This window comes from Motacilla alba, chromosome 2, assembly GCF_015832195.1.
Source record: "Motacilla alba alba isolate MOTALB_02 chromosome 2, Motacilla_alba_V1.0_pri, whole genome shotgun sequence".
NCBI classification, from domain to species: Eukaryota; Metazoa; Chordata; class Aves; order Passeriformes; family Motacillidae; genus Motacilla; species Motacilla alba.
Genome location: NC_052017.1, coordinates 78,030,054 through 78,481,111, shown reverse-complemented (window position 1 = coordinate 78,481,111; position 451,058 = coordinate 78,030,054). Strand labels below are relative to the sequence as shown.

The 451,058-nt window shown below is 39.7% G+C and overlaps 4 protein-coding genes and 1 long non-coding RNA gene across 16 annotated transcripts; 3 read left to right on the top strand and 2 right to left on the bottom strand.

Annotated features, from left to right (window-relative positions):
- Positions 1 to 25,688: 25,688 nt before the first annotated feature.
- TRIO (trio Rho guanine nucleotide exchange factor) lies at positions 25,689 to 268,591 on the top strand. Of its 5 annotated transcripts, none has more exons than XM_038125615.1 (57): positions 25,689 to 26,289; positions 93,904 to 93,978; positions 100,495 to 100,609; positions 103,907 to 104,099; positions 104,741 to 105,253; positions 108,309 to 108,431; positions 116,417 to 116,608; positions 119,851 to 119,982; positions 123,987 to 124,217; positions 131,421 to 131,543; positions 137,612 to 137,803; positions 147,232 to 147,401; positions 148,312 to 148,486; positions 155,399 to 155,594; positions 156,193 to 156,359; positions 163,295 to 163,414; positions 164,788 to 164,979; positions 165,444 to 165,593; positions 167,082 to 167,196; positions 171,557 to 171,672; positions 174,959 to 175,081; positions 177,885 to 178,079; positions 178,191 to 178,306; positions 178,849 to 178,915; positions 179,694 to 179,803; positions 180,848 to 180,917; positions 181,372 to 181,461; positions 183,319 to 183,411; positions 185,464 to 185,575; positions 187,544 to 187,734; positions 190,688 to 190,789; positions 192,936 to 193,078; positions 193,677 to 193,776; positions 201,580 to 201,823; positions 234,681 to 234,973; positions 236,588 to 236,758; positions 241,718 to 241,813; positions 243,928 to 244,076; positions 244,765 to 244,831; positions 246,213 to 246,316; positions 246,910 to 246,979; positions 248,469 to 248,558; positions 249,201 to 249,293; positions 249,883 to 249,933; positions 250,154 to 250,231; positions 251,167 to 251,358; positions 252,272 to 252,449; positions 253,282 to 254,051; positions 258,217 to 258,464; positions 259,266 to 259,404; positions 259,781 to 259,808; positions 260,635 to 260,797; positions 262,336 to 262,457; positions 264,030 to 264,108; positions 264,731 to 264,931; positions 265,371 to 265,509; positions 267,041 to 268,591. In XM_038125615.1, exons 1-57 carry the CDS (start codon positions 26,175 to 26,177, stop codon positions 267,581 to 267,583), a joined length of 9,225 nt encoding a protein of 3,074 aa, XP_037981543.1. In that variant the 5' UTR covers positions 25,689 to 26,174; the 3' UTR covers positions 267,584 to 268,591. The 5 variants fall into 5 exon arrangements, with proteins under 5 accessions (XP_037981543.1, XP_037981569.1, XP_037981579.1 ...); XM_038125626.1 differs by lacking the exon at positions 25,689 to 26,289 and adding an exon at positions 62,117 to 78,470; XM_038125634.1 differs by lacking the exon at positions 25,689 to 26,289 and adding an exon at positions 78,490 to 90,937.
- A 17,796-nt stretch (positions 268,592 to 286,387) lies between these two features.
- Positions 286,388 to 311,319, top strand: OTULINL (OTU deubiquitinase with linear linkage specificity like). 7 transcript variants are annotated; one of them, XM_038129153.1, is made up of 10 exons: positions 290,149 to 290,212; positions 298,084 to 298,132; positions 300,618 to 300,652; positions 301,918 to 302,077; positions 302,184 to 302,215; positions 302,320 to 302,411; positions 304,523 to 304,672; positions 305,465 to 305,593; positions 307,759 to 308,031; positions 309,140 to 311,319. In XM_038129153.1, the coding sequence occupies exons 4-10, from the start codon at positions 301,971 to 301,973 to the stop codon at positions 309,317 to 309,319; spliced, it is 963 nt and encodes a 320-aa protein (XP_037985081.1). In that variant the 5' UTR covers positions 290,149 to 290,212; positions 298,084 to 298,132; positions 300,618 to 300,652; positions 301,918 to 301,970; the 3' UTR covers positions 309,320 to 311,319. The 7 variants fall into 7 exon arrangements, with proteins under 7 accessions (XP_037985079.1, XP_037985080.1, XP_037985086.1 ...); XM_038129152.1 differs by lacking the exons at positions 298,084 to 298,132; positions 300,618 to 300,652 and adding an exon at positions 286,460 to 286,594 and having other exon boundaries at positions 289,731 to 290,212; XM_038129158.1 differs by lacking the exons at positions 290,149 to 290,212; positions 300,618 to 300,652 and adding an exon at positions 286,514 to 286,594.
- A 12,168-nt stretch (positions 311,320 to 323,487) lies between these two features.
- OTULIN (OTU deubiquitinase with linear linkage specificity) lies at positions 323,488 to 336,875 on the top strand. Of its 2 annotated transcripts, XM_038129290.1 has the most exons (8): positions 323,488 to 323,736; positions 325,218 to 325,547; positions 327,997 to 328,070; positions 328,886 to 328,980; positions 330,126 to 330,269; positions 332,543 to 332,668; positions 333,708 to 333,977; positions 335,242 to 336,875. In XM_038129290.1, exons 1-8 carry the CDS (start codon positions 323,606 to 323,608, stop codon positions 335,434 to 335,436), a joined length of 1,365 nt encoding a protein of 454 aa, XP_037985218.1. In that variant the 5' UTR covers positions 323,488 to 323,605; the 3' UTR covers positions 335,437 to 336,875. The 2 variants fall into 2 exon arrangements, with proteins under 2 accessions (XP_037985218.1, XP_037985219.1); XM_038129291.1 differs by lacking the exon at positions 333,708 to 333,977.
- Positions 336,876 to 347,332: 10,457 nt separating this feature from the next.
- Positions 347,333 to 450,589, bottom strand: ANKH (ANKH inorganic pyrophosphate transport regulator). Its single transcript, XM_038130093.1, has 12 exons — positions 450,051 to 450,589; positions 394,877 to 395,093; positions 386,405 to 386,523; positions 385,221 to 385,304; positions 382,650 to 382,820; positions 381,927 to 382,061; positions 378,887 to 378,979; positions 375,241 to 375,336; positions 357,047 to 357,176; positions 356,284 to 356,407; positions 355,601 to 355,700; positions 347,333 to 353,317 (listed from the first exon to the last, which is right to left on the bottom strand). Exons 1-12 carry the CDS (start codon positions 450,144 to 450,146, stop codon positions 353,201 to 353,203), a joined length of 1,482 nt encoding a protein of 493 aa, XP_037986021.1. The 5' UTR covers positions 450,147 to 450,589; the 3' UTR covers positions 347,333 to 353,200.
- LOC119698326 lies at positions 389,582 to 394,870 on the bottom strand. Its single transcript, XR_005256121.1, has 2 exons — positions 393,968 to 394,870; positions 389,582 to 392,610 (listed from the first exon to the last, which is right to left on the bottom strand). It is a non-coding gene; the product is annotated as an uncharacterized LOC119698326 (long non-coding RNA).
- Positions 450,590 to 451,058: the final 469 nt, after the last annotated feature.

Genomic DNA, 451,058 nt, shown 5'->3' with positions numbered 1-451,058 from the left:
ACACAGAACAGGTGATCATGCATGCATTTCAAGTTCATACTTTAAAACAGTGTTGTGATACAGTGAGAAAAAATGCCTGAGCAGTCATAGGAGCATTTATGACGAAGCAGAAGCACCTGAGAGGAGTGATACAGGAAAGAAATGACTGGCAGCTTACATGTTGAACCAGACCATTTACAGCCTGTTTACACTAACTAGCAGGATGATAAAAAGTCACATCTTTTTTCCCTTTTGCTTTTCCTTACAGTATTCACATGTCATCATACCAGTTCTGGAAGCTGCTGAAATCCCTCAATAACTCCTCATTTTATAACAGGATTGTATGTTAGATGCATATAGCATACTTAGCTCAGTGAATTAACTGAAAGGCAACAAAAACACAAAAGAAAAGAGCAAAGTAGTATTTTGTAAGTGTTTCTAGATGAGCCCTCCCCAAAATATGTCCTTTTAGCTCTATTCAAAATGAGTAGAGAAGGGAGAGGAGAGGTGAAGAGCTCAAACTGCTGCAGATAGTCAGAGGCTGTCTGACCTCCCTGAGGTCCAGTTGGATATCCCAAGCAACTCCACATTCCTGAAGAAAAGAAACTTTGTGATCTTCAGAGCTGGGTGGCATCCTCATCTGCCATGCTGCAGAGACAGCTACTCAAACAATACTTTTAAAATAATAACAACAAACAGTAAGAATGCCACACATAAAAATACATATAAAAAATAATACATACATATATATATATAATATCAGCTTCAAAACATTTTCTCCAAAGTTGAAACAGTCCTTGCTGTATCAAAAAAACCTGCATGTTTTAGCCTTTTTTCTTTAATTTGACTCTCTAAAGATGATAAAATGAGGAAGGCACCTCAGTTTTCATTTTTCCTTGATATGCTGCTTTTACATAGCAACAACCTCCCTTCTTGACTGTAATAATCTCACCCTGCCCTTTCTAACTCTGTCTGCTAGTACCAGCTATTACCTTTTTTAATAGTACTGCACATTACTAGTAGTCATAAACTGCAGGTTTTACACTTAATCATGACTTCTTTACTTCTTTTATTCATTTCTGTCAATGTCATAATTTAGATCATCCTTTTTACCAGCACAAGGGTTGTCTCAATGTCTAAAGGAACAGATATTTTCCCAGACTTATTTCTTATCCAATTATCAAGCTAGGATAAAAATGAGAAAACTGTAATTTTCTCTGCCACCTTTTCTCTTTTCTGCTGACTTTGAGGAACTTTCATGCCTGTTGCACTGCTTAGCAATTCCTCTTAATAATTTATTTTGTGAAAATTCAAAGTGTGTCAACAATTTGTAGGGAAGGTGACAAAGCTAATTCTGGAGGAATGCATTCAATCTACTTGGCCAGACTCTGCCAGCAAGAAATGCCTTTTTAACACCTGTGTTAATGATAATTTATACATGTGTGTTCTGCCCTCATATATCAGCAGAAGCTCACCTTACCATGGATGTAATTAACTTAGCCTTGCCCGTGGCAAAGAACCCAGCAGGTGTGTCAATCTCTGCATGACTGAACTGGCTAATTCTTGTCTTTTCATGATGCTGCTGGACTTGGGAGTGCACACTCAGAAAATATTGTATTTTCAGGTTATGCTTCTGGGCTTTCTTGAAGATAATGACTTCTGAATTGACACCAAGGGAGTGCAGATGACAGCATTTAAAGCCTAGGAGCACTTATGTTCTGAATGGATAAGTTATGAGTTAAATTTCTTGTCTCATGCAAGCTTTCAGGAACATATTGAATTAGAAGTTTGTACTCATTTTACATTTAGAACCATTTTGCATAAACACAAAATTACCTTGCTATTTTAGACATAAGGCAGTAAATAAAGTACTGAACTTCATGATACACAGATATTCATGGTATTAGATTGTCTTCTGCAAGTGGTGCCCACAGTCTATGTCTATACTGTTCTCCTTGCTCACTCTTAAGGACCACACCAGTGTAGGCATGGCAATGTGAAATATAGAGACTATCATTCATTCATTCATTTAGGCCTTCTTTCATCCATCCATCCATCCATCCATCCATCCATCCATCCATCCATCCATCCATCCATCCAGTGCAGTGTGTGGCTCCAGACAGCTGGCACAGCCCAGGGAACTCAAGAGGAAAGAGAAGTCAGTGGTTACAGAGTGGGAACTGGCACCATTACCAAGGAAGACAAAACTCCCAAAACAAATACTATCACTACACAGGCTGAAACAAAATATCACATTCAGCCCAGGAGCAAATACATCTGATTGTGGTCAATGTCAGTACTCAGCTGATATGGGAAAACTGTAAAAAACTGTTTTACTTTAAAAAAAAAAAAAAAAAAAAAAAAAAGTTTTAATAATTAAAGGCTTAATTTATTCAGGGCTCAAAATGCGGACATTTCTCTTAAAGGGAAGATGAGACATTTTCAGAAGGACATAACTGAGTTCTCTGACTCTGTCTTTTGAAGGGCTGCAGAGAAATACAGTTTTTTAATAGGAACAACTCTGTCCTGAGATGCTAACGCATCAGTGAGGACACACAGGTACAAAGACACTTCTTATCCCATCTTTTCTGTACCTTAGGCAAGGCAAAAGTAGTTATTTAATTTGCATATTTAGGAAAATGTCATGTCCTTCTACAACTACAAATATTTAATTTCTATACAAGAAGATCTTGATTTTAACATCCAGAGAAAAATTCCTATGGGACAGTAATTCCACAGACTGTGGAATATTGTTAGCAGGGATAAGCACAACTTAGAAATCTTGCTTATTTCTTTAAGCTGTTAAATTAGATGGACAAATACCACATAACATGTGCCATGTAATATAATCTGAAGAAAAAAAAAAATTGAGAAAGTGCTATACATTTGATACACATTTTTATTCAGAAAGGTTTCCTTGGCCAAAGGATAATATGAAAATAAAATAAAAATTTAAGTACAGCAGTGCTTATTTATTTAAACAGGCATGTCAGTTTGCAACTATACTTCAGGTCATAATTAATTATTTTAATATATTTATCATTCGCAGAATCACGTATCAAATACTATGATCACATACTTTTATATGCTATACAGCAAGTATCACTCTTATTCTCTGCTTGCAAAAATGAAACAATACATAATTAAAACTGAGATAGACAATAGATAGATAGATAGATAGATAGATAGATAGATAGATAGATATGTAAATACATACATAATATTTGAGGTCTATTAAACAACAGGTGTTTTCTAAAAGAGGCACACATAACTTCCTTTGTAAAGATGTGGTTGTTTTGTAGATAATGTATTTGGGAAAAAGAAAGAGGAAGCTATGTAATTCTGATGGTTCATGCATGGACTTATGCCAATAAATATAGAGCTGGACCAATTTGGAATCTCTTTTTTCTGGGTTAAGAAGGACCCAGTTGATCACCCAACCAGTAAAGGGCTTCACTAGTTCCTAACTCCTGGGGAGTAAAGGAATGCTCCAGAGGCCCTACATGGTTAGGGGGGCAGGATGAGGACATTTTGGCATCAGCTCAGCTGAGGATGAACATTTTTGCCCCAGACCTGTAGCAAACGGATGACTACACAGCAAATCGAATGCTTAGGATAAAGATAGAGTTGAGAAGTTTCATATGGCAGCTGTAGCAGCCTGGGCCTTGCAAAACCCCTAGATTCTCTAGATCATGAGAGTTGAGAGTACAAGTGGTAACCCAAAGGTGTGAACTGGACTCCAGAGATTACCTGGGTTTTGGCTATGTGTTGAATTTGTGATCAAATCTGCAACCTGCCAAATCAATACCATACTAAGTGTTACTGTCATCCTTTGGCTATAGGTAGAGTTGATGTTGTTGAATGCAGTATCTACTGAAGTTTCATGCTGAATGCTTGCTCTTCCCTGTTTTCTTAATTGTCTGTGTTCATTTCCTTTGGATTGCTAGCCCTTTCATGGCATGAATCAGCAAAGCACTCAAACACCAGCCCTGACTGAATTCACAGAGATTTAACATTTGTTTAATGTCAGCCCCATGAGAACAGTTCACTCCAACAGCAAACTCTGAGCAGAAGCCCACTGATGATGTCAAAGAGTACTCAATGCCCCTGTGGTGTGAAACGCAGATTTTTACATTTCCACTTTCTGCCACACTAGACCCACAAAGAACTTCATTTGACAGTGGTTTTATAACAAAGAACCGTGCCAGTCTTTTACTAGAACCAGAACTTGTAATGGTCTGGCCTCAGAACTAAATGTGTCTTTTCAAATGTATTTAATTCAAAAAGTTTGTTCATGAATTAAAAAAAGTCTGTCTCTTTGGTACTGCGTTCCAATAGAGATTGTAAGCAAATAGACAAATTAAAGTGAATTGGAGCTTTCAGTCCCTTCTCCTGTGTAGCTATCCCTGATGAATTTAACTGAATCCATGAATAAACCTCTTCTTTTAAATGAATGTTGGAAAAGGGAAAAAATTTAAAATAGTACCAGTGACCAACTGCCATTCTCCTCTGTCCAGAAGCAGCCCCTAATGAACCCTGAAGGTATAAATGGACCTCTATGTGTTTCAAAAAGGACTCTTTAAAACAATAAGGAATTCACACAATTCTATGAGTTCTACCCATGAATACAAAGAAAGATATATGGGATGCATTTTCATTTATTCTGTTGCTCTTTTACATTTTCCAACATTTAATAGTGCTTGGGGAACTGTGTACATCCATTATATGTGGTGGTATACAGACCCCTTTACCTACTCAGATTGTTGTAAAGGGAATCTAGAGTAATAATGAATAAGAAAAAAATTGACCATATGCCAGAGGCACACTGTGTTTCAGGGTTGTAGGTGTTGTGGCAGATCTTCAGTTATGACACCCAGATAATTGCTGATGACAAAGTGTATATTCTGAAGCTGCTGCACTCCCACAAAGGGACCTTTGTTTGGCTCAGTGGATGTATGCAAGACCTCCTGCTGCTCTGCTGCCAGCACACTGCCATCACTGAGCCCACATTTCCAGCAAACACTAACCCACCCTCCCACAGAGCAAGAAGTCAGAAGACCTCACACTGAGAGTGCACAGAGAGCAGCTGTACACAAAACTCTGAAGAGAAAGTTTTGCTGGAGCCTCACAGTCCATTATTTGAAAAAGACAGCATGAATCAGCCTATGTGCTCCCGAAGTGATGCTCCAGAAGCAATTCTGCAGCAGTAAATGCCACCTCCCCATAAGCACTGGTGCATTGCCTGACTGCACTCAGGAGACTGAGCCTGTTTCTTCAAACTCTCACTTCCATATGGAAGTCTTATCCAGAGCAGTACCAGAAATAACCAACAAAAGCATGAGGCTAAAGGATTTTTAGCATCTTGCTAAAAATTTAGGGGTTTTAGCATCTTGCTAAAAAATCACTATCCTGGATGTCTCTCAAGTGCATATTTGCAACTGGTTTGATTTTTAGAAGGTGTGAGTGTGTGTCAGTTTTCATCCAGGGGACTGACTGCAGGGCGTTCTGCTTTTTGCAAAACAAGAGACACACAGACATATATATGTGTGTGTGTATATATATATATATATATATCTACACAGACATACATACATAGGAGTCTAATTTTATGCTTCCAGGTGCAAATATTTTGGCTCATGTGTTTTGTATCCACGTATCCCATGACACACATCTACATAACACATGTAGGCTAAATAAACATATGGTGCTGCTAATAGCCCAAAGGTGTTATTTCCCCTATAATAGACATTATTTGCCACTCCATATAGAATGCGTGCCCTAAACCCAATGCTTGCTTTGTGTCTGCGCTGCAGTAAATCTATCTCACAAGGCTGAGCATGGGCACCACGCCATCCTGACAGATGGGTCTGATGGCCAGGAGACCGTGTATGTGCGTCCAGTGTGGGTGAGACTGAGGAGAGCCTTTTCCAGGGAGATTTAAACAGCTTTCTGCTGTTTCAGCTACCTACTGCAAGGAGAAGGATGGAGGATCACATTACATGAGGTCTATACAAGTGCACAGATTGGAGAGGGAGCATCACGTGTGTAAAGAAAATCCATACAAATAGCTACAAATCAAAGACGTCCACAGAGAAAAAGTGAGGTGGTGCTATGGAACTCCACACCCCTCTAGCTCCCCTTGGGAAAACCAAGCACAACTCGTCATGGCAAGTTAATTTGTCTGAACATGCCGGCAAGAGTGCCAAAACCTGTTGCACAGGCTTTCTTCCTGTCCCAGAGGCACATAATATTTGGTAAAGCAAAGGCCTAACTTACAAGTAACAAGAAGATACTGCTCTTCCATATGGTATAAAAATCTGCTCAATAAAGGAACAAGTCCTTTTGGTACAAAGAATGTGAATTTAGTCTGTATCTTAAAAAAAACCCAAAACAACATTAAATGCCCTGTGAATGATTTGGCAACTGCATGAGTAGAAGTTAAAATACTGCTTTCAAAAATTATCCCCTTATAGAATTTGCATCCTCAGGTCAGGTCTGTGTGTTTGTACAGACCTGAAGAGAAACACCGCTCAAGCTGTATTTATTCAGTGCTCTGAAAACTTGAAGCAAAATCAGTGTCATTTTCTTCACAGTCATGCATTTTATTTATACCCATACCCGGAAAAATCTACATAAAAATCAAGTCTGCCATCTAAAAACAATTAAGTGGTACTTCAACTGTTGTCTTGAACTACTTTTCAATTAAAATGTGGGCAATGATCAAAGATTTCACACAGTATATGGAGTGACAAGTGAAATAAGCTTATGGAAAAAACATACTTCAGTATAACACATACATTTTAAAAAACATTTTATCTGTTTAGCAAACCAAGTGGACAGTGCATAGCAAAAATCGCAAACAGAAAAAATTGCAAACAGAAAGAAAAAAAAAGAAAAGCATGGCCATATGAAGATGAGTAAGATATGTGAGGAAAGTTATAGAAGTCCTTCTTATACACAAGCTTATGCTTGTGCCAGGTAGAGGAAGGGAACTGGGAAGCACCAGAAAAATAGGTGTAAGGTGTTGTTGTCAGTTTTAAAAATATCCACTGGGCTTTCTTTTAAATTAAAACATCAGATTCCTGTCCTTACAAACATTAAAAGCAATTTTGTTATCGTGTTTCCTAGGATGGGTGTTTTCCTCTACCCCCAATGATTACCCAAAAAGATGATACTTTCGAGGAAAATCCTCCCACAATGAGTGAAACAGCAATGAAACTCTTCTGGCCCCCTCCTCCTCCCACTACAAAGGCTCATGCTTTTAGGACTGATGTGCTAAATCTTAATTACTTAGTAATAGTAATAATTTTAAAAATAACAAAAGAAGATTAAATTCTAAGCCAACTGCAGCCACCGTGTTGAAAATGGCAATTTATTACACTGGCAGCATGGGAAACCAAGGAGTAGTAAGTCAGCTTCCTTCCTGCTCCAGACTTTTCAGTAGTTTTTATTGTGTTTTGTTTATTGAATTAACCCTTGAGAACAGTGAAAAGAGGGGTGTTTTTGGAATGTGCTCAGTATTAAAGAACTCAGCCACAATGCAAACTTATCGCAACAACAAATTTGGGCTTGTGCTTAGCCTGAAGGTGTAAGAAAAGGGCAAAGGTGATGTAGAGAAACTTCATGCCTCCCTGTTTGGTGTATTGATGTAGCCACGAACACAAGCTACCCTATGCCTCAAGGGCTGTTCTGGCATCTGTGGACAGCTGAGATGTTTACACATATTTTGCATTGTTGCTTCCTGCATTGTGAGGTATGGAGCTACCATGGGAGTACTCCAGACCCACTTATTCCTTGTAGAGCAAATTCTGTCAAAAGAGAGTTGCTCCTTGTGAATGTATTCTGCAGCTTCATCAGGGCACTGCAGTCACGTGTGTGTGTGTGTGTGTGTGTGTGTGTGTGTGTGTGTGTGTACATATCATCTATTTCTAAGTACAGTTTTAAAATCTAAATGTACTTCATAACTTTTTGATACCTGAAAAACATAGTCAATTTATTTCTCAGAGTTTCTGAAGACATCTAAGTTCAGGAACATACTGTATTATTATCCAGATGATATCAATACATTAATATCCTGCCTTCTGCCATCTCAGATATTTTTCATTTGGTCTTTGGAGCAGTTTTATTATAAACTCAATTCGTCAAATAAAAAAGTGATCCTCTCCATGCACCCTTCCAAATTCTTAGTGTTCTTTTAAAAGAAGGAAAAGCACAATCTAAAAAGTGTTGCATTTAAAAGTATTTTAAGTGTACTGCCTTATGGTAATTAGAGAACCTGCTAATATAGACATTGCAGATATGTAAAAATTATTTGAAATGTTAATGTTTAGCTACATATTATCACTCAAATTATAAATCAATGGTTACTTTGGGAGAAGGAAATGAGAATGTATTTTCAATCAAAATCAACCACACAGGCTAAATGGTTGTATCATTTAGAGATTCATGGAAATTGCTTTTCTCTTTAGTTGAACACGTTCTAGAGATTACAAAGCACACATGTTAAGAACAAGCCAGTGGTGTAATTCTTTGATGTTTAATTTAGACCTTCATATGTAATTCCTAGAATACATTGCATTATTCAATAAATTTTACTTTAAGGTACTGCTTTTTACAATGGAATTTTAAAAAGAAAAAAAAACCTTCAGATTTTTTTTTAATTTTAGTGTGAGTCCAGTACATTCTTTCTGTCAAGAAGAACCTCATTTCTAAAGTGCATTCTTGGACTTTCACAGGCCTCAAGATATTCTGATTTAAAGGACAGGCAAATTGGCAAACTGTGAAATAAAATGTTACAAAAATTACCTGGTGGAATGAAAATAATTTGCAAGCTGCAGAGGGGTCTACAAGATTGTCTTTGGCAGTCTTTCTTGCCCCTCCTAACAAAGCAACGTTGCAGCTCCTTGATGCTGTTCTCCAGAATCTTTGTTTTAATTCTTGTTTTTATCTGTAGGCAAATAAGCCCTTTCTTATGGAAAGTGTTTTTATAGGCTGCATATTGAAAACATAATGCTTTCATTGCTATTTGAATTGCAGTGGAAACCTCCAAAATGCATCCAGAATTAGAGCTCGGTCATGGGTGCATCAGCACCTTCCCTCTCTCCTGTCCCAGGGATGTGCATGGGGGAACTCTACAAATCAGATTAGAACAGCTCTGAAGATTGTTTTTTAGTTTTGAGCAACAAAGTAGACTTCATCTCCTGAACTGCTTCTAGTGGATAAAAAAGTTAATAATTTTTTAAAGGAAATCTTTCCTATGTTTGCAAATCTGGATTTTTTTAAATCTTTCTCACTGTGCTACCTGAAAACAAAATTGAACAATATACTAAAAGACAAGAGAAAAAAAGTGTCAGACATTGAGAACTGGGTGATGTCATATTGTAGTATAACTGTATAAATTAGGGAAAATAAGAATAGTAACTGTGTGCATTTCATGTATAACTGAGTTTCAAAAAACAATTTAGTTTCTGGACAAAAACTGGCTCTTCTTTTACATTCAAAACACATTTTTATTCTTCTTCTTTGCCCAGCAGTAACAGAATTTTTTTTTTTGAGATATTCTGTTATATAAAAGAAAGAGAGGAAGAAAAAGTTAGAATACAAGTGAGCATTATAACTTAGAGGAGAATTTATGAAAACAGATGTATTTATTTTCATGTTTTGTTTTGTAAATATCCCATATGTTCATATTAATAAAAGGCAAACTCATCAATTGAACTTGTTCATAATTTTTATTCTTCTACTCATTTAATCATCTTCAGTTGCCATTTCCTGAAAAGACATTGCACATCAATTAAGAATGGTAGTAATTTCTGATGGAGTGATTTGTAACAGGAGCAAAATTTAAAACACCATACTAAAACTATCAAAATTCATAAGGTACCAGATGTTCATCAGTAGGCTCCCTGTGTAGTAAAGCAGAACCTCACTATAAAATCAGAAAGCATGTAAATAATCCTGAAATAGTGAAAAATTTAATAAAGATATCTCATCAGCAGACTGATAAGAGTGGGAGTAATGTTATGCAAATTAAGCTCACAGTTCTTCTACATCAAAGGAACTATCAAAGCCAAATCAGAGAGGAAGGAACCACTACCATCTGCAATTCAGATCACCACTTCTGGTCCCATCATTAAACTTAAGAAACATTGGGAGCATCATACTATTAATTCTTAATGTTATTACCTATTCTGGCTCTCATGCTAGAAGCTACTGACAGCTTCTTAAGTCTAGGGTCTATTTTTTAAAATGGCAAGACTATCCCTTTCTGGGACTGCAAAGGAGAACGGTTGCTGGCAGGTCACTTTGCTTTCTCCTTTTCCCTTTCCAGGTAAGAACAGATAATTCTTACAGTCTCTTTTAAGTTCATGTCCAAGCACAGCAGCATCTATGCAGCCACGTCCTCTGCCATGAATTCCAGCTGCCCAGAAGTGCTGTCACATAGCAGAGCCTTCCTGAAAACCATAAACATGTAGAAAACAAGAGCTTAGTCCACATCATGGAGGTAAAGTGTCCTATGCCTCGTAAAACACCTGAAGATCAGCTGCAGAAAGATGCGAACCTAGCTAGGGAATTAATACTTGATCAAGTCCACATAATTAAGATGCTTTTAGGGTTTGAGGTAGCTTCTAAGTTTTGTCCCCCCACATTTTATTTCCATATGGGCAGTGCTGTGCTTCCCAGGAACTGTGAAAAGAAGACAGGTTTCAGTTCTGGAAAGATCCCTCATGCTAGCTGTCTAGGTAGCCGTGTTGAGAAAGCAGTTCTTTGCTACAAGAGGAATAAGGATCTGCTTGTCAGAGTGTTTCCATTTCAAAATGAGACTCTCTCAGCTTTTCCCTGTTGCCATTAATTGCTTAGTGATATTGCACCCACTCGAGACTAATGTAAGGAATCCCTTATTCTGAATTCTTATGTTAATAGTGGCTCTCCTGTGGCCATTAAAGAAAGTATTGATTTATATGTTCTGCAGCAAGGTCTCAATGGTGTCAATAAAAAGGTAACTAAAAGTGCAAGATCCATCTCTGGTATCTTCAGCTATCTAGTAGAAATTGCCTCTGCCTGAAATTTTTATGTGCCCATTTGATCTATACCTTATCAGATGTCATCTACCTCTATTATGATTCAGATATCATTAATTAAAAGCTAAGCAAGGAGCATATTCTGACAGCTGCTAACTCAGCAATGTTCAAATATTGATAGTAATCAGTGAACAAGGCTAACTCTTTATATGGTGCTCTTGTGAACTACAAAAGAGGCAGCAAAGGAAGATCCTTTCATATATATTGGTACTTAGATTATTTTTGGACCTCTTTAGACATCCTTTTGCAAACTGCCCTCAAATATGGCAGCTTACTAGAGAAAGACAAAAGTATCCATGAAGCCACTATGATGGCTCCTAACCCATTGTCCCCTCAGTGTCAAGAGCAGACAACCCACAGACACTTCTTCAGCCTCTTCTCTGTAGATGACAAGAGTCATTGAAGAATAGTGGCTTTCAGGTTCTTTAGGATCACAAATCATCAAAAGGTAGTCTGGGGAAAAAAAAAACAAGTTGAATAATAAAAAATCTGAATATACTATGCCTGGATTCCCAGGCAATCAGATGAAAAAATGAGATAAAAAGTAGAGTATTAAAGTGACATATAAATTTTAAACTAATTTAATTTTGTTGTAAATGAAGGCAGTAAAATATCTTCATAACCTTGTCTGTGGATTAAAAAAAACAAAACAAGACAAAACAAAACATGATCCCTCACTTTACAAAGGTCCAAGAGCCATGGGCTACAGGACATGGATGCACAACCCACACAATGGATTTCTGGCTGTGAAGTTTATATGTAGCTTAGAAGGTTCCTTCCTAGGATCTAGGCAGAGGGCCTGATAATACATGAACAGTTGATGGAAAACAGCTCCCCCCCAATTACTCAACAGTTAAGAAAGAAAAATAAACAGCACAGCTCTCTGTGAAACTGATCTAGAAGAGCATTAAAATTAGAAATTACTTTGACAGCACCCAAATGTACACTATCTGAATTTGCCTATAGCCAAAGCTTGATGTTTCAAAGCCTCATTTTGATCTTCTGTACGGGTATGAATGATTCTCATAAGCTATCTCAATACTTAAATACTTTGTTGTTGTTGTTGTTGTTGGAGACAAATACACTCACAAATGTCTACTGAAATATTTATTTATTTAACATTAATGAAAATACATTCAGTCATATAGTGGTTCTAAGGTATGACTAGCTTTCTAGAGCTAGCTGATCCAAAAAATTCTATAACAGAGAAAGGTTCTGTCTCTGTTGAAGTATTTGACTGTTTCTATAGGAATAGTTATATCACTGTATATTTTATAGTGATATTGTTAAATCAATATACAGCCATTAAAATGTCATTAATCTTTCCATAGCCATGATTGTTCTAGATTAAAAGAAGTCCTTTTACTATAGCTAAAACTCCTTACAAAGCAATGTAGTATAAAGCAAAGAAAATTTTCTATGGAAGGAATCATGCTGATATAAAAAATACTGTATAAATGGACATGTTAGCACATGCAGTATTGTTTTCCATGCAAAAAAAAATTTCTCAGATAAATTCCTTTAAAAGTGAGAAGAAGCACATCACAGAGTAAAGGGCAATTAGAAAAGATAAAAGGAGGAAGAGAAGAGAAAGAGCAAGAGCAGTTATTGTTCTACTTCTGTTGCACTCATGTTTGATTTGAAGGAGGAAAGGCTACTAAGACCACTGCTATGTTCTCAACTTCTTTGCAATTTGGAATGAAAGTGAAGTGAATTGTAAATATTCATAAGCTACTCAGACTAATGCATGTGCAGGGAGGTCTAAACATTTTAATGATGCATTTCATTCTGTAAGATTACAGAGGCCTGGAAGGTACCTTCAGAGGTCATCCAATTTAGGACACACTCCTAAGGAACTAAATCTGTATTACTGCTTATGCATACTTATTCAATCTTTTTTGAAACTTTTTATGTTTATATAAGTACAGATTTGTGTTCATACTTCGAATTAAATTAGTTATTTTTATTGTTTTATTTATGTATATGGTTTCTTACTTTATTGATATTACCATATCAGAACTAAAAAAAAATTCATCAAAAACTGAACATATGAAAATTTAAAACTTAGTTCTTCACCAAGCTGCATGTAATAAATCCCCATTTTTGTGCAACTGATATTATAAATTGGCAATAAGTGTACTTCTGTTACATGAACTTTTTAGATTGACCACAAATCACAGTTTAATACTGTACATATAGGAATGCATGTAAAAATTTAGGACCATTTAATATACAGAGAATGAAAACTGCAACTATGGTCAAATTTTATTTTGGTAAATGGCATGGGGACAGTAAGAACGACTCATACCTCTACAATTTTCTCTGAGGCAAAAGGGGAAAAAATAGCCTATTTAATTAGAAGCAGTATGTTCAAATCAATCACAAGAAAGAACTTATGGCCTACATAATATTTTGTAGCCATGATTTTCTAAATGTGTAGGAGAAAGTCAAGGTCTAATGAGAAGAAAGTCTTTTTAAGCCAACTACTGTTGCTAGCAAAAAACAACTTCATCTGCTTTGAGGAATGTGTGTGTCTGAAACCTTGCCTGGCTTTTCCAGTTGTACCAGCTCATCTGATCAAAGATACCACCTTTTCCTACTTAGTTTTTCAATTAACTTTTATCACATGCAGACACAATAGTCCTAATGTATAGATATGTTAAAGGATAGCAATATTTGTGGTTTAGGGTACATGGTAGCAGTATGAGGCCAGATTGAAACTTCCAATAAAGGTAAAACTATTATTTTGTTCTGTGCAGCATTTGACCTCTCCTGCGCTCCGAAACAGGATGGGACAACACTTCAGATCAGCATTTTCTTTTTAAGGCACATGTCTTGTGTTTGACATACAGAAAACAAACCTTCAATTGTAAATACACTGCTCACAATTTGACATGAAGGTCATCAGTCATGGACAAAGCACAGACAATTTTGTCACTTATAACTGCTCATTCTATAGAAAACATGGATATCAGTTAATTGCATATTCATCCCAGCACTGCAAACTACCCTTTCTCCCTACTTGTTTTCCCATCCACTTCATAAATTGTCTCAATAAGTGTGTTATGAAAAGCCTTCCAACAGCTTTCTGAGGCAGTCCTGCATCTTTGCTGATGGTGCCTAGTTTTAGCTGCCACCAAAGTCATCCACTGGCAACACCTTCGTGAGCAGTTTTGTTTTGTCTATTCATAGTGCTCTGGCTGGCCTTGTTCACAAAGCCTCAGTATTAATAAAAGCAAAATTTCCTTCTTTGGGATGTTTGTAATATTCATTTTTATCACAAGATACTTTATTATGTGGTCTAATATAATGTAAAAAGCTTATGATAAGTAAAAATATTTGTCTCCAATGCACTGAAATATTAATATTCTTAGATACATGAAAATATTAATATTTAGGATATAACTATTTTCTGAACATCATTTAGAAACAAAAAAACCTGCTGATGAATCAATGCAAAAAAAATAACAATTCTAAATGTGTTACAATGAACAGATATGCCTCATGGATGGATGATGAAGGAGTCAATTCATTTAATCATATATGCAAAGAGAGAAAACTAGATTTCAGTCCTGCCAAAGCAATCGCAGTTGGAGAGAACTGATGGCTCAAAGCTAGTACCAAAAAACTGATATAAAAGGAACAAAGGCTTGATTGCTCTTACTTTACAAAAAAAACTAAGGAATGAGCTTTTTAAAAACCCCCTGTATACAAATCTTCATTAACAGAGATAGGAAATTATTGTGAATGCTTCATTGCTAGTCTTGATATCATAATTAGGGGAAGCCCATATAAAAGCTCAGCAGATATCTTGAAGTATCACTATAAGTATTTCCATCTTTAAATGTAACATATAACTTCAAAAACAGAATAGCTCTCTAAAAGCAGTAACTTTTATGAAATACAGCACAAGATATCACAGTGAAAAATGCATGGTGAAGCACAGAAATTGACAGATGAGAGAAATTATAATCCATGTAGTAGATGTTAGTAGAGAGTGAAACGATTTGAGATACATTTTTTTCACCTCAAAAGGATAAAGCCACATGCTTACTTCCTTGCATGCTATGAAATACGACAAAAATTAAGCCATTGACTTAAAAATAAAGAATTAATGAGTAATGTATCTAAAGTACATTGCACTGTGATTTTATCATAAAAGTTCATCTGAGTTCTAGTTAGTCCCCAAGTTATACTTGCTCATCAAAGTACTATCACAGAAGATCTTCCTGTAAAGGTCTTGCAATCCTAGATTCTTACAGCCTAACATTATCTTCATTCATAAGAAAGAATTTATTTTTATGGTATGATAGATTTGTCGGACCTGTGCACTATCTTTTGATATTCACCCTAATAGAAAGGGCAGTTTACTCAGAAATTATTAGTTCTCTGTGAACTAAAACCTTAATAAAATTAATTCCACCTATAAGATGGCTGACTGGATTGGCTTCTCTCTTGTAACATAATAATAGTTTTTATACCACATTGCTGTTAGGCCTAATATTTAATTATTACAAAAGCTAGATGTTAGTCCTGGCAAACAGCGGTAGAAATAGACAATAATTCAAAGTAATCAAATTCCAACAACAGACACGAATGGAATACAAGAAAAGTGACTAAAAGCAGTGCGTATTTCAGCAAGTTCAAAAAGAGTGTTTTTTCCTAACAAAATGTAAGGGCAGGTTGGGATATCAGTGGTATTCATTCATGGCTTAGTACAGCCACCAGAGTTTATGAAGAATGTTTCAAATGAGCAGAGAGAGCTGGAAGCAACATGTAGCTGAAATAGACCTAGGCAACAGAAAGATGCTTTTGTAATGAAGTGTTTGTTTATAATGCAATCTCCATATTGTGATGAAGATATTAAAATTCCATATTTGGCTAGAGAACAAAATTTGGACCTAATCTTCACTGTATGCTGCAAAGACAGGGCATCACACGAGTGGTGGTACCTGCTGTAGTTCCCATGGAAGTCCCTTCTGTAAAACCCTTGCAGCCATTACAAACCAAAACCTTCTTAAAAGTGGTGAAAATTTCCAAATCTATTGGACAATAGTTTAAGCACAGGAGAACACCTGAGACAATAGAATTGGTGGGTGTCATGCAAGAAATACTTCTGTTAGGTGAAAGCAGTAAATAGGAAAGAAAACTAGGCATACCATTAGAAAAGCAAAATTTCAAGTCAGCATTTCCTGAGACCTAATATGAAATCTTCCACTAAGAAGTATTGATAATTTAAATTTAAGCACTTAAATAAAAACTTTAAACATTTGTTTGGCAAATTATCTAAATTGGGTTTCCATGGCATCCCACATGCTTCTTATCTGACTGCGCTATTGCTAGAGATTCACTGTCAAAGTCATTGCCCACCTCTGATTCACATGAATGAGACCATTGGTGAAACTTCAAGTCTGTACACTAATACCAATGACAGCTGGAATGACGGGGTGTAGTTTTTTTACTTGGAAAAGTATTATTTTTGGGTTATTAATTGGAACAAAAGGGGCAGAATCATTTTAGTAAAATGCAAAAATAGCTTGTGTCCTACAGTTACGCTAAGATCCAGAAGTTTGTAGGCATTTCCTGGGAGTCCTGCCAACTGAATACAGCTCCTATCCCGCATTATCTGCTTCTCCTCTGTGAGGATTGAGAGATAGGGATACAACATAAGCCATGCCGAGCATGTGATCTGTAAATTTGCTTCATGTACAACTGAACAGCCCTTTATTCCAGAATGAAAGCGTGCACAGATGATGTGTTCAGTCTTGTGTACAAGTATTGGCAAAGGGGCTACAAATCAGAAAGGTTTGGAAGCTGAAGTCCTTCTACATTTCTGTCTTTAGAAACAGCAGCTGAGACCCTGGAGGGAATGTGGAACACCAAGTGACTCTGTGAGTCCTGAATGGTTTCCCAATGGCTGAACATCTGAGGAAGCAGCTGGCTCCAGCTGGGGTTGACATGCCAATAACAGTATGTGCAGGATACCTTTCAGGGTCAATATCAAAAACTTAACCACTGTTATGCCCAAAGCTTCCACTCCAAGTAGTCTATTCAATTAAATATAGAAAATGGACTGCCTGTGAAATCAGCTGCTAAATAGAAAAGAGGAAAAAGCAAGCACACAGAGTGAAATGCAGGCAACAGTTGCTTTTTGCTTAATTAGCTTACCAGTATGATGGGAATAAGTTGGATGAAGGGAAATAAAAGAGGACTTGTCTTGCAATTGAAAAATTGGAGAGTATAGAAAAAAATAAAACCAGTTTATTTACTGCCCCATATCCATAGAGCAATGCTGCAGCTGCTGCTCTTTTGCCGCTGAAAGCCAAGTGGCTTCCCAGGCGTGGCAAGGAATTTAACTTCCTGATTATGAGCAAAGGAAACACTAGGAAACTTTGTTCCACATTGTTCAGTTCTTTCCCATCGCAGCAACTCCTGGAAGAAAGCAAGGCAGGCAATTCATGATTGTGCACCATCACAAAATTCATTCTAAGACTGAGAAATGTGAGGAATAACACCCGCTACTACTGTCTAGCTAATAGCATAATCAACTAGGATGACAATGTTGGACAATTGGTACTAAGGAGTGATAAATGCTCACCTAGAATCTGACCTCCCTAGAAAGCAGAACCTCTGACTCACTGATCAGAATAAATCACATATTATGTCTAGAGACCACAGGCAGTAGTGAGATATCTGCAGGAAGGATATGATAAAAAAGACCAAACTGGAGACAATGCCTTGATAAAACCAAGGTATAGGAGAAATCATTATAAATGTGTATACCATGTTTGTGGCTTTGATAACCGAGATCACCTCTTGCAGCAGGAGGTGGTGATGGGGGAACCATGCCATGGGTTTCAAGAAGTCACCTTGGGAATTTGGAAAGCCTTTTTCTGAGCAAATTTCTCCTCTCCGAGTGAAAAAAAATCCAGGGGAACCATTTGGGAACTCATGCAGTTTAGATCCACTGCAGCAGAACAGCCTTTGCTAGTACCCTGGCTTAAAATTCAGTATCTTCTGGAAGTGTCTCTTTAGTGAGCTCTCACATGAACCTGGAAAACTCAAGGTTCAACTGTAAATAACACTTGGTTAAAAAAGTTTTCAAAGCAAGAAGTCAGCAAGGATTGAACATATTCTTGGGGAATCATCAGCCTATGAAGACTTAAGTCATATAAAAACAACAAACTTAGGAATTGCATGGATTGCTATAAAGCTAGCTCCCTAGCACTGGATGCAAAAGTATTGTAAGTATTTTCTTAATTGTCATTTTTAAATGACTCAAACTAAAATTCAGTTCTATGTATTGAAAAGAAACTACGCATTTCTGGTTTGTTTGTTGCATAATTATTACTCAAATTTCTTCAGTCCCTGTTACAAGATATTGATTGACAGAAGTGATACAGACATAGGCATCCAAGATGCTTTCCAAACTGGGCAACTCTAAACCAGCATACGGATGAAGTTATATGCATAAAAGTACACAAGCAGTGGAACTGATTTAAATGCCCTCTTCTAGGAGATAAGTCTTCAAACAGGGTGCTATTAGTTTTAAGCTTCACTTTTGATTGACTTTTCACTTTGTTTAGGCTCATAAAATAAAATATTCTAATTTACATATGGCTCTTTGTGTTGCCTAATGTCAATTCTTGAACACTATTTTGACAAATAATTGTAGGCAAGCCAGTACAATTAACAGATGATTACTGTTAAGGCAGAAGGGTAATTGTCAACTGGACTTAACACTGATTTGATACTGAGGGAAGAGTTTTCTCATAAATCAAAGGCTTGGTAAAAATAAGCAACATAATGTAAGGCTGTCTGCTGATCTGTTGGCAATCACTGGTGTAATAGCTTAGCTTAATTGATACTTTTCTGAGTTTCCGTCGTGATGATACAAGACAGTGGTCTTTGTGTAAAGATACATATGGTACATTTTTTTCTGTACATATTTTCTTTCTTGCGCACATGCTATTGCTTTTTTGGCATGAAGGGCAGAGACTACTCTGGCACAAGCTGTCTGTATATCATGATCAAATGAGGTACCACTAATGCCTTCGATGCATAAAATGTCCTCAAGCTTGAATACTCTCCAGTAGTAATCACACACACATATTGTTGATAGCATAATTGTTGAAATATAAGCATGATAGGGGCCCACCTCGCTGTTGGCAAGGGGAATAACCTTTTATTCAATTGCATCCCCTGAACAGGAGCAAGAAACGGGCAGGTCCCCAGAGGGTGCTACGACTGATATAGAAGCTTTCTTTTGGGGCTTAATGTGGTTTGTACGCAGAGGGCTTTGGCAGTATGGTACATTCAGAACAATGGGAATGATGTGACATGGCACAAGCCACTGAGTAGGTTGTACCATTCAGGTGCCTAGCTTAAAGAGCTAAAACTAGGAAAGCAAGAATCTGGAAGGCTAGGAAGGGAATATATACAACATTAAGCTCTTTACATTTTCTGTGACAAAAACTTTGTCACAGCTTTTGCTTTGAAACTAGTCATGCTAAGTCTTCATTTTTTCAGTTGATCTAGATTGTTGGAGCCCAACTTAACTTAAACTGACAAATACTACAAACTGGATTGACATGTGAGATGGTAGAAGGTGAAATTCAGCAATAAAAAGAAAATGCTGAATTTTTCTCTTGAGTTTTTTCCTAAAATGCTTGAAATGACTGAAAACAAGAGGAATGAATCACCCATAGAGGCTTTAGCATGCATTGTGCTACTGCTAGGATTTCTGGATTTGTTCCTTCTAGGCTGAGATCTTGTAATGCATGTGCGCCTTGCTTTCAGTCAGGCACACTAAGTTCAATTCTTACAGAAAGCCTCTGAAGCACTGCACTCATTTCTGCCTGGAAAATTTGGGACAAAAAGGAAAGCACTCTTTGAAAGTCCAGTACGATTGACAATGTTAATGATAGCGATAGAAAATCTGAAATTAGGGTGCGCATGTGTGTGTGCATTTACATGTTTGCATACTTCCTGGTAGAGAGAACAAGCATTTCTGAAAACCTGGGTAGACGAGGCAATGGGATGACCTTTCTGAGATTCATTTGAGTGGTTCAGCCACCATCAATTGCACAATAATGTGGAATTATGTGTGCCTAAGCATAAACATTAAAACCAACACTTCCTTAGGGTGAAGGTAGTGAACAGATGGTGTATAGACCACCAATAGTCTATAGAACATCAGGCATCTGGTATAATTTCTTCATGTAAGTGTCCTTGACATTGACAAGTCAGTACATGCCACATAGCAGAACTGGGAGCTGGATTTTTATAGAGATAGCACATCATTGAAATGGTGAGAATTTTAAAAAACAGTTTGGCTATAAATAAAACCAGGATGGTTAGTATTTTTGGTAAGCGATATGCAAAAACACACATCTTGGTCTGTAGGCTATTAAAAACCTGCTCAATTCTTTGCTTAAGATTTGACAGTCATGACCACATAAGTAGTAAAACTTTATTCATAGTTACCATCAAATACTGTCCCTTTACATTTTATTGACTTTGATGTACTAAACTTCTCCTTACAGGTGCTCAGAGTGTTTGTGAAATGTTGTCCTGGGGAGGACTGGCAGTACTGCTTTAAGATTATAAGGAAATGTAAGAATCACAGAATCATAGAATGGTTTGGGTTGAAAGGGACCTTAAAGTTCCAATGCCCTCCCATGGGCAGGGACACATTCCATTGGACCATGCTGCTCAGAGCTCCACCAAGCTGATCCTAAACACTTTCTAGGGATGGGGTACCAATAACTTCCCTGGCAGCCTGTTCCAGTGTCTCACCATCCTTACAGTGAAGAATTCCTTCCTCATATCTAATCTAAATCTATTCTTGTTGACATTTGAAACTATTCTCCTTCGTCCTGTCACTCTGTGCTCCTGTAAAAAGTCTCTCTCCATCTTTCTTGTGGGCTTCTTTCAGGTATTGGAAGGCCCCATTTAGGTTATGTGAAGCCTTTTCTTTTCCAGGCTGAACAAACACAAGTCACTCAGCCTTATCTCATAGGAGAGGTGCTCCATCCCTCTAATAATCTTTGTGTTCATCCTCTGGACTCACTCCAACAGGCCATGCCCTTCCTATGCTGAGACCCCAGATCAGGATGCAGCACTGCAGGTGGGGTCTCAGCAGAGCAGACCAGCAGGGCAGAATCCCCTCCCTCACCCTGCTGCCCACGCTGCTTTGGATGCAGCCCAGGACACAGCTGGATTTCTGGGCTGTGAGTGCACATGGCTGGGTCATGTCCAGCCATTCCAGCACCCCCAAGTCCTTCTGGGCAGGGATGCTCTGGATCTGTTCGTCCCCCAGCCTGTGTTGATACTGACCAGCAGCACCTTGTACTTGGTCTTGCTAAAACTCATGAGATTACCATGGGCTCACTTCTCAAACTTGTATGTGTCAGGTTGTACCAGTGAAAGTATGGAGAAAATACTTTATAATACTTTACATAGGCGAAAGGTACATCGTCTGCAAAAAAAAAAAAAAGTTTTGCAGAAAAATAGAAAAGATTATGAATAAACACAGTTCCAAAAGCTGCCAGAACTCATACAATTAAATGAGAACTTCATTTTATAGGATAAGGAAGTAGTACACATAAGCTTAATACTGTTCAAGACAACTTTTTAAAAAGACTTGGATGCTTCTGTGGAAAAGAGGGCAATAATAATGATAACGGTTGGAAAATGCCTCAATACCTGTCTACAGATAGAGGAGATACATCATGTGCTCTGAGAACAATTTGAAATTGACAAATGTTGCTATAATGCAAACACCATTTAGATCAGAAACCAGATAGCAACTCCAAGGTGGTGCACATTTATAACTCTTGATTGCTTCCCTTAACTGCTGCAAACTTGAAAGAAGCCTTATCATCTTAAAAGCACAGTAGCACCTGATATGGCCTTCTCTATTACTTACTGTGTTTATAACTTGTTTTATAGATTCCAGTCCCCCAAAACCCTGCTGCAGAAAAATCAGGGTTTGCAAGAAACAGTTTTAGAGGCTGGCTGGGCTGAAGTCCATGTGCATTTTCCTTAAAAGTGTTTTCCATGTGAAAGCCTTGTCCCCACACTATGTTCTGTGGTTTTGTTTACTAAATGAATAGTGAAGCTTGTAAAACAGCTACAAGAAGAGAACTCCATTGTAAAAACCTAGTTGTTGGCTGGGTTTTGTAGTTGTGCATTTTTGATTGTTTTTTCATAATTGAAGTCTCTTTTTCCATGACTCTTTTTCTAAGCAAGAAGACAACTCCGATTGACAGCCCCAGGTCAATACCATCTCCTGTCTCCTAGTTTGTCCAAACTAGTGAGTTTCTAGTTTACTTCTCAAAACCTTGTAAACATTAGTGATTTTTAAATCAAGCTTGTCCTGCTTTCATTAACGTCTTACAGAAATGGGGGAATTTTCATTCTTTGTTTTCTTGATCAAGTGGGCAGCAAATACTACAGGAAAAGAACTCAAGAAATATCAAGTCTGCAAATTCCTTTAGGGATGAAACATTAAGTGGCATGTGACACTTCTCAGCCTGGATTCACAAGGCTAGGCTCTGGGCAAGCTTCTTCCCTCACAAGACACCTCTTTGACAGGAAATAAGTTTTTGTGTTTGGCATTCTGATTTTGGAGTGAGCATTCAACCACAGTTGAGACGCAACACAAGTAAAAATAAAGGGCATTCAAATGAAACAACGCTTCTCTTTGGGCATTTATTTTATTGGGGTATAAATATTTTTTAGCAACATGCTGACATAAAATTAAATGCTTTATATACATATATAAAATAGAGAAATTAAGCACAGAACTTGAACATCATTAATATTTAAAACTCTTAGTATACAATCTAAAGATCTAACCTGAATCTGTGCCTTAACACTATTGATATTTCACAGGTCACATTTACTGCTGAAGTATGTTTTACACCATGAATATTTTTTCCATTTCTGCATTTGCCATTGCAGTTGGTGCCAAAACACTTGCAGGCTGACAAAAACACGTAAGCAATGCAGGAGTTGAGGAGAATATGGCTATTCCCTAATGACAGGCTTTGAAATTCACACAAATTTCCAATGTGGGACATTCTCCATACAGACAATTCATACCTGGTTTGTTTTTGTTTGAAGCCTAAAATGACCAGGAAGAACCACATCCAGAAACTTAATTTCCCAATGTCAAAATATTCAATCTGGTATTTGATACTTAAGGTGCATAACTGTGAATTAAGTCTTTGTTTTATTAGAATGTTAAGTAACTTTGTCATTATGTCATTTTCCTATATTTGCCTCTTTCTTTTAACTTACTCTTCAATAAATATTGCATCCTGAACATTAGCGTGAACCCTATGTATTACTATAATCTTATGAATCGTGCAAAGGATATGAGCATTTTTGACTCTTGAAGGATTTTCTGTAAGGGCTACCTCCATTGCTGATTACAACTTCCTCTCAATTACTTTCACAGTGATTAAAGGCTCCTGTACTGGGGGACATGGCTCAGGGCATCCATGTCCCAAGCAAAAAGCAAATCCAGCATCTCTTGCAATTCAGCAGATGGAGGGGACAAAGGAAGGGTGACATTTCAGTCATACATCCTTCAAAAGTGTTCAAATTAACCTTGCCTTTTTAGTGCCCACGTAGAATTTGTACAGTGTGCTGGAAGAGCAACTAACTGGAAACGGAAAGTCAGAGTGTTCAACAACTGATGAAAAGCCTTCTAAAGCTTTTTCCAGAGTTGACAGCATATTGCTGTCTTTTTTCAAACTTGGAAAACAAGTAATCACAAGCACTTCTTGCTCTCTAGTCACTGAAAGCTGGAATGATGGATTCTTATTATTTTCTTTACTCATTATATTAACACTTTCCATGCACTTAACCAATTTTCTCATATTCTTACGCAGGTTTTTTTGGTTTTTTTCTGGGCAGATATACAATATCCTATTCCTACCCCTAGGTCAACTCACTGCTTACTAGGGAACAGGAGCATTTGTTCCACTCATGCTTTTTGCGAAGTGGACGGTGCCAGTTAGAAAGAAATTAATGTTGCAACCACTTCTGCCAGTGGGATGCTAATTTGGAACTCTTTCCTGTGCCTTCTGTTTGAAAGAAAAACATTAAAAAAAAATCTTTTCAGTCAAACAAACCTCTTCTAAGAGAAATTAGGGCCAGGCATAGTTGCACAAAAGCTTTTTCATCAAGCTATACAACTTCAGAAAAATACAAACCTTGAAAATCTTGCAGATGACTTCCTCATCATCTGACTGATAAACTAACAGAACATGTCAGAATTCCCATAGGACCCGAGGGAAGGACATGAAGCTGTGCAAGGGAGGTTTAGGCTGGGCATTAGGAAAAGGTTCTTCTCTCTTCACTGGAATAGGCTCCCCAGGGAAGTGTTCATAACCCACAGCTCGCTGGAGTTGAAGAAGTGCTTGGACAAGGTTCTCAGGCACATGTGGGATTCTTGGGGTGGTCCTGTGCAGGATCCTAGGATGATCCTTGCGACTCACTTCCAACTCAGGATATTCTCTGATTCTATGAACCACATTTCTCTTGAACTTACCTTCCTTTTAACACTTACCAAAGGTTCAGGAGTTTAATTCCTGAAGCTGTACTTCTGTATTTCAAGTGTGCTAACGATTTACCATTCACCACAAGCATTTGAGAGGTGTTAGTCAAATTCATCAATCTGTGCAACTGCTATGCTTCCTGTTTTGACACCCACTCCTCAACCTCACCTGTACACAAACTTCTACTGCCTTAGCATGAAGAGCAGGACGGTGGTGGGGCTCATCATAACCTCCCTATCGTGAGCTGTTTGCTTATTTGATATTAATTGAACCGGTGCACAGCATGAAATCTTCTGAAGTGTCCCCGTGATAACACAAGAAAAAATATCCACAATACAGACAACAATGTAACGGAAACCTTTCAAAGGCACCTTTTAAAAGAAATCTACGCATCCCTTTTCCCCTGTGCCTTCCAGAGGCAAGCCAGGCTCCTTCCGACCTCGGGCAGGGGTCTCTTCCCGAGCACGGCCCCTCGGAGGCCGGCGGCCCCTGGCGCCCGGGGAGCGGCAGGCAGGAGCTCAGGGCACGCGCTGCTTCCCACGCTCCCGCCGCTCGCCCCGCTCCCGGGACGGACGGACTGGATTTGCTTAGGGGTTTTTTTTTGTTTGTTTTTTTTTCCGGACCTCCACTCCGATCTCCGCACACGGGCGAGCTGGCAGTAGGGCAAAGGCCAGCCGGAAGCACCTAAAAAAACCTCCAACCAAACAAAAAGAAACCCCAAATCCTAACAACAAACGCACAGCTCCCAGCGGGCGGACGCGCGGCCGGGAAGCCCCGGCCCAGGCACGGGGCGCGGGCTCGGCGGGAGCGCTGACGCGCTGCGCCGCCCAGCCCCGCCCCGTCCCGACCGGTGCCGGACGCAGCCGGAGACTCCCGAGCTCCCCCCACTCCCGGCTCCACCGCCCTTGTTCCTCGGGCGGGGACTCGCTTCCTTTCCCGACTCCCCCTTCTAACCCTCCTCCCAGTCAAGATGGAGGGCGGTGGTTGCTGCGGCCACTGGCACCGCGGTGGCTAGGGCAGCCGCTGCTCCTCCGGATCGCTCCTCGCTCCTTCTCAAAAAAAAAAAAAAAAAAAAAAAAAAAAAAAAAAAAGAGAGAGAGGGAAAAGGGAAAAAAAAAAGGTTGGAAACGTTCCTTTTTTTCTCCGCCCACTGGCTGCTCACTGCGCGGACCGCTGGCCCTTCCCATGCCGTCGTCGTCGTCGTCGCCCTCCTCCTCCTTCTCCTCCTCCTCCCGCGATTGTCTGCGCTCCGGCTGCCGCCCGCCCGCCCGCCCGGACTCCCTGCATGCACACGCCGCCTCCTAGGTGGCTGCGGGGGGTGGGCGCTCCCGGAGCTGCCATTCCGCACATACCTTCATGTCCCTGCGCTCGCTGCGGCCGCCCGCCGCCGCCCCGCATCGCTCGCCCGCTCCGGCTGCCGCCCTGACGGCCGCTCCCGCCCGGAGGTGAAGCCGGGATCCGCGGAGGGGGCGGCGGGGTCGGCGGCGGGTCTCGCCCGGTGGAGTCACCGCCGCCGGCACAAGCAGCACCAGCAGCAGCAGCCATGAGCAGCGCCGCTACCGCCACCTCCGCCGCCACCACGGCCGGCAGCGGCGCGGGGGAAGGGGCCGAGGAGGCGGCCAAGGACTCGGCGGACATCGCGGCGTTCTTCCGATCCGGTGAGTGCGCTCCTGTCCTGGGGGAACAGGAAGAAGGGCCGGCGGCGATACCGCGGCTGGAGGTAGAGGCGAAAGGTGGCCCTGGGGAAGCGACATCTTCCCCCTGGAGCCGGGAAAGGAGAGGGCAGCCGGCTTTGTCAGGTGGCCTCGGGGAAGGCTCGTCCGCCTCTCGCCGCCGGGGCCGCCTCGCCACTGCCCGTGGGTTCCTCGGGGAGGCGGCGGGGAAGAGAACCGAGCCGCCCCGTCCTGTGCCGGGGACAGCGGGGCTTAGGCACAGCAACTCGCGGGAGGGACGCGGCAGAACCGAGGCGTGAAAACGGGGGCGGCGGCGGCGCGGCCCGGGCGGGAGGGTGCGGGGCTGCTGCCGCCCCGGGGCGGTGTCGCCGGTGACAGGTGCGATTCTGCCTCCCGTGCCGGCCTGGTAGCAGGCGCTTCACCGGGGCCGGGCGGCACCACCCAGCGCCAGGTGGACCCGAGTCCCCCGAAAATGTCCCGCCGGGACTTGCGGGGCGGGAGGCGGGTGGAGGAGCTGCTCCGGTCCGGGAAGCCCAGGGTGTCGGAGGGGTGGGAAGGGTGAGCGGGGCCGCAGGGCTGCGGGGAGCCGGTTGCGCCGGCCGGGCCCCCCGGGAGGCCGGCGAGCAGGCAAGGATGACACCGCTATAAAAGGCAGCGCTCCTCCGGTGCTGTGCTGCTGGGTGGCGGCACAGGGCAGGGATGGAAAAAGCGGCATGGAAAGTGGATGTTCTAAGGAGAACCGAAAGAGGCAGGCAAAAAGCGAAGCCCACGTTAAGGGGGTGTCGCTGCCTCGGCTGAGGCGGGGAAGCAGCGGCTCTCGGGCGCTGCCGGGCTGGAAAGCCGGGCTCAGCGCGGAGTATCGGGAGGGGAAGGGGGGGAGCCTGTTGACAGGCTGCCGGCATGAAAAAAAATGGAGGCTGCCTTCTCCCTCGGTGTTTACTCTCGGCACGCAACCGGGGCGGGGAGGACGGCTACGCCCGCCGCCGAGACACTGCGCCCGCCGCCGAGACACTGTCCTCCCCGGGGGATAGCGGCGGGGAAGGCAGCACTGCCCGGGCCGCGGGGACGGAGCCCTGCCGGCAGCCTGGGCGGCGGCGGGGACGGAGGCTCCCCCCAGTGCCGGCTGCCCTCCCCCGAGCGGCGGCGGCGGCTCCTCCCCTCCGTCCGCTCCGCCGGCGGCTCCGCGCCCCCCAGGGCACCCCCCGGCCATCGCTCCGGGCGGAGCGGCCGGGCCGGGCCGGGCTGGGCACTTGCTCCTTTTGGATGCCTAAAAAGGAGCGGCGAGCGAGGGAAATGCAGACTCACCGCAGGAAAGATGAGGGGGCTGGCCGATTTCGTGTGTGAAAAATAATGATGGCAGTAGTAATAATAGTAGTAAAAGCTGTGTTCACTGGGTTTTTAAGGAAAGTCCGCGAGGGAAGTGGGAAACGGCGTAGTCAGTGCTGCTTGCGGTCGGTGGTGCTGCTCAGTGTGTTTGGTTTCGTGAGGGTGAAGGAGGAGGTGAGATTTGTAGCAGGCATCCTTGAAGCAGGGCTGGGAGCTGCGTTTGCGTGGATAGAGGGTCCGAACAGGGGGCTGTGTGCCCTCTGGAGGGCTTGATGCTCCCGAAGCAACCTGCTTCACATGACAGCAATTGAGTGTGAAACTCCTTGTCAGGATGCTGGCCTTGGTGGGTTTTATCGTGGAAAAAGGACTGAGCTGTATCGTTCCCAGGAGAAAATCCCGATTAAAGCAAATGACAAATTGGAACAGTAGGCTTACACACAGTAGTCTGTTTAGTGTAGTTACAAATGGGTGCTTGTGTAGTAATCTTGCAGTTTTGGAAGACCCTGCCAGCTGTATTAATAATCAACTTCCACATTTGTGTGTGGGTTGAGGGATGCTACAGCTGGTAAGCTCATAAGTGGTGCAGTGATGGCTTCTGATGATGATAACTTCTGATAACAGGGAGGTTGTACGGAGCTCAGTCTTGCAGCATCTGAAAATCTTAAAGCAGTAGAAGGACATGCTAATCTAAAAACTCTTAGAGCATATTTAACGATTGGCATTCTTATTTCCATATTTACATGTGAAGGTTATCTGGTTCAGCCTGGGCTCTAACATACACTGGAAAATGTTCTGGCATCTCCTGTGGGTGTTTGGCATTGAGAAGAGCTCTTTGAATTCTGCCTCTGTGCATGATCCACTCTTCTATAAGGAGAGGGTCTATTAAGAGATCTCCGGTGCTTCCCTTTGTTTGAACAACAGGCACCTTTTTTTTTTTTTTTTTTTTCAGTGGAACACAAAGGCGCAGAGATCAATGAACAAGGAAAAAAGTTTGTTTGGTGCACTTAGGAGCAGACAAAATATTTTTCTCTTTACAAAATTTACAATGACAAATGCTTCCTTTTTCCTGTCATTTGTAGAGAATATTAGCATAGCTCTCTAGCTGTTACTTAAAAGAGAAAATGAGTAAAAATGTTGCAGTGTTTTCCAGGAGGAAAAAAAATAACCCCAACAATAAAAAGCCTGCCTAAACAATCAGTTCTAATCTTGGGTTGGTTAAATTGGTCAGTTGAGCTGCCAAGTGGGGTTATTGGCTTTCCTCCTGTCCTTTTGAGAAACTAAGCTTGAAGTAGAATTAAAGTAGCCTGAAGAATGGAGTTTCATTATTTGGAAGATTTTGTTAGGATATTGAACAGCAGCTAGGTTCACATCACTTGAAATGTGCACATTTCCAGTTTTCACTTTGGTTATGTAAATATAAACTCTTGAGTTGTTTGGGAAATAAAGTTGCAGTTGAAATGAGAGGGAAGCAGCTGAACTGGAAGTGAGGTGGTGGTAGTCGGAACACATAAAGACTGTGTGTCTTGAATGTAAATGAGGAATCCCTTTATTGGAATTGGAAGAAATTGAAGCAGCTTACTTTCTGTTACATATTTGATATCTAAATCGCATTATTTGAAGTTGGAAAGAGTACCTTGTTAGGGCTGTCACCTCTGTGGCAGGATTAATAGTAAAAGAAGCAGAGCTGAGGGCCAGGCATAGTGATTATATTTTGAAGGAGAAAACACAGTGGTTGTAGGAAGTGCCTTTCTGTCCTCTAAGTTGGAGATTAGAAATGACTGTGTAAACTGACAGAAGGATGTGTCTTGCACTATAAATGTATAGGCAATTATCCCTTTTTAAATTAAAGAAGTCTACTGTTGTGACTTGAAAGGACTAGTAAAATATCTTGGAGTTATGAAAAAAGACTGTTACCGTACAAAACCCCAGTAGCACAGAGTCTAAGTGGCTGTGTAGAGTGGTGTTAGTACATGTGTTAATTACACAAAATCTATTTTTTATGAAGAGTTATTAAGACAAAACTTTTCAAAATGTGTTCTAAGTTTCAACCTAAAATTCTGTGTATCTGAAAGGTCTGAAAACAGCTGACATGAGCAAAGTTGTATCTGAGGGAGTGCCATCAAGTCATGGCTTACAAGACAGTAACCATACAGAGGTTTTGTTTGGTTGTTCTTGGTTTAATCTTCATCTTTGCGGCTATAAGTCCTCAATACTTTGGTAAGGGGACTCAACTGACATCTTCAGGATGCAAGAATCAGGGCTGTCTTTTAAGTTTAAATCATGTTATTATAAGAGTGTTTTTCAAACCAAAGTATTTTTGCTGGTTGAAGTTTGAGAATTTAGTTTTTAGGCATAAAGAACAAAACACTTTTCATCCAAATAGAAGACATGTTGATCAAAATTTTAGTAATTAAAGTTACCTTTCTGGTATGATGGAGATATCTGTGCATACAAAAGGTTGCAGAGAAAAAGCACTTCAGTCAACCCTTGGCTAGACAGTGTAGGGAGTGCCTTTATAAATTACTCTGAAAAGTCTTCATGGAAAAAAAAACCAACTGACTGATAACTCTTCACAGTTATGAGATGAAAGTGGATGTAGTTATTTCCTGTAAGATACATTTTTTATGAGTGGCCTCTACAAACTGCATTCATACATGGACAAACAATACAGTTTTCAAAGCCATTGAGAGGATTAGTGTTGTCACCACCTGTTTATGTGAACACTTGCCACATGCCTGGAAGGAACGCAATTTACATAGAGCAATGGGAAGGGACTGGTTGGAGGAACAGAAGTGTTGAAAAAACAAGGGGCCCCAAAAGTCTTGTCATTAAGGTGAATAACTGTCCAGGTTTTGCCAGGTCAAATCTAAACATAACTGTTAATTGTAGTTCATCCCTTGATACAGGAAAACAAAAAAGTGGAGGATTTTCTATGTAAAACCTAAATCTTCACAGGTGGCAGCAGTCCTTTCTCAGGAGACAGAGTAAGTTTGAGATGAGTGTGGGTCTGGAGGAAGTGGTTGTTCCAAGTAGAGAGTCCAATGTGCCACCTCTCTGAAGGTGAAGCTAGAGAACAGGCTGGTAGCCAGAATAGCTTTAAATAGCACCTGGTTCTAATGTTGTACACTTAGTTTATGCTGCTTGTGCACGTGTTTCTTAATGTAAGCCTAATGATGAGAGAATTTAAAACTTTGGTTTGAGATATGTGTGTTTAGGTACCAAAATGAACATGTGAGTATTTTAGGAAAACAGAATGCTGAGATTTGTTGTGGTTGTGGACATCTGAAGACTTCTGCAAGTGCTAGTAACTTGAGACTTCGATCAGTCTGTCTGGGTTCGACTAAGTCTGCCTATAGCAACCTATATTGATAGTTGCTTGAATAGTTGAGACCTTAGAAGAAGTATTAATAAGTGTCATGAAAATATGATTGATTTTCATATTTTTCTTTTAAATAATGATCTTGTTGTTTGCTTAGTTTTCATGGAAATCACTTAATACTGTAAAGATTAAAGCCAGCATTTAGGAATGTGTTATTTCAAGTTTACAAGGAGGACTTATATTTTATTTCTTCCTGATTATATTGCTTTATATACTCTTACCATGCTTGCTTTATGTTAGTGTCCTATGTGATAATGGCTGGGATAGTTGACTGCATGTAGTAGACAGCATTAAAAATGCTGTCATAGCAGGGAAAGGAGGGAGGGTTGGGAAAGATTACATGGTAAAAAAAAGGCAAGCATATTAAAAAGCAGCAGGTTTTTTCAAGAATACTACTAATAAAAACACACTATCATTTAGATCATGGGCAAACTAACTTTCTAGGTAGGCATCAAATGTGAAAAACAAGCCAAATTTCCATCTGAAAACCATGAAGCAGAACACACCATCTATAAAGTTAGGATAGGTGAATCTTCTTAGGAAGGCACTATCTCCTGGTGATGTGTAGTAGCTAACTGACAGAGAAGGTAGTCAGAGTTGTTGTTGCTTACTTGGCATTCCAGTTGGAGCAGCTACGGAGTTGTTAAGAGTGTCTAACAGAAATAATCTAATAGTGAAGCCAAAAGTGGGGTTTTGCCAGGCAGCGCTGGTGGTAGCTCACATGACAGCTCCCTGCTGTCCTCTGCAAGTACTGGTTCTTGGCACTGTGGCTGTCAGGAGCTGAGGTGTGTTTTAAGAATTGGTGGGCATGCAGAGGATGTAAAGTATGAAGCAAGTTGTCCATTCTTTCATGTGGCTTAGCATGATGACAGCATTTGTGTTAAATAAATAAACACAACAAAAATTCCCAGTCTTGTGTAAGCTTTTCAAGAATCTGTTACTTTGTGCTTTGAGTTGCATTAGTAAATTAGAAGGTTACAGCAGTATTGCTGTCATTAGTGCTGGTTGGCCTGAGCTGAAGAAGTGGGCTCATTTGTGGAATTTTGATCCAATTCCAGAAGTATGCATTTTAATAAGATGGTTGAAGCAGAGTGGTGTGTGTGTGTAAATGATATTTTGAAAAATACCATAGAAAAATGCCACAACTTGATAGTTTCTGATGAGCATATGCAGAGCAAAAATAACTGCAGAAACAATGAAGTTACAATGGAGAAGTTAGGCTGGGGAATAGCATTGTTGAATTGACATTCCCTGGAACAATGAAGATGAGGATAGAGAGCTTCAGTGTGAAACACAGCAGCTGTTGTGCAGTTTGGCTTAGTGTGAAACAGCCAGGCTTCTCTGCGGATAGACAAGGATAGATCAAGTTAGAGGTTAGGTTGTGTTTGAAACAGTTGGAGGCAGAAGTCATGAATATTTCTAAGAGAGGACAGAGGACAATTACTGGTAACATCTTTGATAGCTGGCAGTTGATAAACTACATGCACATTTGGAGTGGAAGGTGAATGGGAGTTAGAAAAAAGCCAGGTCCATTCTTAGAAGGAGTACATTTGAGCTGGCATGAAGTGCTGATGTGCCCAGAAAGGAGATGACAGAAGTAGGAAGAGACTTGGTGGAGTTGAGGCTTTCATCAGTTGTGGAGCACAGTCACTGTGTAGAAGACTGGTAGTAATGTTTCTTTAAAAGTGATATGTATCCAGTTAAATATGTCCCACAGAAACAGGTGTGAATTTCAACCGAAATGTCACATGACTTCCAAAAGCTTTTGCATGTAAAATCACTATCTAGGTAAATAAAATCTAAAGGAAGCCTGGAAAGACTTTGCTTATCCAAATATACAGAGAAAATATTAATGTTTCTCTACTCCTTTCAATTGAAAATAAAAACTAAAATAACTCTAGTGTCAAAAAATGCTTAGGTGCAGACTGCTAGGTCAGTTTAATAGGGTGAAACTGCATAGTGATTTTTGGTTTGCATCTTGAAGAAGGAGGTAAAATCACTGAAATAGCTGTTCATGGTCAGCAAAAGTGTTAAAATAGTAAAGGCACGTTGAAATTTTGGAAATGCAGTCGTGGTTGAAGGAAAGTGGTGATAATTTTAAAGAGGAGAGGGAAAACAATTTTTTCTGCATGATATTGGTAACAACCAAATATAATCTTAAAAACAAAAAGAGGTAAAAAAAACCCATGAAAGTCACAGCAGGCTATTTTAATTTAATGACTAAGATGGTTACATCTATTCGTTGTTTTCATGAAGAAATTTGCTTGATTTGGAGAAGGATCTTTGTTTAACTTAACATTTTTCTTGGTGCGGTAAAATCAAAAAGTAGACTACTGGTGAAGTAATACTGATGATCTGCAAAGCTGAGTCATATTCCTTCAGGAAGGATACTGCTGTTTTGAGAAAACAGATCACTTACCCAGTAGTGAGGAGGAGGAATTGAAATGACAGGGAACAACTCAAGTGCTTTTAGCAGTAGACACTACAGTACATTAAAGCATCTGATTTTCAGCCTCTAGAGTAGGCTGTTGTATGGATACACAAAGAGGAGGGTCATAAATGGGTTGTGTCCACAAAGTTTCACAAAGCAGTGTGAGTGACAAGACTGTGCTTCAAAGATACAAAGCCCGTTCCAGTGGTTTCTCTGCCAAATAGCTGCTCTAAGTCATCTGAAATAGCCTAATTGTGCATTTGTTTAAAAAATAGGGTTGTTTTTCAAGGCTGTTGAGTGGAGTCTTCTGAAATCATTTAGTCAAATTTGTTCAATCTCCTGTGCTACTGCCTTGCATAAGTGCCAGTAGCACTGTTTAATATACACAACTGCAAATATGTAACAGGTTTTCCTACTGAGCAGTGCCGAACTATGTCTTTTGCTGGTACTTCTGAATATGGTGTTTTGTAATCTGGACCTTACTGAAGAAATAGGCATTAGTGTTTTATAATTGTGGTGGAAAGAGAAGGCAATCTTTACAGGGAGGTAAGGGGGTTTTTTTGATGGTTTGTTTTGGGGTTTTTTTGTTTTTTTGTTTTTTTGTTGTTTTTTTTTTTTTTGTCTCTCAGGGCCCAACATGTTGAGGAAGCAAGATGGCAAGCATAGGGAGAAAAGTGTGGGCTTCCAGCATTCAAAATATGTCAGGGGTTTGCTTTATGTTTTATAGTGTAGGTGTAGTGTAGTGTGCTTGGATAATTCCCACAAATCTGTGCAAGAGTCAGGACGATGTTATTGGCATGTATAATAGTGTGACATGAGTCTGAGATTCAGGGAGGTTTGTTTTACTAATGTGCATGAGGATACATGTGTGCATGTATATACTGTCAACTAAATAGTCCATGCAGCTTCAAAAACTTGAGTTTGGATGACAAGTCTCTTTGTTAAAAAGTTGGAGAAAGTATTCTGGGCAGCAGGCGCTGAACAGGTCTATTGTGAGTAATCCCAATGCGTTCTAGTCATCTGTGAAACTACCCAGAGCTTAATTACTCATGTTTTCTTGTAGTCTTAGTGCGTGTATGAGGAGTAATAGTTATTCCTGAGGTGTCTGCAGACTGTGTAAACAGCCAGTAGTGATTTTTGTGGTTAGATTTGTACATGACTGCTTAGCAATTAGAGTCTGAGGATCCAGGGTAACAGTGAAGTGAGATTTCCGAAGTGCTAAAAATGAACAGGAAAATATACTACAGAAAGATAGGGCTCACAGGGACCTATCAGGTAAATACCTACTTATTTTTATCTAGTCTGTACCTCACTTATTACACTTATAAAAGAGTAATTCAAAATCCAAAACTTTTAGGCTTTATACAGAATTTCTGCATTTCTTCGGGTAATTTTGTGGAAACCTTCAGCCTTTTGACATAGTTTATCAAGGCATTTGGTCAAAGGCTATTCACTAAGGTTTGTGATGGTGCCATAGCTGGTTAATAATTTCGAGGCCACCAAACAATGAAAAATGTTATTGGTGAAATTTAATGAAAGCAGAAATGTTGGAAGTCTTGGGGACTGCTTGTTTTCGGAGCCCAAACAGATATTAAATGTTGAGAAGAAATCTTAGTGTGTCCGAGGTAATAAAGGAAGGATACATCAGGAACATCCCAAGAAGTGAATTAGACTAAATGGAGTGTTTACATACCAATATTTCTTGGCTAACCTCCTATGCTACATGGTGGACTTCACCTTATCTTTTGTGTAGTCTTGGCTGTACAGTGTTTGTTGGATATAATTTTCTACTGGCCTTAAGGTAGTAAGTTCTTCAATTTCCAAGTGTTTATCATACCACTGACTTCTGGGCATGTTGGGTTAAGCAGCATTGAGTACAAAGGTGATACCATTTTCTGAGATCATAAAAATACTCTACCCTCTTCTAAAAACTTTAGGCCAAGGTCAAAGTGTCTTTGCCCTTTGTAATTCTCCTTGAATTCCAGATATATGCAGCTGAAAGCACAGAAAAAATGTAGAAAGCTGTCAGCAAATCAAGGTGAATCGAAATATAAATTGCCTGGATTGTCCTGTTCTGCGCAGAAGTTGATAGCACATAGTACATTGAATATCAGACTTAAGAAGATGCCAAACCCCATCTTTAGAGGCCTCTGTCTGTCTTTTACTGTAGAGTAATAAAAATAGGTTATGATTTCTCTGCTAAAGAAACTGAATAGCCATTGTTGTTGTTCATTTTTTTAAATAATGTGTTACTCTCAAAGCTTTTTAGTCTATCTTTATTTATTTGCTTTATTAATATTAGTCAGTGACTTCATTTTGGTTGATACCAAATACGTGCATAGGGTTGGTCCTAAATGAATGGAAATGGAACAGCTACAGCAGTAGCTTATGGTCTTTACACATCTTAGTCACATTTCCTGTACTTTAAGTACTTGTTTTCTGCACTTAAAGATAGTTGTTAGGCTTGAATTTGCCATAGTTTGCAAAGTTCAAAGAAGAAATCAGTGCTGTGCATTGAGTAACTCACAGGGATCATGTGAGCCGGGCTTCTGTAAGGACAACAGAGGCAAGCCAAACTAAAATTTATTAGAACAGTTGTACCTTTTCGGATGGAAAGATGATAATGACTTATCTAATGGCTTGTTGGTTGGCTGTCATGGTTTAGGAATGGTGTTCCCTCACTCCACTTACTCATTCCTGCTCCATATCCTCTGTAGTGGGATGGAGAGGAGAATTGGAGGCACAAATGGTAAAGACTATGGGTCAAGATAAGAGCAATTTACTGGGAACAGTAATGAGATAAGAAAATAGTCAGTAATTATACGAATGACAGCGTGTACAAGAAAAGAAACATTCTTGCTCACCCCTTATGGAACATTGTTCTTGTGGACATTCTCTGACCGCTCTGTCTGCCACACTGCTGTGACATGGGAGTGAGCCCTTCCCTTTGTTCCCAGAAAATTACATGAGATGGTACTGCAGGTCCTAATCATGTCCCCTTCAGGCCAGAACCAGGACACTGCCTTATTAATGCTTTACATTGAATGAAAAAATAAATAAAAACTAAGATACCAGTTTCTCCATAGGTAGTGCAAGGCTGTCTTTGGAAGAAAAACAAGGACTCGTACTTGACTGAATTTCTTGCCTTGGCAGCTGAGCAGAAAGTTAAAAAACTGAACTTCATTTCCATCCCCATTTTGGGAAAATTCTGCTGTTTGTCTGTTAAATTACCAAGGCAGAAGAGTCAAGTCAAGCCTGCTTATAGAAGGTGATAAAATACGGTTTATCTCATGATCCTTGTAGAGTTTAGCCATGACATACTTTAACCCATCAGTGCAGAAGGAGCAATATCTTTTCTAGTGCAGCATGGGGATTGGAGTCAAATTTGCCCATGCTTAACTCAGAACAAGGGTGTAATTCCGCCAACAATAACCACTCGGCGTGTGTGTGTGTGTTAGCTTTTTTTTTTAAGCTTGGAATCAGTGCATCCTACCCTAGCCAAAGGGAAACATTTTAGAAGCTCTGACGCATTTACACAGATGAAGGAAGGAAATGTCCAAAAGAGTCAAAAGCTAAAAATAGATCAGTTTACTGAGTTGAACTCTGGGTGGGAATTGACGAACTAAATATAAATCTAAATTTGAACCTTTGTGACTTACATAACTGAGTGGTGTAACCCCTTTCAGATATTACTGCTTTTTCTTGCATTCAACTTTATAGTAGACAGCTTCAGAGGAAAACTTGTGTCAAGCTTTGTGAGTTTGCTTTGCAGTGCTTTAAATAGACAGCACCGAGTCTGATTCTCTCTTGATGATTATTGTTACTGCATAGTTTAACTCCCTAGAAAAGTGGATTGTGGGTTCTGTTGGGGTTTTTTTGTTTGTTTTGAAGAACTTCTCAGTGGAAATGGTATCTCCTGACTACTGAACAGAAGTTTTAAACCAGTAGCAATTAGAACCAGTGTCTGTTAGGGGGTGTAATTTTTTTCCCAACTTCCTCAAGAAGCAGTAAAGTTGCCTGGCATATCTGTACATAGGAAGGAATGATAACCTGAAAATTTAAGAATGGATGTTTGGCTGTCTAAAAGGGTTTGCTCTCTGCCTTGACACAAATCAAAGTTAGAAGCTATCAGCTTTCCCTTGAGGTAAAGAAAAGTAAGCTTGTTAGAGTGTGTAAAATTTGTGTAATGGGAAAAAATATAGGAAAAACTGTTAATATGTGAGTGTTGTAGATTACTGTTGTTAGATGACTGTGGTTGTGCCATGAAAATGGAGATAAGCAAATTTTCCTTCTTCCTTAAGTAACAGTATACATTTTTTGTATAACTGATAACAACCAACACAATACTGCTAACTAAAAACTGGCCTTTTCCAGCGTGTTGAAGCTGGGACAGTGCAGTTGAATCCCTGTAGTTTAGTCTTTGCCAACTGCTAGTGAGGAGCGGTTCTTTCGTAATGTTACGCCTAATTCTAAAGCTTTGCATTGATTGGAGAGGTGAAATACATGTATTAATTCATTGTCAGAAAAACAAATGTTACCATTTACAAGTGTAGTAAATGTAATGGAATATTAGGGGTAAAAATGGTAGCATTGATTAGATTAAGTTCAAGCAGTAACTCTCCACCCATCACTTCCACAAGAACTGAGGGTTAGTTTTTTTTACTCAATACTTTTCCTTTTTTTACTATATCATTTGCTGTAGAATATTTGCTTGGCAGATGTACAAATAGTTGTGCTCTTATTTGCTTTATGTTTTTGTTTGGTTTTCCAGTGGAGCCTGGGAATGTTTGTTTTTGCAAGGTTGTTTTGAAAAAATTTGGAGTCTTTGATTACTAAAAATAGTAATCAAAAATAGCAATAGTGAAATCTAAAAATAGTAATTTGTTCCAAGCAGCAGTTTATCTGTTAAAGCAATGAGCAGTTTGTAGCAAAAGGACCTACTACCTACTGTCATGGTTATATACCAACATGGCAATTTAAACTTTGTATTTATGGAAGATCTTGCTATATAGCAAAGTGTGAGATACTCTGTTTAAAAGCTCCTATTTTTCTAGAATATGCTTTTGGAATGGATTTGTCCATGTTGCTGGCTCCGCTGTGTTAACCCACTGTTAGAAAGTTGAAGCTGCAAAACCTTTTTGCAAGAGCACTTGGTTAACTTGAGTAGCTGTGCAACCTGTGGTGTTTCTGCTTGTAGGCAAGTTCATGAGCAGGATGTGACTTGCAGTTCATGTCCACTGAGGCAACATGAGTGCCTTCAAAGAGCAAGAAGGTGCTGCTCTCCATAATGCTGTTATATGTCCTCAAGGCAGTGAGAAGTGGCAGAGCCCTGTGCTTGAGTGTGGTAAGCAAGGATGGATATACCTTGATACTTAGGTGGAACAATTAAAGTGCAGTCTGTAAATTATCTGGGCTGCCAGAGCTCAATTCTCTCTGTGCATATGCTGAAGCTTTGTTACATGTTGATACAGCTGCAAATGAGAGCAGGGATTTTTGTGGTCTTGAGCAGCCAAAATAGTATCTTAAGCTTTAATTTATTTATTTGTGAAGTGTTTCTACTACTTGGGGTAGGACTCTCACTCCAACTTGTCTCCTTTGCTAGTACATTGGGCTCTGGCTCCTGTTCTGACTTGAGAGGTGGGATACAAAATCTTCAGGTTTGAGGTCTGCTAGTTTAATGAGACTTGTTTAGCTACAGGAAAGATGAATGTTAGAGTAGGGATAGGCATCTTTTTCCAGACTGGCTTTTCACTGTCTTAATTGTTGTCTCTGCTTCTGTGATCCCTTCTTTTGTTCCTTTTCTTCAATAAATAAGACAGAGGTCCAGCAGACAATAAGCTCAATCACAAGGCATCAGTGTTCATCTCTACAGGAGGTCCATTATGTGCACATGGATAAGTAGGGAGTCCTGTGGAAAAGCATTGCAGAGTTTGAGAAATACAGCATGTGTGCTGTGCTGACAAAATACGGGTTGCACAGGCAGCCTTAATGCTGCGTTACCTAGTTTTTTAATCCTCTTTGTGGCAATTTCAATCACACCTGGTCCTATCTCATTGTTGAGATGAGTCATTGTTTAAGTTTATGTAAAGCTTTCATTAAATGCCTTAGTGGATGATAGTAGATGGCATTGGTTTTATCTGGGGGCAGTGGTTACTATGTTACATCAGAGGTATTTTGGGAGTAGAAATGTATTAATTCACTGTGTAATATTAAAGAAGGCAGATGTATAAGCTGCTTTGTTAGATAGATATATTGAGGACAAATTAGCTATTTTACTAGTTCTTTTTTTAACTTTTCTTTTTTTTTAATAGACCCAAATACACTCTAGTGTTCAATTTCTTAGGGATTGATTTTTGTCACTTGAGCATCATGTTAATTCTGCCTTGATAATAAAAGTTAAATGAAGCAAGGTGTAAAAATTATCAAATACCAAAGAGGAAAAAGAAACCAAATGATATATTTTCCTGTCACAAGTAATAGATAATTGAGATTGAAAAAAAAAAATACTCTCAGGTGAGGAAAGCTTACCACACCACAGTAGGTTATGATTTACATGCAGAACACCCATGGAAGAATATATGACACTGAAGGACTTAATTGGAAGTTCATAGTGATAAGTGACCTGAATTATTGCACTCTTTATTTTGCCAGTTATGTGGACTGAAATTGCTGCTTTAATAAGAAGCTTTCTGAACTGAACTATTGTGTAACCTTCAAGAAAGGACCCAAAAGGCGATAAAGGGATGCCTCTTCCCATGGTATGAGAGAGTTGTAGTGTTGTTGTGTACAAGCTGCATTCCTCCTGCTTTGTGGAATAGAGATTCACTGAATATGTGAAATAACTGTTTCCGTGTCAGGCTAAATATCATAATGGAATGAAATATATTCTTTATTGAAAGGTGACTGTAGAGAGCTAATTATCAGAAACAAAATAACCCTGTATCTCCCTAGTGGAGTTGAAAGTCAAAGGTGGCAAACATTTGAAAATGATGAAGGTATATTTGAAATGTCAATATTTATTGGTTTCCAAGTCCTGTGTTAGGGGTTGGTTAGCTTTTGAACAGCACACAGTGTAAGGGCAGTATTACCAGCCACATTAAAACCAAGAATGAGTTAAGTATATATAAGTGGTGCATTTCTCATCCAGGCATCTATTTCTTTTGCAGAAAATTTGAGAATAAAGCCAGGATTCAAGTCAATATCTGTTTATATTGCACTGTTGATATCAGGGGAAAGGGAGGGAGAAGTGAGTAAGACAGTTGCTTGTTCTGGAGACCAGTCAAGCAGTCTCTAACCAGTGAGGTGGGACATCTGTGTGAATTGTGAGCTTGTAACAGTTGAAATACAGTTCTGGAGAATAAGCTCTGCTGTCCTTGTCTTGGTTCTGCCCAAATATATTCAAGTTTGGCACTGGTACAAGATGTAATCTTTGAGAAAGCAGCAGTAGCTGGCTAGGGGCAGGCAGGAGTATATCTGAGACAATGAAGTATGAAAAAGAAAATCAAGGAAGAAAGTAACTGACAGAATTAAGGGTGAGGGTCTCTTTGCTTACAGAAATACTGGAAATCACCACACTTCCTACCTACTGCAAAAGATGCTGTTTCTATTGTGGTTAAGGTATTAAACTGAAACAGAACTAACAGTTAATTAATGTACACAGGCACATTAATAGATGCAAGAGAGCCTGAATTTTCACAGGCCATTTGGCAGAAAATGTACTGTTTCCCTGAAGCAACCACCAGTTTCAAGGCCAGAAGAAAGCTTTTCATATTTTAAAGCACAGCACAAGAGGGACAATCCTAGGCAGAAGAATGGAAGGGAGATAATGGATATATGATGCAGAAGACTTGGGTTTGGAAGTGCAGAGAGGTCATGAAGAGAACTGACCCTTGAAAGGAATGTAAAGGTAGGTTGTGTTTTTATGTACCATGTTGCTCTGTTGTTTGATTTACAGGGATAATGTGCTCAAATCAGAAAGACAAGCTGTTAATAGTCCCTGCCCTAGATAGGTCTGGTTTTTTATTCCCTGAAGAGAAGAGCAAGAAAGCGGAAAGGAACTTGGATAGAATTTCTTAATTTTGTAATGCAAAGTACAACCTTGATGACACAACTCAAGAAAAAGTCACTGTTAACTATTTTGACCTTAAAATTACCTTTTTTCTTACACTCTTCCTCAAATTACTGCCACTCTCAGTTAAAATGTATAAGTTGTGTTTCTGTGCAAAGAGCAGCTTAGTTGTGCAAAGTGGTCACTGACAGTCTTAGCTCCACAAGGACCCTGGCAAATAAACACGTTTGTAGTTAGTCCCCTTGCTGTAGCCTCTGATCTGCCAGGTCTGCTGCAGAAGATATGTGTACAAGGCCGTACTGATCTCAGGAGATTTGTTGAACTTTATCTCTAGGTAATCGTCTTGTTGTGTTCGGATGAGATTACTAATCACACCTTTTAATTAAATAAATGTCACAGCTATAGGAAAATAAAGCTATTTGGAAATGGTGGTTATTTTGCTGACAGTTTTCTCTGCTTCAGGAGGCTCAATCAAACTTTTTGCACTGGCAAATGTATGCTGTTGAATGAAAATGAATTGTGACTAATTTCAATCTGACTTCTTCCCAGATACTTTTTCTTCTTTGTGGTCAAACGTTGGTGAAGTAGTTAGATGTGAAGCATAAATTTTGTATTAAACCTTTAAAGAGACAGACAAATCACATAAATTTTGATTGTTCCTACTAAAGTATGTTGAAGGAAAAGCTGACATTATTAATGTAAAGATACATTTCCAAAAAGGGCAGTTCATATAGCTGAAAAACTGAAGCAGAGTTAAGAAAGAGCTAACTTGAGTTTACTCCCTGGGCTAACAGTAATTTCAAAGTTAACATATTCTGAAATGTTGCTTTGACAGCAATATTGGATTTAATTCTGCAGTATGCAATTAGAATTATCATTCCCTGTGATATTTAAAATGCTGCCTTGAGTTTAGCATAGAAAGTGAGTATGGTTGAGTGTTTTTTCAAATGACATCTACTTCAGTAGCTGCTATGTGTGCAGTTTATCTAGTGTTAACAGCATTCAGGTGTCTAAAATTAGGAATATATATTGCCGTAAGAAGTAAGCAAACCACAACCTATATGCTTCACTTATTGCCTTTAATTTAAGCATGGTGTTACTACTGGGTACCTTGCTTTTGTGGTTGGCTTGGTTAGAGTTCTGAGTCCACTGGAAATATTTTGGCCCACATTCTAGAGTTAAAATAAAAATTGGTACTGTGGCATTTCAAGCTGGTGGAGGAAATTGTCAATTATCCAAATGTATGAAACTGGTAACTGGCCGATAGCTTGAAAATGGTTCTGAATTAACGGGATAAGTTTATAAAGATAGCTGTGTGGTAATGAGGTAATTTTGTATTTTCCTTTAAAATTTGCCTTGCTAAAGGGAGGCTTTATGATGGCATCTGATAAAGGTAGGAGTGGTTAAAAAATTGTTAGTGGAATGAAAGGACAAGTAGAAAGAGGCTTGTGTTTATGTAGTTGAAAAAATTAGACTTAAAAATGATGTGATAGAACAGCCGTACTGATTGGGCTGAAGGAACAGAAGGAGCTGAAGAACGAGGTTAGTAATTTGTTGCAGATAGGCAAAGTTCTAAACAGGATCAAAGAACTCCTTAAGAGCAGGCTCTTAGGCTTAGACAGAAAATGTGGAAATAAATACTCTTTGCACCCTTGCTGTTCCCAGTACTTCTCCCTGTCAACATATTCTGATCTGACTTCTAAGTTGTAGCTGTTTCTAAGGCTAGAAATGGTTCGTTAAGTTGTACAGAGGCTTGCTGTCTGATAACATTACACTTTTTCTGTCTCTGGATATCTGTAGTTATTTTCCTATTCCCTGACTTTGTAGAGCTGGTGTGAAAGTTTTTCCTGAAGTAGCAGCTGTATGATGGAGTTTACTGTGTTCAGAACAGACAACCTGCGGTCTGACTGGCTCCTGTGTGTTGAAGAGAGTTAAATGTAGGCTACACAACTTGAATTCCTCAGAAAGAGGTCGTACTTATGTTCTTTAAAACATTTTTAGTTACTACGTATCTGCCTTACCCTCTAGCTTTCAGAGACATACCTGAATATAGACTCAATTAAATTCCTGTCCTTTAATGAAGTCCTTTGCTTAATGCGTAGCTGATATGCTCGGAACATCAGGGCATCGGTCAGGATCCAAAATTAATTGCCTCTTGGGGATGGATAGTGCCATGTGGGCACCTGAAAGAACAGTGTCTCTTTCAAAGGCCTTCTGAAATGGTCAGCTTGGAAAATGAGGCACATCCTTATTATGTTAATGAATATATTTGGGTCTTGAATCCTGCTTAACATTTTCACTTTGTAACAACAAAAGCAAATGAATATTTTGTCTATGGAAGATGGCACAAGTTGAAAAAGGGAAGCCAAAACTTCCTTACTTCCTACCTTCTAGTAGTCACCCTCTCCTCCACCAGCCCCCAAATGTAGGAGGAAAAAGCCCAAACCTGCCATAAAGGGAAGAGGGCATCTTGTTCCCAAACCAGTCACTAATGCGTCAGTCTGCAGTAAAACAGCATTGTTTTAATGTGGCTAAGGCCCTGTTCTTTCCTTTGTATCGAATTCCTTCCTGTTTAGGAACATTGTCTTTAAAGTACACATATATCAGCTTGAATGGTAGGAACTTTGTGCTTATTGCTACAGTATCTTTATTAATTAGTTGCTGCAGCTGTTTCAAGTAGGGAAAAAAAAAGGAGTTATCAGGCTTTGGCTATGGGATAGCAAGTGTGTTTGTTAGCAGAGCTGCTAAAACATGCTAGCTGCATGTGGAGGTGAAAGAAGGCAGAAGCGGGGAGGAGCTGAAACTCAACTGGGCTTTGTATGCTCAGCAGGAGAGGAAGATCCAGCAATTGGGCAAAACCATGCTAGATGACATGGATCCAAAGATACAGCTGTCAGTTATCCCAAAGGCTCAAAGAAGTAACTGATGAGTGTTCAGTAACTTGGTGCATCTTTCATAGTCCCTCACATACTATCACATACTATCAACCAATAGAGAAGATTAAGCTTCATTTGCTCAATTAAAGGAAACAAGTAATTTTCAGTAATGCTTGAGCTAATATCCATATATTTCTGTGACTTGAACTTCAAAAACAAAAGTGGAGGTAGCTATTTTATACATTCTTTCTGACTAATTCCTGTGACTTGTATTGGACTGGTTGTGGGCAAGCAGAGAAGGAAGAATGCTGTGTTTTTTTCAATAATTGTGTAATTAAATTCATTGATGGTAGGCCAAGAATACTGATCACAAGGGTTGGTGCTGAATCAGAAGGAATACTTTAAATGGCGCTCTGTTGAACAGAGACATAATTGCCCTCTCTTTCCCCTTCTTGGCTTATTGGATGGCTGAATTGCTCATTTCATACATGACTTTGAGTGTGACTGGAGCTGTGAATCAGTGTTTGTTGGAGTTTTGCATCTGGCTTATGGTCTGACTTCCCTTTTATGAGCTGGAGAGGCTGCCTCTGTTATTACTGTGTAGTGAAAATCCTCTTAAACTCTCCTTCTCGTGAGTGGGTGAAAATGTTTGCCAAACACATGAATCAATAATTGCTTATTTGCCTCAGTGCTCCTTTTCAAAAGCTTCACTGTCCTTTTCTGTGTTTGCACAGATAATCGATGTCTGTCCCCACATGATAATTAACAGGGATAGATAACTTCGGGGCCCTTCCTTTACAAAGTCATCCTACAACTGTGCCTCTCTGAAACCTCTTACTCCATTTTTGACCTTTTGTCAAGGCTTTTATTGAAATGGCAATAGCTTATATGCAGTGAGAATGACTTGATGATTATTTTAGTTAAAGGTGTTTGCTAGTTTACCATGCTGCTGAAATGCCTGGAGCTCTGTGTGGGACAGAAAGAATAAGTAAACTGTCTGAAGGCTATTAAAAACGAGATATACACTTGTCTCATTATGAGGAAGAACACTGCATGTAGTTTGACCTGGTAAGTTTTCATAAACTAGAGACTGGCTTTTTAATGGCCTTGTCTAACATGTCCATTTTGTTCTGCAGTTGCTGACTGAAATTGAAAATTAAAATGAGGGAAAAATAACCTTCATGATTACAGTTTTCCCTTGGGAACTATTTCAATTGTGGCTTTCTCATGAGAGAGATTGTGGCTTCCTTTCTATTTCTGTGGCATGAAAATTCAGATTTGTGTAGCCTGTTTCTAAAGTTGAGAATATTCTAGATGCCAGTTTCAGAAGATACAAACAACTTCCAGGTGCCTGCAATTTGAGGAAGTCTCTAGCTGATTCAGATTGCCATCTTGATGTGACCTTTGTCAAAAATAACCACAGTTAAGTAGTACATGCACAAACTGTCTATGCAGTAGAGTAAGCAAAAGACAAACTAATCTGTTTTAATGGATGAAATTTGTTTGCTGTTTTAGATTTGCATTCTGTAGTGGGAAGGCAAGCTTTTAAAACTGTTTTACTTTGTTTGCTATTCAGGTCAGTGGCTTCTTAGTCCACTGGAGGACTGCAAGATAGACTTGAGCTGTTCGCACTGTTCCAAATCAGTTGGGCTCCCTGTCACTGGGTGACTTGTTTTGTTCCAGTGCTTGGCTTTATCATTCAGTGAAAACCTACTCTTGGTGCCTTAGTTTATGCCACTGAAAATCGGATTTTTGGTACCACAATTAACATTAGCTGGATGACAGCACAAAGCTTTAAACTGTATTGCTCCATAGCTTGACATAGTTGCAATACCTGTACCTGCCTAAACCTTAAAGTCAGTTCAGATTGTTTGTATTTCAGTGATGTGATTTAATGGTAACAAAATTTCTTCAATGGACATGAAGTAGTAGGAAAAGAGGACTCTATCCCTCATTCTGTGGGCCTGAAACTATGCAGAATCTGTTTGGTTATCTAGAGCCGCTTAATGGCTGTTGCCATTAGCAGTTTAGTTCAGATCAAAGTGTTCTTTTGGAGTGCATCTCTTGATTGTCCTATTTCACAGTTCTTTGTTTGATATGAAGCATCTCAGGCACACAAATAGAATTCCTTTCAGATGAAATTGAAAGGAATTACATACACCAGTTACAAATAAATATTAAGTCCACAGGACCAGACAACAGCCAGTCAAAAGTAAAACTTCCTGTAAAGCTTTATTCAAAATACATAGTTTGGCCATTGAAGTTTCTGCAGCAGGATTTTGCTGTATTGACCCTCTTCTGTTGCACTGTGCACCAAATTCAAGTGTAGACTTAACCAAAGAGGGTCAGCAGCTAGGTCCTGAAACTCAGCAGATACTCTAATGAAGTAACAAAGACCCTACAGTGACAGAGAGTTATTTTACTGTGTGAAATAAATGATCACTCTAAAAAAATGGATTGTGTTTCAGAAATCTTTCTCAGCATCCAAATAGTCCTGGGACTGCAAGGACTTGGAGAGCTGAAGGAATGGAGGAGATGGCTGCTTTAGTTACAGGTGTGAGGTGAGGGGCTGGTGTTGTATGTGGCACAGCAGCTGTTGCATTTGTGATTTCTCCTGTGGCAAGGCACTTAGATTGCCTGCCAGCACCACCCTAATGCAGGTCACAATTTTGCCTTGGACCTATGTGTCAACTTTTGAAGAATTCTGTGTGTCTAAAAAGCACAAGTTCATCACTAATGCTCTAGAGAGGGACACATATTTGAGGTTCCTCTCCACCAGATGTGACTGGATGGGGGAGCGTTTTCTTCTTCTGCCCATTCATTCCTAGAAAGAACATGGTTGAGGTGTGAATGGGATGATAACCATACATGTCCCGCTTCTGTGTTGGAAACAAGTTCTTTTGATGTAGAGCTGCCTAAAGTCAAGAAACAAGTAAAATGCTGTAGGAAGAGGACAGTCAGAAAGCAGGCATGTGAACTGACTCTATGATGCAGATAGGCTGGAGAAATCCTTCTCGTACAAAAGCTGCTCCAAAGTTATTTATTCAGAAAGGAATTCAGAAGTGAAATAATCAATAATTGAGTACTGGTCATATGTCTTAAAAAATTGAAAATGTTGTTGTAGAATTCAGCAGTAGTTGAAGTATTTTGCAACAGGTTGGAGAAGTATAACTTCCAGTGGATAATGTTATCCTTTCACTGTCCCTCTTCTGATGAGCATAAATTGTTAACTCCCAATTCTTAGATAAATTTTTGAGTGCTACTAATTGCCCTACTGTAAAACCCATCAGTGGTCTTAGAGCTCAAGTAGCCTTCTTGGGATAGCTAGAGTTTACTTATTTGACCATCTCCCAAAAGCTTCATCTCTGTGGTAAGAGTTATCTGGAAGGATGTTTTCTGAGGTTCCAGCTGCTTGATTGCAGCATCATTGCAGCTGGGTCCAAATGTTACTGGTTTATGGGTTTGAAAGGTTTTGGTTTGCTGGAGGTGTTAGCACTTGCTTTTGTCTTCTCTGTGGGTAGCGTCTGGAGCAGAAACATTTCAAGACAACTCCAGGAGAGAATGTTGGAAAGTGAATGTAATATGAAATTGTAGGCAACATTGATCAATTTTGATTAAAAATGCTGCTGTGGACCTCTTTTACTTAATGAAGATGTGCTGAAGGGCTTAGTGAAGGTCACTGCTAGTAGTAAGGATTTGTTGAGATCCTGTCTCTTTAAGGGATGCTGCCAACTTAAAGAAAACCTTCCAAGCCCTCCATTCTTTTGTTCTTTTGGCTGCTGAGAGTGTTTGCATTGCCCAGGAGCAGGGATGGGAGGCTAAGGCGAAAATTTGGATTTCCAAAGACCTGCTGCAAGTGAGTTCATTTGCTTTTGCAGACTTATCTGGTGAGATGGTGAGCTCTGGCAGATGAGCAAGACCATTTATTTTAAATCTGTCTGTAAGTTGATATTATTGCACGAAAATAGAAAAACTCTTTTTTTAAAAAAAGTTTATCTAGTATCTAAGGCTTGAATTGATGACTATAAACAAGTCTTCCAGTCCCTCCAAATTGCAGGTGTAGGTTTCATGTTTAGTTCTGGTGTAAGAAGACATAACACTGAATTTGAAAAGTTGCCAAAGTCTTTGGTACTGTCGGTAAGGTTGCCTGTCCACTCAGAATTAAATATCTGCTTGGCAATACATTTGCATCTTTCAAATTTGTGTGTAATGCATCTCTTGCTGCCTTTTGTTCAGTGCCTTAATGGTGACATCCTTTTGCTAGAGGATGGTATAAACCTTGGTCCTCTAGTGACTCTTTAGTTGCTTGTACGTTGATGCATCAACAACCAGCAGCCATCTGTTTCCTACTGGGTTTTAAGCCTAGCCTGCCAGCTCTAAGGAGATGTGGTTATACAGCTTCATTTTTGAGAAGGAGGATAAAGTAATGATGAGGCTTAGTGGGTATTTGAGAAATACTTGTATTAGTAAATTAGTTTGAATTTTATATAAGTACCACTATCTTTATTATGTTTAAGATGACAGTATTATCAATGATTTTGTGGAATAAAAAATAAGTGGCATACGTTTGACATCCCAGAACCAGAGATGTTAAGGAACATGTACAGAGGAAGGGAGCAAATCTTGTTTTAGGAGGGGTTTCAGTTTTACTTTGCTTTCCTTAGCTGCATTTATAGGTTGACCTGCTGCTTTCATAAAGCTGTTTGTACAATTCAACCTGGACTTTGTGTATGTTTTCTGACAGCAGTTTAAGGTGACAGAGAAATCCAGGCACATCTTTGCCTCTTCCCTTCCCAGGGAGAGGAAAAGGTTGTGACTGATAGTCAGGCTGTGACCTCCTGAGGGAGGGGGCTTGTATGGGCAAACATGCCTGGATCTCCTTCAGAAGAGAACATTCTCAACCACTCTGTTACTGCATGTCTTTGTTTAGAGAAAGTTAAATAGTATTTCTGAGGTGTGCTTCCAAATGAAAGAAATCTGTGGCCTAAAAAGGGTACCTCAGCCTGCAATATATTCTGGCTTCCTTTGTATGGCTCCTGGTGCCCTGAACTTTGGTGCATTTTTCTCTCCTCTAATGGATACTCGTAAGGAGTTGTAGTCATTTGCGTGACTCTGATAATAGACCACTTGTAAAATCAAAGTTGTCAGGCGTGATTGAAAACACTCCCTGCAGAGGCAGAATTGCTATATTTGGAGTTGTTGTGGGGTAATTTTCCTCTCTCCTAGTACAGCCTCTTTCCCACACTACCAGTCCATTTTGCAGTCAGTACTATGGGGGCAGTGTCCCTTGGTGACAGAGCTACTGAATTTTGCAGACATGTATGTCAATGTCAAGCAGGAGATCTCAGAAGAGGTTTTGCTGGAATATACAGAGCTCCTATGGGAATGTTGACTTAGGCTCAATTCTGCCTCTCCCAGGTATAATTCCAGGTAGAGATTTTCAAGAATTCAGTGTTGTCCCTTTCAAAAGTACCCCTTATCCCCAGTTACGTATTTGACTATCAAGTTCACATGTGTAAAAGGGCACACATTACTTTCATTGCTTTCATCTTAGTTATGAGCACTCTAATGAGAGGGGCAGTTGTTCCTCTAACTCGAATACTGTAGTACTGTTTCCCAGGTAATAGTAAAATTACTAAAGCAATCTTTTGGTCAGCTTCCCTTTTAGATGATTAACTGTGGATGTGAGTTATCACAGAATACTAGTTATTTCATAGTATGGTGTTTTGACTGGTGTTTTGACAGGTGCTGCTAACTATGAAGCTTGTTATTAGCAGCTGAAATTCCTGTCTTGAAACTTCTTTGAAATGTCTTCAGGTACAGGAACATGAAGAGCTATTGTCCCTCCAGGCCAAACCAAATGTTTATCTGCCCCAGAATCCTACCTCTGCCAGTGACCAAACCAAATCCCCAGTAAACACCCCACAAGGATGGCATAAACATCAGTGAAGCTTCTCCACTCTCTTGCCACAGCATGTAACTGGGTCTTCCATAGCTAAGTGATATTTCTGTAATTTCAGTGACCTGTGGAGTTCTACTTTTCTACCAACTTGTTCAGCATCTCCTTTGCCTTGTATATGCTTTTATATCTGGAAAATCCAGTGGTACACAATTATATCACTTTAACCATCTCCTTGTGTAGTTTTGAGGCTGCTACCTGTTGTGATCTGCAGCTACCTTCCAGTTTTCTTTGTGAGAAATGAAAACTCATGTGTTGCATGAAAACTCAAGAGTTTGCAAACAAAAAATTAGCCTTGACCAAGCCACTCATGATTTTATAAACCTTTGTCATGTTCGTACAATTATCTTTGCTGAGGAGTCTTACTCTGGTTAGCCACTTGTCATGCAGATGGATTAAAATCATCCCTCTAATTATCTTGTTGGCCCTTGTTTGGGATCACTGCAACTGGTCATGTCCTTCCTGTGCTGGGGTCTCAGAGCATGCAGCAATCCAGATGGGTTCTCAGCAGAGCAGGGGGGCAGAGTCCCCTTCCTCCCTCCCCTGCTGGCCACGCTGCTCTGGCTGCAGCCCAGGACAGGTTTGGCTCTCTGGGCTGTGAGTGCCCATGGCTGGGTCATGTCCAGCCATTCCAGCACCCCCAAATCCTTCTGGGCAGGGCTGCTCTGGATCTGTAGATCCTCCAGCCTGGCTTGATACCAGGGTTTACCCTGACCTAGGTGCACCACCTTTCACTTGGTCTTGTTAAACCTCATGAGATTCCCATGGGACCACTTCTTGAGCTTGTCCAGGTCCCTCTGGATGCCATCCCATTCTTGCAGCAAGTCAACCACACCACTCAGCTTGATGTCATCTGCAAATTTGCTGAGGGTGCACTTGCTCTCTTTGATGAATTTTATTTATTCCTGTTACTCTTTGTTGAGCTCTCTTAGGTTTTTCTACCTTCTATTTGAGAAGATGGAATTTGATTCTGTTGAAAAAGTAAGCATATTGCAACTTTAATCAGTTGTGAAATGTTTTGAGTGTCATTCTCTCTTACTGTGCAATTAATTCTGAGCATTTAATCTGTTTCTTTAAGGTCCTTTTCTCCCTATATAGGTGCTTTTGGTTTTGTCTTTATTGAGCATATCCTTGAAGATATGGTTACCAGAATACTTAGTTGGCTTGTAAATCATGCTGATGCCACTACCACATCAGAGCCAATGTAGTTTAGGAATTAGATGCAGAGTTAAACAACATCTCCTTGTAAGGAAAGTTTAATATTGATAGGAATGTTGTCATGAAAGTAGTGAAAGTGTTCATGACTTTGAATTGCCTGATAGTGGGCAATGAGCCTCAGGTCTAGGACCATCTTGAAATTAGGTTTTAAATCTTTAAATGTAAGATGGTTTATTTCTAGTCTCTACAAATCCTCTCTCTCATTAACTTCCATTCTAAATTATTGACCTTGAGAAACTTTTGGGAGTTGTGTATGTGATTTTATTTGCAGAGCGGTAGTGTGGGTCCTCATCCCTTTTGCATAATAACTCTAACAGATTGATTGTCTTGTTTAGCATGCCTTTTATGGGGTGCAAGATATTGCATCTGTTGGTGGAGTCGATTAACAAGATGATGATGGTGTTAGTGATTGTAGAAATGTAAGGTGTTTTTTCATTCTAAAATAAGCTTATTCATTCATTGTAACGATTGAAAGAAAATACAAAATCTTACATACAAAGACAGCTGTTGTTGCTTAATTTGGTGTTGACCAATGCTGTCATAATTTTCTCTTTGTATTTGAGTGAGCCCCTGTGCCTGGTGACACGTGCATGTGACAGTGTGATTAATATTGACATTCAAATAGGTCTTGCAAGTGAACGTTGTATTTAAGCTCTGATACCAGTACACAGTGTTGAAATTGTTGTGGATGGCCTGAGCTTCCAGAAAGATGTACTGTGAAATCTGTGTATACTCATGGTATCGCAGGTCATTTGATTGCTGAGACTGAATGGAGCTTTTGTGAGTACTGGTTGGCATTTATGCATGTAAATATATGGACATATTTGAGGAATTATTATGCATGGAAGGAAGTGGTAGTTTGGTCCAGTCCATTTCAACTTGGAATATTTTTCCATTCTATTTAATTTTTCTCCCATTGAGATAACTCCTTGCGAGGAGTTTGAATACCAAACCTTTTTGGTGAAGCACGTGAAACCAGTATCCGCGAATGGTTAGGAATATGCTTCATGCATGTGGGATGGTGCAGAGGAGAGCAGCACACAGAGGCTTGGAGCTGTGCTGGCTGTTCTTCGGTAGCTAGAGCCAGTTCTAAGAGAGCTTACAATTTGTTTTGTTGGAAGAACCAAGAGCTGATGTTGCACACAAATTCCTCTTGTAGATAATGCTTTATACTGCAGAGATGTGAAAATAGAGTTCTTTCCAAGGGATAATAAAATGAGACAATCCTATAATCATATTAGAGCTTATGCTATGTGTATTATTCATCTTAGCCAAATAAATCTGTCACTGCAACAGTTGAATTAACTAGTTATTATTTGAGGAACTTGGTATTTACAACACATAAATTATAAATATAGATTATCACTATTTCATGGTTTTATAATTCTTGTAGTAGTTTATGATAGTGTAATTGTACTGATATCAGTAAATATATTTTAACATAAATTGTCCTCTTAATGCCCTTAACATACAGGTTATAAGAGAGAAGCAAAGGCACTTACAATCTTCTAGACTTCTCCAATTACTATAGCCTCTAGGCAGTGTAACCTATATTCGGTTTAGTCCTTCGAAGTTATTTGTGCAGCCTAATGATGACTTAAAATACCAACAAATTGAGTTTTAATAATCTTTATACTATTGTTCTTACATAGAAGAGAAGCCAAGAAATTTCTTAAAAGTTATAATCCAAATCCAGATTTTTTTTATGCATACCACCTGCATTTGGTGATAAAATGACAGTGCTTAATTAGCTGCAGATACCTAAAATTCAAAGCTAAGTTTTCGGTCTCTTTAGTCAAATATGTCACTAGCTTTAGAAAATGCTGCATCTTTAACTGTACAATGCAAAGCCACTAAGTACCTCGTAAACTAGTAGTAGTCTGGATTTAAATTGGGAGGGGGAATGGTCTGTTTCACAGTAAACAAAGTGTACAGGTTATATGGAATTCCAGGATTGTAATATGGTAAAATAATTGGGAATGCGTGCGTGAAACTACTACATTGTTTCATACTTTTGTCCTGAATGTAGGATAATGGGACTGATGTTTTATGAGGAAGATGCAAATAATTAGCTGTTTCTATTTTTAAATACTTGTTCACAAAGAATTTTAAAAAAATTCCATTATTATCCTTACTCATACGGTGGTCCTCATAAAATAAGCTTAATACCAAAGTTACTTTCTGTTTGCAGAAGAGTATTTTTGGATTGAGTGTGAATGCACATAACTACAGAAATGGAAATGCCATCTCTTTGTTTCTGTGCATGTTAGGAAAGCTACAGTTCTGTAAATGAGAGTTGTCAAGACATAGTTTAGATTAGCACCTACCAGGCTTGTGGCTTAATTTGCCTGAGGCTGCTTTTCTTAGGAATTATTTGGTGCTGATACCAGTTGGATTTCCATGTTCCTCCTCGTAATAAATCCTAGAAAAACTTCTGTATACCTGTGCTGAAATGTGAATCTACCTAAAGAGAAGATTTTAACTTTCATTGAAAAGCACTTGAATCCTGAATTAAAAATAGACAGGTGTCATTAACTAGCACAGTTACAAAGGAGTCTGTTGTATTTATTCATTGGTTGTGGGTGTTTTTCTTAAATATTTACTTCAAGCTTGTAATTATATCTGTAGCTGAGTTGGATTTAGCAAGGGTAAACAGTGTTATTTTATTTCAAATCCCCTTTGCTGAAGTTGTTATAAAAAGGGGTTTAGCTAATTAGATATGCCAAATAACTCAAAATAGTGCAGGAAATGTCCAGTTAGAATCAATGGTACCAAGTATTCTTTTAAAGTGCCTTCAAAGTGAGTTGTTCCCAGAGCTGCAGAGTGAAGGTGCTTTTTTAAGCAGTACAGCAATTGTTCATATAAGTCACGGTTTGTTTGGAGGAGCCACAGACCACCCTCAGTCCCCAGTTTCCAATATTGAGGGAAGGTGGTGGTGGTGGTGTGTATGTGTGATTTTATTTTTTAAATTATTCAGAAACAAGCATGTAGCTTCTCAGAGAAGGTTGAGTTAAAACTTGGTATATGTGGAGTTCAACATAAACAGTTATTTTGGATGTTATTTCAGTATCAAAACTACTAATTAAATCTTTATTCTCACAGCACATTGACATCCTCTCAGTCAGGCTTTAGCTGTTATTTGAACTTCTTAGTTGCCCCTAACTGCACTTCATGAAAATTTAAGCAGCTTTGTTTAAATTAAATATTAAATTTTAAATACCAAATGAAGTTAGTCATTAGTTGACATGCTTGAGTCTTCTCCAGAGGCAATAGGCAGTGTTGTAATAATGTATTTGCTATTTCTAGTTGGTGAAAAGTAGTCAAGTAACTAAAAGGCTGTTATTGATCAAGTGCAATGTATATAGACCAATTTGAATGCTATTTAATTAGAATAATGTCTATACTGTTTATAAAGCATGGTTAAGACACTGGGTCTTAAACGTGGGTCTGCCATGTGTCATAGCAGACCCTTCTCTGTGGCTTGGAGGAAAGACCATCACTTTTGAATTGCTCAGGCAGGGGAGAATGGGAGCACAGCAGAAGTCTCAGAACAAGTCCAGAGGTTGGTTGGTTTAGTGAAGTGGACTAAATTCTCAGTTTTTAAATGTTGTCAGACTTAAAATTGGAATCTGAAGGAACAAATGCATATTGAAAATGTAGATCCCCAGGGAGGAGAGGAGCAAAACCCAGTAGCATGAAGATGCAGAACTGTGGAGTTGGATGTCCTGCTTAGTTATGTAACAGGATTTTTAGCTTGACTATTCCATGGGCATACCAAAAGCTTGTAAAAGTTATGATTAGATAAGAATGTATCCTTATTTTTACTAACAAGTAAAGGCCTGAGCATTCTCTGAATCAAGAAGTAGTGTTATTTTTATGATCTGTTACTAGGTGTTCCATGTTACAGGGTGAGACCCCTGAATTTGCTCTATGGATTTGAATTTTGCTTTAATAATATAAAATAAAGCCAGGCACTAATATTATTTAATCATTTTTTATATTAGTTTACCTCTTCTGATACAAGTTCATGGTAGTATTGTCACATTAAAAAACCCAAAATCAACAAACAAAACCAAAGCTGTGTTGTGTATCTTGGAGTTATTAACTTAGCTTTTTTCATGTTCCCAGATGTGAAAAAATTAGGACATCCTAAGTATTTGTCCTTGATCTTACTGCCTGGGATGTTAGCAGTGGATGTAACAGTTGATTGCATTAATAGCACAGTGGCTTAGTGCAGTCTGTCTGGTAATAGCACTGCTGTAGCCAACACACAAATAACACTGCTGAGTGGATAAAATCTCATTTAATGGAAGTGACTTAATCCCCCAGGTTTGCCCTAGGGTTTGGATTTGTAGCAAAAATGTTGGTTTCTTAGAGCTGTTGTAGTTGGAACAAGAACTGCTCTTACTGAAAACTGCAACCTGAAAAAAAAAAAAAGTGTTTTGTAATGAAGTTTTGAAAGCATTTGGTAACTTCAGTGTTTAAAATGTTACTAATAGTTTCTGTTACTTTTAAGATAATTTTATCTTTATGTACAACAATAAAATTATTGTCCTAAACATGAAGATCCAAAACAGAAATTACTTAAAAGCACATGAGAGAAATTGCATCCCAGTCCAAAAAATAAATTTACTTTCTAATTATTTCCTCTTGTTGGCTTAGCTAAAATATGTGTTCTACTAAGAAGCATGTGTATATACTTAACATAAATGAAAGCAAACTGTCCATAACTAAGAACTTTAGTAAATTGAGTATAAATAAGTATGAGTTTCAATTGCTTTTCCAAATACTCAATTTTAAGACAGACTGCATGAAGAAATGAAAATGACTTAAACATCAACCTAGATGTTTTGGATTGCTGTGTCAATTAATCTTCAGTGATTCCATATGTAATGGGAAAAACATTAAACCTCAGCAACTGCTATTTAACCACTGTGTCATTTGACTGACGAGTAGTTAGCAGGTAAAAATTAGTGTTCACTGTTGTTAGAGAGTTTGTTGTTCTTTTGAGGCAAAACCCTGGATACACTTAGAAGATACTTTTCTCTTTAAACAGTTGAAACGTTTGAAACAAATTGAGGGTTATTTACTGGTCCAGAAATACCTGTTTGTGATGTTCATGGTAAATGACTTGGTTAAATTAAAATTGAAAATTCTATTTAGGAATCAAAATACTTACTGAAAAGAAGTAATTCTTTTAAAGCACAGAATGAGGGTTTCTTTACATCACTGAAAATTCTGCAGATTTTTAATGTCTTACCTGTATTTTTCATTGACAGACTTAAATGTTCACAATACTGACATTCTGCTGGGTAAAGTTTTAAAACTTGTTTGCAAGTGCTTGAATCTAACAGCTCGGAAAAAAATAAGTGTGCAGAATTTTTGTAAGATCTAATCCATACTTTTAGAGGAGATGAGTACCATGTAAGATTCTGCCATGTAAGATTCTGAAGTGACTTTTGTTCTTATTTTGGGATGTTGTGTTTTTTTGTTTGGTGTTGGTTTTTGTTTGTTTTGTTGTTGTTGTTGTTTTTGTTTTTTTTTTAATACAGATTCACAAATTTGTGAATTGAGATCAGTGCAGCCACAATATTAACATATAACTGAAAGGGAGAGTGATGATTACTATTTAAGGAAGAATTATGTTTAATGTCTAGTATGTTAAATGTCAGTTTGAACAGCTCCAGATGACATGGGGAAGAAGAGCCAAACTTATGTGTGAGAGCTTTTGGTCAATCTTTGAGCAAAGAATAAGAAACATACTAGAAGAATTTTTGTTAGGAATAAATACATGAGATTTTATAGGTAAAATAAGGGCGTTTTGATGACTACTTAAGAAAAAAAAACCCCAACTTTTCTCAAACCGAACCATTTGGACTTCATGGTACTGGAGTGAGGAATGTCTGTCATTGACTTGTCAAACATTGGCAGGTTTTTGGGTGGCTGTTGGAAGGATAAGGAAATAAGTACAAATTTGTAGCAGTCCTTGGTGGTTCATAGCCAGAGAAAAATAATGATGTACTTTAAAAAGAAGTGTTACTGCAGTTTGTTAATAATACCTTTGAATGGCTCAGTCCTGGCCTGTGATCACAGTATTAGCTATGAAATAAAAGTACTGGGAATCTCAGAGTTACTAGGCTGCTCAAGTTGAGCTGAGTCAGTCACCTGCTATTTTATGGGCTATAGAAAGTAGGTGATGAGGTGCTTCGAAGAGAGTAGTTACTAGTGCTTATAGAGATATTTTGGTAGCTCTTTTTTCTGTGTGGTAACTCTGTGGTCAGATAAAATGACACGTTGAAGCCCTAGGCAATGATACACTGTTTCCAGGCATGCAAGCTCTTTTCCATCCAATATCACATAGGGAAAGTACCCATCTATGTCCAGGCATTCCTTGCCAAGGTGCTGTTCTTTGCCTTGTGCTAGTAAAGTAAGAGCATGGGATCCATGCTTGGTAGTGGTTTGTTTTTTGGTTTTTTTTTTTGGGTTTTGGGTGGGGTTTTTTTGTTGGGTTTTTTTTTTTTTTTTTTCTGTTTTAAAGTCCAGTAATTTCTATGGTACATAAAAGCTGCTCAATTGTTCAGAAAGTTATAGGTCAGTTGTTGTTGAGCTAGCAAGGACATGGGTGAGGGAAAAATGTGTAGAGGGTTAAATTCTGCAAGAGAAATTCGGACATGAAATTGAATGCATTCCTTGCTGCTCATGGGTATAAGGTATACTGCCTTATATTGCCTGGATTTTCAATTTGTAGCTTAAATGTGCAGTTTTGTGGCAGTGTGAATATGAAAATATTGATGAGGTTGACTCAGTTCAAATCACCTGTCTTACTTCCTTAGGATTTAAAATCTAATGTTGAGATTGTAGTAGTACACAGAGGACAAATTGCGGAGGTAATATACGCAGGTGACCTGCCGGTTGCTCAGACACTTGAGGAAGAGCTTCATGTTAATGTTACTGTTATTAGATACTGTCCATGTGCAGGCGTGACCAATGCTGTGGAGAAGAGAGGTGTTTTGACCGGAGCAGTGGAGAGACAGGTGCTCTCAGGAGTTTAAGAAGAAATGGAATCTTGCAGGCTTTTAAGTGTTTCTTAGAATTTGATTAAAATTTTAACTGACTTAAACTAATAATGAGTTCTTGTTGTTTAATAAGCTCTTCCTAGCTCTTCCTTGTCTCTTTGTTTAAATATAAGATAAAGGAGGGAAATTTAAGCACAAATAATTGTTGGTTTGGCACATGGAGTAATGAAAGTGTAGATCTGATAAGAGGATGTTAGAACAATTTTTTTTAAACAATTTGTTCAATTAAAAAGCAAAGGCCATAATTTAGCTTGGTGGGTGCAACTTAAATTAAGCCCCATGCTTTCTTCCTCACCTTATATAGAAATTCATAATGCTTGGTACAAAACACATGAGGTTGCTTCATGTAGAGGGAGTGAGTTTTGCTAAGGATGTTTTTTGGAATGATTTTGAATACTAATAACACACAGTGTTTAGTCTCTCGACTCCAGCATTAACTCATTCAAGCTGAACTTGGTAGTGGCTTTTGAATTGTTACCAAGTACCCACTGGAGCCACAGAAGCAATGGAGACACAGGGCTTGTGAGGTGAGGATACAAATGATCTAACTTGTCATTGGAGATACAAATATAATTTGATTGTCAGTATGTAGGTGTTAAGGTAAGCATTGGAAAGGAAGTAGCTAGTTTTTTAGAACCAGGAAAAAAGGTTAAGAGATTGTTGTTTAGGAGCTATATTTTTATTTGTAGCCAAATAGCTAGCATTTTGGTTTAAAAAATTATGAGTCCTGCATCCCTTGTCTGAGACAGTCTTCTGCCCACCTCTGAATTCTGTTGCTTTTCATTGTGTCAGCAGAAGATTGAAGATGATTGCTGGGAGCTGCTAGAGCTCTCTCTAGTAGTAAACTTGCTCATAGCTCAAATCTGCTTTTGAAATAATACAACTTGCTGGTATTGGGGGTAATCTGCACTCAAGAGCAGTCAGTAGTATTATCAAGGCACTTACGAATGCTTTCCAAGGGGATTTGGTGTGACTGGGAGGGTTCTTATCTTGTGGAGGGTTGTTAAGCATATGCAAATTGCAGTATGGCCCAAGCTACTGGGACTAGTGATGGTACACTCAGGTTCTGTCTGATGAAAGCACACTGGAGCTGAAGATGCTGAATGCTGTAGTCGTAGGTAGTGGCTTCATAGGAAGGGAAGAGAAATGTGTGGATTGTGTTGTGAAATACACGGTCTGCTCATTACTTTATTACATTACATAGTCAAATGCTTGTAGAATCAAATGGTATTAGGTAGTCAGTATATGCTAACCTTGATTTTTTTTTTTTTTCCCCCCCACCTACATCTTCCCATTGTAGTAGTCTGGTCATGAAACAAAAGTATATGGCAGAGTAACCTTCTAGAAGGGCTTGGCAGGGGATGAAGTAACCCCTATAAAATTAAGATTTGGGTGGGAGTAGTATGGTGCTTATGCAACACAGCAGCTATTTTACTTTTAGCAGAATTTTATTTGTTCTTGTTTATAAAATTTCTCAGCAACCACAGACTTGGAGCTACTGTGGCACTTTGAAACTCAAGGAGATCTCAACAGAGGTGAGGCTGAACCTCTGCTAATTAGCATGGTTTGTTTCCATGCATGTGGTGTCTTCACACAGGGTACTTGGTCTTGAGACCACAGGGTTCACAGCAAAGCTGAGTTCTGAATGGAATCTGCTGTGGTCTGTAAGCTGTCATCAGATAGGCATTTCATAACTTTAAAAGGCTGATATTTCTGGATCTAAGCTGACCCTAGAAATAACTGAGCACCATCTCTGTGATAATGTGTTTATTTCATCCATTCTTCACCAGAACTTGATCTTGCTGGTTCAGAGCTGGTTCTCTTACCTGCGACACAGTTGACCTGCAATCCCCAGTAATTCACACACAGTGATGTAAATTACTGCTATTTAGAAACTGATGGCTGGCACAAAAAGTGTTTAGTGCAAGAATGAGTAAGACACTTGTCTTCCTTTGTCTTTAAGATTGTTTGCTGTTATCAAAACCTGTGAAGGTCTTCTAGAAGGATATTGAAGAGAACTCTGACCAATTGACAAGCTGGGAAACATTTGTAGGTAGAAATTGCATGTAGTTCAGACAACAAAAACCAGAAAACGCTCAGTGACTTAGTCTGTGGAAGGAAATTTAAATTTTAGTCTTATATCTTGAATTTGCTGTGATTTATAATGTGAAGATACAGTGCAAATAAGAAGTGACTTGGAAAAAATACTAAATTTAAGTGGCTGAGAGGAGTTGAGGCATATGGCTTATTGTGGAAGCGTTGTCTCATCAAACTTTAGTTTTATGTTTGGTGACAGTACATAGGGATACATCAGGTCTGAGTTACTGGCAAACAGCATTTTAGAACTGAGTAAAACGTTTTCTACAATCCAAAGAGAAGACAATATTCAGCAGCAACAGGTTTACTGAATTTTGTTACAATGGAAACGTAAGTTTGGTGTTGAGGGCAGGAGGGAAGCTGTGCATTTCTTAGCTACAATAGAGTCCTCCATCTGAGATCCTTATGGCAGCAGTAGGCACAGTACAGACACAGCTGTTGGTGTTCTGGCTGTAGATAGCATCTCCTGCCTCCTAATTCATGGTATCCTTAAACCTGGAAACCCAACTGAGCACAGCTAAAGGGGAGTATTTGGAGTAAAAAATGCAGCTGGGCTAAAGGGGAGTATTTGGAGTAAAAAATGCAGCTGGGCTCTTATCTAGTTTAGAAATTACTGCAGTACTAGCATGTGGGGAGTAGTTTTCAGTGGCTCAGTGACAATTAGAGCAGAAAAAGTGCAAGCAAATGGGTAAAAAGGTTAATTTTTTAGCATCTATTCTTTTAAAAGGGTGGCAGATCCTTGGAAGAGGAAAAAGGGTTTCATTTTTTAGTTTTAAAGGTGTGTAGGAAGCAGGTGCATTGTCTTCATGTTGTAGATGGTTTGGCTAATTGGATGTGCTTTAGATTGACTAGCAGCCTTCCTTGTTCAAGTGGAGCTAAGGATTTGGCAGTGTGATTGAGAGAATTTTTTATATTTTGGGGCTTTGAGAAGCCTTCCCCTCTTAAATGACTTGATTACAGAAAACTGTAAGAAGTAGTTAGCCATGTATCAGTTCTTCCTTGCTAGGATAAGGTGACTTTATATCACCCTTTTAGCTGTTTGGAGCATACAACAGAGTGATTTGCTTGGTTTGCTTGCTGAGTACCCTTAGAACAGACTCCTCAAAGCACGCTACCTGAAAGAAGCTGCCTGAGTTTGTCATTTCAATGCATTACTGTTCGTATTGCTGTTCTTGTAGGGGAACTTGAAGGGTTTCAGCTGAAGGTGTTTGTAGGAGCGCTTCCTCCTTATTCCCTGCTGTTTGGATGTGTTTTAAAATTTCTGTTCCTGGTGTTATCATTGAATCTGGATAGTGATTTTTTACTATGACAAATTAGGTGGTTTTGGGTTTGGATTGTTGTGTTTTTTTTTTTTTTTTCTTATTTTTTCTTTTTTTTTTCTTGGTTTTTTTTTTTTTTTTGTGTTGTACAGGTCAGGACACTGAAATTCTTACAAAGAAAGCTTTTGTTTAAATAGATACACTTGCAAGGACAAAATGAGTTATTGAATTGTAGTATAGGGCTGTCTCATTCCTTGTAGAATGATGAAACTGCAGCAGAAATAAGCACAAGTTAAGTTTTATATTTCTCATAAATGAAACCCCAAAGAGACAACCATTGTCACTTGAATTTCTGGCTTTACATTATGTTCCTAGAATACACAACTGAAATGGAAATTTGTGAATTAAATTAAGACCAGAACTATAATTTATTGTAATGGAAGGAAAATCTGAATATGTTACACAAAGAGTATTTTTAGAATTGGTTGATTGTAAAAAGCTGATAGCTTTTTCTACATTAAGATTATTTTAGTCTGAAGAAGAAAGTGGTGCTTTATTAGTAGAACAAGCCTGGTATGAAGCTCATATTGTTGCATAAAAGTATTTTTTACTGTTGCACCAAGATATGTCCTTTCCTTCAGTGGGGAGGTCTTCTCACAGACTTATTATAAGGTGTGTAAGGAATTTTAGTTTTGATGTAAATAAGAAGATATTCTGAAATGTTTCTACTCAGCCCTTCTGAAATAAGAAATTGTACATGTGAAGCAGAAGAATACAAGTCTGAGGTTAAGTATTATCTTGCACAGTAACTTGTAAATACAAACAGGAGAAATATGGTAGTGCCTGTCGAATACTGAAAATACTAGTTTATGAGCCTAAGGCTAGCTTAAAATATGTGGCAGAAACAAACCACAATCAGAAATACCCCAAACGATCACCACTTTACAACCTATCTCCCTCTGGCATCATACAAGATATTGCTGAGCAACAAGAGTTCTGTCAAGGCCTGGCTCAACACTTGCCATCTGCTCTCACCCCAACACCTTCAGTTTCTGTGTACCCCCTTCATGCTTGACCTCTTCTGCCTCTCCTCAGGTATTTCACCTGCCCTGCCACTGCTTCCATTGCACTTGCCGGGATGGACCTGCAGCCCTTGCCCTGGCTGCTGCTGATTGTCTTCCTGGTGCTGCACAGGTCACAGAGGGGAACCATCATCTGGTGCTGCATTCTTCTCCCTTCACTTACTCCTGGCTTTCTTTCCATCTTGAGGGGGACAGCTTCTGCTGTGCCTCTGCTCTCAGTGTGACAAAGCATTCAGCACTGGGTGGCCACATTGTGGCACAGGGTAAAAGGACTGTAAGGATCTGCTAATGGCAAGCTGGTGTGAAGGCTCTGAGGTGCTCCAGGGGGACTGCACAGGGTATGGCCTTGTGATATGCAGCCTTGGTGTAATTCTGGAAAAAAAAAATAGGGAAAGCATGTGGCCCTTGATTTTATGCCTTTTCTGCTCTTTCCATAGGTCTTGAAAGATTCTTCATTCCACTTTGTTGTATTAAGTTTCTTACAATGCATTGAAAACTTATTGTCAAATCTTTCCGGTACTTCCCGGTATTAATGGTGGTGTTCTAAAGTTGTATGCTGCTTGGCTCTTGGGTGGGCTGCATCTAGATAGTGTTTCTGTAATCAGTTTCCCTAGCTTCTGGTCATCTACTCTGATCTTTCATAGCACTTTTTTCAGTCTTGCAAGAATAAAAAGAATCTTCTCAATTTTTCATTGCTACTTGAGGAACCAATGGCTGAAATGAAAATTATAAAGGTTTCTGCTGATTAGTAATTATTATATATTTGTACCAGCAGTACATAGTTCCAAAAATTAAGTTATAACTATCACAAGTTGAATACTTGCAGTCATTTGCCAGGGTGAGCTGTAAGTGAATTTTAAGCATTGTTTTTATATTATTGTTAAGCATCCTAGCTGAAGTCACCTGCAGGGAAAAGCATTCCAAAAGCCTTCTTTTGTGACTCTGGCAGGAAAGCTGTTGGAAGGATTTGCTTAGCATAGGAGACAAGAGTGTAGCCCCAACTAAACCAGCTCTCCTAATTTAGGGTGGCAAGAAGTCTTAAAGCTGATTTGGCACTCAGCAGAAAGAGCCTGCTGAGAAAGAGGATAAAAAGGATCTTCACCTTAGGCTGTAATTCAGTTTGCAATTCAGAAACAGTGCCAGATTCAGCTTCCTGGCCACTCATGCTTGTTCCTCTGCATGCTGGATTTGAACAAAACTGAGTCAGTATAAGACCTTCCCCCCACACCCCCATCTTTTCAGCAGATTACTCTTTGGCTGGATCAGTTCCCTGCTGCTTTTCATCATGCAGCTGCACAAATGCTTCTGTTGGCACAACAGTGGGAGCAGTGTAGGGGCAGCAATGAGCCACTGGGAACATGGGCCCTTTGGATCAGCTTAGGGATCCATCAGCCACAGTCTGCATCTTCACTCTGTTTAAGCGGAGGAAAAGTCTCATGGTGAGGCTTATGTGGAAGCTTGGCTTCCTGGTCTAGAGGGCTATGTGAGCAGCCAAGCATTTTACCTTGCACAGGCTTCTAAGATATCCGTGTATTTCAGTTGAATCTCATTTTGGGTGGAGATGGCTGGACATCTGAAAATGCCATACTGTGTTGATGACTGTACTGTGACTTGATAATAGTTGAGATGCCCTCTGGAAGCATTGCTGCAGCCCTTGAACAAAACTATCTGTGGCATGCAGAAGGTATTTCTGATTCAGTCTTGACTGACTGCTGCAAAATGCCCACAGATGCTCTTAGTTCCTCTGTAGATAGAAGAGCTGAAGCTAGAACATTTGCTTCGTTTGGGTGCTTTCGTTCTGCTTATGTAGTGAAAACAGAATTGTTTAATTGTGTGGAAAGCTTAGCTTGTCTGAGCATTGAGGGGAGTAGAGACTGTGGGACTGGAGCACCGTTGAGTGGAACAAATTTCTTATTGCTGTAAAAGTCTTTGTAAGCCATGCTTGTTAGGGTGAGATCCTTCAGAATAAGTTCAGCTAAACACACAATCCATTACTCTATCAAATGATGCATTTAGATAAGATTCCTTGATAATTGATGTCTCCAGTGGCTTTAACAGTGACAACTGGCTTTAATTTCTTTCTGCACCATTGGCGTCCAAGTGTTGTTCCCATTTTGTTCCTTCAGCAGTGATAGGGCTTTTATTAGTGGTTTTTACACTTTCTCTGTTAGCATATTCTTTCTATTTTCAGTAACTAATGAGTGGAGGTACTTAAAGGGATGAAGCAACATGGAAACACGTGGGTTTGTTTGTCAGTGGGCTGAATATGGTGAAAGTAACACGAGAGGACAAGACTGAGACATGGAAAGTAACACTGGGGCATCTGACAGTTCACTATCATCAGGTCGAGGGGAAGTAATATGTAACATGCAATTGGCAGGGATATGGCTGGTCAGGTACCCAGTGAAGAGGCATCTTGCAAAAAATGGTTTCCAAAAAGTCACTTATGATGTTCAAAATGGCATGTTTAATTGCTCATTGATGACTGGATTGTTGCACCTCTTTAGCTGGTGCTTAGGAGCTCCTTGAGAACCAGTAGTTGTGACACTTCTACTTGTTTTGCTCTCAAAGGTCATTAACTTTCTGGAAATAGATTTTATAAGGAATGTTCCATGTAAATTTTAAGTGGACTCTTGAACGGTATCCCTACCGTGATGCAAGATGTATTTTAAGAGGCTGACTCACTTTTGAAATTCTGCCAACATTCTGCAAAGAAGAAGAAGATCTGAGTAATATTATGAGTTAGAAAATATGTCTGCAGGGACAGGTAATAGCAGAGAAATTTTTTCCCTATACAATGTATCTCCAGTAAGTTGGGTGTTGTCTGAGGCTGAGGCTCTGTTTCTTTAACTTAAAGAAGAAAACCAAGGCTTTTTTTTCTAGGAAATTTTTCTTTTCCGAAGAGATTTCAGGGTTTTTTGAAATTAGGTTGTTATTCAAAAAAGTATGGAAAAGTAAGAAAAACATTTCTCTTTTACTTGAGAAAGCCCACTTGTAAATGCAGTCTAAGCAGACTAAAGAGTTTCAGATGAAAACTAATATGGAAGCTACTCAAGCCAGTGAAACAAAAAAGTGATTTCAGTTAAGCTTAATTGTGAAATTTAGCTCAAATTTTGTATTTCTGCCCGGCTGAAGTGGAAGTGGAAAACAGTTTTGTTTTTCATGTTTTGTACTAAAGGAGAAGCATAACTAATACTACCACTGCCAGCTGCTACCAGCATAGCTACCACTGTGTGCAGTTTTGGATGTGCATCTTGTCCAAGTGCTGGCCTTCTTCATTTTCCTGTGCTCTGGGCTGGTGCAGTTTGTAGCTTCCATGTTGCTAAATGCTATGGGAGAGAAATAGACAAAGTTTTGGCTCTGTGTCCTATCCAGAGTATGGTTCATGGACAGTTCTTTTGGCTGTGAAGCCTTATTTTCAATTCAGAATTAGAAAAGGAGAAGACTTTGGTGCTGTACTTCGTGACCCAGAACTGTACCCTAGTTCTTATTAATAAAAAGGAGAGCTGGGACAGTCTTATTCCCTCTGATAAGATATTTTCATGTCTTCCTCATTTCATTTTATGTTGAAACCAGTTTAAACATCACTTTAAATGACTAAGCTTTCTTAGGCTGTATATCAAAGAAAAATTGTTAATAGCTTTTTTTAGTAATCACACTGGTTAGACAGAAGATGATTCCTGCCGATAATTAAATATTTATTATTCAAGACAATGGAAATTTGGATGTGGGGAGAGGTGAGGAGGGGGGCTAAGGAGTATTTCTTGTTTTCCCTACCCATTTGTTATACCTCCAGTTCATGGCCTCTTTAAGTTCCTCAAAATGAGAATAGTCTTCATGGAATTGTTGACATTTTGGCTTTGAACTTCTTGAATTCTTATGCAGTGGTAGGGAAAACTGAAAAAATCGTAGTCTGGATGTCAAGATTTGCTCCATGTACACAAATTGTGTGGGTAGGGAAGGAAGAAGAAAAGTTGAACCAATATGTGGCTTGTGGTGTTTAGCTTCTGCACCAAGGTATGCTGGGTTGGCAATTTCAGGTGTTGTTTATCAGGTGGCATATGTGTATCAGCTGCCTAAATAAAATTTTCCAGGATTCTGGTTGTGTTTGGAAACTTATGTCAACATTAGATTTGATCCTGTTACTATGAAAGGAACTCTGATTCTGTTAACAGTAACTCAACTTTCTTCAACACATAAAATGATCTAGGATTGCTGTGAGAACTTGGTGAAAGCCACAGGAACCAATGTTGTGAGTGTTTTAAATTGTCTGGCAGTAGTAGGAATTTGTCTCTTCAGAGACAGATAGTAGAAATGTGTCTCTCTAGGCAGTTGTAGAAGCCTTAGAAGGTAAGTATCTAGTGTGTATTAATACAAATCAACATCAACAGCCAGGTAGCTGTGGAGCCAAGCAAGGATTGTTGAGAAAGAACACGGTGTGGTTGGAGAAGAGGGCCACATGGAGGTGGGGCAGCACTTTTCCAGGACAAACGTCCTTGTTCTAGCTTCAGGAGAGAAGCACAGCACACAGTGCAGTACAGGCACAGGAATAAGGCTGAGAAGGGGGCATGGACTGTAAGGAGGGATCAAGACTACCCAAGACCATCCCCAAAGCCCTTCAACCCATTTCCAGAAAGATCTAAAAGAATGTACTGTGATGATAACTAATTTGTGTAGAAAGCAAGAAATTTATCTCCAGGGTGGGGAGAAAAAAAAATGTTTCTGTGGCCCTTCTGACTTTTGCCTTTGTTTCAACCACTAATATATATGAATCTTAGATGCTCCCATCCACTTAAGGGTGCAATGTCACAGTGGGTTGACAATTAATAAGGAAGGCTTCTGAGGAAACCAGATCTTAATTGTTTGGGTGCTTCCTTGATGACTTCAGTGCCTGTGTATAGTTTGGTAGGGCAGGCCTTGTTTTACTTCTTTCAGCCTAGCTTTAGCAGATTGAATCTCTGTATGTCTACATAGCTTAGTTAGAGGCAAACTCTCATTTGACTGTATCACGAGAGGAACAATAAAAAGAAGTTCTTATGATCCTTTAAGTCTAAACAAAAATGTTTTAAAGTGAAACAGGATGAACTAAACAGCAGCCGCTGCTATTATACAGTTGCTGTATAAGCTAAAGCCATAGAAGATGCTAACAGTTCAGAATGTATTCAAGTGTGAAAGACATATCAAACCTTAACAGAAGGAAAGGACTGAAGTCTCTGATTGGGCTTCACTGTGTCCAGTGCGTTTGTGTTTGCAAGATTAACCTTAAGCTTGCTGCTCCTGCTGGCTGATGGGTGCATATGTGACAAAGCTGCTGTTGAGATGTTGGAACTCTGGAATAGTCAGTAGTAACATTGTCAAGTAGGTAACTGGCCAGTTCTGGAAAAATTAAGTCCTTTCCTATGCTTTTTGGCTTGTATTATAGACAAACTTTTGAATAAAGAGAAGGTAAATATCCAAATCCCAACTCTTTCCCTGGCAGAAATCTGGGTGGTTTATATTTATTTCTTTTTAATTTTACTGTTTTTTACTGGATTTCTCTGGCCTATGTCACTACTATGTTTCTGGGCTCTAAGGTCTCTCACACAAACAGTAAACGTATGCACCCTCTTCCTCTATGTTCTATATGTGCTGTTAATGGTAAACAAAATTCTTAGTGGGGTTAAAATAGAATAATTTGGAATGAAGTTTGTAAAGCAATGCTGTTTATCAATTGAGTGTATGAATGTATAAGAAGGAATGACAGATACAGACAAGAGGGGCAAAATCCTAAGTTTATAAGTATGCTTTCCACCTGTTCATAATCCATAACTTCAGTCTTAATGGATTTGTGTTTCAAACAGGTTTTAGTGTGTCCTGTAACCAGGCGCCTTTTCATTTTTGCAAACATCAGTGAATTTTGCGTGAAATCCATTGTCTTAAAAGGAATTGTTGGCTATTTAATTCAGCTGGGATTTTATGTAGGTTATCTAATGATTATCTTGATGGCTTATAGCAGTCTGGAAAGGTGTATTTTGGCTAGAGATGAATAAAAATGCAGATTCACTATTGCCTTTGTTTTACAAATCTTCCAGACTTTATAAATTAATATTCCTGGAGGTGTAGTATAGTATTTTTTTTTCTTTTGTTCAGTGGTATTTCAGAAGTTTTTCAGTTGCAATACAATGGTTGGTAAGCCAAGGAAGAAAAATTGCTAATAATTAAAATAGAAACTGTTGGGGGTGGATTATATTTGGGTGCAGCTCAAAGGTGTTTGATTTCTCTTTGTGTCCTGTTTCTCATGTGAACCATTTGAAATGGAGTTTGTTTTTGTATCTTTGTGTAAGAATTTGTCACGTTGAAATAGCTTTGTGGATTGCTTTTGATCAGGTTTGAGCCTCTCAGTTGACTGGTGAAAGCTGGGATATGGAGTTGATATCTCTCTTTCAGGAGTTAAAATATTTTTTTCAAACCTCTGTTTACCTTAAGCAGTTTTGGATGCCACAAAGTGTGGGTATGGGCTAAACCCCCCCCAATTTATTAATTGATAAGTGGGCGTTAAGAACCAAATCAACCAGTGCAATCAGTGACAATTCTTTTGGAGATCTGTGAAGTCCTTTTTTAAGTGGATAACCTTTTCTATTGATGCAGTGGCATGAGCTGGGTGCTCCAACATATCAGAAAAAAATGCAAGCATCTTTCAGCTCTTGTCAGTCTGATTGCATTGCTGTTAGCCTGTCTAAAAAGATTTGTTCTCCTTAGGATTGCTTACAGTACATGCATAATTTAATAAAATGGTGCAACTGGCACAGCTGAGAGCTGAGCTGCACATAGAGGCTGAACTGACCTCTTGGCTCTTGATGTACCTGATACCACCAGAACTGCATTTACATTACAGGCTGTACTTTGTGCTTAATTGGTGAGTGTGGAATGAGTCTACATAGTTGTTAAGTCAACCCCATTCTGGATGACTTTATAAGTTCCTTAAAGTAGATAGTTCAGAGAAGAGTGTGTGCTTGGAAATTAGGGATCCCTTTGTAAAGGTTAGGAAATTATTCCAAGAGTACACAAAATTTCAGTATTTTACTGCCATAAAAACACAGCAAAAAATACTATAGATTCTTGTTCTCTGCTTAAATCTCACATCCTCTCCCCCCACAAGCCAAACAAATAAACAAAAACCCTAAACAAAATCAGGTCTTTACTTGGTGAATATTACATCTTGAACATGAGCTAATATTTGATAAGGTGGAGGAATACCAAAGGCATTTTATCTTCAAAGTTTTTTTAATTTAACCTGAGATTTGGTTCAGTGTAGTGGAACATTTCTAGATATGCTTGCAGAGAATTTTACATGTTTGAGACATTTTCTTTGAAAAACTGGAAAAGAATTATGTAGAACTTTCAAAGTCTACACAGAATTGTGAAGCATTATTGATACATACTGATCAGGCACGCAGGGCTGAATGTTAGATTGAATGTTTTGGTTGGCATTTCACACTCCAAAATTAGTCTCTCAAAGTTCATTTTAAGTGTTCTGTGTGGTACGTTTTTCAAGGCTTTAAAGAACTTGGTTAATGTAATTTTTACCTCTAGTCATGAATTCATTTTCTCTGAGTAGGAGTTTCACACAGAAATTTATGTTTAACGTCATCTCTGTTACAAAGCATACCTTTTGCCAATAGGGGTTTTTTTTGGGTGCAGGGTGGAGAAGAGGAGAAGTCATAAATTGTTATTATACTACACCTCTGTTCCTGCCAAAGGTAGCCAACTTTAAGACATTCCTGTTAGTTTATCTCCATATCTGTTTAAAACAAACAAACAAATCTTTGCTAATTTCCCTGAAACACATCCAGAGACAATCTGTCATTGCAGTTTGATCTGAAACTTATGATAAAAATAGTTCAAACATTAAACAAAGGAAGCTTTAAAGCAGAGAGATTATTGAGAGATTCAACTGCAATATTACAAAAAGTGCTGCCATTATCACTTGGCATTTTTTAGTTCTACAGCATTACTTTAAAGCATGTTCTGGTGGCTGATGTTAATTTTCAATGTTAAATATATGTCACCTCAATGGGGTAGAAATGAAATGGCTATTTCAACCCAATTAAAATATTTGTGATGGCTAAATAATGTGTGTATTTACAGAATCATATAATATCTAAATGCAGTTAACCAAAGCTTAAGCTTCAGGGTGCTAGAAACATTTAATGTGAGGAACAAAGTCAGCATTTATTGCAGTCTTAGAGTTGACAAACCAGTTTTAGAAAATGAGTTATTATCAACATATTATTAAGTCAGGTCTGATATTGCTGTTTGAAAAGATATTAGCTGGACAGAAATCATATTTCCAGTTATATAACTTCTGCAGAAAGAGATGCATTTTAATGGCAGATGAAATTGATTTTTTTAAAAAATAAATCAAATAAATGTTAGTGACTGACTTGGTGGACTGACCTTCCTAATGTGAATCATTGTCATTTTAATGGAAAGGAAATGAAATGAGGTTAGTTGCAAGTGATGAAGAGAAAAGCTAGATAGTGGAAACTTTTCTGCTGAAATAGAAGGTTTCACGTATACAGAAGTTGGAGGTGCTTAACAAGAAAGTTAATCATTAAATGAAGATACTGTTTTTTACAGGCAGGATTGTTGTGCAGAGCTGACCCAGTAGTTAGCTGTCAGTTCTCAAGGAATGCAACTAAACTGCTTAGTCCCCCATCATATGAGCATTATAGGTGAGGATAGTGTAATCTGTTGGCTTGTCATTACACTTCCATAGACTTGAAATGGATCAGTTTGTCAAATCAGGTAAACAGAATGCAGATACTGGTGACTACCTCTGTTTAACTGGCAGTTTACAGTGTAAAAACACCTCCAACAGAGCCACTGGAATAAGGGAGGTGAGATCCTTTCCTTTGCTTTGGGTCAGCGTCTACATTGTAGGGATTGCCCTGTGATGGAAAAAGCTTCCTTTAAAAAAACTATACTGAGAAGTTTTATGCTAAAATGATCTCGAGAGGATGAAAAAAGTTGAGTAGTGAAAGGAAACGTTTCGTTACATTAAAACGTAATGCAAAACGTTACATTTTTGTAATGTTCAGAACTGTAGTAGTATCACTTAAATGACTTCCAAAAATTGATCTAAGTAATTGTTAAAGGGTGGTGTTTTGAAGGGTTTTACCACCTAAAGTCTGCTACCATGTGTTCTCTCTGATAATCAAGCCTGGCAGATATAAATTAGTTTGGGTATTTGCTCACCTGCAATACAGAAGGATTTTCCCAACACTGAATTGCATTATTTGGAAGACTGAAGTTCCTCTTCTGTCTTGGAGAGAAGTCAAACCACTTGAATCAAGTGCAGCTAAACCTATCACAATCATAAGAGCTAAAAATGCTGTAACATGCAGAAACATTTGTGAAATTATGGTTTTTGTGATACCTGCACTGTTTAATACCATGTGATTAATTAGGAATGGCAGTATCACAACTGATCCCTCTTGGGCTACTATTGCTGTTTTACATATAGGAGTAGTAGAAGTCACTGTGGTCAGAACCAAAACAAATGCTGAGTTCAGCATCTGACTTTAGTTGTCTTTATTTAAAGAAGAAAGTAGTTTCACCTATTTGGCAAAATCCCTTTTAGAAGCTGTTTTACTTTGCTTCCAGTCAGGGAAGATAGATGTGTTCCTGGAAAGATGATTTATTGTGGGCTGTAGTTTGCAAGCATAGCACTTTTCATCTAACCATCCATTATGCTTATTGTATTTCTCAGCCTCCCAAGTAGAATGCCTTATTTGTCTGAAAATTCACTACAATTCCCCTAACAGGCTATGACTGTATCTGTTGGATTTTTGGCTTGTTATACTTAAATATGTAAAAAGGGCACAAACAACATTTCATACACGCATCTCCAGGATTGGCCAGTTTTCTTGGATAGAGTGTTTAAAATTACAGAGAGCTGTCGTTCTCTCTGTTAACCTTTGGCAGAAGATTACTAAAGGGAAGTGGATGCAAGTGGCTGAACTGTTGGGTTTCCATTGACAGGAGTAAGTAATCCTAGAGCAGTTTATAATGTTTTATTACAACCTTACAGTTTTGAACTAGATGACTGGTTAGCTCAAAATTTAATTGTTGAAAGCATTGCTATGATTTAATGGGTCAATAAAAGAATTTTTAGATCTTCTTTGTATGTTTACAATGCTAGTGTTTCCTCTGTCACTTTTTTCAGAGATTGATTTATTGGCCTGTAATACTGTTGGCATTTAACTATGCCAGTCTGTGGCCAGTATTGCCAATCTATCTACGTCTGTTTAACAACTTGCTGCAATCACCTGGATTTTTAACAGGAAGGTTAATAGTGTGATAAATACATGGGGTTTTCTGGGATGATTCACCATTTCCTCTAATTGTTCCCTGTTTTAAGCGCAAGCTTGTTTCTGGGTGAGCAAATAAGAATATAACAATGAGAAATACATTTAGGAAATGTATTTCTAGGTGCTCAGTGGTAAGTGCAGAAAGCTGGTCTGTAGACTTGGACTGTTGGAATAGGTTGTGGAAACTGAGCAGCAACAAATAATGTCTCCATGCACAATGAAATGGTCATGTCGTACTTTCCTTTCCATGTTCAAAGATAAAGTAGACTTTAGGAGCAATCAGCTCAAGGGGAATGCTCTTGAGGCAGTGAATTAGGGGATGTCCAAGAAAGTTGAAGACTTTATCTGCAGAAAAAATGCCAGGTAGCCATGCAAAGGAAAGCAAATGTCCAGCTAGACTTGAAATAAGAAGTGGACATTGAGGGCCACAAGTAGTCCTGCTGCAACATTAACAAAAGGAGAATAAAGAAGGAAAAAACACTGCTGCTGAGTGGAATGGGTGGTTTAGTTTCCACTGATGCAGAGGTTGAGTTCCTCAAAGCCTTCTTTTCCACCTCCAAGATCTTCCAGGTGTTTGTACCTACAAAGAGAATTCGGGGAGGAGAGGATCAACCAATAACCAGGAGTGGATTGTTACAGTGTGGGGACTGGTTGGTTGATAGCAGCTCTCTATAGAAATTGCTGGCTGTCCTGTTGGACACTAGGCTGAAGATGAGCCAGCGGTGTGCTCTAGCAGTGATGAAGGGTAACAGTGTCCTGGACTGTGTCCACAGGAAGTTAGCTAGTAGATTGCCACTATCAGTTTTCACAAGGTATTCACTATCTGGAATATTGTGTTGAATCCAGCTGGTGAGCCACCAATATTGTTAGATTGGACATGTTACCCTGTGAGGAGAGGCTGAAGTTCAATCTGGAGACCAGGCAGCTTCAGGGATCCCTAATCATAACTTTCAAACCAAGAAAGAGGGAACTGAGAAATCAGGTTCTTTATATATGTGGTGGGAGAAACGAGAAACCTTCATGAGCTGAAACATGGCAGGTTGTCACTCCAAGGGTAATTGAGCTCTGGAAGAAGTCACCCAGAGAGGCTGTGGAATATGGCCCTGGGAGATTTCCAAGACTCAGCTGCATTAAACCCTGAGAAACCTAGTCTGACCTCAAAACTGATCCTGCTTTGAGCAGGAGACTGAGCTGTGAGCCTCTGAAAGTTCCTTCCAGTCTGAGCCATTCTGTGTTTAGAGCCAGGATCCACATTGCACAGAGCCAGTAGGAGCTGCTTTGGCTTTCAGGGTCCTAAAATGTTCTGGGTACCCTTGTTACCTGAGAATTTTTGGACTATTTGTTTAAAGTCACAAGCTTCCCTTCACTTAAAGGGTGAATTTGAAGGAATTTGGATATTCACTGACATTTAATGTTTTTAAGCAAAAATGTACTGAGAATTAAATTCAAATAAAATTTAATATAAAAAAATATTTCCAGAATGAGAATTGTTTCTATGACTAGTTAAAAGTGTACCTGTTACCCCCAAATCCAGTTCTCACTTGCTCATGTAAACTAAAAAGAATGATTTAGAAATTTTATTTGGAAAAATGGAGTAAATTCTAACTTGATGATTTAATACTTCAATGATGCTTCAAGAAAAAACAAAAAACTAGCATGGGGATGAGACTCTGTGAAGGGATACAGAAAATGAGGACTGTGGTCAGTTTGTAGCTTCACCACGTGTGCCGTTGCTTTCACTAGGTATGCAGGCTGTTGCAACAGGATGTGGGTTCCTGCCTTGGAGACTCCTCTGTGTGTGCTGAGGAGTGAGTGAGTGACTGCTGGTGGTCTCTCAGGGTTCCAGGCAGACACAGCTGGGCTCTTTCCTCCCAGTCCCCATGGTGCGAGCACCCAGGCTGTGCCAGGCAGTTGCTGGGTAGAAGTGAATAGTTGCAGGCCTGGCCCAAATGTGCCTGCCATTGCAAATGAAAGAGTTTGCTATGTGATCCGTGTTTAGCTTGGAGTTAGGTACTGTGTATTAGACTCTCTTTCCAATTCTTTGGGGGAAAATAGTTTCTTTGATAGGTTTGCCCGCATGATGTTGGCAAGGCCAGCTGTAGTACTACACAGATACTTACTGGCCTCTCACAGTGAGCTGCATTCATGTTTAGCATTAAACCCTGGCACCCTGTTCTAAGTTGAATTGCTTGCATAGTTGGCATAGTCTTACTGAAGTAATTGCTGATGTATGGAGCAGTGTTTGGTGGTAAAACACTCTTTCAAGTGCCTGAGTCATGTTAGAGGCATGTTGTCTGGAAACTGCTGAAAGAGATTCCTTGTTGGTTTCCTTTGTACTCTCATTTCCTGAAGAAGAATGAGGGGTTTATTAATTTTCTTTTCGTGTAGACTGACATGGAATTGTGGTGGCCCTCAGCTAGGACAGGCTGTGTCCTAGGTTAGTTGGGAAAGGTATTAGTGCTGTGGATTGACACGCTGACTGTGACACAGATCAAATGCTTTCCCCTTTGTGTAGCTGACTGCCAGTGACACACTTTCTGATATGTGCATCAGGAAGCATTCTGCTACATGATGAGCTCAGGAAAACAGTAGAAAGAGATTCTGTCTTGATTTGCTTAAAAAAGGCTTTTCTTAGTTAGATCAATTTTCTTTTTTATGAGCTAATATGCTGTTAACTGTTTTAACAAAATCATGCTGCTTTGTTTGGAAGTCCTGGAAACCGAAGGCAGAGTTTGCAAAGTATTGGCAAATGTATGCAGGAATTATCTGGCTTGTTCTTAATTTTGCTGTATAAGTTGTTAAACAAGTCTGTGGAAGACCAGTGCTGACAGGAGGCTGGAGTATTTGGCTGCCAAAATACTTCTGTACAGTACAGCAGTAGCATTCCACAGAACAGTGTGAAAGAAAGGACTCTTAATTTGAGGTCATCATCTTAAATGTCTTTGAGTTCTTTATGCACTGAAGTGGCTGTGCCTAATTCAAAGCAAATCAGCATATTACTTTTTCCCGTGGTGCAAACTGGATAACTGAAGTAATGCAGAGGCCAAATCAGAATTCTGCTTTTCCTGAAGCATTAGGACAGCGGCCTGTGGCCTTTGAATAGGGCTTAAAGTGTAGCCTGATAAGATGTGGCACTTCACAAGAGCTGTCCTGGAGTAGAGAAGTGGAGTAGAGACATTGAGTCAGTTTGCCTGAAATGCTTCAGTTATGGTCTGGATTTCTTGTGCTAGCACATGTGTCGCTCTTGGGAAATGACTGAAATTTTTACCTTGTTTTTCATGTTTTGTCCTTGTCAACCCACCCAAATGAGCCAGTTTCTTTTGTTCTGAGTGCAGTGATTCCCCCATTCTCCTAGATGGCATTAAGAAGTTTAAATCCATAGGTTGTATTATTCAGGTATGTTGAATTTTGATTAGAGATGTTGAAAGAATAAAACATTATCTTTAAGGTGAAGTCAGGCTGAATATTTTGTTCTTCACTGTACTTTATTTTACGTTTTATCATCTGGTGCTGTAGACGCGAGTTGTTACTCACCCTACTAATGCTTAGTTTGTTCTTAATTAAATTGTTGATGGAGAGTGTTATCTAAATCTTAGGCATGCCTTATGTTGAAATGATGAATTTATCAGCTAGTTAATAATTGTGCAGGTTATTGGTTTATAACTTAGAGTAGTAACTGGACCAAATACTGGGGTGTCGCTAGGAGTTTTTTAGTTTTGCTTTGGAAAGGATTTTTTTGTGTTTTAGAGATCAGGATAAACTTAAAATATTTAACTTCAGTTTTCATTTTCTAAGGCAGTGTGTATGTTGACCTTAGATCATGGCAGTATCTTTTTCAGGAGGATAAGCATTTCAGAAACTGGGGTAAGAATGTTCAGGGATAATTGAAGGAGTCTGTTTCAAGTAAATATAAGCAGAGATGAAATGATTAGGGAAATAATTTTATATTTAGTTATATACTTATGCAGGATCTCCTTGCTAGCAAGTTCTCGTGTACTCTGAGGTATTTTGAGTAACAAATCTAGATCATATAATGCATAAAAACAAATCATAAGATTAAATTTACAGTTGATCCAAATACAAAAAGAACTGCAGATCCTTGAAGCTGACAGCTCTAAAGGTGGCAGTAGTAAGTGAAAATTGTTAGTGGACATCCGGCTAGTGTACAGATTCTAGAACTGAAATAGTAGGCTTGTGTAAGATGAGGGGGTTGACTGTTGAGTTTGAGTTACATGGCATGTTTTGCTGTTAGTGGTGGGTGGCTTAAGTCCAGACACTCAGGTGGTGAACTCTGGTATTCAGCTTTATTGGAGTGTCATTCCTAAAGAAAAGCATTAGAAAGTTCAGTTTATTAAAGTGAAATTATAGATAAGGAGTAAGGAAATGTATAATAATAGTAATAATATTTTTCTTGCCACAGATAAATACACAAAAGGTTAACAGCTGTTATTTACAATAGTGGTCCTTTCTCTTACTGAGTTTTGCAGTTACAGGATTTCTAGCACATGTCTCCAGGCTTGTGTGTAGCCAGGAAGGAGACTGTGTTTTCAAACTGTCCTCTGATCTGGGAACAGTTGCATCTGGGTATTACATAGGATTAAATAGCAATCATTGTCAAAGCCTATTTGGTAGCAAATCCAGGCAGAGCAACTGTTAAGCAAACTGACAGTCAAGCAAAGGGTACAGGCAGAAGATACTCATTGACAAAGATGACTTGGATTGGGAACATGCACTGTACCTTTTTTCATCTGACTGCTCAACAAGATGAAAAACTGTTTTGACTTGGAAATAGAAGACAGAAACCTAGCATTTATGGAAACTGCATTAAATTTACTGGGGTCTTGAACTCAAATCTGAGTGTTTTGAAACAGGGATTCAATTTTCCTGATAAGGCATAAGGGTTTAAATTGCTGCTGTTCCCAAGCACTGTTTAGCTTATCCGTTCTGTTGGCCGTGGACGTATGGAGTCTCTGGGGGTATGAACAATGTGCTCTTATAAATGGGATGCAAAACAAAAAACTGGTGTACTGATACTTCTGAATGGTAAGTCACTTGAGTATTTCTTAAACTTTGTGTTGTACTAGCATATTATTGTATAATACTCAAAATGAAATTGAATGTGTAGCTATAACGTGGTAAAATCATCACTAGTTCTTAGTTAATGACCTTGTAAGATGGAGAAACAGAAAACATAGCTATGGTGGGTGAATCTTGACAGTGCTTGACAATGTGTCAAAGCAATTCTGTATTCTTTTACTCTCCAAATAGATGTGGGTAACACTTCATGTTTTAGTATGATGTAAGTGATAATGGCAGCTATGGTATTAGGTGTCAATCAAAATAGTGTGCTTGTAATATTAGTCATCCACTGAAGGGAGCATAAATGCAGATACTGAACTCATTATGAAGAAGGAATGCCTGTGGTGTGTTCAGGGCGAATACCACTTCCAAGTAAAGGAAGAAGACTCTAGAGATAAAGGATGTACACAGATAAGCAAATGGCTGCCTGTGTCAAAATAGCATTGCTCACCTGACAACTATTTGTTTAAAGTTGATCTTTGAGCCAGTTATTTTCTTGCTCTAAAGCTGCTATTCTAGAGAGTGAAGAATTCAGAGGATGGCATTGTAGCTGACTGGCGTTATGCAGTAATTCTGGCCTTTGTAATTCAATCTGTGGCTTTCCGACAAGTGCTCCTGTCTGCTATAGGTTAATATTATTGTAATGCAGGGTTTCTGTGATGCTTCACTTAAAAAGAAATAAGCATATCTTCTTGGAAACAAAGAGAGGCGCTGAAGATCTTTCCCATCTGAATACTCTAGCTGGCATACGACATACAGTTAACTTTACAGGTAGCCTACTGGGCATGCCACAGTATGTTAAAGTCCAAACTCAGTTGAGCTGCTAATGTGTAGAATAGAAATATATGGGTGCAGTTGCTTTATGTAAGTAATTTCCTGTGTGTTTAATGGGCTGGAATTTCAGAACTGGATTAGCTCAATGGTCAGTTACTAGAACCAGCTCTTCACTAATACACTGCTGTCCTACTGTACTTTATCAGTGTGCAGAGATACCAGGCATGTGTGAATTAATAGACCATATTTTCTCTTGTTTTTTTGATTGTCAGTTTAAGCATAAGGGACTTTTTTTTTAAGTCCATATTATATGTATCTTTTGCTGTGTAATCTATTACAGGCATATGTGTTGATTATAGGCAGTCACTTTGTTGATATCCCTGTGCCTTCCTGCTGGAGGTATGCATATCCATGTGGATGGAGTGACCTAATGTTGACCAGTAAATGTCAGTCTGTCCCTTAAGAAAGACAAAGATGAGTAATTCAGCCTACATTTTTTAAACAATATAATATGTAAAGTGAGTTACAGCTATTTGACTTAACATGGTAATAGCAGACTATTGACATGGTACTGATTAATCAAACTAAGAATCCCCAACCTGCTTTTGGTAATTACTGTAAAACTCTGGCTTAAGCTGGCCCTGCCACCCAAAGGGAATGTTTGCTGTATTATGCTTGTGACAGTGCAGTTGCATGGAATTTGACAGAGCCCATTCCTTGGCTTTTGGTGTGTGCCAGTACATGTGTGCACACATTTGCCCCCACAACCATTTCATAAGCTATCTATAACTGTTTGCACAGATGTTTGTACCAGAACAATTAAAATATTTTCGTTTCATAGTGGACTTCTGAGTTAACTTTTAATGGTTAAGTCTTAATCCTAATAATGAATTACCTCCTTTTTAGAAAGCTACAAGTAACTTTCCTCTAAATCTTTGTCCACTAGCTGCCAGTATTTGCTTCCTGCCTGCCCTATCTGTATCATATTGCATTAATGTGTTTGATAGAAGTTACAGTGTCTGGTATACAGTGTCTGCCTTCAATTCAGTTGTAATCTATTGGCCGGTGCTGATAAACTACCAGGCAGCAACACTGGGCTGAACTGGTGAAGCTGAAGCAGACTAGAAAGTTTTACTTCCTATCTAGAGGCTCTGTAGTAATTCTTTCTTGCTATAACTCTAATCTGAGAGTGATTCAGTTATTTGGATATAGCAAAGCAAATATTCAGTGGAGATAAAGGGCTATTGTTCAGAATCATAAGCCATTTCAAACAGCTCAAGAGCAAAAAAAACCCAGGAAACCACAACAAACCTGACTGTCACATTTAATTGGAAGTCTTTATGAGAAATCAAATTTTTAAATACCAATGCCTTTTAATGTGGAATAGCATGCTCTAAATTGGAAAGGTAAAAAAAAGTCTGATAAGGTCAGGGAGCTTATATCCATAGAAAGTCATTGAGCCAAAAGCCTTACGGATGACACTTCAAAAAAATCTGGATGTAAGAACAGACATTTGAAAAGTGATTTTAATGGCAGTCAATAACCCAAAGAGGTCAAAAGCAGGTCTTCTGTAGGGATGGGATTATCTCACATCTGCCAGTAACCCTCACATTTGGTAGGCAACTGAAGCTTCTGATATTGGCCCTGTTTCAGAGCTCTTTTGGGCTCATTCAAGGTAGTTTCTCATAAATCCAAATAAACTTCAGCTTTGTTGATTTTTGAATCTTAAGTGAACTTCCTGTACAAAACAAAGCTCTTGAGAAGGCAAGCAGAGATACTGGATTGTGGTGCTGTATTTACATTCTTAATGTTATCATGCATGTCATTATTTCAAGCATGAGTGACAGAGTAAGTCCTGTAAGTTCTAAGTTTTGCTTTTTGCAAGTCTCAAGTACTTCTTAGTTGCTTTCCACAGATGTTGAGATGACAAGGACCACTTTAGGTCTGCTTTGAAACCAGGGCATTTTTGTTGCTGCCGATAGTACTGATACGTTCTGACTAACATATCCTGCTAGCTTGCTTGTTGCTCCTTGTTTCAAGGAGTTTGTGATTGAAGCTCAGTTACTGAATTCAGAACTCGGTTGACACTGGAAATGTACTGATTCGAGCTAATTGGGATAAATTTGTATACAGCTGAGTTGTGTGTGGTAATGGACTAAGTCTTGTTTCTGGCTCTTGTCAGAATGGAAATACACTGAATCAGAGCATCTGCTGGTGGAAAGGGTCTCTCCAGACATCTCATGCTGCTGTACATATACTCCAGGTTCTGTTCAGTAACTTCTGGACTAGTCCTCCTGATACATGTAAACGCATAGTAGATAAAATGCTCCATCTGCTTTTATTTCCCTTATAGTCAGGTACTGCCAATGAACTGACCTGTTGTCAGCATGAGCAAGGTTGAGGGGGGTGATAGATAGTGAGGATGAAGCATATCAGGAGAACTGCATGTAGAAAGGACTTGGCAATTAAGTTTTTAAATATCAGATGTATTATGTGATGCTGGTCGTATACACTTGTGCTGAGTTAGGGAAGCATAAAAAGGAGGCTGTTAGATGTATCAGCTGTGAAAACCTCTGGGGGAGTCTGTCATGGAGAAGTTGCAGTCCAGGTCTTGCAGTCTAACTGTGCTCTGGTACATAATGTTGGACTCAGTACACTTCCCCCTGTGTTGAGTCCCGAATATATTCATTGTCTGTCTATAAAATGGCTTGTGCTGAAAAATGATGTGATACTAAGCTATTCAAGCTTACAATAGCTGCCAGGCAAAAAAAAGACTCAGTAAACCTCTGACATGAGTTACTATCACAGGATTTTTCTTTTAAATAATAGTAGATATGAGAGTTGGCAATTTGAATTGCATGTCAGGGTATTGGAGCTCAAAAGCAAGTAAGAATGACTTGTGTGCAACAAAAGTGGCTCTGTACCAAAAGCACTTTAGTAAAGAATGCTTCTTATTTAATAATGTGCAAAAAAAAAATTTGCCAAACTAAACAATATAGCAACTGTTGCTGTACTGATGCCATAAACTTGTATTTTAATGGGATGAGAAGGGTTGAGTGTGTAAATAATAAAGATGAAAACAGCTTTAGAGAAATCTAATTCCCCTTTTGTTACTGTTCTACTCTACAGAAGTTAATATTTCTAATTAAGCTTGCTAGGTCACTTAGAAGTACACCCATGGACTGCTAATTGGTTTTAGAGTTTAAAATCTTCAGAGACAACTTTGTGAATCTATAATAATGTCAGGAACTGGAGACATGAAGGCAGAGGCATTGTTAAAATCGTACCTAGTGCTTTTAAAATACATTGTAGACTTCTGAAGTAATGGATTCATACACATGCCAAATTACTTTGCTGCTTTTTAATGCAATTAAAGTGTTAGCTCCTATTGTCTCAAAGAACTTTTCCAGGAAATCATATGCATTTTGAATTTTTTGTAGAGTGAGTCAGTGTAGTAGAAGACCAACAAACCCATTTTAATTGAGCTTAAACTAGGCCAGTTTTGTGAACTTAATTAAAATACTGTAACTTCCAGTGGTTGAATCATTGTCATTATCCTGATTTGCAGATGGTATCACATGGTATCTATAGGATACTGTATAATGCCTGGTAAGTCTCAGCATGTTCTTTGAGGGCATGGATCAGAGGAGCTTGAACATGCCCCTGTGAGGAATGCCCTCTATTGAAATAAAATAATATGGAAAACATTTGCTAGTGTTGATATTTAGCGGGTAGTGTTGTGGAGGGTGAATGGCTGGATAGTTTGGGCATATAGCATCTTTGTATTATCCATGCTTTAGAAGACTGAAGGGTAAAGCTGATGGGTGAATACTTGTTGTCTCTGCTAGCAGAAAAGAAACTGTATTTGTTACGTCAATGGGAGCAACCAGATCAGCGTCCATAGTCATGTTGTTAAAAATTTGCGCATGCAGTAGTGAATTCTCACAACTATTAGGCTGCATTTGTTGTGCTGGTAAGTAGCAGGAAGTAGTAAATTGCAGTCAAGTTTAAATAGCTTTTTACTGGTTTGGTCTATAAATTGAGCAGTATTTCATACACAATCTTTTTTTAAGTTGAAGGAGAATTTGATTAGTGCACTTGGGAGTACAATGCAGTGCCCCTACTTTCAAATAACTGTTGTTCCCAAAGAAATATTAATGTAATTGATGGTAAGAAACATTACTGTAATAGATTCCAATTGTTTGATGATGCATGTGAATATTAAAGCTGTAGAAACAGTTATCTGAATGTCTTTGGAGCATTATATGTGCAGATTTCTGTCGTAAATAGCACTGGGAGCTGCTTGCTTTGTCTTGTCTGTCTTGGTAATGCATATGCTACATATCCTTAATAAAAATGAGATTGAAGCTTATTTACTCATGACTTGAAGATAGGTGAGCTGCTGAGAAATGCTGGATTTGGGTGCTGAGTTTGGGACTGTGCTTCTGACCAGAGCCGTGAAAGTGCACATGCTGCATTTATAGTAACGTGTAGCTGTTTGCAGAAATGGAAGAAAGTGATGGCAAGATGTTAAATCTTTTCTCATTGCAGGAACGTAGGCGCCGAGTAAGTTGGAGTTCACGAAGAAAACCCAGCCTTGATTTAGGTTAAATTTGTGTACTTCAGTAGCTGTGTTAAATGTAGCTCTAATGAGATTCAGGCTGGTTGCCTTTGTCATCTCAAGGAGATAATCTGCTAGAACAAATTTGATAAATGAAGAATGAAATCTCCCTTTCTTAGTCGTGACAATCTGCAAAATCCTTTCTGTTTATTCTTGTCTGAAATCCGTTCATAAAGCTAAACGTGCTAAGGGTCTTTTTCTTTCTAATGAAATTTCCCAAAGGGATCAGAAGGGGAGGATTTTCAGCAGTGCGGGGAGAGGAAGGTTGACGTGACTCCAAATCGCTTCTTTTTCTGCCTCCGTGCGGTTTGGGGGATGGATGCGGAGATGCAGCTCTGGTAGCGCTCCCCCGAGCTGCGCGGTGGCTCAGCCCTGCACAAAGGCGGTGATGTAATGCGTGCTGTACTGCGCTGCGCGCTGCCGGCTGCGGTGCGGCGGGCAGGGGAGCCGCGCTGCCGCCCGCCCCCGCCGCTGCCCCGCGTCCCTCCCGCGCCTCCCGGGGCGGCCATCGCTCCTTCGCCTTCTCTGCCTTCTATTGTCTTAAACGCCTTTTTGCCTTTTTTTTTTTTTTTTTTAAGTAATTAACGCGGCATGTGTGGTGAGAGCACACACCTGCTCAGAGTAATTCAGGCTAGAATTTCTAACGTAATCCTTGAGCAAACGAGACGTGTGTTGGACATCCCTTTTGGCGTTCCGTGCTAATCTTGCTCTCCCTTAAAGGCAGGGCGGGAGGGAGACAGGTTGCTGTTAGCAACCGCTCACGTACTGAAAGTGAAATACCCAAGCTTTAATTCCCCTGTGGACTCCTCATTGCTACTCTCTTTCTTTACAAATTGGTTCCTTCTAACGAGTAGCGTGTGTTAATCAGTGTTTTAAGTAAAATCGGCTCACTAAAGAGATAGAATAGGGCTCTGATGTAAAAGTTGATTTGCCCCCTTCTAAATGCTTCTAACGGCCACACATCTGAAGTTCAAGGGTGGTATAAAACAAGCTGGGGACAATGCTTTTTCTCTGTCGTTCGGCTGAATAGGAACTTGACTGTTTTTGCAATGCAGGATGAAGAAAAGCATCTCCCCCTTCTTACTCACATAGATTTCATGTATGTGCATTGTAATGTGTTAGAGAAGCTGGGATTCATCCTACATTTCCTGTGTCTCAAGGCATTTGGAGCTCAAGCTACTTACAGCTGCAAACTAATAAAATGGGAATTTGAAGGAGTGAAAGCTCTGCACAAATCAGGTTATTTGGCATACATCTTGTTGCAAATGGCTAGTTTTTCTGCAGAAGGAATATGAAATATCCTGCAAATAAAGGGAGGGAGGAAGAATATTCAACGAAAAAGGTCATTTAAGCACTAATGTCTCAAAATATTAATTTAACTGGGTATAATTTTTTCATATGTATTTCCATAAGCTGATGAAAATGTTGTAAAAGTGTGTGCATATTTAAAAAGAAAAAAGGGTGGAGAACAGGAAAAATACCATAACCAATAAATGCCTATTCTTGGGAACTATGAATGATAGCCCAAAAAGTAGTACTTTATGGTATAAAAAGGTATTTTTACTGAAGAATATGCAATCTGTTTTTGGGTATTTTGATTGATTTCAGGGCTGATGTAAATAGTTCTTCCTATTGTTGCTCAGGATGAAACAATGCAGGATTATTTTCAAGCTGTTTTAAGTTGCTTATTTTTACTGCCCTTGCTGTAGTCTTCATCAATTTCACTGTGGAAAGAGATTTCTCCAGATGGTGGTTTGGAACAAGAGCCAAAGGACATGATCTAAAACGTTATGTTCCAGCTGTTGCTGCACAGAATTTAGAAGCTACTGCCTTCCACTTGATCTGTGTTTTGAACAGCAAAATAAGTAAGATTGCTTACAGATCTTATTGTTTGAACAACTGTGTGTTTGACCACTTTTTTTATAGGAGGCTGGGTAACCTCCTGATAGCCCTGAGAGTGTAGATCCCTAAGCCATGAGTGTCTGTAGCAACAGTGAACAGGGTGTTTGACTGCAGTGAGAGCTATGTGCTCCTGATGGACACCCTGACAAAAAGGTTTGCTACCTCAGCAGGGCAGTGAATTGAAGTATCAAAGCACTTAGAGATGGATGAGCAGTTCCCACCAAAACAGACGAACTTCCAACAATGTCAGCAGGGCAGCAAGAACAAATTGAACATGGCTAAGGGACAGAAAAATTTAGGAACACAGCTCTTCTCATTTAAAAGGAGAAAACTGGTCAGATTTTGATTGTCTCATCTTAAGTTGCAGTTGGAAAATGAACGCTTGTACTTCTGTCTTGCACATTTCTTAGGATCAAAGGGTAATTCAGGTTGGAAAGGACCTCGCTCCATGGATAACTCTGAGCTTCTTGTTACATGATTAAAAGGAAATCACAGATTTTTAGCAATGATTTAGCATTTGGAACTTTCCTTAACTTAGATTCTTAAGACAGCTCTTCAACAGGTTTTGCAGCATACACCTGAGGTGGCTAATTTCCTGGTAATTGCTCCTAACTGAGGAATAGCTGAGTATGCCAGCTTCCAAGAAAAGCCAGGTTATTCAGTCTGTGAAGTTGATCTTGTCTGAGTATTTGCTGTCAACTACACTAGCAGTCTTCTCTTGGCCCACATCTCTCCACATGACATTGTGCTTCTCCCATAATTTGTGGAGATGGGAGGTGTGTCCTGCTGTCAGGACAAAGCAGAGAGCAGTTGAAAATGCTAAGAGAGAATGTCTTAAGACTTAGCAAATATGCAAAAACCTGAAAGTGACTTAGAGCTAGCAACCTTCTAATGAATCTCATTTTCTTATTTCAAGGCAATTTCTCAGCTGTCTGCTTCTGTGAGGTCCTGGTTGCCACTGCATACTGGCTCGGTACAGATCTGGTGCAGTTTTCCACAGCATGTACAGAGAGTGCATAGAATGCAAAACAAAATGGGAATAGGAGGGACATTTCTGTGAGCTGTTGTGATTAAAGTGGGAGTTTGAAGGTATAATGTTTTTTGATGAGTGGGTCTTGAGCCTGATCAGAGCTGGAGGGAGTCAAACGTGTACTCCTGTAGTTGCTTTGAATTCAGTACTAGGATTTTAACATTAAATGATTACATTGAATGCTTTGTGTAAGCTCATGACTAAGGCTGCTGGCACAACTCTGAAATCATGCTGCTTTGATGGTATGCCCCTAAATTGTATCCTTGTTGAAGTCCCCCAGTGATTTTAGAATCTGGACTGTGAAAAATGAATGAATAAATGATGAATGACAAGGTTACTAATGTTGCCCAATGATCTGTATGCCATGAAAAAAACCTGCTGATAGTTCCTTGTTAGTTCTAGGAAGAAAGATCAGCAGTCTTAAAGATGCCATTACAGGTGTACCTAAAAGTTAGTGTTCCTGAGATGATTTTGAGACTGGTCATCTGCAAGCTCATGGAGCTTGAGAAAAGATAGGAGAATTGCAGTATTTGCTGTAATTTTCCTGAATTCTCTTGCTTTGTTGCAATGTGAAAGATGGTGTGAGATTTCTGAGCAGCACTGAATGTAGGCAATGTCTATAATGGGAAGCGGTAACAGTGCAGTTGGTGAATTGACAGCTCTGATTGCTCCATGAATCTTTTACTTGCATCCAGAAGTTAAACCTACCATAAAACTGAAATTGGCGCTTCAAATACTTGAGTTAAAAGCAAGGAAAGCTATCAGTAATCGCATAGTTACCTTTAGTTACCTTTTGCTTGCCTTTGCCACCCCTTTGGGCTATATTCTCACTGATGGGATTTTGCTATTTGCTACTTATGAAAGTTCAGTTTTCTTTATCACCTTTGTCTTAGTAGTCTGATTTCATTTATAAATCCAAAGACTTAGGGAGTTCAGCAATCATTTTTTCTGAATGTGGTTAAAAAAAAAAGAATCTAATGGTTCTGCTGACTTAATTATACTGGTTTCTCTGTGGTACCTTCAGTAAAAGAATATAAAAGTTTTCACAATGGCTGCTTGTGAATCTCATATCTTGTTTAAAATTGTTTCTCACTGATTAATACCTTATTTAGAAATCTACTCACTGATTGATTTTTAAAGCCTCTCCATATTAAAATGGAGAATAGGAACCTGCTTTGTGGTTTCTTTCTGGACACTTGAAAAATGTGGGACATAGTGTGTAAGTTATTTGCAGCTGAGGTTTATCATACACAGTTAACTGATAAACAAAGTAAACAAAGTTGAATAAACCTGTAGGATTCTGGGATTTAAGACCATCTTTAAAAACTTCTGGGATGTCATCATCTTTTGGTATGGGGAATGAATAAGAGCAAATAATGAAACCCTAATCAGTCTGTAATGCACTAATATAATTACATTTGAGCTTCGCTATGCCTCTTTTTTTTTTTTCCTCCTCTTCTTGCTTGATTAACTAAGAAGCAATTTGTCTTGAAATGTAGTTAGGATAGTTGTACAAATGAAAGGAGAATAGCTCAGATTTCAGTGTCATGTCATTGTTGTAAGTCATGCTGTGAAATAGAAAAAATGCTGAAGACATCAGCATCTTGAATTCTTTTTGCTTAAATGTTGATTAGCTGCAGTTTAGAGATTTTCTGTTCCAAGATAAGGCTTAACACAAAGGTGCTGACCAGTGGATGCAAGGAGTTGTGGAGAATGATTTGCAGTTATGACTGCCTTGCCTGGATGAAGGACATTGGTGCTTTGGTTGGGAAACTGTCCTTCCCACCTGTGGAAGTTGTTCTATCTCTCAACTTTTAGCAGATATTTCTTTCCACTTAAGACTAACCTAGATCAGTCCAGTTGTTCCCTAGTAATAGGTAATTAGCAGTTCTGAGTGCAATTTCTATGTGGGTTTTCATTTTTCCTTCTTTAGAAGAAAAAGATCTTAGCATAGCATGTGCATTTTTGAGCAAGAGTCTATTGGATTAGGACCATTGAAGTGAATAGAGTACCCTGTTGGAAAATAACTCACTGAAAGGTGTTTATTCGATACAGCATGGGATTTCTGTCAAAGAAGAGGTGGGGGTTGAAGTCTGGTGCTAGAGTTAGCAGCCTGGCAGATGAGGCACTTGCTTTCTGCTGATGACACAACAGGGAGTCATTCTGAAGTCCAAAGAGAGCCTAAAGCATCAAAGTAATCTGGTTTTTTTTTGGTTTTGACTGTTCAAAGGTATTGTTTTTATTTGCTAGGTGAAAAGCAGTTATGTTATTAGGAGTGTGAGTTTTTAGGATGAGAGCATTCCCTTTTGGCATTTGTGTTTTTCTTCAGCCACGTTTCAGAAAAGTTTCAAGTCAGTTGTGTGTGACAGCAATGGATGAGTGCTTGGTCAACATTTTGGCTAAGAGATGCTGCTCTTAGCCTCCATTTCTGAGTCTTTTTGTTGTCCTAATTTCTGTTCCCATATTTTATGCTTGTTGCTATAACTGAAAGGTGCACATCGCTGAAGCTACCTCTGAAGTAAACACTTCAATGTTCTTGGGGGAGCAGTGCTTCTTGGGGCAGCTGTTTTCAACATTGGTTTGTATCACAGTTCTGTAATCAAGTTGATACCTCAACAGATGCGTGTAAGGTAATTTTATCTGCTCCCCTGAATTGTGTGGCTGACCAGTTACTGGTCTTTGCAGTGCAAGATGATTAGCACAGTTACCTCGTTCCCTTCAGCCTGGGCATTAGGCTAATCCTGCATTTGTCTGGGTGTGTGAATTGCCACACTGAGTACCTATTTCCTGTTACCCCTCTAAAGGTGACTTTCTTGTTGTATTTCAATGCCTCTGGGAAGTTTCAGCAAGCTGGGTATCTGGGGAGCAGCTGAGTTCCCGGAATGCTGTGATTTCTAGGTAAAAGGGGGCCATGCCACACAGGGTTACTCTGTGTCCTCCGGGGTGGATGGATGGGCAGCTCTGCAGCCAGGTTGTCACCATGGGATTTGGGAGCGCTTGCAGTCCAAATGAGGAGGGGCTGTCCTGGCTGTTCAAATAAGGGACCCTCTGAAACCTCGTAGGATGATATCACTGTCCCAAAATGTTGCCTTTTCATGGGTCTTTTAACTTGGATTAAATTATATATTGCAGCAAAATATCTTAGCTTCATACAGCATGAGAAAAAGGGTTAATGTAGACAAGTCTGCTGAATCTGGCTAATTGGTGGCACCTTCAGGCTCTGAAGTTGTGAGGGCAAAGAGAAAATGGTGTGTTTGTAGGGTAGGCTTCTTAATTTTCCAGTGTATAAAATGTTTAGGTGACTGTTTATTGATTCCATGTTGTAAAGATCTTTAGTTGTGTGATACAGCGTTTAAATAGCTGTTTTTTGATAAGGCTCTGTTTAGTAGGAAACTGTATATGATAACTCAAGGGATTGTGTAATTGTGTAATTCTTCATGAGTACTGGGGGGAACCTCCTATACTGAAATGGACTACATAATCGTGTGTTACTGAATATACAGAAGTTAATTATTAATGAGCATAATTTGCGCTTCTTTCCTCTTTGCTGGTAGTTTGGCAAAAGCACGTGCAGGGCATATGTTACAACAGAAGGGCATCTACTACCTATTAAAAATGCAAAACTGTAAAATGAGTATTCCTTTAATAGGTATTGAAAATATGAAGAACGATTTTCCAGTTTAAGCCTGAAACGGTCTTTAAAAGATGTAGGATTTAATATTGAAAGCAACACTTCTAAAATCGGAGTGCCTTTTTTTTTTTAGGCAGAAGAGCATAAATACGTGCCATAGGTGCATATTGTGCTTCCAAAGGAGAAGCGTGTGCCGTGGGAGCGATACCCTGTGGAATCCCGTGCCTGCCGTGGGGCTCGGGGATCGCCGTGGCGGGCTGGGGATCTCCGCGGCCCCGGTGTCCGCCCGTGGCTGCGCGGGGCGGGAGCTGCGGGCACTGCGGCGGCACCGCGGCGGCGGGAGCTGCAGCCGGCCGGCCCGGCAGGGATGACATCACCCCCAGGAACATGTGATGCAGCCGGCTGGCGCGGAGGATGCTGAGCTGTGGAGGGAGAGATTGGTGCAGATATTTATGGCATTTCATTTGAGTGTGGTAAATGCCTTTTAATTTTTTTTTTTAAATTAAATCCTCAAATCCTCACATCCACGAATGTTTTGTGGAGAAGAGGCTTTGAAAAGAGGAGGGAGGACCCACCCCAAGCCCTTAAGACCTGCTTATATTGCTGGTTTTTGTTTTATTTTTGCTTCGTTGGAGATAAAAACGATACTTTCCTGCCGTATTCACCCTCTTTGCTCCCCAGCATTCTTTCATCTGTTGTAATCCCCACAGTCTTTTCAGTTAAGCTTTAACACTGCAGAACTGGAATAAAAATAGACTGTTTAGAGCAGCAGGAATATGATAATCCGAGGCAGTCAGCCTTAAGGATATGCAGATGCAGAACATGAGCCAAGCACTAACGTATTTGCTAGGGTGTTTACCTTGAGCGGCCCCTTAATAGTCAGAGAAATGTTAGCTAAATGTTTCTCGCTTCTTACATGCCACAGGCAAAGTAAAACGTGCAGCTACTGCGCATCATCAGCCGAGGTGAAGTAGTTTAAGGGCTTAGAAATCTGAGCAAGCAATTGCGGTAACATCAGTGTCTTGGGTAATTTTGAGCTAAGAGAGACAGCAAAGTACGGCACTAGTTTCTGCATGCTTTTTAGGTGAGGAGAAAGTGTTTTCTACCTCCGAATTTACTGTAAAGAAAAAGAATTGCCATGGTTGATATGAAAGCTGAGCATGCTAAATTGGCATTAAGCTTATGGTGGGTAGCTCAAAGCACATAAAAAAAAAATTAACTCTGGAAGTGTGCCTGTATGCCTTAGCAGTCAACTGGAGTCCAAATATTTCAAGGTGGAAAAGGTATTTGCTGTCATTTTAGGTGATTTATTTAAGCCCAGGCTTTTTCTTAAAGCTATTTAGAGTTTTAGTCCATAACAAACAGAAATGTAGTAGGAACAAAACTGTAGGCAGTTTCAGTAAAAGGCTGATAACCATAGCCAGTTCTCTGGAGGAGTAATAATGCATGAGGTTCCTTTTGCTGTGTCTTAGAATCTTGAGAGCCTAGGTGCAAACATGAAAGTAAACCCTGCACTGCTTTGCCAGTCTGGAGTTGCTGTGTAATTGCAAAATACTGTCCATCATGTAGAAACCCTCCATGCTACGTGGTTACCCAAGGAACCAGTTTTCCTGGTCTAGCCTTTCTGAGAATGTGTACTGAATTTTGGGATTGTTTTTGGTCTGTGGTGTCCGTAGAAAAAAACAAAGAACTAGCCAGGGAACTTCCATCTAGCTGGAAATTGATTTGTTTTGTTTTCTTTTATTTGCATTCTGTGAGTGCGGGGACAATGCCCTGGTTGAAGACTTCAGTTATGGTGAACTTGAGGGACCCGTTGCTGACAGACATTTGTCTGCACACCTGTTTTAAAAATCCCCAGTCATGGATAGGCCATAGTCTTCCATAGGCAATCCCGTGTGCTGTTCACAGTTCTTTCCTTTACAAAATTTCTTACTGTCTAGTAAACCTCTTGCTGTAATTCTAAGCTTTTGAATTCTGTAGTCTTTTGTCACCAGTAGGCTTTGTTCTGAGGACTGCCACCATATCTTCCTGCAGTTCTTCACGCAAAACAGTTGCACAGATGATGACATGCAAACACCTGACCATCTTTGTCCCTTGGGTGTTGTGCTTGGTGCACCCTGGGTCTGTTTTGAAGGGCAGTGCCCGCAGCTAGATACTGTAATGGCACAGAAGTCTCAGTATTGCTCTCTGGAGTAGAAAACCTCTGATATAATTTACATACATGATGCCCTGAAGTATAGGTCTTATATTACTTGATGACACTTGTTTGATACCTTCAAGTTTTAGTTTAGAAATGCACAGCTTTTTCATTTAAGCTCAAAACCTGAGACCAAAGGATATGAAGCATTTGGATATTTTGAGGAGGAAGAGTCTTAACAGCACTTTTGTGCTTCAGTAGTTATAGGGAAGCAATGAGCTTCCCACTTACCCCAGCAGAGGTACTTTCTTTGGATATGGGGTTATTTTAAACAACACATGAATCCAAACAGACCAGGAAGGGTTGTACACATAAGTTAGTTGAAGATGTGTCACCCAGTTGTTCTTGTAAGAACAAAATCGGCCTAAATATGACCAATTCTGTATTGTACAGGTGAAATATAATGTAAAAAAATGCTTCCTAAATCTTCCTTGTCAAAGAAGGAAGAATTTCAGAATTTGGCCACAGAATTAGAGTAGTAGAAATAGGAAGCAGAGAGGGAGGGACAAGCTGGTGATGTGCTGCTTTGGAACATTGACTGTAATCACTCACCTTGGGCACTGTATCGTACTCCATGTATGTACAGAGTTAGTATGATAAAATGTCCTCTCAGTTGTGAAATGCTGCTCCTGTCAGGCAGCAGAAAAAAATTCTGCTTACAGAAGTGATTTAAGAAATATTGCCTGTAAATAGTGTTGGGGATTTTTGATGGGTCTTTTTGTGTTTTTTGGGTGGGTTGGGGTTTTTTATGGGGTTTTTTGTTTGGGTGTTTTTGTTTGTTTGTCTTTGTTGTTGTGGGATTTTGGGTGGGGTTTTTGGTTTGGGATTTGGTTTTTTTTGATGGTAATTGTTCTAAGCATGCCTACTTCTTATAGCTTGAGACTCTTCATCCTTGCTGAAAAAAAAAAAAAGTGGGATTTGGAATGCATAAAAGCCACAGGATCCATGTGAAAGTTTTATTAACTGATGAAAAAAGCTAATTCTGGAAGCTTGTTTTCTACTGAGGCTTGCTACCAGGCCATGCTGTTTGTGTTAAGCTGGTCAAAGTGGTGACTTGTCCATTAATATATCTTTAAAGTTTAGTTTATTTTTTGACAGACTTTTATTGTAAGGTTATCTTAATTCCTGTAATCATAACATTCAGAATGTATTCAAAAGGTAAATGTTTTTCAATGAATTCATTAAATGTAGAAGTTGGGCTTGTCTGAATTTTTCACTAATCATCTTCTCTTCTTTTTTCAGGGTTTCGCAAAAATGATGAAATGAAGGCTATGGAAGTATTGCCAATTTTAAAGGAAAAAGTTGCATACCTTTCAGGTACAGTTATTTTCTGCTGTAGAATGCCCAGCTGTGTTGTTAGTAGCATGTAAAATGGTATTTTAAATACTTTCAATATAATTACAAAATTCATGAAATTCTATGGCAGCACTGATTCCTGTTGGATATCCTAAGCATAACATAAGCATTTTGAAAGGCATTAATAAAGGAGGTATTTGTTTTCTTCAGAGTGGAACATTGCTAGTTTTTGTCTTGGTCATGTTAAGTCCTGCATTCCCCCAGCCCCACATCATTATTTACAGCTACTCAGAACCTGCTGTACCAATGTCATATTCCTTTTCTTACTTCTGGTTCTTCTGATGGGGAATTTTACAGACATTTACAGTCCTTGTTATTGACCCATCTGCAGCATATTCTGCAGAAGTATGTCTGTTGCAGAAGTGAACTTCAATTGCCTGTCTTTTGAAGCACGTTTAGTATTTTCTTGGTGAACTGACTTAGCATGTAATTTTAGGTAATTCCAGCATGCACATTGAATTGGTTGGTTACTGAACAAGGAATAGCAGGAGGATTTAAAAGTGGGATTTATATGAGTTGGTGTCATAACATAGTCTATTACTTTATAAGTAACTTTACTTGAATGAGGGGCTGTGGTGCTTATTTTTGCAAACTGCATGTTGGTGTGACTTTCTTTTGGGATTAAACACCATCATTCTCTCGGCCATAATCTTAGTGTCAAATGATTTAGAGGACAGTCTCATATTTGTAAGTGTTTTTTTGGATAATTTTTCAAGAATGCCAAAAGTAAAGCTCTTGTCTTAAATATTAAAACACATAAAATTATTCCTGCAGTCGTACTTTTTAAGAGATTTGCTGTGCATGGATGCTGACGCTTGCAAGTACAGCATATAGTACATAGTACTTTATCCTGTCCACTCTCCTGAGTAAAGTAGAGGTAATAAGTAAAAAGATGTGTGGGTGAAGGTTTTTGTTTGTTTGTTTGTTTGGTTTTTTTTTTTTTGCGTTTCTTTCTTAAAAGTTCCTGGCAACTGTAATGAGCACAACCAGTTTTCCTGGTAGCATAGTAACTTGGAATTGTAGTGCTGGTGAAGACTTTCTTAGAACTCCTATTTTTAGTAGGAAAGAAGAGGAGAAAAGGGGGTTAAGCACAATATTTCAATCCCTCATTAGTTTTTGGACCTTGTCTTATGTCATTGAACGAAAATTAAGTCAGTTTTCACTCCAAAACCTCTGAATTTTTAAGTTGTCTGGTACTTAGTTTAGACCCCTTGAAAGGGACCTGAAAAATGATGGGTTTTTCTAATGTTAATTTGTAAGCAGATGGCATTCTGAAAGGCATTAATTCAGTGAAAGTGAAATGGGCCAAATGAAACATGAAGATAAATTTAAGGGAGTTGATAAATTGTGAACCAGAATAGAGGAGGTGTTGGCAGAAATAAATGATTGCCAACTTGCCTCTGTGAAGGTAGCAACTCCTAATGGAAGAATGGAGCAAACAGCTATGGGCAACAAGACTGGCTAGAACTGATCTGCCAGAATCCATAGTTTCACATTTCCATTGCAAGTGAAACTCAAACGGAATGAGATATATTAGTAGCGCAAATGAATTAGGAAACCCTTAAGTACAACAACCTGCAACAATACTCTTCAGTGTTCTCCCCCTTCCCCCAAAAAGGTACCACCACCACTAGGACCTAACCACTGTGCAACTAGAGCTGTCAAGCTTTCTACCTGGGAACACAAAGATATTTTTTCATTTGGTTTACTGAACAGATTTTCACCTCACTGAGAAGTAAACTGCTTGAGTATTGGATGTCTTACTGCATGAAATAGTTACATCTCTAGGCTTTTCTATGAAGTCCAAATAGAATCTTGGATGCATTTTTTTGTGTTAAGTTTAAACTGAAGCATGTCAAAGTACAAATACTCTCATATCTCTACACATACGCAAGCAAGGAGAGCATTTTCTTGCAAGGTGCAGTTATCTTGGTTTCCTATAAAGACATAGCCCTTGGTAACTTGTCTTGCTATAAAAGCCAACTGTTTAGCTTTCTTTACCGGAGTATTTGTAACTAGGTTAAAAGGCATTTCTCTAAAAAGGTGAACTACTCAGTCTGTTGGATTTTAGTTCCATTTGGAGGCCATTTAGAATACTGCTGTTAGTGATGTGCACTGAACAGAAATGATGCATGTTAGGTGACTCACGTGAGTTATCGGATAGAAGTTTGTGTGACACACTTTGGCATAAACAGAATACCTCAATAGTGGGGTGTGGTGGTGTATCAAAGGAAATGGATTAAAATGGAAGTGTTATTGATGAAAGCAGTAGTAGTGTAGTATGTTTTTGTTCAACATTAATAGGAGGTTGAGTTGGATAGAGACTATTGCAAGACAGGAAATTCCCAGTGATGCCTCATGCATTGTTGCTTTTAACTTTCCTGTTTGTGTATGACACAGGAGCATCAGGAACAAAGGAAATGAGAGTTAGTTATTGTAAAAGGCCTAAGAAAGCTGTCATTAGAGCTGATGAAAAAAATCCCAAGTCTTAGGGACTTTTAAAAATATTATTGTTTGCAATTTTGCCACCTGTTTTATGACTGGATAGTCAAGTTCTTTTCATCTAAAATCAAGGTTGTATTAATTTATTACTCATCTAGGCCTGGTGTTTGTATAACAAAGTTTGTCTCTGATGTACAAAAGTTTCAGGATATGATTTATCAGAAATTTACCCACCATTTTTAAAAATGGGCTTCTTCTGTGACATACGTGGAGCTGGAGCCAACACAACTGGCGTCCAGAATGACATAAAAGTGCCATATTAAGAAACTGCATGATACAAGAGTTGCAGCATGGGAAAGGCCTGGAGGACTGGTCTGAGGTGACTGCATGTAACAAAGCATTTGCTTAAAAAGCTTAGAGAGTATTAAAGACAATTCAGCTTATGCTTTCGCCTGCTAGCTGCTGCTTGTTAAAGAATATCCACCCTAAGCAATTGTGTTACTTTTTCTGGGGGGCTGGAGTTAGTAGCACTTACCAGTTGAAACTGGTAGATCCAAAGGTAGTGGCCTATGGTGCAATAAGGAAAGCATTAAGGGCTGTAGCAGACTGTTAACTACTCTTGGTAGCCTTGGAGCCCAGTGATGGCTCTGGAACTCAGCAGGGGCCTTGGCTGTTGGACTCTGTCTTGTCATTTGTCATTCTTTTTTCTTACAACTGCTGTCTTGTTTTTTTTCCTTCATTTGCTATGTAAAAATCCTCAAAGCTCTCTGCTTGGCCAGTGAGTCAGGATGGTCAAGACTTGCCTTTCTCCATTAGAATGAAACAATTCAATTTTTCATATTATGTCTCACTTAAGAGGGTCATGGAAGATAAAGATATGAATTTCCTTTTAAATTCTGCTTTCTGGCATTGTAGTTGATGGAGATTCAAAGATGCTTTTGCCTCCTTTGAGTTTCATTTAGTGTCTGACAGGGAGCATGTCCAGTGTAGACAATCTCTAGAGACTTTGACAGCCAGGTTCAGTGTCTTTGCCAAACACACACTAACTGTGTTGGAGAGGATAGTGATAAATTTTTGAGTGACTTGTATAATTTATTATTTTTATATTTTTAAATCTTCTCTTTGCCTTCCTTTCTAAGTGATTTTTGAAAAACTTTGTTTAGCGGCATGGAATTACAATGAGAAGCTGATTTGAAATGAGAAATTCTGGGCTGAAGATAGTGTTTTTCGGCGTTTCCATGGGACAGGAAAAAACAGTCCACACATCTGTAGTTGAAAATGTCCATGTGAAATTCAGCTTGCAAGAATCTGTCTATTATAGAAGTGTTGATAAAGACATCCTACTGGGCTTGAATTTGGTCTTTAGCAATAGTAACATTTTGTTGTCACTAGTAAGGGGTTGGATATAAAATTATGTTTTACTATTCAACTACAGCAAGTCTGTGTAATTTTATGGCTGAGATGAATGCATTTAAGTGGAACCACTTACGTCAGATTTTTTGCCTTATATATTAGGTGGATTCAGAATTTCCTGTGTTGCTAACAAAATTAAAAACTATAAGGTGACAATTGGGAATCTGCAAATCAGAACAGGATAAAAATACAAAATAAATGCTTAAATAGTTTCCATCCGCACCATCTACATATTGAGTGTGAAATATTATACACGTAAATGCTCCTAGTAATTAATTTAATCCTTGAATTACTAGATAGTTTAGGTTGGAAAAGATGTTTAAGAGGTCTTAAAGGTCTTTGATTCTGGCCCTTTACCTGGAACTGCCAAGTCTACCACTGACCATGTCCCCAGGTGCTGCATCTGCCCGCCTTTTAAATACCACCAGGGATCGTTACTCAACCCCTTCCCCAGGCAACCAGTTGTCTAATGCTTGACAACTCTTTTGGTGAAGAAATTTTTCCTGATATTTAAACATTCCCTGGTGCAACTTGAGGTCATTTCCTCTCATCTTGTCACTTGTTACCTTGTAGAAGAGACCAACACTCACTGCACTGCTGCTTCCTTTCAGGGAATTGTAGAGAGCAGTAAGGCGTCCCCTGAGCCTCCTTTTCTCTATGCTAAACAATCCCAGCTCCCTCAGAGGTTCCTCACAAGCCTTGTTCTCCAAACCCTTCACCAGCTCTGCTTCCCTTCCCTGGACACACTCCAGCACTTCAGTGTCCTCCTTGTGGTAACTGGGCCAAGAACTGGACACAGGATTCGAGGTGTACCCTCACCAGTGCCAAATACAGGGGGACAATCACTGCCCTGGTTCTGCTGGCCACACTATTCCTGACACATGCCAGGGTGCCATTGGCCTTCTTGGCCACCTGGACACACTTCTGGATCCTGTTCAGGTGTTGTCAATCAGCACCTCCAGATCCTTTTCCACTAGGCAGATTTCCAGCCTCTCTTCCCCCAGCCTGTATCACTGTCTTGGTTGTTGTGACCCAAGTGCAAGTTCCAGCATTTGGCCTTGTTCAGCCTCATACTAGTGACCTCAGCTCATCAATCCACTCCTGCCCAACCTGGCATCACGTGCAAACTTCCCCTTTATTCTTATCCATATACAGTCTTGTTGCCGTCATTAAACTCCAGACAATCATAACACTCCTAATGTTCAGGGCTACCTTGCCAACTCTCCTTCCTTGTCTATCCCTTCTGAAGGGTTTACAGCTATCCATTGTAGCATCCCAGTTGTGCAAATCATCCCACCATGTTTCCATGATGACAGCTATGTCTCAGTTTTCCTGCTGCCTAATGGCTTCCAGCTCCTCCTGTTTGTTGCCCAAGCCATGTTCATTGCTGTAGATGCGCTTCAATTGGGCTATTAATTCTGTCACCTTTTTTGGGGCAGAAGCCCTAATTCCTACATGACCATTCTCCAGTGCTTCCATGCTTTCTGACACATCAGTATCACAGAAACATTTGGCTGCTGCATGGATCTCTTTTCCTACCTCCTGTGAGATGGCAGACTTAAAGACCTTGCTAGTTCACCATTCCTCAGATATTGGTGTTCTGCCTCCACGCTGATTTCTAGTGAGTGTGGCTTTATCAAGTCTAGCCTACAGCTCTTTCAGTGAGTCCTGATAATTCCTTTGCAAAGATCCTTTTCCTCCTTTTAGGCAGGTGTACCTTGTCTGTCACCAGCAGGCTCAATGTCATATAAACCGACCCATGATCAGAAAACCCAAAAATCTCCCAGTGACGCCAGGCTCGGAGCCAGGTATTGATCTGATGGCTCTGCCCATTATCATTCCCTGCAACAGGAAGCACAGAGAAAGCACTACCTGTGCTCCTGCTCCTCCAACCAAGGCTTTCAGGGAGAGACTTCAATGACATCTCTTTTGATTGCCCTTGGGCTTCTTATTGCAATTTCTTGCTTTTTCCCTGAAGTATGGAGTTAATAATAATGGGTCTTCCCAAGGGCCATACCAGTGTTAGGAAGCTTTCTCATCATATATTTAACCTTGGGCCCAGGGAGGCAGCAGGCTTCCCGAAGAAGTTGGCACACTGGGCCTTTGTTTCCTTCAGAAGGGAGTCTCCTATGACAATGATCCATCTGTCTTCAACCTACTCACCTCCTCCCTGAGCTCTGTCACTAAGCGGAGGAGCTCCTCTACCTGGCACACCTCCCACAGCTGTGATCTCTGCTGCCATATCATCTAAATACTTGCCTCCAAAGTAGCATAATTCTGTATTTAAATTAAATCTGTACAATTGCTGAGTCAAAAATTAAATACATAACAGAGTGCCATTGCTGGAGATGTCACACTACCAGTCAAACTTGAAGGTGACTGTAATGTCTAATGTAATGCTCTGGTTATTTTTTGTTTCAGTGTATTTGGCATTTGCTTTCTCACTGTAGGAATTGTGGCAATATGCTGATCAATACTCCCAAAATTCAATCCTAAGGTCTCAAAGTGGCAATGTTGGCATTTAAGTTGAAATCACTTTTTAAAAAGTAGATACTGAAAACTCGTTCTGCAAAAAATAATTTTGTTATGCTGTGGGGTCTTCTAACATTTTTAATTTTTCAGGTGGCAGAGATAAGCGTGGAGGTCCCATTCTAACATTTCCAGCTCGTAGTAATCACGACAGAATACGGCAAGAAGATCTTAGAAGACTAATTTCGTATCTAGCGTGTATTCCTAGGTAAGCGATTCTCTGTTAACCTCTGAGGCTGTATAACAAAATAAATGGATCATGTTGCAGTACTCCCACAAGCTAGCAGGCTGAGTGAGTTAATAACATGAGCAAATCAATACCAAGTTTTGTCATTTGCTATTTTCAAATGGGTTTCTGGAAGAGAAATAATTACTCTGCCTTGTAAAAGGAAGGCAGCTGGCAGAAGGGCTGGTGTGCTTTAGCTAAAAGTAGTTTGTGTCTCGGAAATGGCACTGCCACGCCACATTGGTATCGCTGTGTTGAAGACTGCAAATACAACTCAAAGGCTTTCAGTACATCAATAATTACAAGCATGCTGGTCATCCTTCACCATATGCCTTGTGTGGAATGCAGTCAGCACAGGACTCCTAACTGTTATTTGTGTTAGATAAGTCATAGTGTCCTGATATAGCATGGAAATATTGAGGAGAAAGGTATGGGAAATTGCTTGTAAAGGTCTCAGGTAAACCTGTGGAGTCGTCTGTGAAAGTACTGATATCAGCATTGCATTATCAGCAATTCAACCTAGAATTGAACTGTTTAAATAAATTGGCAGAAGTCAATTCCCAAATCCAGTGCTATTGTGTGTACGCATATATACACTCCCATATATATATATATATATATATATGAGATACTTCAAGCAAAAGTTACATATTTTGTATGTATCTAAAAAGCGTTCCTTCATACAGAACTTCGCTTTCTTTAGTAATCAAGTTGGGAACAAAAATGATCCTAAGACTCTGGCTTTAGATCCATCTTGGAACCTTCCAGCATTTGTTTCAGGCTGGAGCAGTGCTGACTGTGCTTGACTCTGTTTGTCTACGACCACAGGCAACAGTTGTCATTACAGTTGAAAAAAATTCCTTGGACAACATCCCTGAGTGCAATATCTTCCATGTTTGTGTAATGTGCTAATTTACTGAGAATCTTTGCACTTGATATAATCAAATATCAGTTTCTGACTGAGAAAGGTGGTTTCATAAAAGTAACTTCAAGGCATCTGTCTGAGAGAATACATGGCCTCCTTTTTGTGAAGTTAACTGGGAGACTCAGGGGACTTAGAGAAAAGAGAACAGGAAGAAGGCTTGAAATTTTTACTCTCATATTTGAATGGTGAGATGTATTCTAGCCATCTAGAGCTTCAAGTTGCTAGATAAGTTTATAGACAAATATGCATCAAAATGTGTCCAAGAATTTTTTATAGATAATCAGGGCAGGAAACAGTCTTCCTCTGGCAAAAGGTGTATGTTAGTTAGCTTAGATCAATAAATCTAAAATTAAAAGAAAGTTAGTGCATGTTTTATAATCTTTAGGCAAGGCAAACTTTTGAGAATAGAGGGAGCTTTATCAAAAGTAAGACTTGTTTTCATGCAAGTCTTGTTTAAGGGACTCATTATGCAACTCTAGCTAAGTAGAAGTCCCAATTGGTACAAATATCCCTGATCTTTTGGGTTGTCTGTTATTTGTCGCAGTACTGTTACTTGATGTAGCTGACGAATCACAGGTATCAGTTGTTTGGCAAGAGATCTAAATCTTAAATTGACTCAACCTCACAATTTTACTGATTTTACAATTCATCTGATTTAAAAATACAACTGAACTTATGTCATCGCCACAGAGTGGGCCAGATATTTTAGTGTAGTTCAGGCCTACCAACACATGACCTTGGCTCCCTAGAACAAATCTTGTGATCCTTGACCAAAAGACATTCAGCTCCATGATGGAGCACACAGCCGCACTTTGGACACCCCAGAAGATACATGCCATGTGAATTAGTGGCAAGCACTCCTGTGCAATCCTCAGTTTGGTAGGATAGGGATGGGCTGAGCTGCACTCTTGCTGCTATTTGGCCTTTCAGTGATGGGTCTATCTTTAAGATAGTAGTTGTTTTTTTCCTTGAATTCTGGGATGATTTTAGAAAACATTTTCACCATGGTCAGAAAAATGTACGTTGTAGTCTACATGTATGCCAAGCTAGTTACTTGTAATGTATTTTGCTTCTGCCATTGCTGTTTTTGGCATTCCTATGGGCAGGTGGGAGAGCCAGCATTTATCATGATAAATTCATTTTTTGAAATGTTGCGGGATGTTTATTCTTTCTTCTTTTCCCTAGCTTTAAACTTTTCAAAGTTAAAAAAAACCTTCCCCTTCTGAGGAACCCATGTTATCACTTCTTCCAGATCTCCTATAGCAGTCATAATCCATCTTTCTGCAATGTGACCCATAAGACTGAGTAAAATGTGCTAGTGAAGCTTCCCTGCCTCTTGGACATTCCAAAAACCCCACCACATGAACTCTTGAATGGCATTAGAATTAGTCACATCCCTGAAAGTGACTCATACTCAAACAATGGACATTTGATACTTTTTGATAGTATATTGGCAATGATGCATTGATTTTGAAATGTTTTCCTTCCTGTGGTCATACTACATGGTCATGTAGCAAATTCTGCTGGAAGAAAATCAGAGTTTCTGGTGGTGGGGGTAATTGTCACTTTTGATCAGTGGCAAGAACTAAATATACGGAAGATATTGATGAAAAGAAATTAAATTTTCCATTCTCAGAGGGAGTGCTGGAGAATTTGAGTGCAAGGTCTGTCAACTTTTGGACAGCAAAATTGAGCTCAAATTTTGTAGAAACAGATTGATGTGGTTTTCTTCACAACCATAAAATACTGTGTTGTCCTTTAACTATTCACAAATCAATCCTGTTGCAAAAGAAATTGTCAATAAATGGGTGTCTTTCCTCTGCAGACTCTAACTCTCAGATAAAATGGTTCTAAATCTGAGACAGTTTGAAAAAGTTGCGAAGTGGTAGGTAAGAACAGTTTGCCATCTTCTGTCTTTTTAGAGGATCCCCATAATCATTAGAAGGACATGAATATTATCATCAGTCAAATAAGTGTGTGTCTATTCTGAAGAGTAAATTTTAAATGTATTAGATATTGCTGCTTTAGGAAATGATAGGTTTACCGTGTATGTAAGGTGAGGGAGAAACAAGTCTGGACGATGAATCATCATGAATATAAACAGTGAAAATGAAAGTGAAGATAATGGCAGAATATCAAATCAGCAACAGATATACAGCTGTCCCCCACAAGGAGTTTGGCATGGGGATGAAAGAAGCATCTTGAGAGGTTTGTGAGATCTGCTGTATATGGTCAGCTAGTAGTCAGCAGTGAGACCCTGAGGAGACCATGTTCATTAGACAGTGTGGTGCAGTTGAGTGTTGTGATGGAAATTGAAACACTTGCTTGATTACCTTTCCTTCTGTTTTCTGCAGTGAAGAAGTATGTAAACGAGGATTCACCGTCATTGTAGATATGCGTGGGTCAAAATGGGACTCCATAAAGCCTCTGCTGAAGATTTTACAGGAATCCTTTCCATGTTGTATTCATGTTGCACTGATAATCAAGCCAGACAATTTCTGGCAGAAACAGAGGACTAACTTTGGCAGCTCTAAGTTTGAGTTTGAGGTAATTTCCCCTATGGTATAGAAATTTATATTTATTTTGTGATTTAAAATATTCTCACTAATGATCAGCACCTTGAAAACTCTCAGATAAACTATATTCTGGCTGGAAGGGGAGGCACTTTAGACAAATGGTGCTAGAAGAAATGTGATTTTCTTCATGTATTTAAGCTAGGTAATTGTGTATATTGTTGTTTATATTCTTTTTGTAAGCTCAAGAAAGATTGAATTAGGTTTTCCCCCTAATGATAAAAACTTAGGTTTTGTCTCTTTGTTATCTTAGTTTGCATTATGGTATTATTGCTATCTCCAGAATCCAGAGGAAATCAGCTTAATGAACCTTGCTGTTATCCTCCTGCAGCTTTGCAATATGCTAAGTCAAAACTTAAAACAGTAATCAAAAGAGTGGTTGCTGTTTTGTTCTTAAATGTAGTGAGATAAGAAAAAAATGTGGGAAAATACCTGCAAGACCTCCTGTCTTCTGCTGATTAGAACTGATACTTGAAATGTGTGAGAAAAGTTGTCTTGTGGACTTCATGAGCAAAATTATCAACTCTTACAAAAAGAAAAGTGAAAATTTGAAAGGAAATTTGAAATTCATTTCAGCAACAGCATTGTTTTCTTTCCATTTTTATTTTTTTTTAGACAAATATGGTGTCTCTGGAAGGCCTTACCAAAGTAGTTGATCCTTCTCAGCTAACCCCAGAATTTGATGGCTGTTTGGAGTACAACCATGAGGAGTGGATAGAAATCAGAGTTGCCTTTGAGGACTACATTAGCAATGCAACCCATATGCTGTCCAGACTGGAGGAACTTCAAGATATATTGTCAAAAAAGGAAATGCCTCAGGACCTGGAAGGTGCTCGCAATATGATAGAGGAGCATTCACAATTAAAAAAGAAAGTCATTAAGGCCCCTATCGAGGACCTTGATGTGGAAGGACAAAAGCTGCTCCAGCGGATACAGAGCAGTGATAGCTTTCCCAAAAAGAACTCTGGGTCAGGGAATGCAGACTTACAGAACCTTTTACCCAAAGTGTCCACCATGCTGGACAGGCTGCACTCAACACGGCAGCATCTGCATCAGATGTGGCATGTGCGGAAATTGAAATTGGACCAATGCTTTCAGCTCAGGCTGTTTGAGCAGGATGCTGAAAAGGTAAGGATTGAGCGAGGAGACTATAAATGGCCGATACTTGACAGACTTGGTAACTGAAAATAGTATTTTTTGTCTTTGAAATGAATCACTGGCCTTTTAATGAGAAATAAGGGGCCTCTTGATTGAGAGGCACTCAGAGTCTTCTGGAGTAAGGGGCGTGGGATAGTACTTCTAAGCTGTAAGGAACACAGGAAGCTCTTACCAAAGAAAATTGTAACTGCTAATGACTTCAGAGTACTTATTTTGTTAAACATTTTTTCCATACAGATGCTTTTGTATGCATTACTTTATAAATACAGATGATTACAGACTACATTGGTCTTCTTTTGAGTGATCTTTGGGAAGTGAGTGACAGGCAGTCAACAAAGCCTGAAGAGGCTGACATGGGGAACTGCTTCATTGATGCAGGGTTTGAAGTCCCAGGCTAAAAAATGATGTATCTCTTCTGACAGTGCATATGTCATTAATAGGGAACTGAGTGATTTCAGAATGTTTCAGGCTAACCAGTCCCTTCAGATGAGAAAGCCCTTGATTGTCATAGAATTTGAAGAGGAAGTATGGCAGGCAGATCACTTTTAGATGAGCTCAAATTAGGTCTATTTTCATGTAGAATGGTTTTGCAATCACTTATTATTGACTTGTTACCATGGAACAAATAGCTTTAAGGAAGGGTGGGAATTTTTTCTCTGGGACTAGTAGTAACTAGATTATGCAGTCAAGTGGTAAGTATGTTTTTTGTCAGAGCTTAAAGTACTCAGATTTCTTGAAGTATTTTACATAAGATTGCCTGAACTGCATGAGACCAACGGTCCATGTTGAACCAGTGTTCTGCTCTCCAGCAGCTGTCACTAGCAGATGCATGGGGAAGAGTAAAAGCAGAACAAACATATAAAAACTTAACTTCTTGCTTCTTTATTTGTATTCTTCACCCATACTTTCCCTTACCCTCGTCCTTTCAACTTTCTTTACACTACTGTAATGTTTTCTGCTGTGTTTAAAAAATAAATTATTCTTTAAAAGTACCATTTAAAGCAAATGTTTACTGGATGGTATAGCTGAAAATAGTAGGAGTATATAGTACATGTCTCTACATGTAGAGAGTTGGAAAAAAGATGAAACTATTATCTATTTCTAAAATTATTTGGTAAATAATGGGAACTGTTGTTCTAGTGTTGCTCTTTCAGACCCAAATGCATTTTATCAACCTTGCAGCCACTTCATTACAGCATTAATTGTTCTGCATTATAGCATATCTTTCAGTATCATATGAGCACCATCAAAATCCATTTTGGTAATTTTCTCCTATTTTATCAAATTGATTGCATAACTCGGGCTTTAACAAACTTCTTGTGAAATACTTGAGCCTGTAGAATTGGCCTCTCTCCTGCCATATGGTTGCATAAGCTCCTATCAGTGTTTTCTATGTTTCTGATTCCAGGAATAAGTCTATATTAAATTAACACATCTTTCTTTCAAAAGGGAAATATTAGGCACCTCAAAATGATGTTGACAGCAGCTATTATACCTGGGACAGTTTTTCTCTCATTAGCCAGTAAAAAGATCAAAAAGAAGGTTTGTGTAGTATCGCAACTCACTTTTGGATTAAGACCCTTGCTTAATCTACTTGCAGCCTGTATTTTTACTGCTTGTGTCAGATTAGATTTCACAGCTCATGATGTTTTTATCAGTGTATGTCTGTATTTTACTAAAATGTGGGAAAGGATGGGATCTTTGTTGGAAAGAAAAAGGCTATTGCATGGGAAGAAATAAACGTGTTCCTTTTGGAGGACTTGCTCAATTCAGTGCAAGAATTTTGGACTGGTTCAGAAGAAGAGAAGGCAAAAAAGGGACAAGGTGAGAGGGAATCTGATTGAAATTGCCCCTTTTAAGCATCTGAAGGCAGCAAATTCAAGTGACCTAGAGGAGGATGGTCACAAGCAGTACCAGTGTCTGTTTTGAATAATGTTCTAACACATTTTCATGAGTTTTAGGTAAGAAGCTTCAAATTTTAGGAGTATGTGATCAACTGTCTCAGTTATCTAAACTTCAAAAGTTTGGTTTACAGTCCTTACCATATTGTGGTCTGCTTATAATTTAGTTTGTCATGGACTTGGGACAAATACTGGACTTGATAATGTTGTTCTGTTAGCCAGCATATTTGGAAAGATCTTTAAAAGGATACTTCCTGCTTACTGCTACTGTTTTTTCCTGGACAATCTATTTCAGCTTATCCAGAGAGCAGGTGGTGTGTCTCTTTTGCTGAGATACAGCAAAGATTTCAAGACCATTGTGAACAGGTGGGGTGTTGAACAGCTCTTTGCTGTGTTGCTTGGTCTTTGAAAATTTTGTCTTCCAGTGCCACTGTTAACATACCCATGTGCCTTCATTGATGACCATTGTCACATAAGGTCTCTCCTAAAAGTTTTTTTAATATTAAAATACTCCTTTTTTTCTTTTTAAAAACAAGCATATTTAAAGATTATTCTTAAATTTCTCTGGAGGAAGGTAACTCTGTGCTCACATATACTTTTAATAATTCTTCTAGAAACAGAATACTTGTTTTCAAATCTGCTGTAAACTTAAGAACTAAAAATATTAAACTAGCTGGGAAGTACTTGATCAGCATGAAAGAATTTATATTTAATTTCCATGAGTTGCCATTTTCATTCTAAACTGCTAAGCTGCTGATGTCAATAAGTGCTGACACTAGAGAATGTATAAGCTTGGCAACTCAGGGCTGTGCTCCAAGTCTGTTTGTTTACTATGGCTTCTTTGTAATAATGAAGGTTGTGATTATGGCATTACAGTAGCTTGTTGAGATAAACACCTGTAGTAAAGATAACAGTAATAGCCTCAGCTGTTTCATCCAAAAAGACAGGTTTCAGCAATGATTGAGTTAAAATATACAATAACTTACAATGGACAGAGCATCAGTGTTAATTTTCATGGCCTTAGACTCTGTATTCTGTGCTCATAGGTATCTTACATTACTTGTCCATTATTTCTGCCGTAACAAATTATTGAACTTTCTTCTTTCCTTAATATTTTCGTGTAGATGTTTGACTGGATCACACACAACAAAGGTCTGTTTCTGAACAGCTACACAGAGATTGGAACCAGTCACCCCCACGCGATGGAACTTCAGACACAGCACAATCACTTTGCCATGAACTGCATGGTAAGAACAGGCCTCCCTGCGCAGACGTGCTGGCTATTTGTTCTGTGTTAAGGTAGAATTTGTAAGTGCATAAACGCAGATCATTCCTTCTTTACAAGTAGTGGAAATTTGGTTTTGAGCTGTGAGGTTATAAAACACAATGGAGGAAAATAAAGGGTGGTCAGGTACAGAGGAGCTGTGATAAAGCACCAAAATTATTTTGACAAATGGCAGTGTTCAACATGACCTCAGCACCTCTCAAATATAAGTGTCCAAGCATCTAGAACCTGGGATGTGTCTTTGAGTACTACCTTGGGTCTTGTAGAAAATTTCAGAGAATCATGTGTAATACAGATTTCAGCCGTCCATTCTGAAAGAAATAGCTCTCAGGATCTTCTGAGGCGATTTCAACTCAGACAAAAAGTTCTGAGAAGTAACTTAGCCTGGTGTAGTAATTCTCCATGGTTTCAAGAAGATATTTCTCATTTTCGGCGCAGCAGAAGGGAGATAAGACAATTTTTTTTGTCAAAGATGATCAGTAGGCTTTAAAGAAAATTGGATTTTAACTGGCAGTGAGTGAAAGCTATTTACTTTCAGTTTCATGAATTGCTGTTTGAACAGGGGAACAAAATTCTGCAGTACATTTTAGATCCTTAACACACTGTAGGTGTTTAAATAACCTTGGGAGTCTGGGCCTAAGTCCAGTTCCTGTTTGCTAGATCAATGAAGGAAGAACACTACCAGTCTTGTTACAAATTAACATTCTTGGCAGTCCAAGGATGGGAATTGAATTAAAGTATGGTTGAAATAATGAACTCTTGCAAGAGGATTTTTCTGTAGAACAGGAAAGTGGCAAAATGAATTTACCTAGGTTATGTGTGCTTGCAGAAGTAATGGAAGGACTAGTAAGGCAGCTCTTGTGTATGGTGTAGCTGGAGGTAAGACAGTAGGAGACACAATTAGAGCAGGCACATTTTCTTCTTTTGCAACTCAGGTCTGTTTCCAGAATGTTAAAAGAATTAAAATCAATATGAACTTTCTGAAAAGAGTAAAGCAAATGCTAGTGAACTTTGCAAATAAGTTATGTAACATCATATATGGTTTTGACCATTAGGTCTGGTTCACAGCATGGGGAATTGCTGCCTTATGGAGCACTTTGTTGTTGTTCTTCACTGCTCTGCATATGAAGTAGAGCAGAAGGAAACAAAGGATGCCAGTAGGTGTCATTGACATGAGATAACTTTTGGAACTTAGTAATTTTGAGTGGCCTTCCACACAATTCTTGGGGTTGCATTCTAAAGGTTAAATTCTTCTGTAAGCCTGTCCTCATATTAGTCACTATTGTAGTCTTTTCTTCAAAATGGGTGACTTTTTATTCTTTTTCCTTCTTTTAGACTGTTCAGATGCTATCAACACTAGGAAGCACTTGAGCAATGCAGCATAATCCTTCCTGCTCTGTGTTAGCTATTAGTCTTTTCCTGTTAATCTCTCCTTTGCCTTTAGTTGTCAAATGCATTAATTACAGGGGATTTTTTCTCAGCCTGCAAAATGTTTTCTTAAAACTTACAAGGAGCAGCTTAAATTTGGGGTAAATTAAGCTGTCCAAACATTTGAAAGGATAACATCAAGCTGCATTTTTTTCTGTAGCATAGCCCCCCCAGCAGGGGTTCTCTGCCATGGAATAGGAAAATGTAAATTCAGTATGATTGGTCCCTGGTTTTGATTTAAGCAGCATTCAGATTATCTGGGTTTTATTTGGTTAAATGGCAAAAGCCTTTCATATAGATTAAGGGCAAAGATTAAACTGAATGTGACATAAAAAATGACGTGAACTGATTGAATTTTGGCAGGCCTTATTTTTCATTAGCTTTCAACTGGAAAAATGTGGGGCAGTCTTAACTCCTGCAACCACATTCAGCTTCTCCCTGACCACTCTCCACATACACTCTGTGCTTAACAAGCTGCTGTTTGTTCACTCTTCATGTCAGTGTAACTCCTCAGTAATCAAAGTGGATTTAAGGTGTCTTGTGTGAGTACTCTAACACCAGAAGTAAAATTTAACTTTTAACCTGTCTGCAACCATGTGAAGTGATTCATTTGGACAGAATAGAGGGACGGAGAAAGACAACTGTGTATAAGCTTTATTTATTGCAGGAGATTTTGAAGGCTTTTCATTGTGTTCCTAATTGGACCTTAATAGGTCTTGCTTTCTAGTCAATTTTCTGAGGCTCACTTGAGGTAGGGAAGAACTGTTCGAAGGATAAATGCTCCCCAAGCAGCTAAATCTTAACTGCTTGCACTTGCTCATAGCTTAACTCTGATAATTGATGTTGCAGCTGCTTTTCCCAACACATTGTTGCTGTTGCAGGGCACATGCTTCCCTCCACAGCAGGTGCTACCCTCTGTCAATAGCTGGGTCTCTCATGCCCCCTTCCTCCCCAAGCAGCAGTTTGTTTCCAAGAGGTGGAAGGCAACTTCTGCAGCTGCTTATGCCAAACTTGGCTGAGAAAAAGTGAGGACCTTTGGGTGAGATGCCAAAATTTTGATCTGGTCTTCCAGAATGAAGCAAGCCACCTGGATGTAAACCATTGTGAAAGCTACTTATTTCCTGTAATGAACAAGAGTTAGTTACATCAAGGACAAAGAGGATTTAAAAAAAAAATTCTTGTTACGGCTTTGTGCCATTTTTAGAATGTTGGTTTTCAGTAAGAACACAAAATAGTGGGAAATGCAAACCAAATGCTATAAAACAAAAAGGTAAAGAATACATCCTGGGAGGAGATTTAACTTGACTTTCACCAGTTTCATTAGCAAATGGTATATCTAGGAATCTTATGTATTCATGTGGTTGCACTCTTCAAGGTAACAGGAATAAGTTAATGCAAGTCTTAAGTTAATACACAGACTGGTTCTCACTGCAGTAAGTCTGTCCCAGAGAAAATCTGGATAGGTGTAGTGCTGTGCATTCAAGGGGGACATATATATAGTTACCATGGATTAACACATAGGTTGATAGTTCCTGTGTAGGAAGGATAGGTATGTGACTTCCTGTTACTGAATTTGAAAAGCTGTACACTGATAAAAGTCAAGACTGTCTCTTTATAGTGCAAGTAGATCCCATGTTCCATAACTGTAGGGAAAAACAGGATTTCAGTGATTCTGCTCTCTGAAAATGAGGTGGATTTTCAGTACAATTTTAAAGGCCTGCTTTCAGCAACAGTAAATTGCTGTTGTCAAATCCTGAGATTTATTTGAGTTAAGCAATACTCAGTTTCAGCTTGACGTTCCTTCTTGGGTGACTAAACCAATGCTTCACTTCTCAAAACAAGTTTTTAGTACCTTTTAAGGGAGAAACTTTCAAATAAGACATCATAGGAGTTACAAGTACAAAAATTATGTATTGTGTTTTTAAACAGCAAGAATAAAGTACCCATGATTATATGATTAGTCTGTCTTGCATGGAAGAGTGGGAAAGACTGCTTATGTGTCTGTCCAGTCGTTTTCCTGCCATTTTCTATACATCTTCTAAGACACAAGGAAGACAAGAAGTCATGTGAAATATGGGTAAGGAGGAGGATGTTGCCTGCTTGAACATTTTCTGCTCTTTTTGCTAGTTCAGATGGCCTTGCTTTCATTGCAGTTTAACTGTGCCTCTCCTTGCACTGAGGAGGGTTAAAATGCTTGAAGAATGATGCAGGCTAAATGAAACTTTGTTTGGAGAAAGCTGACACATGCTACTATTAAAGGATGTGCTATGACTGCTTCTTGTCTCTGTGTTGGTAGGACCATGAGTAGAAGTTACATTTATTAACTATAATCCAAAAACTCCTATCTCAATTGCAGGCGTATTGCTAAGTTGATTAATGTTCTCAGAACAGGCTGTTTGCATACACGAAACCATTTTATCAAGGTAGTAATCAAATCCTGAATGCTATCCAAAAAGAGAGTATCAGAGATGAACACTGGTGAGAGCTTTGGGATGTTAAAATAAAAGTATGAGCACAATGATTGAATATCCCTATTCAGGTTTGTGGAATTAAAAAGATGTCTTGCTCAAATCCAGCCACAGGGACTGGTACAAATGGAAGCATGAAGAAAGTCAGGTGAGGTAAAATCACCTTAGCTTAGAGGTAGTGTAATTTTTTCCTCCTCCTTTGTACTGCTGACATATTTCACCCCGAGATTCTTTTTACTTTAAATATGTGTTTTTGTAACTATACAGATTTGTCTCTTGAGATAGACTAGAGCACCACGTGAATTCTAGACTGCCCTTGGTTCTCAGGATTTGGGCAAATGAGAGCAAGATCACAGGTGTACATCCCTAAGAGAATCTTTATGGTGCCTGAACAGTTAATGCTTGGACACAATGTCTGGATACCACCAGGCTGAGAATAGACTGAAAAGGTAAAATGAGTTCAGGCTATTTTCAGTTTCTAAGGAGCACTCCAAAGTCAGCAAGACTAAATAGAACAGGCTAACTGTGCAATCCTTAAGAGGGACGAAGCAAGTAAACAGATTTTAAAAAGCAGTCAGTTACTGAGGTGTTAATACAGCAACAAGTACTTTCATGTTAATGAATCGCAAACTAAGGGAACAGACAGTGGTGTTACTGAAAAGAAGCAAATCTTATTTCACTCTTGGTACTTACTAGGGTGGCTGAACTTCAGATTTGTAACTAGAGAACTAGGTCCAGTTTAGAGCCCCATACTTAGTGCTGTAATGGGAAATATATACATGTAAGTGATGTGGCTGTAGGGAGAGTTTGAAGGCATGGGCATTTACTATGATTAAGTAAAGGTAAGTGAAAAGTAAAGAAGGAAGGAAAGTAATGCTGGTGTTGGACTATATAGTCTTGCAGTGAGATTCCTCAGTTCCACTGTGAAAAAAATGTAGAAAAGAAATCAGATATTTGAAGAAAGTTGGAGTGAAATTTTATTGCATGTGTTCCAGTGCTGATAGCAGTGTTTAAATGGCTACCTGTGAGTATTTAGAGGATCCTTGTAGTTGAAGAAGACATTAAACACTTTCCTTAATTGCACCTTGGATGTTGCCAAGTTCATATTTTTTCAAGGGAATAGATCAGGTTTTACCTTTAGTTGCCCCACATCCCTCATTGCTGAAGTTTGTATTCCCAAACTGACAGTTTTACTCTTGCTTCAAAAGTGAGACTAGAAGAAATGTTAGAGAATGTATAAATCATTAAAGCAGGTGTTAATTCCTACATTAATACTACACCATGTTTCGGTAGTCATTTGTGTGTGAGGTGGCAGATGATTTGAAAATGCCATTGCTAAATTGATTCTATCACAGTAAAATAATTCAAGTTTACTACAGTCTATATAGAGCTGCCACTTATGATGCTTATGGACCATGTCAGTGAGTTTGATGGCATTTAAAACTGAGTGCATAATAGTCTCTGTGTCAGAAAACTGCTGTTGGAAATCTTGGAGCTAAACAAACATTTTCTAAATGGGTCTGGGAAAATCAGGAAATAAATGGAACCTTCAGGTCACCTGCCAGCTTTATTTTGTGTGAGTATGATGTAAGTTCAGTTAGCTGATAGGCTGTCACCTGTATTTTTCCTGTGTATTTGCCTTTCAGGCATGCACCAAAGAATGACACAGCGCAGCTAGGCTACTAATCTGTATTGCTTTGCTGAGTAATACCTTTTTTTATTTGTATACTCTCTTAAGAGGAGAAATCTGCAATGAGAAGCTTTTCAGATATCGTAAGGTGTCCTTTCGGGTTCTGGGTAAAGAGCATTTTAGAGAAAACAATCATGCTGAGTACATTTGTATCCTTACTAAACACTCTGTAATGCAGTGACTTAAATTGTTACCTTTTAAGTCTTGCTACAGTAGTTATATGTGTAACACAATTAAAGAAATGCAATGTCGCATTACCTTTTCACCTTTGAGACAGTTCATACACATGTAGAAGCTGCAGGTGGTGTACATGAAGTCACTAAATAAGACTATATCAATTATTGCGTCCTAGCTGTTGCTTCCTTAGCTAAACCCAGGTTGTAAATGCATGCAATGAATAAGATACCAGTCTCTGGTAAATGAGTGACAGCTCACTTGTAACAGTGTTTCTCATCTCACAAGCAGTGTGCAAAATATGCAGTTCTCTTATAATAATGGCACTGGAATTACCTGTCCTTGTAGGAAATTGAACAAAATTTTTCGACCTTCAAGGGTCAATTAAAGACAGTCTGATTGTAGTGAGTTGCTATTAGAGATTCTTTTCCCTCTTAACTGAATCTATTTCATTTGGGTCATTGCATCCTAAAATACTGACACTTAAAACTTTGGTAGATATGTCACATAGTGAGGTAAAAGGTTTAGATTATTGTAAGTTGTTTTTGGGTGTTTTTGTTTGTTTGTTTGTTTTTTGAGGAAAGGAATGTGGTGTACATAGCTTGGGAAATGTTCAACTGTCAGCATTTTAATTCATATTCATACTGCTATAGGCTGTATTCGTCCAGACGTGTGAAGCCTGATTGCCATGGGAAAATGAATACATGTTTAACACAGCTCAGTTTCAATTTGTTTTTCTTCATGTTTATAGTGCCATGTCCTTCATTTTTAACTGCTATTTCAGAATTTCCAAAATTGCTTTATTATGTTACAGAAAGAGTTCAAATGGCAGTCTACTATAGCCTTTATTCTTTTCTCTTTTGGCACTTGTTTCTTCTCACAACTGTAAAGACCATCTAAGGGCTTTCTGTATTCATTAAGCAGTCTTGCATTTATGCTACATGCACTTTTAATAGGCCTAAATGCTCTCCAGTGTTTTAAAATTTATTGGAAATATCAGATTTGTACTCTGCCAGTTGTTTGGCTATGATTAAAAAGCAGAGCATAGATGTGTGGGATAACTTAAAAAAGAGGTAGTATTGTGCAGAAAGGAAAGACAGCCAATATGACACTGCTGTGCTCAGTTTATTGAGCAAACCAGCCTGAGCTGTAGGCTGTGTCAGGTATGCCCCTGCTTGCATACATGCATGCAGTTTGCAATCAACAGGGACCTGTCCTAACTGCCACTCCGATGAGTCTGGACAGTGAAGCCTGGAGGATCTGTAACACTTGCTCCAGCCAGTCAGTGTCAAGCTCTGGGCAATGGCTGGATGCCAGCAGGTCATGGTTCCACCTGATTTGCTCAATGTCTGGTGGTTGGACTAGGTAATCTCCAACCTCAACAATCCTGTGGTTGTAGGAACTTCGTTCTAGATGTATCGGAGTCTGCCTAATTTGAAGAAAGCGTCAACTCCATATTACACGCATGTAGCTCTGAAAGAGTTACTCAGAAAGTTTTTGGTGGCAAATTCATTCTTGTTTTACTTAACGGGAATCAGAAACTCTGGATTGAAAATTAGATTGACTAAGTGCCATCAGTGACTATTGCCAGTATACTAGAGAATACTTCTGATCTTGGACTTTGTCTAATTTTGAGTGCTAGCTCTGAGGCAGTATAGCGGCAAGAAAATAAAATGTAAAACTGTTGAACTTCTTGTAGCTCAGAGTTCTTTATTTTGTTTCTTTAAAAATTACTTTCCAGGTTGATTTAAAGGTTCACAGATGTTGCACACTTGCATATTGTGGATAGATCAAGAGCTTAGTAATGATAATTCAATTTTCCTATATTGTGTGTGTCTGAATATCTTGTTGGCTTGAATGTCTGTAAAAATTTTTATTGAGGTTGTTGTAAAATATGGTTATTTCTTCCTCTTTATTGTAATAATGTGTCTTCATGTAATATAAATTGGCTTGAGCTGATTGTTAACATGAGTTTTAGACTCATTGTTTCAAGTCATCATTCTCACTTGTCAGTGATAGATGGATTGCTACATTATACACCTAGATTCCAAAGTTTGGCATGCATAAGCTTGCTGAATAAAACCAGACTACTGATCAGTAGTGTAATGAAGTAGAATTCTTGAGGAATATACTTCTGTATTTAATTGGTCTGCTGACTTGCACTAATTTCCCCCTCCTTTTCCACAGAATGTGTATGTAAACATAAGCCGCATCATGTCAGTAGCAAGCCGCCTGATCGAGTCTGGTCATTACGCTTCACAGCAAATCAAACAGATTGCCAGTCAGTTGGAACAGGAATGGAAGGCATTTGCTGCAGCCTTGGAAGAACGTAGCACGTTACTGGACATGTCCTCCATCTTCCATCAAAAAGCTGAACAGGTTAGTGAATGGGGAGGGCATCAACAAAAGTTTATGTGCTGGAATGGGGAGTTGTGCGCTTTGCTTTTGTTTTGGACAAAAGTGCAAAAAATGATTGAAAAGGTTGACAAGAAAGGCAGAATATTTATTTCCGCCAATTTCAATACTCAAACAAAACGTTGTGTTCCTCAGTTTAGCCATTGGCCTTAAATTTTCCATGGCTTTGCCTGCATCAGTGCAAGATAAAACAACCAAATTAGCTATATGAATCAAAATTAAGTGGACTGAAATGCTTAAGTATATAAGACTGTTAAGTATCTATATAATGCCTTTCCTACATCTAGAAGTGGTCACTTCTTCTATTGTCCTCACTACTCAACTCCCATCAGTCCTTGAGTGTCAAGATTTAACTCATGATAATTGCTTCTAGAAAGCATAAGTTGAACTGGCCTGAAAGTTGAGAAGTTAATTAACTGCCTTCTGAATCTGAAATTGTGGTGGGAGATGTTTACTTAGTATTCCGTAGGAGATTTCTCCTATGCTAAAAAAACATTTTAGCTTGAGGCCTATACCAATTATTTTAATTAAGTCATTAACCATGTGTAACTGCCAGAGAAGAGCTATATGTAGGGGAAATAGGAATAAATATCCCCAAGTTAATAATCTTAATGGCAAAAGCTTGTTTTGCCCTCAAGGGAGTTCAGTTCTGAAGGAGTTGCTGTGTATGCGCAGTTGAGTCATGTGCTGATCTTGTAGACTGTCTGCTCTGTGCATCCCTGGTGTGTTCGGAGAGCAGAGGTTCTTGGATGGGTATGGCTGATGTGCTGTGTGTAGATACTTTTCTTTCATTTTGCCTTGCTAAATTATATCCAAGGAAAGGCCTCATGTCTGATATAACTTTAATTTGGAAAGAATGCAGGAGGCATTTGGGGGAGAAACAGAGAGAGGTGGTACAGTTGATTTGAAGATATTTTTTCCTGATTTCTACTACATGGATATTTACCTTGATAAATACCTAGACATTAGAAATGGGAGAGTATTAAGATGCAAATACACATTGCTTTTCATTATGTTAGAGGTGACATTGGCTTGATGTCCTTAGACAGACTAATATAATAAAATGATGCCACTGTAACAAGTCCTTTCAGCAGGTTTTGCAGGAATGCTACATAAAAATTAGATTAAAGAATTGTCTTCTGATAGAAAAGTCACCAGTCAGCTTGCAGGTTTTGATAGACACAGTTCAGTACCTTGTCAATGTTGATGCTTTTCTAATTCATTGGGTCATTTGGGTTTGCATTTTAAGCACTTTGAGCCATACGTGTAGGAGAGAGATGAATGAAACGTGAACAGGTAGGTATACCTTCATTCAGATGTGGTCATTTTTCATAACAAAAACAATAAATTATGTTCATCAGAAGTCAAGGGACTAAACTTTTTGTGCGGTTGTGTGCTGGGCAACTATAGCAAGGGTCAGTGTTACTTTCTTCACTACTAAATATAAGTGTAAATAGGAAGAAAGATAAAGATGAGAGAAAATAGTGCAGCATCTGCTGGATTAATTTACTTTTAATTGCTCCTTCCATTTTCATTTTATGATTAGCTGCTATGGATTGCCCTAGTTGATTTGTAAGATACCTGCCTGTGATATATTAGCTGTTTCATTAACAGTGGAGAGCAAGTTCAAGGAAAGAGGGTTTGGAGAGTGAGGAATGACCCCTTTAGAGACTGGTGACGCTTGACCTACATAAAAAGATTAAAATGTAAGCAGCCCAAGAAAAAACACACCCTTCTTGAATGCATGTGTTCTCTTGCAAGTGACAGGTAAGTGTCGCTGCCTACTGTCAGGCACAGTGAAGACTGTACCAGCTATCAGTGCCTGCTCACTGGTGCACATGGAGCTTCTGTTAACGTTCAGTGCTTAACCTTAGAGATTTTTTAAACTGGCCCTTAATGAGAATTAAAGAAGTATTTTAGAGCTACGTACTCCACCACCCTTCTGCCCAGCTATCAAACAATAGAAGAGTACCAGAAGTGATCTATGAATGTTTTTCCTCAAAAGACTACTTGTGCTCCAATAATTAAGATATGTGTGATGAAATAAAACGATTGGTCTCATAACTTTTGAGTCTTGAACTTGGCATGAATAGAGAAAATTTGCTTTACAGACCTCACATATGCTGTACTAGGTTTAACAACTATGAAAACTCCTAGAAAAACAGATGGTTTTTTCCTCTTTCCCTTCCTAGCATATCAGGGGTATAAAATTCATGCCCCCTAGCTGTGAAAAAGTAAGTTGGCAGAACTTCTGCTGTGTATATAGCTGTGATGGCAGTTTCTTGTCTGTCAAGACAGCTTAACTTCAGAGATAACTTAAATTGTCTGCAAAAGAGATTTCTGTTGCAGTATCCTCAATTTCCCCTGAAAGGCTTGACTCGAGCAGCTATGCTGATATAGCTGTGTGCTCAAAGTTCAGTGCTAGTCCTAAGAGACCGCCACTTAAGTTTGTAAATCCCTTACATGCTTGCTGCTGTAGTAGCTTGCCAAATGGATTTAGTGCTTCTCTGCGCGTAGAAGTTAGTTCTTTGGGGAACTGAGGTGTGAATTCACTGTGCCCTGACACTGCTTTGCTTCCTTGGTAACCTCTTTCCAGCAAAAGACAGCTATGGAGTGTTTCAGTGAGTGGTTCACCAGTAATTCTTTGTGTGCATGTGCAAAGTAACATGGTTTTCTCTGAAGATTAAAAAGAGGTGAGGTGATAAACCTCAAGATACCATGAGTGTCTGCACAGGGAGCTGATGGGTAAAAACCAAGGGTCTGGACTTTAAAGCTGTAGCATGTTTTACTTCCTTGTGTAAACAAGACCTTAGTTGGCTTTCGTATTTCTGAAATGGTAGGTGCAGGATGAAGGAAACTTCTTAGCTGCAAAGTCAAGAAAAGGAGCAAGAGTAAACTTGAAGCATCAATATTGCCAACAGTTAAATTGGTTCTGAAGACTGCCAACATACAGCTAAGCCTGCCTGTCTCCTAACAGCTCAATGAGTTTCAGATACCTAAAAGCACTAGTATAGTCAGACTTGAATATTTCTTTCTATCCTGATATAAATTTCTGGTTCTTTCAGAGAGAAGTACTGTAAAGATTTTTTGCTTAAAAGAAGTCTTTCAGTGTCTGTCATGCAGATGAATGTCCTTCTGTATATTACAGTCATGTGTGTACTTAATGGTAGAAACTGAAATCAAAGCCGAATACTTCTTTGTTGCAGTACATGAGCAATGTGGACTCATGGTGTAAAGCCTGTGGTGAGGTGGAGCTTCCCTCAGAGCTGCAAGATTTAGAAGATGCTATCCATCATCATCAAGGGATATATGAGCACATTACTTTGGCTTACTCTGAGGTCAGTGTTTTGTTTGTTTCCTTAGATAAAATTGTGTCATGTCAAATTTGGATCATGATTCAGTAGCACTTGTTGCATTAGGAGTTAGTTGGAAACTCAAGTGCTGAACTTCTTCTTAAATTTTATATACTGGATTTTGCTATTATTGTTCAAAAGTGAAGTGTTAAAGTCCTCCCTGTAACCTTAAGAAAGAAATTAAAAGGATAGATTTAACCATGTGTGGTACCCTTGGAGCGCTGAAGTACTAAATATGTTTTAATTTGCCTTTGCATGTTACTGCCTTTTAATAGCAATGGGATACCATTGTTTAGGCCTTTACTTGAAAGGAAGTTAGCTGGGCATTCTTTGGGAAGGTATTCTGTTGGCATGGATTTCTCGAAGTGTAATTTGAAAATCCATCTCTGAAATTGCCTCACAAAAAAACTATCAGAGGATGTTACTTGAGAAGACAGAAGGTAATGCACTTAGTCTCGTCAACCTCAAAGACACTTAAATGAGCTAGGATGCCTGTGTAGTTAGCATTTGTAAGATTAGCATATCCTATGCTGCTACTCTAATCTTGGGCTCAGATTCACTGGAATCATAATATTTGTCACTGTTTCTAGTAGTTGTATTTACAACTTCAGATAAAAATGCTTATTCTGAAGATGGTCTATAAAATGATGACTCAACTATCCTTTTGTTTTCTTTCAAATTTTGAGTTTTCTGTTGTGTGTTACTTAGTGGAAATCAAGTCAGTACTCACTATTATTAGCTAACAGGTATTTTCTGCATTTCCTATTTTACTTACCTTTCCTTCTTCTGTCACGGCTGTTCTCATTGTTGGGTAAAATTGTTTTTGCTGTTCAATTGGGCTGATGTTGTTCTGGATTAAATACAGTAGTTTTGTACTGAAATTCCATGTTTGGTTAAATCGTGGTAAAAATGATCAGTGGACACAGGATAGCTTAGGCCACAGCTTGCACCTGTCTTTAAGAGGAGGTCATGTGGGTTTGAATGAATGGTTGTGATTTCTGCATTACATTAAAGTTAAAACTACTTTCTGATGAACCAGCTTTGTTATAGGAAGTTGAATCCTAAGTCAGGTCACATTTCATTTAGCAGTAAGGGAGGTTAAGATTAGTGCTGAAAGTCCGTCCTATTGTTAGTGTATCAAAACTGGGTTTTTTGAATACCTGCCACCTTAGGGCCTGCATAAACTTTGTGTCCTTGAGTTAGATGGCCAGGGTTCATGAATTCTTGTTCTTCTGTGTAAAATACACATTGATATCCCTATTCTTGCTCTATGCAATTCTGCTGATCTAATGGCATACTATCACACCTGATAATACTTGCACTTCTACTTACATGTAACTCTTTAACTCATTCTTGAAAGCGTGTTTCCTAGTAATGTTTCTTGTCTTCATTATAAACTTTCATCATTGGGAGGGACAGAGACGTAGCATGATTGTAACAGATTTATGTGGAGAGGCAGTCTGGGATGCATGCTTCATGAGAGTGCAGCAAGGAGGAGGAAGGCTAGATTTCTCTAGAATAATGATTATAAAGGGCTGAGGTTGAATTTTTTCTAGTTGGTTCTGTTTGGTTTGAGTTGGTTTTGTGTGGGTTCTTTGTTTTTTTTGTCAGGGATACGACTGGATGAGCCTGCTGTTAAGTGTAAATAAGTACTGTGGATTAGCATGTTAAATAATGTTTGCTTGCTGGTGATGCATAAAGAAAATAAATTAGACTGGTAGATTATAGGATTGCTTTGGGACATACCTTGAAAATTTATTTAGGATTTCAAAGCTGTAGCTTTTGACTTTGGGATAGCTAGGTAGTTTAACAAAATCTTCACTGGTACTGCTCAAAGGAAGAAAAGAGCACTAAGTGCCTTTCTTCTGATTTCTGGTCATTACTTTTCCCCATCTGGTTAAAAAAAGACAGTTTTGTCTTTAGCAACCAGAATTGGTGCAGAAGTAGTAACTTTATGTGTATGTACAACTCGTGTTCCTCCTCTGTGCAGAAGGTTTTATTTTGCATTTTTCAAATGTGCATTCCTTTTTGAAGATTGATGGAGGCGTCTTTCTGTGTCAGGATATTACAGCACTATTGCTTATCATTATTAGATGTATGACTTCATTTCTATTACAGTATGGAGCTCCTTTCATTTTGTGATGAATGAACAGTGGGGGAAGAGAGAGAGCAACACTATGGGAATCACAACACTGTCATTCATTTTAGATTACAATGTCTTGACAACATGACTTGGTTGCAAAGTAGAAGACAGTAATTTTAAGAAAGTAAATGCTTTTAAGACTAGACAGTCTGATTTTACTGAGGGTAATTGCTGTATATTACTAGTAAAGCAACTTACTAGCTTACAAGATGAGACAACTGGTATGCCTGAAAATCCGACAAATGTGCCTTAAAGGAAGTTATATATATAAATAAAGTTATACATCTCACTGAAATCTTAAGGCAGTCATGCACTAGGAAGGAAGAAAATTTTAGTGTATTAACTCCAAAAGAAAATCTGTGCAGTAATTTGTTTATAAAGCTCATAAACTAATTGGATCAAGGGGCTGTCACAATTACTTTTTTTCACCTAGATTTTATGGACTCTGAATGGATAATTGAAGTCCATTATCTTGAAATACTTGAAGGACTTACTAGATAATTCTTCAGGATTCAGAAAAGAAAAAAAATATCGTTGTAACTATGCTATTGACTTTGCATTTTTTCTGCTGACCTGACTTTACTGTAACTAATTTCAGAAGTGAGCATCATTCTCTGTATTGATACTCATTGCTAAAATGAAAGAGCTTGAACTGAAACTGAGAAATAGACTCCCTTGCAACCTAATTATCAGAAAATAATTTTCATTTGGATCTGTTTGACTACTGAATAACAAATTTAAAATGTGCATAGACTTAGGGAAAATTGTTGAAAAGAGCCACTGGGGGAAGGCCTTGGCAATTTTGCTGTTTCTGACATGGTGTGGATTTGATGGATTCAGGCTATTGTTTATACTTGTGTCTTGCGGTTTCAGGTGGTTTTTGTTCCTGCCTGCTAGATGAGCTGTTAGAAACGTTCTTTGCAGGTAGCTGAATGATACTGAATTGTGACAGCTCTCTGAGCTTCATGCTAAAAGTGACAGAGTAAATGCCAATGAAAAGTGCTTTTAACACTAAATGTTGATAGTGACCAGATAAGAGAGGATTATTGCTTTTTAATTAGCATGCAAGGTAAATCTGAATATTTCTGCTGTGATATAAATCAGAGAAGGCAAGAGTTAGAAATGACAAGTGTTTCCTGTCAGTATCAGTAGTTAAACACATTTTGGGAAACAGTATCTTTCTGTGCTACATGGAAAGGGTTTAAGTCATTTAATCAGAATTAAGTTTGCCATAACAGCAGTTTTCCCTTGGCTTACCAGTACAGTAATAATTTAGAAGTTGTAAATCGTGTCAAATTGAATCATGTACTAAGATTTATATCTGTTGGTTTAAATGTATTTGTCAAATATTAACCTACAGAAAGTAACCTTCCTGTTCACCTTTACAGCAAATGAAGAGAGAGATTGTTTTGGAAGGATAATTCTGGACAAATGCTTAATTTTAGGTGTTTTGTTGACTAGGGAAAGAGATGAAGAATATTTATTCAAAGTTAGATTTGAATAGTTTTTTTACAAAAGCTCACGACAACAACAAAAAACTCAAACCGAGCAAAAAATCCCAACACTTGAAGGAAGGTCATTCTTAAAGTAATGAAGAAATAGAAAGACAGGCTGTTATTTAGAAGAGTACTACTTATTAAAATTATTTTAAAGACCAAGAGAATATTTTTTTTTCTTTCCTATGACACCTGCATATAGGTAATCGTTCCTGCAATAAAATGAGTCTTCATCATTGCTCCCTGAATTCTTGAAGACATTTAGAACTGGGAGGAGGGGTGGGGTACAAAGTAGTAGCCCAATAAGCTTTTGGCAAGACATGTAAATATTCGTCCTTTCTGGTGGTCAGGTGAGCCAAGATGGGAAGTCACTCCTCGATAAACTTCAAAGACCTTTGACTCCTGGGAGTTCTGATTCCCTCACCGCATCTGCCAACTACTCAAAAGCAGTTCATCATGTCCTGGATGTCATCCATGAAGTATTGCATCACCAGCGCCAACTGGAAAATATCTGGCAGCATCGAAAGGTCCGCTTGCACCAGCGGCTTCAGCTCTGCGTTTTTCAGCAGGATGTTCAACAGGTAAGTTTTGTTTCACTTTGTCTAAATGCCTTTGTATTCTGTTAGCCTGATTGCACTGACAGGTGAGTTTTGACTGTTAATTCCCATATTTTTTTGTACAACAAGTGGATAGTTGCATGGGATTGAATGATACCAAGTTCTGTGTATTATCAGAACTTGACTATTGGCTATTATAGATAACAATTATAGTTGAAAGTTAGTTCTACTTCATATTTTTCTGATTTTAAATTAATTTATTTACCTTAAGTCATATATGATGAAAAAGATTTTTAATATAGACAGTTGTTCTGAGTTTGTGCTGGAAGCTGACATTCACATTCTGCGTAAAATTCTGGACATTTTGAAGTGTCAAAAAAGCTTCTTGTTGTAACATAAAAAAAATTAATAGTATTATTCTGTAAAATTTTTGGTTTTAAATCCTCAGTGATACTTAATTGACTTGAGTGTTTCTTTAAAACCTGACAGTAGTTATTATAAAAATTACAAAAACTATAATTAAAAAAAATTTAATAATTATAATTATAAAAATTACAGATGAGATTACTTTCTGATAATAACACTGTTCTTGAATCAATTGTTATTAGCTGCTATTTTTTTATTATTATGACATTATCTGTAAAAGTTAGTAGTTACATACAGACATTAGTATCTCTGACACACCTTTGTGTTTTGAAAGTAAAACAACATAAAATTCCTTGGTTGATGGATTTTTAACAAGCATAAAATGTTGGCTTTGGATTTCAATTAACAGAGACATGAGTAATTTATCCTTTAAGAGCTCCTCTTCATAAAAAAATAAAGATGGCCAGTATTTGATGATCATGGTCTTTTATTCCAGTGTAATAGTGTCCACAAATCACAACTTCGGAATGAGGTTTTTAGATAGATAGCTGTAGTTCTGGTTAAACTAATCTTTTTTCATCAGAATTAGTTGCACTTTAGGCTAAATTTCTTGTACTTTTTTGTTTCAAGAAGATATTGGATGTGAGCAGTTGGGAGTGAAATAACTGATTTTCATTATTTACAGTAGTTGAAAAAGGTAATTTAGGCAGATGGTGGGGAGACTGAGCAGTCTTGATAACTGAACTTTCTTTGACATCTGATGACTATCTCTTCATGTAATTAAAGAAAATAACTTAAATACTTAGGCCGTAAATTATGTAAAACCCTCAAAACTTTATTACTTTTTTTTTTTAGTCTAAAAAGCAGCATCCATTGAAAGACAGGCTGTTATCCAGATTGTCAATGCTGAGATGTGACAAAGGATGTAGAAGGGCATGAAAAGTATTAGCTGACAAAAAAAAGTAAAAGAAAGCAGAGGGAATGTTATGAATGTCCAGCAAGGACACAGAGAACAGAACATTCCATTCATTGTGCCATTGTCTAAATCCTTGAGGCTCTCCATGAAGATTACAACATAAGTAGTGGCTAGTAAGGAGGGTCCAGTGCTGGTACTTGCATGAGTAGTCAGTGGAGGCCCAACTCAGAATATGCTGTGATTTTGTGATGAGGCACACCCACAAATGAATCACATCTTAAATTGAAAAGACTTTGTAAAGAATCTTCAGAAACTGAAATTAACGCAGTACTTTGATTCTCATGGAAAAATGTAGGTCCTCTCAGCAGTCTGGTGCCAACAAGTACAGATAGGATGGTGGAACTTCCTCCTCTAGTTTGAATTCTGTTCAAAAAGGAATTACTTAGGCAATCTAGGCCAAAGGGTCTCCTGAGGTAATTTGCCAGGTGCATAATTCAAGTTTCAGGCCTGTAGGCCAGGCTTTAGGCAACTTATTTCCTGGGGGAAGGTGTTCATTAAATGCTGCAGAGAGTCTTACTGTACTGCTCTTACTCTTTGCCTTTAATATCTTGGGAGTCCTAAAATGCTGGTAGGAAATTTTCATTTTCTGCTCCATCCTAAATCATGGCTCTCAGTGTGGAGGAGTTAGCTCTCAGTCTGCTTTGTTCTTTGAAGCTGACAAATAACCCATCATTAGACTCAAGTCATTGTGCAGTCACCACCAGGTTCTTCAGCAAGATGCTGGATTTTCCTTCTGTATATTAGATTCATCAGCCTTTGGTACTGCTGCATTTAAGAAGTAGTCACAGATTTGAAAAAAAACAAAGTGGACAGCTTTACATATTTTTATAACTTCCAGTACCAGGAATGTGCTATCCAAATCCTGGATGGGGATTGTGAGTACACCAGAAGTTTTCAGTAGGTACCAGTTGACTCGAGAACGTTGATCTGCATGGACTTATTCAGCACATGCCTTACCTACTGGTTGGAGAAATTTCTTTCATCCTGTTTATGCCTGTGGTTTCTTTGTATGCTTTGCAAGACAGACATTGAATTAAGGTAGCAAGGGATCCTCTTTACACTTTGAAGCTGCAGCCTTGTGTGCTAATGCCCATCTTTATCAGCTGCATGAAATTTCAAGCTAGATCTATACAGCGGTGCAGACCTTACTTGCTGTCTTCCCAAGCCCTTCCCTTAGTATGCAGTAATTACCACTGTCAGAGATCGACTTGACCTTTGGTTTATCTCTGAAATGACTGTTAATTACTGAAATGTTGCATGTGGAAGTGTAGCTCCTTATGTTGCTTTAACTTAACTTTATAGATACTGGTTATTTTTGGCACTGCAATGTGAATCACAGTGTGAATTTTGGTCACTGTTCCCTTTCATAATACAAATTTTTATACTGGGATTTCAGTACAGGTCAATCTGTAGGACAGTGACCATTCAACATCCATACCAGACAAATTAATCTAATAGCCACAGCAGATGTCTTGGAGCTCCCTCAGCTTTGAAAATTTATCTGGGGGGAAAAAAAGTACCTCGAATAAAAAGATTCTTTTTTCTTGCATAAAAGAAAATCAAAACAGTTTTATCAGATCATCCTAATTTATCTGAGCAATATTAGTTTTTCATTTGAATACTCATTAACACCACTCAGTGCATGACATTACTCTGGTTTGAGGTGATATTTTAATTTATATCCGAGACAGTTCTGGAATGGTTTATGTAAAGCTCCGAAGCAACTTTCTTTCTGAAATACTTGAGTTTTTTGTATCCTCATTCTCTCTTTGTTCAAATGTTAAAAAATTCAATTCAGATTGATTGAGAAGCTAACATGAAAACATCTTTTAATTATTGTCAGTAAAGTTAAATGTGGTGGGTTTTTTTTTTTTTAATTTCAGAATAAGCTAAGTGTGGCTCTCTTCCACTGTTTATAGTTAGTTTGCACATAGGTGGCAAGCAACCAAGAGCGTTGTAAGTGAATCTATAACTGTCCTTTAGCATGAGTCTGTGATTTCCTCCTCCCTCTGCTGGATTAATGAAATAACTCAGTTCATGGAAGTGTTAAGTGAGTGACAGAGCTGAGTTGGAGGAGGGAATTGGCCGTGCTGAGCTGGTACTTCACTTTGTGTTACTTCCACCTTAGAAAGCTCATTGGGTTTTTCTTCTGTCTTGCATGTTCTTGTATACTGGGAAGCTGTTTCTAGTGGAGCTTTCCTTATCAACAGAAACATTGTAGAGGTATCTTGAGTACAGCAAGAATCTGCTGATCTTTTGAAGCAAGTAGTAAGGACAGTAGTACATGAAATAATGAATATAGTAGAAAAGAAGTGAATTACAGAAAATCTGAAATTTGAAATGTTAAAATATATGACAGTCTTAAACTGAATGGAATTCTGAGTTTGACTTTAGGTAGCAGAAACATGCTGGGAGATCTAGTTCACAGTTAGTTTGTATATTAACATCTAAAAAAGTGGGGTTTTATTTTAGTTTAAAAAAAAAAGTCTGGCCACTGGCACTCCGTTGTCTATGTAGCCCTTCTACATGCTAGTAAAAGTATGATTTTATGTTTAGGAGTTAATAAGCTTACAAGTAAATAATAATCAGCCTTTCACCTAAGGAACTGAGCTGACTGATTCTGATAAGAAGCAACAAAGCAGACTTGGAACAGCAACATGTTCTGCTCTTCTAGGCCATGGAAGGTCAAAATTGTGCATAAAGACTATGCTTCTGGTAGACTGATACTGCTGACACTTGTATGATCAGAGTTTTGGTGCCTGAAAAACTCTCTTGATAGCTTGCAAGCCAGAAATTAGTAAAACATGCTGGTAGGACGTGTTTTGAGGGTTTTTTTGGGGGTGTGGGACAGGGATTAGTTATTTTTGTTGTTATTGTTTGGGAGGGGGGGGTTGATTTGGTTTGGCTTGGGGTTTTTTTTCCCCCAAAGATACATTTCTTTGATCATAGTGAGTGTTTTCTCTGTCCATTTTGGATAAATGTGCTGCTTCCTGCTTGATCTGCCTGCCTCAAGACAGGTTACAGTCACTAGTTTCAGCCTTGACTAATGAAGGGCGGGCCATGAATGCTTGCTACTTGCTAGCATCAACATGATTTCACTGTGTGATTCCCATGTGGCTTTTGAAGGCGGTTCCAGTGTAAAATGGGACTTTTTTTGAGAGAGTATTTCCACATTTTAACTGTCCGAAGATCAGAAATGCAGATATTTCCATCTTCCCCTTTTGAATGCTATGTCAGCAGCAAGTAAGTGGAGATCAGAAAAGTGAAGATATTCAAAGTAGGTAAAGGGGTGGGGGGTGAGGAATGGATAATAATGTGGGAAAGACTGGTGCAAATGAGTACAATGAATCTGCAAAAGATCAGGTTTACTTCAACAAGCATCATATACCACGTATGTTACAGCCATGAGCAATGATATTTTTAAAATGAAGCTGTCTTTCCATAGTAGTTTCTTCTGTCGTATATTCTTTTGGGAGTTAGAAAAGTAAGCATTTTTCTAGATCCTGGGCATAAGGATGGTTTTGCTGAGACTGCAGTAGATCTTAATTGCATCATTAAAGCAACTTGCTGGAGTGGAGGATGATACTATTCACCCTTTCACTGAAAAGTGTTGAGCCTCTTAGACTCCTATGTATTACTTAAATACCAGACTGAATTCCATTTGCTTTCAGTATTGGTAGAAGAGTCCTTAATGTTTCAGTGTGATGATTTCTGTAACTCTTACTTCTTCCAGGAAGAGGAAGAAAATGTGTAAGTTGCTAAAAGGCTAATATCAGTGCCAACTAATGGTATTGTCCTTTGATTGAAGTGGTATGCAAAGTACTTACTGATGGGAAGAGCCTAACTTGACTCTGCCTCAACATGCTGTAAAATTCCCAAGAGTGCTTCCTCAGTTTTGTTAAGAATCAATGTATGAAGACTGAACACTAATGAGACGTGTATTCATACTGATTTCACTTAGAGGCAGTAATGTTTCTCTAGTTGAGTGGTTTATGTCATGATCTGTGTACTGGATTTCTATGACAATTTCTTCCCTTGAGAAGTTATTCAGCATTATTTGGAGCAAAAATCATTCTCCCTGGGCTGCTTTCTGCATTTCATCCCATGCTTTCTGGGACTGATTTTGCTGTTGATTTCATTTGTTAGCTTGTAACCGTTAGTAGTCTCCAGAGTCCAGTCTAATTATTTCATCCAAACATATCTCTTTTCAGCTCTTTTTTTTTATAACGGGAAAAGTAGTCTCCTGAAACTAGTCACAAGTGTTGGTAATAATAACTGAGGCTATGTTTAGCTCCTCACTCTCCTTTCTCTGATCGATAATTTACCTTGAAAGAAGAAAATGAAAACTTGCGTTGACCTAAAACAAAATAATATTCTTTTGGCAATACTTACTGGGAAAACAAATATTGCAGAAGTTAGTATGGAGATTTAATGAAGTGTTGGTGATTTGAAGTGGCTGTATTTTGTGGTATTAGGGAATTGTTTGTTGTTTTGAAGATGTCCAGTAGGAGAGAGCTTGCAAAGAGAAAAATATTTGCATGGTCAAGATAAATGAGAAAACCATGTTTTCATTCTTTTGCTAAAGAAAGCGTGGATGTTTTTCATGGGAATGGTGTGTGGGATGACATGTGTATTGAATGTGATCGGGAGTGGTGTTGCAGGAATGGCTCTCAAATCTGTGTGGAAGAAGAAAAAAGTCTTTTAGTTGTACTCAGTTATACTTTCAGTGAAAGAAAACTGAGGAGAAAACATCACCCCACTTTAGAAATCAGTATAAAGGACAATAGTAGATAAGATAAGGCGCAGTACAGGCTTTTGGAAGTTATTTTCAAAACCAACTACAATATTCAAGTTTTAAAGAAAAAAGAATGCTGAAGGTGAATGCCAGGTAAGGTATTCTGCACCACTACATAAGTACTGAGTAGATATGGTTAGCTGACTTAGGAAAATTTCTTTATGTGCTGTTGTTTTTAATTCTGAATGTCATTCTTGAACCTTTTGAGTATCTTCCCAAAAATTGAGTACCATATGCATACTGAACTAATGGATTAAGTTATGGCTAGGAAGTATTAGTTTGAAGAGAGGTTAGATGTTTTGTTCATTCACTCATCAGAAATTTGGTAGGTGTGCAGGAATCTTTTGTGTTAACTGACAGGAACTAATTACATGTACAGTTTTTTTACTATTTATAAAGCTGTCAGCCCAGTCATTGTGGTAGAGACATTAAGGTCCTTAAAATGTCTTTTGTTCACCACTTTTTCATCTATAAAATTTATAATAAACAATTACGTCTGATGTTTTGAGATGATAGATGCTTCTTAAGAACTGGAGCATATTCCTTCATATGCTCTGAATAGAGACATTTATCTCATAATGATTTCAGCTAATTTTTCTTGTGTTAATTGAAGTTAGTTACTACTGTATCTTCTTGACTTAATGATATGTAAAAGGTGAAGTAAGTTCTCATCTAAAGTAGAACTTCACTGTGTTCACCAGCAATGCGCAAGCTTCATTAGTGTTACCTTGCAGAAAAATGTCAGCTGAAGGTGTAAACAGATTAGAGAGACCCTCACAACGGGTCTTGCCACTTGGATTAGATTACTGTGAAATTGATGAATGTGGAGAAATGGGGTTGTCCTTGGTAGGCATCAAAATATAATCTTGAATCATACTATTTTTCTAGTTGGAGTTAATTACTGCCTTAAGAAAAGTTAAATGAGATGTAATTAATGTCCTTCAATGGCAACATTGTGTTTTAATCTAGCAGTTCAGTTCTTTTTAAGCAGAGCCTTTACAGCTTCTCAATTGCTGGAATAATTGTCCTTTTGTTGTAACATTCAATACAGCCACTCAGGGTTTCTGTGTGTCTCTCTTCTATACCACAGGTGTTGGATTGGATTGAAAACCATGGAGAAGCTTTTCTTAGCAAACACACTGGAGTGGGAAAATCCCTGCATCGGGCCAGAGCTTTGCAGAAACGCCATGAAGACTTTGAAGAGGTTGCGCAGGTAAAAGAAATCATGTGAAGGACTGTACACTTGTCATGGAAGTAATTGAGAAATTCCTGCTTTTGCACTTAAGGGCTATACAGAGGGAGCTCCACTACAAAATATTCCATTCCAGGAAGGGACTGTTTTGTTTCTGTTGCAAGTTTTTATTGCATTTCTCCTTTATGCTCCAGCTTTGAGATGGAAAAGACAAATTTCCACAGTCCAAGAGAGTATGAGCCTTTAAGTAAAATAAAACTGCTCTGGTATAATCACTATTATTATTATTATTATTATTATTATTATTATTATTATTATTATTATTATTATTATTATTATTATTTCAAAAGCATTCTTTCAAATATTCATGTACAGAAGAATGAAAGCTCTCCTTTTGAAAGTAGCTTAGTTCCATGGGATTCTAGGATTTTAACTGTCATGCAGCCTGTAAGAGAGGATGGAGATGAATTAAAAGTCCTGCTTTTTGATTTTAAGCCGGGGAGCTCCCAGATTCTCACCGCAGTCTCATGGAGAGGAAGGGGTACTCATAAGAAACCAGGTGAGCCAGCAAACTGGCCAACCTGACGTGAGTTTTTTTTCTTTAAATACAATTGAGTTTGTATATGTCCTCCTCTTCTGAATAACCCCTAGTTTAGCCTTAAGTGATGATACAACTTCAGAACACATTTTTCTGTGAAAAAAAATCAAAACAAATAGCAATACAAAGGAATGCAGGGAAGTTAACAAGGAGCTGGTGTAGCTGTTAGCCTCTAAAAGGGGATGTGAGGTGAAGAAAAACCCTGTGATGGAAGCTGAAGGTTAGAATCCTCCCCATTAGTAACATGCACTGTCTGTCCAGTCTTAATGATTGGTAAGAGAAAACATCTGCAAGATTAATGAAGAAAAATCTCCAAAGGTGAGGTTGATATAGGGGTGCTTCAGTCAAACAGAAGACAGCATTATTAGATAATTGTGATATTGTATAAGGGAGCTTGGCAGTGACACCTGCTATGGGGGATGCATCAGAAGTGTTGTTTACAGTTTGCCTGTCTATTGGAATATTAAACTTGTGATAAGATTTTATTATAAATACAGTCTTAGAGTAATCCAGTGGCTGAGAACTTGAAATAGCATCAGAAAACTTCCTCAATATTGATTTTCTGTAAAATTTTTAAAAATAATAGGTTTTGTTACTTTTGTATATACACATGCTGGATTTTCTATATGTATGTCTATTACTTGATTTTTAGTAAAAAGTAATATTTTCCATGTGGAAATACTTATTTTTCTGGGTCAGACAAGCAGGAGTCTATTTCTGTAAGATACTTAACAAAGCCTGAATGATCTCATAGTTAATACTGTATTATTTGGGCAAAGAAGAAGAAAATGTTAGAGTAGCCAAAAGGGGATGAAGTGCATAGAAAAGTTGCTTGGATGTTAAAAAAGCATCTTGTTAATTTGCATTAGACTTTAAAGCAGAAAAATTTAAAGCAAATGTTTGCTAAAAACTTTCTAAAACTGAATGTTACTGGAGTTTGAAATTATCTCTCCAGGGAATGGGTGTAAGTTCTATTTTTGGAGATACTGAAAACTTAGATTGGTCAAAGAACTTAAATATACTACAGGGGACTATCTTCCACTGACAGAAGGATGGACAAAATGATCTAATAAGTATTTTTTTCATCTCTAACTCTTGAATGTGTAGTGAGTTACTGCCAAGAGAGGCACACCCTCTGAGTTGTTCCTCTTACTTGCTATAAAAATGAATATAGGCAGCCCAAAAGGCATTCCTGTTGTTGCTGTTACAAGGAAGATTATGTTCAAGTATAAAACAGTGCTCTCCTTTGGAAAGCATCAGTAACTTTTGGCTGACTTATTGTCTGCCTACATTTCTGGTTGGTCCAGGTCTTTGTTGTGTTTTTGATTTTGGGCTTTTTTGTTGTTGTTGTTGTTGCTCTTTCTGTTGTGATTTTGGGTTTGTTTGTTTTTAATAGGACTCTGGGCATTATTAGGGGGTTTAAGTCAGTTCCAGCCAGAAGTTGAAAGTAATCTTAAATGAGGTGTCACTGGCATGGCCATGTTATGGCAAATCCAGGGAGCCAACAGTTATGTTCACATGTTTCTGGTCAAAGGTTAACTCCTGATTTTGAGGGGAGTGAAAATTATTTTTTCTTTTTTCTTCCTTTCTGCTTCTTCCCACATTCTTTTTTTAATGTGAATGAGGTGCCATTTCCTCAACAGCATTCAACGAGATGTTAAAATAAGCTGTGTATCAAATAGAATAGGTGTTCCAGTCAATGGGCTATAGTCTCACAAATTAGTCCCTTCTAAATTCATGTGAAATGAAGGTTTGTTTCTGTTTATTTAACACTTTTTATTACCACTACAAAGGCTAGATAGTCAAAACTCAGCTAAAAATCCTCCCTAAATTCTGATCACAAATTAATTCTACACATTACATACTTTGACTTGTGCCCAGTATTGTAAAATTGTGTTTCTCTTTTCATGTGAAGCCTGTCCAGTTCAATCTCTACTTAGCAATCTTTTTCTTTTTTTTTTGGCCCTCTCTCCATGTTCATCTTTGTGTCCATGAGACTGTTTGGTTGAAGTGCCAAGTGTCCAAATTTTGACATAATTGATTCACTTATTGGCATGAATTTTCAGCTTACAAGCACTGCATACAGGTCAATATTGTAGTTGTACTTCTTTGTGCATTTTTGCCCGAAATTCTAAATCAGCTTTTCATGTTTCAAATGTGATCTGTGTCCGCTTTTTGACAATAGTCAGTGCTCAAAAAACATAAAAGGTGTATGGCAACAATTAATTAGTGGGATTTTTCTCCACAGGTAAGTCTTCTTGGTGCAAGAGATGCACGAGAAAGATTATTGCAGACCTTGTCTGAATACACCTTTCATTTCCCTACCAACACCTGTTCCCACCTCCTTGAAAATTAGAAAAATGGGTTATGAATTTGGACTGGTTCTGTACTTTACCCATGAAATGGTTGCAATACGTCAAATTAAAGGTCCATATCTTACACTAGCTTGTGGTTTTCACCAGATGCATAAAGAAAAGGGACTGTATGCTTAAAAAGTTACCTTTACCCTCCCAGTTATCTGAGCCTGTTTGATGTTGGAACTGAAGGATGCATCTGAACCAGTCAGTGATGGACTTTTCTTTCTTTAATTAGGCTACTTTTTGAACCCCTTTATGATCTTGGAATGTATGCCAGACCCTGTGGCAATGAGTTATGCAATTTAATTGCTCCTTAGATGAAAAGTACTTTGCTTTTTCATTTTAAGTGTATTGTCTGATGCTTAAATGTGATAGTGTCCACTGTACTTAATGAGTCATCTATCTTATTTTCTGTACCTTTAATGATTTGTATAGCTCTGCTGGTCTCCAGCCATCCATGTGTTGCTCTTCCCTTTCCAGACCACAGTAAACTCCAGATTGTTTGAAGTGCAGTCCATATCTCCACTTACTTCTGTTTCTGTATTTATTGTCAGTATTAGCATTTCTGCACTAGTGGCTTTGGGTTTTCTGTGATGTGTCACTTCATATGCTTTCAAAAAATATGGTGTTCGTTCTTTGTGAAGAATATTGAGAAAACATTATTTAACAAAATGATGGGAAAAATGATGGAATTTGTAGTTGGGGAAGGTGGTGAATTCTATTATGGAGAATTTTTAATAATTTTGAAGAAGAATGCCTATTAAAGACTTGCACCTTGGGGCACAGAAGGATGGACTACAGGTCATCCTGAAGTTCTTACAGAGCTCCTTCTTTTCCCCTGGGATCTGGGAAGAGTGTGCTGGTGAAGATATCCTGAGGAAGTTTGTCACCCTGAAGGCTCCTTTCCTTTCCTTCAGCTTAGGAAATTGGCATAAGCACAATTAAGAAAGAACTCTTGCTCTTTTTTGCCTAATTTTCAAACTAGAGGCTGCCCCTCGGGACAAGCACTTTCAAGATCTTCACATTGCTGCTTTTTTTCCCTTTGAGCATTGTTTAGAAGTGAGCAGAGAGCTGGGAGAGGCAGTAGGTAGTACTGAACACCTAGTTGATGTGATTTCTATCCAAAGGACAGTTTATATTATACTCCAGCTCTACTTGGAAACGAAATTCGAGCAAGAAGGCATGTGCCTGCTGCTAGATTTGAGAATTGCCACCCCTTTTGAAGCAGCATCCAGGCTGTGATCTTTTCTAAATACAGGCAGCTCACCCTCCCCTTTACAGAAGGAGAAGTCAGATGTGCCTGGGCCTGTGTAATGTGGAAGATACTCCTGGAATTCGTAAACAATGCTTCACATGTGAGATAAAGTTTTCATTAAAATGGGAAACTTCTGTTTCGGCCATCTGCAGCTGGGTGTGGTGCTCTGGACTGATGAAGTAGTTGTTGTTTGAGGAGTGCCTTGAGGCTCTCTGGCCTTGCCCCCTGAACACATGTGAGCTGCAGCCATGGAAGGCAGAACACCCAAGCACAGCTCAGAGCGTGTTCAGGGCCAGCGTGGCCTGAGACAGTGGTCTGCTCCCCTGCTCCCCACTGCATAGGATAAGCTTATGTTTGTCTCTGCAGGCTTTCCCAGGGAAACCAGGAAGGAGTTCTCTATCTCTCCGTGCAACTAAAAAGCTGAAAGTTAAGGAAGAGCTGAGAGTTACATAGTCAAAGTCAAGGAACAGCATGGGTTTAATTCCTTGCATAAATAGATCATAATAAATTAAGGAGGGAGCTCCCCCCAAACATGTGAAAGCTTCACTGAGTCATGTAATCTGTCCTGGGCTTGTCTGGTAATTCACCTTGACACCCTGGGGGAGAGCTCTTATTTCCTGCCCTTTAGTTCAGTTTTAGGGCTGGACTTGGATTTAATTTTTGTGGATATTATAATGTTAATTAGAGATGTGATACTATATTTATGGCAAAGAAAAGCACATTTGCATAGGCTTAATTTATCTTAGCAAGGATTGTTTTTACCTCATGTAATTGAGGTTGCGAAAACATGGAAGGGCAGAAAGGAGAAGGAAAAGGTGTAGTTTATATTGTCAAGAATGCTTTCTTCTTTTTTTAGTCTGTAGTGCAAACCTTTCAGAAAACGTAATGATGTGAGATGAGCGAGGCTTCTTTAGTCCAGACTTGGCTTCAGTTTTTTTCTTCAGTGGTTAACATCCTTTTAACCTTCCTTGATGAGAATTTTGAGAACCATTCTAAAACATGAAAACCCAAGGTTAGGCTCAAAAAGAGCACCCAAAGTATCACAAAAGTTTGGACTCAGTCCTGTTCTGAATTAACAAGAAAGATACTGAGGCAGGCTGCAAATGCAGAGCTTTAAAAGTGGTTAAACACCTGTCTCTTCTCTGCACCATGGGACTCCTAGCACATCAGAGACCAGACTTCTTCCATTGTTTTCTGCTTAGTCTCAAGTCTCTTACAGGCCTTCTGATATGCATTTGTTAATCCTAGGATGTGTTGGGACACTGTTCCACTAGGACACTCGAGCATAGCTCACTTCTAAATCTTCCTATGCGGCTGCTTTTTCACAAATGATGATACAATTGATGCATGAATTTTGGATGCCTGACTTCTTTAAGGATGGAGCGAAATGTTCTCTTTTTGTGCTTGGTAACTTTCCACCTTTTTGCTGAATGTGTGGACTTGATGTTAAGTGTCTCTACCAGCAGTTAGAATTTCTTCATCTCTAGTAGTACACATTTGAAAAATCTTCTGTCCCTGGCTGTAGTGATTTTTCCAGTATTGAAGTAGGCCAGTTGGCATGTAGTGGTTTAGGCATTTAGGCTGATCTTTATTCTAGATGTGTATATAAAATACTAATTCCAAGTTTTGTGTCAAGGAGACATTTGAATAGACATAAATAGGGAGCTAAGGAATTTATTCACAGTTAAGTGGAAAATTATATAGAAATGTAACAAAATCTTTAGTAAGATTATATTGCGCTGCCTTTAAGAAAAGAAGAAAGACAACTGCATTCCAAGGGCCTTTGTGTAATTTTGTTTTTATTACTGGAGTGGCTTTAAAATGTACTGGCTGACTTTTCTTTCATTTAATCCTGTGAAACTAACTTATTTCTCTCCAGAACACATATACGAATGCAGATAAGCTCCTAGAAGCAGCAGAGCAGCTTGCTCAGACTGGGGAGTGTGACCCAGACGAAATCTATCAAGCTGCCCATCAGCTCGAAGACCGGATACAGGATTTTGTCAGGCGTGTGGAGCAGCGCAAGATCCTGCTGGACATGTCTGTGTCCTTTCACACTCACGTTAAAGAGGTAAAACTTCCACCAATTGTGATGATAACTTCAAGTCCTAAACCCAGTATTATCCAGTGTTGTTTTCATTGTTAGAACCTTGCCATATGATGAGCTTTGGTTTGTAATTCACTGTGGATTGTGGGCTGGGGTAGTGTGTGGTTCTGCTTAAGGATTTTAAAAATTTGATTTTATTTTGATTTTTTACTTTCAGAAGCAGCTTTTACCTCCTTGGTTGCACAAGTACACATGCTTGTTCAGTCACAGGGGAGGGAGAAGGGTCCTGTCAGGGAACTGGTACAGCTAAAAGTCAGCATTGTGAGAGATGCTGTGCTCTTTTGGTTTTTTTATCCAACCAGCTCTCCCATTGTCTGACTTACCAGACCCATGGTTGGACAGACATGGTTCAGGAGACCAAAATGTATGGCAGAAGTACAAGGCTCCTTAAGGCAATCTTGTTGCCCAGAGAGACTTTGTTTATTTCTCTGTTTTGCACATAGCATTTTTATCTGGTATATTGACAGTTCTTTGCAACCTAAAGATCTTATCTTATAATGACAATGGTTTGCCTCATGTTTGCAATTTTTAGTCTTCTTCCAAGGTCTCCAGGAAAAAGAAGATTCTGCTACAGTAATTTTCAGTAAGATTAGCTTTTTTGCTCCAATTCAAAACTCGGATCATGAATTTATAAGCTCATGGGAGGAGGTGGAATAGGCTACAGCAAGAGTAAGGACTTCAGCAAGGTGTTTTGGTTTTTGACAATCATACATTACTTGGTTTCTGTTTTGAGCTCACGTTAAATCTCCTCACTGTTCAAACTCAGTGAAAACATGAAAAACTTCTGGATCACAGCGTGTCCCAGTGTGCCTTCCTTTCTTATACTGTACATTGCAAAATGGTCTGTTTAGTGGCAAAGTATAGTATTCAAAGTAGCTTCTTCAGCAAAGCCTCCTAGAGGATAAGAGTGGGTGTTTTTTGTAAGTGAAACATCTGCTTTGCACTTGAAACAAAAACACAAGGCAGTTGGTCTTTGAAGGAGGTCAGGACTGAATTACTTTTTAGCTTTAGACATGAGTACATAGCTCCCCCATCAGTTTTCTGCTAGATGGTTCCTTGCCAATGCTCTCACAGGACACTGCTTGTTCTAACAAAATATAAATGCTGTTTCATAAACTGTTTTTAGGGGGCAGCTTTTTTGTTTCACTTTCTCAAGCAAATAGTGCTGGTCCTTATCTGTTACGAAGCACAGGAGCAGTCAGCTGCTGAAATGTGCTCATTTTTTTTTCATATATATTTCTTCATTACCTGTTTCTCTTAGCATTAAAAACAACAGCTGGAATGGTATTTAAATAAAATACAGTTGGTTGTAGTGGTGAAAGACCAAGAGTGTAAAAGGATTTGCTTTCAAAATTGAAAAAAATCCTGAAAGGCAGACTGATATGTGAGTCACTGTTGAATAATTCTGGGAGGCTGATCCAGATGTGCTGGCACATTGCCACTGCTCCCCTAGATAATAATGTTTTATTGAAAAGAAAAAAATAGATATTCTATACTTTGATTTATTTCTTTGGGAAAATGCCTATTATTTTGAGTCTGTAAGCACACACAGCTGTTACTATGGAAGCCTCTTCGCAGTCCAGACTTCGGGGGAAAAAATACTATAGTGGCTGATGTTGATTTTTTTTTTTGGTTTTGTGATCTGAATGACCTTTATACCTAGCAATGCCAAGAAAAAATTTAATACTACCTATTTGTGAAGGATGTATTTTTATGTTTTTGCACTCTACTTAAAAATACAGATGAGGGAGTGAAGCGGGTGGTTCATATTTAGTAGACTAATCCTTGGTTCAGGTGCAAAGAAACAGCAAGCTCAATGCTCTCCTGTGCTTTCTGTATTCTGATCTATTTTCAAAAGCATGTTGTTTGTTATCAAACATGCGTATGGAGTGCTGAGAAGGCATCACAAAGCAGATGGAAGATAAAAATGCCCTAACCTGAAAGCTATCCATGCTTATTGGCAGGAGAATTGTGTTCCTCCTGCAGGATGTGGGAAGTTGCTGAATAAATTAGTGCATACCTGTAAGCAACATAACCTTTCTGCTGTATTGTGAAGAAATTATTGTGCACTCATAGCTAGTGAAGAGAGGAGTTCTAGCAGTAGGTTAATAGGTTAGTTGTTGAACCAGAAGGAGGTGCCTTAGTTGTTAAATAAAAAAAATACCTTAAAAAGAGCACCAAAAAGCCCAACTCACCAACCAGTCAACCCCCAAAACACAAAAAAAAAACCTAAACAAAGCAAAACACCACCAATGCATTTTGCCCTTGAAGTATTCAGGGCAAATTCTGTCTCTAATTTTTTTTTTGTGCTTTCCCAGTAAAAAAGAAAATAGACATGAAGATTTAGATTCTTGTTTGGAGGGAGCTGCAGAGCTTAGAAAAGCTGTTTGAGTTGTTGGCTGTTTGAGATTTTGAAATCTGGCTCCAGATCCTTCCAATCCCTTGATTTCTTTGAAGTAGGCTGTTTCAGTATGTTTTATTCTTTTCCTCCAGAAATACTTCATGTTGAATGAATGCTTCTTATTTGGATGAGAGTATTCCATTACCACTACTCCCCTGTAGATTTACATAACCTTTATACCTGATGCAGAATTTGCCTGCAATTTTTCTCCGCTTCTCTAGGAAGCAGCAGCCCTTCAGTGACTGCCCAGTACTCTCACTCTGTTCATGCTGAGTAAATCAGCACAGTTTCTGCTTTCAAAGTGTGCTTGCCACGAAAAGCTCTTCCTGAAACTAACAGACTTTTGCTGTCCCTATGCACAGAGCAGCTGTGTGCTATGTGTGCAACAGCCTGTTATGTTGCACATGGAAAATACTGTCTGTCTTTAGCCTTTCCAGAGGTTTTGTAGTGAGGTAGTTACAAGCTGGTAGAGCTTCCTGTGGCTTACAAATATCAAAAACCCAATATATAAGTTCTCAGACTCCTCACAGACTAACTTCAACAGACAACATTTTTCACTGGGGAGAAAAAGGAGCTATTCAGAAATAACAGGAATACAGTGTTATGTAACGGTATCGCTCGTTTTGGTGATTAAGAAAATGTGGTGATTTAAGAAAATCAGTTGCTTGCTATTGGTAAATTGTGATCCTATTTGTAAATTGTGATCATAGTTTTAAAGCTGTAAGGTTGTGAATATTGATTTTTGGCTCCTGTGCATACAGTGAGAAATTTCAATCTATAAGCCAGACTTTTCAGTGAAGTGATGGACTGAAGTTAAGCTGTGCACTGACAAGCTTTAAAAGTGTTTGGGATTATAAATATCCCTGTCAGGATCTTTGCATTGGAAGTACTATGTCTTGGCAAATTCCTGGCAACTGAATATCTGAAACAGACCACTGCAAGACAGTGGAACCCTTATGGCTTTTATGCTTTTGGACATTTTATAAGATGGCAAGGGACAAGGTGAGAAAAAAATGGCAGAGGTAAAAGATTACACTAGAAGATAGCAATAACAAATAAGCAGTTATCATAAAAGGTTGTGTGCAGAACACAGGAGCAGGAGTCTCAATAGTCTCTGCTGTGAAGTGTGTCACAGACTAGAGATGAACAGCATTTTGGTGTGAGTTCAAATTCTTTCATACACAGACATACACATGTGCACACACACTCCAAAATGGCTCCCTCAGCATCTGTGAGTGGGAAGAGTGAAATCCTGTCCAAGCCAGGTGTTTGTTGTAGTGCCAAAGTAGAGCAACAGATATTTTCCTAACTGGAGTCAAGTGTGGGAATGCAGATCAGGCTGACTGTATGTGGACGAGAATGATCTCTTAAAAGCCTGTTGGTTTTTTGCATATAACCTTTTGTGTGTATTCTGACAAGTTAATTATAAAATAGCTCAGAGCAGTTTTTATATAAACACAGTATGCTTAATTGTGTTACTAGAAGACATGAGTCTACTTTTTTCATTTTACTCAAACTAAACTTTGCTCCAGAATAGACTGAGGTTGAAACAAGGAGAAGGGAAGTGGAATTGGCTAGGTTTTCAGATACAAAGCCATCACTTCCAAAGTAATGAAACAGTGGTCTATGCAAGCATTGGAAGGAAGGTGGCATCATTTTGAGGGTGCCAGTGCAAAGGAGGGCAGAGGAGGCCTGGCTCTGGCTACAGTGCTGCGCATTCATTCACATCTACCTGTGAGGCATGTGCCTTTGATTCTAAAAAGCTTGTTGATAATAGTCTCGCTTTGTCTCACAACTCACTGCTGGAAATAGACTTTGCTCTGCATTGCCCAATATGGGAGGGTGTCCATAGCACAGCCTTGGATTAATTTTGTCTCGAGGTAGACCCTGAGATGACAGCCCTGCTCCTTCGGTTGCATGCCCCTCCTGGGTATTTATCTTTCTGTGCTGGTGGTCTAAAGGTTAACTTTGTATATCACAAAAAAAGGCTGCTTTCTCATCTGCATGCTGTTTCCAGCAGCAGAGCATCTCTTGGATGCCCCCATCTAAGTGAAAAGGCTTTATCTATTTGGCTCATGCATCTCTAATACTTTTTTATTGTGTCATAGCACAGCAGTGATCAATGTAACAGGTCTGGTAAAAGATATGAAGTGCCTTCTGGTCAGTATTTTTATACGCTGCCCATCTTGTGAGAGTTGTGGAGGACACTTAAATCAGAAATGAGAAACACTCTCAGGGGCTGCACACTCAAATGTGTAGTGGCTTACTGCTGGTAGGACTGGAATTCAGTTTGCCAGCACAGCTTTTCTTCTCTCTTGAGTTTTTTAATACTGGTAGCTTCTTTGCTTGGAAAAAGGATGAAATGTAAGTCCCAGTATTACTGAAATAGCACAGAGTGCTTGACAAAAGTGAAGCAGAAGTAGGCCTTTATGCTCTGTTAATCTATGTATAGACATTTTTCTCTTGTTCAGTTAAGAAATAGGGCAAATGTTAACGGGGTAGTAGTAGTTGATGTAATTTTATGAACATGTGGGAAACTTGATTTTGCTGCAAGGATGAATTTATTCTGAATCAGAAATTAATTCCTTTATAACCATAGGATAGATAGGGGTATTTGAAGCTTTTAAAGATAATTATATCTAATGAAAAAAAATGCAGGCATTTAACATCTTAAATGCTACTGAAAGGCCCTGGAAGACAAACCCCGTGGTGCTTAACATCTTAAGGTTTTTGTTTTCAAAAAGACGCATTTTTTGTGCACTGCATATCCTCAAAGCCAAAGCTTACAGGCAGACATACCTGCACTAGCCCCTTCCTATGCCTAGACATACTTGCTAAGGAACACCACTGCAACATTTGGCCCTATACAAATAATAGGTCCTTCAACAACTGTGCCTGTGGTAATGCACATACTGCAACACTGTGCTGGGGGAAGGGGGCAGAAAGAGGAATTTGCAGTTTTTACATGCAGAAAACGCGTGCCTTTCTTTGCCTGAGCCTGCTGAAAAGGCAGACTGCATATCCAAAAGCCAGAATTATAAAAAGGAAAAAATAACTTGTGAAAGAGTGTGATGGATATTTTACCCTAATAAATAACTCTGTGCTCTTGGGTGAAGTATTTACTCAAAAACAATTGTTCTCTGTTTATATTCAGCAAAATACAGTAGGGTCTTATTTAACTGCAATCTTTCAGGAGATTGCAGAGATGGGACTTAAATGGATAGAGGCCCATGATGGAAACACTGAAACTTCCAGGATGTTGCAGACAATTGAAATAATACCATCTCAGTGACTAATGGCATGCTCCCAAGAACTTAGGAAAGAGGTACTACAGGATGCAGGCTCATTCAAGCAGATGTTTCTTAGTCTGTGCTATATTTAGATCAAGAAAAAAATCTGCCGAGTGAAACATTTGCCTGTCAGGGATTCAGAATTTTATTTCCCTCTGTAATTTTAATTCTGATAAGATGCAAAGAGCAGATGAAAAGAGAAGAACCTCTTTCTGTGACTGGGTTGAGTTTTGTATGCAGTTTTTCTCACCGTGTGTTAGAGCTGTCTTGCCGCTGGATAAAGTTCTTACTGAGATCAGAGGATTTGATGGTTTGTTTAAGGATCTTCATGCTACTTCTTTTACAAAGAATAGAAAAAACATGACTGGAAGTTGCACAAAAGTTCACACCGAGAGAAAGTTAACAGTTTTTTAATGATGAGTTTGTGGTTTTTTCCCCACTGGATTTTTGTTGCCAAGCTCTCTTTTATGGAATAATGTGTTACTTCAGAAAGTCATTGCACTGTAAAATCTGTAATTCTGCACTGCTGAACATGTATGGGTAAGCTGTAGTCTCTGTTCACCCCCTGCTGTAAACTGCTTGCTTTCTTTTTGCTTTGCTGTGCAACCTTGTACAGTCTTCAGCCTTAATTTTGTATCTGAAAACAAGGTAATTTATGTAATTTCCAGTATATCCAGGGTTCATTCTGGTTTGAAAGCTGCAGAGAAGCCAGCTGGCTACTGCCACCCATTAAGAATTAAGCTTCTCTCAGTACACTGCGTGAATTTCTATCCAGCTTTAGTAACCTGACAGTTTTATTCATTTGTGGTGGTTTTGTCATAACTTTTGTTTATAAACATGTAGATTATTTTGAGGGGAAGATTTTTGTCAGAATCTTACTTGGTGAATAAATGTAAAATGTTTATTTGGCAATGAATTAGAGTAACTTCTGTTATGGAAGTGTCACAGAGCTGTTTAGTCACTTCAATGGCTTAACTTGTTCCACTTTCAACAGCGTATGAATCACAGCTAGGCAAGTAATGCATACTAATTACTCTCCTTCTCTTTCTGCAATTTTCATAAAATATTTTTGCTTCCCAAGCAGTGCACAATTCAGCTCATGGGCTAAGCAAACACAACGTATTTTTGAGCCCTTTGGTACCTTGGGGGCCAGCTACCATGTTTATAGTGATGCCATGCTGATCAGGCACTAAGCCAGTCAGCGTCACACTTGGTTGTGCTGGTGCCCGTGTCCTTCTGCTCGGGTCAGGTGGTGTTGCCTTGAACTGGCTGTGCAGAGGGAAAGGTCTGCATATCCTCTGTTGCCTTGGTCTCCAGCATCCAGGGTGAGCTCTGAGGGAATTATTCACATGCACAGTACCTCACCAGTCCAGCACTTGGAGGTTTTGTTGCTTCTGCCAGATATCCATCCAGTTATAGAAGTGGCTGAAGTGTATGTGAAGAATAAGAAATGAAGAGGTGAGGTGTGCTCTTTGCAGAGATCTGACACAGCTCAGCTGCAGAAGGCATGTTGTTAAAAATTGAAGTGGCTCTCAGACCTGTCTCGAGCTGCAGTACAGATACTTCTAAGGGACCCAGGGGGCAAACTTGATATAGTCTGAGAAACTCAAAATTATTTAATCCCAGTTTCTCTGTAGTAAATATCTGTGTAAATTTGGTCTTTTGTAGGCAGCACAGTAAGCATGGAGTGTATGAAAGCATGTAGAGCCCCAGCACCAAGCACATTGCAGAAAACAACCAAGTGTTGCTCTCAAATGTCTGTATCTGCACAGTTGCAAGCTGTACTGTACAGCTCATTTGGAAGGTCTCTGACTTGATGCCCTATTTTTATGGCTCAGGCATAAACTTCACAGGATAAGAGAGGAATAAATGCATGTCCTCTGGGCACTGAGTAAAATTTTCAGGTTGTATTTTCTGGTTTCTTACTCTTAAGTTTCATTCATATCCCAGTTTAAGTTGCATTCCAAAGTACGCATTTGGAAAAAAAAAATTGGATGCTGCACTGGGTTATGCTGGAATGAATGTTGACGAGTGCTTCTGACCCACTTGTAAAGTTCTATTGATTTGTGGTCCTTTTAATAAGAAAGACTGCTGTGCTGTGGTATTTACCACTGTGGAGTTGCATTCAGGTTTGTGACAAGCATTATCTTGGAAGCATATGAGTAGTCAGAATAACAGTGTGTATGAACAGGCAGTGCTGGTTTGGGGAGGAGTAGATTAGTAGAAAAGAGTCTGGTTAAATCTCATTAGTTCATCCCAGTTGTGAAAACTTAGCCTATAGCTTGGTTTACTCAAAACTTACAGGAAACATGTAAAGCTATGAGATACCAAACTGGCATTTGATTTTAAAACAAAATTTCTAAGGAACTAATTAATCAAAACCTGGAATCGTTCACTGAGTTTCCTATTTTAATGAAGTATTTAGGAAACCTTTATGATCAAAACACACATATACAAACAACAGCATGAAGTGGCTATTTCTGTAGAAAAATGTTTAGCAAAGAAATAAAGAAATCATTCAAGTTTCTCTTTTTTGAATTTAATCCAGTTTTGATTGCTTAATTATGTATTTTAATTAGGTTCAAAAAGTTTCTAAAATTTTCAGAGGCAGAGATTTAAATGTCATAAAAACACCTTAATACTTTTGATTAGATCAGAGTTACTCTTTTGGGATAAAAAACAAACTCTTGTTCTTGGAATAGCAGCATTTGGGATGGGTTGGTAAAATAGACAGGAGGGACTGGGTTTGAATGCTTCCTGTAAGAGCAGCTGTTCCAGTGTGATGTTGGTGCTGCTCATGGGAGTGTTGCAGGACACAGCCGTGCTCCTGCTGCTTTTTTTCAGTTCCACAATAGATGGCTAATGGTTTGCTGATGAGTGACTTTCACAAAGAGCTTAGGATGCAAGAGTTTCCATCGTGAAGTTGTGGAAAAGAACACTGTAGGGTTCTTCACGTGACCAGCAGTGATACCTGTCCAGCATATACCTAGGGATTTTTGTGTTAGCCATGGTGCATTTGGAACAGGGATATGTGCACATGGGAAGCAGGGAGGAAGAATTTCGAATTAACTTGTAGAATTGCTTATGATGATTTTTGTTGTAATAGTGTGAAACTGAAATCAGGAGGGCAAATACCATCATGATAAAACAATAACTTCTCACATCTGTTTTGTCTCTGTATTTTGTTTTCTGAAATGCCCTTTCTTTTTCCTTTTTTTTGAAGGCCACTGCAAAGTGTTATGTTGTCTGTGTGCAGTGTCAGCCTGGCAGTGCAAATTTGATGGTGGCTACAATACATCTCCCTTCCTTCCTTCCTTCCTTCCTTCCTCCCTTCTCTCAGAGAGTGTTACCATAGCATTTCTCTCCCAGGGACTCTCGCGCAGAGCTGCAGATGGGATTCTCACTATGAACTCTGTGCTGCTCAGTCGGATACGCTCAGTTCTGTAGAATCAAAATGGGGAAGAAAGGGTGACTTAGCAACACGGATAAAGCTTTCCTGGTATTTCCAAGAAGCGAAAACCTTTTTTGAAACAAAGGCTTGTCTTCATTAATATGAGGATGGGATTTTTCTATGAAGAAAAACAAATCCTCTTTCTTCCTGCCACCTCAGTCTGTTTTCTCTTGTCCACAGAGATGGATTCGGAATAGTTGACTGCCTGATCCTCGGGTTTACGTTTCTTGCTTTTTCCTCTTTCCTTTAGCTGTGGACGTGGCTTGAAGAGCTACAGAAAGAACTGCTTGATGATGTCTATGCTGAGTCTGTGGAGGCTGTCCAAGACCTGATTAAACGTTTTGGTCAACAACAACAGACCACTCTGCAGGTTACAGTCAATGTCATAAAAGAAGGTGAAGATCTCATACAGCAACTAAGGTAAAATAGATTTCTATTTAAATCTCCCCTGGTGTTTGTCTGATGTTCTGTGGGGTTCTTTCTATTTTGAGGGTAGAGATGATGAGTACAAGATATGACCTATAAATAAAACTTGTAAATATTAGGACTTCAGGGATCTCTCATGCTGTACTGATGGTCTCTAAACCTCTGTTTACAGGAAGCTCAGCTTATAAACACTGCTGCCACAAGAAGGAGATTTTGTTGACATAAGCTACCTTTTTGATAGAAGCAGTTATGTGTTTTTGTAGTCTGACATGCAGGGCTCCACTGCATTTTGAGAAGCAGCCTTTTTATAAAGAGACACTTGAATTTGTTTTGCATACTGACAAGTAACTTCATTGTAGTAAAAGCCAAGTTTATGGTTCATTTCATTCCAAAATGATCTGAATAAATAAATTTGGTTCCCAGCTGCTCTGGTACGTGTCTCCTTTCCTACAGGAGATTAACAGATCTGAATTTGCGGGTTTTATACTCAGGTAAAAGATTAAGTAATTTTTTTTAATGAACTAATTTTGATTTTCTTTCCTTGCCAAGAAGATTCAGGAAAGTAAATAGTTATCATATGCTACTTCCTTTTCACAGTGGCAGCATTTGTCTCTGGTTTTAAATTTTATCCTTCCTGTAAATAAAATGTCTTTAGATGTCAAATTGGGCAAAAAATGAAGGTAAATAATTTCCTAATTTTTTTTTTGAGTACTAGAACATAGTTTGACTTTTTATTTACAAAGACGTACAGACTTAACTTTCCTGCAATATGGTTTGCAACAACTTCATCTGAAGCAGGCTTATATCTTGCGGTCATATATATAGAGTCCAAATTGTATGGTTTTGGTTTTTTTTTCAATAATGCTCTTTTTTCTTCCCCCTCCCCTCTCTCTGCTTTGAATAGGGATTCTGCTATTTCTAGTAACAAGACCCCCCATAACAGCTCGATCAACCACATAGAGACAGTCCTGCAGCAGCTGGATGAGGCCCAGTCTCAGATGGAGGAGCTTTTCCAAGAACGCAAGATCAAACTTGAGCTGTTTCTGCAGCTCCGCATATTTGAAAGAGATGCAATAGATGTGAGTGTTTGCTCTCAGACTTGCACTGCATGCATTTCTCCTCTTGTGTAGCAATGCTTATGCTGAGATTGTGTACTTGCATTGGTATGTGGCTCAAATGGCTGATAGACTTAATTCTTTCTTGAACTAAGGGTTTTGTCCTGGGTGTGAAAGTGTCAGAAGAGCTCAGTGCTCAGCAGAGCTCAGCTTTTTTATTTGCTCTTGATGCATCTTTAAGCAAATGTTAGGTAAAATAATAATGCATGAGTTACTTCGTCTGCTAAGTTTAGCTTGAATATCAGACTACCTTGATATCAGTAGTATGACTGCACTTAATATGAATAGGATTTGCAAGATGGTTTCGCACAAACCCTCTAAACTGATGCTTTGTAGTAAGAACCCTCTTCTCTTCCTTTACCAAATCAGCAGTTTTCAGTTGGCAGCTGCAAGTGGTATTTGAAATTCTATCTTAATCACTGATAATGTTCTATGGGCTGTCATTTTTTAAAAATAAAATTCTTTTCCACCTCCAAAAATAATTCAATAGCAGTTGTAGTGCTTCACCCCTGCAAAACTTCAAGAAGTTTTGAGCCTGTCCAAACTTTAAAGGGGAGTTACAGCTTATCAGTTGAAAAGTTTCTGTTTGTGAGCAGGAACATGTACACAAACAGACATGAAACTCCACAGGGAGCTTAGGTTAGCAGAGTTGCACTTAAAAACTTCAGCTAAGTTCATATGACTTCATAAAATTACTAGTGCTGTACACAGTGACTGAAACAAGTTGGTGCCCTATAAGGTTCAGGGTTATTAATTGATAAATGATCTTGTTTGAGTGTATAATGACTTAACTCAAAATTCTGAAAACCAGGAGTTAAATGATAGTTTTGCCCCTTTGCTTGTGTGTAGTAAAAGCTGCAACTGTTGGTTATGAATGTAAAGGTAAAAGAGGCAGTCAGCAGAAAGCTTCTCAGGTTTTTAGTGATAGCGTCCTGGGTTTTTAGTGTTTTGGTTTGGGTGTTTCTTCCCCTTCTGAAAATCAAGATTTGATGTCATGGCTGAAGTCTGGTTTAGCTAAGCACACTGCTAGGGGCAGTGCAGAAATAGGCAGACACAGTTCCTTGATCCTTACCCATAGAGGAAGTGAGAGTGTGTGCTCCACAGTAATAACAACTCTGCTGTAAAGGAAGACTAAGAAGGGGTTTTTTTTTTCAATTTTTCAATTCACACTGGTCTGCTGAGAGTTTTCTACTTTGAGTATGTGAAAGTAGCTTTTCTTCTTTGATCATGTGAGAGTAGCTATCTCACATATGCTTACAATCTTTGCAGGAGTGATCAGCAGTGCTTGATGTCTGTGAGATGTTCTCAGAACACTTTTTTTGAAGGAATGGCAGCTGTGTGGGGCAGTGCATACCAAGAAAATTAATTGAAGAATTAGAATAAAGGTTTGAGTGAAGTTCACTATTAAGTTGATTGCTCTCTGTTCTACAGCAGCAAAAGGCTGGTTGCAGGAGCCCTGCTTTGCAGATGTGTTCTAGTCCTTCAGTTCAGGACAGCATCTATATAGGTAGGAGTACTTCTGGTACTGCTACTTGGTGATGCCTATAGGATTTTGCATCTGAAAGCCGCAAACCCTAACTTCATAGAATCATAGAATTGAATATACTGAGTTGGAAGGGACCACAAAGGTCATTAAGTCCAACTCCTGCACACGACTCTGCACAGGACATCCCAAGAGTCAAACCACGTGCCTGGAAGTGTTGCCCAAATGCTTCTTGAGCTGTGTCAGGCTTGGTGCTGTGACCACTTCCCTGGAGAGCCTGTTCCAGTGCCCAACCACCCTCTGGGAGAAGAACCTTTTCCTGGTATCCTACGTAAACCTCCTCCAGCTCTGCTTCATGTTGTTTCCTTAAGTCTGGTCACTGGTCACAAGAGTGAAGGTGTTGGTACCTGTCCTTCCATTTCCCCTTATGAGGATGTTGAAGTCTGCAATGAGATGTCCTTTCAGTCTCCTCTTCTCTAGGCTGAGCAGACCAAGTGACCTCAGCTGCTCCTCATACGGCTTCCCCTCCAAACCCTTCACCATCTCCGTAGCCCTCCTTAGGATTCTCTCTAATAGATTAGTGTCTTTTTTATATTGTGGTGCCCAAAACTGCACACACTTGACAGGTCTTGCTTTTTCTAAACCTGACACTTGGTGTGCTTCACATTTTGCCACATACAACATAAAGCAAAGCACCAATTAGCTTGTTGAAACAGTTGGTATGGTTTGTCTGTATGGCTTGGAAATAGAAATCATGCCTATTTTTGATTGATGGAGAGTCCTTCAAGGAAGAAAATGGCCCTGGCTGCAGAGTGACTTCAGCAAAATGTTGATTGTTTTGCTGTCTCTGTACGATGTCTTCTCTGCTTCCTCAGCAAAACACACTTCTCTTTTCCTTCTCCCTGAAGGCAGACATCTGTTCAGAAACTTCCAGGAAGAAAATGTGGGGACTAGTTCCAGGTCAGTTGTTTGAAAGTAGAAGCTCAGCTGAAGTAACTTGATAATGAGGAGGAGCCAGATGCCAGCTAGGATTTGCGGGACCTTGTTTTGACCTTTTCCTTCCTCCAGGATTTTGTGTGACTGGTCCAGTCAATTAAGACTTGGCTGTAGGGGCAGTTAATTCAGGGGAGCATCCTGTGAGGACAGCTTTTCTCAAAGGCAAGTAGTGTTTCTAGCTTCTCTTACTGCTTGCAAAATTACACAGGCTGAAATGGGATAAATGGCTCCCCTAGCACTGCAGGGTTATAAGCATGCAGCTGTTCTTCTGGGGACAGTGGTGGGATTTGCAGGCAGGGTTAATTCCCTTCTTCTCCTTACTCTTCCCTTATAATTTGCTGATAAAATACTTTGTTTCTTTGCTGATAAAATACTTAATTTCTTTTGTCCGACAACTTTTCAGATACTCCTGCTCTTCTGAAGTGGGTATAACTGCAGTACTGCCTCTATTTTGCCCCTTGCAATTGGCATACAAACTTTACCTTCTCTATCTTCAGCATGATTTTTAGTGCCATTGTTGTTGAGCTATTTGAAGGACTTCTTTGTAAACGCCTGTATTAACTAAAGGCAAGAATGAACAAAATAATGTAGGTGAAGATTCCCTTGCTAGTGTGATTAGAAGCAGGAGGAAGGTGTGTGTGAACCCAGTGGGATGGTAACACTGGTGGCAAAGTACACAGTCCAAAATGTGTTTGTCTCATCTGTGTCTGAGAATTTTTGCCTGTCTGTAACTTACATGCCAGGGCTCTACACAGAGCATACCACACACTTTTCAGCTCACAATTTTATCTCAACTCTATTTTTGGACTGCACTTACAAGATGCCCGTTAAATCACACTGCTGAAAAGACGAGGATGTAAAACGCTGGAGTATCACAGAGACCTAACTCCTCTCTCTTTCCCATTTCCCCCCCCACCCCTTTTTTTTTTTATTTCTAAGCACACAGTATTCGCCAGGTCTTGATGAGCACTCGGTACCATGAATGGTAGACACTTCTGAGAAGAGACCTGTGTTTCTTTATTTCTTTACCACTCAGTGTGAAAGCATCCCTTCCATATTATACCCTGCTTTGTTTCCTGTCAGTGTTTCCTTTACATTTAATAGAATCTGGTGATGTCAGGCAGCTCAGAATCTGCACCAGGAACTTCTTGAACACTCGCTATGGTAAATTGTTAGCCTGTGTTTATGCTGGGTTGTCCATTTCCTGAGAGCAGTATGAATTTGTGATTTAGTTACTTTAGAATTCTATTAGTCATTTGTTCTATTTGTTTAATGCTGATTGTCTTGACAAAACTTTACAAGCAAAATGGGAGCCTGCTTGCTTTGAAAGTGTTATCTGTAAAGCAAAACTTTAGAGGAAGCACTGAAGAGTGTGGGCAGAGAGGGCTTAGTGAATGCTATTTCTATATTAACTCTGCCTTCAGATTTGCACAGGGGGTGCAATGGCTGAGGTAGACCACCTTGCAACACCTAATTACTGCTGATAAAATACGAGGATTACTGCCCTTGTTAGAAAACTTCTCTGTGATGGTCATTGACTACTTAGCTTTTGAATCAGTGTGGAAACATGCTGGCATTATTTATTTAAATCGTGGGCATCCTGATCTTTTGAAGGGGAAAGGAAATATACTGGTCTTGTTCAGAGTGTTTCAAACTGCTTTAAACAGTAATGTGTGCCATGATCCTAAGCATGGGGTTGGTTGTATGAAATAGCATGGGAAAAGCTATAATTCTTACTAGCTGTTTGTGGCTGTTCTTTGGTAGCACTATCAGTGAAATCTCTTGGCTGAGGCACCACACAGTTTTGACCCCTTGAAACTAGTTGTTTTTCCTATCAAGTAAAGAGACGCTCAGGAGCTAGTGACTACAATCTATTTCATGATTTTAACAACACTGACACAGCCACAGTAGTGCCGTATTGTGAGCTTGCTGTGTCTTTTAGTTTATTCCCACTTAAATTCCCTGTAAAAGAGATAAGATTTATTATCTGTTCTGAAGGGAGATGGACTGGCTTTCCTTTTAAAACAGTGTTATAAATGTGCCATGTTGAATCTTAATCCTTTGTATGATGGTGTTTAGAATGATGGTGTTTCAATAGTGGAGTTTTGCAACCTTTTTTAATGCTTAGATTTCTGTTTGATGAAGTCCAACTACAGATATTTTTTCAGGGTAATTTTTGAATGTTGTTAACTGACCTGGATGAAAGTAAGATGGTAAATCTGTTTTCTTAAAACTTCCCTAGTGCAGTAGATGAAGAAACAAACATTAGGTGACCTCCACTGCTTTTAATAATAAATGAACACAGGGTTTCAGAGAGAAGTTGGGAGGAGCAGAGCTGAGATGCACAAGAGCAGAAAAGAGAGGTAGCTGAAAGTAAGCAATTTCTCTGGCTGGACTGTCAGGAAAACCTGAAGTTTCTTTAAAATTTCAGACCACTTAAAAGAAAGTGAAGAGCAGAGGAAGGTGATAAGACGTGTTGGGCATGGACCAAGTAAAAAGGAAATGAAGGGAACTAGTTAAGGATTTTGTGTGATGGGAAGCTTGTTTTTGTGTGTTTAGAGGGAAAACCACTCACAATGCTTAAATAGAGACTGTGTGATGTTTAGAGCACATGTAAGATGAAAGGGGCTTCAAGCAATGTCTAAAAGCCTTGTCTTGTCTATCTTCCTGAATACTTTGGTCGTCAGCTTTTCTGTTTTCAGTGTTACCCCTGGCACTTGAGTTTCTGCATGTTTTCAGTTCAGCAGAGATAGCTCAACAGGTTTAGGGATTGCAAATAGCTACCTTAATTGTTTGGTATCTCCCATCATGATGTGATGTAAGACTCAAATACTTAGTGATTCAAGTGGAATTTTTTTGCAGAACACCTTTAAAACAGGAAGTAACTCACTGGTGCCACAATTTTACTATTAATTGCTTGACGTGTCCATTTTTTTATGGCATCATGTGAGCGGAATGGAAAAAAGCCTTAATGAGAGATTGTGGCAAACTACAGAAACTTTATACAAATGATTTAACTTTTCTAATCTCCCCAGTTCTGCTTTTTTTTCCAGAAGGCCTGTTTTTCTGGAATTTCTCTTGTCATTTAACTGTCTCACTAACTTTGGAGCTATTACAGCGACTTGAAAAGGGGTAGTCGCATCTTTCTTTTGCTGACAATAAATGACTTTGGTTAAATATTTATGCACTTAGATACTTGATTGCTAATGCCCATTGAGTCAGGTCCTCTTCTTGTTGTGTCTTGCTGCATAAATAGGTACTTTCTTCTCATTTAGCACCATTCACATGAGTTTGCCATACTCCTGAAATCGTAGAACGCTGGAACTAAGCCATACTTGTTTCTTGATACCTGTAATTTTGCTTTCCCGATGAACTGCAGTAGTTGGTGCTAAAACTGCTGAAAATTCTGAAAAGAAATTGATTATTGGCTTGAGGGATAAGTGTGTTAGACTTTTCTGAAGTAACTGATGCATCAAATCTGTACGAACTCAGCCCACTTTGATAATGAGGATTGTAAGCACTACATGTTAGCCTTAAAACCAGTTTTGTACCCTAATTAAAAGAAATATTTTATGTTTCAGATAGGCTTTGCAGTATGATTTGGAAAATACACTTATGTGGACAGACAAGGAGAACTTACTGTTGTGATACATGTGTTAAAAAACCCCAAAACTTTTTTAGCTACCCTTCTTAGGACATCCTACCACGAAGAATAAAATCCAGAATTAAAATGTGAAAACTGAAGTGTAGCTGAAGAATATCAGCATGCAAATTTAGTTCTGACATTGCAGTAATGTTGTAATAAAGTATGCATTTTGGTTTTGCTGGATTCACTGAGTACCCTGCCTTTTGTGGTAAGTGCTTTTTAGTTGTCTGGCAGAACTCAGAATGCAAAGGTGCATGTGGCCTGATGCTTCCTGCCCACAGAAGAGTAGAACTGGCTTTCTTGTAAAAGGGCTCAAGATTGGCATAATTGTAAGATCAGCTGGCTGTTGATGTGTGAATTATTACCTGATGTACTCTGAAGAATTAAAGAGTTGTTCCAGATCCACATTTTCCTTTAAAAGGGCAGATAAAAACATATTAACTTCATCTGTTTCACAAGCAAAGTTTTGATGGAGTACCTTCAATAAGGCAGGGGCATGTACCCATAGTGTTGCATGCACTGGTAGAAGAGCTGTAGCAGTTCTCAAAGAGGTTCTTTTGGATTGTTTGCCAAAATCTAAAATCTATGCTAAGATAGCCTGTGTCTAAACCATGCCTAATTTGATCAGTGATGTCAATCAACAATCAGCAACTTGAGTTCCCTACGTCAATCATCAGTGCAACATTGGAAATAAACTGTTTTCTGTTGTGTAGTGGGTAATTGAACATTGTTTCCTTCCTTTTTCCCCCAGATTATTTCAGACCTTGAGTCTTGGAATGATGAGCTCTCTCAGCAGATGAATGACTTTGACACTGAAGATCTTACAATAGCAGAACAGAGGCTTCAGCATCATGCAGACAAAGCCCTGACCATGAATAACTTGACCTTTGATGTCATCCACCAAGGGCAGGATTTGCTTCAGTATGTCAATGAAGTGCAGGCATCTGGTAAGATGGCTCCTTTGTGCTATTCCAGGCAGTGGCTTTCTAAGAATTATCCAGTTGTCTCTCCATGAGATGTGTGAAAAATAACGGGGATGCTGGTTAACTGTAAACTGGGGACATGTGGATTCCTTTATACTCAAATCATTCAATGGTGTTCATAAGAACATACTGGCACATAAATCTCATCAGTGTTGATAGCACTTCAAGGTGTTTAGTTTTTAGAGAAAGGGATTTCACTCAGGATGTCTGTAAAATTAGAGTAAATAAGAGAACATTAGTTTTATAGGTAGCCAGATCAATGCAGTCAAGCAAAGATTGTCAGCTTTCAAGTAATGTCTTCCTTTTTTGTTCCTTATGCCCCTGCCCCTTCATTTGATATTTTTCACTGTATATGATTGCATAGGGTAAATATCAGACTTTAAAAACACCCCCATGTTGCACTTCTTAAAAGTGCAAACCCCTATACTCATGTAAGCAAATCCTCCAAGAATTAGGTTGAGCTTTGAGAAGGAGCTAGGAAATTAAGTGTAGAACAGCGGAAGCGGGCAGATTTGTCTCGGAAGCGTTGCGAGTCATTCCTATCCGGCCATCCCGACTGCAGGTGTGGAGCTGCTTTGCGACCGAGACGTGGACATGGCCACTCGCGTGCAGGACCTGCTGGAGTTCCTGCACGAGAAGCAGCAGGAGCTGGACGTGGCGGCCGAGCAGCACCGCAAGCACCTGGAGCAGTGCGTGCAGCTGCGCCACCTGCAGGCAGAGGTCAAGCAGGTACGGCCCCGCCGCCCCCGCAGCCGCGCCCTCCCGGAGGGCTCAGCTCCCGAAAACACGCGCGGGAAACCGCCTCCTGCTGCATAAAGTCTTTCCTTGGGAGCAGGGGAGGACTCTGGTCACCTGAGAAACTTCATCCTCTATTAACATTAAGCGCGTTTTTTTAACTTGTATCGCCGGTCGATCTTGCTGCATGGATCTAGAGCAGAAGTCCTGTGGGAGCAGCTGAGAGAGCTGGGGATGTTTAGCCGGGAATAAAGGAATCTCAGGGGGGACCTTGTCACTGTCTGCAACTACCTTATAGGAGGGTGTATCAAAGTAGGAACTGGATTCTTTACCCAAGTAATAAGTGATAGGACAAAGAAGGAAAGTCCTCAAGTTGTGCCAGAGGAGGTTTAGATTAGGTATTAGGAAAAAATTCCGCACTGAAGGGGTTTTTAAGCACTGGAACAGGATTGACGGAGGCCTGAAACTGACGGAGGATTGACCATCCCTGAAAATATTTAAAAGACATGTAGATGAGACACGTGCTTTAGTGGTGGACTTGGCAGTGCTAGGTTAATAGACTTGATGGTTGTAGAGGTTTTTTCCAACCCAAGTTATTCTGATATTCTGTAGATATAAGTCAAGTATTTGAAGTATAGAGTGATTTGAACTCATGGTAAACCCATGCTTTTACCATCTGTATGGTGATGAACAGCAATGTTCAGTCAAAGGCCCTGCACACTGACCTAATACTTCTGCATCTATTGTTTGAAACATATACAAATAGTCATAAAATAATATAGAAGAAAAACCGTTTTGCTTCTCCTGGCAATTAAGAAGCAAGTTTTGAGGTCTTTATCTGATACACACGTAAACCTTTGATAATTTGAGATGTGGGTGAAGCCACTGAAGTAGGTGAAAGTTTCAAAAAGAAACAAGACAATGGAAAAGGTAAGAGTTTTTTGTCTTGCTCACACTTGGCAGCATCACAGAAGTTTGCTGTAGTCTGTTGTATTACTGTGGCCTGTAATGAAACTGAATGACAACTCCCAAATTGTAAAGTAATGTGAAAGGGGTCCAGCTAGGACTAGAAGAAGTGAATAGAAGGTTCCCAAAGTATTTTCAGGCAGAGGTTGGTTGCTCTACAGTAGCAGATGCAAAGTTTCTGTGTGGTCTTGAATTATAGGAATGCAAAAAACTCAGAGTTGTCTGCTGTCAGTGCAATATAGACATCAATCAAATACTTGATGTTCTATTTTGATGGCTTTGCATACTCTACTAAACTGTGGTGTATCTGCCTTAGCACTTACTGATCTTGGAAAGTGCAGATTGCAAATTCCCCCTTCCATGTGAGTGATGGTTGAGATAAAGTTGTTGCAGATCAGGCTAGTTTCTGTATTCAGTTGGGTCTTATCTTGAAGATGAAGGAAAAGAGTGCACATCTGCAAAGGAAGGAAAAACTGAAAGAAATAATGCCAGCTGAGGTACTCTCATCCCTTTATGGTATGTCAGTGGGTTTGGGTGGTATGAGTTAGTAAAAAAAAAAATTTGCTAATTTCCATGATACTGAAATAGTATTCAGCAAAAGACCAGAATATAGAAGTTTGGTAATATTTCAAAGAGACACGAAATAGTTATTTATATTGCATACTCCCACAATAAAGTGAGTGCTTTGGTCCTCTAGCTTTGTTTGTATGGAAGTTAAATATTACAAAAAATACACGTGTTTAAACCTGTGTTTCAAACAAATGTTCTGTATTTTGGCAGAAACAGGCAGATGAGGAACATCACAGATTTTAGAGGAATACCCCTCTAAAAAGAAATTTCTAACTTTTTTGAACCACTGCTAGCCCTGACTGAAACTGAAGCTAAAATTTAGATTCTTAAGAAAGTACTGGAAAAGTTTATCTTATAATAAAGATATAGGTAGTACATTAACATAGCCAGCTGTCTTTTCTTGGCGGACTGGGATTTGGAAGAAAAAAGCATATTCTATTTTGTATTTCTAGAACACACCTCTATCAAGTGGGATTTTATGTTGAATTAAATGCCATAATATGTGTGAACTTTCAGATAATCATACACGTACATGTAGTTGACAGAAGGTTTGTGTATTACTTTTCCAGATTTTACTTTACAGATTCACCTGTAATACTTGCCCAGCCTGAGGCCTGAAAATTGAATGGAACTCAATCTGGATGTTAATACATTGTCTCATAGGATTTCTTTTGAGCCCTTTGGAATGCTTTGAGGATAATAACTCCTTAGTTTTGAGATTACAGCTGCCTTTTCATAAAACCACATCTGATTTATTTTTATTTCTATTAAACATGATTAAGGAAGCATGATCTTCTCCTGTCTCTTCTGCACTAGGAAAAACTTTATAAGTCAGCAGGTCACAGTAGGTGCTTTACCTGAGAGTAAAATGAAGTGGTAAACCTCCTCTTCAGTCTGTTTTATTTGTGTTTTGTTGCCTGAAGCAGTAAACACATGGTTTTCCCATTCCATTAATGTGATTTTCTGTTAGATTTATTGTTGATGAACTGGGTGTAAGCATGTTTATTATGTAGATGGGATACTGTCTCCATAGCAAGAATTCTAACAGTATTTCCATTTAAATTCCTTCTGCCAAAGCAACATTACTGCTCTTGTATTTTCATACATACACATGCACATGCACGCACACACACACACATTTATATAAAATACATAAAAATATGTAGCTTGTAGTCATGTGAAGAGTTTAGACTGGAACACTGCAGGAATTTAGACAAATACTTGCAAAGATTCTCTTCCATACTAGGTAGTGAAACCTTGTGCTTAATGAATTTTTATCAAATAAGCACAGAGAGTAGACAAAAACATTCAGTATTGCTTCTTCCTTAACTATTGTGCCAGTTCTGCTTTTTGGCATTGAAGTTTTGTATATCAGGCCTCAGGACTAGGAGGAAGCAGAAGAGCCAAAAGATGAACAGAGGTTTAAAGAAAACCTGCAAAGAATTTGCTTGTCAGCTTGATGTGTAATAGGTGCAGAAAGGGCAAAAGCAGATAGCAAATTACAGTGTAGAAAAACCGTGAAAGACAGGGGAAAGAGAATGCTGACTGAAATAAAAGAGACAGCTGTATGTAGGGAAAGCAACATGGAAAGGAAAATGTGACCACTTTTTTGCAGGGCGGGGACATATGAGTAGGTGGAGGCAGAGTAATATTTATGAGAATGTCTGCCTCATGTAGAACTCCAGCTGCCTGTTTGCCGGACAAACCTTCTTTATTAATCACCTAACATACAGCTGTTGGATTACTTACTGCTACTGTCACTCCCACGTACTCACTGTGTAGAGTGAATGCTTTACTGTGCTTAAGGTCTAAATCTCTACCAAGCTTCAAACCCAGTCCTGTTGGTTTCAGTATGCTCATTGAGCCTTTTCAGTGCAATGTTTTCTGCTGTTCTGATCAAGGTGTGTGTTCTTGGAAATACAGCTATGTATTTATCTATGTACAGTGGTGTACTGATACTTCAACCCTCAAGAGTACCTTAAGCTGCTTTGTGTTTTCACTGGCAAATCTTTTAGCTGATGCTTGAGCTCCAACTATCCCAAAATACTGCTCAGGAAGGGTATCCTGGCACTCCATGTAGTGCCATATGGATATGAAAACATAGCTAAGACAGCAGACTGAAGCAGGTTGTCTTGTGATCATGTTTAGTTACAGTCAAAAATCTGTCCAAGAAGCTAGTCCTAAATCAAGCATTTATCTACAGATCTGCCTGACCTTTTCAAGTGCCCCAAGTGACCCAAATTCTGTCTCTTTTCCATGCCTTTGCTGATGCTTTTCTGGCCTGTTAAAGGATGTGGGGGGAAAGATGGGGGTTGTGATCCACTCAGACAGGGAGGTGGTGGGAACATGAACATGCCAACAAACCCTGAAGGCAGTACCCCTGGAAGGAGAACAGGCTCTCTATTTCCTGATGCTTATATTTTCCCTTGAGTCAGAGCAGAAGGAAGGGAGAGTACTGCTGGCAAATTTCCTCCTGTGAGTTTCACCAGCTTGTGTACTTGCACCCTGACCTGTACCAAGCAGGAGGAAAAGTCTTTGTGTTTGAAATGGCATGTTCTGTTCTAGCTGTTGCTGCTGTAAATAATGGGATGCCAAGTCAAGAAGTACTTTCAATTGGTGCTGCTTAAGCGTTCTCCTTCATTAAAATTCTCTGAAGAAGGCTACATGTATAAGAAACCTAAAAAAGGTGTGTTTTGTTACACCATACCTAGAAGAATTTCTTTTTAAGGTAGAGAAGGAACCTAGAATAACTTTCTTAAGACAAAATAAAAAAGGAATTTGAAAAAAAAATCATCTGCCTCTGTGTTCTTGCAGACAATTTATTTGTCCATGTATGGTTTCTATCTGCAGTCTGTTGGACCCATCTGCTTCCCTCAGAAGCTGCTGTTTTTCCTGCTCATGAAGCTTACCCAGGCTTTCTCCCTGAGTGTTAAAAATCCCCAGGTGCCTTAGCAACTTAGGAACTCCCAGTTTCTTTCGCAGTCCCTTTTGTGTGCCCCCAGACTGTGATCTGCAGGTGTCACCTTTGCAGTAGGTGAGGTTGTTCCAAAGCTGGAGCCATCTTCCCCTTGCTTGCAAGGCTGCACGTGACCCAGTGCTTTCTCCCCAGAAGACCACGATATGCACCCAGTTACACATCAGGCATGCCCTCCGTTCTACGTTGTAGACTTACTCTTTTCTACAGACTTCCAGAATTTATATAGGAGAATTCAAATACATGCTATCAGGGTGGAAAAAAACTTGTTAGCTATTGATTGTGCAGACAGAAATGGCAAAACCTGCATTAATAATACAACAATGTCACAATCTGGATAAGTGTAAGTCAGAGGGTGAGGTTGTGGTGCAGATTTGAGGGAATGGATGTTGTGTCAGGATGGCTAGACCTCAGTTGCTTCAAGCTGTCAGACATGTTAAAGTGTACTTTGGATGTAGACCCACATGTGCCTTTCAGGTTGCAAGGAACTGTGTTTTAAAACTGTGGTTTAATCCCATTTGCTTGGGTTCTGCCCATGTTTCCAGTCTGCAAGTGCAGTCATATCATCCTGATTACTTAGTGCATTAATGCTATAATTGGTAGTGTCATGTGTGGCTCACTAGATGAGAATATTTAGTGTTAAGAACTAACTGATTTGGTAGTTAATATATATTTTTAGCAGCGGTTAAAGGTCTAAATCAATTAGTAGGAAAAAGTTAGAAAAACTGGGGAAGTTCAAATCAACTGGGCCTAAAGAAATTCACTCTGGAATACTTAGAAAACTGCAATTGTTTCCAAATGTCAGGAGACTGGATGAGATTCTGGAGGCCTGAAACTCAACATCTACTTCTTAAAAGTGGAAATGGACTAGCTGAGGGAGGATTATAGGTCAGCTAGTTTAACACAGTTCCCAGGAAAAATACTGAAACAAGTAAATCATTAAACTTGAACAGTGACAAAAGGAGTAAAGGCTAACACAAGGTCAATTAATCATAGCTTTCCATTGATAAACCCCCCTTTTTTTTTATCTGACAAGGCAACAGCTCTTCTGGGAGGGGTGGAAAAGCAGTATCAAAGCTTTTAAAATATTGCAGCTCAGTCTGTCTGGCCCTGACTTACTATGAGAATGTCTTATGAAACTAAATTACCAAGAATGATAACTTGCTGAAAAAACATACTCATTAACAAAAGTTATTAAGAGAGTCAGTGGATTGGAAAACAGATTTTAAAATGAAAAAATAAATTGTATTTGTCTGTATTTTGATACTACTGGTTCACGTTCTCAATCAGAAAATCTACATGTTAGCAATTATCTATTAAATTTGAAGTTAAAAGCGGGAGCAGCTGGAAAAGGGGTTTGAGTTCATCAGAAGATGCTGGATTAGAGTTCAGAATTATCTTGATGGGTGAATGGGAGAATTGTGCTTTAAGAAGGATATGAGTTTGAATGGTGAAAAATACAGAGCATGATGTGCTCGAAAGAATAATCAGCTGAATAAATACAGGGTAATTACTGGCTGGGCAGCAGTTCCATAGAAGAGTTGTACAGATGACAGTGAATAACCTGAATTATGTCTCATTTTGCTCACTATTTGAAAAATTATGACCAAGTCATGGTTATCAACTGGAGAGTGCTCATAAAAGAACAGTGTTCTAGAAGAATAAGGTGACTGACTTCACATGGGAGAGATTGAGGAGATCAAGATCAACAAGATAAGAGGAGTCTAAAGGAGGGAATCAGATAATGCTCCTGATGGAGAGAGGAGAGGGAAAAACAAGGCTGATGCAAAGAGAAAATGTCTTTTTCTTCTTCTTCTTTTTTTTTTTTTTTTTTTTTTGGAGGGGTCTAAAAAGTTGCATGTTTCTGCTGTTGATAAGAAATGTATAAGGTGGCCTCCTGAGGCATCTGCCCAGCCATGGATTCTTCCAGTTTCACCAGACACATCAAAGAAGGCACATTCTGAAAAATTAAAATCTTCAAGCAGTTAGAAGGACACTCAATGATCACATTTTCCTCAACATTACTGTTCAAAATTAGGTGCATGCTTTTTACTAAGCTATATATCCTCAATTTGCAGTACTAACCCTGCCTTTCAGGCAACTATTACTTGTAACTTGTTCCAGCTTTTCAGGTGACAGAAACAGTATTCAGAAGCACAACCTTTTTCAGAGTATGAACTGAAGCCACAAGCCTGTAGTAGTTGACTGCAAGCTGTGACTTGTCAGCTCAGTGAAATTGTACTGAATGTCACTTGCTGTGCTTACTCAATACAAAATTCACTGTAGTATGTAATTAACAAATTATTTAGTTATCAATTCCAGGGCTGATGTGACCTTAAATGTTTTTGCCCCTACAGTGGTGCTTTTTTGCTGGTTGGCATTAGAATTGTGTATTTCATGGTCTTCTCTTTTGTTACAGGTTTTGGGCTGGATTCGAAATGGAGAGTCAATGTTAAATGCTGGGCTCATCACTGCTAGCTCTTTGCAGGAGGCAGAACAGTTACAGAGGGAGCATGAGCAGTTTCAACATGCAATAGAGGTAAAAGCACCATTTTAGTGACCATGGCCTTGTATTTACAGTTTGTGCTACAGTATTTTCAGTTTAGGAAAAGTTGTTGAACTCGTGGCAAAGAGACAAAAACACTTACTGAGAGGGTGGTTTTTGTTCTTGTTTATTTTGAAGCTGCAGTTCCAGCTGAACATATTCTCAGTGCCTTTTTGCATCTTCAAAAGGTGGTAGCTGCTCACAGCAATTTTTCTGAAAACTGTGTTTTCATTTATTATTTCTTTCCTACAACATAACCTGTAATTCTCAGTGTAAAAAATTGGGACTAAATGGACCAGAAAGTGTATATTTTGTGTATTCTGAGGTCATCCTTTAATGTTTCTATTTTTGTTTGAGAATAAGTTTCAGAGAAACTTCTATGTGGTGGTGTGTCAATCCCCCTGCCATGGCTTCAAGCTAAACTTATCTGATTGGTCATATTACTTCAAAAAAATAGGCAGGGTTCTTAAGATTGATTGAAGTGCAGTATTATTTATTTACATGCATTACTGAAGTACTCAATCATAATTATTAGCAACATTATGATTGTTTGGGTAAACTATTTTCTGAAGTACTCTGCCTTGCAGTAACTCTTTAATGTTATTTTCCTGTTTGGTAGATTTTAATGCTTCCCCTCTCTTGATTTTTTTTTTAAATTAAAGTTTGCACTGTATGCCCCCTCATTTTGAGGAGCTTTGGTAACTCTGAAGTATAAAAATTATGAGACCTCTAGGTGTTTGTCAGTTAAAGAATAAATTATGAGGAAGCTTAAAAATCTCTGTTTCCTAGGCCATTCTTTACTCAGATATAATAATACTTAGTAGTATTTAACCCCTTAATGCTTTTGTATTACTTGGTTTTTAGGCAAGTATTTCTCTGCACAGAGAAATACAGTTTAAAAAATTTGCTTACAGTCAATAGACAGTTGTCTTTTTTATTGGTCTGCACACCTGCACCTTTCTTTGCTCACTACTGTTGTGCAAAACACTGAAGTTAAAGCTGTAAAGATTGCCAGAATAAGATAGGTTTTTGTCATCTTCTTTTTTTCTCACTGTGAAGGGAAAGAAAATCAAACTGAAGTTCATAATTACGACAACATGTAATGCAGCATGGACATCACATGTAGCTTAATGCCAGACAGTTACTGTTTGTTAAGAACTGCTATTTAGTGTTGATTTGATGATAAATCTCTACAGAATTTATTTCCTTTGTATTTGCATAGAGAAGTCACACAGTATCAGACAGTCATTTTTAGTTGATGGGTGTTTGTGCGCATATAGAAGTGTCATTGACACAGTGGAAATGCGAGCCTCTGAGGTCTCCAAGTAAGTGCTCCACTGAACTCCTGACTTTTCACCTCTTGTCAGAAAACACATCAAAGTGCCCTGCAGGTTCAGCAGAAGGCAGAGGCAATGCTGCAGGCTAATCACTACGATATGGACATGATCCGGGAGTGTGCAGAGAAGGTCGCTTCCCACTGGCAACAGCTGATGCTGAAGATGGAGGATCGTCTCAAGCTTGTGAATGCCTCTGTTGCCTTCTATAAAACTTCTGAACAGGTACAGAAATGCAGAAGGTCTGCCTTGGTTAATTCCTTAGTGTGGCATAATACAGCATTACTTGAAAAAAATGATTGATGAGTTTTGGTTATGTTGACTCATTTGATGGCTAGCTCTGGTTTTTGTGTGGGAGTCTGAGAAAAATCAGCTTAATCTGCTTGTCCGCAGGAAAGTTTGGGGGGAGGTTGGCAAGGTTGCCTACTCTGCAGTCATAACTTAAGCCCATCCAGAATTATGCAGTCAGAGAGGCAGAGAAAGATGAACAATTTTAGGGACAGCCTCTGAGCACTTCCACATAAGCAGGCCAGTGCTTGCAAACCTACAGCCAGAGTATGTTGCCTTAAGTCCCAGTCAAAACTTGTCAAAACATAGTGGGTATATATAAGGGGTAGATGGGTTTTCTTTTTTTAAGGCCTGAATTTTGATTTTTTGCCTTACTGAATTTGACTTCTTTTTCTTGAAAGGTGTGCAGTGTGTTAGAAAGTCTGGAGCAAGAATATAAGCGAGAAGAAGATTGGTGTGGGGGAGCAGACAAACTGGGCCCCAACTCTGAAACAGATCACGTTACTCCCATGATAAGCAAACACCTGGAGCAGAAGGAAGCGTTTCTAAAGGTAAGGTTGGGGATTTTTTGCGGTCTCCTGTGTCTTGGGAAGCATGCAGGCAAACAGCTCTTACAGTGCTGACCTGGCTGTGGAAAGCAACAGTGCTCATTCCAAACTACAGGTATGTCCCCAACTGCAAAGATGTGGGAAGTGGTGTGTTAACTGCTTCTGACAGTGATTAAGAGAATACTGCCAAGTGCATAAAATTGTAGCCAGTTTTATAAATACATTTCCTGTTGAACTTGAGTAGATGTCAGATCTCCCAGTGTGACTGAAGAGGAATTGGAAGTCACTGCTTTGAGCAACTGTCACTCTAAAGAATGCTTAAAGGCTGCTGCTTTGGAAGAGAAGTGAAAGTCACACAGTGCCATTGCCGCCTGTGCATCAGAGCAGCTCTCAGATGTACTGGGATGACAGAGGAATACGGAAGGAGGAAATGGCTAGACAGGCATCTGGGAGTAGTTGGGTTTTGTGTAATAGTCTTCAGATAAATGAAAGATTTTTGTTCCAACTAATGTCCTAGTGAAGAGGATTATTGATCATACTGAATTAAATGTGCAGCATGTGCTTGCAGAGCAGTGTAACTAACTGTTATCAAAGGCATTTTCCAGCATCACTGACTAAGAGAATAAAACTCCTTGTTAGAAACCTTCTTGTTCTCATTATGCAGATTACAACACTCAAAAACATATTAACAGAACTCAAAGTATACAGCCTAATAGATCCTTCTGCAGCTGGCATGAATTACTAATCTTTGTTTTAAAATGGTATGAGAAATTACTTAGTTACTGTATCAAACCATTCTACCTTCGTCTAACCTTTTAAAGTAGCATTCCATAATTTGCATGTTAAAAATGAGGCAGACAGCCCATATGCAGTATTTGATATTTGTTAAGATGAAGATGACAGCTGAGCAAGCTGAGTGCTTGCAATATAGTGGCAAGGACTGAAAGCTCTCAAGGCCTTGCCTTAGTATTTTAAGAGCAGGTATTACTATTCTAGCACTTTTGGTTTCACTTTAGCAAAACATTCTCTTTTTGCTTAAAGTACTAATGGATGTTTCAGAATATGCAGGTGGGTACATAAGCATGTGGACTGTTTACACAGTAAGCAGCTTCAGGTGGCACATGGCAGATACACTAAACAAACTTCTCTGTGAGCTCTGAGTAATGCTGAAAGCCCTACAGCAGATAATTGCTTTTCAGGTTCTTCAGAAAAGAGGAATAGCATTTTATTAGTTTTTTAAATTTATTTTATTTGTGTCTGTTTATCTGCTTTGTTTTTTCTCTGCCAGGTAAGGTGTAACTGCTATTTGGCAGAATATCTATTTTAATAGTTGGGTTGGCTTGGCTTACTGATAGAAAAGATTTAACATGTAATGCTTTCCAAAACTGAAGAGGGTGACAAATGTACAAAAAGAGAGTTAGGAAGATCTTTAATTTCTTCTGCATGTTGATTCGTGCATCTTCAAATAAGGTTGTACCTCTGACTCTCTAGGCCTGTACACTGGCTCGGAGGAATGCTGATGTCTTCCTGAAATACCTGCACAGGAACAGTGTCAACATGCCAGGGATGGTGACACACATCAAAGCACCTGAACAGCAAGTGAAAAGTAAGGGGCTTCTTGTTCTCTTTCTTCTCACAAGAATGTGATCATCATGTGCTGTGTTGTGTGTGGGGATAGGGTAGTGAAGCTTGCCCAGGTGGAAAGAGTTCTGTCAGGCTTAACAGGAAACAAATTGCTTGCACACTTTGAAGGTGCTGACAGTCTTCAAAGTCTACTATACTCAAATGGAGTTCCTTGGAATTCTTGTATCTGCTACTTACACCTAATCTTCTTTCTATTTGAGACCCAAAAGTGTTGCTATTATTGAGACAATGAGGTATAAACTTCCACATGATAATGTTTGGTCTGAAGCCAAATGGGGGCTGATCAGTGTAAGCTCATTCAATGTGTTGGTGTCAAGCATTCTGCAAGTTCCCTGGGAGTGCCAGAGTGATATGAGGTTATTGCTTGTATGATGCCCTTGAGCTCTTCAGATAGTTTGAATCAGTGTTGAGGAACTTCATGAAGTATGGGGTAACTTACATCATGTTTAAACTGGATGTGTAGCTACTACAGGTAGTAGCTGAAGTAAAGCTGGAAAGAGCTACTACATGAGGCTTGGCTTTTGCTAACATTAATAATACGTAGTACAGCTTTAAGGAGTAATAAACACTCTAGGGAATGGGGAGAGAGAGACCTGTAGGGCTTTGAGAGACAAAAAGTGCAAAAATAAATAGGGTATGCATAACTGCTGGGTGTGGTAGCAGATCAGAGATCAGAGAGATTCAGAAGTAAATATTGCATTTTAATAATTTGATTGCCAGTCATATTCTGCTCTATGCATTTTGAAGCTGTGACTGACCACTCTGGCCACACTACAGTGTCAAAACCAGAGAAGTCTAATTTCTAATTAAATGCTGTTTGCACCCACCCAAAGAGGGGTTATGCATATGATGTAGCAGAGTCAAGAGGAACATGCAGTAAGTCCAGAGAAGAAGTGACAGCAAGGAAAATTCTGAATAGGAGAAAGTGTTACAGCAAGATGGATTAGAGCAGGTGGCCCAGAGAGTTAGTAGGATCCGTACCCCTAAGAATTTTTAAAACTTAGTTGAACAAGCCCCTGGAAAACTTTGAAGTTAGTGGTGCTTTGAAGAGGAGATTGAAACAGATGGCCTGCAGAGGTCACTTCCGCACTAATTTACTTGATGACTCTATTAGAAGAGGACGTGTTCACCGCTTCACTTTAAATGCAAGGGGTAAACAGCTCGTTGCTTTTCCACTGTCCCCAACATTTATAGAACTGTACAAAACAAAATCTCAATACAAATGCCAGCAGTATTAATAACTGAAGCTGACATTTGTCACTTAGTTCTTCTTTCAGTAAGAAACAAAGAAAACAGAGCAGAAGAAAGCAGGAAGTTGTAGCTACCACACTTACTGAATATTAGACAATTTTTTTTAAATTCAGTTTTGAAATCTGTATAGGAACAGTCATTCTGAGAAAGGTAAATGTGAGGAAAGACTAGAAAGATTTCTACTAATGTCTTTAAGAGTAATAATTACATATCAGAACCATAGTGTTGTGCATGTTCTGCATACATTTAAAATTCTGGATGAGTGATGCATGCTTAAAAAGCAACAAAAAAACAAGAAAAATCCCCAAGTAGAAAAAAATAAGCTGTTCCCTCCATAAACCATGAGTTGAGATAGAGCTAGTGGAGACTCCTTCCTGTTAGATCTCAATGGTGTGGTGGTAGCTGACTAAATGATAAAAAAGTTCACTCTGTCCTTCCTGTTCAAATATGCATGTCAAGGAAAAAAAGAGATCTCCTTTCACCTCTTTTCTGAATCAAGAAAAAAATGGCGTGTTTATTTTAGTGAAAGAGAGGTTGCATATGTTCTAATAGAGCATTACATTACTCAGATGCTTGAGACTGGCATACTGCAATCAGTATATAGTTTATTAATTAATGCCTTAAAAACTTGAGTAACCTTTGAGTTCCTGCAGAACTGCTGAACATTTTTCAAAAACCTCATTCAGTGGCATACTTGATCCTTATTCCCAGATGCAGATTTAGTTATCTGGAAAAGTGATACCTTAATCTAGGCAAAGTTTAGCTAAGCATATGCTTCATGGGGAACAGGAATTACAGTGGTACTGAACTCTGAGAGGTGTCCTTATGTCCCTGCATACCAGTGTAAATAATTTCTGTGATATGCAGGTAAGGGTACCCAATCATTGTCTCACTTAGGAAGGAGCTGTGGCCTAAAACTGTGCTGTGGCAGGTGGATTGAGTTGGTGACAATTCCTGTAAACTCAGAAATGAGAGCATCTTCATCTTTGTTTCTGCTGCTAAGCCTGTGTGCGTCTGTGTTACTGGTCTCTGCTGCACAGGCTCTGCAACTGAGCGCAGTTCGGGAACTGGTCCAGTGGTGCTTATATTTTTAGATAGGTTGATAGAAGGATGCATAGAGACAGCTGAGAGCTCTTTGAGCCTGGAGAAGAAGCTGAAAGTTAGGGATCAATCCTAACAAATGTTGGAATCAAAGTAAATAACAACAACAGGGACTGTAGTTCAGGTGGCTTGAGATGCAGAGATGCTTTTCCAAACCTAGTATTAAATATTGATGTTCTATAACTTCCTCAGAGTAGTTTATAGAATATTTTTTTCTCCTCTTTGTCAGTCCAATAAATTAATGGCACTAACACTAACAGTGCCCAGCCAAGTATCTCTCACTGCCTTGCCATCTGTATCGTGTCCTCACAGAACAAATGCTGTTCCAATTTGCTAAATTCACCTCACTTGCTCTTTGTCAGAACTACTTTGCTTGCGTCACTATCAAGATGTCTCTTTTTATGTGGTGTGTCCAGTTGGGTGTGTTGCATTGTATAATGATAATTGTGTCCCACCCACTCCACCTCCCTGCCTTCTGAAATCTGGCATATGCTCTGAGCAAGTGTTTTGGAGGTGACATAAGGCAGAAATTAAACTGAAAAAGCAGGGGAGGCTCACAGCAGATCAGCTCATAGCTTGGCATATGAAGGGAGCCTGACCAGAAGAAAATAAAACCTTGGCCACAGTGACCACATTCCAACCAAAAGCAAATTCTGGGTGATCTCAGCACCCTGTGGCAAGTGGGAATATGGTGCTTGTAAGCAGAATGATGTTGGCAGTGATGCAGACAGGTTTCATAATCCTCAGGGAGGCTGTGACAAGTGGTTATGTTTGATCCCAGATCTCTGATGAGGTAGACAAAGATGCATTTCCCCCCAGGCTTCCTGTTATTTGAGCTTCTCTTGTCAAACTGTTTCTTGGAGTTGTTAGCTTTTGGGATGTAAAGCATGGGGGACCTGCACAGTGGGAGAGCAGAATGCAGAGACTTTAAGATGCCTAGCACCTGCTAGCCTTCACTCGTAATTATGGATTATGGAAAATAATCAGCTCTGGGTATAAATAGAAAAGCAAGTAGTGTTGGTGTAAAGAATAAGACTTGTTTGTGGTCTCTTCTGCTTCTGCTGGACCGCTCTTTTGGCTCTGTGCAATTGGAACAGAATCATCTGGTGGAGACATTGAGTGTCCCCATTCCCCTGTGCTCAGCTTGCCCTCCCAGGTTTGCAGTAGCTACAAAGTCAAGTAGGGCTGCTGCTCTGGAAGCAGCAGTGGGTAAAGTGAGCTTCACAGGAAACTGCTAGAATTTCTTTTTTTAGTGGAAAAACCATAAGCATTAAAGAAGATAAGGTCTTCTGCATATTGTAAGCACAAGGTCCTTGCTAGGAAGAATTTAAAATTGGATGTGAGTTTTCTGATACTCAGGAGTAACAAACTGTGGAGTTAATTATTTGATTACCTGGAAGTTCTGTCAAGGTTTGGTGAACGTTCATATTTAACAAGTCAGCTTACTCTTATTCATATTTAACAGGTCAGCTTACTTATGCTGCATTTGATCTTGTGGTTACCTGAGGTTGTACATTTGTTCATCTGTATTAAATCATTAAAATACTTTATAGGAGACTGATATATTAAAAATTCCCTTTTTTTTTACTTCAATATAATATGTTAAGCATGTTGTGATTACTTTTACATGCTTATTCTTTCTGAGGAATCCCCATCAAGTGCCATCTTTATCAGCCTACATTTTCAGTCCTGCTATAAGCAGTGGCAGTCTCCTTGTGAAAAATATTTGCAAGGAAAAAAGCATGTGAGTAGTAAGTTTTAATTGCATCTCTAGTTTCTTTAACCAGTAGTTCTGTAAGTCATGAAAAAGGAACACTCTGTGTTTCATTAATATCAGGAAAAAAGCAAAGCAAAGACTAACAGAAAGAGCAAGTGTCTAGTAAATTCTACAATGTAAAGTACTTTATTACTCTGATTTTAGTGTGATATTTTAGATTTGGTTGTCATAAGCTCTGTTTTCATTTCTTCAGATATCTTGAATGAACTCTTCCAGAGGGAGAACCGTGTGCTGCATTATTGGACCATGCGTAAAAGGCGTCTCGATCAATGCCAACAATATGTGGTGTTTGAAAGAAGTGCCAAACAGGTGAGGGTTTCATAAGAAAATCCTCTTTGGTGTGATCGGGACTTGATATACACTGTCTTCTCACAATAACAAATTTGTCATTCACTTCAGTATTTCAAATGGTTGAAACATCAGAAGGATAGAAGTAGCAAATTGAATTCTTTGCCTCCCCTTCAGTACAGAACAACTAAGTACCGTGAGGCAGTGTGTCTGGAACTGTTGTAACTTAAAGGTGATGTTTTGCTTCTGCCAGCTTCATCTGGTACTGGCAAATCTAATTTCTGCAAGCTTGTGTTTGACAAATTGTTATGCTTGTTAACTTTTACACACACACCTAATTTGTCTGGGGAAATTACAGGCAGCAGCATTTTTCTCAGATGTTGGAAGAAAAATATCTAATTAAGTTGATTGGCAGTTCTAGAAATCTGACAAGTTGGATAACTCATTAAACAATAATAACTGAATTACTTTGGTTTTTCAATTCTTTGTATTTGGTTTCATGGTTTCCTGCATGATAGATCCACCTCTTGGTATTTTGTTGAGTTTATCAGTCTGAAAAGAACTATTAAGTAACTACCACACATGCAAAAAAAATCTCCTTCACTAATCAAAACACATGCCTTAAAAATAAGTAGGGGGTTCAAGGCAGAAGTGATAAGTAGATTGATCTTGATGGTTTTTTAGATGTAAGTAAGTAGATTGTTCTTGATGGTTTATTAGTTGTTTTGGTTTTGTTTTTTTTTAACTGGTTATAAGACAAAGAAAGGAAGCTATCTGTTCCTGTTCTGCAGAAAATGACACAATGCCCATAGTGTAAAATATAGTCAGATCCTCTTGAAAGGGCTCAAAATCCTAATCTTTTTTATTTCTTTCTGACAGCTAATTTAGACAAAAGTTTAAATACTATTGGTCTGGTTTGCTCTCTTGAAAGAATTCTCAAGTCTGCCTTTCATGCTTTCACAACGAAATTAATGCAAGACGCATCTTGGAGTGAATTTGAAGTCTGATACTTCTTTAAAACAGCAGCACCATCCCTTCCCTGCCCCCCTGCCCTCGCCTCCCCACCCTACTTTTGAATAACCTTAATTTAAACCTCTGACAAGCACATGATCTACTTGTTTTTGTGTAGAGATTACTAACCAACAGTAAAACACTGGAGATAAAGACCTGTCAGCATTTTCATTGTAAATCCCATTTTTCAGCAATCACCAGTTCAGTCATCAAAAAGCAAACCGAACCAAACCATATATGGGACTCCACAGCGATTAGCCAAAAACATGGAAGTGTTGCTGTCTTCATTTAGATGTCTTTCTGGAATTTGGAAGAACCTGTTCTTTGTGTTTTCAGAACTTGATGCCCTTGTGATGGAAAAGATACCATACCAATTTGCAAGAACAGTGGTAGATTCTCAAATCCTTTCAGAGTTAAGGGCTTGCCTCATCTGTAAACTGATTCCTCCAGTTCTTGTAGTGATACCTCAGGTGAAATGAAAGCTGATCTAAACTGTAGGAGTTGAGATCAAGTCGAACTTTCTGTCATACTGTTCATCTAGAGAGCTGCCAGCAAGTTAGGAAAAGACAACATTTCATTCTCATGGCGGGGGGATTGGAACTACATGATCTTTAAGTTCTCTTCCAATCAAAACCATTCTGTGATTTGGGGAAGGGCAGCTTTTTGTTTATCATTCATTCCCACTAAAAAAGGCAGAGAAGTATTAAATGTTGTTGGTAATATCGTACCCATGCTGTGCCCGTCCATATCAGTGTTCACTTGGAAAGATTGACATTAGAATGACAACATGTGTCATGGAGGTGGTTGGTTTTGAAATGTTGCCTTTTTGACAGAAGTCCAACAATTGTTCCATCAGCAACTTTTAAAATTATAGGACCATCTCATCAGGCTTGCACCTGCATTAGTATGTGACTAAGAAAATGGCATCTTGGCATCCACATTCGGTGTTGAATTTTGAAGGCTTTCTACTCATTTCAGGTTTTACACCAAGAAGGAAAAGCATTGAAGTGGAAGTAAGGGAATCAACATTGTTTCATCACAGCTTTGATGAGCTTAAATCATTGGTGAAATTATAATACAGACAGTGCCTTTTCTGATTCAGTGTAAGGATATGTGCATGAAAGATACATATCTACTCTCCACCAAGATAAATTTTTTCCTGTTCTTGCTAGTGTGGATAGATAGCACTCATAATTTCAGTTCATTCTTTCAAGGGAAGGGTGAGGACCCCACCAGCATTCTACTACTTTTTCTCATGGGTTATTAAATTTTTGGCTAGTGTTCTGTGTATTTACTGAAGATACAGAAGCTACACATGCATTTAGTAATAAGGTAGTTCTAAGCAAGCTGTATAAAACTCTTTGAACATCTGCTATTGGCTTATTCAGAAACGAGAAGTTTCTAAGCTCCCATCTCTCTGCCTGCTGCTGTAGGAAGCCTGTATTGAGAGCTGCAGAACAGTTGTCAGTTAGATTTTCACTGTTATGCAGCAGTTGGAGACAACTCTTGCTTTTTCCAGGAGCCAGAGATTCCTCATGACCACTGAGTTATGCTTAAAAGGGCAGCAGGTAATGTAGGTAAAGCATAGATAATTAGAAAGATCAGCATTTTTCATAATTGTGAGCAAATAAAGTGTTAGGATGTGGAAGGGAAACAATCTTAGTTTGCAGTTCTTTGTTCTTGTTTTTTTCTACTTATACATACATAAATTGATTTAACTGAGACATCTCACTGTTCCTTCTCTGCTGCAGGTTTTATTTCTAGGAGCACAGACCACACTTTGTGAGGTTGAAATACATGTCAGCAAAAGAGTGAAGTGATAGTTGAATCTTACATGCTTGGAAAGTTTAGCCTGTACTCTTGACGGTCTTATGTACATTTTTACAAGTTGGAACATGTATATTTCTGAGCATGACTGTCCCATGTGGCACCAAAAAAGTGATTTTTTTTTTCTTTTTCCTCAGCTGAGAAAAGTATACTAGCAAAACTGTGAACACAATTAGTTAAAACCTTTCAATAGTGGACTGCTGTAGTCCTGCAGTAGTGGACTTGCCTAAAGTGTTTGGATTCATACATAATTTTTAATTCTCTAAGCATTGCTTCATAATCTATGTGAATTATTTCAGAGTTATGAACAAATTGGTATTGCAGAGGTATTATATGATTGCCACAAGTGACAAAGAGTAAAATTCACCTGTGGCCAAACTGTGTGTGTGAAATACTGATTACAGATGGTTTTTGTTGGCAAAAATATATTGCCTTTTCTCTTACTTTTCTTCATTAATGCTTTATTTAGGCTCTGGAATGGATTCATGACAATGGAGAGTTTTATTTATCCACACATACTTCCACTGGTTCCAGTATCCAGCACACTCAAGAGTTGTTAAAAGAACATGAAGAGTTTCAGATCACAGCAAAGGTAAAATAAATTTTAAAAATCATCACAAAATACTTAGAGTTGGAAGGAACCGCTGGTGATAAGTTAGTCCAATCACCCTGCCATGACAGAGTCCCCAGGAGCAGGTTACACAGGAATGTGTCCAGGTGGGTTTTGAATGTCTTCACAGAGGGAGAGGCTCCATGACATCCCTGGGCAGCCTGTTCAGTGCCCTGCCACCCTCAGTGCAGGGAAGTTCTTCCTTATGAAGAGATGGAACTTCTTGTATTTTAGTTCATGCCTGTTAGTCCTTGTCCTGTCACTGGGCATCACTGAAGAGTCTGGCACCATCCCCGTGATATCTACCTTTGAGATATTTTATATTTTGGTGAGATCCCCTCTCACTCTTCTCTTCTCCAGACTAAACTGGCCCAGCCCCCTCAGTCTCTCCTCGTTAGAGAGGTGCTCCAGACCCCAAACCATCTTTGTGTTGCTCTGCTGGACCCTCTCCATTAGCTCCTTGTCTTTCCTGAACTGTGGAAACCAGAATTGAACACAATACTCCAGATGTGTCCTCCTTAGGGTCAAGTAGAGTGTCAGTATCACCTCCCTCGACCTGTGGCCACACTTTTCCTGATGCACCCCAGGATACCATTGGCCCTCCTGGCTACGGGGGGTCTTCAGGCTCAGGCTCATCCACCAAGGCTCCCAACTCCTTCTCCACAGAGCTGTTACCTAGTAGATCAGCCAGCAACCTCTGCTGGTACTGGGGTTATTTCCCCCAGGTTGCAGCACCCTGCCTTAGCCCTTGTTGAACTTCCTTAGATTCCTCTGCCCAACTCCCCAGCCTACTGAGCTCCCACTGAGGCAGCACAGCCAGTCTCCCCTGTTTCATATCATCAACAAATTTGCTGAGGGTGCATCATGTTCCTTCTCCAGGTTGTCGATAAACAAGTTGAGTAGAAGTTGAATTATATAACATATGAAACAAAATAAAACAACTGAATTCCCCTTGCCCATAAAAAAAATCCCCCAAGGATGTGTCCATCAAGATCTGTTTACTTGCAGTGGCTTTCTGTCTGTATTTCTGCTGAGAATAGAATAAACCAGAAGATGATGAGCAGATATTCATTGTTACTGGAGCTCCATGAGCCCTATGTGCTGTTGATTTCTCATGACGAAATCATAGTGAGGTAGCTGAAAAATGTTTTTAATACCTACAAACATTTCAGGGCATTTGATTTCCACTTTCATATCTTCATGATTGTGGATTACTGAATGTTCATTTAGGATATAAAATGCAACAAGCTGTATTATTATTCTGATTATTAATTAGAAGATATTATAAAAAATAAAGCTTTATTTCCTAGGTAACTCATTTTATTAAAGTATTCTGTGCTTCTCCTGTAAACCTTTTTGAGTCAGGCAGCAGAATGTAATTCAGCATCTCTGGAGGCCCTTTACAGGCCTGAGGCTGTAAAGTTGTCACTCCTGAGGCTTTCCAGTTTTCACATGTGAAAGACAGACAACCATTGCATGACTGAACTACCTGAGTTTGTAGCCTTGTCTGTCTCTGTTTTGTTTTGCCACCTGTTCAAACTGTTACCCATTTCTCCCTCTGGCTCTCCAACCTTCATAGAGAAATAATCGAGCCCAGGAAAGTAAGCAAGTGTTCATTTGTCTGAAGGATCACCTCAGAAGAGACTTGGAGATGGAGATGGTCGAGGGACATGTGGGAAGGGAGACAAGAAAATCCAGAAAGAACAGAGATCACTTTTGATGTTCAAACCTGGATTTTCTTCTGTTTGATCTTTGCTTCAGACTTTGATTTTCTGGATTCCTTCCAGTATGCAGAGCACCACTACTCCTCCTTATTTCCTCTTTCAGCCTGCAGATGACATTGGTGTCCCTTTTGAAAGGGACACCTTGAAAGTGTTTGTGTCACTGCTTTGGCATTTTGCTACCTTTTGGAAGGATATGTTAGCCCTTGCTAATTCCATACTGGAAAGAAATGCTTAGATGAGGAAACAAAAAGAATTAAGAGAGGACAGACTTGATTTTTTCAGTAATGTAAGAGTCAAGTTTTTATTGACTATTTTGCTTAACTCCCTGCTAGCAAAGGCCCTCACAGTACACTTCACTCATGACAGAGAGAGAGAGGTGGATGTATAAACTCATCCATTGAGTTTATACAATGGATGATTTATGATTTACATGGACTAAAGTGCATAATCTTAGGCAGCTTGTCGTTTGGGAAAAGCACTTAGAGATTTGGTGGTAACTACTTGTTTCTCTTAGTTTCTCTCAAACAGATCTGTGCCAACAAAGCATAATATAGAAAAGATTAAAAAAATTCAGTCTTCATCCATTAAAGAGTAAAGCATGTAACAAGACTTAGTTCCAATCTTAGCATTTCTGTGGTGTCTAAAGGAGGTAGATTCTTGACACTGTGGGCCAGGTCTAATACCAGTGCTTCAGTGGTAATGAACAAATGTATTTTGATGCTCTTTGGCATCAAAATGCCTTTGTATTGATGCAAGAGTACCCATGCTGAAAGGCTTGCCTGGCAGAATTTATTCTCTGGGTTAGATATGAAGCATATTTTTCAAAGAAAAATAAACAATCTGCTTCTAGTCATGTAATAATAAAGCCCAAGGAAACCTACATTAATCTTGTGCTATTTTTAATAAGTAAAAGGTATCTGTTTAAAGGAGTTCTGCAAAGAGAGGTGAAGAAGGTAACTTCTTCAATTCCTTCTCTGATTGCACTTAGTAGCAGTTAAGCAAAATGACCCCCTGCATGACAGGTAGAGTTGTAACTGTTCGATATTTTCCTGTTTTCATAGCAAACCAAAGAGAGGGTGAAGTTGTTGATACAGCTGGCTGATGGCTTTTGTGAAAAAGGGCATGCTCATGCAACAGAGATTAAAAAATGTGTCACAGCAGTGGATAAGAGGTACAGAGACTTTTCCCTGCGCATGGAGAAATACAGGACCTCTTTAGAGAAAGCTCTGGGTATTTCCTCAGATTCCAATAAATCGGTAAGAGAAATTTGAGTGTGGTGACAGACAAACAAGCTTTACTTGCATTTGATTTAGCCACCTTTTTTTCCTGTCTCCTTCCTTAATCAATTCTTCCTTTCTTTAATAAAGAGCAAAAGCTTGCAGCTGGATATAATCCCAGCCAGTGTCCCTGGGTCAGAGGTGAAACTGCGCGATGCTGCTCATGAGCTTAACGAAGAAAAACGAAAGTCTGCCCGCAGGAAAGAGTAATACATTTATTTATTTTTAATCAATGAGAATGCATAAATCAATCCTGATAAGGAAACAACTGTCATGGCTTGTCTGTCAGCTTAGAAATCATATAAATGGTAAAAAGAGAGTGATAGCACTCAGTATCTCTTATTGCCATTTATTCACATGCTTGTTCTCGTAGATAATTCTAGCATGACAGAAACTTAAACTTTCAAAAGTTAGACTTCTTTTAACATGCTTTTTTCCTTTTTAGAAATAATGTGAAATAAATGTGTAAGGAGAGGAAGCAAGACCAAAGTTAAATTACTGTAGCAGTGAAAAGTGTTAGAGAAAAAATTGCATCTCCTTCCCCATTTCTTTTTGTGCTGGTTAGTAATGGAGGGATGTTACCTCGTACGTTTCCTTCCTCTGTTGTCTCTCTTCACATTTCACTTCTCAGATTTTTCTTGCTGCAGTGGAAAAGCAAAAACTGATGAGAACGATGTATTCTGGTTATTATGCATTCACAGTGATGTAACAGACTGAGATTTGATTATTCTTTCTGTTGTCACCTAAGGTTCATTATGGCTGAGCTAATTCAGACAGAAAAGGCTTACGTAAGAGACCTCCGGGAATGCATGGATGTGAGTTTTCTTTTTTTCACTAATCTTTGAAGGCAGGGTTCAATCCATTGCTTTGTGGTTTTTTTTCTGGTTTTAACAGCTGAGCATGATTGGTTTGGAATCATAGGATCAACTTAAGTAATCTTACTGCCGTTAAGAAGAAACTTAAAATTACGTCTGATAGCAGCCATTTCAGAATTCACCCTATATGTTTTGCTTTTGTTGGTACTGAGTTTCAGTATTTGTTCCTTTCCCAATTCATAATCATGTGTGGGGTTTTTGTTTTAGAGAGAGGAGGGAAAAAGGAGGGGTTTACTTTATTTGCTTTGCTAGCAATAGGGGAGAGCTTGTGCTAATTCTCTTATTATCTGTATCACATGTTCTGCTACTAGCTGACTTTTTGAATAGAAATTCAGTGAGATTCCATGGAAAAGTGCCCAGTAATTGTTATGCTGAACCAACTAATGTTCAGTGGTAGCTGTTGCACAAAGCATGAACTTCTAGACTGCAGACATGACCTTGATAAGAAATATCCTGAAGCATTAGAGGTTGTCAAGAACACTATGCATTTTAAATTATGAAGTCTCAGGGACTATGTTAAATTGTCAGTTTTAGAACTTGTATTTCACTGTCAAAATCACAAGGTATATTTGACACAACAGGCACTGTCACAATTGGAGATGATGCTGCTGTATGATCTTTGCCTAGTTTCTAGTTAATGCATACTTACAGATACCTGGCTGCGTCTGTTGGGAGTTTATCATCACTTTTCACAAACCTTTTTTTTTTTTCTGGGCAGACATATCTATGGGAAATGACAAGTGGAGTCGAGGAGATCCCACCTGGTATTGTAAACAAAGAACACATTATCTTTGGAAACATGCAGGAAATTTATGAGTTCCACAATAAGTGAGTGACTTATCTTCCATTTCCATACTACTGCAAATCCAAATGATGACCTGAGGGATTTCCTACTGAAAATACTGTGTATTTCAATAATGAATGCTTTCCCATCAAAAAACTTGAAAGATTTTCCTCTTGCATTGCTAAATTATTTCAGCTGTTACTTTTTGCAGAGAGGAAGTACACCATTAGAAATTATATTTTTTGGTCTCGGGCATCCTTCAGCATGTAAGAGGTTTTTTTGGATACACCAAAATTTTGTTGTAGGTTTCTCAGCTGTTCTAAAGAGATGAAAACCACTGAACTCAATAAAATACAAACATAGCACAAGCATTAGGGCTCTGTCATTCTTTCAGAACCCTCATTCCTGATATCCAAGTGCAGCTGTTAGTGGGAAAGAGTAGGGCTCCCAGTTCTTGGCTCTTCTTGGCTTCTGTGGAGATGCTCCAGCATCATTACGTTTACTGGAATACGGAGCGTAAAAGAGACTTGTCCGCTCCATTTCTTCTGAATGGAGTGGTTCTTAGAGGGATCTGTGTACAGAAATCTTGCTCTGAATCTTCCTTCTTTGTTATGTTCACATTTGTATTGGGTTATGATTCTTTGAAGTAATAAAATATACCTAGTGTATTCCATATCCCGATTTTACAGTTCTTTGTATGCTTTGTGTTAACTTGAGAACTTGAGTATCCAAAAAGCAAGGATTGGGTTTTTTTAAATTGAAGTGAAGGTTTTTCTTGAAACTGACAACAGTAGGAAACCTTCTTGATAGAGAACAGCAGCAGTTACTAAATTTTTGTGTATTCTTATGTATTAACTGCATGTCCACTGGTTCAATTTCTGATCTTCTCATCAGAATTTTTATTGAATTATATTTTATATTAGTACTTTTATTACACATTTTTCGTTATCTTTATTTCCTCAGCTCATACATTTGGTATTGCAGAAAGTTTTCTAATGGCCTTTGTCCACAGATAATAGATCCAAACAAGTTGCTGTAATGAACATGTTTCATATGCCTTGTATGACTTGTTTCTTTTCTACCCACAGTATATTTCTCAAGGAGTTGGAAAAATATGAACAGTTACCAGAAGATGTTGGACATTGCTTCGTTACATGGGTAATTAAGTCAGACTTAGGTTTAGAAGTAGAAAGGGGGATAGGATGCATGATGGGATGATTTCTTGCTCTCAGATCCCTTTTTGATTTGTAGAAGTGCCTCTTCCTGCAAATTTAAGTAAAACATGTGTATCTTTAACCAAGAAAACAATAATTAGGGCACTCCTGTCAGATGCCAGTCCTTAGCTGCTCTTGAAGTGTATGCAAGTTGCCTAAACCTGTGTGCAGATTTGGTTTGTCTTAGCTTTGAATAACCTATTTTTATATACCTTGCTGTTGTTTTCAGTCTTACTTGCCTGATGTGTATTTTTACGCTGCCAGTTTGAGTGGAAATGTAATTCTGTACAGCTCAGTTTCTTGATAGAGAAGATAAGCTCTCTGATAATGGTGTAAAAACTTTGAGACAGGAATGATGCTCTCTGATAACCTTTGTAAATTTGCATTTTGTTCTGCAGGCAGACAAATTCCAGATGTATGTTACCTACTGTAAAAATAAGCCAGATTCCACTCAGTTGATATTAGAACATGCGGGAGCATACTTTGATGTAAGTACATCACGTCCATCTTAAAAGCTAAAACACCTTGGCTGTTTGACTCATATTTGTGGTTCTGCTGAGTGCCTAATTTGTTAAGAAAATGCAAGTTTCCTGTTAATAACACTGCTATTTATCAAGCTGTCAGCTTAAGAAAATCAATCCTGTATCTCACGTGGTTAACTTCCATTGCTCAGTTGGTGTTACAGAGCTGTCAAATCAGATGTGGAAAGTTGCTGTCAAATATCAGAGCGGTTCAGAGCTGGAAGCAGGTTCTGGCAACAACAACCAAGACATGAATCTTCAGCTCACACAAGCACATCCTGCAAATCTTAGCATTTTGATGTGCTTAGTTTGCATTGTATGTAATAGAGATTGAGATGTTGATTGAATTTTTGGAGCGCTTTTAAATTGTAATTGCATGTAGTGGTAATTCAGTTCACTGGTATTATTCAGAAGGGCTGAACCTCCTTATTTAGTCCCACGGTTCCATGATCTACACATGTAATATTCTGCATGAAAAAGCAACAGAAATGTAGGTGTGTTAGAAGTTTTAGGGGCCATGGTGAATGAGTTTGGGTTGGACATGTATTAATAGATTATTCAGTTAGAGTGATGGCTTTTTCTATTTATTTTTCCTCAGCTGAGCCACTAGCTGTGTAATGACACCACAATTTTTTTTAGAATTGTTTGTACAAGTAGAGGAAATCCCTGAAGCCCTTGAGGTTAATCTCAGAAGTCTAATCACTAAGGAAATGGGGTTTCTAAACATTGTAAGGCAAAGCCTTTTTGTGAAGCCTCCATTTAGTTTTCAGTGTTTGAAGAAGAGCAAGTGAGTTATATAAAATCAGGTAGATATGACTGAAAAAATTCCAAGAAAAATTTAGTAAATACCATTTTTAAAATAACACAAGGCTCTGATAAAACTATTAGAAAGAAATTCTTGCCACCATCTCCTTTGGTCCATCTCTTTTACCACTATATCCAGAACTCTCCATTCCCTAATCCACCTAAAGTATATTAGAAGTGTGAAGACTTAATTCTGTGCACAGAGAACTTGAGCGCTTCCTGTGATGACACCACTGGTCCATGTGAAAATATCGTGTGTATTCTATTTTGGGAATTTCTGATACTGTAACCATGGTTTGATGGCACATAGCTGAGGGGTGTAACTTGCTGTTTGAAATTACTTGGTTAAAATAGATCCAATGCTGTGATAAATAGCAGAGCCTCAGTGGAGTTCAGCCCCAGTCAGTACCTCAAATCTGTTATCATCCCAGTTAGCTATCAGATAATTCCGTTTTCCACCTTTAGCTTCGTGGAGGTAATACTTTTTTCTATTTGTAAGTGGCTGTTTTCAAGTGCTTGGTAACCTCAGAAACTGTTACTCGGTGCTCCCTCTGGTGGGGGATGAGGCCGTCTGTGGCTGTTGGCACTGAAATAGCAGGGGATGCTGAGAAACCTCTACCTCAGCCTTCCTAGTACTCCTGCCTCTTCCCAGCAACACTGGAATATGAGGGTTTTTCCTCTCTTGCAAGTAGCAAAAGAAGTACAGATCTTAATGCTTTGTAAAAAATGTGTTGCCACACATTCTGTGTCCCTAATTGTTGCTCTTTGTATTTAGGTTTGTTGAAATGTTTCACAGGTACTCTCGGAGGTAATCATCTTCTGTTGGTACCAAGTGAGCAGGCAGATGCACAGCATAATGATTCATTGTGCCTGGAATATCTGGTTATCCTGGTTTTTTTGGGTTTTTTTCCTGCTAAAATAGAATTTTTAGTTAATGTATATTATTTCAAATCCCTCAAAACAGTTTATATCTGAGTGTTGGTGCTCACAGTCCTCAAATGTTTACTTTTTTCCATGTAGGAGATACAGCAGCGACATGGACTGGCCAACTCTATCTCCTCTTACCTTATCAAACCTGTCCAAAGGATAACAAAATACCAGCTTCTTTTAAAGGTCAGTATTAATTCAGGGTTCGTCTGATCCTGCTGGTCATAAAAAGGCAAAGCTCTTGCTAAAATCAGTAGGGTTATTTTACTCTACTCTCCGAGACTCCAGCATCCTGGGCAGCCACAAATACTGCTGCAAAATTTCAACTGAAAATGAAAGAAGGCATAAACAAGCAGCTTTTTGTCCAGATTTCTGTAAACTAAAAAAAGATTACCTGTCTACTGATGTTTACTTAGAAAATATAATTTGCATTTCCAGGGTAAAAAAGTAACTCATGGCTATATGGCTATAGAACCATTTTTATAATGGTTTCTACACCAGATCTTGGCAAGCTATTAGCTATGCTGGTGGTATTAAATACTGTAAAATTGATAATAGTATATTTATTTATGTATAAAACTGTAATACAAAATATTTATAAGATATTTAAATATCTGTGTGTATCAGTAAATATTTACACATAGTAACTGTACCTGTAGAGCTGTTGCACAAAGAGTTTTTATTTGTAACGTTGCCCAGAAATGTCAAGTAAATAGTAGCTGCTAAATAAGCACAACTTTTGGAACCCTGTAGTTAGAACTTTCACTCAGTGGGCAGATGTCTTCTCAAGTGAGCAGCAGTGTTCTTGGACTGTGCTGGGTTGCTGTTTGGTGGCAATGCTTGTTTTGTTGTAGCAGCCTACAAAAGCACTGTAACTGATCTGTGTCTCCCCTTTTTACTTGAGAACAGCCATGTGTGATTGCTTTTGACATTTCTGAAAAACATTAGAGGCTATTTCAGGTCACGTTGGGTGGAAACAAATCTTTCATTTTTGACTGAAATTTAGTGTCTGTTTTCCACTTGCAAGGAATTGCAACTTGATCAAATTATAATTTTCAGAAATTTTATGTTTCTGTTTTTTTCAGAAAGTTAAAATGCTTCAAAATTTTTGAGGCATTAATTCCAACAATTATTATTATTTTTAATATAGCATAGTATGATTAAGAGCCTAAAACTTGAATGATAAATGAAACATTTTACAGTTCTGGAAGTTTCACTTGTTTTTTCCAAATGGTATTGAAGCTGCTCCTCTTCTGTGCCTCTGAGAGATACTTAGTTACTCTCACTGTTCTGTGGAGTTGTCATGCAAAATTTAGGTGTGATTGTGTCATGTTTTGCTGTGATAGTGGTATTGGCAGTTGAATAAAAATATTGTAATGATCATAATATTAGAAGTCACATGGCTTTCTCTTTAAAAAGGGGGAAAGGAATTTAACCTGAGGGAATGAATTAAGTGGGCTTTTTGAATAACAGAAGGAACTTAATATGCCCTTTTGGTTACATAACCTAAATTTTATCTTGATACTGTTCAAATGCTTGAAAGCTGCCAGGAAATTTGAATATGAGCTCAGACACTGTTGTGTTAAATCTGTGGGATATTGAATGGCCAGAGACCTGCATGCCCTAAATTCTGCTACAACACTTCAGCATGTTAAGTTCTCTAACTTCTGTCTATTAGTTAATGCTAGTTTTTATTGAAAAGTTTTGTCTGTAGGTTGCTTTTAACTGTGTGAACACAGAATAGTCATTCATGGAATACTTAAAGAGAATTTACATTGTTTTATTCTATCAGCAGTTGTACAGAGCAGGTGTTTGGTGCAGTGAAGCAATGACTGACATGGGAGGTGGGAAGGGTCCTTTTGTGCTGCCCCACTTTCCCCCATCTTCATGTCTTGGCAGCTGCATTGTTCTGGGTTTTGATGTAGCACAGCATCTGATAACTGCATCTGTGCTTATCAAAAAAAAGTTTTGTTCTCAACATATCTTTTAAAGATTTCTTACTAAGCAGATAAACCTGTTTAAATTAGAAGCAGTTAACTGATAGCTTGGGCTGCTCCTTGAAGAACTGATCATGATAGAAACAAAGTACATGGTCATGTCATTGGCAGAGTAAGAAGTTCAAAAAGATTTTATGTGTCGAAAATGATTTTTAGTTTTTTAGAACTACTCTTTGGTTGTCTGTCATATTAGTGTAAAAACAAATGGTAGAGAGTCATTTTGTCTGCTTGTCTTTTGCAGGAGCTGCTCACGTGCTGTGAAGAAGGTAAAGGTGAGATTAAGGATGGCCTGGAGGTGATGCTTAGTGTGCCAAAGCGAGCCAATGATGCCATGCACCTCAGCATGCTGGAAGGTAGGATTCAAGCTGCCTTTCCAATTCATTGTGTGCTGCAGATTAATTTTGTTCTGTGGACGTGTTCTTTTCTTGGGGTTTGTATTTTTCATGCCATTTTGGCAGGGTTTTATAAGATGCAAATTTATTTAGGAAAATAAATTGTTACAGTCAGCTGGTAGAGTTTTAGTAATTTTTGAAGTGTTCTTTCACCTTGATCTGTAGTTGTGCCACTGCAGATTTGAAAAACGTGTAGGCTAATGAAGTAGTCCACTACTCACCCAAAATGCAATAGGTGACTGGTCAGATATGCTGGCTTTGGCTGCATTCTTCAACCTTAGCTTTTATGTATGAGGCTCATAAGTGTATTATTGGTGATTTTACTGATTTATGTATCAAATAATTGTGTCCAAGAAGTTTGTCTTTTTCACATCTGTTTGGTGCCTGTTCCATAACAGACTTCTGGTTGAAATCTATCTTCTGGCAGTAAAATGTCAGCATAAGCCAATTTAGCCCAAGCTTAAGCCAGTATAATCATGTTCATGGCAGACAGTGGAGGTTGGATGTAATGCATCTATGTGCTTAGAACAACTTTGTGCCAAAATCTGTTTTGCAATTGGCACAATATCATTTATAATGGTGCAATCATACATTTAGTGATAAAAATGTTTTTCTTGGGTGTTTAAATTGTTTGAGAAAAAAGCAGGGCCCTCTTATCCTACAGTTGCTGAATAAATACTTTTAAGTGCTTCTAGTCAATATGCCTTTTTTTCCCCTCTGCCTTCTGGTAGTAGCATGCAGCTTGTTGTGGAATTTCCAGTATTGTGCTAGATACTGTAAAATTTGCCTTGGTTTAATATGTGATCCTTAATTGTATAAATGCTCCAAATCACTTCTTCTCCTTGATTTTAAATAGTAAGGATGTTGGTCTGTGTACAGGACCACTTCCAAAATACTTGTTCAGGAGGTGGTCTTAGTATAAAGGCTGATCAGCTTTGGTAATAATCTTAACACTGGGAATGTGACTCTGGAGAACATCCTAATCTTTTACATAAGTTGGTTTTACAACAAATCGTGTGTGCGTTGTTGAGTCATCCCATGTTGGACAAATATAGTGAGTGAGCACATTTCCTCTTTATGTCTCCGGAGGATTTTGAATGAACATCCTGGCGGAACTTGCCTCTGATCCTCTCCATACTCCTGCCCTGTTCAGAACATGAGAACTGGCAAGCAATATCTATTTAAAATACATTTTGATACTACTCAAAAGAGTATGGTAGACAATTTTTGTTATCCTCCAACTCTAAAGCTGTGTATTAAAGTGGGCAAACATGGTACCATTATAATGGAAGTAAAATTGTTGGTATTCTCCATCTTCATCTTTTTTTCATTATGTCTCAATACAAGTGATCCAGCTGGTAATTACTTTACTGTGGATCAATTCTGGCATGACCAATGGCAGGCTGATTTTATGCCAACAGCTCCAAGCTGCCATGTTTCTCCATCCCCAATTGGAACACATTTCTGTGCTCATTGCCCACATGGTAGAGAAGGTGTACCTCCAGAAGAGGTGGCATTTGGGAGCTTGCCACTGTCAGAAGAACCTGATATGCCCGGTGTCCTTGCAAGTTGCTTACTTTGTACTGTGGCAGAAAGCTCGTAAGAGAAATCATTTTCATCACAGAAGAGGTTACTTGAAGCTAACAAAGACAGATTTGTCATTTGTTGGTAAAATACTGCCATAAGAGTTGATTAAGTTCTTAACAGTTGGATGTCTAAATTTAGAAGTGCATTTGAGCTGCAGTTACATTTAGTATATTGCAGTGTTAAAATCAAGTCTTGTTTTTAGTATTGTTTTCTTGGAATCTCATCTTTTGGAAGTTGTGTCAGGGAGAAAAAAACATAGTTTAAGGAACAGAAGCTGTGCTTTTTGTGTTACTTGTATTACCAACTTTTCATGCTGAATCTTTCCTTTCACTCTGTTTTTAGGCTTTGATGAAAATATAGAATCTCAGGGAGAGCTCATCCTTCAAGAATCCTTCCAAGTGTGGGACCCAAAAACTCTGATTCGAAAGGGAAGAGAGAGGCACCTTTTCCTTTTTGAGATGTCCTTGGTTTTCAGTAAAGAAGTGAAGGACTCGAGCGGAAGGAGCAAATACATTTACAAGAGCAAACTGTTTGTAAGTATGGGAGAACAACTGATCATATTTACAAAACTGTCTAGATTAGGCTTCAACTAAGCTCAGGTGATTTAAGTGTGTCTGAAAAACTTGAACAACTGTTAACAGAGCACTGCAAGAACAGCCTTGGAAGGTATAGACTGAACCTTTAAGGTTTACTGCTTTGTCTTGCTTTTGAGGAGAAAGGATAGGCTCAAAACAACTACTGAAGGGTACCTGTCAGTCTTGCTGTGTCAGGTCAAATGAAAATCAATATTGGGCTAGACTGGTTTTGTCTTAATTGTGTGTTGATTGCAAATTCTTTAACACTTATTTGTATAAAGCACAAGGATGGAAGGAGTTGATGAGCTGCCTAAAACTTTCTTGTTTACTATTGCTGTTAAGGTTTCATTTTAGTGGATATTCTACACCTACTGACTGGGGAAGGCAAGAACTTTGTTTTGGAAAAGTTCACTCCAGAATGTTTGCTGAGACCAGGAGTCTTACAGTAAAGTTCTGCATATAGAATTATAGTACTTATGGTCTACTGAAAGGATATAAGGTGGAAATGTTTTTCTTCCTGTCTTAAATTTAAAAAGAAAACCACACCAAAAAACCAAACCAAAACAAACCCCCCCCCAACAAAAAAAAAACCAACCAAAAAACACCCAAAACCTCCACTCTTGCTTTTCTTATCTCTAGTAGTATGCATGCTCTACAAAATGTGACTCTGGAATTCACATCCTTACCTTCTTATCCTGTTGGATTACTTGGGTGAGAGCAGTATTCACACTCGACAAATTCATGTAGCCAAGTGGCAAGACAGTCTCCCGTGGCTTGCTCTGCATCTATTGAAGGCAAGATTAGCTTTTATACCAAATAGTTCAGAGCAAGTACTTGAAATTACTTCCCTTCTCAGAACTACACTCTAGGAAACATCATTCTTGTATTGATCCTATTGGAATATATAACTAAGTATAGATGGTATAAATACTGAATCTTTTCTCTGTGCTTCTGTTCCTTTTCCCTCATTCAGTCCCACTTCCCACTTCAGTGTCTAAAGTGGTAAAACAGGTTGGTGAAAAGAAAAAACCCCTCTTTTTTTCCGTATCTTTCTTTGCATATTCTGTCACTTCATTTCCAACACTTGCTTTCTTTTGTGATACTAAATAGCTAGCAGGTAACACAGCTGCAGCTGTTTGTTGATCACACCTTTCTTTGCTGCTCTTAAGAACCCAAAATGAAAAAAAAAATGCTGGTGTATTGGAGAATATTAATAGCTGTCAAGGGATTATGTGGGAGAGGCGACAAAACTGAAAAATCAGTCCTGTTAAATTGTCACGTCAGTTCCTCCAACATGAATTTAGTAGTAGCCTTAGGTCTTAGAGAAGCTGATGGACATCTTGAAGACTCTCGTTGTACCTAATTTTTTAAAATATAAGGATTCTTTTTGTTGTCATATTCTATCTGGCAAAATATCCTGTAGTGCAGCTTACTATTATAGCAGCTCTGATAGTTTGATCTTTAGAAAAGGCATGTGTTGAAAGCATGCATGTTGATTTGAGCTAAAGATCCTTTTTGTATGCTAGCCTGTGACTTCTGGAAGGTGGCTTTACAAAAATGAGGTTCTTCTCTTTGCTTTGGGCATGATGACCATCAGGGTTTCCCCAGCACAGGATACTCAATGGCATGATATGGAGAGATCAATACATATATGTATATATAAATATATATAGGCAGAATGTGTTAATGAGCTCCTTTGAGAAGAGATTAAGTGTCCAGGAGCAAATGCCTAAAGGAGGGCTGTGGGGAAAAAGACAAGCAGGTGTTACTTTGACAGAGCACTCTCCCAGTCACCAGTAAGTGGTGGTTTGGGAGGTTCCTCCCCTCAGCGTCGTTTCCATGCATCCAGTAACCCACGGTGGATTCTGTTCTGTGAGCCTGTCCTGGAGAGCCGTGTTGCTCATCTGCCTGTTGGGCAAAGACTGTTGTGTGTGGAAGGGTAGATGTTGGGATGGGATTATTTTAGAAGAAAATAACTAAAAAGCTTTCACCCACCAACACCAAAAAAAAGGCAAGTTGGCATCCAAGTGTGACAAGAAAAAAAGTACTTTTACTCAGGTATTGGGTATACAGCATCTCGTGTGTTGAGATGTGTATGTGCTAATGATGTGTATAAGGGAAAAATACAGCTTCTAATCATGTGAGAATACTTAGCAGCTGTTGGGGAGTGAGGGTTCTTTTTGTTTGAGCTCTATTTCTTAGTTTATAATTTTTTTTGGAACAGAGCCTGTATGAATTGTTTAAAGCAGAAGCCAATTCACATGAGTGAGATGTTCCAGTCAGAAAGTGAAAACATTTTGGATGATAATTGGCTATTAAGGTCTGACATTAGAACATTCCCAAAGACTGATTGTTCATGTAGTTGTCTCACAAAATTCTCCAGGGAAACTGCATTTCTGAATTATTTCATCTGTTTCAGAAGGAAGGAAACACACTAGGAAAGGCTCATTTGACCAAAAAAAAATCCAGCGTTTTAGAAGATAGCAAGAGAATTCTTAAGCATATCTTATCTGAGAGAGAGCATAAAAATCAGTAAATAGCGAGTGTTCTCCAGTGGAAATGAGCAGAGAGAGAAGCCAAAACTCACTTTTTGCCAAGCATCATCTTTAGAATTATAAAGCTTTTACTGTCAAGTCCAAAAACTAAAATCAGCAATTTGGTATTGGGATTGTAAGTGTTATTGTTTATTGTCACTTTATAGAAAAGACTGTTAAGCTTGTGGTTCTTACTTTTTTGAAGAGACCTCACACTGCCACCAGAATAAAGGATTCTCTCTAGCATATGAGTTAGCCTTAAGCTTCTGAAAAATCTCTTTAAATAGCAGTGCTCAATTTTGTAGATTATTAGCATGCCTTTGTTGGCATCTGAGAAAAAATGCTTTATGGTCCTAACAATTTTTTCTTAATTCCAGACTTCTGAACTGGGTGTCACAGAACATGTAGAAGGAGACCCCTGCAAGTTTGCTCTGTGGGTTGGAAGGACACCAACTTCAGACAACAAAATTGTTCTCAAGGTAATTTTAGCAGATGTGCTTTAGTCTGTAGCAAGTCTTGTAGTTGTTTTTGTTATTTGTTGGGAAAGCAAGACGTGATTTCCTGCTTTAAGAGGGACAGCTGCTGACAAATAATTTTCTTTGGGTTTGCAGAGGCGGTGGTGTATATATATCTAACTCATGTGGCCTGAGAGCAGAGGGGAATCTTTGCAGCCTACTGAAGAGTTAGACAAACCTGCTTTCACAAATCATAATGGGGAGTCCCAAATGGGTTTGATCCCATGGACTTCCATAAGCTTGAAGACTTCAGCAATTAGCTGACAGGGCGCTGGTGTCACAAAGAAATGATGGCACCAGTGGTACCTTTCACACTCAAGTTATCGCTGCTTGTTGGCAGTGCTATTTTTCATGACCCATAATTTTATGCAGAAAACAAACACAGCAAAAGATTTTTATGTCTTTCTGTGGGCTGCAAGTTTTCCTGCTACTTGCCTTTGGATGAAAGTGCATGTAATTCCTATAAATTTTGTGTCTGGGCAAGTTACAGGTGTCAGTAGTGCTGTTTGCCTAGCTAGAAGAATGGCTAAATCAATATTTTCTGTGATTATGATATTAACCTGGAACACCTTCTCAACTGAAGAACCTGTTTTGTAATACCATAAGCATCTAATGGGTAAATCTGGCATGTTTTGAGGAGCTCTGTTGAGCTGAAGCAAAGTTCATATTCCCATTTATAGATTTATGCACCTACTATTAAACTTGTTTGTGATTTCACATATATTCATAGGAAATACTCAATAATGTCATTTAAAAATGGCCTCTCCAATTCACTTGTCACACTCTTCCGTGTGAGTTACAGGTGAACAAAAGCTTACATTAGCTTTCTGGCAGCAGTGAAGGAATGCAAGGAAATTAAATGTAACATTAATGCATACTAGATTTTCTTTCAGTTTTTAATGTTCCCATAAATTCACAGACAATGCTTTTGCAGCCTGAAATGATCCTCCCAGGGCAGAGCAGAGTAAAAGGTTTTAATTATGGGTTCACTCCATAAGATCACTTTAAGGTGTTTCTGTTCTGTGCTTTACTCAGTGCATAGGATATTTAGAAAACTTCTGTGATACATCAAGCTCTTCCACAATTTTGTGGACTTTATTTGTTTGTTTGGTTTTGAAGGCTGGAAACAAGCACTTCCTTACCTCATTAATATTAGAAGTAAATTCCATGAAAAACTAAATAAAAGATTTTTAAAAGGTCATGTTTAGCTTCTTTTCCTAAATGTTTTTGTTTGTAAAAGAAAACAAAATTCTTTTCCCTACCTGTCCATCTGTTCCTACAATTTTCTTCATCCCTTTAGAATTCCTGGTTATTATATATTTATAATATATTAAATATTTATAATATATTTGAAGCCAGTTATTTCAGGAGACAGCAATTAAGAGAAGTAGTATATAATTAAGGAAATTATATATAATAATTTCTTTAGATCTGCAATAATATTTATATTTAGTAGCATTTCAGGTGCAGGGTTAAATTGGGCTAAGTAATCAGATTACAAGTCGGGCAGGTGGATATCAAGTAATTTCTGGGGTGTTTAAAAAAATAGATATGTTGCAGGCAGTAATTAGAATACAATCCCTAAATTAGCTTTCTGCCTCGAGATATGTATCAAAAAGTGGGAAGAATAATACATTAAATATGTTGCAGTAAAAGTTAACTTCTTTTGCCAGTGATAGTAGTTTATTATTCTTTCAAGTTAGAATTTACCTAAAATATAGGATGAGTTTAAAATACTCATATACAGTGTATGAATACAGTACTCAAGATGTTATTACTGGAATTCTAAAGTTATTACTGGAATTCATTTCATTCTCATAAGATGCATTCAGGGCTTTAGTCATCAAGTTAAAAAAGTAAACTCTGAATTAAAGTTAAAATGTTTATTAAATTACCACTATTAATAATTTTGAGAGGTATAAAGTAGTGTTGGCGATTCAAAATTAAGACAGCCAGCTAGAATTTCCTTTTCGCTGTTCAGGTTTTCAGAAATTTTTCACAAATTCATTCTTTATGCCTTCCTCTTTGTGTTTATTAGCTGACTGTGTGTGTGGATCTACTCAGCAATAATGGTCCTTTGTGGGGGTTTTGTTTCTTTTGCATATCAAAGGCATCCAGTATAGAGAATAAACAGGACTGGATCAAACACATCCGGGAAGTGATACAAGAAAGGACTATTCATCTGAAAGGAGCATTGAAAGAGCCCATCCACATTCCCAAAACTGCACCAACAACAAAACAGAAAGGAAGAAGGTAAGTAGTATTTCAAATAATCAGAGATCTCTAAGTATACAACAGTGCTCTTTCCTCTGTAGTGTTGAATTTTGAATGCCTTTAAGTGAATTGGAGAAAAGCAAGAGTCATTTTGTCTACCTTTATCTTATCATTAATTTACAGTTTCCTGCAGTGCTGAATTTGTTGAGATTTCTGTTCTGAACAGTCCCTGGCTTGTGTAAATGAGCCATTACAGAAGGGATTTGGAACTGCAGTACAGGATAGCTGTACATTTTAGATTTTTGCAATTCTGCATGTGTTACTCAAATCCTTTGTTTTCCTTTTATGAAGCTGGAAATGTGTCACCAAGAGTCCTCCTTGCTAGCTTTGGCTAAGTGACTATACAAGTTTGTTGCCATATTTCTGGCTCACTGGTTGTTGCCTTAATTCCACATGATGTATTCCTTGCAAATGAATCTCTTCTCTTGCAGTAGAGAACAGAGTATTAAGTACTGAGAGTTTGATTCTTGCATCAGTGAATTTGGTGTCTGTTGCCACACTGGGAGTGTCTTAATTCCTTAACTAGCATGCTACTAACACAGTACCACTCTCATAATGAGAACTGAATTCTTTGCAGAGATGGCGAGGACCTGGACAGTCAGGGAGATGGCAGCAGCCAGCCTGATACTATTTCGATTGCCTCACGAACCTCTCAGAACACGCTAGACAGTGATAAGGTAAGTTTCCCAGACATTGCTCTATGCTGAGAGCAGATGCTTTGTCCCTTAGTGTGAATTAGCACCCAAGACTAGTCCTTACTACTTCAGAGAAGAGGCATGGAAATACTCAGTCTCTTAAAAGTAGCTGTCTGCAATAGAGAAAATACCTTGATACCATGGGAGAGCAGGAGTGATTGTTTAAATCTAATAGGTCGTGAAGAGCTCGTTTGTGCCAATTTGAAACCATTTTGGTCCCCTCTGTTCTGCAGTTTGCGCAAAGATTTGACCCCGTTTAAAACGAGTTTTATTTTCCATAAAATTTGATAGCGATGCACAGAATTTTTCTTGATGTTAATCTCAGCCATCCTGAAAGCATACCATCTGCTTTTCATGTTGGCTTGAGGCTGGTGATTGCCACAGAGTTACTGTTGTAAAGGAAAAGTACTCTCCAATGTTTATGGTTTAGGGAGTAGGTGTTCACTTTCTGCATGAAAGCTGATGGAACTGTCCAGAAGGACCCACCAAACTGTCATTTCGCACTAGTGCTGGTGTTTCCTTTCCTCCATGTCTGCCTGTAGATTCTGGCTGGTTATGCCATAAGGATACACAGCCAGAGTTTCCCCTGGGTGGAAGAAAGATAAGTGTCAAAAGAAATTTTTCCAAAATGTGTGTGTTACTTGGAATTGAAACAAGATTTTTGGCAAGTGAGAAGTGTTAGGACCCTGGAGGGAGGTAGAGATGGATAATAAAAATTTATCAAACAGAATTAAAACTGAAGATACCTAGCAAATTACTTTAAAGTTTGGTTAGGGATTTCTAGTCTGTTACGTCCTTGCATAAAATTGTTCTGATGAGCCATTCAAAATATGCAGATAAATAACCAGTATTCTTCAGGGTAGCTAAATGAATAGATTCTCAGAATAATATTTTCACCATTTCCATCATCACCTAAACTCAGTGAGTTTTCTCTATTTTCACATGTTGCTCAAATTCTATAGTTTGATTTTTCCATGTAGAGTTTAGGTAACCTGTGACACTCAGAAGCAAGACATGCTCTCTGTGATTTCCCTGGTTGTTGGCTGAGATACCAGGCTGTGTTCACACAGGCTGGAGGTGATGCAGTCGATCCCTGCCATGCAGAGCCAACACCCTTCTGTTTGTGATGCCCCATTCACTAGGGTGCATAGCACTGTTGTCACCTGATGCCACTCACAGGAATATTTCATGCATGGTGTGAGAATTGCTGAGAAAGGCGGCCAAGCAGAATGCCCTCAGGATTGTTTTCCAGTCTGACATGAGGAGGAGTCTCGCCAACAACCTGTTCAACAAGAGTTAAAAGTTAAAAGAAAGAGGAATGGAAGGAAGGAGAAATGGAGAACACTTTTCAGTATTTTCCTGACAGGTTTTAGGTGTGATTAGTGACTGTAGTGTTGTATTTAAAGTATTTTTGACATCTTGCATTTGTGCATAAAATTTTTGTTAGACATTTCTTTGCCAAGAAAAACAAGCCGATGACTCCCTGTAAGTTGCTTGTGCTGTGTGTTGTATGTCCAAGGAGGGAATTTACTATTGTGCATTTCTAAAAAGTTTGTGAATTAGCAGTGTAGCTTTGTTTGATGTTTCTATTGTATGCTTTGGTTTGCTAAATACATTGAGAAAATCTTTAATCTTTTAATGTTTAAAAATACAAAATTAAAATTATTAAGGAACAGTAACAGGAAAGTGGCCAGTGAAATCTGCAGGGTGTCTTAACACCATTGCCGAGTCTGAGGTAATCTCTCACTTTGGATGTTGAAAATTCATTAGCTGCAGTCCACTTGGGGTTTAAAATCAACTCTGCTTTCTTAGCCTAGAAGTTTGAAGTGTGTGTAAATGTCTTACAGAAATGGAGTCAAACGGTTGTACAGATTGAAAGTGCTGTTGATGTGGTTAGCCAGAGGGAGCAGTGAAACTCCTTGGTCAAATGTGGAGCATGTAGCTAACTGAGATGGGATTCCAGACCAAGAAACATTAAAAATATCAAGCAACTAAAACCAGTAATAATTAGGTAGTTGAAGTGTTTAGTGCTATATTACTTATTAAGCTCTTGCTGAACAGTTTTCTGTTCACATGTATCTGTTATTGAGGTTAAGAAAAGACAAAAAGTATCAAACACATTATATTAATCAATTATTCTTTTACTTCCTCCAATTATATGTTCAGACAGTTCATTCTTTTAAGATAAATATTTTGGTTAGAATTGCTAAACTGTTATACAGGGAGTATATCAAGAATGAAGTCCTTTATCCAAATGTCAATATTCTTTCTCACCTCCTCAGAGATATACTTTGAAAGAGCTGAAAATCCTTAACCTTGATAGCGTGATTGAATATTGTCCAGATGAACTTCTTTCCTTACATCCTGTTTTCTGACATAATTGTAATTGCCATAACAACAGAGAATAACTTCATGATTAGCGTTTTTCTTTTCCACCCTTGCTTTTTAGGCTCGAATTTTAACTTTTAATTGTTGGCTCCACTGTTGCAATGCTGCTTTTCAGTAATGACTGGGATGATGCAATAGACCATATGTTTATAAAGCTGACATTGACATCCTTCCCAGCCTCATGTCGTCTGAAAACAGTGTTGGAAGACAGAATTCAGAATAATCTTGGCAATGGGAAAAATTAACTGGCAAAATTCTGTGCAATTTAATAGGAACACATTTGAGCTCATATGAATAGGTAGAAATAGTTAACTAATGAAAACAGTGAGAATCTGAAACAGTTGTTGAGAGGATGATTGAGAAGTTACAGAGGCTCACAAGATGTTTATTTAGCTGTGTGATGCATCTGGGAGGGCAAGGAAAGCAGCAATATATTGGCTTGTAGAAATGGGATGTTGAGGACACCAAGTCCTCATTCTTTACTCAGAACTCACAAGGCTTACATTAGATATTGTAATGATTGAGTTACAGTTTTGAGTTTTGGAATAGAATTTTGGAAAATCAGTGGTCCATTGGAAGAATTCTGAGGGAAAGAAGAAAAAGATTGATTAGAAGTCTACTAAACCTAACTTACAGGGCAGGGTAGAAAACTGGGGCTAACAAGTCTAAAGGGGAAAAATAAAGGCGGGAGGAAGAACTTTAGGTCTTCAAGTGGAGAAAAAAGGCTGCTGCATAGAGTTACTAAACAGTCTTTTACATATATTTTAAGTGGATGGGAGGAAATCAAATTACTTATTTTTAAAAAAGATTCCAATAATACTTTTTATGGGTGTGAAAATGTGAAGACCTAGAGCAGAGTAATTGTTAAGGCTGGGGAATCTCCATTACTGGAGTTCTCTGAGAACAGTTTGGATACATATTAAGGATTCACACAGATGTGGTTGATCAGGCTCTAGCGGACAGGAATGAAGTGGACTAGGTAATTTAAGATCCCTTTCTGGACTTTTTTTATTATCGTGGGGTGTATCTTCATATTGCAAGACATGCTAAATATTTACACCAATAGCACTGACCCATCCTGAAGCATTGGAAGGTATAATGGAATCCGGCGTGAAATACAGGATTTTTGAGAGAGGGATTTCTAGTCTATCAAAGCATCTCAGTTTTCTGCATGAGTGTTCTCATTGAACCCTTCTCAGTAAATATTTTGCCCTTCACCTTTCACAGCATTCCTTCCATTCACATTCTGTAGATGTGTAGCGAACATTTTAGGTGGCTAACGGATAAAAGAGATTCTTGGACCATTCATTTGGCCTTTCATCAGGCTCATCTCATTTTTAACATTGTCTTTTGAACTTGATCCAGCGCATAGGAAATTAAATAAGGAGGCTGAAGGAAACAGTGGAGGTCTGATAGGTTTTTTTCATGCTTGTATTCAGTGATCTGGTAGAAACATGAAATAATCCAAACTAGTATCTGAGAACATGAGAGGCTTTCAGAAGAAGAGCTGACATAGATTGCTATCCTAAATAGTAGGAATCATGCTAGCTGCTGTGGGTGGTCAGTAGAGCAATATTTTATTTTTAAGAAATTGTCTTTTGTGCCCAGCTGGTAACACTTTGTATAACTGTCTGTGTGAAGTTGTGTTTCATTTTCATGCTTCTTTAAGCTTGTGTGTAGTTCTTTGAAAGACAGAAAAAGGACTGAAGCAGCAGGAGACAACCAAGTATTTAGTTCTGCCAGCTGAGTCTCCAGGATAGAAAAGGCTCCAATCAGTAGAAAAAAGAGGTCAATAAAAAAAAGCAGACATGGCTCTGAGTACACACCTCTTTTCACAGCCGGAAACCAAGTCTGGACAGCTACCTGGTCAAAGCAAATTGCTCTTTATTTGAGGCAGAACTTCTGTGCTGTCCCATTTATTTTCTGCCAAAGTGCACTTTTTTCCACTTTAAACAGGAATTAAAGATTTTTATGCTTGAAATAATTGAGAAATCTTGCTAGCTTCTCTTTGCTTTCCTTTCTTCTTAATGTAAAATTACCATTAAAAAAAATTAAGCTTCAAAAATAAAACTTCATTTGCAGTCCTGAGAGGATGTTGTATGGCCTGATGTAAAGGCTCTTGAATATCTGGTCAGTTGTGGTGTTTGCAGGTAGTGGTGGCAGATGGACTTGGTGTGGTGTCTCTGACTTCAGCAAACCTATGCTAAGAATGTACTCAGTGTTCACGTGTTGGTGTCATTTGGTTTTTTCTTTCTCTCTACAAGCAACAGGGACTAAAAGGCCCCAGAGAGGTGAATGTAGATGGTTAACATTAATTTCAGCATCTGCAAGGCACTATGTCCCATGATAAGCTGTTTAATTAAACCTTGTGCCTTTTTGTAATCTGCAGTTCTGTTTCTGTCTGGCTTTTGTGTCTCATCTCGTCTCTGTCTCTCCAGTTTCCATGTTTCAGACATAGCATCATTTATTTTTATCATGCATGATTAATTCAGTTTACATAAAAGGTTTCTTGAGACGGATGGATAAAGTATATAAAGCCTTTGTTCAGCCTAAATTTGGATTTTGATGGTTTGCAACTCTTTTCCCTTCAGTGCAAGTCAGGCTCCCAGTTTCTGCTGTGCCTCTCACTCTTCCCTGCAGCTAGCCTGGAGAGCCTTGCCAAAGCTGTCCAACAACAGCTGTTGAGCAGCGCTCTTAATCACAGACACTCCCTGCTGTCCAACTGCATTTAATCAGTGTGAAAGATGAAACTGCTTTCAGAAAGTGTGCTATGGAGAGAAATTGAGCAGTGAAACAAAGAGGAAAGAAGTGTTTCCTAACCACTACTGCAGTAGGCAGAAAGAAGGGAAGTTAGCCCAAAGGAAGGGAAAATTGGTAAATGCTTTTTTTGCTCAGCTCTCCAAAGTGCCATATGTTTGTTCTGGGTACAGAAATAATTGGTTTTCGTGTCTTAGCAGTAGTGGAAAAGTTCTGCACTAAGTTGCATGTAACAGCATAGTTGCATGTTTGAGGACGGTGTGGACCTAACAACCCTGAGCAAGAAGTGTCTTACATACTATACTGAGGTGTGAATGAGCATTGAATTTCAGTGGAATACTGGCCAGCTAGGATATCTGATTATGAGATTATCTGAAAAACTAGGAATTTTGTGTACTTTGGCCATCTGAGATGGCCACTGACAACCTTCATTTGCTTTTTCCTTTAGCTTAATATTATATAAAATACTTTGAAAACAAAATCTGAGATCCTACTTTTTGTGGTTTTTTAGGGGAAAGAGAAGAAAGAACAACTATATTACCAAAACATGTGGCCATTGCACCAGTCACAAAAAATACACCTTAATCTCTATTTGTAGGAAGTGAAGGGTCAGGAAAGCAAACAGAGCACCAAAGATATGCTCCTGTAGGTATTTAGGAGGAAATATAAGGATGAGATGCAGTTTCTGGAAAGTGTCAGCTTGTTACTGTGCTTGCATTGGATGGGATATGGACTCCTGAGAAAAACTTGGTCTGCCCTGGACACCTTGTGAAGTCATACTTCATCAGCTTTTTTGTTAGTCCCTATCAGGCATACAGATGGTTTCAATTGTTTCTGAGTTGGTCTGACAAAGGCTGTAACATAAATCAATACCAGAAAACAAGGGAAAGCTCTTTACTTTTTCCCCTTTGCATAGCTTTGCATGGACTAAAAAAGGGAGTGTAAGGGAACAGGAAACATTTTAATGAGGGAGAAGGTTACATGTTTTGAAGGTGTACCCCCCTGTAATTTGTGTATTGGGGCTGTCCAAAGAGACAGGGTAGAAGCAATTTTTAGCCTGTATCTGAACGAGTACAACCTGATTTATCTTCCTTAAAGATGTATGAGGGTTCTCTGCCCTTCTTGGCCCCAGCATTCCCTCAAGAAAACTTCTGCTCCTTTGTAAGTGCACACAAGCAGTGATAGCCAGTGATATTAGCAGGCAGATACCTTGGGAGAGCTCTGGAGTTACTGCAGCCCATCTGCTAGGAGTTATGTTCTGTCATTTGTTGCAGACTTGAGGAAGAGAAGGTTGAAATTGTCCTCTCATTCTTACTGGGATTTTGCTGGTTTTGTCATTTGCTCTGAAATTCTTGCTTGATAACAAATAGCATTTTCCTAGAAAAGTTTGTCCAGCACTGTTTCCATTCCAGGCTCGTAATGAAAACTAATAAATAAGAAACAATGCAGTCTCTTATCTCCTATTTCTGAAGCTCATGGGATGTAGCTGGCAGCCATGAAACAGTCAAAAGCAATGTGGCAGGATCTGTTTGGTGTGTTGGTGTGGCACTTGCTTCTAGATGTGATGCAGCTGGAGCTCTCACAGGGTATTGGTCCTCCTTTGTCAGTGTAGAGCATTGCAAGATTACCTCACTGAGCTGAAGGAGTTCACTGGCTTGGTTCAAAATTACTTAATTCACAGAAGTTGAATACCAGCTGAGATCTGGTATGAATGTTGCACTGAAGCAGCCAGAGCTATAGAAATGCTCACACATGAAAGACTGAAGTAGCCTGGAATGCTGATGCCGTAAGGAAGAAGGAATTCTAGGACTGCTTGATTAAATTGGATGGGCGCTTTGGCACTGAGCAATCTTGGGAACTTTGCGAAGTTCTGATAATAATTTTCATTTCACATCAAAGCAGATGAAACAATCAAAGAGAGGAAACTAAAGCTTAGGCAAAGTTATTCTAATGAAGTGTTTTGAAGAGGGGGAGGAAAACCCTAAGCTTGCATGATTTTAATTCAAGTTTGTGCAGTTTTATTTGGGGAAACCAACAAAAATGTGAAACTTGTAAGCCTGTGTGAATTTTCTATTAAACAGTAAAGTATTAGGGAATGTTTTGTGAAGAACTTCATGCAGACTTTTACAATTGTGTATAATGTGTCCTGGACAATTCTGTGACCTGTGTGTGTAAACTGTGAGTAGGGTGGGAATAAGGCAGTAAGCTCATTTAAAAAAACTACCTCTTTCTCTCTTGAATTTGAAAGATAACAAAGCTTATAGATGACTGTATTTAGCAATATCTGACCTTTTTTTTTGCTAATTATCACACATAAAATATATTCAGGAGCGACTGCTACTTCAGCTTTTGGGATACAGAGCAGTCTAGCAAGAAAAGCTGCTTAAATCCTCCGCCCAGCACTGTCACAACCAGTGTGCTTTGAACAATAGGCAGAGACAAGCAGAGTTAGAAATCTGTTCTAAAACGCCAGAACTGCCTGATTTTGAAATGCTCTCTTCTTGATGTGGAAAGTCCCAGAAGCCTGCTATCTCATCCAAAATACAAATCCTGCCAGGAGTCCTAAATAGGTACCGGTGCGTGACGGATGGTTTGAGAACGAGCGTTCATCTGGCTTCTCCTTGTTTTCTCCCCTCGCAGTTGTCTGGTGGGTGCGAGCTGACGGTGGTGATCCACGACTTCACCGCCTGCAACAGTAACGAGCTGACGATCCGCCGTGGGCAGACAGTGGAGGTCCTGGAGAGGCCCCATGACAAGCCCGACTGGTGTCTGGTGCGAACCACAGATCGCTCCCCAGCTGCGGAAGGCCTGGTCCCCTGCGGGTCCCTCTGCATCGCCCACTCTCGCAGCAGCATGGAGATGGAGGGCATTTTTAACCACAAAGGTAAGGAGTGATGGGCACAAACATCAGCACCATGGGTTTTGGATCATGGAGGGTGCCGTGCATATGGCAGCTCCGGTGTTCAGCACTGCCTTGTTTCCAGCTATCACAATGTCTTTTCCAAGAGGAAGCAGTTGGCAGTTCTCAGCATTAAGGGAAAATGTGGCTGAAGATAGGGAAGAGGTTTAAGCAAATTACATCTTGGTGAAGAGTTATATATCATATTAGATCAAGCTTCACTGATAGGAAAATCTGTACCTGAGGAGAGCTGAAAGTGGGGAGGGAAGAAAATCTCTGGCATGGATTATCAATGTTTCCTGAGAAACCCTGCAGTAAGAAGTCAGGAAGATTCAGCAATGGAAAAGGTAAATACACTCCTCCATATGCCCTGGCACAGGAATTGTTCATTTGGACTTCTGTGTTGCACTTAACTGAGCTTTTCAGAGTAGCACTGGCACACTTTTTCCCAGAGCATCTCTGAAATCTTACTTTGCTTTTTTTTCAGATGCATAAAAGAATATTCCCCTGAAGGGTGCAAGAAAAATCTGATGATTTTTTGAAAGGTTTTAGGGTTTTAGTGTGCTCTCATCTTTTGCCTCTGTAAATTATGCAAGCTCAAAAAGTAGCTTATTATTAGAGAAAATGCTTGCTTGCCTCATTTGCAGCTACTTGAGTTTGCAGACTGTGAACAGAAAAAAAATGTGGACTTAGAAAATAAGAGGAGAGGGAAAAACCAGAAAAATAGTTCATTAGAAGGCATTTCATCACATTCTATGGGAAAATGTGTATTTCAAAGAGTTTCTTATTGCAGGTATTAAGGTTAGCTGACAAGTGATGTAGGGGAAAATTTGTCTTCCAAAACACAAAATTCTTGTTTTTCGAAAGTTTTTTAAATGTAACCACAATTTTTTAATTATTCAGTCCATTCCAGCTATTACAATTTTTCCCATTTTTTTAAGACACTGTATAAATATGCCTGACTAAAACAGGGGTGAGTCTGTGTTTCTTACATTAGGGGCAGGCACAGCAGGAACTTCCTGAATACAGGGTGATTAGGGGCTGGCGGGGAGTTTGAAGGATTGAGCTTATACTACTCGTAGTAGTCTTTTGTAATTTTGTGTCCTACAATGATTTGAATAGGGAAAGCTTGCAGATAGATATTCTGATGATAAAATTGGAAAATATAGTTGAGTAACACTAAAACTTTTTTTCTTCTTGGACTAGGGGGTGAAATCTGGATTTTTTTTTTAACAACACTCACAAGAACTGATAAATCCCATTTCCTTTGGAGCTTGGAGACTTCACATTTGAATGCAGAGAATTTTACTAGGAGAGGCAGATTGTACTGGACTATATGTATATATGTGTACATAATATGAAATACCTTGAGCCTGTCAGAATCCCAAGGGACAGACAGAGCTGGTTTTGTGTTTGAGAAGTTACAAAAGTAACTTCTTTAATCAAACCAGTGGATGTGACCTGTATTCCTTTTTTTTTCCTTTAGAGTTTGTTTGGGGAAAATGGGGCAGAGCATTTCAAGGATACTTGACTTTGTTTAACATGGTGCTTTGAAGTAAAGAGCATTAATTAATTATATTAATCACGGACACTGACGAAGAAGAGAAGGCCATTGCTAGAATGAGCATAATTTGCAGGGTTGAATGCAGCCTCAGAAGTGCCTTCTGTCCCTGCCACAGGCTTCCTGTGGGATGTTATGGTATGCCACCCTAATCCCAACTGATAAGAAGCAGCTGCTAATTGTTTATTCCCACATTGCTGGGTGTCAGGCTTTAGGAGATGGATATTTCATTTGTAAAGTTTCCCCTGCCTGTGACTGAAGTGTGTGAAACTGCCTTGAACATGCAAGCTGTTACATAATGTTAAGTAGTCTGGAGAGGGGGGAAAAGGGGTAGACAAGGCACTTGAAACCACTGGATTTGTTTCACTTTGGTCCCCACCACGTCTTTCTATTGCTTGAGAGAGGTTGATAGTCTTCATTTCACTGAAGGATTATAAAAAATTAAGCAAAACCAGTGGAGTGCTTTGATTTTGTTTTTCCCCCCATAGTGAAAAGTACCTCAGACAATCCCACAAACCAATTATTCATTCTCAAGTGCTGCATTTGATTAAATAAAGCATTGGGGAATATGTTAATCAGAAGAATGGAAAAACAATTAGATGATCTTCTCAGAACTGTTCATTGTGGGCATTGATAGAGGTCTGAATTCCTAAAAAACATTACTAATCCTCTAACAAAGAATAAGTGAGTGACTTACATAATTTTAAGTTAGTCCATGTTCTTGGGTGGATAATTGTTCATGTACTCCCTAGATTTCTAGTGCTGGATAAAATACCTTCAGTCTCTACAATAGACACTTTCCCTTTTTTGACAATAATTCAGTAAAACTTTAAGAGTTTTTGAGAGATTGACCAAATTAGGATTTTTTTGGTCTGAAAATACATGTCCTATGCGAGGCTCACAGTGTGAGCATCAAGTCTGAGTAATTCTGTACAGGTTCATGGACTAAGACATGAGTCTGGAATTTTTGCATGTCTGATGTGAAAAGCTCTTGGGAGAGGCTGAGGGAAAGAGAAGGTTTATGTATTGCAGAGGGAAGAAGGAGGTAATCACCATCAGAAGTGGTGGGGTTGGCTGCTTGGGTGTAGAGTGCTTAGCTGATACAGATGGCTTGCTGAAGAGTTTTGTACTCCTTTCAGTATCTATGGACCCTACAGTTTTCATCTTCTCAGCAGTGTTTATCAGTAGCACCACTTGCCAACAAAACAGAAAAAAAGAAAAAAAAGGAAAGCTGCAGCATATCAGAGGTGAAATGAGCTTCAAAGTTTTGAAATGGGAAGCTTGTTGTAATTGACAGCTGGTTCTTATGGTGTGTCAAACCACATTTCATCACTGAGTACAGAAATGTTGGGTGATACTGAATGCCTTAAATAGTCTCAAATTATTATCCAAAGTAGAAAAACATGCATGAATATTAAAGAAGAAAATACGTTCAGTGAAGCCCAGTTCTAAGGGTTGATCTTGGTCATTCCTTGTCTGTCCACACATTTTCTGTCAAACATGAAAGATAATGTTGTTTTATTCTCATGTTAAAAGACAGCCTCAAAAATCACCCTCATCAATTGCCTACAAGTGTAGGTATTGCTTCTCCTCTAAGAATATGTACTATCAAAAGCATCTAATCATTTAATGAATGGATTAAAAAAATACATTTATAATATCTTCCATCTCTAAAATTTTATGGTAGTTAAGGTAATAAACACTTTGTTAAAAATATGAGGAAAGCATTGCACAGAAAAGATGTTCACTACACAAATAGCAACTTAGGGGGAGAGTTGATTGCGGGTTCATGGCCTCTTGCTTGCTCTGCTGGACATCAAATTTATTTTTGCAAGTTATTTAGGTCATTCAGTCAATTTGATGTGCAGTTCACAGATGAATACATTTTTAAAAAATCTAAATCCCTTTTATAATAGGGGGAAAAGAGAAACATGAGAGTAGTGAAGAGGCTGAATAACAGTTGGTGCACTCTACAAAAATAAATCACTAGCTCTGGAAGAACATGTTTTTCACAAGTAATGCGTAAGGCAACATTTTTTTTGGTAATGATTTCCCACATGTTTTTGGGTGTGGGGAAGAAAGATTGTTCCTCTTGTTTTATTTGGTGCTTCTCTGTTTTTTAACATGGGTTTCTTCTCCTTCTAGGGTACATCCTATTTCATAAGTGCAGTCCTCTTTCTTCTCTTTGCAGGGCACATACACTACCACAGAGCTTTGTGTAAAGGGCAGGGGACAGGATTCAGTGTAATGAAAATGAACATGAAAGCTCAGAAAAATTGGCAGCTATTTAAAATTGTTTGTGAATTCTTGCCTGTTTAGATCGCAAGTTTAACTGTCTTTTCTGAATCTGTGGCTACTTCTGAAGGATTTGTGATAGTCCATCATATCCATTCTGTAGGAGCTACTATCTGGAGAGTTACAAAGGCTGCAACAAGCCATTGCTTATGAAGCTTACATTAATGTCTCCTTTAAGTTAAAAGATTTTGGGGGGACCTTGTCTAATTGCCAATTCACGTTACTATCTGTTTGTTTCAAAACTTGGCCACAGAAGTCTGTTGTTTTCCTGAAGGTACAGTGTTTGCCTGTTTTACACCATCACACAATCCAGGAATCTGTATAGGTTTGTTCAAGTCTGAGAGGTGGGTGATGTCTTAGTAACACAGTGCCAAACCACACACCGCTCACGTACTGAATACTGGCTTTTGATTTTGCTTTCAGGATGCTGTCCTGACTGCAGCCATAAACACAGAAATGTAGTCTCTCTCAGAGAATCTTAACATAACAAGACAGATCAAATGCCTTTGCAAGACAAAGGTTGACAAATTTGTTCAAATAGCTGTGTAGTAAGCCATTTTCTATATCTGCAAGATGGGAAGGACTGATGTAGGGCAGGTGTCAGAGCTCTTCTTGAATTGCTCTAGGGACCCTCTGTTCAAGAATTAAGGAAGACAGAAATTGTGTGAGTGACCTAGAGATATTTCCCAGGAAGAGAGAGATATTTTATAACTGAGGCCACAGAATGGGCTAAAACAGTCTTGAATTTGTTACATTAAGTAAGCTTGCTGTCACACAACTGCATCCTATTCAGAATACCAGTTTTCAATGAAAGGAGAAGGGATGGAGTAAAGGTAAAAGTCTCATGTGTGACTGAGATCTTTGAAAACTATGCTTGAGAAAAGGAGTGTTTAATGTTGAGTCTAAATACTGTTCAATACAGGAAGAGGAACCTCTGTGTATCAGCAGGAGAATTTGATCCAGCAAAATAGGCATCCAGTTTGAATAACTGAAGAACTCCTGGTTTGTAGTGGAAGAAAAGAAGGATGACTTGGGCAGCAGCGATTGTTTGCTTAGGAGCAGAGGGAGGCTGAGGAAGGGGAGGATTTGCTGTTTTGAGACTGCAAGCAAGTGAAGCATAGGCCATGTGCAAGGAAAAAGGATCCCCACCCGTGGCTCAGAGCCAAAGCGCTGCCTGTGAGACTGCCTGACAGCGTTTGCAGCTGCAGGAAATGAGTTACAGCCCAGGCCAGAGGGGAAAGTAACTCCTAACAATGAGCTGGTGGGGTACGTGCTTGCTGTGCTGCCTGGGGCCAGGTGGCAGAAGGTGGGGACTGTAGTTTCCAGGGCACCAAACCAAGAGGGATATGCTGCTGCTGCTACACGGACGGATGTGATTGCATGCAGAAAGTGATATAGAGGAATATGTTCAAGTTGTACAAGACACCAAAGCTTAATCTAAAAATTCTGTTGCTTGATGAATCAATTACTTCCTCATAAAACTTCCAAGTAACAGACTGCCCATCCACATAGCCAGCTGATAGAAAGCCTTTCAAGGAACCCATGAGAGGCAAAGCTGAGCAGTCAGTTGAATTTGACAGTCCACATGTTTTGATTAACAAAAAAATTGTAAAGGCTGTGCTGCAGTGTCAGTTCAGCTTATTTATCAGCCAGACTTGAGCTTGAGCAGAGATGCATGCATTTTAATAGCTGAAGTTCAACTTCACAATTACCATTTGTTTTGAAAGTGTAATAAATCATAAATTTTCATGTAGTCACAAATATTTTTCCCGAAAGCACTGCTAGACTTATAGTGGCAAGGATGGTTTGAATTTAGGTTGTACGTGTATGATTTTTCAAACATGTTCTCATGCCTTAGTCCAGGTAAATAAAATAGCTGAAGTATAAAGTAAAACAAGAATTCTCTGTCCTGACTTTCCCACCTTGTGGTTTTAGTTGAGTTTGCAGTTAAAAACATCATCTGAGCATAAGTAAACTTAAGTAAAATGTCATCAAATGACTGTGGTCCATTAGATAATAATCTACATTGAGTTTTATAGCCAAACTGTGTCAGATAGTCAAAGTTAATAGCCAAATTCCAGTAGAGCCTTGATAAATAGTAAAGTCTCTATGAATTGCTTCCTTGGCATTGTGCAATCTTAAACTAGACTAGGAGGTTCGGTGAATCTCAATTTGAATTTCTAGATGAGTTCTCTCTATTAAGTTCACACGTACTCTGAAACATCATAGGATTGATTTCTGCATAAACCTGCCTCTAACTCCTGCATTATTCTTTTATCATAATGCAGCCCAGGAAGACTTGTGAGATAATGTCATGTCCCATGCTGGCTCTATTTGTGAGCATAACTACGTGGTTAATTTGTCTCTGGAGTTTTCGTACATAGCTAATGAAAGGATTTTGCCCTGTTTGGGAGCTCAGTATTACAGTTGAGAAAAAGAAATTTTTATAATACTGACTTGAATCTACTTTTGGTCCCAGAGAGCTGCCAAATATATTTCTCTTATATATTGTAGTTGGAAAGGAAGCATAAAAAGTATCTGCTTAGAACAGATGTATTTGCACAGCTGATCTTTGGGAGGTAGAGGGTGGATATAAACCAGCAATTCTGATGGCTTTAGGTTTCCCAGGAGAGTTGTTACTTTGCTTGCGATTAGCCTCCCTTTGACAGCAGTTTCTTTTTCTAACCAAGGTTAGAGTAGAGTACAAACTCAAATCATATCCTGCAAATGTTGTTTCTATCTTGTAATTGAAGAAAACCATCCTAAAGTGTTGTTTGCTTTCTTTACTTGTCCCTCTTCAGATCTAACAAACTTTAAAAAATTGCTGAAGTGTTGAGAAAGATTTTGTTAGGGTGCCTTTGTTACCCATATTTTGCTTGCTGCTTCTTTTTTTTAAGGAGCAGGCGAGAGCTTGTGCACCTTTTGGGACATCCTCACATTACATTACATCACATCATCTATCATCATCAGTGCCTGCAGGTGGAACCAGCAGGATTTAGGGTTCCACTGACTTCCTCCAATTCTGTTTTTGTGAGGAGGCTGCTGAGTGTGTTCCATTGACTTCATTTCACTTTTCCTACAAATAGTAAAATAGCATGCTAAACTAGAAATGTTGCATCACTTTTAATATGACTATCAGAAACTTTATTACAGATGCCTTTGACATCTCTTAAATTGATGGCATTATTATGCAATCTTTCACTTCCATTTTGAGTGCATACTCACTGACATAGGTATAATTACAATTCAGGACATGCTTGTGTTTTCTTCTAGTTTTGAGTGAGTACAAATAGTAATATGCTTTCCTCTATCTGAAACAACTGGTGAACCTAAATTCATTATTGTCTAACAAGGAAACAAAAAAGTGATGGAATTTTTAGAGCAAACTGTGTAAAACAGGCAGTTGTGATAAGTTAATAAAAGCATTTAATAATTCCAGGAAAACATACTGATAATGCTTTTCAGGAATTTGCAGTCTGCATTTTCTAGGATGCATGTATAATGGTTAACCCCTATAGCAACAGAAGGCACTTGTATAACTGACATGCATGCCTAAGTAGTAAAGATCATCTTAGGTAAACTTGATATCAAATTATCCTTGATAACCAAAATCTTGTCATTCTTCCCTATGGCTGTAAGCCAACTGTGCCCAACCTCTACTGTTTGTTAACCATTTACAGTGCAGCAGAGATAGTCTCCATTACAAGAAGAGTTTAAAGGTGTGTCAGGTTTTCAAGAGCAGACTGGACAACACTCCAGGTATGCTGGTCTGATCTCATAGCTGACCCATCCTTTTGAGCAGAAGAATGGACTGCATGGGTTTTGAGGCACTTGGAACTTGAGTTACCCTGTGATCCTATGCTAAAAGTTAAAATTGCTAGCAGAGATTTGGTATGTTTTAAGTAATTCCTGGAGTCTTGGATTCCTCTTAGTGCCTTTGGGACCATCAGAAATGCTGAAGATTTTTGCCCCCAAATACATTTATTCCACGTAAGAAGTGGCAAGGAATCAAAGAAAGTATTTCTCCTTGTGAAAAACTCCAGTTGTGCTTGTTGCACCATGCTGGGTGTGGTCGTAACCTAATTAGGGGTGTGTAATTTTTTAATATAAGCTTCAAAGTGTCAGTGGTACGGAGATGCTTTAAACACAGAGTCCAGGGAAATCTAGCTGCATGTAAGAACCTACAGATATGCTGAAGGTAGGAAAGCTGCTAGGGTTTAAGATCATCAAGCCTGCCTGTTAACCCAGCACTGCCAAGTGCACCACTAACCACATCCCTTGAAGGAAGAGTAACCTCCCCCTGGGTGAATTGAACCCTGGTCTCCAGCATGACAGGTGGGCACTGATTGACTAGATTGAGATATTCTTTAGGCAGTATTAAACAGGAAGAACTTGACTGGTGAAAACCACCAAATTGTTAACCACATATCTTAAATTTTTTTTATCAGTAGCCAGTCTATTTTAGAGAGTTTATTTGTCATGGCCTGACTTAGTTCTTGGCCAGTTCCAGTGCATTTTGTGCTGACTTCTCTCATTGTCTCAGGAGTAACAAAATACATGTACTTTAAATGCTGGTTGATATGGTAGAACAGGCTTAGGTGTGTTTATCCTTTCATCCTAAAGATGTGGCGGACTACATATAGTCATGCCAGAATCAGTTTGGAAAGCACTGGCTCAGAGCTCTGTTTACAGTCTGAGAGTAACATCTAAAGAGCTGGTGTTTACAGCAAGTGGTACCCTGGAGCTGTGTGATGTGTTTTCTTTGTGTCCTGGTTGCTTTCTTGAGTAAAAACCCAGGCAATGGGATCCAGTGCCCATTCACAGCACCTTCGTAAGACTATGTGAAGTTACAGTCTTCAGAACCGAAGTAAATTAAAAGTAGCGGCATTTGACTGTCTTTTGCTGTTTGTGGAATAACAAAGCTTTACTCTGTTATTGTTAACATTGTTCACAATCTAAAACTTCTACCACGATGGCATGCTTTATTCAAGAGGAACTAACTGGAAAAAGAGAATGTAGAAAAATTTTGTGTCAATTAAAAAAATTTTTTGGCAGCTGAATTTTAGTTGCTGTCCTAAAGGAGCATTGTTGTCTTAACTGAGTGTAGTAACTTACTGAAATATCAAAAGTATCGATTTAGAGTGGCTATTCCATAACTGCATGTTCACAATTCTGCTAAGGGCTGATGTAATTTGTAGGAAGTTTGCATTTTTCAATTTTGTGGGATCACATTAATTTCTTTGGTTCAGAGCTAATTTTCTTTCAAATGGGTGTAAAACACATTCTGTGTAACCCAAAGAGAAATGTCTTTACCTTTTTCATTACTGAGTTATACTGCATTTATAATTCAGAGTAGATTAAAAAACCTGTTAATTACAATGCACAAATTCTCACATTTGTGTAATTGTTTGACACTATACAATTTCAAGTGTTTCTGTGTTTTATCATCTGATAGACAAAGTATAATGAGTATAATAAGCCCCATTCCTGTGGATTTTCTTGCTCCTCCTTTCTGTTGTGCTTATGGTAAAGCTAGCCTCTGAATGTACTTAAACATACTCAGTAACAAGTCTGTGTTGATGATTTACAAAAACAGGGCGTCTGAAATCCAGGCTTAGAGCAAAAGAGAAAATACCCATTTCTGGTTTTGCTCTCCTGTTAGATGCAGGGCAGAGGAATTGAGGAGGTTGCTTCATTTTGCTCAAGTATCTTTTAATATAATAAAGGAAGCTGTGAAAGTATGTAAGGGTTTTTTGTGTTAAAAACTTCTCTTTGAAATCCACTCAGGTGCTTTCAGAGCCTGTGTGCTTTTTCTGCTTTCTGAAGCAGCAGGGTGTTGGATTATGGCTATGCTCCATCTGCCACACCTAGGAGGGCCCTGTGACTTAACCTGATCTCTTACAGGGACCTGTGGTAAGCAGCACTGAGCAGAGGCAAAAGGAGGAGAGATAGCAGTGAAGTAAACCTTTGTAACTAACCAAATAGCATTTTTATGATTTAGGAGAGGTAGAATAAGAAGAGTGTTTTGGTCAGTAATACCAAGCAGCAGAAAGAAGTAATTTGTCCAGATGCATTTGTATGGTACTTCAGCATCAGAACTTCTTACAGGGTGTACGTGTCCCGTTTTAAAAGCTTTGCTTTTGTTGTTTTGGGTTTTTAATGACCTGGTTTGACTTGGTAGAACTGTTCACTCTCCTTTCAAGTGACTTAAAAGAAATTAATTTTAAGTCAAGAGCAATTCAGTATTCTGAACATTCTGATGAATATATTCTTTTGTCTTTGACTGCATGCATTTTTAGTTAAGATAATTACCTAAGAAATTTATGCTAAAAAGAATCCAAACCCACTGTATGTGCAGCTAAAACTGGTTTGGAAAATTAAACCTTGTTTTGACCAGATTTCTTTTTCATACCAAGCGGCTCTTCCCCTTGTGGAAATAAAGAAAAAAAATTAATGATGAAGGGTGACTTGTATAATAAAATTTATATAAAAAATAGAGTGTTTCTTCAATATGTCTCATTAGGACAGCAAATATTTCTTGCTTGGAACACTTTTTGTATTTTCTCCAAAGTACAGACGACACATGGCCCATTCCTTCTCCCCCTCCCACCCCTTGCTAAGTACTGAATGTATGTGAAACAAAATTCCTTACACTCATCCAAAAGATTTTGTTTGAATTATCTAAAGCTGATTTGTTGTGGTTTTGCTGACAGTGGCTGGGATTTTTCAAGCTGGTTTGGCATGCTGCAGTGGTGACTGTGTTGAGGAGTCAGAATTTTCCCAAAGCTTTTCCAGATAAACAGAAGACCAGGGACACTGAACATCTAACCATTTCTTTGAAAGGCTTCTTCATTCTTGCAAGTGGTATATAGGCTCCAATCCCTTGGCTACAGCACAGAACAGAGTTAAAAATTCAAGTAAATAATGGCCAAATTATTAAGATGGATAGAGAATTTACTGTGTCATGTGCTTTTTGATATTCTTTCTTACTATAGGCATGAGCAACAGCTAGGGCATGTTCTGCAAAGCTGGAGACAGGAAGGACTTGTTTAGATCGTAGCCTGGATGACTGAATAGTTGGGTACATGATTCATTTCCCAATATATTTAATTAAATCCTGAGTACTTCAGTGTCGTGCTGTCAGCTGCTCTTGATAAATGCTTTACCCAAGATGTAGAATGGAAGGCTGTAGATCACCCAGACGAAAGTATCTCTTCACCCTCAATCAGAAAATACTTTTCTCAGGTTTGCCAGCTGGTGAGATAGCCAGTGTGTTTTGGTGGAGGTGGCTGTTGGTTGCAGGTTTTTTAGGGGTTTGTTTGTTTGTTTGTTTGTTTGTTTATGGGGTTTTTTTGTTGTTGAAAAATACCAGTATTCTGAAGGGAGCTCTTGGAAATCTCGAATTAAGAATGTTCACACAATTCATTGCACAATACAATTTCTGACTGATTGAGTTTAAAGTGTCTCTGGCAGCTGGCAGCAGCAGAAGTAAAGAACAGGAAAGAACACTCTGAATGTTAAGTCCAAAGAGCCGCTGTTGTAATGATTCCGCTCCTTGCAGACTGGCAGTGTTATTTATCTGAGGAGCAGCGAGGCTGTTTTTTGGGAACAGGATGATCTTTGTGTGTGTGGGGCTAAAGAAACCAGATCTTAGTGGTGCAGCTGTACCCCAAGCAGTTAAACTGTGCACACATTGTACACTGAGGAAAAGGCAAAGTTAGTCTCCTTTCGGAATTTTCATAGTAGTGTGGGAGCTCCCTTTGAAGTTTCAACCTCAGGTTTATTTATTGATGTGGTTTTGCTGTCTACAATTTCTTGATTCTGTTAGAGTGTTCTGGTGTGGGGCAGAGTGCCTAAGCTGCCAAAGATAGGATTTGTATGGAAAGTCAGCCTGATTCATTTTTTTAATGCAAAATGCATATTGTAAATAAAATTCCTATTGATTTGTGCAATGTTATTTAGTTCAAGAATTTTAATAGTTATGGATTTATGTCTAACTTTGGCTCCTAGGACTGGGTGGTCTTTGGTCTAGCACAGTTTTAGAAGTCTGAATCTTTTCTCTCCCATATGCAGAAACATGACTCAAAATTGTAAAAACTGTGCAATACTAAATCATGGAAGCATTTGTCTCATGGATCACTTCAAAAATTGTTTTGAAGTTGGGACATTCAGATCCTGGCAGAACTAAATAAAGAATTCACTTCTATTAATTTCAGTTATCTTGTATAAGTTTCTCCCCTCCTAAGATGAACAAGAATTTTTTGAGTAACTTTGTAGTACTGGTTCCAAAATCTATTAATTACTTTTTTAAATGTAATGTAAGGAATATGAGGGGCAAGAATCCAGAGAGAACAGATTTAGTTTTGCTTGAGAATGATACTGAAGCTGTGTTTTCTCATGCTATAATCTTTCAAACACAGACACCTCCCCACCCTGCCAAGATAGATATTAAGGAAGAAAGGTTGGCTCTTTAGCTTCTTGCTCTCAGGCAACTCAGAACAGGTATTTAAATTTGGAATTTCTGAATTTTATTAGCTTCCCTGTCTTGTTCAGCTTGTTTTCACTAAGATGGTGCAAAATGCAATGGAGCCTTACAAAGATTAAGTTGGAATGCTGTTTATCTGTGTTTTAATATAATTCTATTATATATTTCTATTGCCATGCAAATATCTTAGGAGTATGAGAAATGCAGTAAGCTTAACTCCAGTTGTCCTCTTAAATGAAAGAAGGGGATGAATGTTTCCATTCTTACACGCAAGACTATTAATAGAAGCCTCACACGAGGTAGCACTTCCATAAGGAAGTTAATACAGCGGCAAATGGTGGGTGCAGATGCTGCAGTTAAGAGCTGGTACCTGTGAGAAGCTGAAACTGTAATGAGCTAATTTCTTGACTGTCAATGCCAGAGACTGGGGAGCTGTTACATCTGTGCTGGGGTGAGCTGGCAAAATGTGAATACCTTAAAATGATTTTGGGGGCCTGATGTTGTCCATCAGTGATCCCTGAGATTAACTGCAGAAAGCTGATCCCATTCCTTCGCTGTAGTAATAGATACAGGCATCTGATGCTTCATTTGCGTCTGTTGTACAAAGTATGTGCTACCTGATCTACTTGGGATGTGCACTGAGTGCTTTGCTAGCTGGGTTTTTTCCTTTTTAGTTTCTTTGTTTAATCACTGGGATGTAGTTTTTCTTATAAAATGCTGTCTTAAAAATAAGTCGGCTCTCTTGCTGGGAATTATAAAATCTTCATGAAATAGACAACATTTTCACCTGGACATTTATTTTGTCCCTGTTCTGAGTAACTGAGAAATATCTTAAATTGCTAAGGGCCTACTTTTCTTTCAGAAATGAAGATAGCTATTGATTTCTTTTAAAGAATATTATTTAAAGTGTATAACCAAGAAAACTCATTTCAGATTTACGCAGGTAAGGCAAAAAATGAAACATTATGAAAATGAAAAGTTAATTTTACTTAAAAAAAAAAGAGCCACAACTATTCCAACTTCAGTCAACTGACACAGATCAATATATGAGCTTTTTTCATTAGTAATTTCATCAGAGTTTGTTTTCCTGATGGCCTGTGGTCTCAAATACTGAGCAGCAGATGAAGCAGGGGCAGCTCACTGCCATTCTGCAACACCCCATGCAGTCCAACCTCTTGTGTGCTGAGCTTGTGCTCTGTACCCAGCTGGGTTTTTTCCTAAAGATGTTTTCCATGTAGAAATATTCCTGCGTGCGGAATTAAGATTACCTGACTGGTTTGTTATTACCAAGGATGGGTTCCTACAAAAAACTGCTGATGCAAGGGATTGCAGGAAGAGCCGTCTAGCAGACAGGGGTAGCTAATGCAGGATATGGCACTGGAATACAGAAAACCGGATGGAGCTAAAAGACAAAGACAGCTTTGTGGTAGAGCCTGAAGTAAACCATGGAAAGACATTAAAAGGCTGCCTGTTTGGGCATAAAATTACATGTATTGATACAGGTCCCTGTCTCGGAAACTGAGACTTCTGATACATCATGTTTTAAGTGTGATCTGAGGTGATAGTGGTGCTGCATAATGGTCCCTGCCTGTTAAATTAAGAAATGTTGGGGTTGTGATATAGAAGCCATCTGCCTTTTGCTTACATTCAGGAGAATTTACAAGTCTGAGCTCTCTGCCTTGGACCATAAGTTGTAGCTATTGTTTCAGTATATGGATTGAGATGTTTTTCCACCAGATTCTTACCTAATGCACTCAGTGGCTCTGCACCACATTCATGTGAGGTCTGTTGTCTCCACTCCAGTGTTGCTGTGAAGCAATCGTGTTTTACAAAAACTAGGTCATCCAAGACAACTGTGTATCCATGATGCTTTCTTTTAACCCTGTAACCTGTGAAATATGACTCTGAGACAGTCCATGTGGTCATTCTCTCTCCTTCACCACCTTGATATGTGTGTCAGATTTTTCTCTGAGAAGGGGTCAAAGCAAAACCTAAAAATAACGGGTTTTGTTTTCAGTAGGAACGGAAGAACTTTTTGCAAGCTGCAAATGATGCGGTTCCCAGAGCATTTATAATATCTTCCTGCATACATTATCAGTTTTATAAGGGCAGTATTCATGCAGTTAAAAAGTAAAAGAAAACCAATCTAAAAAGAGTTTTATGTATAAATTTTGCTCTCTTTTTGTCAGAAGTTTTCTTACATATGAAAATCACTACTTCAAAACTGTATTGATAACCTATCTAACCAGATGTTGATTAAAGGTGTGAGACTTTTACCACAACAAGAATAGCTGGATATTCTTGAGAATGCTCAATGTGCATGGGAACAGTCGCAGAGTAAAATAAATGGGTTGTTCAATTTATTTTTTTTTCTTATTCAGGTAGAAACTAGAATGATTTTCAGATGTTCTACAGTTTCACAATGAGTAAACTAGCCTTAGTGGAAGTCTCACTGTAGGTGGTAAACTAAAAAGATCACTTACCCTGGAGAAAGAGAGGGTTTTTTTCTCTGCCTTGCCTCCCCCCCTCTCAACACCCCCACCCTTAGGAATTCAGTGTCATTTGAAAGTTGCTTTGGGTCAAAAGAAAATTGATCAAGAATGAGAATTAATGGTTTCAATGCAGGAGGCTATGAAGAAAAAACTGATTCAGAATTTAGATTAGCTGTTCTTAAAAAGCAAAAGATTATTCTCAGATGCAGAGTGACCACGACTCTTCAACACTGCAGACAAGAGAAGGTGTGCGTATCCAACTTGTGTTACATGCTAGTGGTAAGCTTGCTTTGACTCTGGGACCCTATAGACTCTCAGTTCCACATAAAATTCCTATTTATCCTTGCATTACGTTCATTTGTTTGTGTTAGTGCCTGTCATTGGCAACCCCTTCACTGCTTTATTGTCTTCTTTCCCTCTCTACATGTTTGTGTACTATATAGTATTGTTTGTTCAATCTCATTTTTGGGCTTTTATTTACAATGATCATATAATATTAGAAATAATTTCCTTTCGGTTTTTAGAAAATTTAAATTCTTGCTTTGGCTGTTTATCTATCTAGTGACTGTAGCTTTATGTAGCTCCTTTAAAATTAGCTAGCTGATAATGTGTTCAGGGGAAAAAACCAAACATCTTCTCCAGGTTTGCATAGCAAAAAAAAAAAAATAAAAAGCCCGTAATTTAATATTTATAGACAAATGCTTTTGTGGCATGCTAGGTGAAGAATGCATATACAAAACCTAAAATACATGCCCTCTCAGTTTACTGAACAGGAAGACAGCTTAATGAACTAGAAATATATCTTGCAGAGTATGAGCTCAGAGGTGAAACAGATCTGCAATGTAGTTTAAATTAGGGCAAGATCTTAATTTATCAAATGGTGTGGATTTTCCAGTATTGTGGGGTTTGATTGATTGACTGATTGATTATCACAAACAAGGCTCAGGAGATGGAGAACGTGAGGACAGAATCTGTTGTTTGTCAAGGAAAATTGGAAGTTCCAGGGAAAGCACTGCATGGTTTAGCTGACCAGAAAATGTCCGTCTTTTTTCTGTTTATGCCTTTAGCTAAAGCATTAGAAACTAACTATGCAGTGTAAAATAAAAAGAGATGTTAAAGGTTCATTTTGTGCATTCTGGTTACTAAAGAGCTTTGATGGGGTACTAGACTGCATCTTTCCTGAAGGCTGAGAGGAAAAATTGCTGGTTTGCCGTATTTTATGAGATCACCCTGAGCCTCAATTAGGGTAGTTACGGTAGAGTGTAATCTGCTGCATCTGGCTATTCCCACATGTGAATTTAAAGACTGGAATTGTGTTCAGTGAGTCAGAGGAGAGCATCCCTGCTCTGAGGAGAGAGGAGCTGCTCTGACGACAGGCAGGGGTCTAAACCAGCCTGAGAAGATAAGAGTGACTTCCTCATTCTGATGGCATTGCCTGGAACGTTATCTGGGTGAACACTTGAGGAGAAGCTGTAACCCATCCCGGGCTGCAGGCGAGTAGGTTCTTTGGAAGCTGTGGGTATCGGAGCAGCTGACTCCTCACCATGCCGAACAGGATTAAACAGATTGACACTCTGGGATCTCTTCACTCAGTAAATCCTACCTGCTGCGGCAACGGGCAGCCGAGTGGCTGTAAATACTGGATCCTGGATTTAGGTACAAATATGCACAGTACAGATACAATGGGAAGGGGGAGGCAGGTTGGTTGGTTGGTTGTGGGATGTTTTCAAATCACGGGAGTTTAGTAGGATGCTTTACTTTTCCTTTCTTCTCTCTCTACTCTCCCCTCCTTCTGTTCTGACCCCAGCCAGAAAATGCAGAGTAATACAGAAAGGACCTATATGGGAAAGGGAGCAGTGTTGGAATTAATCTTCTTTGTAAACTATTGAGATGCTGCACAGTAAACTCTTTCAGAAGAAGCTTTTAAGAGGCATGTGCTACTTTACTGGGTTTTTTAAATTGATCTAGGGAAATGAGAAATGGTAACTCTTGCTCTGTGAAATGTTATTAATGGTAGTATTTTAAGAGATGAGCAGAAATTTTCTTAGAATGTTGCTGCTAAACCAAAGAAGTCATAGATTATTCAGTATGTGTCACTTCTGTTAAATTGTTGTTGAGAAGTAATGCTTTTGGGGAAATAGAGCTTGAAAAGAAAGGGCAGTTGGGAAATAAATTGGTCTGTGAAATTTATTTAGAGGCAGCATCGATTCTGAAATGTAACATGGAGGTAAGCCATGCTCTTTCAGTCTCGACTGGAGGAGCACAGAGGTAAGGGTAAGGATGTTTATGTTAAACTCATTCTTGTGGGGTCTTCTCCTATTCCTCCTTTGTAATTTTTAACAGGAAACAATATTTGTGCTTGGCATTTGCTCTGTTGCTACTGAACAAGTTTGTATGATACACATTAGAACGTTGGAAATATCGCCAGGACAAAACAGTGCTAACCTTTAGTGTCTGGAGCTGATGCACCTGTTGGGATGCCTTCTTATGTACCTCTTGCTGTATGCTGTATGCATATACTCATAAAAAAGCAGCAAAAGGCAGGTTAATCTGTGTTATTTGATAGTATCCAAACTGCAGTTACGGATGGATGAGAGGAGAAGGAGGATGGTTAAAGGCTTGCAGACATGAAATCAAGGATGTAATGGGAATTAATCTTATCAGAGACCTCTGAGATAGGGTCGTGTGTCAGTGGATGGTCGTACCTCTCAGCAGATCCTCAAAAGGTAACGGGGTGTTGGAGTGCCAGCCAGTGGGAGTTAATGTTAGCAGGCTGTCATTTCTGATCCAGCAATAGAGCTGTGTTCTCAGAAGGCTGCTCTGTAGCCCCCAAGTGCTGCACAATCGCTTGCTTAAACAGCAATTATTCCAGTTTTTAGAAGTAAGCAAGTAGAGGTTTACAGTACTTTTTGCAGGAAGGTGGGAGTGAAAGGAGTCAATTATAAATAGTAGTTGATAGGCAGAATGTTCTGCAGCAAAATATTTTAGAGCAAGTGCTCACCCAGAGCTGTGACTACCCAGTCTGCTGGAGGTCTGTTCATGGCACGGCAGCAGTCTTCTCCCTTTCATGTTGCTTTGCATTCTCCTGTCTTGACTGTAGCTCCCTTGCTTCACTTTTAAACTCTTGGTGTTGCAGTGGTTAGTTTACTTCCAAATAATTTTTACAAAACACGTTTTATAAAGTGCTGAGTGTAGTCTATTCCTATCAGTGAGATGCTTTCCATTATTGCTATAAATTAAGATCATAGACACATACGAAGTCTTGCTTGGCAAATATACATGGTTTCACAAACATTCTTCATTGTTCCCTTTCTGTGTCTCAAAACCAGATGTCCATGCGCACAGACCATGCCGTAAGGAGGCTCAATAGCCTTTCGTAATACAGGAGCAAAGCTCACTTGCATACCCCAGCATAACTGTAGCTATGCCATCTCTTGAACTGCAACAAGTAAAAATTGTATCTCTAGTATCACTGGCCACTGAAAACTTAAAACTGGTCATGTGGGATTTAGGCTTAATATTCAGAATGTACTCTAGTGCAGAATTTCATTTGTAGAAGACTTCAACGTGGCTTAAAGTTTTTTTAAGGAATTACAAAGTTTGGTACATTTTTCATTAAAATGTTAGAATACATGTACAATTAATAATTATGTATTCCTGCATAATTAAATGATCTGAGGATTTGCTCCACTTATGCATCAAGTCTGAAGGAAGAAAAACTTGTGCAGATACAGGGAGAAAGAAAATAGGGCTTTGAGTAATGAATTGGCAAGAAACTACTAAAACTAATACATAAGTATTGTATTTTTGCCTTTATCTGACATCAGTTGGAGAAAGCAGTGGTGTTGGTTGGAGGAAACCAATTCTCATGGTAATTCCACCCATTTCTGTAACTTAAAAATGCTTTGCATATGAGACAAGAGAGACAAGATAAATACTAAAGTTGTTTATGGTTATCTAGCTGGAGAGATTGTTTCAATCTGGAACTGAATATTGAAAATAACATATTTTTTCAGTTACCTTATGAGCTGGAAGAAACAATAGCATGTATGTGTTCTAGTCCCTAAGTGGATCATGTGAGTCTATATTTCACTTGGGAAATTTGAGAGGCAAATCTCATGGATAAAATCCAGGGAATAAATGTACAACCCCCAAATTTATCCTGAAGTTATTAACCATCTGGGAGCTGGGTTTCGAAGGAGGAAAGGTGGTTGTAGGAGTAGAGAAAGAATAGAGAATTAGCTTTGAAAAAAATACATTTATTATATGTACAGTAGATTGCTTAAAAAATGTATGTGAGTAAAACTATCTTTCTTTTTTCATCTTTCATAACATTTTACGATATATCAAGCCTCAGAAATAATTCATCCATAAAACAGGATGCTTTTACTGTAAAGTAATTGTTAGCAAATGGTATCCAAGGGAGGATAAGAATCTCTGAGGACTGAACTCAGAGGATGCAGTGGGAGAGTCCAGTTATTACTAATGGGTTGGTGTAATTCTTGGCATAGATTCACATATACACTTTGAAAGTCTATTCTTTTAGAATACAGATGGAAGCTGTTAAGTATGTGCTGTGTGTGCCTTTCTATCTCCACAAAGAGCATGCAACAAAAATCCTCCTTAAACTGAGCTCATGTAGCAGCTATAAAGTTACACATGCAAAGGTGCTGCTTCCCTGACCTCTGTGTCCTTACTCACTTGTTCTTGGCTTTTCCGAATCATTAAGCTGCAGGACTTGCCAGAGAGTTAGCTGGAGGTGCTGTTTCATGGTTAGTAAAAAATGAGCTACATGTCAGGTACTGCTAGTTTATTTACCCTGTGCTTGCACATATGATCCAGCTGCTTCTTGTGCAGTCACACAGACAGCCAGACCTGGGAGTAGACCCTGTAGAAAATGCTACACCATTCCCTCCTCCCACACCCCAAGATCCCCTTTAAAAAACCACCACCAAAAAAAATAACAACAACAGCAAAATGTTATGAGGTATAGGAGTTTATGCAAGAAAAGTATTGTTGTCCTTTCATAATTACCATCCCTACATGGCAACCTCAACATTTGAGACTTGGGTTTTTTGCTCTGAGTGAGCAGATAAGATCGACAGCTATCTGCATTTTTGTCTCAACAACTCCTGACTTTTTTCTCCTTTAATTTTGATATGTTGGACCGGACTTTTCAACTGGACTGGACTTTCCAGTCCAGTTGAAAAGGCCATTTTTGTAGCTCTTAGATGGGTTACTTGCTCTTTGAAATAAGCCAAGACTGAGCAGCAGTGTGGATCAGAGGTGTGTGTGGAGTTAACCCCAGGCAGCCGTCTGCCACTAATCCTTAAAAGTCTGCTCCCTCCACTGCAGCACTTTCCACTCAGACTTTGTATAAGTACTGTATGAAAACAGAGTAATTTAAAATGGTTCTTCTAGCCCCAGCTCATTCTTAAACCAGCTACTCAGTTCTGAGTTTTAACTTATTTTAAAAATAAAAAAGGAGAATGTATGCTTTAGATTTATAATACAATCTTCATGTAATAAGGACTTGTAACTCCATTTTTTAAATAAAAAAAATAAATGTTTATATATAAGCATTTTTTGATTTGGCTAAGATGTCTGTATTCCTGTGTATTGCTACTGAAGCATAATCAAAATATTTAGTGAAGAATTTCTAGATTTTACTTCAAAAGTATGATGGAACATCATATGAGCAGTCAGTACCAAGAGATTTAGTATTTCCCAGAGAGAGACCAGAAGGAATATTAATAAAACTTTGGGAAGAAGGGTGGAGTTTGATTTCATACCAGAAATATATCTGCATCTTTACCTCTTTGTCAGTTGTCTGAGAGAATACCTGTATCTAAGCATCTGATGCATATGGTTTTGTATCATGGTCAAAAGTCTGAATTGAATTGATGGGCTTGGACTGAGCAAAGCAGAAATGTTCTGACTTGTAGTTCAACTTAATTTCCCTCTTGCTGTGTTACAGCTCTCTTTCACACAAATTACTGCAGTGAAGCAGCAGCATAAGAATGGTCTATAACTTACATAATGAAAGTTTCCTCTAGGTGCTCATTGCAAGACTAGTAATGAGCATTATGTTCATTATCTGCTTTTGAGCAGAGCTACAAGCAGCTGTAAAAACCATTGAATTTCTTCATCTAGGCTTGTGCTGACTCTCCTTTAGGGGAGGTAATGAGAGGAACAGAATTTGGGTGATAAAAGTATATCCATCCTGCTTTGAAAAGACAACATCAGTAACATTAACAATCCTCCCCTGTGAAGGTTGGTTTTCCTCACAGATAATAATTAAGTATGCTTGCTAAACCACTTAACCTATTTCTTTGTTTCCTTGCATTTGAACATGGGACTTGACACCTCCAGTCAATGAAGATTGAGTGAGTGGTTACAAAAAGACACCATCCAACTTGTAGATTATGTGGAGTAGTTTGCCCTAAGAAGACTTTCATAGAGATCAGCTGTCTAGAGGCATTGTAGGAAGTGCTGGAGACTTGATGAAAAGAAGAAATGGGTTTTTTCAATAGAAAAATTAATAGAAGCTAATTAAATTCCTTAATTGTCACCATATAACTTATTTGTCCCTAAATTTAGGCTTACAGTTGAGTCTATAACTTAAAAAAGCAATAATTATTGTTTTGTAGAAATTATTACCGATTTCCTTCCCTTCCTCTGCTTCGTGTCTAATTAAAGCAAGTAATAAGAATTCTGGTTTATTGCCTTTTAATTGCCTTTCTAAAGAAGTTTGCTTTTTTATTTACCTTTTTTTTTCCTTTTGGTTCCTACATCCAAACCAGTTTTGGACAGCTCTCCCATGATCTTATCACATCATTTTCCTGTGGCCACTTAAGTAATATTAGATGGATGGGAGCTGGGGAATGACGTGAGGAATTGGAATTTAGATGACTTGCTGAACAAGGCAGTTCACAGCATCACCTTCCTCCTGAGGCTTTATTGGGAAAATTCAAGGAAGCAAAAACAATGGAAAATTTGCATGACGAAATGTAGCTTTCTGTATGTGTATGATATGGTCTTGATCAGGCCAAAGAAAATTCAGCAGTGCATACGTTATTCCTGTAGAGACTGTAATCAAATTAACAAACATGGCAATGATTCTGTTTTCAGTATTCAGTGTTTTATTCCATATTCAGTGTATTTGAATTGCACACAGAGATAAAAAGTCACATCTTCCATTAATTTATAGTTTTAAAATACTTTATAATATACTTTATACTAGATATACTATATATATTTTATATACTTTGTAACTATATATATAGTTTTAAAATACTCTATATCAAGGAGTTATCTATCCTCTTTTGACTCAGTCTGTATTCAAAATGGATTAATTTGGTGAGCAATATATTCCCCTTTCCTAATCCCTTAAAATACTTCATCCTGAAAAGGCATCTCTGCAGCAGATACGCGTTATGACTTTCAATAGCTCTCTGCTAGTCAACCTTGACGGTAAGTCTGTTTAAAAAAACCCTTGTATTTCCAGTGTGACTGACCTTTATTAAAATCACATGTGCTCTCATTGTATTGCTCAGGTTACATTCCCATCTGAAGAGAAAAAATATAAAACCAGTTCAGTTTCTAATCAATGTCATCTAAGTCTGCTCTTGGTAATGTAGGGATTGAGGTGGGATTGCACTGGGAGGAAGTTGTCTGTCATCACCCACAGTCATCTCATTACACAGTGGGGAGGCTGAAAGCAGTGGCATGGCCACAAGGGCTCCAGTGTGTGCACCAAAAAGGTCAACATTTTACGATGCAAAGTAATGTTTGTACAATGAATTTCTATCACTAATATCAATTAATTGGGTACGGAGCAAACATCATTATATAACGAATCTCTATCACCAATATAATTAATTGGATAAGGAGGAAACACAATTTTTTATCTATGGGAATTTTAGAGGACCCATTTTTATCACTATTTTAGCAATTCCATCTTGGCTCTCAATTCCCTAAATTTCTTTCTCAATGTGTTTTTTGAGGGCTACAACAGTATAACATTTACAAAGTTATTGTAATAGCCCCAAAGCTAAACAGTATGAGTATATTATTATTATTGAGCTTATGGCAGAGTTCCTAACTTGAGATTGATGTGTTTGTACAGCTGTTGCTAAAGCTGTAGCTCCAAACAATTGCTAGTTGTTCTAATGAGCTCTTCTGCTTTGAATCAAGAGGATGGGGGGAAAAGAAAAAAAGACTGTTAAAATTACTGTTGGATTATTATGTGTATTTAGGTTAATGTGTAACTGCAGTAGGTGAACAGGAAACAAGTATTTTTTTAGTACAAGTAGTCTAATAACTTAGGGGTTTAAAACAAATGAAATTTGATAAAGACATTATTTCTTTTAGTTCATTTGTTTTTGTAACTTAATACAAACACTGTGTACTGTCTCTTTATAAACTTGACTAGTACACTCAAAGGTATGCTTAGAAATTGTTAATAGTATCTACCCTTTGTGTTTTAAAGTGTTTTTAAAGTTTTACAGGGTTCTAAAGTGACTCATCAGATATTCTGTCAGTTTTACTAGAGGATTTTTGGAGGTTTTCTCATGTGTTGGAATTCTTTTTGGCATTTCAAGAGAGAATAAAATGCATCTACTTTCATTTTCTAGAGGTCACACATTTGTAAATACACTGCAGAGTACATTACGTGCTCAAATTATTTTCAAACTTCTGGACAAAAGGAAAAAATACTTTTGGCTCAGCATTTATGCAGATTTTGTGTGCATTTAGTTTTTTGCCTTTGTAATTGTGGGACTTGTTTATATTGACTACGTAAAGTGGTGGAAACTTATTTCCTCCCTATCTGTGTGTACGTTCTCAGTTTCAGTAGTACAGCAGAATTGTGTCTCGCTCTTTCCTTTGGAGATCAGACTTGCTGAAACTTGCTTTTGCAATATCTCAGCAGTATACAACCTTTCTCTTCAAGCAGTGGGGGCTGTTTTAAAGTCTGCGTAGGATAAATTCCTTCCATTGGGATGCCCTGCATTGCTGGGCTTTTGCACAGGAAGGCATGGCATGTGTTGCTTTAAATAGCATCTGAGATCGTGATTCTTCCTCGTGCAATTTCTGCGGACTTGCTTTTCTCCCTCCCTTCCTCTACAGCTTTCTCTGCTTTGAGCAGAGCTTAGGGTTTGCTGAATGCATCCTTTTCCACCCTCTTTTGGTTGGCTGTTCTGTTATCTGTAGTGATATGGACATTTTTGTTTCATGTCTGTTCATAATCTTCCTCTTCTGGATTGATGCACAAGGCATATCAGATGAGCTGCTCTGCAGTTTCAGAGCTGTATTTCTAGGACTGGAGTTTATTTTTATCCATTTCTGAGCAAAAATTTACTTTACAACAAAAATTAGAGTAGCAGATGATAAAACCCCTACAGCTCAGTAACAGATGAGCAGAATTAATTGTGCAGTTGCCCCAATTAAAATCTGAAACTGCTCATCACGAATCTTGTCAGGAGTGGTTCCCATTCGTAGTGTGTGACATACAGCTCTGTGCCGCGAGCCGAGCTGCAGCTTTGCTGCTGGCATCCCTTAGCATGGCTCTTGGGAGGTGGGTTGCACGTGGCAAGCACGAGGCCGATGGATTGTCAGCAGCCAGCTAAACTCTATTGTCTTAAGCACCAGTGCTGCCTTGTGAGGCCCAGGCCCAAAGTTTCTGCTTCCTTCTTTTCCATTCTTTGCCTCAGATGTCGTTTCTCCGCACTGGGTGGCTGCTTGTTATTGTCAAAGGCAGGGAGTGCTGTGCCATGGAGCAGTTGGAAGGGAGCGAGTGCTGCCAGCTCCCACTGCTTCAGTAGCTGTCTTGTGCCCTCCACAGCTTCCTGTGCTGAGATCTTCAGCTCTCCAGCAGCAGCAGTGCTGGGGAGCAGGGGGAGCAGCTGTACACAGCTCCTTCAGCTCAGGATACTGAGCAGGTCTGGAACAGTCATTCCTGTGCATCCGTTCTTCTGGAGGGAGGAGTGGTTGGGCCTTGCCTTCATCGGATCTTCTGCTTTGGTCATCCTGTAATAGCTTGATATATACCTGATACTGGCTTCTAGCTCAAATAGCATACACAGTTTAAAATATTTGTGTCTCTGTAGTAAAGCTCAAAAATGCCTACGCTTTGGAAAAGAGTAATGTAGTAGAGTCTTTGTGAAACTTTTATAAATTTGATCTTACAAGCTACTGTGTTTAAAGCAAAATAAGGAAAATGCATTGGTACTGTGGAACACCTGCTTGCTATTATAGAAAAGCAGTATTTCTCTAATTTTCATTCACTGTTTACTCTGAAGAAGTTTCTCAACTATTTAATAAAAGAAGGGTGTCACCTTAATTTTCTTACATTATACAGTATGTATGAGCCCCTATGAGGGAATTGTTAATATGTAACTTAAATCTGTCACTGAAAATCTTGCCTATTGTAGGTCTGCAGAGCAAATAATCATCTGTGCTCCTTCACACTGATGTAAAAGAATGTCCTGTAAGAGAAGGCACAGGTGAAGTGCGAGAGAAAACTGGGGATGATGGCCCCAGTTGGCCTGAGGGAACTTGCTGGAGGTGGTGCATTAAAACAAGAAACCTTTGCCTGAAAATTAGAACATGTTTCTGTTCATTAGCTCTTACATAAGAGCATGCAAGTGCCTGTGCAGTTTGTGTTTAGGGGAAATGCACCCTCCCTTCCATTGGCAGACAATCACATTAAAATAATCAGGCCATGTGCTTTGATCTGTAAAGAGGATGGCTCAGTACAGAGACAAAGAGTGAGAACTTGACTGAGAAATTTTTGTGCTAAATTACATAAATCTGTCCTTGATGTGTCCTGCCAGGCACATGGATGTAGCTGTGTTTAAATCTGAACAAACAGGTGGCCAAAAGAATAGAGTCGAAATCCAGACCCTGCCTATTAAAATATAAGCTGCATAGAAGGAAGCTGAGATTTAATCTATTGAAAGCTTGTGGTTTTCCCAAACTGTGAAACTAAACTTCAGCAGTCTAAGTCTTAATACTTCCTACTTGTGACACAAAATGTATGTCTCTTCAGAAACAGGAGAGAATAGCAACTTACTGCAAAGAATGAAATGCCCCACAAAGTCCACTCTCCCTTTCTGTAGTGCTGCCTTGTGCTTGTAGCAGTATACAAGATTTAGATTTGAGCTTTTATTTCCCTGTAGTCTGAATTCCAGGAAGCAAAAACAGAACTACTTTTGTTAACCTTGGAGGGTTTTTTCTGGCACACTATCATGCCTTCTTCCTGCTTAAAAACCCCGAAAAACAACAACACAAGTGTGGGATGCAAAGCTGTCCAGCAGTTCAAAGAGGAGGGTTCTTTCCCCATCTGAATTTTGATGGTGTTTAGCTCATAGATAGCAGTTGTATTTGCAGCTCTCTCTGTGTACATTCTGTAATGCATGTGAAACTAGTTAAAAGCTTGAATGTAAAACTTTGGAAAACCTTGGTTTACAAAAAGTTGGTTTTAAATTTATGGGTAGGAAGTCAGGAGAAGATATTAAGAAAAAATTAGTAACATGACAATAATATGTGTGTTAAACCTTTGAGGCATATGCCACTATTTTTTTAATTCAAATGAACAGTGTATTCTTTTTACTCTTACTCAGAGGTTTTCTTGATTCTTTTCTCTAGAGCAGTTGCAAATATCTCTGTTGAATGACTTTTCCCAATATTAGAAAGACCTTTGGAAGTCATTAAGATGACAGTCTTAGGGGCCGGGTTGGGGTTATTTTAATTGCTTGTTAGGCAGTTTAGTATCTCATTAAGAGAAGCTGAAGACTATCTAGCCTCAAGCTTAGAATTCCAGTCTATTTGATGTTGAGATAATCACCTTTTGATGACGTGGAAGACTTAATTATTGCATACATGTAAATATAAGTGCTCTGGACTAGTGCCTGTATTAGTCAAAATTAATGTAGATAATTTATTAATCAGGGGAGATGTGCTAAGGAGTTGAACTCTTTGTCTATTCACATTCTTAAAAGATTACTAACTGGTATTTCAGCATAGTGCAGAACTTGAAATAAATGACAAGAAAGGTTTGCTGACCAGAAATTAAAGCTCTGTTTGTTCCACTCCAGACACAAATGTGATTGAGGGATTTTCTTTTATGTATTGAGTACTAGCTTTCTGCATTTTGTGATTTTTAAATTTTTTTTTAACAAACTAGTCTTATGCAAGTGATATCACTCTACCTCGCAAGTGAAATCTGTGCTTCCCAAAGGGCTTTGTGGAAATGCCCTATTTGCAAAGCTGATAATACTTACGCTGCATTGTCTTTAAATGGTAACTGCTGTTATGAGGGCTTTTTAAAAGTTGAAACACATTTAATGCCTTTTGATGTACATTCCAGTACTGGTTTGCAAAAAATAGGCAGCAAGGATATTTTTAAGAGGATTCCCAGCAAGGAGAGAAGTGAAATTCCTGACCCATACAGAAATATCTGAGTGGTCTTCTACATGGCAGGTTGGTAACCTCTTATTCAAAAGCAGTTCCCAGGCAGAAATTGCATTTGTGTCCATGACTAGAATAATCCTTGCACTCTTTTTTTCCATGCCTTCCTCATCTCATAACAAGGGATCACTGTGTATGCAGGCAGGCTTTTATGAACTTTTGTCATCAGATGCTTGTCAACTCTACCCTGCATATTAAACCTTAAGGTGCATCACCGTAGATTTGTGCTCTCTGTGTTTTGTACCAACAAACATCCCTTTTCCCCAAACACTCATAATGTACCTGCGGCAGATCTTATTGATCAGCTGATTGGTTTGTTGGTTGAGTTTTTGTTCCCTAAAGTCCATGGTGTATGGCAGATCTACAGTGGCAGAATGACGTGCCAGTCAGGGTTACTAAGTTTGCTTTTCTCCACTTTTCAGTCTTTGCCCATCGCTGTTTCACAGTCCAGAGACTGTGAAATGTTCTTATTTTTAATTTTGGAACATTTTGTGTTTAGAGGTGCAGAGCATCAAGCAGATTCAGTTTGATTGGTAAAGGAGTGAGGAGTTCTGTAGCCCCTTGCAGTAAAACTCAAAAAAACAGTAATATGGAAATAGTTAATATGAAGCAGAGTCTTTCAAGTCATCAACTAGCTTACCATGGCTGATTTATTTTTTAGGGAAAAAAGCAGTTTATTAATCACAGATGTGCATGTTTCTAGTGTTAAGAAAGCTGGGACTAGAATGAGAATTCCCATTTCCCTTCCCGTTTCAAAAATTTGCCTGTTTGTTGGAGGTAACTTTATCTTCTAGTTTGAGGGGGTCAGAGCCCATGGTGCCTGCCCTTTAGCTTCAAAAATATATTTATGGACTCTGAGTGAACCCTCTGACCTCACTACCAGAGCAACATATGTGCTTTTTACTTTCAGGAAAGTGGCAGTTAAATGGCTTCTTTTCTTATTGTGGCTATGAATTATAAAGCAAAGCCCATCCATTAGGGCTTTACTTTATTAAACTTTATTGAATTGCAAAACTTCCTCTACTTGAACAAGTAGTGGTTTTATTAAATTCGATGGTTTCTTCTTGGGTTGGTGTTGCTGTGTGTGACCGCTATGTGTGTGTTGGATTTTTCTTCTCTCCAAGATGTCCATCTGTTTCATTTATCTTTTTCTAAAAGGGAGTCTCATTCTCACTAGAAACTTTACTGTACTTGAAACACATTTTGGGTTAGCATTCCCCAAATTCATTCCATCTGTTTTGGTTTTAAAATTCCGTGTTGTTCTCAGTTCAATTTTGAATACTCCTTTTTTCCTCTTAGTATGTCTTAGAGATAAAATATTTTTGAGCAACGCTAGAGAAACAATTTTCTGTGTAGTCATAAAGGAAACAAAGCTGATTTAGTGTAAACAATCCCAAGAATGGTAATCAATCAAACCAAGTCTGTATCCCTAATTATATAGATAGAAGTAGTTTATAGTGATGGGACAGGGAGAAATGAGACACTCCCATGGGGCTCTTTTCACAGTGAAGGTGAAAGGTCTTTCTGTGCTCTTGAAAATGCTTGTACTGGATATTGATATTCCCTAATGCTTCGATTTGGCAATGCCTCTACATAAATACATGAACATGGGCACCCAGGTTTTGTACATGACTGTGCTTTAGTATTGTTCCTGGGGTCCTGAGCAAACAGATGGGAGTGAGTAAGTGGAAAATCTGGATGCCTGTTGGCTGGGATGGGATGGGAAAATAGATGGTATAGGGTCTCACTGGGAAAACACTGACACAGAATATTTCTGGTGAGTGTTAACTCAGCTATGAGGCTTTAGAGGTGTTTTCTGCAAATTTAAGGAAGGACAAAAAGTCAGATCTGATCTCTGAAAGACCTAGTGGGCTGATATTCTTTTCAGGTTAACACTGATGATTTTAAATCTCTATTTTTAATGCCCTATTTAATAAAAATTGATCTTTGGGCTGATGCTTTTATAGCAATGAAGTATTTTTATTTATTTTAAAAAGAGGTGTTATCAATGCATACAAGTATATTAAGGGTGGGTTTCAGGAGGATGGGTCCAGGCTTTTTTCGGTGTCCAGTGACAGGACAGGGGGCAGTGGGCACAAATGGAAACATAGAAAGGTCCATCTGAATATGTGAAAGAGCTGCTTTACTTTGAGGCTGGCAGAGCACTGAAACAGTTTGCCCTGAAAGGTTTTGGAGTTTCCTTCTCAGGAGATACTTAAAACCTGCCTGGATGCAACCCTGTAAACCCTGCAGTGGGCATGGTCTAGCTGATCTCCAAAGGTCCCCAACCTTTGTGATTTTCCTTCTCTCTGAGTGATTTCAAGCTTTAAAGAGCAAAGTGCAACAGTGCTGTCATTTCAGTGTACTACTTACATGATGTCCACTTCTGTGATTCCCTGAAGCCCTAATAGTACTTCAGTAAGGATTTCATATTAAGTCATGCAGAAGGGAAGATAAGAAGCAGTTACATGCTGCACACCAAATGAAAACTAATGTTGTGTGGGAGGATATGGCTGAAGTATGTGCTGCGGAACATGTCTGGCTTACATTGTTTTGTCTCTTAGATCCTCTCTGCTTGAGCACAGTCTACTTATTTCTCTGTGCTCTTTTCCCTTCCCCTGCCCGCAAACTCTTGGCTGACTTGGGTTAAGAGTTAGGAGTGGTACAACAGAAGTACAGTCAGACAAAAATACTTGCCTTCCACAGTTTCAGGGCCTCTGTCCTGTACTGCTTGGTTTTACAAGAAATTCAGTAGTTGCTAAGTGTAGCTTGTCAAAAGGATGTGTGAAAATCTGAGGAGGTGGAACACACTTTATAAAAAGAAGGAGTTTATTAACTGAAGGCATGTTACATGCTTAGGAATAGGCACATTTATGTAAAAGTCAATTGTATGCAATCAGTTACTACACCACCATGCTGCCTTTTTGTTAGAAAGAAGTAATTGCAAAGGAAAGAAATGCAACAGATATAAAAATACAAAATACAATCTACAGTACATGGTGGACTTCTGCAAAGGCCTAATTTTTTCTTCTTATGTAAACGAGTGGATGTTCTCTATTTTATTTGTGTGGAAGGAACCTTGTATGAACTGTTATTGGGAGGAAAACTATATACAAATGAAAGAAGAATTTGGCTGAGTAGTTATAACATCTTCAAGCTTGGTGTTTTGGAAACAAGGCATTTAGTTTGTGCTTTAAGAAACTTACAAGTACACCACCACTGTTTTCTCATCTTCTGTAGTCCACTAGCAGAGTGGCAGAAGGTTATTTATTGAAATACCCATCAGCTGATGTTTGCTGTGATTTCTGAAATAAGGCATCTGATAATAATTAAAATGCATGATGCAGTAAAGTTAAAGATAAGTTTGGTGAAAGAGCAGTCAAACTAAATTCTTACAGAGTTTTTATAGGAGATTGTTTGGATTCCTGTGGAGAGATTGCAGATGGTTGCAAGTTTTGTTTGGAATTTTTTTAATAAGCAGATCAGGGTTTTTTAAATAAAGTCAAAAATCTCTCGTGATGTGGATGCTGATGGCTAGTAGGCTTGCTTTTCTTGCATATGTGCTGAGAACCCTTAAGCAGTGATCCCAATGCCTTGAGGGATACTCAGATTGAAAGCTGAAAACCATTGCTATAGGTAATTAATTTCTTCTTTATGCTTTCCAGTTCAGCAAGAAAATAATGTAGCAGTTCTTAGCACTGCTCTCCCAAGATTTAGAGACAAAGACATCTTGTGTTGCTCTGCATCTGCTTTTTTGCTGATGCCCATTACTTAAAGCCTTGAAGCCAGGTTAATGGCACCATGTGAAGTCTCCCTATCTATGCCCACAACAGCTACAGCTGTTGCTGGAAGATAATTCTGCAGATGTGACTTGGTTTAAAGAGTTAGTAGCTAGACTGAAAGTATGCTTTATAAAGTTTGTTTATCTCCAGTTTTGTGGAAACATGATGAAAGTGGTGGTTAGCAGCAATTACTATGTGTGTGTTCACACAGTATAAGCTACAAATGTTCTTGGCATCAGAGCTGATGTATCTTAATGGTGACATGCCATGGGTTTTATTGGAACAGAGGAACATTTTCATAAACAGCATGATAGATCACATTTTGGATTCCTAGGAAAGGGTGTCCTTTGTGAAACAGCTTGAACACGAAGGAAAAATAAAAAGTCCTATCTTTTTATATCCACATTTTATGCCTCTTTCCCCATCTCCATTCAAAACCATCATTTACACTTAGTGTTCTGTGGAAATGGAGCAGCCTCACATATTTGTATGTGAATCCAAGCATTTGGATGTTTATGATTAAGTGTGTTGCTACATCAATGTGACCATATTATTCCACAAAATTCAAACTATCTCCAGTCAGACTGGCAATACACCTCTTAGGGAAAAGCTGCCAGAAGAGGTGACCTGAACATCTGTGTCAAGCTTTGAGAAGGAGCACAAGCACTGCATTTAATTCCCAGCAGTAGAAACATTCAACAAAACATTATTTATGTCATCCTTATGTAAACCATCTCTGCAAAAGTGCATACGGGGGGGGGGGGGGGGGGGGGTGGGGAACCCATATTTAACAACCTAGGATAGCCTTGCTAATACACGAGTGGTAGACAATATTTATAAGAGTGGTGTTACAAGAATGTTTCCAGGCCCCCACTTCATCCCCCCCAGAAAAGTGTATTTTTAGGAAAAGAGAATTGCAGGGGGAAACAACATTGTGCTGCATGGGGAAGAAAAGAAATCTAGTCTCACAATAGCTAACCAGTGGGTGTTCATCATAAGCATATAGTCCTGGTCAAGTGACAGGAACCTTGGTGGGAAAGTGTTTTTGACCTCCTGCACATTTAACTATGGCTTGAGAAAAGTGTATCCTTTGTTTCATTGCAGAACTTCAAGTGTGTCATGCTGAGAACTGCTGCTGATCCTGAGATTTCATCAAGGGGCTTTTAAACATTGCTATGTGCCTTTTTAAGAAACAAAGAAAATAAAGCCAAAACTCAGAGAAAATTTAAGCAAAAGACAAACATTTAACTGTCTTCTGGTTTCTTCTTCCCTCTATCCCAAGGGTAGGGGAAATATATAAATAACAGAAGTAATTGGAGCATTTGTAATTAAATTTGGTGTTTGAAAAATGATTTGCTTATCTCATTGAGGCAATCATTGTTACCCTTTATCTTTGCTCAAAGCAATAAACATTAAAAGATAAAACAAGCATATCCTTCCATAAAGTTACATGACATATGGAAAGTATAATTTACTATCAAATAAGTATCAGCAGTGGGAAGTAGGAATTATAGTTGAGGCAGGAACAACTTAATGAAGCTTGACTGTTCTTAACACATCAGTGGTGCTTATGCATGGATGGCCATGTGCAGCATGAGCACGGATAGCTGCGGTGTCATTAAAGGCCAGGTTACCTCAAAAAAAGTCTCATTGATTTGTCCATAAATTCATATCCATATCCATTGTTACATTTGTCCATTTGCCTTGTTTCTCACTTGCTTCAGCTTTAAAGTGCTTCCCTTGTTCTTTTTTCCAGACTCCCTTTCGGTGTCCAGCAATGATGCCAGTCCTCCCGCTTCCGTAACGTCACTTCAGCCCCACATGATCGGTGCTCAAAGCTCCCCGGGCCCCAAGCGCCCTGGCAACACCTTGAGGAAATGGCTCACCAGCCCTGTGAGGCGCCTGAGCAGTGGGAAAGCAGACGGGCACGTCAAAAAACTGGCCCACAAGCATAAGAAAAGCAGAGAGGTGCGCAAGAGCGCCGATGCAGGCTCTCAGAAGGATTCAGACGACAGTGCAGCGACCCCACAAGATGAAACTGTTGAAGAGGTAAGTGCTCAAGGCAACTTCCTGAGACTTGTGTGTATGTTTTTCAAGGAACTAAATGTTGTCATGTGAAGGTTGTCTCCTCACGTGACTGTCCAGTAGTCAGGAGCAAAGTGTTAGGTGCCCTGTGCTCATCCTGAATCCCTGTACTCTGTGCCAGTCCTGTGCCAGGGACAGTTTGTGCCCTCTGAGAGTGTTAGTGAAGCTCTGGGAAGCGTCTAGAATTTAAAAAGAGAAACTGGAAAATAAAAAGTTGTCTTTTGGCTTTAGTCTCTTAGGATAGTTAGGAAAGTGGCTTTGTGAGTAAAGGTGCTTCAAAGTCTGGGAATAGTCAGGTAATTCTGTATTTCCATTGCTTTTCTTGTTGATGGATCAGGGAAAGTGTAGAGAGAGCTGCTTAACTGCTTAAAGCTCTAATTGCACCTTGCATAAGAGTCAGAGCACAGAAAAATTATTTGCTCTACTATGCAGGCCAGTTACCACTAGTCAAATAATATGCATGGCAGTTTTCATTGGAGAGAAGGAAATTGTGAACTGTTTTACCACCAAGGATGTGGGCTGAGGGCTTCCCTTCTTCCCACAAACATCTCCCTCTCATTCGAAGTCTGGAACTCTTGTATGAACAAAGCTGGCCTCCAGTTAGATGCAGACAAGAGCCAAATTCTTTGTTACAAACCTATGGTTCAGGCTGAAATGAATGTGATGTTACTGCTTCCAAGGGCACAGCTGGGTGCATGTTATTCCCTTTTATTAGATTGACTCTGACTATTGGTTTTGGTACTTAACCATCCAGAAAAGTGGTCTCAGTTGCCCAATTTTTTATTTATTGCTGCTTTTTTTTTTTCTTCCTCCCAACATATTTTTCCACACACTTGGAACACTAGTGAAGATCCACAGTAAGTGTAGGGAAAGGGAAGACAGAAGACTTGGCAGCATGATGAATTTAGAGATACTGGTTAGGAATGAATACTGGCCTCTGACCTTGAATGTCAGGCTGTAGAAAGAGGCCCTCTGTGCTGTAGTTGTATCATCGTTTTGGCAGTATCTGTTATTCTGCAGTTCTGTGAGTGAAGGGATAAATTTAAGGCCAGTGCCCTAAAGTCAGGAAAAAAAAAGTAACCATCTATGCTGCTGTCTTCCTGTGAAGGTAGATAAATTATTCTGTGAGAACAGTACATTAAACTTTGGGTACTTGAAATCAGAGTTCCTTGTAAGGGACAGAAAGGATGATTGATTAAATACTTCATGTTGTAATAGGGGTTTTTCATGTCCTCCAAAAGTCTTGCTGTGATACAGAGCAAGATACATATTTCAGAGAGATACAGATTTCTCTTTGTAGAACTGAACTTGGAAAGCAAGCATGGCTTTCATAACACTTTCCTGTCGTAAATTTCAGCTGAATGTCTTTTTCTTAGTATTTGAATTCTTTTGCTTTTACCAGACGTTGAAAACTGTCTTTGGCATCTGCATTTTCCCCCTCGGTTAAGAGTGTTTGTCGGAGCATCTTTACTTGTTGGGAGAGAGCTGAAACTACAGGATAGTCTTAAAATGAACATGTGATAACAAGCTGCATGCTGCTGAGATAACAGAGCTTGAACATCTTGATGTTATTTACAGAGGGGTCGGAACGAGGGGCTGAGCAGTGGCACTCTCTCCAAGTCATCCTCTTCAGGCATGCAGAGCTGCGGAGAGGAGGAAGGCGAAGAGGGAGCAGATGCTGTGCCGCTTCCTCCGCCCATGGCAATTCAGCAGCACAGTCTTCTCCAGCCCGACTCGCAGGATGACAAGGTAGGAGCAGGACGTGGGGGAGGCGTCACGTGAGATAACCTCTGTTTGCACAAATTTTTCTTCTGTTTCCAAAGGTCTCAAAAATGTACATAATACAGCTTCATGGTAGACAGAAGTAATCACTTTTGCCCTCTAGACAACTTTAAAAGGGTGTCCTATGATGAGAGCATGAATAAAACCTTCTCTATTTTAAAAGCACAAGTGTAGAAATTTTTCTGCTAGCACTTTAAATGGGGAAATGAGCTGCTTTGTGTGCTCACAGGATGATTTACATCACTTTGGCTGATGCCATATTTAATGATTAGAGTCTAATTGTTTTATAATCTTACCTTTTGTTTTTCTTGGTTTTTGTTGGGTTTTTTTGGGGGGGAGCAGGGGGAGGGAAGGGGGGGCATGCCTAAGAGAAAGGAATTACCAAATAAGGGTAATAATTGTCATGGTTTAACCCCAGCCAGCATCTAAGCCACACACAGTCACTGTTCCACTGTCCCTGGGAGAATCAGAAGGGAAAGAGTGGAAAAACTCTTGGGTTGAGCTAAAGAGAGTTTAATAGGTAAAGCAAAAGCCATGCACACAAGCAAGGCAGAACAAGGAATTCATTCACTAGTTCCCATAGACAGGCAGGTGTTCAGCCATCCCCTGGGGAGCAGGGCTCCATCACGTGTAGCAGTGACTCGGGAAGATAAATGCAATTGTTCCAAATGTCCCCCCCCTTCCTTTTTCTTTCCCCCAGCTTTATATGCTGAGGATGATGCCATATGGTCTGGAATATCCCTGTGGTCAGTTGGGGTCAGCTGTCCTGACTGTCCCCTCCCAACTCTTTGTGCCCCCCCATTCTCATTGCTGGTGAGGTGGGGTGAGAAACAAAAAAGGGCTTGTGCTGTATGAACTCTGCTCAGCAATAGCTAAAACAACTCTGAGATATCAACACTGCTTCCAGCACAAATCCAAAACATGGCCCCATACCAGCTACCGTGATGTGCCAGCCAAAACCAGCACATAATCCATCTGTTTTTCACAAACAAAGGCACATAAAAATTGATGGTAAAAATTTCGCACCGGTAATAAAACTTTGGATGTAGGTAGTAACTGCATGATGCAAATCTTACTTGCATATGATCTGTTTTTCTTTAATGTTATGATGATCATACACTGAGAGAGTTTATTTCAATTTTGAACCTGGATCAGACATTTAAGGGACAAGGATCAAGTCTGGAAATAGAGGTGTTTAAAATCTGGACTTGTGCAGCAAATATGCACATTGTTTTCTTGCCATTTTGCTCCTTAAAATTTTTAATTTTGTAAAATTGTAATCTGCAGCACTGAATATTGTTAATGAATTTAAAGATTACTTGCTGTGTGTTCTCAGTGGTGCAGATGTTATTCATAACTTTAGTGGATCTTATTTATTTTCTCTTTTTTTATTTTTTTCTTTTAAAAACACTGCCTTTCAGTGGGAATCTCACTCATTCCTGAAGCTGTTGTTTGTAGGGTCAATATGGCTGGTTCTTATACTCTGTGGGTATTCAATTCCTACGTGTCTTCTGAATTGACCAAGTGTAACATTCAAATTGAAGAATTAATATATTGGGAAATATTCCTGAAACAGAACAAGCAAAAATAGGCCAGCCTTCAGAGCTGAGAGAATGTTTTCCTGCTAGAACAATCTCAGTTTTAGATTTAGAAATAAGATGAAAATTATGTTGGTGAAAATATGTTTAAGTGCTTGCTGATAAGCTGACATATTTGCGTGTTCCTTCAGTGACAGTAAACAACTGATATACAAATATTATAAAAAGTTCTCCACAGAAAAATTAATTTCATTATAGACTTCTTTACATAGCAAGAACACTTATGTGAAGGGATATGCTTGTAAGCTAGTGTCTGTACTTCTGTATTTCTGGTGCAAAGTCAGACCTGTACCACAGTAGTGAAAGACTCTTTAAGTAGCTTTCCATCTCCAGTAAATTTTATTTTCACTGCTGTTGTGGTTCAAACCCAGCAAGCCACCAAGTACCATCCAGCTGCTAGCATACTCCCCTGCCACTGGGATCAGGGAGAGAATGGGTCAAGTAAAAGACAGAAAACATGTGGATTGAGATTAAGCAAAAGCCATGCACACAAGCAAAGCTAAACAATGAATTAATTCACTGCTTTCCATGGTCAGGCAGGTGTTCAGCTATCTCCAGGAGAGCAGCCCCCCATCAGGTGTAACGGTGACTTGGGAAGACAAATGCCATCACTCTAAATGTCCCCCCCTTCCTTCTCCTTCCTTCCACTTTATACACTGAGCATGAATTCACATAGTCTGGAATATCCCTTTGCTCAGTTTGGGTCACCTGTTCTGGTGAGACACCTTGGTGTCTCCTCCCAAGCACCCCCAGCTTCCTCACCAGCGGGGCAGTACAAAAACAGCAGAAAAGGCCTTGGCTCTGTGTGAGCCCTGCTCAGCAATAACAAAAACATCTCCATGTTATCAACACTTTTCTAGCACAAATCCAAAATGCTGCCCCATACCAGCCACCGTGAAGAAAATTAAGTCTACCCCAGCCAAAACCAGCACAACTTCTTAAAAGGTTAACATGCGCCCACATCAGTTAATGCATTTTGGGACAGTTTTTAAAGTAGGTGAAACTACATTTAGAGAAGACTTCAGAGAAGTTAAAACTCGGTAAAGTTAATATTATACCATAATTTTTCAAAGCATGCAAATAGTGATTCTTCTGCAATGTGTTGTTATTATGCAATATTTATCCTTCATGGTGGGAGGCAAAAGCTCCCCTCATGGGGCATCCTGGGAGGCTGTGTGTGCCTCCCTGAAGTCCACACACCAACAACTCCTAGCATCTAAAGTAAATGCTTTGTTTGAACACAGAAGTGAGAAGCCAGAGCAAAGTTTTACTGAGGAGAAGGTAGTTGGCTCTCGTGATAGAGTTACTGATTAATAGAAGGCTTGTAAACAAGTTCCCAGTTGTCTGTCTTCTGGGTGGAGTCCTCCTTCACATTCCTGCCCTGCTGGGTGGTTTCTTGGGTTTCTCAGCTACTCCGGATCTCAAGGAATGTCTCCTCCTTTCTGTGACCTCAGAGACTTGGCGTTCATCTCTGCCTCCCTGCCAGCAGTTCTTCCTCTGCAGAGATCCTGCTCAGTGCTGGCAACTCCCTGTTAGCTGGGTTTCTCCTTCCCTTCCCAGCCTGCTGTGGGCTCCTAGCAGCATCTCATACCTGCATGAGCTCAGTTGCTCCCTCCAGCTTTTCCTTCTTTTCTGGGCAAGGGATGTGCTCTGTTCCCAGAGTACACCATCAGGAAAGTCAGCAAGGAGTTTTATCTGTGCAGCTCCTTCTTTTTCAGACTATATGTGATATTACCACAAGCACTGGAAATCACAGTTCTGAAGTTTTACTTCACATCCTACATACTCCAACAGAGCAATAAAAGAGACCATAACCAGAACCTGATTTCAACACTGACAGTGTTTTTTAAGACTAAGCTGAACTCTGCACCCGAAGTGGAAACACACATGCAGGCACAGCTGTGGAAAACCTGGTCAACAGTCAGATGTCAGGAGCATGTAAATTGCCTAAAAGACAGGCCAGCTTGTGGGATTGCTCAGTTTTTGTTGTGCATGCAAACGTCATGTGTTAGGCCATGCTGATTTGTCCAATAGCACTAAATAACACAACCATTTTCTCCCCTAAGAGCTCATCTGCACACTATATGCATTCTTTCATTCAGCAGAATCATTGCGCACGTCATGAATTTGCAATTGGTGGCAGTTTAAAAGTTGTTTGCATTTAATTTTTGGATAAGCAGTATTAAAAGTTTCAAGATCAGCTGTGTTAATATGAAACTAATTATTTTCGCTTTTTGTTTTCTCTTTTTGTAAATTCTGATGCAGCATTATGTTGACTTGTGTTCTGTCTCTGCTTTGGCTCAGTTCCCATATCTTTCCGTTTAAAGTTATCTGTATTTCCTTTGCTTACCCAGCCCATGTTTTCCTTTCCAAATAAGGCAAATACAAGGCAAACTACCTAAAATCTGTGTATTTTTTTTTTTTTGTGCTTACTTATGGGGAGTCTTGCTACGCCCATGCTTGATTTGAACAGAACCTCTTGTGTTGAGTCATTATTTGTGCCGTTTCTTTGTCTGGTTTGTTGGAAAGGTTTGCAGGACAGCTTGCCCTGTGCTGCATGATGCTCACTGTGCTGTTTGTAATATGAAGTACAGTTCATATTACACCCTGTTTTCACTTTCCAGTTACTAAATGATAAATGTAATATGCAAACAACTCTGTTTGCAAATTACTGAGGCTGAATTTAATGGCCTTCTCCCTTTAAAGAATCCTTTACTGTGAACACCTTTTACCTTCAGTTGTATCTATAAACTGGCATTTTATAGCTTATGAGGCCAGAGATCTTCTGTGCTCTACACATACCATTGGGAAAAATGGATGGCACAAGGAATGGTGAGCTCAATTTCCCATCTGAATCTGGGCGATATACTCCAGCTCTTTTAGAAAAGTAGAAGCCCCTGAGTTAGTGATGTATATTTTCTTAACATAATAATGCTTCCTCCTTTATTTCAAGTCTTCTTGATTTCTTTTAGTGTTCTTCAGTTGTTGCTTTGTTTAAGCAGCAACAAAACAGGTTAACAAACTGTTGTCCATTGGGTCAGCTCAGGCAATTTTCATAGCTATTTGCCAGGAATTATCAGCAATTATATTTCCTCGACTTCTATTGCATGTAGGAACAGGAATTTTTATCCCAGCATTTAACTTCTATGGGGTTTACTTGAAACTTCCAACTCCAGCTGCTCAGGTTGGAAGGGATGATCTTAGTGTTTTATGACACTGACAGTGCATGTCAGGTACCTTTGTCTGACAGACAAGTGAAGGAAGTCTCTTGATCATGGAGCAAGAACCAGGCTAACTGTGATTCTCCTTCCTTTGTGTCATTGCACAGACATCTTCTCGATTGTTGGTGCGGCCAACAAGCTCCGAGACACCCAGTGCTGCAGAACTCGTCAGTGCAATTGAAGAGCTCGTCAAAAGTAAAATGGTGAGACTGACCAGCAGGTGCACGTGTCTAAAGAACTTGTGTCTTCAAGTCCCAGCTTGCTATTCAAAGAAAACCTGCATGTTTTGCATTGACTTGTAAAATTTGCTGTTTCAGAAGTCACTTTGTGGGTTGATGTATGGGGTCATTTTGTACACATTCTCTTTTGTAAAAAAGCATTTGCTGAATAGGTAAATGGCAATTTAGAGGAGCAATAGGTAATAAATAATAGGAAGAGAGGAAATGGTCCAAATTTACTAAGTATGTCCTGTTTGTCAAAAGAAAATGTCCTATTAGTAGAATGAATGCAAAGACCCAGGGTCTTAGACTGATAGACCTTTATGAGAAGAATCTCTGAAGCTAAATTAATTGCAGATTTTATGAGGTTAGCAGTAAAGCAGGTAACCCTAATAACAGAAATATTTATGTTACCTGGTTGTTCTTTAGGCAACATGATAACAAAGAAATCAGCAAAAGAGTAAAGGGATCATTTTGCATGTTAGTGCCTCCATCCTTGCTAACAAATGAAGTAGGAGGAATTTGTGTTAGCTTTTTTAGTTTTCTATGTTTTAAATATTCCATGTTTCTGAAGATCATCATTGACGTATTTTAAAGTTTTTGTGATTCTGAAGATTCTCATTATATGCATAATTCCAGGAAGGTCCTTTGTAATCAAAACCCAGCTTGACCCAGTCTGGGAAAAACTGCTCTGGCTGACCCTGTTTGAGATTGGACTATATGGTCTTAAGAGGTCCCTCAGCAATTCTGGATTTCCTCAAAACCTTTAAATACAGCTCTTGCAGCATAGCCCCTCTTGGGCTCAATAGGAAGTGCCTTTGTGAAAAATTGCGAAGAATTGCATCATTGCAGCCTCATGTTATCAGAGGTTGATATTTTCCAGGTTTATTCTAAATTGAAGCAGCTTTGTCTTTCAGAATTAGAAATTCTATTTTCTGTTCTCACATTCAGAGAAAATTACATTATTGCATAAAATAATTACTGTACTCTCTTGGGTATTAACTTTGCTTTTTACTTCTCTTACACCAGCAGGGTGAATACAAAGTAAGCTATGGGAAAATGCAACAGTCTTTTGTAAATGGAAAGTTTGGTAGTCCGTGTGTCGTTCAGGCTGCCTAGCAGTGGATATAACTTAATGATCCATGCATAAAGTCCTTGCGGGAGATGTTCTCATTTCACAGTTTTAGCCAAGGTTCAGCTTCCCCTGGGTTTTGGGCTAGTCATATCATTATTGTTTTTTACTTTTTGCAAGGAAACTAAAAAAGATTATGGCTGAACCCCACCCTGGTGAAGTAAATGCAATAAGCCTTGCAATAAGGCTGTATCACATGCAGGGAAAATGCGATGCATAGCTGTAGCTTGATCCAAGATGGTGGGCTTGAATTAAAGAAATCCAATGAATACTTCATAGAAGATGTTCATATTATTTCCTCCTATTGCTTCTTCATCTTTTATACAAACAGAAGCCTGTGGAGTCCATGCAAGGGAGATATTGTATCTAGAAGAGGATACAGGGACTTTTTTCTAGGATCTGAACAGCTCATAAACAACATTGGCACTGTAGAAGTCATTATTTTATTCATGGAGATGCTGTTTTGGCTTTTTGTTAAGATAACTAAAGCATCTGACAGAGAACACCACTTCTCTTGAGTTAAAAATGTAACACCATAAAAATCTCCTTTAAAGATGTCCTATTTATTGTTGAAAGTAACTTGTACATGCCAGAAGTCAAATATGACAAAAATAATTTAATCCCTGGCAGTGAGGACACATTTGTGCCACTCCCACCATAGAACTACTTGCATCCTGAGCAGGAGAGTCCCACTTTTAGCCATTGCTGCTCAAACCAGTTCAGCTCCTTTATTTTCCTGTGAAGGGAAGACTGTCGTCTCAAATGTGCTTCTCATATGTGCTTCAAAGGCTCGGTTGTCATGGAAAACCATGTTGTTGCCTGATTTCCTGGAGGTTTGTGACTTGCTTTGCCAAGATACATAAAAGTAATTGATCTCCCATAGATTGCTTTACAGCAGCTTGTAATGTCTCTTTTGAATTAAGGAGAAATAAATCATTGTTGCTGACTGTCTTGAATACCTTCTCAGGCTCTGGAGGACCGTCCAAGTTCCTTGTTGGTAGATCAAGGTGACAGCAGCAGTCCGTCCTTCAACCCTTCAGATAACTCCCTTCTATCCTCCTCATCACCCATAGATGAGATGGAGGAAAGGAAATCCAGCTCCTTAAAAAGACGACAGTAAGACCAGTTTTTTACATTTTTTTTGGTTTTTTACAATGCTTATTTTGAACTGGCAGCAGAAACTGTTAATCTGAAAATGGGAGGACTTTTATTAGATGTCAAGCATGTGGTTGCATTTCTCTGTGACATTCAATCTGTGATTTTTAATTCTAGTCATACCTGCGTTTGACTTCTGCTGCTAATAAATGTCACTCGCATTTATTTGGGAAGATGCTGATCTTTAAATGTCCGAATGTCTATTAGGCTTGAAAAAAATGGTCATTCCCCTCATTCTATTCAACCCATGCTTAATTTCTTTATGTAGTAGTAAACTGTTACCATGGTAGAATAAAAACACACCTGATTTCAAATTTTTTAAACTTGTGTGCGGAAATAACCGTCCGTATAGCTAAGAGTCTCCAGACCAGAGACGTAATAGCATTTCATTTTAAACAATAGTTAAATGTTTAATTTTAATGTCATGTTTAAGAAAACATCTGACTTTAGATAAACAGAAGCAAGCCTTGTCCAGTTTCAAAGTCAAAGCAGTATCTTGCTAAGAACCAATGTACATTAATTCTTCCATTTCAGTTCTGTCTATCAAACATATGCGACTGCAAATGTCAAAAAAGTTGTATGCCATTAATGCTATTGAAAAATCTGCTTCATTTTTTAATATTTGTTCACCTTTTTCCTTCCACTGTAGCTATGTCTTACAGGAATTAGTGGAGACAGAGCGAGATTATGTGCGAGATCTGGGCTATGTAGTTGAGGTATGATGGTTTTAATTCTCTTGATGTCTTCTTTTTAAAATGTGTTACTAGCCAGCTATGTGGCTTGAACCTCACTATGTTTTTCAAAATGATACGCAGGAAGAGACTAAAAATGTGAAAGTTTACATTCTGAGTTTTCCCTCCTGTAAGCTTTTAATGTATAAAAATGCTACATCATATTTTACTCCTCTTTCCTGCTACTGTATTCACCTTGTTCATTTGAGGAGTGTAGTTATTTGTCTTTTTTTTTTTTTAATTCCTACCTCTGGCCTAATGTTGTCCTAGTAGACAGTGGGTTTATTTAGCACATCTAAATTTAAAACAAAACAAAAAAAATTGTACCTCAGCATACAGAGCAGCTATGCAAGATTTGAAAGTCCTCCTTCCTCTCCTACCACTAGGGTTCTCTTAGACTTCCTAGCTTCCCCTGCTGTAAAATGAGATAACATCACACATCTCCCCTCAGTCATAAGCTACCAACAAAATGCATTTGGAAGAGTAGAAGGAGTGAGCATGACTGAATTTTAGCCTAATAAAGTTTAATTCTTAAACTCTGTTTTGGAGGCAGGGAGGGAAAGAAAGATCAGCATTGTGATAGTGTTTGTACAGTATTTAAAGGGTGCATTAGGAATCTGAATAGAGGTGTTTTTGTAAATGATGACATAATTTCTGGTGAAAATGCTGGACATCAAAACATACACTTGGCAAACCAAAACCAGGCCTGGCTATTTAGGAATAGAACTACTGAGGGGAAAAAAAGAAGGAATAGAGTAACATGAATATTACAAAATTTAAAAAGACTCCTAATTTAACTATATGGTGAGAAATACTCAGTAAGACAGCTATGTAGGCACCAAAACTAAGATGGGTCTGTGGGAGAATGTAAGAGGAACTTTTGCAGTGAGAATGCTTGCTAACAGAATTGATTTTTAGTTTTTCGTCTTTGATTTGCTCATACTGCAAGCAGTAGTCCATGGAGTGCAGTGTCCTCCTCAGCCCACTTTGCTGTGGGGTTAGTGTGAGTGAAATAAGAGACACAGAGCAAAGCAGCACAGAAGCCACTTCAGTGGCTCTTACATTTCAGGCAGTAAGGAGAAGGGCTGTGGAAGTTTCCTATGTGCTTCGAGCCTGTTCACACAGGCTAAATTAGAGTGAATTAATTTTTCTAGCACTATTGTGTCGACAGCCTCACCTCAATTTGTGATACTTTGTATCTGTGCTTTATGTTATGCTGTGTTATAGAACAGTTTTCTGGTTTGGCTTTGTGTCCCGAGCAGTTGTTGTCATTGGATATCTTCTGGGAAAAGGGGGATTAGAAGACAACTCGCTTTTTTTTTTTTTAGTAAGAATGTTGACAGTGAATTTACTTGGACTGTTGCAGGGTTATATGGCACTTATGAAGGAAGATGGCGTACCTGATGATATGAAAGGCAAAGACAAGATTGTATTTGGAAACATTCACCAGATTTATGACTGGCACAGAGAGTACGTATTGTACCTAAAAAATATTAGATTGAACTTTAGGAATTATTTCCTCAGATATTCAGATACAAGGTAAATGCAGTTGGTTTTGTGCTTTGAGTTGTAGAAAATGTAACTTCAGTTTACAAATGTTGGTGTGAAGATTCACTTTAAAGAAGGATGCGTGTGTATATATATTTTTATATATATATATATATAGCAAGTACTTCAACTGAGGATCTCTGATATTGACAAAACTTTGTACATTGCTTTCTCTCTAACAATACAGTCTTAAGAATTTGTTAGGGGTGGTTAGCAAGTCAGTATTAGCATCGCAAGCATTCAGATTAGGAAGGGGAAAGCTTTCAATCAATATATATGAAATTTAATAATTTTATAAGTGAATGCCAGGTGGTTTTTTTCATCTTGGCATGGATTCAGCATGTCCTTTTAAGAAGCTATGTTGAAGTATTACACTGTTACCATTGTCAGTTTGGACATATGTTAATATTCAATGCTGCTGATAGGGGACATGAAAGTGTCTTGCCTTGCAGTAAGACCACTTTGCCTTGCAATTACCTGTTGCTATAATGTGTGATTATTCTGTTTATGTTCAGCTTCTTTTTAGGAGAGTTGGAGAAGTGCCTTGAAGATCCAGAAAAGCTGGGATCCCTGTTTGTTAAACATGTAAGTACAAATGTCTTTTTTGGCAAACTCTGTTGCTGCTACTGGCCAACATGATTGACTATTAAGTACAACACAGTTAAGAAAGTGCTGTACAATGTTCTTCACCTCTGAGAGGTGGAGAGATAGCTTTTATGAGCTTATAAATAGAAGAAGTAAATGTTCTAGTCTTTGTCCCTAGTATCTTCCTGTGGAGAGGGAACATGAATGTGGGCCCCATTTCTCTATTCAGTTACACTTTGGTGCAAGGGAATCATCATTTCATATGACACCTGCCTTCTAATCCCAGGTAGCCGTGCAATGGCGTGGCATATAAGAAATAAAAATAGGAAAGAGGCTCATTCTTCTTCCAGTTTGAGTGTGTTCTAGTTCTATATCCTTTCCCCTTATGAGAATTTGTTGCTGGCAAGTAGGAAACCTGTAGGAAGTAGCTCTCTGTGTTTCTGATTGCTGTTTTACTTTCTCCTGGTAATATTTGTAATTGAGTTGTCCTTGAAAGGCACCTTTACCACTCCAGATGGGAAAGCAAGCTGTGATGCTATTACAGCATCCTCTAGCAAAACCCTATCAGCTAGAACACAATGATTCAGTTCCTGTTCTTAATCTGTGTCCTGTGTCCTTTCCAATCTCCATCTCATTTTTTAATTTCTTTCTTGCCATTTATCTTCACTGTCAGTACTCTGTAAGTCTCTGGGAAGCAAAGCCTCTAACCCCAAACAAATCCTAGCACAGTGGTTGGAAAGATTTTGGAGTAGGTACGTCTGTATTTCTTAACCTGCAATGTCAGTAATCAAGAATAAATCTTAAAGGCAGAAGTTATTTCCTCTCTCTTTTTCTGTTGCTTTGGTGTTAAAAACACATGCACAAGATAAAGGATCAGAGTTTAAAAGTGCTAGTGCTTCCATTTCCAGGCTTCATCACCTACATCCCCAGCCAAACTCCAGTAGGACAGCCAATATAAATAAAAGACATGAAAGTTTTCTCCTAACTGTTCTGTACATGTAAACAGGAGGAGGTAATTATTCTAATAAATTTCAATAATAATCACATTATTAAAATAGAATAAAAAATACTGTCTTTCAAAGGCTCCATTACAGAATCATGGAATGGGTAAGGTTGGAAAGGATCACTGTGGAGTCATCTTGTCGAACCTTCCATGGCTCTTGGTGAAACAAAATAGAACAATTTTCATGCTTAAGTTTATTGTGGGACCTGCTCAGTTATCATCTCTGAACACCTGTCATTCAGGATAATTTATACCTGTAGAAGTTTTTTTCACTTGTGTTGCCTTTCTAAAATCATAATGATGTTCCCAAATAAATGTGTTTTCAGGTCTGTAATTTCTGCATATGTAACCTGCTTCCTTTCCTTTAAGGGGTCTTTTTAAGTTCATACATATGAACTACCATATTTCTTAAAATAATACTCCATTTTAATCTGTCATGTGTTTTTCTTGATGACGATGTATCATTTTGTGTCTTTGTTCCTCCAGGAGAGAAGGTTGCACATGTACATAGTTTACTGCCAAAACAAACCAAAGTCTGAGCACATTGTCTCAGAATACATTGATACATTTTTTGAGGTAAGTTCATGAGAGGGGATACGTGAGGTGAAGGATTTTTAAATCTGTTGATCAAACCAGAAAAAAAAACAAAAAAAAATGCAGCAGATATTGTTGTTAATGTTTTAAATTGCAATTGCTTGCCATTTCTCTTCTGATTTCTCAAATCTGATACAGACTCCTAGAGATGAAAACTAAAGGATAGGTGTAAGATATTAATTAATCAGTAGAGTCTTATCCTTAGTAGCCTTAGCCCAGGCAGTTACCAGTGCATTTTATGTAGCAATAAATAGCAATTCTGGATAAGCAGAGATCACTGTTGAAAATGGGCTGTATACAGCCTGTGACTGAAAAATTACATTTCACTCTGAAGCCTTGTCAAGAAAGAGGTGAAAGATACTTGCAGAAGGGAATACCTTGGGAGCAATGGTGATAAGGGGAAGGACTCCAGCTTTTGCTAACTGAAGATTAGATTATTTTTTGACTTTTACCAATTTCTGGTGTGATAACAATTAATACTGATATATCCTTGTTTATATATTTATTTGTTTGTTTGTTTATTTATTTATCTTCATATACTGATACATATGCTGTGTTTCTAATTCAACAAAACAAAGGTCTTTCTAACTGAACAAACCCAAATGTTTGTTTTACAACTCTCAGGATCTAAAGCAACGCCTGGGCCATAGGCTTCAGCTCACAGACTTGCTAATAAAACCTGTGCAGAGAATTATGAAATACCAGCTGTTACTAAAGGTAAAGTGATGTCACGATGAATGAGTTTTGTTAATAGATATGTTATAGATGTGTTAACAAATAGGTTTTCTTTTTTAAGAAAATTTTTAATGCTGATGTTTTCCCACCCCTTTCCCTAACAGAACTCAGATTTATAAGCAATGCCAAATCATTATTTTGTGAGCACATTCAGATAGTTATAAAAATTGCAGTAGTTGGCTTGGCCAGAATTTTTTTTTTCTTTTAACAGTTAATGACCGAATGTTTAGGCCATGGAAATGTTTAACATTTGTAGCAGTGTCACAGGAATGGGAGAAGGAATTCTCAACTGTTTTCAGATGTAAACGTGATACAAGTTGTTTGGAGTCATCACAGTTTTTCCAGCTACATGTGCATTCATTTTAATATCACATAAGTGTTTACTGAAGAGCAACCCTGTGTAGCACAGAGGTCATTGCCTTAGCATATGTTTTGTATGAGTTAAATCCAAATGGTTGTCTTCTGCAGTCTGTCATATTCTAATAGAGAATATCAAATTCAGATTTTCTAAGATTTCTTGTTGATGATTAATGAGAAAAGAAGTATTACTTGATTTTTTTTTCTTTTTCAGGACTTCCTCAAGTATTCTAAAAAAGCTAATCTTGACACAACAGAACTGGAGGTACTTGAGACATTTTCTCTTAATGATATGAATTCTTTTAACTCAGAACTTCTTTTGTTTTGGCAGAGTCACTTTCCTTTTCTGATCTTCCTGAGAAAGTGATTATAAGTGTTTACTTCTTGCATTTCTGTTCTAAAGCAACCATATCAGATGAAACAAAATTTTATGCTGCTAACTCATTTGGAAAATAAAGCTTTGACTTTTTATTTGTCTTGAACAGAAAGCTGTAGAGGTCATGTGCATAGTACCAAAACGGTGTAATGACATGATGAATGTTGGCCGCCTGCAAGGATTTGATGTAAGTTGAGTTTTGCTTAGAGATTTTGTCAGGTTCTGTAGAAATTAATCATTAATGTTGTGGGTAGAAATGTATGCAGTGCTTCTTCACTCTCTGGTTAGCTGGTGCAAAAAGCGGTAAATGAAAAATCAGCTCAAGCCCGCCAAGGACATTTTCCTGGGAAACGTTACCTCCTGTATCAGTCACACTAGGTAAAGCCCTTCTGCAGAATCAAGAAAGGACCAGTCTTACTACAGTTCCCTTATTGGCTAAAGGCTTGCAAAATAGTGAAATAATCAGTTATCAGCAGTGAGCAGACCTGACTTCAGTAGTGTAGACAAAGGAGGAGTCACTAAGGTCCATCATATACTTGAGGCAACTGTAGCCATCCTTGCTTTGCTAAGTCTAGAAAAGATGGAAATTGGCTACTGAAGCAGGATGCATCAGCCAGGCCACAGTCACCTGTTCTACTTGCAAAGCTCTTTATATTGTGTGATGCAGACATGGACTTGAATTCTGCCCCTACTCAGCACCCTGGAAGATTATATGAGTAGCTGTTGGAATTATTTGGAATAGAGAAACGAAAGCCTTAGTGTTCCAAGCCTCAAAATGCAGATGAATTAAAAAGGGTAGAGTGGATTTTTGGAGTTTGGTCTGGAGTTTTTTTGCTTGCTTGGTTGGTTTGGGGGTTTTGGGGGGGGGGGTTGTTTGTTTGTTTGTTTGTTTGTTTGTTTTGTGGGGTTTTTTTGTATGTGGTTCCTTTTTGGTTTTGACTTTTTTTGAGAAAGAGCACAAGAATATATTGTGTATAGGAGGAGAAGTGAATATATAGTGGTCAATAACAGTTGGAAGGTGGGAAATACACAAATTTGTCATGAACATGTGCTCAAAAAGGTTGACTGGGGAAAGAAACAAAGAACTTCACTAAATGTGTTTTTTCTTGCCTCTGTGTTTAGGGTAAAATTGTAGCCCAGGGTAAGCTCCTGCTCCAGGACACATTCTTGGTTACAGACCAAGATGCAGGACTTCTGCCACGCTGCAAGGAGAGACGGGTCTTCCTGTTTGAGCAGATTGTCATTTTCAGTGAGCTGCTAGATAAAAAGAAAGGTTTCTCCATGCCCGGATTCTTGTTTAAAAACAGTATCAAGGTAACTGTTGTGTGTGAGTCTTTTGTGTCCCCTGCACAAACTCTGCTAAGGTAACAGTTTCTCATTCTGTGGCAGTCAGGAGTGACAGCTGGGTATGCAACTGTAGAGCACAATGAGGTGTCAGTCATTTCCTGAAATTACTTCTGACTGAATTTGTTCTCACTCTAATGTTAAGTGGAGATCTTTGGATCCCAGTACTCTGGTGCCTCCTGCATGAAGCATATCAAAGGAGGTCTTCTGGCACACAGTGCTGGACAAGTATTCACAAAGTTTAGTTTTCAGCTACATGCTGTGTGTACACCGCATTGCAAAATCATTGCAAGTAGAGATAATAACTCTTTTTGTATCCTCTCCAATACCCAAATATGTAGGTAACATTTGTAAGTAGTGCGACCTTCTTAGATATTCCTCAAACAAAATAAGTGTTTCCCCACTTCAAGATCTTCCTGAAAAAAACTGATAATAATAGAACTCGGCAGCCCTCATGAAGTGTTTTGGGTGGACCCTGCTTCCCCTAATTCACCTTGGTGCTCTGCCTGCCACCTGAACCTATTTATAGCCCTGGCTGAAGAGCCAGGTACAAGGCAATGCTGTATCTGCCACTGAAGCCTTTAGTGGGGGCCAGTGGTAGAGAGAGCTCCATAGCAGGCTCAGCATTTTAACTGATCTGAAAGGAAGGTGAGGGATGGAGAACACTGGGCCATGCTGACCTGCTGGAGATTGTTCAGGCACAGTGTGTCAGTAAGCTGTACCCTAATTCTTAGTTTACTGGAATTAAGTAACTTCATGTCATGGTATTATTTTACTACAGGAACAAGTGGTTATCATTTGAAGATCTGACTCTATAAACTCCTAAGAAAGAGCTTTTAAAGGTATGTTTCCCATAAAATAGATGTTATTTTTTTTCATGAAGGTGAGTTGCCTTTCTCTGGAGGAAAATGTGGACAGCGATCCATGTAAATTTGCACTAACATCAAGAACGGGCGATGTCACGGAGACCTTTATTTTGCATTCTGCTAGTCCTGGAGTCCGCCAGTTATGGATCCATGAAATTAACCAAATTTTGGAAAACCAGCGCAACTTTTTAAATGGTAAATTATTTTCTTTTTCTGAAAGTTCGTAATTGGATGACTTTTCTCTCATCTCTTTTTTCTTGGCTATGAAATGTTTTGCAATTTGCCTTTTTACTGAGCTAATACAGAACAGTTGGGGGATATGTGCTGCATTTCTGCTTCAGAACAGATGCTTGCATTTATTATAAGAGTGGTAGTCTGAATTTACATGGTGTTCTCTTGGTGAAATTTTCCAAATGTTTTGTAGGAGTGAATCAAGATAGGTGCCATCCGTTGAGAGCTTGTGTACCCCTTTTAAGCAACTGCAAGCCTTTAAAGGCTAAACCCAAGTGGAATTTTAAGTATCTATTCAGAATATGTTTTGCTTGTATTATTTTGGTGGCCATTGTTGTCGCATCGTACTGTGGCAGCAACATTCATATTCTGCAGGAGAAAAGTAGAAGGTGGTATTGTCTGCTGTGACGCTAAAAGGTTCTTGCTCTATTTTTATATCTAACGGTTGTTGTCCCAACCTAGATTTTTTTTTTAAACAGTTGTAATGAGTAACAACAATAGTGAATGTGGAGTGGCACCTGTTTTTTCCCAACTTGGCTGCTGGCTGACAGTGTGATCCTAGAGGAAAACATCTTCTTAGTTTCAGATTTTTAATCTTTAATATAGGTAGATGCAGCAGGTCATTAATGTTAGATACAGAAAAGTGACTTGAAGTCTGTGGCAACTTTCCACTGCTAAGGAAATTTATTTGAACAGCGCTCCCCTTTCTGCCAGTAGACATGTCTCTTTTAAACTGTTCCTGTTCCCTCTCCTGCCCTCTTTCCCCTGACCGCCTCCCCCCTCACCCCCACTGCAGCCTTGACGTCCCCGATCGAGTACCAGAGGAACCACAGCAGTGGTGGAGGCGGCGGCGGGAGCAGCAGCGGTAACAGCGGCGGCCCCAGCAGCTGTAGTGGCATCCCCAGCTCCAGCCGTAGCCGGCCTTCCCGGATCCCCCAGCCTGTCAGACACCATTCCCCAGTCCTGGTCTCCTCTGCAGCCTCGGCCCAAGCAGAGGCAGACAAGATGTCAGGTATGTCCATTCACAATCACTCCCTGCCACACTACAACACCTCTTTAGAAACTGGCCTGAGCCAGCCAGACAGGCACCCTTCCAGTGCAGAGCCGGATGGTCCTCAGAGAGAAGCTGAACAGATTCCCAAGATGAAAGTTATTGAAAGTCCCAGGAAGACAGCAGGAAACATTTCTGGCTCAGCTGATGGAGCCCAGAAAGACTCACGTGGAATCTCAGAGGACAGTCGAACAAGAAACAGCATAGGATCACTGACGCTTGGGAAGCCAAGGCCAGGAGCCATCTCTCCAATGAACTCTCCTCTGTCCACGACTTTCCCTTCTCCTTTTGGCAAGGAAACCTTTCCACCCAGCAGCCCCCTGCAGAAGGGCTCCTTTTGGAGCTCCATCCCAGCATCCCCTGCCAGCCGCCCTGGCTCCTTCACTTTCCCTGGGGACAATGACTCCCTCCAGCGGCAGGTCCACCGCCACTCTTCACACAGCAAGGACACAGACCGCATGAGCACATGCTCCTCGACCAGCGAGCAGTCAGTTCACTCCACCCAGAGTAATGGGGTAAGAGCGGAGCACCTCTGTCCTGCGAGCTCTTCTAAAACCTTCCATGCTCCCTTTCTATGCGTTGCCATCATTCTCCGTACTAACTTCTGGCTCTCCGGTGCTGTACTGCTCTGAAATAATCAACTGTTCCGGTATCTTCTGCGCATTAAAAAGCCAAGAGTGTCTACCTGTGTGTGTGTATACATGCGAACATGGCTATGTATACAGACACAAAAGCACCTGCTAACATTAGATGCAATTTCTGCCTCTGCTGAAAATATAGATCACTAGGCTGATACCTACTAACTTGCTGTCCTTGCTTTTTTCGTCTCTAATTTGAAGGCACATAATTAACATGCTGAAGCGTGGCAGCCAGAGCACCTTGGGGTATGCATTGTGCCAGCACTTAAAACTGACTTCAGGATTTTGGCAGATTGCCTTGGGGCTTTTTTCCCTTTCACGCACAAATTTGCCACCATTGTCCTGTTGAGTTTTAACTTCGTGGAGACATCTACGTTCCCTGGGCTGCTTGAGTTTTATTTTTTTTCTTAATTTATTTTTCCCCTTCTCCTTTCAGCCTTAGTTGTTATACATCAATCTCTTTTTAAATCCTGTGTTTGATCAAGGAAGCTTTCTGCAATCCACTCAAAATAGGCCAACAAAACCTAGCGACAATAATCCTACTTCTACTACAACCAAAACGATTACCCGCTCCACTTGTCTTTTCTCCTTTGTAAGAAGAACTGGTTTCGGTTTTCTGGAGATTCAGCCTCTTAGTGTGCACTTGGTGTGTTTGTGCAGAAATCCGGGCTGTCAACAGAATCTACGTTATCCCTAATAACATTCACCAGGAAAGCAACACAGCCAGCACAGGGGCATGTGCAAATATAAAGCAAAAATGTTGAGGCATTTGCCATGGAGGTGGTAGGCAGGTTATAGTGCCTTTCTTTTTAAACTCACATTTGATTTTTCTCTCACTAAGCGTTGTGTTCATGAATGTTTGTTTTTCTACTCTCTCACAAATGGTATGCAATACCAGTTTTGCAAATCACCTAACTTGCTGGACCTTTTTTAAATGCATGTGTTTCTTTATAGAACTGTTTAACATACAAAGCTTTCTTGACTTCTTAGTTCTTACACTTACTTTTATAATAGCTTCAGAAGAAAAAAAATTATGCTTTGCATGTTTTGTAATTTTATCCTGATCTTCCTTCAGCTTTTTATTTGGTTTAGCTCTGTCTTGTGTTTATCTTCAGTCTAGCAAAATGTGAAGCAATGTAATGTAATGCAAAATCTGGGGTAATTTGAGTATTTTGCATTTACTGCATAGTATATGACTCAGGATGGTGGTACTTGCATAATACTAATTCAGGTTGCTGCATTAAAAAAAGAAAAGGAGAAAGATGGGATGGCACTTGAGTTTTCAAAACATTTGGATTTCGATACTATCTCAGCAAAGACACCATTGCTTGTTTTTATCTCACTGTAAAACGTAATGTTGGAATGCATGCGTTCTGCTTCACAGCTCTGTGTTTACAGCTATGTAACTTTTATTTAGTAATTGAGATGGGCCATAAATCCTCATTTATAACTTCATTTCTAGACCAATCATCAGGATTCTACACCACATTGAACAAATTGGAGAAAATGGGTTGTGATGGTTTATTTTAATTTAACTATTTTTGTATGTATATACCCATGCACATATGGCTATGGTTGATTTTTAAGGAAAATTTACTTCTAAGAAGAAAAAGGAGTAAGTTTTGCTAGTTGAGGAATATGGGAGGAACTTTTAATACTTTGTTTGTAGATCCTCCTCTAATCCCATAGTTGAGGTCAGTGATGACCAGAAGTACTTTCAGTAAGAAAACATTACTGTGCAAGAATAATTACTTCCTTGGAAGGCAAAAGGAAAGGCTTTCTCTCTGTGGTGAGAATGAATTCTGGTATAAACACATTCTCTAGAACATTTGTCACTTAGTAGTTACCAGACAGTTGTTTATTTAACAGATTTAACTGTCCCCATTGAACATAAGAAATATTCAGAGTTTATTATGATCCTACAAGACTTAAATGTCAGAAAGAAATGGTATGTTATGGAAAGGTCAGTCTTGTAGTTACACAAATTCTGCTGCATCCTAAGAAACAGTGTGTTCAGGAATAGTGCATGGGGCAAGGTTTGAGGCTTAGGTCGATATTGCAACTTTCCTTCATCTTTCCCTGTAAGTCTAACAGGAGGAGTCAACAAAAGCTGCTTTTTTGAATAGAGTTGTTTTTCATCTAGGCAAAAGAGTGTAGCAAGTTGTCATCCTGATTTAAATAATGACTGAAAATGAGACTGAATTTCTTTGGTTCAGCTGTTCTCAGTCCTGAATCATGGAAAGGACTTACTAATACAAAAGGCCATGCAGGCCATCCTCTAAATAGAGAAAAAAATTAGTTTTCCCACTGGAAGTACAGCATCTGAAATTAATGTAAATATCGTTTAGTAGAGTTAAAATCCCCAATGAGATCTCTGTCACTGAGGTAGCATATGCTTCATCATTCTAATATGGCAAACAAGAAGATTTGAGTCACTCATTTGAATAGAACAGTCCACCTAGAATAAAATGTACAGTCACTGGCACTCCAAGCATCAGGGTGTTAAGCATGCCATGAAATTAGTAATCTGAGACTGTTCCATTCCAAATGTCTTGGTTTCTCAGCCAGAGTCTTTAGGGAAGCACAGGCACAGAGGGATGGAGTGACTTGTTCAAGGCCTTTAGCAGATTGCCAGAGAACACAATGTTCAGGGCTCCCCGTGCACCAGGCTGTCAACTGAACCCCTCTGTACCTCCTCAATATTTGAGAAATATTTGACAGTTTTGAAGAAAAAAAAAAAAGATGCTGTTTTAATCCTGTGGGCCAAACTTTCCACTGGCTTACTAGCACATGAGTGGTACTAATGTGGTTCTGCTTATAAGCAATAGGGGTACCCAGGACATGAGTACTCATTTCCTTCTTCAGCTCAGCTTCTACTGAGCCATAGTGAGCCCTCGCTGGCACTCAGTGACCTGAAACAATTTGAAGTAAAAAGAGGGACAAAAGACACAGATACACTCTTCATGGCACATCATTAATAAGCCATTCACCTTGGTTTTGACTTGTTTCAAGAAAGAAATAATTACTGAGGGAGTAGGTTCTGTAATCTGATAATAGTTTTCACACTTCCATTTATTAAACCTCGTATAAGGAATAGATGCAAATGGACAAAGTAAGTCTTACTTTTAAAACATAATAATTTCCAGTAGGTTCGTTGTCAGAGGTAGGCTTTTTGTTCTGCAAGCAATAAGATTTTGAATGTACACCTTCTCAGCCATAATTAGCTTTCCACAAATGCTTGCTGGGGAAATGAACAAAATCATGAACAGTAGTTGAAAGTGTATGATAAACAGGTAACAACACTCAGCTATCTTAGTCACTAATCAATTAGAAGGGATTCTTACAGTTTAGTGGGTCTATTTTGACCATCAAAGTAATAATTTCTTATTTCAGTAATTTACTTCATCCTCTGCATTTAAAAGAATAAACCTGCTCATGCAAATGCAACCAGAAATAAGTTTTGTGGTTTTGAGAGATGCTGTCAAAACCTTGTTTTGTTCTTTTGTAGCTTGTCATGTTTTGTGTGCACAAGGGCGGTGTCTGAGATCTGACAGGTAGTGCAAGGAAAGACTACATGTATTTTTCATTGTTGGAGTTTCCAAGGATTATGAGCTAATGACTATGATTTGGAAACTGAACTTAGAAGAGCATGAAAAACTGCCTTACATGCTTGTGCTGTAGTTTTGATGCCTGATGAAGATGCAAGGTTCAGTGTCTGAGGACAGATGAAAGGAAGACAAGTTGAGATTTATGAATAAACTGACTTCTAGTTAATGGAAATTATATTGAGTAACTGTATTGGGAATAAATTTGTGCAGCAGCGCTACATAAAGATGTTAAAATATCAGACTTAATGTACAAGATAAACAGACACAGGCAGCTGTAAAAGAGAAAACATTGCTCTTTTCTTTGACTACAGTTCAAGCCAAGTGAATTAGGTAGGTAATGTAGCAGGCCAAGCACAGCCTGTCTTCTTCATGAGTTTTAAACTTGATTCTCCTTTTTTTTCCCCGCTCTCTCTGCTTCTGATTGACGCTTGCAGAGTGAAAGTAGCAGCAGTAGCAATATCTCCACCATGCTGGTGACACACGATTACACGGCAGTGAAGGAGGATGAGATAAATGTCTACCAAGGAGAGGTCGTGCAGATTCTAGCCAGCAACCAACAGAACATGTTTTTGGTGTTCAGAGCCGCCACCGATCAGTGCCCCGCAGCCGAGGGCTGGATTCCCGGCTATGTCTTGGGGCATACCAGTGCAATCATCATTGACAACCCTGATGGAACCATCAAGTGAGTGCCTGGGCGTGTGTAGAAGGGGAGGAAGGAAGAAAACTTCCAATTTAGAGAAGACTTTGAACCTTTAAGGCTAAAAGTTGATGTGATCATGGAGAAATAAACGAACAACAAGCAGAACAAGTACTGGAGAGGTCCCTTAGCAGCTGTCAAAATAAAGCTAGTGAAAAAGATCCCAGAAGCACATATTCTTTATTAAAGAGTTTCAATAGCCTAGTCTTCTGGGAAAAGAATGCCTTATCTAAGAGTGGAAATCATTTATTTTAACTTTTTTATTTAATAGAATGAGTTGCCAGTCTAGACACCTTTGTCTAGGAAAACAGGGAATGTTTATTCAAATAAAACAAGATTTCAGAGTTCCTAGATATCTGCTTTAAGCCTTAAACGTATTGGAAATTACTGTACGCTAGGAACAACTCTCCCATCTCTGCAATGGAAGAAATTGTATCAAAGTTCAGTTTGAATTTTGTGTAAAGCTTTTGTAAGGCTGCATTTGGTATGGGGCTTCATACTGTTTGTTGCTCACTTTGATTGACAGTTTGCATTTTCATATAGAAGTTTGCCATTTGAGCAATGATTTCAAGGAATACTGAACTTCAGACTACATTACTAGCTTGGTCACAGTTTTAGCCAAGGGTGGCACCCCTTATGGAATACTTAATGTATTTCATTTTACTATACTGTAATACATGGAAATAACATTTTGACATACTTTTCCAATGCCACATGAAACTAGATAGTATAGGACATAAGAGGGAGTTGAAAAGAATTGATCAGAGTTTCATGTTCTGTGTTCAGGAAGTCAACGTCTTGGCACACAGCACTCCGATTAAGGAAGAAATCTGAGAAAAAAGATAAAGACGGCAAAAGGGAAGGCAAGCTAGAAAATGGTTATCGCAAATCCCGAGAAGGACTTGCCAACAAGGTTTCTGTAAAAGTAAGTGTTCAAAGATGTCGTTTCCCAAAGAAGTTGGGTTGGGATTTCTTTAAAAGTAGCTTCTGTCAGAACTTCACAGGAAGGAATCAAAGGCAGCAGTGGCTTTAGTGGACAGTTTCTGCCTAGTCTGAAAACAGGAAGTTAAAACCCTCGAACTTGAAAGCATCATACAAAAAAAAAAAAAAAAAAAGAAAAAAAATATTAAAAAAGATACTGCAGAAAGAATAGAGTGGTATTCAGAAATTGTGGTATTCAGATGTTTCTTGGATTTTGTGGGTACAGCTAACTTTGATCCATCTCTGTGCTTGGTTTTCTACCATTCTTTAAGTTATTATAAGATTATCAGGACATTAATTCTTTAATTTCTCCTTTCCAGCTTCTCAACCCCAATTACATTTATGATGGTAAGTTACTTTAATTTTTAAAAGTTTCAGTGAATAAATTTAATTAAAACATTGCTTGCTTGATATGAATTATGTCAGGAACTGAGTGCTTTCTACAAAAATATTTATAAGCTCTTTTTAGATATTTCATTCTACCTTAAGTCATATTTCTTTTTTAAGATGCAAGAAACATTTCTTTGCTCACAAGTTCAAAACAACATAAAACACAAAGACCATATGATGTGTTCTGGATGGAAGTGGGATCTTGCAAAGTAACAAGACCAGGAGTTGGAGCTGCTTTATTTTCAATCTTGCACCCTAGGGAACATTCAGGACCTCTCCAGTGCAGAGGCAGATCAGGACAAAGATGGTGGCCCATTGGGGTCAGAGCCAAACTGGGGTTTTTTTAGTTTAATAGACAGAAACAGTTTTTGAGTTTCACCTGTGCAAAAGGGAAAGCATTATGGTGCTTCAGTGGATGAAGTGTTTTGTGTTCTCTTTTGCAAACTTGGCTGGATATAAAGATAGCCTAGCTGAGCACATTCTTAAATACTTTTCAGTGTAGACTTTCCTCACTTACCATAAACTGGGTGTTTGGCTCACCATGATAGGCTTCAGAGTTATCTATGGCATAGCAGTAGTGTTGTGTCCAAGTTCATGTAGAGAAAAATTAACTGGCTCTGTAGAGCCCCAGCAAGGGGCCTGACCATGGATGTGCTCCAAGGGCAGGGATATATACACCATGGGAATCTAAATTACTACTTTATCTAATAGAAAACACTGCAAGGAATAGAAATGAAATGTGTTTGCTTCAGTTTACCTAATGCCATTAATTATCTTTTTCCAGTTCCCCCAGAGTTTATAATTCCATTGAGTGAGGTAACATGTGAGACAGGAGAGACCATCGTGCTTAGGTGTAAAGTCTGTGGTCGCCCCAAGGCTTCAGTTACTTGGAAAGGTCCTGATCATAATACACTGAGCAATGACGGTCATCACAGCATTTCCTACAGGTAATTTGTGCCATGTTCAACAGCAACTGCTAAAACTGTGACATTTTTAATTTGCACCCCTGGTGCAGGACAGCGTTTGGCTTTGACGTATGAGGATAGGGTTGCTCTCAGACAGAGATATATCATCATTGAGATTCTCCAGAAATGTTGTGTAACTTCTGCATATGGCTAGAGTTTAAAAACAAAATGAAATTAATCTGCTCTTTCTCATTAGCTATTGCAGAAACCATTGTGGTCTGTCACACTGACCTGGTCATTGAAACAGACCAGTGTGTTGTGACATGCCAGTACTGTGACAGACCCTGCCAGCCCCTTATTTCCATTAGTCACTTTCAGATCACACTACAATGTTTTGCAAATAAGCCTCTGCTCCCTGTTGATGTGACAACATTTGCTAGGTTTAATTCACTGGTACTCATTACAGAATTATATCCAGTGAATAATCTTGGCTGTGGCTGACAGATTTTTAGAAATAATCCTGAAAAGTTCTTTGAGTTTGGGAAGGGTGTCATCTTCCTATGTTCCTAAAATTTACATTCTTTTTTTTCCCCTGAAATTGTGTGGTGAAGACCATTGCAAATAGGTTTTGGGTCAGTCAGTAAAATGACTTGTAGCAGCTGAGATGAATCCAAAGAGAAGTCTGATAAAAGATGTTGGAAATACGCATTATTGTGAAAAAACAACACAATATTAGGATTGGTTTGAGCCTAGGGGTTGAAGGCGTAGGGAGGACTTGCCAAGTATTCACATTTTTAGGAGACTTGCAAATTAAATTATCTATTGTTCATGTCCATGGCAGATAGTCAAAAGACTACTAGAAATTTATTGCACAGAGGAAAATTTAAGCAGACTTCCAAAGACAAAGCATCGAACAAAAAGGGTGGTTGAACAGTGAGAAAGATTAAGGAAGAGCCTGCAGAATCTTTCTGCTCAGGTATTACCTAGCTTAATGCTGTTGCTGCCCTGGAGCAGAGAGTAAACTTAAGTCATTTCTAGTTTCCTTCCATCCTCATTCTCCCAGATTCTGAGGTCTCCAGAATTGTGGTGAAGTGTGCCTTTTGTGTTGAAGGGCAAGCCCTCTCTTACAAGGGGTGAATGTTTTGAAAGTACAAATAACTGATCAGCTGACACCTCCTGAGAGTCACGGATGGAAACGAAGCTTTCAGAAAGAGCAAGGATGAATATTTGTCTCTATATGGCTTCTGAAAACTTGAAGTAGGCAAAGGAAGCAGGAAGAAACAGGGAAAGCACTTGATTTTTCCAACAGTAGAGCCTGAGACATTGTGTGACAGAGTGTCAGTCAGGATGTTTTTCTAGTGATCTGTAGGACTTTCCAAGATACTGGCTGAACACAAAATGCTCAGGTTCTGGTGGACACTTCTGATATGGCAGGGCAGGGTTTTACTATGTTCATCCAGAGAGAGATGAGAGCTGGAGAATAAGAAATATAAAGATTATCAACCTAAATTTGTCTGATTTTCACAGCTTAAGGTCTGTGAAGTTACTGTAGAGTTAACAGCTGCCGTTGTGTTTCGCAGTGACTTGGGAGAGGCGTCGCTGAAAATCGTTGGCGTCACTGCGGAAGACGATGGTATCTACACGTGCATAGCTGCAAACGACATGGGTTCGGTTTCATCCTCCGCCAGTCTACGAGTTTTAGGTAGGCCTGTCTCTGCCTTCTTCTAAAGCCTAGGTACAGTTGAAGTGCCTGGTACCCATAGAACAGTAAAAAGAAAAGCTCAGCTCCTGGGCACCCCTTTGTTAAAGGTGTATTGATAATGAACATTTTTACCTCTAATACAGTGCCTGTTTCAGCAGGAATAGATGCAGTTTTAGGATGTAACGGATTAGAGGCTCATGCACACATTCCACAGTGCTGTCAACATGCATTCACTTTGCCAGTTCTAGTTCAAACACTCTGATAAAATCATATTTTATCATCAGTATTCTTAGTTTAGTCTCAATAAATGCTATAATGCTAACATAATTTCTTAAGTGTAGAGATAAGGAAAGAGTAGCATTACTTTGTAATTTATTTTTCTCCTTTGCTTGAACTGAATTGTAAAGCCACAATTTTTAGGAGAACATACAACTGGTTCTTGTCTTTGCATCGTTGATCTACAGTTGGACTATTTCAGTACCTGAAGCAAGGTAACCCAAATGTTTGGGAGGAATGAAAAGGAAACATGCAAAGATAAAAATGCCTGTGGTTTTTTTTTTGGGCAGACAGCAAAGGGCAAAAAATATTTTTATTTGATGTGTTTGATGACATAGTGGTCAGTTTTGGGGTGTATTCATACACTCATTATTCTTGTCCTAAGTGTTCATAATTCTCCATTTTTAGAAACAGGGAAAATATAGACAGCAGGATCACAAACTTTCTTACAAGGCAGCTCATAACAATTGATGCCATCTGGGTCCTTTAGTCTATTGTGAGGCCCATATACTTTTCCACTGGTGAGAATTAATTAATAGATTTTAGCACAATGGTTCTGTCTCAGACTGACTCACATAAAAAAACCCCAAGACATGAAGTGTCTTAGCTTATATGGGGACTTGTCCCAGACCTCTTCAAAATATAGTCTTCCCTTTTTTTCCAAAGACCTTGGCTGCTTTCCTTGAATTTTAAACCCTTCCATATCTCATCTGAAATTTTTGAGTGTTTATAGTCAGTGGTGCTGCTTTGAGCTCTGCCTGTTGGTAGCCAAAGGTAGTAGGTTCTTTACTGACAATGTATTGAGGTGGTGATTATTTCAGGCACTTCTTGCCCACTGACCCAAGACAGACAGTAGCTAAGCCTTTGGATCAGTGTGTTGCAGTATATAAAAGGGGCTGAAAGGGTATTTTTGGTCTTTATACTAGTGTTTCCTGAAAAATAAGAGTTGCTCTTCAAGGTAGCTGCTACACTGCCTGGCCACTTCTTTTTCCAGTGGCAAGTGCATTATGGATTAAGAGGTATAATGTAGGATGTTTTTTTCTTTTACTGTTTCCCTCAGCTTGCTAAGGTTACTCATTCCTATACAGACAGTTCCCACTGTAACCTGAATTGTTTCCACTATAGAATTGGTTCTACTGCATTGGCTGGGCTGCCTTGGTGTATAATGCAGTTTGTCCTGCTGCCACCCTATGTGTCATACGGGGATTAATAAGATGGGATGATTCCCCTCATACCCAAAGGATCTGAGTGTATTAAATCTTGGACATACTGTCCTCCTCTTTTTTGTTTGTTTAGGTCCTGGAAGTGATGGGATCATGGTAATCTGGAAAGACAACTTTGATTCCCACTATAGTGAAGTGGCTGAGCTTGGCAGGTGCGTTTATCTCCAGAGCTGTCTGTGTCGAAATACTGACTTCTCTTTCAAAAATTAAATTGTCCTTGATAAATACTTAATGTATGAGTCTAGAAGGCCGGAATTTTGTTGGATTTAATAGAGGAAGCAAAACTTTTACCAGCACTAGATGGCACTGCAGAAACAGTATACAATTAGGCTGAAGTGGTATTGCAGATGAAGGATTTTTTTTAGGCATCCCTTACAGTTACTGACTGTAGTTACTGTTACAGTTACTGCTTCTGTAGTGAAGTTCTCCTCAACCTTCTTATTTAGGGAATGAAAACTACAGACAGAAGGAGTCTGAAAATGAGCAAAATAAGTCATGTAGAATATACAGTTTTCCAACTTTATAATGACCTTTGAAAGCTGGTTATTACTCTGACAGGTTGTCTGCAAGTGTGATATAACAGATCTCTGTCAAGTTTCTACAGTCGCAATTTGTATTAGATTCATTCAATGAAAATTCTCATGCCCAGAACCTCCTCTGTCAGGGTAGCTTATTAGAGATTAAAATTAGATCTCTTGGAGTATATCTTTCAAGTAAAAGTATGTCCTTATTGCATCTCTTGGTTAAATCTTTCCTTTCATTGTTGTGTTCCAGGGGCAGATTTTCTGTCGTTAAGAAGTGTGACCAGAAGGGAACCAAGCGAGCAGTAGCCACTAAATTTGTGAATAAGAAGTTGATGAAGCGAGACCAGGTTACCCATGAACTTGGAGTCATGCAGAATCTCCAGCATCCCCAGCTCATTGGCCTTCTCGATACCTTTGAGACCTCCACCAACTACATACTAGTGTTAGAAATGTGTGTGGACTCTAAATTATCTGTAAAATGCAATTTTACAGCTGACTTTCTGGGGCATTTATGGTGGTTAATGAGTAAGGAGCTCTAAAATTTCATAGCAGTTTGAAAGCACCTAAGTAAAATACTGCAGTTGTCTAATGCCATTACTAAAATGTTGAGTTTTATACTCAGAAGGGAGCAAATAGAGATATTAAATTTACATGCGCATGATTATCTTAGTCTGAAGGTTCAACAGTATTTTTGTATCAAATGGCCACAAAGGTGAATTAGGAATATTGTGATCGGGTGGATAGATACAGTATCTCATCTTCCTTCCCCAGTCCTCTGTGTTGTAAGCTCTGCAGGCTACAGTTACTGCTGTAGTCTGTAGACTCTTGAGGTTTTTTTTCAGTTCTGAAGCATGGACTAAACCAAAATGCAACCCTTGTAATTCTAACAGGGCTGACCAGGGTCGCCTTCTGGACTATGTCGTGCGATGGGGAAACCTCACAGAAGGGAAGATCAGACTCTACCTGGGAGAGATTCTGGAAGCTGTGCAGTATCTTCATAACTGCAGAATAGCACATTTGGACCTAAAGGTGAGGTGTCAGTGGGATTTTGGGCAGTGTGCATCATTCCAGGCATAAAAATCTCCCTCTCCTAGAAAACTTGCAGCTGAGAACTGAGAACTGTGAAATGCTTTGAGAGTCATAAAGGACTCCCCAGTGGCTTGGGGCTCCATTCCTAAAAGCTTTAGGTCACTCAGGCAGCAAAGCAGAAACTTTCAATTCCCTATGCTTTCTCCTTATAGCTCGCTTGCCCTTTGTGCTGGAAATAATTGCTGTCAGGAAGTTTTGCTTGATTATTTTATTTATTTAATTTCTGATAAACTTGCACCAGAAATCCATTTCTTTCTCAAGAAGCATAGAGTTTATTATGAAAGAGACTGCTTTTCCTCTTCTGCTGCAAAAATGTTTCTCATCTTTGCACTTTGAGGGCTGTAGTACCTAAATGAATGGTGCCTCTTTGGGCCTTTGTTCTTCCCTTTGTGTGTTACTTGAGCCACAAGGGTTTGATGCATTCCAGTTAAAAAAACTATGTGAGAAGGTCTCAATGTAAATATTAAGTAAAAACTTACTCCTTACACTTTTTTTTTCATCTGTATATGAATAATAATTTTAGCATTGACAAGTCATCTTTGTAGGCAGGGTCTCTTTAGCCAAATGGGATCATGGTGAGAAAAAGCAAAAAGCCTGAGTCTCTTCCATCTATGTACTTCTGTTTCCCAATCAGAACCAGTTTTGAGTCTTCATACCATTACATTTTTTTTGTAGTGTGCTATAGAGAGTTAGTTCAACAGTACTTTTTCTGGTCTCGCTTACAGATGAACTAAGTAAAAACTAGGTGTAGGTAGGTTGCTCTTACTTTGCAGAGATTACAGCTACAGCAGCAGTAGCTTTAGAAATAAAACTGTAGAAACAAATCCACTTTTAGCTCACCCATAATGGGGCAGTTCTCTCGAAGTCATATGCATCCAACAGGCTCTTCTGCTGCCATAGTTTCCTAACAGGGTTTGTCTTCCATCTGTATACTACATTACATGAAAGAGTTGCCAAACAAAGCTGGATTCTGTTGAAAGCATCATGCAAATATTTACAAAGTCTTCCAGTCTTTAAATGCAAGGGTTTTGTTGTCTCTGTTGTAAAACAAATGGAGCAGTTGCTTTATTCACTCTCTATTCATAATTGTTGTTCCTTAAGCTTAAGTTTTGAAACACAGTTCCTGTGAAGCTTTGTGAAGCGGCTGTCATGAACAACTGAAGTATTAACTGGCAGAGCTATATTTCCTGCAACAAATATACTGCAAGCAGCTACAACAGCTAAAGCACATTCATTGCATGTTACAACAGGCAAGAACCCACCTGCTGGTTGGTCTGGGGAAGTCTTGTTAGGAGTGCCTCAGAGCGTTGCAGAGCTGGCCTTCTGCAGTGATCTTTATAGAGTGCAGCTGTTTATGTTCTAGGGCTGACCACACTTGCTGGGAAGCAGTTAAGTTTGAGCATTAAATGTGTGTTAGACTGACTTGAAAAAAAAAAAAAACATTTTAACTTTTGCTTTTATTTTTTTCTAGCCTGAAAATATTTTGGTGGACCAGAGTTCCACTAAGCCAACAATAAAACTGGCTGACTTTGGAGATGCAGTCCAGCTCAATACCACGTATTATATCCACCAGTTACTTGGAAACCCAGAGTTTGCAGCTCCTGAAATTATTCTTGGAAATCCTGTTTCACTCACTTCAGATGTTTGGAGCATTGGAGTGCTCACTTATGTCCTTCTTAGTGGCGTCTCTCCTTTCCTGGATGAAAGTGTAGAGGAAACTTGCCTGAATATTTGCCGCTTAGACTTTAGTTTCCCAGATGACTACTTCAAAGGAGTTAGCCAGAAGGCCAAAGATTTTGTATGCTTCCTACTTCAGGATGACCCAGCTAAGCGTCCCTCGGCTGCACTGGCCCTCCAGGAGCAATGGCTGCAGCTGGGGAATAGCAAAAATGATGACAGCATTGATATATCCAGATTGACTTCGTTCATTGAGCGGCGAAAACACCAGAATGATGTTCGACCCATCCGTAGCATTAAAAACTTCTTACAGAGCAGGCTCTTGCCAAGAGTTTGACCTTGCTTGAAGTTCTCTCTCATTCTCTTTCACCTGCCAATCAATCAGACTGGAGATGGACTCCTCCTGCCAATCAATCAGACTGGAGATAGACTCCTCCTGCCAATCAGCTGTTGACTTGAATTTTGAGGAAAGCAAACCCCAAGCCAACCAGCTGCTAGTGAATGTTCGTGTGCAAATGCATTCCACAGGGACCCGCGCAGGGCGGCGCGGGGGACTGGAGATGCAGACTTCACGGGGGTGGAGGACAATAGCACTGTACTCTGCAAAAAGCAGTCACAAGCGATACAGCAACAGTATTTTATTCAGGTTTCTGCAAAAAAAAATAGTTTTTTTAATAAACAAGAGTTGAATTTTGCAAGTGAACTTAGGTACCGTTTTCAAGATTTATTCAAGGAAGAAATGCCTATGTTTAAAGCACTGGTGTTAAACAAAAATCAGATCATGCCTGGAGAAGACTCACCAAAATGGCTGCCCGTTGGTACAGCCTCCATTTATAACATCTGGTTTTCACTTGGTCCTAGAGCTTTCCAGTTGCCTCGCCTGTATGTATCTCACGTAGCAGTGCACTGAGATCAGACTCTGCTTTTAAGTGCATCCAACCTCAAAAGATTTTGCATACAAATAGAATGAATTGTTTTGCTCTGATAAAATGTAGGCCTTACTTGTATATAGACTGTTACCTGCCTTCAGTCTGTAATTTTTTTCCCTCTCCTCTCATCCTTTTTTCCCCCCCTCCTTCCTAAATGGTGGTATACCACTGTGCGGGTCTTCAGTTTGGGTCAGTAGTCACTGTCCCCCTAGAAAAGAACTTTGGGTTGGTGCCCAGCTTGCTGACCCAATTGTCAAGCAGTATACAGCAGGATGAAATACTGTAAATGCACTCATTTGGGATTTTGTTTTCTTTCATATCATGTGCAATGTTGTGGCTTTAACATTTTATGCAACTATTTATGAGGACCTCTGTTGTAACTGTAATAAATATATAGAAAAAGCACATACTTAGTACGGCGAGCTTTATGGTTTTGTTTGTGTGATTGGGGGTTCTGGGTGGGCATGGGCGGGTGTGTTGTACCACACTGTCATTATTAGTTTAAGATGAGGATTAGCATGGAATTTAGTCAAGACTAGTCAGTTTTAAGGATTGTTAAAAAGAAAAAAATGAAGAGAGACAGAAAGATTAGTATCCCAAATGTCAAACTAGTTAAGAAGTAGAGTGACACTTTTTAAAATTATTATTATATTTAAAATGCCAAAGTCTGACTTTCCCCAAATCAGTCTCAACACTTAACTACTTTTTAGAATTTTCAAATCTGTTTTTTTACTTCTTTCTGTGAAATGAACAAATTAATCTTGTGGTCTTTGGTGAAGAATACATTCGGCAAGTAGCAGTCAGATGAGGAGAATTGGACATGTAATGTAATTGTCTTAGTAACTGTTTTTAAGGTTGAAGTAATATTAGCGTGAGATATTTAAAAAGACAGAGATGGTTTTCTGTGCTTCACTGAGTTCCTGTGGGTGTGTTGTCATCTATGTTTGTGTGAAATGCCATGTTTAAGGAAACCAAGCCGACATCCCACAAGTTAGATATATGGGTGTTAAGCCATAACCTAGCTTGGGTTAGTTTTGAGGTTTTGAGCTTTGTGGCTTCCACTGTATCCTATTTATTCTTTATTTCTTTTTTTTTTTTTTTTTTTTTTTTTTTTTTTTGCTTGTTTTGTTTTTTGGGTTTTTTGTAAAGTTGTACAGAAACTTTTTAAAAGAAAACAACTGACTTTGAAACTGGATGTGTATTCGTACCAACCTCATATCATTATGTTTGTGTATTATTTTCCTTTATTGTTTTAGTTAAATTTTTTGCTTTATTTTGCATGTATATTTCTTTGTACAGTGATGTTACATGTTTACACAGTATGACATGATGTAAATATTTTATTTTGCCATCAGTTATTTTGAAAAAAATTAAACATATTTGACATAATTGTCTGATCTCTTGCTTTAAGAAGTTTGACAGTTTAGGTTTGACTATATTTTAATTTGGCTCTGTACTTTTAAAAAAAGTATGTTACTTTATTGCCATAAAATTCATTTTAAATTGCAATGATGTATTTTTCCTTCATGCCTTACAAAATAATATTTGCCTTTGCTTTAAGTGTTGGGTGCTTTGTAGTGTCATGAATGCTTTTATATAAAACATGCGTAACTCCCTAACTGTGGAAATGTATTCTGGTCTTTATTAGCTAGTATATTTTGACCAGTACAGTTTTCTACCAGATGTTCCCAGTTAAAGACCACAGGATTGTATTTCAGTATTTCAGAAGAACAGATTTCCCACAACTTTTAGGCATTCCAGATTCAATATGAAGAAAAGTTACTTTCAAGCATAAAGATTTGGGATTTGCAACTAAACTCATAAAGCAGAAAAGTTTCTTATTGTGTCTATTTATCTTCCTTTTTGCTATCAGTAACCATTTACAATTCAAAATTAAGTGAAAGGTCAGGGAAGAATACAGAGTGTTTATGTTTGTTGCTGCATTGGATACAGATTTTTTTTTCCCCTGCTCTTTTCTGCTATTCCATGTCAGGTGATAAAACACTCCCTTAATTACTCACTGAGAGAGACAACTGAGAGACATGTTTTATGCATAGAAAGACAGAGGATATTTAGGAAGGACCTGTTCACAAGGATGAGCCACTGGAAGCTTTTTCCATGACAGGGGAAGTAGATGGCTTTGTGGAAGGTTCTTGCCTGAAGATTTACTAAGTTAGGGATAAGTTACCCAAGTGCTTTACAGACAAATAATGCACTTTTAGGTGTTTTAAGTAGCAGAGATGGAGGAGTCTTTGGCTCACATTCAAACAGGAGTGTGCTCTTTCTGATGTTCTCCATGAGCCCCTTACTTTGGACAGCCAACATATTTCAACAGAGCAGAGTTTTGCACAAAAACCTGCAGTTTGGTGCAAGAGCTTCCAGCTGCACAAAGCTTGAATGATGATCTTGAGCTTCAGATTTTCTACTTGTCAATCAATTGAAATGCTTTGAAGAAATAATACAAGATCCTTTTGTTTTGCCAGATTGTGTAGCTGAGGCTGCAAATGCCACATGAACTTGTTTGGGTGCAGTTGTTGTTGACTGTCCTGCACACCACTGCAGCACTGCAGGCTGATGGTGGAGACCAAAAACATGGGTCAGAGCAGCTGGTGTGAGGCCCCGATATGGGAATATTGTAGAGCATAGGGAATGGCAGTCAACGTTACAGCTGAAAGGGGCTGAAATAGCCAGGGAGATTCAAGAGAAGACTCTTCAGTGTTTCTTCTTGATAACATACCCCAATCACTTCTTACTGATAGTTAAGGAAGAGAAGGGGTTGCCAGACTTTAAAGTCAGTGCATGAGATAGTACTTTTAAAGCTGAGTTTGGGAGCCCCATTCTTCTTGCATGTCTAATGAACATGGATTAACTTGAAGGCCATTGTGCAACTGCTAAGCATAAAGCCCAACTAGATAGTATTTCCATGATCAAGGAAGCAACCTACATTGTCTTCCTAATGGGCAGAGGCCTGTCACATACCTGCCTATGCTCCTGTTGACTGTAAGTCATTCTCAGATGGGACTATTTATGTGTTGGTGAATAGAAGAAAAAATAATTGATTTCTTCCTACTCCAAATCCAAAAGTATGGTCAGGCCAGGGTGCAACAGAGTTCTTTCAGAATGACACAGCAGAAGCATCTGGCTTCTTGAAAATATTTCAGTAACCATGCAAACCTGACTGGTAGTAGAAGATGCCTGAAAACATAATGGGATATTCTTTGGGGTAACGCACTGCATGACATTGCCAGGAAGCTTTAAAACCCCACCACAGTGGGGTGGGTCAGTGTAGGACTCCATTTCAAAGGGGGCTGCTGAGTAAGAAGTGAATGTTACCAAGGATGCCTGACTTGAGGTTAAACTCCATGGTTTCCAAAGATATTAAGAGAAATGAAGACAGGAATAGACTGAACTGCCAGCTGTGGGGAGTGAAATCTCAGAGTAGTTGGTAGTTGGTGAAGTATGAGAATCTTTGCTGCTACAGCAGTGTATCCATGTGCTAGGGATTAGTATAGGGAGTGTTACCATGTCACCTCCAGTTCAGAAAATTAGTTAAACTTTATATACCTTTTCCATGTATGAATAGACTCAGTGTGGAGGTGTTACTAATGTCTCTGCTATAGGCATTCAGGTGCATGTGGAGGTAGGAAGAACCAAAGACCAAGTTTCTGTATTTGTTTAGATGAGCTTCAGGTGCTTTTGTCAGAACCACTGCTTTATCCCTCAGGCAAACAACTTCTGAATTTCTTCCTTTCCTAAAATTAAATCTTGATGAAGGTTATGTTGGAGAGTAACAGACAGGTTTTCCATCTGTAGAATTTCTGCGTCCAGTATTTTTTGCACATTCATATCACCTCATGCTGGCAAAAGACAAAAGGCTCTTTCAGCATGCATTATAATGCAGGAGCATCATGATCTCTGTGTTCTTTCTCCCTCCCAGCAAGTAGACACCCAACACCCTGCTTCACATGCCTGGTGGTCACCTCAGCATTTCCCAGGTAACTGCACTCAGTGGTCCTCAGTGCCGCACCGTAACACTGAGCATCAGCACAGGAATGGCAACTCCCACTTCCCTGACCTGCCACAGGGACTAGGAGCCTGAAGTGTAGGAGCAGGAGAATATACTTCTCTTATCCTGTTGTCCTCAAAACAGGAACACTTCTCATTTCCTCTAAGTCACTGCCCTTACCCCTATCCAGAAGTATGGGGGGATGGGTCTGGAGGGGCAGTTTGGGATATTGAATAGAGCAGTCTGCTCTCCCCCTAAGTAATGTCAGGAGAGCCAGCACTAGGCCTGCTAATTATAAACTCCCACCAGCCAATCTGTGCCTTCCAATAAAAGACAAAGCGATTATCAACAAACGCTAGTATGAGAGGAGAGCACAGGCTTCCAGTTTTCTTTTCTGGTTGTAGGTTAAAATGATGAAACAGGTAGAGATACATTTGAGGTTTAATACATAGATTCTTTGAGCTCTGTACTAGAAAGATCCTTTCATTGTCTAATTATTATGAGCAGTAATATGAATGGTGCTTTTTAAATGAGTTTTAATCATAATATATGCATTTTCTTGACTGCTGGAGGCACTTTTTGTCTTTGTTGCTCAAGAAAATGTGAAGATGAAGTACTTGAGAGTGCATCAGTTGCTGCTGGTGAAGATTCAGATTCCATCATTATGCCTGTGGTAATATACTGGTTCTCAAGCTTCACATTTTCTGAAGAAAAATATCTTCTATCCAAAGAGGACACATAGCTGTAGAAAGGATGAAATCTTTAAACCCAAGCAACACTTCAATCTCTGCAGGCTGAATTTTCAGCTCCCAAAAGACATTCTGTCCATTACCACCCCAGTGTATTCTCATCTGTCATACTCAATGGTCTTCCTACAAAATCATGACTTTGTATCTCATTGGGGGAAAAGTCCATTGAGATTTACTTAACACATAATTGTTGGTTTAGAATAGCAGTAAAACAGTGGTAGCCACAGCTTTGTGTAGCAACAGGTTATGAAGTTGAGTTATATATTGTGCCAAGAACCCACTGGCATCTTCCTTTGATATCTCTGAAGCTTTTAATAGACAGTTCATCCCCCCAACTTTTGTGTCCTACCTTTGCTTTTATGTCTGCTACTTGCTTTACATTTGTTCATCTGTTTACCCAGCTGAAGAGTACCAGTCTGTTTACTCCTCATGGGAAGCTGTTTCTCATCTTAATTGCCCTTTTCTGAACCTTCCCTAGTTCCAAGTTGTTAGAACCCAGGACGTCCCTCAGACGTTCCTGGATGTTCCAAGCCCTGGCCAGGAGCGTTGGAGACCCTGGCATGCAGCCAGAAACCCCTGTGGCTTTGAACCTGACCCATGGAACAATTCACCAACCTTACATGAAGAACTACAAGTCACACAAATTTAAGTGGCATAGCAGAAATAATCACAGAGGGAAGGGAAAAATTTTCAGGTATTGTGCATGAAGGTTTTGACCTCTGTACGGGAGGTCAAGAGTTCCAAGATGGAGGGATTTGGGCATGCCCTATCCTTCTTTCTTCTTCCTAACCTCCATATTCTGAGTGAAGATAGCTTTCACAAATTGGTTTAGAGTAAAAGGTCACTGTTCAATATAGGTAATAAATATTGAAACAAAAATGTAGATATCAAATACATAACCTATAATATAAAAAACAACACCAGCCCCATGGGAGGGCAGTATGCCTTTAACTGACCTGCTAAGCGGACCTCAGCAACTCAGAAAAAAATCATTTAGATAACATTCAATAAACAACCTTAGAACCAACAACTAAAGACTCCCAAGTCTTTCTTTGACAGCACAAATTAAAAAAAAAACTTTTCTACCTTTCGAAGTCACCCCGACCTGGGGTGAATCCCACACCAAGTTGTATATTTTTTATGATGGGAAGAGGAAAACTTCATACAATATTTATGATACAGGTGCATCCTAACTTACACAGATGGAAAATGGCATTTTGTTCTCCATTCCTTTTCTAAAAATTCCAAGTGGTTGACTTCTTTTGAGCTGATACTTTGTAGAATAATAAATCCTGAGATCATGTTGCCAAGTTGAGCTTCAATGGTTCATTTAGAGTCCACGGCCATATGTGTAAATCTTGAATTACCCCTTCAGCACATCCCCCATGAATAGTAATTTTCTTTTGTTGAGCCACTTTATTTCCTAGACAAAGCTGAGGTATTACAGTTGCCTTGGGGAGCAGTTGTTCTGATGGAACGGAGCATAGAAATCTCTTATATTAAACAAATAGAAGCTGACTGCTGCCAGCTTTCTTTTTACTACTCGGATAGCCAGCCTAGCTCACCTGACTTTTTCCAAGTACTCCTTTTGCAGGACTTTTCTTGCCAGCTCCTGGAGCCATTTTTTTCTTGTCCTGAGAGAGGGAAATGTAACCTGACTTGGATTTGATTAGTCTGAAACTCTGCCCCTTTCCCATTAAATGTCAAACACTGAATTTAGTGACACTAGCTCCTGAATTCAACTGAAGTGTTCATTTGGGTCTCAAGCAGGAGGCTTGTTTCTCCAGTGAGCTCACACATCACGAGTATCTACAAATATTACTTGCAGAAATTTCACATTAAGTTTCCTGAAGACTCCACTGGCAGTAGTCAGCACCAGGAATTCACTTGGCACACCCTGAACTCAGTCTCTGTGAGGGCTTGCAATCCCAAGGGTTATTCCCAAGGCTGAGGAAGAGCTGGCAGCAGCTGAAAGCTTGCCCTGTTGTACCACTGGGAATCGGTCTAATCACTTTTGGTCAATTTACATCACGTATCCTGTCTGTTTTTGCATGTCTTGCCTGTGTGTCACTAAAGACCCTGTGATCCCTTGAGATGGATGGTTCTTCAAGCTCTCAGACTTTCCCTTCAGTGATGCCAAGATCCGCTGAGTATTTGCAGAATGATGTCATTTAATTTGCCATCTCTCAAGACTAGTGGTGAAAGAGTGCTTCCTTCTTTGGTGATGGAGTGTTCTCCTGGGCCTTGCGGGGTTCTGGACTTTTTGCTTGCCAGTAAAACTCAAATCTGGGAATCTGTGCTAGTCCCAGTTAGTGCAGTTAATGCAGCCATTGGTGTGTTCTGATTTTGTTGCTGTTGTTGGGATTTTTAGATGCTAGTGGACAGCCCTGGCTGATTCACACATGGAAAAAAAAAAAGTCATGATATATCATGAAACATTAAGGGGAAGCTTTTAGGATGGGGCATCCTGAAGGTAACTTGATCACCACCAAAAAGTGCCTGAATGTCAAAGTTTCTCATTGCTCATGGAGTTTCATGGAGGCCTAAACTCATTTCTCCCAAGAAATCTCCTTCACAAAGAAAGGCAGGGTGTAAATCTGGTGGTGATTGCAGTCTTTACCCTGGCTGCTGATAGTGAGTGACAGCTCAAAATTGTACATTGCTTTTCAGACCTGCTTGCAAAGAGCATGAAGCTTGTTACTGTACTTCATCCCTCAGTTCAGGTGGGTAATGGTTCTCCAGTCTAAAGTGAGACTAGTTGTTATTTGTCTCTTTGGAGTAAGTACTGATTTTTGTAAGGGGACCTGATTTTTCACTTGCTTTCTAGCCATCCATTTCCTTTTCAAGACCTCTACCTGTTTAATAGTCTATTATTTTTTAAAATGTAAATATGATATTCTCTATTTAATGAAGTCTGGGTATAGTATAAGTAATTTGATATGTGATACAGTACAAGGTTGCAATGTAGGGGTCAGGATCTCTACTGGGGAAGTCATCTGCTTGTGGTAAGAGGCTCTGTTTTCTCTCGTCCCACTTTCTGGGGAATTTTTAAGTATGAAAATCCTAGCTGGATTCCTATTACACTGGTAGTCATGATATGGATGAGGCCATCATCTATAACAGCTTTTTTTTTTCCAGAAGCATGAGAGGGATTTCAGTCTATTAACTGTTTCTTCTAATGCTTTCTTCAAAGTAATTTATCGGGGGGTTTTAAAAGCTTCTGTTGGGACAATGCTGTGTATTCTGTCTGCCAAGACTCAAGAAATTACTGTAATTGTTTTCCATCTACCACATTTCTGTGGCCAAGGGCTTGTTTCATAACTCACACATTTGATTTTCATTATGCTGAAAATCAAACCTTTCAGGACAATGTTGATACATGGTGATTGCCAAAACTAAATGATTTGATAGTGTGACCCTAGGGAAGTAGTCTCACTGGTTATCAGGCAATTCCATGGCTTGCAGCAAGATTGTCAAGGTAGATCCACAACCTTTGCTGAAAGCATTCTTTGCTGTAGCTCAGGCAACAGCAGTGAAACACGTCCTTGTGCTCGTGATTTGCAAAGTCACCTTTGGGAAGCTGTATTTGCACAAAGGCACTGCTGTGTTCCTTGGTTTCCATGTCTGATGGATCTGTTGCTGCTCAGTAGAAGTCTAAGATACGCTCTCAGTTACTCTGAGACTGTGTGTGGTGTTGCCTGGATTCATCATGCAGGGTGGGGCAGGTATGGAAGCACCCACAGGAGAAAAGAAAACTGGTCATTCATTCACAGGCTTTGAGATGTGTTAGCCGTCTGTGGCTGTTTCTCCGGCTCTCCTCCTTCTGACAGATCATCATATGTGAGATAAGAAAGGATATAATGGCCACAGTGCCAAAATACTTTGGCACACATTGATAATGACGTGCTGTAAGAAAGGGTGGCAGCTGCAGTGGAGTGCATGCATGCTGCAAAGACTTTGAAAAGATGTATACATGTGGAAAAGTGTATGGATTTCTTTCTTCCAGATATGTTGACTGCACATATAGTTCTTGGTGGTTCTTTATTCTGAATTTCAGGGGTTGCAAACTAATGTCATGCATAAAATGCAATTTTCCCTTCCTTTGCTTGCTCTGTAAGTAGATGTATAGCAGTGATGAGGAGGAGCATAGGTGGGTATAGGCACAAAGAAATCCTGATTTCTTAGGATCTGCCTCAGAGTTGAATTATGTGGTGTTTCATGGAAAATAAATTAAAAGCTTTTCCACAATCTGAGCTAGTCGTGATAACACCAAGATATGGGAAAAGCATGAGCTTCTGCATGATCTCTTGGAGAAGCCAAGGGTGCTACCTCAAATTCACAACATTTGGCAATTCAGGAAGTGCTCAAGAAGGCCAAGACAGATGGAGACTGGGGAGAAATAAGTGAAAGACATCAAGCAAACACAGAAACGAGGTGAGTGCACGTGTCTTTCTAGGATGACACTAGGAGTAGGAGTAGGCATGGAGAACACTGGACATTAACCATGGATCTTATCCCTGCCACTGCCTTGGAATCTGGCCAAGGGAAGAATGGTGCTCCTACAGAAATCATGGCATGGTTGCCTGCTCATTGTCTGCTTTTTGATATGGAACTTTGCAGCAAATACCTAATTTACTTACTGTCTTTTTCTCTGCACTGACACAGTGCTGTTTGCTACCTCTCTGTACTGGCAGTAAGTTATTTGTCACTAGATCACCACTGGCTTTAGAGAGTGCACTACCATCCAGCAGTTCAACCACAAGTAATGCATTGCAGACAACTTTCAACACATTTGGAGCAGAATGGGAGAAATGCTGAAGAGGATGGTAATCCCTGGAGATAGGAAAGAGGAAAATTGACTTGGAAGCCTCTTCAAAAATGCAAAATAGTAATCAATATTTCTACTCTAAAAAGTATTTCCAGTTATTTCTGATAAGCTAATTAGTCTAGTGGAGGAGAGATAAGAGTTTACTGAAAATAGATGGCATCCCTTCAAAACATGCTGCAAGTTACAAGCATTTCCCTAGGAGTATCTGCCGCTTGTCTTGGAAGATACTATCCCAAAGAGACTGTAGAGATAAAGTTCAGAGAGAGGAAAATATCTTTATTTGGCATTTAATAGAGATACTATAAGTATATTTGAGTAAGAATGTTTTGGGATAGGCAGTACATGGCTGATAAGCCTATGCCTCCCTTTCATCCTCCAAAGGATTTATGCCTGGGTAAGGATTGCATTTATCTGTGAAAGCCAACATCTGTTTCTGTTTGCATGCTGTCACTTTTCCAGCCCTGCGTGATTAGGTGAGTAGTGCAAGTCCTTGATCAAAGTTGAATCTTCCTCTGCATTAGCAATGTTTGGTTTGACAAACAATCAAGAAATGTACTTTTCTCTGTTAGTCAGTTGCAAGGGTCGAGGAGAGTAACATTTTACAAGGCCTAAACTCCATCTGTTAGTTTGAAAAAAAATTATGAGGCAACGTTAACATTCTTTTCCATTAGTTCAGATGTCAACTGTTTCTGTACTCAAGTGCTCTGTACAAGCTCCTTATCTGCTTCACAAATCTATTCCCAAATATAACTTGAGTATTTTTTTTCTAACAATCTCACTTGTCTAGTTTATAATTTCTACCCCACATCAGTCCCTATATTAGCAAGTAACCATTGTGATTTAAAAAAAAGGTATTGAAACTAAATGTATATACTGTGGTGTCTAACAGTGTGGAAGCTGCAGCCAAAGTTGTAATGTTTTTCAGTGCCATGGTATTACTGTCCTGTGTAAAGCAGGGTTTTATTTTCCATGGTTAAATTAGCTTGGTGTCAAACACTGACTTTATGCCCAAGTCAGAAAAATGCCAACTTTTACCGTGTTACTTGAGCCTCCCCCTCTGTTGTGTTTTAGAGGTGCAAGGGAAAAGATTTCCCACTGGATAAAAAAGCATTAGATGAAGAATACTTCTCTGTGTATTTATTGGAGGTCTTCTACAACAAAGCAGTAAAAGGGTAGATTGTCTTAAGTATCGACAACTGTTGTACTTCTCTTTTATGCTGTAGTGCTGTCATGAGGCATCTGGCATCCTGCCTCATTGCAGCTATTTCTTGTAAACAAGGTGGTTTGGGTTTTTTTCCTGTACATGTCTGCGTTTCTCCATCCACTGGAAGTGAAAATGATGTTATTTCATTGTAGAGAAGTGTTACTCTGAAAGATATTATCTTTTTCAGGAGCTGCTGTTCTTATCTTTCTGCAGGAGAACATAATTCCCAGAACTTTGTACCACTCTAGGGAGCTCTGCTCAAGCTGGTCTCCAAAGTTGTCTTGTATTTCTTCAGCTTCTTCCCTTCTGTCCATACTTAGGGATTTCCTAAATCCAGCATTTTGTGAGAAGGAAGGTGAAAGGGCTCTTTGCTAATTATGGAACAGTTAAAAATGTCTTTCTGAGCTGCTCTTGGCAGAGGGGGTGTAGAAATGCTTGTGTCAGGGGGAAAAAATGAAGAGTTACAAATGGCAAATCATGACAGCTGTGTGGGAATTCCTGCTCTTCTGCTGACTTGTTATCCACAGTTATGGTGGTGAACATCCAGCAGACAGGAGGGGTGTGTGGCCACAGGGAAACACATGCCAGGGGGACACAGCTTCATGCCCAATGTACCCTGTCCTAGAAACAAAGAGCTCAGGTGTAAAACAGTTTTGTTGGGAAGAATCTATGCAGATCTAGCACTTAAGTTATCTTTAAAACTTTGTATGGACCAAAGTTATTGCCTTGCAGTGTTTTGATGCAGACTGTATGTCCTGGGCTCTCTTTGAGGAGCAGGAGTTACATCCTAAATCTGTCACTGTGACAGGCACACCTCAGCTTCCTGTTTCCAGCAAGACAGCTGACCCACACCACAGAACTCCTAAGTAAGTCAAAAGTCAAAAAACTAAAGTCAAAACTGCTTTAGCTGCTTGTGACAGTGGTGCTTGGCAGAGCAAATCCATCACAGCAGTCAGACAATGGAGGGAGGGTGGTAGCAGAGATCTTTGCTTGGGCTACACTGTGAAGTCCCATCTTTGGTTGTGATGAGGAAAATACAAGGTATGGCACCTGTCTAGCATGTACTTGCCATTCCCTCAGCCACACTTAGGCTGCTTTTTAAAAATGTTTTGATTTATTCTCTATATAGGGCAAATCTAATGTTACATTTAGGCATGGGGAGGGGGAGGGGGAGGCGAAGGAGGGGGGAGTGCTCTCAGAAGCTATAGGTCTGTGCATGGAGACCCAGTGTGTTCAGTTTGCAAAACCTACTACCATCTGTAGCCTTAACTTTGGCATTTTAGGCTCCTACTAGTTTGGCTATACAAATGTCTCAGTTCGTCTCATATTGCTCATTTGCAGCTGACATATTGCCACTTAAAAGTAGTGGCTGAGCTCTGGCTGAGCTCCATGTTGGACTTTATAACATCTCTCTGTATTTGTTTATTCAGCACAAATTATTTTACTACTGGGTGTAGCTCTTTATGAAGCCTGTCTCCTGGAGATATTGCCAGAGGAAGGAAGTGTAACTATATGGTATTTACCTTACCATGATGCTGTTGTAGTCATACTATTTGACTCATGCTAATACATTCCGTGTTATACTTGAAGGTCAGTGGAGGAAGGACTGTTCCTATGCTCACTTGGAAAAAACCAAATGGAGCAAAACACAAAGAATCATCTGCTTGGGGATTTGTCACTTGTAATACACAATTGATGGCAGACTGGAGACATTTCAGAATTACACTAGACCTAATAAAAAAAAAAAACCCTTAAAAAAAATCCAGCAACATTATGCTTGTATCACCTGTAGAAATGTGCTCCAACACCTTCTGGAACAACTTACAGAAGATGAAAAGAAAGGCAGAATACCCTCATCTGATTCAATTTTTGTCCTGAATATGAGGCGTTTTGAGGACATGAGACACCTGTTGTCTGAAAAGACCCCAAGAGCAAGGCTCTGCACTGCCTCAGAACTGAGGATCTATAATTAACAGCAGCAATGGCTGTACATTCTGTTCCTCATTGGTTTCCTGCTGTGCCCCCAACATGTCAGATTCCTTCCCTCACAAAAATGAAAGTTTAGATGGTCTCCTTTTCATTTCTCCTCCAAGGCAATTTGTCACACTTTTGTGCTCTCAGTGCTAAAATAAGTTTATTAACATATGTAGACACCGTTTGAGCTTTCAAACAAAACCTGTAACATAAGGATCCAATTACGGGATTGTATAGTTAATGATCCTTTTAAATGTAAAACTCCCTATAAAAATTTACTGGCAGCTTCGAGAGTCTTCAAACTGTCATCGTGAATTGCCACAGAAAGTAGCATTTTTCTGCTGTAATGTAAATCCAGATTGTTCATAGGAGATGATTAAATCTAGAAGTAATTTTGAGGAAATGAAAGCAGAATCCAAGACACAGTTCTCCTAATCATAGGAGAAAAACCTCTGCTTTGTTCTCCTGGAACTACTCAAAGCCCCCACCCTCCTTGTGTAAATGGATGCAAGAAGCTGAAATGAAGCACCAGCTCCTGACTCCCCTCACCTGTAGGGATCACACTTGGATTCCAACATGCCAAGCATGGATCCAACCTCCTGAACTATGCTGTGCTGTCTGCTCAGTGCACACCCATGGGTGGCATCTGGGATCTCTGCAAGCCTGACATAATGAGGGAGCAATTCCTGCAGGGCCCTGGGCTGTACAGAAATCCTGTAAGCATGAAGAGGCAAATTTCACTGAGACAAAATTTCTGTGGTGAATGGTGGGTCCAGCGAGATTTGCATGTACGTATATATTTGAGAAGAATCCATATGGGAACAGCCAGAAAATTCCATTCTTACATTCTCAACACAGGGAGTTTTTAAAAGAAAATATATGTCATTTATTTGCCAGAAAAGTAGAAATCCTAATAGTCACTGTCTAAATAGCAAAATGTCAAAAAGGGTAAGATCCATAAAAAAATTACAGAAAGAGAAATTACTGAATCCTTTGTCAGGAAGGTACTGACATCCCTTGCAAGTAGAATTCTGTCTTTATTGTCACTGACTGCAGAGGGAGATGAGAGTGCTGCTTGTCATCACAGCGGAGGCTGTATATTCAGCTGAAGAGTCTCCATCACCATGGTATTTTCAGCAACTCTCAATTTTAATCATCAAGCTTCACTTTACAGATGGAGAAAGCTTTTTAGTTCCCTTCCCCCTTTTTAACAGGTGGTTAAAAGGATTTGCTGAAGATACATAAGATTCTGGCAACTGCAAAAATAGATATTCATCCTCTGAATTCCTGTCCCGTATCCTAATTAAAAGAAATTGATGTCATCCTTCCTTCTGTGTTGTGAAATACATAGTTAAGTATAACCTATAAGCCTATATTACTTTAGCAGCAGGTTGTTTTTCTGATAAAGAAGTTCTTATATTAATTTCAGCTGTCACCATGGATGGGGATTGTTGGGGGATGGGGGAAAGAAAATGGCAAACAGGACCAGGATGTTTATCTTTGCAATTCTGAATAAGTAACCAGCTGCACAAAGTGTCTTTCAGAAAGGAGTATCTTCTGTTGCTGTTTCTGTTAATCAAAAAGACATTTAGATCAATAAGCTGCATTATAAAGGGGGACATGTGTATGCTCAAGCCCTTTTCTCTCCATGACTTTTCCATTGTTGTTCCTATGTGTACAGGCTACTGCTTTGCCTTAGTTTTTACATGGTTTTTTATGTGTATTTTATTTTCCTGCTTGTTACTAAGTCTCCATCTGAAGAAAGTTTGTTCTTTTCACTGCTGGCATTTGATGTTTTTGGTTGGAGTGACTCCTTCCTCTGAAAAGAATGAGCTCCTTTCTTCCCCTCAGTGACCCTTTTTTGCTGTTCCAGTACAAAACAAAGCCATCGCTGGTGATTGCTGTGGTTCCTAGGGAGTGGCAAAAAGCAGCTGCTCCTCCTACTTCAGAGGAGAACCCCAGGGAAGGGGGTGCTTACATCTTTAGTCCCAGTGAGTCACTCATAGCACACAAGTCTTAAAACGCTAGCTTTGCTTTGCTGCTATGCACTTTTGGCAGTGAAACATAAATATTTAGTCACTGTTGCAAAGCCAGGGATTGACACTTGACACAAAAAAAAAAAAAGTGCCCACAAATAGGCTCTATGTTGTTTCTCCTGGCAGTAGCATCTTTCAGCATGAAGGCGAAACAGATGAGCCTTTGCATGTTGACTTCTAAATAAAAATAAATCATAATTTGGACTCTTATTCCAAGTAAAAAGTATTTTATTTTAAAATAATTGTTAAAAAGCAAGGTCCATGACAGATTTTGTAATACGAATTCTTCTTCTCCAGGAAGTTGATTTTCTGTGCCCAAGCCAGGCACTAGGAGGCAGTTCTGCACTCACAGTGCATTTCATGCTTCCAAAATCCAGAACTCAGATTGTATTGATGCTGTTCCCCTTACTAGTCTTCAGAAAGAAAAGGCTACCTGTTGAACCACTAAGTAACCAATGAGCACCTGCCTAGGACAGCACTTCTCCTGTCCTCACCTATACAGCTGCAGCAGAAAGTTGTCAGCAAGAAGAATATATTACCAGTAATAAGAATAATAATAACTGTTCTGAAAAGAGTGATTTTTTTCCAGGTAGCAGATGAGATGAGATGGTAGGACGACCTGTTACAGCAGAACAAAAGTGACTTCATACCACTCAAGGTTGGGGATATTTGTCTCTGTAACCATAATCTGCTTCCATAGAAAGAGAAAGCAGGAAGAAAGTGAGAAGTTGGCTCTAGGGCTCAGCAATGGAGATGGAAGTGGCTGCAACTCCAGGACAAACTCAGGTGGCCATCTTGTGTTTACAACTTTCAGAGAGCTGTATGATGTTGTGCCATGTCATGTTTGTGTTTCCCAGCTACTGCTGAAAACCAAGAGCTATCCTATCACTGGTGAGCAGGGGAGCAACCACACTGAGCTGTGGTGAAGTCAAGTGCAGAGCTCTTTTGCTGCATCTCACAGAAAAACAAGGGAATGTCGCGGGTAGGAGAGGCCGTCTGATAACACCCACCGCAGAAATGCGGGGGTGGACAAAGGAAATTTCCTTGTCAGCTTGTGAATGTGATAAAGAGTGCAAATAGGCAGGCATGCAAACAAACACCAACTATTTAGTAAAACACAGCTATTCTTAGTTTGTGGATTCTGTCAGCCCAGGTGCCTCCAGCATACCAAACTCATCATCTCTGCTTCAGGTTTGTCTTTCTCTTTTCCCCATAACCTTGCACAGACCTCTTAGCTGGTCCTAATTTAAGAAAAAAGATTCATGGTATATATGGGGAATTCATCTTGTATTTCTTGTAACTTAGTGCAATTCCAAAGCTCAGCTGGGGCTTTCCTGCAAGGAAGGGGTGCAGAAGGTCCCGATTTTTTCCTCTTCTCCCTTCTGGAGCCTTTATTTGCCTGTCACCTAATCCTGTTGGAGCAAAGACATTATCACTTTCCAAAACTCCCTCAAGTTCCCTGCCACACAGAGTGTTCAGATGTCCCAGCATTTTCACCATGCCCCAAAGATGCTCACTGGCGTATGGAAGAAATTCAGATCTTGGGCAAGTATTTATACCCCAGCACAGCAGGAAAGGGAGGTAATCCATGCTTTTCCTACTTGGATAAAGCCTAAGGAGATATTAAAGAGTTATCCAGGTGAACCAGGTATGTCTTGGTTGGGAATTATGATATATGGATTAAAGAATGTGGAAACTGCAAGAAGAGATGAAGAGTAGGAAGTGTTAAATATCCAGAACTGTTTATGGCCAGAGCAAACCAAACTACCCAACTAAAATTAAGTAAGAATTACAATAAAGGAATTTATGGTGACTAAAGGGAATTCAATGCAGAAAAGAAAGTTAATTTTCACTGTAAAATTTAAACTAAACAGCTTCCTTTTTTTTTAATTTAAAAAAAAACCCACAAAAAACCCAAAACAACAACCAAAAAAAACAAACAAAAATAAAACCACAAAAAAAAAAAATAGAACCAAATACCCAGTGCTGAGCAAGGAAGGCAAAAGAGGGCATGTGCAGTGTTTCTTTCTTCTTTCTTCTAATTTTATTTCCAGATCTTCCCTTGGAGATGCACTGGTCCTGTAGCCAGTCCACAATTTTTCTGCTCTCAGAACTATCTTGTTCTGCTAATGGGAACAGAACACAGACAAAAAAATAAAAAAATGACACCTATATACATATAAATGTGTGTGTGTGACTATGTATATACACACATTTAAACACTGTTTTTAAGAGTTCACTTGCTGCTTTTGGATGCTCACTGGGATGGAGCATGAATAGCATGAGAGCATTCAAAGGTACCAAGCGAACATTTTGGAAAGAAAATTCTTTGTTGTTCTTCTCCTCCTTCCTCCACAGTAAATGGTGAAATAAGACGTGTTAGCAGGCCTGAGGTAATGGGGCCCAAGGCTTGGATTGGAGCAGGGAGAGCAGATTGCACCTTCAGCTCCTGAGGTGCCAACAAACAAAAAAAATAATGTAATATAGGTAACAGTTATATCCCAAACACCACCTTTCTTTTTTTTTAATAAACACTCCTGATCCTAGGTGATTATGGAAAAATTGCATTTTAGAACTAAATTGACAAAAATACTGCAATAAAAGGGGTACCAAGGGAAGCTGACATTCTAGTGAAAGGGAAAATGTGAGTCAGTAATTGTACCGTTTTTCTAAATGCATGTGAAATGTGAAGCAACTGTTAACAGAGGAGGAATCTCTGAAAGGCAATGGCAAGTGTCTTCTCCCTCTGAAACAAGAACTTGTGGGTATTTTCAGACTGGGAAACTAGATTTAATGAGATTGTAAGCTGTGGTATTGTGAGGTATCTTCCAAGAGCATCATTAAGAAGGAATTAACAGTCTTAGACTGTAAGAAACCATTTTTCTCATTTAACTTGAAACAATGAGTTAGGAGGAAAAAAGACTGTCTTGAAGGACCCTTTGATTACTCCAGTTAAAAATCCCATGCCTATGAAGTGATTTAACCATATCTGTGTAAACTTTGCTTTAACATAGCATGGTCCATAACCATAGGAAGGCATGTTTGTGTGGACCACCTTTTTCCTCTTCACGGTCCCACTGAACTCTCCTGGAGGCATATTGATTGCATGATAAGTAATATTAAGAGCTTAGCAATGAAATGTGGCATTGGAGCTGAAAAGAAGAAGCTGTGACTCTCTGTGGATTACCACTGAGATAGTGCCATGTATGGGTGCTACATCACAGTCTGAAAAGCACCCCGCGATCTCCATCCCTCCAACAGCTTGGGAGATGCAGGGGGACATAGCAATGTGACCTGTATAAATAGCTGAGTTATGCTCATTTTTTTTCTTGTGGCTTGGATATGGAGAAGCACAGACAGCCTGTGTGACTCTGAAGACTTTAACGGAAATGAAACAGGAAGCCAGATCCTTTCACAGCTTGTTGATCTGTGAAGACAAGCTGAGTCTGTAGAGACTCCTTTTCTAACCCCAGAAAAAAAGCAACCAGGGGAGAGAAATCCAACTGGGGGTGATACTCTGGAGAAAAGATGCAGAGGCAACATGACAGAAGGGCCAGCAAGAACAGAGACCACTTCACCGAACACAAAAAGCGAAGCAGAATTAGCTCAGAGAGAAGTGTTGGTAAGCTCATACTGCTGTGCTATAAATTTTGGCATGTCAGCAAGCTGGTGATCAGCTAGAGAAAATCCTGTGCTGCTGATTGCAGCTGCATGGGTACTACTTTAACCTTTGTGTCAGACTACCTGACCTTGATGGTAGTACTAAGTTACAATAAATAAGGAAATGGTTCTTGACTGTTAAAAATGGGCTTGAAAAAATGAAGGAGGAAGCTGTCACCAGTTCTGCACCTAGGCTTTCTACTTTTACTGGGTTGGATGCTGTTGCCTTTGTCTCAGCACTTGTTTGGAATTGCTTACATTCTTTGTGCCATGATTATAATCCTGCTGCTCGCCTGCAGATGAGCACAGCAATTGCTTTGGCTAATGATTTGTGGGTTTAAACACACCCAGTTAAAATTACTTCACACTTGTTTAGCAATGGCTTTCAGTATAAGCTTTTGCTGTAATTGCTATGCTCTCTCACGTGGGTACAAACAGAGGGAGGTAGACACAGTCATGGCTGCAGCTTGGAAATGCCATGACCTGCAGAAGAACCTGGAGGTTCATGTTGTGGGAAAGTTCATAATACTCCCCTAAAGGAAGAAAATGCCATTAATATCCCTAAGCAGTAGAACTTTTCCATCTGCATATAGCCTTGTTTGAGTATCAGAAACATATGCAAAATGCCATGACTGGGAAGTCTGGAGGAAGAGAATCTAATTTAGGCTGCTTCCAGTCTGAGCTCCCTGGAGCTGTCCCCTTGTTCCTGCAGAGCTGCTGCCTAGTCAGAGGCAAAGCAGAGAATGCATTATTTCTGCTGAAACCTACTGAATGCATGGGCTGCGTAAGGCCTTTTCTGTCTCCCTACACTGTTCTGTTGGAGCAGGTCCAGAGAAGGACCATGAAGTGGATAAGAGCACTGGAGCACCTCTAGGAAGACAGACTGAGAAAGTTGGGGTTGTTCAGCCTGGAGAAAAGGAGATTGTGCGCAGACCTCATAGCAACCTTCCTGTATCTGAAGGGAGCCTATAGGGAAGCTGGAGAGGGACTCTTTGTCAGGAACTACAGTGATAGGACAAGGGGTATTGGACTCAAACTGAAAGAGGGGATATTTAGGTTAGACATTAGGGAAAAATTCTTTACTGTGAGGGTGGTGAGACACTGGAACAGGTTGCCCAGGAAGGCTGTGGATGCCCCATCCCTGGCAGGGGCAGTGGGACTAGATGATTTTTGAAGGCCCCTTCCAGCCCTTAACATTCTATGATTCTCTGAAATATTTTGGAGAAGTTGACATTTTCTGAAGCTTCCTGAACCTTTGTAGCAGCATGTTTCCAATTCTGCAGAGTCTGTTAAAGAAACACCCTTCCAGTTAGCTGCTATTTCCATTTCTGCTGTTGATCCCAGCCCAGATCTGGATCTTGCTTGCTCTCTCCAGGATTATCCTAACCCACATCCTAACAGGAACAGTACACACAGACCAGCCCAAAAGTGCAGGAGGGTTGTGTGTTACCTGGCTCAGTCTTACAGTGGTGTATGTATCCAACACCAAGGAGGGAGGCAGGTAAAGGCTGTCCCATCTCACTCATAAGGAGGAGAGACAACATTTTCCTGCCAAAGCCTGCAAATGGAAAAAGGTCCTAGAGAGTTCTTCTTGACTCAGGGAAGAGGTCCAGAAAGAGCTTAAGGAGAAAGAAAAGGCACTATGGACAGTGTTAGTTTAAAAAGTCTCTCAAGAGGTTTCAGGTAAGTGATGTCTGATTGACTGATTGATTGATTGATTGTCCCAGGGCTTATTCCCATGCATAGAGGCTCAAGGCCATGCTCCAAATTGCAAATGCATGGAGGAGAGAGCAGAGAGCTGTGAAGTGGGAAGGACTCACTGATACAGGGCTTGATCTGTAAACATTGTACCATACATTTCATCTCTCTCCTCTGATGAGTCAGCAGCCAGATAAACATTCACTTTCAAGCCTGCCTGCACAAATAAATCACCAATTAAATCCTAAGATCTTAAGACAGGTTAAGAGAAGGTAGAAAGAGGCAAACCTGGATTTAGCTGCAATGCTAAACCATCTTCTGCCACCAACATTGGCCTGGCCAAGGCAAGAAAAAAGTTGGAAAGGGAAGCTGAAGGATGTGATAACTGCAGACAAGATGTGGAAATAAAATAAATATGTTCCAGCCACGCTCAAGCCTTTGCCAAGGTGAATGCCATGTGAGCTATATTGTGGCAGCATCTCTCTCAGCTGCAGCTCCTGAGACACAGCGACATTAAACACAATCTGTAGTCCAGACGGAAAGTACCAGGTAACTGGTGCTGTGGAGAGGCAAGAGGTGGCACCAAGGAAATTTTTTTTTCCAAATGGATTTTTTGATGGAGCAGCACACAGTGCTACTAACACAACTGACAGCTTTAGGCCTCTTAAGTCAACTGTTTACTTTTGCTATTTTTAGCTGGGTTTTAAGCCTAGATTTTCTTTTACTTAGATAAATATGTCTATGACTTTCTGCAAGTGCAACTAAGTGAATGCTTGGCACACCAATATTTAGCAGGTTTTTGCCTATTTTGTTCCTTGCCCAGATTAACTGAGATAAAGGGAGAAATAATCTGATATTCATGCCAAGCGATACAAATCTCTTCAGTGTTTCATGAAAAGTCTTGATCTTCAACCACTTTAATATCTTGTGGTATTTTAGGGAAAAAAAACCACAAACCCAAACAAAATCCAATAACAGAAGACTGTGTAAGTTTGTCTTGGCTCTGTAAGTTTGTCTTTGCTCTGTTTTGCAGAGCAAACTGCTTGTAACTCTGTAAAAGATTTAAATCTTTGTAAGGACCATCACAGTTCCTTTCTGTTTTTCCTGCAAAGTTCTTAATGAGATGGAAGAATACTATTCTTTAATGTCTAACCAGAAAAGAAAGTATACCAGTCTATGCAAATTCTCTACATACCTCTGGGAGAAATGACACATGAAAGTCTGTTATAAAGGAAGGCACTTGGCAAAGGGGAATTTCTTTGTGGATGAATGCACGCCATCTTGTAAAATAGTGAATTGGTGAGGAAATCAACATTTAATGACGGGGAAAAAACGAAATACAACCAATAACTTCAAAGTTATTAAGTTGTGTTTACATTTAATGGCTGTATTTCAAACAGATTATGATGGTGTTGGTCTCCAATCAAGGAGCTGGAATCCCTAGAAGTGTTTCAGGCAATCCCATCCCTGGAAGATCTCAGTGCCAGGCTGGATGGGGCTTTCAGCAACTTGGTCTAGTGGGAAGCATCCCTGCCCATGGCAGAAGGTTGGAACTAGATGATCTTTAGGGCCCTTTCCAGGCCAAACCATGGCACGATTCCATGCTGCAATAAAATGTAAAAGAGCGCGGTGTGACACCCGAGCACAAACTGTGTCTCACTGGCGGAGGAGCGGCAAGGGTTGCTGTGGAAATGGAGAACTCCGCTGGGAGACAGGCCAAGGGACGGCGACAGGGGTGATCCCTCCTTCCCGGTTCCCGGGCACGGCCGGGTGGGATCGGGAGCGGGGCGGCCCCGCGGGATCCCCGCCCCGGGCGGTGCCGGCGCTGCCTTTGTAGCCGGGTTGGATCCCGGGGAGGCGCCGGAGGAGAGCGGCGGAGCGGGTGAGGCGCGGCGGGGCTGGTGGGCGGTCTCGGAGGGTCCCCAAAGTCGCGGCGAGGGTTTGGCTTCGTTTGCTGTTTCTTTATTTTTTTCCCCCCGTTTTATTTTTCACCTGGCTCTTCGGGGGCCGTTTTCCAGGAGTAGCGGTAGCCGGAAAGCTGCTCCTCGGGCCATCCCGGCGGGACCGCCCGGCTGTGCCCCCCGCCCGTGTGGGGCCGGGGGCCGCGGGCGTGAGGGGAAGTGCCGGGAGCGCCACGGGGCTGAGCTGCCCTGGGGAACTGCTGTGTCCCGAGTGCGGAATTAGCGCCCACATGCGTGGGGATCGCGGCTGTAAAACAGCAGCGTGCGCCGCTTTCAGCTCGGGCGTTCGGCCGGGCTTTGGCTCTTGGGTTCGGGGGCGGTAATTTTTTTGTGGGTTTCTTTCCTTACTGTGTGCAGTATGAATTTACGTGTTGCAGACTGGCTTGTATTCCCGTCACAAAGGTGAAGGTTTAGGGAAAAGGGGCTCATAAATGCAGGTATGGTTCAGAAGGACCCAGGAAGGGGCCGGCTGCAGGTGGTCCTCGGTGTCAGGAATGGCCGAACATCATCCAGCGTGTGCCCAGGTGGCCAAGAAAGCCAAGGGCATCCTGGTCTGTGTCAGCAACAGTGTGGCCAGCTGGACCACGGCAGGGATTGTCCAACTGCGCTCAGCACTGCTGAGGGCACACCTCAAATCGTGTGTCCAGTTCTGGGTCCTTCTCTACAGCAAAGACATTGAGGGGCAGGAGTATGTCCAGAGAAGGGCAGCAGAGGTTGTGAAGGGTCTGCAGCCCAAGTCCCATGAGGAGCAGCAGAGGGAACTGGGGTTTTTTAGCCTGGAGAGAAGGAGGGTCAGGGTTGACGTTTTTGCTCTCTACAACTACCTAAAGGAGTTTGTAGCCAGGTAGGGGTCAGTCTATTCTCAAGTAACAAGTCATACCAGGAGAGATTTAGATTAGGTATCAGGGAAAATTTCGTTGCTGAAATGGCGTTCAGGCATCAGAACAGGCTGCCCAGGGAAGTGGTTGAGTCACCATCCCTGGAGATATTTATTAGACATGTAGATGTGGCACTTGGGGACATGGTTAGCGGGGGGCTTGGTAGTGCTGGGTTAACAGTTAGGCTTGATTTCAAAGGCCTTTTTCAACCTAAATGATCCTGTGATCTCTTATGTCACTGAGAAGTGTTCATTTAGACTGAGGACATCGTGCCCTACCAGCTCGCTTTTCTGCTGTACATTCTGTGGTACGTTTCTGCTTTGATGGTTACTCATCCTGTCCTCACTTTGCACTGCCTTTCTTACTAAACCAGCTTGTTTTCTCTTTGGAGGAGCTGTACAAATTGCATGCAGCTTATGCTTTCATTTTTGCAGTGGAGAAAGAACCAGATTTCTGTGGTATTTAGTGGGTGAGTTTAAGCTAGCACGGTGCTACCTGCTCCATTGCTAATAACGCGCAAGTGCCGTTATTCCCACTTCCGTCCTCTGGCCCGCTCCAGTTTCAGCAAGTGGTGAAACAAAGAGGCAAAATATATGAAACAGGAAGTAATGACAAGCTAAGAAAGCTTCTTCGTAGTCACTGAAGTGTGTTTCTTTAAGAATTTCATTTCTTTGCTAGTGGACAAATAATTTGATTAGAAACTGAGGGGTCTCCTTATGGTAGGAGGAAAATATGCCATTTTCCTATCTCTATAAAACACTACCAGGTGAAGGATGTTAGAAGTGATTTTGGAGGGGAGAAACAGCATGAAAATGCTGGTCAGCATTTAAATCTAAGTGCTTTTATGGAAAAGTATCTGTATTTGGAATGTTAAAAAACTTAATTTTTGTAGTTTGAGATTTGCCGTTTTTGGATATAAGAGTTTTTTTCACTTTGTTTAACTGTTTGGAACATGTTGCCTGCTTAGGTGGTGTTCTTTCCCATTCAGCATCAAGACTTTCTGTCCACCTTGTTTCTTAGCTACAGTTTCCAGATGAATCTTCATGTCTTATCTACCAAGGATCAGACAACAAACATGAAAGGGTTTTTCAAAAATGTATGCAGTTTTTCTTGAGCTTAATGTTTGAAAATGTTTGATCTTGCATGACTACGCAGGCAAATGCGTTTGAGATTTCAGAAATACTTCTGCTAAACCTCCTGACCCCACGCAGCTGAACTGTGGGAGTCATGGTGCCAAACTGTCCTAGGAGAGACGATTATGGTTATAATTGACTTGTTTTAAAAACACAGGGAATAACCAGTGCTCAGGAGTCAAAAGTTAATATAATTACACTGCTTTCATTACACTTGCCTAACTAAATCTGGTTGTGATTAGAATGGCATAAGGTTTACCTTAAGGAGCTTCTTAATCTCCTCTTGTTTTAGGCTGTGAAATTATTTTTTTTAATTACCTTTGGGCTGCCTAAGTCATATTCTAATGGCATTTGATGGCAGTCTGACTTCTAAAAGAGTTATAGTACTCTTAAAGTGAAACACTAATCTGAGTTGTTGTCTGACATCTGGCCCTGAATCACTTCAGGATCTGTTTTCTGCTTTGATGGAATTTGGGGAGGCCAAATGGCATCTTTTCCTCACTCCTGGGCTGATGCAGCTGGCCTGGTGCCCGCGTGTAGCAGCAACAGGGAGCTCTGCCCCTGTGCTGCACTGCTGGGATTGCCAGCATAGCAGATGCCAGTTCCTCAGTGCATGGTTGCAGTGCTCTGGATCAGACTACAGTGCTGTACCTTGCAGAAAGACAGAGAAACAGCTACCTATTAGTGAAAAGGTTGGAGTTTCATGATAGAAAACAGGAGTTCCACTTCTTCAGCTGCAGCAATGTAAAAGCAGTCACTGGCAGTTTTGTTGCTAGGGATCTTGTATCAATTCTGAGGTGTTAAGAGTTTTATATTACAAAATTTGGTTTGTTTAAAAGTTTGATTTTTTCCCCATGGACAATATTACTCATGATTGGACTATCTGTTGCCTGATAACATAAAAGGATAACAAAAAATCTATGAGAGTTGTGTCCCAGCATAAATGAGAACAAAAAGGAAATAAGGGGACTACTGTCCACTTCTTGAGAGGGCTCCAGTGAAGGCAAACATTGTAAAATACTTCAAAACTTCTACAGCTTTCTTCATTAATTTTCTGAGAAGTTTTGAAGTCAGCATCTTTTGGTTTCTTTTCAGCCTTACACTGTGCTTGTAGCTTCTTCCTCTTTTTTCACTGCTCTGCACATTATGCATGTTTGGCATCCTCAAGATCCAGACTGGAGTGCTTGGGATTTCTCTGTAGCCTATGGGGACATGCAGGAAGCTCCTGACAGAGGGAGGAAATGTGCGTCTCTAGCTCCTGTCCCCATGTCACTATGTACCTGTGCAGAGAGATGTGTCAAGCAAGGCAACTTTTATTGCCGGCACTTTTCTTTCAACAATTTTTTTTTTTGAGGAGAATGCTGTAGACTGAGCAGAAGGCATGTTATCTTACTTGAGCCATATTCTGTGATGGTGGAGGGTTAAAGGTGTGGCAAGATGTGGCAATATATGCTGAGTCTCTGATTCTTTTGCTAGTTCTTCTTCAGCAGGACACCATCTCAGGTGCCTTGTCCATACATAATATGTTGCTGAGGTTTTGCACATATTTGAAGTGTTCAGCATTTATGTTTCCAGGGCAGGGTAGTCATGCTGGGGAAATGATGCTATGAAAGTGAGAAATGTGTACCTTAGCATCAAACTAGTGCCTTGATATGATGTAGTGTCCGTGAGGCTTTGACCATCATCAAGTCTGTCCTTGTATCTGTGCAGCAAAGCAGCATCAAGGCAAGGTGCTTGGCACTGCCTGAAGGTCAGCTGCCACCAGGAAACCACAGAATGGTTTGGGTTGGAAGGGACCTTGCAGTCCATCTGGTTCCAACCCCCTGCCATGCACAAGGGCACCTTTCACTAGACCAGGTTGCTCAGAACTTCATCCAACCTGGCCTTAAACACTTTACGGTGTGGGACATCCACTGCTTCTTTGAGCAGACTGTCCCAGTGTCTCACCAGCCTCACAGTGAAGACTTTCTACCTAATATCTAAGCTAAGCCTGCCCTCTTTCCATCTAAAGCCATCACCCCTTGTTCTGTCACTAAATTCCTTTTTACAAAGTCCATCTCCATCTTTCCTGTAGGCCCCTTTAGGTACTGGAAGGTGCTACAAGGTTTTCTAGGAGCCTTCCAGGCTGAAAGAAAAACCAGCTCTTTTAGTCTGCTCTCATAAGAGAGGTGCTTCATCCCTCTGATCATCTTCATGGCCTCCTCCATGGATCTTGCACTATTAGGTCCACATCCTTCTCATGCTGGGAGTCCCAGAGCTGGATGCAGTACTGCAGGTGGGGTCTCACCACAGTGGAGGGCAAAATTGCCTCCCTTGAATGGTCAGGAAGGAAGGTTTTAGTTGCCAAGTTTGTGCAAAATCAGTCTTTTGCAAACTTAAATGCTTGGTTCAGGTCTATCTGTACTACAAAGAGAAGCCCTACCCATTTGTCCCAGTTTTGCTCTGAGCACAGCACCATGCCAGGGGCTTGTCTGTGAGCAGCTTGGAGATATGCTTATTGTCCTTCAATTGTGGTTTCATTTTGGGTCATTTCCTACACGTGAATTTCAGCTGTCACATTCTTGCCAGAGGCCAAGGCCTTAAAAAAATAGGGGGTTTCATATAAATGAAGAACTTTAAAAATTATACTGCTGGGTTCCATGGCAGAAACTATCCAGGACCCTGTATTTCATTTTCTTACTTTACAAGTGAAAGTAAGTCGTGCCTCTGCCAAGTGCCATCCCCTCAAAAAGAGGTCAATATGCAAGGTCACACTTAACTGTATTTTACAGGAGTGCATGATTAATATTTTACTTAGTCCTTGCCACGTAAGTGTCTGGTTTTTAGGCCGTTTGAGCAAATGCAGAGGTGTCAGGTATCTGTAATCTATTGATCCCTGCAATTGATGTCTGGAGTGCTTCGCTTGAAACTTCTGTTGCATCCAAATGTCTGTAAAAATACCAACTGTGCATTAGCAATGACAATAATGACAGTGATATTATTATGCACGATAATGCTAATACTGCTAATGTGCTTTTATAAGTAGAAAGCTCTTGCACAGAATATTCTGAGTTCTTGAATCGCATTTTATGAAATGTTTCTGTTGGCTCTGACTTTGGTATTACCCTCAGTGATAACTTAAATTTCAGTTACTATCTTGATGCAGTCAGTTTTACCTTTTAGTATGCTTTTTTTTTTGTGTAATGTTTTAGGCCAGAAGTGCCTGGTAATGCACTCTCACAAAAAGGTAGAGGACTCCTGTGTGCTTGAGCTAATTAAAATATGCCAGTTTGGAAGTGCTGCCCTTGAGATGATGAAGAGAGAGTGGGGTTTAAACACTCCAGCTACTTCCATACAAGTACCATGAACTCTGCAGAATAAAGCTGAAATTTTGGCTTTCGTCAGACTGGACACTGAGAGGCAGAGGGGAAGAGATGCAAGACCAATTTCTGCCATTTGCATTCAGAGTGATGGCTTTGATACTTCGCTTTCTTTGGCCTTGCTTTGTGCTTCCAGTCGATCTGGAAAAGAGGGCAAGACACAAGTAAAACACTGCTGGAATAACCTCTGCACATACCTGCTGAGGAAGCACGGGCTTTGTGATCTGGTGCACCACCAGGAGATATGAATCATTTGTGATTATGAATCATAAATTGTATGTAATTACTAATCCATGTGAAAAATGCACAGCTCTGCACTGTCTGCACACAGAATCGAGTACACTCAGGAGAGGGCCATGCTCTGAAGACAGACACAAAATCTGTCTGGGGTGCAGCAGTCAGACCCAGTACAGAGATGGAAATGATAAGCAACATGGATGTAGTTTGGTGAGATGGGACTGGCTTTCTCCTTGGACAGTAAACAAGCTCAGAAGAGTTGATTTTTTTTGTCCGTCATGGGTTACTTGATCCTGCTGTTTTCCTGGATATCAGTTGGGATAACTTTTTGTCAACAGATAGCTTAAAACTCCTTGGACTGTCCTGTGTCGTGTGCTTACAAAGCATCCAGGCAGAGCCAGGGGCACTTCCTGCACTGGGAAACCCCAGGAGTGGGGCAGCTGCCCCTGGTCCTCTACCTGGAGAGACTGGGGGAATGCTGCCTGTGGTATCCCCAGCCACCTAATTACTGTGCATCCTTGGAAGGTGGGGTGGTTGGTGCAAGTCTTTTGCTGTCTAGCAAACAAGATTTAAAAATCGGGAGGAGGAAAATTACTGTTATTGCTAAGTAAGACTTCTTTTTTCCCCCTAACCAGGTTTCAGTTATCTACACATATCAACATAAAAAACCCAAGGTATTTATACTTAAGATGTTCAGGAGGAAAGTATTTCCTTTATTCTGTCAGTTTGGATTCAGCATGGCGGAAAAAGAAAAAAAGAAAAGAATTTTGAGAATTGTGAAATAACTATGAGTGTCAATAGGGGTGACTCAACATAAAACTCTGCAGCAGGCAGAATAAGAATTCTTAGAGTGGGCTTCTTTCAAATAATAGATTTAGTGCATTTACGTAAGTTCTGTTTGAAATGTGCAGGCATTAAATAGCAATTCTGAATGGGAACAGATTTTTTTCCACATTAAGAAAAAAGCCAGTAGCAGAGATTTCAGAAGCTTCTTCTTTAAAAGGAGGTTATTTTATTTTTTTCATTTTTTTAAAATAGGAATAAGAGTTTTAGAGAAATTCATGTTTTTTTAATGGCATGAAATGCTTTTCATGTGTTTCTCGTTCAGTATTCTGGACTGTAAATTCTCAGAAGGCTTCTGTCATGCTTTTTCTTACTTAAATGGAAGCAGGGCTAAGCATTATTCATCTTGGATGAAGCACACTGTGCCTTAAAAAGGAAGCTGAATTGTACAGGAAATGAAGAACTGAACTTTCCTTTTGTTCTCATAGGCATTTAATTCACATTTGTAGAGAGAAAGTGGTATGTGCAGGCTAAACCATGCATTAATATCTTGATTATATAGCTGAAATTGGTTTTGTAAAGGTAGTTCTAGTAGGGTATATTTTAGATAATCACCCAGTAGGTAAGAACACATTATGGTTGTTGCTGCACAGTAGGATTAAGTTGTGTCACAACTGGATAGATACATACATTAACACCAGCAGTTCCTGTTGATGATCGAGGAGACTGAAGAAGGCTGCCAGCTCTATATTCTCTATATTTTTCTGAAAAAAAAAAAAAAAGACTGAGGGAGCTGAGAGGGCACTTGGGAAAGCCCTATGCAGAAGAGTAGGGTAAATAAAACCTTTCTTGCAAGTGATGGGCCTCAGCGTTACCAAAACTATTCTGTTTTCTAGATAATTGTGTGATTCTACTTGTGGTTTGGGGCTGGCATTCTCTTTTTTTTCAGCAGTGTTTTTTGGTTAGAAGGTATCTGTTCAGCAGACATGGCTGAACTTTTGATAAGTCACTGATGATTACCATCTTTGTCTGTAAATTATTTTCTTTTCCTTATTATACCAAGGAGAGATCCTCGTCTTTCCTGTTTGTTAGAACACGTGAATATTGCTCAACAAGTTGACATTGCTTTACTCTGTAAAAGATGGGGTTTGTAATGAAATAGTTATTGAATTAAGCAGTGCTTTTCACGTATCTTGGTATGTGTTTGATCTCTTTTCAGGTTTCTTTTTTTTTTTTGTGTGTGGTGCTAATAATAAATTCTTTGATGTCTCCGTTTATGATCTCTTGGCACCACTTAAAAAGGCATATTTCTCTCTTCTTAAGTCGAATGTGATGTAATTTTTGTAGGTATTGAATTTGTATAATTAATAATTTTTCTGTGTCTCCCTCTTGGTTCATTCAGTTGAGGTCTGTGTACACATGTGCATCATGCTTGAGTCTGCTCTATGAGGGTAAGTTTGTTTGTTTTCCCTTAAAAGAGGGACTTACCTTTTCTGTAACACACCTTGGTGCTGCTGGTGTATTATCTGAAAAATAGCAATGTGCAACAACTTGAAGAGAGCTGCATGCATACCTTGAACACAGGCGGACTTGGACCTCCGTGCCAAGCTTTGCATGTCTCAGTTGAGGGGTCTCCCTTCCCAGCTCTGCATCCAACAGAGGAGGGAGAAGGAGTGGTTCAGGTGTGGGCAGCGTCTGACACAGAGGTGTCCCACATTCTGCCCCCCTCTTTGAATGAGGATATACCTGCTTTTGGAAACTAGGAACATGATTTTTTGATGGGAGTATGAAACCTGGCCACTTTATGGTGACAAGTGCTACGTTCTGCTTTCAGTACCAAAAAGATTGTGAAGAGGAATGTCCCAAAAATGAATCATTCTGTCAGGTTTTAATTTTGGAAGATGCTCTGTTATCTTTATGATGCCCTTGTTAATGGTATGGAGAAAAAACAGTAAAGGGTAATTGCTCCATCAGACATGCTGGAATATTCAGTAATGCATACAGTGCTGTCTGCTAGTTCCCAAGCTCATTTCTGACATTTTGCATTTCATCAATTATGTGTCTTTAAGGTGGCAGCCTCCAAAAAAGTTGTGAGGGAGTCAAATGTGAAGCAAATCCTTTAGTGATTCTTCCTGAGTTACTTGAGAATGAAACATATGCTGCAGACATCTCTTACTTATCTTTTTTTCTGGCTCTTTCTGGTTTTGTTTTTTTCTTCTGTGTGTCTCTCCTACTGACTTTGCAGGGGATAAAAGCTTAATGCTTGGTACTAGCAGGAAGCCGATGTGGCATGAAAAGAAAACATGGTGTACTACTTGCTCTGTAAGATAAACACTGCTATCAGCTCCTGATCGACTCCAGTACTGTTCAGCCTCTGTTCTTCCAAATTCCTGCATGGCAGAAGAGTCAGGCCTCCCTGTCATGCTGATGCTCGCAGTCAGTCTTCAAGAAGGTGGAAGCCCAGCAGCTGGTCACAGCACCAACTGCTTCTGTCACTGCCTCCTGAGGAGCAGGACAAATTGTGCACATATCCCAGGGAATTGATTTGGTTTAAAAATCTGTGGGTTTATTTTACTCCCCCCTCTAATGTGTTATTAATTTAATTGCTCGTTGGTTTCTGAAGACTTCTGAAAGGTGCAGGGATGGAGGTGGCAAGATCTATTTTAAGCTGCTGCCTTCTTTAATTTATGCTCATGATGTATTTTTACCAGCAGCACTTTGTGATCCAACTGCTACTTCTAAATGTCATTTACTTGAATAAAAAGTGTAATTAATTTCTAAGTGTGACATAAGCACTGAAAGTATTAACTGAATCACAGAGTGCTGTTTGAACAGCAGCTTTCCCATGACAGGAGGGAAAGTTCATGAAGTCCAAGGTATGCTGCAATACAAGTGTAGCAAAAATACTCAAAATCACTTGTTTGCAGGTTTTTCCATTGCCCATTAGGCTTTCTACTAGGAAAATACCCATATTGAATAAAAATGGGCAAGCATTATTTGGTTGTCTTGTGTTTTCTGACATTCATTTGTGTTTCTGATGGAAACCAGTAACCCTGTGCTTCCCAGCACTCCTTGAAGAGCAGTTGCTCAAGCACCTTTAACCATAGGCATTGAAAGAGAGATTGTTGAACTCCAGTAGCCTGAGGTTTTTTTCAGGATTATTACCATCAAAAACTTTTTCAAAAGATTGCTTGATTTAGTTTAAGAACTGATGCAGAGCTGTCATCTTTCTGCCTGTAAAAAGGAGTAAGGGAAGAAATTTTGCATTCACGTGTATTTCTTGGTTCTCCATAATGCAAAGTATGTAGTTTTAACAGATGGACTAGCTCTTGATTTTTTTATAGAGCCAGTTTGTTCAAAATCAAATGTGGGAGTGGACCACACAGTCCTTTTACGTAATGAAATTTAAGTCTGCTTCAACTTTCTTTTGATATTGTATATTTAAACTGGTGTTAATTTCAATCATCATTGGTTTGCATACAACGGTGTAAATCCAGAATACCCACTGATCCATGGGCTGAACATCTGTGAGCCATCACATTCCATCCCAGTGGACAGAAGATTCAGATATTCAAAGCCCACTGAGTTTTTTTTCCAACGCTGATGCCTTTATCCTAAAGAAGAGAGAGAAAAAATTGCAGTAGCTTGATTCTGCTGGGATTGTCATTTCTCTAGGCAGAAGTCTGTGTGCTTATTGAGAATGTGCCTGCCAGTGTCCCTCAGGAGGAAGTGGGAGTGTGTTTATATGTGCGTGTGAGCTGTAAGTGGGGGTGTCTGGTTTTTCTATGAAGTTTTCCATTTCCAAACCTTACAGCTGATGTTTTGTTGTCTGTTAAAAGGCATTAGTATTAAACTAGAATTTTCTGGAGCTTCAGAACTAGCACCCCAACCCCACCTCTGATTACTTAAAATTTATGGACATCTTTTTGTTTACAGCTCTTAACCTGCCTTTGGTTCACGGGAGAGACAAGGTTTGTGTCTCACCACCAGATGACTTGCATACAAAATCTTGTAATAAAACTTCTTCAAACAACAGAATATTGGGAAAGGCCAAGTATCATCAGTGCTCTGTATATATGCAACAGTGCTCATAAAAATGAGTGCATCACTGTTTATCTTGTTGCTAAGGTTGGAATTGATACATAACTCTTTGACTGGATTGCTGTCCACAGTGCATGGGCTTAACTTACTTGGAAAACTTAAGCCCCTCTTAAATTTCCTGTTAAAGCCAGGAGGGGCAGAAGTTCAGCTGACATAAAACTATGTGGAATGAGTTATCCCCTCTGTAGACTCTCTGGAGAAGGATCTTTTCAACCGTCTCTGTGGATGCCTCTATAAAAAGTTGAGTTCTTTTAAGGTTTTGTACTAAATCAATAAATAAGTTAATAACAGAGCAGCTGTTCATCATGAGCTCTGGGAATTTCCTATCTTCGAATGTCTTCCAGAGGACAAATTTCTCACTTAGGGAGCAGATACTGCCTTTGTCAACTGTTCAGTCTCCAGGCCCTCTCTCACTTGTAGGTCTTTTGATCAACAACAGACAACCATAACCTTCCCTAACCTTGTCTGTAATGCTAGGGGAGCAACAGAATGTCGTCCTTGTTTATGTCTGTAAAGTGAGCATGTACCCCCTCTGCGATGATCTCCTGAGCTTTCTACCAAATCCCTGGGGAGGATCTTTCTCTGGAGTTTTAAATTGACCTTAAAGTTGCCCAAATTGAGGCAGGAACATTCCTTTAATTCCCCAGGCAGTCATATGATGCTTAGTCAGCTAATACTGCCTTATATGGCCCATTTGTTGACTACAAGTCCTATGAACCCCTGGTCTGTAAAGCCATGGCTTACAGACAAAATAATGGCAGTACAGGTGTCTAGATCAGCACATCCTGAAGTAAAAAAAAAAGAACATTTTTGGGTTTTTTTTGTAACTGAGCAGTGCGTTTGATACCAGTCTTCCTGTGACTCCATTGTAACTACATATGTAGCCTTCACTGTGTGCAGGAAAGTGTGGAAATATGAACTATGTGCACCCAAGCCCCTAGAAACTTGAAAAACTAAGTATATAAATTATGTGTATTAAGTAGAATATATTAATCTTTTACATGTCATGTTTTGTGTTTCATTTGAAGTGATACCATGTTTAGATGATCTTTCTTTCTGCAAGAAAACAAACAGAAACAAGTACTTCAAAATAGTGATAAGATTTTTCCTCTCTCTCTTTTGATCCCTATTTTAGGAAGGCATGAGGTGTGGTCCTGGAAAACAGCCAGCAAGGAATCCCTGTGTCTCATGTGGCAAAAAGTGAAAGTGCAGCTAATGTTAAGCATGTCCTTCCTCGCTGCTCTTTTTTGGTATTGTAGAAGGCTATACAGCTTTTTTGCACAGCTGCTGAAACGGTAGGTTTTTTATGCAGACTTTAATCTTCCACACTGTCGCTTATTTCAGTAAATACTGACCTTCAGCACCTCCTCGTTGACACCTGCTCTATCATCTATGTTTCAGGTGGAGCAACTACCTTCAGAGGCAGCTCATAAGTAAGCTTTGTGTTGTCACTCCACAGTCATTAATGACCGTCACAACTTCCCTTTAGATGCAGAACAGCGGAACCTAACTAATCTGTGAATCAATCTCAATTTAGGGAATCTCAGTGTGCTGCCAGAAGTTGATCTACTTGGTTATAGTGCAAGAGAATGGAAAGGAGAAACAAAGCAGGCCAAACAGATGAGGGAGGTAAGAGTTAAATTTTAATCTCTATATTAGGACAGGGAAGAGCTAGCACCTGGGAAAGGAGTAGCACTCTCAGCGCAAACAGCTGCAGCAGCTAATCAAAGCCTGCTGCACTGGCTAGTCAAACGAAAAGCAAAATTGACAGCATGAACAGGGGTCTAAATAGAGTGCAGCAGTGCAGGTCAAAATGTAGATCAGTTTTTTTCTAAATTCCCTCTTCTAGCACCAGTAACCCTAACAGAAAAAATCATCCCCAGTGCTAAAGCCCAAATAGTGTGGTCTTAGGCGCTGTCACTTGGCCAGCCTTTGATTTAAGGTAAAAACTCTTACTGCAAGGAGGGAGGAAGCACCACATCCATTTCTCTTCCAAGTTCTGAAGGTCCATGCTTGGCAGCCTTTCCCTCTCCAGCATCATCAGCTGCAGCTGGTGGCAGGCAGGGCAGAAGCTGGCATCTAACCTGTGCCAGCTTGGGTGCTGCCCAGCAGGCAGGGAGCTCTGGTGCTGGATGGTGGCCATCCCATGCCTTTGGGCAGTCCTTCTGCTCCAGCTCTGTGCCCCAGCCCAGGTGCTTCTGTGCCAGTGTCTTCCCCTGCACAGGGCGCTGCTGGCAAGGCAGGCAGTTCAACTGCACTGGTGTATTTGACATTTATTGGCTTTAGGTCATGGTATTGGAATCTCAGAGCAAATGCATACCAAGAAGGACTTAAAGAATGAACAGCTGGAACAGATAAACAACAACAGCATAAAGGGGTTGTGGATAAAAGAAGATAGTTTCCAAAAAGCTGGAATTGCGTTCAAGTGATGAACAGGGAAAAGATCCAGTTTTGCCACATTAAATACAGGAACACAGCAGTGCCAAGAGTTCACAGAACAACACACAAGGCCAAAAACTATTTGGAGGAGCAAGTAACAAAAGATAGCAAAACTTCTAATAAATTTGCAAGCCCATACTGGTTAAAAAGCCTTTCAGAAAATCTATGAGACTTCTGGACCTGAAAAGGAGACCCCTGTATATGGAGCAGTCAGTGGATGTCTGGTTACATCATGTAGAAGTTGCCATGGTAAGGAGTACATTTTAGGATGAGGTCTTGTGAGATCCAGCATATCATGCTTGCTGTCCCCAAAAGGAACTGTCCCCATGTTTGTCTTGTCTCTCCCTCATTCTCTCTTTGTCCTAGCTAAGCAGTCCCTCTCCCTCTTTTGTGCTGGCTCCTGTCCTCTTTTGGATGTGGTACACCTAGGTGGTGAGCTGATTAAGCAGGTCATCTAAAAAGAGGCTTCTCTGAGGCCCTCAAGCTTGCTGAAGCAGCAGGAAAGTCCCTTAGCAGAAAGAGTTTAATTGGCTCACTATCTCAGCTGATACGGTAAGGGTAAGGGGACAGAGTGCAGCCGAGAAGTGGTGGTGGGATGGGGTGAGGGAGTGACCAAGATAAACAGAGGATGAGGAATTGAGGCCATCCTGCTGCCCCCTTCAGGAAGCAAACTGGAAGTGATGGAGCAGCCTGTGGGACTTGTAGAGTCCTCTCCTAATTCTCTGGCAGTTTATTGCTCAGAATTGTCTCAACAAGGGCTCAGATGGCAGCCTGTGGTAATGCAGTCTGTAGCTGGACCAAGGGCCGTCCACTTCAGCACGGAGCTGCCAGATCTGCTCTGCCTCAGGTCAGTGTTTCACAATGGATTCAGATCAATGTAAGGAGATGTTTTTTGCCAAAAGGAGTTTTCTCCAGATACTCGTTCCTGCCCTTTTGCTGCTGCATCTCACATGTCAGTGCAAATTGTTGAAATGGCTGAGGTTAAATCTGTGCTGATCTGCTCTAATTTGCTTGACCATGTGAATGTTTACAGTAGCGACAGTGCAGAGACTTGAACGAGTTCCTGGTTTTGGAAGGAATGCAGAATCACTCTTAATGGGCAGCGCCAGTCTAAGGTGTTTACAAAAACATGGTGTTTAACATTTCTGTGTATATAAATCCTAAAAATATACTCTCTTGTTTCTCTGGCTCCCTCTTATGAGTAGTTTGGAATTGGACTTCAAACAACATGGGTTTTTTTCCAAAGTTTAATATTGCTTATTTTTCTTTTTTATTGCTTATTTTTCTTGGTCTCTTTCTAGGCATATGAAGAATTGTTTAGGAGCTGTCATATCAAATACCTGAGACAAGTCAAGAGGGACAACTACAGTGTAGTAAGAGCAGTGCTTTTTCAGATTTTCAGCCAAGGCATTCCTTTTCCTTCGTGGATGAAGGAAAGAGATATATTGAAGGTAAAATTCATTTCCTAAATGAACACATTTTAGCTATCCATGCACAGCAGAAGGAAGCTTTGTTCCGTGTGAAAAGTGGTATGCTGGCTGTTGAAGTGGAGAATCATTATCAGAATTCAAAGAGAAGTTTTTCAAACCCATTGAACTACATTTAATTGAAAAACTGCCCCTAATCTAAATATACCAATGTGAACATGAGTCTAAATGATGAAAAAAAAAAAAAAAAAAGTAAAAGTGTATGGATGAATGTTACTGCTACCCTGCTAGATGTCACTCCCTTAACACAACAGGTTATTTGTATCCTCCCCATCCACATCCATGGAAAGTTCAGTGGCTCACTTGGGAGCTGCTGTGTTGCTGGAGCAGCAGGTATCCTGCCCTGAACTCCAGGAGCTTTGGCAGGAGATAGTGTCAGGGAAGTGAGATCTGTAGCTTTTGCCTGTAGAGATGTGTGCACAGACTGGAAGGTGTCTGTATTCCTAAATACCTCATTGAATTTGGAAGTATCCAGCTTTTCCAGAGGGTGGGTTATATATTTTGCTGAGAGCATCTTTTCATCTTCTTTTTTTTTTTTTGGCTGGCCCTGGTTTAAGAGTTTCTTAAGGACTTGGCAGTTAAATGGATCCTGCTGCACAGAAGGATTTGAATTGTGAGGTCCATTTACTTTGTTGTTCGAACTGTACAAACAGCTGCTAGAACCACATTGTAAATTGTATGTCGACAAGTTTATATAACCTTATACTCTGCTTCTTGTTATGGTTATGATTAGCTTGCCTTTTGTTTTTTTCCCAGCTCCCTGAAAAGCTTTTGTATTCTCAAGGTTGTAACTGGATTCAGCAATACAGTTTTGGGCCAGAAAGATACACGGGTCCCAATGCTTTTGGGAAGTTGCGCAAATGTATGGAGGCCTTAAAGACAAACGTGAGTATCTGGGAAATGGTTGGGAGGAATAAAAGCCTTGAGAAATGGGTTCATACAGAGTTAAGGAATTTCTCCGGGTTGCAAATTTTTGGGGCAGCCAGCCTCCCTTCCAGGTTCAGACTGCTGAGTTGCTGGGAAGGCCATCACCTCTCCTGCAGGGGAATCCAAGTTTTGGTGATCCACTAGGCCAAGTACTCAGGAGTTCCCTGCAAGTTAGGGAGGCCGCCATCTCCACAGCTAGTCTTTGCCATCAAGTGGCTCCTGAAGTATCTCATAATTTTGATTAAAAGTAAACATGCTGTATGAGATGCTTCTAGATTCCCTCTCCATCTGGAAAGGAGCAAACAAACAGTGCATTTTGTTCTAAAATGATTGTATTTTCTTTGCTTCTGTCCCCATTAAATGTTTTAATTATCCATTTTTGCTATAATCTCTCTCCGTAAGCTTGCACTTGATTGCAAAGGCCTGTCAGCCCCCTCTGCTCAGCATTGCCAGATTGCCATCATCCCCAACCCAGGACTATAATTCTTACTTAATATAAGAATTATATTATAATATTCTTATTTAATATAAGTCATATTTAAAACTTGGGGAGATTTAGTAGCCCCAAAGCCTTCTGAAGGAGAGATAAAGAGTTAGCCTGTCAAGACCTTGCACCTTTCTTGAGCTCCTCTGGGGTTTCTGCACATCTACAGTGATAGTAATTGTTAATTAAAAAAACAAACAAACAAAAAACCCAAACAGACTAATTTAAGCTCTAGAAACAAAGTGTTAGAAAGAAAAGGAGGGGATTAAAATAGATTATTTGGTCCCTTGCCTGCACCCTTGCTGTGCCAAAGTGACAGCTGCATCTTCTTGAGATGAGCCTGGTAGTTGTTATGTGCACTTATCATTTTGTTCTGGTTGCTCTTTGCATTTCTCAGTGTTGGGTTATTTGGCTTTTCATTTTTAGCTTGTTGTAGCTCTTTTAGCTGATGTTAGTGCACAAAGCATTTAATCTGCATTTTTAAGAAAAAAGTTTCAAGTTAAAAGAATGAATAAATCCTTACAATTAACAAACGGATTGTTTCAAAGCAACTCTGGGATGTCTTATGCTATTACTGGGCATAAGGTATAGCTCCCTGCATTTTTTTTTTTTTTTAATAAAGATGGTGTTTGGCCAGTTAGATGGATTTTTACCTATTTTTACTAACAGGGTTCTTTGCTGCCTTTCCCAGCTCCATCATCATAGAATCATTTTGTTTGGAAAAGACCTTTAAGATCATCAAGTCCAGCCATTAACCCAGCACTAAACTGTGTCCACAAGTGCTATATTTACACTTCTAAATATCTCCAGGGAGAGTGACTCAACCACTTCCCTGGACTGCCTGTTCCAATGCTTGACGACCCTTTTGATGAAGAATTTTCTCCTAGTATCCAATCCAAATCTCCCCTGGCAAAACTTCAGGCCTTTTCCTCTTGTTCTGTGACATGTTAGTTGGGAGAAAAGACCAACCCCCCCTACCTGGCTACACCCTCCTTTTAGGTTGTTGTAGAGTGTGATAAGATTTCCCCTTCAGCCTTGTATCCTCCAGGCTAAACACCCCCAGCTCCCTCAGCTGCTCCTCATCAGACTTGTGTTCCAGATCCTTTACCAGCTCTGCTGCCCTTCTCTGGACACACTCCAGCACCTCAATGTCCTCCTCATAGTAAGGGACAAAAAATGAACACAGGATTTGAGGTGTGACTTCACCAGTGCTGAGTGCAGGGGGACAATCACTGCCCTGCTCCTGCTGGCCACACTATTATTGCTGCAGGCCAGGATGCCGTTGGCCTTCTTGGCCACTTGGGCACACGCTGGCACATGTTCAGCTGCTGTTGACCAGCACCCCCACTTTTACACTCTTTTCTGCTCATCCACTTTCCGGCCACTCTGCCCCCAGCCTACAGCACTGCCTGGGGTTGTCGTCACCCAGGCAGGGCCCGGCACTTGCCCTTGTTGTACCTCAAACCATTGACCTTGATCAGACTGGGGGCTGCTGCCTGCAAATGCTATTGTGCCTGGGCTCTGTTGATTAATAGCTGCTTTACACATAGACCAGGTTTCTGTTCCTGTTTTGCCATCTTTTGTGTTAAATAGAATTCTTAATAATTTTGATGATATTCTTCTTCTGTGTGCTTTCCAGTGGGCTGAAATAAGTGCTACAAGAAATCATGAAGAAAGAGGAAGTATGTGTAATACACTGTTTTCTGATGAAAGCAAGGAATATAAACTATATGAGGCCATAAAATTCATCATGCTCTATGAAGTTGTCGAAGCCTATGAGCAGATAAAGAGCAGGGATGAACCCGTACACAACCTTTTTAGCCTTCTCTTTGCTCGTGACTCTTCATCTGACCCTCTGAGCTTCATGATGAATCATCTGAACTCCATAGGTGACTCTATTTGCTTAGACCAGGTAAGGATATAGATGAAAAACCACAAAACTTACTCCATCTTTGTAGTGATTGGGTGATTATATTATACATCATCCATGATAGCTGGCCCATTTCTTTTCTTTGAGATGTGGCGAAGTGGACTGAGGATAGCCATTTATCTTCCGGGAAAAAAAAAAAAACTGCAGTAAGAGTGGACCAAAAATAAATGCTACAGGTTATCAGTAAGACATAGTTTGGAACAATAATAACTTTGATATATAAAATAGTTTTAGATGATGCTGTTTTGACCAGTTGTTTTGCTTTTCTTATCTGTTCCACTATGCCAAATCCTGTAGCATCACTCTCTTTTCTTCCCGCCCTTTGGTTCTCATGACTTCTAATGTCTATTAAGAGTAGGTAATAAGAACTCTACTACTCACCTTTATATGTTAAGGTTTTTGTTTCCTGTTTTATAATTAGTGGGAAATTCAGTGCTGACATATAAACTCTGCACTGCCACTCTGCAAATGGTTTCACTTTCCGATGGCTGAAATTATTTTTTATAATTAATTTCAGTTATCAAGTCAATTGTTACGTGATGCAGTCACATTTAGGAGCAGTTTGATTATAACCGGGCAAGTTCTGCTCTGTCTAGCTATGCCCAAGGATATGAACTTTTCCCAAACCTTTTTTTTCCTGCTTAAGCAATCCACTGCAAGAAGTATCAATGAAGATGCCAGTTCTCCAGTTTCATATATGTGAAGTACCAAGAAACTTTTTCCTTTCGCTGTAATGTTTTCCATATGTAGCAAGTGATCACAAGGTGGCAGGCTTCCCATTTTTTCAGGGTGTATCAGTCTTTGAAACAGCTATTCCTTTCTTGCTCCTCAGTCAGCTGTGTGAGCTGGCTTGGGAGCAGGTTATGGGTGGTGTCAGGTGGAGGATGAATGTTTCTACATGCAAAAGAGAAGTGGAAGTGCTGTTGGGAATGCCCTCAAACTTTTAATGTTCTTACTCCACTAGGAAAAGGGCCCCTTTTATTCCTTGTCTGCTATTTTGAAGCTAAATGACTTGCCTTAACTTGGATTATCTTCAGTTTTGTTTTTGAAGCCTAGAAATAAATGTTTTACAGATTTCTTGCATTTCTAGGTTGAACTGTTTCTTCTTGGATACTTACTTGAAGTGAAGATACGAGTTTACAGACTGCATAGGTTTAATACTGAGGAATTTCAAGTAAATTATCCGGATGAATACCGAAGGGAATGGAATGAGATTTCTCTCCTGACTGAGGATGACCGCTACTATCACATCCCCCTTTTCAGAACGTGAAGGACCAGTGACTTTTTTTTTCCTTTGTATAGTATAATGAATTCACCAGTTCCAGTGAATTAGGTTTCTAATCAGCAGCAGTTAAATCTTAAGAATGCTCATTAATGATTACAAAATGGTTTATGGGCTTATTGTGTAAACATTTTGCTTTCCCATTGCAGCTCAGTTCACCATCAGTCAGCCATAAAAATCATAAAATATATTGCTATACTGTCTGGGGCAAAAAATTGTGATGTTTGAAGGCTGTCAGACAAAAAAAAATTGACTGCGTGACAATGAAGGCAAAGGTTATGGTGGGTTTTCCGTTGCTAGCCTAAGGGGTTTACTCTGACATCTGTGGATGGGTTAAACTCAAGTGCCTAAAGCAATGACTGCCTTTCCCTACTCCTGTCTGTCTCTAGCTAGGGAGGATGACTCACAGAAGAAAGGAAATCCCTGGGTCCCACAGTTTATATTCCATGCTATTTAACTTGCATTGACATGGGAGGATATAAACTGAGGCCTCTGCATGGCTGCTTCAAATCCACTTGGCTTCCCTTGTTGCCAGAGCACCCCTCTCCAGGGATGGGCAGAGCAAGCAGCAGCAGGTTGCACTTAATTTCAGACTTGGGAAGCGGAGCTGTCTGCACCCAGTGGTGCTCCCTGAAGGAGAAGAACTGTTACACAGGGGGAAAAATCAACACACAGGAGTACTGTGCCAGATGAGTGGAAGATCTCCTGCAAAGTGAGTAAAGTGCATCACTTTCTCCAAGGTAAAAAGGGCAGCATTAATGGGTAACACACAACAGAGCCACAGCCAGTGGCTGCATACGGCTTTGGTCAACTTGTAAATCCTTTAAGGGCTGATTTCAACATTACCTGCCAAAATTTCCTTTGCAATTCATCTGAGAAAGCTGTGCATGGAATACAGGTCAAAACACTGCATTTTCAGAAAATACTAATTTTTTATGCATTATGTGAATTCAGTAGTGTTGCATATATGTTTTATCCTCTGATTATGTATTAATCTCCTTGCCTAAGATTGCTGTCTTTAATTTAGACCTCTGCTTGAAGAAGTCTGTCCAGGACAAGTAAATGAGATTTATCTTCCTACATGGAACATTTTGCTCAGTTCTGTTTTCTAAAAGAATCAGTGTGTTTTGATTATTTCAAAATAAGGGTCCTTAAGTTGAAGAGGTATTAGATCTCTCAAAATATTTGTGAAAAGCTTACAATGACACAGGCTGATTGTTGTATTGAAGAGGGTGGGATTTATTAAGAAACAAAGCCTCTCCTTTCCTTATCCTAGAGATATAGAGGGACAGGCAGGTTTTATTAAACCTGCAGAATAAAATGCTAGCCAGTAGCAAAAATGAGAACAAGGCCTGCAGGAGCCAAAGCAGTTGCATGAAGTATCTTCATGGTAATGCTTGGAGTCCTTTGTGTAAAGAAAAGCTATTTTATCCCTTATGCTCCTTTTATTTGTGTGTATATCTGTATATATATATATATATTTATAAATACAAATACCTGAGTTCTGTATTGTAGCTGTTTTGTTTCCTGAAAGTTTGAGTTCAGTTTTGTTGAATGATTTGTAGATTTTAATTAAGAAGGCTTGATAGCTGTAATAATTTCATCTCATCAAAACCTGCATAGCAAGTACTTCTATTTATTAAAAGAAAGTTTTTCATTGAATGAAATAATTTTCTTATTTTAGATTTGGTTCTGCTCTGCATGGGGAAAAGTTATAATACCTAAGTGTAGAGTATTGTTATCTATTTTGCATCAACAGTAACAGTTACAGTTATCAATAAACTTGTCTATATTTTTTTCTTGTTTCGGTACAAACAGACATACCATAACTAAGTATGTATTTTTGTAGTGGGTTTTTAATGATTTGCATATTATTTGTGTTTAGGAATACAAAAGCGTTCCAGCTGAAAGTGATAAATTGTGAAAATGTACATTTTTGTGATCTTGAGCATATTAATAGCAGGGAATTAATAAAAATCTAAAACAGACAGTGGAATTTACCTCGCCAGTTTGGATGTTTGCATCTGAACCAGGACACCTGAGCCAGGGCTCTTTGCCTTGTCACTGGGAGGCAGTGGCACATGGACAGCCAGAGGGGTGGGTCTCTAGGAGGGACTGGTTCTCTTCACTGACTGTAGTGGGAGCTGACAGTGATCAGCATAAATCTCTCTGCCTTAGATATTTGAAGTTAGGTGAGATTAATGTTGTCCCAAAAATCAAAAAAGGACATACAGGAACAGAGCTGTTCAAGTGTCAGAGGTGCCAGCCAAATCATGCCAGGAACAGAAATGGGAGGTGAAAATAGAGGAGCTTCAGGTGAGGATGATCACAAATCCTAGAGATAAATGCAGAGAGGCTCATAAGAAACATTGAGAGAGGTTTGGGGCTGCACTGAGTTTTAACCAGGTTCTCTGATAATATATTTTACATATGTATAAAGCAAAAATAAATATCTGTTTACATATAATAATAAATTCATGTGAATATATATATATATATTCATGTGGGGATGTGTGCATATAAGAAAAATCCATAAGAAAGAAATTAATCCTCAATTAAGTGCATCTGAAACAAACTGGTACCTGTGTAAGTCATAGGTGCAGCAAGATATTTTCCAGTCAGTGGCAGAGACAAATTTTCTGTTCAAATCCAGAAGCACATAGTCATTATGAATATTTTTAAAAGCAGTGTTGTAGGCAGCTAAAGTCAGGATGCGTTTCTTATTTACTATTTTTAGTTTAGCAAGAAGAAACCATACTGAAGCCTCAGTGTTGGATTTGGATTTTCCCCCAAACTTGAAAATGTGTGTTATGAGTTTAACAGAGCAGCTGAAGAAAAGTGTATCTTTTATTGTAATGGGGTAAAAAGTCTTGCGGTTTGAATGTCATCTTTTAAAAAAACTGCATCTCAAAAAATGTTTGAACCACATCAAATATTTCATTTTAACTCCAAAAGATATACTGTCAGTCCTCATTCTTCAGCTCTAACTGAAGAAATTGCTTCTGAAATTCTTCTTCTTAACTCTGAAATTGCTTCTTGTCTAGTTTGTGGCTACTAAGTTGAAGCTAATTAAAAATTGCTCAGTGTGGTTTTTTTGCTGCCAACTTCACCTGCTTAGGCTCAGGGTGTTGAGTTCAATGTCTAGGAAACAAAGTTTTCAAAGGCAGTTTTAAACTTGTGTAAAGCACAGATTTAAGGCATATGTATGATTTCAAAGTAGTTCAGTTGACCAGAAGAAAAGATTTGTCCAGTCAAAGCATAGAAAAGACCTAGCTTTTTTTTTTCCCTGAGATTTGGATTTCACTGTTTCTTTACACTTCATCAATATTACAATAGTCCCACCTCTGCCCCTTTTATGTTAGTGCTATTACAGCACAAATGTTTTTGGGGGCTTCATTTTTATGAGAGGCTCCTGATTTTGAAGAAAACATAAAGCTGGAATTTTGGTGCCACAGAAGATCTGGTGTCTCCCTCTTCTTTTGTGAGGGTTTCAGGGCGCTGTAAGGCTTCCCTGGCAGGAGAGGAACTTTTATTTTGGGCCTGGTTTTGTCAGAGGGCAGGATATAACTCTGTGATGGTCCTTTGAAATTATTTGTAGAGGAGCCTGGCATGGTCACTGGGCTTGAGGAGTGCTGCTGCCTCACTAAGTGACATTTGTGTTCACAGCATCCCTTGTGGTGTTAGTCCAACCCCAATTTTGGCCAGGGATGGAGCAGGGAGCCTTGCAGAGGCTTTTTGAAAGATTTGTCAGAAGATATCCAAGGAGACACACATGCCTCAGAGGCAGAATGTGATGTAACCTGGGGGGACAGGAGATAAATGCAGAAAACTTCTCTCCCTGGGGCTTGGCTGATTTGCATCTCTCTTGATGAACCACAGAGCTTTGGGTCAGCTCTGTGTCAGCCATGGCCAGTCAAGTGAGGAGGATGGCTGGGAACATTGCTGGAAGCTGCGTGTGCTGAACAGTGCTGCTGGGAGGGAAAATTTAAAAGCATGAAAGAAATAGAATGGGTCCCAGATGCTTTTATCTTCTGACATACCCCAGTTTTGCATAATTCTGAGGTTAAATGGCTTGGGAGGCCAATTAACCAAAATATCTTCCTCTCTTAGTGAAGCATTTGGCCATAGTTCAAGGCTTTATTGAAATGGGGAGGCAACTAAGTTAACTAAACTTGTGCAACCCAAGCCATTCTATGATTCTGTGATCCTAAAAATATTGAAAATTGCCATCTTTAGAGTTTCAGATAACAAATACAGCATTTAGTTATGAAGGAATTTTTTAGCTATCATTTGGATGGCTTCCAAGCATCAGAAAATGCAGTTCAATAAGCTCTGTTCTTCTGGCAATTCTTTGATTGTCTCACTTGCCTGCAGTGGTGGATTTCACCCAGCCAACAGCCAAGTACCCACAGAGGTACTCACTCACTCACTACTCACTCACTCCCACAGCAGCAGGATGGGGGCAAAACCAGAAAGAAGAGGACTAAGAAAATTTTAGGCTATGATAAAGACAGGAAAATCACTTCTCATGCAATGTCATGGGCAAAACAGACTTGATAGGAGAATTTAACTTAATTTATTGGCAATTAGCATTAGTATTTAATTACAGATTTAGGTATTGGGAAACTTAAGACAAAGAAAAGACAAACACTAGAATGCTTAGGGAAAAAACACCTCTCCCCTTTCCCAGGCTCAACTTCACTCCAGACTCCTCTCCCTTGTTATCACCACAGGTCAGGCTCAGTGCCGTCAGTGAGGCAGTGAGCAGAGTGGGGGGATGTGCAGCCAGAATCTGGTGATTTCTCTCTGCCTCTCACAGCCTCTCTATGCTTCAGTGTGACTCCTTCACTGGCTGCAGTCTTCCCTTTCTGGGGCATACCAGCTCTGATGCTGGCTTGGGATAAATAAGTTCTAAAACACTTGGTATGTTATATGTTAATTACCAATTTTATAAACACCTGTTCAGCTCCATATAGCTTCTATCCATGCTACTGGAAGGGGAAAAATGGAGGTAAAATCTATGTTTTTGTTGTCTCCTCTCTTTGGTGTTTTAATGTGCTGTTACACATGCCTGTATTTCTACAAGACATGGATTAGAATAGAGAAAAAGGGTCTGAAGGAAGCGGCTCAGAAGGTAGGGGATTAAAATCAATCCTGGAGTGATTCTGGACCTCACACAGGAGTTACATGGGAGCTCAAGCAATGACCTAAGGGCAACAGGAGGTATGGAAGAGACATGGCTAGGAGAAGTAAGCAAATTCATGGAGGAAGACTTAGCAAGTCCATGGATACTTTTTAGTCTGAACTGCCAGTCTTTGACTGGAGGTGTAAAAATTTCCCAGGGTAATAGACACGGAAAGTGTACTTGCAGCTCTCCTTCCCTGCAACCTGTAACATGACACGTGAATAGACCATGACTACTATAATTGAAGCTGCTCTCAGCTGCTCCTTCAAAATAGAGGACTTCACCACTGTGAGGGTTCTCCAGAAGAGGTGTTTCTTGCCTTTCCTGTATTGATGGCTTCCTCTTGTTTGTTGGTTGGGCCCCCACATTTGGCATTTTCAGTGCTTCTGTTGCTGCTGTAGCAGGCATGATTCAGCCACCTTCTGCTGAAGCTCTGAACAAGACATGAGTGAAGCCACATGCTTTTGTTTCACAGACTATGAAAAGCCCATCACAAATTGGACCACATCTCTGTGTTCAGGGTGCCAGAGGTCTATTCACGGAAATATTTCACCCCCTCATTAGCCTTTGCAGGTTAGCTTTGAGCATGGGAACTTGAGAGTTCTAAACGACAGACATCCAAACCTCAACACATTTTCTAAGTAAGGAGAAAAGTGGGAATCTAACTAACAGGCTGAGCAAACCCAACAAGGTGAATTTCTTCACATCATAACACGTGGGGTGAGCATAACTCAGAAAAGTTGCAGGTAGAGATACCTGGAACTGAGATGTTCCTTCACACTTCTCCCAAAGTCATGGGAACACGAGCAAAACTGTTCAGTAGCCACTGAGTGCTCTACTCAGTTTAGTAGCACAAGGCATCCATGAGTGTTGGACAAAAAATGTGGACAGATCATGTTTAGTTTGGTTTTTTCAAGAACCCATGCAAACTACACAATATTTTAGTTCTGTTCTGGGCAGCTCCAGAGGTCCTGCCTTTCTACATATAACTGCTCTTTGAATTACTCAAAGGCAGGAAGAAAAAAAAGGTGTGATAGCTCAAACTGTAGAAATGTTATTACAGGCATATCTGTAAAAGGAATGAAAGACATTTTTTCAGACTGTAAGAGTGGCTTAATAATGCAATTCTCAGCAGTGCTAGTCAGAAAAGATAGTTGTAACATTTGATCAAGGAAGTGTAACTCATGTAGAGCTCCAGCGTATACTGCACAGAATAGGAATGATACATTTAAGATCAAATTAGGGCTGTTTGAGTTACAGCTGCTAGGAGCCCAGCACTTTGGAAATGCAAGAAGAGGGGAAGGAAGATATATGATTTAAATAAAAAGAAAAGAGAATAAAATTTGTATGGAAAGCCACCAGCCTATTTATCTTATTGTCTTTTTTAAAGCAAGACATAAACCTGAACAAAATTCCAGTACAATTAAGTCCATAAAATACTGGTTTTGATGAAGAGTTTATTACATAAATTAATATCAGTATGTTGACTGTACCTTTGTGAGTCACAAATGCGAACTATTAATAGAGAAATGCATGGATATTAACAGAGTGGCTTCATGACAGCTATATTTTTGAAGCTGTTAAAAAAACGAATAAAGGAATTCTAGTTGTAGATAATTTTAGTGCCCTAGATGCATGTAATTTAGAAACAAAGCAAATGTTTCCTCTGAAATGCTGCCAGCAATTAGAAATTCCCAGTTTCTTGCCAAGAATTAAAATCTGCAGCCTTTGAGTGGAGTCCCTTCTCATCCTACATTTCTAATTTCAGTCAAGACTATAGGGTTGACCCTTTAATTTTTTTTTTCTTTAACAGTTTTTGGGGAAACGAAGGGGGAAAATTTTAGGTTATCATCTATATCTATACTTTTAAAAGTATATGCATTTTTTCAGCTGTCTGGCTACTTTTACCTGTCAGTCTATCCTGATACACCTTTTTCTGTTTGACTAAAAGGCCAGATAGCATGTATTGTTTTTCCTAACAGAACATGATCAAATCACCCTTAACTTTTCCCTGAGTAAACTGAACATATTCATTCATTTCAAGGTTCATCCACTCATTCATTTCAAGGTTCATCTTCAGTCTTCTAATTTCTCCCATAGTGTGATTATCAATTCCTCCTTGTATTACAAATATTAGCACAAGGCTTAGCCTTTCATCAGTCTTACAAGAGCACTTTGTAAAGAGAAGATTATAAAATAACTCCCTTTCTGTCTGGCATTCCTCCGTCTCTACACCCAACAACTGCAACAAGATCTATCTGTTTATTCTCAAAACTCCTGGGTTTTAGCTGAAATGTAAATGAGCATTTTCCACACTCCAAGGCAAAATCTATCCCTAAGTGCAAGGTTGGTCTGAGATGCAGAAGACAGATTTGACAGGCAGTGTTGTCAGCCAGTGAGATGGGTAGGGGAGCACCAAAAACTGAGTATTTTACATCTGGGATACCCCAAGCCTATGGCCACTTCTCTCCACACATCTGGCTACAAACTATCAGGGACTATGGCTATTCTCAAGCCTGATAGCAGCAGCCACTTTATATATCTGGTGTTATATATATCTGGTTATATATATCTGGTTTTGTATCTCCAGATGATTTGTGTTACCATAGGACCTTCCATGTAAATACCTGCAGAAACTTGGATAAGGTAAATTAAGGTCAGCTAATGACAACCACATTTGCATGTCCTTGATGTGATAGTACAAATCAGGACAATAAGTGTTGTTTAGCTTATTCTATGATCTGAGCAAGGAGATCACGGATTAGGTTTGGACCTGGGTTTTTATGATTGATTGGTTCCAATAAAGATAAGCCTTGGATGGAAAATTATTCGACCCTGGTAGTCAAAAGGAAATGCCTGAAAATTCAGAGAGACAAAAGAAGAATCCAGAGGAAAAAAGAACATTAAAACCAAACACACACACAAAAGTACCCCCAAAAACCACAGCAAAAGAACCCAAAACCAATAAACATCAGAAAAATAATGGAAAAACAACAACAGGTTAGTTACTTATTGCCAGAATAGAGAATCACCACAGATAACTAGTTTTCCCAGGAGAAAGGCAAAGAGAAACAGAAGCCCACTATTATTGTACCACTCATCCTAGGCATAAAAAAGTACCATGACAACAGATGGAAAGGATTTGCTCCAGTGTTATGGAATTACCAGCATTTTTTATGGTTTTACACTCCTTACATTTCAAATACTGCAGGCTCCCAGACTGCCACACTGTTCAGGCTCAGTCTGGGGAATCATTCTCAAGTTACAAGTAGACTCCTTATCTGGAAGATTTAAGAAACTAATAAAAATCTTTTAATTGGAAAAGCTTCTCAGGAAGCATAGAGAACAAAGAGTTTTCCAAGTCTTCCTACAAGACCCTGCAAGCCTTGTTCCAGAGCAATTTGTCAGTACTAGCCCTGTGACCAAACTAAACTCCTTGTTGTGAGCTGGCGTTCAGCAAGAAGCAGGTGGTTAAGACCTAGGAACAGAGGATCAGATAAGAGCATCCAAGTTTGGCAGCTCCAAATGTTTGCAGATGATGACAGTAAAAAATGGCAGAAACATCCTGAAGCTTCTTCCTTTCATAAAGGAAGTATCTGAACAGGCTTTGGACATTTGTTTCAGAAGGTTCTAGAAATATCAGCTGCATGTAGCAATGAGGATTTTGTCTTTAGAAATTGTCCACGCGCTTATTCACATGATGTACAAACACCCAAAGTGAAGATGTCCTGGAAAAGTACCTGTGGAACCAGAATACTTTCATTATTTTAATTATTTTTTATTATTTTGACATAATTTCTTTTATTGGATGTGACTCATCCCAATAACCCAACAGCTTTTAAATTAAGCCTGTCTCATAGGGAAAGTTTCCTTATTATTTAGGCATGGTAGCTGTCTCTCTTCTACCCATAAAAGTTTGCAGCAACTTCTAAACCTAAAGTGAGAGATGGGACAGGGTACAGTAACTATTTGCTAGGTAAATATATATGCTCATTCCTTTAGATGAGAATGATGATTGTAGAAATCTGTAACTGTAAAAAAAAAAAAAAAAAAAAAAGCAGAAGAGGCCTTAATGTTTGAGACAGAATTGTGGAACATTTTGGTTTAATTTGGTGAATGAAAAGGCCTGCAGAAAATGTCAAGTTAGTATCAAGTGAGTTTCACTGCCCACAGCAAAAATCTTTGATCAGACACTATATGGATCCCCTGGAGTGCAACAATATACTTCATGTAAAGGATCTAAAGGTATTTCCTGGGCTATCTTTGCCTTTACTCTCGCTCCTTTGGCAGTTTGAAGACAGAATTGGAGGAAGATTTCCCCTAAAGACAACAGTAAGATTATTTTATTCCCTTTCCCAAACAGGATGAAGAGCTCTAGAAAAGGAAAGCATTAATATTATGTCTTGTCTTCTGCTGTGTTGAGTTTCCAAAAGACTTACTTCTTAGATAGATTCCCCCTTCAGAGAGAGAGAAGACTTAAGAACTTTTCCCATCACAAAAGCTCCAAAATCAAGCAGGCCATTATGCTTCAGATCCAGCCACTAAGTGGATCAGAACTGGGTAAGGCCATAGTGTTTCCAGTACTGTTATGTGACTTTTCATACTCAGTAATGTGAGCTATATGTACTTTTCTTTTTTTTTTTTTTTTAAGGAAGCTGCTGTGTCACCGTCATATTTTCTGGAAAAATCCCTTCGCCAGGATTTCTTCTCCTGGGAAACTGAGAAGCCTCAGAGAAAAAGGAAAACAATATTATCTCATTTGCTTCTCCTGTGTTTTGCTGCATTGGAATGTGGTTTGGAGATTGTTTATCCAACATTGTTTTATTGGTTTAATGTGAATTGCTTGTACTTAATGACCAATCACAGCCAAGATGTGTCGGACTCTGAAGAGAGAGTCACGAGTTTTTCATTAGTATCATTCTAGCCTTCTGTCTGTATCTCTTCTGTATTCTTTAGTATAGTTTAGTATAGTATTCCTTAATATAATATAGATCATAAAATAATAAATTAGCCTTCTAAGAACATAGAGTCAGATTCATCATTCCTTCCAATGACAGGGGTCCCAGAAAATACAACACTGCTGCCCAGACTAAATCCTAGTGCTACAGCCCTCCAAAGGATCTCTGCTTTAGGGATCTCTCTGCTCTATTCCAGTTCAATATATCTTACGGATCAGTTCAGCCTTCCTATTGATACTTTTTTTTTTAAACTGAAAATTTTCAGTATGTATTGAGAAGGTTTAAGAACAGTACCATGGTAAAGAGTTTATGCTGTGGCTGAGGCTGAAGATCTTCTTGGTGGAAGCCAGGGGATGTTGCCAGCTGCCCTGAGAAGGCAGTGGCTTATACCATCCCCCAAAACCAATTCAAGTGCCACAGCTGGCAGAGGGGTAATGGATGAGAGCTTCAGTAGCCTGGTCTTGCCTATTGAGGAAGGTGGCGCAAGGTCAAACTGGAAATGGAGATCTCCCTTGTCAGGGAACAAGGACCAAAGGCAGCTGACAGGAGCTACATTCAACAAGTGGGAGTCTGAGGAGCTGGTCAGCTGGAGAGTAGCTGCACAGCAGGCATAAACACATTCCTTGTTCCAAGCAGGTATTTGCAAGGGCAGCCATATCCAAGCAACTCCAAAGGCTTGTTCATTAGGTAGACTTATGAACATCAGCTGAGACGGATTTGTTCCAAATGAGTGGATTGAGTCCACTTGATTAATGAACTGAACAAGACCTTGAGGCTGATCTGTTGACTTATTAGAGCAAAATACCAGTTCAGTTCTATTCTCTTTTAGAAAACAGTGACATGGACAAATGAATTTGAGCATTGTAATAAAAAATCCTTAGCTTCTTGATTTTTTGATATTAAAATATAATTTTATCATGGTGCTGGTGTACTCTGAGATGTTCTTTGGGATGTTTCATTAGTTCAGTAACCCAACGTAAAAATGTAAGCAATTTTTGCAGACTTAATGTAAAAAATGGAACAGTAACTCTTATTCTAAAATTTCTGTTCAAACTTCAAGAAAAATGAATATTCAATCAATCAATAAAGGAAATACATGCTTCATACTATGGGTGGAGAAGATGAGCCAACCCATATGTGTATGTTTCTTAAGTTTCTGCCTCATAAAGCCTGATAGAATTTTGCATGTAGTATCACTATTTGCCTTCTGCAGAGCATATAACCTCTCTTTTTAATTTTTTTTTAAGATTTTTTTTTTTAATGCAGAAACTGGAAAGGAAAAAAAAAAAGGTACAAAATACGCAAAATGTATTTGGGTTTAGGTTTAGTTAATTGATTGAACCACTAAGGGTGTCCGTGGTCTGGGCAAAAGTCAGGACATACTGCTGGCTTACTCTGACATATTCATTTCTGAGAATGTTGGTTTACTGAGAGCACTCTAAAAAAACCTTTCTGTAATTATTTTCCAATTTGAGCACATGGGGTACTTTTAGTTTAATAATAATAATAAAAATAGTTACGTCATACTGTAACCTCTTTTAATAAATATTTTTATCAAATTCATAGGCAATTTTCCCATTTTAAGAATGTTTTTTCATATGTGCAAACGAAGCTTGTTAAAAAGAAGTGAAGCAGGTTTTTAAATGTGCCTTTGTTTTTTCTTTTTGTGAAAGCTTGTAACTTTAATTGCTTAGACTGGTGCATGTGAAAAAACAATGACAGGTTTTTAACTTGCAAACAGCCAAAATTTTTAGCAGTGATATATAGTTTATACTGATATGACTCACACAGTCTCCATTTTCTCTTTGAGGGACTGAAAGAACCCCACTCACTGCATCAAAGACACAACCTACATATTTTTCTCAGTCATTTAGAAAAGGAACATAGGGTGCTGGAAACACCCTTCTGCTTGATAGACAGCAGCACGCCAATTTAGAGCTCACTCTAGGGATAAATAAAATTAGAAACTACAAAAGTGGAAAGCAGCATCTCGATATACCTGTCTTTATGTACCAGAGAGGAGATGTATGTTCTTAGGAACACATGTCCAAAACCTCTAACAAATTCAGGGATGCTAAAGGAAAGAAAACATCATGGGTAATGTGTAATTACACAAGTATATAATGGATATTGTATTGCCCATTTGACTCTTACTGGTGGGTTTTCCCCATCTATTTTTCTTCTGAACAGTATTTCCCTATAGTCACAAGAACTGATCACCCAAAGGCTTCCAATCATAATCCTGAAAAGTGCGGAGCACTTTTCAAATAATGCAATGTAATTAACTTAGCAAAGAAAATAACAACTGACAAGCACTAAGATGCAAGATGCACTAAGATATTTTACCTTAAATAAGGTAAAATATATATTTTCTCATGGTGTTTGATGGGTTCTTCTTGTATCAAAATCTGAGCTTCCAGTGTCCTTAACCAGAAAGTACCAAGTACAGAAATATTTCAGACTTACATATTATGACCTCCTGTATTGCACCGAATGTCTTTGTTGTGTATTTTCATGAACTTTGTTAGTTAGCTTAGTGGTTGTACCTTACACTCAGTAAAAGATACAGGGAACTTACAGTAGGAATGCTCAGCCAAAACATCTCTGCCCTAAAGTTGTTGAGAGAACAGCAAAGGTAGGATAAATAACAAACAAACAAAATACCTTAAAAAAGAGGAAACTGTAATGGCTCTTAAATGCTACTAAATCTGAATTATTTAAATGATGGGCACACAGGAAACAGGTGGGTATATTTCAAGAGGACTAGCTGTTTGATAGTGAGTAATTCTGGAATGAACAAGAATGCATATTAAGACAAACCTGTCAGGCAAACAGCTGTTCAAACAAAGAGATTTTTCAAAGGAGATGTCATTGTCAAGAGCAATCCAACATGAAGTTGATCCACGAGAAGAGCAGTGATTAAAAGAGACCTAAGGTTATGTTTTTTGGTTTTTTTTTTTTCTTCAAACATTCATGATACTTCCACATGTCTCAAGGATAAAAGAAACAGAAAAGGTTTGTTTACAAAAACATCTATCAGTTTTACATTAAATTTCATGATGTTACAAATTACTTATCATTGCCATTTTAAGCTTATAGAGGTTTCCTTTCTACTACCTGACCTCCACCTTTAAAATGTTCTCCCAATAATGTTTGATACACTGAATACATGTTAAAACTCTTTTAATTTTGCTGAAAAGTATATTTGTAGTTGTTATTTGCCTCCAGTCTCAGCATCACTTGTCATACTCAGAGAAAACACATTCTTATGGGGGAAGTTTCAGAAAGAAGACAAATACTTAATTTGCAGGCCCAGTTTTGATGTGAAGACCCCCCCCCCAAATGCAGTGGACTTTTCTATCACGGTACAGATTCTACTATTCTGAGTTTTGGAGGGAGCTTGTTGTTTTGTTGTTGTTGTATTTTGTTTGTTTGGGTTTTTGTTGGTTTTGTTTTATTTTGTTTTGGGCGAGTTTTTGTTGTTTGTTGTTGTGGTGGTGTGGGTTTTTTGGGGTTTTTTTTGTTTGTTTTTTATTTTGTTTTTTTTTTTTTTTTTTTTTTTTTAATAACGGGTATGTTTCAGCAGCATGTAATTTTTAAAGGCTTCTCATCTACTCTCCGTGCGCACTTCTCTTCTGCCTGGACTTTCATAAGGGTGTACCAGAATGTGGTGATGTATCTCTTTGCCCCAAGAAGAGAGACTTCCAGCTTCTGACATACGAGGTCCACACACACACAAACACAAACACAAACACAAACACAAACACAAACACAAACACACACGCTTTGCATTCCTGGAGCGCTTCCTTTTACACGCACCTTCTGGCAGCGGGAAAACTACCCTTATTTCCACCGTCTCTTCTGTTAACGAGAACTTATTGCTGCCTTGCACCTTCGGGGGAGAAGGGGCTGTTCACTTTCACTGTTCCTATTCCCGGCTCAGTCGCTGCCGCGGGCTGAGGGCCGCGGCAGGGCCGCCCTTTCCGGCGGTGCGGGGCGGGGCGCGGGGCGGCTCCGGCGGGGCGGAAGCGGCTGCGGGACCGCGCAGGAGCCGGGCGGGGGCCGAGCAGAGCTGGGGCAGGCACTGGCACTGCCGCCGGCACTGCCGCCCGTGCCCGGAGCCCCGCCGGCATGAGCGGCGAGCGGCGGCGGCCGGGCCGAGCCCCGCGCCCTCCCCTCGGGCCGGGCCCGGCGGCGGCCGCCGGGGCTCGGCGGGGCGCGCCGGCTTCGCGGTGCCGGGCGGGACGGAGCGCGGCGGAAAGGTGAGGCCTCCCTGGGCTGCGCTGTGCCGTGCGGGCACGGGTGGCCCTGCCCTGCGCCGAGCTTGGGCCGTTCTTCCCCGCGGAGCAGGGACGGGAGAAATCGGGACGTGGAGTGCGACTGTGCTTCAAAAGCAGCGCGGTCAGCGGTGTCCAGGGAGGGGATTCCGCCCCTCTGGTGAGACCCCACCTGCAGTGCTGCATCCAGCTCTGGGGCCCCAGCACGGGAAGGACATGGAGCTGTAGGAGCTAGTCCCCAGTAGGGCCGTGAGGTTGATTAGGGGGCATGGAGCTCCTCTCCTGTGAGGAAATATTAAGACACTTGGGGCTGTTTATACTGGAACATGAAGAGTTTGGAGTGATCTAATTTTGGCTTCCAAGAAGAATCAAGAGGGACTTTTTACAAGGGCAGGTAGTGACAGGATAAGGGGGAAGGATTCCAGCTGAAAAGGAATAGGTTTGGATTAGATATTAGGAAGAAATTCTATACTGTGAGAGTGGAGAGGCACTGGAACAAGGTTGTCAGAGAAGTTGTGAATGCTCCATCCTGGGAAGTGTTCAAGGCCAGACTGGATGGGGCTCTGAGCAGCCTGGTCTAGTGCAAGGTGTCCGTCCCCTAATGTCCCTTTCAACACACTCAGAGTTCTGTGAACTCTGGTCCTGAGCTCTGTGCTATAGGACAGCTTGCTACGTGTCAGGGCTCAGGTGCCAAGGGGCTGTAACGCTAGTAAGCAAAGATATTTTTCGGGTGGGAGGCTTTAACCTAGACGTAAAAATGTGTTGTGCAGTTTTAAGGTTTATAGAGTGGATATTAAGTTTGTGAGCTCTGAGGTAACCAGCCTGGATAGCCACTAATTGTCTAGAACATTATTGTGACAACTCCCAAGTGACCCATAACTTTTGGGCCGGATTGTGTGTCAGCTTAAGATAAATATCCCTGAAAATTTACGATATGGACACATCCTAAACTTTTGGGGAGCTTGCTGGAATGGATTGTAGACATTCTGTCTTGATGCCTTGATCATATTGGGAGACACAAATATTGGAAATTTTTGTACTAAGCAATTGTCCTGGTGGAGTGGATGTTTCACAGAGCGCCAGGTGAATTTGTAAAAACTGTTTTCTTGCAGGACTGAAACTTGTTTCTTTAAAATTTCTGTTAATCCTTGGGGTTTTAGGCAATAATGCACCCCAAGGATAGCAGGTGTTTAATTAGGACAGCAATTCTTGTGCAGGTTGTGTTTGAGGAACTGGCACAGCTTAGCCTTGGTGAGAAATGATGGTCAGGGGAGTGAGTTAGAAAATAGCTTGGATGCTGTCTAATTCTACCAAACTGTTCTGGATTTTATTACTGGTTTTGAATAATTTATGTACCCTCTGAATTCTCAAAATACAATGTAACTCTTAAAATATTGTAATTTTCCTAAAACATATGCTTTTGCTCTGGGAGAGAAACTCTTCATATATTTTTTCATTCTTCAAAGCCAGGATAATCTTCAAGGGCAGATGACAGAGCCAGCTGGCCTTTCTGCAGGTGCAGAAGAGAAAAAAGAGAGTGTTCCCACACAGCTGATGAAGCATAAAAATGAAGTTGGTGTTGCTTCTGAGGAACTTGGCTCAGCAAATGCACCTGCACACCAGAAAAAGCAAACTACATCAGAAATAAGACAAGACTGTGTATACAGGAGTAGTGGGAGACCTGAGAAGACAGATATGATTAAATCTCTTGTGATGGATCAGGATGCATCCAGAAACTGTGGACTATATGTACCTGTGTCTAGTAATCGTTCAGCAGTGGAATCATCTGAGGAGAGGTAAGGATTAATTTTTAAAAATATATGAACAATTTTCCTATAGAAAGGGAGGGTACTTTCAGTTCATGAATGTAAATTTATGATTTTTTTCCTTGGCATCTTTGGTTCAGAAAAATCCCATTAACTAGTTCAATAATTTAAGTATTTACATGCAACTTCGTGCACTATTTTTTTCTTTTGTGCATGCATGTTTTCATTTAATCATTCTTTTCCACTCTTACTTTATTTTCACTATATTTTTCAAGTATTTATCTGAACATTAATGGGGAAAGGCTTTAGTTCCCACATTCCTGTTTCCACAGATTTACTTAACAATTGCTATGCTTCAACAGTGTTACAACACACTTTCATCTCTGGAATGAGAGTGCCTGTGCAGATGGATTGCACCTCTTGCCTACCTGGATTTCAAAACAACTCTCTTGAAATGCAGTACCTTGTTTACTCTGTATGTTAATCTGTCATGTTATCAGTCTGTCACTGCTTCTGTTTTGTCAGCTCCCAGAAAGAAGGTGGTTTCATAATATCTGCAGAAGGGACATGACACTGCTTCCTTTAAACCAAACTTCCTCTTTCTTGAGTAATCTCACTGCCTTGGTCAGTTGAGCACTTCTTTCTGCATCTTATACTGAATTTATTCAAGGCTGCATGGCAAAAGAACAATTTCCCTGTCCTGACACAATTTCTCTCACTGTGGAAATCCCTTGTCGTGGCATGTTTCTTCACGCTCAGAGGGGGAGGTTGGTGCTTTGCATTTTAGATACTTGGCTTATACAGATGATAAGGTCGAGATTGTTGCTGTCACATACCAAGCTGCGTGGTTTTTTTCATAGAATTTTCAAGGTTATTAAGTATTGTTTAAAGTCTTCAAAAACCCTAATGGACTTCAAACTCTGCTGAGAAATTAGGCTTTGTTCAGCATCATAGTGTAACATGAATATGGACTTGAAACAAATCTTTCTAAGATGTTTCTTCTCACCAAATAGTGCTGTGTTTGATACCTACTATATCTGCTGTTTCCCTTTTAATTAATAATTATTTATTGTTGTTAAAAATGAGATTTCAAGCAGCTACTTGAGCACTTGAGTAAAGACTAAACTAGTTTTATGTGACAGCCCAGTAGATGAGTTTCCTGGTATTAAACTACATTGCTCTTTATACTAAAGATTTTTTGCTCTCAAGGGAGATATACACAGATGGTTTGAGTAAGCTGGTTTGGACATAAAGAAAAAGAAATACTGAGCCATCATTTAGTAATCTGTCCTTTCAAGTTTGATGAAAGTAATCCAGTTACCATCTGGCTCCATTAAACTCTCTCTCACAGTCTTCCTAATTGCTTGTCCTCTCTTAGTGATGTGCCTTAATTTCTTCCTAGTCTTTTGGAGACAGACTGTGGTTTGGATTTGGAGTGTTCTTGAGGAGTAGATTAGAAGCTACTAATAGTGGTGGGCAGTAAGCAATAACCTTGCAGCCTTTTTCTGTTCATGTACTTTCTTTGACAAAACAGACTTCCAATGTAAACCTCTTTTACTGTTATGCCTAAATGATACTAATATGGCTGATAGCATATGTTTTTTTAAAGTATTTTAATTGTGAAGCTGTGATTATTTTTTAGAAGTTTACTTGCTAGATGTAATTATATGACAAATGCCTCTCAGGAATAGAATGTGAAATTTGCAGTCAGTTTTTTGAACATTGTATGGAGCTTCATTTTCAGGAGTAATGTTCCCATCCAAGGTGCAGATGCTGGTCTATGCAGTATTCTTGTAGGGCATAATTTCCTCTCTCATGGTCATAACTTGAATTCAGAATGTTGTATGTATGCTCAGATGCAGGTACTTGACAATGTACCTCGGCCAAAAAGCCCATATTATTTGAGGAAGAAATGTTTCTCTGGATTTCAGCTAGCTTGTAAGCTGCAGTTTGGATCGTGGTAGAAATTCTCCTTAGATTTAGTAACATTCAAACTAAATGCAGGTAGTTGGCCACTTTTCATTGTATTCTGTCATGTGTTCTGCTCAGCACGAGGCGGGTTGGTCAGTCCCAGTGGTGTGTAGATACAAAGCCCTGCTGGGTGATGTGTTCTGAGCTGCATGCATAGGGTGCATTATTCATATGTGCAGCAAATGGACATGTTGGCTTGTTTGTTTTGCAGATTTAAACTGTAAAATGTAGAAATACTGTAGAAGGGACTGTGGTATTCATTCAACCACAGAAGAGAAATTCAGGCAATGATTTATTACCAACCTAGTGACAGATACTGGAGGGGAGCAGTTGAGAGGGTTTTAAAACTTTTCTCTATTTTTGAGAGCTAATGTTGTTTCTGTGAAAATGGGTGAGATGGAAGATAGAGAGACTTAAATACTTTCCTGAGTTGTAAAAAGGGGAAGAGGTTGAAAAAGAAAGTAGCATTTGTGCTGTTACTTGAGGTATGTGTTGATTTTTATTGCAGCGAGGAGGACATGTATCGTGATGAAGAAGAAATAGAGAGAGAGAAAATACTACTCAGTGAAACAAACTCATCAGGTACAATCAAACTTTGTGTGAAGTTTCAAATACGGTATTGCAACTCACTGTAGCACTGATGTGTGATGTCCTGACACTCACTCCTCCAGGGACTTCTGTGCACAGATGTCTGTGTTCAATAGCAGTTACTTATGACTGAGTACATTGTACAGTTTGATTCAAAAAAAGATCAATTCTCTGGAAAATTAGTTGCTCTTAATATATCATTCCCTTTGTTTCTGTAGTTACTTTATGAGTAAATGTGAATTCTTTGGAAAGCAGTCACATGGTCTGTGTTACAAGGGTTGTGCTTGAAAATTACTCAGTCATAGTCATCATAGCAGCATCTCTTGCTGGTGTGCCTTGATACCCTCAGTGCTGCCTGGTCTTGGGATGAAGGCTGTTGGGATTCAAAGGCAAAACTGTATCTCTTCTTTCTGTTATTGTTACTCACTTACTGAGAATGATCTGTGGTCTTTCTCCCTTGTAGTCTAGCTGCTGTATGAAGAAGAGAAACTTCTGGCAATATTTTTCTGCTTGCTAAGAAAATGAAGAGTGCTTTACTAATTTCTCTTCTTTGCCAATTAATTTTTGCAGAAGAGAGGAGCAGAGTGTTCCCTATTTTGTTGAACTACATCATAACTTTTCTTCACACTGATTTTATCCCCTCCCACAGCAATAATTACTTAGTAGCTACAGATTGTGCTGCCAGTTTCATTTGGCACTGAAGTTAATTTAAAGTGATAGTGTATTTAGAAATTTGATGTGCTTTGTACCTTCTGATTTCTTTATAATGTTCTGTTGCATGTAACATGTTGCATGTTCTGTTTTGACAGAATATAAATTAAGTGTTTCACCTGAAATGGACATCATGGAGTATTGCAGAAAGGAATGGAGAGGAAATACACCAGCAGCAAAAAGGATGAGAAAGGTAGCAGTTTATTTTTGTTGAATTTCTTTAGGCTCTTGATGTTTGTCTGCAACATGATTTCCTATGCAGTCAATCTTTTAAGGTAGGAAATGCGGTAGCAGTGTTTTATATTGTGAGGTCTTATGAGTGGTTTACAACTGGCAGATGCTTTTCTTTGTGCTCATTGCAAATGTGTTTTTAGCAAAGCTACTTGCTGATAATTGGGGGATTTGATTAATACTGTCCTTTGTTATTGTTTTAAATTGAAGCTTTATATTTTGTTTATGGACATAAATTGCTAATTTTGTGGACTGTTGAAGTGCAGAGCAGATTGCCAAATTTTTGGGTGGAAGGCAGGTAACTGAAAGTGGTGAATTGCATGGGTTTTTAAAAATTTTTCTTGAAATTTTTACCAGTTTTTGCACTAATTTTTTAATATTAATCTTGACCTAGAATGTTAGAAGATAAAGTTGTTTTGTTGCTTGAGAAATTTAGTGCTATGTATGAGTAAACATAAAGATACCTTACAAAAGTCAAAAGCTCCCCATGCCTCCCTGGAGAGATTACTGTGAGAAGTATGGACACACAGGACATGTGCCCTTGCCAGGGTAGCTGAGCTGCAAAAGCTGCATTTCAACATCATGGCTTCTGCTACAACTGTGAGTGTGGGAACAGCAGGGAGGGAACAAATGTGCTGAGGCAAGTGTCGAGATATTTCAGTGTAAACACAAACTTGCCTTGAGGCACAAACAAACTACATGTGCCATGTTTTGGATAAGTAGCATCACTAGTGCTCAAATTTCTTTTAAGCATTATGTGTAGTCTTGTGTGCGTATGTTGGATATTTTTTGGAAATCTAGGTAAATTAGCTACCAGTATTTCAATGATGTTTATGTTCTGTCATCAAACAAACACCTCAAACAGTTATCTATTAGATTTCTTCCGTTTCTTGTTTGTTTTTCAGCAGAACTAAGTTGTTTTTTTCAGACTATAATTTGTAATCTAAAAGCATTTGAACTTTCAAAAAGGGTAGTGGATAAAGCTTTGTTTTTTTAAATAGCATTAGTATTTGGATGATAATATTCCAATACCTCTTATGTTAAGAGTGTGTGACCGTAAATGTTTTATTAATGATTTAATGTTCATTGAATTTTTTGTTTTTCTAGGGATATGAAGCAGTTGCCCAGAAGTTTGCATCTATAAGGAGAATACGAGGTGATAACTATTGTGCTTTCAGAGCAACTCTCTTCCAGGCATTAAGCCAAGCGACCCAGTTACCAAAGTGGCTGCAGAGTGAGGATTTTACTATGGTACGTGTCAAACTGATCTGACAAGAGACTAATATTGGGTCTAACCTGTTTGATAATTTTATAATCTCATTTCTCTATCATATAATGTATATGCTCACTTGTCAATATCCCCTGAACTGAGAAGCTGTAATGTTCAAGATCGGTTTTTGTGCACAGTGATTCTTTCAACTTGGAAATGAGTCCAGGTGCCCTTGGTTTCCAGTTAACAATGGATATAAATGTTACTGTAGTGCTTACTGGAATATCACTTGTCTGTCTTAATCTTGCTTTCATGGTTTCTTCTTACTGCCTATAATGTGGCAGAAAGATATTTCCCACAAGACAGCTAGCAAAAATAAAAAATACAGACAAATTATTCTAACATTTGAAAAACCCCCAGCTTTTCAAAATTATAATATCTATTCTTGTGTGCCATATATGGTTTCTCTAGAAAGTGGAATAGCAAATTGGATGCTCTAGGCTTTGCAAAATGTGTGTAATTACCTGTGTCTTAAATGTTGCTTAAAATAAGCATAAGAGCAACTCTAACGTGACACGAAGAACAGTTTTAGTGGAGCACTGATGTATGAGAAAAGCAAGGTATTCCCCTACAAGTAGAAGAAGAATATTCCAGAAATTTTCTTGTGTCAACAAAGTCTATTTGAATGTATTGGTGAACATGGAAAAAACATGGGAGAAGCTGCCTATACAGAAGTGAGCTACTTTAGAAGAGTAAGGTTCCAGTCGTCAGGGTGCTGCTGGGAATGTAAATGGTGAATGCAGACTGATGCAGACTCTGTGTGTAGGGTAGCAGTCCAAGTAGAATCACACTGCCCTTACTACTTTTTTTCACTGCTTTCGAGGACAGCTGAAAAGTTCTCATTCTAGCCACTGTAATTTTTAAGTAAACATCTTGTGATTATGTTTTTGTAATTACTTATGAAAATAGTTCTGTGAGGTGTTTTTACAGCAAGTGCATTGCAAAATGGTTTCCTTTTCGTAAAAAACACATTCTTACGGCTCTCAACCATTTCCATTTTATCAGACTAAAGAACATAGTTTGCCAATGATCCTTTAAAGAGAAAACTTTTTAAAAATTATGTACTTTGAAGTTTTTAATGATGTTCATCTCTTTTTTTTTTTTTTGCTACTGATTTGTAAAGGAAAATGTCATATGATAATTAACATTTTTTGGAAAGGGTGTATATACCTACAAAACAGACTGAAATGATAAATTGTTATGCATCAAAGCAGAAGGCACGTAAGAGAAATGTGTGTACTGACGGCTGGCAGTACAAATATAACATTTTTTGGGGTTTTTTCTCTGTTTTAATTTAAAATGGTGATTACATGCACATTTGTAGTTGTAGAAGTTACTGGCATATAATTCTTGATTGTTTAGTTCTGTGTGCACAGGATGCCAGGCTGGGGTGGGAGAAGATCTGTGCCTCTCTGAGCACATATTTGGTTGCCACTAAGGAGAACACGTTACTGGTTTGGAGTCCTAATAAAGTGAAGATGGACTGGTGGTGGCTGATGGCTTAAGTGCTGCTCTAGCCAAGTATTTACTCCATTGTAAGACTGAAGTTGCTCTTCTAGTTTTAGCAGTAAGATGGGTTAATAGATGTGGGTACAAAACTGGACATGCAACTGCCAGGATGTCCTTCAAGGGAGGTGTAAAAGCCCTGAACTGAACAAGTGTAGTACATGAGCAGTAAAAGAGGCAGTTCTGAGGCTAAAACACGATCTGATGCATCAGCAAATTCCCAAGTTGTTTTCTTCTTTAATAAAAAACCTGTCCTATGGATTGTGCTCCTTGAAAAGGAAACAGATTTTTCTTGGTGTGTTCTGGACAAAGTTGTTTGCAGTCCACCAAGACTTCAGGATGATCTGATGAGTGTAATTTTCTCTTCTGTTGGTTCAGGAACACTTTCAAACAAAGAAACTGTCATCTATCTGCTGTTGGTGGAGTGTAATTAAAAAAACCCCAAAAACCTCAAAACAAAATAAAACAAACAAAAAAGAAGGCATGAGTAACTTGGTGGATATTTTTTCAGTGCTTATGTGTTGGATCTGGAAATAGTAATAGACCAGTATTCTTACTGTTACCCAGCAAATATTGTAAATAGCCACTTGTGCTTGGTTATGGTCATCTTACTATGGTATCTGTTCAGAAGGATATATGAAGTACTGTTTTAAGGTGAAAACTGTTAAAAAAAATAAAATATGCAGGTTGGTGGCTTTTCCTTTCCAGACTTTTAGCTTAAGCTGCCTTTTCTTCTCTCAACTTCCAGCTTCCTGAAAACTTGCTGAGCAAGTATGACTGGATCAAGCAGTGGCAGCTCAGGCAGAAACCTGGCAAGAGGATGGGAGAAGTAAAGGATGAAATAAAAGAGTATTTAATACTTCTAAGGCAAAAGGTTGGAAAAGTATTTGTATATTCTTTGGTCACTTGCAAATAAGAAAAGTGGAAAAGATTTTTGAATGTAGAGAATTTAACATAAGGATGCTTTCAGTAGTGAAAGTCCCTTTTCTGTATGTATACTGCAAAAAAGTCAAGTAAAGAATGTCTGTTTAGATATGTGAGAGGTGTCTGGTCTTTTACTACTTGCAGTAGCCTGATGCTGGAATTAATTTGCAAGCAGCTCTGCAGAAAACTATTAATTAGACAGATTTCGATGAAAAAAATAATATAATAGAGTAGCTTTCTGCTCTCTATAATTTCTTGTATTTATTTGAAGGAACTATGTTTACTGCAGACAAATCCTTTTGCTGTCTGGATGAGATTAAAGAAAGAAAAACACAACAACACTGAAGTAATTTCAAAGGAGTAGTTTTTGTTCCATTTTTTATACATTTATTTCAGGTCATAGGAACATGATTGTGCCCTTAAGTGTTCATACTATATTACCTAGCCCCATGCTTTCTCTCTCTTGGAACTCTGGAACCTATTAAAAAACTATTCAGTTGTTCCTGTCTTACTGTGAATGCAAATTCTGTTTATGAAGGCTTTTAAGAGTGTTTGGAATACTGCATTCAGCAGTTAGAGGGTTAGAATGAGATATGCATTTTGAGTAACAGAAATGTAAAGAATATGAAGTATGTAGGCTCTATGGTGCAGGAAACAAAAAGGTTATTTATTACCTTAATGTGTATTGTCCCACAATATTTGTTCTGTCACCTTGCAGCAATTTCTAGCATCCCTTCCTTTTGCTTAGTTTATGGATCAATTTAAGCAAAATCAGACAAAATCAGACTAAGTCAGCCTGACCTTGATTGGGGTGCAGTTGTGGAAATACTCTTGATTGTTTTTAAAAAGACACAAAGCCTTTCATAAGTTAAATTCTGAATGCCTGTGCTGAGAATCTGACAACTCACAAGTGGCTTGTTGCAGCTCTTGCAGTGTGATGGCTGTTGATTTGTGTTGTGTCTGATGGTTTGTTTGCTATTTTTTTTTAGTGGAAGAATATAAGTGAAGTAAAGGGTCCTCTTGAGAAACAAGAAGCTTGTGATAAATTGTTTAAAAATGAAGAGGAGGAGTATAGTCTTTATGAAGCGCTGAAATTTTTGATGCTTAACACTGCCATTGAATTATACAATGCCGATAAAAGTGGAAGGAGAGTGCCTGTCTTCTCCTGGCTCCTGTTTGCACGGGATACATCCAGCAACCCTTGTCAGTTAATGCATAATCACTTGAATCATATTGGTCACAGTGGAGGCCTTGAACAAGTAAGGAGAAGTTCCTCGAGTGTTATTTTCCTGTTTTGGAGTTTTCAGTTTCAAGTGGCTTAAGAAATTTCTCAGCTTTTGTTGGGCTGACTGAAGCATCTGGTCTTTTGTTGGGAAGAATATGTTAGAACTGCTTGCTTGCAGTGAGAGTCTGTGAAGGCCTTCCTCTGAAACACCACGCTTTGTCTGGTGGCTGGCAGGTAGTGTTCTTTGGAAATAGGGTTTGCTATTAATAGAACACTTGTATGGGTCTCTTAGTCGTTAGCTTTTTAAAAAATACCATGATAAAAGCTAATACTCAAATTATGAAGACCATGTCTAGCACATACACAGGTGAATTCTGATAAGCTAATGGAAGTTACTGTTTTATACATGGCATAAATGATACGTATATTACCAAAAAGCCCCAAACCAAAATGAGAAGTAGTTAATGAGCTGAATAGACTGAAAGATTTTTGAAATATCCATTAAAAAAAATCCTGTTGAATTCATTACAAGCGGGACACTGCAATGAAGTTCACAACCTAATTGTAGATACTAGAAACATGGAAGTATTATGTTTTGGTTTTGTTTCTTATCTTAAAGATCGGACAACTGCGGTATAGATAAGGCAGTTTGCTATTTCTGTGAAAATAGGTGATTCATTGGTGACTTTTTTGCTGCTCAGTACATGTCAAGAAGTTATGTTGCCAGTTTTTTGTGCTGACTATATTTGTTTATTTCAATAAGATTCTTTGTAAATTGTTATTTAGAGCAGGATATCCTTGTCACTGTAGTAGATGAAGTAGAAGCTTTTCACAGCTGCTTCTTCTGAATTTCTTCTCCTGTCAATGGGCTTTATAAGGGCTTTCAGTTTACTTTTTATTTGACTGAAAATTCAAAGTACCCTGTAAGAGTGAAAGGATCATTGTCTGAAACCTGCTCTTGTCTGGTTTTAAGTGACTTAACAGGATGAACACTGATGCAAGAGAATGTCTTTCCTACCTGCTTGCAGCAGCAAGACACTCTGTCTGAAGCAATTTTTCTTCAGGGTTATTTTACTATTATGCCATTGTGGATTTGATGACTTTCTTGTAAATGCATGGTATCATAGATACATAGATGGAGATACTGAATGAGAGATGCTCATGTATAGGACTTCTCACTTCACAATTTTTGTCTTTAAAAAATTACATCTGATAGGTATTAGTTTAATATATTAATGAGGAAAATCTTGTAGAAGGCATGTTGAATTTTATGCAAATACTTGTTTTTTCCAATGTAGGTGGAGATGTTTCTTCTTGCTTATGCCCTGCAGTATACCATCCAAGTGTACCGACTCTATAAGCACAGCACTGATGAGTTCATCACCCTCTATCCCAATGACCCGGAGGAGGACTGGCCTGTGGTGACTCTCATAACTGAAGATGACAGACATTATAATATTCCAGTCAGAATGTGCCAAGAGACAATGCTGTGAACAAGTGATTGTTCGGCAGACAAACTTGTGCTGCTTTTGGAGGTTTCTCATGCTATTTTGATACAGGACAATGACAAAATCCATGTGATTAAATGAAAAACTTGAAATCTCTGTTTTGGAAGTTGACATCTGAAATAAAGTATCAAATAGGTACTATCCTAAATAGTAAAGGTTTGGCAAGCATGGCTTTGTTCTCCATTAAAAAAAAATGGAAGCTTCTGCAGTCCTTCTTTTTTGAAGGACTTACTCTGAATAGAATTGCCAAAACGATAGATTTATTAATTTTATTTCTTTTAGTGAGGCTATGTGGTAAGACATGAGCTAACTTTTTGCTCCCCAAAATAATTGAATTTTGAATAATTGAATTGAATTGACAATTGAAATTTCTGGGAAAGTAAGGTGCCAGTGTCTTGGCAGATCTTTGTAATAGTGCTTAGAAGCCATTTATACAAAATGGGGTCTCGGGAAGTGATACAATTCTTTTGCAGTTGGAATTTAATGCCTGCCATGGTCTATGCTATAAGAGAGATGTTACTTAAGTTTTCTAATGCTTTGGGTTGTTTTTTCCTACATAAGTGTCTCTTATTTAGCAGCCAGTTGTCTGTTACACTGAAAATGAGCTGCTCTTCCCCTTTCAACCCATGGAGAGGAATGTTGCAAATGTGATAAGGGAGTATAAAAGTTGTTTGATAGTCCATCACAAAGTCAAAGACTACACAGAATTCTCACTTAAATTATGACAGCTGATAGAAGGTAGCCACATGCCTGTTAACTTCCATGTCTGTTCAAGTTATTGTTCCTGTAGTGTTAATCCTCTCAGGCAGCTGCTCTAGAGAACATGAGGATTTTAATTTGTCCACCTGGAGTTCAGTAGATGGAAATAAACTTTTGGTGCAGCTTACTCCTCCCAAGAGTGGAGATATCAAAGGTTCTCTTTCTGCTTAGTTATTCATTATGATTTAAAACTGAAAGCATACAAAATGTATCAGATGCTGGAAGTGCTGACAGATCTTTAAAAAATAATTAAATAAAGAAGCATTCAGCTTTTAGGTGCGAATAGAAGTATGTCCTAGAGATGACTTTTGGAACAAGACAGTGAAAGCTGATTTAACCAAAATGCTGGTCATACACAGGTCACTTAGAAGGCCTTCATATGTAAATGGGGTAAGATTATAAAAATTTTTCATTTGAATATTTTGGAGAAAGTGGTGTGCAAAATTCTGCTGTTCTAGTTGAAATTAATTTGTTAACTATTTTTGTGGAAGGTAATATACACAATGAAAACGTGTGTTCATTAAGTTCTAAAATGTGTTTTAAACACATTAGCAAGGCCTGTCATGTACTCTGTTACATTTGTCATGTTTTCGTTGCCTTCTAAATCAATTAGTTTGTTACTGAAAATTTCTGGGAGCTACAAGGGAATAAAAAACTTAAATTCATCTGGCAGCATTTTGTTTCTTGTTTTATGGCCTATACTTTAAGTTTTTAATGTTTCAATTTTTGTAATCCTCATTGAAGTTAGTTTGTTCATGAAAGCTGTGAAGTGTAGTAACCCGTGTAACAGAAGTAATTATTGGCTGCTTGCACACAGGCAGCAAAACCAAGTAATTTCCTGAATTGCTGTTATCCAAGAAAAGCTGAAGAGGAAGAAAAAGAAATTAACTTTTACAACTCCTAACTCTGATAGAAAAGTTCTAACTATAATTTAATTAACTGAAATTATTGAATTGTAATATATTCTTGAGACTTAACACCTCTTTGAAAAGATACTGTCACACATGTAGAGCAGTGGTTATGAATGTATGACAAAAACCTCTTAAGGCAGAGGCTTTTTAGGGGCTGAGTTTGTAGCCATTAGGGCTGGAAACAATTCACATAATTATGAATAATTCACACAATTCACATAATAATGAACTGGAAAGGTGGGACTGGGCACAAGGTCCTTAGGTCTTATGTGTTTTTTGCTAAAAACTTCTCCTGTCTACACCAAGCTTTTATTTTGCCTTTATTCTGTTTCCTAGTAAGTTATAAAGTGTGCCTGGTGCTGCAGCAGGCAATCTATCCAAGCTCAGGGTGGGTGAGGCTCAGAGAAGCCTGATGGTGTCCTGTGGGAGCTCACCAAGACCTGGTGTGTTTGGTTCAGGACTGTGCCTTTATTCAGACAGCTGAGCCGAGGCTCAGCCATCTCTTGCAAAGTGTATTTCTGTGTGACAGCACCAGCCCTCTCATCCAGAACTAGTGAAGGAGGCTGAAGAGCAGTGTGGGAACTTGTGTCTCACCTGGGTGGCAGATGAGGTCAGAGAACTGTGTAGATGTTGAAGGAAGTGGGGAGAGGGAGCTCTTGCACTGTGTATGGAGTGCAGGGCTCAACTTGTCATCTTGTGTCCCTGGTATATAAATAGTGTTGGTTGTGCAGCTCCTGCATCTTGTTTTCTTCTGGACATAATTGCCATTTGTTTTCCTACTATGTTAGCTGGCGGGACAGGACCAAGATTGTCTGAAGGTGGCCAAATGTTCTTCATGAATGCTCCCTTTTTTGCTTAATGCTGAAAGATGACAGGAGCCGTGTTCTCAAGCTGGCTGCAATGAATATTTGTGCTATGACATCAACTAATGTGTTCCAAGCCAGACACATTCAAAGAATATGTCCATTTATGAATTTCTTGAGGAGAACTTCAGGTCCTCAGAAATGGAAAAGAAATGTTGTTATTTCCAGAGCTGAAAGTGAAGCAGGAAGTTCAGCATGGTAGAAGCCTCCCAAAGAAGGCATCTCTCTAGTCCCCTTTCCCCAGGGCTCTCATTTCTGCCTGGGCGTTGATGAAATTCTCTTACCTCTATTCATAACTCCAGTGTAAGTCATTGGGATGGAAAAAAAAAACACCCTGAAATGTACTGAGCATTGAAGAACTGGTCAGTACTGACTAAAGATTGGTTTATCAGGGCTGTTGGGAGAAGGACACTTTGGCATGCTGAGGAAAGAGAGGCACACTGAATGTGATCAGCAGCTGTCTCCTCTGGGCAAACTGTCCCCTAATTTGCTCCTTTTTGGAATTGTGGGGTTTGGGGTGGTGTTTTTAGACACCTGCCTACAAGGTCTTTGACAGGATACATTTCCTTTGGGCCATTGCAGCAGTCAGTGCTGCAGGGGCTGTAGAAGATGGCCTCTGCATGTGCTCTTCAGTGTCAGGCTTTCAGTCTGAAAAATATATTTTTTTTTAATTGAAAAAAACTCCAAACCTTCATTTTATTGAAATTATGTTTTTATGTAGGCTGAACACGGCAGGTACTTTCCTCCCTCCCCGTCTCTCTTACCTTTCTAGAATCAGATACTTCTGCAACCACTTGTGGCTTCCTGGGATGGGACAGAATTCAGACACTGCCCTTGTTACGTAATCTAAGATGTATGGTGCCCTTGTGCCTCATACATCTTAGATTAAAAAAAGAGAGAAGGAAAAATAAAAAAAAAAAACCCAGCCACAATAATTACAAGTACCCTCCTTCTGAAACAGTCTTATGGCGTTTCACAGACCTTTCGCTGGAGGTGTTCACCTCTCGCCCGCAGCTGCCCCCGGGGAGCCCAGGAGCCTCTCACCCGGGTCCCGGGCGAGCCTACCCTTCCCTCCCGGTCTGTCACCAGGTGTCCCTGCCGGCCAGGGGACAGCCCAGGCTCCCACACCGCCCAGCTGGTGGCACCCGCAGCCTTTCCTTGCCTTCCTTGCCGAAGCACAGCCAAGGCTTCTGCTGGCTTGTCACTTCACCGTGGTGCTGCCGCAAATGCAGAGCGCGGTGGTGATGCACAAACACCGACCGTGCTGAGGACATACGGTGTGGCCAAAATGCTTTGCCCTGTGATCCAGTGATCTACTGATCTTTGCCTTGTGACCCAGGGATCTCAAAAGACCACGGTTCAGCAGCATCGGCCTTAGAGACTTGCATGACAGGATGTACAAGCTGAAGTTCTTAGTGCATAGGTAGGTGAAAGACATTTTGAAGACATGTGGAACACTCTGAAATGAAGTGATAAGAAACTTGAGATTTTTCATGCCTTTACATTTTTAGCTTTTTGAATATCAAGTAGTTCATCTGTTTTACACCTAGAACAAGAATCTGCAAGTAGGAATTGAAATTCGTAGCAAGCCCTCTCTTTGGCTGCTGAGTATCTGGTTTTGCCTATATTTTCATCCAAACTTTCATGTGATGTATTGAGGCATGTGAGTCTTCACAGACAGAATCACTCTGTGACAGTGGATCCTGAGCAGTGGTTCTGGGATAACCTATTCCTGCTTCACGAAAATGAGGCTTCATAGTGTCAAAAATAATGTATAGTGAGAAATAGTGAGGTTGGATTCTCACATGGTCCATGAGTGAATCAAATAACTTTTAAGATGTAGAAACCTGTTAGTTTCCAACTGCAGTTGAAGGTGCACAAAGCATAATTTATTTTTACTGTCTTTATTATAAAGGGGAAAAAAAACAGCTGTAGCTGAGATACTTACAAAGATTTAAAATACCTTGAAAAACAGAATATTATTGCCTGTACTGCTGTTAATGAGATGATAAAAACTATTTCAAGCTGAAATACATACTCAGTGTAAAACTGAATAGGCTATATATTTAGAGATAGACTACTTGCTGAACTATTACTGTTGTCATTGCTGCTTCTGAGTATCTTCTGCATCATAAGAATTTTTTCTGCTTTTGTATAAAGGGTAAGAGAAATAATAAATTACATTGAGCAAGGAGAATGTACAGGATGGGGCATAAACCTGCAAAATGTGTCCATTTCACTCAAATACTTTCCAGGCTCTCTACTTTGAATTTTTTTTTCAGTATTGCACAACATTTTGGCCTTTGTTTTATACAGAAGACCTGGTGTTTTGCTCAAGGAGTGGTTCTGCTAAGCTGAAAGTAAGAGCTTGGGTGAGACCTTCTTCTTGCCCCTCCTAGGCAGGTTCATCTCCTGCTGCCAAACTCAGCTTCTGTGCCAGTGAACTGCATCATGAGTACACTTGGCATTTTGGAGGATTGTGTTCCTTTCAGGAAGCCATCAAGCAGCACTTTAGAGAAGTTTCTGTTCCCTCACCTGAGCATGTCTTTTGAGTTTCTATTCAAAAGGGAGACAGAAGTGCCAAAAAAATTTCTTTGCAGGGGTCATTGTTGAGCTGCTTGGCTAATAGGGTTAAAAACATAGAGAAAAGGGAGGGTTTACAACTAAAACAGCAAGAAACCCACCAAATTTCAGTGAGTTCACAGTATATTTCCCTTGTTTAAATAACATTTGCACAGTGGCAGGACAAGCTATCTCCTGTGAGCCTCAGACTCTCATCTTCTGTTCAGGCCCCCTGAGATCCTCCCAAGCAAACACCCACTCAGAGCATCACTGGCCTCCTGCAGATATTACCCCAGGGGATGGCACATGACTCTTTTTTACTAGCTTTTAGTATCTAATATTCCTTTTAGACAACCTAGTGGTTCCACAGTGTTCATTTACAGATGAGCCCTCTTTAGAGCTCCCTTTGCTCAGATGTTCTGGATTTTGTCTCATCAAACATATGTTGCAAACATAAAACCTTTTTGAATTATACAAAATAGGGCATTCTAGAAGGTAGTAGGTAGCTGAAAACATTATTAAAAAAAAAAGGAAAAGGAAAAATGAACTGGAGCAATGCTTAGGGATGTTTAAACCAAATCTGTGATGGCTTCAACAATCACCTTGTTTGTAAGGCATGAGGTCCAGGTATCAATATAATCCCCGAACACCCCATCCTATGAATGTTCTTTCTAGTGTGTCTGCCTTCCCAGAAATATGTAAAACAACAGCTTGGAAAATTCAAAGGAAATAATGGTGTGAAGTTTCCTTTGAGGAGCTAGGAGAGAAGGTGTAAGATCTGTAGTTGGGAAGGCATCCTGTTACACCGCTGGGACTGTTCTCACTGGTGGGGCTTGCCACCAAAACCCCTGGTTCTTTAAAGAAATGCTGCACTAGAGCATGTGGGAATTTACCACCTGTCTATGGCAGGTGGGCTCAGCTCAGAGCAATCCACTCTGGCTGTAAGTTTGGGAGCACTGGCTCCAGCTGCCAGGAAAATGTCTGCTCATGAGCCACAGTTTCATCACCTAGAGGAAGGAGGCCCATTTCTCGCAACTGCAGAACAGCCAGTGTAGAGAGTTGATAACTGCTGCTTAGCTTTCTCCTGGCTAGTCAAGCAGAACTCAGGCTTTGGTTTTCCTCCCTGAGGGCCTCCATGCGTGTCGCAGGGACTGGGAGAGTGTTTGCTGCGGTCATCCGACACATCCTCATTCAGAAGTGTTGTTTACAAGCAATGGTGAGGCTTCTGCTCCTTTAGTGCCATGCCTCTGTTAGTGTCAGTACTTTACCTGTCTGTAGTAAGAAGCCTTTTCCTTGGCACAGAGTAGGTCTTCCCCCAGCAGCACAGATGCCGTAGACCTCCAGCAGAGCTGCATTCCGCCACTTTGTCACTGATTTTTGCACACAAAAGTAAATGCTGTGCAGAACCATCCACAAGTGGGAGGGTTTCTGTCTGGAGTCAGGCACTTTCTTATCTGAGGTCTGTGCACTCATTTAGGGGGAACAAAATGGATTATATTTCAGTATATATATTTAATGGAAGAGCTAATTGTCATCATTACTGATGGAGGTCAGAGGAGGGGCTGCTGATGGGTGTGAGGGCGGGGAGAATTTCAAGACTACAAGCTAAGAAGGTGAAGCAATAATGCTATTTGCCCTCACACTGCATATCTTACTTTTTCCCTGCTTCAGATCAGGTCCTTTCTTTCTTAGGAAGAGTGAAATAAAGCCTACAAAATCCCTGAAAGAGAAAACTTCATTTGAGAAATGTCAAACTGGCCACCATGTGACTCTGTTTGTGCTGTTTGGCCTTGCTCAGTCTGCTCCAAAGGAAGCAGTGTGGCAGCAATTCTCAAGGCTGTTTCCAAATGGGCTCCGGCCTTCTGAGCCACGGGATGTTTGCTCCCTTGGCCTGGCCTCATGAGTGGCACAAGGGCAGTATCTTTTTCTGAGCCCTATCCAAACTCCCTTTTCTTTCTTTTTTTTTTTTTTTTCTTTTTTTTTTTTTTTTCCTTTTTTTTTTTCTTTTTTTTCTTTCTTTTTTTTCTTTCTTTTGGCATGGCCTCCTGCCAGGGCAGTGCTCCGGGCAGGGAGAGCTTGGGAAGGTCAGGGACCACTCTGTGCATGGGACAGCCGTGCCCGCAGGTGCCAGCAGCCAACAAGCCCTGGTGAGAGAGATCATTTGCTGGTGTAGATACCCTGATTGTGTCCTCTGCTCTGCTCAGCCCTCCTGGTCTCAGACAGGAACGTGACTAGACATAAGCCAATCCTCTCTGCAGGCATGGCTGGAAGAGTGGGATAGGGAAGCTGGACATGGCAAGAGCCAATTCAGGGTTCTCTGAATGTCCCCTGGACAGACCTTCACCAAGGTCCAGGAGAAACAGAGCTGTAGCTCCCAGCCCTTCACAGATGCCAGGGGCATGAGAGGGTGCTCATGGAGCCCCAAAGGGAGAAGACAAGAAGAAACAGGCAGGAACTGAAGGGCTGACAAGGTGCAGGAGACCCTAAGGCTGGGTCTCTCTGCTGTGGGCCAGTGTAAGGAGAGCTGAGAAGGCACCAGGATCCCAGGGGGCATGAGCAGAGTCTTACCACAGTACCTCTCCAAGACCATTTCAAAAGCAGTGGCTGCTCAAGTGTCAAAACACTAAAAGCCAGTCTTCTCACTGGCTCTGAGAGGCTCACATTTGGTCACTTGGGAATACTTAAGGAATGTGATCAAAAAAAACAAAACAAAACCATTTTTTGTTAAGAATGCTTTTGCAGCTTCATAAGAACAGCTTTGGTGACCAGCCAGATGGATGAATCTTCTCCTGACCCTTGAATTTGCCTCGTCCTGATGAGAATAATGCTCTCCCTTTAAATACAAAGTGTCTGTTTAACAGGAGTGATAAGTGTATTTGATTTGGTATGGAAGAAGTATTCTGACCATGGTGTTTCCATATCAACAACACTTGGAGGCTTTGTAGAAATAAAGAGCTTTTCTGGCATCATTTTATGGATACCTTTGGATTTCATTAACTTCAAGTTAAGACCTTGCAGTTGGCAGCATTATGCTTGTAATTCATAAATAATTTGAGTGTTGGAATAATTTCTCACCAGAAGATACATTTTGCTTGTTCCAAATGAGAAGAGCATTTTTGACCATGTCAGATTGTCAGATTAGCATATTTAATAAAACAGAAGAAATCAGAATCATGAATCATATGCAAACTGTTAGAACTTTAATTAAAGTAATTAGAATATGAAAGCTATTGGACAATATTGGAGCACAGATCCCCCTCAAAGAAAGCATGGATTGTTCCTTTTAACAATGCAAAAACGTACATTTATGTTAAATACATAAACAGCACTCAATTTTAATGTGACATATACTTTTATACTTCTGACCTTAGCAGTTATATTAAAAATGTACAAAGTTTTAACCTTCATTTTTGTTTAAAGGAAACCCACATGTTTAAAGCAAAGCAGAACAGTCATTAAAAAACATACCACCAGCTTTAGCATGTGTACAAATTACAGAAAGCAACATTTATTTTGAGATAAACTAACTGGAATTCTACAAGTATGATAGAAAATGATGCATGAGGTAACATTTCATTTAAAATCTAGGATCCCTGTACTGTAGTTCCAAACAGTGCTCTGGCTTGACAGCTACAGTCCTTGCAAAATTGACTTGTTTAAGTAGTTGAGGATGGCTATTAGGCACACTGCTTTGCATAAAGACAGCTTTATCCTAAGAAAGAATCTGATATTGATGCTGAAAGATATTCTGAAAGAAATTAAAACCCACTGATACCTCTCAAGTGAAATATGCATTTGCCTAGTTCTCAGATTTACCTTCAAACTATAGGAACAAACTGAAAAATGGGGCCTTTTCTCTACAGAAGTGTGTTGATAGAGAGTTGACCTTAATCTCAGGGCAACTTTGGCCAAGTGTGTCTAGCTACTGCTTTTGCCTCTTTCAGCATTGTTAGCCTGCTGAGAACAGAACAAGATGTAGTCCTGCAGAATAATCCATGGTCAGAGGGCCAGGCTGGGAAGAGATGAGGCTCCCAAACTTCCTTTCCCCTCTTTTCTGAGCAAGAGTCTTCAGATTCTGGGTAGCCTTTTTTTTAGGATGCTGCTTCCAGACACTACTTCTCACTCTCAATTCTAAAAGTATTTCTATAAAACTAAAAACAAGTCAATTTTAGAGAACCCAAAGGCACAATTAGAACATGCAAATATGAATTCAGTATTTTTAGGCATTTCTGTGACACTGTTCCCTGTAGTATCCAAGCATCTTTCACCAGCATTAGTGAATGTTATCCTTATAGCACCTCTCTGAGATTGGAGAACCCTCTGTGCTTGTAGTATCATGTTACAAATGGCGCATGAAGTGGCCAAAGCTATCTTTGTTCAGAAACTGCATCAGAACTGAAACTTCCTGGGAGTTACCGCTACACAGTTTGGTTCTCCTCCATGATGACTTCCTGCTGTGAAGACAAAACTGTTCTTGGCTGCTGCTCTGTACTTTAGGTTTTGCTCAACGTTTGTGGTTTCCTTCTAGACTGACCTTGTGGCTGGCCCTGGTCAAGTGTGCAAAGTTGGAGAGAACGGGCTGTGTGGCACTGGCTTCTCCACTGCAAAAGGTGCAGCGAAGTTTGCTCTCTGCTGCGCTCCCAGCCCTACAAAGTTTGTGTTTCTCTAGTATCTAGGATCTACTAAGATGCCCAGTAACCTTTAAAGCCAGAGAAGCTTTCACTAAAGATGATAAATGAAGGGCTTCTTGCTCTCTTTGCCCTCCGGTATGGTCCTTGCAGGGTAACACAGTGCAGGGTGCTTGCAAAGGACACTTCAGCTCATTCATTTGCAGCCATCTGTCCCTCTCTGTCCACATGCACACACTCAGTCCTCTACACTCACATGTGTTCCTCCTCAGGCACTCTCAGAAGCTTTCTGTCCCATGCAGATGAAACAAGTCTTTCTCAAAGGGAATGCTGCTAAGCTGTGCTGCCCAAACCCCATGGAATGCATTTCAGCAGTTCCACCAGAGAGAGTCAAGTCCACTTCGAATTTCTGTGACATGAGGTGGTCAAATGCCCTGTCAAACAGCACAAGCAGCGCAGGGGGCTTTGACACTACTTGCAATCCCAACTTCAAGTCTCTTATCACAAACCTTCCACAGGTGTTTGGCTTCACAAAACTAAGGCAGAGGCAGTAACACCACAAAATAACCTAAATTTTCTAAGATAAGAGAGAAGACAGAGCAATGTTCTGAGAGATCAAAACCTGATATGATGTGAGCTTGATTGCCTCTATGATAGTGGGGGCTGTTTCTGCCATTTGAAAACACAGGTTAAGCCTTGCATCCTGTGCATTTGCTTTTTAAAAATATACAAAGACATTGCAAATAATTTTATTAAACCAAGTGAAAAACTTGCTGATGGTAATAAGCAAAGAAATGTCATCTACAAAAATAGGTATCTTTAACTTTTTTTCGAGATTTTGCTTTTGCAGTTTTGTGGTGCCTGCAAACTTGGTGGATAAAATCAGTTGATCTAAGTAACCAGTTAATTTATTGCTAGTAGCCTTCCAATTGTTTCATTATAGCTTAGGAGGGATTTTTTTTTTCATCATAATAGGCACAAAAGCAGAGTTACATTTGCTTTGGAGAGCTAACTACAAAATTGACTAATGAATGTTAGTTCCAAGCTCTGCTGTTTTCTGCATGTGCACATGCACCTTACTTGCCACCCAGGCAGTAGTGTCCTTAAAAGTTAATTAAATTAATTTTTTTTTTCAGTTCTGCAATTTTTTCTTTGCATTTCTGTGGTGGTTTTTTTAATGAATTATGGATAAAGCTGCTGTTCCAATTTTTACATCTGTTCCTAAGAGGGGATTTATATGCTCTCATTTACAGATAGGCCAAGCCATTCTATTACATAAATGTAAGTGTTTACTTTGCATTACCTTGATTATAAAGGCGAGTTATGAGGAAGGGTAGCATTTTTCAAATGCTGAATGATGCACATGAAGGGAGGTGGCAGGAGCAGGTAATACGTGCAATTGCCCACTGTTTTTGGGCAGTTTTGCTTAGAGAGTTAATGGGAGAAATGCAGTACAGTACTCAAATACTTAATCTGCAGATACAATAGCTTATTTTTGCTTTGCTCTCGTTGTGGGCTCCCCGAGGGTGGGAGGGTACTGTAAAGCTGGCTCTGCAATACCAAAGTTTTGTCATCAGTAAAAGAATCTGTACAGCTCAACATTTTTGCTCACATATCTACATTGTAGGCCCCTGTTAGGCACTGTCTCTCAATCCTGAGCTAAAAGCCTAAAAAAAGGCAAGCAATCTTAAGTCCTTTAAGATGAAGGGACCTCTCTAGGTTCCTGGTTGAATCAGAGAACAATTTAGGTTGTAAGGGAATTACAGGCAGTTTTCTTGCTAAGTCCCCCTCCATTCAAAGCAGAGCCACCTTTGATACTGGACCAGGCTGCTCATGTCCAGATGAATTTTATACCTAATGGATTACCCCTGCTAATCAGACTTTTCAATTCATTATACATTCAGTTATGAAATATACAAAATCTGCATGTCTCAAACTATTCTGTGCTGCTCTGGGGATGCACTGCTAACTTTGCTGGAATAGTCTGGGTAAAGGTTTTCACTGGAAAGTCACAAGGTGCCTGGAGTTAAGAAATTAATTTGAATTAACTAATTTAATTCTTAATTTTAGATAAAGATTCCCCCCAATTCCTTCTACTTCTTGACTCTCCTTTCCAGCTTAGCAAATGTGAAGTAAAAAACAGTCCATCAAAGAAGAGTTTTGTTGTAAGCTACTTTTTAATCACAGCATTAGTTGACATTCAGTCAGCATGACGATTACATTTTTCTTCTCAAAATGCCAACAGACAAAATAAGCCTAGCAGGAACCTTCAGAAGAAAATGAAGAAATATCTGAAGACACTGGACTTGGAATGACAGAAAATAATGAGGTAAAACTAATAAATTGATTTCAGCAGTGACAAGGTCTGGTAAAACTAAAGAAAAGTTTCCCCTCGGGATTACAGACAAAAGAGCACCTAGAAATACACTGCCATCCTTCTGTTTTACTGAGATGGATTGGATGTCATGTTCCTGAAATGTGGAGACTGAAGCTCATTCTCTAACCCTACAATTAATTTGCAGGAACTGCAGCCAAAATGCCCTTCTGTGCAAGTCTGTGCTCGAAGCCGAGCCTAAAGCTCGATCTCTCTGCCCCCGTACTTTGTCTTTGGCCTTTTTGTTCAGAAGGTGCCAATTACTGAGGAGTCTGGCAGTGGTTTTGCTGAGGATTGCATCTATGCACTGACAACTGAACTTGGCTCTCCAAAGCAAATCCACACAAGCTGCCCGAGCCCGAGCTTGGAGCCAGGGCTACCCTGCATCCCCTGCCCTCCCGCTGCTCTGCAGGGCTGCTGCAGCTTGCCACCACGCTTGGACCCAGTTTGCTGCTAAGCTGACAATTCTGCCGTGTTCCACAACGCTGCCAGGCTGCTATACAGCGTGTTGCAGGGCACAGAACAAATTTAGAGCTCCTCTTCCTACTTGGAACTCTACCACAAGCTCCCACAGCCTGTTCTGCAATGCAACCCCTCCACAGGACCTTACTCCCTTCAAAATAGATAGTTTGCAATACTCTATTAGAAAGCCAAACGTGAACAAGGAAAGGGAATCCTAACATTTTATGGTTAAGCTGGTATTTGGGACATGCCAATTTGCTACCAAAAGTGTAATAATTTTGTCACGTGTAATTAATACTTAAGTGACATTTCCCCAGTGCAGCCCTGTCAGTTACTCAGAAACTGGAAGACACGTAGTGCCTCTCTACTGCACATTATAAAACCTGCATGCTGGTTCATTTCTGCTTGAATCTTCTTCAAGGATGTTTCACACTCCTGTCTCTGAAGGCTCCTCTACTGGGAAACCAACATACTCAGAAGTGGTGTTACACAGACACACTGCTCCTCATCCTCAGGCCCTCTCCAGGGCAGCTGAAAGGGCAATGGTGTTTTCTGCCCTTTCATTCCCTCATCTCCAGCCCATGCTGCTGTCTTTAGGAGGGATATCCAATATCTGTAAGATTTTCAACATGTTCTTTCTCTCCCATTCCAGCTCACTAATCTAAATCATGTTTTAGCTTAATGGTATAAGGTCTGCTGTTTCATTTACTCTTTTGTGCAGCTTAAATTGCAATTTTTAACAATGGCTTAGTATTAGTCCCACATTGAGATCATGTTTAGACTTGAACCCTTGTTCCAAGGAACTGTTCAAAGGTCGTAACAAACCCGCCTGCACAGCACTCTCCTGTACACACCCGTACCCATATTCCCAGGCTTTCCGAGGGTTACTGCCACTGTCCCCAGGAAACAACCAGCAGCACCTGAGCCTCTGCCAGCCGTGCCACAACCACAAGCCCTCGGTGAGCGGCGGAGCCCATCCTGCCGCCTCGCCGTGCCCTACGCTGTCCTGCACTGCTCCAGCAGCGGGGCTGGCATGCCGAAACTGCAGGATGCTCTGATCCCCTCGCCACCTTGCAGCCCAGCACAAAACCATGCCCATGCCTCTGGCTGCCCGGGCCTGAAAGCATCCTTTCTGCCTTCTTTATAAGCACGCGGCGCCATCCCAGAAAAGAAGGCGCTCCTGCCTTCAAAAGGTTTCTGTTCGTGGGCCGTGGCCTGCCCTGAATCAGCTGCATTCATCAGCCAAGCCTCGTCTGGGGCTGCTTCTCTCTGGCGGCAGATTCAGTGGAACACCGAGCAAGAGCCAGATATAAATCTCCTGCTCAAAGGAAATATTCGGCAGCAAAATGAGTGGAAAACAAAAAGACTTCTCTGTTACTTACCCAATCCTCTCACTTAGGGCGGCTCTATCTAAACAAGCAGGGATCTGAGCCCTCCTGTCTGGAACGGCTGTGCCAGGGGTTTGGGGAGCAGGGCTGCCCCACGCCTGGGAACCCGCTGCTGCACCCAAAGGGCTTCAGGCACCGGCTGAGAGATGCAGAGCTTTGTCCATCAGCTCCTCTGCTTGGTGAGCACGAGAGCCTGCTTAGGGCAGGGAGGGGAAAAAAACTGCAATGTTTTCTCTTAATTCTGAAAAAGGAAAGCTCAAAACACATTAACACAACTTTATGTACTTATTAAAAGCTGAGGAGCATTAATCCACAGCTTATCGGTGTTCTGCTCTTATTTCCCTCTGTGTGAGCTGCTCTGCAATACGAGATATAGATGCAGATCAAAGTTTTTTCTCTTTTTATTGTAACTTTGATTGTGTAATTCAGTCTGGAAAGGCCAAGTCTCCACATGAATTCACTGAGATGACGGTGCTCCTGACACAGAAACAGGATGGGTTTCTATTGCAAAATAATTACCACAGAGATAGATAACCATTTCATAAGCAACAGCACAAGAGAGACACAGCTAAGCCATTGCACTAGAACTCAAGGAAGTACTTTTGGAAAGGAGGAAGTGCAGGACAGGGTACGTGCCAGCATCTACCTGACAGAGATACTACCAGTGATGCTCTGACTGGGGCTTTGGCTACAGAGGATGTCTGCCCACTCCCAACCTGTAGCCCATCACACTGGCTGCTTCACCAGCCCAACTCAATTTGCCACTAACAGGGAGCAGGAGGTTTCAGCAGGTCGCTGAAGCTCCTGCCAACAGTCCCAGAAGCAGTCCCAGTGTCTGCAAGGGACAGAGGGAGAGCTCTCTCCTCGCTGAGCACCCTGCCTGCCCACCAGCGGGACCAGCACCATGGGCTGGCTGGGACCCACTCCCTGCAGGAATGTCATCACATTTTGTTAATCCAGCATAGAAATGTAAAGAAATACATGACCTTCAGGAAGCAGAAAGAGATGCAATGCACGTATCCTTATGTCACTGCTTCAATTCTTGCCCAAATCCCACCACACCAGTACTCATTAAGTATCTTGCAAAGTAAAGGACTAAAAAATATTACACACACAATTGAAAATTGATCTTTTACAGTGCCAATAGTTTAGCTCTGTATGACCAATAATTATTTTTTAAAATATTTGTTTATCTTTTATCTAAAGTACAAGCCTCAGTGATATCCTTTGTTTTCAGATTTTTACTTTTTGGTGCAATCATACCTTGAAACCTACACTGGTAAGGCTCAAAATTCTTCAAAAGTACTGCTGTTTGAATTTTAGTCATGTAGCAAAAGAAATACAGACATTACACAAAATATTTTCCTGCTTCATCTCTACAGTTCCTGAAAAACTGCATCTTATGGACTTGGAGACAAATGTACTGGAGAAACCAAAACTACACGAATAGAGGAGACCTCAAATGGCCACTGCGATCTGTATCTGTCTATATACACATTATATACATATGACTGTTTGAGAACCTGTATTCATGAATGTGTACAGTTTACATCCTGCACACATTAATTTGTCTGAGGGTTTTTTAAAAAGAATTTGTTTTACTCTACTGTCAAAAAGTATTTACCCTGTGGTGACACAGCAAGCATGGTTACTGGTTTTAGTCTTACCCTCCTAGTGCCACTGCTCATTAACTGTAAACTGATTTAGCAAATCTGTCAGTTAACACAGTAATTTCTGATTTTTTTTCATTATTGTATTTGCATATGTAACAAATTGGTACAAATCTTTCCAATAAAATGTAAAGTTCATTGATACAATGCCTTTCATGATGGCCATAACTGGTTACTAGTCAACTCAGTAGTTCTGTAGAGACATTTTTAGCTGTATTTGGAAAAATAGGAAACGTATTGTAGTTTAAAATAAATGTACATAATATACAATATATATATATATAGTTATACACATGTGTATTTCTACATACACATATACTGATCAAACATTTAAAGTAATGTTCAGTTTTGATCAGTTCTCTGACTGCTGGGACTACCTGGCAAATAAACATAATTTGTCCACAATTAAATAATAATTTCCACAACTTAGAAAAATATACTTTTACTAAATAAGGTTTAAATTAATTGTTTTATGGATATAGGATGGAGGATAACGGTTTCCAGACTCTGACGTGATTAAATCTGAAAGGACCCAAGCTACTACAGACCAGTAACAAATGCTGCCCTGCAGCCAAACACAGAAGAGCACAGAAACACAAGCTGCTGCCACAGCAGCATCGGTGACTCCCAAAACGTCCCTGTTTCCTCACGTCTTACACAGCCTTCATTTCCACCCAACCTGAGTCTCCCACCCAAACTCACGCTGTTATTTAAGGCGCACTCCAGCCACAAGCACAGCTCTGCAGGGCTGATGTGGATGGCTCCTCGCTGCCACACAAGAGAGCCAAAAGTCCCTAATTTTTCTCTTGGAGGACCATCAGTACTTGAGCTTCACCACATGGATTTTGATCTACTGCATAGGTAAATACATTATAGCAAAACATACATTTGTGTGCGTGCATGCATGTGTACAGAAGTACATATACACATGCCCACACACGTGAGTATGTGTACACGTCTACATAAAAAATTCCATGGAACTATGTCTAGTAATGTTATCTAGCATGGTATCCTACATACCTTATCTGATCTTATTCTTTTTTAATATAGAGGCACCAGAAATAATTACAGAGAACAAATCAACCTTTAAAAATTAAAGTTAGGTCAGTGGACAAGAACTTTGGTAAAGCTTGTCAATATTTATTTTTGTTTTATTCAAATACAGTCAAAGTCTATCAGTTGCCATCACCCTCTTCACAAGAGGAAAGTGCATGTTTTTTTCCTAAAGAAAATTATATGTAAGGTGGGACTTAATGATTCAAGAAAATTCTGAATAAATGTTTATATTTTTCAAAAGATTACCATCTTTCTGATGGAATGAAAGCTAAATAGAGTTCTTGTCCTGTGTGTATTTTATTTATCATATGCATATATATATATATATATAAAAAAATATATATATATATGTCTGTCTCTGTTCATGTACCTGTGTGTGTATATACACATCCACACACTTTCAACATGACAGAGGAACCTGTTTTTCTCCACTTTTTATGGGGAGACTCCCACGTTCCTCCCACGTCTTGTACCCTGTGCAGTATAAGCTCTAGTGATGAGGCCAAACAAAAAGATATAGTTCACCATAGTATATTAGTTTATGTAGCAAAGTCATTTTCAAGCAAGTAAAATAAAGCTCTGTATTCCAAACTTGTTTTCCATGTCTCATAAAGAAAAGGAAGGAAAAGGAGAGAGGGGAGGGAGTGGGGTTATGGCAGTAGCATTGAGCCAGTGGCACGTGGCGGTGTGCGTGTGCGAGCATGCGAGCGCAGGGCCGCACACACACAGGCGCACAGGAGCAGGGCTTTGGTTGACAAATGCAGATTGTCCAGAGAAGGTGGATGCATAAGTAAGGAAGACTCTACAGTGATGCAATTGTATCTTTTACGCTTGCATGGAGTGAGAAAAAAAAAATTCAATTGGGAAAAAAAAAAAAAAAAAGAAGCAAAGACCTCTTTTTAGGTCCCTCATCAGTGAGAGCATACTCAGTATGCTAGAGAATTTATCTGAAACCTTTTAAATCAAGGCCTCTTTATTACAAAAATAAAAACGAACAAACAAAAAAGTATGAGAGACGACAAGATGCTGAAGCGTCACTCCAATCGTCCCTGCAGAGAACAATTGCATCCCATTTATTATTCATTCTCTTCTCTCATTTCTACGATGTCTGTCATTTCCTCTGTGTGAGGCATGTCGGTCATTGCAGAGTCTTCACCTTCTGCAGCTGTCTCATTCTCATTCCTCTTCTTTTTCTAGATTGAAACAAGCACCCAGAAACCTATCAGTAAGTTGTGCATGAACACACTTCCATCAACTTTGGACACTGGGAGAAGTGAGGTGAGAGTATGGTTTGTTAGAGTATGTTATTAAAAACTAGAATATTTGTGTCATATCTGTGGCTTGCCACTAATGACTTGGCTTAACTTAGAAGATTTCTGTGGCCTTTCTGGGGCTCAGTTTTCTCCTTTCAAACATAAATGTAATCAGGCATTTCTTATGCTAAATGACATCCAAAACAGGCTTCAGCAAGACTGGAGGGAAGAGAGCATCTGGAATCTTTTACATCACAGACTTTTTATTTAAAAAAAGGAAGGAAAACAAAATGTGAGAGAAGAAAAGCTTCTCTAGGGAGGGAGGCGAGGTGGCAACCTAATTTCTCAAATGTCAAACTTCAGGAATTTTACAAGATGTGAGCATTCCGGCTTTTCTTAGTGTTGCTGATCCACTGTGATCTCTTGTCTCACCAAGGCCAAGTAATATTAGAGTATTTTTGGCCAGCAGGACCAGGAGGTCATTCAAGAGTCCTATGATTCATCCAGGATGTCCTGGATTAGTAAAGCTAAGAAGAGTTCAGCCCCCTAAAAAACAAGTTGAAGCATCTGTTCCTTATTACCCATTTCTCAGCAGGCTGACTAGTTTTACTGAAAACAATTGTACAGCTGACAAAATATTCCCACAGGTAATATTGATTCAGCTGAGATGGATGTATCAGAGTTCCAAAATTTCAGAGGTGTCTACATAACATTTGATCTGTGGCTCTCCAACTGCAGGTCAGAATAACCTGGTGAAATAGAGCTACTGGTTGGTTCTAACACTGTCACAATGAATAAAGAATAAATTAGGCTGGCACAGTTATTACTCCTACTACCTGCACTCACCACTGAGAAAAATTAAGCACAATGTCCCTGGCCAGAAAGACTCTGTGAGCTACTATGGTAACAAACTAGCAATGAGGATGTTGTGAAACCAAAGGTCAAGACAAGCCATTTCAGTATCTAAAAGTTTTACTCTTTGGTTTCCAAGGCAAACACGACAAATTAATCATGACAGACATTATGATTCTTCTGTTATCTTATGAACCTTGTACTCTTTGAACTCCTGCCATGGCCTGCACTGTCAACACATATCGAAACTGATTTTAGGTTGTTCCAATATAAGGCTTTTAGATATTCCATCTTCTGTAGTTTGTGGTTTGTTTTTTTTTTTAATAGAAGTGGTGGGTATTTCCACTTGGAACTTTGTAAGAAGTCTAATTAAAAAAAAAGTCACTGCACAGATTAAATTTTCTGTTTCCATCCACAGAGTCCTTCTGTACTACAGAATGATGTACACACCTTGTTGGTTCTGCTTGGAGCTGGACCTAGCGCCCTACACAGTGCCTTGAACACATAACTGAAAGAGAACAACTTGCAGGTACTGCAGTGTACCCAGTCACCCAGCCAGTATTTATCCTGTGTTTGACCTAATTTAGTGGAATCTTCTTCAAAATCCATGTTTCACCACTACTCCACACATGCAGGATTGTAGTATTTAAAATATGTAAAAAAGCACTTGTTTAATTATTTATAAGCTCTTGCGGTCAATAGCTGCAGGAGTATGTCTTGTTTTAAGCCACTCCTCTGGATGGCAAAAAACCATAAGTACCTGTACTTCTTGTCGATTTTCAGCAGAGCTGGTTTTATAAAGAAATAAAAGTATATATACAGAGATATATGTACTACATAGTGTATACCTACAAATGTAAATCTATACACAAGGTAACACTACATAGCACCTTCCATGGGAAGGAACTTGGAACTTATTGGAACTTCAAGGTTTTTTCCAACCCAAACCATTCTATCATTCTGTGATTCTATGATTCTATATACATATAGATACACATATTGTAAGCTTGGATGAGTAGTTCGCATGCCTGCAGAAAGATGCTATGCTGTACTGCAGCAGCAAATATACAGTGCAAAACTGCTGGTGGTAAGGACAGGATATCCATGACACACGTGTTTTGAGGAGCAAGAGGCTCTGACTGCAGAGAAGCATGTCCCATGGCCTAGATGCCCATTAACAGCTGGAGGGCACCTTTTGGTTTTATTTCAACCCAAAGACTTTCCAAGCTGCACACTCCTGAGACTTGACAGGGAAGCAAACCAAAGTGAAGATTCTGGGGAGTTATGTTGCTAAAGTGTCACTTAATCTGAACTAAAATCCACTATATTCACTACCTGTTTTCATCAGATCCCACAGATACTAATTCTTACCTGCTTCCTATAGACGTAACAGGCTGCTATTGCAACCATGGTGGATTCTCCTACAAAACCAGCGAGAAGGGATCCTACTCCAAGAGTGGCTCCATGAACTCTGTTGGAGGCATAGAAAGAAAGCAGTCATTGTTGTGTGAGACTGCATGGTTCATAATTACATTTTCACTGGCATATATAACCAATCTGATGATAGAAATATTTTCTTCAAAGACACAATACACTGCCTAAGAGAATAACTGGTATTTTAAGGGACTCGTTTGTTTTTAATGGCCACACTGTTTAGTAAAAGAAGCTGAATCAAATTATGGACTAAGAATTTAGAGTCTTTTACAGAGTGCGGTAGAACAGATTATTAAAGTTATAAATAAGATATTGTTCCATTAGCTTTCTTAACAGTGAGTTTAATAACATGGAAATAAATTCCCCTTAGGACACGTTTTTGCCTCTTTGATATTTGTGTATTTTTTCCAAAGGGACATCACAATTGTGCCTGTTTAGAGCAGTCACGCTTGTAAATTTGTAAATGTTTCTTTTCCAGATAGTGATAATATTTAGGCTTTGTATCATGGTTGGTTTTTGGAGAAAATGTTCCGAGCTATGCAAATTCAGTTATCGAGTGACAGGGAAGAGGAATGAAGAGGAAAGCAAATCCAGGGGTTCTGTGAGGAATAATGATTTACCCTAAGTAAGGCAGCACGATGAGACTGGTGATGAGGACAATAATCCGCAGCACTGAGCTGGGTGCCAACACAAATGTCTTCTTCAGAGTCATCAGCCAACCGGTCAAGTGTGCTCTGACAGTCACTGTTCATAAACAGGGGAGAAAAAGAGGCAAGAATAGTAAAAAAATAAAGTCAGTCATTTCATATGCAGCTTTTTCACGCAGAGAGCACTGTTCAGAAATAACCACTGCAAAACTTCCTGCTGGTACCTTTGCACCCTACTAGAAAGGAAGTAGATCTTATGTTCAAATTGCTCTAATATACTGATTTGGGAAAGTGAAGAAATAAAAAAATCAGTTATGGACAGCACTTGTTACTAAAAGCTGTTCTCTTAAAACCAATTTTTTAGTCAGTCCATTCTGTTTTCTTCATTAAAAAAACCCCAAACTATCCCATTCCTTTAAGAGAAATTCTACCAAGGAAAAATTTCCATCTGGCTCTTGTGTGGCACATGGTGTAACAGGTACAAAAAGGGTATTTACATATACTTATTACTGTATTTGTAGTTTGCCTTTGTTATGAAACTGTCTTGTCATATAAGCAGAAAAGACTAAAAGATGTTGCATTTAATTACAGAGCTAGACATCTGAAACATTTTGATTATTGTTGTCCAGCTTGTCTTGCTCTTTGATAGAAGTATTAACTTTTTATTCTAGAATGCTTATGCTCTGAAGGAGCCACCAAGGTTACAGAACTTTTATTTTCCTTTTGTTTTTTTTACCTGGAAGTGGAAAAAAGGAGAAGATGCGCAAAGGAACGACACACAGCTCTGCGAAAGCGAAGTCTACTCCAATTATGTCAACTAAAATCTTCTCTGACACGTTTGGCGTCCAAAACATCACAAAACAGAGCTAGAAAGAGCAAAATATAAAAATCTTTATATTTCAGAAGGGAAGCACAGGAAAAGGTAGGCCCTCCCGGACTAAAATATTTGTTTACTTATGAGTAGATAAGTCTACTTATGGTAAATATACATACTATATATTTATATTTAGCTTGCATTTGAATACACATGTACATAAGAGAGATACCTTAACTTCAGAAACAATTCCTACTCTTAATTTTCCTCACATACTAAGTGTGATGCATAGAGAAAGAATTTTATGGTTTCTGCAAGTGGTTGTACTTGAATCGTCTATTGTTATTCAAACAGTAAAATCCCAGATTTTTACAGCACTTGATCTGGTTAAAACAGTTGTACTTCTAAACAGATTATCAAATTTTTCAGTAACTAAAGATTTGAATTCCTCCAGGACCCAGAGATCTGACCAGAAGCTAAGACTAGGGGTTTAAATTTGCTGTTGAAAAGAGTACTGTTGGTATGCAGTAAGTCTGATAGCAAGGCAAAGGTGTTCAGCACTGTCCTGTAGACATGGTGCTCTCAGGCTACAAATCCTCTAAGTTTTGTTATTTTCATTAAAGAGTGTGCTGTTTAGTCCATACAGGAAAGGAAGATTTCCATGAAAAACCCATGGCAATTGGTACAGTGGTAGTACATGCTGTTTAAGTTTTTGGTCAGTCCTGATGTTTCCATCTGAGCTGAAGGGGCTGCTGGCAGCTGCCGGGCTGGCTTCAGTTCCAGGCACTCACTGAAGAACAGTCCTGACAGTCCTTAGAGGACTTTCCCTATAAGGAAGTGTACCTTCAGGTATAACTACTTTATTATTTAATTTGATTTGGTGATTTTAAAAATTACTTCTCATTGTTATTCTTGTAACAATGTTCTTGTAACAATTATTCTTGTTATTCTTATATTGTTATTTATTGCAAAGTGAATATTAAGGAAGTAAGCTGACTGAATGGTGCAAAACTGGGGACCTTAAATGCTCTGGCATTCCTCTTGTCAGGTTACAAATCTGTGTACCCTGTAAATTATGCACATTGGCTGTACAACAGAGTCTGTAAGACTATAACCATTCTGTTATAATTTAGCCTACCACCTAGTATCATAGCAGCTTGCTCTTTTCTTTTAATCCAGTTGTCACACCCCTACACGTTCAGATGACTTTTCAAACTAGTCTCTGAAGTCCTACCACCTCTAAGACAGCTGGGATTTCATTCTCATTCTTTGGTAGGGTGTCAGAAATTGTCCTTTCTGTTTAGCTTCCAAGCACCCAGACTGCAGAAGCTTCCCAAGGACTGTTACCGAGCGTCCTGTGGGAGGTCCTGTGTTCTGACTCTGTAGTGAACAAAACATTTCACATTCCTGCATAAAGTCCATCTTCAGTTTTCTTCTCCACTTCTTAGGGTAGGAGCTACTATTTTTTTTTTGGTTACAATTGCATGTTTGACTAATCTGATGCTGTCTTGCGGTGTATCTCCATCACCTCTAAAGAGTACAGTAAATGGAGGAAGGTAAGAGCAGAAGACAAAAGAACTGAGCACTTCTTGTGCCAATCTACTTGTATAGGGTATGATTGAAGCAGAAGGGACAATCTAGAGCAGAGGAGGTTGTGTGCTTGAGAATTCAGTTATTAAAAAGTAACTGTACAACAACGGAGTGAATTTTTTCATTGCTGGAGATACCCTTAGGCAGACTGCAGTCACTTGCACTCTCACTGCAAATCACCCATAAAGCAGTCATACAGGGAATATTTTGTTCAATATTTTGTTCAATTTTGTTCAAATATTTCTTTAAAGCCCAATAAATAAAGATACAAAGATGCCCACTCTTCATTTATAATTTGCTGTTTTCATGAAAGCAAGGACTGCTTGCACTGCACAATGCCATTTAGTGTCCTAATGAGCAGTAGAGTTGCTGCTGCCGCCAGATTCCACACGTGTATGCTAACAGCAGAGCCTGCCCAGCAAAAGGCAAACAGAGCAGTTTTTCCCTCTTCAAGAGCCACTTGAAAGTGCTGGATATGGTTAGACAGGCAAGCAAATGAGTGACCAAAGGTACTGTACTCAATTCTGCTCTCTAAAGGTTTCATTCTGGCCCTAATAAGAACAAAGTCAATCTCCACCCTGCTCTCACTGGAGTAAGGTCAGTTTGCCAGTCAGGGAGAATGACTCACACCCAGGTGGTGTGTGGTCATTCCTCCTCAGCTGTTGAAAACTGCAGTCTTCCCCACCCCTGATCAGCAGAGAGCTGTGCTGGTAAATGGCTTCAAAGAGCACTTATACAGCAGCTGGTGGGTAAAGACTGCTAAGCTCAGGAATAAGCAGTTTGAGGAGGTGAGGCATGGCAGCAGAAGGACCTTCTATTTTTGTCTCAGCGTGCTTCCATCTTTTTGGTTGCAGTACTGATAACTAGTTTCATTTTGCTAAGAGAGCCCTCTCTATCATCTTATGAGATGATATTCTCAATGCCCAGAAGGAACAAAGCATCAGGAAAATAAATTAATGCTTTGCATCATTCAAGCCCTCTGCAATTTAAATCCTAGAGTGCTTGTAACTTTACTGTTTCAAAGACAAAATATAGTGGAAAAAACCCAGGCTGTACTTCAGGCAAAGAATAACACTAAACATGCAAAGCAGGAAGGTATTTCAGCTGCTGATTTTGTTACAGATGGTGTGTTCTGAAAATAGGATGAAGTCAGCTTTTTGTGATTCTGAGTGGTCTTCAGGATGTTTGCCATTACCTTGGTAAAAGGTGATGCCTGACAGAAGACTGGAGAAGATGGTAACAGTAGTCCAGGAAAATGTGGCAGAGACAATTAGAGATTGGCTCTACTGGAATACACAGTGCTAACTTCCTGTGACTCAGACCAGGAAACATTTTAGGAAGTACATTTACCAATAGGATGTTTCCTATCTTTCTCCTAATTTAACACTGTTTTCTCCCCCTACTTGCATTTCTATGCACGTCTGCAAGGTTAAATATAGAATAAATGGCTGGGTTAGGGTTACAGCTCTACCTTCATTTAATCTAATCAAGAGATGAAGACTAAACAGTGAAAGCTTCTGCAGAGACAAGCAATGTGCATGCAGAGTGGCACTGCAGCTTCAGGCTGCAATTGCAGTTGGCTGTTGAGTGTTGTACCAGGCAACTCTGCTGAGGCCAAAGCATTTCAGTGTTTTGGGAGTAAGGAATTTTCTTGTAGAATTATAGCAACAGAGCTTATTTGATTTTCTGATGCCTTATGGTATGAGTGCAGCATGATATTAAAGGATAGTTTTGTTAAAGACTTTGATCATTTAACTGGAACTTCAACTGACCAGTGATGAGTACTTTAAAAATACAGGAAGAAACGAAGGTGTAAATAGCAAAAAGGAATGTTACAGAGAATAAGCAGTTCTGCATAAAGACAGTAGTATGTATTATCAATTATAGTATCAACAACAGTTACCTAAGCATTTCTGAAGATGTTTTAGTAATTTCAATTGATCTGAGTTTTGCTATTTTGCCCTCAATCATTCTATACTAGTAACATTTGAAAAACTTGACTAAATATGTCAACCACTCACAGCACCATAAGGAAACTAGTGCAGCTGTACTAGCTCACATCAAAGCTCCAGCTAGATTAGTACTATCTCTCTGCTAAAGGTCACTGGGAGATGCCGAGGGGAAGGGCATAAAAAGCAGAGCAAGTCTAGTGTAAGAGATGCCTTTCCCAGTCTGCATGGGACTTATGACTTCAGGAGTTTAGTAATCCTGGTGCACCTCCATCCCATGCAGGTTATGCTGTCTTACCTAATATTAGTGATTATTTTTTCAATACAGTTGTGCATTAAAATAGAAAATACTCTCACTTATGGCTTAGACATTGCCCTCAAGGAGGTATGCCTAAGTTTTATGTGGAACCTAGCTATCTTCAGCTAACAAATTCCATGTCTAAGCATATTCAAAAGTCAAAATTAAAAACTTCTGCTGCCACCAAGGAAAAGAGAATGCACCAAATCTTTTTTTTTTCAATAGGGAAAGTACAGAACTGCTAGTGTTCAGTTCAATTTCTCTTTATTCTCTTAAGTACAATTATAGCATTTGACTTGCACAATCGATTGTGATGAAAGATTGTGCATGAGATTTTGTTTCAAAGGCTGCATGTGTGAGTCTGAATGCTTCTAGTTCTTGATAAATAACAGTCTTTTCATAGGCCTTGCATCTCCTGGAAGCTATTTCCGTTTATTCTGGTTGCTGACAGGGATTACTAAACCTCAGAGACTCACTACATAATGCATTATAATACATTATGCTAACAAAGGCTATTGTCATGTGTATAGCAAGCTGCAGGGTGCCAGATGATTTGCTTTTCAGCACTTGTAGAAAATTGCCTATTTTTTGAGACATTCATTGATAAATATAAAGCACAAAATAGTATCCCAGTGAGCTATGAACAACAGTACAACTTTTCTAGACTTCGTGCAGTCTTCAGTAAGAAGAAACACTGGCAGATGACAGAGACATGGTATGGCTCTGTGTTCCTCAGAAAGAAATTAAGGAATCCAAAATGGATGTTTTTAAAAATAGGTTAGACATATGCCAACCTGGAATGAGTCTGGAATAACAGATTTTATTGTAGAAGATGGTTAACCTGGTAAAGGTTATTCTGTAATGAAATGCAGTTCCTATTTTTCTCCTGCAAAAAACCTCTCAGCAGATGTTTCATATCATTTGTTGGACCTGATATATTTGCAGAAGTATGGCTATCCAAGTGAAGTGTTTTACCCTAAAGATATTGTTCTGTGTATGTATTGAGGATTGTAGCTTAATTTAACCCATGTCTTGTTCATTTGTTTTTACCATTTATGCTACATGGAGCCCAGTGACGGCAGAGAAAACCTGCTTTGAAAATTATTATACATCTGAGCTTTGGTTTGCACCTTGGGTCTTTGGGATAGTATCAGCTAAGTTTAGAACTTTTACTACTATGGAGGAATATAAATCACATGAACTGCCTTTTGAACTGCGCAATAAACAAATCAAAGGTAGCCTGATTCTTATGTGGTTGGATCTCCTGATTTGCCAAATGTCTCCATAGTCTCCCTCTTTCTGACATAAACAGAACTTCCATAATTCTGTTTCCTTTCAGAGCTTGTATCGCACAAGATGAGCTGACTTCACAGATACATTTTTGAAGTCCAGATAATATTTTGTTCTAACTAGCATCTGTGTCAAATGCTGGATTTCTTTTCTTTGTTCAATAATCTATTGTGTAAGATGTTGGAAAAAAAAAAAAGTTATTTGTTAGTTCTAAATAGCATTTTTACGGCTACTTCAAATCCATACCTTCATTACCTTGAAAATTTAGTTCTTGAAATGACTACATAATACCTTTTACTGAATACTGAGCTTTTCAGTCAAAGTCTTACTCTATCATCTTATTGTTAAAAGAAACTGCACTACTGTATTTTTTATGAAGAGTAAAAGTAACAACAGTTTGTAACTGTTAACTGCTTACTAGTACTGAAAAAACAGAATAGTTAATAGTTACTCCCCTATTCAGATTCCCCTTAGGGTGTGCTTCCGTATTGAATGGAGGTGTGGCACAGAAGACAAAGTCCTAATACCTCCTGAAGCTACCATGTACCTCTCAGGTAGTTGAAAATACAGAAAGAATTCAATAGGGTTCTTATGAAGGAAGGCAATGCAGCTACTCATTGATTTACACGAAGAAGGGCTTTTGTGTTTTATTGTGGGCCAGGAAATCATAAAGTCTAGGTTTTATCACGAAAGCATTATTGCCTATTGATGGGAAATTGTATCTAATTTACCATGAAAATAATCAAGTAAAAACCTTGTTGTCTTTAAAGACTTAAGAGGTTTTTTTTTTTTTTTCAGTTAGGTTGGTAGTTGTTTTATTTTCTTTTTTTGAAGCACAGTTCTATAAACAATCACAAAGTTTTTGGAATCTGTGGAGTAATTACTGGGTTTCACACAACGCTAGAGGCCAGCATCACTGCCTGCCTGCAGAAGCTTGCTGCATACCATGTCCTGGTCCTTGCCAGAATGAGCCTGCAGACTCGTGCTGTCTTTGCTTTGTCTCCTGTCAGACAGCAGTCTTTGCAGAGCCACACCTGCAGTTTTGAGGAATTTTTGATACACAGTGAACAACCTATATTCATCATCCTGAACTGTTTGAGACTCTGAGGCCTTAAGTCACGGACCACAGAATATTCTGAGCTGTAAGGGACCCACAAGGATTATCAAGTCCAACTCTTCAGTGAATGGCCCACACAGGGATTGATCCCACAACCTTAGTGTTATCGGCAGCATGCTCCAACCAATGGAGCAAATCTCAGGGTCAAGGTTGCTGCAGTCTAATGCTCTGTTGAGACACATTATGATGTGTCTTCATGTGCCATGTAACTCAGAAGAGGTCAGAAATTGGGTCCTGGAGTGGGAAATGCAAAGTTTTCAGGAACAGACTGTCCAAAGCCCCAGGGAACTTGTTCTGACTTCACAGCAGACACTGCTCTGCACAAAGGCTGGATCTGATGAACTCCTGAGGCCTTTCCAACCTGAACAATGGTGGGGTCCCATGAAACAAAAAGCCCTGGATCTGTGAGCAGTAAAAATGTCAGACTGCAGTCACATCTGAAACTGATTTATGATAATGCTGATGACTTGAATCACAAGGACATTCTCTGACAATGATGATCCCTCAGGCACATGCAAGTCAGTATAGATTTCTGTGCACTTTGTGTTCTGTGCAGGGGGTGTAAAGCTGCAATCAGTCTTCATAAAATTTGTCAAGTGGCAGGGGAACCAGAGCCTGCTTGTTGGAACACTCCCTAACTTTATATCTCCTCCTGATATAATTGTTTTATACATATCTAAATTTCCCCCCGACTTCCCCAGCTTTCCAGAGTGACAGAGCACTATGTTCTTTAGAAATAAAGGCATTTCCAGCAGCTGCACAATTCACTGATGCTCTGATAGCATTAACACAATGCCACATCTGCTTTCTCCCCAGCTGCTGCTGAAAGTACTTAGATGGTATTTTCCTGGCTGGGTTGGGTCACTGAATTGTTTAAGGTAGTCATTATATTTTCCCAATGAATTATGCTGCCTAATTTTTTTAACTGAAAGAAGTATATTTTACTTCACTTCTAAAAAGCCTCAATAAACGAAAGATGTCAGATTTCTGGTCTCTTTTTGAAAACTGTCCATCTCCCAACTTAGTAACTTTCTTCTGTCCCAAGTTTTCTGCACCCCTTGCTGCTCTTCCTACTGTGAACATGGAGTTTGAGCAGAAACATTGCTGCAGGGACAATTTTTGACACTTCCTTTTCTGCCTGCTCCAGCCACTCATGCAAAACAGACCCTTTGTGTGAAACCTGAACAATCATGAAGGAGACATTAATCTCCACCTCACTGGAGCAAACAAAGAAACTTTGTTCCAGGACAAAGGCTCAATGCAGTACCATGGATAGGACAAGGCCCTTGGGAGGATTTCATAAAGTCTGCCTCTGGTGGCCCAGCATCTTCCTGTGAAGGCAGGAATGCTTCCATTTGTGTCTGAAACAATTTTTACTGAAATGGGAACTAAACCTGACCTTGAAAAGGTGAAAAGCTTCTTGAGCAACTCTCTGCCAATATGCCCTTTTCCAATTGTTATTCTTTGTCAATATGCCCTTTTCCAATTGTTATTTTTTGTGCCAGCAGCCTGAAGATTAAAAAAACACCCTTGGAGTTAAGAGATGGGCAAAATCAAGTAAGTCAAAACAAATTGCTCCACTGGATGAGTAGATGAGTTTTTATTATTCTAAAAGCTTGTCCTTGACCTTCATATGTTCTACAACAGTAAAGTCAAAATAAAACAGATTAAGTCTTAAAAGCTAATGCTGCTTTTTTAAAGTATGGATATTCTTGATAAGACTTGTGAGATCTTTTTAATACAATAAGGCTATAATGAGACCATTGGTGAAATAAGATTTGAGAGAGTTGGGGAAGTTTGGAGAGTTGTCTGTGCTTTTTATGTTCTTTCTTTGTATACTCACAAGAGATAAGGGCACTGAACTCTGTCATCCAGGGAATTTCAAATACCGGCATGGTCAGCAGCTGGGGCTGTGTCCCCTGAGAATGACCAGATTCTTGCTGTGACATTTATTCCTGTGGATTTTACTGTCTCTCAGTCCAAATTTGCCATGACTTTAGTAAAGCCGGGTTGTAACCTTTGATAATAAAGCAATGCAGAGATGCAAAACAAAGACAGCCAATAAAAGAATAAAAGATAAGAAAAAATGAACACAAATCCAGTGTCCTCTGCAATGGCTCCAGCTTCTGACACAGAATGTCACAGGTAGATATGGTGGCAACAAAACATAGTTCCTAAATACATTTCATAGAATCACACAATATTCTTAGTTGGCAGGGGCTCACAAGGATCATTGAGTCCAGTGCTGAAGTGAATGACCCATACAGGGATTGATCCCACAACCCTGGCATTGTTAGCACTCTGACCAACTCAGCTAGTCTCATTTTCTTCCATTTATCTTTAAACTCAGGAGGAAGAACTACAGAGAAGACTAAATAAAACTATACAGGACTTCAGTTCTGAGAAAAATACAGTTTGTACTGTTCCTTAAAGAGTTGTTAGCTATGACTAAGCTCTTCTTTGTTATAAAAAGGTTTTCCTGAAAGTAAGCAACAAATACCAGGAATGGAGATACACTGCAGTAGCTACTCTGAGGTCTTCAGGGGTAATTGATTATTCTCACAAGCAGAAAAGTAGATATTCAGGAAAGATTCCAGTTCAGGAGAACTGTAAGCATGACCTTAGACAGGGAAGGATCCACCACTGCTTCAACCTGGATGAACTGGACAATATACTATAAAATCTGACTGCTGTAAACTATGTGGAAGGGGAATGAGGATTGGCAGTATTAATCTGCAATTTGACATTGTGGGATGACTCTAAAAAAACCAATTATAACTAAAACTCTAAAATTCTGCAGTCAGACTTCCTAAAAAAAAGTCCCCCCTCCAAAAAAAAAAAAATCATATAACCTTGGTGAACCTTAAAAGACAGCAAAAGCTCACCCTAGTTAATGAAGTAACACAAGCTACTTTAAGAGAGTTGGCTCTTACATAACCTTCCATTTATAAATTCTAGTGCAGCGGTTGGTAACTGACCTTCTGGAACTACAGCACCACAAAACACAGTGCCAAAAACATTTGTGCTTTGTCAAAACACAAGCATTTCAAAAATGGAAAAGCATTATTGGCATCAGAAATTTTCTGCTCCAGAATTAAAATTTGTGATTTCTACAAAGTAACTTAGTTTGTGCAATGTTTTGGGTGCATGAACACCGATAAATCCACAGATTTCCTTGTTCACATGAAAGAAATCATCGTGATCCTTTTTTTCATGGTGTGGCACAGCTGTTTCTTCTGGTAAGGCAGAAATGCTTACAGCAGCCAAATCCTCAAGACAGAACAGATCAATCAGGTTTCTAACTGGACACCACATTGCATTCCCCATTTTCAGGGAAGATGATTAGTATCTGAAATGCCAAATAACTTAAACACATGGCTTGTCATCTTCAGACCATGATGCTATTCCCTGGGTCATGAGTCAAAAATTTGTGAAAAAATGAGGCTTTGTGAACTTCAGTTCCTTTTGTACCTACTCATTCAGCTGCTGCTCTGCACCATCAATGCACAGAGACTACATCTTTAGCTCTCTCTTTAGTATTAAATATGCTCATATTTCACCACACACCTCTCCAGTACCACCCCTTTTCTGAATTCAGACTTTGGTCTTCGTGGGCCATCTTCAGAATGCCTGCTGTCATTTCCATAAGAGTTGAGATGGGGAGTTGAGGAGGTTTTAGCATGGCATGCAGGTAAGATGTAAAACACAGAGAAGAAGGGTGAAATTAAGGATCTCAGAAATCCCCACATTGTTCAGATTTTAGCTTGTGAACTAAGAACCAGTATTTGCAGCCTGGAATGTTTATAGCTACCAAAACTATCCAAGTTGCAATTTCTGGGTGATTTTTTTCTGGTAGCATCCTCTCAATACACTGAGGAAATACATGGCACTAGTCAAAAGGAAACAGAAACAGTTTTTTTTTTTTTTTCTTGCTCCCTTTTTCAGCATCTGAATCACTTGAAAGCATGGGGATGAGGCAGCAGGTACTTGGCTAAAGGGCTTGTGGGAGTGTAACATGAATAAAGGAATAAAAGCCCCAACAGTTTCTTGCATGGGTCAGAATTGCAAATCACTTTGCTCCTCTCTAGGCTGATCCTTACCAAACTTCATCAAATGAACCCTTCTCCCCTGTTTGCTTAAATACACACAGCCGAGGGGATAAATTCAGGTATTCCTACATTTTCTTGCTACCTGACAGTCTAATACAGATTTCACAGGAGTAACGGTAACTGACCTTATTTTCATTTGGAAAGGAGAAAAACACTATCCACATTTTTGTGAAAACATGTTCACATGTACTGCTTGTGGCAAACTCTTATTTTAAAACACTCCTTTGCATACCCCCTGGCTACAGTGAAGCTGCCCAAGGCATCTAAAAATTAATCTCAGGTCGGCCCTGAATGCAATTTTCTGTCTCTTGGCTTTCCAGGTATCTCATCTCCTAAGTTGGAAAGAAAGCGAAGTGTATGATACTCCTCTAGCTACTGCAGCTCAGGAAGTGCATTCATGGTGGCTAAACGCCATGGGACTCCTGGCACCCAGTGGGAGCTGTGCACTGCAGGGATCTCCATACAGTTATTTCATGCTATGGATACTCCTACCTTCAAAAGATTTCAGTGAAATGGGAACATGTTCCTTGGCATTTTTCAACATGCAAGCCTAAATCCTGTTATCCTGAGTGCAAACTAAAGGTACCTACTAGGCCAGCAGTCAGGCTTGCTGCAGAGATGCAATGAATTCTTTAACTTTTCTCCTTTAACTTCTGTCAAGAGCTGCTTTCTTTATTATTTAGCAGACAGCATAGTTAAAAACATCAAATACATCACTCTAATGCACGTAAGAACTTCACACAGGATAGTTTATCAGGTGGAAAATGAACTTATTTTTAAGTGCAGAAAGGGATTTGAAATGGTATATTTATTACACTGCAGACTGAATATTTGAGAGCAAATGGGCCTATGAAAACTGTAGAGTCTTTGGTGTCCCTCACAGGAAAAATCAGCTGCCAGACTTAAGGCTGGGAAATATGATTTGCTGAGTTTAACTGGAAATTGAACTACTATTGAGTATGGAGTGTTTGCACAGCATCAGGGAATAAGTCAATAAGGCAATGCTATTGCAATAATACACTGAATTGGTATGAATATTCTCCCTTTATTCATTCTGACTCCAGTATTATCTGCCAGTGCTACAATTCACTGGCTGGTGGAGCCTTGCTGATAAACTGGACAGAAGAGTCCAGTACCTACTTGGCAGCTCCTAGACTGGCATAACCAAATCCCAAGCAGAGAGCAAAAGCTCTGGCATCTCAAGTTGTCTTTTAAACAGACAAGGCTCTTCAGCCTGGAGAAAACACAGCTGCTACTCTTCCACAGTGTTTGACTCTTGCTCTAACAGAATTAAGCAGGAAGCAGCAACTACTGAGTCTTGTCTTCTGTGCTTCTCATTTTTTCATATGGGAATTTTCCCTGTTACACTGGCTTCCTTGTTCTTGATCATGGTTTTCTTATCTCCTAGGTGCTTGATGATTATTGTCAGAACATAACCAAGCAGATGATGACTGAGAATTAGGAAAATGATGGGATGGCTTGCAGTAAACTCTTGTCAAATGGAACAAAAACTTTCCTCCTCCCCTCTTCAAGCTGAAACTGATCCCATCACAGGGATCCAGCAAGAGAAACCCTGTGACTCTGGACCTCACCCTGCTGTTTTCAGATGGAGATGGTGTCCCTCTATTGAATCTTGCAAGTCTATGGTTCCCAGCATCTGTCCCTCTTTTTTTGCTCATGGTAGGGGGGAAATAAAAGATACACAAGCAAACAGGTTAAATGCTGCAACTTAAACCTTCTGATGGTTATAATATAATATGATATAAACCCCCTCACTTAGAATGATACTGATTATGATGACAGGCTTATCAGGTACATACATTATATATTAATCTATGAGATGAATATAACTGCCAAGTGACGGTAGTTTATGCTGCTGTGCTACAAGATATAATCACTGGAGACCTGACAAAATGTCTGTGTGCTGCTCTTCCTGAGGGACTGATAACTGCCAGCAAATGAAAGAAACGACACTTGCCAGTAGTAACTCCTCAAACTACATTTGCTCATCAGCATGAGTCCTTAGAAATCAGTAATTTTTAATCCTCTGTCAAAAGAACAAGTTATGAATCCAAATACTACACTCTATTTACAAAAAAAATAATCTAGCTTTTTATTTATAGAATCTAGGAGATTACCTAACAAATAAAATGGAAATAATTTTTGCTAGTATTAGAAAGTTATTTTAAAGTTATCATTATACTCCTCAATTATGAACAACATAATTGAGGAGTCAATAAACCAACCCTGACTGTAAAGTAGGTGACATTTTGACATGCATTGACACACACACACACTCAACTCTCAGGGTTAAGCATATAAGCCAGTAAACTGACCAGCTGTCTGCTCCTAAGTAAATTACATTTAAACTTTCACTGAGATTTAAATCTAATGCAGGTGACCTGGAATTTGAATTTGGTTACCACAACACAATGCACATTAATCTGTTCAGATTAAGTGCCTGAACCTTCACTTTTGTTGAAACTTAATGGTGATAGTTATTTTTCTTTATTGCTTAAAGTTTTCACTAGCATGTTTGTAATAAATAAATATGAAATTTATAAATATTGCATAAATCACACACATACATACGAGTGTAAATGTGAACACTTTCTCTTCACTCTATCTTTTATCTTTATTCTTTTGGAATAGAAAGGAATGAAAAACCACAGGGCAAAACAGAACATGTGGATTTTGTTTCTTAAGCAGTGTTTACTAATTAAATATAAAACAGTATGCTATACAATTAGCTTCTTCCCTTAATCAGTCTGTTTATTCATGAAAACTGCTACCTTCCCCAATTGTCCATAACCATATGTTCATTTAAAAAAAAGCGAAGCGGGATTGAAATTCCTTTTAAATAGCTGGAAAGAGCTTCAAGCTGTTTCCAATAGAACACGTTAAAACTTAGAGGTACTGTGCAGCTCCCCTGCTGTACATTAGCTTGGTGACAGATGGATGAACATGGTGTGGTGCACACAGCATGTCACCCTGGCACCTTGAGCCTGTCTTATTGGGAAGGGAAAATCTGTAGTAATCCACAGAACACTAGAGAATATGAAGATAACTGGCCATGTGGCTTGCTAACACTTCAGCTAACATGAACCATGTAGCAACAGGAGCTGGTGTTTGGAACTGTATCCCAAAAAACACTGTAGCCTGTCCCAGCTGAGGCTGCTGGGAGACAAAGCTGAACCAAATTGCAGTTCTTGAACTACTTCTGTAAGAACTGATTGCTCCTTCCCTGCTGTAAATGAACAAGTAAGTGCAGACTATTCAGGGTCACTTCCAGGGCCAGTGAGCTAGGGAGCTTTCACAGTGCTCTCTGAGAAGCTGTTTGCTCTGACCAGCACCCTGTAGGATCCCCATGCAGGGACCTGCTGCCAGCCACGCTGAGCTGGCTGTGCTTTTACCCCAGCGGCAGCTACTTAAAGGAGGGTGCTCAGACCTCGCATTAACGAAGACATGACTTGCCTTCCAGCATGATTCTGAGACGTGAATGCCACTACTGCCAGTCCCCTGAGCGAGCTGACTGTCCCACTTTCCCAGTGCTGCCTGCACAATCGATGGCTGCCTCTGAGCCCAGGGCACACGGCCTCACACGCGGACATGTGAGAGGGCATGGCTGTGGCCACACAAGCGAGGCTGCAGTCCTCACAAAGGAGGCCTCTCTTACTTTTGTACAGCAGCACTAACAACTGATGTCAAATCAGCCTGGAAAGCCTTGCAGTTCGGAGGCAGATGACCAACCACTAATCACGTGGCTGCCAGCAGCTAACATTAGCCAGGGAAAAGGATCTTAACTGACTGCAACTTCTGTGTCATCACAGAAGACTTAAAAAAAGAGCTCAGCTGAGAAATGGGAAGAAAATGGGGGGAAAAAAAAGAGAGAGAGAAAGGTAATTTGGCAGTATCTGTGCCCCATCACAGGCTGCCTTGGAAAAATCCCTAAATTTTTCACTGTGGTATCCAAACTCAGAGACACTATCAGTATTCTAAGAAAACCCCTTGCTAAAGCACAGCCTGTTTGCTATTATTCCCCTGTGTATGGCAGGGTTCCTTTCAGTAGTTTGCTCCTCACAGAGCCTGCCCCTCTATGCACAGCTCATATGTGAGGAAGTGCTCTCCCCTGACAGCAAACCTTTGCTGCAGTGGAGAAATACAGTAAATTAGCACCCAGACAAATTATTTTGATTTCTGCAGTGTACTGAGGCTGACACATCCCACAACCAAAGGGATGTGAGCTACAGATGTACCACTTTTCTCTTAAGTCTGTGTCTTCCCTTAGTTTACAAATGTGCAGCAACCTCAGGGCTGATCAGCAGGGCCATCTAAACAGCATTGAACCAAAATGTTTAGTTCTTCAACAGCCTGATCTGCAATGGCAGCAGCACTGGCATTTGGAGCAGTATCTCTGCTTATATATGGAAGAAGCATTTTTTCCCGAAGCACCTAATGGCATTGAAGTAACAGATAATGGCAAACAGCATTATGGACACCCTTTAAACTGCATGTAAATTACCAAGGATGACTTACTTTTTAAAATTAGAATGATCCTTTATTTGTATGGAAAAAATTCTACAGCTGAGTCCCATCCCGCTGCTACACAGATTTCACACTCAGTTGCACAGTCACAAAACATGGCTTTGGAAGGAATCCCCACTTACAACAAAAACCACATCAACGTGACTAATCACAACAGCTGTCTTACCTATCAGGAGTTTAATGGCTTCTACTTAAAGCCTTTAAATAAAACAGCTTGTCTACACATTTTTCACTGAGCAATACAACTAATTCCCACTTTTTTAAGAAGCAGCTTTAATACCCTAACTTCAAACCCTACCTTCAAAGCCATGAGACAGCACTTATGATGTTCCTTCACAGAACACATGTGCATGTTGCAAAGTTAGCCTGGAAAGGCTCAGGTGTAGCCTTTTAGATACCATGAGGATTTAAACAAACCATGAAGTTATGTTTCTTAACAAAACTATGCCTTTTTTTCTACTCTGACCTAATACTGTCACTACCAACAACAGTGACAAGGTGTTTCTGATGCAGTATAGGACTGCAGTACTTCTTGTGCAGACATGACTGGTCTGTGGAAGGAGGTAGGACATTTTTTTCCAGTTCTATTGAAATAGTATATCTTTGATGATTGGAAGTTTCCAAAGGTTTTACATAGGGAAGGTACTTCCCCCCTGCAGGGCTGCTGCTTCACTGTTATTTTTTCGAGTGGTTAATGGACTTCCTTTATCTTTATATCTTCTGGAATCTTTCTACAGATCATACATGGGAAAATACCTTTACATGACATGTCTGACTACTGGATTTATTTTGTCTTATCAGTCTGGGAGCCCTTCCCTCTGACCTGAAAGAACAAGGTGGTACCAATGGTGATGCCGCTAGTCTGACTGGCATTTGTTGAAGTAGAGCCCCTGAATTAAAACACAGCTATCACCAATGGCCATGGGAGCTCACCTGGCCACAACAGAGGCAAATTGGAAGTCTACTTCCTTAGAGCCTGTGGCAGACATTAACATGAGTCATCCCAACATCTGCTGAAGCATTTGCAGGCTTATGCCTTTGAATACAACTGAATCTTTAGAGCTTGTGTCTATTTTTTTTTTTTTTGCTCTCTCTGTTGACAAGCAATCCTAAGAATCTGTCACTAGCAGGCAAAAATAGAAATGGGACAGGAAAAGCTATGGACCTCAAAAGTGTTTCTGGAATTTCACTGCGGGCAGATCTCTCATGATGAGCTCATGAAAGAACTGCCCTTGAAAGTAAAATGAAAACTTTTGGATACAAAATCCCAGGAAGCCACAAAATAAAAGGTAACTGAGGTGATTGAAAATTAGTCTGAAAACGGTAGTGATGGTAATGTGAAAAGCCTACAATCTATCAGAACCAGAGTAACCTGAAAAATATCATGGGGGATTAAGAATACAGCCAGTTCAGAGAAAACTCTGTGATTGAAAGATTATTCTCAGAACAATTTAGAACAAGGAAAGCTTTCCCCTTTGTGGGTCTGTAATAACACAGACAGACTGAGGGAGGCTCCAACTAGAGAGCCAACTAGAGTTATGTAGAGAACATAACTTTGGTCTGGAACAGGACACAAAAGAAAACGTCAAGGCATGTGATGGCAGATAATGAGAGCTAGGGTCTCATGAAAGTCTCCAGACAATGGCTAATTCAGTGGAGGCATATGTTTGTTTCCTGCTGTAGGAAATACAAGTTAGAGCAAGAGCTGTTGGTCTCTAAGCCACATGGAAAGAGGTCAAGCTTAAGGAAATTAAAAGACAGAGGAGATGCCACATTGGTTCATACAATTCTGTCTTTGAGGGTGGCCAGTTGTAGCTGTTTAGGGAAAAAGTAAAGGAAACAAAGAGCAGAAGAAATGTAATTCAGCTATGGATGGATTGAACTGCTTGATTTTAAACTGTTAAATAACACAGAGCTCTGTATCCCACATTCTCAGGTGGGGTGGAGATGGTTACAAATACTTCTGGCTTGTGTGCTGTAACATTTCCTTTGACCTAAATTAGTTTTTCTTCATGCATAAGCCATTTGCAACTCAGACATAAAGGTTCTACACTAAAATGAAGGGGAGAGAGAAATTCTGTCAGCACTCCCACACTCAATAGTAAATTTGTGAATGTAGGGAGAAGAAAGTTCCAAAGCAGCCAGGTACCCCACGGAAAGTATGCCATGCTGAGGGTAAACAGCAAACCTGTCTGGGGTATGAGTAGATTCAATTGTAGGACTTTAAGCATTGTATCCTAAAACAATCGCCAGATTTCCCAAGTACTTTTCTAGCACAATGAAGGACTTCTTCTATGAAAAACTTATTTTCTAGGTTCTCCTTTTCTTTTGTTCTTCTAGTGTGGGTAATGTGTTGAGATGATGTCCTGGTCCTAAGCACTAATATAAATCCATCCTTTAATACAAAAACATTGGATTTACCCTGGTCATCTGCTCCATTATTTGCTATGATTGCCACCAGCTGCAGTTTTCTTCCACAACTAGCTGTTTGTTGCTAAGAAGACTGCAGAAACAGTGTTCTTGGGGAAAATGCACTGTATTTATGTGTGCAAATTGGTCATTTTGAAACATGGCAGGCTCAGCAAAATTTCTCCCCAAAAATCACCCCCATGAAATGACACAGATTTAAACCCTTTACTCAGTGTCGGTACCATCTCTGAGATTGCCCTTTCTAGTTCATTTTGAGAGCAAACAGAACAAATGTGCATCAAAGTACCCCCACATGAAAAGCCAGTGCCAGGAGAGGCAGCAGGGAGACTGCAGGGTCATTCCATGCTGCGTTTCTCACCATTCACAGTAAATGAAAAATGCTCAGGGACAGGCTGCCATCCCATTGCATGTGACACAAACGCATTCTTTTGTCTTCCTGATACATTGGCTACATGAAGTTTTTTTCATTTTAAAAAAGAAACAAAAAGACATGAAAAGCAAAGCAGGTCTCTGATATCTTTTTGCAAGAGAGGCTGATTTGAAATGAAAAGTAGTGAAAATAAAATGGAGTAACTCCAACCTTTTAGATATGTAGCCTGAGCTAATGACAGATGATTTTCTTGTTACTCCAATACTATGATCACACTCCCTTCTCCAGATAAAAGCAACACAGCTTCACAAGACAAGACAACTCACCTTTCTGAAACTGCTAGTGCTTTTAGCATTAGGTAGAAGAGACAATTTTCTGGTTGAGATGAAAACCACTGAGCTGAACAAAGGTTTCTTACCGTTAAGGATAACGCCATGCAAACAAAAGTGAACTTCTTGATATGTGTCGCTGTGACGGTGCTGTTGGTGTTCACCAGTTTATTGCTGGGGTTATTCTAGGGCAAGAGAGAGAGATAGCGAGCATTAGTCTGGCTCCAGACTACCAGGAGCTGCTGGCAACAGGGTCATGCGCTGGACCTCACTGTCTGTGCCTGTCCATGTCTGACTTGGCTTGTTTACTTAATAACCTAGAGCTTTCTGAGTACTTTGTACCACTACAGAACATTTTCTGCTTAAACTGACAGCAACTGCTGCTACGGTCACTGAGGGCTGAGTAATCTCCCTACTTTTCCAAAGAATGAGTCCTATTTAACAAATTCAGCTTTGAAAAACGTTGGTAGCTCTTTCTAAGAAAACAGCATATGATTTTTTTTAAACTTTATTTTAATGTTTGCAGCATGTTTTCACAGGAAAAACTGGATTTGATTCCTTTTTGCCACAAATTGGTACCAAATCAAGAATGCAAGCATCCTTACTGATCCAATTAGACAAGCAGGTAATATAAACAAAGCTTCTGGAACAGCTGGCTCCATTAATGCAGTTTAATTAACAGAACATAAATAGGACTATTAGATGTTCCACCTTGAACATGGGCTCTGCACTCAGATGGCAGCAAAGTTTTATTTAAAACAACAAAAGCCTTTTTCCAAATGTCTAATATAGCAAATGAAGCTGAAGATTTAAAACTGCCCTTGGGGAATGCATAAAACCAAACTAAATGGTCTGTGAAAGGAGAGGATGGGATATCAAAGCAGGTTACCATTAGGAGCCCTTAAGGAAGAGGCTGTTAGGTCATCTATTGCATTTACCCTGGGATTGTTTGATATACACAAGTTTGTGCACCTGCTGATAAAACCTGTACATGAGAGGTACATTTATACACCCTAGATGTAACTTGGGTAGAACAGCAGTACCTGTCACAGAGTCAGCCTTCTCTACTGGAGTTACTCGTAGGAGAAACAGAACTATTGCAGACACATTTGGGGAGTGAAGCACTGTGAACAGTACATTATTCCACACACATTCAGGTGCTTGATGGAATTTTGCAATTTAAGGCTTTTGTTCTGATCAATGCAGTAATTGTACCTAGATAGCCCCATGTTCCTGCCTAAATACCCGCTTGGAAGTTTGGGTGCTTGAAGATGTAGCCAACCCAGACCCTCAAGCAGGAAGCCACTCTGTCTGACCTTTTTGGGAACAGGTTATGAAAACTCCCTGTAAGCATTTTTTCTTGTATCTATTACTATTAACTGTGTTTCTGAAGAAATACTTTGCTTTGCTATTAGTTTGCACAGATATGAGGATAAGCTTAGCTTACATCACTCACCACTGTTTAAATAAACCTTTTGCTGCACAGCTCAACTTTCTAACAAGCCTAAAATAGCAAAGAGGAAATAAAGCACACGCAAAACAAGTCATCCAAAAGGGCTGCTGAGAAAAAGCTTTCTCATTTGTTTGTACCTCACTGCTGCTGTCCTTGCCCTTGCCATACTCTGCCCTTTGCTCCAACTCTTGACCACATACTCTTTGGTCATAACTCTTCCACACTAGTTCTCAGAACAAAACACTGTGGAGCAAAAAGAATTCTCATCTAGTCAACAGATAAACAGCATTCACAAATCTCAAAACTGTTGCACTGAGTCAGGTGGCAGGGTCCATTAGGACCAATGGCATTATCACCATATAAAACAGCATACAGAGCACAGAACTGGCATATGCCTGCTCTCTTCCAAAATGTCAGAAGTAACCCTTAACTTGAATGCAATTGCTAGGCCATGGGGCTGCTTTGGACACAAAGTCTCATTAAAGACTGAAGTGGGACCCTGCATCTCTCTTACAAATGTGAAGAGAGATAATGATTTCCCTTGTGAAGACAAGGGAAATCATTGATCTGACTTCTCCAGTAGAACCCCTGAAGAGGGGCATCTCAAATCCCATCAGTCACTGGGCTGCTGATGGCCATCAGCATTGCCAGCCCCATGAATAACTGACAAAAGAAAATGGGAGTTTGCATGCAACACACTGTTTTGGCTTCTGAAAATCACAATGCACATCTTACAGCCTCCAGAAATAAAAAAAGAATTTCTATCTGGACTCCTCTGAGAAAGACTTATGTTATGGAAACAAAGCTTTTGGAAGGCACAGTGACACAAGGTGATTCATGACCAATGGAAAAGCAATTCTCACAGCAATCTTCAGAAACACACTGTGGGTTTCAGATTTGGTATTTATTGTCTGAAAAGTGCAGTGAAGGCATTTACACATATGGTTGCCAGGATGAGATACCCTTTATACTTCTGCTACCTCATTTTGTACATTTTATTACAAATTGCTCTTCAAACATGGAACTAAAATTCCCATGAGTACTTTTCCAGCAGTTAGATAAACTGTGCCCATCTGTGCCTTATCATAGCATTTTCTTCTTCACAGGGTCCCACAAGAGCCCCGTCAGAAGCCATTTAACTGAAATAAACAATGGACAAATCATAGTCTAATCTCGTCACCTCTGCAGTTGTAAGTGTATCTTTCATCAGCTAAATGAGACCTGAATTCAGGAGTCTTAATTGCTGTTACTACTACTTGACAATAGTGCATTTGATTGTGGCTTGCATCAAATGAGGTTAGCAGCTCCTGAGTTTTCTGTACCCAAACTATTTTTATCTTGCAGTTCACTGGGTTGGCATATGCAGTTCCTTTTCAGCAGCATGGCCTCTGAGAAAACCTACATGTGGTATTTTATCTGACAGGTCAATTTAGTTGTACACAGGCGGCAGGTTAGGAAGTTATGATTGATTTGACTTTGTGTTGGTTTTAAATTCTCCTTGGAAATATGGTGGATGACATTAAACAGGGCTTGTCCCAGTTAAATACACTCCAGAGAAAACAAACATATTTTTCATGAGTATTTGGAACCAGAAAGTTCAGTTACTAATTTGTAAATAAAGGGAAGGAGATGATCTGGCATTTGAATTCTAGAGTCACAGGACAGGACTGTTCTTTTCATAACATATGGACTAGTGTGTACCAGTCATAAATCAGAGCAAAAAAGAGACTAAACAAAATTAATTTTTGCTCTGTGCTCAGTTCCAGGAGCAGTCCTTGCATTCTTACATAATTACATGGCTTACCAACAAAAATCTTCATAGCCTTGGTCAGCTAAGTCAGTACTAGTAAAAGAATGTCTTTTATCTGTGTTATTGTCAGTCTATGAAACACTCTTTGCTAAATATTAACATAAGCAAACGAACCCAAACCCACTTGAGAGATACCACAAAACCCGGAGCAGAGACGTGAGCTTGCTCATTCAGTGATGACACTTGGTGAGAAATCACTTCATTACCTAAGTAACTACCTCATAGTGAGGACATTTTTTAATCCCTAAAAATACAGCACCTATCTATCCAAAAGGCAGTTTAATACCTTGTAACACAGAGCTAAGGTTAAAATTATAAATCAGACAACAGCTTGAAGCCACTGAAAGCCAAATAATTTAAACTAGATTTTAAGAAAACCTATCAGTGGAACAACAAACAGAGAGAACTAGGAGGACCACACACACAAAACCCCACAAGAGGTATTTATGACAGCCCTAAGAGGGACACTCACCTTGTCAAAAGCAGGGTATACAGCTCTGATCTCTGTCAGCCAGCCATAGGGCATGTGTCCCACTGGATATGTAGCTGTCAAAATCGCCACTGCCTAGGAATAGAGACAGAAACATGAACTTCAAATCTTCAAACACAACGGTGAAACTAACACAGGATTCTATTGCCCACCACTACCACCACAATGCAAAACCAGACCAGGGACTGGAAGCTTTTTGTTTCAGGAAGACCATCAAAATGGCCATCATTTGGCCTGGCATCTTAAGCTTATGAAATTTTTTTTGTGCCATGAAGTTACCTAAGTCAACTTTATCATTTCACCATCACTCTGATATGCTGAAATAAGAGTTAACTTGAGCTGTGGTGCACCCCTTACCAGGCCAACACCTTCCTCCCATATTGCTCCTGAGTTATTTTACCGACAGATAGCTGAGCAGCAGACTGCCTCGCAGCTCACAGTAGTTTTGGATCATACCGCATAATTTCAATTTATATACATTTTACTTGCTTATCCATAAATATAATAGCTTCAAGTAAGACAGACTATAAATCAGTGGATCTCAGTGGCTGACTGAGTTTGGACATCAATATGACTGCTTGGAGTCACGAGGCACTTATGAGACCAAAAAAATCTACCTCTCCCCACTTTGGTGCTCATCAATGAACAACAGACAAAAATAATTCCAGGTGAACATTTTTATTATAAGAAACAATTCACTGCCCTTTTACTCTCTTTTAAGTACAGTCCAAGAGATTTATCAGAGACATAATCTCGCCCCCATATTAATGTAAGAAATATTTTGGTGATTTTTCTGACTGCTGAAGAAAAAGTCCAAATATATGTCCTTCATGTAGGAAGGGTGTTTAGGAGCTCTTCCTGTGGCCACTTGTAAATCTACTGTCACTCCAAGTTTTCTAGTTGTTGGAGCTGAAATATGCATCTGTACTGAGAACTGCCTGACTCTCTTAACTCAAGAAATCAAAGTACCTTTGGGTGCCTTTTGTTTGCAGGTTCAGATCTGTTACAATCCACATTTTTCTGATTCATTTTACATCTGGCAATGGTACTGTTAAGAAAGACCTTTTTTAACTACCGCTGTTTCTGTTTCACTCCCGAACGTTCAAAATACATTTTATTGATTATCTGAGCCCATTTTCCCATTATAAATGTAACTGCTGTCTTTGCTTGCTTAAAAGATCTGTGCAAACACAGGACCAGGTAGCAAGCTAATTTGTTCCCTGTGCTGTTTAAAAAGAGAGTGGAACATGATGATATCCACAGAGAGGAACAGAATGGTATAGATCCTTCCCTGCTAATAATAGCATTAATAATGTTTAATGTACCTTGAAAAAGTAATTGGTTCAAATAAAACAAATTGGAATTTTAAGATAGTACCCTTTTTAATTGCACACCCTCCCATTACTGTATTTTCATCAAAATTTCCAGCTATAAGAAACCTAACTAGGTTAAATTGAATAAGGAATATAAAAGCTGTTTTGCATATTTTCATTGTTAAATCCAAAACGACTGCAAAGACATAGTACATGCTAAAGGAAAAAGTATTTCACTACCATATTGAGTATGCTAGATTCTGCTTGGATGAAAGTATTATGTTTTTAGTAGTGATTTTTTCCCAGTGTTTTTCCTCAGTTAGTGTTACTCCAACATACATACATGAAAGTTTTCCTAAATGTCTAGCACCTGTGTTTGAGGGAAAGGTCCCTATAAAAGCCACCACCAAAGGGGCATCCCAATCCCAGCAACTGTGCTGGCAATCCAAACAAAAGCAGAGAGAGCTGGGCAGTGCAAGTGGATTTGTGGTCCTCACGAACATGTTACAGCCTAGTCCTTCACAGGGACTACCTGCCCGCAGTGAAGGCTGCTGCTGTTATTGAATAGGGGACCTGTAAATTCCTGTGGACACAGATGCTCCAGACACTGATGTTATCTGTCAGCACCTCCTTTTGCAAAGGCAGTATTTCATAAATCAGAAAAAGTTGGCATGTGACCATTACTGTTAGTGTAAAACTGCCAGTAAATCCCAGTTGTGACACGTATTTGGAGTCATCCTAATAGCAACAAAATGGAACTGGCTAGCCATGAAATGTGATGTATCTAAAACTGAAAGTCATCAAGAAATGCAAAACTGATCTTTGCTAATTTTTGGCTCCCCTTGTACAAAGGTCACTGTTAACCCATAGACTGATCCCTGAATCACATATGTAAAAGTGTTAAGTTTCCTAAGTTCTTTTCTCACAGCTGTTTATTTGCAGTCCCTGGCACCTCCTGAGTGAGTGAAATACACCACATCATGTATGACAAACTAACAGCAATTCTTTGAGCTTCTCCTTTAATTTAGTATCTTACAGCTTTGCTTATCCTATGGCTATATGCATCTAGATGTCCTCGCATGAAACTGGCAGCAGAAGTCCCCCAGACTTCTTAGGAGAAGGGGTCAGCTTGTGGTGAGCATTGGTAAAGGCTCTGCATCACTATCAGAAATCTGTCTCCCAACAGCTGTAGGAGACTTACTGGAGTAATCTGAAATTCCTCAGGAGAAACGGTGCATTTCATATCCCAACCAGGAGGCAGATTTTTTTTATATGTGCTTTTTTATGTCTCTACATTGTTCTGTGTGATGCACTGACTGTTAACAGTAGTTTCACTTCAGTTTGCACAGACATAAAATATACATGACAGGAAAGAGTAGGATATGGGACTACTGTCAACTGTCCTAAAATTTCTGGGATCTAAATGCTCCAGACTATATGTCCTTATGTGTAGAGCATTAAAACCTGGGATGCAGGCATTGTTCAGTGAAAAAATTCTACTAGTCTTTTTGAGGGTGAGGTCCCAGTAGACCTGGCAGAAGGGCTCATGGTGAGAGTCCAAGCAATCTTCTTTTCAAGCATAAAAAGAGCATTGAACAGAAATGTACTTAAGACAATTTTTTTCTTGTCAGCTTGGCTGAGGAGAGCGGCACAGGGGTAATGCCATGGAAATGATCATTTGCAATAATGGAGAGCACTGCCTTTCTTACCTCTGTGGCTGCAGAACTGCCACCCAGGTCCCGGGAGACAAAGAGGTTGACAATGGGCCTACTTATTCGCTGAGTTGCCAAAATCAATGCCAAAGGCCACCAGAAACTCAGCATCTTCCTTATTGTAGCTTCTCCCTGCAACACAGGGTAAAAAAAAAAAGAAGTGAGTTTGGAAGAAAACATGCAGCACAGGACCAAAAGCATGGAGAAAGGTTTTCTGCTTTTCCCATCCATTGTCAGTTTGGTACATTCATTTCAATAATTTTTAATATGAGGAGCCTAAAATATTTTCACTCATGGTAGCAATACTGATTCAAAAGAAGATGTGTCATGGATCTCAATAAATAATGCATAAGGTGTCTATCTGCATAATTTTTTCTGACTACCAGACAAAGCTCCATGAAAAACAGTATGACATTTGAAGAAAAAGAGAAATTTTGATATCTTCTTCCATATGAACTAAGGTGTTCACTTAGTTCATGCTGTGCTGTCTTACAGCTCAGTACAGAGGTCCTCAGCAGACACATCCAAACCATGGAAGGCATTGTGTCACATATGCTGTTGCTGGAATAATTTCCACCATGACTCTTTAACTGAGAATGTTTTTTCCAGCAGGACAGAGAGAAGGCCCTTCATGCACAGTGGTTTAATGCAGTATTACAACACAAAAAAAAACCCACGTAAAATTACTAAATTCAAAAAACCACAAGCATGAAGACATACCCCCATTTCAGGTCCACTTCTGTCAGGAATAACATCATGTATGTTCCTGTAGTATCCGAGGCAGAGCGTGGTACACCGGACAAGTGCTCCCATGTATAAGGACAAGATTGGGATCAAGAGAGGCTCCCTGCACTCCAAGTGACTGTGAAGCAAAATGGCTACAAAAACAACCTGTAGAGAAAACAAACAGATGATTAACAATTTGTCTGTGTGCTTCTCCAGGGCTGACATACATCCTGGCTGATTCGTGGCTGATTCCTACTAAGCAACAACTTGCATGGCTACAGTGTCTATAGAAACTTTAGTGAGGAGCCCCCAGTATTTGGTCAAGTACATGAGAAGAACAGGAATTAACTTCACACTCTATAACACAGGACTTGAAATTTGGGCAGGTGTCAGACTAGAACCCATAAATAGGAGAAGGCTGGCATGAAAGTCTGGCAGGGTCTGGCAGCAAGCATGTGGCTGAGAGTCACCCTTCCCAGGAGAATGTGCTGTTCTGATACACACTGAGGCTGGAGACATGCTTCTAGGGTCAGCTTTTAAGCCCTACTGTTGGTTTTTGGTTTGGTTTTTTTTTTTTTTGGGCAGGGGTGAGGGTAGTGACAATTAAAAAGCCAGATTTTTAAAATATTCACTTCAACATTTAGGAGCAGGAAGTCTTATGTCAACCTAATTTTCAACTTTTTCAAGTGAAATTTCACTATTTCATTATTTGCTTTTCAGCTGAGTGCCACATTAATGTAAATTAAATGGAAACTTTCAGGCTAATGAACAGTTCATAATTCAGCCTCTTAAGACTAAATGCTCCATCCATAAAATTTAAAGGAACTGATGAATATGATATTATTCTCTTTGTTAAGTGCAGAGTGGATGAAATGCCTGTTAAATTCCAAATGACTCTGGATAGGGAGCACAACTGGAAAGCCAACTGTGTTTGGTGCTGTGAAGAGCAGAACCAAGACAATCCTGCCAGGATATGCTGGCATTCAAGTGAGTTGCAAGAAATAAAATACACATTGCTCAGGAGCATGTTCTCTCCTTCATTGCAAAGTTGTAGAAGTAGTTAAGAAAAGCCACACTCCGCAAATGTTCCCGAGGCAGGCCACAGTGCTTTTGAGGGTTTTCAAACCTACAAAAACATTGCTTTTCAGTAAATAGAAGCAAAGTTGAGTCACAAAGAGTGTGCACATCAAGCTACTCAAGAAGAAGTGGCTACTGCCTGTGCCCCTACTCCCTGTGTAGGGAGCATATGTAGCTCTGGGCTATGACAGCCACAACTTTTTGTGTTCTTGGATTTGCTCTTGCTCTGTGTAGTATTCTGTTGAGAGAAGATGACAGGTGTCTTATTCTTCACAACCCTGGCACCCCACTCACCAACCGCTGTGGAAAGGGCACGGCCAAAATAAGAATTTGTTTCTGTATTTAGCTGCGCATGACCTGACACCCAGGGTCAGGAAACTTTGTAGGTCACATCGGAACAAGAGGAGACCCTGAGGGTTGAGGTCATTTGCAGTAATTGGTATTATCTCTGGGGATTTAGTGCAGTACTGTAGTGGGGCAGACCTGACAAATAGAGAGCAGCAACTGACTGAATGGTTCAACCTGGTTTATGGTTTCCTTATGTTTAGTGGAAGGAAAATGCTATGGAAAATTGAACTGAGTGCCATTGACTTCATATTTCCTTCGATGTCGTACTGTTGTATTCCCTTTCTTATCCTGTTATTACACCATATAGCTGGCAATGGGGCAGTACAGCAACTGTTTACAGTTGCTGGGACTCTTAATTTCCTAATATTTTTATATGTTTTCAAATGAGGGCTCTATATTGGTTCTTAAATGCTGCAACACAGTGTGTATGAATGTTGTTTTTTCAGTGTGCCTAATACAAAGCAACAGGATAGTTAACACCTCCCTTTTGAAAGTTCAAAAACCATTTTGTCTACTCTGAATCACCCAGGGGTTATCACCACAGACCCCTTTTGGAGCACTTCTGAGCCTTCACCTTTTGGAACAGGAACAAGTACTCAGAAGGCAGCTTACACTGCATTTCCTTGGATTAGACACCACGTGCAAAACTGACAGGTCAGCTGGAGAATCATGCCTTCACCTCCAGCTCAGGATTTCACTGGAACTGTGCGAAGTGCTGGGGAGAATGTACAGAGAGAGTAAGACCTATTTCAAAGCATTTTCTAGCCTCAGGATTGGTAGCAGCCCGTGGTCTCTTTGCCTGACCTTTCTTTTCCCCAAATGTACATGTGTACATACAGAACTTGTTTCTCAGCCATTATGAAACAGGGCTGTGGAAGTGCTCCAGGACATGACCCTAAGCCAAACAGCCCTGGGAACTGACTTGATCCAGTGAAGTGAGACTGTCCTAAACCACAACTGCCAGCAAATAGCCTTCACATGATGAACAGTCAGAGGGCAGCACACAAGATTACTTCCTCTGGTGTCTTGCTTATGGAAGAGAGAGAAGGCACAGAGAGACTCCTGTACTAGAGTTCCTGTTAAGGAAAGCATCTGCTCCATAATACAATGGGAATAGTGACTTCCATGAGGAACCTTTACCTGAGCTATGACATCTGAGATGGAGGCACATCCCACTAGGAAACTGTACTTGTGTTTCAGCAGAATCCCAGCATGGGTCCATGCCTGAAAAAAAGACAGAGAAAAGTATGGGAAGCAATTATGATATTGTAAATGATTTCAGGTCCAAGAATGCTGTTTTCTGGTTGCTACATTGTATACAAGCAACCCGCAGCAGTAGCTGGTGTGAACCTGGGCAAACATTAAGCCATTAATGCCAAGAAAGCACTGTTGCATTGAGTTCATCATTGCCAGGCTGGCAAGGAGAATAGGGATAAATTTATACACTGTATAGACATTTCTGAGCACATCTAGTAAGAAAGCAGCCCTTCACAAATCAGATGCTGCACAGGATGAATTATCATAGTAAATCTAATAAATAATCATTCACCCACTGGATGCACCTCTGAAATGTAATATCCATAGGCCCACTGAGTTACAGTGAGTTCTGTCTGGAAAAGAAATCCAACTTCTTTTTAATGATCCAACTTCTTTTTATTGTCAGCAACTGTTTCAAGTAGACAAAGTGGTGAGAAGGTGGTGGAGGCATTAGCATGAGAAGGTTCTCCTTTACCAGTTTTACACAGAGGTAGAGGCATTAAAGAGAGCTGCCACATTTTCATGTTGTGCAGGCCACCAATGAGCCTGGTGATCTGGGAAGCAGCAGCTCTCCCCATGTGTGGATCTCTTGCCCAAGCATTTGAGATGTACTGGAGTTAGCTGTGCTTGCAAAAACTGATGGTAAGAAACATGTTTTTGACAAATTTGCTTTGAGAAATTATTGATTTTATTCCTTGTGAGCTCTGCAGGTCTGGGAATGCATGGCAAATCCAAATCTTTCAGCACAAATCAGAATGAGGTCACATACAGACAACCAGTGCAGCTCATCACAAGATGACCAGTGCTTTCCAACAGGCACATACTGTAAATCTGACAAGGCAGCTGAAGTTTTTGACATTTGTCATTTTCTCTGGATACTTAAAGTCCACTCAGATGTTTCCTTCATGTAGCACGAGATGAGTCTAGGTATATACAGAATTACTGCTTGCAAAGGACACACCTTACTTCTGCATAATTCAGTTCCCCATTAGGTAACAAAGTTTGTGAACTAAGGTCACAAAAACATAACATTAACATTAAATTTCAGTTCTGAATCAGGCACTCACCATGGCATCCATAAAAGGGAAGGCAGCAAGATAAAGGAAGGCCCTCCGAGTTTTACTTCCCACTGATTCATCCACATGGTGCAGCTTATTAATAATGTAATACCCCAAATCACTATATGCTGTAGAGAAACAAGATAAGAATGAAAAACAAAGGTTGCATATGTACTCTTGGGTGACATATTCAGAAGTACCTGAAAGACTGTAATGCCTTGGAGCTCAGACACACATCCACTTAGCAAGCAGCTGCAAGGGCTTCAGATATAGCAGCCTCACCAGCTGCTGTTTATGACTAAGAAGTGCTCTCATGGTTCTTTTTAAAGTAACCTTTGGCAGAGGTGTGATAACAAATGGCTGGATTGGGAGATGAGTATAGTAAGTGCCACATCTGTTTGCTAAATGAACATGCTGGTACTCCAGAAAATCTACTGTTCCTTCATTAAATCAAGGCTCTTTGTTAGAAAAACTTTTTCACCAGGCATTGTTTACTTCATGGCATATAGTGCCTTATAAATGCTGAAACCATCTATTATCACTGCATTCTCATGACATTACCTGTAAACCTGCCCAAAGCTGTAAAAGGATACTGTGATTTGTGATGGCATGCAACAAATCACACTCATTATGTCTCTCCCTTACTCTGCCTAATGACCACCTCTGCCAGGACCTGTCAGGACACTGTGCTTTGCTGTGCAGTCCCTGGGCAGCCTTGACCTGCCTTAGCTTTCTTCCTTATCTAGAGCCAGCACCTCCAGAGCCACAAGTCAGAATAGGGCACCTCTGGAAATCAGGGGGTTTCCACTTCTGATTCCAGTGTGTTCTTCATCATCCAGTTTCAACCCAAGACAACTTTTAGTGTTGGAAAACTCTCTCTTTCTAGGCCTCTCTTCTCAAAATGTTGGGTTGAAGGCTGCACAGACATGGGAAGTCCCTACACAGCTCTCTGTAGAACTGCTTACAGCTCTGTTTGTACCCGTGTTATCCAGCTCTTTTAAAAACCCCAGAGTCCTCCCAATAACCAGGAATAACAAAGGCTGTGACGAGTCTGAACTATGGAGACAAATATATTATGGAGAGGTAAATAATACAAATCAGTTTTAACCTTTTATAAACTCTGTTCTAGACCTGCACATCATTACTTGATTTCCTCTATACACTTGCAAATGTTGTTAAAAGAATTATTAGGCTGTAAGGCCGACATCTTCCAAGGCAAGTAATGGCAGAATTATTTGTGTCTGAGGAACCTTATTTCAGGTTCTCTCCTAGTTGTGTATTTTCTAAGTTAACTATTTCAAACGTGAACATCTATCTAATTTTCCATCTACAACAACCCTATTATCTTTGTACAAATCTTCATATAGGGCATTTCAGGAAAGAAATCCTTCTCATGCATGCAGGTCTCATAACTGGATTGACAAATGCTAACTTTAGTCATCAAATTCAATCCTCTTAGCCTAAAACTGCCTTTCATAACTTGTAAACAATATTTGGAAGCAATTAAAGAGGAGTTAAGGTTGTCATTGTTTTGTGATGGCTTAGAGATACAGCAGTTAAATGATTAACAGAACTGAAAAGACTATTTGAGTCCAAATAAGCTAGTGTAAACAAGATAGTAAAATAAAAAAGGTGGTATGACAGCACTGTGAACAAGCACAAGCCTCATTGCAGATAACCAGGACTACCCAAAAGATGCTAAAAATGTTTAAAACTCCTCCTTTCCCTATGCTGGTCCCTATCTACATATCTTTCACCTGAACCGTAACTATTAGACTCTCAGTCTCCAAATTCACTCAGTAAATCCCAAGTTGCTTAGCCATCTTCCTGAGGCACTCCCAGCCTTGTTTTCTTTTGAAGAGGGTTGGGAAAGAATTTTAAACCAGGACTCCAACTTTTCTTCAGTTTGAAAAAGGCAGTTTAGTCCCTTAAGTGTTCAGGTGCTTGTTGCAGCTCAATCAAACATCAAGCTCAGCCTTTTATATTTTTGCATGAATAGCCATATGCCAATCTTCACTTGGTGTTTTGAAAACTCTCATCTACAAACGTTTTTTTGTGTGGTAAGTCCTTGTGGAAAGCTGCTTTTATGGCAGGAAAGTACATGGATGTTCCTGAATCAACTTATTTCAATGAAGGGAAGAAATCTGGAAGGTCTGTGAGGCAAGCCGTGCGGGAAGGTGAACCGAACTTTCTCTTCCGCTCCATTGATTGTGCTTTACACGTCTGCACAAAAAAACCAATGCAGGTAACACACCACCTTATCCTCCACAAAGGGACTGAGAATCGTAGTCCACATGCTGAGGAACCTGCTTCTGTGGAGGGGCCACCTCCAGCAGAGCAGTGCCAGAAGCACAGCACGTTGGAGAAGTCACCCTTCTCTGCTCTCCCTATCCTTTATCTGTCTTAAATGAGACTTTTAAAGTGTTTAGAATGTGAGTAATAAGTAACCTTTTTGTCTCTAAAGGCCATTGTGGGTTTTTTTCATTGGTTTTTTTTTAACCTAAAATGTACTATTACAGAAAAAAATCACAGGGTCAGAGGCTGAACTACTTTCACTTTTAAGAAAAGAGTCATAGATTATTGGCAGGGCACTCTCAAGGCACTTATACCATTACAACTCATAGCACCACATTGTTAAGGTTTCTAGGGATATCAGCACTCTAAGCTTGAAAGATTTTTTTTTCTCTCCCCATCAGAAAAATGCACTTTTTAATGTGATTTTGGTTTTAAATTTGTAATGGTTAAACTTAAAACATTATTTTCAAAATAGTCAACTATTTCATATGTCAGTGAAAGCACACAGTCACCTTCACTGAAGTCCATAAATGTTTCTGTCCTGACAAAGAAGGATTTAGCAAGCTGAGATTCACTGACAAACATACAGGCATGTGTCACTGAGCTGTGAATCAAGCAATTGCTGATGCAATTAGAACTTAACCTTGGCCAACCTTACAAACTTATTATGAAGAATGGTACAAAATTAATAACACAGACAACAGAGCCAGAGAGTATTACATGAATCTAAAGCAGATGGCACTTCCCACTTCTTGCATCATTTCAACTAAAACAAAAAAGTCCAAGACAAGCTGCCTGTTTGCTCTTCTCTAATACATAATTTGTTTTGCTATGTCTAAGGATCAGATTTGCTACAGAAGCTAAGCATGAATTCTTGCTTTTGTTTTTTCCAGTTGAGTTTTAAGACCCAGAAGGTCAAGAAATGACACTGAAAACTGTACACCTAATTGGATCTCCGTGCCCTTACACTGATTTCTCTAGCAAGCCAATTACTACCACACAAACTTCAGACACCCTTAAAACAACACGCTCTTAATGATGCCAGCAACCTCAGACAAATACCCGAACTGTAGTTATTTTAGAGCTGACTGCTACTCAGCATGTCATACTTAAATCACAAAGAAAACATTCTCAGAGGAAGTGACACCATTTACTTCCAGACATGGAGCAACATATGTCAAAAATAGGTTTACCGGAAGAAAAAAATCCAAAACATGATTTTGGGTTAAAGTGTGTTCTTTCTTGGCACATTCCATTTACATACTTTGCTGCCAGTTTTAAAAATGAACTTGGAGACTTGAGAAGTAACAATTCTATTCTGCTGCTTGTCAGAAAGATGGTTCACATGGCCAAAACTGATGTTCATCAGTTTCTCAACCACAGAATGTTCTGAGTTGAAACAGACACACAAGGACCAAAAAGTCCAACTCTTAAGTGAATGGCCTGTACAGCGACCAATCCCACAACCTTGGTGTTATTAGCACCATGCCTAATGCACTGAGCTAATTCGTTCAACTAAGTGATTTGGGCACATAGGAAAATACCAATGTTAAAAAACAATAGCAAATCTTCATTTGGAGATGCCACAGTGTATACAGATTTCTTTATGTCTTTGATTAGCCTGAATTTAAAACAGAAGAGAAAGCCTCTGTTTTCCCCATGTGAAAGCTCAGATGAGTGTTTAAGGTGTTGAGATTTTTCTTCTTTGCTTATTATAGCAATACATAAATTAAAGAAAACCAAAACAGCTTAGGAGCATCTCAGTGAAGACTGATTACTGCAATATTTTTCTGTGCTCAGGTCTAGCTCCAAAATGGCATTAGTTGATTTTCCCTAATCTATGAATGACTTTTGGTATCTGAAATATCTTTATATAAGCCAACATTTTGTAAGTCTCAAAATTATCCTGTTTAAAATGAGACACAATCACTGCTATCCAAAAGTGCTTTGGTCATAGGCTTTCTTCCTTTGTCCTGAGCACCTTGTTGAAAAGAAACTGCCCCTGTTGTGGGAAAAGGGTAGGGGCAGCCAGGGGTGCATGTGACTGCTTTAGCAGTGACCATGCTGAAGTAGGACAAATTTTTAATTAATAACATTTTATTTTTATTTAGAGAGGAGGGGGATGGAGAAAGCAGCAAGCCCAGATATATTCTGATTTGTGTTCCTGTGCTGTCCCTTTTTTTCCAGGGCAAAATGTTTAGTATACCCCAGTACAGTGATCTTGTCGGAACAAGACTGACTAAAAATAAAATACCTCAGCTTGTTACAACCCACTGTAATTCCTAGTCTCTGGAAAATTCCAGTAGTGTTACACCGGAATTGGTGGGATTACACCTATGTAAGGTGTAATTCCTATGGAGATTTTTAATGTACATGCAGTACATGCAGTGATCATACATGTGGGAAGTTCTAAAGTATCAGTAAAATTGCCAGGAACTGCTGAAGTGTTCCCCTGTGCAAACTATGGCCCACGCCCAGCAGCCTGACAGCAAAAAATGGGCACAAAAGAAATCACTCACATGTCTTGGCCATCCAGTCTGCCATAGATTACTGCAAAAGTTAACCTACACTTAAGTTTACTGGTTACTAAAGTTCCAGCTTTTTTCTCCTGGTGATGACAAGGATCCATCATGTAGTTTTTAAACAGGGCTAGTAAAAAGCAAAGAGGGTATTTCCTCAAAGTAACTGCTGCCCTGTCATTTCTGGAACTACTGAGAATTATTCAAAAGCAAATAAACTTTCTCAGTATACTATTTCTCAGTAAACTAGTGAAAAGTTGAACAATGCTGTTTTATTGACAAAGAAAATGTGCAAATTCTTCATGACACTGATTTTAAAAGGCTCACTTAGTATGGAGGGCTTACCAGCAACACTAAGAAACGCATTATGTTAGCATAATGTTATATAAATTCCTTTTCTCCTCTGTCAAGCTGGCAGTTTAGTAAGATGTCAAAAATATGCAGAGAAAGACTTAGCTTCTTGAATCCCTCCTCTTACAGCCACCAAAAAGCCAGTCTCTGAAACAACAGGACACTTTAGACCCTGGCTCCATAGTGACCTCCCCACCAGGGGACTAACCGGTGGCAGTAGATGCCCTCAAAGTAGCCCAGGGGAAGGAAGGCAGAATGCTATATTCCAGATCACACCTGAAACAGCCAGTCCAGGAATACTGTACTGACAAGGTTTACAGCAGCGTTGGAAGTAGGATGAGAACATGGCTTTGAATCCCTTTGGCCAATTTTGTTCTCAGTTGTTACTGCTGCCTGTACAGGGGAGTGACAGGAGCTGCTGCTGAGGATTTTGCAGACCTTCATAAGGATGTGGCTGGGTAATGATTGAGGGACCCAGAGCTTGCAGCTGTGAGTTCAAGTGGTTTAGCTCAGGCAGTCACTGGCACAGAGGACTGCATGAGCCCCAGTGGGGAAGCAGCAGTGGGAAGCTGCTGCTGAAGCAATGAAGCATGAGTCAGGTGGGTGAAATGGTCTGGTTTGCTATTTTCCATGAGTAGAGGCCACTGCTTGTGAGGAGCTTTGTGTGTGGACTGCAAATAGTCTCTATCACAGTTGGAAATGTGGTGATTCATTGTGGTCACTGTGTTTCTGCCACCACTTGTTTTCTTCCTTTTGGTACTCCTTATTTCATTCGCCTTTTTGTTTTCTGTTTCTTCCTGGGCTTTGACAGTCTACAGCAGATAGACATGTCATCTTCCTTAGCCCTATATTTATGGCATGTGGAAAAAAATTCAGTCCCCTAAGTGTTATTTGTTTCTCTTTTTCATCCACCAAGCACCAGTGACCTGTATTTGTGTCTCTTGTAGACAGCCTGTGATAGGCTTGCAGCTGCTGGGGAGCACTTGCAGGTCCTAGGAGGCTGCCTGTCACTGGACTCCTTCTCTTCTTCCTGCTAGGCAGGCTGTTTATCTGTGGGTCAGAGCAAAATAATCAGGACTTGAAACAGGTTCAAAGGAAACTTGGAACATAAAATTTGGCAACATCACCCAGGCAATTGGTGCTAGAATCTGACTAACTCCATTCCCTCAGGCGCTCTGCCAGTCGCTGCTGTGGCCTTTGCATATTTTCAGGCATAGACAAGTTAAAATACCAAAAAATATTTTGCAGTCTGTCACCATAAAAAGCTGAAAGATTGTATGCAGCCCTTTAATTCAGGATTTTAAAGCATGGTAAGCACAGCCTCCTTTTTTTCCCAGTGTCTGCAGAGTGCATTTCAGAGGTTCTGAACTCAGCAGGGCTCTACTTCCAAGCAAAGGCAAGAAACTTAGCTGACAGGTTTTCCAACCATTGCTCCAAACACCTCCTTTCAATAGGACGTCCCACACGGAAAATCCAGTTATGTCTTTCACCTGGAAATCTGATAGTTACACTTAAAACTTTCTTAAAATCTATCCTAGCTTAAAATAAAATACTGTATGACTAGAAAATAACTTTTTCTCCAGCTGGCAAAGGCAAAATCTTTGACCAGCACTGGCAGAAAAGCAAGTGAGTAACTAGAAGAGCAGCTCTGGGGGATGAAAAAACATTCCAAGCAAAAAAATATGAGAGCCAAATGTACAAATGGGCCAAAATTTATAACACTGACTCAATAAAACAGCTTCAAATGTAAACATGTTTAAGAAGTGACCAATCGAAATCAGTGAGTTATATTAAATGGAATGCGTGGATTCAGCTTATAAAATTAGCAATATCTAATCCCTGGCACACAGTTGTCCTGGCTAGTGAGCCATAACTGTAAGCATTTTTTATGACTGTAACATGGAGCAAAGCTAAATAGCACAGGGCTTGCATACCAGTGGTGGAATAAGAGATATGCTGGTCAAAACAAACTGTAGTGCTTGGGAGGCACATAGAGCTGGTGAATGTAGCTGGCAGCCAGTAAAAGGGCAAGAGCTGGGGGCATTTGTGTTTACCAGATGGATGTTGAACCTACTCAGGCAGGAACTGAAATAGTGCTATTCTATTCTATTCTATTCTATTCTATTCTATTCTATTCTATTCCATTCTATATGATGAACTGCAGCAGATGTTGCCCTTGAGATACTAACAGCCTGACAATGAATGCTCCCTTCAAGGCCACTCTGAGATTTCACAGCAATTCAGGATATTGCCATTATACTCACATTTCCCATTTTTCTGTGATGGAATGACACCCTGCTGGTGGTGATCCAATCCAATGCCTGTCAACCAACACATGCCTCCATAGGCTGTCACAATTACTTCCTCCCTCCCACCCCTTACAACTCTCAGCTTTTTGGGATTTTACCTGTTCAATGCAGTGCACTCTCTGCTTCTTCCTCCTGTTCCTCGTTGCTACAGTCCAGAGGTTTCAGCTCTGTAGAATGAGCCAGAAGGTGCAGAGAATCGTGTGGAGTTCTTGGAGAGGATGATGTTAAAAGTCTTCCAAGTTAAATGGCATTATTGCTGTGACTGATGCTTGAGCCGATATTCCATTTTTGTGGGCTCTCAAAAACTGGAAAATCCTTTGGCTGCCTCTTTTAATGTTGACTTTGTGTCTGCTTGTGTATTTTCTTTGTTTCAGAGTACATTCAGGGAGTTGGTCTCAGTTTGGTAAGAGCTCAGTTGCTCTTACTAACCTTTTCCTCACAGATTAATTATTCAACAGAAGTGGATGATAACTCGGAGCAGTAGAGAGTACTACCTGGTAGTTTAATGAGGATGCTGACTCCTGCATGCTGAGAGTTTTGTACTGTGAGCTAAGTAGCAAAGGAATAGATACAGAAGGAGTACACCAACAATGCCACCAAGGACTGACAAACAGCCCTACCAAGCATACCTTGAAGGCCTGCCAAACCAACCCAGCAGATACTGTTAGATGATCATTACTACCTCCCAGTAACACTGAGCTATCAGCTCCAGGCAACCTGTCAACCTCTTCAACGTTTTGCTCACACATGTGACTGAAAGAGATCAGCAGCATGTTTTGTTTCCAGGCAGGAGAGACCTGTGCCTGAAATCTGCTCCTTAAAAGCTTGTTTAAAAAGCACTAAAAATTGCGTGGATAGGCAAGATACCAGCCCAAGAGAGCTCATCTCTTCTGCATCTCCTGTTGTACTTACAAGATGAAATATTAAGCCTACAGCTTAAGCAGTTTGAAGAATGGATGAGGGAAACAAATTAAAAGTCATATTAACTAGACATGAAGTGACCTTACCTATTAAAGTATGAAATACAGCAGCTACAGCGCCAGCCACAACCATGCACAAAACTGCTTTGGTCCTGTCTCTCTTGCTGTTCACAAACACCAGACCTACATTTTTGAAGTCACTCATCGGACCTGTGAAGAACTTCATCAGGGAGTATGCCAGCCCATAGCTGGCCAACATTTCCACAGCATCTTCCTTGACAGCAGCAATGCCCCTGTTCAATGCCTGTTGAAATACAGAAAGAGCAAATTATGTAGCACATGTGGAAGGGTACCAACCACAATCTCCTGCATCTGGTTTCGGAAGGAACAAGCAAGTTTAGCTGTCATTGTTCTCACCCCAAGCTGGACTTTATTTCTTTGGATTCAGCAGCAGTAACTTGTGACCTGTGACACAGGCAAAATAATTCAATATAGACTAAATTCAAGTCAAGTAGACTTGAAGATAAGGCAAGTATCTACTTCTGAAGTATATAATGGAACTTCTCCCATACCAAAAGTCAGTCTCTTTCTTTCTTAGAGTAATTTTATTACCTGGTAATAGGAATGGATAATACAAAACCACTGAAATATTGCTCTGAGGTTTCAGCCATGATTTCAACAGAACATCGTCCTTGCAGCTCATCTTTCCAGGCAAAAGCTCTGACATACACTCTAAGTTAGGGAGCTAAAATTTTTTTTTCAGTGTAACAAGCATTTCACAATATCCCATGTAATTGCTGCAAATAGCTGATATTAGTCTATTACCTTCATTGTTTAATGAGGCCAAATATGCATGTGATTAAACATAACTGATCTCCTTTCATGTTGTTGACATATACATATATGTGTATATGCAAATTTGTGTATTTGTATTTGATACCGTAGTCATTTATATCCCCTTGTAGCAAATTTAAAAATAACTACAGTACATATTTTTCAAGACATATTCAGGAACAACTAACTTACTAATTTATTCTCGGTCTGTGTTTAGGAAATGTGTGCCAATTAATCACTGAGAATTAGATGGATTATTCTTATAACTAAGGCGAGCTGTAAAAAAGATGTGTAACATTCCTTCAGATTCCAGCTTGAACCAAAATGCTTCTAAAGTATTGAATAAAATGACAGAATGATAAATTTTATCCGCAGTGTGACAGCATCAATCATCTGGTGCAACAAACTGTTAAAACAGTATTAGATTCAAAAAGCATGAAGGGTGAAATATGATTTTGTTTTAACAAGTATTTAGTTCCTATGGGTTACAGCTGATATGTGTTGACAGGGTCACGGCAGTGAGTCCAACCAGGAACATCTTGCCAAGCCACCACCCAAACCTCACTGACACTTACACAGTTCAAATACCACTTTATCTGAATGAACAAACCAGCTAGAATATCATCAGGTAATTGTGGTGAAGTTCTTCCATTTCAAATGTAAGCATAAGCTTTTTATTGCAGTTATTTGACTTTATTTGCCCTTCCAAAGATCATACAAGCAAGCAACTCCTATTGACTTGAAAAGAACCTGTGTCCCTGAGGTAGAAATCAGCCTTTTTCCTACTGTTCTTTTCCACTCTTTCTATAAGACATTCTTAATTTTTGAAACTAAAGCTGCACTGTCAACAGAGCAAAAAGCTGTAGAAAATACCAACTTCTCCACCTTTGATGTCTGCCAAATATCTCTCTTTTAATGTGCTCTGACCTGAATGCCTGAAGCTCCAAACATTTTCAACTGTCTTGCTCCAGTTTGTTCCTTCCTGAAAGAACCATGCGTTAGCTATGAAATAGCCGCAGCTGCTATATGCAACTTTTCCTGGGATATAGATAATTCCATCTATTGCATTGATATCAGTTCAAATTATATTAAATCTGCTGATGCCAAAAGCACTAGTGTGTGCACAAAAGTCTATTCAAACAATTTGTGAAAGACTGTGGCCTCTGAAATGAATAGTCAAGTGTAGTTATCTTTAGTGATGATACTTGTGATGGTGAAGTAATCAGTTTCAAGGTGTGTACAGAGTTACAATCTTCCAATTTAAACTTGCTAAAAAGATGCCTGATCTCCCAATTGCTGTTGCCAGCAATAGACAAATAGCCTTAAATTACGCCAAATAAAGGGTTCCTTGGTCATGGCTCTTCCCTTCTTTTTTCTTCTGTCAAGAATGAAATATTTCTGGCAGCTTCAATTTAAAGAGAAACAGCTAACCACTATCAGGCAGGCTACTTTAAAAACTTCTCATCACATGTAAACAGCTGAATTATTTTCACCAGTTTCAAAAGCACAAGTGCTTTCTTCCTGCTTTGCACAAATACAGAATACCAGAGTCTGTGGAGGATGGTAAGCCACTTCTGACAAGGTCATGGGATAAACATGGCTTTAAGAAGTAACTTTTTGTCAAAAGGCATGGCACTATGATCCCTCTGCAGAGAGAAACCCTTGCCTAGCACAGACCTCATGCCAATGAAAACAGCTCCATATGACTCTGGCCCTGGGGTAACTAAGTTTTTCCATCTAAGTAGGACAGACAGAAAGACTTGAACACTCCTCTTTCTTTCCCTCTCTGGTTTTACTGATCTCTTTTGAATGAACAAATGACAGCCAAGTAGATAGCTTCTGAGTAATCTTCCCTGGAGACACTCTGTGTACCAGGTAAGGTAAACTGGCAAAATCCAAAAGGGACTTCTGTAAGAGACATGTTGCCATTAATTTTACTCCTGTGGAACGTGTGGCTGACATGATGAAATACTCTAGAGGCTAGCCCTGAAAAAGAAATCCTTCTAAATGCTTCTTTGGAAAGATCCTTAGGAAATGAACAGTCAATAGGGCTGTGTTTAGGGATGGTTTAGCTTCTGTAGCCTTTTCCTTTTTCACTTTAAGATGTCAATATAAAACTCTTCATCCTCAATTTTCAAACTCCCTATTAAAACTTTTCTACCCTATGTACTCCCAAATATTTTTGCTTCTGAAGCTGTTGATACCATATTTGATATCCTAAAATTCACAAGAAATCCTAGATAACTGATAAAGCTGCTTTGGTGTGCAATATGAAAGACACAGATACTTGATCTTTCACGGCATGCCAGCCATGCAGTTGGCAATCTTCCAGTCTAATTTCCTGTTAGATTTCCAATTAAATTTCTCATAAAAGAAGGCAATATAAATGAGGGCAAGGCCTCAATTTTTTAATCTGACTCTATTTTGAACCCTTTTTGTGTGAACAGAAATCAATAAGGAAACTTCATCAGTGGCATCTGTGTCAAAAGAAAGCATATTTCCACAAAGATTTGTGTAGCTTGGTGAAGTCACACAGAACTAGGTAGCAATAATACTAATGACAATATTTAACACAGCATGTTAGCTTGATTACACATTTCAGGTGTCATCCTCCTTTGAAATGGCTTATTCATACCATATATGATGAGATAATTAGGCAATCCAGATGCTGGAAGACAGGTAGATGTTGGTGACATCACCTTCGCCTGAGTTCTTAATGAACCACTAATCTAATACAGTAGTAGGTGAAAGTGCCACAGTAGAGTGCAATTTGTCAAATGTAATTAAAAGAAGCCATAGATTATGCTGACCCTTCTTCTAGAATTAACAGGAAAAAGTCCCACAGAATAACTTCAGCCAGAGCACAGTCTGGTAGACACATGGACAGGTCAGCTGAAGTAAGTCACAGTCCCAAAACAGTTCTCAAAAAGGCAGGCACCATAATGCACAGTTACTTCTATGCAATGTCTTCTGTAACACATTTGTTACCATTAGAAAGATGAAATCTTTGCTAGAGGACTGTTAACAACCCTTTAAACCTTTTTTAATGAATAATTGTGTGTTGTCTTTAATGTTCACTAAAATCAGAGAGGACCAGCATTTTAAAATTTCCAGACAGAAGATTCAAGTCAGAGGAATATCAAATACACTTAACAACATTACAAGCCAGAAACCATGTCTTTATAATTGGGTACTGCAGCTGTCTTTAGCCTCTTAGAAGGAACTTATGAGACCTTTATCAAATTTCTAGGACATGCATAATGGATGAATCCAACAAACATTTGCATGCAGTGATTTGAAAAGCAACAGTTGTGAGAAAAATGTCAAAGGTCTAACTTGTCCTATTTTGCATGAACTTTTAGCACTATTCACTAATGTTGGCAGAAAAGGTTTGGTTCCAATCTAGGGCTACACACCTCTGTTGCCAAAAATTCAAAGGCTGTCTCTTAAGCCAGCTCTATAGGGTTTGCCCATTAGTCACATGATCCTCCCTTCCCAGAGACTACAGGATATTTTACCTGGTATTGGTTTAAAAGTATAAAAAAAATTAAAAATCCACCAGGAAAGCAATATCTATTGTACAAGTTTTCTTCTGCATTTAAAACTGATTATTACCTACACACTACCTACATTTCACTAGTCTGTATCTAACTATGCAACATTTTCTACTTCATTTGAAGTCAAATACTGATTGTGCAGTCAATACTTGACCCCAGTGCACGTGTTTTAAACAGGAGGATGTAAAATCCAAGAAATGTAATTTTTGTCAATGCTCAATTTTGCTTATCCCAGAAAAGCAGAATGTGATATATTGGAAGCTGGCATGTTCCTACAGCTTGTTTGAAACTGGGATTCTGCCTGAGATGTTTTCAAGTCTGTTCAGGCTAGTTATCTGCTTACAGGTGACATCAAAAACCTGCTCAGTTTGGCAGGATCTTGGCCAAATGTATGTTTGGTTCAGCAAACATTTGTAGTGTGTTGCCCTTCCCTGCACAAATCTTTCTTCCCCAAGAAAACAGAAGAGAACCGAAGTATCCAGTTAAAGAGCAAGCTGATGTAGGGGACAGTCTATCTCCTGTGTCAAATAATCTCTCTCCTGATGACTCTTGGCTGAGTTTTCATTTACTCACATTGAAATCTTCTGCATCAAATGTACCAGCTGGCTCTGGCTGTTCTGCTTCCCGCTGTCACCACTGCAGGAGCTGTGCTGCCAGAAGGACAGACACCTGACAGATCTGATGCTCTGAAAGCATGGCATAATTGGATCACTGTGTAGGTGTTACCTGAGCACTACTGCAGCTGCATCTCTGCTTCTGGATAGGTTTCTCAAAATGCAGGAGCCCCCACAGGTGATTTGAGATAAACAGGTAGTTTTTAACCTCTGACACAGGTCTCTGTAAAACTTCCATGGACACAGGTATAGAAGTGAGAGAAAACTGGGGAAAAATAACACACACACCTTTATTCGGGTTCAAGAAGATTGCTCATACTGTATGAAGACAGCCCTTCAAGGGTAGGGGGAGTCAGACCTTGTATCTTGAGGATTAGGATTGAAGAGTGTTTATTCTTTTGGGTCTTTCTGGGGGGAGTTGATGTTTGTTTTACTTTGTTCTGCACTGCTTTTACCCTAATTCAGTATCTCTAATTTTGGGTCAGCATCTGTTGTAGCTCATGTGTCAGATGTCTGAAATGCCATCTGAGGTCAATTCCTATTAGCCCACTATTAAAATGCTTCACTTTCCCCCTGCTCTCTCTCATAAAGCTGGCTGTGGGAGAACAGCCAGTCACCCCTGTCCAGAGTGCTCTAAGTGCACTGGTTGCATTGGTTCAACCCAGAGAAATGATCCCAGTCCTCAACGAAAGACAAGAGCTCTGAACCCCACCTGAAGGAAAACGAAATGTCTGTCCTGAGAGAGGAACACCTCAATAACCCTGTGGTATGTGGCCTATCTCTGGAGAGGATGTCCTTGGAAAAGCATTAGGACTGACCTGAAAATGAGAGCTGAAATTCTTCTGTTGCTTGCTGCTTTTTAATTCACAATGCAGGGCAAGTGTCACATTTTATCTTTTAAAAAAGTTAGTGTACAAAAAAATGCCAATCCAATTTACTCTGCCTGCTTAAGCAATGAGACTATGGCCTAGAAGAAGAAAGCTCACATACCGTGCAAAACAAAAATCAAGCCATGAAAACGAGAATGCCATTGGTTGCAGTGGATGCAATTAGAATGCCATTGGTTGAAACTTTTTCCCCATTCACCTTCCTGAGCAGCAAAGAAAAGCAAGAATGAACATTTCTGCAAGGTTCTTATTCTAACAGAAATGCCTGTGACCAGGATCAGGATCTCAGTTTTACTTGTTGACATTAGCCATTTGCTGCCCAATTTCCAGGCTGTGTGTCCTAGGAGAAGTTTAAATAAATACCCTAAATCCAAAACAACATAGTTCTAGAGCACTTGCAGCTCTCACTTGACCTGGGATGCATCAGGGAACTGCACCTTTAAACAGGTACAGTCAGCAGATGCAGGAATAACTACAGCAGCAGTGGCAAGAGTCACCTCAGTGAAAATGGAAAACCCTTCCCAGTTCAAAAATTAAGAGGAGGACATGACTGGGAGCTGGAGGAGCAGCTATGGCACACTGCCCTAGGGCACCTACTGCTTGTGTATAGGTTCATGAAAAACAGGTTACAGCACAATGAGACAGAGAATAATACAGAAACCACAGATGATAGTGATGCAGGACCACAGGAAAGAAGCCAGACTCAGTGAAGCCAAAAAGTGGCTAATTTCAAATTACATTTGACAAAGTTCCAGAATATTTATGACAGTGAGCAATGTTGGAGAGGTGAATCAGCTGCTGCAGATGGTTGCCTCCCTACGGGATGTGGAGAACACTGATCCTGAAGCCAAGAGAGCTATGAGCCATGACTGTGGGAAGCCCTTCAGGACACACATCCTTCTGTGGAACAGGTATGCCTGACACCAGCATGAAGGAGACCTAAACCACTGCCACTTCCACTGATGTCTGCAGAGAAACATGACTCCTGAGGTGAGACCATAAGCTTTAACTTTTCCTGGCCCTTTTTAGGCAAGCAATGCTTCTAGGGGAACAGGACAAAAGCAACGTCAGAGATATTGCTCTGCATTGTGACTTTCCTGGTGTCCTCTGACTGATGCCAATCAATTGTCCAAAATGTATTCAAGGGGAAACATGCAAGGGAATGCTTTGTTTCCAAAACAGTGTGCAAGCTTTTCATTCTGGTTTCCCTGGAGCTAATCTGCAAAGGTGAGAAGCATTTGGGATTATGTTGCATAAACATGGCGAAGTCTGGGCTGAAGTTATTTGTTTTCAGATCTTCTCCATGCCAAAGACTCATTCTCCTCTCAAAAGCTGTTTCTAAGTCTAGTGCAGACAAATATAATAGAGACATAAATTGAGACACAGAAAACTGGGAGAAGGTTGTTTCCATGTCTCTTCAGAATGCCCAGTGGAATAGCTATCATTTCTTCACCAAATTCCATTTTGATTACTTTTAAGTGCTAAAAAACACTTGGGAGGATACAAATGCACATCATATGGATCTACACAAAAGAATATTTGCCCTAATCACAAGCAATACAGTATCTACAGCAGTGCTCCTTCTTTTGTTTTTAATTTCCCACAGAAACAGGCTCTGTTCTCTTCCACACATTATATTCTCAAAGTAAAAAGTAAGCTGATTTACTATCAGCTGCACATTTCATAAAATCATTTTTTCTCATGTTTATAAATTAAATGTCTGCAAGGATTGTTATAAGACTTGTTCGTATGCACATGGCAAATCTAATCCACGCAGGTACCGCACCTGTCAGTCTCTCACAACTCTGGCATATTGCCTTTTTATTAGCATTAATTCAGTCTTTGCTGAAGTACTGCTCATAGCTCTCTCATTCTGAAATGGAGTGCTACTTTCTCCACGATTACACCTCACTAGGCTCCAAAGTGTAGGGACAGCTTCAGGTTGGAAGGGGCCCTAGGGGCCAGCTTAGAGTGCTGCCCCAGGCTGAACACCTGGAGGTGTTGTGGAGACTCCATACCTTCCCTAGACACCCACCTGAGAGGCCACTCTCATCCTGAACTTTAGCATGTCACCAAAACTGGCATCTGAAGGTCCACATCTGCCTCCCTTGCATATTAAAGTTTGCTAGCATCAGCCTAACTCCACTTCCCACATGTACCTTTCTGTCTCCAGAAGATCTTTTGTTTCATCATTCAGTACTGCTTCTCCTCGCTTTCACCAAAGATCTTGTCCTCCACATTAAACCACCTGTGTTTTTACCTCACGGCAAGGATATATTTAGCTCCACTTGTCTTCTAATTTTCACCCCTCCTGTTCAGTATTTTTCAGTAATTTAGACATTATGTTTGTTTCTTTTGTATTTCTACGTTCACGCCTGGCATATTTTTTCACATGTCTTCACATAAGCAGCTTTCTTAAGTCATATTTTTTCACAGAAGGTCACCTGACACACATAATTACAAGACCCTGTATGTAGTGTAAATCCATTTTTTTCCCTCAAAAAAATACTCTTAATAGCAAAAAAAAAAAAAAAAAATCCAAGCAAACACTTCAATATATCTGCAAAAGTTCTTTTGCCAGCTGAAGGATTATGCAAAATTAATGAGGTTTGTCCCTGGCTTTGTAGATTTTTTAATACATCTTCCTTAAATTTTTCAAATTATAAAAAATCTTGATGCATTTGGCAAAAATTTCTGAAGTTTGGCAGAAGCTATCAAAAATGCCTTTAGCCAGAGCAAAACTCGGCCAAGCACCTGCAAAATATGAGTTGCACAGGTTCAGTAAAGCTTGTTAAACTACTTTAACAGCACAGAAATCTTGCCTATATTTCAGCTGTGCTGTATTCTCCTACGCATCAAGCTTAGAGCAGTGAAGGTCAAGCATCAATACACAGCAGAGACCACACAGGTTCAAGTCCTTAAGGAACCAGCAGACAAGAACACTACCCATGTTTGCTCAAAGCAAAGTATTTCTCTTTCCACAGCCTGAAGCTTCAGTACCCTACTATGAATTCTTTCTCTCAGGAATTGTGAAGTGATTGATTCTCCCATTTTGCCTCTTCTGGAAAGGACCTTAGAGCCAAGATCAATAAAATTTACTTTTATTGTTTAATTTTTCTTATTTCTATACACTTTCCACTCTTTATTAATGATTCAGAGCCCATGTCCTCCAACATGGAAGACAAATAATTGACATATCCTCTCAATTCCCTTTCTGCATGAATTTTAAGGGATGTATTAATTACACCTGGCAAACTGTGGGAAAGCCAACAATCAAATTCAAGGCCATCAATACTACAGCAAAACCTTTTATTAACACCACGTGTAATATCCTACCAATTCATGGCTGCTCTAGAGATTACCCTACTTCTGCTATTGTTTTAAATTACTGATTTTGCCAGAACTGGTAGTCAGCTGGGAAAGGTGGGTTGCTTCACTGGAGTATGGTCATGTGAACACATATATTGGGGTTTCATGTAATGAAGAAGAACAAATTTCTTACTCAGGAGTCAAAAGTGTGAGAATTAGGGAGAGCTGACTTTTGTTATCTGCTTTGTTCCTTCTCTCCCCTAATGTGGTTCAAATTCATCAGTAGCCAGCAGCAGACAAAAGTTAGTGTACCTCACAAACTGCAAGTCCTCTGCTGTCAGTGAAGCTAGGCAAAATATGTAAAGCAACTGAGTTTCTGCTATTTAATTAACATTTCTTGCATAAGGTGAAAGGCTAAAGCAAACCAAAGCGAGTGTGCAGGTTTTGTTCATTCAGCATGAGTAAATGTTCTCTCTCTCACTGCAGACAGGAGAGGTAAGTAGCCTGCTGAGCAAATGCATAAAATGCTTGACTCGTCCAAGACTGGGCTTAGGAAGAAGGTACTTAGGAAGAAGGAAGTACTGCAATATGTCAAAAACCCCTGAACAATCTATAAAATACAAAGCTACTGTGATTACAAAATTTACACATAACCATCAAACAAGGCTTCTGTGCCTGACTTTGGAAGCTGGAGCTTGACCAGCTGTCCCCAAACACGCCGTACAGCCCCACCTTTACAAGTACTTAGTGCACCATGCAATTATCTGCTGTGCATTAGTTTACTCTGGAAGCATTTATCTGCCCCTGTGGCCCAGCAGGGACTTGTTACTTATGTTCCAGGGCTTTGCCCATCCTCAGCCGAGCAGAACATATTTGAGGTCTGCTATTTTCCTCAGCTGTTGTGTCGGGAGCAGGGAGCACGGCTGGTTAAGGGCTGTCATTAAGCAGCTGCTCCCTCCAGCACACTGTCAGCTGGGCAAAGCACAGTTTCGGCTACACAAAGCTGAGTTTGTTAGGTGTGAGTGCCTGTGACTGCAAAGCTAGACCTGCCAGAATAGCTCATGTCTTAATTGCTTAGAAGCGACAAATAGAGGGCACCCAGATCACCAGCCTAAATACAAACTTGGTGTTTCCCCTGCTGGAAACACCCATCATAAATAAAGTCCACAACAACAGTAGGAAAACCTTTCATTTGTATCTGTTCTATTTTTCTCTTCCATTCTTATTCTTTGTAGCAGCTTTATTAGGATGAGATTGAAGTTACTCAGTGGACTTGAAAACAAATTGTGAATAGTGGCTGTGGTTTCATTTCTCTAAAGCTAGTGCAAAACACACTTTAAAATATTTCCAGTTCTTACAGAACTTTGCAATACTTCAGTATCTGCAGAAAGTGAAAGTCCCACTAAATCAGTAATTCGGCCTCTAGAATTTAACCTAATGTATCTGTTGAAAATTAATGGAAAGTGAGTGGTAAAGATGTGGGGTGGAGGAAGACAGAAAAGAGAAGATGTAGTCTTTCCCCAAAGTAAAATTTTCCCTCAGAAAATCTAGCCTTCTCTGTCCTCAGCCTAAGTTTTGAGAACCTTGGACTCCTTGCCTGATTCCTGCAGGTGTTGTTGACAGGATTGGCTAACATTTCCTTTTAAAAATAGGCTTGTCTGGTTCTCTTAGTATCCAATGACACAAAGTCAACAAGTCAACCCACAATGAAATTATTGCACATGGGTTTTTCCAAACAGCAGCTATATGGAGCAAAAGTAACAAACGAGTTTCTCTAGAAATCATGCACCCTTTTGAAACACACCGTCTTTCACAAGCAGAAGAACAGTAATAGTTCTACACAAGCAAGGCTAAAATACCCTTCTGACCTAGAAGAGTGGAATGCCATGGGAGAGCCTCTTACTGCTGTTCATGTTATCTCATGGCAGCTGGGAGCCAAATTGCTGCTCTTATAATAAATGGCTTTCTGTGACAATGGAAATAAGGTGAAATCCAAGTTCATCTGAAATGCAAGCTAGATACGCTCTGTCCTAACTGGAGTCAATGAAAAAGGGGAGATATGGATAATGTATCACGTAAACCTCTTGGTAACATGTAGGTTCATAAAAGGAGTAAAAAAAACATTCTTTCTGAATATACTGGGACACACAGGCCTCAGAGACAGGGGTCCACTGGAGCAATCTTTAAATGCCTGGCAATAATTAATTGCCTAACACCTTCAGCAAATCCCTGGCTAGTGCTTCTACTCAGAATTCTTTAAGCAATACCTAGGCAGTCTTCTCCAAAGAGAAAGAGAGCCTTGGAACAGGGAGCTGTAGCAAGACTTGTGACTTCGATTTCTGTGTGTCCAGCAAGAGTGAGTCTTAATCGGAAGTGCAGTCACAAGTCAATTTGTGAGTGCTCTTGATAACATGCCAAATACGTGTTATAGTTGGATGCTTAATCTAATTTCAAAGGTGTCTACCCCGGGTTCATAAAACACAAATTTAAAAAAAACCAACCAAACAAACCAAAAACCCACCATATTCCAGCTAAAGAGGTGACCAGACATACTATGGATGGCTTCCTCCACTGAGGAGCTGCTAATGTTGCCACAATAATTCTTAAATTGGGTTTTGCTAACAGCATTTCTACAGACTCCTTCAGCAGCAGAATATTTGCCACCATGACACCCCTGACAAACTCAATGCTCTCTTAGCCACCAAACTTAACTCCAAGCTTAAAACTGTCTTTACTGGCATCCTTTCTCATTCTTGTATTCCTGATGCAGTGATCCCTCCTTGCTAAGAGTGACTCATACAGTTGCAATGAACATTTTTCCACCACCCTGCTTCCTTTAACTCCTCAACTTGAGTTGCACAGGTAAAACTTACTAACTCATTTTCATTTGTTTTATACAGGCATGAGAGTCCAACTTTTTAAGTTCAGGAAAAACACTGAGGAATTCTCAAAGCTTAAGTGAAACTGATCCTGGTGTACCATAGTGCAACAGGTAATTTTGCCTGATAGGTTCTTTATCTGAGTCACTGGTTTTAAATAATGGGTGTCTTTACTCAGGGATTTCAAAAGTGGTAAGAAATGCAGTGAAGATAGACTATCTACCACTCTTTTACTACTCTACATTGTGCTGAGGTCTCATCAGGAGAACAGCCTCCCATTACAGTCTCCCTAGCCCCCAGACCAGCCTTGTTCTACTTTCTGAGTCATTCATCCCTCTATTTCCACAAAGTCAAATGAGATGCAATCTCTTTTCTATCTTCTCCATACGTGAGGTTTTTTGTTCTCTTGCTGATGAGCAGGGAAGTACAGAGGATGTAAAACATTAATTCAGAACAGCTATAATTTATCTCTAAGTTGCTCCAATGCAAAATACAAAACTGGCTTCAGATGGGCATCCTGCCAAGATTCTTAGGCAGGGAGAGAGAGCTGTCACACTATTGCCATTATGGGGGTTGAAAAATTGAGCTGGCTGGCTTTGATAGCATAGCACAGCCGGTAACCTGAGTGAATATTTCACTACCTTTCTCTGTCTACAAGAAAAACAGGTTACAATTTATCCTTTGCTGAATCTTGAATACTGAAGGACAAAATATGGCTGTTGGGCTTGCTTAGTCAAGGCCTGCAGGGCAGCTGGGCAAAAGCATTAAGTGCTCCCAAAACAGCCTTTGAAATGTGATGATGCTAAGGCCACCAACTTGCACTGCAGTGGCATACACCCTAGGAGTAAATATAATGCTGAAGCTCTTGTAAGGATGGTGTGTAGTACCACAATGCAAACACTGCAGCCCCGTGAATGAAGCCAACAGCACACAGCGATCCCAACAGAACTCTGCTTTTCTACTTGCAGGGTAGAAAAATTGAAACTAGGATATGCACAGCCACTGGTGGAGCACTTCGGGGACCTAAATGCCAGGAAGGCACTAAGACTACCGTATCTTCAGGTGCAGGTCACGAACAAATCAGTCCATGCTGATCTTGACAAATAATTTTTTTCTGACATCAGGGAAATAAGGTCCTGAAACAGACCTTGCAGAGTCATACTGGGAGCAAGCATCGGAAATATTTTGAAGCACCCAATGTTGCTTGTGCCTTACAACAAAAACTGGAAGGTATGCTTGCAAAGAAAATGAAAATTTCTTTGAGATAATGCCACAATGATGGTTTTGATTGCTACTCCCTTTGGTCATGTTCTTGCTGATAATCTATTCTGTTTGTTCTGAGCAGCCTAGAAGAAACTTGCTCATACTTGTCACAGGTCCCAAAGGAAAATTTATAACTGGAGCTTAAACAAAGTTATAGTCTGCTGGAATTCAAGAAATGATCTAGCTTAGGAACGGCAGCTTAAGAGCTGTAGAACTATTGTGGGATGATCCTCCAAAGGACTGTAATCTGGCAACTGTGACCCTAAAGGGGTGGATCTTCAAAACCAGCCTAATACAACTCTAAAAGCCTATTTTTCCACATCAGGTATTTATAGACTTCAGTGATGCTTCACAGCACATGTATTTTCTAAACTCTCTATTTGGAACTCTTTGGTCCAAAGAGTCAAAATGACGGCAACCAGAGTAAAGTGAATGCAGGTGTCATGACACCTCTCTTGAATAGTCTAACTTGGGGGTCAGATAATCCAAAAAAGAGCTTTTCTCTCAGATCACCCCTGATTTACTGCAGGCAGTGAATTCTCTGAAATTGGTGACTCTGCTGTGATGACAAAGTAGGGCACGACTCCTACCCCAGTGAGCTCTGGGGCCCAATCCCCAGGAACTTGTATGTCTCTGCCTGTTGCTGGTGAGTAACTTACAAACCCCAACAGGTTTGTCCCTGGTGGGCTGATCTAACAGCAATTTCAGCCTTCTTTAGTTCACCATGCCTTTTATAAAGAGCAGTAAATGGCATCACAGAACACAGTTCTTTTCACTGCTGCCCACTGTCAGATGCTTAACACTTTCCTCCTCTTGCCTTCTCCATCCTTGGATGTGTCCCTGGCAGCTCTCTCTCAGGCATGGGGCAGATCTGTACACAGTCCCTGTCTGCCATCCGAACCAGAACCTGGTGGGGTCCAGTTATTACCCTCACATGTACCCTCACAGATAGCTGATCTGACTTTAAAAGCCCAGCAAATTGCCTCCCACTCTGCCGTGGGGTAAGACCAAACTGGCTTAAACATAAGGACTGTATTTTCGTAAACTTGGATGTAGAGGCAATTATTGTATCTCTTTGTATATATTTCACTGTTTCTGAGGCAACTCCCTTATTACTACTGTGTTTTCTTTTTAGAAGTTCCGACTTTATGTTTCAACTTCCTTTTATAAGTGTTTGATATTGGAGAAAATCCTTTGTTGAGGTTACACTGGAGCAGAACTGTTGCCATCACTGCAAATTTAAGCAACAGTGTGACTGATTTCTCAATTCCAGGCAAGAGTGCCAAAAACCTTATTTATAGCAGGAACTGAGATGCAATAATTCTGTAACTCAACAATCTCTTCAACAAATACAGTTCAAATCTGGGTGAAGAATTTAATTTATTTGTTAGCTATATGACTTATTTCACTTCGAACAGAAGACCGGCCCACTCAACTACATAATCAAATTCTATGCTTTTTTTTTTTCAGTCTGTAATACATCTGTGGCTGTTGATCAGAAGACTTTAAGGAAAATAAGGTATTTCTTTCTATTACAGAGCTTTCGTGATGTCTTGCCCACAGGAGACTATCTTGATTCATTTTAATAAAGACGCCTTTAAGGAAGCAGATGCTTGTCACAGTGGTATCTAGTGGATTAAGCCTTTTCTCCTTGAAACTGGTGGGATTTATAACCAATGAGCCCTGAATTACAGGCATTGTAAAATTAAAAGGCAATTCTGCTCCGAAGCTCTGCTGCATGCTTATCTTGAAACCCAAACAACACAGGACAGAGAAGAATTGTCTGAAACTCTTTCGGTCAGGCCATTTATTTCACCCCCAATTTGGGGATCAATTCTTGAGCCCCAGTTTGGGCCAGCACAACTGTGCTCCCCCTTGGCTCTCAGACCCTGGACAAAGATTTACAGCCTTGATGGATGTACGGTCAACAGCAGTAAAACCCAACATTTTCTGCTAAAGCCCAGCCAGCTGTGGCAGGATGGAGTAGCACGCTACTCATGCTTGTGACACGAGACTCGCAGTGCAAACACTCAGCCCAGACCGGGTCCCGACCCTGCAGGGACACACGGCCCCTCCAAACCAGGGACTGGCGGAGGGACAGCCTTTAATCCAAACTGGCAGTGGAACTGAGGGCACAGGAGGGTACACTCCAGCCTGCTGACTTACTGCAGCAATCAGCATTAATTTCTTGGGAAAGGGAAGCAGTAGGGCAGTTACTCAGCCAGGCCCATCCCTGCTGCCTGCACTGGGAAAGCACTCTTGCAGCCAGCATTGGAAGAGCTGCCAACATCTCTGGGAAAGAAACAAGGGCTATAAAGTACAAAATAAAGAGAAAAGCCTCTGAAAAAGGCCATTGTATTTTTTTGGTTAGAACTTTTTAAGAGCCACAGGCCCTTTTAAGATGGGGTTTCAACCAGTACTGTGATAATATAAGCTGTTTCAAAACTCATGTTTCACAAATGGTAAGTAAATGTATTTAAAGTGCTACTATATGCAGGCAGTAGGACCTGATCCAGTAGACTCTGAAATCAGCGCAAATCAGAAAGTACTTTTTCCTTGAGGAATAGCTTTCTCTGAGTGCTTCTGGTCTTCCAGGTGTATTACCAGAAGACATGGAAGGATGCAGCCACTGTCAAGACTCCTCCTCTCTTTTTTTCTACCTTCACAAAATTAAACAGGTGAAATTATACCAGCAATGGAAAGAAGGAATGGTACAGTTCTACATGAAGTGGTGCGACTAAGCTTGACTTTGTAGAATTTAGTATTGCTTTTACTATTCAAAAGATAGCATCTTTTAAAGGGTGCTAACAATCCTCAACCCTGCTACCTGTGGTCATGACAGAAGTCACAAGTCTTGTTTTGTACAATTTGGACATGTTTCTCTTACAGCTGTTAGGTGAAACAATCTTGAAGTTTTACTCTTTGCTTTCTGTCCTATGTTGCATATTTGAGGGCACAAAGGTGCTGTAACCTTCCATGCAAGTTTACATTCCAGGACAATGTTTATTTGCAGTATTTCACAGTTTACATTGTGCTATGATGGAAGACGTGTGTAAATTACATTTATTTATCTGCTTGTTTATTTTGTTTTTAAAATATTGGTTCTCCTCTACAGACTGGGAGAACCAAAGTACCTTAAAGCACCCATAAGTTCAAGAAGGTTTGGTACTGAGTGACTGTGCAACATATGAAGCAAGCTAAAGTGCCACAGCTACAGTGAGGGGCTGTGCAGAGGCTGCTGAGTGACCCACTGACCTTGTGACCCTGGAAGCCTTTACCCAGGGCCCTTCCAACTTTCTGATTTCAGGCTGGGCTGTCTGCCTACAGCAAACTAATAAACTGCAAAGCAAGCCTACAGTGGACCTTGACCAAAATACCAAAACCTCTGCTCCTAAATAACCTGATGTTACTATCACAGACTTATTGGTTGTTTCAGTGCCAACCTTCCGTCATGCCACAGATCAAGGTTTTCTATCAGGACAAAGTAGTTAGGAATAAATAGATTTTAAAAGAGGAAAGTGAAACCCAGGTCAGAGCAAGAAGAGATATTCTGTGTTGAAGCATTTTGTACAGTCAAAGTCTTATGCTTCACAACATTTAAAGTATTTTTGAACACTAAGGTGTGTTGATTTGGTAATAAATCAGTGAATTCTTTCGGATGCTCAGCACTTTGTATTTGGCATGCTTACCAAACTTGCCTGTGACAGAGAGAAGCAATTTGTTGGTAGCAGGAAGGCAGCAAACCATGTAGAAATACACAGGCAGTTGTGCCTGTGGTGGCAGATGTAGAACAGTGGGAGAGGCCAGGTTTGGAAGATGCTATGAGAAAAGACTCATCAGGCTTAGACAGGGAGCGACTTTAAGATGTCGGACCAAAAAAGACTTGCAAGGTGTGGCTCTGACACTCATCATCTTTCTCTTTTCCTTTAGGACACACATCTCTACTTGTACATCTCCTCCAAGAGTATTAACCACAGAGGAGACTGTGAAGTCACCTGAGAGAAACAAAGCTGCAAGCCTATTGCACATGTTCTTCAGATAAGCCTATTTGGCCATGCACACACATTTCATTTTCAAGGCAATGGTGGATCTCATGGTGGAATGCTACCAAGGCAGTGGGAAGCAGGACTGTTGGTTTCAGCTCACAAAAAATCCCAGTCTGCTGCAGACGCCTTTGCACGGGTCTGTGGGAGTACTGCTGGCACTGCTACTCCAGTGCATTCTGACCACATTACGTACTTTGCCCTCATCCAGTAAACAACCAAACTTGCATACTGCAGCAGTGAAAACAAAAAACAAAAAAAAAAAACCCAAAACAAAAAAGAAGAGAGAAAATCTTCAAGCAGTGCTTACGTAGGAGAGAAAGTAATGATGAACACTTCAGAAAATAGCCAACGAAGTAGGATATTCTCCTCCTGCTATTATTACTTGAAATGGTTCAAACTGGAGTAAACTTTATCCCAAAATGAAAAGACTACTTCCCACTGTATTTTCAACAAATGCAACAACAGTGAACACAAGCAAAGCTGAGGACTGAAGCCATACTCAGTAAGCTCTATGCAGGGTCCAGACAACAACAGCTAGACAGTCTACACTGCAAACCTTTGAAAGAAGCAGTGCATGAAATTGCAGGGGGTTTAATTAATTTGTCATGCTGGTGTTTGTACAATCTGATTAGGTAACAGCATCTGATATGGTATCACATAGGAGAGGATTCATCAGACTGAATAATTACATGGATTAGAAGAGGACCTCTGAAATGCTTACAGGGCTGGCTCAAAGAGAAATGCAATCAGCAATCCTGAAAGGAGATGCACAGGCCTCAAAGGAATTTACTGGTGGGGTGCTGGAGATCAAGCTGATATTCTTTAGCATTTTCAATTATTTTCATTTACCACATCACAAGCACTGAGAATATGCAGATTACATTCGCTAAGGATGCAAATCTAGTAAGCACCACAGGCACAGATAGCTTTGAGACTTGTGTAATAAGAAGTTGAAAATGCCAAGCCAAATACTGGAGACTAATAACAAGAATTTCTGGCACGAGCCAGGAACTTGTCAGTTGGACTAGGTGCACGCACACACTGCCAAATGACTGACCAGCAGGGTGATGCAGACATGGAAAAAGGCAAATGCATTTGGGAAACTGGTGAGGCATTTCTGGTAGACTTTGAGAAATATTTCCTTCCCCACAGGATCAAGGAGACTTTTAGAGCATCCCCAATTCAGTGGAAGGTTACTAAGTTGATCCAGGGGTACAAAGAAACCTGATCAAGTGAGTGGAAACCAGAAGAGGTTGTTTTCCATAGCAAAGGGAAGGCTGAGAAGCTGCTCTGTTTCAACATAATCATGATGGAAAAAACAGGGAAGAAGTGTCATTTAATTCAGAAGATAGTGCTGGCTTTAGAACAAATGGGTATAAACAGGGCTTGCATACAATCTGGCTGAAGTTTAGAAGATGGGTCTCTAACAACTGAAACAGAAAACCACTGTCCTTCCAAAGGTAACAAGGGCAAAAAGATATGTGGCATGATCCCTTTTAGAAATATATGCATCTTGTGCACTTGTAGGTAGGGAAACAGCCTGGAAAACAAAGGAGTGCCTACATCTTATTTTAAAATTATTATTACAGGTAGTAATGTTGCTTGGATTGCTTGTCCCATTCCACCCCCTATTTCAGTACAACACTAGATTTCAAACAAGGAGGCTTCACCTCCTTTTGCAGGGAATGTTCCAAAGGACAACTTCAGCAGAGGGCTCTGGCTTAAGTCCTCCAGGTCACATCTCAGAGGTGCTTTCCCTTCGCTCTCCAGCTGTTTTCTAACACGAAACAGCTGGGCCAGTCTCTGAGGCAGTATGCCTCAGTGCTGCTGAAAGCCTGGTACGTGTGTGCAACAGCTCTGTTATATAAGGGCAGGTTTTGGACTTGGTTGTTGAGGTTTTTTATAGTCCTGTTTTTTTCACCCCACACTATGGTTATAGCTTCCTCTTTGCCTCCCCATGTCCCCTTTCTCTAACAAGTAACAGGGCAAATGTATAGTCTTTCACAAAAGCCTGCAAGGGAGGGATTGGTCACAACCATATTACCCCTACTTTCCTGTGCTCTCAAGCACCACAGCACCCAGCTCTTCTTTCTCTGTACACTGCACTTACATTGCAGCAGCCAGAGCCATTCTATAGTGTTATTGTTGTTGCTTACAGATCTTCTTCTTCTTCTTTTTTTTTTTTAATCATGCTGCCTTCACCTTTTATTAGCCATGCCCAAGTTATCTCCTTTAACATCAGTTAAACCAATATTTTATCAGTATCACTGGCTTACTTGACTACATGTGCTAAGAGAACAGATGAATATATATTAAAAGATACAATGAAGATAAGTGTATGTGCACTGCAAGTCCAGATAATGAGAAATTTGATTAAGGACTTTTTGGTTTTTTGGCTTTTTTTTGGGTTTTTTTTAACGTGTACTATCTTGAGAGCTTTGCATTTTATAAGGTGCCTAGGCTTGTAAGAGTGCAGAGTCTGAAGATTGCTTTGGTAAGAGTGTGTGACAGGATCTGTGTTCTTCACCTGCTTAAACCTCAGAAAGATAGGGAAAGGCACGAGGCCTCCTACACCAGCGAAGTGCAGGAGCCAGCTGCTGTGCCTCCACATGGTTTGAGCCTTGCTCAAAAAAGAAGGTAAGAATGAAAAAGACCCTAATCAGTTTGTTACCTCAGTCCACTGGAAAGAAAGTCTTCTTTTATGTAACACAACCCCTCTTTGTGTTTTCATTACTCAGTTTTGCTTGACTTTCTTTTGTTTGCATTACACTTTTTGATCTTCCGGGGCTACAGAGCCTCACCACATTAGACCACAGCCCCTTCCAATGCAGTTACCTGCTCTGAAGTGTTACTTTTAGAAAATGTATATACTGGAAAAAACTTAGCCAAAATTCCTGATCATAAAAGTGGTTGCATTTGTTTCCACAGTAGCTGCAGATGCTTCAGAGGTGAACCCCAAGCATTCTCTCTGACTCTAGAAATCTTTTCCAACAAGCTTCTGTGTTAAAAATGCAGCAGGAAGAAGCTTCAGGAAGAATTCTTCACTGCCTTCTACTTTCTATAGGTATTCGCATCTGGATAATCTGAAAAGAAGGAAGCTCTCCTCATGAGGTTATAAGATGGAGGAAAACTGAAATGGAAAATGGAATAAATCTTTCTGTTTTGACTTGTGAGTAATAACTGCTGAAGCCAACATTTCCATACAAAATGCTCCACTGGTTTATGTGGCCAGGATGTTTTGCCACCAAAATCTAGGTGGAGTCAATTGAAATCTGTCCTGTGGGTTTTGTGGTATACTAATATGTTTTCTAAATTTAATATACTTCAGGGCAGGAAGGTTTGAATTCCTGAAGATAGCAACTCATGTATTTTTTTCCTTTTTCTTTCTTGCCAAATAGACTTAGGTGGAAAGGTTTCTTACAGTTTTCTGCTCTTCCTACCACAGACCAGTCAATGAACCAAAGTTTATTCACTTTGCCCCTCTGGGAGTGGTGTTCATCCGCATGTCTGAGAGCCAATGACTGCTAAATGAGGTTAAACATCCTGTAAATGTCTGGAGGAAGGAGAAGTAAATTGGACCTTCTCTGGTGTAATTAAAAACTGAGTCTATCTTCTCAATTTTTTCAGTCCTCTGAAGAAGTATATGTGGTGAGCAGTTCACTGAGGAATCATGAACTTTATTCCCCTGTATTTTCTGCTGAAAAACTCATCAGTACATGAATAGTTCAAAGAATGGTACTAAAAAGTGACAACAGGAAAGGCAGAGCTATGATTTGTCTGGCAGTGAATTTCCTGATGACTAAGTACTCACAGCACACGAGTGGAAAAATCTGATACTACACTTGAAGGCCAGAGGCCATAGTCCAAAAAAACAATCTCTTCTAACAAGGAAAAGGTCATCAAGACTAAGATTTCATTTAATCTATCAAAGTATCCTCAGTTTTTCATGGGCACGAGGGCAGTCATAACTTCAAATGCCAGACCTGATATTCTGATACAGCCAATTTGGCAGATGATGAATGAAAACATACCATTCTCCTCCCCAGAGACATAAAGCATAAACATCTTTAGAAGGTATCTGATAGAGAGAAAGGAGTATTCACTCCTTCTGAGTGAAGACAGTAGAATGTTCTAAACAGTCACATGGGTTCCACAGAGAGAAACTGCTTTCGCCTTTGGCTAGAGAAGTTTAGTGCTTCTTGTCTTGTGTTCAAAGGTGGCACTGTAATGTACTAGAGGCCAAGAGATAAAGGATAGCATTAATTTAAAAAAATAAAATCCATCCACATGTAAGAAAACACAATTCTCTCATGGATTTTTAACAACACTTTCAAATTTGGGAGCCAAACCAGACGGTGATTAAAACCACTACTCCAAAGTTCTATTTAACTAAGGCTGATATTCAACTAAACAATTTGAGCTGATCTGAAATGGAAAATGAGATGGTTTGCCTCCTTCTGCAGTGAACAGTCCTACCTTTACAAAGCTTTCTGCTAGAGGTTAACCTCTCAAACCTCTCTCACTTATTTGCCAAAGAAGTGCGAGGATACAATCACTTCCCTAGAAAGCCAGTAACATTTTCCAGATGGTGAACAGAAAATAATGCACATACACCATGTAGCTCCAAGCAACTGGAAGTCAGATCACACTTATTTGCAAATACTGCAGAAATGTTTTCTTCTAATGTCTTTGTTCCTCAAGGACCAGACCTTTCAGCAGAGAGTGACTCCTCTATATTTGCGTAGCAGTGCTGCACATATTTAGTTTTAATTATAACATTATGATAACCAAAAATACTGTTTCCAGTCTTTTCTGATGATAGGAAGAGAGAAAATAAACTAAGGGCTGTAATGCACTACTGAAATTTGCTTGCATACCAGTGATGATCCTATAAGCAGAGATATAACTTAATAGTTCTGTGTGCATCAGAAGTCCTTTTCAAGTGCTACATTTAAAGTAGGTTCAATCTCAATCAAGGCTTTTTCAGCATGTATTAGTTCCCTCATCTTGAAATAGGAACAAAAAGCCCTCATGTAAAAAAAAACAAACAAAGTGGGACATTATAGCTTTGAAAGGTATCACCATGAACTTTTTGAAAAGAGCTTATCTATCACTTGTCTACTATCCTCTTCTACAGTGACGTGCAACAGATAACCTGATGCTTCCTTAAGACAGCAGTGAATGACTGAGGTAATTTTATTTCTCCACTGCTTCATGGTTAAAACAAAGCACAAATAGTTGCTGTGTTTAAAGTTTGTACACTGTGAGGGAGCAGTGCTTGTGGTTTTACACCAGACCATCAGGGCGGTCAAGCCCACACAGCCACTGGATCACTCCACCAGCTCACTGTGATAGGGGAGAGAATGGGAAGGGTAAAGGGAGAGAACTCAGGGACTGAGATAACAACAATTTATTCGCAAAAGCAAAAGACACACACACAAGGAAAGCAGAACAAGCAATGAATTCACCTCTTTCCATGGGCAGGGAGGTGCTCAGCCATCCCCAGGAAATCAGGGCTCCATCATGCATAAAGGTAACTTGAAAAGACAGATGACATCACTCCAAATATCCCCTCTTCTTCTTTCCTCAGACCTTTGTATGCCAAGCATGATGGCATTTAGTCTGGAATATCCCTTGTGTCAGCTGGGGTCAGCTGTCCTGACTGTGTCTCCTCCCAACTTCTTGTGCACCCCGAGACTCCTGACTGGTAGAGTAAGGAGTAGAACAGGCCTTAACTCTGGGCAAGCACTGGTCAGCAATAACTAAATCTTCCTTGAATTATCAACACTGTTTTCAGCACAAATCCAAAACATGGCCCCATACCAGTTACTATGAAGAAATTTAGCTCTATCCCAGCCAAAACCAGCACATGCAGATATCAAAATCTTACATGTAAAGTACTTTAATTGAATTATCAGGCACTTTGTGTCCAATGAAGAAAAGAACGTACTTGCCAATGAAACTACCCATTTATTCACTCATCATTGTTTTTCTGCACAGCTCTGAAAAAACACTGGAGGCAGAGAAAGGGGAAATGAGGACTTCTTTATTGACAATGTCAGCCATACATAGAAGAAATGTTTTTGCCACGTTTTCTCTCACCTTATCTTTCAAATCCTTAAATGAGGATTGAAAAACTTGCCATGTGCCAATTAAAGAAAAGAAGGCACCACAGCAGCCCTAGTGCCTTAGAATTCCTGGAGAAATAAAGAAAAGATCTATATGTGATCTAAAAAGATCTGTTTATTAGCTTAAAAAAATAAGGGTTTGTATTTTTTTAACCCTTTGAAGCACATGTTTTCAATTTCTGAATCTGGAGGTTTGTCACCTCTGGAAAACCTGAACTAATATTCAAGAATTAGCATGACAAATAAAATTTGATTACACTGGATGCCCTAGAATTTTTTTTATTATTTACTTAGTTGTCAACAACTATGGCATATGCCTGTATTTATTAATTTAATCAAATAACTTCACTATATTAGTTCTCTGAAGGGCTTAAGTCCACAGCTAGAATAATTTTAGACCTTCTTACTGTGCAAAGGCATTTCACTTCTGTATTTGTATTTAACCAAACCAGCTCACGTGTTCTAAGCCAAGTCCTCTTTTTCAATCTGCACATCAAAGGAAAAAGAAAGCCTGTGCTCTGATGCTGTTATTGATTCAGCAACTGGACACAGACCTGGAAGGGCACTTTTCTTCTTTACAGCCTTCCCATTCAGATGGCTTCTTACAGTGGTTCTCAGACATTTTAGATTTCAAAGCTGTCTAGCTGAGTTTAGGAAATCTGACTTAGTGTGTTTTAAGCTGACCCTTTTGATGTGTTTCTTAGCAATGCGCTCAGCTTGGATTTCCTAGTAAGAAAATAATTACTTTTTTCCCCCTGCGTATAGCTTAGATGCTTGTTAAAGGCAGATCATTAGTAACTAACTTGGCAGTATCATTACTTTCAGCTGCTGGCTCACTAGGTGATTCACCTACCTTACTAGAAGCAGCTAAACCCAAAGATATAATGACATGATGTTAATTCCCTTCAGCAATACAGGTAAAATGCAGAGGTTGAAGGCAAGCAGCTTTGGAGAGTGGCAGCTATCCAAACAGCTACCACTGCTGCCTTTTTCAGACTTCTTTAAAATGACTGCCTTGGCAGAAGGCAATGCCCTGAGCAATCCTTCCAAAGCTACTGTACATGCTCCACGAGGTATTGTCCAGCCTATGTCCGTATGGTGGATATAAATTTTCCTCCTGAAAGGAATAAATCTTTCACAAGTAAGGGAAAGAGAAGATATGGTTTCTAAATGAATGATTCATTGTTTGAGGGTGCAGCCTTGATTTGTTGGAGTTGCTACGATACCGCAGCAGCAATGCCAACTTATCATAGCCCTTAACGCTCTCTGGAAGCTCAGCAAGCCGAAAAGGCATTGCTGAGAGAAATTATTTATTTTTAAACAGGACATCTGTATTTACTGCAAAACTACTTTCAATCGTGCATATTTCTCCATAGGCTGGCTTCAAATTATGCATAATTTGCCCCCCACCCCCTCCAGTGGTTCTGGGGGAGTGAAGGGCATAAACAGGAAGGCAGCGTACACTGAGAAAGATGGCAGGATGCCCCAAAATGGTGATTTAAACAACTCTCTTGCTGAGCCTGCCAAAACTTGGGTTTGGACCCTTCTTTGATTAAAAAAAATACTGTCAACAACTTTCTGCTGTATTGAAAGCATATGTGGCTTTGCTGATTCATGTTTATCCAGTAAAAATCTAAAAGCATATAGTACATATTCTTTGGGAAAAAGCACAACAGGGCTAGATAAGAATAAAGTGATAATTTCTTGGGAATTCTCATGTTTAAAGTTATAACTGTTGCAACACCAAATCCCTCTTTCGGCAGCATAAAAGCTGCATCATATTAAGCTGATACCCTAAACCAGGTGTCTGCAGCAGGTTAATAGTACAAAACAGGGAACTGGCACCAACTAAATACCAGTGCCTCTTAGACACTACCAAAAGTGATGGGTGAAGATGGGAGTGAGGCTAAAGCCATGGAGAAAGAAACCTCAGTATGCAAATTTGTGATGCAGAAAACTGAGGGGAAAATGTGGAACTGAATTGCTACTGTTGCTGAAGGAAACTTGGCTCCTACTGCAGAAGAGCCTGTACCTGTTTTAGGAAGAGGAAACACTTATGTCATGTCCTTCCTATGGGCTGCAGGCTTTCACAGAATGCAAAACAACAAAAATAATTTAATAAATAAACAATGCCAGACAGTCATTGCAAAAGAATTATGATGATAAAAACACGGCAGCCTCTAGGTAAAGATCACCTAAGCACACACATCTCTTCTGTTGCAAAATCAACTCAATTTTCTGCAAAGAGCTGTAGCACATGTTGCCACCTCTTTTCTTCCAATGTTCTCATTAGTCCTCCTAAATTCAGAAAACAGAGAGTACTACAAAAATAGGAAGTCAGAGAGGACTGATGATTGCTATTAAAAAGTTTTCTGCTCCTCTACTTTGTCCCTGACAAGGCACAAAGTGCAAATAAAACAAGCAGGATGGAAAACAAAGTAGGAAAATTGCTTGTAAAGAAGATACTAGATGGGGAAATGGATGCCCAGCCTCTAATAACAAAAGGAACTCATGATTTTTAGCTTACCTTCCTTTTTTTTTTTTTTTTTTTTTTGTAATCCTGAAGTTTTTATTTTATTTTAAAAAATGGACAAATTTCTTCCCAATTTCATGACTGAACTGGCATGAGAATTATCTTTGGGTGGTTCTTGACCAAACTGAGTACACTGTACAGTTAGGAGCATCATTGTACAGACACTTAGGAGCATCACTCTTTTCTGATGAAGTTTGGTAAGTGGTGTTTGCTTTCCAAGTGTAAGTGTGCTCCCTGACTGACAAGTCCATCGTTTTTTACTTTCAGTGCATGCTGAGAAATGACCCAGATTGGTTTTGTAGGACAAAGTTCCAGTTTAGTAATGGTCCTTCTTAAATAAAATCTTATTCAAAATTGCCATTAAATCTTTTTTCATCATATCACAATTAAAAAGTCTCACTAAGTTAGAGTACTGGGACAAGAATGACATACATCAGCATGTATATCAGAGGATATTTATCTGAAGTGGGATTTGAGATGACTTCTATGCACAAAAGACGTTTGCAAAATAACTCTGTGGACAATTTCGGAGCCCTAATCTTACTGACCCAACTTTAACATACCACTGGCATTATGCTGGAACACATACACTTCAAAAGATACAGCTTTAATATAAATATATGGAACCTGAGGGTAACTTGGCTCATCATTTTGCAGTTTGCTTAAAAGGCTGAATAATCAGATGCTTCATCCTTGGACTGAAGAAGGATATTCTTTGTACGTCCTATTACTTTTCAGTTTTTATCCCTGGGTACTGTGATATGTGAAGAAACTGCTGAGACTTCCTATTCCTTTGCTCCTTGATAGTGGCAGGAAAACAAGGAGGTTAAAAGAGCAATAAGGGAATTAAAAGGATTCTTAAAAGAACTTGAAAGGAAGTACAAGCAGTGTCAGGAGGAAAGCACACTCTCTGAATGAACGCACTGCTTCCTGACAGTATCTCCAGCCTTTGATTAGGCTCAGCCCCTGGAGACTCCTCGAACAATCCTAAGGGCTAATTAGAAAAATGACATGAAGTGATGAGAGTCTCCCCAGCTGGTCTTTATTCTTTGCTTTCCTTCTGAGGAGAGGGGAAAAAAGCAAAAGAAGCAGATACACAGCACAGAGTAACATCAGAAATTGAGCCACATTCATTATGGTAGTTATTCTATTGGATTTGTGTTGCAATTGCAGGGATTGAGCTGCATGAAAGGAGGCCACAGGATTAAAAAAAAGGTCATTCCTAAGAAGCCATCCCTTGGAGTGTGTGTGAAAGTCTGTAGGAATAAAATGACTCTCAGGCGAGGCTGTGCTGTTGCTACACCTTTCAAAATACAGCCAGGGTGGAAACAGCATGAATAATTCACCCAAGAGACCTGCTAGATTGAAGTGGAAGAAAAAGTGAATTTCCGTCCTTTGCTACCAGTATTTACAGACTGTATCTTGCTTTAATCTTTCTTGTTGGCAATTCTTACTGCTCTCCTGACACTGGATTAATTTCTAGTTTGGCACATTGTCTGAAAAACTGAGAGCAGTGACATAGCAGAAAGAAAGAGGAAGATAAAAAAAAAATCAGGAGCCAGAATTGATTTACCTGCACCAGCAGCACAAATACAAATGATAATGGAAAAAAACAATCTTCCATGACAGCTTCTCAGACTGTAGTTTATATGTAAAGGTAGCTCTACCTAGAAATACCTACTGATATAATTGATTATGTTACATCAGCTTAGCAGGAACATCCTTTGACAACTGTGGGGATAAGAATTCATTCTCCTTGGTTTGGCATCTCTGCGCAGACAGATCATGGCTGCTGGGTAACTAAGCCTCATTACAGGGTATCAGACAAAAGAGAAAAAAAAAATCACAACAACTATGACACAGCTGTCCTGGAGGATGGAGCTGCACCTTTCAGCCAAGCTGAACCACTTCTGAGTACACCACAACAGCTTAGAAGCATAATGTTATATGAAAGGCAGTGAGATGCTAGTGGTGGCTGTCACAAAACCTTCAGCATGATGTGGCCCTGGCGGAAATATCCCAGGGGGAACCACCATATAAACCAATTAAGCCCCATGTCCAAAAGAAGAGCTCTGTATGTAAGGGCTGATCTCCACCAGAAAGTGACATTTGCTTCTCTTTAATTTAAATACTGTTTTAATGGGGTAAGGGCTCTGTGGCTCTTTCACTGCTGAGAAAAACCCAAGTCTCTATTAGAGGCCACAGCCAATATGGGTGTAATAGACAGAGTCATGTAGGGATGCCCACATTATGTTGTCAGTGGTAAGAAGCAAAGACTGTTAAAAAGAAAATGACAGTACCTTGCCAAAGGATGTTTAACAGAGACAAAACACAGCCCGGAGTTCTTCAGGATGTGGTGTGAAGTGAAGGAAGTGGATCCTGTTTCTTGCCTGGCGGTGGACTTAAGTGGCCTCCACTGTACCACTGTCTTTGCAATGCACATTGAGAATTTAGGTATGTAGAAACCACATCACAGGAAATAGAAATAAAGAACACCCCATGCTGACCTTCACTGTGTGGATTTAGATATCCAATTTCTATATATATTTTCAGAGAATGACTGGAGGCTTTTCACCCTGGCTGGAGGAATACGGCACGATAACAAAGGAAAGACAACTGAGCGCAGTCAACAACAACAAAAAAAAGAGATCTGTGCATGCCTCTACATAATACAGGTTTAGCAAAACTGTAGTTCATCAAATCTAAATCTTGATTTTTAAAATTATTTTACTGAATAAAAGGAAACTTTTACTAAGCAATACAAGAGCTTTTAAACAAATAGGATGATCCTCTTGGCCAATATGGGAGCATGTCATCTGCCATGTCCACTGCAGTTTCCCGGCTGAAGACAGACAAAACCTCCACAATGGACAAGTCATTCCACAAAAGTCCCTCAGCAATAGCTGTTCAAATGAGTTGCTAGACTAGATAGACATCCAAGTGGATGCTGATGGACAACTAGCAGGGCACTGGATGATCTGGTGTTGGTAACACAAATTTACTCCTTATTCAGACCATCTGAAATACTACTCTCTCATATACCTCAGAAAATAGTTAGAGAATAGATGTCTGAGGTGTGCTTTGAGATAAGAGTCCTATACACAAAATATGCAGCTAAATTCATGGGAAGTAACCTGTTTTCTGTGAAGGTATTTAAAAGAAGAAAACTGTATCTGGAACTATTATCTGCTTGAAAACAATGCTGACAAGAAAAATAACAAGCCTGTATCATTCAGCATCTGCAGGGTTAATTTGTTTTGCTAAAAATGCCATTTTTATCTCACTCTTATATCTGTAAGCTTTCAGATACCTTCTGAGTGGGCAAACCAAAGAATTTCTACTAAATAATAAAAAGCATATAGAAATTAATGAATTGACATCAAACAAATCAAACTAATTGATGTGGTTTTATAGTGCATAGTCAGGCTGGCACTCCAGTTACTGGTTTTCCTTGGTGCAATTAGGAGAGAGATTTTTTTCCAAAAACTCTCCCAAGGATGAGGCCCCCCAGCTGCTATGGACTCTCAGCAGCAGCAGCAGCAGGCAGCCACGATTCCTCAGATGATGCCAGGTCAGGGTATTTATTACCTTCCCAAACTTCTCCTCGCACTGCTGAGCCCAGGCATGGTGGGTTGTTCTCCATCAGCAGGCAGGAGCACCAAGATTGTTCTGGTTTCTCCTACAGAGTTTGCTTCTCACCTCAGGTGTGTTTTGTCATTCAAAAGCAGGAACCATCCCATCAAGGTGTTCATCACTACTTCTGCTCACCTCTCCCTTCAGCTCACAATGTAAAACCTTGAACAATTTCCAGTAGGAAGGACAACAGGCACACATACTAAAAATACTGCATGGACAAATAGTCCAGAAAGTTCAGGGCAAGGAACTACCTGATAGAAGTATGCTTAAAAACAACCCAGGTCCTGAGGGAAGAAGAGATCATACAGTGTCTCTGTCCCAAAAGAGAGGCACTTAGCAGTGGATTATGTTTTGATGTGCACCTTATTAATACAGAGACAGAGTGTGACAAGAAATCTCACAGTAAAATAAATATCATGTCTTGCACAATAGTTTTGTTTTTGCAAAACTGCAATATTGCACATGAACAACCACTGCTCTTTCCTTAAAAATGCAGACGGACAACCCCAGCACTGGTGGTGGAGATGCTGGAAGCTGCCCAGCAGAAGTCTGGCCTCGCTGGCCGCAGGCACAGCAGCTGCCTATCAGCCTCTCTGGCACACCTCCTCTTGTCCTCCTCCTCACATCCAGCCTCCTCTTAGGTAAATGGAAACATTTCTTTGGCTTCAGTCAACACTGCATCAGGTCCTCTATCACTGAGTGAACTTGTTTCTAAACTTCTTCTGGAGTGGCTTCCACATTTGCAGGAAAAGTAATCACGATAAACCTAAATTCAGGTGGAAAAAGTAAGAAGTGGCATGCATGGCACTCATGCCCCCATGATGTTGTGGCCACAGGGAGCTGCCTTCCCCAGCACCACAGGCATGGAACCGGGAGGAGACCCTGGTCCTCTGTGCCTCTCAAGCCCCTGCAAGAGGCAGCCAAGCACAACAACCCCGCCTGTGTGGAGGAGGGAAGGAAGCAAACTGAGACAGAACACTAGAAACGTGGACATTGTATTCAGTTTTCATCCAAAGCAAGTCACTTGTATGGGGGTTAAAGAGTAAGACTGGAAAAACACATTGCAGAGCAATGCTGTAAAGAATTTGTACTAAATCAAGACCTAATCTTAAGCACTCCCTAAAAATAGTAACTGAAGAGAACTTATTTTGACCTGAGAAGCCTGCATAAACACATATATCTCTGAATGAAGAAATGAAAAATGCTCTCAGAAGCATCCCAAAAAGCTTTATTTTAAAGTCGCTAATCTTTTCCTAAATTTAGTGGACATGTAGCCGCCTATTAACATGGTTGCATGCTCCATGGCTCTTGGTGAAAACTTTTTTAAAAAAAACTTTTTGAAGCATTTTCATTAATAGAAATGTCAGAATACTTCAGGTCCTCCAGGGAGAACGTATGACTTGTTAATATGCAGCTTTAATAATTTAAATGCCAATGTAACAATCCAGGAATGGAAACAGCATGTTCCAGGAATGCTGCAGTGAATTAGTAATTGTGATCTGCTTGTAATTGCTGATTATCCCCATGAATTCTACCCAATCCAGCAAAGTGAATGTTTTTCTTACAGACTAAAAGAAACTTGGGAATAGTATTAACTTAAAAAAATTCCAATCAACAGCGGCCTACTCTGTTTTCAACAAGGTTTCAACTATTTGTATCTTTCATCTAAATAATTGCAGAGGTTCAGTGTATGGAGCAAGAGACCCTACTCAGAGAGCAGGAGTCATGTCCTGCAGTACGCGTAAATAGCGAATCCTGTTACCAGGCACTGCCACTGCAATGTCAACACAAATACTGTCGCTAGGGTGAGGAGAGCAGCTAGCGGGCTTCAGAGGCAGGCAGCTGGGCAGAAGGCAAGGTAGCAGAGCCGTGTGTCCTGGCCAGTTTTTGCATATGCCAAGAGGTATTTGATGAGATACGGGATACACTGCAAAATAATGTATGTTCATTTGAATGTGTTGTTTCTACCAACTGTCTCACTTGGTCTCATTTTTCTTTTGACAATATTTGTTTCGAGGAAAAATTTTGTGGTTTGGAGGGAGTAATAAACACAGCATTGGCACAGATTTGCATGAGCAGATGCTGAGTTTCTTCTGTAGCAAGCTGAGAGATCAGAGGCACAGTCATCAGGCAGTATGAATAAGAAAGTCTGTGCAACAGGTATGATTACAAAGGAAAATGTCAAAAGAGGAGTCCAAGATAACAGATGGTTATGATAAAGCAGAAAATGAATAAACAAAAGTTGTGAAGGAGACTATCAAGGGACAGGGTATGCAGTAAAGAGCAGTGAAGTGCAATGCAGACTCAGGAAAAAAAGAATGCAAGAGGAGAGTCAAGACTTTAAGCTTTGCCAGGCAGTACTCACTGTAGATGAATTTAATTGCACTGAAAGGAAACTGAGGTCAGTAGAGAGATTATTGATGAATTGAAGACATGAGACAAATCAGCTCTTGCAAATGAGCAGTTCAGAGCACTATCAGGCCAGCAGCTTGTTAAATAGTTGATATACAGAGGTCATCAGGAAAATGGGAAAGAGGTGAAGGTACTGAAGGAAAGAACAGAGAAGCACAGATGAGTAGGAAGTACTTTGGAAAGGGCTGTACAAAAAAAAAAGAAGAAATATGGTTTCATTAAAACTCATGCCAGATCATTCTGGAAAAAATATGCATTTTGGCTTCCCAGGCTGTGACACAAGAAAGTGCTCACCTAAGACTGGATCTCTACACTACGCTCAGTGCTTTTTGCTATTTTACCTGTGAGCCACATTCAACACTTGATTGCTACCAAGTTTTTTCAAGCCTGACCATGAAATAATCTTTGAGGCATACACAATGCTGATTTCAAGTCAGTAGAGCACTACAAGGATCTGCTCATATGCATCATACCAGGACCACACTGACACTGACCATGATTACTTTGCAGACTACTTAGTGAGACACCACTCAAGCACATAGAAAGCCTTTTTGCTTTCTATTTTTAAATTAGTAGAAGACAAACCTAAAGCATTTCTGAAGTTTATGGTTCTTGCACGGTGTGGAAAAAGTCATGGACTTGGGAGGATTTAGTTATCCCATTAGAAGTATTTATGATACTTGGGAGTTAAAGGTAGAGATTTCACATAATTTATTGGATTAGACTTCACTGGCAAAGGTTGTAGCTTAATATTGTTATATTTCTAAGATTCCAAGTGTTTTTCTTCACTTGAATGGAGATGCCCAGTGGTATCAAACCATGCTGGTGGCTCTGAGGTGGGAATCAAAACACTTATCAAGTGAGAAAGCCTCCAGATTCTTGGAGCTGCAACTCTTCAGTTAATGCTGAGTGACAGAGTTTTCAGAGTTCTAAAGCAGTATGTAACATCACATAACCTTGCCTGACAGACACTAATTTAGCTGTAGGTTGTCCAAACAGACAAACACAAACCAGGGTCTTATGAAAATCAGGTTAAGCCAAGTTGAAATAAGAACTTAGGTAAAATGAAAGAAATACTCAGACAATGTCTCTACCTCTTGAAACAAAACTTCACAAGAGGGAGTACAGCACATCTTCCTTAAGTGATGTTAACATTGCACAAATCACACCATGCTAGTAATTAGTTAACTGTTGAGAATGACCTATTTGAACATGCAGGTTTACATATTAATAAATACTAAACTAAAGTCTGACTCTGAAGTCATCGCTGATAACATCAACATGTGAAAGAGAAATAAATGAACAAACATGGTTTCAAATTTGAAGCTGTTTGCTGCTACCCCAGTGTTCCTGTGTGCCCAGTCAACTTTTGTGTATCATGTTTTTATTAGATGATGAAACAGACTTATAACGTTTACAGAGTTTTATGCCTGCCAGAAAACTGAGTTTGTATATGGACCTCTAGTTCTTTATTTTCCCTTGGCCTGAGGTAGGTTTAAGGATGAACCTTTTTCCTCCCTCCAGCAACCCCAAGATGCATTTCTTTCACACAAAAATTCAGTCTGTTAACATGTAAGGAAGTAGAACCTTGTGGTCCAAGTGTCTAGTCAGAGCAATTACCATCCCTGTCCAATCCTACGTGCCTGCCTTTACCTACACACATATACACAACCATCCTCATTTATTCCAGCACTATACTTTCCATTTTGTGCGCATTTGGTGGTGTGTAAACGCAGAGGCAGATATGACTGAGATACAGTGCAGAGATTTTGCAGAAATTTCTGATACAGTTGCACAAGAAATGAACAGAATTAGGCAAAACAAAAAAATGCTGTTTTCCTTTCCCAGCTTTGGAAATTTTTCCTTTTGATCACTGTTTGCCAAGGAATTTGAGGGCCTTTAAAGTATTCAGGGACCTTCACTGACCTAGTAGCTTTGCGTTCTGCATCTCTTCTTCTCTTGAAAACAGCCGGCAAGATAAGTTCTTCCAGATAACCAAGGGTCATCAAGGTTTAGTAACCTTCTATGGAAACCCTTGCAACATCACTGCTTGCAACTGCGGCCAAATGTGGAATGTGGAGGCAATTTAGATAGCAGAAGGAGAGACTGGGCTTACAAACAAAATGGGAGCCTGGTGGACATTAAAGCTGCTTACACAGAGCTCATAATCTCCTCGGTGCAGCTCACAAGTTGCAGTGTCACCAGACAGCCATAGCTTCTGCAGGCCACAGCAGCTGGCACCCGCACTTGCTGTGAGGAAAGCACAGAAACAGCAATGGTGCAACACCAGCCACAGTTGGCCTCAGGCCAGGCAAACCCTGCTTTACTTTTGGTGTGCTGGGGAAAGGAGGGATTTTAACTTCATGTATTACTTTGAGTTTTTCTTTTTAATCTGAATGACTCCCTCAACAGTATGAGCAGGTGCAGGATGACAGCTTCAGAGTGAGCTACCTCACTGTACCAGGTCTTGTGCAAAACATCTGCAGGGATCTCCAGAGTTCAGTCATGCAGGAGACTCCACTACCCCTGACAGCACAGAACACTCAAGATCAAGTTGCTGCTACCGAACTGCTGCCTTCACAGCAGGGTATCTGTTTTCAAGGTGGCACATTTTCTCTTTTGCTTTGTTTCTTCAGTTCAAAAACACTAACTTGAATTTTGGCGAATTTTCAGTGAAAAGACTGTTGTTGCAAAAAGGAAGATGCGAGACTCGTCTCCCTGGGCACATTCCAAATATTTATATTTTGCCTTTTAAAGTCCACTTCTGTTGTCAGATACAGCCTCATTGTTCCAGCAGCAGCCAGAAATACAAGACAGCCTAGAGTTCAAAGAAGGGGAAAAATCAATGCACAGATTTCATTTTTTCACACATACACAATGGTTGGCTGAATTTGCTTCTATCTAACAGCCTGCAGTCCAAACATAGTATTTACAGACTAATTCACATTTATTTTTAGATTGGCTAACTATTAATTGAAAAGGGAGGAAATAACTGAGCAACGGAGCAAGTGATTTGCATCACAGAACTGCATCTATTAGATAGGGCAGGTGAAGTGTTGACAGTCACTAACAGTGAAGAAAAATCTGAACACAGAGTTCTTAACAGGGACAAACATTCAGCAGTGAATTATAATTATCATAGTATTTGTTTACAGCACTTCTGTCTCTAACTTTTACTTCTTTAGCTGATGACCTCAAAAGTATATCAATTACTTAAGCAAAATTTAGCTTTAACACTAATGAGCTTTTTTCTAAAAGGAAGTAGCTGCAGGGGACTGTGGTGTCACTAAGTCCTCTTGTTTGTCACCGCTCCCCAGTTCAGCAGTGCAGTTCTACCAAGCTTAGCTGCAACCTTATGCTGAAGTTGCCAGAGACAGCTCTGGGACCCAAAGCAAGTGAGAGCAAGTGTCAGCACTGTAAATAATCCCCAGTGGATCCTGGCTGTGGAAGGAAAGAAACTAGGTGCTGATTGAGTAAGAAGGGCTGAGACCTGGGAAGAGGATGGGGAGGTGTTTTAGTGGAAGAAAAAGAACTTTAAGATTGTGAGGCTTTCTGAAAAACATACTTTTATTACTTTTTATCTTGCATGCTATTGCCCATCAGGCTATGAACAACCCCACTGCTGACAACTAAGCTGAGAACACAGCAGCATTGCTGCCATCAGCTGTACCCCAGCACAGGAAGCAGCAAATAAGTGGCCATTCAGTACATCAGGTCGGCTCGGTATTTGGAGAATTCATTGCCTATATTTCCAGAAGAAACATGACTCAGATACACGTGATCGAGAGCATCTGCATACAAATTGGAGGCAGATGTTTGCTAGCAGGCAAAGCACACACTTTAGAAGCAATGAGCTCCACTGAAAAGGTGGGTCTTTGGGTTTCTGGAGAAAACAATCTTTTTTGACTACTGCTGTAACTGCAAATACGGAATTACAGTAGCAGTGTCATGCAAACTAGAAAGAACATTAGAAGAAAACGAATGTTTTCTTTTTTTTTCTGTTCTTTTTAAACAGAATATGCTGTTCTTTCTTCAAGTCTAAATTCTCTGGTCCCAGACACAGCAAGGCAGCCAAGATATTATAATGAAAAATTCCCTTTCACTCTTATAAGCACACTTAATTTTTATCTTAAGCTTTGCTATGGCATCCCTAAGTCTGCATGTACCCTGCCTATGAGATACTGAAATTCTATAGTAAAAGGCTGAAGTAAAAACCTACTGAAATGCAGAAAAATCAAGTAAACAATTTGTGTTTTTTTTTTAATGTAACTGTACATTAATGTGGGGTTATATCATCTTATAACCTGTAATTTTTTTGTCTAATTTTTTTCCCAAATAATAGTACAAATGATGCTGCTTACTCTCTACAGCTCTTGTATAGCCTCCACAATTTTGATCTATCGGAGGCTTGCTCACTACCTGTTAATGGATTTGGCTAGACTAATGGGGTTTTTTCTATTCCTGCTATTAGTTTAATAAATACAATTGAGACAAAACAATATTGAAACATTGGTTCTTTATGTATTTTTAAAATAGGAAGATAAAATGTAGCTGTAGCTTCAGAGCAGCCTGTTTCATGGCCTTGACTAGCCCTCCTCCTTTAACTGTGTTAAGAATGGGTACAGTCAGCTATATGTACTGTTATTCTTCTGCAGGTAACATAAACATCTGTCACCAGAGAAAATTGTGGAAAATAGAACTATTCACGGACAGTAGTTCTCGATTTAGTTTCAAACAGAAACTTGCCTGAATCACTGCCTTAAATTTCGTTTTCATGGGATTCATGTTATGAGGGATCAGCTTGATCTGAGCTTTATTCCCAGAAAGCATCTCACACTTCCATATAGTGAAAATCGTCTTTTTGCTTGTTCAGGTCTGAGCTTGTTCTTCCCAGCAGTACCCTTCTGTCAGTGGACAAAAGTTATGTCCAATGGAGGCATCAAAGACAGCACTCCTTGGGTATCCAGTGAAGGCAAATGCAGTGGTTTCCTTATCTCTTCTGGGAGCTCTGCATCTTAACAACACCAAGGATTTCTTCACAGAAGTACCCTTCAGTTACAAAAAAAGACCAGGCTATTGGACCCTTAAAAGAAAAGAACATTTCTTGCCTTATCCTGTTAAGTTTCCTGAAAATCTATGAGATTTGGCTGCTGCTTTCTACAATTGACATCCTGCAGCTTCATTAGAATTATCTGGTGTGAGTTTGTAAGTAAAAATACTTTTTTCACACACTGTCTCCTCCTCTGTCAATGAGAGTTCCAGCTGCCTTCTCCTTCAGCTGACTTCTCTGTTTATGATACAAGTGATACAGAAATATTGTTGAGGCAGTAATACAAGTATTTTAACTACTAACTCTCTATTCTTTTTTTTTTTCTTCTGAAACATCACTACTACTATTGAACAAGCACTCAGCAGTGATTTCAACATTACTGGAAGCAAAAGAAGCTGAATCATATTATATGAATAAGCAGATACCCCTCACTTTTACAACAGCAATAACTTCTGATGGAAGTTGTGGAATCTGGCTTTGGTGTCACAAGAGAAATTCCAAAGGGCACAGATGGTTTCATTTCCTGCAGGTGAAAAACTGGTGGATCTTCATCTCAACACCTCATTGGTCTGATGGGTTAACAGGCTGTTATTTTACCGTCAGAGTAAAGGGAGGTTTGCTTATTGGCATATCCAAGGCTCCTCTTGTGTTTTATTCTGCTTTTTACATAATAAGTTCTTTGTCCAGAAAGCAAAGAAATGTGATGACTATAGCTTTTGTTCCAATGTCTGGGCTGATTTTTGGGCCATTAAGACTCTTTCCAATTGTAAGATCTTGTTCCCTCAGGCTTTTTTATGTAATGGGTGATAAAGGAGTTGGAAAGCAAATTTATTGCCTCTTTTTCTTAAAGGTTTTCCTTTTCATCCTTGACAGTGCTTACGGGACCTTTACTGCTGAAGCTATTGGATTTCTCTTGAGTGTCTTATTCCTTGGTGTCATTAACAAGATAAGTTATCCTTTCCTAAATCTTCTCCTCCTGTTCACTTTCAAGGGTCATGTTTTTGCATGGCTTTAATGTTAATGTGGACAAAGTTCCCACTAAACATAGGGAAACTCTACAGGCCATCTTGGATGAAGAGTGCATTTATTGGTCATGGATCTTCATGTATCTTTTCTGTGAGTATCAGATATTATGGACAGCCAAAAACTTCCAGTGAGCCAAAAAGAACTGGAGCCGCTTTTGTGTCATGTGATACTCCTTTTTTTTTACCCAGGTTTCTGTCTCTCTATTTTCAGTTTGGAAACCCAGCATTGTGCCTAATATTCACATTCCCTGTGGGGACTATTTTTGATGACTTCACAGTTTCATAATGACATTGAGCAACAGCTGACATCTATCTGCACAGGCTGCAGCCATTTCTATTTCCAGACTGTCTTTATTCCTCTTAGTTAACAATGATACAGCAAATTCCTAATTCACTACCAAGAGTGAATGAAAAAGACTAGTCTTTTAAAAAGACTGGGGAAGAAAGAAAATCACTTTTCTACTTTATAAGGGCATTGTTACCTTCTATGTTTGCAGGGATCATCATGATTATTCAAGGAGTGAAGATATTTAGGGAAATACCAAATCTGCACCCATTTTCCCATGCATTAGTCTAGCAGTGAGGACTGATCATAGAGATGAAAAGGGAACAGCTATGCTGCAGTGAGATTTCAGCCTTCCCGAATCTAGGATATAAGTATAAAATAACAAGATCTGCCACTTTATTTGTGGAAAAAATGAACATTGCCTTGATAAAAAAAAAAAAAAGAAAAAAGTAAAAAGAAAAGGTCAACAGCTTTTATAAAGGTGGGGAGGATTCACCTCTTTGCACATACAGCAGTGACAGAGCGAGACAAACCTTTGCCTACCTCTCTCCCTGGCTATCCCTCCTCAGCAAGGCTGAAGAAGCTGTGGGGCCAAATGATGGCCACAGGTCAGAGCAGGGAGGACACACCTCATGGTTGGGCCTTTTGCTTCCATTTGCTGTCAGCAGAGTAACTGGACTGTGCTTCATCAGTGCTCAAACACTCGCATGTATGTGGTGAAACTAAAAGAATCCCAAAGTCCCCAAGCAAAATGAAAGTCCCTCTTCCCTCAGCCTCAACTCACCCAAATGAAAATGCAGAATCTCTCAGACACAGAATTAAGACTCTCGTGTTTCAGCATTTGCTCTTATGTCACGCATTGTTCTAGTGACAGTACAAAAACATTTTAAAATCACATTTTTAACTTACTAGAACAACACCAATACAGCTTTTTAGTAGCCCAGTCATGCAGAGGCCAACAAAGTGAATGCCCACACTTCTAAAATGCCACATTTTTGAAAGTACTGTGTGTAAAACTTGTAATAGATTTTTTTTTCATTACTGTAATAGTAGTTGCTTTACTTTCAGAAGGACCAGAGCAACATAATTCAAATGTATGGAAATATACAGACTGAGACTTCCAAAGTGGCCAACAGAAGACAAGCATGTCTCTTCCAGTGCTCTCAGTACAGTCTGGATGCTTCAGTCTTTAAAATTATTTTCATATCACAACAGCAGCTTGCTATTTGGAATGCTGGGAGAAGACATAAACAATGAGAAAAACGGAAGGTATTTTATGTTTTTAGATTTTCCTAAATCAGGGTCAATGGCAATGACAAGATGATCAGCTTTGATTTATCATTAGCATGCAAAATAGAAAAAATGAACAGATAAGCTGTCCCATGAACAACAATAAAAACCTTCCAAAATCTGTTTAACATGTATAATTGAATGAATTTCTTTATGAAACAGAACATACATTGTCTTCTCTCATTATGTTTTTCTCATTCTACTGAGCAACCTCCATCCCCGAGCTCATCCTTCTTCTGTCCCATTCCCCGCCCCCTCCTTGTTCTGCTGGAGCAGAAAATGAACAGAGCTCTGTTTGTTCACCAGCACCAGCAGCAGCAGCAGAGGCAGCAATGTCAGCCCTGCAGAAGCAGCCCCCTGCCTCTGTGTCCCTGGGTGAGGGGACACCTTCCATTTTTGGGAATCATTCCTGTGAGAGAACAGGATTAGTGAAGGTCTCAAATGAGTAAAGACCTGTTTTAAAGAAGGTAGAAATATTGAAAAACAAGTATTTTAGAACCACAGCATATTCAGATTAAGAAGTTTTTACTACCTTCCCTTCACAAAGGGAATGGAAACTACTTGCAGGGGTGTAGTCAATCCTTTGTGGTACTTAAGGCACACCTGCAATAGCATGACTTTCATTAATGCAATCTTAAAAACAAGTTGGTCAGCTTTCCTGACCCTGCTCTTTCCAGAGTCTCATTCTTCTTGTAGCTGGGAGCCTTCCTCATTTCCAGTTTAAAAGCACTCATTGTCTGTTCACAGTCATATGTTGCTACTCAATTTCCTCTTGTTTACAGGTAGGCTACCATCTTCCCATCAGAAAACATGATCCCATCTCCCTCACAAGCACCTTAATCATGCTCTACTTTTCTTTGCTGGGCTACAGAAATCAAAACCTTTCAGTTTCACCTGTACAGATAAGATGATTTAAAAAAAAGGAGAAATTAATAGCTGGGGTTTCTTTTGCCTAATCTTTTGAACAAGTTTGAACTGACCTGCCTTAAGTATGTATGGCCATAACTGTGCAAAGTATCCCAGGTGAAATCTCCCTTAGAGCACGCATTACCTCTACTGGGGGACAGGTCATCAGATAAATACTCCAAGACCTTCTATCTCCTGATCTTTATGTTACCTTCGTAACTCCTCTTCCCCCCTCCCCGAAAACAAGAGCCCTTTGTGGTTATACTTCAGGCAGCTTCAGCATGCAATGCCTAGGTAGGGAAACATCCATCTGTAGTCATTAGGAGATAACTCTGCTTCATCAGCATTAGAAGTTTGCAATTTGAACTTTTAAGAGTGCTAGGCAAGCCAAAACCTATTTGCTGCTGAAGCTGTTATTTCACTAATTTTTTTATTCAGAATACTTTCTCATCATTGCATGTTTTGAGTCCTTCCATCATATAGTTTTCCTCCATGCTTCTGCTTTATATTTTTCTTTATCATCAACCTCTGTAGAAACACTATCAGCAATATCTGTAAGGTAGAGACATTTTCAGAAAGAGTCTTAAGATCAATGTTGGCTCAGCACAAGTTTAATTTGGAACATGTGATGGGTCTGACTCACACTGTGCTATTCATGCCATCCATCCCTACTTTGGAGCAAGCCTAGTAGTTTAGTTATGACCTGAAAATGTCTGAAGACAAATTATATATAGCATTTAAAAAATATTTATAATGTTAAAAAGTGGTCATGAATATCAAAGTCTCTGAAGGGATGCACAGGTTCACAGTGGGGATGTTTCTGTCTGAAGCCTACAGCGATCACCTTCACAACACCTGGACCTCTCTGCACCTTATATCCATGCCCATGTACAACTGACTGAGCTTGACATGCTTCTCCCAGGTTTCCTCAAAGGATTGTCTTTGAAAGAATACATCAAAGAGCAAAAGTGCTCTCTGATCCAAAAGGGGCTTTGTTGAGATTAGATTGTCTCAGCACTCCAACAGCTTTATCTCTGGCCATGCAGGTAAGAAAGCATTCCTGTTTTCAGGAGCAATGAGACCTAACCATAGCCATGAGACCTAACAGCAGGATGAACAGGCATGTGGGGAATGCAGGCAATGTTATTCTTGTCTGTGATCCAGAAATTGGCTTTAAGACTTAGTGAGAATAATCACTCTGACCTTGGTTTGTAGGTACTTTGAAAAAAGCCACCAATGAGGACACCAGGCATTTACCATGTGCCATCAGACATCAGCATGCAGGGGCAAAAATTTCACTGCTTCTCCCACATGGCATCATGCTGAGCAGGAATTCAAAATAGGCCACCCGGGTGAGGACGAGAGGGAGGCACAGGTCAAGTGGTGAAGTAGTCACAGCCATGCCTCGCCAGCACTGTGCCATGCCAGTCCTAGGGAAAAAGTACCTGAACCAGACTGACCTGGACCTGGCTCTGACACAGTGAGATGTGAAAGGAGGAACACAAACAGCTGGGAAATGTGCTGCCTCCTACCACAACTGCATTTCTGAAGGAAGGAGCAGCAAGCACGGATCCTTTGCTGGATAAAAGTCTCACAGCTTTATTACAAAGCTCACATTCTTCATTTGAAGTCTGGCTCTCTCATATGACATAAATACCTATACATCAGCCTCATCAGCTGAGGCCTACACTTAAAGGCCACAAACACAAAGAAGACTTCTAATTAAGCATTTCTTTTGCTGAACCGGGCCTCTTGCAAGGAAGGAATCTGTTGGGGGCAGGCAATGGGCCCCTTGCTGCCATACTTACTGTGGGCTGTTTGCCTGCAAACAACAATGGGATGTGCTTTGGAGGCAGCCTGTGGACAGGCACAGAAAAGGAGAAGCAGAGGAGACAGAAGAAGAGCAGGTATTTGAAGCTTACAGACTACTGTGGACTAAGAAAAGGGCAGTTAATAGGAGGCAGGATGACAAGGTGAAGGGACCGGAGCTGTCCAGGGCTGCCAACTACAGCAGTGCATGGGAGGCCCCCGCCAAGGGCTGAAACCAAAAACTTCCCCATCTTAAATAAATATGTACAATCAAAGAGCCAAAACCAGACAGTAAAAGATGAGATTGATGATGCTTGATCCTTCAGGGTTCAGCTTGGCAGGCTTCAGATGCCAGACTGCTGGTTATGGTGCTGCATCACAGCACTGTCACGCAGGGATTCAGTGGAAGACAAAAAAAGAACTGAATTGAGGGCAGCTCCCTATTTTTATATCCTGTTTCTCTCTTTTTCAATGGTTGTTTTCTTTCTTTCACAAAGGAATTGCAAAACAAAGGGATGTACACAGAAGATTTGAGGTTATAGAATCTTATCTGACCAAAACAGAAAGAAGGAAAGCACAGAGGTATTTGATTCTAAATGTCAAGAGACTATAGAGGCACTATTCTTCAAGGAAAGCAAACAAGAGACACTCATGCTTGCAGTTGCCTTTGAAACCAACTCCCAAAAGTTGCAATACTAACCTCTTACAAATCAGCTACTAATCCTTTCTTGTAATTGTTCCAACCTTGCTGTGCATCCCTCACCCTATGCTGTGTCAACAGAAAAGCAGAACAGTGTTTAAGATTCCTTAATGCCGTAAGTGTGTTAAGAGTGAACAAACCCAAAACAACAAACTCAAGTATTCTTTGTTCTTCTGGCTGCAGACAGAATCACTTCCCTGTCCAGCCAATTCGCTTATTTCTTGTCACAGCCCTCCACACTTAGAGTTCTCAAGAGACTGTATTCAAATCTAATGGCTTCATGTGCTGCTACTATTCTCTGTTCTTGAAAAAGGGTCAAGGATATTAGCGAGTCATATTTTTTCCTCTATATATTTCTACAGTTAAGCGCATGTTATCCTTTATCACCAGCTGGACAAGTATTGATTTAACATTCTTCTCAATGCTGGTCTCAATACAGAACCTCACAGCCTTCTCATTAAGCTAAACTTGCACTGGAATGCCTCCGTTGTCTTCTTTAGACTTTCAGCAGAATGACAGAGGAAAAAGTTTCTAGTTTGTTATTCAGCAAGATATTAGTGATGAAATTATGGCCCTGCTTTAACTGGAGCATTTCAGCCCTTCTAGTGCAGTGAAAATCTTTCATGACCCAGGACTTCTGGGATGTGGTGGTATTTCTAAAGCCAAGGATGTCAGGCCTTTTCCTTTCAGACAGCTTGATCTAAACCCCCCTTTCTTACCACTCATTTCCCCTTTCAAATCTCTGGATGCACACAGAATACAACAGACCCCACATCTGCAGATTACTGCAAGCATGACCAAACCCTTGGAGCTCAAAGTCACAAATATGTAACTTCACATGAGGTTTCCTTGGCAAAGTCCCGAGGCAATGATTGTGCCTTCGTTAGCTATTTTCTCCTCAGTGATGCAACCACCCACAACGTGGTAGGAGCTTGCAGCTGACAAGAACAGCACGCTGTGATTTGGAAAAGCTAGCCCACAATGACACTGGCCTTTTCTGGACAGCAACTCAAAGCTCACCGACAGGTCAAGCCTGGAATAAGAAAATGTCAAGCAAGATACCTGCTGTGATTTATTGTGAATTTACTTAAAAACACTGGCCTCTGCACAGTATTAACAGAAAAAAGTCAGCTACTTTATATTAGATCCAGAAGGACTGCTGACGAAAGCTCTTCCCAAGACTGTTACAATGCTGGAGCATGTCCTAACCAGTAGACCGTTGACTGCATCTCAGAAAGCTCATATAAGAACAAGACTCTGAATGCTGAAAGGTCGTCATGCTTTCATGCTTTGAAATAAAACACTCTGAAGCAAAATGACTGCCCACAAGTATATAAAGAACAGTGGTGCAGTGATCATGACTGCTCTCAAGATCACATTTTGAAAAGATGAAATCCATGTACAAAATCATGGATTCAAAACAAAACAGCATTTGCAGATGCAACATGTTATGAGAGATGGCTCAAAGTATAAGCAACAAATCAGGTATGTGAGCAGTTACAGCCCATCTCCTTATTTCCTCAACCATTTATTTAGTCTTGCATATAAGTCAGTAGTAATCAAGACAGTACTTTAGCACCACTCAGTGTATAATTCTCCTATAAAGGCAGTCTCCTGCTCACAACACACCACATATACATGCATGAGTGTCTTAAAGAAGCATGTGAAAAATGTGTTTACCTGTGTCAAAATAAAAGCTTTCAGTGGATGACTGCCTTTGGTGTTTTGATGTGCTGAAAAATGTTGTGTTTGGATTTTCCTCCTCTTTTAAAGTGAATGCTTAAGATTCCAAAATCGTTATGACCCAACATAACTACAGGGGAAGCTGACAGTGCTGTCACACTAAATTTGGAGGCCCACATTACCAATTGTTATGTGCTACTAAGTGCAGAGAAAAATGACCAGAGATGTCAAGTACATCACCTGGCATTTTCACTTCTGTTGGGGAGAGTTGGTGGCTGGTTTGAACTCATCTTCTTAGCTGGCCTCTTGGGCTGAGTGGGTTGGAAATAATTCTAATGTTCAAAGTCATTTCCAAAATGCCACAGTGGAGGAGGAAGGGGAGTGGACTGACAGAATAAATTACCCAAGCCAGTAGCAGGGTGAGGGCAAAATGGATGGGCTCCCCGGTAGCACTCAGGAAGAGGTGCTGCAGTGCAGCTCCAGTCTGGCAACAAAGCCACAGAGATGTCTGTGTGACTGATACACTCCAGCACCCATGGGACAACCAAGCAAAGGACCCAAAGAACTGAACTGGAAAGGCAGTAAGAAAGAGTAAGTGAAGAAGGTCAAGAAATGGTGAGGAAGGTACCAGAAATGGTGGGCAGAAACCATATGGGACCACACGACTGAAACCTCTCTTGTGCTTGCCAAGACTTGTCTCACAACAGCTTATGCCTTTAAAAAAACTCAGCAAACCTCCAGCTAAAAAGCAGAGTTAAGATCGCCCTTACTTCCACACTGAGGACATTTCTCTCATACTGGAAAGGTTCCTGCATTTTGCTAAGCTCATTTTGTTTGGGTTTTTTTTCCTCAGCTCTGCCAGGGAGACCCTAACACAGTGTACGGCTCACTCGAGTAGCTGCCTCCAGTGAATGCTTCTAAAAGGAAGAAGACAAGGATTCACAGTCAATACTTCTACTAGCTAGGTAGCTCTGTTTCTCCCCCCAGCAAGTGGTCTCTGTGTGCTGAATCTGGGAGGCGGCATGTGAAAAACAGGGTGCTGTGAGAAAACCGATTGACCATGACCACTGATTACTAATAAAAGAAATTCCTCACCTCTGAGTTGCAGGGTTTTTACACTTCACCTTAGTAAGAGCACATAATTACAGTGACCTTCTAGAGTGCACTGAATGCCTTTGAGGAGGATGTGGTTCTCAACCTCTGAAAATGTGGTCTTCGGGTTTGATCCATCATGTGATCACTTTACAGTGATTACAACACTCTTTTTTTTTTTTATTTTTTTTTTGGTAACCCACTGAATTTGAGCCTATGTAAAACACAACCACCACGACCACCACCTAATGCTGAAGGTCAGCACTCTTTGTGCCACATTTTAGAAGGAAGTAAAGTGTGAGAGGGAAAATCTTCTGTTTTTAATTCGAAAATAATCTGGAAAATAATCTGGAAATCTTTTCAGTTTAAACTGTGCTTACCACCCAGTCTTTCTCACCACTCCTGCCCACATTCTTCTCCACAGCAGTGACTTAGCCAACCTGGTTTCCCCTTTCCTCTCCTTCATGACCACACCACAGTTCATACAACTGCAGATGGTTATCAAACTCCCTTTTTGGTCCCGGCTATAAATGCTTCACTTCTGTAATCTTTCCTCTTGTGTAACTGACATTTCTTCCCCTCAACAGAACCAAAAATGTGAAGCGTCTTCCCACTCCAAGATGCTGCTAACAATTCATTTTCTTTTCAAATGGCCTAAAGGTTTTTTAATTGCTAAGATGCTGACAGAGGAAATTGCAATGATGGACTTGTTCAAGTGTCTGTCTTCCATCTGCCAGACAGCAGATTTGAGATCAAAGGCTGCCAAATTCTAGGAGCACATTGGTATGGTGTGGCAAGGAAAGCCTTTGTCTTGAGGAGTGAAGATGCCAGGGGTGGATCAGAGGCTACCTCACCTTAACTATCCATAGCTACAGGAACAGCAGCTACTGTATACTAACACAGAGGTTACAAAAATAAGATATTGACATGCAGCAGAAGGAAGGAGGGGTGAGTAGGGAGTGAACAGGAAAAAGAGCCCAGTAAAATCTAGACATAAACCCTGTATTTTGCAGAAAGTAGATGTCAAACATCATCTTTAAAAAAACAAGGGAAGACCATTGGGTGATGTGGTTGCACCCTTTTTAACTACACAAGCTGCACATCTGACTTGATGAAGGAAAAAAAAATCAGCCCCGGCTGACAGGCACCACTGCATTCTTCAGCCAGTACAGGCGATAATTATGCCAACACGTTACAGTTCAGGCGCACCCTGCATCTGACTTCATTCACTAATTTATGTGCAAAACGCAGGTAAGAAGGCCAGAAGACAGACCATCTCCCAGCCAAAAGCCTTTCAAATGTTCAAATGTATTTGTCAGCAAACAGACTGGCACATGTTTTGGTTCAGTGAGCTTTCAGCCTCACAGAACCCTGTACCTTAGGGAATGTTTACAGAGTTGGAAACAGGTAATGAAGAAATATACAACCATGTATGCTCTCCAGCTCCTATGGATGTGAATTTTCTGTGCACGCCACTGAAAATTTTCTGGGTTGTAAAAACTAGAAAGGGTTGAAAAAAACTGCCTTAACAATGCAGAAATACTATGTGAAGCAAAACATTTGATAATAAGTAGTGTCTTGCACTTCCCACTTCCCACACTAAAAGCTGAACTCTTGCTGAACCAGTACATCAGTAAAGCAAACTGGACATGTTGGGCAATAGTGACCACCCTTTCTCCAACAGCAACACTCCAGCCAACATAGGAATGGTGAATTTTTTGCATCATCTTTGAGAAAATAATTAAAATGGCACTTGAGATCTCACGCCCTTGTGGCACTTATTTTTCAACAAACACCTGCTTTCTCTCCACTATTCTTCCTTTGTCCTTTTTTAGAATGCTCTTGCAAAGGCTGTGGAAATCAACTGTGCTATTGCAAGTAACAATGTTCTACTTCAGCCCTCTTTGGAACAAAATGCATATTTACACCTGGAATTATTCTTAGTTAATGTTTCACGTAGGCTCTTTTATTCTGAATTACATTGGGAGGGAACTCATCAAGAAAAAGTGCACATGTAGAAAAACTCAATAGCAAGGTAGTGACATCCTGTGGAAGATCTGAAAGAGAGGTGATACCATAAAGGAGACAGAACATGGGAAAACTGCATAGCTTTGCTGTTTCGGACACCGAAGTGCACAGGCCATTTACATCTCTTATGGTGGCTGGTTTTTAATTCTCTATATAATGATTATCTGAAAAGACAGTGGTGGTGTCTAAAGACATAGCTACAGCAATAGCATGTCAGGAGAAAATCAAGCAAGCAGAAAGAAGTGCAATCTGATTATCTAATTGCATATTAACATTCCTGTTTCCCTCACCCCCAAATCCATAGGTTTCCAAGTACAAAGAGCATGAGGTAGCAATGGCTGATTAAATTAGCTTGTTAAAATATAAGATAGTTACAAACTACCCATATTTTTTAAGAAATGCATGCTCTGATAAGTAATTTAAACTGGAACAGAGCTCAGCAGTAATATCTGTTATTTAAAAACATCACAGATTTCTCAAAGTAGCTGCAAAGCAAAATCTGTTTGAAATTGCTCAGTTTTATGCATGGAGTTTTCTGCATGAGCTGGCAGATATATTTAAATTTTCTATTTATACAACAACTTACATCCATGTTTTACAAATATGAAGGAATATACTTTGTAACTGCCTTGTGAAACACATTACAATTTTAGAACTGACGAAACTCGCACAAGGAGAAATGTCTTGTCTAGGATCAAGATGGAAACAGATAGAATCTGTGCTTTCAGAGCTAGAGCCTTGAGTGTGAAGCTATGCCTTCTTTGAATATAAAAAGACACTTTAGTCATAAGATTTGGCCATGTCATATAAGCCTTTGGATACAACCAACTTCTTCAGGCAGCAGCAAAATGAGCAATGATTAAAAAGAAATTAGTTCAGACCCAAGCAAATGTGAAGAGAAATCAGCTTTCTTGGCTTTGAAAAAAGGCAGCAAAAAAAAAAAAAAAAATAAACAAGAAAAGCCCCAAAACAAAGCAAATGGTCAGTCCACTTCACATCCAAAAGTTTTACTTCAGGGATTTCTCAACACGATGTAGAATACAGTGGTTCAAACCCCTTTCAAAATTTCCATTTTGAACCCATTTCTTTTTTAAATTAGATCGGGGTATTTTTAAGTCCTGATTTCAATTCCTGATGCTAGATTTCTAGTATAGTGTTCTAGATTTTCACTGGCATAGGGACGAGAAGCCAATTTCCCTATCTCTGAAATAAGCATGAGAAGTATTTGGTTACCCCATGCACCTTTTTCAGTGGCTATCAAATGATATTATGACTGGAGTATCTCCAGTGAGGGCCCTGCCTAGAGACTGGGAACTGGGACTGCTTGGCAAAGTTGTAAATGTTCCTTGTCTCCCACTGCACGAGTCAGACTTCTGGTAGGGAGAATAACTTCCACCCCCCAGACCTCCAAGTTTTATTTTCCAGCAACCTGGTGGGCAAATATCATCTGAACTTACAGTTTTGAGATTAATTAAATTACTTCATTTAAAAGTGGCTGGTTGGTGCTGCATGGTGTCATTGTCCTCCAGCCTCTGCCACACCCCCTTTCAACCTGTCCTGGAAATAAGCTCTCTCTACAGCTCTATACATAGCAAATGCCTTCAGACATGCTTAATGATTGTCATCAACTACAAAACCTGCCTGCTCTTAACAGTGAAGCATAAGAAAGTCCAGAGAAGTCCTTAGAGCTGAGCTGACACAGCCATGGGAGGTGGGAGGCAGGGAACTGGATGGTTTTGTGAAGGAAGGAGAGAGTAGGATAAAAAAGGAGAAGGTACTGACAAATTAAGCAAAATAGGTCCTAGCTCAAGATTATATATTTTACAGTACAGCAACATGGAGCACTGCAGGGAATGGACACCTCATTAGCAGTGCAGGTTCATTCTCATAATTTCTAGTACCATGTGAAATCTCCAGTGGTGATAGCCCCAGTGCTCCTCATAACCTGTTTATTTTGTACCTTGCGTGCTATAAAATGCAAATAGATATTGGTTTAGCTGCCAGGAGTAAGTCTTTGTCACCTTTAAGAACATTAGCACTTTGTTGAGATTTGGCTTTTATCTGCAAATGTTTTATGAGATCTTTGACTTCTTCCAGGATCTCAGCATGCACTGCTTGCTGCGAAATGCCAGAAAATGCTCTGCATGAGTGGTGAATGCAATGCCTGGTGTGTAACGCCCGCTGCACTAACACTGACATATAAGCCTAATTAATCTCTAGGGCAGTCTCAAGAGCTGTCTACATGGTCTAGAGCCCATCTAGTCCTGGCATGAAAACCCCCAGAGCCTGGCAGATGACCATTTAGGAGCCAGGCCCGGAAGGCTCAGGCTGGTATGCATAGGGAAGTACAGCTGCACTGCTTACAAAAAAGTCTCTGGAGACAGCACTGAGGAATAGATCCTGAAAGTTACTACTTCAGGTGTGCGTGCTTTGGTTTTTAATCCCTCATGGACAGTCTCACTTGGATCTACTCACTCTAAACAGGAAAATTAGATATACTTCAGTGGTCATTGCCAGCTATTTCCCTGACCATTTGGCTTGTGAATTCTGCAAGAGAAACTACTTCAAAATAATGCCATGTAAAATAACAACAACAAAAAAAATCTGTTGATAGTATACTCTGTATGTTTCCTTCTTCAACATAATTTAATCTAAATTTAATTTAAAAAGCTGTGTAGTTCACATTCATTTAAAATAAAGAGGACATTTCCGTCAGCCTACCCTATTAGTAATGTGGTTGTGGTAATAACATACAGTCACATTGTACACCAATTATAGGACGCTGTTAGCTTTCTTGTTTAGATGGTACTAAAGTCCTACACAATTGAAACAAGCCCCTGACCTCTTACAACATCAATAACAGGAGTACTTTGCACTCATACAGCACCTTTCATCTCAGAGTGCTTCTGACACATGAATTTTCATTACATCTACATACAGGTAGGTATCTAGGCACACTTCAAAGGCAGGGAAACTGTGCCATGGAAAGGTTACACAACTTGGCACAAATCCCTGGTGAACAGCTGGGAATGTGAACTCTCCCATTACTTGTTTTGAATGTCCAGACAATAATGCTTACCCCAAAACCAAGCTTCATAAGGCATTAATCAAAATGTTTAACCCCCTACCAAGTTTGCAAATGGCATGGGCAGACAATAAGCTCACTAATTCTTTTTGATACATTATTCATGACTTGTTCTCCTTTTCTGGCAACTTTCTTTTTTTTAAGTTAAAAAAAAAAAAAAAAAAAAAAAAAAAAGAGTCAAAAACCCGCAATGAAGTACAAGAAAAAACAGCAATTACTGCAAAATATTTTGGAATCCAAAACACTTAGCATTTCCTTTATGGCTCATCTGTTGGATCTCAAACACTACAACATGGGCAATGTATGGCAAGTTCTCTGCAGGGACCAGAGCACCTGAATGCCCTTTGGAGAAAGAGGCAGCAGGGCTGTGCTTGCTCAGTTTTACTTTCCAAGGGCCCACAAGCCACTGAACACCATGGATGCACACATAAGTTATGCTGGCATGCTAAACTGCCTGGCCAACGCTACTGACAGTGACACAAACTAATGATCCAGGGGCTGGCTACATGATAGCTGCAAAGTTAAAAATAAAACCCAAACAAAAAAAAAAGGAACTAGAGCTCCTTCCCATTGATAATTAAGAGACTGCTGCAAACAGACCTCGAGATCGAAACACTGCTCTCTGCCTGGCCTTTGCCACCCCATGAGCATCAGAGAGAGCTCCCAGCCACGCTTGCAAACTGTATTTAGCGCTGCCTACGGTTGAGTCCGCGCTTCTGACAAAGTTAGTGAACACCTCAGCTTTCTCCCTTTGTAAAAATGCTGATGCAAATGAACATTTATGTTACAAGTCAGGCCACCAGAATATATGTCAGCAGCTCTGGAACTGTGTTAAAAGGAAAACTGATGTGGGTGGTGATGGATTTTTGAGCCCACGGGGTAGCAATGCTGTTATTTGGTGGCTGAGTTGTTTGAGGTTGTGTTGCTCTCCATCACACAGGAGGCATTTATTTATTTATTTCTAAGCAGGTACATCCAACATTTTTCAAGGGAGCCAGAACTTTTAATTCAAACTTTGCTTTCCAGGGACTGAGCTCTAAATACAACAGTAATTATTGTGATTCTCAAGGGAAGATGTTGAGAGTTGAAAGCTCCTCTCAATGGCAGAATAAAAGAGACTATCTCTCTTCTGGTGGTGTTAAACTCTTGGGATGAAAATGCTCTGTTGTGTATAATTGTGAGTGCCTGCATATACCTGGAGAAAAAAAAATATAGATGTGTGCACATGAACACACACATTACCGACACACAGAGACATAGATTTGAGTGTAGAAGGAACATTTAGCCAAAATATATGGGACTATTTTCCTGAAGGCTGTACTTTTAAGAAGAATGGTACATAGTATTTAATTTCATAAAAGCCATGTAGCACTGTCAATAAACTGGAAATGGGTTGAAGAAGGAAATCAAGAAAGTAAGTTAGAAATGGTTTATTTCTCTAATATTCTGGTAATTTACCTGGTCATCATAAGGACTACTGTTTTAAGAAGAGGAAAAAAATTCAGGTATTTGTCTGAGAGAATTTATGAGGTGAAGAAATGAGGTCAGCTTACTAGATTGGAGTAACTCTGTAACATAGTCTTGTCCTAAGGCATTGTTGGATTAGAGTCCAGGGTCAACAGGAGGCTCTTCACTGGCTGTAGCGGTTCTGGAAGTGACTTCAGGAGCTGAGCTTATTAATTCTTAAGCACTGTGCCAGCATTTTTTACTTCCTGTAAACTAAACAGACTTGCCATACCAAGCATCTTATATGGGGCAATGGTGACAGCCTTAACCTATGTTCTGTAAACAATCTTTAGCCTTACTGTAAATTTCCCTTAACCTTGCAAGAAACATAGAGGCAGCTGCATACCAGGGATCTGGTAATTTTCTAGTGATGTTTGCTATTGACTACACCTACTCAACACCCAGAAAAGCTTCTCAAGGTAACAGGAAAAAAAAAAGATGTGATTCTCTTTGTTTCTCACTTTTCAATCTGAGGTATCTAATAGTATAAGGTTTCGCTAAGAGGGCCCTGCTTTGAATGCTCTGCTTCCAAATACTCTCCTCACTTGAGGGAGCAATGTATGAATACCATACATCAAAAGGGTTTCTGACTTATAGAATTTCTTACACATCCCTTCTTCCCTGGTCAGGCAAGGTCCATTCTCTCCCTAATTTTTTTATAGTCATCTTTTACTTCTGACCTGCAGTTCTCCTGTCTCTTGTACAGTGTTGTCCTTTTGTCTGTATGAGGAACCCTTTGTCCCTGCTTCAGTTTCCTGATTTCCATGTAGGTAAGGCTGCTAAAAAAACTGTCTTACAAGTTTCTGCTCCTGAAAGAAGCTAGAGTTCTAGCAGGCTGGATTTCTACCTTTTCATTTAAGTATTTCCCCAGGCAGCCATCTGAGAAAAGGGATAAACCCAACTCTCCTGAAAAGCCAATCCTATGACTTGGCTATCAAACAAAACACATTTTCTAAGATATTCTTGTCCCTAACACTGTCAAAGTTGTTGAAGTGTTTACATGTATCATTCACAGATTAACATCCCTCCTACGTCACTGGTACCCAGCCAGACAGAAGGACCCTCGCTTATAAAATCACTTGCAAATTTTTGAAATCCTGGTTCAGAGCACACCGAAGCCATGGGGATGGTTTTTAATAGGCTGACATTTACCTTGAATTGAGCTGACCTTGTACGAAGCAAACCGTATAAATGCACCTGTCATACTCAGTCTGCTGAGAGCACTGCTTTCAATTTAACTTCTACTATATGTTATTAACATGGCATAGTTATTAGCATTTAAATCTCCTTTCCCTTTGTCATTTCTAAATTTAGATTTCCTCCCCCCCCCCCCCCCAGCATGTTTTAAAGAAGACTGACTTAGTAGAAAAGCACATAGTTGTTAGACAAGGATGGAATTGTATTTTTTAGTATTGCAGTTTATTTAAAGGACTAGGAATCAAAATGCAATTGACACAGCCATGACAAACATATGATTAATGTCAGCTATTTTTTCCCACTGTAGTATTTTTCCTTTCACTTTCTTCTTTACAAATGCTTGAAAGTACCCACTAATTTTCTGATATCTTTGCTCAAGAAGCACAGGAGCAAGTGTCTTATTCTTCTTAGCCAAACTGAGTGACTTAGGACAAGGATAAAGCTATTGGGGTGCAATAATTAGTGTGGCTGCCCAGCTTAACACTTGCAAGTAAGTACTAATGTATGCCATCTTACTAAAAATGTAATGACAGGTCCCATATAGTGCAGCCTAACACAAGACACGGCCTGGATTGTCATAAATACCAAAACATGAGAGCAGAGACTCTCCCACGCCCCAGTGCAGGGGCAAACGAGCACTAGCTCGGACAGCGGAATGGGTACGTCAAGCCCTGAACATGTTCTCGATGCAAACGCAGCAAGCGGGGATTAGGAGGACGAAATGGGGTGGCCGCATGTCAGGGAGAAAGGCCGACAGAGGATTTCGGATACACCGGGCTATCTTGTCGGTGCCCATGCCAGGGGACAGCCTTAGGTCACCGACGCCGCTACAGAACCGCAGCAGTGCCGAGGCGCACAGAACACCGGCGGGGGCAGGGGTGCAGCCGGAGGTTCACCGGCCCGGAGGGGTGCGGAGCGGCTCCCCGCGGGATGCCGCGGCGGGGGCTCTCGGCGGCGGGGGCCGAACCGCTGCGGCAGCGACAGCGCCGCGGGGCGGGGGGGCCGCGGCTCCCCTTCGGCAGCGGGCGGCGGCAGCCGGGTCGCCCGCCCCGCGCCAGCCGCCGCCGAGCCGCGCTGCACTGCGCTAGGGGCTGCTGCACCTGAGCGGCCGTGTCAGCGCGGGGATAAACCACTGCCAGCCCCCGGCCAATACATTATGTAATTTCAGATTATATAATCCTGAAATGCGAGGGGGGAAAATTCCTCAAAACAACCCAAACCCTGCCATCCTTCCCCGGGCATCTCCTGGCGGTGCGGGGCAGCCCGTGGTCTTGGGCGGCCGCTGGGGCAGGCACGCCGGCACCGGCCGCTCGCTGCCCCCGCCGGCGCAGGGGCCGCAGTCCCCGCCCGGCGCGATGAGCCGGAGCAGGACAGCTCGGCTCGGCTCGGCACAGCTCGGCTCTCCGTCCCTTCTCTTCCCGGCGGAGGCACCGACCGCGCCAGCCCGGCGCTGCGGGAGGGAGGGAGGGAGGGAGAGGGTTGCTCCCCGGAGAGGCGCTGCCTTACCTGCTCCCCGAAGTCGATGGCGATGTTGGTGATGCCGAGAGGGACCAGGAACCGGATCAGGGGCCAGTAGTTAGTGAGCGCTGGAAATTTCACCATAGTCCCAGCTGCGCGGTGACCCGCGGCGCATCTGCCGTGGCAGGAGACGGCGCGGGAGGACGGCGGGGGGGAAGGATGAAAGGGCACCGGAGGAGGGTGCGTGCGTGTCCCTGTGCGTGTGTGCGGGCGGGGAGGGGGTGGGGGGGAGATAAGGGAGAAGGAGAGGAGCAGCAGAGCCCCCTAAAAATAAAGAGCCGGGGAGCGGGCGGGGGGCCGGTCCAGTCCCTCCCTGCCCGGCGCGGCGCTGGCTGGGCGGCGGGGCGCGCTGTGCTGCCGCCTTAGCAGGAGACCCGAGAGATCAAGTCCATCCCCGCCGCCCTCCTCCCACACAACAATGATCCGCCGCCGCTGCCGCCGCCGCCGCCGCTGCCGGAAAAAAAAAGAGGAGGGACACCGCCGCCAGCCACTCGTGCGGGCAGCGCTGCCATCCTCGGGGCGCGGGGGCCAGGGGAAGGGCCGGGCCGGGCCCCCCCCCGTCTGACGCTCGCCGGCGGCGGGGCGACGGCCGCGGCGCCGCGCAGGAAAACACCGCCCTCCTTCTCCTCCTCCTCCTCCTCCTCCCCGCCGCCGCTGCGGGGACGGCGCAGGCCGCGGAGCGGCGGTGCCCGTGCGGGGCGGCGCGGAGCCTTGCGGGGCCGGCGGCGGTGCGGGGCCGTGTGGGGCCGGCGGCGGGGCCCTGCCGCGGGGCGCCGCTCCGGGCTGCGCGGGCTGGCGGAGCACGTGGGTTTGACACACGCTCGCAGACGGGCGGCGGCGGCGGGGGAAAGAGCGGCACCGAGCGGCTCCTCCCGACGCCGGAGCGGCCGCGCTGCGCCCCCCGCCCGTGGCCGTGGCGGGGCCGGGCCGTGGCTCGGCACCTGTCCGCTCCCCTTCACCCCGCCGGGTCCCGGTGGGAGCCCTAGGCTTTCCCCC

Coding starts and splice junctions, on each gene's coding strand:
- OTULIN (XM_038129290.1), top strand. CDS start 323,606: ATGAGCGGCGAGCGGCGGCGGCCGGGCCGAGCCCCGCGCCCTCCCCTC. Junction 325,548..327,996: donor GTGGAATCATCTGAGGAGAG/GTAAGGATTAAT, acceptor TTTTTATTGCAG/CGAGGAGGACATGTATCGTG. Junction 328,071..328,885: donor CAGTGAAACAAACTCATCAG/GTACAATCAAAC, acceptor CTGTTTTGACAG/AATATAAATTAAGTGTTTCA.
- ANKH (XM_038130093.1), bottom strand. CDS start 450,146: ATGGTGAAATTTCCAGCGCTCACTAACTACTGGCCCCTGATCCGGTTC. Junction 382,062..382,649: donor GAAGTGGACCTGAAATGGGG/GTATGTCTTCAT, acceptor CCTGTGTTGCAG/GGAGAAGCTACAATAAGGAA. Junction 375,337..378,886: donor TATACCCTGCTTTTGACAAG/GTGAGTGTCCCT, acceptor CTCTTGCCCTAG/AATAACCCCAGCAATAAACT.
- OTULINL (XM_038129158.1), top strand. CDS start 286,514: ATGACAGAAGGGCCAGCAAGAACAGAGACCACTTCACCGAACACAAAA. Junction 286,595..298,083: donor TAGCTCAGAGAGAAGTGTTG/GTAAGCTCATAC, acceptor TGGTTCATTCAG/TTGAGGTCTGTGTACACATG. Junction 302,216..302,319: donor CCTTCAGAGGCAGCTCATAA/GTAAGCTTTGTG, acceptor ATCTCAATTTAG/GGAATCTCAGTGTGCTGCCA.
- TRIO (XM_038125615.1), top strand. CDS start 26,175: ATGAGCAGCGCCGCTACCGCCACCTCCGCCGCCACCACGGCCGGCAGC. Junction 116,609..119,850: donor TCCATCAAAAAGCTGAACAG/GTTAGTGAATGG, acceptor TCTTTGTTGCAG/TACATGAGCAATGTGGACTC. Junction 181,462..183,318: donor ATGCGGGAGCATACTTTGAT/GTAAGTACATCA, acceptor TTTTCCATGTAG/GAGATACAGCAGCGACATGG.